The sequence below is a fragment of the Hemicordylus capensis genome, chromosome 9, assembly GCF_027244095.1.
Source record: "Hemicordylus capensis ecotype Gifberg chromosome 9, rHemCap1.1.pri, whole genome shotgun sequence".
Taxonomy (NCBI): Eukaryota; Metazoa; Chordata; class Lepidosauria; order Squamata; family Cordylidae; genus Hemicordylus; species Hemicordylus capensis.
This window is the reverse complement of record NC_069665.1, coordinates 12,809,665-13,386,380: the sequence shown is the minus strand read 5'-3', so window position 1 is coordinate 13,386,380 and position 576,716 is coordinate 12,809,665. Positions and strand designations below refer to the sequence as shown.

The 576,716-nt window shown below is 44.1% G+C and overlaps 1 protein-coding gene and 2 long non-coding RNA genes across 17 annotated transcripts; 1 reads left to right on the top strand and 2 right to left on the bottom strand.

Moving 5' to 3' along the window:
• Positions 1-97,652: 97,652 nt before the first annotated feature.
• On the top strand, positions 97,653-471,951 carry LOC128334349 (cadherin-8). 15 transcript variants are annotated; one of them, XM_053271070.1, is made up of 12 exons: positions 97,653-98,499; positions 119,805-120,259; positions 218,062-218,356; positions 257,424-257,543; positions 312,167-312,334; positions 332,112-332,299; positions 344,280-344,533; positions 359,787-359,923; positions 406,448-406,569; positions 425,212-425,329; positions 442,170-442,295; positions 465,759-465,885. In XM_053271070.1, the coding sequence occupies exons 2-11, from the start codon at positions 120,008-120,010 to the stop codon at positions 442,262-442,264; spliced, it is 1,749 nt and encodes a 582-aa protein (XP_053127045.1). In that variant the 5' UTR covers positions 97,653-98,499; positions 119,805-120,007; the 3' UTR covers positions 442,265-442,295; positions 465,759-465,885. The 15 variants fall into 15 exon arrangements, 13 of the variants coding, with proteins under 13 accessions (XP_053127045.1, XP_053127044.1, XP_053127049.1 ...); XR_008311262.1 differs by lacking the exon at positions 442,170-442,295 and adding an exon at positions 425,435-425,532 and having other exon boundaries at positions 97,654-98,499; positions 465,759-465,782; XM_053271069.1 differs by lacking the exon at positions 442,170-442,295 and adding an exon at positions 469,832-470,004 and having other exon boundaries at positions 97,654-98,499; positions 465,759-465,889.
• LOC128334350 (uncharacterized) lies at positions 204,262-220,837 on the bottom strand. The gene is made up of 5 exons (XR_008311264.1): positions 220,729-220,837; positions 220,202-220,339; positions 218,303-218,439; positions 216,785-216,957; positions 204,262-204,637 (listed from the first exon to the last, which is right to left on the bottom strand). It is a non-coding gene; the product is annotated as an uncharacterized LOC128334350 (long non-coding RNA).
• A 59,264-nt stretch (positions 471,952-531,215) lies between the features above and the next one.
• On the bottom strand, positions 531,216-564,115 carry LOC128334598 (uncharacterized). The gene is made up of 6 exons (XR_008311337.1): positions 564,015-564,115; positions 559,648-559,758; positions 542,060-542,238; positions 537,826-537,939; positions 535,912-535,970; positions 531,216-531,581 (listed from the first exon to the last, which is right to left on the bottom strand). It is a non-coding gene; the product is annotated as an uncharacterized LOC128334598 (long non-coding RNA).
• Positions 564,116-576,716: the final 12,601 nt, after the last annotated feature.

Here is a 576,716-nt window from a genome sequence, read left to right as displayed (position 1 = left end):
ATAACTCATTCAGCTTATTCACAGTCTTCTTATCCTCCTTAGTAATCCCTTTCACACCCTCATCATCTAAGGGTCCAACCACTTCCCTGGCAGATACTCTGCGTCTTATGTATGTATGTATGTATGTATGTATGTCTGTATTGATTGATTGATTGATTGATTGATTGTTACATTCCCATTGACACGTTCACCTATGTGCTTCTCAAACACTCTTTTTGCATCCCTTATTGTCTGCTTATTGTCTCCACATAGAATCTATCTATGTGGCTGCTAAGAGTCGATACTGAATGGATGGCACTTAATCAACCAATCATCTCCTTGCATTTATTTTGCCAGATTTCATGTTCCTCTCTGTTCTCTGCATTTTGGCAGGACTTCCATTTTCTGAAGGAAGTCATCTTCCCTTTTATGGCTTCCCTGACTCTGCTTGTTAGCCATGCCGGCATCCCCCTGAACTTGACGCTACCTTTCCTCCTTCTTGGTATGCATTCCAAGTGATCTTCTATTGTTGTGGTTTAAAATAAGTTCCATGCTTTCTGGAGTGATTTAACCCTCCTAACCTTACCTTTCAGCTTCCTTTTTACCAGTCCCCTCATTTTTGATAAGTTTCCTCTTCTGAAGTCCGAAACATGTGTGTTGGACTTCCTTGGCAATGCTCCACTTGCATATAAGCTGAATTGTTTCACACTATGGTCACTATTCACCACTGGTTCTACAACTCTGGCATCTCACACAAGGTCCTGGGCCTTGCCCTGGGCTCAAGAATAAGTCCAAGGCCACCTTTTTCTGGTTGGTTCCACAACCAACTTTTCTAAGGCACAGTCATTTAGAATGTCTAGAAATGTGTCCTCTGTCCATACCCACATGTGAATTTGCCCTGTCTATGTGAGGGTAATTGAAATCACCCATCATTTCAGCTCTCGCTCTTGCTCTTTGACAGCTCTCTGATTTGCTTCTCCAACTCCAGATCACGCTCAGCATTTTGATCTTGAGGGTGACAGCACATGCCTAGTTGTTGGGATGCCATGTTACCTGGTCACTTGGGTGGCCCTGTGGAGGCTGGAGAAGGGTGTGGTGTTCCTCCTCCTTTTAGTGGCAGTGGGGAGGAGAAGGGCCCAGGCTGGTTGGATCCCAGTGGGCTTGAGAGGGCAAGGCAGGGAGAGCTGCAAGAAACAGCTCTAGGGAGACAGCTAGGATGGGTGGGGCAGGAAACAGGAAGCCAGGTCAGGAAGGGAGCAGGGCTGGAAGTAGGCTTTAAGCCCTGTCAGCTCTGCGCTGGGGTATTTAAAGACAAGGCAGCTGATGATAAGGAGCTGCTTCTGTGTATGGGAGCCAGGAGTTCTCCAGGAGAAGGAACTGGCTGAATGCAGCAAGCCAGGAGGACGACTCAGGTGACAAGCCAACCTTCTCCCCTGGCTGTTCCTGAGGCTGATCTTTTTGGAGTTGCTCCAGTCATTCTGGAGTTTAAGAAGGGCTAGGAGCCCACCTTCTCCCCTGACACTAGTAACACACTTCCTTTCAGTCTTTGTATGGTCACCCATAATGATTCTGTGGAGGACTCTGGTTTTCCTACGTTTTTTAGCTAGTTTGATTGAATGTACACTTGCCCAGTATTTCAGCTGCTATTTTTAAGGCATTGTTGCAACAATGACATAGCACAATGACATAGCACAGTGGATAAAGGGGCACCTTCCTAGTGATGGTTCTTTTGTATTTAGCAGGGAGAGAGCAACCTAAGTATGTAGTACACCGCTCTGGGCTCCTTGGAGGAAGAGCAGGATATAAAATGTAAAACAAACAAACAAACAAACAAACAAACTGGCCCTCACGGTGTCCCTCCAGTAGTTGTTGCTGGTGTCTGCATATTTTGACTGTGAGCTCTTTGGGGACAAGGAATCATCTTATTTCTTTTTTCTATGTAAACTGCTTCGAGAACTTGAAAATAATAATACTATTATTATACTAATAATAATAATAGATGGTGGCTGCTCTAGTCTTTTCTCTTCTCCATGAGGATCACAGCCAGTCCTTTTCATTCTTTCATGGGAAGGAGTCACATCTCAACCTTCCAGAGCCCACTTTCACTTAGTATGAGGTAGGCTACCTCATTTGAGACCAGCAGTGAGCTACCTCCCACCTGTCCCCTCCAGTTCCTGAAGCATCCAGTTCTTCTCTCCACTTCCGGGTTGGCCTTTGTCTCCATGAATGACATCACTTCTGGGAACCATAGGTTATGGCTGAGGAGAGCAGGCTCATTATCAGAATGGGACTAAGGCATGTAGAAGTGAACACTCAGTTCCAGAGATGTTTCAAAAGAATTTATAGAACTGCAGATAAGAACAAAGACATTTCTACCAGGTCTCTTCTTCAAGCCCAATGCAGAGTTTGGCACAGCATTCATAAGCTTCCCTGCAATATTCTCAAGCCCATGAAGAGAGCTTGCAAGTATTCTAAATGAGGTTCAAGAGCTGCAACAGATGTTCACCTCAATGTCATTGGAAAATTCTGCAGTGCCAACATTTGCCACTACCTCATGCCAAGATTTTATTACCGTCTAATGAGATTGGACAAATTATCCCAAAGAATGTTTAGAATAGAAATTGGTGGAGGATGAGGAAATGGGGAAAGTGTTTTATAGAGAAATTATGATGGGTCACACTTCCCTCTGTCTATATGTCATATTATAAATTAGAACTTTCTTAGAGGTAAAAAAAAAAGATGCAGCCATTGTCTTAGTTTTAAAAAGCAGATATTCAGAACGAGGATTTGACTCTCTTTCTTATTCCTAGAGACAAAAGAAGCTATTCTAAAAGAGAGAGAAAGAGAGTCATAATTAAGGCTTAAATTATATGTACACTAAAAAAATAATAATAAGAATAAAAATGTTCATTCATGCACATTCATCATTTGAAAACTGCAAAAGACTCCATTCAAAGTTGTCATTATGCCATTTTGCACAACATTTTTCAATGGAAGAAGTCCACATTAGTTACTCAATGTTCCACACCAACATGTCCCTGCTCATGCTTGAGTTCAACTGCATTTCCATGAGATCTTGCCATGTAATTTGGATCTCCGATATTTTCATTTTTTCATACATTAGAAGAGTAGGATGAGAACGAGCTACCCAGGGAAGCCACCAAACTCTGATCCAACTGGCACCTAATCCAGAACCCTGGTTCCAGCTGGCAGAAACATTTTTTAATTGAACCAGAATACACTGTGTTGGTGCTGGGTTCTGGGCCCATTCCAGAAGTGGAAGCCTGTAGCTCAGTGTGGGGTGAGTGCTTTCATGGCCTCCACTATAGCAGAGACCTTTGGGCTGCTGCAGAGAGGAATTCTGTAATGCCCTCTGCAATTTTGGGAGAGCATCCTTACCTCTGAGTAGCCATCTAATGGCTCAGCAGGGAAATGACATAACTAGCAAGTCAGAGGTTTCTGGTCCAAATCCCAGCTAGTATGTTTTCCAGACTATGGGAAACACCTATATTGGGCAGCAGCGATATAGGAAGATGCTAAAAAGCATCATCTCATACTGCATGGGAGATGGCAATAGTAAACCCCTTCTGTATTCTACCAAAGACCACCACAGGGCTCTGTGGTTGCCAAGAGTTGACTCCAACTCAATGGCACACTTTAACTTTATCCTTACCTCCAATTTTCCAACAAACTTTTCAGAGCAGAGCCAAGTGGTTCTGCTCATCCTTGCACTCAGCATATGAATCTCCAGCCATCAGCAGACATCATAATACCATTAAATAATGATAATTTGTGTGCATGTCTCCACATATTATTATTATCTGCAGCAATAGTAGGAGGAGCAGCAGAAATATTTATATACCAATTTTCAACCTCCCAAAATGTTCTCAAAATAGTTAATGTAGAAAGTGGGGGGGGGGGAGAAAACAGTTCTCGATCCTAAAAGGGCTCACAGGTTAAAAGGAAGCACAAACACCACATCAAGTCACATCAGCAATCACCTGCTACTCCTTAAAATATCAGCTCTTAACATCTCTTCAAGGTCTACTCGGGTAAAAAAAGCTTGTTCTGTTTTGAATAGCTTGAGGGTATCTCCTGTGCTATTAATAGGATTGTGTTTTTTTAAAAAAATGCTGCAGATCATTTATTGTTGTGACCGTAAGATGGCAAATTTAATCATTCAATGTCAATTACACTGTGGCAGGATTGTGACTTCAACAGTAATTTACAAACTTTAATTAAACTGATTTCCAGCTAATTTTTGGACAATATCCCTCCAATTACAAAGGGCATCTGGTATAATGAGAGCTCTAGCAAGTGCCTATTTGCTTTAAAGACTAGGTGAGTGTGCAATTAAGCTTGTATTATGTTTCAATGTGTTCTGGAGAGCACTGATGACCACTATGCGTTACAAGACTTAGAGGATTGTGATAATGAAGCGCTATGTTGCTGGGGGAGTTGGGGGGTGGGGAGAAAAGCCTGTACATTAAGAAAACATTAAAGCCCATTATCTTAATTAGCTGAGCTCATGTTTTGTAACCAGAAAGGAAAAACCTGATGGGGTATCCCAAGAAACAGACTTAAAAAAATAAAAATGTGACCACATTGCACATTTCATGTTCCAACTAATGGCTTGCCGGCAGAATTTCATTTCAAAATGTAACTTCCTTTGGATACGTCTTCTTAAATATACTCATAGGAACATAGGAAGCTGCCATTTACTGAGTCAGACCATAGGTCCATCTCACTCAGTATCATCTACACAGACTGGCAGCAGCCTCTCCAAGGTTGCAGGCAGGAATCTCTCTCAGCCCTATCTTGGAGAAGCCAGGGAGGGAACTTGAAACCTAGATGCTCTTCCCAAATTGGCTCCATCCCCTGAGGGATGTGTGTTGTGTTACAGTGCTCACACTTCTAGTCTCTCTTTCACATGCAACCAGGGCAGACCCTGCTTAGCAAAGGGGACAAGTCATGCTTGATACCACAAGACCAGCTTTCTTCCCTCATATCATGTTCCCTCGTATCATGAATATCATGATCCGTCACCTTAAGTGGTGCAGCGGGGAAATGGTTGACTAACAAGCAGAAGGCTGCCTGTTCAAATCCCCACTGGTACTATATCAGGCAGCAGCGATATGGGAAGATGCTGAAAGGCATCATCTCATACTGCATGGGAGGAGTCAATGGTAAACCCCTCCTGTATTCTACCAAAGAAAACCACAGGGCTCTGTGGGCAAAAGGAGTCGAAATCGACTTGATGGCACACACTTTACACACTAATTGTGCCAGTTCCTGCCCCCCCAAAAGCCTGCCCAAAATCTTTTTCGGAGAGGAGAGCTGGTCTTGTGGTAGCAAGCATGACTTGTCCCCTTAGCTAAGCAGGGTCTGCCCTGGTTGCATATGAAAGGGAGACTAGAAGTGTGAGCACTGTAAGATATTCCCCTCAGGGGATGGAGGTGCTCTGGGAAGAGCAGAAGGTGGCAAGTCTGGTTGCATGGTCTGACTCAGTATATGGCAGCTTCCTATGTTCCTATGTTCATCACTATGAACATGATACTCACAAGTAGCAGGTTCAGGAATGCAATGGTGGCTCCCAGCTTTCCTATAATGGGAGATTAAATCTAGGGAGGTGCTCTGCTTCCGGGTGCCAAAATGCTTCGAGCTGCCGCAGCCGAATCATTTTGGATGGGGGCGGGTGGGCACTTTACAAGGTCCCAGCAGGAAATTGCAGATGCCGTCTTCAGTGGTTAGCAACACTGAGCACTCAAGATGGCATCCACACATGCCCAGGCGCCATTTCCTTCTGGGAAAAAGGAACTTCCTGTTCCTAAGCAAATGCAGCCAGCAAACAGAGAGCCTGGCTGCTTCATACAAACAGAGGTGCACCTAGGTAATTTTGGAGCCTGGACCTAAAGACCTTTGGAGGGCCCCCCTCCACTGCAAACTAAGAATCAACATGCTCCACCGGGCTACCATGCCACCCAGGACAGACTAAAGAGGATTTGGGGGGGCCCAGGGGCTGTGGAGGCCCTGGACTTTGGCCCCGAAGTCCAGGGGTAAGTGTGCATCTGGATATAAACAGTGCCACTCTCGGGGGGGGGGAGGGCAGTGGAGCTGCAACAGAGGGGTAGGTAAGACCTGCCTTCCTCCTTTTAAAGTGCCTGCTCTCCACTGCCCTGGATGTACACAAAACACTTTGTGCACATCCGTAATTAAATCACTTCCAGAACTTTTCAGTGCTCTGGCATTTAATATCCAGGTACTCTGAGACCTAGTCTAACCTCTCTATCATTTACAATGCTGACTTTGCATCACCCTCCCCATCCTGAGGGGGGGAAATGGACAAAGACAGACCCATGTGCACTATTCTGAACTCCTTGGAGGAAGGATGGAGAAAATGTAATTATTAAAATAAATACAACACACAAAGGAAAAGTACCTCTGAGCCTATATAAAGTGTCTTTTCTTTACATTTAGAACTGACAATAAGCTTCTTTTCTAGGATAGACAGCAGAGTTAGGAACATAGGAAGCTGCCATATACTGAGTCAGACCATTGGTCTATCTAGCTCAGTATTGTCTTCACAGACTGGCAGCGGCTTCTCCAAGGTTTCAGGCAGGAATCTCTCTCAGCCCTATCTTGGAGAGGCCAGGGAGGGAACTTGGGAACTTCTGCTCTTCTCAGAGCAGCTCCATCCCCTGAGGTGAATATCTTAAGAGTGATCAAGTCTCCCATTCATATGCAACCAGTGTGGACCTAGGGATGTGCGGAAGCGGTCCGGCGGTTCGGTCCAGGGGTTCGTGGTCGAACCGAACCACCCCCCTGGTTCCATTGGACCAGAACCAGACCGCCGGGTCCAGTCCGGCAGGTCCGTGAACTTTAAAAAATTTTTTAAACGTGAAGCAAGTACCTGTAGCCCCTTCGAGTGGCTTGCTGTAGCCGTGGTGTGTGTGTTTGTGTGTGTCCGTGCGGGTTCCTTCTCTCCCCACCAGCCTTCCTCATCACTGCTGCGGCCGGGTAAGTGAAGCGTTTTTGGTCCTTTCGGGCCTCTGTAAGTGCGAGCGACCGCCATTTTGGCGTCTGCTGCACATGCACAAATGCCCTTTGTGAGGCCATAGCAAAAACGCTTCACTTACCTGCCCACGGCGGTGATGAGGAAGGCCAGAGTGGGGAGAGGGAATCCACATGGACACACACGGCTACAGCAAGCCACCCGAAGGGGCTACAGGTACTTGCTTCACATTTATTTATTTATTTATTTAAGTTAACAGACCAGTCCGAGACCGGACCGGACCGGAGGTGGGGTGTTTGATGGGGGCTGGACCGAACTGGCCTGGTTCCGTTCAAGGCCAGTCCGGCCTTAAGGGACAAGTCATGCTTGCTACCACAAGACCAGCTTGCCTCTCTCTGACTGAGGCTTCAACCCTGCTCTCCTTTTAGAAAATGAGACCAACCCACACATTGCACAGTGTTACACATGTGTTTCTGACTGGCCTGTGCTGTTGAGGGTGTCTAAGGAAGCATTGGCTGCCTTGCAGAAGAACACAAGTGTACAGATACTTAAAAGCTGCAGACCCACACTCCAGCGCACATCTTCCATTGTCTCCAGTGTATGCTGTGCTTCCAAAGTGCCTGTTTGCTGCTCATGTTATTGTGCAAGATGGGCTTTGGTTCCCAATCAGAAATGTCCGCATAACACAGCACAACTTATTGGTCACCACCTTTACCTCCCTTGACAATTTTCTGGGAATACAGTCCATATTTTTAAGAAAACATACACACACACACACAGACACACCTTTAAGCTATATAGCTTAGGGCAGAGGTTCCAAACCTATGGTACTCCAGATGTTGTTGGAGTACATCTCTGGTAACTGACTGTAGCTGGGGATAATGGGAGTTGTAGTTCATCAAGATCTGAAGCACCACAGGTTGGTAACATCTGGCTTAGGGTGAAGGCCCTTTGGCACCGCTAAACCTTATGCTGGTATTCTGCACCTAACTATATCCATTGACTTGCAGAATTTGGTAATCGTCAAAAACAGATACCAGCTGAGGTGTCTACTGAAAGGCAAGGCAACATTTTTAAGGAACAATAAACTCATTAGTTCAAGAAAATGTTTCCAGTGTATCACACATCCTATGAAGCATAAGAGATATGTATCAAGAGGTCATATACACAATCAAAAACTGTGTTCTACCTGGTTTTTCAAGCTGTGTGTGCTCCCAATTTTTGTGTGAATGGCTTCATTGTGTATCTTATTAGCAATTTTCATTATAATCTTCTCCTAAATAAATAAAATCTCCTAGATATACAAGATACCAGTTTCCTATAATATCTTCTCCAAGATTCTTATACCCACAGTCATTCTTCTTGTGAAAAAGAAATAGCAAATGCATTTCAACTTGCAATCTTCCTCAGTTTAACACTCATTCTACAGACAGTCAATGAAATTCATATTTCCTCCAGGGATCAAGTTAATATTTCTGTTCTCTGGGAGCCGATTATAATAGTTAAACTTGTCCTCAGACCTATGATTTATCCTAAATCTCCAAAGTCAGAGTCTCCCAATTGCAGACATCTTGGAGAAGTTATTACAGAGAAATTGTATCTTTAGGAGGTGATTATAATGAAAAAAATTAATGTATACATATCTGTTATTTATTTATTTATCATATTTTATACTGCCTGATATGCATATCTCTAGGTGGTGTACAAAATTTAAAATATTTAAAAGTCACAAATTAAAATACATGACAATAAAAATGATATAATAAAATTATTGTTTTTAAAATTATTAAAATTAATTCTAATTAAAAGCCTGAGAGAACAGGAGGGTCTTGAGGTTCTTCCTGAAAACAGAGGAAGAGATGCTCTTATTTCAACAGGGAGCATATTCCAAAGCCCTGGAGCAGCAACAGAGAAAGCCCGGTCCGGGGTCACCACCAAAGGAGCTAGTGGCAACCGTAACAGGACCTGTGCTTCATAGGATGTGTAATATGTTATTCAAAAACATATGTTTTTAATTGTAATACTGAGTTCATTGTTCTACACTATATGTTAAGCAACATTGACCCTTGATCTTCTTGATGCAATTTGTTGTTTTTATAAAGGTTACTTTCCATTGTTGTTGGCTGGTAACATTTTTGAGGAACCTTCTTCTCCATGTGATTGACTCCCACTATAAATGGTGATGACTATGGAGCAGGAGTCTTGCCTCTTTAATAGCAATAGCAATAGCAATAGCACTTACATTTATATACCGCTCTATAGCTGGAAGCTCTCTAAGCGGTTTACAATGATTTAGCATATTGCCCCCCAACATTCTGGGTACTCATTTTACCGACCTCGGAAGGATGGAAGGCTGAGTCAACCTTGAGCCCCTGGTCAGGATCGAACTTGTAACCTTCTGGTTACAGGGCGGCAGTTTTACCACTGCGCCACCAGGGGCTCATCATTCTCCAATCATTGTGTGCAGTGGTCAGAGAAGGTGCACCTTCGCAAATTAGAATGACGGACCAAAGCAGTCATTAATGATATACCTGATATCAGCTTTTGTGCGGGAGGCACACTGCTGAGCCCGACTGAACACAACTGGATTTTATTTTGAATAAACATCCATACAGTTAGGTTCCAGTTTTGCTTTTTTTGGAGAAGGTTGAGCCAAAAGCAGTGCTTTTCAGAAATCTGTTCTGGCAATTTGTGGGGGATTCTGTTGAAATTTTTGCTCATGAGATTGGAGGCAATTCCTTATCTTAGTCGCTGATGGCATAACTCATGTACTTAGTCCAAGAAGCGCTGCTTTCACTCTTAGCCAGCTTTGTCTGTCTTGAGTGATGTTGCCATGTAACCAATTCTGATTAGCTACCTAAGTGGCGCAGCAGGGAAATGCTTGACTAACAAGCAGAAGGTTGCCAGTTTGAATGTCCGCCAGTATATTTCCCAGACTATGGGAAACACCTATATCGGGCAGCAGCAATATAGGAAGATGCTGAAAGGCATCATCTCATACTGCACGGGAGGAGGCAATAGTAAACCCCACCTGTATTCTACCAAAAAAACCCACAGGGCTCTGTGGGCGCCAGGAGTCAAAACCGACGTGATGGCACTCTTTGCCTTTACCTGGCATCATCATGCTCAGTACATAATCCATGAGAGGCTGGAATTTATTATGTATGTATTACTTTTCTACTCCACACCATCCAATGGCTCTGGGTAGTTTACAAACTAAAACAAAAAATAATCATTCAAAAATCAAATGTAGAACCATAAAATCTGAACAATTAAAACAGTTAAAACAAAACAATTTTAAATGGTTAAGTGTACAGTTAAATCACTCTAAAGATTCTTCTTCTCTTTCCTAAATGGGGTGGGGGGTTGGGGTGAGGAAGCCGACACAGAAGGGATAAGAAAGAAACAACAGAGACAAGGCATTTTCCAAGCAACAGCACCCCTGAAATTTATCCTTTGAGTCAAATATTCTAAACAGACAAGCATTTGGTCTGAGTTTAAGCAGTCTGAGTTTAATCTGATTCTAAAAATCCTGCAAATGACGCATTGAAAAGGACTCTTCCTCCAGATTAACAAACCTGCTTTTCAACCCCCAGGAAAAAAAGCACAGGCAAAATTGTTGCTAATTTCTTCATTTCTAATTACTAGAAAGTGCATTAATGAGACCCAAGCATTGTTCAATGGGAAGCCTGCAACATGGATTTTTCCAGCCACTGCTGACATTCATAAAAAAAAGGGCTGCAAATCTATTCAATGCAGAGTCATTATAGCTCATAGAAAGGGCAAACTACTTGACACCTTTGTAATAATGCGCTCTGTAAAAAAGCAACTATCTGTTATGTGGGGGAAAAACATTAAGGGGAAACTAGAAACTGCAGCTGATGGAGATGATTCAGAAGCACATAATGAAATCTGGTTGTCTTCCATAATTGCTTCCACATAGTATATAAACTCTTTATCACAGCACTGGTTGGTTAGTGTGTGTGTGTGTGTGTGTGTGTGTGTGTGTGTGTGTATGTATGTATGTATGTATGTATGTATGTATGTGTATGCATGCGCGCACGCGCGCGTGCATGCACACACACACACACACATACATACATACATACATATGCAAAGGGGGATCAAATTGGTATTGTTTGGTACATACTTGTGCCTGAACATCACTGTTTCCCGACCTTTGATTTCATCCAGCTAAAGCCAGCTGGTGCTTTGCTTGTGACTGCTTAAGTTGCAGCATCTTTCCCTGATTTACAGCCAAACGCCCTCAACCAGAAAGCAATTTTTGGTAATTAGTAGCGAGCTGCCTCAAAGACAAGAGCGGTTGAGTTCTTTTAATTTTGCAAAAGTTGATTTTATTCTCCTGCCTTTGCTCTCCAAATAAACTTCAGGAATGTTAATGGTAGTGGAGCCATTTGCAATTACTGGGATTGCAAGCCTGGGAAGGGAGGGGAGGAAAGGAACTGAGTTTCACACTAGTTCTCCTCTTAATGCTTACAGCTTTTACTGAGGTAATTTAGTTGAAGGGCACTCAGGTGTTAAAAGAGATTAGCAAGTAATGAAATTGACTATAGTCTGGGTCTTCAGAACAGGCCACTTTAATTTGTTAGGTTCTCTGGGTAAAAACGTGGGACTAGTCACTTGATGGGGCTAGTCATAGCCAGTAGCCACTATTAGCCACATCTAGACCTAGAAGATCTCCAGCTCAGGGCCTCCAAGGTCAGTGGCTAGAGCACTGGCAGCTGCTGCTTCTTGTGTCTGGGGGCAGAGATGGAGGGAATCATTGATTGATTGATTGAGTGAGTGCTGTCAAGTTGGTGTCAACTCTTAGTGAACACATAGAGAAATTCTCTCCAGGATGGTCTGTCTTCAGCTTGGCCTTTAATGTCTCTCAGGGGTGCATTCATTGATGTGATTGAGTCCATCCACCTTGCTGCTGGTCGTCTTCTTCTACTCTTTCCTTCAACTTTCCCCAGCATTAAGGACTTCTCAAGGGAGCTGGGTCTTTGCATAATGTGTCCAAAGTATTATAATTTGAGTCTGGCCATTTGTGCTTTTAGTGAAAATTCTGGATTGATTTGTTCTATGACACATTTGTTTGTTTTCCTAGCTGTCCATGGTATCATTTATGATCCATTTGTTGGTTTTCCTGGCTGTCCATGGTATTCATGATCCTAGAGGGAATCATAAAGGTAAAGTGTGCCATCAAGTCGGTGTCGACTCCTGGCGACCACAGAACCCTGTGGTTGTCTTTGGAATCATAGGTGGGGTTAATAGCAGGCAGGTCCAACTCTAAAGTTAAAAAGAAGTGAATCACCAGCCCATGGTTCTCTCCATCCGTCAAGATGCTTCCTTGTCTCAACTCAAATTCCCATCATTCATACCAACACTTGGCAGCTGGCTATTTAGTGCTAATTAAGTGCTAAATTCACCCCTTGGTTGGCTGTGAGTAAAGGAATCCTGCCTTAATAGTAGGTCATGGTGTCAGTGTGGAAAGTAGAAATGCCTTCTCACTCTAGGGTAGCTCCATTCAGTCTTCTATCAGCATTGTCTTCACTTCTCCCCCCCCCCTTGCAATCTTAGCTGTCTCCTCCTCACCCCATGCAGAACTAGGCTAAGGAGATCAACTGAAGAGCCAATGTGCTGTAGTGGTTAGAATGCTGGGCTAGGACCAGGGAGACCCAAGTTCAAATCCCCACTCAGCCATGATTCTTGCTGGGTGACTCTAGGCCAGTCACTTCTCTCTTATCCTAACCTACTTAAGAGGGTGGTTGTGAGGAGAAACCTAAGTATGTATTACACCGCTCAGGGCTCCTTGGAGGAAGAGTGGGATATAAAATGTAAAATTAAAAAATGTTTTTTAAAAAACCGTGGGGGTGGGGTTTGAAATATTGAGTACCTAATTGCAGGTAGCACCTGCATACACACATTCTACGCTACTTGAAAATAATACAGTGTATTTTGCCACAAACAGAACCCATTTGTGTCCTTTGGTCTCACAAATATACCTACACAGTACATATTTAGATTTTTAAAAGCAAGCCTTGTTTCTCCTTTTCTCACAGTATAAAAATTTCTGGGATATGTCCTTGGGCTGTAATCCTATGCACACAGCAGTTACTTGGGAGTAAGCCCCAATGAGTTCATTAAGGCTTTACTTGGAATAAACTTTATAGAATTGGCTGCAGTTCTATGCAACATTAACTTGAGATAATCCTTTATCAGATTTGAAAATTAAGCCATGTAAATCACAAACCAGTCCAAAGAATTTATGCTGAGGACCTCTCTTTTAGAGAGTGAGAGAGAGAGAGAGAGAGAAATGCACAAAATAACCAACCAACTGCAAACAAAAGCTGGCATAAGGACTATAGAGTGGTTAAGCTGTTTGACTATTTTGGTCTGGCCTGGTTTCCAAGCTGTGCCTGTCCAAAATAGTCAAGTAGCTTCCACCACTCTATAGTTCTTATGCCAGCTTGTGTTTGCAGTTGGTTGGTTATTTTGTGCATTACCTTTTGTTTGTGTGAGAGTGTGGTAGCAGGATTGAAAAGAGAGGTCCTCAGCATACATTCTTTGAACATAAGTACATAAGAACAGCCCTGCTGGATCAGGCCCAAGGCTCATCTAGTCCAGCATCTTGTTTCACACAGTGGCCCACCAGATGCCGCTAGGGATGTGCAAACAGGTTTGGCGTCAAATGTGTTTGATGTAGAACCTGTTCTGTTCGATGGTTCAGGGTTAAACCGAACCATCCCCTGTTCGGTCCGACCCCAGACGGAACATCCCCCAACTGTTCGGAGGGTTTGTGGACTATCTATCTAATTTAACTTATCCCCTTCCAGGGAGTTGTTGGAAGCAGTAGGGGGTCCGCGGAGGTTCTCCTCCCCCCGCTGGCCTCCCTTGCAGCCCAAACCAGCCTGTTCAGCCAGCTCTTCGGCCCACTCGGGCCTCCCCCCTCTGGCGCAGTGGCTATTTTGGAGGCCGCCGCGCCTCATCTTGGTTGCCCTGATCATCTTGGTTGCCCTCTTCTGCACTTTTTCCAGTTCTACAATGTCCTTTTTAAGATGTGGTGACCAGAATTGTATGCAGCACTCCAGGTGTGGCCACACCATAGTTTTGAATAGGTTTGTGATTTACAGGGCTTAATTTTCAAATACTGCCCAGAGCCATTTGGATGGGGCAGTATATTGATGTAATGTAATTAAATATTAATTAATTAATGCCTGTGAATTTTCCAGCCTGTGAAAAGAAGGCAATAATCTCAGAATTCTTTAAAAAAAGAAAAACATATTTCTGCATTAAAGATACATGCATTTCAAGAGAGATATGTCTAAAGTTGTCCAACTAGTAATTTCAGTTAAAATGCCTTATTTTATTTGGACGCTATTACCTTCAAGAGCAGTGAGGGGCATAGCTAGGGGAGAGAGGGCCCTTCCGAACTCCATTTGCTTGCAGACTAAGTGCTCTAGTTTTGCACACAGATCTCCAGAGAGCCTGCTCTGCCTGCCTAGAAAGTCCCTGGGAAATCAGGTGACTGGGCTAGACTTGTTTGCTAGCCATTGCTCAGAATAGGTTCCTGTAAGCTATTCTGAGTTCTGATTGGTTGGGTCTGGGCCAGCCCCTGCCCACCCTTAGGGAAAAGAAGAGAGGCACATTCTGATTGGTGCTGAGGCACAAAATATGTGATTTGACTAAGTATGTGCAGAAAACAGAAAACATTACTCTGTTGATTACACAAAGGCAGAAGTCTCAGGGTCCTAGCATACCAGGCCTAACTAATGCTGTTAGTCTGCAAGTATATAATTGTATTTTTGATGCTGCTTTTTCATAAGGTTTGTGAACCAACTAGAGCCTTTGGAGTCAGACGGTATATAAATACTAGAATTAAGTAAAGTGCCATCTGTCTCATTCATAGGGGGGGAGTGTGAGCACTAAGATATTCCCCTTAGGGGATAGAGCTGCTCTGGGGAGAGTATCTAGGCTCCAAGTTCCTTCCCTGGAATCTCCAAGATAGGGCTAAGAGACATTCCTGCCTGCAGCCTTGGAGAAGCCGCTGCCAGTCTGTGTAGACAATACTGAGCTAGATGGACCAATGGTCTGACTCAGTATACTACAGCTTCCTATGGTTCTAAGTACAAATGTTGACATTTACTGAAGTGAGCTTCACTGTTTCACTTTGGGTGAAAGACGACTTGATTTTTTGAGGAATATACTTTGAAAAGCAACTAAAGTACATGATGTAAGAGAACAACCTTTATTCTAGGCAACCAATTGTTCCAATGAATCAAGTGCCTTGCAGAGGATCCTGGCACTACAATGATGAGACATTCATGACCCTGAAAACATTGGAGTGTTTACCAATGAGGTAACATCAAAATCATTACTTGTTACAATGGGTACTTAATTTGGTAGCAACTCCTTTTAATAGCAAGAAACCTCTCTTCTGCTGTTGATAAAGATATGTCTCTGAATTAGCTAGCATATTTTCCAGCCACTTTGGTTGGAAAATATGGATGAAATGTTCATGCAGAAACACAAAAATGGATTGGATTTCAATCTGAACCTTCCTTGGAGAAGATCGGAACCTTCTCAGAAACAACGAGGTAGAGGATCTGAACCTTCCTTGGAGAAGATCTCAACATTTCAGGAACAATTGAGGTAGAGGAAGAAGGTTGGGAGCACAGCTAACATCACTACATAATTGTATTGATCCAACGTCTTTCTGCAAGGTGATAGTATTATTGTTCTGTGTTCATCCTTGACATTAATCACTTGGTTTCATCACATACAGTACATGTCGCATCCTTTCTTTCTTTCCTTGTCATGCAAAATAAGTTTTGGAACTTTGGAAACCTTGAGTATCCTGTTTTGTATTAATATTTGATTCCATGGATTCCCAACTGGGCAGAGTAATAATTATACAAATTGTAATGCTAATCCCTTGTATCAATAGTGTCATTGGAGAAAATAGCAGTATGTACTTCTGCTCTCAGAGAATAATGAGGATATTAATGGCATGCTTGACACTTGGCAACACTGCCTTTTTCAGCCTGTGCTCACTTGGCAATGGAAACAGCAAAAGAGCAAAGAAAGCCGCACACATTTCTGGCCATGGTTCTACATTCTAAAGTATCAGAGCGAATTTTGCATTTAATGATATGCAAAGTGTTGTTCCTGCTTGATTGTAGTATACTATGTATGCCTTCGAGCATGACTTGAAGTAATTTAACAACTGGGATAACAGGCATTTGGGAAGAAACTAATTTCATACGAAGGCAGATCGCAAGCATGAGCCTTGTTCATAAAAAATGTTTCCTCGTTGTATTATACAACGTTGGATATCAAGGAAAAGAAGGATTTGGTGCAATTCTCTTTGGCTGATTCGGGACAACTTGGCCACAGGCATGGCTTGTTTACATCTAATATTAGAGCAAATCACAAATCAAAAGCCTTATTCAGCCATTCAAAAGCCAGGGTCAGTGAATCTGGAGAGAAGTGAATCACCCTGCATCAACACCCTCCCTGGCTTGCCCTACTTTCAGTAGGCTGAATGCCTTCCCTCTTCTACATTCACACATGTCATTTTAGGATGCCTGAATGTTGAGGTGCATTGCAGATTTCTTAGGAGTTGAAGTATCCAAGGGGGACAAAAAAGGACACCTTCACAGATACATTTTGTAAAGGGTGTGTCACACACATCAACTGTTCTTCTATTTTTTAAAAATTCTATTTATTTGGGGTTTTTTCAGTAATAAGATTTTAAAAATTGTATAGGGACCATATGCATTGCAGTGCAATGACTATCCATGCATTAAAGGTATGAAACACCACTCAGCTAACATTATAGCAAGAAGATGTATGATTACTACCGTGGTCCTCTCTTTTTCTGATGAGGGGATTCCAGAAATGTAACCAAAGGAAACTAGATTTTTAAAAAAACCAAATTCACCCTGGTTTAAATGTTCTTGTATTTGAGAGGTAGGCTTGGACCTCACTATAGGCTTCCATGTTTCCTTGATCCATTCCCTATCTGATAGATAAGTGCTTTCCATTTGGTAGCCCACATTAGCTTGGCTGCTAGAAAGAAGATGTTCAAGAGCAGGATTTTATGATAACCTATAATGTTTCAATCCTAAACAATTTGCAATAATAGTTTGTGATCTTTTCTGATTACACAGCTCATTAATTCCCCACATTTTTAAATTATCATGCTCTAAATGTCTTGAGCTGGTAAGCATTTCCACCATACATGGAAATAGGCAGGGAGGAGAACTGGTGGCAGCAAGCATGAATTGCTGCAGGGTCTACCCTAGTTTGGATCTGAATGGGAACCTGCATGTGTGAGCACTGCAAGATATTCCCCTTAGGGGATGAGGCTGCTCTAGGAACAGCATTTGCATGCTTGCATGCAAAAGGTTCCAAGTTTCCTCCCTGACATCTCTAAGGGCTGAGAGAGAATCCTGCCTGTAGCCTTGGAGACAGGGGTGTGGCAAGGTTGGAGTAGGCCCAGAGACAAGGTTTTAAAATTCCCCATCCTCACTGAATCTCAGCTCATGAAGTAAAGAAATCTTAAATGAGAATGAATAGTGGTAACAAAAAGCATATATATAATTTTTAAAAAGATTTTGTAAATTGTGGACGATGCAAGTCATTTAATGGTACATGCTGTTCTGGTCGCTCCAGGTCTTAACACTCACATCCATTTCGGAGGATGAATACAACTGAAGGAAGCCTGGGTGGGTGCGTGGCTGGGGGGGTCAGTCCTGTGACTTGCCTCTGGAGGCCACCCCAAGGCAGTGGGCCCCCAGATAATCATCTCCCCTTGCCCTATTATAGTTACTTCCCTGCTTGGAGAAGCTGCCACCAGTCTGTGTAGACAAGACTCAGCTAGATGCACTAATGGCCTTATACTTATAATTCAATGTAAAGCAGGTTCCTATGGTCCAAGTTCAATTGGCCTTCAGCCTTTCTAAGACTGGGGTGAATATGGGTTCTTGATTCCATACCTGCCAACATGTCCCTATTTCCCATTCACCTGAATGGGGAAATAAGGACATGTTGGCAGGTATGTGGTTCTATATAGGGACAGCCCCTTTTCTAAGTCCCTGTCTCAGCTTAATCACTGTTCTTGCTTTGTCTTTGCTTTGAAATTTTGTGGCTCCTTTATCGAAATGTTGTTCGTGTGAGTTGCTGGTGTTGTCATTCCTTAGGGTTCAGCTCCCTACTCAGGGTTGAATCAAGAAATTAATTAGAAGCAAATTGTGACTTGTCTCTTGTTCACAGGTAAATGCAGGCATTGTGAACATCAAGGTGTCACACAGTACATAGTCTGCAATTTCATAAATTTTGATTGTCAAGTTGACAAAGACTAAAGTTAAGTATGCCCCTGTCCGCATATGAAGTCCTTGTTGTTCCTGGCCCACTGGGCATTTGAGGTGTACCCCCCTGCGCTAGAAGAACAGGCTCCCTTTCAAAAAGAAACAAACACACACACACCCCAAAAAAACCAGCATGCTGTGTCCTCCAGATACAGTTATGTACTTACAGGAACAAAGGAAGCTGCCATATACTGAGTCAGACCATTGGTCCATCTAGCTCAGTATTGTCTACCCAGACTGGCAGCGGCTTCTCCAAGGTTGCAGGCAGGAATCTCTTTCAGCTCTATCTTGGAGATGCTGCCAGGGAGGAAACTTGGAACCTTCTACTTCTCCCAGAGCGGCTCCATCCCCTAAGGCGAATATCTTACAGTGCTCACACTTCTAGTCTCCCATTCATATGCAACCAGGGCAGACCCTGCTTTGCTAAGGGGACAAGTCATGCTTGCTACCACAAGACGCCTATGGAATAGAGATACTGGCAAGGCAGGGAGAGGCAGAAGCTTTGGCCCTGAAATGAATGAACGGCCTCATTTCAAACTGGTGCAATGCAATGCCACCACCCCAAATCCCCAAATCGAACTGGGGGGGGGTGAACCTCCATAGTGGCCCCTGAATTGGCTTTGCATGGCCCTAATAGTATAGTGCAACAGTTGAGTTGCCTTCAACAGTTTAGTGCAAGTTGAGTTGCCTTAGATAACAATATGCAGCATGAGAACTGAAGGTTTCTGTAACCACATTTGTGTTTTCATTCGTGTAAGCAGTCAGGTATCCATTTCTAAATGTAAACTTTGCATTATTTATTTGTGTGTTTGTTTGTTACGTTTATATCCCGCTCTTCCTTCAAGGAGTGCAGAGCAGTGTAGATGGTTATGTTTATCCTCACAATAACCTTATGAAGTAGGTTAGGCTGAGAGATACATGACTGGCCCAGAGTCACCCAGTGAGTTTCATGGAGGACAGCTGGTCTTGTGGTAGCAAGCATGACTTGTTCCCATAGCTAAGCAGGGTCTGCCCTGGTTGCATATGAATGGGAGACTTGATGTGTGAGCACTCCAAGATATTCCCCTCAGAGAATGAAGCTGCTCTGGGAAGAGCAGAAGGTTTCAAGTTCCCTCCCTGGCTTCTCCAAGATAGGGCTGACAGAGATTCCTGCCTGCAACCTTGGAGAAGCCGCTGCTAGTCTGTGAAGACACTACTGAGCTAGATAGACCAATGGTCTGACTCAGTATATGGTAGTTTCTTATGTTCCTATGTTCCTATGGTTGAATCGGGATTTGCACTCGGGTCTTCCCGGTCCTAGTCCAACACACTCACCACTAGAATCAGTAGGTATTGCTTTCCCCAAGGGGTCTTGGGTTGGATAGGCCCCAGGATTACCACTTTCTGAAATGGGGTATCCCTGCCAGACAAAGGTTGTACAGGTTCTACTTCATAAAGTGTGGAATGACCTAAAACAGTTTTGATAAGACTAGTGAACGTTTTTAAGGAAAGTCCACACATAAGTTGCCATTGTGTTTTCTCTAATGCAAACATTCAAGGCAAAAGGATTGGAATAAACATCTGCTTCAACAATAGCATAAAGACTTTTGATCAAACTAATGGAATTTCACAGGAGGGGGTTTTGCACATCCTCTTTGGATGCATTTTTACACTTGCATGTATAGCTTCTAGTGGTACTTGAGGTATCATTCAATGGTAAGTTACAGCCAAGTATGAATTATGAGTAACAGAGGATCTGACACAATTTATTGTATTCTTCCATCTTAAAGGATTAATATTCCACCTTTCTGCCTGAAAATAGGTCTTCAAGGTGGCTGGCAGTAAGAGAAAAACTAACACACAATAAATATAAAGGAAGGCTTATTTAACTGAGTATTGGAGTGGGGGTAAAGGCAATGTGGCTTGTTAAAGGTAATGAAGGTGAGACTACTGAAGGCATATGAAGGTGAACATGCTATCCCCATTTTACTGAAGCTGACTTCTGCTGCAATCACTGAATGCTCCAGTCGCTGTTCTTTGGAAGTTCTGCAGTAGCCATAGGGAAGCAGACCTATTCCCAGTTCAAATACCTAGTCCCAGGGGCTTTCTTTGGGTTAGACTTCTAGGATGAAGTCCAGTCCTCAGAGCACTAGGGGGGCCTCCAAATGAATCAGGTGGAAGCCCATGGCTTGCCCACCACACCACCAGCTGATCTCATAAGAATATAAGAACATAAGAACAGCCCTGCTGGATCAGGCCCATAGAAAACCCATCTAGTCCAGCATCCTGTTTCGCACAGTGGCCCACCAGATGCCGCTGGAAGCCTACAAGCAGGAGTTGAGGGCATGTCCTCTCTCCTGCTGTTACTCCCCTGCAACTGGTACTCAGAGGCATCCTGCCTTTGAGGCTGGAGGTGGCCTATTATTTATTTATTTAACATATTTTTATACCGCCCAAAACTTACGTCTCTGGGCAGTTTACAACAAGATTAAAAAGTAAAACATTAATTAAAAAGAAAACCAAAAAAATTAAAAGCAAGAAATTTAAAACACAATTTAAAATTATAAAACAATATTCTAAAAACAACAACATTAAAACAATCAAAACAATATCAGTTAAAAGCCTGGGTGAACAGATGCGTCTTTAAAGACTTTTAAAAAGTTGCCAGAGATGGGGAGGCTCTTATTTCACTAAGGAGCGCATTCCAAAGCCTTGGGGCAGCAACGGAGAAGGCCCGTCCCTGAGTAACCACCAGACGAGCTGGTGGCAAATGCAGATGGACCTCTCCTGATGATAGCCCTCCGACTAGTAACCCTTGATAGACCTCTCCTCCATGAAGTTATCCAAACCACTCTTAAAGGCATTCAGGTTGTTCATTGCCACTACAGTTTGTGGCAGAGAATTCCACAAGTGGATTATGTGTTGTGTGAAAAAGTACTTCCTTTGGTTAGTCGCAAATTTCCTGGCAGTCAATTTCTTGGGATGACCCCGGGTTCTAGTGTAATGTGTGAGAGAGAAAAAATTCTCTCTATCCACTTTCTCCACACCATGCATGATTTTATAGACCTCTATCATGTCTCCCCACAGTCAAGAGCAGAGTTGCATGGTGGAGGGGTTGGGGCTGGGGGACGAGTAGGCTTGTCCGTCTGCGGCCAGCAACATATTTGCAATGCTCACGCCTGTGCAGTGCAGCTTACAAGCTTTGCAAGTGAGTGATGTCCTATGCTTGTGACTTGTGAGTTGCACTGCGCAGACACGAGCATCGAAAATATGCAACATCATGCGCTTGTGACACTGGCAAGTCATACTGCACAAGTGCGAGACCGGCCCAGCCCAGCCCAGGAACAATGGCTTAGCTAGCATGGCACAAAGTGCAGGTCAGTGGGGGGAGGGGTTTATGGGGCAGTCGGGGGCTCCGTGAGGTGGTATCACTGGGAGGCCTCAAAAAGCTCTGTAGGTCTGGGCTCCAAAAATGCCTAGGTGCACCACTGCTCTAGTCCCTCGAAATAAGTGACCTTGGTTCCTCAGTTCCCACCATCCCCAGTGACAAGGACTGAAGACCATCATGGCTGAGGATGGTGGGAGTTGCAGTCCAACTGAGCCATTTTTGGAAGGGCAGTATATAAATCAAATAAATAAATAAACACCAGGAGACCCAACATTGGGAACTCCTGGATTAATATATCTGTTTGCATTAAAAATCCTAAATTCTTTTCCAGCTTTTTCACAAATATGCATGTTTCATTCCCCCCACCCTAACATTCCTCTTCTGCTCCTAAAGATTATTCTACATGGCCTGAAACCCCCGATATTTTGGAGCATTTCTGCAGCTAATCTCTGATCAAAGAAACTTTTTTAAAAACCTGAACATCAAAGATTCCTCTTTAAAAAAGAGAGAGTTTACAGATCTCTTTCTGTTCCAGCTATAAGTGAATGTAGCCACTAGTTTAGTGAATATGACTTAGTGCTGATTTTAATTTTTTAAAAGTGATGCAGTTTTGCAGTCATTTAAACAATATCCGATTTGCTAGTAATTTCGTTCTTTGTACATTAAATTACCATCCCAGTTTCTTCAGCAGCGTGTCTGGATGATAGCTAGCAATAAAAAGAGTGTCTCAGACATAATTATAGTAATTCAGACCAAAAGTATGTTATTTCTGCAAAAAGAAATTAACATTGTTAAAAAATTTAAGTATGAATTTCAATTACGAAACAGCAGCAAAAGTTGCTGGACTAAACTCATTAAAAGTGTAGGAGAGAAACCCTAGTAAAAAACGTAACAGATGAAGTAAACATGTTCTAAATGCAACAGTTAGTTTCTCCCTCTTGTATAATTGGGCATCTCCATAATGTTCTCCACCAATTCTTCATTTTTAAAAAAATGAAAAAGAACTAGACATTTGCATATGGAGCTTTCATTTTTAAAATGCTATAAAAAGTAAGGGGTCCCATAATAAATCACAGATCATAAACTGCAAAATGTATCTGATATGATATGATATGATATGATATGATATGATATGATAACACTTTCTTACATTACATTACATTATATCTGCATTAAATCATTGGTCACCTAGTGGGTTGGGACTCAAAGCTCAGGTGAGTCTCACCAATGATACCACCACCATCATGCACATATATGGTGGTGGTGGTGGTGGTGGTGGTGGTGGTGGTGGTGGTGGTGGAGACGACAACTGGCGCCTATAATGCATGCTCAAGCTTCTACTGGGTCCTCCATCTTCAAGGCAAGGCAGGACCTTGGAGAGCTCCAAAGGAGCAAGTTAATTCAGCTTCAACTTCAACTGAGTCCTTTTATGACTCAGTTCAGACATAATACGGAACCGCAGTTCCAACTGAACCAATTGTTCCGATGGACCCACAGTTCCACGACCCCCTCCTCCCACTCTCCCATCCATTGTAGGATGTTGGGTGACAAATGTGGGGAGGGAAACCGTGGGTCTATCTTTTTCTTTTAACGGTAGTTCCCCAGGTTCGGACATTCAGTTAGCGAAACCAGAGGTGAATGGACCTCTGGTTCATATTTCTTCACCTTGAATACCTCCTGCTCTGTTTCCAGCTTCCGCTGCAGAGTGTGGGTCCTTAAAGGGGCAGCCGCTGAAGGGTGAGAGGTTCATGATACATTTGGGTCCAACCCCTTAGATGAATCCAGCTCACAGCAGACCATTTCTGGTCTGGGTTCAGGATCCTGGGATTCCTCATTGATCAGTTCATCCACATTTCTGGGACCTGCACCTCAGCAGCTGCTGATAGTATTTGCCTGGCTCCCTCTTGGGAGTTGAGTCCTGGCTGTTGCTTGGAGTCAGGGCTATGATGCAGCCCACAGCACATATTAACACAGGGGTGGGGCTTACAGATGCACTTCCATGGTTGCTATTCTGCTCAGAACATCCCTAGATGATCCATTGCCTGTATATATAAATGAGGCTTAGAATTAAGGCTGAGGTGGGATTTCAGTACAAAGTCTCTCTACTTCTCTATCCTTGCTGTACAGTTAAATCTTTATTTTTCACACACATGCATGCATGATTATTTTATTCTTTATTCATTCATTGGGCTAATTTCTATTCCTTCCCCCCCACCCCGTTGCCCACTTTTAATCCAAAGTCTTTTATTGCTCAAAATACATAATTTCTACACCTTTTCCCCCTATGTCAGAGCAGCTGTAGTGGTACTCGAAGGAAGTTAACCCCCCAAAAAAGCATTCATGTCAGTACTAACTGACTGTTTCTGTTATTGATTTAATAACAAACAGCAAGGAGTCCACTGAATTTGGCAACAAACCTTGGGTCAACCAGTTGGTCTCTTTCTAATATTGTAGCTTATTCAACGTCATTTTTGAACGTTGAAAATGTTCTCTGATGACAAATACACCCGCCACACAAAATACAGCTATCCTTTCTCATTTCCTATAACAGCTTTTTAAAAACTGAAATTTAAAGAGGGAAATAATAGAATGCATTGAATGTGTAGGCTCCTCTCAGAGACTCTTTGCAGATTTCCATCCACTAGGGGGCAAGGCTATCTCATTTTAGTGCTAAGTAAACTATGAACACTACAATTTCCAAATTATTAAGATGCCCCATTTCAGATGGACTCTGGATTAAGTTAGTCACAGAAACACTTCAGCAACCATGGTGTGTGTGTGTGTGTGTGTGTGTGTGTGTGCGTGTGTGTTGCTGTAGCAGAGCAGCACAAACTTTTCATCCAATCTCCAAGCACATGGATTCTTTGCTAGAAACAGATATGTGCACAAAGCAGTCTTACTGTTCTGGGGTTGCTATTACAGAATGAATGTTCAATTCCTACCCATTGTGATAAGTAGCCACCTAATGGTGCAATGGGGAAGTAATTTGCCTAGTGAGCAAGAGGTTGCCGGTTCAAATCCCTGCTGGTATGTTTCCCAGACTATGGGAAGCACCTACAGTATATCTGGCAACAGCAATACAGGAAGATGCTGAAAAACATCATTTCACACTGTGCGGGAGATGGAAATGGTCAACCCCTCCTGTATTCTATCAAAGACAACCACATGGCTCTGTGGTCACCAGGAGTCGACACCGACTCAATGGCGCAACTTTACCTTTACAATTGCGATAGACCTTGTGGCATCCACTACAAGAAGGGAAGATTGTGAAATCAGTTTCTGATCAAATTATATGCACAGCTTGGATGTAACCATAGCAAAAAATGGAAGGAAGGAAAAAGGAAATTCTGCACCAAATTATGTAGCTACAAATGTTCAACTCTGAGTTCTATTTAAAATGCGTTTAAGCATATAACAAATGTTTAAGCATGTGAATTCATTAATCTCTCTAATTTTGCATTATTTATTGTGTGAGTCATGGGAGAGGAAAGCCCTAAACAAGCACTGAATCTCCTTCCCCTGATCTCCAAAAACTGTAGGTTACAAAAGAGAGGTAGGAGCCACTTTAATGTGGGTTCATCCAACAGCACTGCTGTGACATTGAAAGATTCCCTGCCATGCAAGCAAGGACAATTGCTTCAATGCTATTTCTGTTTTCTGGTGCCCATGTCTGAAAAATCACATCACAAAGCAGATGAATCCTCTCCCAGCCCCACTATAATTGTCTGTTATGCTGAATTTATTATTTATTTATTTATTTTTATTACATTTCTATATCGCCCCATCCAAACGGCTCTGGGTGGTGCACAGCACCAAAAAAGAAAAAAGAAAACAGTGAATCGGTCCTTTTAAAAAACCATCCATGAAGATTTCTAAAACAGTTTGAAAGCATTTAGCAATTAAAACATGTAAAACAGTTAAAAAACCCCAGAAGGTCAGGCCGAACAGATAGGTTTTAAGGGCTCTCTTGAAGGCCAACAATGAACACAAACTACGGATTTCTGCCGGGAGTGCCTTCCACAGCCCAGGGGCAGATACAGAGTCACCATCAGATGTGCTGGTGGTAACTGAAGGTGGATCTCCTCAGATGACCTGAATTTTTGGTGGGGATCATGCAGAAGAAGGCACTCTTCTGCCTAGGCCATTCACTTTGTCCAGTAGACAAGTGGAAACAAAGGAAACAAAAACGTGTTGAGCCCAAGCGCCATCTTGGAAGGTGCTCATAGAGTTCTGGGAAATATAGTCCTTTCCAGTGCTTGCCATACAGAGCTCAATAGGGAAAACAGTAGGAAGGGCTACACTTCTCAGAGTGCCATGCACACCTACCAAACTGGGAGGAGAGCTGGTCTTGCAGTAGCGAGCATGAATTATCCCCCTAAGCTAAGCAGGGTCTGCACTGGTTTGCATTTGAATGGGAAACTACATGTGAGCCCTGTAAGATATTCCCCTTAGGGCATGGGGCCGTAGCTTAATGGTAGAGACAGCATGGTGTAGTGGCTAGAGTTCTGGACTAGGACCGGGGAGACCCGAGTTCAAATCCCCATTCAGCCATGAGACTTGCTGGGTGACTCTGGGCCAGTCACTTCTCTCTCAGCCTAACCTACTTCACAGGGTTGTTGTGAGGAGAAACTTAAGTATGTAGTACACTGCTCTGAGCTCCTTGAAGGAAGAGTGGGATATAAATGTAAAAATAAAAAATAATAATAGAGCATCTGCTTGCATGAAGAATACTCCAGGTTCACTCCCTGAGATCTTCAGGAAGACTGGGACAGACTCTTGTCTGAAACCCTGAAGAGCCTGCCAGTCTGGGTAGACAATACTGAGAAATTTATTATTTCTCTGTGTAAACCACCCTGAGCCATTTTTGGAAGGGTGGTATAGAATTGAATAATAATAATAATAATAATAATAATAATAATAATAATAATAATAATCCTATGTTCCTATGTTCTAATATTCCTATGTTCTACTATTCTCTTAAAGGAGTGAGAGAGAGGGGCATAGAGGAGAGGAGAGGAGAGGAGAGGGCAGAAGAGGAGAAAGCAAGGAGGAGGGGAGGAGCGTGAGGATGGGGAAGTGCCCAAAGTGTTACCCACACTTGACAGCAGCATGGAGGAGAGAGGAGGAGGAGGAGAGAGAGGGGGGCACAGCACTGTGACGAGGTCCATGCAGTGGGAAATGGCTCTCACCTTGAACAGTTTTTGACAAAGTGGCCCTGCTTGAAAAATAGTGGAGATCACTGGGAAAGTAAATGAATAAGGAGTTGCTATAAAAGAGCTTCCTGGAGTATGTGAGTGTGTAGGGAAGAGTGAAGCAGCAGCAGTGGGACCAGGAGGGTGTTACAAGTACACACGAGTGTCCTTATTTTCATTTGTGAAACATCAGCGGCTCTGGATCTGCCTCTTTTATGAATCAGGTATAGGCTATGGCTATGCTATGCTCCTATCTGATCACAAAGCAGAGCAACCAAAAGAGTTGGTTGAATCTATGTGGACCAAGGGATTCCCAGTTCAAATCTTGCTTCTGTCATAGATATACTAGGCAAGCATCCTTGGCCCATTTCTGTAAAACTGGGATAATAAAAGCAGTCCTACACTTCCCAGATTGTTTCCAGGATTACCAAGATAAAACAGAACTAAACTTCCCAGATTGTTATCAGGATTACCAAGATAATGCATGTGAAATCAGTGAACATTTAAAAGCACTGTATAAATATGATGTCTTTGTCCAGTTCTGATTCGAAACTATGAGGCGGTTCTGGCGATTGCCAGGGTGCACGGGCAAGCAGGTGTGGGGAATGCAGGTGTGGGTAAATGTTACCTTCCCCAGAGATGATCAAGGGGGCAGTAGTGGGAGCACGCTCCACACTCCCACATGGGCAGCCCTGCTCTGTGAAACTCCATGAAGCATAGAGCAGGGCGGAGGGATCCGGGGCTGGAACTTGTTGTTCGGGCCTCTCAGCATCCCACAATGCAACTCATGTCACACACATTGCATTGGGAGATTCCCCCCTCAGACAGGTGCTCTATGCACCTGTCTCTGTGTCTCCTCAGCCTGAACGCAGCCTGTGAGAGCAGAGCTGGTCTTGTGGTAGCAAGCATGACTTGTCCCCTTAGCTAAGCCCTGGTTGCATATGACAGGGAGGCCACTCTGGGAAGAGCAGAAGGTTCCAAGTTCCCTCCCTGGCATCTCCAAGAGAGGGCTGAGAGAGACTCCTGCCTGCAACCTTGGAGAAGCCGCTGCCAATCTGTGTAGACAATACTGAGCTAGATGGACCAAAGGTCTGACTCATTATATGGCCACTTCCTATGTTCCTATGATACCCAGCAGCTGGGTTAAGATTGTGAGTGACTGAGTTGTTATATACAACAAACACGATGAATATTGCTATACCACTTTTCAATAAAAGTTCCCAAAGCAGGAAAGAGAAAGGAAGGAAGGAAGGAAGGAAGGAAGGAAGGAAGGAAGGAAGGAAGGAAGGAAGGAAGGAAGGATATTGAGCTAAAGCCAGCTCCATATTTAAGTAGTGATTTAATACCAAAGTTCAGGTGAGCCCGACTAAATGCTCTACCTACAGCGGTCCTATTTGGAAGATTCGCAGGCATGTCAAGTGTATCTAGAGTGTGTCCATGTGGATCTGGCCATATTGAAACAACTGCTCATGTCCTGTTGTATTGCGATTATTATAGAGCAGTAAGATGTAAATTAATAGCCCCGCTTTTGAATAATTTCCCTGGTCATCAAGATGAATTTTATTTAAATTACTTGCTTACCAATCCAAACTCTGATGTTGTATATATGGTGGCTAAATTTTGCTATATACTGTAATATGTCAAATGCGGACTCACATGATGTAATGAACTTTTATTCTTGTTTTTATCTTATTTGTTTTATCTGTTTTTATTTTATTGTACTGGTCTATGACCGAAATAAATTGAAAGAAAGAAAGAAAGAAAGAAAGAAAGAAAGAAAGAAAGAAAGAAAGAAAGAAAGAAAGAAAGAAAGAAAGAAAATGGCTCCCTGTTCCCGAAGGACTGACAATCTAAAAAAGATACATAAGATAGACTCCAGCAACAGCCACTGGAAGGATGCTGTGCTTGGACTGGATAGGGCCAGTTGCTCTCCCGCTTCGAAATAAAGAGGATCACCACTTTTTAAAGGTGCCTCTTTGCTCAGTTAGCAGGAGAATCTCCAATTGTGTAAATACTCTTTCTGATAATTACAAATGGAGTATCCCTGATCACTATTTTCAAACTTAGAATAAGTACAGCAGAAGTACACATTCTGTCATGGAATTACTTTTTCATGATTACTATTGACACTTGAGGAATCAAAGCTGCCACCCACCCTCTGCCTCCACATTAGATTCATTTCTGAGCATTATTGGCTGCATTTCTGAATCAATGAGGGGTATTGTGGCAGATCCACTGTCATGATTCTGATTATTAATCATGCCAATGAGGAAAAACAAAGAAGGGATTAAGGCCAAGTAGCGCAGATGGCCAATCGGCCCTCTCACACATCGGTTGCACACTGTTGGCACAAGCAGGTGAATTTTTCTCCTTGGACAGAGAGAGAGAGAGAGAGATGGAATCAGAAGCATGTGACTGAATACAGACTTGGAGACTGGAATCCGGAAAAACAGTCTTGCTTCTTCTGTTGATTCAAAAGCAGCCATTTAATCGTCTGAAATATTTGATCGGCTAAGAGCAATTCAGTTATGCTAAAAACAAACAAGCACTATGAGCTTGTTCCCATAACCAAATGGAGGGGGGGAGTTGGAGGGAAAGCAGGATCCTACCTGCCTCCTCACCGATAACCAGAGACTCCTCTGGGCTCTTCTGCTCACAGGCCCACACAAATGATGATCTCCAGTACTGAAATTGAGAGCTGGGCCCTCCAGCTATACCACAATGCATAGCAGAAGCAGTAGAAAGGCAGACCTCAGTATTACAGCAGTTCTGCTCTGCCTGGCCCCTCTTTCTACCCTGCTCTATGATGAAGATGGATGTTGGCAGCCTGGAAGCAATTCGAATCATGCTGCCACTACAGACTACCAAAATAAAAGGTAGGATGGGCTCTCTTCCTGTCCTACCTCACTTTCAGCCTGGGTAGTGAGTCTGGGTTATCCAGGGACAGAACTTTTTGATCAGGAGGGCTCTTGCTGCTGCAAACAACCAGCCATTTTGACTTAACCCCCTTTACCCAGGGATCTCCAATTGTGAGAAGAACAGCTCCATTGTCTTCTACACAATGCACCCGACTGTTTTTCTGGGGATATATTTGCATGGAGGCATAACAAGTGTTGCTTGAACAACACAAAGCATTCAAAGCAAGAGCAAACAGTCACATCCTCACCCTTGTGCAACTCCCAAAGTGGCAAACTCTGAAGCCGTAACCTGCGTCCTATAGAAGCCACAAGTGAAACACCCCTTCCTTACCCAAGATGTCTGTGGGCTTCTGTCAAACAGCTTCCTCACACCAGTCTGTCTGCTGCAGCTCATGAGGCAACTTCAAGATGGGGATGGCAGCCAGGGTGGGTCCAAGCCATTTTTCTGCTGGAGGCAAAAGACAATATAATTCCTCCTCGCTCTGTTCTGTGGAGTGAGGAGGAATCATATTGATTCCTCAGATGTCACAGCAGTGGTAGCAAGACGTGATCACTCTTAGACTATGCTACCACACCAGGCGCTGGCAGTGGGGCCATTCCTAGTTCCTTTCAGGGATGGGGAAGAAGGGGAAAGAAGAGACCTGCCCCAGTGGGTCAAAGAGGAGATTTTTTTTTTTTTAAAGCAGGTACTAGTGGGACGAAGAAGGGTGGTGACAGAAGGCATCGGGGAGGCTTCTGGAATAGCGAGGGCTTTGGTGGCCCATGTTCCCACAGCTAGTCCTCCAACAGTGATGGCAGAAGACCCACACTCCCAAACCCGGCAGTGGTGGCGATGATGATGATAATAGGAACATAGGAAGCTGCCGAAGACTGCATCAGACCATTGGTCTATCTAGCTGAGTATTGTCTTCACATACTGGCAGCAGCTTCTCCGAGGTTGCAGGCAGGAATCTCTCTCAGCCCTAACTTGAAGAAGCCAGGGAGGGAACTTGCAACCTCCTGCTCTTCCCAGAGCGGCTCCATCCCCTAAGGGGAATATCTTACAGTGCTCACACTTCTAGTCTCCCATTCATATGCAACCAGGGCAGATCCTGCTTAGCAAAGGGGACAAGTCATGCTTGCTACCACAAGACCAGCTCTCTTCCCAGTTTGGAAGGTGTGCACGGCATGCTGAGAAGTGTAGCCCTTCCTATTGAGTTCTATAGGGCAAGCACTGGAAAGGACTAGATTTCCCAGAGCTCTATGAGCACCTTTCAAGATGGCGCTTGGGCTCAAAATGGTTTTTGTTTCCTTTGTTTCCACTTTTGTACTGGGCAAAGTGCAGCACTGGAAATGGTCTATAACTCTCAGACTAGTAGCCACTGATAGACCTGAACTCTGACCCTGGTCCAAATGGCTGCTTGCTTTAGCCAAGCCACTGAGTGTAACCTTTAAGTAATGGCTGTGTGAACGCAGCCTCTGCATATGATTAGTGCAAGAGCCAATCTTGGTGATTCTTTGTGAGTTACCCCATCTTCTGGATCCCAGCCAATATATATTAGGATTTTGCTCCTGAAGTCCAAAGATTACTTTTTTGTTTTGAAAAAAATTGAGTATTCATTGCAGTAAGCCTTATTTACCGATGGCCTGCTGTGATGAAAATAACGTTAATATACTCAGCTGAAAAATGCATTTCCATTTTGTGATTATGTTTCCTCACCTGAATGTTCTTGTCCCTTTGCAAAAGAATGCTTTACATTGTACAAAGGGACTTAGAAAAACCCCAAACTGATCAGGATCTGCAGTGTATAATTTTGAGTCCATTTTTATGTATATTTATGCTAAACCTAAATCATGTTCTTGATTTCCATAAGCGGCCTGCGTGAGATGGCAACCTTCTGCCACAATTTTAAAAATGTAGACAGTTTTGATGAACAAAATTGATAGGTACCGGGTGAACAAAAGAATACTGATGACACACACACAATGTGCTGCTTGATCAAAAGTGGTGAGCATGTCAGATGATCTGTCCAAAACTTAAACTGTTTTCCAAAAGTTGTAAGATATCAGAGAGGGAGAGAGAAATATGTTGTGAAGTTTTTCATATGGACACACAGCCTGATCATATGATGCTTGCGCAGGGGATAGGGCTGCTGCTCAGTAACAGTGCACGTGGTTCGCATACAGAATGCCCTGATCTCACTCTAAAACCCTACCAGTTGGGGTAGACAGTACTGGGCTAGATAGATCAATGTCCTGACTCAGTATAAAGCAGCTTCCTATGGATTCTGACCAGTCTTGAGGATTTTGCCGGAGCAGACCCAACTGCAAAGTTCTGTGGACTATGTGGACTACACCTAATGGGTGTAGGCTGCCACCCCAATTTCAGGGGGGTGGGACAGAGGGCTGATTTTTTGTGAATTTCTGAGGGTTTTGTGTCTTTGGGGCAGATGGGGGGGCAGAAAGTGTATCTGCCCCAAAAGAGTGGGGTGGGGTGGTAGTGCCTAATGGGTGTAGGCTGCCACCCCAATTTCAGGGGGGTGGGACAGAGTGCTGATTTTTTGTGAATTTCTGAGGATTTTCTTGGGTGCAGCAGAGTGAGTGATTGATTCATTCATTCATGCAGCATATAGTACTCTCAACTCTAGATGACCCTAACACTCTCGCTTTTCTCTCACTTTCTCCTTAATTACTATGACGAGTATGGGAATGAATCAATCTAGCACTCTGCTCTGCTGCACCCAAGAAAACCCTCAGAAATTCACAAAAAATCAGCCCTCTATCCCACCCCCCTGAAATTGGGGTGGCAGCCTACACCCATTAGGCACTACCACCCCACCCCACTCTTTTGGGGCAGATACACTTTCTGCCCCCCCATCTGCCCCAAAGACACAAAACCCTCAGAAATTCACAAAAAATCAGCCCTCTGTCCCACCCCCCTGAAATTGGGGTGGCAGCCTACACCCATTAGGCACTACCACCCCACCCCACTCTTTTGGGGCAGATACGCTTTCTGCCCCCAATCTGCCCCAAAGACACAAAAACTTCAAAAAATCACAAAAAATCAGCCCTTTGTCCCACCCCCCTGAAATTGGGGTGGCAGCCTACACCCATTAGGCACTACCACCCCACCCCACTCTTTTGGGGCAGATCCACTTTCTGTCCCCCCCATCTGCCCCAAAGACACAAAAACTTCAGTAATTCACCAAAAATCAGCCCTCTGTCCCTCCCACCCCCCTGAAATTGGGGTGGCAGCCTACACCCATTAGGCACTACCACCCCACCCCACTCTTTTGGGGCAGATCCACTTTCTGTCCCCCCCATCTGCCCCAAAGACACAAAAACTTCAGTAATTCACCAAAAATCAGCCCTCTGTCCCTCCCACCCCCCTGAAATTGCGGTGGCAGCCTACACCCATTAGGCACTACCACCCCACCCCACCCCACTCTGCTGCCCCATATCCCACTCTAAGTCCAGCAACAGTGCCCTGCCCTGAACCTCACCTCATCCAAACTTCTTTCGCCCACTACAGTCAACAGACAGGCACAGCCAGGAGGGAACACACATAGGACGCACGCAAGACAACAACACTCCGCAAGTGGAGCAGCAAGTCTTGGCATGTTGTTGTTGCCCCCTCCTCGCCCACACAGCTTTGAAGAGTAACGGATGATGATGGCAGATAAGAAGAGAATGGCAGCACGCACGTGTCTCTGGACATTTCTTTTCCTGTCTGACTCTGTGGCATGAGATCGCCGCATCTATGTATCGGCAAGCACAATCTTCAAATAAAATGCTGTCAATCAACTCGCAAATATGACCCGATCTTCATTTGGAAACATAATGCAATGATGCATCTCCCCACACACATGCACAGGCACAGTGAATTGCACCTGTCCTGTCCTTTACCGGGCCCCACACGGACACACCACTCCACACCACATCACACAACAACACCACATACCACGAAGAGGTCTCTGCAACAAAGCAAGCTAGAATTTTTGCAGGCTTTTTCGGATTGCATCCCAATGCATGCCGCAGATACTGGGCAGAAAGACTGTGCAATCACATGATATGACATTACCACTAGTTCGGAGTCTAGAAGATGCCTTTATTCCCCTGTGTGTGTGCACTGTGCGGGTTTGCTGCTCAAGTCACTCACTCTCTGCAAGAGGGTTGGGGCTGAAAAGGGCTGTGTCGCCTCAGGTTGCAATGTGTGCTCTCTCTGTCTGCGTGAGACAGACATTTGTGTGAGGGCTGCACCAGCATCAAGCTCATCATTGGCAACACAGCTTTTCGGGGGGAGGGGAGGGGAGGGTGGGTGCATGTGTGTGTGTGTGCCGCTTCAGGCACAGCAGTAGTACTACTCCCATTGTGGCCAGAAAAAGCAGGCAGCAGCAGAGCAGACCATCTCACTCAGCGGCGGCGGCGACAACCTAATAGCTCAGTAGACCAAGGCAAACCACATATTTGGATTTGAACAGAGGAGAGCATGAAGAAAGAAGTAAACTAGACATCACCTGACAAGCAAGCCAAAATCAGAAATAATTACATCGCATTGAGAAAAGCAGCAGACAGACCTTTTTTAGATTACAGCTTCAATGCAATTGTTCATGGGAGGAAGCAATGATGACAGTTTTAGCAGGCAAGCAGGCTAGCAATTAGCGGCAAGCCCACTCAGTGACAGTGTGTGTGTGCCCCCCTCGCCAGGAGGCACAGGCCCATTGCACAGAGCCACTACTCTCCCCCAGGGATGTCCCTTCCAATCCTGACTGTGCCCCCCACACACGCACACGCAGCAGCCTGTCTCTGAGGTTGTGGATGGATGGTGCGCTGCCCTACGGCCCAGCCTTCAGCACTGGGCAAGTGGGTGCTCCCAGCATCAGGGGGGGGGCCACCACAGATTTCTTCTGCAGAGACAGCGACTACAGCTCCCATTGTCCCTAGTCTTGATGGTGGCCAGCCATCAGGACAGTGGGAAATGGGAGTTGTCGTCTCTCTCTGCCACATCTGTGGTAACCCCTCCCTCATGCTGGGAGCACTCACCTGGCAGTCCACCATCCCAGGCTGACAGTGCAGCGGTGCCTGTGTATGCATGCGTGTCTGGATGTGCCAGCAGCACGGGGCATGTTTTAGTGGCAGGGTGGGCTTAGAGGGATGGACTGTGACACATCTTCTGGCCGGGATGAACTGCCGTGGCGTGGGAGGCGCTACATAGGGGGGGTGACGCGAGTCACTCGCCCTCCACGGCCAGTTCGGGGTAGCCCAGCAGGGGGAGGTTGGCCTTCAAGAAGACGAGCTGCTCTACCAAATCAGCATCCAGGCGTGAGCGCAGAGGAGTCACCACGTCCCCGGCCATGGAGAACAACCTCTCGCTCGAGACGCTGGTTGGCGGGCAAGAGAGAAACCGGACAGCAACGGATGCCAAGTCCGGCCAGACTTTGCGACGCGTTGCCCAAAAGGGGAACGGCTCACTCTCCTCGTCTTCCGTCGCCTCCTCCAGGTACTGCAGAACAGTCTGCTCAGCACGGCTGGGGCGAGGGACAGGCTCCTCCCGTCTCCCAGGCATGAGACTAGCATAGCCCCTGAGCCACCGGGTGGTGGTTCGAGGTCGCACTGGCTGCTCTGCTGGTCCCAGTGCCGGAGAAACCACGCCGCTGGACTGGGAAGAAGTGGGGGTGGTGGCAGTGCTGCTGCTGCTGCTGCTGCTGCTGGGGGTGGGATGCGCAGTGCCAGCCTGCGACCAAGACCCCTCCTCCTGGTCGTCTGCTGCACCTATCCCTAGCCTCCTTTCCTCTTCACGCTTCACGTGTTCGACCAGGAGGCCCCTCCACCTGGGCAGCTCGCCAGGAGGCACAGCGCTGCCCTTCATCCTTGGGTCACAAATGCATGCCAGGACATGCCATGCAGATGCGGCCCATGGTGTCTTGAGCCGCTCAACTACCCCAGTCCTCAACCGACCTGCCAGGGCAATCGCAACCCCAGTGGTCAGAGTGGTCTGGAGATCGCTCATTGCCTTCTCCAGGAGAATAGCAGTGGGCAAAGCCAGGCTCAGCGTGGCGGTCTGAGTACACAAGTCGTTCGTTGCAGAATAGAACGGCTCTAGTACTAAGACCAGGTCGCGGATCACCGGCCAGTCATCATAGAGAGACTTGCACAGATCCAAGCAACCACGCGTCCCCAGGCTGTTGAGTGCTCCCTCTTGCTCATGCATGCGCCGGAGCAAGAGAAAGGTGGAGTTCCACCGGGTAGGAACATCCTGGGGGATTTGGTGTTCGGGCAGGCCCAGCTCGATCTGTCTGGCCTTGAGCTGGCGCCTTGCCTTTTCACTCCGGTGGAAGTGGCCCGCTACCTGGCGGCAACGCTCCACCAGGGCGGCCACGGGAGCAGCAGGATCCTGACCTAAACTACTGGAAGAGCCCCGAACACGCTGGTGCTCCTTGGCCTTCTTCGGCGCCTCCTTGAGGCCAAGCGCACCCTTCACTACGAGGTTCAAGGTGTGCGCAGCGCAAGCGATGTTCACACCGTAAACCCGCCTAGCAGCCTTGGTGATGTTGGCTGCGTTGTCCGTCACCATGAAGCCCCGGCGGAGGGTTGGCTCCCCGGCCAGCCACGCCCCCACCTGCCGCTCCATGACGGCAGCCAACTCATCTGAAGTGTGGTCTGTGTCCATCGCCTCCACATGCAACACTGCCCAAGAAGGCGTGCATGCATGGGAGGAGCTGGATACAGCACCAGCAGCGCCAGATGTCCCCTCACCCCCATGCCCCCACCAATGGGCTGTCAGGGACATGAAGGCAGTGTGCAGCCCACTGCGGCTAGTCCAGATATCCGCAGTGAAATGCACACTGGTGTTTGGCCCAGCTGCACGCAGCTTGGCCAACACGGCCCCCCTGCACGCACGGTACAGGGAGGGGACCACCCTCCTGCTGAAAGTGGTCCTTGAGGGGATCTTGTACTCCGGAGAAAGCAGCTGGAGCAGACGCCGGAAGCCGACATTGTCGACAATGGAGAACGGCTGGTCATCAAGAGCGATCATCTCACCAATGGCCCGAGTCACGAGATGAGGCTTTGGACGATCAGACCGCTTCCCAAGAGATTGCACCCACTGATGATCGGTCAGCTTTTCCTGCCTGTGGGCAGGAGCCGCTGGCCGCTTGCTACTGCTGCCACTACTACTGCTTCTGCTACCAGGTGAGGCACCGGGCCTACTGCCAGTGCCAGCAGAGGTCTCCACACCTGGGTGCCGCCGACGCATGTGCGACCACAGCCCCGAGGTTGTGAAGTGCATAGGGTCCTTGCCTCTGCTGACCAGTGCCTTGCAGTGGGTGCACACAGCATGGGTGGGATCACCAGGGCTAAGCTCAAAGTGATCCCAGACCACACTGCCAGACTCCCCAGCGACACGAGGTCGCTTTGTTGGTGGAACTTTTGCTGGTTCCTTCTCGGGCATACCACCACCAATGCCCTCAGCGCTGGCATGGGAAGGCCCAGGGGCAGGAGAAGATCTTCCCTCCTCCTGAGCCCCCTCAGATGCCAGACTGAGCCCCCCACCAACCCCCATAGTGACCGTTTGGGGGGTCCGCAAGGTGGATCTGGCTGGACTGCCAACCTCCTCCACCAGCACCACCTCCTCAGCTGCCACAGGAAGATCTTCTTCCCTGGCAATCTGGGAGGCCCCCCCCCCCCTAAATCCTGCCTGGACGCAGGCCCTGGCATAGGGCCAGGCTGACCCAAGAAGAAGTCAAGCCTGCGCGCCGAAGCAGGGCCGGGGGTGACTTGGGGAGTAGGCCCCTCTTGCCGCCCCCTGCCACGACCAGCTGTAGGGAAGACAAGCCTCCCACTTACTTGCGCCCTCCCTTTTCCTGCTGTCCTCCCAACCATTGCTTTTTAAAACTTTTTTAAAAATTTCAGAATGTGAAGAAGGGGTAGTTGTATCGAACGCACTCCACCACAGGGGAAAGTTACTCTCTCTGTGGTCTGAAAGTAGCACACAGTTACAAAAATGTTTCAAAAAATTATCTCTGTGTCAATTACACAGGCAAACAAGATGGAAAAGTAACTGTGGGCAGACTAGGCCCTTAAAAAATATTTCTGCAAAATACACAAAAGCAGCAACAGAAATATAAAGTTGCAGCACTACTAGGCCAGGCCACTCTTACAGTCTACTGCTACTCTACAGTTGGACCTCCTCCTAATAGCTAGCTACCGGGGAAGGTTACACACAATCCCTAGTTATTTAGAACCCTATTTATTTAAAACACTATTTAAAACCCAATCTTACAACTATCACAACACTTTAATACCCTATTTATTTGAAACACTATTTATTTAAAACCCAATCTTACAACTATCACAACACCTTGAAACCCTATTTATTTAAAACACTATTTATTTAAAACCCAATCTTACAACAACTATCACACAACACTTATAGAGAAAAGTGAAAACCCCAAAAACCTAAAAACAGGGAAAAATTAATAAACCCCAAGCGCACAGTTAAAGAATGGAACACTACAGATTAGAACGCCGTGCGTGACGTGCGTGTGTCTGTGTGTTGTGTGCGTGTGTAAAATATAAAATGGCTGGGCCAATCTCACTCAGGTGTAGGCTTCTCCAACGCCGGGTCTCTGGCGTCCACCTCTGAGGGTCTGGTCTGGTGGCTGGTCACACAGGTGGGCCTGGAGTGCAGGCAGGCAGGCAGGCAGCAGGCACAGGCAGCAGTGACTCTCCGCAGAAAAAAATTGCCCAAAAAAGTGGTTTGGCAAAAAATAGGGTGGGGGGATTCAAAAGGAGAAAAAACACCCTCCTTTCCCACCAAGGGCTGCAGGCTGGCAATGCTTGCAGGCAGTCAGATGTTTAAAAAAAAATCTAAAATCTATTCCTCTTCTTCTCTTCACAAAAAAGGATTTAAAAAAATGGGAAGAGGAGGTTTGCTCTGCAAGGAAGAGGTTTCCTTCCAATCCTTTCCTTAAAAAAAATCTCCCCCTCTTCTAGCCCCAACAAGGATTAAAAAATGAGCAGAGGGTTTGCCTCTGCAAGGCAGAGGTTTCTTTAAAAAAATAAATAAATCTCACCCTCTTTTAATCCAGAAAAGGATTTTAAAAAATGGGAAGAGGAGGTTTGCTCTGCAAGGAAGAGGTTTCCTTCCAATCCTTTCCTTAAAAATAATCTCCCCCTCTTCTAGCCCCAACAAGGATTAAAAAATGAGCAGAGGGTTTGCCTCTGCAAGGCAGAGGTTTCTTTTAAAAAAAAAAAATCTCACCCTCTTTTAATCCAAAAATGGATTAAAAATTGAAAAGTGGTTTGCCCCTGCAAGGAAGAGGTTTCCTTAGAAAAAAAAAATTCTCCCCCTCTTCTAGCCCCAACAAGGATTTAAAAATGAGCAGTGGGAAACCTCTGCAAGGCAGAGGTTTCTTTAAAAAAAATTTCCACCCTTTTCTCTCTTTATTTTAAAAATTGCTTAAATAAAGCAGAAAACCAACCAACAAGGCAGAGCACTGGCGTCAATGCAGAAAAACAGCACCCACAAAAATCCAAAATCAAAATGGAGGCAAGACTTACTAAGCAAGGCAGCAGATCTCTCTCTTGTGTCTCTTCTCCCACGCAAGGCAGCAGAAAGGAAGAAAATGGCTACTGGTGGCCCCTTAAATACCCTCCTGCAAAGCCCTCCAAAAATCACCCCCACCCTTGACCCTACCTCCACCTGTACCTGGCCAATGGGAGGGTGTGATTTACTATCCAAACCTTATTTGGTCATTTTCCTCTGCAGGTAGGAACTTTTATTTTCAATGGAGGTGAATGGGAAAATTTTTCTGCATTGAAGTCAATGGAGAAAAAAGGCGGGAAATTCAAAGAGCTGTCAGAATTAAAATGGAGGGGGAAGAAGAAGGCAATTCTGCAGCCACAAAATGGAGGCTGCAGACATGCCCACGGAGGTCCGAATCACCCGAATTTTTTTTCACGAAATCGGGGTGATTCGGATCGGGCACAGAAATTTTCGGAGGTGCGCAGGGGTGATTCGGATCGGCTCCGAATCACCCGAAATTCGTTGTTTCGGGCACAGAACGATCTGTGCCCGAAACGAAATGCACATCCCTACAGTCACTATTCTGCTCACAAATTATTTTCAAGCCAATTTACATAATACGCAAATTAGGCACCCGGATTTGGAAAGCCCAGGTATGGCAACCCTATTTATTGTGAACTCAAAGTTGTCTCACAAAACTGACAAAAAAACTGAATATTTTTACCCTGGATATAAATCGGGCTACTCTCTAAGGTGCAGTGAAAAACCCAAATTGTGTATGAAGCACTCCCCAATAGCTCACATGGACTTTGGGGTAAATATGCCCACAGAGGAGGGTCCAAAATCAGAAATCCTCCTCTCAGGGTTAGAGAAGGAAGGTGTGGCTGTAGCAATATCCTGCAATACTAAGTAAACTTGATTGCAATTATGTCCAAGCTTCTTGCCCATTTCATTTAGGAACATAGGAAGCTGCCATATACCGAGTCAGACCATTGGTCCATCTAGCTCAGTATGCTCTTCACAGACTGGCAGCGGCTTCTCCAAAGTTGCAGGAAGGAATCACTCTCAGCCTTGATCTTGGAGATGCCAGGGAGTGAACTTGAAACCTTCTGCTCTTCCCAGAGCGACTCCATCCCCTGAGGGGAATATCTTATAGTGCTCACACATCAAGTCTCTCATTTCTATGCAACCAGGGCAGACCCTGCTTGCTGCCACAAGACCCCCTCTCCTATTGTCTAAATAGAGACCTATCCCTATCCTGTGTGATAAACCAAAGTCATTAAAAACCTATATGCATAGCAACAAAAACTGAAAGGCAGCAGAGTTAAGCAGTAGTCGTAATAATTGTTTAGCAACACAAATGTGTAATGAGCCCCAAAAGCTCCCGGGAAGATAACTGCCTTTGCCTTGTAAGGATGGACTGAGACTTCTCCCTAAGAGATGAGTTCGGTAATTTTGACGTCACTGTTGAAAATGCCATGTCCCATGTGACTGCCTACTATACATCTGACAGTGAGGTCATAACAGAGCAGGACCTCCAAGAAAGACCTTAATTCGCAGCAGGCCACCCATGGCAAAGAATTTGGTTGTAATTTTACTTGCTATTGTCGAGCAACTAGAATCAGAAATCCATGGTGGTCTCCACATCAACCAGAGATCTTCCACATCATCCACAGATCTTCCACATCATCCACAGATCTTCTAGTAGCTCCCAAGCATCTTTCTCCCCACCCTGTATTGGAATCCCTTCTCACTTGATCCAGAAAGACAGCTTCTTCTTCTTCTGCTGCTGCTGCTGCTGCTGCTGCTGCTTGGCCAATTGCACCCTGCAGAAACCTGGGTGTTCCTGAAATAGTAAGTGCAAGGCAGTATTTTGCCCAGGAAATGAAAAGCATTGTGGAAATAAGGGGGGGGGGACACACAAAGCATCTGCCAAACAGGCCCAGTGGCAAAAGGCTACCTCTTGTTAGTCTGCTGACAGCTTCCAGATGTCACACAGTTGGAGGCATTTGCTAAAATCCATCTGAGCACCTGCAGCTCTCAGAGGTGACAAACGCTAGATAAAAAATGTGTATACCAGTGTAAAAAAAGAAAAACGAAAAAGAAATGAGGAGAAGTAAAAGATTCATTCTGTTGCTTTGCCTGGTCTAGCATTTTAGCTATTAGCTAAGTGCTAACCTTCATGACACCCATTTTCTCCCTTACTATATATGCCAATCATTCTTTACCCCTGTAAGGTTCTCCATTATCCCATGGTATTTCACTTCTAGCAAAATGCTGGGTAGGATATTTTCATGGGGAAGCCCTCTGCAAGGGCCTGGCGAACATGAAAAGTGTGTGTGTGTGTGTGTGTGTGTGTGTGTGTGTGAGAGAGAGAGAGAGAGAGAGAGAGAGAGAGAGAGAGAGAGAGATTCATACATATGTCCCCCTGGACAGAGAGAGAGAGAGATAGATTCATACATATGTCCCCCTGGACATACATCTTTGTACAGTGTCCTTACCTCTGGGGGCTGGGGTCTAGGGACTCCTAGCATGAAGACTTGGCCACCTAATCGCACAGTGGGGAAATGGATGAGCCAGTGTAGTGTAGTGTTTAGAGTGCTGGAAGAGGACCGGGGAGACCCGAGTTCAAATCCCCATTCAGCCATAATACAAACTGGGTGACTCTGGGCCAGTCACTTCTTTCTCAGCCTAGCCTACTTCACAGGGTTGTTGTGAGAAGAAGCTCAAGTATGTAGTACACCGCTCTGGGCTCCTTGGAGGAAGAGTGGGATATAAAATGTAAAAATAAATAAAATAAATAAATACCAATCCAGAGGTCGCCGGTTCAAATCCCTGCTGATATGTTTCCCAGACTATGGGAAACACCTATATCAGGCAGCAGTGATAAGGGAAGGTCCACTTTCTCCACACCATGCATGTTTTTATAGACCTCTACGATGTCTCCCTGCAGTTGTCCTTTTTCTAAACGAAAAAGCCCCAGGTGTTGTAGCCTTGTGTCATAAGAAAGGTCTTCTAGGCCCCTGATCATCTTGGTTGACATCTTCTGCACTTTTTCAAGTTCTACAATATCCTTCTTTAGATACAGAAACAAACAGTTCCTCCAAACATAGAACACCACATTTTGCCACACAGTCCATAAATGGCCAGAAAATAATCATTGAGCCACAATCCACTGCCAGCCACAGTGTCTGTGCTGCAGCAACATCAGTGGCTTAAGTTGCTCTCTCACACACAATTATGACTTCTTACTTCTACATTGCAACAGCTGCCACAGCAGTACCCTTAGCAGCAAGCAAGCACAGCCATAAGCTGAACTAGAATAATGTCTTCAGCCACCTTGCAATGCAGATTGCAGAGCAGTGAGTGAAGCGCAAGTAAGTCTCAAGGCCAGACATGAAGCACATCACAGGAATCACCAAGAAATATTACACAGAGAGCTACCACTGCCCATATCTCACCACAATACCATCTCACAAACAGACCAAACCACAACCACAACCACTGCTCCCTCCCCTGAGCCAATGGGGCCACAGTTGCCTATGACAACATTTGATTTGAATGATAACAAGCCAACCAAGAAGCAAGAAGATCTCAAGCCAATTTGAAGCCCATGCCAGAAAACCAATCAGCAAGGGGGGGGGGGCGGGAACAAAACATGACTTCAAATGGTGCTCGAATCACTTAAATTGATTCAAGCTTGGATCAGGGACAATTTGATTTGAATTCAAATCAGGCCCTTCATTTTAGGAATGATTCAATTTAAGTTCAAATCACGCAAATCACCCCAATTGGAGCTGTTGATTTGCACATCTGTACAAAACATGTAGCACTAATTTCTTTCATGTTTCAATGTCTTCGTCACATATTTCCAGAGTGTAATTCAGAGAGTGTAATTCACTATTCGGATAACTGAGAGCAACTCAGTGGCAAATTAAAAGTATCTCCCAGCTCAATATGAACTCCAATATGAACAAAACACTTAACTATGCAATTCATCATTCTTAATATAACACTTTAAAAACTATGAAAAAGATGTGAACTAAGCTATGAAGATGAGAAGAGCTTCAGAAGTCATTAAGAAAATCACTCACGGCTGTGTATAACAATAGTTTCAATCCTCCAAACTCCCTATTTCCAAATTATAATGTATAAACAATGAGATGTCGTCATTAAAGGATATAATTATGTTAGTTTCCCCCTTTAAGCTGTTTTAACACAATGTACTCATTAAATTTGGTCCAAAGTGCAACAGCTGAGAACTCTGCTTCTCTGGTAATTAGTACAGTTAAGGGGATTTTGAGGGGTGAGGACACACAAACAGTGACTGTCACTGGTTGTCGCTAGTGGACCCAATCTGCCCTAGGGTCATTATTTGACAATACTGCCCAAGGCACCCAGGGCCAGGGCTGAAAGGCAGAAGGGGGTGAATGAATTGCCCCAATTTTTGTAACATTATTGCTTTGTGGATTTGCTCTGCCTTGTGCTTTACTTCTTCAGTGGCGGCTTTTCATCTCCATAACAGCTCATCCATTGGCATCATCTAGATATATAATATCTATATATAATTCTCCTCGATGTACCCACCACTAATCCCATGTGTGGCAGCTCTTACAAGAGTTTGCAAGCAACTGCCTGGGGGACAGGGACAGGGATAAAATGGGAACAGCGGCCAGCCGGCCGGCGGGGAAGGAAAGGAAAACCAAACGCAGAATGGACTGGGGCTGAAGGGAGGGGGGAAAGGACGGGAAAAGGACTGGGGCTGAAGGGAGGGGGGAAATGACAGGGAGAACTAGGGGCGCAGATGGTCTGTGTTGGATCAGCTAGTACTGCTTATTGTCCAATCAAAAAGACTGCTTCTTGTAAAATATTATTTCCTTCTCTGCTGGGTGAAGTCTTTTCTCCCTATTGAGAATGTTGGGTGAGGAGTACAAAACATTTCTGTGTGCAGATAATCTTTTATGAGTTCCTATTTAAGTCCACTTACGGATCATTCCCGTTATTCCATTAGGAAATAAAGTATTGCATTGCCAGCTTTCAAGATTATGTATTGTTAATGTTAGCTTCACTTTTGCATTAATCGCATCCATTATGCATGAGACAACTGAGAGGGTGAGGGTGTGTGGCAATTTGTGGTTTGGAGACTAAACGTCTGTCTGAGGGCACTGCCGAAGCCTTCTCGAGGTCTCTTTCCTAGAGAGACTGGTGTGAAACTCACCCACTGAGCCAAATTCATGTCTGCACTGATTGAAAAAGCCAAGGGTGGAAAGAGTAGCTCCTCTTTTACTGCCGTTGATGTCAGCATTATATATCCTCTGGGAAATGAGCCTGCAGCGCCTGAGGGTATTCAAAACCTCATAATGTTTGTCTGTAGCATGTGGAGTAGTGTGCGTGAGAGTATAAATACACACATCTGATTGGGGCAGTGTCTTAAAACTCCAGTGTCATTTCGGTTTACTCCACATAAAAGATGAGATGCATAACAGAGAATCTACCATATCTGGTGAATGTTGATACAGGGGAACCTCATTACTCACAGGGCTTCCATCCGGCACCTACTACCCCGAGTAACAGAACTGTGAGTAATGAGGCATTAGGTCTATGGGGAAAGGGGGGGGGGTTAGGTTCCAGGGTGGAGGGAAACAATTTTAAGCCCCCAAACAGGCCTAAATGGGCAAGAACATACTCTGGTGTGCTCCATGGGTCTCCCATGTGCTCAGGAATGCCCCCAAAAGGATGTTATCCCCCCCTCAAGCGATGAAAAATCACAGTGGGGATGACGGTTTATTCTAGAAATGAGTCACAAAATTATTATTATTATTTATTATTATTTCGATTTCTATACCACCCTTCCAAAAATAGCTCAGGGCGGTTTACACGGAGAAATAATAAATAAATAAGATGGATCCCTGTCCCCAAAGGGCTCACATTCTAAAACAAAACATAAGATAGACACCAGCAACAGTGACTGGAAGTACTGTGCTGCGGGTGGATAGGGCCAGTTACTCTCCCCCTGCTAAATAAAGATAATCACCATGGTAAAAGGTGCCTCTTTGCCCCATTAGCAGGGGTTGGCTCCTCCTGTCTCTTCCTGGTTTCCTAGAGACAAAATGTTGTCTGGAAGTGACCTCCCTAGTTACTTCCAGCCTTATAGGAACCACAGATAAATGGATTTTAACTCATTAATATCCACGGGTACTGGAAATGGGTATCAATAAGACACCCCGTGGATATGTGGTACAGTGAAAAGCAGTTCTGCGAATAACAAGGTTCTCTTGTATCTTCATCTTCCTCATCCCCAGTATCTTCCTTATCTTCCTCAGTAGATAAGGACGGGCATTTGACCATGGTGCCTTGAGGAGCCTCACAGCCACTTGAGAGGGAGGGAGGGGGATCCTTTATTACAGTTCTCAACCAGATATACAATCATCATACAGTTTGCGGCAGACAGTAAGAGCCTACATCAAGGTTTGCAAATGGGAAACCAATGGGTTTAGCCATGCTTGTATTGCCTTCCCCTTGCACTGCTTTCTCGGTTCTTGCTTTGCAGCATTTCCACCACCACCACCCCCATTATCTCTCTCAGTTTGCTCTATCATTTGAAACATGAAAAAAAAAAGTCAGCCTCACATAGCCTCTTTAACACCTGCATTAATCACCATGGTTATAGTTCGAGCTGACAAAAGGGAGGCAGTTAAAGCACAATCTTTCGGTGTGAGAGAGCCAGCCTCGACAATAGAAGTGAAGCACAATGAATAGTGTTGTTCATTTCAGCGTGTCTTAAGAGCTGCTTCCTGCAATATGTTTTCTTCTGTGTGAATGAAAGCACTCCTGACTGCTGCTGGGTACATTTTTACACAAACAAATGTCACAAGAATAGACCCACAACAGAATGTTGCAGTATAGCCCTGGACCCTGGTGTGCAAATGTCACCTGAGCCTGGCCATGGTTTAAAAAGACAAGTCAGAAATGAGACTTTCCCCCGAGTCTAACTTGGGTCTTACTCCATATGCAACGTTCCCCCTCCCACTGTTTTCCGGGTGATTTGTGCAGGGGAGGGGCACTAGTACTCAGTCCCAGTTTCTTTTCAAATCACTCCTTTCTCGGAAAGACAAAACTATGAAATGGCTTCCGAGAAAACAAAAGAATGTTATACCGCTTTCTAACGGTGCAGCGGGGAAATGACTTGACTAGCAAGCCAGAGGTTGCCGTTCAAATCCATGCTGGTATGTTTCCCAGAAACCTGTATCAGGGTGGGACTTGCAACCCATTTTGTGATGCTATGGGGACTTTTTACCTTGCTGTCACTTAGGGCGACAGCAAGATAACCCCTGCTAACTGAGCAAAAAGGCATCTTTTAAAAGTGGTGATTCTCTGTATTTAGCAGGGGGGGAGCAACTGGCCCTATCTAACCCCAGCACAGTATCTCTCCAGTGGCTGTTGCTGATGTCAACCTTATATTTCTTTTTAGATTGTGAACCCTTTGGGGACAAGGGACTATCTTATTTATGTATTATTTATTGTTCTATGTAAACCGCTTTGAGAACTTTGGTTGAAAGGTGGTATATAAATATCCATAATAGTAGTAGTAGTAGTAGTATATTGGGCAGCAGCGATAAAGGAAGATGCTGAAAGGCATCATCTCATGCAGTGTGGGAGATGGCAATGGTAAATCCCTCCTGTATTCTACCAAAGACAACCACAGGTTGACACCGACTTGACACTGACTCAATGGCACACTTTACCTTCCCCCTGAAAAACAGAAGGGCTTGTGACTGTCTTAGAGGAGTGTTCTTCAACTTGTTAAATTTCCCACTCTTTTTCTTCAAGCCCTCCTCTCCCAACTCCTCACCTCAGAGTTCCATTACCTCTACCCACCAGCTTGTCTCTTAACAGTTAACTGTCTGATGCTGTGATAATTCTGTGCCATTTGTAGTAAAGTGCATTTAACAGAACTGTGGGAACTGAAAGGTTAATAGTTATAAGGTGGGGCTTCTACCACCAGAGGTGTCATTAGTGGGTGTTAACGACAAGATGGTAAATGACAAGATGGTTAACGACAAGATGGTAACGACAAGATGGTTAGTGGGTGTTAACAACAAGATGGTTGATTGAATCAGAAGTTCCTGATGTTGGGTGTACAGGAGAATCTCATTATTCGTGGGGGTTCTGTTTCTCAACTACTACCACATGTTATGGAACCACAACTACAAGGCATTATGGCTATGAGGAAAGAGGGGTTAGATTCCAAAGTGGAGAGGAAATGGCAACAAATGGCAACCCACCCACCCCCCCATGAAATAACTCACTGTGGCATGCTCCATGGGGTCTGTATTTGCCCAGGAATCCCCCCAATTCCCCCCAAACCATGGGAAATTGTGGAGGAAAGTCTATTTTTGTAAAGAAAGGGGCCACAAAATTGCTCCTAAAAACAAAATTATGTGCACAAGTGACCTCCGCGGTCACTTCCGGCCCTCTAGGAACCATGGATACATCTGTTTTAACAGATGTCAGCACTGAAAATGGGTGTCAATGAGACACCCCACAGATATGTGGAACCGCAAATAGAGGTTCCACGAATAACAAAGTTATTCTGTATTGATTATTTAGTCTGTTAAATAAACTCTATTAACTTTGTCTCAGGAGAAGTGAGTTTTGTTCAGTTGTGAAGAACAGAGGGACTGGGAGTTCAGTTATAGTACCACTGACTAACATGGGGAGCAGGTTTTTTGGAGGGGGTGCTCCCCTTCTGTTTTCTTTCCTTCAGGTATTTTGAACACTGACATATCGGCAAGTCACCTTGAGTCTGTTGGCATCTCCCACTTGTACACAGACACTCTGGCTCTACATCCCTCAGGGTCCCAAATTTCATCACTTTTGGCAGTAATATTTAGATATGTAAGTAAGTAAAGTAAAGTTCTGCCATCTAAGTTGGTGTCAACTCCTGGTGACCAGAGAACCATGTGGTTTTCTTTGGTAGAATACAGGAGGGGTTTACCATTGCCATCTCCTGTGCAGTATGAGATGATGCATCTTTCTATATCACTACTGCCCGACATAGGTATTTCCCATAGTCTGGGAAACATACCAGCAGGGATTCGAACCAGCAACCTCTTGCTCCCTAGGCAAGTTACTTCCCTGCTATGCCATTAGGTGGCTGCGAACCAGTCAATATGGCTGGCAACAATTCCTGTGACTGGCAGATGGGGGAAAATGAGTGATATCACCAGAGTATGTAACCACCTGGTTCAGAATCCTAATCTTTCCCGTTTCTAATGCTTGGATGTATTAAAAATCAAACATCATTTCCCACAAATTTCTCCTCTGGCTCATAACGCAAAATGAGAAACTGCACATTCATGGTCAGCATTCAGACGGAGTGGACTGCTTTGTAGGCATAGGAGGGGAAAACATGCTGTAATAATTAGCCCCTTATTCTCAATGACACTCACACTGAAACTCTTGTTGATCTCTGTGGAATGCTGTGAACTACAAAGCTGACTGCATAACAGTTGCAGGGACAAGTTTTGTTTAATGTTAACCCTGCTCTCTCTGTGGAACTCTCTAGCTTTGTAGTTCATGTCATTCCACAGCAAGGGTTTCAAGAAAGGCTCATCAAGCATCCAGGTCTAACATTAAAGAACTTTGTTGCATGCACTTACAAGCAGTCTGGCTGGCCTGAATGTTGGCTAGGGCGAGTGCAGAACCTCATTCTGCTTTCCAAGCCAGAGAAGATCTTGGGGAAATGATACTCAGGCAGGTGGGGAAATTCATATTCCAAACCAAATAATGATGAGGTTACTTGACAGATGTCAAAAGCTGGGTGACATTTTGATGGCTTGCTAAAGTACGTTACTGGGCCAGTTCAGTCCAGTGGACTCATGGTTCTTTTGGGGCCCCTCCCCACACTCTGAGTCTGCAGAGAGTTGGGGTAGCTGGCTGTGCAGGGTTCCTTCTGTCCTGAAGGGCACTCTGTGCACCCAGTAGGAGTTGGGAGGAGCTTCCTCCTTCAACTCTGGCTTGAGGAGAGCCTAACTGCAATCCCTGTATCCAACCTAACAGAGGTGCCACCAAAATGCAGTTATCTGTGGTGTAACTCAAGCAAACTGAAGATAACAATTGCAGTTTAGGGGAGGGAAACAGTGGGTCCATTTTCCTTTTTTTAACTCCAATTCCTGGTTCAAACGTTCAGATTTGGAAACTAGAGGCGAAGTGACCTCTTGTTTCCCAATACGCCTGAACCAGTCCAAGGTCTGGACTAGGATACTGGGCTTGGGGGATCCAACCAGACCCTCTATGGAAACAGGATGGGGACCACTCCAATAGCTTCTATAGGCTGCAGCCAATGGCTGATATGACAGGCAGTGATTCGTCAATGCAGTCAGAGCTGACTTGAGGCAGGGAGTCTTCCAAGTTGCCCTGCAGGCCTAATGGGCAGTGTGCAGGGAAGAAAGTCAGGAAACAATTTTTGCTTCTCTTCCCACTCCACAAAAGTGCTGTTCACGGTGCAGCCGTCATGGACATATTTCTGACAGTGAACAAGCACTTTTGAGGGGAAGAGGCGAGAAGTTAAAATCTCCCTTCCCATGTATTGCCCTTCAGAAGTGCTCTGAAGGCTTCCTGCATCAAGGCAGCCATGACTGCATTGATGGATCACTGCCTGTCATGTCAGCCACTGTAGCCACTTAACTATAAAAGTCAGAAATGAGGAAGGTATCTACAGGAGGTTGCCTGCTTGTGAACCTGGCCAGCTGATCAGCGGGGGACTCGCAGGTGGGACCAGGTATCTGCCCACTCAGCACCTAGTGTCAGGAGGTGGGAGGTAAGCCACAACCTTCAACCACCCCCTAATTCAGAAGGCTAGTGAACCACTTGTCAGGCTGTAAGGAGGAGGGTATCTGTGTTGGGAATTCTTTCTGATAAGACAAACCCTTTTTCATTATAGCAGAGTGCACAGAGGCACAACACAGCAGAATTGGGTTAGGCATGTGTGTATGCTGAGAGTAAAATAACTTGGAGCCAGTTCATAGTTTCAAATTAATATAAGGAGTATTTATTAGAGAACTCCATTCTAGATAGGAAAGTGAGGAGACAGGATCTCTAATCTATCTATCTAGATGGATGCAGATGGATTCTGCATCTCTGCACACATGGTGCAGGGAGAGAGGAGCTTGCATGTTGCAAGGGAGAAGAAAGGAAAGAGAAAGGAAGAGGAGGTGGCAGGCAGGCAGGAAGGAAGTCCCTGAGATTAGCAATCTACATATCAAAAGGATAGTGTCAGAGTAGTAGAGAAGGGATGACCAATGTCTTGACCCTCTAGCCCTTTGACTCACTAGTCTGTCCTCCTATGAGACAAGAGACAGCGCATAGTCCTTCACTTCCAACAATCTGTCCCAACTAGAAGTCACCTGGCAATTGTGTAGAGGGAAGAACAAGCCAGTGCCTGGCCTGGACCACTTGCTGAGAGCGATCTCCCACAATAAATGTACTAAGGGAAAGACCCAGGCCATAATGGAATGTGTCTTGGATGGGAATTCAGAAGGGAAGTGCTGCTGTGCTTTGTATGGGATTCCAGAATGAAGAAGTACTAAGTTAACCCCTATGCCTCCTGAATGGTTCATTGATCCATCCAGGGCTACTGCAGGGGCTGCATGATGTGGCAGTACTTTCCTGCAAGGAAGAGGGCCCATCACCACTTAGATTTGTCCATTATGTGATGTCTTGGTGTTTCTGATGTTGCTTCAACATCTTGATTGGCATCATCAGACATTGGTGGAGTTGCCATTGAATGATATCATGTCTGCTGGTGGCAATGTAGAAGCCAGGAGCTTGATAGGAGTAGCTGCAATTTCTCCTCCTCCTTCTCCTCCTCCTCTCCTTTCAGCCTGGACAGGCTACTAGTGCCTTACAGCAGCAGCATCTGAGGCTGAGGAAGATGGACGTTTTCATCCCAGAACCTTTATCAGCCACCAAATGTTTTTTGGCATGTGGATTCTATCTTATTGCCAGCTGCCTTGGATGCCTGCTATGAGGAAGAAGGATGGTATTAATAGCTGTATAAATATAAATAATGACTGCAGTGTACAATATTTAGCTGGATATGTTCATGAGACTCAGTGGCTGGCTGATCTTAAAGATGTTGATGTTCCCTGGTTGCTCTGCAGACACTTCTGATTCCAGGCAGTTGATGTTGTGCAGGTTTCCAGAGGGAGGGCGTAGAAGGAGCTACGGATGGATTCATGGAGCTGGCTGATGTGAAAGATTTCAGTCCATAGAATCAGCTCCTCCATTGCTAAAAAGGAGCCAGCCTGGTGTAGTGGTTAGAGTGCTGGACTAGGACTGGGGAGACTCGAGTTCAAATCCCCATTCAGCCATAATACTTGCCAGGTGACTCTGGGCCAGTCACTTCTCTCAGCCTAACCTACTTCAGATGGCGGTTGTGAGGAGAAACCTAAGTATGTAGTACACCACTCTGGGCTCCTTGGAGTAAGAGTGGGATATAAAATGAAATAAAATAAAAATATGTTCATTTTCTTCCTGATGTTGAGAGACCTGACGATGCTTCTGGAGGCAGCAAAGGATTCCAACTGAAACCACATGATCACACTTCGATCCTGACTTGGATTCTACACATCAATAGAAGTCAAAATAAAATGAACTATTTCTTTTAAAGTGTTTGTTGGTTAAAAGCCTTTTACCCCCTCCAGCATTAGAGTCTTTCCATTTTAGTGCTGAGATACCAGCACTAAATAATAAGCAGTAAGTCAAGTTAATCACTCTTGCTACATTTGATGATGTGGTCCCATCCCTAGTAGAATTTGAGAGCTGTCACAAAAGGGCTTTGAATGTACAGAGTGCATGACCTCATTCAGTCAGTTTCTTCTCCAGTAGCCAACCATCCAGGAGAAATGTTGTAGCATTTCTCCTTTGCAAGCAAGCATCTTAATCCTCATTTGCATCTCTGCCGTATGCTCATTTTAACAGGTAGGATGAAGTCAGTAACTCTTGTGGCTGGCTGTCTAGATGTAAAGATTGGCCCAAACACTGATTTAGAGGCAGGTGACTCATGAGGATGAAGGAGAGCCCACCTTGGCAGAGACAACCACTTCTGCTACCAGATACTGCTGTTCCCATGGAGCCTCCACTGCCCTATTAATCTGCTGCTCTTGCATAGGCTTCCAATGACAGACAAGATCAGACACCCACTGCCCTGGAACCACTCACCTCACCCCCAAGCCCCCAGAAGAAGAGACAGTGTTGTGTCCGAGCTGAGTGCCGACTGAGGAAGAGAAGCACATGGTTGGCTGTTTGGGGTTTGCCTCTCTTTGGGCAAACAAGTACTGTCCTGCCTAGAAAGGCCTCCTCATGAGTGTAGAATCCAAGGGAAAGAGTTGTGGTCTGCAAGGGCAAGACAGTGGAGTGGAATCAGGAATATTAACAGTTTAATGAAATAGATATGATGTACTGAGAGGCAAGTGTAGACTGCTTTTCAGTGCTCTTGCTGCTGGCTGTATTTTAGCCCTGCCTCTAATCCAGGACTGGAGTACAAGTAACTAAAGCCCCATTCAAAAGCTGGCCTGGATCAAGGAATGGATTAACCAGAGGCAAGTGCAGACTAATTTTCAGGGCTCTTGCTGCTGGCTGTTTGTCAGCTCTGCCTCTACTCTCAGACTGGAATAAAATTAACTAAAGCCCCGTTCAAAAGCTGGCCTGGATCAAGGAATGGGTTAACCAAAACACCGCAATGAGTAGGGCCTACCTAGACAGTACAGGAAAGGGTGCGGCCCCCTTCAGACTACAAAGGCTCTCATTTTCAGCTTGGCTATTGCTGGTTCAACAGTTCCTCTAAGTACTCTGCCTTGATTCACGCCTCACTGCTGACTCTGCAGTGGATCAGCCTTACGAGAAACACTAGAGCTACTCAATAGGATATTTACATCAAAGAGTGAAGAGGAAAGGGGAAGACATCCCCTTCCCTGCTCGCCCTGGGAACATCATTGACAGACAATACATAATATCTACATAATACATACAATCTACATATAGAAATATCTGAAAGAAATGTCATAGGATCCTACAAACTGTTCAGGACATAAGTAAATGGAATTGTCTTGATTTATCAGGATTCGGGGGTGCAGGGAGCAGAGGAGAAATGCTATCTACATGGTTAAAAAAAGTAGATGAACTGACCTTATGCCATCCTTGGTCCTAGGGCATGGTCTGAAGGCCCAGGATATTGAAGCTAAACAGATCTGAGTCGAGCCAGTGCCTGAAGAGCAAACAGACCCCTAGGGATGCCAGCTTAGATGCCATGGAAGAAAGGGGAAATAAAGATGCTGAGGACCAGTACTTACTTACTTACTTATTTATTTTATTTAACATATTTTTATACCACCCAAAATGTATGTCTCTGGGTGGTTTACAAAGAAGTAAAAACAGAAAGTAAAACATTAGTTAAAACAAAAGCAAAAAGTTTAAAGCATTGTAACAATTTAAAATTTGTAAAACAATATTGTAACAATATTTTAAAACAGCATTAGAACAATATTATTTATTTATTTATTTATTTATTGATGCACTTTCCCAGCACTGCTGTTAGAGAAGAGCAGCAAAAATGGAAGGGGTGCTTGTGATCTGATTCACACGTGCGTCCTGAAGCCTGTTTGCTACTGAGTTGACAAACTCAGCATAGTTTAATGAAACTGTATAATGAGAGAGGGGTAATGAGGGAGGCTCGACTCTCATGCACACGGGACAGGGCCTTCTCAGTTATTGCCCCCCGGGCTTTGGAATGCTCTTCCAGTGGGCATCTGCTTCTCAGACTCCATCATGGCTTTTGGAAAGCAAGAGAAATCGTGGCTTTGACCCAGGCTTTATATGAGTGCTGTTTTCTTGTTGCTGCTGCTTCTATGCTGTATTCATGGCTTTATTGTGTCCGGCTACATGTCTCTATCCCCATCGCCCAGCCTACCAGAGCACGCGAAGTTGGCCTCAGGCAGGGACGGGGAGGGGTTAAACGTCACCCTGTGTCTCCTCCATCCCAGGCTGGCCTCTTGTGCTGGCCTCTCTCTGGAGGGCCCCAGCACTCACCAACAGCCTCCTCCTCATCCCAAGTCAGCCCCTTCTCAGGCTGTGCACCTCTCAGCCCCTATTATGGGGTCAACACCCCTCTTTACCCTTATCCCTGGCAGCTGTGTCCCTTGTTCCCATTCCTCCCTGCTCCCCGTCAAGCCCCAACCTTCAGGAGGAATGCTGGTGACACCATTCTTGCATGCCTTCCCCTGAACCCTCCCCAAGGTCGGCTCCCTCTGTTCCTGCTCCCTGCCTGTGGCTCTGTTTTGCCATCAGGCAGGGAGGCCATCCGGGTCTGGGCTCTGGCCCATCGGCATGCCATCCTCCTCCTTCACCTGCCTCTGCGACAAGAGCTGGTCTCGTGGTAGCAAGCATGACTTGTCCTCTTAGCTAAGCAGGGTCCACTCTGGTTGCATATGAATGGGAGACTTGATGTGTGAGCACTGGAAGATCTTCCCCTCAGGGGATGGAGCCGCTCTGGGAAGAGCATCTAGGTTCCAAGTTCCCTCCCTGGCATCTCCAAGATAGGGCTGAGAGAGACTCCTGCCGGCAACCTTGGAGAAGCCGCTGCCAGTCTGTGAAGACAATACTGAGCTAGATAGACCAATTGTGCTTTGGCAACGTACTGTATGCTTTGGTAGTTTGTTGGTTCAATAAAAAAATCTTTTCCTATCTTGGAGATGCTTCCAGGGAGGGAACTTGGAACCTTTTGCTCTTCCCAGAGTGGCTCCATCCCCTCAGGGGAATATCTTACAGTGCTCACACATCAAGTCTCATCAAGCAACCAGGTTGGACCCTGCTTAGCTAAGGGGACAAGTCATGCTTGCTACCACAAGACCAGCTCTCCTCTCCTGTCAGCAGTCTGACTTACAGCCCCCCACACTCAATATGGAATTCTACCCAATTTATAATTTTAGTTCTATCTTATATTTGTGCACATATGTTAATTAGGCAATTTCATCTCTCCAGAGCACTCTCCAAGCTGCCAATTAGAAATAAGTGTTCCTTTTTGTTTCAGATGACAGTTGTCCAATGTGCAAACGACTAAAACCTGTCTCCACCAAATGGAGAGTGTTCTTCATAGTTATCAAAAGCAAAGGAGATTGATCTAAGGAAGTTGATTTGCATGATACCTTAGTATTCTATGCAGATCTTGTGGTGTATAATCAGAGCACTCCCAGCCAGAAGCTCTATTCATTTGTGAGCAAGGGAAAAAAATAAAGTTTTCTGTGATCACAATAAATAAGATGGATCTAGGCACGAAGGAAAGTATTTAGTGGGAAGGAGAGAGAGGGAGAGGCAAGGTCAATGGGAGAAAACTGAGGGGAGATGAGAGAGATTAAAAGAAGTTAGAAAAATATGGTGGTCATGAATAATAATGCACACTGAGAATGTGGCAAAACTGAAAAGAATAATGCAGAATGAAAGCACACCCACCAACTTAAGGACCATGAGGCATTCAAGTAGCATACTCTCTGAGTCTGAGAATAGAAGTGCCCTTTTCATATATGCTTTGCAAATACTGCACAGGAAACACCCAAAGGCGGCCTGGGAGATTTGCAGAGGCAGGCTTTGCTCCCCAACCAATACATTTTCATTGTAAAGTCTGAAAAGCTGTCTGAGAGTCCAGTTGCACATGTGGAGGGTTCTCTTCATATATTTGGGGAATTGTATGGTTTGCAAACACGCAGAGAGAGCCCTCTGTGCATAAAGTATATTTTTATATGCTGAAATTTCTTTTGGGGTTGTGGACTCCAAAGCAGTGCACAAACTAAATTTAAAAATACAGTCCAGGACCACACCAACACAGAAAAGCAGCAGTAAAACAATCCAAAAACAATCATACACAGAGGCAGATAAAACAAACAATTCAGGAAGAACTAACTACCCATTGCTGAAGTTCTGTCTTAACAAAACAGTCTTCATTATTTCAAGGGAGTTGAAAGGGCAAGGGTTAATGGGCCTTCCAAGGGAAAAATTTTCAGTGTAGGTGTCACCACACAAAAGGCCCTGTCCTTCCTACCTGCCACACCAGGGGTGGATGCACACTAGGGGTGGGAGAGCAGGATAGTGTGGAAGCAGACAGTCTTTAAGATACCCTGGACTCTAATTGCTTTAGATGTAAAGGTGCTTTGAAATGAACCTTCATGAGCACCAGGATTTATTCTAATGTGCAGCTGGACACATTTTGTACAATGGGAACTAGGTTTTTGTGCAGTTTGGAATATGGGGGTTTTGTGCAGTTTGGAATATGGGAGTTTAACAAGGAACAGATGTAGAAATAGATGAGAAAAAATGAATGAAATAGAAAAAAATTAGATGATCAGCTGCAAAGGCCATTTGAAACACATTGAACTGAACTGAAATGAATATAGGGAAGGAACTGAGGTAGAAAAACCATGGGGGAGAAAAGGGGAAGGTATTGGTTAGAATATAGTTTCCTGTACTGCCTCACATTTTTACACCAAAAAAACTGCCATCGCTTCTGGGCAGAGGAGACAACCAACCTGGGAATACTTTGAAAAAATATCTTCCCTTGGTAAAAAGGAAAATGTGTCAGGTGTAGGCAGTTCAACAAGGAGATACAGGGCTCCTTGCACAGGTAAGGAGGAAAGGTGTGCATTAGATGAACAGATATTATTCACAGCTTAATAAATCAGTAAAAGAAACCCAAATTATCAAAAAGATTGCATGAAGTATATCCTTGCAAACGATGTAAATGCTTTATTGACCTTTAAATTAACATGATTCGCGCCATTTTTTCAAGAAACGAACTCTGCTCAGCCCTTCATGTCTTACATCAGATAGGTCAAGAGACAGGACAGGCCCTCTCTGTTTCCAGCTCTTTGTGTATGCTTTTTGTCTTTCTCCTACGCTTAGGCCCCATTCGCACGTAATGCCAAACTAGAGTTGAAAGGGGCAGAGGTTGGAATTTGTGTCCATTAGACTGCGGGGTAGGGGCAATCCCCATAATGCACTGCATGCTCGTGTGGTGCATTATGGGAGTTCCAGAGGGGGGGTTGATGCCTCCTGACACCCCGATCTCCATGCTGCCTGAGGAGGCAGCTGCACATCTGGGTGTTCAATCTCCATTCTCAGACTCTCTATGAGGATTGTCTGTGGGGAGGTGAGCTTTTAAAGGCTCCCTCTTTGCTGACCCTGTTGCCCTTGCTCCCCGATCATGAGAAAGGGCTCAGAGCTTCTTGTTGCACTGCAGAAGACGTGTATCACTCTGCAGTGTCTTGCTGCTCTGATAGAGTCTGTTCGGTTTCTTCATTCCCTTGTCTCCTAATTTGGTTTCCTCCCTTTATGGTAAAATGGGGAGGAATTTCTGAAAGATTCTCTACCAATTCCTGGTGGACATATCCCCAAATGTTTTACCATGTAAAATTAAAATTAGTTCTCTGAACCAGTCCTGCTCTCTTTGTTGCACTGCCCCTACAACAGGTATGCAGCTAACGTTGATAAAGGGCAGCAGCAGCTATTATCTATCTACCTATCAACCTATCTACCTATCTATCTATCTATCAAATTTATATACCACCCAAACTTTCATCTCTGGGCAGTTAACATAAAACAATTAAAACACATATAAGAAGTTAAAACAATTCAACAATTTAAAATCAGCTACAAAATTAAAACTGACAAATTTTAAAAAGCTGAGAAAGCTTGGGTGAAAAGATGGGTTTTCAGATTTTTTTTAAAAAAATGCCAGAGATGGGAAGGATCGTATCTTAGTAGGGAGCACATTCCACATTCTTGGGGCAGCAACCGAGAAGGCCCATCTCTGGGTAGCCATCAGATGAGTTGGTGGTAACTGGAGATGGACCTCCTCAAATGACCTCAGTGGACGGTGGAGCTCATAGTGGAGAAGCTGCTCTCTTAAATACCCAGGGCCCAAGCCGTTTAGGGCTTTATAAGCTATAACTAGCACTGAGTATTTTATATTTTGCTTTAGAACCTATCATCCTTACCCTACAGAACCTTCACCATATTTGGCAGGACAATCATCTTGTTATAATATATGAGGGGAGGGGGAATCTGACAGAGGATAAATTATAATCACCCCCTCAGTTACACTTTTTGTGGTGAGGGAGTATCAGTCCTCAACTAGAGTTTAGGGTAGGACAATAATCTTATCCATTCTTTGCAAGGCACCTTCATTTTGCTTTCTTCTCTTATTTTCCTGTGCTCCTTCCCTTCCTTCCCTCTCTGTCTCTTTCTCTTACATTCTTATCTTTATTCATTTGTTCTTTATTTATTCTCGTGGTTTTTTTCTCCTCTGTTATGTTTTTTCTCTTTTTTTTCCAGTTAGAAAAACTGTTGGAGATTTGTGAGAATGGGAATGTGGGGGTAGGCAGTGGCACCAGCTTCTTGTGCAGTCAGGGGGGGGAAATATCTTAGAATGAACCCTTTTGAGTATTGAGGTCAGCCTCTCAAGTCTTGTGTGTGCTTTTACATAAGAAAAGCAAGCCTGCTACGGCCAATGACATTATTAAAAAAATGTCTAGTTTGGCCTTCAGAGGCATCTTTTACAGTGGGCTTTTTTCAGCGGCTGCCTCTTCGTATGAGATTTTGACTGCTAATGCCTAAATACAGTTGAGGGATTGCTGGATTGTTTTATTAATTCTTTTTTAATAACAGCAACAACAACTAGCTGACCTGGAGCAGAGCATCTGCGCCCCTAGCTCTCCCTGTCTCTCCCCCCACCCTTCAGCCCCAGTTCATTCTCTTCCCCCCAGCTCATTCTCCCTCCACAGCTGGCCGGCCTGGCCACTGCTTGCCTTCTGTGGCCAGCCTGGCTGCCGCTTGCCCACCATAGCCGTCTGCCACTTTCAGTCCTCCACCGCCTCTTTCCACCTGCCCAGTTCCCTCCCTGGCTTCTCCAAGATAGGGCTGAGACCTATCCCTGCTTGCAACCTTGGAGAAGCTGCTGCCAGTCTGTGTAGACAATACTGAGCTAGATGGACCAATGGTCTGACTCAGTAAATGGCAGCTTCCTATGTTCCTGTGAAACCACAGGTTCATCTATCCAAGGTGTCACAATTTGTATAAAATTCTGTCATGCAAGCTGTTAGAGCAAACTCTCCACCTAAACAAAACATATTTTTTAAAAATAAACCAGAAAGGCTTTCCTTTCTATCATAGGGAGAGGACTTACATTTTTACACCCCATAATCAAAAATTTAAAAAAGAGAATATGATAGTAAAATCTTAAATAATACAACACTTAGCATTTGTATAGTACCTTAGGGTGTTCAGAATACTTCATTTAAAGTATCTTATTGCAATGCCTTACAATATCCCTATGAGGTAAAGGTAAAGTGTGCTGTCGAGTCGATGTCGACTCCTGGCACCCACAGAGCCCTGGTTGTCTTTGGTAGAATACAGGAGGGGTTTACCATTGCCTCCTCCCGTGCAGTGTGAGATGATGCCTTTCAGCATCTCTCTTTATCACTGCTGCTTGATATAGTTGTTTTCCATAGTCTGGGAAATATACCAGCGGGGATTTGAACCGGCAGCCTCTGGCTTTCTGGTCAAGTCATTTCCCTGCTTCACCATTAGGTGGCTATCCTTGTAAGGTAGTTGAATGATTATCCTCATTTTTGCAGATGGGGAGCTCAGACAGAAGGAGTTTTCCTAATGCCCCCTGATGAGTTCATGGCAGATTCAAACCCAGGGTTCCCTGAGATGTCCATTATTTTACACCAGCTCTCATTAGGGCTACTCTCTAATTAATAAAGCTGCAATTCTCAATATGTTAGCCAGGCCTGCTCAACATAGCCCCCCCCCAGCTGTTTTTGAACTACAACTCCCATAATCCTCAACCACAATGGCCAATAGTCAGAGATTATGGGAATTGTAGGCCAACATCTGCAGGAGGGGTGAAGTTGAGCAGCCCTGTGTTAGTGTTGCCAAAGTTAGTGCAAATGCAGCGCATGTGTGTGTGCACGCATGCACACACACAAATCCTGGAACGTTTACTGTATGAAACAGAAATAGTCTTCTCAAAATCACCTTTCTCTGTCCATTTGAATTTATTGTTTCTGAATTCTATTGTTTCTAAATTCTATTGAATTTATTGTTTCTAAATGTGAATTTATTGTTTCTGGAACTGCCTTTGGCCATAGCAGCAAGGCATTGCCTTGGCAAATATTACTACTACTACTACTACTACCACCACCAATTCGATTTCTATACCGCCCTTCCAAAAATGGCTCAGGGTGGTTTACAAAGAGAAATAATAAATAAATAAGATGGATCCCTGACCCCAAAGGGCTCACATTCTTAAAAGAAACATAAGATAGACACCAGCAACAGTCACTGGAGGTACTGTGCTGGGAGTGGATAGGGCCAGTTACTCTCCCCGTGCTAAATAAAGAGAATCATCACGTTAAAAGTTTCCTCTTTGCCAAGTAAGCATTTAGATTCTCCCTCAGTGCATGTTCTTGGGCAGTTTTTGGATTACAGCTCCTATCATCCACATGACCATATACCTTGTGGCTGGAGAAGATGAGAATTGTAGTCCAACGGCAGAGAGAGCCTCAGATTTGCCACCCTCAAGCAAAAGAACACTTTCCAGAGCCCACATTACAGCTGCTTACACACTGTGTAATCTTGCTACTTCAAGGCAATCACCAGATGAGCAGAAGAAGTGAAATGAATGAACGTGTTGCTGTTTTTTTCAGGTAGTTCCACACAGCCTGGCCTCTTCTCTTCTCTTAATAGCCAAGTGGTACAGAAGGTTTACCAATGTAACAGACAAAAGAAGAAATACGTTAAGTAAAAACAACATTTATTAGAGGAAAGTAATTTTAAATATTTAATGATACAATTAAGTCTTATTAATGTAATTGTCTTTATTCTTCAGCTATAAAAATTTGCAAGGATAATTTCCCCTTTCATCTTTATTATTCAGTGTTTCCCCCCAATTATTTGCTATATGTTCTTATAAATAATGTACACATATTAAGAGTTTAATTCTTATTTTCTAAAAAGGAACCTGTTTCACTACAGCCACACACTGATTTACACTTGGGGTGAAAATATAAATGGAAGTCATGCAAATGTTGAGTCAGATTTTATATATTATTTCTCTGAGATATAATAAGCTCAAGCCTGCCTTTGCGCTTTTGTTTAGACATTTGGTACAGACATTCAAGAGACAGCCAGACCCTCGTCCCTTTTCCCAACACCCCACCACCCACAGAGCTGACCACAGAATTTCAACCAAGGTCCTTTGGGGAACGTTTATAGCTCAGTGCAAGACCATCTACTTTGCATGAAGAAGGACCTGGCATTTATGGGTAGGGCTAGGAAATACCCATCTGATGGGGTTAATCTATACCCCCAGCTTTCCCCCAAATAATTCACAACCGTGTACATGACATTACTCCATTTTATCCTCACAATCATTATATGAGGCAGATTAGTCTGCAAGACAGCCCACTTTCGGTGTTTGTGCATGCAGGATGAACAAGCTTGATCTTGGGTGGGCTGTGCTTACACACACACACACACACACACACACACACAGAGCTTTAATTGAGCGGATGGGTTCAAAGAACCTGGGCCCTGAGCTTCTGAGGGGTACCCAGCTCCAACCCTCCATATCTTCTTCATTATTTCCCTCACTCGGGGGGCCAGCGGAGACATAGGTGAACACAGGCCCCGTCTCCCCTATCTGCACCTCTGTGTGTGTGCACACACACACACAGAGAGAGTTTCTGGATGAATGAATGCCTATAAAGGGCTACAGTGACTTGCCCAAAACACCCATTCTTCGACCAAACAGCCACTCAACCCTATTTCAGTAAGTTTTTCGCTCTCTGCACTATGTTACACGAGACAGTTCTGATCCATAAAGATGGAACAGAACTTTCTGCTGCTTGGGAAAAGGGGAGCAAACCCAATACTCAATATTTTATTAAGAAATGAAGCATTTAAAAATGGTTTCAATATGATTTCACTTGCTCTAATGGCACAGCAGGGAAATGACATGATTAGCAAGCCAGAGGTTGCCGGTCCTACTGGAATGTTTCCCAGACTATGGGTGCTTTCCAGACTATGGGAAACACCTATATTGGGCATCAGCCATATAGGAAGATGCGGACAGGCATAATCTCATGCTGCACAGGAGATGGCAATGGTCAACCCCTCCTGTATTCTACCAAAGACAACCACATGGCTCTGTGGTCGCCAGGAGTTGACACCGACTCGAAGGCACAAGTTTACCTTTACCTAAGGAAAGGTTATTTGATATAATCACAGTGCACTTCACAGTCAAGGCAAGTGCAAACATGCAAACATATATTCTTTACAAACGTATATTCCTTGTTGTACTTTGTTGGATGAGAAAGTAACAATGACCACATTCAGGAATTCACCGAAGCGATTCACATGTACAGGCAAAACCGGGCTAAGGAAGTCCAGCCTGGTTTTGCTGGTTCCTGGGATCGGGCCCGATCGATCCCAGAGGCACCTCAGTGGCAAACCCACCTCCTCAATTAGGTTAGGAGAGCGAGCATCTTGCAGCCACAACTGACAGACTGAGGAGATCTCGGGGAGGGGAGGAGGATCCTCATAATGCACTGTGCACTCATACGATGCACGATTGGAGCTCCAGGGTGTGGGGCGACACAGGGCGATACGGGGCCGGTAGTCATCTGGGCAGGTGATCCGCCCTCCAAAGCGTACATCATCGCTCATCTGCAAGGAGGTAAGCTCTTTAGAGCTACCTCCCCAGTAACCCTCTTGCTCTTTCTAACTGCTCTTGAGAAAGGGCTCACTGTTGTGTATATACAGTATATAGCATATTCCCTATAGTCAGGTTATTGTTTCTTCATTAGCCATTTATTCAAAGAAAAAAGAAGAGGAGGAGCGAGGAAGGAAGAGGAGGAGACCCTTTGACCCTTCTACATGAATGGCACTTTAGCCTGACATTCCTAGGGTAGGATTAAATGATTCCCGATTCACTTTCATCTGGGCTTTATGCAGGTAACCAGAAGGTAATATTTAGTCCAAGTGTACATTTTATCTTACCAACTTGGTTGTTTCCTTAATCCTTATGAAATCTGCTTGAAAGCTAGAGTTTTATTGGCAGTTCATAAAGAAATGCATTATATGATGCCAGCTTTATTGTAGAGAGGGGGAAGGCTGTGACGTTTTCTTAAAGAAAGCATTCTCACAAGTCCTATCCAAATGTCCTAAAACTGGGTGCAATCAGCACATGAGAAAGGTGAATGAGCTTAATGGCCCCGTCTCTGAATTCTGTTGATGATGTAGAGCCCGAGGGAAAGAGTTGTTGGGTGGTATGCAAGGGCAAGACAGTGGCGTGGAATCAGGAATATTAACAGTTGAATGAAATAGATATTATGTACAGAGAGGCAAGTGCAGACGGCTTTTCTGTGCTCTTGCTGCTGGCTGTCTCTTAGCCCCGCCTCTACTCCAGGAGTGGAATACAAGTCACTAAAGCCCCATTCAAAAGCCGGCCTGGATCAAGGAATGGATTAACCAAAAACACCACAGATGGCTGTTGTGCTTCTTATGCAAATGCAAGTTGTATCTATCAGGGCTGTAGCTACTGAGAAGCCTGCGGGGGCTTGGTTCACTCATGGATATTCTAGCACCCTCTCCCAGCATTTCTAGTTTTCATTTTAATATGAAAATGATCTAGCCCTTTTTCGTGTGGCAATATTAGGAAATGTGTGCAGGCAGGATTCTACCTGACTAGGGTTGGACAGATCTCTTGAGCCTCAGACATTATTAACAGAGGCTATATATTTGTGTACAGCTTCAAAATGTTTGTTGCAAGTCCTATCCAGTGCGTCAACCACTCTCCCCACCAGGTGGATCAGTGGTTCTGTAGAGGCTACCACTTCATCTGAAGAGATGAATGCTGCAAGTATGATTACATGCCTTTATATGATTGGGATACTCTCATTCATAAAAACAGCCCGGCTGGATCAGGCCCAAAGCCTATCTAATCCAGCATCCTGTTTCACACAGTGGCCCACCGGATGCCTCTGAGAAGCCCACAGGCAAGAGGTGAAGGCATACCCTCTCTCCTGCTGTTGCTCTCCTGCAACTGGTATTTAGAGGCATCTTGCCTCTGAGGCTGGAGGTGGCCTCAAGCCACCAGACTAGTAGCCATTGATAGACCTGTCCTCCATGACTTTGTCTAAGCCCCTTTTAAAGCCATTCAAGCTAGTGGCCATCACCACATCCTGTGGCAGAGAATTCCATTGGTTAATTATGCACAGTGTGAAAAAAGTACTTCCTTTTTGAACCACATTTAGAGACTCTACTTCATCAGACCTCTTCAGATCAGTGTGACTGGTCTGCCTGGCCGTGGAAAGTGATTGATCGATTGATATGCTAGGCGGGAATTCCAACTCATTTTCAGCATTCATGAATAATTTCAAGATGATGCTTTAGTTTCCAAACTTTGCACAGTTTCCTTTGATTTCCATTCCATCCTCTTCTGGTAAAAATCCCTCATCCCCCCCCCATCATGAAAAAATGCATATTTAATTACATATATTTTCAACTGTTTTCATGATTTTCTAGTCAAACATCGGATGTAATAGTACATTGCAAAATGCACATAAATATGTTGTTTTATAGAAATGAACAGAATTAAATAAAATCCACAGACATGTTAGAAATATTATATAATTATATAATAAAATTCAATCTGTTGGTGAGAGGGAGAGATAAAAGATGGCGGGGGAGGGGGAAATGACTCACCACCATTGTGATTAATTTTATCTACCCAAGAATTGCCTCTGAAGAAGAGCACTGCCTTGAAATGTGTAAGGCAACACTGAACTAATTTTATGACAGTGTACCAATAAAAACCTATTGAGTAAATCCATCAGCACCTTGGGAGTTCTTCCCCCTTGTTTTGCCTTTGAAAGGGAGAGGTCCGAAACCATGCTTCCTATCATGAATTTTGGTGCGCGCACACACACACAACCAGTAACATCCCTATACCTGATTGCTTATAAAGAAGTAAACTTTCTAACACCTCCCAGTGGACTGGGGGCACTGAGAGGGTGGTGGAATGTATGTGAGGAGGGTGCCAGGTTTTGAGCAGAATGGGTACTTAAGGATGGGAGTATTCACTTCTGCTGAGTGTGGTGGGGCTCAGGGGCACCCCGTGGGTGGGACGCACCGGGAATATGCCCTGTGGGCCAGTCTGAGCCTGGAATACACACACACACCCAACGCTAATCCCATGTGTGGCAGCTCTTGCGAGATTTCATGAGTGAGCTGCCGGCAGGGGGAGAGGAAAGTGCCAGCACCGTAGGTGAGGCGGAAAACAAAATGGTGGCAGGGGGGAATGGTGGTGGCAGCTGGGGAAGGCAGGGTAAAACCGTGTTGGCAGTGGGGAGGTCGGAGGAGAAAACAGCAATGGTGGTAGTGGGCCGGGGGGAGAAAGCAGCTGCAGTGGGCGGGCTGGGAAAGATATGAGCATCGTTGGTGGCGGGCAGGAGGGCGGGCAGGGGAAACTCGAGGTGCAGATGTTCTGCGCCTGCCTCATCTAGTATAGAATTAAAAAATGTTTTATTTTATGAACACTAATTCCAGTTAAATAGCTTCCTGATGTTTCTGTATTGACTCTAGGGATGAGCCCAACTGGCTCGGGCAGCTGTGCATACCTGTGGGGTCCTCCTCCACTGTTTGTTCTTTAGAGATATTCGCGCCTCCCTCATTCTTCCATTGCTATGCAAATACCCGGCACGAATGAGCCGATTTCACAGTTCCTTGCTGCTTTCTGAACTTAAGCCCACCATCACGTATAGCATTGCCAGGTTCTGTGCTTCAGCAGATGGTAGACACTGAGTCTTATCAGCCTTGGTCTGACCCTCGATGACTCAGGGTGGACTCTACTTATTCAATAGTGACTTACAATAGTAATAGTTGTCTGGTCATTATCCAGTTGTATTACTTACGTTTTTATGCATTTTGTCTTTTAAGCTTTTTTACATCCTTTTGTATCCCTTTTATGCCCCCCATCTCGTTTATGCCTTTTATGCTCTTTTATGACTCTTGTGCCCTTTTCAGGTTTTTTATGCCCTCTTGCCTCTTGTGTAATGTCTTCTATTATTATATGTATTTTTGCCTTCAATATGTAATCACCCCTTATACTTTATGCAGGTCTATGACCATAATCAAGATAGATAGATTGGTTTCCTGACCACAAACATTCTGGCTAAGGGCCTGAATGAAGAAAGTTAATGGCTGGAGAAAAGGACAGCTTGATATCTCAGCTCAAAATAGTTTAGGGAAACTTTACCAAACCCCAAGCCTTAGTCGGAATGATCAGCTGCTGTCTGGCACAGATCCACATGGATCTTGGCCATTCCAGATTCTATGCAGTGATGAGACAAAGGCTTACCAATGATCTGAACCAGGGGAGATATGGGGTGACAGTGGGCCCAACCCCCCATCAATTTGATGGGGTAAACCTGTTGGGTCTAAACCTCAGCATTGCCACTGGAGTGACTCCCTGGGCTTTCCCCATACATCAGACTTTACAGCGGGATTAAGAGAGGTGAAATACTGTGAATTATGGGGCATATCAGATATTTCAAATTTGCCTCAAACCCCAAGGCAAAACATGGATTTATTTTTTTTTTAGCCCCGGACATAAATTGGACTTAGCTACAATGTGCAATGAAAAATACAAATTGTGTATGGAGTGCTGCCCAATAGCTCGCAGGGACTTCAACGTAAATCTGTATGATGTGTGAATGCACACCTGCCCTTCCAAAGTGAGATTGCCATCTGCCAGGGCTTCTGGCAACCACCATTTCCCCCCAAAGTCCCAAGAATGACACAATCTGAAGACACCATCTGAAACCGTTAAAACAATTCAAAACATTCAAAGATTATGGTATACCACCTAGAGATTTCTATATCAGGCAGTATAGAAGTTCGATAGATAGATAGATAGATAGATAGATAGATAGATAGATAGATAGATAGATAGATACATACTCAGGCTTACAAAATGTGTCTTAAGGGCTCTTTTAAAGGCTGGTAAAGATGTTAAATCATGTACGTCTATAGGGAGAGTATTCCATAAGCCAGGAGCGACTACAGAGAAGGCCCGTTCTGAAGTCACTGCCAGACGAGCTGGCGGCATCCAGAGATGGACCTCTCTCAATGACCTTAATATGTGGTGGGGATCATATACTGTAGATGAAGGCACTCTCCCAGGAAACCCAGTCCTAAGCCATTTAGGGCTTTAAAAGTAATTACCAGCACTTTGTATTTTGCCCGGAAACCTATTGAAAGCCACAGAGAGATCCAAAAGAACCAACAGAGACATACTCCCTGCTCCTGTTCTTTGGTAGAGATCATGCATCAGGCCTACCAAGGATGTCTCCACCCCATAACCAAATCTAAAGCCTGTTTAAAATGGATCTAGATAATCAGTACCTTCCAAAACTGCCTGGAGCTGAACAGTTGCCCCCCCTCCCCAATTATTCACCCAAGGGAGGTTGGAGATGGGCCTATAGGTATCCATTACTGAGGGTTCTAGAGCAGGCTTCTTAAATAAAGGTCTCACAATTGCCTCCTTCAAACATGGAGGCATCTTGCCCTCCCTCACCAAGGCGTTTATGGATGTCAACTAGGCCATTTCTAACACCCTCCCTGCTAGATGTTATACGCCATGTTGGACATGGGTCCAAAGGGAAAGTGGTAGGTCAAACACTTCCAAGGAAATTTTCCACATGATGATTATTTATTTATTTATTTATCATATTTTATACCACCTGATATGTACATCTCTAGGCGGTGTACAAATTTTAATATCAAACATCACTGGTTAAAATGCATAAAGCACAATAAAAACTATAAAACAATTTATTAAAATTATTAAAATTCTAATAAAAACTTGCGAGAACAGGAAATCCTTGAGGGTCTTCCCGAAAATAAACTGAGAAAGAGATACTCTTATTTCAGCAGGGAGCATATTCCAAAGCCCTGGGGCAGCCACAGAGAAAGCCCAGTCCTGAGTCGTAATACATGTGAAGTGTTCTGCACGTTCGGATCTTATATCTATTTCCAAAAGAGCTGGAAAATGTTACGATCTGAAATATTACCATCTTTTTGGACATATAACCAGATTACCTGTGGGTGAGAGTGAAGTACCAGCAGACTCAAGGTAAGCTGCAGTGAGGGGGAACTAAGGAGGCAATAATAATAATAATAATCAAAAACTGCCCCAACATAACTCAGTGGAATGGAATGTTTGCAAAATCAGAGGGCAGTTAACAATCAGCCAGGCTGGCAGAGTTCCGTTACAAGGGAGGGTGGGGAGAAGTAGGACCTGAACAAAAAATGGGGGGAAATGTTTCAGCTTAAAGGGGTTGAGAGTTAAAACCCCTTCTGCTTCTGAGTGGGGAAGGTGCCTAAAACTATCACTATGTTCGGGCACAGGCTCAGATCTCTCTCTCTCTCTCTCTCTCTCTCTCTCTCTCTCTCTCTCTCTCTCTCTCTCTCTCTCTCTCTCTCTCTCTCTCTCACACACACACACACACACACACACACACACACACGGGATATATTGCAGCATTTGGTTGTGGGCCCATACTTGTTGCTAACTATTATTAATCACCTCCATGCCCCACACAAGAAACCGAAGAAGCTAACCTTTAGAGACTTGTGGTCCTAATTCTCACAATGTTTATTCTGGAGAAACCCCATTGAAACTAGTACTGGAATAAATGTTCTAAGAATTGGAAGTAAAATATTTCAGCAAACTGCAAAATGTTTCTAATTCATTCACTTTTGTAGGAGAAATCTGTCACATATGCACAGAAACAATTAATATCACCAAACGACATTGGTGTGCCTTCTGCAAGGAGAAGACATGTAACAAATTGCATTGTGTTTTAAGCATGTTGGAAGGGGCAGAAAAACCCTCCTTTTAAAATTACAACCGACGGTGCACGCTAGAGGGCACTTGAAGTAGAGTAAAGAATCTCTCTGCAGCTCATGAAACTGCATGAAGCCAGATACACTGGAAGCTAAACACAAAAGATTGTGTGTTTGTTTTTTCATCTTGCTTCCAGAGAATAAATAGACAAGAATATGCTGGCTAAATGTAGGGGACAATATATTGCAATTTTGTTTGGTATATTATTTTAATGTGTCTTTCTTTTCCTGAACAGTCAACCACCTAGCAAGAAAACAAAATTGCAAATATTGTCTTAGGAATACTAAAGAGCATCATTATGCACTACTATTCCTGTAATACGCCAGATCAGGGGTTCACAACCTGTGCTACTCCAGATGTTGCTGAACTACAACTCCCATCATTCCCTGAGGTTGGGAACACTTGCTCCATGTAATATTAGTAGGAGATATAACAAGAGGGTCTCTTACCCATGGACTTTGGGACCCCCCAAATCCTCTTTAGGCTGTCTCGAGTGGTGTGGTCGCCCAGCCAAGCATGATGCTGCTTAATTTGGAGGGTGGGCCCCTCCAAAATCCTTTAGGTTCAGGCTCCAAAATTACCTAGGTGCATCTCTGGATATAACACCTTGATTGATTGATTGATTGATTGATTGATTGATTGAGTGTTGTCAAGTCAGTGTTGACTCTTAGTGACCACATAGATAGATTTTCTCCAGGATGATCTGTATTCAACTTGGCCACTTAGGTGTCTCAATGGTATATTCATTGCTGTCATAATAGAGTCCATCCACCTTGCTGCTGGTCGTCCTCTTCTTCTTTTTCCTTCAACATTTCCCAGCATTATGGACTTCTCGTGGGAGCTGGGTTTTCACATAATGTGTCCAAATTATGATAGTTTGAGCCTGGTCATTTGTGCCTCGAGTAAGAATTCTGGATTGATTTGTTCTGTGACCCATTTGTTTGTTTTCCTGGCTCTCCATGGTATCCGCCAAGGTCTTCTCCAGTACCAAGGTTCAAAAGCATCAATACTTTTTCTTTCTGGCTTTTTCAAAGTCCAGCTTTTGTGTCCTGCACATTTTAGAAAGCACTCAGGGCTCTCTTCTCTAGGGATGCCAGCTCGGAACATAGGAAATGGCCTTATACTGAGTCAGACCCTTGGTCCATCTAGCTCAGTATTGTCTACACAGACTGGCAGTGGCTTCTCCAAGATTGCAGGCAGGAATCTCTCTCAGCCTTGATCTTGGAGAAGCCAGGGAGGGAACTTGGAACCTTCTGCTCTTCCCAGAGAAGTCCCATCCCCTGAGGGAAATATCTTACAGGACTCACACATGTCTCCCATTCAAATGCAAACCAGGGTGGATCCTGCATATAGCAAAGGGGACAATTCATGCTTTCTTCCACAAGACTAGCTTTCCTCCCTAGCAAAATTGCATGCCATCAGGTAAAAAGTACTGGAGTTGGAAATGCCAGTTGGGCTTAGATTCCACAAGCCTATAATTATAACCCGGCAAACTCAACAGGCGCCACGTGATATACTGAATGAAATGAATGAAAAACACAACGTGACTAAATGATTTAGAAAAGGGATGCTTAAAATCTCAATCCCAATTTTATACATGTGTCTATACATCCAATTATTTACAAATATCAGATCCTGAACTGTAAGTACACAACCTGCTATAGGTCATTACACTTCAAAAGCCTACGACTAAATGTGTCTAAACAGGACTAACACACCAAAAGAATACATTTAGATGAACCTAAAGATGTTACACATCATATGTAATGTACTGTATTACACTTGGTATGGTGAATACAACTCTATACTTTGTGATCCATCCACTTGACAAAACAAATTCAGCTCAAAGTAAGGTGGAAAAACTCTTCTCCTTGCCTGCAGAGGCATAACTAGGGAAAATAGCGCCTAGGGCAAGCACTGAAATTGCGCCCCTGTCCAAACAGGAATGATGGGACTTGTAGTCAACAATATCTGGAAATCCCTGTTAAAAGGAACACTGTACCATCTAGACATGGTTGTTGATCAAAACCTGAAAACATGAACCATCTCTGTTAAAGACTTAGAACAACAGTCAGGAGTTATGTGAGGATTCCAAGTGTCATTTTCTCTGTCTCATCTCATTCTTTTTAAAAAACATCATTTTGTCCTAGAGGATCACCTGCCCAAATAGCCACTAGCAAAATAGGGGAAGAAGAAGGTGGTGGTGGCGGCGGGGGGTCTATAAACCAGTGAATGATTCCTTCCAGCCTTTGTCTTATGATGACTGTTGGCTCATGATGGGGTATGTGTGCATTTACCACACCAGTGCTTACTTTGACACCAAGAGGGAGGAGGATACATTAGTTTGCCACTCTAGACAGAGGCATTTGCAACAGGAGCAGACAGCCAAGTTCTGCCAGGGCCAAAACCAGCCCCTGCCAGACTAAGAAATCATTGTAATTTGCCCCTTCCTGTCACAAGCAGTGTGCTGTTCTTTTATTATTGACTCTAACTATCAAATATCCCAGTCATGGATGGAAAATTCAGGGTCAGTTTACAAGAGACACATTTTCTACATGGAAGTTTCTTCTGTGCAGGTGTTGTGCAGAAACCCATGTGTAGTGACCGCCAGGGGCATAGCAAAGTTGGAATGGGCCAAGATGAGATTTTAAAATGGGCCCCTAGCCCCTTAAAGTCCAGGGCCTCCACACACCCCAGGCCCCCAAGGAATTAAGTCTGATATTTCAAAATAAGTATGCTGCCTGGAAATACATTTCACTGAATACACACATGCACACTTCACAGTATATAGTGATATACATTGAGTACTATATATTTGTGCTACTTTTAATGCCTAGAACACACCAGCAATGCTAATTATTAAAATGGCCCCCTCGCTGCAGATTAGCAAAGGAGACTTTCAACCATGCAGGGTGAGCCTATGTTTGTTTTCTCAGAATTCTGAACAAATTCAGTAAAGTTTGATTCCAGGAGGTTTTTCACACGAGGCTTTTAAAGCCCTTTAACACACATCTCCTCTGGAATGGAGGTGCTGCATTCACATGTTGGCCAGATTTACCCTGAAGTCCCTGCAAGTTATTGGAGAGCGGTCCACACACAAGAAAAATAAAATAAAATAAAATAAAATAAAATAAAATAAAATAAAATAAAATAAAATAAAATAAAATAAAAGCACAACACATGCTTCACAGTTCTCACTCAGACCTTCTGGGTTCAAAACAACTTGAACATAAGTGCATTTATAAATGAATGAATGAATGAATGAATATTTGTTCCAGAAGTTTTTGTCATTTTCTGACATGAAACAAGCCACTTATAGGCCTTTTTAGATAGTTTTTGTTTTTAAAACCAGCACATTTTTCAGTCTATTTTAAATTAAATATTCAGAGACTTCTCAGTCTTGCTCCACCACCCATATCAAAGCCCTATGGCAAGCAGATCCCTATATACGGGGGTAACCACAAAAAGGAATTCACAGCCTACCTGGCAAAAGCTGTGCTGGATGGTCTGGTCTGCTGCAGGGAGCTCTGCCAGCCTCCTTCCTGCATCCCTTGGGGCCTGCTGAGTTCAGGCTTCAGGGAGGCCTCTCTGGAAGCCCCGCCCACCCACCGATCAGCTGAGAGGTGGGGAGAGAAGAGCTCTGCAGTTTGCAGGCTGCTCCAATCCTAGGCCTTGCCGATCCTAGGCCAGAGCTGGAGGCAAGTGGCTGAGGGGCCCTGGGGCTGGGCAGGTGGGCAATGGGGTGGGGGTGGCAGGAACTGGCGTGGCGCCCCCACCTCAGTGGCGCCTAGGGCACGTGTCCTGCCTGCCCCACCACAGTTCCGCCTATGCTTTCCTGTCAGCAAAGCATTCCCACTCACAGTACCATTGAAATGGAGATGGAAACAACTCAGGTGGGTGCCATCATGATTTCACCCCAACAGTCAGATACTACTGCCTCCTGCCCTGATTTACCAAGACTGTGTGCTGGCACTTGCTTTCTCAGAAGTTGTCTCTTGCGATCATGCAGGGGGTTAATCTTCTTCCAAAGTTGGGAGTCCTAGTAAAGTTAAAGTGTGCCGTCGAGTCAGTGTCGACTCCTGGCAATTACAGAGCCGTGTGGTTGTCTGGTAGAATACAGGAGGGGGTTACCATTGCCTCCTCCTGCACAGTTTGAGATGGTGCTTTTCAGCATCTTCCAATATCACTGCTGCCCAATATAGTCTGGGAAACATACCAGTGGGGATTCAAACTGGCAACCTCTGGCTTGCTAGTCAAGAAATTTCCTCACTGCACCATTAGGTGGTTGGCGTTCCTAGTACACCTCACATTAAATAGCATCTGCAAGGGGAAGTGCAAGTATTTCCCAGAAGGGCCAGTCTTGTAGGTTGACAAAAGTACTCAAAGTAGCCCACTCACATTCAACACTGTTAGCCTCTTGGACTCAAGTCAAAACGTTGGTACTTTAAAAGACAGTTGTATTTTTTACAATTTTAATACAACTGTATTTTTTTTAAAAAAATGATGCTTCTTCCCATGTATTTAAGTGCTTATAAGCCTCTTTGGTTTTTAATTCAAAGGAAGGCAGGGAATTCGAACAACACTTTCAAATGGAAAGGTGAAGGCAAGGAGGATGTATTTTAATGAAAAGAGAAATAACTAAGAACTTTAGTAGTTTGATCCTGTGGTGTTTTTGGTTAATCCATTCCTTGATCCAGGTCAGCCTTTGAATAGGGCATTAGTTATTTGTATTCCAATTCTGAAGCAGAGGTGGGGCTAACAAACAGCCAGCAGCAAGAGCCCGGAAAAGCAGTCTGCACTTGCCTCTGGTTAATCCATTCCTTGATCCAGGCCAGCCTTTGAATGGGGCTTTAGTTACTTTTATTCCAGTCCTGGAGTAGAAGCAGGGCTAACAAACACTCAGCAACAAGAGCACTGAAAAGTAGTCTCTGCTCTTGCCTCTCTGTAGACAAGATCTATTTCATTCAACTGTTAATATTCTTGATTCAACATCATTGCCTTGTCCTACAGATCCTAACCAGGGCTAGCATCCGAAGTCAGCATAATTGAGGAGCTCCCCAAGGCCTTTGAAAAACCAGAAAATAGGAATCATAGAAACTGTAGAGCTGGGAGATTCCTTGGAGAGGTTCTCCAGTCCAATCCCCTGCTCAGTGTAAGAAATTGCTACAGCATCTCTAACAGATGGCTGCCCAGACTGTTTAAAGACCCCCAACAAAGGAGAAATCACCACTGCACAAGGGAGATTCTTCCACTGTCAAACAGCTCTTAAAAGCAAAGTGTGCCGTCGAGTCAATGTTGACTCCTGGCGACCACAGAGCCCTGTGGTTGTCTTTGGGACAATGCAGGAGGGGTTTACCATTGCCCTCTCCCATTCAGTATGAGATGATACCTGTCAGCATCTTTCCTTTGTTGCCGCTGCCTGATATAGGTGTTCCCCATAGTCTGGGAAACATACCAGCGGGGATTCAAACTGGCAACATCTGACTTGCTAGGCAAGTCATTTCCCCACTGTGCCATTAGGTGGCTCTTCTTCCTAAATCTGCTCCCTTGTCATTTCTAGTCCTGCCCTCAGGGGCAACAGAGAACAAGCATGCTATGTGGCAGCCCTCTAATATTTGAAGACACCAATCATATCTCTCTGCAGCCATCTCTTCTCCAGGCTAAACATATCCAATCCCTTCAATTGTTGGACTACTCACCATCTTTGTTGCCCTCCACTGAACCTAAGTTTTTTCTTAAAATGCAGGCCGCAGAACTGGATATAGTATTCCAACTGAGATCTGACCATGGCAGAATAGAGTGGAATGATTACTTCTCATTATCTGGATCCCGTGCTTCTTGTAATACAGCCTAATATTGCATTATTTTATATTTATTTATTTTGCATTTATATCCCACTTTTTCCTCCGAAGAGCCCAGAGGTCATGTGTATCCTCACAACAACCCTGTGAGGTAGGTTAGGCTGAGAGATACATGACTGGCCCAGAGTCACCAAGTGACTTTCATGGTCGAACGGGGATTTGAACTCAGGTCTTCCTGGTCCTAGTCCAACACTCTAACCACTATGCTATGCTGGCTCTTGATTAACAGGCTGAAAGTGCATGTGAAAGTATGCCTGTAGATGTGGAAGACATTAGAAGAACTGCTCCGTCAGACAGCATCTGCTAGGCATTTGCACTCTAAAACAAGGTTGGATTTGATCCAACCTGACCAGACCTGACAGAAATTTTTGGCCCTGAAATTGTTGTCTTGTCAGAATCAGATTAGAATTCCAACATATTCTCAACAGAAAGCTGGTAATTTTCAGGGACTACACCATGGGACTAGAAGAGAGGGGAGATAAAGGTAATCATGCATGAGGGACCCACAGGACCTCTGGGAAGTGCTGAACTGGCTTGGGCACCTGCAGCTCAACCCATTTAGCAGGGTGGGGAGTGGTCCCCCTTTTCCAGGCTCAACAATCACTGAGTGCACGGCACCCTCTCCTCTCGCTACAGCCCTTTAAGGCACGATGGAAGGATGACTTTTTAATGTGTTCTACAGACTTTCGTTGATAATATTTTAATGATCATTTCATTGATCAAATTGCATGAGTATCAAGAGATAATTAACCGTGCCCCCTCCAACATTCAAGCTCGTAAATTCTGCATGGTCATTTGAGTGAGGTTCTACCAGGTATTGTCAGTCTATCCTTGTATGGCTCTTCTGCTTCATTGGTTGTCCTCAAATACCTTATTTCTAAGCTGTTTCTTTTTCTTCCTTTTGTTCTCATTGCTTTTTAAGGGGTTGAACGAAGGCAGAGAGAAAACACATTTGGAGCTGTTCCCCCTTATGCTGAAAATCAAGCAAGGTCTAATACACAGAAAACAACCAGTTCAACATTCTTAAGTGGAGGAAGTGAAATCTCTGCTCGTATTCTCTGCAGGTTCAGAGGAGACTGCCAGCCCATTTCCCCTAACTATGTTTACTTGGAAGTAAGTTCCATTGATTTTAACAAAGGGTGTGCTGAAACTACTTGCCTCTGTGTGTGTTTTCAAGGGTGTCAAAAAGCGCCTCCTAATTCTGGCAATATTAACTCCTTGTTGCAAAGATATTTGTCTAGTTCTGATGTTGTCCTTGACATAATTTTTCTTCTTTGCTGGCCTCACTGGCCTTATTTGCCCACAGTGCCATTTAATCCAATTTTATCAATGACATCACAATGCTGCATCTGAGATGCTCACATCACATTCACCAGTAAACAAAATCATATGACTCACCATCGCCAAATGGATTAAAGTTGAATTGAGGCCAAGGGTAGTGAGGGCAAAAAAGGAGATTGTTCTTGAGAGGAAGCAGTATCTGAGGGTGATGAACAGAATGGAAACAAAGCAAAGACTCAGTAAGGTCCCCCACGCAGTAATTTGTTCACCTGCATTCAATGTGATGTTGCTTTAGAGATGAAATTAGAGAATATTCAGCATAGCTCCAATTTCAATGGGATTTATTGCTGATATAGTTTGCCTCACCCATTCATGTAGCCACCATTCAAAGGCGCACCAATCTATTTATATAAAAAGGCAATGGAACACTCAAGAAGAAAAAGATTCCTACATTTTTCTTTTGCTATAGTTCTTGCTCAGCCTATTCAGTGTATGGAATTGCTGTGATGTTATTTTTCCCAACATGCATTAAATTACATTAGAATATTGTTGTGTGTTGAATTCACCGTTTTAAAATGACATTTTTTATTGTTCTCTTCAATCATGACTATTAGAGAACAGAATTTCAATTAGGGCTTTGGCAAATAGCTAAGTATTATTTCTATAAAATAGATGTCTTCCTTTGAAAGAAAAAGTCAGGTTCTTTAACCCAAACATTTTGAAAGGCTAGAGGCAGTGAAACCCATTTAAGCAAGGAATTTGGTGGTGTCCAGTTAAGGTTTGACCAGCCCCAGGCCCCACTTCTAGCTTGATGTAGTTGTCAATGAAGTGATCCAATTTTTGAGGCTGGAGAACGTGAGAAAAGGGCAGATCTGTTCATTACATCCAGAGTATTTGCTCAGGAGGTTTTACAGACAGGGCTTTCCCTCTGAATCAACTCCTGATTGGAGTGTGCCAGTTGACATATTAGCTGGATTTAACCCGACCTCCCTGTGGGCTATGAGGGACCAGGACAGACAGGACTTTGTTTTTCTCCTATGGGAGGCTGCGAATTTTGGCTTAGCCAGAGTTATGTCCAGGGTAAAAAATATCCTCCATTTCCAGCAGCTTTTGGGGGGGAAACTCTGGGGCTTCTGTTTTCTCCAAAGCTGTTGATGGAGGTGCTGATGGCTATGCAAATGGTCCATCAAATCCCTTGAATTAAAATGCCTCGAATCTGCTGCGAAGCGGATTCCTCTTCAGATACCCCAAGGCATAGAGCCATGTGTGAAAAACCTCCAGGTGCTGTTGTCTGTTTCAGGGATTCTCAACGTTGGGTCCCCAGATGTTATTGGACTTCAACTCCCATAATCCTCAGCCAAAGGCCACTGGGGCAGGGGATTATGGGAGCTGAAGTCCAGTAACATCTGGAGACCCAACGTTGAGAACCCCTGGTCTGTTTTATCACTGAAACAGGCCGGGGGGGGCGGGGTTGTTGTTTGAAAGGAACAAGCCCAAAATGTTTACAAGGAAGGAGGACTCGACGGCACACTTTACTTTACTTTTCATAGAGATTGTTGTATTTCTTGTATAGTCCTCTTATTAAGAAATTTCCCAGGCCATTCAGAAGAGTTTGATGTTTGTTTTCTTCTCTCGGAGCAGGATCCTGACATTTCATACAATGTGGCCAAATTTTGTGTGGTGACCAATAGAATCAGACAGATGTTAACACCTAACTCAAATGGTACAGTATAGGGTGGATAATTAATGTACTTCATTAATGTTTGCTATCTGTTAAATGATCTTTATCTGACTACTTTTGTTTTGCTGGTCAGAGACAGAAATAAAGTTTGAATACTGAACACTGAGAGTTTCACCTGGAATATTTGTACTGTATCCTTTTCTTATTGATGCTCTGTTGCAAAGGTTATTGTGCCTTTTGTACTGTATGAGAAATGATTGTAATTGGCAAGATGTATTATTAAAAATGCTTTGCTGCACTCATTTATATGTTCATTTGAGGGAAATGTTTGTTATAATAATGTGTGTGCTTTGTACTCTTTCTGAATTCCTAATGTGTATCTTAAGTTAAGTAATCTTCATTGCTAGTTAAGGTCTCCTCACCCCCAACCCCACCCACACCCCTCCGTCTTTTCCCCATGGACTTCCTTGATGGACTCTCCCCAGAGTCTGGGCTGCATGCTCTGAGGTCTGTGCAGAGATCCTTTCAATCCTGCTGAAAGGTTGGTTGTAAACTTCATCCCTTGTAACTAAGATTATCAGCCTCCTGAACTAATAACATCTTGGAGTCAGGATGAAGACAACTTGCTTGGTTTTTGAACATCTGTTTTTAGACTTAAAATGACTTCTAAAATATTCCTGGGCATTGTAATCAATAAAATAGACTTGTATTCCTGGTTTTATCATGAGGGTGACTGTGCTGAGTAAAATACTGCATTCAGCCTCTCCCATGTCACTGCTAAGGCTGCAGGCTACTGAAGAGGCTCTTAAAAAGTGTTTCTGCAGTCAACCCTTTCTTGGGCTACAAAGGGTAAAATCTATATATACACACAAAACCCTCCATACTGTTACAAATACCCCTGTCTTCATGGCTATACTGCCATTGTAAAGTTGCACCCCAACTTTCTCAAGTTTTGGCTGTTTTGTTTTAATTTTATTTACTATTGTAGTTCTCTTCTTTCCATGACAAATGTGAATGCAGGAATGTGTATGTCAGCAACCGTGGGAGAATAGAAAACTAGCTGGTCTTGTGGTAGCAAGCATGACTTGTCCCCTTAGCTAAGCAGGGTCCACCCTGGTTCCATATGAATGGGGGACTAGAAGTGTGAGCACTGGAAGAGATTCCCCTCAGGGGATGGAGCTGCTCTGGAAAGAGCAGAAGGTTCCAAGTTCCCTCCCTGGCAGCATCTCCAAGATAGGAGATGCTGGGAGAGACTCCTGCCTGCAACCTTGGAGAAGCCGCTGCCAGTCTCTGTAGACAATACTGAGCTAGATGAACCAATGCCCTGACTCAGTAAATGGCAGCTGCCTCTGTTTCTATGTTCCTATGGCCAGATGAGACTTGGGGCCTGATCAAGCAGGGCTGTTCTTATGTTCTTAATTAATAGGTGAAGCCTGACTATAGTCTAATATGTACATTGGTGAAGCCCCTGACTATAGTCTGATTAAGGAACAATCCTGCAGACTGGACACTTTGAAGTAAAAGGGTGGAGGCAAACCCCACCTTGCATGTAACGAGTCTGAGCTGTGGGAGAGCCAAGCCATATGTTTCAGGAGTTCAGCCTGTGTGGCCAGCCCAAAAGGCTGATGGTGGCACTGGCAGCAAAACCCATTTAAGCAAGGAATTGTGGTGGGGTGCCCAGTTGAGGTTTGACCAGCCCCTTCTACCTTGACAGTAACTCACTGTAAACAACTTAACCAGCAGCCAAGAAAATAGTGTCTTAATACTGATATTTTTGTACATACAAAAATGATACAGAACAGGCTGTGCTGGCCAGTTCCAGTTTCTCAGTCAATGCAATCAGGTGTAAAAATGACCCCAACACCATTATATACTGCAATTTACAAAGTAAATACCAGCATATTGGGGCATGAAATCCAGGGCAATTGACCTAATTATGGTTGAGGAATATGAGACATATGGAGTGGTAGAACTTGAAAGCATAGTTTTATCAATCCCCCACCCCACCACACTTCTCCAGGTCAATCTGACCCTCAGATAATATCTGAGTGGGAATTAAAGTCAGGGAAAGGAGGGTCCTACTCCAAGTGCCAGATTTTAAGAGGATAGAGGAAGAGGAAGAAATCTGACTAGAGGAAGCAGAGCTCTTGAAGAAATTCCTTGCCGAGGTTTGTCAAGGGTAGGTGGGAGGGTACGCCATTTTGTCTAAACCAAGTGATAGTCTGCCCCCTGCTTAAACCATCCCGAAACCCAGGGATTCGGATTTGAACCAAATTTGGAACAGCTATAGTCAGTGACACACAGGGACACCTCAATGGTGCAGTTTGTAATGATGACATCCACCCCAATCCAAGATGGCGGACACATGAACATTTGAGGCACAAAAGATCTAACTTGCGGACCTTGATTTGCAACACATTTAGTCCAGATGTAGAGACAGTGAAAGGAAAGTAGGCTGATTAGTTCTTACTAGAACAAGTTGTTATTATAATCTTTCTAATGGATGCTTGCCTGTAGCAAGAACCTGTGTGTACAGTTTACAAGGATCTTCTGCGTGTGTGACACTCCTCTTTCATTTCAGTGATTTATGTAGCTATTATCCAGTCTCCATTCTTGGTAAGGTGCTTGAGTAGGTAGCAGTTTCTGTTTCCAACCTGTTTTTGGGACTGAAACGGCTTTGGATGCTCTACAAGTTGATTTATCTGGGGGTGAGACAAAGGAGAGTGTGTCCTCGTCAGTTCTGCTGGATTTCTCAGTGGCTCTTGATACCATCAACCATGGTATCTTTCTCGACTACCTTGCAGAGATGGGCCTAAGAAGCACAGTTTTGCCGTGGTTCTCCTTAGGTTCCAGAAGGCAATGCTTGGAACTGGTGTCCCACATGGTTCCATCTTGTCCCTTGTGCTTTTTAACATTTATGTGAAACCACTGAGGAAGTAATCTGGTAATCTTTGTGGTGGCCACTGCCTTTTGGAACTCCCTTGCCTAGGAGATTTTATTGGTTTCCTCCCTGCCTACTTCATTTTTGGCAACTAAAAGATACATTTGTTTAGACTGGCTTACCCTATGGCTGGCTAAAGTGGTTTTAAGATTGTTCCATGTCTTTATTTTTAATGTTGATCTCCCGCCCCTCCAGCACACAGGGTGGCTTACAATAAAACAAAACAATACAACAGAACCATAATAAAACAACAACAACAACAAATGTGACAAGTATAAACAACCAAACCACGATGTTGTTTTTAGTGCTCTAGTTTTTCACAGCACTTTTACAATGTTTTTCAAATTTTTATTATACTCATGTTCTTTTCTTATCTTTGATTTTGTAAGCGACTTTGCTACCTTGTTGTGTGAAAGGGGTAATCTTTAATAAAATAAGTAGAATTTATATTTCATAGATGAAAATGGGAATGTGGTTTTAGCCATGTTGAGTGTCTCAGACTCCCGGGGGATGAGGTGGGCTCCAAGTCCTTCTTGAACTCCAGAATGACTGGAGCAACTCCAGAAAGATCAGCCTCAGGAACAGCCAGGGGAGAAGGTTGGCTTGTCACCTGAGTCCTCCTCCTGGCTTGCTCTATTCAGCCAGTTTGCTCTCCTGGATGGAGCTCCAGCTCCCATACTCAGAAGCAGCTCCTTCTCATCAGCTGCCTTGTCTTTAAATGCCCCAGTGACAGGGCTGACATGGCTTCAAGCCTACTTCCAGCCCCGCCCCCTTCCTGACCTGGCTTCCTGTTTTCTGCCCCACCCAACCTAGCTGTCTCCCTAGAGCTGTTTCCTGCAGCTGTCACTGCCTTGCCCGCTCAACCCCCCTGGGATCCGATCAGCCTGGACCCTTCTCCTCCCCACTGCCCCCTAAAGGGAACGAAAGCCTCAGAGGAGGGATGCCACACCCTTCTCCAGCCTCCACAGAGCCACCCAAGCGACCAGGTAACATGGCATCCTGACAGAGTGGCTACACTCAACAAGAAATCCTTGCCTGACTTCAACATCAATATCAGCATCAGCATCGCCATTAAACAATGCTTTAGACAAGTCTACAAGTGAGGTTTGCCTGGCTTCATCACTTTGCTCTTTTAGACGCCAGGGCACTTTCCAGACTTGACCCTAAAACAGGGTCAGGACATATCTCAGAAGTGTGCTTCCACACTTCCTGTGTCATGACACCGCAGTCCCTATGCTGACATCAAGGTGCCATTCCTACTTCCAATGCCTTGTTGCGAATTTATTAGCTGCGATGTAGAGCAAGGACATTGTACATCCGGCGTGAAGAAGTTGCTGTTTTTTTCAGGTTGTTAGTTGCTGTGAGACTACACCCCCTGCTGTTTACATCCCGAATGCAACTTGCCCCAAAGGAGGCATTTTGTCGCTGTTCCAGCCACTAGTCTGGAAAGTGCCCTGGTAAAGTCCTTTCTGTTCACTCAGGCCTCTTAAATTTTGTTTTTGATTTTGGTTTATAACTGGTTCTTAAAAAGTTTTAAAATTGCTTTGTATTGTATTTTGTATCTCTTTTCCCCCTCTTGGTCTGTTACGATTTGCTGTGTTGTGTGTTTTTATTGGATGTTTTAATGTTGTGTTGTGAGCCACCCAGAGAACAATTTGTTATGGTGTGGATAGCAAATAAAGTTAATCACCTATCTATCTATATAATTCACTAAATCATACCCTTGGTAATCCCATGCGTGGCAGCTCTCGCGAAATTTCACAAGTTTGGGAGGGGGAGAGGAAGGTGAGTGGCTAGCAAAAGGAAGTTGAGGTGCCAGCATTCGGGCAGCGAGATAAAGTGAAATGGTGGCTAGACTGGCTGCTGCCCGGCAAGAGGAAACAGCGCGCTGGTGGGTCAGCTGCCAAGAGGAAGTGGCAGCCGGGGCTGAAGGTGGGGGGAGAACTGCTGAAGGGATGGGTGGGGGAGAGACAGGGAGAACTAGGGGTACATATGCTCTGCGCCAGGGCAACTAGTTTCTATTATTACTCCAACCGCACATGCTCTGTTCATTACTCTGCAGCATTCTGCCCTATTTAATTAAAAATAAAGAAAAAAGAACCATAAGGCACATTTTCTACTTTGGGCAGGTTCAGATGACCCATAGAAAGGAAGTTGGGGAAGAGCGGCAGTTCCCATCAAGCATCTGCTTCCAACGCTCACTGGTACTTGCCCCTATTTCTGTATCATGGGAGCATTGGGTGGAGAATGTTGGGACCCCCTCCATCATCCAATGTTGTCAAACAAACTTCAAATGTTGGTTGCAATGATGAAGGGGTCCCAAAATTCTCCACTTGCCATTTCCAGCTTCACATGCCACCGACATGAACAGAAGTACCAGCAGGTCTATCAATGGATACTAGTCTGGTGGCAAGGCCACCTCCAGCCTCAGAGGCAGGATGCCACTAAGTACCAGTTGCAGAGGAGCAACAGCAGGAGAGAGGGAAAGCCCTCACCCCTTGCCTGTGGGCTTCTTGGAGGCATCTGGTGGGCCACAGTGCAAAAAAGGATGCTGGACTAGATAGGCCTTGGGCCTGATCCAGCAGGGCTGTTCTTGTGTTCTTATGAGCACGTTTGCTGGGAAGCGTTCCTCTTTACTTTCCGTGGGTCTTCTGAACCCACCCTTTGATTAAATACAGTTAAAGAGAATTGATGACAATTATTAATAATAATAATGCTGATGATAATAATAATAATAATAATAATAATAAATTATCTGTCATTAAAATGAGTCTCTCCCCAGCATGTGAATTGACAGACGTACACTACTACTACTTGACATGTTCATAAGTGCACATTTGCATGCACAATACTTAGACTATGTATGTACATGTAAGACAAAGACCATGCTGTTAACATTAGCTATCTATTATATAAGCCATCCAATGGTGCAGCGGGGAAGTAACTTGACTAGCAAGCAAGAGGTTGCTGGTGGGAAAACACCTATATTGGGCAGCAGAGATATAGGAAGATGCTGAAAGGCATAATCTCATACTGTGTGGAAGATGGCAATGGTAAACCCCTCCTGTATTCTACCAAAGACAACCACAGGGCTCTGTGGTCGCCAGGAGTCGACATTGACTCAATGGCACAACTTTACCTTACCTATTATATGCAAACTGTGTGAGTGTATTAAAAAACCTGAATTTTTTTTGGCATAAATATTGCAAGCAAGTGCTCTAATTTTGCTGAATTGTTAGTGTCACTTTGCATGTTTTGATGTTAATATTTTCCTCGGTGGTATTGTTACCACTTATGGCTATGCACTAGAACTCTTCTTACTTTCAATGTGGCTAGGTTTTGCTACATTGTTTGTATTACACGCTCTAGTCTTATGTAATGTTTTGTGTTGTACTGTCTGATCTATGATCATAATAAAGTTTATCTACAGTATCTATCTTCTCACGATCCGGGAGCAGAGCTTGTGGGTGGGCTGCGGGGAAGGCAGGTACAGCCTAACCTCTCCGCAGACAATCTCTTCCACTCCCCAGAGCCCCAATAATGCACTGTCCCCCCCAAGTGTTCACTCCCTTCACCTCATTTTAGAAGGAGACTCCACAGCCAGGTTTGTGCCATTTAGCCACCGGGATCAGGTGCGATCCCAGTGGTTCACACGAATGTGCAAAACCAGGTTGGGCACCCTTAGCCCGGTTTTGTACACTTGTGTGAATAGCCTTGATATGTTGATTGAAGTTTACACCTCTGCATTAGGCAGATGTGCTCTTACCCCTGGATGGGGCTGAAGTCCTGGGCTTCCACACCCCTGGGGCCCCCCAATCCTCTTTAATCTGTCCTGTATGGTGTGATTTGAGCCTTCAAGAACCTACAGGTGAAAAAATGATGCTTAACTTGCAGCCGAGGGCGTGGGACTCCACAGGCCTTTAGGTCCAGGAACCAAAATTACCTAGGTGCACCTCTGGCATTAGGGACAAGGTTTTATTTTTGATTTTTAAAGAATGTTTCAATTGTTTTGTATAATATTTTGTATTTTATATTGTAATTTGCTCATCTTGGGTTGTGTGTTTTTACCAGATGATTTAACTGTTGTGTTGTTTTGAGCTGCCCAGAGAACAATTTGTTATGGCGCAGCTCATAAAGTTGTTTGTTTGTTGTTGTTATTTTATACACAACATTTGTGTTGTAATGCAAGGAAGTGTATACATCAAAAAATGAATGAATGAATGAATGAACGAACTACAAATGCTGGGAGGGGGTGCTAGAATTTCTGTGAGTGAACCAAGCCCCCACAGTAGCTATAGCCCTGAGACAACTTAGATATGCATTAGAAGCACAACAGCCATCTGTGGTGTTTTTGGTCAATCCATTCCTTGATCCAGGCCAGCTTTTGAATGGGGTTTTAGTTACTTTTATTCCCGTCCTGGAGTAGGGGCAGTGCTAACAAACAGCCAGCAGCAAGAGCACAAAAAAGCAGTCCACATTTGCCTCTGTGGTCAGCTGATCCATTCCTTGATCCAGGCCAGCTTTTGAATGGGGCTTTAGCTACTTGTACTCCAGTCCTGGATTAGAGGCAGGGCTAACAGCCAGCAGCAAGAGCGTGGAGAAGCAGTCTGCACTAGCCTCTCAGTACACAATAACTATTTCATTAAACTATTAGTAGTCCTGATTCCACTCCACTGCCTTGTCCTTTCAAACCACACATCCATTCTCCAATTCAGAAATTTAACTCTTTAGACCTGGGGTGGGGGGATGAAATCTGGAGAAGGAGAACTCTAATATTTTAATAAGGCAAAAATGGGACAAAACAGGAACAGAGTGAGACTGTCACTGGTAAACAGGAGCAATTGGAACATATGTTTTAACTGTCCCTCTCTGTTAGATTTCAGCAAAACAGAAACAAGGCCAAAAAATAAGGCCCTTTGCCACAAACCTTTGATTTTGGAAAGCAGAAATCACATTGCAAGGTATCGCCTTTTTTAGTCTGCTGTTCCTTCTGTTGTCGCTTGCTCCACTAGTTTGCTGTTTTCCTAAGGATTGCTGTGTTTAGGATTTGATTGTTTTCATGTTATATGTATTATTTTTGGGAAGGCACCTAAGAGTGGCAGCATAAAACTGTAAGTTTAACAAAAACACACACAAAGAAACAATTCTGGTTTCCTTACTGCTAGATGGCACCAACTGTCCTACAGAACCTGACCATTCCAGGCTTTGGACCACTGTCTGGAGCACACAGCTGCACCCCCTGAGAATACAGCAGATTCTTCAGACTATTTACTGCCTGGTAGCTGAAGCCAAGCCACCAGGGTACCTTTGAAGTCAGAAGCCTGCAAAATGCAAACGAAGTCTTTCATTATAATCGCCCCATTCTCATTCCTATTCAGGGAGTGAACACCAGGAATGCCAGGGAAAGAAGCAAATGATTCTTTGCTCCAATGCAAATCCAATTCTATCTTTTCTCAAAAATAAAGGGAAGCCACATTTTCTGATGTTCTCTGTCTGGTGCTTTTGTGGTGCCCTGAGGGAGTCAACCCAACTCTGTACAGCAATACAACTTTGTCTAGTAAATAATATCACTCTGTCGTGCAGGTGTGTTTTAAAAAATATACATTTACTTTGTTTTCCAAGACAGCTGAAGTCAACTAGACCCCATAAGTGGAATTTTAGAATCCAGGGGGAGGCAATTAAAAAACTTGTGACAACATGGTCTCTGGCTGTCTTCCCTGCCTGGGAGGGAAAGTTGTTATTCAAAGTGCTCTTCCATATCTTTTCAATTGTGTTGTAGTGATTTCCAGAATAAACAATTAAAAGAAAACCAAAATGCTTAAAACGGACCACTTGTTATCTGGAATATTTTATCAGTGAAAATGGCCTTTTATCTTGTGCACAAAGGCTCCCACACATTAGAGAAGCTGCACCTTAACTACAGATGTTAGTTTTTCACCACAAATGCAAATGTGGAGCTATAAGAACAATGAAACTTAGCAGGCTTCTTTTGTGTCTATGTCTACATGAAAATAAAAGCTATTCCACTCTGGAAAGTACATTATCATCACACATGCGATCTTCTCTTGAGGACTGAGTTTAGGGGAACAAGGTCAAGTCTGCATATGCAGCAGAATGGCGGGGACTAGAGGAAACTGGGGATGAAGAAAATCACACTTTTGAATACGCCCATATGAAGGGGGCAGACCCACTGCAAGTAAAGCGGCTGGGCTAGCAATTTTTTCCTGCCTGATACATTATTTTTCTACTCTATATCCATCTATATATCTGTCCACATCCAAAGGGGGAAAGGGATAATTAAATATAAAATAACATTATTTTTCCCTATCTGAGGAACATTGTCCCCAAATCTCTCCCTATAAATATTTATACACCACTTTTCAACAAAAGTTTCCAAAGTGGCTTACATAGAGCAATAACACATAAATAAATAAGATGGCTCCCTGTCCTCAAAGGACTCACAATCTAAAAGGAAGCATAAGACAGCCACCAGCAACAGCCGCTGGAGGATGGAGAAGGCCAGTTGCTCTCCCCCTGCTCAATAAAGAGAATTACCACTTTTAAAAGGTGCCTCTTCGCCCAGTTAGCAGGGGATTTTAAAGAGAGGGGAAATCTCTCTTTTTAAAAAAAGTGCATCATAGTAGAACATGTACAGTAAAGTGCTGAACTCCAGCTGATTTGACCAGGTTCAAATCTACCACCATCACCACCCCAGTCATGGACTTTCTGGAAGATCTTGGGCAAGGTCCTTTCTCACATGATAAGGCAATTCTTTGGTAATAAATGTCCAGCGGAGAAGTGATACTGATAAATCTACCAGAGTTGACTGTTTCTTGGGCAGCATAGCCAAAAAGGTGTGGTTAGTTATCAACTTACATCGTAAGAATTATAGTTGGGCACCATGCCAAGTCGATATCAGTAATCTTAGAACTGATCTATGGTGACACAACACACACAATCACTTCTGGGTCCTCTGAATGGGATTTCTGCTCTGGGAAGAGCATCTAGGTTCCAGTTTCCATCCCTGGCAACTCCAAGATAGGGCTGAGAGAGATTCCTGCCTGCAACCTTGGAGAAGCCACTGCCAGTCTGTGAAGACAATACTGAGCTAGTCTGACTCAGTATATGGCAGCTTCCTATGTTCCTAATTGTAATGGGGGGGATTCAAGCAGCTCTGGATGGTGTGGTACTCTCCTTGAAAGAGCATCTATGCAGTCTGGAGGTGTTGCTGGACCCAGCTCTGCTTTTGGATACTCAGGTGGAGATAGTGGCCTTAACCCTTAACCCTAACCATAACCCTAACTGAATTTGGTGAGTGTGTCAGCTGCATCCCTTTCTCAAGATGGCAGATCAAGCCACGGTTACCCATGCCTTAGCCACTTTGCGGCTGGATTACTGCAATGTGCTTTACATGGGTCTTCCCTTGAAAATAGAAACCTTAGTTGGTGCAAATTATTTATTATTATTATTATTATTATTATTATTATTATTATTATTATTATTAATTTGATTTCTATACCACCCTTCCAAAACTAGCTCAGGGCAGTTTACACAGAGAAATAATACATTAATAATAATGATAATAATAATAATAATAATAATAATAATAATAATAATAAACATTATACATAATAATACAAATAATAATAATACACAAATAATACATAAATTGAAGTAGCTAGGATTCTATCTGGAATTCCTCATTTGAAAGATATGCCACTCTGATCTCCTTGATAGGGATGTGCATGAACCTGTTTGGAGGCCCTTTTAACCAGTTATTTGACCAGTTCGAAGGCAGGGGGGTCTGACTTTAAGGGCAGGAGCAGGTACACTTACCCATCACTCCGCTTTCCCCCTGCCGGTGCTCCATTAGCAAAGGCTCCTTCGGGGTGGCAGCATATCTCCCTGCCGTCCCACCTCCTCTTTGCCCGGAAGTACCAGGAAGTACCCAGCGCACGTGTGCATGACATGCAGGTGAATTTGTGCAATGTGCATGCCCAAGTGCCTGTTGTGGGCATGCATGCCAGGTGCTTCCTGGTACTTCCGGGCAAAGAAGAAGTATGCTTCAGCCCCGAAGGAGCCTTTGCTAACGGAGCGCCAAAAGGGGGAAAGCAGAGGGACGGGTAAGTGCACCCTCCCCTGCCCTTAAAGTCAGACACCCCTGCCTTCGAACCGGCCAAACAGCCGTTTGTTCAAACCGGTTAAAAGGGCCTCCAAATGGGTTCATGCACATCCCTATCAAGGAGATCAGAGTGGCATATCTTTCGAATGAGGAATTCCAGATAAAATCCTTAGAACATAAGAACAGCCCTGCTGGATCAGGCCCAAGGCCCATCAAGTCCAGCATGCTGCCGCCCCGAAGCAGGAAAGTGAAGGGAGGGGTAAGTGCACCCTCCCCAGACTTAAAGTCAACACACACACATACCCCGCCTTTGAACTTCCCCTACCTGGTTCTGTGCACATCCCTACTCCTTGGTGGAAGAGTAGGGGAAATATACAACAAAAAGAAAATGCAGAGGGGAATGGGGGAACCATGATTTCAGCTTTAGAACAAAGATGCCAAGAGGAGGACAAGAAGGAGCAAATGGAAGAGTCGAAAAGGAGGAGGAGGTGGAGGGAAAGAATAAAGGGCCAGGGGAGGTGGTTAGGAGCAAAGGAGTGAGTGGGGGGATGGGCAGGAGAGCCAAATGAGGACAGCAGAGAAGGGCTGTGAATGATAGTATAGCTGGGAAGCTGTGAGGCAGAGAAGGTGGGAGAGCTGCCAAGAGGATGCTGAGAGAGAAAGGAGAGAGGAGAAAGTCAGCAGAGAAGCTGAGAGGAGAGGGAAACACAACAAAAGGAGAGAGGGAGGGATTTCTGGGCACAGGAAGACTGATGTGCAATTGTGTTAGGGAAGAAGCTGAGTTTTACGGAGATGAGCCAGGATTTTTAGCTATAGGCTCTGAGACATAAATGTAACAGATAAAGCGCCGTGCCCCGCTGCTTAGGACTGAGGCTATGGCTGCATCGTGGATCCTTGTTAAAACTCTTTAACCATGCTGTCCCCAGTATGGCTAAATGCCGAATAAACCAGGTCATACCTGTGCAGGCTAGTAATTCATGCTGACTAACACTTCTGCACTTAACATTCACCTTCAGCGAACAATGAAGGGATAATGAAAGATCGTGCTTTTGCACCTTTATTGTGAGCATAAGTGAATGCAGCCAAGCATTTGTCAAACAGAAACTTGCCAAAACGTGAAGCAAACCCTTGGGAATTCTGGTCATTTCTAACGTCCTGCAAAGTGAGATTCCCAACCACCCCCACCATCCTAGTTCAGAGGTGCGCCTAGGTAAATTTGGAGCCTGCACCTATTGGCATTTGGAGGCCCTACCGCTGCAAGTTAAGCATCATCTTTTAACACATAGGTTCTTGAGGGCACAAACCACATCACCCAGGACAGACTAAATATTTGGGGGCCCTCATGGGGTATAGAGGCTCTGGACTTTGGCCTCGAAGTTCAGGGGTAAGAACACCTCTGCCCTAGTTATACCACGATCTGGCATTAAAGAAGAGAAATCCACATTCAAATGACGCAGTTTCAGGCAGGTTGACCCCTGCTGGCACTTGTGGTTCAGGAATGAAGTACTGATTTGCCATGGCCTCTCTCTGGAGCAGGAGGAAATGATTTGACTAGCAAGCCAGAAGTTGCTGGTTTGAATCCCCGCTGGTATGTTTCCCAGACTATGGGAAACACCTATATTGGGGCAGTAGCCATATAGAAGATTCTGAAAGGCATCATCTCATACTGTGAGGGAGGAGGCAATGGAAAACCCCTCCTGTATTCTACCAAAGAAAACCACATGGCTCTGTGGTTGCCAGGAGTCGACACCAACTTGATGGCACACTTTACTTTGTCTCCCTTGCCTCTTCTAGGACTACGTAAGGTTGTACATTTTAAGAACTCCAGACTAACTTTCCAGAATAACTGTAACTCCAGGTGCAGTCTACTTTCCCAGAAGTTGACACAAATTAATAATTTATAATGAATTAAACCCTGCTGAGTAAAGAGGCACCGTTCAAAGTGGTGGTTCTCTTATTGAGCAGGAGGAGAGCAACCGACCCTATCCATCCCCAGCACAGCATCCCTCCAGTGGCTGCTGCTGGTATCATTCTTTGTTTCTTTTTTAGATTCTGAGCCCTTTTGGGACAGGGAGCCATCTCTCTCTCTCTACTGCTCTCTCTCTCTCTACTGCTTTGGAAATGTTGAAAAGCGATATATAAATAATAGTAATAATAGTAATTAATTAATTAATACAATTAATATTTGCCATCCTTCACAACAACATCTCCTTAAGGTACCTGAACACAATTAACAGCTGGGTAAAGACTGATCAATGACCTGTCCCCACTTCCTCATCAATGTTTATAGGTGAAGTGAAAACTTCAGTTTGAGGGGGCATGCAGAGCAGCGGGGATACAGCTTTCCTAGGGAGCAAGAGGCTTTTAGTTTGAATCCCTGCCAGTGTGCTTCCCAGACTTTGCCTAGTAAATATATATTTGTAGTCACCTACCATATATTGGGCAGCAAGCCACCTAATGGCTCAGCAGGGAAATAACTTGCCTAGAAAGCAAGAGGTTTCCGGTTCGAATCCCCGCTGGTATGTTTCCCAGACCAAGCGAAACACCTATATCGGGCAGCAGCAATATAGGAAGATGCTGAAAGGGATCATTTCACTGTGTGGGAGATGACAATGGTAAACCCCTCCTGTATTCTACCAAAGACAACAACAGGGCTCTGTGGTCACCAGGAGTTGGCACGGATTCGACAGCACAACTTTAGATCGGGCAGCAGCAATATAGGAAGGTGCTGGGGGCCGATGCTCACTTCAGTGACAACGGCAAAAGCATCGTCTCATGCTGCATGGGAGCAAGGCAATGGTAAACTACTCCTGTATTCTACCAAGTAAACCACATAGCTCTGTGGTCGCCACGAGTCGACACCGACTCGATGGCACAATCTTTTTCCCCCTATGGTCTTCTTGGAGGCATCTGTCTTGCCTTTAAGGAAGGGGTATTGTTAATGGTAAAGCACATGGAGAATGTCTCAGGTTCAATCTCTGGCATCTCCAGGTGGGGCTGTGAAAGATCAGCATCCAGATCCCGGAGAGCTGGAGCCTTTCACTCTTGGCAGTACCAAGCTAGATGAACCAGTGGTCTGACTCATTATAAGGCAACCTGATATGTTCAACGAAAAGATCTAAAGCTCAATGGTAGTGGTAGAGTACCTGCTTTGCTTGCAGAAGGTCCCATCTCTAGGTTGGTAAGGCTGGGGAAGTCATAGAAACACAGGAAGCCACGTTATAGGAGTCCATCTACCTTTGATTATCTTTCTCAAATACAAAAGAAAATATTTTGGCACACAAATCATTTTGAACTAGAAGGGCGCTCGGTAGAGCGCATACCTCCACCAAGGGTAACACAACCCTCAACACCACATCAAAATCTCACTTTGCGTGCCTTTTCCTTTGCAAATTTTGTCACCAATTCAATCAGATCAAGTGCTGGTGCCAATTCATGTTCAATTGATATAGTTGCCAAGCCAACTAGTCTCTTTTGCGACATTGTTCAGCGCATGCAAGTTTTTATAAGTTTGAGCTTTGAGAAACTACGTTCACCACTTGCAAATGATACTGGAAGTTCTGAGAAGGTTCCTTAGAGCAACGGAAACATTAGGCACATTATCCCGGAGTTTTTGTATTAAGAGAAGTACTGCTTGTGGCGGCATAGACTTTGGAAGTCTTCGAGCTATTGCTATAAGTTTCACAACACAGATCTTCAGCATCAATATCTTTGTTTCCATTATACATCAATGATTTTTCCAAATTCTTGGAGGCCTTAAGTACATCTTACGTAGATTTTTTTCTTTATAATTTATGAATTAAGTTTAACAGTATTGTTAGTGTTAAAAACAATGAACTGGTTTTCCCTCTCATATTTCTACTCATTATTCTGGTTTCTCACACTCTTAACACATTGACACCCTACACTCTGCGCCCCTCTGAGATCTGCGCCCTAGGCAGCTTCCTAGTTGGCCCAATGGTAGAACCGGCCCTGCATCTTATATAATAAGGCATCTCCAGATCAAGAAGCAAACAGCCTATGATAGGAAAGACTTCTTTCCAAGATTGCCAGTCAACACAGATAATGCTGAGCTAGAAAATCTCACTCAGCAAGAGGCCAGAAACAAAATGACTCTTCTTAGGAGGGTCAAGAATAAAAATCAGATTCCAAATCAAAACATAGCAACATAGGAAGCTGCCATATACTGAGTCAGACCATGGGTCCATCTAGCTCAGTGTGGTCTTTACAGACTGACAGTGGCTTCTCCAAGGTGGCAGGCAGGAATCTCTCTCAGCCCTATCTTGGAGAAGCCAGGGAGGGAACTTGAAACCTTCTGCTCTTCCCAGAGCAGCTCCATCCCCTGAAAGGAATATCTTACAGAGCTCACACTTCTAGTCTCCCATTCATGTGCAACCAGGGCAGACCCTGCTTAGCTAAGGGGACAAGTCATGTTTGCTACCACAAGACCAGCTCTCTTCTTAAGGTATGGAAACAACAGAGCATTGTGATTATGTGTCTTTGAAAACATATATTGGAAATGGATACATCCTGGGATACAGCAGTGTACGTCTGCAGCAATGAAAAGACAACATCTCAGAAACATGCAAGTTGTGCTAGTAAGAACTAATCTGCCTACGTTCCTTTCATTATCCCTACAAAGGTACCAAATTTGGTCCAAATTGGTTCCCTCTTGCACCTCAAATGTCCATGTGGCAGCCATCTTGAACTAGGGTGGATGACATCACTATAAACTGTGCCCTTGAGCCATCTTTATGTGTCCCTACACCTGCTGCTCAGCTAACTGGGCAAAAAGGCACCTTTTAACATGGTGATTCTCTTTGTTTCGCAGGGGGAGGGTAACCAGCCCTATCCACCCCCAGCACGGTACCTTCAGTGACTGTTGCTGGTGTCTATCTTATGTTTCTTTTTAAATTGTGAGCCCTTTGGGGACAGGGAGCCATCTTGTTTATTATTTCTCAATGTAAACCACTTTGGAAACTTTTGTTGAAAAGCAGTATATAAATATTTGTTGTTGTAGTAGCAAATTTGGTTCAAATCAGTTAGGCGGTCCACAAGTTAGCCCTCTTGCACCTCAAGTGCTCACACATCCACCATCTTGGATCAGGGTGGTTGACATAATCACAGACTAGGCCATTGAGGCATCCCTATGTGTCCCTATAGCTGTAGCCAATTTGGTTCAAATTGATTAGGCGGTTCACAAGTTAGCCCACTTGCACCTCAAAAGTTTATACGTCTGCCATTTTGAATTAGGGTGGAATCATCACAAACTATGCCATTGAGGTGTCCCTATATGTCCCTACTATTGTACCCAGTTTGGTTCATATCGGCCCAGGCATTGCAAAGTTGATGGGACGGACACACACACACACACACACACACACACACACACAGTGCTAGGTGAGCATAAGCCTACTGGAAAGTAGGCTAAAAAGGATGTCTGCAAAGTAGTTAAGAGATTAGAACACCCTGTGGGAAAAGGCTAAAGCATTTGGGACTTTTTAGTGTGTGGTTTTTTTTAAAGGTACCCGCAGTAAGTGAGACGATGATCATGGTTTGTGAGCTGATGAATGATGTGGTGAGAGTCTGGATTTCATTTTCTTCTATTGTAACTAGAACCTGGGGCCACTCCATGAAACTGATTGCCAGGCAGTTACCTGGGCAGACCAAAGACAGAATTCACACAGTGTAGAGTTAAGTAACGGAATGTTGCTGCCACAAGATGGGGTGATGGCCATTAACTTAAAGATGGTTTTTAAAAGATAAAACACATTGTTGTAAGATGGCTCCACAATTACTAGCCAGATAGAACCTCCATGCTCAGAGGCAATGTACCCCTGAATATTTTAGAATCCAAGGGAAAGAGTTGTGGCATGCAAGGGCAAGGCACTGGAGAGGAATCAGGAATATCAATAGTTTAATGAAATAGATCTTATGTGAAAAGGGCAAGTGCATAGTGCTTCTCAGTGCTCTTGCTGCGGGCTATTTGTTAGCCCCGCCTAGAATACAAATAACTAAAGCCCGATTCAAAAGCTGACCTGGATCAAGGAATGGATTAACCCCAAACACCACAACCATCAGGTGCTGGACACAAACAACAGGGTCTGCATGCATGATTACCCAGAGGTGCCCACTGTTGGAGAGAAAAGGTTGGCTTCAATGGCCATTTGGTCTGATGCAGCAAGGGCTCTTCTGATGTTCAGACTCCAGGGTCTGCTCCCTGCTCCTTTCCCAGAATCCTCCTCTGCCTTATGTCTGCTCTTCACTTTCAATCCATGGTTTGTCCCCCAGTTTCCTTCAGGTGAGAGGCCTGTAGCTCAGCGACAGACTACCTGCTTCGCAGGTAGAGCTGGTCTTGTGGTAGCAAGCATGACTTGTCCCCTTAGCTAAGCAGGGTCTACCCTGGTTGCATATGAATGGGGGACTAGAAGTGTGAGCGCTGTAAGATTTCCCCTTAGGGGATGGAGCCACTCTAGGAAGAGCATCTAGTTTCCAAGTTCCTTCCCTGGCATCTCCAAGATAGGGCTGAGAGAGATTCCTGCCTGCAACCTTGGAGAAACTGTTGCCAGTCTGTGCAGACAATACTGAGCTAGATGGACCTATGGTCTGACACAGTATATGGCAGCTTCCTATGTTCCAAGCAGAGAAAGTCCCAGGTTCAACCCCTGGTATTGCCAGGGAGGGCAGGGAAAGACCCCTGAGTCTGAAACCCTGAGGAGTTGATGCTGCCAGTTGGTGAAGGCAATACGGAGCTAAATGGACCAAGGGTCTGACTCGGTATAAAGCAACTTCCTCGGTTCCTCTCTCTCTGGTTCTCCAGGAGCGAGCAAGGGCATGCAGGAGCTTTTGCAAGAGCAGGGGAGGTGTGAGACTGGCATGGAGGCAGCAGTGAATGGAGCTGAAATGTGTACAGCAGTAGGCACCTTTAAAGGCACAGAGGGAGAACTTGAATTAATGGTCCTCATTGTCATCCTCGTCATCGTTGTCGTCCTCCTACTTATATACCGCTTTTCAACAAAAGTTTCCAAAGTAGTTTACATAGAAATTACAACAACAACAATAACAACAACAATAAAGATGGTCCCTGTCCCCAAAGGGCTCAAAGTCTAAAAAGAAACTGCAGTAGTAGTTATCCCTCGCCAACCATGAGGGTTCAGTTCCAGGAAAACTTTGCGGTTGGCTAAGATGACCCATTGAAATCAATGGAAAAAAGGGGATTAGGGGAATAGCAGTCACACAAACAAAAAATCGAGTTTTAAAAAAAGAAGGAAAAAATCTCCCCAAATCACCAGGAGTGAGTAAGAGGAGTGAAGGGGACTCCCGAACATGACCCCGACCTCCAAAAATGACCCCGATCCCCCAACTGCAAACCAACCCAATTGCCAAAAAATCTCGCCAAGCCGTGGATACTCCGGTCACAGTCGGCGAGACCTGGCACAGTTTCCCCGCCACAGATACTCAAAACCGCAATTGGGAAACCCGCGGTTGAGGGGTATCAGCAGCATGCCACCTCATCTGCCATACTGAAATATACCATTTCTTTGAATTACATTTTTCTTTGAATATTGCTCACGACCGCCGCCTTTATTTCATCATTAGTAAACTCAACTGGTCTGATCTGAGAGAGAGAGTCTTCCCATCGGCTGAAAATATGGGACCAACGGCTTCCCATAAGGGAGAGACAATTTGGGGCTGGAAGAAAGGATGTCCCTCCCTGCTAATAAGGGGCTGTTGGGAGCCTTCTCCCCGTTGGTAGCCTTCTCCCAGGAGAGGAGAGCTGGTCTTGTGGAAGCAAGCATTGCATGTCCCCTTAGCTAAGCAGGGTCCACCCTGGTTGCATATGAATGGGAGACTAGAAGTGTGAACACTGTAAGAGATTCCCCTCAGGGGATGGAGCTGCTCTGGGAAGCGCATCTAGGTTCCAAGTTCCCTCCCTGGCATCTCCAGATAGGGCTGAGAGAGATTCCTGCCTGCAACCTTGGAGGAGCCACTGCCAGTCTGGGTAGACAATACTGAGCTAGATGGACCCATGGTCTGACTCAGTATATGGCCGCTTCAGATGTTCCTAGTTTCAACCCCTGGTACCTTCTCCAGGCAGGGCTGGGAAAGAAGCCCCGAGTCTGAAACCCTGGAGAGCTGCTGCTGCTGCCAGTCGGTGCAGACAGTGCTGAGCTAGAGGCAGCCAGGGTCTGACTCGGTCAGGCATCTTCTTGAGTTCCTCTCTCTCGTTTTCCAGGCGCGAGCAACCACCAAGCAGGAGTTTTCGCAAGCGCAGGTGAGCGGGAGGGAGAAGACAGGCCATCAGCAAAGCTGACTGGCAGCGTATTTGGGGAAAGGGGGGGGGGGACGCGCGCGCGGAAGGACGGGCACTTGGTTCCCGGTCCCCTCCCCTCGGCTCCAGTCTCCTCCTCCTCCTCCTCTCTGGTTTTCTGGGAGCCGGAGTTATGACAACTGGGAGCCGCAGGTGAGGGCGGGCGGGGCGGGCGATCGCCAAAGGCTGGCTGGCAACGCGGATCTTAGGCAGGCAAGGCAAGGCTCCTTGGCCGCGGACGAGAAAGTTGCGCTCCGCCGAGCGTCGACGCAGCCGCCCGCCCCGGGCTCCCCGCCGCCGCCCTGAGACCTGCCCGCCGGCCCCCGATCAGCCCCAGAAGGACGATCGGGGACCCCCTTCCCGACCCCCCCCCCCCACGCCGCCGCCTCGCCGTGCCAGGCTGGCGCGTCGGCCAGGAGCGCTCGGGGCGGCGCGTCTGGATGAGCGGCTCGACTCGGGGGTCTCCCTCCCGCTCGCTTCGGCCGGAGATGGGCTGCAGGCGCCGAGGCGCGTCGCCAAGGGAGGAGGCGGAGGAGGGCGCGAGCTGGGAGACTCGGCACTGAGAACTCCGCCGCCCTTCCCCGCCGCGGCGAGGCTGCCCAGAGAGCCCGAGTCGTGCGGCGTTTCCTCCGGCGGCGGCGGCGGCGCCCAACAGCCCGGGCAGGCGAGCCCCGCCACGTTCACCACACCAGCATGCACGCCAGCAGGAGGCAGATCGCCGTCCCTGCTGGCCGCGCTGCTGCTCGCCCGGGCTGGCGAATATTTGCCTCTCTCTGAAGAAGTCGCCCGCGCCGGAGCCGATTGGGATCGGGATTGATTCCGTGCCCCCCCCACCCCACCCCTGATTTCGTGGCAGTGGGCGAGGGGTTCGCCCTGGAGCGGGAGAGGAGACAATTATTCGGCACAAACACGGGAAACAGCCCACCGCAGTGAGTACTCGCCTTTTGCAATGGATTCCCAAGATGGGATGGGGGAACTCCCATCTATCTATCTATCTATCTATCTAGCTATCTATCTGATCTGTCTTTTTCCCTCTACTTCGAGGCAACTCCCGGCGAAAAATGCGGGGCGAGCTCTCTCTCGAGATGCCAATTTGGGGCATCCGTTTCTAGAGGAGTTTGACGATCACGGTGGGTCCAGCTGTCACTCACTGCTGGGGGAGAGATCGCGGCTGCTTCCTTTGCAGCCGACCCCCCCCCCCCGCCCTTAGTGCACTCAATTCCCAGCTCTTCTTTCACTAATCTGTCTCCCTGCAGTCTTTGCATGATGTCTTGAAAAACATTGCCCTGCGGGTGTGGGTATTTAATTTTTTAAAAAAATTTCTTTTAAATTCCCCAACACCCCGATATGTAAATGCTATGGAGGAGAAAGGAAGGGGTGTTTGGGAGGATGTGGGTGGGGAAAATAAAATCCCCCTATGTATTATTATTATTATTATTATTATTATTATTATTATTATTAGGAAAAACTGTTGCCATCTCTCTTTCTGCCGCTTTGGGCGAGAAAGTGAAGGATTCTAGGCAAGCCCCCTCCTCCCTGATTTTGCAAAAGGCAGCTAGAGTTATGCAAGTGGCAGGCAGACTGTCGGGCTCCTTTTCTACAAGTTGCCCCCCCCCATCCTGGGTTGCCTACCTTGGGAAGGCAGCAGCCATGGCAGGATGAAAGTTATAAGAAGCAACCTCCCCCCCCCTCCATACACACACACTTGATGCCAGTCCCTTGTTAGTGGCATCCTTCCTGAGGACCCCACTGATCCCTTCCAGCCAGCTTCGCTCTCCACTAAGCGATTCATCCAGAGTTGGGGGAAAGACTTGGAGGAATAACATGTTCCCTTCCATCCCTGCTCGGATCGAGCAGCTGCTGGCTAGTAACATCCCAATCAAGCTGTCAAACACTCTTCCCCGCCAGGCTACAGAGAGACCAAGCAGAACATTTTGTTCAGCCGGCAAACAGCACAGGCAACACATCAGAGCGTTTCAGAACTCAGGGCGTTGTGGAGGGGGGTTTGCTCCAGGTCCCCCCCCTCCACTTCCACGTTTTGTGGATTATCTAAGAACCTATCAAGGGAATGACAGTCCTAGGAAAAAGGGATTCCTTCATGATTTAGGACTTGGGGACCATCCCTCTTAAGCACCTTGCAGAGGAATCCTTCCGGGATAGATGCCTGCCAACGTGGCTGACAAATCCGGCACATAGCTGGCAACAGGTACCAAACTCTGCTCAGCCCACCTTCTTCTGAAACTTCCTCTTCCTTTGGCTACAATAAAGGAGGGAGGGATGCTCTCACAGCTAACCGGACACCGAAAAGGGCCCCTGTGATCAGCAGGGGGGAGAGGGGACCACGGGCAGGCGTTGGGGTATTAGTTGGAGAGGTTGCTTTGAAAGTCTGTTAACAGTTTCTGGATTGAGAGTTTAGCACAGTGCTTGGATAAAGGGGGACCTGGCAGCTGCTTCTTTCAGTCCCAATTAAAGAATATACTGTAGTTGATTATTAGCAATGCCATGAAGAAGCCTCTTTACTTTATTCATGCTCTTTTGTAAATGCCTCCCCCCCCCACAAAGAGAGAGGCTTTTTGCACAGAGGGAAGGAGGATCCAATCCTATGCACACTTCCCGAGAGTAAGTCTCAGTGATATCAATGGGATTAGCTTCCAAGGAAGCATGACAAGGGTTGTGCTGCCTGTGGCATTTTCAAGTGATACAACAAGGTGTTCAGAAAGAATCTTGCTAGAATTAGGAAGAATGGAAGGGAAGGTGTTTGCACATCAGAACGTCTTGCCTTCTTTGGCAAGACAAATTTGGGGTTAATTGTAACAGGGAACCACAGAATTCAAATAGATCTCAATATACTTTTTAGCTGGAAAATCCTATTCAGGACTAGGATTCTCACTGCTGCAGTGATAATTTTCTGCAAGTGTACTAAAGCATTACGTATCAGATCCATAAATTGAAACATCATCATCATGCTGCCCCCCTATATATATATATATCTCCAATATTATCATATAGTGTAGGTATTGCATCTGAGCCAATTGTTTCAGTTTCCCCAAAGGGGAAAAACCATACAGAAATCAATTAGTTAAGCAATATTCCAGTCTAACCATTCCATGCCTCTGTTTCCATCTTCCCAACACTGCTTATGCTTCACAGTTTGCAGCAGAAACTCTAGCCTTCCCTGTAAAATGCAGCTCATTTCACCCTTTGCCTGCAATGTTGCTCTTTATAGATTCTCCCTGCCCCGGAAACCTCCCCACTTCTCCTGAAATGCTTCAAATGTGGTGGATTTTTAGCCACCACCATAGCTGTACTTGGTCACAACTTGAGGGCCTTCTCCAACCGGAGAGAGCTGTGTTTTGTAACAATATGCTTTACTGGAGATTTTATTTTAGTTGTTAGGAATGTGCTGGTCTCTGAAAACATAGCTTGACAAATTCATGAGCATTTGACACATACACCAGGGTTGCCTGGTGAACCATTGATTAAAAATAATTCTCCCTATTGCACTTTTCATCTGGATGTGAAACACCTTTTCTCTTTCTTTGCTTTTTCTCTTTCTCTGGTTTAAACTGCTGTTCCCAATATCTTAGCACAAGATCCTTCTTTGGCGATATGTCCTAGTATTTTTCAGAGCACTTCAGCCTTGCAAGAGAATTCTGCAGTTCTCTTGAAGAAGCGATAAAAATGTTGTCAAGGTAGCCCTGGTCTACATCTAAATCTTTCTTAGCCTTTCTTTTATGCCCCCATAAAACAACCCAATTGTATTTCATCCTTGCAAAATTCACAAATGGACTGAATAATGTCAGTTTTATTTGCTGCTACTGTTATGAATGTCCTCTCAAACTTTTATTTATTGGGAGGGGTGGAGAAAGATATAAATTTAGGATACATTCTGCCCACACATATGCACATATACATATTGTTTACATGTACATGAAGGCTTAGATAAGCAAGTATATATATATATGGAAGGAGATCTGAGCATTTTTATCACACAGTTGCCTAATCTCTTATCTGGCCAGAGACTTCTGTTGTACCTCTCTGTGCATTTTGTTGAGTGCTTTTACATACGAAGAAGAATGGTTTCCCCATTGAAAATTTGTCTCTGTGCCAGCAGTCTGACACTGCCACACAATTGGAGAAATAAGCTAAGATCTTGGTTTTCACCTTAGTACCTGCCAGTCCCAAAATTAATGTATGAATGTCAAACTGGTACTCTTCCCTGGCACAAATGTTCAAAGAGGAAACCATTCAACTTCTGGGAATAAAGCAGAAAGAGTGTCCATATGGAGAATGAGAATATTTAATTTTAAAAAACACACCACACAAAAGAGACTCTTATCAACAAGAATGACTTGGCTATCTATCTATCTATCTATGTAAAATATTTCCACTTTAACTATATTCATGTGTTTAGACCCTATGTTGTATTAAGCCTGCTTTTCAACATACAACACAAGTTTACCTTTAAGCAATGAAGATAAAATGGCAAATGTAGCCACTGAATTCCTATTTTAATTTTTGGATTAATTTGGTATATCAAGTAGATAGCATGAACCTGGTGACCAACTGGACATGCCATTTAACTTTCCCAGGTTTCAGCCAGGAAATGTAAAACAGAAGCTGAATGCAAGAAGTCAAACTTGCACCTAATGTCCTATCAGAAATGATTTACTACTGATAGTTAAGAGCTTGAGAGAAGTGATTTTTTTAAAAAAAAATTGAGGAAAAATATAACTCCCATTTGCATTAGGAGATAATCCAGTTGATAGTGATATTTAGTGAGATGGTGCTGTCTGGGAGCTGTTGATGCCTCAGGGTGTTATTTTCCAAAATCTCTCCCCTCTGGTTTAAATGAATGGGGATAAACTCTGAATGCTAGTGAAATTTTCAGAGCAAGCGCTGAGAACGAAATGTCGCCTAAGCTGCACAAAGTTTATTGGTGATGTGGCAGCCTCTTTTTCCCTCCATGGATATCTAACATTCTATATAAATAGTCTTTCTAACCCTTCAAAAAATGTCAGGCTGAGCCATTACTGACAAAAAATGTCAGTAATGCTTTGCAGAATGATCAGTGTTCATAGTAGATTTAAACTGAATGGGATAAAAGAAACACTATTTTTGTTTCCATTTTTTTAGTGACCAGGTTTTCACGTAGGAGCCAAATGCTCACACTCCTGGCGAATTAATCTTAATCCATGAAGATGCCTAACAAACATAGACCTGTATCAGCCATGTTAGGTTATCTCTTTGTCTTTGCCATTGTTGATCATGGCTTTGGAACTATTTCTGTAGAGGATGCCAGCAATAAGTAAGAATCTAATTCAACATGCTGCTCCCAACAGTGGCCAAAGCAAGAGGCCTATATGCAGGATATGAAGCTCTCCTTTGTTGCTTTTCCCCAGCATCTGGTGTTCAGAGGCAAAACTGTGCAGTAGCAACAGAATTAATGCACAGAAACAGTATTAGAATGTGCTAATAGACATGTATGCCACCTAATGGTGCAGCAGGGAAGCAACCTGCCTAGAGAGCAGGAGGCTGTGTTCCAATCCCTATTGGTGTATATCAGGCAGCAGTGATATAGGAAGATGCTGAAAGGCACCATCTCATACTGTGCGGGAGAAGGCAATGGTAAACCCCTCCTGTATTCTACCAAAGACAACCACAGGGCTATGTGGTCGCCAGAAGTCGGCACCGACTCGACAGCACAACCTTTCCTTTCCTAGACATGTATAACCATCCACAATTGCTTTGTGGATTGCATAGATCTACTCAATTTGTTCCTTTGGGGAGAACCAACATTCTTTGGTTGTCAAATCTCTACCTTGACTGAGTAGGATTTGGGAAGATTGAAAGGTTTCCAGAACTGCAGAATATAATCTCTCAAGATGCAGTTCAGGTATAACAAGGAAGAGAAAATGAGATCAACCTAGCAACTATAGAAGGTCAGAAACAGAAATGAGTTCAAGGCATGTCATTTAGGATGTAAACCTTCTCATCATGCACAGCCTGGTCCCCAAAAGCAGTTTTTCTACCAAAGCACTTAGAATGAAGCTGGTTGAATCCCATTTACATAACCTTTCAAGAAGAGACAAAATGTTGCATCAGTTCCAATACTTGAATTTGACGGAGACATTTGAATGAGATGTTTTGGCTTTGCATTTGAAAACCAACAGGTTTTTTTGTTTTGTTTTTAAACTACTTTAAAATCATAACTATTTTTGGCGCAGTGGGGAAATGACTTGACTAGCAAGCCAGAGGTTGCCAGTTCGAATCCCCACTGATATGTATCCCAGACTATGGAAAACACCTATATTGGGCAGCATCAATATAGGAAGATGCTGAAAGGCATCATCTCACACTGCACGGGAAGAGGCAATGGTAAACTCCTCCTTTATTCTACCAAAGCCAATCACAGGGCTCTCTGGGCTCCAGGAGTCAACATCGACTCCACAGCAAACTTTACCTTTATTTTTGATTAATTATGGCAATGTTAGCTATCAACTTGCATCCATACATTTATACATCCTCCTATTTTTTAAAAAATCCCTAGATGCAAATGCATCTCTACAAATGTTGCGGGGGTGGGGGAAATCTCAGAAGAATATACATTTCAATTTTGCTGCAAATTCAGACTAAGAAAATTGGCTTAAGGATTTTAAATTTCAGTTTAGCACCCCTATGTTAGAGCCTTCAGATGTTCAAAAACAACAGCAGGCATGGAAATACAAGTATTCACACTTTCTCTTCCCACATTCTGGGCTTTCATCTGAAGTAGAGGAAATGCACTCTCCCCCCCATGTGGGAAAGCATTTCCCCCCCCTCTTTGGAAAGGATATGAAATGTGATAGAGCTACTTGCATTTCTTCTCTCTCTACTCTTTTTGAACATCTGATGTAGCCCTTCGTCCGTACTGGAATATAACATTTAAATGCTGATGGACTTCATCACTGAATATCGAGCCCTTTGCATCTTATGTTGTCTATTTATTTTATTTTTATTTTAACATATTTTTATACTGTCCATAACTCACTTCTCTGGGCAACAATAAGCAAACAAACAAAAAGTTTAAACATTAGTTAAAATAAATGACAACAGGAAACTTAAAACAGTAGTTAAAACAAAATAAATGATATAGTAAAAGTTAAAACATTACAACAATTTAAATTTTAAAACAACATTTTAAATCAATGTTAAAACTGCTAAAACAATATTTAATTAAAAGCCTGAGTGAGTAGGTGCATCTTTAAAGACTTTTATCAAGTTGTCAGGGATGGGGAGGCTCTTGTTTCAGCAGGGAGCATGTTCCAAAGCTCTGGGGCAGCAGTGGAGAAGGCCCGTCCCTGAGTGGCCACCAGCAAGCCGGTGGCAACTGCAGACGGACCTCTACTTATGATCTCAATGGGCAGTGGGGTTCATAACGAAGAAGACATTCTCTTAAATACCCAGGGCCCAAGCCGTTTAGGGCTTTATAGGTTATAACCAGCACCTTGTATTTTGCCCGGAAACTTATCGGCTGCCAGTGTAGATCTTTCAATATGGGAGTAATATGGTCTCTCCAGGATGACCCAGAGACTAACGTGGCTGTTGCATTCTGAACCAGCTATAGTTTCCAGACTACACACAAGGACAGCCCCACATAGAGCGCATTACAGAAATCCAGTCTGGAGGTTAATGTTAGGATTATTCCATGGAGTTCCATAGAGTATGCGTTGAACTTCAGATTTAATCACGCTCAAGGCCTTTGAAACCAATGGATTGAATTGTGCTGAATTACTATTGGATTTTGGCCTAGATCACTTTCATTGGGTGTCCCCAAGTTTGAGTCCCACCCCCCTAAAGTGTGGTGAGACTGTTGAAAAAATTAATAGACATTACATAAATCTCGATTGTTTCATTGAACTAGTCTCCAAGGAACTGGTTTAGGACTACAGCTTTAACTCATGATTTGGTATGTTGGTCTGAGATAATATTATATTTGGTGTGTTGATCTGAGATAATATTAGCCACATTTCTTTGATTTAACTAGTATGGCCCCAGCAGAAGCCATCAGTGCATCCCAGGAGTTTCTACAAACCTCTTTGTCAAATTTGCCTTCCCATGATACAACTGCCAAGGGAAATTTCATTCATCCATTTGCAAAGACTAATCACCTCTTATCATCTCGATTTCAGTCAGATTCTGCCTTTTTACAAAAGAAGGCTGTTGATACGTCCTTTCTTAATTGAGCACATGACAGGTAACACAGTCGGAAGACAAAATCAAGACTGAGGCAACAATGCTTTGTGTCATGTGTCAAGAGATGGCAGGGGGAAATAAAATAATATGATCTATATGGTCTGCATTAATATTTAAGCCATTTTCTTGGAGGACCTTATTAGCCTCAGCTGATGAGTAGAATCTAAGCTGTGGACTGGTTAAGACCTTCTTCTCACTAGCAGGGCCATCTGCATGTCATAAAAGCCTCTTTGGCATCCCTGCTTCTTTAAAAGGAGGTTGGATTATGGACTCCTGGCTCATAAAACCAAGCATGGGCCAGAGAGAGAAGAGACTGGAATTGGTTGTAGCTCATCTCACTGCGTGGAGAAAGTTTGGCCCAAGAAAACCATTTTTAAGTTGTTGGACAGTAAAACACAGAGGGAGGAATTTGGGTAGGTTAGGAATCCATCATCTTTCCCTACAAGGCTGAGCAAGGCAGTCCCACCCCCTGTCACAGTGTCCGAGAGTCTGTTTCTCTCAGAAATTTCAGAGTCAAATTTCTGTCTGTTTCTGACTCTTTAACCCATTTTTGGCCCTCAACTCTCCCTGCCCACCCCCATAATTTTTATTTTAAGTAGTCTGAGTTACAGTCCAATGCATTTTAGGTCTACACACATGTGCTCTATGTTTAGACACATATGTAAAGTGTATAAGTGTGGAAGCATGTAAAGCATATAGGACTGGTACACACACACAGACACTTCTCTGATTGCTTTAAGATTGATTTCACATGAGCTGACTCCATATAAAAGCAGTATGGCTGAGGTGACGTGAGTCAAAATGATATATTTATCTGTGGTGCTAGGCATGTGATGGCCTATTCATACATGCAAGCTGTCATGTGATGTTGCAGCAAGTGATGAGTGTGAATCAGCTCATCCTCTGTCAGGTAGCTATCAAGTGTACACTCATGAGGAAATCTGGGTTGTCCATTGCATAATGTGCAAAGTAGTTCTGTGTCCTGCATTTAGACTGTTCTAGAGAGCCTCTGGGGAACATCTCATCAGTTTAAGCAGAAATCATCACCGTTAAGGACCAGCTATAGCTGTGGTCCAAGGCAGGATCAAAATCTTACCCCCGTGTGCCACAGCTAAAGTTTTTGCTTTGTTTTGCATGCTGCATCGTTCTGAAGGATTTGTGGTTCGCATGCAAAGGGCAGACTTTATGATTAAGAATCATCCAACAATTGCTTTACATGGCATATTCCAGAGAGGGCAATGTTTTGCTAGCTCCCAATTCCACCTCCAGGTGTTTAAAGAATTAGTTCCAGGCTGGCAGTAGGAAGGTATGTACAATTTCACTTCACATTTGGATGAGGCTGTAACTCACTATATTCTGTAAAGAGCGATAGCCTTTGTTTAATGCCAGTTGTTTTCATAATTTGCTTTCATGCATGCTTTGCGATTCAGGTAGGATTGTAACACTCACTAGTTTCACTACAAAACTCGGCTATTTTTTTTTTTTATTTTTTTTACCACTAGCTGTAAAAGAACCACACAGTGTCTATCATTGGGAGAAAGGGTACACACAGTATCAGTTCTGGCAAAATGCTTTGGTGACCAGTGGAAAAATATGAGTTAGGGCTGTGTTATTTGTTGATTAATCAATTAAAACATTTTAAAGGTGTTTGCCTTAAACTGCCCAGAGAGTGCCTCTTCTAAGATGATGCCTGTGGAAAAACGTTGGCATAATCTGAAAACAAAGTGCACCTTTTCCTTTAGAAAGGCAAATCTCTGCAAAACGAACTGATGAATTATTTGCTCAGCTCGCATCGCATAATGGTTGAGGTGAAAAGAATGTTCTGTACTTTTGTGAGGTCTGGCATATATACACACACAAACACACACACACATGATTTGTACACCACCCCAAAATTCCATCTCTGGGCAGTTAACAATAACATAAAAACAAGTTAAAAACATATATACAAACTGAAAACAATGTAAAACGATTTAAAATCAAACACAGATTAAAACCTAAACAATTAAAAAAGCTGAAGAAGCTTGGGTGAAGAGGTGGGTGCTGGTATGAGGGATAGGAACATAGAAAACTGCCTTCTACTGAGTTGGACCATTGGTCCATCTAGCTCAGTATTGTCTACCCAGACTGGCAGCGGCTTCTCCAAGGTTGCAGGCAGGAATCTCCCTCAGCCCTACCTTGGAGATGCTGCCAGGGAGGGAACTTGGAACCTTTTGGATGCAAGCATGCAGGTGCTCTTCACTGAGTGGCCCCCGTCCCCTAGGGGAATATCTTAAGTGCTCACATGTAATCTCCCATTTAAATGCAGACCAGGGTAGACTCTGCTTAGCTGAGGGGACAATTCATGCTTGCTACCACAAGACTATGGGAAACACCTATATCGGGCAGCAGCGATATAGGAAAAATGCTGAAAGGCATCATCTCATCTGTGCGGGAGATGGCAATGGTCAACCCCTCCTGTATTCTACCAAAGACAACCACAGGGCTCTGTGGTCACCAGGAGTCAACACCGACTCGACAGCACAACTTTACCTTACCACAAGACCAGCTCTCGCAAGACCAGGATGACTTGTGAATCTTTTGGTCTAGGCCACTGACTTAACAGCTCATAGAATCACACCACAAATCACACTGCCCAGAGACGTGTGTTTTGGGCTGTATAAAAAGACAGACAGACAGACAGACAGCACATTAGGATCAGATCAGTTTTATCATTTTTTGTTTGAGCTCCCCCCACCCACCCACCCTTTACTTCGCTCTCCCCAGAGGTGCACCTAGGTAATTTGGGATCCTGGACCTCGAGGCCTTTGCGGTCCCCCTTACCTGCAAATTAATCACCATCATACTCAGCCAGGTGATTGGCTGAGGAACAAACTAAAGAGGATTTGTGGGGGCCCCCGGGGGCTGTGGAGGCCTTGGATGCCGGCCCTGAAATTCAAGGGTAAGAACGCCTCTAGCTCTCCCCTTATTCTTAGGGCTTTCCTGACTTTGGGATATTCTATATAACAAAACTTTGAAACTTCCTATTTGATGACTGTGTGTATAGGAAGGAACAACCATACTGAAGGATAACACTTGGTAGTGTCATATTGAATAAAGGGTGGGGTTTTGGTTTGTTTGTTTTGGTGAATCTCCTTTTATCTCCAACCACCTCCAAGATGTAGGATGACCTACTTCTTTTAGCAATTCCTTCCCTTCCCTTTTGTACTGACCTCCAGGTACTGACAAGCTAAAAGAGCGATAGAGACGTCGGTCAGTTAGAAGCAGTGCTTTTCTTAAATCCCGTTAACAGAAAACACCCCCACACACCCACACCCTTTCTAAGTATATATAATCAAAGTAATCTGTCTGTTTCAGGGAATAATTTCGTAATTTGATGCAGGCTGCCGGCATGAAAAAAGGCCTTTGAACAGAAGCTGAATGATCTTTTACTCAGAGAGAGAGAGAGAGAGAGAGAGAGAGAGAGAGAGAGAGAGAGAGAGAGAGACAGACAGATCCTTGCAACCCATCAAGCAAAACACAGCCCACCCAGCCATGTATTGTGGCTCACCCGTGCTTGACAGGCCCTGATCTTTGGAGGCTCAAGTGAGCAGAAAACACGAGACGCATTGGGCCGCTGGGGTTGACAAATGTGCCTGCTGGGCTACTACTACTACTACTACTATGACGATAAGGATGAACTAGCTGGGCTGGGTGCAGAGCATCTGCATCTCTAGTTTGCTGTCCGTCCCCCCACTACCATTCTTCCCCACCACACCATTCTCCGACCACTGCCGTTTCACCCGCCCACCGCTGCTTCCCTGCCCGCCAGCTCGCCGCTGCTGTCGTTTTCTTCCCACCTGGCCTCTGCCACCTTCTTCCACCTGCCCACCCATGCCATTTTCTCTGCCCATCCACCACCACCATTCGCTGCCACCTTTACCCCCCACTGCGCCCCCGGCACGGCTGCCACCACCATTGCCATTTTCTTCCATCCCACCCATCCTCGTTGCTATCCAGCTAGCATGGCTAGCAATGGCTAGCAAATGGCTAGCAAACTCTCGCGAGAGCTGCCACACATGGAATTAAGTACGGGAACACCTAAGAGAAATAGATAGATAGATAGATAGATAGATAGATAGATAGATAGATAGAGATATTTATATAGCACTCTTCAACAAAATTCTCAAAGCAGTTTACACAGAAAAATAAATAACACATAAATAAAAAGAACAAATATTTATATTCCACTTTCCAACAAAAGTTTCCAAAATGGTTTACATGGAGAAATAATAAATTAATAAGATGATGATGATGATTACATTTTATATCCCGCTCTTCCTTCAAGGAGCCCAGAGTGGTGTACTACATACCATGTTTCCCCGAAAATAAGACAGTGTCTTATATTAATTTTAGCCCCCAAAAATGCACTAGGGCAATTAGTGGTACATCAGAAATTACTGCTAGGTCTTACTTTCGGGGAAACAGGGTACTTAGGTTTCTCCTCACAACAACCCTGTGAAGTAGGTTAGGCTGAGAGAGAAGTGACTGGCCCAGATTCACCCAGCTAGTATCATGGATGAATGGGGATTTGAACTCAGGTCTCCCTGGTCCTAGTCCAGCACTCTAACCACTACACCATGCTGTCCCCAAAGTGCTCACAATCTAAAAAGCAACATAAGATAGACACCAGCAACAGTCCTGTGCTGGGGATGGATAGGGCCAGTTGCTCTTCCCCTGCTAAATATAAGAGAATCACCACTTTTAAAATATGTCTCTTTGCTCAGTTAGCAGGGTTCCATTTGCTGGGTCTGCTCTCATTGGGGTTCAAATCCTAACTTCTTGTTATGAGATTGGCTGTCTTGGTCATTGTGAATGTGTGGCCAGAGTTTAAAAAATAATAATATGGATGTTTCGTTGATTTCTGGGAATGGGCTGGTTTTTACAATCATTTTGCCACTCACAGTTGAGAGGGCTGAAGTCTTTGGGGTTATAATTTTGGTTGGCTGGGTTAATTATTTGAAGTCTGTTTTTCCATTGATCTATGTAATTGCTGGTTGGAGTTTAGCTGGATTCTCTCTCTTTTTAAAAAAATATATATAAATTTTCTAAAAAGGGAAAGGAAGCTGAGAGGAGGAGGCCCTCATGCTCCTGCGGTACATGTCATGAAAACTAGGGAAGTGGTGCAGAAGGTGTTGGAGGAATATGCCATAGCTGTGTTTATGTTTACCCAAATGTGTGGTTTTACTGCAAGCAACACCGAGGTTATATTTTCTATTTATTTCCCCCCACTAGGAAGCAGGAGAGTGGGGTGGGCTTGTCTTGTGTTGGAAACACAACGAAGCTATTCACACACACACAGCAGAAACTGGGCTAAGTGGCTCCTGGTGGCGGCGGGCCCTCTTAAGGAGCCCATCGCTTAACTGAGGTTTGGGGCATGAGCAAACTGGGCTTTGCGATCATGTGTCTGCCGCAGCTGCTTGCAGGGGGGATGAGGGCTTCCAGTAATGCACTGCACACTTGTGCAGTGCATTAGTGGGGCTCTGGCGGGGGGCACGGAGCACTGGGCAGCGATGCTTCCCTGTGCCTGACCCCCGGAGCTACTGGGCGAACCACGGAGTTGCTGTTCGTCTGGGCAGGCAATCTGCCCACCCAGGGATGGAACACTGATCGTCTGCAGGGAAGGGAAGGTAAAGCCTCCTTCCCTGCAGTTAGCCGCGAAGCTCTCCTCACTGATCGTGAGAAGAGCTTCGATGATACAGTTCTGCCCCGGAGAGCTTAGCCTACTTTTTAGATCTTTGCAGTGAGCAAAGGTAACAAGTAGCAAGGGGAATAGCTTGGATAAAGTGTACGGAAGTTACTGTAATAAGCTCCAATAATTACCCAGAGATAGCATTCAGGTAGCTCCATTAAGAGCACTACCTGAATGCAATTTAAAGTTATGTGTTTGTACACTTTAAATTAACAGGCTTAATGCAGGATTGCTGCAGTGAACAAGGACTACTCACCTGAATGAAGATGATAGCATCGGCACGGTGTGTGTTTCCACTTTAGAATATATACATTGTCTACAGTGAGGGGAAAGAGACCCCGTCCAGATCCTCAGGAAACAAGACTGCATCACATACACTGTGCTGTTGCTAGTATGGCCAATAGAGAAGAGTGCTGGTCTTGTGATAGCAAGTATGAATTGTCCCCTTTGTTAAACAGGGTCTACCATGGTGGAGCTTCCTAGTGGTAACAGAAGAACCAAGGAGATGACAAGATATCTGGGCCTGGGTTAGAAGCAAAGGATTTTCAGTCCCAGGCGAAAAAAATATCCTGGGTGGAGGAGGAGGATAACAACAACAACAACAATACAACTTTATTTGTTAGCTATCTTATAACAAATTGTTCTCTGGGCGGCTCATAGCAGAGTATTAAAACATACAATACAAAGATATAACACATTAAATCATAACAGACAAAAAAGTTGAGAAGAAAATACAAAATACAATACAAAGCAGCTTAAAAACTCATTTTAATGTAAGTTAAAAATCAGATCAATTCTGAAAACAAGAATTTAAAAGGCCTGGGTGAACAAAAAGGTCTTTACCTGGCACCTAAAAAAACAAAGTGATGAAGCCAGGTAAACCTCACTGGGGAGGCTGTTTCGTAAACGGTGTGAAACCACCGAAAAGCCCTCTCCTTGGTAGCCACCCACCTCACCTTGTTTGGCAGAGGCAGCCAGGCGACGGCTTCCAAAGAGGATCTTAAGGTACAGTTAGGGACATATGGGGCATGGTGCTCTCTCAAGACGAGAGTCAAAGGAATATAGGAACATAGGAAGCTGCTATAGACAGAGTCAGAACTTAGGTCCATCTAGCTCAGTATTGTCTACAGAGACTGGCAGTGGTTTCTCCAAGGTTGCAAGCAGGAATCTCTCCGAGCCCTATCTTGGAGATGCTGCCAGGGAGGGAACTTGAAACCTTCTGCTCTTCCCAGAGCGGCTCCATCCCCTGAGGGGAATATCTTACAGTGCTCACACTTCTGGTCTCCCATTTAAATGCAACCAGAGCGGACCCTGCTTAGCTAAGGGGACAAGTCATACTGACTACCACAAGACCAGCTCTCCTCTCCTTAAGAGGAGAACAGGGGTAGTGGGGAAATGCGCTTGACTAAACCAGAATGGTCCTGAGCCCCTAGATCCTTTAGAGCTTCTAACTTCCAGCCCAAACATGGAAGGTAGGACTTGAGGCTGTGACTATGACCCCCACCACCACCACCACCCTGGCAATGAGTTAAATATCGGCATTGTGCAAGGGGCTAGAGGATTTTTTTAAAAGCTGGGAGAATATAGATGCTAAATTCTGTACCAAATGTGAAATGTTATGCTTGTCCAAAATGTACACAGAGTCACGGATCTACACAAACTGCTTACAAAGGCTTTAATGGAAGTAAAAGTTCTTTTTTTTTTTTTAAAGAGAGAGTAGCATCCCAAACGAACCTTGTTGTTCAGGTACACTATGACCTTGCATGTTCCCTCTTAGTGTTCCCTCTAAGGAGTGTGCACATGCGCTCACAAGTTTCTAGATGTCTGCTCAGTTCATTTTAGATCCCACTCAGGTTGAATCAGGAAGGCCCCACTCTGAATGCATGTGAGCATACAGTGCCTTGATACTGCCGCCCAGAACAAAACTCATTCTGCACACAGATGAAAAAAATTTAGAGAGAACACTGCTTGCATGTGGGTTTTTTTTCCTTTTCCATCTTCATTTTTAAACACTTACTTTGCATTTAGTCGTCTGCACTTGCACACATCAAATTAACAGGCTTAAGACATAATCACTGTGGTGCGTAAGGATTATTCACCTGGATGAGGACAATCGTGTCAGCCTGTGTGCGCGTTCCCCTCTAGACTATATTGTCTGCAGTGAAGGGGGCTGGGGAAAGCCAAAAAAACAAAAAGACAGGGCAAAGATCATCTGTAGTATGGAACAGAAGGTCTTTACTGGAACTTTGGAGACTCTCTTATTCATTTTTAGGTTCTTATCTCCATATTCACATATTCTGCTCAGCGACTAATGAAAAGATAACGAGCTGCCCTTTCTGACAGTCTGTCTGAGTGTTGCATCTGCACCACCTTCATTCAGACAGAGCTATCAAAGAAATTTTTAATTGTTTACCAATGGTAATGTAGTTTATTTCAATAAAATCAATGCGGTAACATTTGAAAAGTAACAACAAATGTCTGTGCATCGACCAAACCCACCTTAATGAATTGCTGGGGTCAGAGGACTGATCTAGAGCTTGTAATCACAATGATCAACAAGGCAGCAAGGGATGCAGAATGAAATTAAAAGTGGATTGCCCCTCAAGAAGTGACTGTGTTTAAAAGGGCCCGCCACATATTCCAGTATAAAGAAACTCAAGAGGCTGTAAAATATTCTCAACTGGAGCTTAAGGTAGCAGTGTGAAGATGGAGTGTCTCCTTTGGTCAAACAGGCATTGGAAAAGAAGGGAAACAAAATGAAAAGAACGAGAAATATATATTTTGAGTGTTGATAGCCACTTAAAGTCTGCTTATGTGTTAAACTTTTTTAAAAAATGAATTTTGACGATTAATTTTCAGGATAGATCTGTTGTAGTTCTTTATTTTCAAGATGAGGTGACTATTAGCAAAATAGTTCAAATGGAATGGACAATGGGATCTTTCTATGCAAACCACCCTGAGCTATTTTTTGGAAGGATGATATAGAAATCAATCAATCAATCAAATAAATAAATAAATAGTCCATCAAATTCCTATGGCCCATAGGCATGCTACTGAGCGTTTTGTAGTTATGCCTTCAAGATCAATGCACTTAAGTGCATTATATATAATCATGTGCATTATCTTAACTCCACAAAATCAATTAGATAATGTGTGTTACACTTCACTTGCCACCCTAAACACAGTTGAAAGGGGTTTGTTGAAGATGAGTGAAATTGGGAATTCATTCTAGCGGGAATTAATTTCACATAAACGTGTCCAATTTCAGCATTTGATTTCATTTTCATTTTGACTCTAAGCACATCATGAGGGTGTAAGTCTTCATGCAAAGCACACCCACTTCTTCACCAGCCTCCGGGCCCTCCCTTTTCTCCTGTGGAAAGGACCTGAGAAATGGAGGCATTTTTCCACAGGGAGAGATACAGAAGCCCTCCATTTGGAGATTACACGGTAGTGCTATGGCAGACAGTGTTAGCTCACCACTCTTGCCCGTTGGCATTGCTTGTCGAACGTCCACGGCTGATCTGTGGATATATGAAAAATGCTGTTTGCAAAAATAGGAGCTCTTTCTGCCAAATGGGTTTCTTGGCACTGAAAGAGGCCGGCATCGAAGCCTACTGTCAAGATGCATTTACAAAGCATCTATTGATATATGTCTTATGGCCCGTGCCTGCCTAAAATAACACAAACATCAAGTTAGGTTTAATGTGAAATCCATTTAAAAACGTGAATGTTTTGTCCCTTCTCCCTATTGTGGCTGATGCCACTTTTCAATGCCAGCTTCTCCCACGGAGCTATTCTGAGATTGGATTCAATTGTGACTAATGAATCTTGATGCACTAGCGAGGGCTCAATGGGAACTTAATTGGACACTTCTGAGCAGGGAGAAATGAGTTGAAATCTCCTGTCAAATGTGGATTTTTAAAAAAAAAACAGACAGGAAAACCAAAACACCTAAATGAACATGGTACGTATACAAATGTCAGAATAGATGCTTTGGTAAGGAGATGCGTTTTGCATTTTTCCTCTTCTGCATAGCAGGAATTGGTTGCATTGCTAAGCATACCAGTCTCGTTCAAGCTGTACCACATCTGCTCCCCCCGCCACCTGCCTTCTTATTTTGTCCTTGGTGAGACTTGTTTATATTCTGTGCCTAAGCATCATTTCTCTGGGTCCTGAACACACTTGTAATCGACCCAAAAGGCCTTCTGTGTTTTGAGAAGTTGCGGGATTGATCAGTACCCTTCCACTTCTTTGAGTTGCCTCTGTTAAGCTCCTTACATGGCTGCTGATTTGGATTTCCAGCAGGCATGGCAGTATGACATGCATGCATATTAATTACACAGAAGTGACAAATGCCCTTAAGACATTGCTCTCTGTCCCTGGGATCTAGTGTCAGTCCTCCATCCTGTCGGGGCTGTCCCTGAAGATACTGGGGCCTACTCGGAGGACGGACTTTCAGATGGTGAGCCTGAGAGAATGACCAGCATTCTAACAGGGGATTCCAGCTGTTGTTGACTTCGACTCCCAGCATCCTCAGCTGCAATGGCCTTTGGCTGGGGATTATGGGGATTGTAGTCAACAACATCTGGATTCCCCTGTAGTGACCACCACTGATGCAGAGCCTGCCCCTGAGACAGTCTCCAGGTCTGACAAGGAACCCTTTGGTGGGGAGCTGGAGGCCTCTACATGTCAAGAAGCCCCTGTAATAAATCCTCTGGAAACCCCTGCAGAAGAATTCCCAGAAGCCACCACTACCAAACCCAAGCAGAGTTGCTGCAGTCAGATCCTGCTCCCCACTTCACCCCAGGGGAGGGGACACAGGCCTCAGAACTCACTCCAGGGGAGAGCCATCCTTATCCCTTATGAGAGTCAGTGTGGTGTGGTGGTTAGAATGCTGGACTAGGACTGGGGAGACCCGAGTTCAAATCCCCGTTCAGCCATGATACTTGTTGGTTGACTCTGGGCCAGTCACTTCTCTCTCAGCCTAGCCTACTTCACAGTGTTGTTGTGAAAGAGAAACTTAAGTATGTAGTACACTGCTCTGGGCTCCTTGGAGGAAGAGCAGGATATAAATGTAATAATAATAATATTAATTAATTAATCCCCACCAGAACTCAGGGAGAGATACTGGTACCAAGCTCAGGTGGATTTATAGCAGTGATCCAAGTGCAACACCTGGCTGCTCAGCAGCACAACTGTGAAAGGCCTCCTCATGAGGAGGGATCTTTTATTTTTTTATTTTATCTTTGATTTTATTTTACATTTTTATCCCGTTCTTTCTCCAAGGAACCCAGAGCGATGCACGTGGTTATGTGTACCCTCACAACAACCCTGTGAGGAAGGTTAAGCTGAGAGAGACGTGACTGGCCCAGAGTCACCCAGTGAGTTTCATGGCTGAATGGGGATTTGAACTCAGATCTCCCTGGTCCTAGGCCAATACTCTAACCACTACACTACGCTGGCTCCAATGAGCCAGATGTTGCTGACAGATGCCTCTGGAATCTGCTGGCTACCATTTAAGCTCATTTGCTCAGCCCATTTGCTGATTCAACAGCTCACCAAGCTGTATCTTTCCAGTACAGACCTCCTGATCTTGCCCTAACAAGCTAGCCCTCTTCGGACCTCATTGCTGGCAGGCTAGCCAAGTTTCCCTCCTGGCAACCCTGCCTATCCTGAGACTGTGCTCCAGGCAGCCCTACCTGCACTTCAGCTAAGAGACTTCCCTCCCTAGCTACCTGTGGCTCCAGCTGTGGTCTCTTGCCCAACCTAACTGGTGACTCCTACACCACACCTTGCACCAGTCAACATACCTGACCCACTTGGGTTGTGTGGGAGCAGACCTGGTGGCGAGTTGCTGCACAGCTTGGCTCTTGGCCAAGGGGGAATAGGACATGTACACCCTGGAGACCATATGCATTTCCTGACACAGCTTCTGGGTTCTTCAAACCTTAGTAGCAGCATTGATGTCCTCTTGTTGCCTTGGGAGGATCTCAATATTTATGCTGATATTTATGGTGATTATCCATTTCTCCTGTTGCTTGTTAGATGATGCACCCTTCTGCCTATGTACAGGAAATATCAGCAGGCACTAAGAAACTTGAGACTTCTTGTTCTTGAGCAAAACATACTAAAGAAAGACCCACAACTCCTGATCTCTCAAGGTTCTCATTTTAGAGTTTCCTGTACATCACTCTCTTTGAGAGGAGAGCTGGTCTGGTGGTAGCAAGCATGACTTGTCCCCTTAGTTAAGCATGTTCTGCCCTGGTTGCACATGAAAGGGAGACTAGAAGTATGAGCACTGTAAGACATTCCCTTCAGGGGATGGAGCCACTCTGGGAAGAGCAGAAGGTTTCAAGTTCCCTCCCTGACAGCATCTCCAAGATAGGACTGAGAGAGATTCTTGCCTGCAACCTCGGAGAAGCTGCTGCCGGTCTGTGTAGACAATACTGAGCTAGATGGACCAAGGGTCTGACTCAATATATGGCAGCATCCTATGTTCCTATGTGTTCTGGAGGAGAGGGGGCAACTCATTGTTCAAAATGTTCTGCTCTGCTTCTCATGTGATCCATCACATCTTAAAAGATCTGGACCTTGCATGTAGAAATAAATTAGCAGAAACATAAAGAATGGTCCACAAGTTAGCCTCGGTTTTTCCCCCCAGAGACATAGGTGTGGGCAGGGTATTAAATAGATAGATAGATAGATAGATAGATAGATAGATAGATAGATAGATGGATGGATGGATGGATGGATGGATGGATGGATGGCTTGAAGCTCAGAGTGCCCCTTAGATCTCTAGACGTGGGTAAAGTGTTCCCTCCTTCTCCAGGGCCTCTTTATTCCAGATGAGAAGTCCGCATCACCTGCTTTACCAGGGTGCCAGCAGGGACAAGAGTAGGTTCTTAAAATACATATATCTAATTTGTGGCCGACAAATCATACCAATTTGGAAGGAGCAACCAACGCATGTCAAAATAACAGCACTTCCAGACTAACTATGCTGGCACACTGAGGAGGGGGTGATTTTTTATGACCTCCCCTTCCCAAGGAAGCCCCCGGGAATGTATTTTGAGGCGGCACAGAAGACTTTCTGGAAAGGGGAGGTCACCAAAATCTGTCCCTGCAAAACTGCTGTTTGAAAAGGGCTGTTATACTGATCCTCTTATTGCACTGGCGTTTCCTTAGTCAGGATCTTGGCCATTATTTCTGACCCTTCTGACAATGCATAATAATGAATCGTGGGGGGAGTCAGTTTATACTATTGATTCCTCATTTCCACTAACAATTGTGTAACTGACAGAACGTTCTGGGCTTCTTGATAAAAACGGAAGAGCAATGACTTTCTTCCTTTAAAGATCCCTGTAGGAGGTATCCTAGAACTGCTACTGACATTTCACCTAAAGCAAAAATCAAAACAAGTGTATTTGCTATAGAAGTATTCAGGGAGGCTAAGAAGAAAAATGTCTAGAAGGTACACCTTGTTATATTAATATGCAGGGAGGCTAACAATGAAACAAATTTAAAAAAAATTATTTATTATTTATTTACTTTTTCGATTTCTATATCGCCCTTCCAAAAATGGCTCAGGGCAGTTTACACAGAGAAATAATACATAAATAAGATGGCTCCCTGTCCCCAAAGGGCTCACCACCTAAAAAAAACATAAGACAGACGCCAGCAACCGTCACTGGAGGTCCTGTGCTGGGGGTGGACAGGGCCAATTACTCTCCCCCTGCTAAATAAAGAGAATCACCACATTAAAAGGTGCCTCTTCGCCAAGTTAGCAGGGGAGCCATTGCAGCTGGGGATTCTGGGAATCATAGTCAACAGCATCTGGGAATCCCTAGCAGAGGGAACACTGAACCCCTCCTATATTCTACCAATGACAACCACAGGGCTCTGTGGTCACCAGGAGTCGACACCGACTTGACGGCACAACTTTACCTTTTCATAGAGGGCAACAGCTGGGAACGTGGTGACGACTTCTGTCCATACAAATTGTGGGATGCTTTCCCCCCTCTTTCGTGAGATATAAACATGTACATGAAAGTGCCCAGAAGTGTGATTATCTTCTAGCTCTTTTCTCTGTGAGCTCTAGTTTCCAGCTAGATCTGGATCACAAAACTGGGCCTGTGGTCTGAAGACACTTCTAGATTTCAGCACCACCACACCACCACCAATAAAACCGATTAAAGGTCTAATAGTTTAGAAAACACTTTCTCCCATTATTTGATGCTAACTTTATATTTTCCTTTAATTTTCCAGGAATCTTTGAGGACACGTCAGTCCCAAGGAGTGTGTGGGCGTACCATCCAAGCTCTTTATATTGATGTTTAACTGTGCTCTAAACACATGGAGGAGCTATAAGCAAATCTTCTTTGCTGCATGATGAATTGGATGACTGCAATCTGGAAGAAAGCAAAATAATTGTTTCATTGTCGGCTGTGATTTGCTTAGTGTGTGGAACGATGCCAGAAAGGCTAACAGAAATGCTTATGGATACGTGGGCTCCATTAGTAATATTATGGATTACTGTATTCCCATCTATGTATATGGCTCCAATGAATCATTCACAAGTATTACCAAGTGCATCCAGTAGAGGACTAAATGAACAAAGTGAAGAACAAAGGATCTTAAATCGCTCAAAGAGGGGCTGGGTGTGGAATCAAATGTTTGTGCTGGAAGAATTTTCTGGACCTGAACCTATATTGGTTGGCCGGGTAAGTCAAGAGTATTATTTTGTAAATGAGGTTGATGGCGCACAGTCATTTGCTTGTTCTCGCCTACCTTATCCTATGAATGCCTTGACATCCATACTACTTCTGGGTGAATGCAGCTAGCTGACACCGAATCAGTATTTTGTAGTTTATCTGGGCTATGGACCACGATGTACTTAGTGGCAATGCTGTTATTGTTTTCATTAATACTCCAGTTTTGAGGTTACAATACTCCAAAGGGTGTGAGTGTATATGTCCTTTCTCTTTTTTGATATGGAGAGGATTGCACAGAACAGTGCCTCTTGGGATATCCTGCCACAGTCATGCCTCTTTGTCAGCGGCAGACTGGAAGCAGCTACGCATACAGAGAGTGGAGGATGCAAGATCCAGCAGAACTGGGACCAGAATATGAGTGGAGTGCTAGAACAGATACAGAGCCTGGTCAATCAGGAGGCAGAGTTGATTATAAGACGTCTGATGTAAGGGGACTAAAGCAGATCTTCTCTCTGTATAATTCTCTTAGATGTACCTGTCGCTAATCCTATGTTTGGCAGCTCTCGCAAGAGTTCACAAGTGAGGGGAGGGGGAGTGGAAAGCGATGGTGGCGTGGAACATAAGGTGAACAGACAGGCCAGTGAACTGGTGGGCAGGTGGAGAGAGAAAGCAGCAGCGACAGGGAGAGAAAGTGGAAGTGGAAGCGGCGGGGGGAGGAGAGAAAGCAGAGGCAGCCAGTGGGGAGAGATCAGTGAGTGGCTGGAAAGAGTGGCTGGCCAGGTGGCCAACCAGAGAGAGAAAACATTAGAGGAGGGGGAAGGCTGAGAACGAGGGAGAACTAGAGGTGCAGATGCTCTGTGCCTGGGCCAGCTATATGAAATAAACATAGGAAGCTGTCTTGTACCAAGTCAAAACCATTGGTCCATATAGCCCAGTATTGGTCCATATAGCCCAGTATTGGTCCATATAGCCCAGTATTGGTCCATATAGCCCAGTATTGGTCCATATAGCCCAGTATTGTCTTAGGCAGTGGCTGTCTAGGGTTATGCCAGGGATTGTTGCACCTGCAAAGCATATGTCCTACCCCTGAGATACAGCCTCTCCCTGTCAAATGTAGAGAACAAGAATGTAGGGAAGCAGGCATCAAGGAGGAAAGGTGTTGAACCCCCAAGTGAAGGGACATTTTGGTAGTTTTGAGATGCAGCACATTATTCAGTGAATAGGTCGATTTCAGTGTCAGAAGAGCAATTTAACGCATGCATCCTGCCTGGAAAATGGAAATCTTCTATTTTTGTTAGTAATGATATCAAGACAGATTGTTGCGTTCCCATGGAATCCAAGGACAAAAGGGGGGAGAGAGAGAGAGAGAGAGAGAAATTAATGAAGAGCTAGGCAGAACACTTCACTGTATTGTCAATCACAACGTAGAATGACTGCAAACCACTTAAGTTATCAAAAGTTTTAGAAACCATAATAGAACAGTCTGAACAGCTCAAATGCTGCATTTGCTTCAAATGTCTTCATACGCTGAAAACCACCTTCTTGCCTCATCAAAACCAGGGCAAACAGGGTCACAGATCAGAAAGGAAGGAAGCAGCAATACAAACAAATATCAGGTCTTGCCTGAGATCACCTGGGTGTTTTCCACACAGCAGGCTTTAACACATATTTCTGCGAGGCTTTACTGTGAGTTCAAAGTTGCCCCCCAAAAAACAATGCAAAAAGTAGATTTATTTTTTAACCTGGATATAAATTGGGCTACACTCTAACACACAATGAAAAACTCAAATCCTGTGTGAAGTGCTCCCCAATATCTTGGCAAGGGGTAAATCTGGCCGATATGTGAACACACACCTCCATTCCAGAGGAGATCCAAGCTCAAAGCCTTGTGTGAAAATCACCCTGGTAGGGTTGCACTGAATCCATTTGTGTTTGAAACCACTGAAAACATTTTTCTTTCCTAGCCAAAGAGAATGAGGTTTTTATTTTGGCAGAGGAGTGGGGGGAGGCAGTTAGAAATATTTCCTGAGAGTCCGACTATCCCCCCCCCTTTTCTGCTGCTGTTTCCCTCCCCCACCACCGCCTGGCCCCAACATCTGTTGCTGCTTCTTTCTTTTGGTTACTGCTGCTTTATTCTTCCTGGCCTAACCTCAGCCAATTGGGAATCAAGTAGTGGATGGGATGATGTCACAATACTAAGTACCAATCAGATTTGGTTACGTGATAACTTCTGCAAGCATGTTCCCAAGTGGCAATTTCAAATTCTGGGTTATCTCATTGGTTCATTGGTTACCGGTCTGCTTCTGGGCTAGATTCAAGGTTCTGGTCTTGACCTTTAAAGCTCTACACGGCTTGGGGTCGGGGTGCCTGTTGGATTGCATTCGCACATATGAGCCTGCCAGGGCCCTCCGTTCATCGTCTCGGGCCCTGCCTAAGGCCATGCTGATCTGGTTGGTGGGGACTAGATACAGGATCTTTTTGGTTGTGGCCCCTTAGCCTTGGGACGCCTTCCCTGAAGAGCTTCGCCATGCTCCCTCCCTCAGTGTTTTTAAAAAACAACTAAAACCAGATCTGTTTAAAGAGGCTTTTTAATGCTCCATCTTTGGTTATATCTGGTCGCTTCTTTAGTTTTTATAATTCTCAATTTTTAGCTTTTAAAATAACTTTTGATTTGAAATTTAGTACTGACTGCGGTTTTTAACATGACTTTTAATTTGTTTACTTAATTTGGTTATGTTTGTTGCTTTTATGGTATATCTATTGTTGTGAGCCACCCCAAGCAGTAGCGTACAGGAGGGGCGGGGTATAAAAATTTTAAATAAATGAATGAATTTCAAAGACATTGTACCATGCCAAGTGGCTACTATTGTGCACAATCTATGCGCTAATATTCTAGAAAGATTTGCACACAATTGTGCACACAATTTAAGATTTGCATCACAGCATCCTCTAAAATATTGTAAGTTAACCTTAAGATCAATACAGTAGATCTGTGCAGAGATTGCATCACAATAGGAATGGGAAAGGGGTGCAGTTAGGGGAGAGGAGAGTTCACCCCTCTCCCCGGTGGCCCCTCTGAGTGAGGGAGATAATGAAGAAAATAGGGAGGGGTGGAGCTGGGGGACCTTCATGAGCTGGGGGGCACAGTTCTTTGAACCCATCTGCTCAATTATAGCTATACCCCTGGGATGAGACTTTGCTGCTGGATCTGAAAAGGCACAGAGTAGGGGCCAGCAAGCTTCTAGAAGTGGTGTGTCAAGTACAGTGGGCATCATAGTGGCTGGTCTGAGTATAAGTGCTATTCGGAATCCTTCTTTGTGCTACTCTGCTTGCTATAGCTTGCCTATCCCTGGCACGCTTAGTACTGCAACAGGCACTCTCAAATTATAGTGGATCTGGGCCCAGAGGAAACTAAGCTCCCCTCAGAAAGTGAATCACCACTCACGAAGCATTTTCTCCCCCTGACTGGGACAGTGTGTACTCCTTTGGAATCTCTTTCTGCAGAAAACCCTTCACCTGACTAGATAACCCCTTCACCTGACTAGCGTTAACTTGGGGAGTGCCTTCTTCTTCATGATCCCCACCACACATTAAGGTCATCAGAGGTTCATCTCCAGTTACCACCGGTACGTCTGGTGATGACTCAAATGCGGGCCTTCTCTGTAGCTGCTCCTGGGCTGCGGAATGCACTCCTGGCAGAAACCCATAATCTGAATACATTATTGGCTTTCAGGAGAGCCCTTAAGATCTATCTGTTTGGACTAGCCTTCCAGGGTTTTTAAACTGTAAAAGTTTGGCCTGGTTTTCTAAGAAGGTGGGATTTGGGGGACTATGAAGCCAGTTCTGTTTATAAGGAGCGACCTCGACTTGTTGGCACTTAATCAATCAATCAATCAATAAAAAAAGCCACCTAATGGCACGGCAGGGAAATGCTTTCATTAGCAAGCCAGAGGTTGCCGGTTCGAATCCCCGCTGGTATGTTTCCCAGACTATGGGAAATACCTATATCGGGCATCAGTGATATAGGAAGATGCTGAAAGGAATCATCTCACACTGCGCGGGAGGAGGCAAAGGTAAACCCCTCCTGTATTCTACTAAAGACAACCACATGGCTCTGTGCTCACCAGGAGTCGACACTGACTCAGCAGCACACATTACCTAAATCTTACTGAAGTCAATGGGTCTTGCTTACAAACAAGTGTGTTTGATGTTGCATCGTGGCCAATTTTTTTCATGGAGAAATTGACATCTTCTACAGCAGTAAAGAGCAACAGCAAGTATACTTGGAGAGTTGAAAATGCAAGTTGTTAGCAGATAGCTAGCTTGTTGTAAGTTTGGTATAAAACAATATTGCACACGTTGTTGTGGTGGTTGTTTCTTGTAATCCCCATTATGTAAATGGAAACTGCTGTATAGGCTAATAGAAGTTGTAATAGCTCTTCTGCATTAGTGATCTGTTTGAAAGCTTTCAGATGTAATCTTTAACGTAAAATTATGTTACTAGATACCTATGACTATACTTGGTTGCAATAAAGCCTTAATGTCCTTCTCCTCTTGTCCAGTGGCTAACTGACATCTCACCAGGCTAAAAAGATTACCAAAGCTACTATCCCATGCATATTTACCTGGCTGGGGTTGGATAGAGATAGTTGCTGTCTTCCTGCTAAATATCAGAGAATCACCACTTTAAAAGGTGCCTCTTTACCATTAAATGAATAATCCTATATAAAAATTCCCTAGAGTGTGCGGCCGTGCTGCCCGTGTCTTTTTCAGCAGTTCTGAGCATGCGCAGAGCGCATGCTCAGAACGTCCGAGAAAGATACGGCCGCAGGGACACAGGCGGCCATGCTGGAAAGAGCGGCGGAGAAAAAATGGGCTAAGGAGAAGGCAGAGACGGCAGCGTGGAGAACGGATGGGAGAGGTGGCTGCGGGGGAACCGGGAGGGCTGAGGCGGCAGTGGGGGAACTGGGAGAGCGAGGAACCAAAAAAAAAAAAAAACCAGTGGGGAGAAGAAGAAAAAGTTTAAAAACGGGCCCGCGGGGGGACCGGGAGAGCAGAGAAGGAGGCGAGGGAGGTCGGTGGGTGGCGTGGGGGTGTTTTTTGGACACAACAAGCCGCTTCTGGGGAGGAAGAAGCAAAGAAGGGAAGGGACCCCTCCAGCAGCTCCGCAGCCACCCAAAGGGAACCCGCCGCGGCCTCCTGCCTTGCTTTGAGTGCCGTTTGCCCTGCTGAGCTGAGCCCAGCCAAGCCTGGCCCCTCGCCCTACCCAGCCAGTCCCGCCGCTGCTGCTGTTCCTCCGCCTCCTGCAGCCACCAGACGTTCCCGGGCAGCAGCAGGAGATGGTGTGTGCTGCTTGCCTGTCACCCAGCAGCACTCGGGGCGTGGGCAGCAGGGCCAGCAGCACCTGCAGAAGCCGCTGCTGCCACAGCCTTAGAAAAGCGCCTGCAAAGCGCCCCTCGCAGACCTGACGTGATTCCCTCCCGGCGGTGTCTTGGCAGCCGAGAGTAGGAGGAGGAAAAGCCAGGGCTCCCCTCTGCCGTCAGAAAAATTACCCCACTCCACACCACAGAAGGCACTGGCCCAGCCATAAGGAGGAGGGCACGAGGCAGCCAGAGGAGATGAAAATAGATGGCACCAAAGGACTACTAGCTAACGTGGGCCAGAGACGTTAGACGTTAACGTGGGCCAGAGACTCCAAGGAGGAAGCCAAAGACAGAGAGAAAGAGAAAGAGAGAGACAGACAGACAGACAGACAGAAAAGAAGGAGTGCAGGAGGGAGACAGGACAATAGAGAGAAGAAAAGAAAAAAAGAAGGAATAAGAGAGAAGGGAGAGAAAAGAACAAAATAAACAAGGAGGGAGAAAGGGAAAATAGGAAAGAAAGAAGGAAAGAACGAAGGAAAAAAATAGAAGAAGTGAGGGAGAAAGACAAAAAAACCCAAAACCCGCCAGCCCCAAAGAGCGCGCCCATTATAGAAAGAAAAGAGGAAAAGAGAAAGAAAAAGAAAAAAAATGAGAAAAAGTGGAAGAAAGGAAGGAAAAGAGGGAGAGGGAGAGAGAGGAAAGGAAAGAGAGGGAGAGGGAGAGGAAGAAAAAAAGGGGGCAAGAGAAAGGGAGAAGGAATAAAGGACAACAACAACAACAAAAAGGCACTAGCGCCCGTTATTTTAACGGGCTTAAAAATACTAGTACTTAATAATACTGAATAATATTGCATAATACAAAACTACCAACCCACCACCAGAGTAATACATGTACCTAATAAGGGTTAACCATTTGTTTCCTGATGTTACAAACAGTGGCACAAAATTTGGCCACACAGTAGGTGATCTTGGCATCAGAGTCAGAAAGGAAAAAATATACATAAAGTCATCCAGCCTGTCTGAATAATGTATCAGAATTGGGCCAATGAGAAGAGATTGTATATCTCTATAAAATACACAATGCAATGCTACATGCCCCACTGACCCAATCATGCCTGAGCGGCAGGGGCAGAACTGCTGGAACTGTACAGCCTAACATCACTGGCATACTGTAGTACTTTGTTGTCAAGCATTGTGAAAAGGAGGGCAAAGTGAAACACCACCTATGTGCCTTTCCTTGACTCACAACTTAAAGCTCCTTTATTCTTTTCAGTGTGGCAAGGCTTTCTCTCTCTCTCAGAAAATCTTTCTGCAACCCCCTTGGTAAATCAGCATTTCAGGATGTTTGGCCCTGATCTGAGTGGTCATAAATGCTGTTGTTAACCATGCAATGTCATTCTGAAACTACATAGATGTCTCTGCCAGATTCCTTCCTTCCTTCCTTCCTTCCTTCCTTCCTTCCTTCCCTCCCTCACTCTTTCCTTCCTTCCCTCCCTCCCTCCCTCCCTCACTCTTTCCTTCCTTCCCTCCCTCCCTCCCTCCCTCCCTCCCTCTTTCCTTCCTTCCCTCCTTCCCTCCCTCCCTCCCTCACTCTTTCCTTCCTTCCTTCCCTCCCTCCCTCACTCACTCTTTCCTTCCTTCCTTCCCTCCCTCCCTCCCTCCTTCCTTCCTTCCCTCACTCACTCTTTCCTTCCTTCCTTCCTTCCTTCCCTCACTCCTTCCTTCCTTCCCTCACTCCTTCCTTCCTTCCCTCACTCACTCACTCACTCCTTCCTTCCTTCCCTCACTCACTCTTTCCTTCCTTCCTTCCTTCACTCACTCTTTCCTTCCTTCCTTCCCTCCTTCACTCACTCCTTCCTTCCTTCCCTCACTCTTTCCTTCCTTCCTTCCTTCCCTCACTCACTCACTCGCTCTTTCTTTCTTTCTTTCCTTCCTTCCTTCCTTCACTCCCTCCCTCCCTTCTAGAATTCCCCTGCTCTGTTCTAATTCAGAGCTTCTATCTAACCAGCCTTCCACTTCTCCCGAATTCTGGTTTAACCAGAGCCCTATGTTGAATGCACACATAGTCTGTGTACAGTGTACACATGTATGGATCTGCATGCATTGTGTTCAACACATGTTCAGTAATATACTTCCTATCTGTACCCTGCATTTAAGAAGGCCATTGAAAATCAATGCATGCACAGTAATTCACTGAAAAACATGTGGACAGATGCTTGTATGAATTTACAATGAAATGCTTGGGCGTCTGGAGGGATTGAGACATTCCCATTGAATTCAATTGGGCTTACTCCCTCTAAGTGAGTAGAATGTCTAAAATAAATTCTAGAACTGGAATACAAGCAGATTTTAGTTGCTTCAGTTCATTTCCATGCTTTCCTTCATCTTAGTGATGTGCACGATGTTGAAGAAGAGAATATGACTGCATTAAGATTATTTTCATGCAATGCTATTTGTGCTCACGATTGATTCTGTACATTAGTGAAATACCACACAGGAAAGAAATGTATGCACAATCACATCAAAGATGGCTTTTTGCAGTGGTTGACTGTACACTTACACAATGGTCACTTAAAGAGAGGCAAATTAACTGAAGGAGCTGAAAGCTTAAGCAAAGTACACATGCACATGACTCTGTACAAAATCTGGGGAGGAGGGGAATAAAAGGAGGATTCCAAATTCGTAGGTCCCACAGGGGAAACAAGACCAGGTAATTCTGCTGCTAACTTGGAAAAGAATACTTTTTTAAGTAGGGGAGAGCAGTTTTGTGTATTCATAGGAACATAGGAAGCTGCCATATACCAAGTCAGACCATTGGTCCATCTAGCTCAGTATTGTTTACACAGACTGGCAGTGGCTTCTTTAAGGTTGCAGGCAGGAATCTCTCTCAGAGATTGCTTGGAGATGCCAAACTTGGAACCTAGATGCTCTTCCCAGAGCAGCTCCATACCCTAAGGGGAATATCTTACAGTGCTCACACATCAAGTCTCCCATTCATATGCAACCAGGGTGGGCCCTGCTTAGCTAAGGGGACAAGTCATGCTTGCTACCACAAGACCAGCTCTCCTCTCCATTCAGCCCAGGATAACATCACTCCCAGGGGCTGTTGCTTGCTGGCTCTCTCTTGTGTTTGGACTCTGAGCCTTTTGGGACAGGGAACCCTCTTCTCATTGTTTTGCTATGCAAATGGCTTTGAGACCCTTTTACTGTATATGTAAATATTGTATATAACAATTTGGAATGCCAAAATTCAGATAACTGAGAATAGGAAGAGATCCAGATGAGATGAATGTCAGAAGCCAACCCAAGACTACCCAGTAGAAGGCTGCTGGAAAAGGATCATTTTTATCCCACCCTTGTTCTTCCTAGGAGCTCAGAAAAAATATAAATATACATTATATCTTCAGAACAACTTGGTGTGATAAGGAGCTTGTTCTCATGAACCGCCAAGCCCAGGATCCCGGCGGACTTGTGGTGCCAAACCCAACGTTGAAACCTGTCTCTTAGCCGAGGTGCAAATGTGCCCTTAACCCATGTTCCCTGTGCCTGTTCCCTTGTTTTAGCCTCCTGGTGGGGGTCTCCTCGTGGGTTGCTGCAGTGTGGAGCCATGCCACTGCAGCACACAGGCAACTAAATGGGGTTAGCGGAGTGCTCGCTCCACTAACCTCGTTTAAGGTGAGGAGTAGTTTTGGTCGTTTGCTGCCAGGAGCTGTGCAGCTCCTGTGGCAGCAGACGACCAGGTGAAATTGGGCTAGCCTCCTTTAGCCCGATTTCTCCTGGTTGTGGGAATAGCTTCAACAACAACAACAACTACTACTACTATCTATATACCACTCTTCAACCAAAGTTCACAAAGCTTCATAGCCAAGGAGGATGAGAGAAGAGCTGGTCTTGTGGTAGCAAGCATGAATTGTCCCATTAGCTAAGCAGAGTCTGCCCTGGTTGCATTTGAATGGGAAACCACATGTGAGCGCTGTAAGATATTCCCCTCAGGAGATGGAGCCACTCTGGGAAGAGCAGAAGGTTCCCTTGCAAGTCCCCTCTCTGGCTTCTTCAAGATAGGGCTGAGAGAGATTTCTGCCTGCAACCTTGGAGAAGCCGCTGCCATTCTGTGAAGACAATACTGAACTAGATAGACCAATGATCTGACTCTGTATATGGCAGCTTCCTAGGTTCCTCGGATTTGAATATTTGAATGTAGGGTTTCTGAGAAGACCTGATGTGGTCTAGTATGAGTTCTGTCAGATTTTATCCCAAATCTTAGTTCAGGATTACCATTGCTCACATTTCCTCCTCATTTGTATGTTTGTTCTTACATACATACGTGCATGTGTGTGTCTGTGTGTACACACACACATACATTCTGTGTTTATTGGCTAACATTGATGCTAAGCTAAAGTAAAAAAAAAAATCCCAAGGCAAGAAAAACGAAGAAAAAAAAGGCACCCAATCTGGCTAGATTTCAGACTCACATTATGCATATCCTGAATCTATAGTAAGACTTTGTTAAATCTCCCTGATTAAATCAACATTCAACCAGAACGCTGTCAATTTATGACAGTTGAGGATATGCCCTCCATATGTTTATTGTAGCTCGTAAAAATCTGTTTTCTATCAGTGGCATACAAGTGTGTTATTAACATGCATTGCAGGTCCTAGAAAAAACTCACACTTTTTCCTGCTACACAATAACCCCAAATGGATTTAAACTGGGAAAGAGAGTCTCTCCATCAAGCACTTAAACTGACAAAAGAAAGCAGATTTTGAGTTAAGGCAGCCAGCCACTTATGTCTTGACTTCATCCTGTTACTGCCGGGCCATCAGAAGGATGTGTGATCTTATGCACCATATGTGTGCCAGTTTCCTCTGCGCAACTAGAGGCAAGTGGAATAGAGTGAGAGAATACAGTCATCTCTCCTTCACCACCATGTTAGATCATCAGCTACTGTTATGGCGTTGTCAAAGTATTCGATCTCCTTTGAATACTCTGTCATTATTCAAATACATTAGTAAATCCAAAGGGGAAGAAAGAGGCACGATAAAAACCAACCGAGGGATCAATTTCCAAGAACTGTTTCAAACATCACTTCCTCCCCTGCATTGCTGTGATTTTTTTCCTTTCTTAATTTGCTGGGACCTCTTTATAGTCTTAGTATTCTGCAGAACAGATGGAGGAGAATAAAACTTGCTTCCAAGGAAAGGATCTTGGAACTGTTCCTGAACTGATAATTTCCTTGTACTTATTGTCTGCATGCTTTCGCTGCATCCGTCTTAAAAACAACTAGTTATTTCTCTTTTTGTGTTAGCACCACAACAAACACACTTGAAGAGAAACCCCTCTTGAGAAAAAGATGTCAGGTTTGACTAAATCCAGCTTCATGCCAGCATGTCCAAGACAGGATTGCGGAGTCCCATAGAGGCATCCGTTTAAGCCTGATTCAGACATGATACTGTCCGAGTATACAGATGTCTCTACACTCATGTGCAAGTTTGTGTGAATAGCTGCACCTGTGTACATTTAAAAAGTGAACCTGGATACAGATAGGAAGTGTAATTCTGGACCTGTGTTCAGCATAACATGTGAATGACTGGACCAGTGTACCAATCTGTACCTGTGTACACTGTACATTTGTTGTACAAGTGTTTAACATAATGTTTGAATGGGCCTTTAGATCAGTGTTCCCTCTAACAGGGATTCCCATTAGTTGTTGGCTACAATGGCCACAATCCGCAAGGAAAAGCCATTGCAGCTGGGAATTCTGGGAGTTGTAGTCAACAACATCTGTTAGAGGGAACACTGGTACATAGGAAGCTGCCATATACTGAGTCAGACCATTTGTATATCTAGCTCAGTATTGTCTTCACAGACTGGCAGCGGCTTCTCCAAGGCTGCAGGCAAGAATCTTTCTCAGCCCTATCTTGGAAATGCTGCCAGGGAGGGAACTTGAAACCTTCTGCTCTTCCCAGAGCAGCTCCATCCCCTCAGGGGAATATCTGACCGTGCTCACACATTATTATTATTATTATTATTTATTTTATTTGATTTCTATACTGCCCTTCCAAATATGGCTCAGGGCAGTTTACACAGAGAAATAATATATAGATAAGATGGATCCCTGTCCCCAAAGGGCTCACAATCGAAAAAGAAACATACGATAGACACCAGCAAGAGTCACTGGAGGTCCTGTGCTGGGGGTGCAGAGGGCCAGTTACTCTCCCCCTGCTAAATAAAGAGAATCAACACATTAAAAGGTGCCTCTTTGCAAAGTTAGCAGGGGTCCCATCAAGTCTCCCATTCATATGCAACCAGGGCAGACCCTTTTTATCTAAGGGTACAAGTCATGCTTGCTACCACAAGACCAGGTCTCTCCCCCCGCCCCCGCTCTCTCTATCTATAAACTTGCATGCAACTTAGGGCTGATTTCCATTGACCCACAAGGAGTCGGGGAGGGAATTTCCCATGGTGCCATTCTACCATAATCTTGGACGGTATGTATAAAGAAACCACATGGGCAAGGTCAGTGACATGGCTCCTTTCCATGCGGATGTCGCCCTCCATCCTCAGCACCATTTGTTTGGACCTTAACCATGCTGTAGACTGGTCTTGTGGTAGCAAGCATGAGTCCATCCTAGTTGCAGGTTCCACTGTAGTTGCATATGAATGGGAATATCACTGTAAGATATTCCCCTTATGGGATGGAGCTACTTTGGCAAGAGCATGTAGGTTCCAAGTTCCTTCCCTGGCAGCATCTCCAAATAGGGCTGAGAGAGATTCCTACTTTGGAGAAATCGCTGTCATTCTGTGTAGACAATACTCAGTGAGATGGACCTATGGTCTGACTCAGTATATGGCAGCTTCCTATGTTCCTAAGTACAAATGTTGACATTTACTGAAGTGAGTTTCACTGTTCCTTTACATGCCCCCAAGCAGCACGAGAAGATATTACAGGAAAGTTGCCCACATAATCACAGAAAGTCCATACTGAGATACCTGCTTAGACAGAGTGCTTTCTCTGTACCACTTGTCATATGGGGCAAACCACCCGGGACTCAGCCACTTTCTGGTTTTGCTGCCTGCCAGTGACTGGATAAACAGAGGGATCATCAAAGACGTGTTAGGCCACACATCCTGTGGCCTATACAAGATTAGAAGTGAATGATCTGTAAATATTAACATGTATAAAAAAGTGACTTCTGCCCCTAGAACTGTCTGCAGTTCAAATCCCATACAATCCTTCTGCCTCGTTGTGCTATTGCTATAGTGCAGAAAATGGTTGTCTCTGCCAAAGGTGGTATTGAACATTCTGATATGCACACGCAAAGCTACATATTTACATGTAGCAAAGAAATGTATGATTAGGTTTTTAAAAAGGAAGACGATTCCATTAAGTTTCCAGTTCTCCATTCGCTCTCCAAAAGGCTTCAGCTCCTGGATATGGAAACCACTACCTTGTTTTTGGGATGTCCTGTTTCACATCCAAACTGATAGGCACTCAGCCATCTATATGAGAGAATATTTGGCTCCTTTAAAAAAAAATCCTGATGGCAGGATTCTATTATTATAGGTACAGTTTTACTAAGGCTGCAGTTCTATGCATGGGTGTAAGCCCCACTGAAACACATATTTGAGGTAACATATTTTGAGGAGAGCCTGTCTTCTGGTAGCAGATGTGACTTGTCCCCCTAGCTAAGCAACATCCACCCTGGTTGCATTTGAATGGGAGACCACATGTGAGCACTGTAAGATATTCCCCTCAGGAGATGGAGCCACTCTGGGAAGAGCAGAAGGTTCCAAGTTCCCTCTCTGGCTTCTCCAAGACAGGGCTGAGAGAGATTCCTGCCTGCAACCTTGGAAAAGCCATTGCCAGTCTGTGTAGACAATACTGAGCTAGGTAGACCTATGGTCTGACTCAGTATATGGTAGCTTCCTATGTTCCTATGTCTGCTTCAGGAGAATTGCAGATTCCAAGCAACAGCTGTAGAACAATGTCAGTGATTCCTACTTTGGAAGATCCGTTTCCATTTATCTTTATATTCCGTGCTTCTGTTTGCTTGCGGTCACATATGGCAAGAGATACATGATCGGGTAAGCTCAGATTATTTTCAAAAGTGCTTTTTTCAAGTTTGAGAAAGTCTGTGATGACAGAAGCAATGGGCTTCCCAATGACTGGCAACCTCATTCGGCTGTGGAATGATATGTCTTGTGACACTCTCTATTGCTTTTCCCTGCAGACTTGATGAGTTGGAAATAACTCCCCCACCCCTTGCTTTAGAATTGCTATATGTTTGGAGTCTCCTCTGCATGCATTTACAACTCTGTGGCAGATGTGCGAAGCAGTCTGCAGTGCATCAAATGTCATTGTTCTTTCCATTGGAGACAACAACAGAATTCACAAAGACCCAGATGAAATAAAGCAAAGATGTTAGGTGACTGCACGCAGCAATGCAATGTGTAGGCATGCTCCTGTACTTCTCATTTGCCAGCATTATGGAGCCCAAGGTAAATATATAACACACATAATTGGCAATGTGTTAAATGGCATTGGACCCAATTTAATAGGCAGGCACTTTCAGGTAAAAAACCAAGGATATTTAGTTTATGCTTTACTGCTACAGTTTATAGCTTGGGACAGGAGATGTTAAGCAGCAAACGTAAATACAAGGGGGTTTGAAAGTGACAAAAGCTTTTTATTTTTCATTCCTTGAATCAATACTGAATAATTCAGTAGTAAACCCCAGACTCAAAGGAACTATACTGACAGTCAGGCTGATGCGCTTTCAGCTACGTGCTTCTCCGGTACCTATTGTTTATCCGGGTGCCTCTCCAGGCTCTGAGAATTCTCCAGTAGCTTTTAGAAACGGGTATGTTGCTTGCTCTCACCCTTCACCATCATAAAAGCAAGCAGATTTCCTAGAATATAGAGCCCAGTAAAATGATTGCTTCACTTAACAAACGACTGCAGGCTCAGGAGCACCAACATTGCAAAAGAATCTAAGAAGTGTAATGGGATTGGCTAGTTTTAGTATTCATGCAACCATAGATTTTTAGAGGAACCTTGGAGGCCTTCTAGGCTTGCCTCAGTGCAGGAAACTGCTACAGCATCTCAGACAGATGAATGCCCAGCCTCCGTCTGCAAACCTCCAGGGAAGGGAAGGCCCCCGCTGCATGAGGCAGACTATTCTGTCATTGAACAGCTCTTAGCATTAAGAAATTCTTCTTGAAGTCTTGCCTAAAACTGTTTCCTTGGCATTTTAACCCATTGGTTCAAGTCCTGCCCTCAGCAGCAAGAGAGAACAAGCTTGCTCCTTCTTCTGTGTGACAGCCTTTTCAGATATTTGAAGACAGCTGCTATATCTCCCCTTAGTTTTCTCTTCTCCAGGGTTGCAGGCAGGAATCTCTCTCAGCCATATCTTGGAGATGCTGCCAGGGAGGGAGCTTGAAACCTTCTGCTCTTCGCAGAGCGGCTACACCCCCTAAGGGGAATCTCTTCCAGTGCACACACATCAAGTCTCCCCTTCATAGGCAACCAGGGTAGACCCTGCTTAGCTAAGGGGACAAGTCATGCTTGCTACCACAAGACTCGCTCTCCTCTCCTATCTATCTCTCTTAGGCATACCCGTCACTAATCCCATGAGTGGCAGCTCTTGAAAGAGTTCGCAAGCAAGCTGCCGCAGGGGAAGAGGAAAGTGGCTAGCTCAGTATTGTCTACCCAGACTGGCAGTACCTTCTCCAAGGTTGCAGGCAGGAATCTCTCTCAGCCGTATCTTGGAGAAGCCAGGGAGGGAACTTGAAACCTTCTGCTCTTCCCAGAGCAGCTCCATCCCCTGAGGGGAATATCTTACAGTGCTCACACATCAAGTCTCCCATTAATATATAACCAGGGTGGACCCTGCTTAGCTAAGGGGACTGGTCATGCTTGCTCACACAAGACTAGCTCTCCTGAAAACAGATCTGTCTCATGGGAAAATCATTGAACGATTAGGTGCTGAAAACCCTGACATTTATGTTGGTGTCTGCTTGAACTGATTTGAGATTGGGGTGTCAAGTATCTTAAAATTCTGCCCTTACAGGGGCCAGAATTTCTTTGCCCTCCATTTGTGTGTGTTTTTTTTAAAGTTGATGTGAATTTACAGTTAAAGATTTCCCTGCTTGAGCCAGAAGAAACTATATTTGGTAATATGACACACACATTGTGTTTCTTTTCCTATTTGCTTTAAATTTGTTCTTTACTATTTATAGTCTAAAAAGTATATCATAAAACACTCCAGAGCTGAACTGATTCCAAGTTGAACCATCCTATTAGAATATATACTTCTTCAATCCCTGCTATATATAAATATAAAACCCAGCAAAATCCCCTTACTATGATGGTGTTGGGGAAAATGTGTGGGCTTTTACATTTGCAGTCCCTGTTGGTGGGGCGGAGGCTTGAGGCATACCATTTTCCTTTGCATGAGGGGTATTTTTGTAAGGGGAAACATTGTTATGTGAGCCCCCAACTGCAGTCCAAAGTGATATTTCCCAGAAACCATTGCCTCCCCTCTTCTTTGGAACATCCTCCCTGATTTGTTCAGCCCTCTTCCTGGCTGCTTTTAAGGCCCATTTTAAGACCCACCTGTTTCACCAGGCGTAATAATAATAATAATAATAATAATAATAATAATAATATCCTAGGTTCAATTCCAAAACTCCTTGAAGAGCACCTCAACACCATAGGGGCCACAGAAATCACCATCAGCCAATTACAAAAAGCAGCTTTACTGGGAACAGCCTATATTCTGCGATGATATCTATAATAATAACAGCAACAATATTGATAATAAAATTCAGCCATCCCAGGTCCTTGGGAAGGACTCGATGTCTGGATAAAGCAAACTAGTCAATAACACCTGTCTGACTGTGTAAACAAAAAAAAAATAACAAAATAATAATAATAATAATAATAATAATAATAATATAATTTGATTTATATACCGCCCTTCCAAAATTGGGTCAGGGCGGTTTAAACAGAGAAATAATAAATAAATAAGATGGCTCCCTATCCCCAAAGGGCTCACAGTCTAAAAAGAAACATAAGATAGATGCCAGCAACAGTCACTGGAGGTACTGTGCTGAGGGTGGATAGGGCCAATTACTCTCCCCCTGCTAAATAAAGAGAATCACCACGGTAAAAGGTGCCTCTTTGCCCAGTTAGCAGGGGCCCAGGGGTTAAATTTAAATTAATTGTTATTGGTATTGTTGTTCACCGCCTGGCGTCTTTGGAGGAGGTGGTATATAAGAAAAAAATAATAAATAAATTATAAATTATAAACCAGTTTACCACCACAGTGAGAATTAGACCTGTCTGCCAGGGATGACAGGTGTGCGCCATTACAATGGTGCTTTCAAGCCCAGCAATTTAAGTTTTCTAATAAGTAGTATTCACTGTGTGAGAGCATATTCTCTGAACATTGGGAAGAAGTAGGAGCTAAGCCAGTCCACTACCCCTGCGCATTTTTCACACAGGGCTTATAGTTTGCATCTCCTGCGGAATGGAGGGTGCGCATTTACATATTGGCCAGATTTACCCCCAAGTCCCTGTGCGCTATTGGGGAGCACTTCACACGCAATTCAGGTTTTTCATTGTGCATTAGAGCGTAGCCCGATTTATATCCAGCGTTAAAAAAAAGTCCTCTTTTTCTGTTGTTTTTTTGAGACAACTTCGAACTCACAGTAAAGGTTCACAGTAATCTCATGGTAAAGTAACGTGGCAGTAAACGAGTACTTACGAGTCACAGTAAACTCGTGGTAAAGCGTGCTGTCTGAAAATCCTCTGGGAGACTTTACACATAAAGCTTCTACCCTGAATCTCCTTCAAGAGATCCTCTCACACACCAGCCACACTTACCCCAAAGTCCCTTCAAGATCCTTGGACCCACTCCACACCCATGTCGGGCTTTGTCTTGTGAATTCTAGCTTATCTCGAGGTATTTCCAGGTTTTTTAAAAGCTGTATTTCCGGGTTTTTTAAATGCTGGGTTTAAGCTACTTGTTCTGAAAACGCCGGAGCAAATAGGGAGAGGCACTGAATCATTAGCATGATAAGAGGGATACTCTCTTTACAAATGCAGATGTAGCTCTTTAGTAATCTCTCTGTCCCTTTCCCCCATTGTCTAGAAAGAAAACACTATGTGAACTTGCATAAAAAGCAAACCAAGAGCAGAGGGGAGGGGCTGCTTCCCTTAATGCTGCAAGTTTAATTCAAAGTGGTTTCACTCAGCATTTACCCAGCAGCAAGAAGCCATGTGCAAATAATTTCCAGGTGACTCTGGTTTCTTGAAGGGAAAAGATTGTGCCTGTTCCCAACAGTTTCACCTACTCTACTACAGTCATTTTCTATTTAATGACAAAAGAAAAGAATAGGAGCAATTAGAATTTCCACCCAATCTCTCCCACTCCCCATCTATATGACTCTTTCCTGAATTCCATTTCTGGGTCACACTAGACTTTTAAAAATGTTGAATCTTAGAATTAAGGACCGCAGATATCTCCTTTGGGACAGCTCTGCATTTTACAGATAACCCAATCTCAACTGAACCAGTCTTTACACTTTGTTTAGGCCTAATAAAAATGCTCAAACTGCTGTCTATGTCAGGAACACAGGAAGCTGCCATCTACTGAGTCAGACCATAGGCCCATTTAGCTCAGTATTGCCTACACAAACTGGCAACAGCTTCTCCAAGGTTGCAGGCAGGAATCTCTCTCAGCCCTATCTTGGAGATGCCATGGAGAGAACTTGGAACCTAGATGCTCTTCCCAGAGTGGCTCCATTCCCTGAGGAGAATATCTTACAGTTCTCACACTTCTAGTCTCCCATTCATATGCAACCAGGGTGGACCCTGCTTAGCTGAGGGGACAAGTCATGCTTGCTACCACAAGACCAGCTCTCCTCTCCCAAAGAGGAGACTCCAGATCAGTCCATTGGATTGATGGATAGATAGGACTTTTTTTGCTATGCAAAAAACACAACTAGCAGAATATATCCATGGGCATCACTGAGTGTGACTCCTGTGCAATGTTATTGTACAGTACTGTGCTGATTCAGTGTGCTTGCTGTGTGTTTGCTGTGAAGTCTGAGACAAACATTGGTGTACATGAAGAGCACATGCCTGATATATAAAGAGTGAACCAACATTGTACGCCTTCTTAGATTCTAAGAATAGCTGTTGCAGACAAAATAATTCTGCATTTCCAAGAAGCAGAGAACACAAAAACATTTTATACAAGCTTTTTTAAAAAGTGTTTTTAATGACCTCCCCCATCACACAAAGAATGGCCTTTTATTTTTAATTTGATATTTAAGGAGATACAGCCTAGAAGAAACTCCTCATTAGACTGCAACTATTTTCAATAAGGGCACAGTGGAAGATGAAAGGGGGGAAATATTTGATAGTATCTCTTTAAAATGCAGACAATGTAAAGTTCATCCCTCCAGGCGTTAGCTGGAGGAGGAAACTAGCTGGGCACAGAATTTCAGACCTTTATTCTCATTATTTATTGCTTTGTGTATTGACTTGGAGTCAAACTGCTGAAGACTGAATAGCTTAAAAACGCTCTTGATTTTCTCCTGTCACCGTAACCCTCCTTTATGAAACTAGTGATCAACACACACACTCCTCATCAGGCCTAAGACCTGACCAAATGCATTTATTTGGACACAAGTTCCATTGATTTCCATAGGATATACAGTATATGGATTTAACAACTGCAGCCTAAGGCAACTATCTTACATCCTCCCCTGTGAGGAAGTCCTAAATAAGTGGGATTTACTTCCAAAACAAAAACCAAACTTGTGAGTGGGATTGGGCTGTTACTGGTGTTAGATAACAACAGGGCTGTTAATTAGAATATTGACTAATATAGCATATCCCAAACGCTCCAAACACTTCCCATCCACTTCGACACATGCCAGCAAGTTGGACCAGTATTAGCGTCCCATGCTGAATCAGCTCTTAGAATGAACATGGACAGCTCCGTCAGGGCACCTCTGACTTTTTACTGAGAATCCAGTTCCAGCTGAACCAAACGTGATTCAGGTTGTTGATTAGGCCAAATACAAATTTTAAAACTGCTGAAGCTGAGAAAGTGTTGGCTTGCCTAAGGAATATGGTGTCCGTACTCTTGTGCTGAGGTCCTTCTCCAGGTGCCTCCACCTCCAGATGTGAGTGGGTCTGTGAAATGGGTCTGGTGAAATCTGCTCCCCGCCCCTGGTGTATCGGTCAGGTGCCTCCTTTCCTCCCATGTAGATACCAGATAAAATTATTTCTTTTCTTTCTTTATGGCAGCTTCTGATGGCATTTCATTTAATTTGCAGAGCTTTGCTGATGATCTGCTGTTTTAGCTGCTGTTTTTTCCCCGGTGATTTGATTTTGTTTGTGCTGAAATTATTTCTGGTTGTTGATGTCATACTCTTTCAAGTAAATGCTGTGTGCCACCCTGAGGACAAACAGGTTGAAAGGTGAGACATATTACCGTTTTTCAAAAACAAATACTCTTAGCCGCTATACACAACCAGCACAACATTAGCTCATATATTCCATATAAACATCTGAAACTGGCTTATGTGGAATGAGACTGTTAGTTCATCCAGCTGGCAATGACTTGCTTTGACTGTAAGCAGTTCTCTGGTGGATGTCTTCTCCTGTGCCTTTTACTTGAGGTCCTTTAAAATGAGTGTTTTAGAGCTGCTATCCTTATAAACTCAAAACAATGTTTAACTTTGCTTTATTCAGAAACAACTCCATTTTTATACTTTTCTTTTTCTCTCTCTGACTCCACCCCACTGTGATGTTTTTGGTTGATCCATTCCTTGATACAGGCGAGCTTTTGAATGGGGCTTTAGTTAATTGTATTCTGGTACTGGAGTTGGGGCGGGGCTAAAAAACAGCCAGCAGCAAGAGCACTGAAGGCAGACTGCACTTGCCTCTAGTTAATCCATTCCTTGATCCAGGCCAGCTTTTGAATGGGGCTTTAGTTACTTGTTTTCTAGTCCTGGAGCAGAGGCGGGGCTAACAAACAGCCAGCAGCAAGAGCACTGAAGGCAGATGGCACTTGCATCTCCATGAAGGAAGAGAGTGGTAACAATGCTGCTCCTAATTAGGGCTGTCTCCAAATCCCTCCATTTTAGAGGAGACAAAAAAGAGGAATAGGAACATAGGAAGCTACTGTATACTGAGTCAGACCATTGGTCGATCTAGCTCAGTGTTGTCTACACAGACTCGCAGCTTCTCCAAGGTTGCAGGCAAGAGTCTCTCTCAGCCCTATCTTGGAGAAGCCAGGGAGGGAACTTGAAACCTTCTGCTCTTCCCAGAGTGGCTCCATCCCCTGAGGGGAATATCTTATAGTACTCATATGTAGTCTCCCATTAAAATGTAACAGGGTGGACCCTGCTTAGCTAGGAGGACAAGTTGTGCTTGCTACCACAAGACCAGCTCTTAACATTTCTTGATATTTCTTCAATTGGGTTGGGGGTAGATAGAGAAGCTGAGCAGAGATGGTGGCATTCCACCTAACAGCTGGTTGGGGGCCACCATCAGAGAAGTGACTGATTTGCCAAAGTTGGTGGCCACTTCCAACATTTTCAGACCAAAAACCCACCTTTAGCCCCAACATGCAACATGTAAACCCACTTTTAATTCCTTTGATCAGAAGCCTATCTTCTCCTCCTGTAGAGAAGAGCTGGTCTTGTGGTAGCAAACATGACTTGTCCCCATAGCTAAGCAGGGTCTGCCCTGGTTGCATCTGAATGGGAGACTTGATGTGTGAACACTGAAAGATATTCTCCTCAGGGGATGAAGCCGCTCTGGGAAGAGCAGAAGGTTCCCAGTTCCCTCCTGGGCCTCTCCAAGATGAGAGAGATTCTCATGAGAGGCTGAGAGAGATTCCTGCCTGCAACCTTGGAGAAGCAGCTGCCAGTCTGTGAAGGCAATACTGTGCTAGATAGAGCAATGGTCTGACTCAAAATATGGCAGTTTCCTATGTTCCTATTTTTTACTTAGCTCCCTCACTCTTCCGCCTGCACTCTTTCCTACTCTCTCCTTCTTTCTCTTTTTCTTCTCTTGAAAGACAAGAATCCCTGAAGTAACAGATTCGAGGGACTGTCAGTCGGTTTCAACGAAAACAGCAAAAAGTTTTGTGGAACCTTAAAGACTAACCTATTTTTTGTGAGGTGTGTGATACAACAAGGCGGCCAACAGTTTCATGACTTATACAGGACAGACAAAAGACGTGGACCAGTTTGAATCATACGGCACGCATAAGCATGCTCTGTGCCCTCTTCACCAAATGGTGTGGGGGATGCTTCATCCCAAACACCCCCCTCACACACTATCTATCACATTAATGTGATATTTAGACAAATAACCTCCACTCCACACCAACAGGAGGAAGGGGGAGGTGCATCAAGAAGGCAAGCAGGATGCATGCATGCACGTCTGATCGCTTGTGAACAAGAATCGGCCCTGATGGATTCCGCAGACTGGCCCAGTAATGTTTTTACTCAACATGAAGTTAATGTGTGGAGTTCACTGTCACTATCTGTGGGGCTGATGTCCATCTTGGATGGCTGAGGAAAGAGGATTAGACAAATTCATAGAAGTAGACCTATCAATGGCTGTAAGCCAATGGCTAACTAGAACCCGCATGTTTAGAGGCAGAGTACTGTGGTGTTTTTGGTTAATCAGTTCCTTGATCCAGGCCAGCTTTTGAATGGAGCATTAGTTACATGTATTCCAGTCCTGGAGTAGAGGTGGGGCTAACAAACAGCCAGCAGCAAGATCACTGAAAAGCAGTCTGCATTTGCCTCTGGTTCCTTGACCCATTCCTTGATCCAGGCCACCTTGTGAATGGGGCTTTACTTACTTATATTCCAGATCTGAAGTAGAGGTGGGGCTAACAAACAGCCAGCAGCAAGAGCACTGAAAAGCAGTCTGCACTTGCCTCTCTGTATATAACATCTATCTCAATAAACTATTAATATTCCTGATTCCACTCCACTGCCTTGTCCTTGCATACCCCAACTCTTTCCCTTGGATTCTACACTCACCACACTCTCTACAGGATCCCCATGGGGACAAATGTCTAAACAACAAAACACAAAAGATTACTGGAAAGAATACAACATTGAGGATGCCAGGAATGGAACCTGGGAGCTTTTACATACAAAGTATACGCTCTACCACAGGTCTGTGGCTCCTTCCTGATGCCAAGTAGTGAGCATGCAGAGTCATTTCACTAGAATTATGGAGAATACCACACTGAGGCTATTCTCAGGAATAAGGAAAACTAAGGGAGCCCAGCCTGGTTTTGCTCGCTCATGAGAACCAGAGGGCTCGAGGGTGATGGCGGCAAGCCCGCCTATTTAGACACCCACTTAAAAAAGGTTAATGGAGTGAGCAGCTGCAGTGGACACACTCAAGGGAGGGGGAAGAGGATCCCTGAAATGCATCGCACACTCGCACGGTGCATTACTGGGGCTCTGGGGGGAGGGGCACCACATGGTGGTGCTTCTCTGCGCCCGACCTCCAGAGATGCCAGGTGAGCCACGGGAGCATCAGAGTCAAGCCGTCACTCACCTGGGCAGACTATCCACCCACCTGACGACAGGTGACTGAGCTTCACACTGCTTGTGTGAAGCGCCTCACTGAATGTTATGCTGATAGTTTCTGTTTCAAACTGGGTGGAAAGAAAAGAAATGTGGAAGTTCAGTATTGCAGTTGGGGCTTACAGGGTACAGTGAATTCTGGCAGGGGAAAAATGCATCTATTCTTATAATGTTTTATTTATTATATTTTACTTATTTATTATATTTTATATTATTTATTTATTATATTTATAATCAGTGGCTGCATTTGATTCTCTCTCTGCCGCTAAAGTGAGGACACTTATTGGAGATTAACAATGAGGCTATTCACACAGTCTGCAAAAATCAGGCTTAGGGAGCCTAGCCCAATTTTTGCAGACCATGTGAACCACCGGGCTTGGCTGCAAGCCCGGTGGCTCCTGAGCGGGTAACCCAATCATGTAACACTCCCCTTAAACCGGGTTTGCGGAGCAAGCGCTCCACAAACCCAGGGTTTTTTTGCTTGTGAGTTGCCACAGTGTGGCTCCGTGCCATGGCAACTTATGAGTAGACCCCCGGCTGAGAGGCTCAAAAGCAGACACCTGGCTCAGGGGGTCTCTCCAGTATGCCCTGCGCACTTGCACAGGGCATACTGGAGCTTCAGGGGGCCGCATGCCCCCCAATCCTCCCAGCCCCTGCCAGCTCTGTTACAGAGCCGGCAGTCATGTGGGTGGCTAATCCGGCCACCCAGGGCTGCCGCCCTGCTCGTCTGCAGGGGGGAGGAGGCTTAGCCCGCTCTCCCCGCAAACTCTATGGAGGCGGGTCTCCTTGATCGTGAGACCTGCCTCAATAGGTACCAAGTAAATATGTAATAATTAAACGAAAGGCTGTGGTGCCAGCTCACCTCCTGTTGATATATTCAGCATTCATAGAAAAGCCTGCTCCTTGACCACTGACTTGGAACTGGAATTTTATAGAAGCAGAGCTAAATATGGTTGCAGTCCTTAAATGACAATTATGGATGGATAAAATGAATTGAGCTTGAACCAATGTGGGAAGAATGAGAAACATATGTATGGAGATAGATAGATAGATAGATAGATATATGCTGAACTCAACAATGTGTGTATATATTTATACACACACACACACACAGAATTCACACACATACACACACAGTGTTTGTGTGCATTATGGGTCACAGTCCCCCTTGAGCTAAACAGTTGGTGAACACCAAGCAGTGCATTAATTCAGGGTTTCTGTGGAAACAAAGAAGGGTGGGGGAGAGAAGAAAAACTGAATTTCTGAACTCTTGGTTTAGAAGTCCTGCATTTCTGGTTTTCTTCTTCTTTTGGTTGAATAGCATCTCCTATGCAGCATAGCATTATGTGACATGCCTAATGGCTACAATCTGAAAATACTCTTTCTTGCTCTCCACTTAATGGTCCAGAAGAGGCTGCACTGTTTAATTTTCAGATGTGAAACAGTCAGGGAGGCTCAAGTGTGGAAACCAAGCCTCTGCTGGTTATATATTTCATGGAAATGAAGTCTGCATTTTTTCTTTTAAAAACTCACATGTGGATGCCCAGATTCAATGCAGTTCTTTTACTATATGATTGCATAAAATACCTGTAGGCACTCACACTGAAATACCTGCATAAAGACCATTAATAGCTAATTTCTAAATCAGAGATTTTCAAATGTTGTACCTTTTGGCTAAGATCAAGAGTGTGTAAATGTTCTTTATTTAGATTTTTTTTTTTAGCCTCCTCTGTTCCCAAAGACTCAGGTACATAGGAAGATAGGAAACTGCCATATACTGAGTCAGACCATTGGTCTATCTAGATCAGTATTGTCTTCACAGACTGGCAGCGGCTTCTCCAAGGTTGCAGGCAGGAATCTCTCTCAGCCCTATCTTGGAGAAGCCAGGGAGGGAACTTGAAACCTTATGCTCTTCCCAGAGCACCTTCATCCCCTGAGGGGAATATCTTTCAGTGTTCACACATCAAGTCTCCCATTCAGATGCAACCAGGGCAGACCCTGCTTAGCTATGGGGACAAGTCATGCTTGCTACCACAAGACCAGCTCTCCTCTCCATATAGATAATTTATTATTTTAGATAATTTATTTATTTTATTTTTATTTATTGTTAAATTTATATACCACCTTTCATTAAAAACAATCCCAAGGTGGTTTACAAAAGTTTAAAAACCATACAATAAAAATGACAATAAAAATATTAAGCTGAAAATAGAAAACAAATCTAATTTAAAATCTATAAAATACAAACATAAAAACTATTCACTAGTATAGTAAGGTTATTTTTGTTACTGGATGTCTGCAGCAAAGATCGGGATGATTTCAGCTCTGTAGCTCTTGGCTGGGTGCAGTTTTCCTCTCTGTGTCTTCTCTTTTCCGGTTTCCTTTCTCTAGGACACCTCTTCCTAGCCTTTCCCCCTTGTCTATAATACTCCCTCTTTCAACCTTTCTTTCCTGTTTGCTTCTTTCACCCCTTTCCCCCTAGGACTTTGTGCCTGCCTGACAGTTCTGTGAGGTTACAGCAATTCAGCCAATAGCTGGCAGAGTTTCTTCAGGTCAAACAGCTAAGTCAATGGTAATCAATGGCCCTTAGAGGAGAAGAGCTAAAAAAAAAAATCAGAGGCCATCCTAATACCCCAAACAAATAGCTGCCAGTCACTGCCAAATACTTCAACAGCACCAGAAATAACCCTCCACATATTTCAGTATAGCCATGGCATATTTTAAAGACACAAATCTGAAATCTAATACATGGAATGTCATTTTTAAGGAACAAAGAAATTGGCAACCTTTGTTCTGCTGGGTGGGGCCCTGAGTGTTTGATCTGTTGTTCCTCCATACCCTCCAGAGGTGCTCTTACCCCTGGACTTTGGGGGTGAAGTCCAAGGCCTCCACAGCCCCTGGGGCCCCCAATCCTCTTTAGTCTGTCCAGTGTGGTGTGGTCACCTGGCAGAGCATGATGATGCTTAATTTGCAAGGGATGGGGGCCTCCAAAGGCCTTTAGGTCCAGACTCCAAAATTACCTAGGTGCACCTCTGATACCCTCTCAGGGTATTTGCCTATATCTAAACTGCTCGAGCCGGGGGAGTGGAGGAATGAAGCCTGAACCTCCTCTTTGTGTATTCCAGAATTTTTTTTTTTTTTTTGTACTTGCTAGCTCCCTACGTTCTATGTGTTAAGAAGCTGCGCAGGGATCCATCTTATTTATTTATTATTTCTCTGGGTAAACCACTTTGGAAACTTTTGTTGAAAAGCGGTATATAAATATTTTTTGTTGTTTTGATTGGTGTGTCTGGAAAAATTGGAGGGGAAAGAGGGAATAAAAGGAGTCTTGGTTGCAGCAGAGAAGCCAGTTCGAGTAAAAGCAGTCAGTCAGTCAATCAATCAGTCTTTATTACGGTCATATATAATTACGTATTAAAAGTAAAAGTATATGTTAAAAGTCTAGGGTTGCATAACACAATACAAGACTATGATAAAGACTATAAAAATCAGAAGTAGAAGTACAATTTAAAATAAAACAATGGCTGTCTAAAACAAAGCAAGACTGCAAACTAAATGACCCTTGATGGCCGAGATCTGAAAATTAACAGTAGCTAATAATGGTAAAAATTGGGTACAAATATTTATAAAAGGCATCATAAAAGCATAATGGTAAAATGTAGAAAAATTATATTCTTATACATACAAATATTTATAAAAGGCATCATAAAAGCATTATTTTTAAAAAGGCATAATTGAGAGAAGCAAAAATGCATTAAAAAGTTATATGAAAAATGTAGAGCCATAAAAGGACATATAAAATCATACAAGGGCAACTATAGACATAATGAGAGTTTTATCAATTTAGGGCCAGGTAAAAGGCCAAGAAGTTGTGGGACTGTAGAAGATGTTCCCTGCAGGGATTTCCCCCAAATGCAGGGAATTCTAGCTCCAAAAATCAGGGAAAATGAAATCCCACCTAAAAAGCGGTGAAATGCAGGGTAAAATTCAGGCATTGCAGGTAATTTTAGATAAAACTTCTTTTCCTGCTGTTCCTTTGACTAGAGGAGATAATTTATCTCCTTTTGAGCGAATACAACCCAATGCAATACTGTTGTGGACTACTTTCACTTTCACTTTCACAAACTCACGAGGCATGAGTAAGCATCGTATGATTGCGTTTCCATGTATGTATCCGGTTTGTGTTGCATTTGGGAGAGTAGACTACGAACATATAATAAAGGGACTCAATAGCCTTTACTACTATTATGCCAGGCAGCGTGAAGTATTGTGTATTCCTAAAGTGCACACATACACTATTTCTTAAATAAACACATCTTACTATTTTAAAATCAAGTATATATAATTCTGCTAGTGTATTTTGATATGGGATGATGGGAAGCGTGTGGCCTGCTGCTGAGTAAAAATCATTTTGAGAGACACAGAGAGAAAAAATTTAGAAATAACTGATCAATTTCCTACTATCTATTGCATATATAATTTTTAATACTTGCAAGGAATTTCAAGGGCAAAACAGGAATTCCTGCAGGGAATTTCAAAGGCAAATAGGGAATTCCTGGGCTTCTGGTAGGGAATTTCAGCTTCCAGTACGGAACAACACTAAGACCTGAGTAGGAGTGGTGAGACTCAGACACAGGAGCTGAGCTGGAATGATGCAAACTGCCAGAGAAAGCAGACTTGCGCATTCAGGGGCAGAGCTTGAAAGCACTGAGCTGGAATCATTTCAGCATAGGGGAAGCTATTGTTTGTACTCCTTTGAGACAGTTTCTGGGCTTAGTTCACATAGGCAATTGAACTTTGTTTTTTTCCCCCCTTGTATTTTTGCTCAACTGAACTTTTTCTATTTTTACTTAATATTACTGCATGGTTTTGGAACTGAGAGGATTATGAACCAAGAAAACCTTTTCTTGGTTTTTTATTTTTATTTCTATAGTGTCACTGTATATTGTTTTTCCTATTCCATGCCTGTTTGCTTAAATTGCCTCACCACTCTACCTTTTTGCAAAGCTGAAGGACCGAGGCTTCAGTAGCTGGATGGTGGAACCAGTCAAAGTAAATCTACCTGGAGGCTTTACAGACAGGGCTGTTACCCCGAATCTCCTCTGGAAGAGAGTGTGTGCATTGACAAACCAGCCAAACGTACCTTGAAGTCCATTTGAGATCCTCGGGAGCACTCGACTCACAAATTGGGCTTTGTCTTCCGAATTCTAGCTTATCTTGATTTATTTCTGGGTTTTTAAAATGCTGGTTTTAAGGGATGTATTTCCGGAACAAATAGGGAGAGGCAGGGACTTAGAATCATTAACATGATAAGAGGGAAACCCTCTTTAGGAATGCAGATATAGGCTTTAGAAATTTCTCCCCCTCCTTGGCTAGAAGGAAAACATGGAGACATGCAATGTGAACCTGCACCAAAAAACCCCAAAGAGCAGAGTGGAGAGGCTGCTTCCCTCAATGCCGCAAGTGTAACTCGGCATGGCTTCACTCAACATTTATTATTATTTTTTTTTATTTGATTTCTATACTGCCCTTCCAAAAATGGCTCAGGGCGGTTTACACAGAGAATAAATAAATAAATAAATAAGATGGCTCCCTGTCCCCAAAGGGCTCACAATCTAAAAAGAAACACAAGATAGACACCAGCAACAATCACTGGAGGTACTGTGCTGGGGATGGATAGGGCCAGTTACTCTCCCCCTGCTAACAAACCTAAGTTCCCTCCATTTTAAAAACATACTCAATCAAATCAAACTTCTCTTCCTTCCAATAATTAAACAGCAGAACTCCTTTCCCAACCAAACCAAACTGTAGAACAGGAGCTGTGAATTTTGGACTCACAAGCGGCACAAGCCAAAGGGTGAGAGCAAAAGATCTCTGGTCCTCACTCGCAGCCTACAAGAACAGTCTGACCTGGCAACAATTGTTAGGTGCAAGAACCAACAAGAGCCCTGCCCCTGGAAAACCGAAACACCTAGTACTGGTTGTGGTCCAAGTTTCCAGAAACGTGTGCTATTGAACGCCAGGTCTATAAATACTAACAATATGGATATCCTGAGTTGATTATCCTGGATGAGCATGCAGGCCTGGCCTGGCGTGCATTTTTGAAACCTGGTTGGAAGAGGGAGACAATGAGAATCTTTTCCAGTCGTGTCCACCAGGTTTCTGGGTGCTGCATCGTGTCCACCAGGTTTCTGGGTGGGGGTGGGGAAGTGGGGTTGCTATGCTCCATTTGAGACCATCCCTCCAACCAGCATAATTTGTTGGGGTCATGAGACAAAGTTGTGATTCTGTTAATGTACTGCCCACTCCACTGCCTAACAGCCTCTCTGTCCAAGTTGCTCCGAGTGTTCTCAGATGTAGCGTTGAGGATGCCTAGGCTGTTAGCCTTGGGGGACTAACAGCCATTCTGGGGTCACCTAGTCTGGTTTTGATCAGGATTTCATGTCCTCCATAATGACCATGGGCCTGTCTGAAATGAAATCTGGTCCCACACATGGGGCAGGTCATACACTTGATTTGGTCTTTGGTTCATCATCAGTGGACAATGGTGCTCCATGGATTGCCCAGGAGACTATAAGGGTGGACAGTTCTAGGACAGTCTGGCTTCTGTCCTGAGTATGAGATGGAAACTGCCTTCGTCACCCTGGTGGATGACTTACACAAGGAAATGGACAGGGGGAATGTGACCCTGTTGATTCTCCTGGACCTCTCGGAAGCTTTCAGTATTATTGACCATAGTATCCTTCTGGGCCACTTTTCTGGGTTGGGACTTGTGGGCACTGTGATCCAGTGGCTCCTACCTAGAGGGTCATACTCAGAAGGTGTTGCTGGGAGATGTCTGCTCTACCACTGGCTCTACCTATGGGGGGGGCACAGGTTTCCTTGCTGTCCTCCCCCATGCTATTTAACTTCTACACAAAACTTTTGAGAGAGGCCATCCATGGATATGGCTCATTGTGTCACCGATAGGCTGATTTATACCCAGCTTTATATGTTGTTTGTCAGCTGATATCAAGAAGGCAATGGCTATCCTGAACCTTTGTCTGCAAGCTGTTCAGCGTTGGATGGGGGCAAACACATTGAAAATTAATCCAGATAAGACAGAAGTGCTCTGAGTCAGTAAAACTGATTATCCGAGCAGTCAGGTAAATTTGGTCCTAGATGGGGTTCGTCCCTCTGTGATGGTCATAGATGGAGTTGGTCCAAGATCACACTGGGCTTGGAGGCACAGGTGGTGGCAGTGGTGTTAGGGTGTTGTTGTTGTTTTTTTTAAAAAAAGACTTTAGAACTCATTTGTTTAGAGAGGCTTTGTAATGTTTATTATTTATTATTTTTGTGGATTTATATAACACTCACAACTCACTTCTCCAGGAGGTTTTACAGACAGGGCTTTCTCCCTGAATCCACTCCTGGAGAGTACCAGTCCACATTTTCACTGGATGTAACTCGACCTCCCTGTGGGCTATCAGGGACCAGGACAGGCAGGGCTTTGTTTTTCTCCAAAGGGAGGTTGCGAATTCTGGCTTAGCCCCAGTTATGTCGTGTCCTGTCCGTGGTAAAAAATCCCACTATTTCCAACAGCTTTTGAAAAAAACTCTGGGACTCCTGTTTTCTCCAAAGGTGTTGATGGAGGGTGCTGATGGCTATGCGAATGGTCCATCGAATCCCTCAGATTAAAATGCCTCGAATCTGCTGCGAAGCAGATTCTCCCTTCAGATACCCCGAGGCATAGAGCCCTGTGTGAAAAACCTCCAGGTGTTTTACATCCTAAAACAACATAAAAACATCAATAGCACTTTAAAAACAGCAATAACAGATTTAAAAACCACTCAAAGCAGAAAAAGTGGATGTGCAAACCACATGCACATCAACATTCAGAATCACTCTCTCTTTTTTTAGCTGTAGACCAGGGTTTATTGGGTCCCCAGATGTTATTGGACTTCAACTCCCATAATCCCCAACCAAAGGCCACTGGGGCTGGGGATTATGGGAGTTGAAGTCCAATAACATCGGGGGACCCACACGTTGAGAAATCCTGCTGTAGACTATGCAAACTCGCAAACAAAACTAGTTATGCATGTTAAAATAGAATGGATAAAACAGCCAAAGATTCAGCTGATACCTCAGTAAGGCGGGAGGGGATGTGATAATAGAGAAATGCACATCCACTAGTTTCAGAACTCATTTTGGAAAGTCTCCAGGTTAAATTGGACACAAAATGGAGTAGAATGCATGGTCAAGTGAACTAATAGATGGTGGATGTTTGTTTTGTTTGTCCTGAAACGACGGCTACTCAGTTTCATTGACTACATTCTATTTTGATGGTATTGCCTTTCCCACAGTTGTCAGCAAAGTTTCTCTCTCTGGCTGGTGCATGTGCAGGTGGACACATGCACATAGGGAATTCAGTACTTTACAACCCTTTTGGGTCATTCTTCATGCTTGCAAGATTCCCTCCAGCAGCCGTTTTCTTGGAGAGCAGAAATGGTCCGACTGATTCTGTGAAGAGCACACTTGGTGGTAACTCCAGATTTTGCTGCTATGCAACATGTGAAATTGCACTTGAACATGTGGATGGGAAAATAAGTGAGAGTGATGAGGGAAACATGGATGCTTCTTGGTCCTCAAAAGAAAGAGTGGAGAGAAGCAAAAATCTGCAACAAATTAGGAAGCTGCTTCATTGCAGCCTCTTTGTGTCGTCCAGCGGGGTTTTTATTTTCTTTTGAAATGTGGCCCAGGACAGGATGTATTCGAACCACGCTGCGATTCGTTTGCACAGCACTTTGAGGGTAAAGTTGTTCACATTTGCCATGAATTGGACACTATGGCTAATACAGGATCATTGGAAGAGGTGCTCAGAGTAAAACCTGCTCTAGTTTTGCTGGAGGAGCCTCAATTATTGGTCCCCAAGGATGTGGACAAGGTGTTCAGTTGGTTTTCAGGCAATCACGTGCATACTTCGTGGCTTATTAAATCTAGTAGGGAGGGAATTTTTAGCTGGATCCAGCAGGTACTAAACCCATAGGAACATAGGAAGCTGCCATATATTGAGGTCATTCACACAATCGAAAACTGTGTTCTACCCGGGTTTGGGAGCTGTGTGTACTCCCAATTTTTGATTGTGTGGAAGTAAGGTTAGAGGAAAACCTGGGTAGAAGTGATTGTGTGAAAGCAAGGTAGGAGAAAAAGCTACCCAGGTTTTCCTCTAACCTTGCTTCCACACAGTCTCTTCTACCCAGGTTTTCCTCTAACCTTACTTCCACACAATCAATAATTGGGAGTACACACAGCTCCCAAACCCGGGTAGAACACAGTTTTCGATTGTGTGAATGACCTTATTGAGTCAGACCATTGGTCTATCTAGCTCAGTATTGTCTACACAGACTGGCAGCGGCTTCTCGAAGGTTGCAGACAGGAATCTCTCTTAGCCCTATCTTGGAGATGCCAGAGAGGGAACTTGAAACCTTCTGCTCTTCTCAGAGTGGCTCCATCCCCTGAGAGAAATATCTTACAGTGCTCACATTTCTAGTCTCCCATTCATATGCAACTAGGGCAGACCCTGCTTAGCTAAGAGGACAAATCATGCTTGCTACCACAAGACCAGCTCTTCTCCCTGAACACCTCACTGAGAGAGGGAGTGGCTCCAGCTGCACTGAAGGAAGCTATTATTTGACCACTCCCAAAGCAACCCAGTCTGGACCCAGAGGATGTAAACAACTATAGGCCTGTGGCCAATATCCCCTATCTGGGCAAGGAGCTTGAGCATGTAGTGGCTGACCAGCTCCAGACACTCTGATGAAATGGACTATCTAGTTCCTTTTCAATCAAGCTTCAGGCCCAGCTTACTTTGGTCACCCTGTGGGATGACCTGTGGGATGACCTATGCACAGAGAGAGAGTGGGTGGGTGGGTGGGTGGGTGGGTGGAGTGCAAGCCTGTTAATTCTCTTGGATCTCTCAACAGTTTTCAGTACCATAGAGTTGGGTGTGGGAGGCACTGTTTAGAGGTGGTTCCGGTCCTACCTCAAGACTCTTTCTCAAAAGGTGGCGGCAGGGGATTGCTGCTGAATCCTTTGGCAGTTATGCTTGGGGGTTCTTCAGGGTTCCTTTGTTACCCTGTTAACTGGGCAAAGAGGCACCATTTTAACATGGTGATTCTCTTTATTTAGCAGGGGGGGAGTAACTGGCCCTCTCCACCCCCAGCACAGTACCTTCAATGACTGTTGCTGGTGTCTATCTGATGTTGCTTTTTAGATTGTGAGCCCTTTGGGGACAGGGATCCATTTAATTAATTTATTTGTTATTTCTCTATGTAAACCACTGTGGAAACTTTTGTTGAAAAGCGGTATATAAATATTAGTTGTTGTTTTTGTTCTCATGTTGTCATTTGGGATAGGACCGAACACCCTGTTTCTCTTTAGACACTTCAGTTTTGTTTCCCCTTGCAAGCTTAATTGACCTTAAAAGATGACAGTGTCTGAAAAATAGCCTGAGACACTGCATAGTTCTGTGTTCCTGTGTTAGGGCAGATGAAACCAGCCCTTCCCCAATGTCAGACCTAGTCTTTGGAACAAGTAAAGCATTTGGAAGCCTCTGACCTTTCAGAAGGAGGATATTTAGCTACCAGAACAAAGCCAAAGGGTTCACAAGAGCAGCAACCCACACCATCTCAGCTTCAGTAAGCTTGGCATCAGTGGATCAACCATCCATAGTACATTTCTGGTCTTCTTCCCTTTCTCCTAGGGGCGCACACAGCCCAAATAAAGGGCTTTCGCAGCCCTGATGTTATCACATGTGCAGGGCTGTGTCTATTTGAACCTGCCCTGAGTATTCTGGTGGAGGATAATTATTTTCCCCGTGTACAGCTGGCAGTGATTCTCCTGAGCAAGGAGCAAGACCTATGCCATCTATGAAACATAACAAAGCAGGAATACCCCCAGAGATGCAACCACATTCAAAGGGAACCATGGTCATCTGTGTTGGGCTTGGATGGACAGAAGATGTAGATGCCCAAGGTGAGCTGAGAAGTAACCCAACCAAAGGTGTGACAGTTGTGGGAGACTGTAGAATGCACGTGACCAGCTACCAGCCCTGTGATGTTTGCCTTTAGGCCAGTCACAGTGTGTTCTTTCAGCTGAAAGGCTGAGAATTCAGACGCTGAAGCACAACTTGAAATGTTCAATTTTCTTACATATTCTCACATTCTCAGTGAGTTCTGCAGTCACACACTGCGCTATGCTTGGGATGTGGGGTCACGACTCTTTCCCCCTGAAGTGAAATATTAAATTATTTTAAGTTCTGTGGTCTGGAAGAATTGGGGGGGGGCATCTAATGTGACCAGTAGGGCTACTTGGGAGAAGGAGGTCCTACTCATGAGTAAACAATTATTCCGGATTGTGGGGGAAGCATATATGCGAGAAGGCAAAATGCTAGCCATAGCACATAAAGAAGGCCTGCGTTTTAGCTCATTTGAAATGTAAGAAGATATTGGTTTTGGAGTACAGTAGAAGCGTGTTTTTCTCCTAGTAGGTGCTCATATTTGGCTAGGAAGTGTCCTTACATGCACAAGACTAGGCCTGGGAATGAGGCTTCTTTTGTCACCAAGGTAACTGCTGAATTTCAAACATTCTACATTCTACTTTCTTGTAAGTTCCTCTGAATTCTTCCTCTCCTCCTCTCATTATCAAGTCTTCCTCCGCAAACATGCCGGCAGCTAAGAAGAGTTAAATGTGACTTCTCAGGAGAATTTATTTTATTTTATTTATTTATTTAACATCTTTTTATACTGCCCAAAATGTACCTCTCTGAGAATAGCAGAGCCACCTCCAAATTAACCAGGAAAACTGCAGGGGCGTACCGGAAAACAGTTTCCTTTCCCACAGCATATCAGCAGAATTTCTCCCTCTTGGTAGCAAACCCACCCTCTCAGGAATCAGAAGCAAAGCCCTCGGAGAACTTTGCCAACTCAGTTCATTCGGTACGCTTGCCATGTTGCCTCCAGCAATAATCTCCCAACCAATATTTTTAAAGCTTGCATCTTCCACCAGATGAAACAAAGAGCCCAGTTCCAGGTAAAAATAGAACCAGCCAATGGTACTTTATTTAAACAGACATTTCATGGCAGGAGACCGTACCTTGGTTGTCATCTCCCTTTTGAATCAGGGAACTGTCTCTTTTTATTCCCTTTGTAGAGAAAGGAGTTTGCAGTGTTCTCTTTTCACATACTGTAAGTGCAAATCCCAGCAACTGATGAACATGAAAATATAACAGTTTGGGGCTGTGTATTTGCAATGTGGGAATCAGGGAACGGTCTCTTTTTATTCCCTTTGTAGAGAAAGGAGTTTGCAGTGTTCTCTTTTCACATAAGTGCAAATCCCAGCAACTGATGAACATGAAAATATAACAGTGTGGGGCTGTGTATTTGCAATGTTGGTTGAAGGTGACTTCCACAGATCCAGAAGGGGCAACATATGCAGTTTCTACTTGAAATTGTGCAGTTTCTTCCTTTTTTAAAAAAAATTGAAGCCAGAGGTAGACTGAAATAGCATCAGTATTCCAGATGAGAAGAAGCAGAATTCCTTTTGTCCTCTTGCCCTTCATGGACAACTATGTCCTGCACCTACAGGATCCTATGTCCTGCAGCACACACCCCAAATAGCATAAAAACAACTTTTTTGTTCCTAGCTTTCCTTTTTTTCACCATGAGCACCAGGGGTATACTGAAACATTTTTGTTGTGGGTCCATATGTGTAAAAAATATTCCCTTTTCTATAGAAACCACTTCTGAGAATTTTTTTTCTTGTTGAAAAGCAATACATACATGTTCTGCATAATAATAATAATAATAATAATAATAACAACAACAACAACGATAATAGGTGGAGGAAATATCTGTCTTTCGATTATATAGGTAAGAGCTACAGTAGGCACTATCTCTGAAAAGGTGTCTTAAAAATAACTTTTGAAAAAAACCTGTCATTCATTTAGGTGCTTATTATAAAAATATTTTGAATCAGTCTAATTGATTGCAAAGTCGGTTCACTCAGAAGTAAGAACAACTGAATTCCATAGGACCTATTCTCCAGAAAGTATGCATACAATTACAGCCTAAATAAACTGCAATCCTATGCAAATATACCTAGCAGTAAACTCTACTTTACACTGTGAACTTAAAGTGGGCCGTTGAGTCGGTGTCGTGCCCAATGAGTGTGCTGTCGAGTCGGTGTCGTGGTGTCCTGGCGACCACAGAGCCCTGTGGTTGTCTTTGGTAGAACACAGGAGGGGTTGACGATTGCCTCTTCTCGTGCAGTATGAGATGATGCCTTTCAGCATCTTCCTATATCACTGCTGCCCGATATAGGCGTTTCCCATAGTCTGGGAAACATACCATCAGGGATTTGAACTGGCAAGCTCTGGCTTGCTAGTCAAGTCATTTCCCTGCTGCGCTATTTGGTGGCTTACTGTGGACTTAAAGGTAAAGTGTGCCGTCAAGTTAATTTCAACTCCTGGCGCACACAGAGTCCTGTGGTTTTCTTTGGTAGAATAAAGGAGAGGTTTACCATTCCCTCCTCCCGCACAGTCTGAGATGATGCCTTTCAGCATCTTCCCATATCGCTGCTGCCTGATATAGTACCAGCGGGAATTCATACTGGCAACCTTCTGCTTGACTTACTGCTGAGATAATATACACTGAACTCAGTGGAACTTACTTCTGAGTAAACATGCAAAATATTGTATTGTAAATATTATAGACCTACCATTTACCAATATTTATCATGGGGTATCACAATAAAACAACATGTACATGTTTACTCCAAGTGTGAGGGCGTGGCTATTCCACCCATTATGATAGGATTTCAATTTATGACATTTTGGGCCGCCTGGTTGCTTTTCCCACTTTATGAACGCTTTCTTGATTGGTTTGCTAAAAGAAAGAGAAAGCAAGCACCAGGGATGTCAAATAAAAGCAGATATATAGCGCCTTTTATATCGGCAATGATGATGGGCAATATGAATGGTAATGGATCCTTGTTTATAATGCATTACACCAAAATTCTACACAGTTTTGTCCTTGACACTTTCTGGCCTTTTGTTGTAACGAGCAAGTGCTGGCATCCATAACCACTTAATCACAATTCCCACCACCTCAGCCTGTTATGAGAGAGCCTAATGTGTGCCTTGCATGCAATAAACCACCATTTATAATCCTCCTTCACAAGTAATATTCCTTATATCTTGTGAAACATAATTGGAAAATATTTGTACGTATTTCATTCCTGTTATCTTTTCGCCATGGCGTTTTCTGCCTACAAAATGCCCAAGTGAGTGCAATTTCACATGGGTAATCAGCTCTCCTCAAACTGCTATTCATCGGTTTTAGTCTCGGTAGAAACCCCACGTAGGCCTCCAGACCCACCTAAACATTAAAATAAATAAATAAAGTATGGCTTGTGCAGGTCAGCAGAAGGGAATGTTTAAATGTGTGTTGCCCTTTGAGTTAATGTTGTTTTTTAAAAAACCCCAAACCTATCCCTAGATGCTACTTTGGAAATATAGAGCAGTTATAGAAATATTTATCTATTGCTTTCATCTCAAAATCAACCTGTTGTTAGAGCAATTTGTGGGGATTTTGTGGGATTTTTCAAAAGAAAAAGAAAAAGAAAATATCCAGCTATTCCCGAGTTGCTCTGCTAGTCTGACATGTTAATTTATTGTATCCCTACTGAAAGTAAAGTTATAATTGTTTTGATTTATAATCCCCACTACCTCAGGCAGGTAACAGCAATTGCTGTCCCTGAGGGGCATATGTTTTAAAAGGCACGGAGCATTATATAGGAGAGGGACAAAAAAAAAAAGAATACAATAAAACATACTAACAGCCTAGGCCAGTGCTTCTCAAACCTTTTATTTTTAATCTTCTTCCCTTAAACACACACACACACACACACACACACACACACACACACAACTCCATCCTCCAGGACATCCCTCCAGAAGTTTTGTTTTTTTTTAAATTAAGATTCATCACCAACTCATAACTAACCATTCTTTGCTTGCTGTGATGTAAAAACAAAGTGCCCCCAAGCATGAAAAGAGGACTTTCCCTTCTCCACTAAGCAGCTGCTGCTGCCTGTCCTTAAACACCTGTGTTTAACGGGCAGGGAAAGATATATGGGGCAGATAGAATGATTCCTCTTGTTTTTAAGCACAATCCCACCTCCCTGGCTAGTATTCTACAGAGGCTGAAACCGCTGAAAGAAAACCAGGGCCAGTGTTAGGGGTGGGTGAGCTGAATGGTTGCCCAGGACGTACCATGCTGATAACACTGAAGGGAGTGCCATGCTGATAGCACTGGTAAACTAACCAGTGGAGGGGAGGAAGGTACTCCTTGCCTGTGGCTCTACTTATCCTTGGGTGAGCCTTGGAGAAAAGAAACCCTCCACAGTCACCATGTGCATGAGGGAGGGAAGCAGGGACCACATTTGCCCATATGAATCTGCCAGGGTCCTTAACTCATCATCTCAAATGCTTTTCGTAGCCACACCATTGACTGAGATTCACTTGGCAGGGACAAGAGACAGGGCCTTTTCCTCTGTGGCCCCTCAGCTCTGGAATACCATCCCAGAAGAGCTTTGCCATGTTCCCTCGCTTAAAGTTTTTTTTAAAAAAATTAAAAAACACACCTTATAATCTGTCAGTTCAGAGAGGCTTTTAATCTTAATTTTAATTGAGTTTGTCTCAAATCTTTTTATTCTACATTGTGTTTTATTTGTTTTGTTGTGTTAAAAGTTACATTATGTTTAGTATTTTAGGGTTGTGAGCCACCCTGAGGGGCAGGGTGAAGAGGCAGGATATAAATATTTTAATGAAATTAAATAAATACATTGGTTAGGAATGCCCCCAACATGTCATGCCCCGCCCCCCAGCGACCACATATTTGTCATCATCTGTCTAGACAGTCAGGTTCTTTGGCACAGTGGGACCCTGTCTGATCAGGCCAAAGCTGAGCACACCTCTTGCCATCATTCCATACAGCAGTTCCATGCCACAGAGAGTGTGTGCATGCCACATGTACAGAGAATGTGTACCTTTCCTTCAGAAATTAAGAACTGACCAGCTTAAGCCATTAGATATTATCAGTTTTTAATACTGGTATTGATTTTATGGAACTGCAGGATCAATGTTATTGGATTTGAGGAATTTCAGGCAGGTCCTTCCCAGTTCTACCTGGAGATGGCAGGTATTGCCCCCAGCACCTTCTGTGTGCAAAGCGGATGCTTCACCACTGAACTACAGTCCTTCTCAGATGTGCCATCATCACCTAACATAATCAGGCGATTTTCCTAGCCCGATTATTGTGATCGTAAGAATAGCCCCAGTGAGTGGCTTCTCACGAGCCTTGCTGAAGGGAAATCAGGAGATTCTCGTGGCGTGCACTCTCCTGATTTCTGACAGTAAGAACCCAAAAATTGTAATTAATATTGGGATGGCATTGCACCAATTGTAGAGAGATACTGGGCAGGTTCTTATCATCTCTTTCCAGAAAAACAGAAATTGGGATATGCCCTCAATGTGTGCGCTCCTGATTTCCAGTTATAAAAACCCAGAAATGTTTGCCTATACCAACCCAATGAGGCTTGCAGCCACGGGCAGCCAAGATGCCTGTCGGTGGTATCTTGGTGGCAGAACTGCCTGCAGAGCCAGCCTCTTAAACAAGGTTTAGTACTCCCTTAGCCTCGCTCGGATTGTCTGCCAGTGCCAGCTGCTTTTAGTTGTTGCTGAAGCAGTGATGGGTGCCCGCCCATCAGTGGGGGGATCCTTACAATGCACCATGCATTTGCACAGAGCAATATGGGATCTTCGGGGGCCAGGATGATGTGTCCCGACCCCTGACCCTTTGCGCTGCTAGGGGCAGACTGTGTCTGTCTGGGCAGGTGAGCTGCACACCCAGACCCAACAATCATCTGTGGGGAGTTAAGCTCCAGCAGCCTTCCTCCACACGTACCCTCAAGCCCTTCTCACTGATCATGAGAAAGGGCTCACCGTTTAATGGAGATCGATGATCTGGGGTTTGGTTTAGGGTGGTTTGGTTTAGGGTGGAAGATCTCCATGAAATGTTGGGTTGGTGCAATGCCATCCCAATATTAATTACAATTTTTGGGTTCTTACTGTCAGAAATCAGGAGAGTGCACGCTACGAGAATCTCCTGATTTCCCTTCAGCAAGGCTCGTGAGAAGCCACTCACTGGGGCTATTCTTACGATCACAAAAATCGGGCTAGGAAAATAGCCCGATTTTTGTGATCGTTAGAACCACCGGGCTCACAGCCGAGCCCGGTGGTTCTGGAGCGGCTAACCCGCTCCTGTAGCCCACCCCTTAGCCCAGGTTTGTGGACCGAGCACTCCACAAACCCGGGCTATCTGCCCATGAGTAGCCGTGGCACGGCTCCGCACTGTGGCTACTTGTGAGTAGGCCCCAGGCCGGGAGGCTTAAAAGCAGCTACCACAAGACCAGTTCTCCTCTCCCTTGTGGGAGTTCCGACAGGGCTGCAAGATCTTGTGAGACTACCCGTGGGATTTTGCCAGCATATATAGTCAGGCAGGCACATGATGAGGGGCTGTAGAGGTGAGGGCTGCCAGGCTGAAGGGAGCCTGAGGAGCCAGAAGCTTGTTATTGGGACACAGTGTCTGACTGCCTGTGAAGGCAGCTGAAACTACCCAGGCAGCTTGACTCTGAGGCTGGACCTGCCCTGCCACCCAGGGGTGGTTTGCCCCACCTGAGCCAGGGGCTTCACAGAAGGCTTAGCAAACGATCATTTGTTGCCTGGTGGGAATGCAGAGTATTTATCCACACAATCCCCACTGCTCCATGCAGTATGGATCTCTGAAGGCCAGGACTCATTATTCCAGGTGCTGGGTATCCCATAGCGCACTGTGCGCCGAGAGCCACATGATCTGTCACATGATCCCGGCAGCTGGGCTAAGAGCACATTTGTGCCCTTAACCTTGGCTAAGAACTGAAGCACTGCTAGGATCCTCACAGGCACTCGTGAGAACAGCCTCCTAGTTTTCTTTATTTGGAAACCATTGTCAACAGACCCATAGCCCCAAGAAGACACGGACACAAAATGTTGGTATAATGGGCCACAACTTTATTTAACCAATTAAAAACTTGAGTAGCGGACAAAAGAGGGGAACACTCCACCCCCCTTTGACAGTGCGGGCCTCACCAAGACCGGGTTCAGACTTCGCAGTCCTAGCCCAAGTCCTAAATGGGCAACACACCCTGACTACAGAAAGAAGCAGGTAAGAACCTGCTTCTATCCCTTCACAGTCAACCCCAAGGGGTCTGGACACTTACAGGGGTTCGCATCTCCCAGACCGCTGAGCCCATGGATTTGTGAAGACCTGAAGCCGGTATAATGGCCAACCAGCCTCCATGGGCCGCGAGAACCACAAGGGAGCGATTGTCCACCCAACCGATTAAAACTGCCCAAGGATGCTTACCGATGTTAAATCCCCTTTTCTGTCCCTGCCCTGTTATGACCAAACTAACTAGCTAACACTAACTAGGACAGCAAAACGGAGTAGGCGAAAGAAACCCCAACAAAAGGCCAATCAGTTGGGGGCAAGAAATTCCTACTCGGCCCCCAAAAGGACAACGAGCGCAAGCCTGTTCTGTGCCCCTGGGGAGGGATGGGTGGGGAAAGCCAGGCACCGACTGACTGTTTGGGGTGGGGAGCAGCAGTAGCTGCAGACTAAACCCTGCCCCTTCAAAGGTGCCTGGCCAGTCAGGAGGCTTCTGGGGCTCATGCACAGGTGGGGCTGGGACAAACGGCCCTCCCAGCAGCACGAGGCCCCTGGGAGGGACATTCTTATCAATAAGGTTTACTTCCATATAAGTATGCCTGGGATTAGCCATAATTGTTGTATAGAAGAGACAATTTCAGTGGCTGTAGTTTGTTAAGCAGAGTATGAAATGCTCCATGTGTTCAGATCCCTGCCCCTCCTTCAGAGGGACAGGAGCCTTGTCCTTTTTCTCCCCCCACTTTCTTTTGCAGTGCTCGCCGTGGTCACAGGAGCGCTAGTAGTAATATGTCACCCAGCAGAATTGCTCATTTTAATTGTGCTGAGCCTAAAACCCTTGACTAGGAATATCTGTGTTTAAAGATCAAATGTTTGACCTCTACAATGAACCAAAAAGAAAAAGAAAAAAAGCATCTGCATGTGAATGAGTCTTTCTAGTCTGATGTCAGGATCTTGAGGAAACAATTAAATTGTTAACATATTCATTTTTGGATCACATATAACACTTGGTTGTGCCCATACATCTATTATCTGGCCTTGATAGCTGCAGACCTTGCATATTTTTATTTTATTTTTTGCAAACAAAGGGCCATGTTTCAGCATATCCTGATTCACCCACCTCTAAATCTTTCTGTCAATCTGTTTGCTCACTGAAACCTCATTTGTATGATGTGCTTTGAATGCACTGGCAAAACATAGCCAGTCAGCAAAATGGCTTTTCAAAAGTGCAAGGCTTGTTAGCTTAGCATGAACCTCTGTGACTTAGCCACCCTCAAAGAAGTAAGATGGTTAGTTAGTTGGCTTGGAGGAAGGAGGGAGCCCAATCCATCCAGTGGGTAAAATCTTGGACCTCATTGAAATGAATGATAGCCATACACTGGCAAAAATTGATTGACAAAAGCCGCTGTCAATATTTTACCAGTAGGTATGTTGCAAACTTTTTATTCTGGTTGGAACATTTCCCAGTAGAGTGTGTGTGCGTGTGCGTGCGTGCATGTATTTCCCACCTTTGGGATCATCAGCTACATGGGAGTTTTGAAACTCTAAAATCCTGTAAAACAGATACATAGAAATGTGGAGAGTGTGTTGTTCAATTTTCTTCACTCTTTAAGGGCAAACGGAATCAGCCAGGATTCAGTCCTACTCAAGCAACGGTGCCTGCTGGTTTTCTAGTTAAAAGGCAAGAGAGGGAAAATATCTTATTTACTGGTGGACTCTTCCCTTGTGATTTTGGTGCTTCAAGCTGAGTGCTGCAGTGATAAATCAACATACCCTTAATGGTAGAGTCTTAAATCATTGCTTTGTGGAGTATACTGAGAAAACGGATATTGTCAGGGAAATCCCTTTTGTGGGGCCCATGGTACTTGCATGGCTGATGGGAGTGTTGGACTTAGACTGGGGAGAGCTGGATTTGCATCCTCCCTCAGCCATGGACCTCACTGTGTGACCTTTACTAGTCACTGAGGTCATTCACACAATTGAAAACTGTGTTCTCCCTGGGTTTGGGAGCTGCATGTGCTCCCAATTTTTGGTTGTGTGGAAGCAAGGTACAACGAAAACCTGGATAGAGGTGATTGTGTGGAAGTGTGGTAGGAGGAAAAGCTACCCAGATTTTCCTCCTACCTTGCTTCCACACAATCACTTCTAACAGGTTTTCCTCCTACCTTGCTTCCTTCCACACAATCAAAAATTGGGAGCATACACAGCTCTCAAACCCTTGTGAATGACCTCACTACAGTCCTGTAACCACCCTCAAATTTTTTTTGGGGGGGATTGCAGAAGTCAAGGGAGGCAGGTTATAAAAATGTTCAGTGAAAACAGTCAGTGAGGCTGGGGAGGAAAGAGAATTTTTTGGTGTGGCAGGTACACACCATGCCACCAGCTGCCTACGGGCCTGCCCCACTATCTTCCATCCTAATCTACCTGACAGGATTGTTGTGAAGGTAGAACGGGACCAATGCCATATAGAGTGTGGGGTAGAAATTATAGATAAAGTTGTAAATACCTCTCTTAAAGTCAGGAAAAAGTAACACTGAAGGTGGTATTTTGTCTGATTATGTGATGGCATAGCTAATATATCTAAGGAGTGAACTAAGCTTAGGTGTTTGGTGAATGTTGCCTTACCGTTTTTGAAGTTCTCTCAAGCTGCTAGTTGCAAACCTGAGAATTTCTGGCTACAGACCCTCAAGCTTGAAAGGATTTTATCAAGGGAGTTTACATTTCTGCCAACAGTTGGTTGCAGCTTTGGTTTCATTGCACAATAAATAACAACACACTCCTACGATGCCTTCTTGATAACATTTCATCCATGGGAGATACTTTGCTATCTGTAACATTTGTTTTTGAACTCCTGCAGACATGTAGAAAGAGTCTAAGAAACTGACTACAAGACAAGACACGACTACAAACCTTTCATTCTTCAGCTGTATTTACTGTGGTTATAGTTGTTTATAGTTCAGGGCCACAAGATGGCACTATGTGGGGAGAAGGGGGAGGTTTGGAAAGAGAAAATAAAAGTTAGTGAAGCGATCCTCACAATCGCATAATTCGGCTACCCTCTTTTGTGGGGAGGAAGCCTGAAAGTGCTTACCTCCCTGCAGATGTTCAGGGAGCCCTTTGATCCGGCTGCCCAGATGATTACTGGCTCTGTAATGGAGCAAGTTGGGGCAGCGGCGTTTGGGGACCTCCCAGCCCCTGGAAGTCCCATGAGGCACTGCATGAGTGTGAGGTGCCTTTTGGAGCCTCCCCTGTTGCTACTCACAATCGGGAGAAATCAGGGTAACCCAATGTTTGCCAATCAAGGGAATAGCTTCAGTTTCTGTTTCAGCTCAACATGTTGTCCAGGCTCTTTGCTATCTCTACATGGTGTCAGAGTGGGGAATAACTGTTTGCAGGGCATTGCAAACTTCTTTATGGAAATAGGGAGACACAGAATTAAGTCTACTAACCCTGTAGGACAACCAGCTACTGCTCCTGTTTCTGCATAGTAAGCTCCAGCCACCTGAGAATAGAGGCCTACAGTTGACAAGGTTTTGTCTACAAGGACTTCCAAGGATGAGTGCATTCCAGATTCTGCTACTGTGAGCTACAATCATGGCCAGACCACCCCGCGTCCAAGTACCACCCCCTTGCAGAATTTGATTTTAAACTCTATGAAGCCTGGCCTCTTTGGATAAATAGATTTCAGGGGTTTGCCCAAACTTCTGGCCTGGATAAACATCCTGAAAAACAAGTGACTACCCTTTTGTATACCATGGGTCCGGTTGCAGAGAACATAACTATTTATAGGGGAATCCCAGTTGCCCAGGAGCTTTTTCAGACAGCAACTTGACTGAGACTTCACTTTGGGAGGGTGGGTATGCATTCATATATCAGCCAGATTTACCCCAAAGTCTGTACAGTATTTCAGAGAATACTTCACACATAATTAGGGTTTTCCCTTCATACTAGAACCTTGACCAATTTATGTCCAGGTTAAAAAAAACTCTCTGTGTGCGTGGGAGTACCTGTTATGCCTTGAACTCACAGTAAAGCCTTGAGATAAACCCATGGTAAAGCTTGCTGTCGGAAAAAGTACCAGATGAAACAATTTAACATAGTAAAAGACAACCACATAGACAAACACTTCTGTTTGTAATATTATTTTCATTCATGCAAGCAATAGCCTGGGGAACCTGTATCTGATTTTATCACTGCTCTATATGTCCTGATCCAACATTGTGGATATGGATATGGAACATTGAGTGAAGACCTCACCAGGGACAGGTTAGTGGTAGGGCTTAGAGACAGCCACCTGACAGAGACACTACAGAATGACCCAAATCTCACCCTAGAGACAGCCAAAGCTAAGACTCTCCAAGCTTCCTTCATAAAAGACTAACAGACTCTCCTCCAGAATGATTTCAAACAGGAGACCACAGTTGAAGCCATAGAGGGTAGCCGAAAGTCATCTCAAATGCCACGTATAAATAAACCGAGATTCCAGCGGTGGGGGAAATCCCCAGATGCCAGCAGGGATGGGGCTCAAAGGATATGTGCAAGCCAGGGATACAAAAGACTGCCTATGGTGTCGCCCCACAGGAGGGGAGAGTGTCCTTCTCATGATACAATATGTAGGAATTGTAGAAAAATAGGGCATTGCATTGCAGTATGCTGCTCCAAAACTATGCTTGCAACAGTATCACAAAAAGAGGACTTGAGCGACATGGGAAGAGTTTCCTGGGCTCCACTGACAGAGACACTCCACCATGGACCACCATAATTACTTTAGGAGGCCTCTAAGTAGAATTTAAAATTGATTCATGGGCAGTGGTAACGGTGACCCTCCTCTTAATATTAGGAATATTAGGAACTTACAAGCACTGACACTTCAAGAACTGAACAAGATATTGAAAAGTCCAGGACAGTCTCTGCTAGATGTGAGAGGGAAATTTTATACTACCCTCAAATATGATCGAGACACCAAATCCCAAGAGATATACGCAGTGGATGGCCTCTGTATCTCCTCAACCACCCATGAATCAAAACTCTAGGCCTGCTGAAGAGGGTAGAGAGTATTACAACTGAGCCAGCTGCAGACATCAAGAGAAGATTCCCCAAACTGTTCCAGGGACTAGGCAAACTGGAGGATGACTATAAGACTGAACTTAAAGACAATGCCAAGCCCTTTGCCCTCGCAACACTACACAGAGTTTCTCTGCCTTTATTACCCAGAATAAAGGATGAACTTGAACAAATGTAAGAGATGGGTGTCATTTCAATAGTAGCCATTAGGGATGAACCTGAAGCATTCCGGTTCTTCTTTGGAAATGTTTGGGTGCGGGGAGTGGGGTGCTCTTAAGAGGAGGAGGGTAGGTCCTACCTGCCTATCCTTCAGTCCGCAGCCGGCCCACCGCAGCACTATTGCTATGGAAAGACTTCTATGCAAGCAGCAGCTTGTGCCACTTGCTCCTCTAAAATGTAGCGCTATGACAATGGGATGCATCCCCAGCATCCCTTGTGCGGCATCAGCACGTAAATGGTGCATCCCTAGTAGCCATCCCAACCAACTGATGTGCAGGTGCGGTGGTTCCAAAATGAAATGGGCAAGTATGAATCTCTGTTGATCTTACTAGACTCAGTGAAAGCATCAGCTGCAAACAGCATGTCCTCCCTTGGAACACACCTTAGGACAACTTGGCGATGCAATTTTCTTCTGCAAACTGGATGCCCAGTCAAGATTTTGGCAGTTCCCATTGGCTGCCAAATCTGCTTTATTCACTACATTTATCACACCATTTGAATGCTTTTGCTTTAATCGATTGCCATTCGGCATCTCTTCAGCACCAGAGCACTTCCAGAAATTGAAATCCCAACTCCTGGAAGGCCTTGAAGGTGTCCTGTGCCACATGGACAATATCTTCATTTTTGGATCCACATAAACACATAATCAATGACTCCATGCTGTCCTAAAATGGTTGGAGACCTCCAGCATCACTCTTAATGATAAATGTGAGTTTTCAGAAACAGAAGTTCCTAGGCCAGATTATTGATAGTCCAGGGGTCTGGCCAGGTCCAGGAAACTTCTGTTCAATTGCCCAGATTTTGGAATATCTGCAGGTTTTTGGCATGGTCACTCACCTGGGGAAAATTCTCCCTCACTTGCCAGAGAAATTGAAACCACTGTAAGACCTCTTAAGCCTCCAACAATCATGGTATTGGGGCGAGTCACAAAGAATGGCTTTTAAAGAGATACAAAATGCCCTCAGCATGCCCCCACTATTCATCCTCTAAAATCCCAATAAAGCTATCAAGGTCTCTGCTGATGCCTTCTCTTATAGCTAAAGGGGAGTCTTCCTTCAGGAACAGTCTTCAGCTTGCTGGCAACCTATAGCATCAAGAGCACTCCCACCCACCAAACAGCGATATGCTTGAATAGAAAAAGAGTCCCTGGCCATTATGTGGGCTTATGAGTGACTTAATGAGGAGGTTCTCACGATCAGCAAAAAGCGGGCTAAGGGAGCCTAGCCCACTTTTTGCTGATTGTCTGTTGTCATGGGAGCCACGTGGCTCCTGGCAACAAACTCTCCTAATTCCCCCTCCACTTAGCCAAGGTTAGCGGAGCGAGTGCTCTGCTAACCCCATCTTCTTGATCATGTATTGCCGCAGTGCGGCTCTGCGCTGCAGCAACACATGAGGAGACCCCCGGCGGGAGGCTGAAACAAGCCTCCCAACCCTGGGGCATCCTGGATGCAGCCCCCTATCCCCGCAGCCCCCGCCGGCTCCGTGATGGAGCTGGCAGTCATGTGGCTGGCTGATCTGGCTGCCCTGGGCTATCTAGGGATCATCTGCGGGGAGTGCGGGCTAAGCCCACTCTCCCCGCAAACGCTCTGAAGGCAGGTCTCACCAGTCATGAGACTCCCCTCAATGACTACCTGTTAGGGCTAAATTTCGCATAGAAATTGACCACAAACCCTTCTTACATGGTTGGGGTGCAAAACCCTGGATGAGCTATCACTGAAGATCCAACCCTTCAACATGCGACTCATGAGGTTTCATTTTACAATCTCCCAGGTACCTGGAAAGAACCTCACTGAAGCTGATACCCTCTCCTGGATGTCCCTCCTGTTGCCCATCCTTTCTTGAGATGCTACCAGAGCACGACGCCCAAGAATAATGTCTAATTGATGAGCTTGTTGCCTCTGTTCTAAAATCTCTGCCTATAACAGATAGATATCTGCATGAGTTGAAACTCAAGCAAGAGGCAGATGATACTTTACACTGTGTCACCATCCACTGCCCAGAAGGCAGGCCAGAAAAAGCTAAATCAGATGCCTCCTTACACCCATATTGGACAGTAAACTAGGGGCTGTTATTGAAAGACTAGTAATTCCTGCCTCTTACAGCAAAACATCCACAAAAACTTCATGAGGGACATCAAGGAATCACATATTGTAGAGCACAAGCCACAATGTCTGTGTGGTGGCCAGGGCTGAGTACGCACCTTCAAAAGTGGGATGAATGCTGCGATATCTGTGCCAGCATGCAAACCAGTCCACCAGAATGGCTTAAGCGTTCTGTCCTCCCAAGCTGGCCTTGGCAAAAGGTTGGAACTGGCCTTTTTTTGCCTTGATAACGGCTCTTATTTTGTACTGATAGATTACTTTTCTAAATTGATTGAAGTTGCTCAGCTACCTAGTACAATACTACTTCTCAAATAGTTATCAGTAAAATGAAGCCCATTTCCCCCACTTTGGAATACCTGAGCAGGTCATTTCTGATAATGCACCTCAATTTTCATCAGACCTTTTCCAACAGTTTGCAACAGATGATGGATTTCAACATAGCACTTCAGCCCTCTGTTTCCTCAGAGCAATGGCAAAGCTGAAAGGGTAGTCCAGTCAGTAAAACACCTAATGTCCATGGCTCCTGATCCCTATCTTGCCTTGCTGGACTATCAATCAAGGTCCTTGGCTAATGGCTTCAGCCCTGCAGAGTTGCTCATGGGCCTGAAACTTTGTTCAACAGTCCCCACTTTTTCTTGTCAGCTAACTCACAGGTTGCCTAATTTCCACAGCCTCTGAGAACAAGGTGAACATTACAAAGCTTCCCAAAAGAGAGCCTATGAAAACCACTATGAAACTAAATCCCTACCAGCACTGAACCCAGGAGATTTAGTATGGGTGAAGGACTCCCATGAAAATGGGACAGTACAGGGAAATGCAAAAACTCCTCGATCCTTTATGGTTGCAGTCCCAAATGGTATTATCTATCGCACCTGAGCACACCTTGTCTTAGGAGATTCAGCAGTGTCTCCAGAAATCATCACTGAAGCACAGCCTGCAGAAAATACTATCCAGAACTTACCCCTAGCTGATGCTTCAGCCCCTTCTCCTGTGAGGAGGTATCCAGGCAAGAAGAGACAACCTCCAGGTTTTCTAAGAGACTGTGTAACATCTGGAAGCCCAAGCATACTCAGGCTAAGTGGCTGTCTATAGGGCGGAATAATCCCTGTCAGGAAGCTGAGGTTTTAGGTAGTCTACCCTGGCCTCCCAGGACTTTACACAACTTTGTATTTTAATTTAAATGGAAAAAAATTGTAGTTTTGGGATGTGATCCCACCTTCCAAAGGGTGATGTGGTAACAGTTGTATATTGTTCATGGTTGCTAGGTGGCACCATGTGGGGAGAAGGGGAAGGCATGGAAGAAGAAAAAATAAAACTTGGTTTCTTTTTCAGCTCAACATGGGGTCCAGGTTCTTTGCTATCTCCACATTTACCAGAATATTTATGAATGCAAAATACATCTATATGGTTTAAGCAATGCCTGTCCAATATTTTGAACAGGCATTGATTACATGCCTAGAGATGTACATATCAGGCAATTTAAAAATATGATAATTAAAAAACACACAAACAAAACAACCTAAAGTCATATTTTATGCAGGTTATTTGTTACTGAGCCAAGCAGATTATTTAAACTGTTGACTTCTTGGCATATTGACTTATGAGGCATTTGTCATAGTTGGGAGTGTAGAGATGACCTTATTCAGACAGATAACCCTGATGTACCTACCATGAATGGTTGTGCTTGAGGTTTTCAGACCCAGCTTGGACCATCCCCTACCTTCTCCATATTGAACTAACCAGAGGCAATACGACTGGTGGAGAAGTCTCAAATCATGTCAAGAATCATGTCTAGAATTCTGTTTATCCCTGCACAGCTAGGATCTAGTGATCTGTAGGCAGATGCTGTCCAGAGGCCTTTTTGGACCCATTTTGGATTGGATTGGATTGGATTGGATTGGGTTAGACTCTGTTGTATGTCTGGTTGGAAATCTGAATCCTGCTATCAGACCCAAACTGGTGCAATCTCTGTTTTAAATATTTCTCTTGAGACATACTCTCCCATCTTTCTAGCGTTATCAAATAGCTGTCAAAATAGTCTTCATAACAAAGAATTTAGAAGCTCATTTCTAATATGGAAAAACTCTTTGTGCAAAACAGTGTTTACAGTTTTTCTATATATGCTCACGATTGAAACATCAGCAGAAGTCTCACCATGAAAACTCTGGCTAGATTTTGGTATCCATGCCACACTGGTCCTAGCTGAAGCCTTGTTATGTCTATTTAATAACATTTCGGATAATTTTAAATCTAATCTTGGACCTGGAGTCTGTCCAGAACTGGAATTCACATCACTCCCACAAGGATTCTTACATCTTCACAGCCAAAATGGTCATGAGGTCAGGTCATAAAACTGAGATGCAACAAGAAATCAACAATGTTAAGGGGGAAAAAAATATTTTGCAAATCAAACTAGCTGCTGCAGGAGATTCTAGGATTCCTGCTGTTTGATGTTTGCAACGTGACTATTTGTCAGATGGCGTATGTATAATTAATTCTGCTTCATGGACTAGTTTGTCTTTTAAAATGCCATTTCAAGCGCTCTAATCCAGCCGTCTAATTCTGTGATTCCATTATTTGATTTGAGCAAGAGAGACTTAATTCTATAGGTTTAGGGGAGGTTTTTTTAAAAAATAGTTGAATGGAAACCTTCAACTTGAGGATATGCTGTTGATATACAGTCAAATAATTATTCCAGTACAACGCTCATGTTTACAAATATTTGTCTGCAAACCTGTGCATGCTTTCCTGAGAGTAACTCACATTGAACACAGTGGGATTTACTTCTGAATAAACATGCATAGGACTGCATGAGGTGTTTGTTATTCTGTTGATGTCTATTTCCAATTGAGCTGGAAATGTTCTGATCCTTATTTTATTTATTTATTTGTCATTTTTAATACTGCCTGATATGTACATCTCTAGGCAGTGTACAAAATTTAAAACAATATTTAAAAATCAGCACAGATTAAAATACACAGAACAATTAAAACAGTAGCATGAAACAGAAATAAAAACAGTAGCATAGAACAATTATGAAAACAAATTATTAAAATTAATTCTAATTAAATGCCTGTGAGAACAGGTGAGTCTTGAGGGTCTTCCTGAAAACAAACAGAGAAGGAGATGCTCTTGTTTCAGCAGGGAGCTGAATTTTAGATCTGGGCTGCTCAACTTCGGCATTCCTGCAGATGTTGGCCTACAGCTCCCATAATCCCTGGCTATTGGCTACTGTCACTGGGGATTATGGGAGTTGTCATCCAAAAACAGCTGGGGGCCCAAGTTGAGCTGTCTTACATAGGAACATAGGAAGCTGCCATATACCGAGTCAGACCATAGGTCTATCTAGCTCAGTATTGTCTTCACAGACCGGCAGCGGCTTCTCCAAGGTTGCAGGCAGGAATCTCTCTCAGCCCTATCTTGGAGATGCTGCCAGGGAGGGAACTTGAAACCTTCTGCTCTTCCCAGAGTGGCTCCATCCCCTGAGGGGAATATCTTATGGTGCTCACACTTCTAGTCTCCTATTCATATGCGAGGGCAGACCCTGCTTAGCTAAGGGAACAAGTCATGCTTGTTACCACATGACCAGCTCATTATAGATGCATAACCAGAGCACCTGCAGATGAGAGGGAGCTACTGGAAGATTCAGGGTAACCCACAGATACATCTGTTTTGTAATATTCTAAAGGGGGGGGGACCTAAGGGGGCAAAAAACCCTCCAGTATTGCTCCAGTGTAACCCAATGGAGTGGAATGTTCATAGATTCAGATGGCAGTTAACAGACAACCAGGTGTTCAGAACTGATGCGACTCAGTGGCGAGGAGGTGAGGAAAGTGGGCTGGAACAAAAAGAGTGAAAAATGTCTCATCGGTCAAGACAGTCACAACTCCTTTGGCTTTTGATGAGCAAAGGTGTCTAAAACCTTAATTAATTAATTAACTTCTATACCGCCCAGACCTTCGTCTCTGGGCTTTACCATGATCAGGCACAGGCTCAGGTAACACATGCACATCAGGGATATCCTGTAACATTTGTTGCCGATCAATACCTGTGGACACTTCTTTGTGAACAAGGTTCATTAAATTCAGCAGGACTTACTATCATGTAAACATGCATAGGCTCAGACACCAGGCTAGTAATACCATACCTGCCTTATTTTAGAGTAAGGAACAACTGTGGTGGAGGTTTTGATGTTTTTCTCAACATATTAGTAATCTCTGTTCATTATGTGGAACTTATATAGAAATGTGATACACTTCACAGCAAAAATTGGAAAGACGGGAATCCGAAACGTACAGCAGTGTGTGCTTTGCTTGAGATGAAAATGTTGCTTTCAATGAGACTATCTATTGGTTCTCAAGTACTAAAGGAAAACTCTCTTAATGATGAGGGTATGTTTGTGATGGGCAAAGTCCTCCCTGCTGTTTAGAACTGGAATCTGAATGAAAACCATAGGAGGCTGGGCCATTTATGATGGAAAACGTGTTTTTTTAACAGCATGAATGTATGAATCTCCTCGCTGCAAATGAGAGTTTATTATGCTTAGCGCCTCAAATGATGTCTCATTTATTAAATTAAACCACACAAAAAATATTCTTTCCACTTCCAGTGATATAGAAAGTAGTCTCAGGCTTCAATCAGAAGTAATATAAATGGTAGAAGCACAACCTGTCTTTGCAAAACCATCAACTTGACATAGGGCTACTTTTTAGGAACTAAGGTTCTCTTCCACCTGTATCTTATTTTCTTTAATTTCTATGCACCTGGATTGTAATTTCCCACAATGTCTCTTCCTAAGGCCCCAGTTTAAGTTCCTCCTACACACACACGCACACACTCACACACACAGCAGACCATCTCTTCTCCTGGCATACAGCTGTTGTGTGCTAAGAGCATGATTCAGACGTTTGCTGTACCAATGTACAGATATCTGTGTGTGTGTGTGTGTGTGTGTGTGTGTGTGTGAATGACTGTACCTGTGTTCACTTTAAAAATGAACTTGGATACAGATCTTTCAAATGGATGGTAGAGATATGAAGTCAACTTCTGTAAAAGTAAAGTGTGCCGTCGAGAGTCAGTGTTGACCACTGGTGACCACAGAGCCCTGTGGTTGTCTTTGGTAGAATACGGGAGGGGTTTACCATTCCCTTCTCCCGCGCAGTGTGATATGATGCCTTTTAACATCTTCCTATATTGCTGCTGTCCGATATAGGTGTTCCCCATAGTCTGGGAAACATACCAGCAGGGATTCAAACTGGCAACCTCTGGCTTGCTATACATGTCATTTCCCACTGCACCGTTAGTTGGCAGGCAATAATCTCTATTTAAAAAAAACAATAACTCATAAAAAGCAGAAATAATCATAATACATAAAACACAAAGTAGCAGCAGCAGTAAAAACAATACCTTCATTCAAAAGCCTGGGTGTCAAGGAGACTGAAGAGTGGATGCCAGCTGGGGGCAAATCCTTTCATTCCTAATCCTGGGGGCAATGACTGAGAAGGCCCCATCCGGCATGCTTGACAACCGAGGCACATGGAGCAGAGCCCCTCTGATGATCTTGTCAAGCATTCAGAAACCCTTGGGAGCAGGTGGTCCTTCAGATATCCAGGGCCCAAATCATTAAAGACTTTAAAGGTCAAATCCGGCACCTTGAATTGGACCCAGAAACAAATTGGTAGTCAGTGCAGCTCTTCCAGATGGGGTGTAATATGATCCCAAAGGGCAGCTCCGGATACAATCAGTTCTGCCCTTGTAATTAATAAAGATGTGGCCTGTATATCCATGTTCTGAATTCCTTCCAGTTGTGGGAGCAACAGGCACCTACTTAACTCTATTTGGAGGGAAGCTGGATTTGTGTCTGCAAGTGGCTGTTGTTTCTTTGGAAGAAGCCATTTGGAACACACTTGCGTGTATGTGTGTTTTTAATTTCGGAGCTAATTCATAATCTGCAGAGATATTTGTATGGTGATATATTTATTATCATACTAAAAGAGATGAAATGTAAAGGCCTAAAATAAAATTCTCTGAGAATTCTCTGGGAGTGCTATGAAAGTCAAGGAGAGAAACTGCAGCAAGTGCCAACTAAGCTTCTGTAAGCCTTTGCCCTGAAAGGGTTCTGCTAGTTCAAAGCACAGTTTTGGCTCCATTGAACAGTCAAAGCAGAGTTGTACTTTCTCAGCCTTTCAAGATAGAACACTAGCTTAATTCAGGTTCAGGTATTATAAACCTCACAGGGGGAGAGCAAGATAGACATCAAATAAAATCATCTCCCACTTAAAAAAAATATATAAATAATAAAAAGGGAGAAACAGCTAAAGATGTGTTTAAGAAATATTTTTTTCTTGAAATAACATGTAGACTTCTTTCTTAAAATAATGTTTTAGAAAGAAATGAAGGGCTGATGCTGAGAGGGCACAGGAGGTCTATGATCAGAGGTCCCAACTAAATAATATTTTTTTAAAATCAATTGGGGAGGGTGTTATTTTATCAGACAGGTGCTGAGGGAGGGAGTGTTTAACCCTTCTCCCATCTGCTATTTTCCTAATATAAATCCTACCCCCCACACGAGTGCGTACACACACACACACACACACACACACACACACACACACACACACACACTTAGACCCAGGATGCTTCCCAGGAGTGGTGGCAGGAAGACCAGTACATTTAAAGTAAAGCGTGCTGTCGAATCGGTGTCAACTCCTGGCGCCCACAGAGCCCTGTGGTTGTCTTTGGTAGAATACAGGAGGGGTTTACCATTGCCATCTCCCACGCAGTGTGAGATGATGCCTTTCAGCACCTTCCTATATTACTTCTGCCCGATATTTGTGTTTCCCATAGTCTGGGAAACATACCAGCATGGATTCGAACCGGAGTTTTATCCAGGCAAGGTCGGTATCAGGAAGGGAGAAGATAATTTCAGGTGGAAAAACTGCAAGTGCAGAAGGCTTTAACATCACTGCACATCTGTTTGTCACGCCCTTGAACTCAGATAGCGAGGAGGAAGGGGAAGCTGACAGCCTTTCAGCCAATGCAGGGGTGCCTGAGGGGTAAAGCCCGGCTGTCAGTTCCCAAGAGATGGCTGAGGAAGGTCCGGCTGATGTTTCAGAGCAGGCACAGCAGTCTGAGGCAGTGGAGACAGCGACAGACAGACTAGAAGATGAGCTGTGCAGGCAACCCCCACTGACTCCACAGCAAAGGCGTGTCACAAGGTGAAGAGCACAGCTGAAAACTATCAGGAGGAGTAAACGCCTCTTGCAGAGGGCTGATAAACCTTGAATCCCTGCCAGCTGAGACTTGTCAGCTTGGACTATAAAGCAGGTCAACAGCTTTCTGTTAGCCGCTGGAAGACAACATTTGTCAACCCTCGAGTTGACAGCTTTCAGCCCAAGCCTGATATGGAGAACTATTCCGAGCTGTGTTTCGTTTCTGCAGCCCAGTTTGTATTGTGGACTATCTTCCTGGACTTCCCTTCCGGGTGGCCAGATTGCTGACACTGTTCTGATGAAAATTGCTCCCTCCTGCATCTGTTTTGAAGTTAAATAAATAAATCTAGAGATGCCAGAGATCTGGCATCCTGTGCTATGACCCTAAGAGCTGGTTCCCATACATGTAGTCATTGCTTGATGACTGGATGACTCACATGTGTATCCACAACCACCATTCAAATTCTACAAATATACAAAATTAATATTACTCAATGATTTTCACTGAAGATTTTGGCACATTCAGCTGCAAATCCTCAAGTGCTGGCTTATCAAGTTAAATTGAGTGTTGTGCATGCGTGTGTGAAATAGCTCTAAGGCTGTAATGCTTACATGGAAGTTAAGTCCCATGTATTCAAATCATTTCCAAATTTAGGATGGAGTGGGTATTTTAAGTTTTTTTAATAGGCAACTAAATTTTTGATTGGCTTAAAGCAGGGGGTCCCCACAGGCAGGAATGACTTGAAGGGGTAGTGGGCACTCCCTCTGAAATATTTCCCACTCCCCATTTCATTCCCACTGCAAGTTGACTTTAAACTGTCTGGCAATGTAAACATAGAGATCATTCACACAATCAAAAACTGTGTTCTACCCAAGTTTGGGGGCTGTGTTTGCTCCCAATTTTCGATTGTGTGGAACCAAGGTAGGAGGAAAACCTGAGAAGAAGTGATTATGTGGAGCCACCCAGGTTTCCCCCCTACCTTGCTTCCACGCAATCACTTCTACCCAGGTTTCCCCCCTACCTTGCTTCCACGCAATCACTTCTACCTCAGATCCCCCCCTACCTTGCTTCCACACAATCACTTCTACCCAGGTTTCCCCCCTACCTTGCTTCCCCACAACCAAAAATATGGAGCATACACAGCTCCCAAATCCCGGATTGGACACAGTTTTTGTTTGTGTGAATGACCTTGAAATTTTCTAATAGGAATTTGTCCTGTTTTCGGAATAAGTTTTATAATATCAAGCAAGCTTCATCAGTAAGGTAAATAAACTAACATTAATTTTTATTTTTTAAAAAAACGTTTATATATTACCCCAAATTTCTGTCTCTGAGTGATTTACAGTAAAACACAAATTAAAATTAAATTTAAATTGTCTTACTTCTATAAGTATAAGATATGATTTACAAAATCCCCACTCCCCTAATAATGTTCTTTTCTGCCCCCTTGCTCCCTGAAACTAGTTGTTCTAGAGTAGCTCCTGCCAACAGTGACTGTTGAGTCAGTGACTCCCAACAAGACGTCCTCGTACCCCTAGGGCAGGGCTTCTCAACTTCAGCCCTCCAGCTGTTTTTGGACTATAACTCCCATAATTCCCCAGCCACAGCAGTCAATAGCCAGGGATTATGGGAACTGTAAGCCAACATCTGCAGGAGGGCCAAAGCTGAGGCAGCCCTGCCCTGAGGGTACTTGAAGGGCTCCTAGGGGGTATGGTACAATCACTCAGAGCCTTCCTGCCTCCTCATGCTGCAGCTGTGCTATTTGTTCTGCATTTGAGTATTGTTGGTCTGAAGCCAAAATTTCCTCTGTGATGTGTCTGTTACAGAAGGGGAGGGAGGAGGATGAAGACCCTCCTTTTCTGCTCTTGATTGGCTGGCTACATGCTGAAGTTCAGCCTACCCCTTAGCTCAGCCTGACTGACAGGCTTTGGAAAATTAGCATTGAGTACTCCCAGCTATATATATATTTCTCTAAGGCGTACCCGTCACTATTCCCATGTGTGGCAACTCTTGCAAGAGTTTGTGAGCGCCAAGGTGGGCAGGTGGGCAAGCAGGCAGGGGAAGAAAATGGCATTGGTGGTGGTGTTGACGGATGGGAGGGTGGGGAAGAAAACGGCAACGGCGACAGGTGGGCGAGGAAAGAATGTGGCAGGCAGGGGTGGGGACTAGAGGTGCAGATGTTCTGCACCCGGCCCAGCTAGTTGAAATTAATAGGACAAGAAAACTTGTCCCATTAATTTCAGTAAATCTGATAATGAGTAATTTAGTGTAGATATGACTACAGTGACTGCAGTTTCCTGTCCCTCTAACTGTAACACTTACATTTATGTTTTCAAGTATATATGTGTACACACACGCACACACACACTTAATTGAGAGAAAAGCAAGGAAGGATGCACCCAGGTCGGTGAGCTCTTGTCCCCAGCTCCTGAAAAGACCAACAGCCCGAGGCAACAATTAGTTTAACCTTGCGTAATTTCTTTGTTTTTTTAAGATTGCAAACTGCTTTGGGTGCCTTTGTCAAGGCAGAAAGGTGGTATAAAAATGCAAACAAACAAATAAATGTCACAGTTATGAAGCTAGGTGGCCAGATTTGGCTTTTAAAAAGCCAAATTCTGGCTTACGGCCCATTTGACCCATGAGTATACCCCTTAGGTTCTGGCAACTCTGTTATGAAGTGGGCCACTCCAGTCACTGGCTTACGTTCATTTTAAATGACCCATAAGCAGTTGCACTGAAATTGGGAATATTCATGAGTAGCTCAGTTTGGATGGAAGCCAGTGACTGGAGTAGCCTGTCTCATAACCGTAAAACTGAAGTGTGTGTGTCTGCACACACACACATCTCTGTGGGTACCTGAGCTGAAGGTGTATGGCAGAAAGGATACATTTACTGGGCAGCAGCAATATAGGAAGATGCTGAAAGGTATCATCTCGTACTGCGTGGGAGATGGCAATGGTGAACCCCTCCTGTATTCTACCAAAGACAACCACAGGGCTCTGTGGGTGCCAGGAGTCGACATGCTCTGTGGTCACCAGGAGTTGACTCCGACTCGACGGTGCAACTTTACTTTACTTTTGAACATGGACAGTTGCCAGAGGAGATCTAACGCCCGGCTCCCCCTCATTCTTCCTTTCCACTCCCAATCTCCTCAATTTCTGCAGTAGTGGAAGCATTTTGATCCATTCCTTCTATTGATTACAGAGTGGGGCAAAACATCCATTTTGCCTAAGGTTTCTGATTTCCCAAGGCTCTCTTCCATGAAGCCTTGAAAACCTTTTGTAGATCCATGTATTTATGCACTCTTTTTTCTCCCCTTTCAAAGTTGCTACATTCAGTTTTATCCCGTGCCTCTTGTTTCTGCAAATGCTTACAGTGCGCCAGTGAGCCCTTGCAAATCTCTACAGCAAACTTTGTGAACTTAATTTGTTTCATAGATTCAGTATAGCTTATCAAAATTATTCCAGAGAGTAACTCCTTTCATATTGACAATTTGTGTAACAAATCAAACAGGTTATGAAGTGTAATGACATTTTTGTATTTATTTATAAGCCACTTTGAGCTTAATTTTATAGGGAAAGGTGGGCGAGGGGATAAAATAAACTTTTGCTAGCCAGTCAACTGAATCAGTAGCCCTTTTCAGACAATCAATATTGGGCAAGTGGATGTGTGTGAGAAGGAGTGCTATTGCAGTAGTAGGACCCACTGTAATCTACATTAGTAAACTGAGCAAGCATACTCTACACCAGGCCTGCTTAACTTAGGCCCCCCCAGCTGTTTTTGGACTACAGCTCCCATAATCCCCAGCCACAATAGCCAATAGCCAGGGATTATGGGAGTTGTAGGCCAACATCTTCAGGAGGGCCAAAGTTGAGTAGGCCTGCACTGATTATTTATTATTTTATTATTTATTAGTATTATTTACATGTATATCCCACTCTTCCTCCAAGGAGCTCAGAGCAGTGTACATGGTTATTTATATAATCACAACAGCCCTGTGAGGTAGATTAGGCTGAGAGATACATGACTGTCCCAGAGTCACCCAGTAAGTTTCATGGTTGAATGGGGATTTGAACTTGGGTCTTCCCGGTCCTAGTCCCACACTTTAACCACTATGCTATGATGGCTCTTGATTGATTGATTGATTGATTGATTGATTAAGTGCTGTCAAGTCAGTGTTGACTCTTAGCGACCACACAGATTCTTTCAAGGATGATCTGTCTTCAACTTGGCCTTTAAAGTCTCTCAGAGGTCCATTCATTGCTGTCGTAATCGAGTCTATCCACTTTGCAACTGGTCGTCCTCTTTCCTTTCCTTCAACTTTCCCCAACATTATGGACTTATCAAGTGAACTGGGTTTTCGTATAATGTGTCTGAAGTATGATAGTTTGAGCCTGGTTATTTGTGCCTTGAGTTAAAATTCTGGATTGATTTGTTCTAAGATCCATTTGTTTATTTTCCTGGCTGTCCATGGTGCCCTCAAAAGTCTCCTCCAGCACTAAAGTTCAGAATCATCAGTGCTTTATCTATCTTGGTTCTTCAAAGTCCAGCTTTCACATCCTTCTCTACCCTCACACAAATTGTATGTGTGGAGGTATGTCCATGTGGCAGACATCCTGAAGCTTGCACATAATGGCAGACATCAGTTACACATCAAGCCAGAACCTTGCACTTAATGGTAGACATGATGAAGCTTTCTCGTAAGGAGGCTTTGTGGAGACATACCAGGAACCTGTGCACAATTCCCCATTCCTCCTGCACTGCTTATTTTCTGGAATCACTTAGCAACATGTTCCTAACCCTGCAGAGCATGAAGAGTCTTAGTTCTGCAGTGTGCCAGTGCAAGTGCAGGTGGACTGGGGGAGTTGTGTGCCTCCTTACACACATGCTTCATTACAGGATGTTAGCCACTGCTTTTTTTAGGATTCCTGATCACATACCATCTTGGCTTACACACTCTATCGAACTGTATAGACAGGTGTAGGTCAGAATGAGGCCTGCTACCATGATTCTGTTCCCTGCTGCAAATCTGCATTTACCCAATATTGACTTAAAAGGGCTGATATGACCATGGACCAGGTCTCACGATCCATGAGACCCGGTTTGGGGCAGTGAGCTGGAAGAGAGGGCTAAGCCCGCTCTCCCCACTCATGAGCGGGGAGGGAGCCCTGGGCAACTGGATCGGCCACCCACTCCTCTCTGCCTAAGTCATCTCTGTATGCTGCGTTTATAGATTTTATAGCAGCCTTTGACTCTATCTCCAAAGATACACTTTGAACAAAGTTAAAGGAGTCATCTATAGATCCACGTTTACTTTTACTAATTTATAATCTTCATTGGAACACTCACCTCAGAGTGTGGAGTAATAGGAAAGGGCATCCCTCTGCCGAGATACTTACTTATAGAGGAGTACGGCAAGGTTGCATTCTTGCCCCACCCTGTTTAATTTTTATATCAATTCCATAATTTCACATCTGAATGCTCTTGCTCTTCATCTCCCTAAACTTGTGAATAGGCATGTTTCGTTATTGCTTTACACTTACAATATTGTCCTATTATCTCAAACCAAAATAGGGCTAAGCTGTGCCTTAACTTCCTTGAGTATTTATACTTTGAAGGAGGCCTTGGAGATAAATGATGCAAAGACTAAGGTAATGCTTTGCAAAATGCCCCAAAATCCATAAATGGTCCATAAATTGACATAATATTGAGCAGGTCAAGGTTTTTAAATATCTTGGGGTGGTATTCCATTCCAGTGGATCCTGGAAAGCCCATCTTAGCTTTGTTTCTCACAGTGCCCAGCAGATGGCAAATGCGATTAAATCTTTTTACTTTTTGAGAGGCGCTCTTTTTGTCCGAGCGGCGTCAAATTATTGAAGGCCAAAATTTATCCTCAAATTCTTTATGGTGCGCAATATGGACCTTGATAGACACAAACAGTGGAGGGGGTGTTGCTCTCCCTCTGCTAAATAGAAGAGAATTGTTCCTTTAAAGTGGTGTGTCTAATACTTTTTAAAATTTGATTTAATTGTATTTTGTTGTTTTGAAGAATAATCTGGTGAAATCAAAAGCTTACTCACTACTTTCAGTGTTTCAGTTGGTCCTGCTCAAGGTACTATAGGAGACCTTCATTTATCACGGACTCACTAGCTGCAGTTTCATATATCTGCAGTCGGGTAATGGACATCTGAGCTTGGCATATTTCGAAACAATGTTTAAAAGGGTTAAATACACACACACACACACACACACACACACACACACGTGGCATATACCTGCAGGATGGGGGTGGCCGGTAATTACTGTGGAGGTCATCATTTTGAGATCGGGAGCCATTCTATCTATCTATCTACATTTCTAGCCCACCCTATACCTAAACGTCTCAGAGCGGATTACAATAAAACCAATATAAAACATAATTAAAATACGTCTCCTAATGATCTTAACTGAAGGGCAGGTCTGAATGGGAGAAGGTGTGCCTTCAGGTATTTGGGGGCCAGGTTGTTCAGGGTTTTATATGTCAATGTAAAAAGCTTGAATCGGGCTCAGTGGCAAATTGGCAACCGGTGCAGTTCCTTTAAGACCGGCATGATGTGCATCCATCCAGAAGTGCCCATCAGCAGTCTTGCTGCTGCATTCGGAACTAGTTCCATCCTCTGAAATGTCTTCAGAGGCAGCCCCACATAAAGTGCATTACAATAGTCCAGTCTAGAGGTTACCAGAGCATGGATCACTGTGGCCAGGCTATCTCTATCCAGAAAGGGCCGTAGCTGGTGGACAAACCTAAGGTGAAAATAGACACTCCTGGCCACCACTGCCACCTGGTCCTCCAGCGACAGTGACAAATGCAGGAGTACCCCCAAGCTATGTACTTGTTCCTTCTGGGGTACTACCACCCCCTCAAGAATAGGATCACTTCATGTTACTTCATGGACTCATGAGCCCTTGACACACAGCACCTCCAACTTATCTGGATTCAGCTTCAATTTATTGGTCCACATCCAGCCCATTACCACCTCCAGGCAACGGTCAAACACCTCAACTGCCTCTCCTGGCTGAGATGGAATAGAGAGATAGAGCTGGGCATCATGAGCATACTGGAGCCACCTCACTCCGAACCTCCTGATGACCTCTCCCAGCAGCTTCATATAGATGTTAAAAAGTATCCCCCTGAGGAAACCCACAGGTCAGCTACCAGGGAGCCAAACAAAATTCTTCAATGACAACTCTTTGATATCAACCCTGGAGATAGGAGCGAAACCACCGCAATGCAGTGCCTCCAACCCCCAATGCCCGAAGGCTTTCCAAAAGGATGCCATGGTCAATGGTATCAAAAGCCTTCGAGAGATTGAGGAGAACCAGCAGGGTAAAATAGCCCCTGTCCCACTCCTGGTTAAGGTCATCAACCAGAGCATCAACAATTTATGGCTCATTTGGGGGGGGAGGGGAGGGTGGGCCGCAGGTTTTGGCCAGTATTTTATTCTTGGGGGGTATTGCTTGACTGCTGGTGACCCATGGAACACAGTAGGCCACCACCACCCCATTTCTAGGGCATTTTACCCCATTTTTGGACATTTTCCTGACCTCCAGGAACCTAACCCCCAGATTTCCCTAGTCCCAATGACTCAATATTCACAGTTTCCGTATTTGCAGTAGTATCAGAGAACAGAACCGCCATGAATACTAAGGTCCACCTGTATACTGTTCTTGCTTCTAGATTTTGTTTTCCTTTGCTATCTAATCATCTTTAAATATTACACATTGCTACTATCTTAGCTGTACACATTTTCTTTTTCATTTTAAAATTATATGACTGTCTTCGGGAAATGCTAGAAATTGTTTAGCGTATATTATGACAATCTTGTGTATATGAGAACTGATCATCCCCTAGTATGGTTCAGTAACTTCTACTCCTTTCTACTGAAAAGGGATGTTTAAATAAACATAAAAGTCCTACTAAATCTTACGTAATTTCAGAAGAACTCTCCGGTGGTCTTATAAATGTGGATTTTCCCTCCCCGCCTTAACTCATCTTGATGTGATTGCTTATTCACACTGTACATTCTGCCTCTGAGTTATAGATGTGTTACCCCTTATCACTGAAGCACAATGCCTATTTTCCATGGGTGAGATATATTAACAGGCAATAACTTAATCTATATGATGTTGAACTACCATCTGAGATTGGTTTTTAAAGACGTAGAATAAACGCTAGATGAATGCCAACAAGAAGTGCTTATCTCATTCATTTAAAGTCTTTAAAGCATTCAATAAAATGGGTGTTTGCTCTAAATCCATGAGTAGAATGTCAATTTTCTTGTTTATGCCGTTATAAACTTAAAAAGAAAGTCCTCAAATTGTCTCCTGCAGATAGACCAAACACATGAAAAAAAGCTCATTTGCGTTATTTCTTGATAGTAATTACATGAACACTGGGGCTCCTCTAAGCAAAGCAAAATATATCTTGATATGTGTATGCTGAAATGTTTTGAAGCTGTGGTTATGATTACAGTGAATTTTCAAAGTACAACCACACACAAAACCCCCAAAACTTCCCGTAATCTCATGTAGTGAGTCATATGGCATCAGAAAATAACACTGACTCTAAGTGAAAAATTGAAGCTTCATTTTACACACTCTGCAGTAAACAAAGAAAGTAAATTGCTTTAGTCATCTAGGAAACAGTGTCTTAGATGAGGACCTTATATAAAAAGTGCATGTTCACTTATCAGAATGTGTGTGGAGATCCAGATCCTACACCAGGATCTAGGTGATCTGCTAGAGGGCATGTAAGTTCTCCCATTCTTACAGACAGTGACTATGTTTAGTCAGGGTGCAGGTACGTGTGCGATCAGTTCAAGTAGCTCCCAAGTAAGCATGCATAAAGGTAAGGTTGTGCCGTCAAGTTGGTGTGAACTCCTGGCGACCACAAGCCATGTGGTTGTCTTTGGTAGAATACAGGAGGGGTTTACCATTGGCATCACCCGTGCAGAATGAGATGATGCCTTTCAGCATCTTCCTATATTGCTGCTGCCCAATATAGGTGTTTCCCATAGTCTGGGAAACATACCAGCAAGGATTCGAACCATTAACTAGGCAAGTTACTTCCCTGCTGTGCCATTAGGTGGCTGACAATCATGCATAGGATTGCATTATAAAGCTAATAATTAGAATAAGTTATTCTATAAGTAAATAAGAATATTTACTTTGGCAAAACGACGACAACAATCATAATGAATAATAATAAATTAATTAACAATAAACCTTATTTGTTAGCCGCCCTGTAACAAATTGTTATCTGGATGGCCCACAGCACCACAACAATAAAAAGAAACCATTCAATAAAAACACATACAACAAAAACAAATTACACCACCAAATACAAAATACAATACAACACAATTAAAAAAAAAACTTTTAAAGAAATCATTTCTGTTCAGTCAGGTTTTTAAAAAAATGATTTTTAAGTCTTCGCCTGGCATCTAAAAGAAGAATGTGATTACATGAGGTGAGCCTCACTGGGTAGGCTATTCCATAGACGTGGTGCCACTACCAAAAAGGCCCTCTCCCTAGTAGTCACCCACTTGAACTCATTTGGCAGGGGCACTTGGAGCAGGGCCTCCAAACAAAGATCTTAAAGTTCGAGTCGGGATATAAGGGTGAATCCACTCTCTCTGCTAACCTAGTACCACGCCACTTAGGGCTTCAAAGGTTAAAACCAGCACTTTGAATCAGGTCCGGAAATTAACTGAGATGAAAATCAGTATAATTTACTTTGAATACATATATTTGGGATCAGAGTGCTAATGCATAGTTTTGCTGTTCTTTATCAGCCCTGAACAGAAGCATAGCAGGCATGGTCCATGCATTGCATCTCAAGGAACAGTATTATAAACTATAGGTATACAAACGTTCTCTACTCACTCTGGACTGGTAGTGGTGATTTCCTGACCTCATCGGGGGTGGGGGGTCAGAGAACAGTGAAAGGTGTTAATTTCACCTGAACTGTCAAAAGTGGAGAAGTGAAATTGACAAGTATTTTCTTTACATTCAGAGATCTGCGTTGGGTGGCAGTGAGGGAGAAAGCAGCTCTCCAAACACCAAGTGGCTCCTGAAATCCTTTTGGGTGCTTCATCCTTCACAATTATGCACAATCCTGTGAAGTAGGGATGTGCAAACAGGTTCGACGTTGAATGCATTCGACGTTGAACTGGTTTGGTTCAATTCTTCGGGATCAAACCCAACCACCCCATTTGGTCCAAACCCGGACTGACTCCCCCGCCACTTCTGGGGGTTCACAATTAAATAATATTTTCCCAAAAAAACGTATCCCCTCTGGGGGTGCTATCTGAGAAATTATTATTATTATTATTATTATTATTATTAACATTGATAATAAAATTCAGCCATCCCAGGTTCTTGGGAGGGACTTGATGTCTGGATAAAACAAACCAGTCAATAACACCTGTCTGACTGTGTAAAATAATAATAACAACAACAACAACAACAACAACAACAAACCAGTCAATAACACCTGTCTGACTTTGTTAACAAGAAATAATAATAATTTTTAAAGCTCATGAAACCCCCTGGTCCAAACTGAAGTAGGGGGCGTATTTGGGGGATGCCAAACCGAACTGGCCTGTTCTGGCCCACGTCCAGTTCAGACTCAAACCAGCCGCTTCCGTGCACACCCCTACTGTGAAGTTGGTGAGGATTATGCTGCCATTTCATTTCTTCCTTGCACATGCATATGGAATAAACCTACAAAACACTGTCCCTCAAAGAACGTAATATAGATGGGGGAGTAGGTGTCTGGAACTTGGTTAATTTCACTTGTGCTCAGTGGAGAAGTGACATTGATAAGGAGCTGCTATTTGTTTTTAATTATCCAGGGAAGGTGTGCCTTTTAGAACTGGATGATGGGAAGAGCACTCAAGCTTCCATAATGCAAGCACCTTCCAGAAATCTTTCTGGTCCATGCCAGAGATTTTTTTCCAGCTCTTTAACAGAGCAGAAATTAAGCTGTCCAAACCAGCAGAGGGCTCTCCTCTGTTGCAATACAAACCTCTACCTGCCACCAGAAAACAAAACCTCCTTTATTGCCTGTCCACACCCACTCAAAATCAGCCATTGGGAGGAGGAACTGATGTGATCCATTCCTGGCTGCAGTTTCTGGTCAGTGGGGAACTAAGCTCTAAATGCCCCAACTACCTGGCAGCTCAGGTGACACTGGCTGTGGCCAGCTGGCAGCAGGAATTGGAGTGGATGGAATAAGTAAGACTCAGGCCTTCCATATTTCTATAAGACTGTCCGCCAGTTCAAAATTCTTAATTAATTGAGGAACCAGTTGCTTAGATCTGCATTCATCTTAATGTGAGCAAAACAATTTTTCTAATGGTTAATGAGAAATATAGATGTACTATGTTTTATACTGACCACGTGTGTAGCAGCAGCCATACTCCTAAAGAAGCAATCCCACTTCTCTCGCATACTGGAGGGAATACCTTTTCTAAGGTGGCATGCCAACTGCAGCTTTTATAAATGCTAGTGTATATATCCAAATTATATACTAGCTGATCCAGAGCAGAGCATCTGCATCCCTAGTTCTCCCTGTCTCTCCCCACATCTTCATTTCATCTTCAGCCCCAGTCCGTTCTCCCCCCGCCCTCCAGCCCCAGTCAGTTCTCCCCCCGCCCTCCAGCCCCAGTCCGTTCGCCCTCTCTCAGTCTACTTTCTCTCACCGCCCTCCAGTGGCACTTTTCCTGACTGACCATCTGCCAGCACTTTCCCTCACCATCAGTTGGCCTGGCCACCTCTTTCCCTCCCAATTGCCAGCCGGCCGACCTACCCACTGTCCTCCCATCCCTGCCGCTAACCAGCAGCTGCTCGCAAACTCTTGCAAGAGCTGCCACACATGGGATTAGTGATGGGTATGCCGGAGAGAGAGAGAGAGAGAGAGAGAGAGAGAGAGAGAGAGAGAGAGAGAGAGAGAGAGAGAGAGAGATTGGCTGATGTTCCACATGGCAGAACCAGGGACCATAGCTGTAATTGAATGGGCGAGGGGACAAAAGTCCCAGGGCCCCTAAGGGAGGGGACCACTGGTTGGGTGACAGCTTCCTTGTCACTGTCCCCCACCCAGTTGTTGGCTCCTGATTGGAGGACTCATCTTGGTTTCAAAAGAGATGTATACCTTTAAGTCGTCGTGCTATAGTTCTGTCATGCAACACCATCGGGGCTGCTTTTGGTGTTGCGCAACAGCCCAGACAGGCCCTTAATGTCGATGTTTATATATAATTCAATATATATAAATTAGCTGTCCCTAATTAATTGAGCAACCAATCCAGATGTTATGGAACTACAACTCTCACCATCAGTGGTGGAAGTTGTCAGTGGTGGAAGTTGTAGTTCAGCAACATCTGGTGTACCGCAGAATGGGAACCCGTGGTCTAACAGTTAACTAAATCAAAATGCCATAATTGTGATATGATATGCAGAGAGTTGCTCATTTCTGATTCCTTTGACACAAACTTTATTATAAGCCCCTTTGGACAGTCACAGTTTCTGCAGGGTGCTAATGCATGTGAATAATTTTGATGTAGAAATTAGTTGAACAGTACTAGGGCAGCAGCAATACGAAGCCATCATCTCATACTGCACGGGAGATGGCAATGGTAAAGAGTGTGCCGTCGACTCGGTGTTGACTCCTGGCGACCACAGAGCCCTGTGGTTGTCTTTGGTAGAATACAGGAGGGGTTTACCATTGCTATCTCCCGCACAGTATCAGATGATGCCTTTCAGCATGTTTCCTATATTGCTGCTACCTGATATAGGTGTTTCCCGTAGTCTGGGTGACATACCAGCAGGGATTCGAACAGGCAACCTCTAGATTGCTAATCAAGCCATTTCCCAGCTGCACCATTATGCCAAGAGCGTTGCTACTAGGCCTGGACCAACTCTAACCCTAGCCCTTTATTATTTCTTGTTTATATAGTCAGACAGGTGTTATTGACTGGTTTGTTTTATCCAGACATCGAGTCCTTCCCAAGGACCTGGGATGGCTGAATGTTATTGTCAATGTTGTTGCTGTTATTATTATAGATATCGTCGCAGAATATAGGCTGTTACCAGTAAAGCTGCTTTTTGTAATTGGCTGATGGTGTTATTTGTGGCCCTGATGGTGTTGAGGTGCTCTTCAAGGTCTTTTGGAACTGCACCCAGGGCGCCAATTACCACTGGGATTATTTGGGTCTTTTTCTGCCACAGCCTTTCAATTTCAATTTGTAGATCTTTGTATTTGGTGATTTTTTTCTATTTCTTTTTCTTCTATTCTGCTATCTCCTGGTATTGCTATGTCAATTATTTAACTTGGTTTTTTTTCTTCTCGACTACAGTTGTATCTGGTGTATTGTGTGGCAGATGTTTGTCTGTTTGTAGTCGGAAGTCCCATAATATTTTTACATCTTCATTTTCTCCACCTTTTTTCAATTGTATGGTCCCACCAATTTTTGGCTACAGGTAGCTTGTATTTTTTGCAGATGTTCCAGTGTATCATCCCTGCTACCGTGCCATGCCTTTGTTTGTATTCAGTCTGTGCAATCTTTTTACAACCGCTGATTAGGTGGTCCACGGTTTCATCTGCTTCTTTACAAAGGCGGCACTTGCTATTTGTTGTTGACTTTTCTACTTTTGCTCTTATTGCATTTGTTCTTAGTGCCTGTTCTTGTGCAGCCAGTATTAAACCCTCTGTTTCTTTCTTCAAGTTGCCATTCTTAAGCCATTGCCAGGTCTTGGTGATGTTTGATTTTCCACTTATACTGTGCAAATATTGACCATGCAGTGGCTTCTTTTTCCATTTTTCTGCTCGGTTCTTGACTTTTTCTTTATCGTAGGCCTGCTTTGTTTCATTGGTGTTGAATAGTTTCGCATTATTGACCATTTGAAGTGCATCTTCTTCACTGTCCTTGATATATTCTTCAAGGCCTCTTTTCTCCTCCTCTACTGTTTGATGGACTTGCAGCATTCCTCTTCCACCTGAGCTGTGAGGGAGGTATAGCCTGTCTACTATCTATCTATATCTATCAGTATATTCGCTACTGAATATACAGACAGTGTTTAGCAGTGATTCAGTTTCTGACTCGGACTTCCCATACAACTTCAGATCATCCATGTACAGCAGATGGTTGATTTTACTTGATGTTTTAGATGTTTGGTATCCAAGGCCTGTTTTGTTTAGTATTTGTTAAAGTGGAGTCATGGCGATTACAAACAACAGTGGGGATAGTGAGTCCCCTTGGAAAATGTCTCTACTAATGCTAACCTGTCCAAGTGTCTCGCCATTGATTGTTAACTGTGTACTCCACATGCTCATTGCTTTTTAAAATAAATATCTGAATGTTTTTGCTGACACCAGTTGTTTCCAAACATTTTAGTATCCACATGTGAGGCTATGAATCGAAGGCTTTCTTGTAGTCAATCCATGCAACACTTAGATTTGTTTTTCTTCTCTTGCAATTTTCTAAAATCATTTTGTCAATCAGCAGCTGGTCTTTTGTGTCTCTGGTGTTTGGGCAATTTCCTTTCTGTTCAACTGGAAGCTGTTTGTTAGTTAATAAGTGTTACATTACTTCATCTGCTGTTATTCCTGTTAATAATTTGAACATGGTTGGCAGGCAGGTTATCGGTCTATAATTACTTGGAGCTGCACACTTTGCTGGGTCTTTCATTATGAGATGAATTTTCCCAGTTGTTAGCCATTGTTCATTCTAAAGCCGAGAGGCCACAACTGAAAAGGCCCCTCCCTGGATCTCTGTAAGTGGCAGGGTCATGAGCAGGGCCTGAGATGATGATCAGAGGGCCCTGGCAGATTCATATGGGTGAATGTGGTCCGACAGGTACCCTCGGCCCCAAGCCGTGTAGAGCAGAGAGCAGTGGAGTCTTGTAAAGGTAAAGGTATAGTGTGCCATCAAGTCGATGTCGGCTCCTCGTGCCTACAGAGCCCTGTGGTTGTCTTTGGTAGAACACAGGAGTGGTTTACCATTGCCATCTCCTGCACAGTATCAGATGATGCCTTTCAGCATGTTCCCTATATTGCTGCTCCCTGATATAGGTGTTTCCCATAGTCTGGGAAACATACCAGCGGGGATTTGAACCGGCAACCTCAGGCTTGCTGATCAAGTCATTTCCCCGCTGCACCATTAGGTGGCTTGGCAATGGTAAAGGTTCTATCAGGTGCTTGCCCAACCCTCCAGTTTTGGAATCCCCAGGAGGCATGAATAATAAAAGGATTATTGAGCCCCTGCTGGGCCACCAGACTTTGGATGCTAAGCTAGCATCAGCTTGGTGATTCACATGTTTTTCCGCCCTGCAATAATATTGGGGATTGTGTCAACCTGAAAATTAGGGTGCCATTCTTTCAAATAAATTAGATAATATTCATATGGTTGATGATGACAACAGAGAAATCTTAGTGATGTAATCTCTCTCTCTCTCTTTTTAATACTCTGGTTGTTTCCCTTGGTTGGTTTCAATTTGAAGATACACAGACTCTCAATCCTGAGAGTTTGGAACATGGCCTGTTTAATGCTGCCTGTTTACTTGCCTAGGAATGCAAAATGTCAGTTTTGCTCGGGGAAGAAAAGTCCGGCCAGAGGGCACCTAAAGCTGTCAGAGGCCAGCGAGACACCGTGCAGTGTATCTGTGACTTGGGAACTTTAGTTTAGCAAGAGAAATGCAGTTGCCATGGGTGTGATGAGGTACATCTTGTCCATTAGCAAACTAGGCAAAAAAATAAAATTAAAAAAATTAACTGGCAGGTTTTTTTCCTCTGCATGGTTTCTCTCCATTCATTCTGTTTTCCCATCCCCAACATAAAAACAAGGCAGCAAATCTGCAACCTCTGCTGCGTGCAAACAACGTACTGTCCACGTCTCAGCAACATATTTTTTCCTTGATTTGTCCAGCTTCTAATTTCTTCCTTGTGTGGGTATGGCTTGGAAAAGCAACTTCCCTCCGAGCTACTTCATCTCATCCTTCTGATTGTGTCTGCATTCCTTTGCTTCTCTCTACAGTTGGCTTAAGAAGTACACTTATTGTCAAATCCATTCTGTTCTGCCTTGTCCTTTCACTTACAAAAAAGCCTTAAGCGAATGTAAGACGCTGAGGGTACCCCTGAAGGTAAACATTATCTCAGTCCCGCATAGCTCACCCATTCCTTGCTGGCAGTCTTTGGAGTGCCTTTGCTGGTATGTTTGTATATAACAAGATGACATAAGCTGTAATCAATAAAGGGGCATCTGGAAGTTAAATAGCTTATGGCCTTATTTAGCAAAACTAAATATGCAAAATTTAATATGCCCTCACAGCCTTTTAACAATTTTCATCATGCCAGTTGCAGATGCTGTCTATGCTGTCTTCATATGCACATGTTTTTTTTCCTTCCACACACACACCCATTTAATATTCATTAGTTGCTATTTCAAATTTATTTATTCGGAGAATTGTGTACATCAAGTTCCACGACCCAGATTATCCCCGACATCTCCATGTAGGGTGGGAAAAGGTCCCTGTCTGAAGCCTTGGAAAGTTGTGTTCAGCCAGTATAGACAGTACCGAGCTAGATGGACCAGTGGTCTGACTCAGGATGAGGAAATTTTATCGTTCAGGAACATCCATAGCTCAGTGACTACTAGAGATTTGCAAACTGATTCGAGTCTAATTGAGTTGAGCTGGGATTGGGGTGATTCAAGTGATTCAATCTTGAATAAAATTGCTCCTAGGATAAAGGTCCTGGTTCAAATTCAAATAGAATAGCCCCTGATTTGAGCTCGAATCACTTTAAGGGGTTCAAGCGCCATTTTGAGTCCTGGGGTTTGTTTTTGGTTTTTTGCTCGCTGATTGGTTTTCTGGCACGGGCTTTTGATCGGCTTCAGATCTCCTTGCTTTTTTGTTGGTTTGCTATCATACAAATCATGGGCAATTGTGCCCCCACTGGCTGAGGGGAGAGAGGGGGGAGGCCAAAGGAAGGATTTTCAAAATGAGCTGCTTGGAGAGACAGAGCCATTTGTGCCTCAGGAGAGAGAAGGATCAGAGAGAGACTGCAGCAGCCCTGAGAGTGGAGACTGGTGGTAGTGATCTGGGTATTTTATTTTATTTTTTAATAACCTTTGTGGCATCTTCTTTTCAAACCAGACTTTCCTATTTTCTGAAAGTGGCAGCAGCAATGGTTCTGACTTCATCATTCTACTTCATGATGCCCTCATCCAGTGAGGCTTCATAGTCATAGAGCAGCCTAGGGTGTGCTTGACGACTCACCATATTGGCAAACAGCACACACAGATTTTGAACACAGAGGCGTAAATGAGTCCATTAAAGCTGAATCATGATGCTCATTGTGAAAAGCAGAGTTAGTCATTTCACCTTGAAAGGACGCACGGGGAAACACAGAAATCCCAGTTTCTGAAACTGAGAAGGAGCAAGAAATTGATGTCAACATGGCAGCTATTGGTTTTCTTTCTAAATTCTTTTAGGGCAGCTTCAGCCCTCCTGCAGATGTTGGACTACAGTTCTCATAATCCCTGACGACTGGCCACTGTGGCTGGGGATGATGGGAGTTGTAGACCAACAGCCCATTGGGGAAAATGGGCATTGTGTTGTGGACCTGCATTTTCATAACTGCTGTGTTCCACAATGGCCCTGATGGTGGTTAAGCATCCAGCAGTGCAGGCAGGTGCTTCACTACCTGCAATGCGGAATCTGAGAGAATAATAATAACAAGCTGGTCTGGTGCAGAGATCTGGTTCTCCTTTCCCTCCCGCCCTTTTGGCCATCCCATTCTCCCCCTCCCAGTCTGCTTTTCTTCCCCAACGGCGGCGATTTTCCTCACCGACCTGGGCAGTGCTTTCCCTTCCCTCCCTCGCTGCCAGCCTGGCCGGCGCTTTCCTTGCCTTTCCGCTCACCTGCTGACTGGGCTGCCGGCGCTTTCCCTCCCTGCCCACCGGTGGTGCTTTCCTCTTCTGCCGGCAGGCTGCCACTGCCATTTTCTCGCCAGTACCCGTGGCTGCCTCGCAAGAGCTGCCACACATGGGATTAGCCACGGGTATGTCTTAGAGAAATAAATAAAGATAGATAGATAATAATAATAGTAATAATAAATAATTAATAAGGCTTAATGTATCCATCCGTTTTAAATTGTTTTAATGCTTTAACTTTGTTTTTCATCTGTGTTTTATTATAAACTGCCGAGAGACGTGAGTATAGGACAGTATGCAAATATGATAAATAAATTAATAACAACTAGCTGGGCCAGGCGCAGAGCATCTGCGCCTCCACCAGCCCGACTGGCCTGCTTCTCCCCTGTCCCTGCCCGCTTTGCCCGCCGCCTGCCCACGGTTTCTGCTTGGCGGGCTGGCTGGAAAGCCAGCCCACCACCGCCCGCCCACCCACCTACCCACCCACCCACCCATTCTCAGTGACCAGGCTGGATCACTGCCGCCTGCTCCTCCCGGCAGCTGGGCAGGGCTGGCCACTGCTGCCTGCTCACACCTGCAGGCTGCTTGCTGTCGGGAGCAGCCCACTTCTCACCAGCCCTCCACCTCCTCCCACCCACCAGCCAATTCCTGGCAGCCAAGCCGGCCCGCCACCACCTGTTCCTGTCGGCGGGCCGCCCACTGGGGCCGGCATCCCTATTTCCTCCCATCCCTGTCGCTAATGGGCAGCTGCTCGCAAACTCTTGCAAGAGCTGCCATGCATGGAATTAACTACGGGTACACCTAGGAGAGATAGATATATAGATGGTACCAGTATCACTTCTGTAAACAAGCACAACCAGCAAGCAAAAGGCAACTGGTGTCCATCTGAGCCTTTCGAAACTGAGCTGCAATTACCTGCAAACTTTTTGGCTTTATTCCCAGACTGAGGATATGTGTCAGCTTTAATGCTTGGGGCGGTGGTGGTGTGAGGTCCACTGATTATGCTGATTATTATCTGTGGTCACAGCTATGAAGATCCCTTCCATTTTGTTATTCCCATGTCGTGCTGCAGTATAGCATCAGAAGACCAGGAGAGTGGCCTAGACACTTTCAGTTGCCTAAGCAAGCAGGGACATTGCCCTGTCTTTCCATGTTGTGCTACAGAGGACAGCCCTGGAAGGCGGGAAAGTATCTCCATATCGCCTTCACAGTCAGACCACTCTTCTGATCTTTCCGCAAAAGGGCAGTAATCATATGGGTTGTGAATGGTCACAGAAGAAACAAATCTGCGTCTATTGAGGGGATTTCGCACCACATCAATCAGCATTGCCATTCCAAATTTCCTTCTGCAAAACACTTCATCTCCATCATAGAACTGTGAGGGTGTTGTTATAGCTCTGTGCTTTGCCCGCATGGGCAGGTGTCGGGTGGGCAGTCCCTATTGCCACCCCAGGCGTCCCAGCCTCCCACTGATGGGTGGCCGGCCTGTCACAGTGTGTTATAGTGGTGTCGTCGTGGCAACATGACTATAATGTGATGCAGCAGGCTGGCAGGCAGACTGCCTACTGGTGGGCAGAGGCAGCGAGAAGAGCAAGTGGGCAACTGGGTGAACGAAAGGGATAGGAAAGGCCTGCTTGGAAGTGTCCATGGGACAGCATGTGACCCAGTCTATCAGCACCCCTCCCTGCTTGGCAACCGAGGTGACTGCCTAGTTCACTCGTTTTATTTATTTATTTATTTATAATATTTTTGTGCCCCCCAAAACTTGCGTCTCTGGGCAGTTCACAATTAAAATCATTTAAAACATCAAATTAATTAAAAATTAAAATCATTTAAAAGATTAAAAACATTTAAAACCCAGTATTAAAATTCTTTAAAACTATTTAAAACTATAAATCTAATTAAAAGCCTGGGTGATTAAATGTGTCTTCTGTGCCTTTTTAAAAGTGGCCAGAGATGGAGAGGCTCTTATTTCAACAGGGAGCACATTCCATAGTCCAGGGGCTGCAACAGAGAAGGCCCGTTCCTGAGTAGCTGCCAGATGGCTTGGTGGCAGCTGCTAGTGAACCTCTCCAGATGATCTTAGCAGGCGGTGGGGCTCACAACAAAAAGGACGTTCTCTTAAATACCCAGGGCCTATGCTGTTTAGGGCTTTATAGGTAATGACCAGCACCTTGTATTTTGCCCGGAAACGTATTGGCAGCTGCCGCGTTCTGAACCAACTGCAGTTTCCGGACTCTGTACAAAGGCAGCCCCACATAGAGCACATTGCAGTAATCTAGCCTAGAGGTTACCAGTAGATGTACCACTGTTTTGAGGCCATTCATCTCCAGAAGTGGACACAGCTGGTGTATCAGCTGGAGCTGATAAAAAGCACCTCTGGCTACCGCCTCAACCTGGGACACCAGGGAGAGGCTCGGATCCAGAAGCACCCCCAGACTGCGTAGCTGTTCCTTCTGGGGAAGCATGACCCCATCCAGAACTGGCAGATCAAAATCGTCTCCTGAGTTCTGAACCCACATTATAAGTATCTCCGTCTTATCTGGATTCAGCCTCAGTTTGTTATCCCTCATCCAGCCCATTACTGCCTCCAGGCAGGCGTTTAGGGAGGTTATACCTTCTCCTGTTGATGTTGAAAAGGAGAAATAGATTTGGGAGAAAATCCCAAATAGATTTGGGAGAAAATTGTCCACTTAGTGGACGAGCCGGCCCTGCGTGGCAGCCCTTCACACTCGCATGGTTTTTTGTTTTTGCCTGAGCTTCTTTCCCTAACAGGTGGTCAAGTGTTTCTCCAGCCGTTTTTAAGAGTGAGAGGTTTGCTTCTTTAGTGGTCCTCTGAGTTATTCATGGCAACAATTCTTTTCATCTAAAAGTGGGGATTTCTAGCATTTCTAGGTTATCCTTATGAAAATTTCATCACAGCCCTGAACCTGTTTGTTAAGCCTGAATATCAATAACATGTGAAACAAAAGGAAAGTACATCTGTCTCTTAGGGAGTCTATTTTCTTCTTCTTGTGGATTACTCTGTAATTATATGAAAACAGAGCAGCAATCCCAGGAAATCACTCCGCAGCATTTTCCCGTCACATTGTTAGGCTCAGATTGATTGAGTTTGAAAAGACAGGCTTTTCTAGCCCCATTAATTATTTTCCCTCATTTCAAATATCATCTGTGCCTGCTGCCCAATTCTCGTATATACCTTTTGGAACATATTTTGAAGGGGAACAGGAGGGAGCTGAGACTGGAGACTTTGCAAGTTTCCCTGCTGAGGCTTCTTGCTTTGTAATCAGCGGCAGTTATGGACGGCCTTTAAGTGAATGGTAGTTACAAGCTGTCTTTCCCTTCAGGCTTGGAGCTATTCATGAGAAAACCTGCTCATTGATGCAACTGAGGCAGGTAAATTGGGGTAGAGCCTATGTGCATGTGGAAATTCAGACTGAGAATGAAGTCTGAGACTGAAATAATGAGATATTTAATATGACTGCTGCATCAAGTGGTGACTTCCATGTGCAAATGAGCTGTCGCAAATCAAACATCGCCATTAGAATCCTTGCATCATCTCAATCATAATGATTTCCAGTGGAGTTGGTTTACTCATTTGGCAGTGAGCAGGGATGTAGTCGCAAATTCAGGATTGCGGCCGCTCTCCATGACAGCCCCCATAGCCACACTCACCATGACTGCCACGCCCATCCCAATGACCACATCCCTCACTTAGTTAATTTGGGAGGCTCTGTTACAAGAAGTCAAGGATAATGTAGATTCTAGGGAAAGTACTAGAATGAATGACAGGGATTGCTCACAGAAATGCTCTGGTCTTTCCAAATGGCCATAGGAATGCATGGGATTTCTGAGTGGCCAATGGCTATTTGGAAATTCAGTGCATTCCATGGCCATTTGGGGAAAGAAAAGAAAAGAAGAAAAAAACCACCATTGCATTTCAGTGGGTATTCCCAGTCATTCATTTTAGGATGTCCTGATGCTAATCCACTGTAGGACTTACATGCTGGTGGTCCCATTTTCAGTCCCTGGCAGCATCCCCAGGTAGGGCTGTGGAAGACTCCTGCCTGAAACCTTGGAGAGCCGCTGCCAGTCAGTGTAGGCAACAATATTGAGCTAAATGGACCCAGATGAAGCAGGAAGGAATGAAAGCCAGGGCCAGGGGAGAGAAAAGGAGAACTCCGGTTGATATGCAAAGGACCACCTGCTCCCCTAAAGCTTCTGTCCTCGCCCCCCACCCCCGCTCAGATCTTCAGAGGGGCTCTATGTGCTGACATTGAGAGAGACTCAATTGTCAACCATGCAGGGCAGGACCTTCTCAGTCATTGCCCCCAAGCTTTGGAATTCTCTCCCAATGGAATTCACTCTTTGACTTCCCACATTGCATTAAGAGGCAGGTAAAGGATCAGGTCATTGAAGTCTAAGGGGTGCAGTTTTGTTGGTGGTGGTGTTGCTGATTCGGTGGCTGTTATTTTTTAATAGATTGTGTGTTAATTTTTGATGTTATGGATGTTATGGTTATTTTTGTGAGCTCGGCCTGCTTACAGCCTGAGCACACACAGAGATGGGTGCCTAGAGAATGACGCAGAGAGCAGAGACGGATGCACACACAGAGATGGGCTAATAATGGTGCATTGTGGGATACCCAGAAGCCAGGATGCAGCGTCCTGACCTCCAGGGATCTGTGCTGCTTCAAGTAGCATGGATTGTATGGATATTTACCTCCCCCTCTCCGCCCATGTGAATACCCTTATTATGTTGTATGTGTGTTCATGATTGTTGTGTGAATAACTGTACATGTGTTCACTTTAACAGTGAACCTGGATATAGTTCCCCTCAGATGTAAGCAAGAAATGTACTATTGCACATGTGTTGATGTGTTGAGAGCCAGCATGGTGTAGTGGTTAGAGTGCTGGACTAGAATTGGGGAGACCTGAGTTCAAATACCCATTCAGCCATGACACTTGCTGGGTGACTCTGGGCCAGCCACTTCTCTCTCAGCCTAACCTACTTCACAGGGTTGTTCTGAAAGGGAAACTCAAGTATGTAGTACACCGCTCTGGGCTCCTTGGAGGGAGAGCGGGATATAAAATGTTATATATATATATATAAATTTTTAACGATATGTGTGAAAAAATTGGCATGTCATACACTGTATACAGATTGTATATGTGCTGAACATAACATGTTAATACCGCGTTCCCCCGAAAATAAGACAGTGTTTTATATTAATTTTAGCCCCCCAAAATGCACTAGGGCCATTAGCGGTACATCAGAAATTACTGCTAGGTCTTACTTTCGGGGTAGGTCTTACTTTCGGGGAAACAGGGTAGGACTTCTGTTTCGGTTCCGTCGGAACCTCACATAAACCCTATTATTATGTTCAACACTTGTACAATGAGTGTTCAGTGAACACAGGTATAGATTTGTACACAGGTACAGTTATCGACATGTTAGGCTGTATACAGGTACAGCAGTGCATCTCCTATTTATACCATGCATGTGAGGGGCTTGTCCCAGGCCCACTTTTAAAATTAACACAGGTGCAGTGTTGAGGTGCAGTCTTTACAGAGATGTATACACTCGTGAAATGTAATGTCTGAGTAAGTCTATAGATTCAACTGATTTCTGTTCCATTCTTTGTTGCTAAAAATCCTCGGATCTTGTTTTCACATCAGTAAAACATTAGGCATTTAAATATTGTTTCAAATATTTTCATGTATTTCCTTCCGAAACAGCTGGTGCGACATACCATTGGAAAGTATACATTTAAATATGCATCCCCCCGCCCACAAGGTACAGACTACATAGAATCTGTATACTTCTCTGTCTCTTGTAAAATCAGATTTGCTGGTGGGTGAGAAGGGTCAGCCCTCAAAGGCTGGTGTTGCGGTCCACAAGGCACAGTTCAGGGGAAAACCCCAAAGGAGCAAAGCTGTGCAATTGCTGAATATGTGTTCTTCAAAGCTCTTGAATTTCACGTTGGAAACTTCATTTTCAGCCCTAGAAAGCTGCCTGAGGTAAGCTTAGACAGAGGTCTATGAGTGATCATATCCCTGATCTAATCGCTGGAGGGGAAGGCTAAGGGCAGGTTTAAAAAATCCAAATTGTCCAGCTCCTGAGGGCCACCTTCCCAATTTTCTTCATTCTCTCCCTCGCTCCAAGCGAGGGAGAGAACAAAGAAAACACCAAGTTGGCAAAGAAATGAACTCACGTGGGCAGGGTTGGCCCATCCAGGTGCTGGCCATGCCCCCTGTATGTGATGTCATACGCAGGGGTGGTGCATGCGACGAGCCACTTAGGAGAGGGATGAACACAAACCCCTTCTCCCCTAGCTACGAGGGATGTGAATGGAAGAGGATTTGTGTTCCGTTCTGAACTCATAACTGAACACAAATGCCCGGAATTTTCCGTTGGAACAACTGGCTGAGCCAATTCTTCCGATGGAACAAGCTTGGAGGTTCCACGTCTTCCAAGCACCATTTGAGAGGTGTCTTTCCCCCTTGCTGGCTGGTTTTGGCACAGGCTTCTGATTGGCTCGCAATCTCCTTGCTTCTTGGTATGTTTGTCTTGTTATTTGTATGCTAAGATAACATACGCTGCTGCTGCTTGTATTTTGTACTGTTTTTATGCTTGTGTTTTATTTTTATTTTTTAAAATCAGAGTTCTTTTTTATAAATTTTAGCTCAATGTCTTAATGTGTCTTTTTTATAATCTTGTTTTTAAATGTTGTTGTGAGCCGCCTTGGGATTTTCTTAATGAAAGGCGGGGTATAAATTTAACTAAATAAATAAATAACAAGTCAACTAAGAAGCTTTGGAAGCCAGTGCCAAAACCAGTCAGTGCTCAGAACACTTGGATCAGGGGGCATTTCATTGCATGCTAGAAACAGGCCCTTCATTTGAAGGCTGTTCTGTTTCAAGCTTGGAACACTCGGAACGGCCCGTTTCGAGTCGGAGCATTCTGAGCTCGAAACTTTCTGCACATCCCTCCCAGTGATGTGCCTGTCAGGCTTCGTAGGCATGCGTGGGGAGGTCATTTGCAACTGCATTCACAATGTTCACATACAGCAAGAAATGCAGCAGCCTCTCTCTAATGTCCGACCCTTTAACGTCACATGATTGCATCCTTCCTCTCACCTGGCATGAGGTTGCACCTCCCCCCCACATGTGTTGTACTGATATTGGCCTAACTAGCTGGCAAGTACTTTTGTACAAGGCAGCAACGTTTGTTATTTTTGAGGCCATCTGTGTTATTTGCTGTCACAGGTAGTCTGCATGCCACTATCAGCTCCATCAGATCTATTATATTAATTTCACATTAGGCAATGTATGAACCTTTTATCATGACTTGCGTATTATATTTGCATTATAATATGGTAACCCCTGCTAACTGGGCCAAGAGGCACCTTTTAAACATGGTGATTCTCTTTATTTAGCAGGGGGAGAATAACTGGCCCTATCCACCCACAACACAGTACCTCCAGTGACTGTTGCTGGTGTCTATCTAATGTTTCTTTTTAGTGTGTGAGCCCTTTTGGAGACAGGGAGCCATCTTATTTATTATTTTTCTATGTAAATCGCTTTGGAAACTTTTGTTGAAAAGTGGTATGTAAGTTTGTTGTTGTTGTTGTTGTTATACAATTTTAAATACTCAGTGATGCACTCCCATTACCGACACCTTGTACCTGCCTATATCCAAAATGGCAGTTTCTTTGGTTCCAAGGCTTAGGGGTCTCCCTGAGTTTTGCCCCATGAGCTGACTCAGGACTGCACAGTCCCTGACTAAGTAGTGTTTTAAGAACATAAGAACAGCCCTGCTGGCAGAGAATTCCACAAGTTGATTAGGGTTTGACCAAAAAAACCCACCCTTTTTTTGTGTCCAGGGTTTGGACAAAAAGCAGAGCAACCCCTTGGATCTGTGTGCATTTTTCATAGACATTCAATTAAAGCGTCACATGCTGATTGTGACTTGAGAACAAAAAACTGACCAACGTTCAGCTCAGCTCTGTTGCAACTTGCATTTAAATCCTCATCACATTGTGCAGTTTAGTTTCTCTCGTCCACACTGCCGAAAGTCACCTTCCCAATGGCTTTTCGTTTTAGCTCCGATACCGGCTGCATAGCTGATGTTTATATTTTCAAATTCAAGATGTGTTTGACAGCCAATTGCTAGGAGATAGCTTCTGCTTGGACTGTCAGCTTTGCGCATTATGTGGTCTTAAAGAGAGCACTCACCTCCCATATGCTCACACACTGCAGTGTGCATTGTGGCACCATTATATCTGTACATTTGTTACCTATTCCCAAATTGCTCTTTCCCACCAATCTATTCGGGTTAATTTGACAATGTTACAATACAGAAGTATTCACTCGCCTACGTATATTCAGATTCTGATGGTAAGGGAATATTCACTGTCTGTCTATATTGTCTTCAGTATCCTAGCAGTTGTTGTGTATAGATTGCAGCATCCTTGGAAAGCAGGGAAAGGTGAGGAGGAGGAGGAGGAGGAGGAGGAAGCAGCTGTTAGAAATACAGCCGCAAGGCCACCTTTGGAGCAAACAGACTTAGCAATTGAAATCTACACGAGCGGATCAAAACATTCTTCCGCCTTTGACCAAGTTGCTTTTTACATTCTTTACATTTTCTGACACCCGTTTTATTTTAGTTTATAAAAGTATTAGAGGTCATTCTCACAATCATAAACTGTGTTCTACCTGGGTTTGGGAGCTGTGTGTGCTCCCAGTTTTTGGTTGTGTGGAAGCAAAATAGGAGGGAAACTACGTAGTTTTTCCTCCGACCTTGCTTCCACACAACCACTTCTACCCAAGTTTTCCTCTTACCTTCCTTCCACACAACCAAAAATCGGGAGCACACACAGCTCCCAAACCCAAGTAGAACATAGTTTTTGATTGTGTCAATGACTTTGTAGTATGTGGTTCTCCTTTTTGGTGGGCGGGGGGAATGCTCCAATTCCTTACAGTAAAACAAAATCAAGTTGTATAAGGGTTCCCTGTCTGTTCATTTCCTTTTGGTTACTATAGGTGATCAGATATATGAATGTTTACAAATACAGATAGATGGATTTACCCTGTTTTCTTAAACTTTAAAACACACTTAAGTAAAGGTAAAGTGTGCCGTCAAGTCAATTTCGTCCTGGCACCCACAGAGCCCTGTGGTTTTCTTTTGGTAGAATACAGGAGGCGTTTACCATTGCCTCCTCCCGTGCAGTATGAGATGATGCCTTTCAGCATCTTCCTATATCGCTGCTGCCTGATATTGTACCAGCAGCGATTCAAACCAGCAACCTTCTTTTTAGTCAAGCATTTTCCCACAATTTGTTTTTTGTTTTTTTTTAAGATCAGAAAACTCATTTTCCAAGCTGATATGAACTTAGAAAAAACTACTCTCCTGGAAAATCAATGCAGAGTTTGTTGTCCCTGGAAAACATGAGAGGCCACTCCACTAGGGAGATCCTGTCACCCCGAGGAGATAGACTCCCCCCCCCCCACTCAGTTTTTTCCAGAGTCAGCAGGAGTCTTCTGCTTGGATTTTTAATCCAAGCTTGAAAAGATCTCAGGTTCTGCTTACGTTTCTTTCTCCATTGGGATGAACTTTATGATGTCCTCAAAACCCTTGTGCATCTCTACATTACAAGCCTGAGTATTCAAAATCATGTGCAGGCTGCTTATGGCAGAAGATATACGTTCTTTGAGATCTACCCACTGAAGCCAGAGGCAGGGCATATGCCCACACACATCCTTATATGTGCTCAGCTTTGCAGCTTTCCCCATAATATCTTTCTAGCTATGCTCCAGGGGTTGCAAAGGTTTGCACTCTGATGCTATTAAAAGGACCGGCAGGTCCTTGAAGGAAACAATAGATCATATTGAATTGAAGCGGCAATCGCAATGGAAATTCTTCCTTGAAAATAAATGAACTGCCGCTTCCCTTGGATGCTTATACTGGTAAATGATCATTTAAACTGTGGGTCATTGATGAACGCATCCATCATCCTTCAGGTGCCACAAGACACCAGTGGCTCTGAGATAAGTTCTCCTTGCCACCTAATGGTTTTTCATCTATCTAGCAGAAACAGAAGTCACACAGGACAAATAAAAAAGATAGCTCGGGAAAGGCTCACAGCACGAAGAAGGTGTTACAATTACTGGAAGCAGTGATGTATATAAACAAATGCAAAAGCCACCGACATATCTCAATATTTCGAAAGTGAGCTGGGGCTTCTTAGAATGCACAGGAAGTTGGGAAAGAGTCCAGAAAGCTAAAGGCTGAGTGTCTCTGGGTCCGTTAAACGTGATCTGTCTCTAAAATGAGAGACTTCCCAAGAGGATTTCCCGATGAGCCCTCAGAATACCAGGCTGAAATATATGTCGCTGTATTACATAATAAGGCTCGGGAGCCGACTGGAGCCAATGATTTGAAATGATGCCTGAAGCCGCACAAAAAAGTCACTTAATTGCAGAAATGGAAGCAGTGTGAGTCGTGTCTTCAGGACCTTAAAAAAAAAAATTAAAGTGAAAAACCACAGATTGTGTAATGTTCATTGAAAGGAGAGTTGAATAATTCTTTTGCATTGATACATTGATGCTTCTCTACAGACCATTTTTATTGCATAAATTAAAACATAGACAAGGGGAATTGCAGCCAATTTAATGAATGACAAAGAAGAAATGAAGGAAATCTTAAAGCATATAGGCCATTAAGGGTGGGGGGGCAAATAACATTTTTGTTTCATAACCTCCCTATTCCAGGTTTTTTCTCTCAGTGTCAGTGATAACCCAGTATAGCTGTGAATCATCAACCTTCTCTTCCTCTCTCCTCCCCTGTTTGTTATGTATTAACCCAGTGTTTAATTAGATTGGGGGAAAGCCTTGCATATAAGTGTGGATTTTAAACAGTGGGATGCAGAACACTGATGCTGACGTATATACGTCGACATGTCTGTTCTTTGTTGCAATTCCCTATTTCTGTGTTTTAATTTATGCAATAAAAAGGTCTGCAGAGAAGTATTGTAGCAGATCCATCATGCATGCCAGCGTGGTATAGTGGTTAGAGTGCTGGACTAGGACCAGGGAGACCCAAGTTCAAATCCCCATTCAGCCATGATACTAGCTGGGTGACTCTGGGCCAGTCACTTCTCTCTCAGCCTAACCTACTTCACAGGGTTGTTGTGAAAGACAAACTCAAGTATGTAGTACACTGCTCTGGGCTCCTTGGAGGAAGAGCGGGATATAAAATGTAAAATAAATAAATAAATAAATATTGCGTTGCCATTATACTAACTGATCATCGATGCATTAAATATTCCATAATGGACTCAACTAAAAACATCTTGAGCTGCATCCTTCCCGGTTTTCTTTAAAAATACCCAAGACTATAGCTTGATTGTTGTGAGCCGCCCCGAGCAATAGTGTACTGGAGGGGTGGGGTATAAATATTTTAAAATGAATAAAATCATCAATAAATGGGCTGTGATTTTCTGTTCTTGCTTATTGGGGGTGTCATTCCTTTTTCTTCCCATAATGACAAATGGAAATTTGGGTTTCCTATCACATAAAAAGGCTGCACTTATCAGAGCCCAGGCCTGAAACTGGGTTTAATGACAGGTCTCAGCTATTTAAAGCACATGAATGCATGCGCACACATACACACACACAAGCACAAAGCATCCACACACATTCACAAGATTTGCACGTTTGGCATCACAGGTGTGTGGTCCTGTATGTCTGAGAGAGATTCCTACCTTCAGCCTTGGAGAAGCCACTGCCAGTTTGTGTACACCAGGGATTCTCAATGTTGGGTCCCCAGAAGTTATTGAACTTCATCTCCCATAATCCCCAGCCCCAGTGGCCTTTCGTTGGGAATTATGGGAGTTGAAGTCCAATAACATCTGGGGACCCAACGTTGAGAATCCCTGGTGTAGACAATACTAAGCTAGATGGACCAAGGGTTTGACTCAGTATATGGCCGCTTCCTATAGTCCTATGTTACAAGAGGCATACCTTATCCCAGATCCAGTATGAGGCAACAGAACTCCAACATGCCAATTTTCTATTCTCTGTGTAACTCCACTTGCTGTTTGCTGGTCTCTGGGATGAACTTCATGTAACAAGTTCAGATGCTAGATGGAAATTTCATGGGGGGGGGCGGTTATAAGTGTGTCATGGACTATGTTTCCCCCACAAGTTTCAGCTTTTTGGGTAGTCTGAGATTCATTTCAAGCCCTCCACCCCCACCCTCCGCCATAATAAAAACTTACAAATATCCCCCTTTTCAGTTGTTGTGTTCCTCGACTGTATGTGCTCCAGATCTTAGTTTTCTATGTTCTCTGAAATGAATTTGGTCATTTTGGGATAAACTCCATCTCTCTCCCTTCTAGGGAAATATATGCAAGTATCTCCATTTCAATGTTTTTCCAGGGTATCCTGGACAATAAGCGTACAACATTTCAGCTCCCTAGTTAGTGTAGATGATTGATTTATGGGGTTATCAACCTTAAGGTACTTCTGAATGAGCTAGGTATCTAATATTTGATGCATGTTGTGGTGTTTTGGGTTAATGCATTTCTTGATCCAGACTATATTTTGAATGGGGCTTTAGTTACTTTTATTCCAGTCCTGGAGTAGAGGCGGGGCTAACAAACAGCCAGCAGCAAAAGCACTGAAAGCAGACTGCACTTGCCTCTCTGTAAATCATATCTATTTCAGTAAACCATATTAATATTCCTGATTCTACTCCACTGCTTTGTCCTTGCATACCACAACCCTTGCCTCTGGATTCTACAAATGCATAGTCCAAGACATCCTGGGCACCCCCCAAAAGACGAAAATAAGACTTTTGTAGCTTTTGAAGCTTAAATGGAGGACTCAGATTGTAGCACATTTCTTGACCTCTCCATAACTGTCTTGGATAGTTTTCCACTGAAAGAATCAACACACGTGAAACAATCATGCCATGTTTTCTAAAAACTCCTTCAGAACAGTGGCTGCTTGGCTTATTTTTCTGCAAGCTCACCTTAACAAAGAATGAGGGCTGGCACTGCATGAAGCAGGCTGGATGTGGGCTGATTCTCATGGGCTGCATCTCAAACCATGCACCACATCTCCCAGAGATTCTTTGAAAGAATCCTTTAAAAGAAAGTAAGTGAGATGGTACCATAGGAACATAGGAAGTTGGATAGCAGTGGAGATTATCTGGAGATTAGGGATGTGCACGAACTGGTTCGGAATGCCAGTTTGAGATGGTTCAAAGACTCGGCCACTTCCAGGATGATGCTGACCAGAACTACAGGGAGGTACACAGCAGCCCCTCACCAGTGCTTTTGGGGATAGCGTCAATGGGGGGAAAGCAACATGGCAAGTAGGGAAACCCTCCCTGCCCCTTAAAGGACCCCCCTGCCTCCCGGGAGTGCACCAACTCCCTACTGGAGATGCTACCATGAACTGAACCTGGGACATTTTTCATGCAAAGCAGATACCCCAACACTGAGCTACAGCCCCACACCCAAATTGCTTTTTCTCTTATTGTCTTCTTTTATCCCCTTTTTTCCACCCCCTTCCTTGCTTTTTTATTAGGAAGTGGGAAATATTTGAAGGAATCATGGTGTGAGTTTAATAGAAAGAAAGAGCAAGGAACACTATTTTGTGCTCTGCATCAGGCAGCATAATGTCACGGGCGCATGCTCAGTAGATGCATGATCCTTTGGGCACACTTGTTTCTGCAAGGACTTCTGTGCATCACTAGATTGTAATTGTGTGTGGTGTATCATGTAGCCAGGAAACGATAAATATAAGCTTAAGTGAAATTGTGGCTTCCTCACCTCACCCAATTATGCATTCATTATTGGAGAATTGTAAACAAGATTTGTGGCAGTATAATACTTGCAACATTTACATTTATACCAAGTCCCTTGATCAGGCCTGAAGCCCAGAAGGGTTTGAAAATGATTAACCATTGCTGATGTGCAGAGTCCATTCTGAAGATAATTTTGTGGTAGCAAAGAATTGTATTATGAAACTCTTCTGTAACAATTACATCCTTTATTCAAAGACTGTATAAAGATCATTGAATAAGTATCGGCGACTGGAAGTCTGTGGGCATAGTCTCCATGGAACAACAACCAACCCCCCTCCCCCACACAAATATTTATATACTGCTTTTCAACAAAGGTTTCCAAAGTGGTTTGCATAGAGAAATAATTTAATAAGATGGATCCCTGTCTCCAAAGGGCTTACATTCTAAAATGTAGGGCTGCAGATATGTGCACACAAACACATGAAGCCCCAGTAACAGCAGAAATTGCACAACTAGGTTGTTTCCCCACAAAGGGCACACATGTCAAACTGTTGAGGGAGTTATACAATGGCGTTTAGCAGAAATACCAGTCTGCTGACCCTGTGCAGAAACCTGCAGAAACCCCAGCCATGGCAACCTTGCTGTTGTCCAGTCATATAAAGAAAAAGACATCATGTAGCCCCACAAATTTGGTGTATGTCTCTGTCCATTGGATCAGATGGTCTTGAGACACCTGCACCGCACGTCTTGGCCCATTGACAGGCATGTAGGACGTTTCTTTGGAATTACCATACGAAATGTTTTGGCAGCTTCCATCCTGGGAAGGGGAGGGGGCACACGCAGAAGCAACCCTTTCATTAATAACACAACTTTATCTAGCCAAGCTGCTCAGCAAGGCATCCTTTAAAAGGTGTTGTGTGTGCTGTCTGGTTGGGTAGCATGGTGATTTCCATGGAAGTCTGGGCAGTGACTGTATTTTTAAGGTTCCTGGTATGGTATCATGCGTACCATGAACTGGATAACCCAAAGTTTTGGTTAAAGACAGCTCCTAGGTTTTTTCCAGTGGTTCTGTTCTATTTTTTGTATCAGTTTTGTACCAGGTCTAATACTTATGACAGTGGTGAGACGGTGTCTGGCCTGTACCCCAGACACAGTCTCAGGTGGAAGCTTGTGTGGCAGAATGTCCCTCCTTAACAAAGACAAACAAAAAGTTCTAGTAAGAATTAATCTGCTTTCTTTCCATTCATGATAATCTTAATTGATAATTACCATCTTCACAAGTTAGCCCACTTCCACCTCAAACATTCATGCACCCACCATCTTGAATTGGTGTGGATGACATAATAATTTCCTGCTATGCTGTTGTGGTGTCCCTAGCTGTCCCTACAACTCACTCTACATGGGGCTGCCCTTGAAGAATATCCAGAAACTGCAGCTAGTGCAAAATGCGGCAGCTAGGGTTTTATCCAGAGCTGCCCATTGGGAGCACATCATGCCCATTCTGAAAGAGTTGCACTGGCTGCCGGTTCGTTTCCGGGTCCAATTCAAGGTGCTGGTTTTGACCTTTAAAGCCCTTAACGGTTTGGGCCCGGGGTACTTGAGGGACCGCCTGCTCCCAAGGGTTGCTGCCCCCTTGACAACATCTGAGGGGGCTCTGCTCCGGGTGCCGACAATGAGGGAGGCCCGGCTGTCGTGCACTCGGGACAGGGCTTTCTCTGTTGCTGCCCCCAGACTTTGGAATGCTCTCCCAGTGGCTATTCGCTCCTCGGATTCCATTACAGCTTTTAGAAAGCTTGTTAAATCTTGGCTTTTTATCCAGGTTTTTACATAATTGTTTTTATTGCATCTTCTAAGTGTATTTATCTGTGTATCATTTTTATGCTTGTATTTTATAGATTTTAAATTTGGTTTGTTTTTATATTTTTAGCTTAATACTTTTAGTGTCATTTTATTGTATGCTTTTAACTTTTGTAAACCACCTTGTGATTGTTTTTAATGAAAGGCGGTATATAAATGCAACAATAAATAAAATAAATAAATAAAATAAAACAGACCCAAATTTGGTGCAAATTGAATCCAGGCATTGCAAAGTTGATAGGGACATACACATACATCTACCTGATCTCATAAACTTTCTTTCCTTAAGGAAAGTAGGCTAAAAACCTTTTTTTAAATCCTACACATTGAAGGCCATCAGCCTAGCCTTCTCCTTGAGCTGCTAACTTTCCTTCTCCCCATGGAGGAATATTGTTATGCATCTGAAGTCTGAATCTCATTGCCACGCTAGACCCTTGTTGGTGTAGGAGAAGAATGGCAGTTCAGTCCCCAAATAGCAGAGCAAAACCAGTTTGGTGAGAAAACAGCAAAGCAAGAGGTCTTGAAACAGTTCTTTAGTACTGAAGAACTACAAGGATTTATTTAAAAGTTACAAAAGGAAAGGAAAGGTGAGCTGAAGGCTGAAAGGGGAGAGATCAAATCAAACAGCCACCTCTGGAGAGAAAAAATGGAGACTAACACTGGAAGAACAAGGAGGGGGAGGAGTCCAGCACTTTTATTCATGACCCTAACATGCCACGCCCTAGTCACTATGAGACATTGCAGCTGAGAACTGATGCTGCCAAGGCCCTAGCTCCAACAGATGGAAGTTTCCAAACCTGTGAGAACATTGGTCTCTTGAAGTGGCTGGAAGAAGCCATATCCCTGATGGAATGTGGCCGACCTACTGATGAGCTACCATTACTACTCTAGCTGGGCTAGCCTAATGCCTCTTTTAATCAGACATGGATAAATTGAGAGAGACAAATGGTTGCTAGGCAACAATCCTTCCCCTCAGCATTCAGTTTAGGTGAGTAAAGGAGGAGGGAAAAATGCCATTTCAGACATTATGTTTGACATCATACAGCTGTCTGTACACATGTACGTCTATGAATATTCATTGCTATAGTGACTCTGGGTACAGGCCCCCTGAAAGGCAGGATCATGAAATAGGAAGCATACAGCTCTGTATGCCTTGAATATACTGCACGAATAACTACATGCCTACAAAACTGTGCATGCAGGCACTGCACACAGATTGTACATGTGTTGAACATAACGTGTGAATAGGACTGAAGAGTCTGGTGGAACTTGCTGCAGCTGATGCTAAAGATGCCTATTGTGATTCCAGTATAGGATTCATTTATTTTTGTCTAAAACCATACCCCAATGTGTCATCTTTCTGATGCAGGTGAAAAATACAAAGACCTGTATTTTCCCTCAACTGATGGAATTTTGATCACAGAGATGGCCCATGGGAAAATGGTTAGGCATCTCCCCCCGCCCCCCCCGGTGCTGCCTCTGTGACCCAATTCATAATCTCTCCAAGGCTGCATGATACTAAAAATAACAATTTTAAAAATGGTGTTTGGTTACAGACTTCCCACTACAGTCAAGTGTAATTTGGCTGTTATCCATCCTAAAGTGTAACTCTCATTTGGAAAGGGGGAAAGATATGTGTCAGGACCAGTGTTCCCTCTAACAGCATTCCCAGATGTTGCTGACTACAACTCCCATAATCCCCAGCCAAAGGCCATTGTTGCTGGGGATGCTGGGAATTGTAGTGAACAACCTCTGGGAATCCATGGTCAGGACACCAGCCCAGCCTGCCCGTCCCCCAAATGGGTTCCTAGAGGAGGCACCCAGGTCCCTTTTGGTGGGGGGATGAAGCAGCACTCACAGATGCCCCCAGGGCACGTCAGGCAGGGGCCACTGCAGCAAGGTGGAAGCAGCGCCAGCGCTGACTGATGATCTCAGATGAGGGGACAGGTCAGCAGGGAGGTATGCTGCCACCCTGCCAGATTGGTATAAAATGCAGCGCAGGAAGGGGGAAAGTGGTGGGAGGGGTAAGAGCACTCTCACCTGCCCTTAATGGTATCCCCCCTTCGAACCGTTGGTCTTTCGAACCGGTTCAGAGGCCTTTGAACATATTGGTGCATATCCCTAGTCAGTGGGCTGATGCTGATGGGGAAAACCAAGGAAGCATGGAACCAGGAGAACAGGGAGGGATAGGGTAGCCCGGATGGGTGACCATAGCAGGGCAAGAGCCCTCAAATAAAGGCTCGGGAGGATGGCCTGTGAATCTGTATTTTAAGAAGGGCAGGCCCGTGATGGAGGCAGCTTGGAGCCAGAAGGTGCCTAGGTAGGTCTCTGGAGAGGGACCAGGCAGCAAGAGGGAAACTCTGCTAGAAGGAGGAGAAGGGTAACATGAGCCCCTTCCTCCCTTTTTCTTTGAGGCCAGGCTCACAGGACCTTAACAGGCTGTAACCTGACTGACCGCCCAGGTCTCCACAATATGGACATATGAAGCTGCCTTGAGCCGAGTCACACCATTGAGTCATCCAGCTTAGCACCGTCTATAACAGGCATTGTGACTGAGGATTATGGGAGTTTTAGTCCAAAACATTGGGGTGGGGGGCCTCTAAGTTGAGTAGGCCTGGTCTACACTGACTGGTAGCAGCTCTCCGGTGTTTTCAGATGGAGGTCTTTGCACCCTTACCTGAAGATGCCAGGAATTGAACCTGGAATGTTTGGCACAAACTCTACTATTGAACTCTAGCACCAAACAACAGTTCATATCAGAAGTGAAGATTAGAAGAAAGTGAGAGGCTGACTAGACAGGATAGTTGCCTGTATTGTTTGTCAGTTTTATTTCCTTCTGGTTGAGGTAGCTAATGGTGTCTGAGCACTTATTAGGGATGTGTACAAATCAATTTTTTCAATTCAATTTGTACCCAAATCAGAATTGGATCTTGTACCCATATCAAATCACTCCCAATTTGTTTTAGGTCCAAATCTGCCGCCTCAACTGAATCACTCCAGATTCGATTTGTACCTGGATTTTCTGAATATGAATCCAAATTGATTTGGGGGAAGGGGTTCTGGGGGCAAAAGATTGGGGTGTAGGTGGTAGTGCCCAATGGGTGGAAGCTACCACCCAAATTTCAAAGAACTTGGGCAAAGGGGTGATATTTAAAGAATTTTTGAAGTTGGCACATCTTTAAGCTTTTCCCCATAGGGAATAATGGGGATTTCAGCAGACTTATAGCTCCACGTGGGGGTCACCAGCATTGCCCAGAGCAGGCTGTGGTCGGTGGTAGTGCCCAATGGGTGCAAGGAAGCTACCACCCATATTTGTGTCCACCCATTGGGCACTACCACCCACCCCACTTTGGATAGAAAATTGGTGTCTGAATCTCCAAATTTTTGGGGTCCGAATCTTGGGTCATTTGTACCCAAATCTGGGCAACTGAGCACAAAAGTGATTTGTTTTGTCTATAATTCACCTGAATCAGCCAGATTTGGGTACAAATCATGTTGTACCTGAATAGTTTCGCACATCCCTAGCACTTTTAAACAACAGTATGATAGATGCCAAGCAACTGAGGCATACAGGTGATGAATGTGTCCCTGATCTAGAATGAGAGCCGTATACTTCCTTCCCTCTGTGTACAGCTTTTCCAACAGTAAAAACAAAATAAATAGGATTTTTAAAACAATAAAAATAGTAAGTCAAAAGAAAGCTATAAGATACAAATAGCAAAGCCCTCCAATGGCTAAAGACAACAGCAGGCCAATGCCTTTCTGAACAAAAGAAGCCCTTGTCACCTGGCAGAATATGATCTCCTAGAGGCTTGAGAGCTTCCAGTGGGAGGGAGTTCCACAGTGAAGGCATCACCACTGAAAAGACCCTGACTCATGTCATTGCCCGCTGAATCTTTGAATCTTGGAGGACACAGAATAGTAGCCCAGGTGAAGCTTTTAGTGTTTAGGCAGGTTCTTATAGGAAAAGACATTCTTTAAAGTGACATTTTAAAAACTGATCTTCTGAATTATCAGGCTATCTAATGCCTGGCTGTCATAGGTTGAAGTAATGTTCTGTTTCTCAAGCACCAGTGTGTGCATGTATAGTTCAAATTTTTGAAATAAACGTGAAGGAGAATGCTGCATGTAAAAAGAAGGGATTCACACTCCTGACATTTGTGAAGTCTTTGCAATGGAAATTCACTTTCATTTATCTGCTCTGTCTCTGCCATTCATCATGGCTCCACATAATTATGAGCTTAATGATCTTTAACCTTGACATGAGCAAAGGTTCTGAATCTTGACAATTACTTTACATTCTCATACATATTTTATGGAACTGAATAAATGTTTCTTGGGGGATGGAACTGCCACACTTAATGACTCCAGGTATCATTTATACTTTTGTGCTGTGAGAAAAAATGATACAGGTTTTGGCAAAGGTGGTGGCACCAAATGGAATTGATCCATTTCTTTCTGATTTGCCCAGGAGGTCAAATAATCTTTCGGTGTTAAAGTTAAACACAACTCACATAATGTTTCAAATAGCTGGCTTGATGATCTTTGACAGCTGGCAGCAGCAAGGGGGAAGGAGAATACATATTTGGTAAACATCACATTTATAATTTACTTTACGCTGGAGAAACTATTTCCATTTTAGCCTGGTATTAGTGTGTGGGGTCCAATGACCCTAGCCAGTGACAAATGAAGGTTATCAAATGGTTTAGTATACTTTTTCTCCTTGCTATTTATTATCCATCATTTTATATTTCAAATGGATCTCTGAATAAATGATTTACACATGTGTGTATTTCAGAAGCATCTCCAGTAATAAATGAGAAATGAGGAAAAAGCAAGGTGGATATATATGGCATGATACAGCTAAAGTTGTTGGGGTTTATGATTATTGAGCAAAGCAGCAAGGAAGCTACCATTCCATAGGAGCATACGGACATAGGAAGCTGCCATATACTGAATCAGACCGTTGGTCCATCTAGCTCAACGTTGTCTACATGGACTGGCAGTGGCTTTTCCAAGGTTGCAGGCAGGAGTCTCTCTCAGCCCTATCTTGGAGATGCCAGGGAGAGAATTTGGAACCTAGATGCTCTTCCCAGAGTGGCTCCATCCCCTAAGGGGAAGATCTTACAGTGTTCACACATCAAGTGTCCCTTTCATATGCAATGAGGTCAGACCCTGCTTAGCTAAGGGGACAAGTCATGCTTGCTACCACAAGACCAGCTCTTGTGCCATGGCGGCACACGATCAGTAAAATGCAGTTGGCAAAGCACTCGCTCTGCTAACCTCATTTTAGGAGAGGGGTTCCTAGGCAGGCTGCCTGCTGTTGAACCAACGGGCTCACCCGGTGGTTCTCACGATGGGGGAAAATCAGCCGGGCTCCCTTAGCCCAGTTTCTCCCCATCGTAAGAATCACCTCAATGAATAGGTGGGGGTGGGAGAGAAGAGAGATATTTCCATCTCCTCTCTAGGAGGAAAGGAAGAGGACTGACTTACTACAAGTATCACCTGAGGAGTCAAAGCCGGGGTCATCAAGTAGAGGAAAGCAGGAACAGGTAAAGAAGATGCTCACTAGCTACCTCTGCTCCCAGTGCCCCTAGTGGTCATTAGGATAGTTGGTGCAAAAGGTCAATGCACTTGAACTCCATTTCCAACAGAAGTTGCAGATCCATTTTAGACATCATCTAACCCCCCCCCCCTCATATTTTTATACCACCCATAACTTAGGTCTATGGGCAGTTTACAATAAATCAAAATAAATTACAACAGAAAAAGTTCACACATTACAACAATTTTAAATTTTAAATCAATGTTTAAACTATTACAACATTATTTTATTAAAAGCCTGGGTGAACAGACGCACCTTTAAAGACCTTTAAAAAGTTTTAAAGACTTTTTAAAAAGTCAGAGATGGGGAGGCTCTTATTTCAGCTGGGTGTGCCTTCCAAAGCCTTGGGGCAGCAGCGGAGAAGGACTGTCCCTGAGTAGCCACCAGACAGGCCGGTGGAAAATGCAGACGAACCTCTCCTGATTATCTCAATGGGTGGTGCGGTACATAACAAAGAAGATGTTCTCTTAAATACCCAGGGCCCAAGCCATTTAGGGCTTTATAGGTTATAACCAGCACTTTGTGTTTTGGCCGGAAACCTATCGGCAACCAGTGCGGCTCTTTCAGTCTGGGAGTAATACAATCTCTCCAAGATGACCCAGAGACCAACCTGGCTGTGGCATTTTGGACCAGTTGTAGTTTCCGGACTACATACAAAGGCAGCCCCACATAGAGCGCTTTGCAGTAGTCCAGTCTGGTTACCAGCATATGTACCACTGTTCTGAGGTTGTTTATCTCATCCCTGCATCCATTCCGCATCAAATATAGCTTCCATTCCTCATAGTAAGTAGTAGTTGTTATTATTATTATCAACATTTATATCCCGCTCTTCCTCCAAGGAGCCCAGAGCGGTGTACTACATACTTGAGTTTCTCTTTCACAACAACCCTGTGACGTAGGTTAGGCTGAGAGAGAAGTGACTGGCCCAGAGTCACCCAGCTAGTTTCATGGCTGAATGGGGATTTGAACTCGGGTCTCCCCGGTCCTAGTCCAGCACTCAGCCACTACACCACACTGGCTCTATAGTTATATAGAGTTATATAGTAATATATAACTATATATAATAAATATTAACACTCTCTCTCTCTCTCTCTCTCTCTCTCTCTCTCTCTCTCTATAAATAAATAACTAAACTATATATAACTATATAACTACTATATACAATAAATATTGCTTATATATAAATATATATGTAATTATATATATAGTTATATAGTAAGTAAGTAATAGTTTATTATGGTCTACGACCAGTCAAAATACACAAAAAGCATAAGTCAACATAACAAAACAAAATCAAAACAATAACTTAGTGGCACCATATCAAATTCCATAAAATCTCTGGTCCTAATAAGGACCAAAGATAAGGACCGTAATAAATTTACTTACTTAATATAAAAGCTCAGTTACAGCTAAGTTGTCCCCTTCTCAGTTTACAAGCTGCTGCACAAAATCTTGCTATCTGCATGTTGATCCGCCAGGAAATAGGCAATATAATACTCTTCTGATTGACCAAGTCTATTTTTGTTAGAAGTGGTTCAGTCCAGGTAGTACAAATGTCCCTGTAGTAAACACAATGTAAAAGGACATGTGCAACTGACTCAGTATCACCCACACCACATGGATATAGCCAGTTCCTTAATGGGGTCCCCTTAAATGTACCATCTAAAATGGCAGAGGCCAAGGCATTGAACCACGCTAGCGAGAAGGCTCTCCTCTGATTTAAAGTGGCCAGGTGGGTGAGGTATGCAGCAGATTGGGGGTAATTTGAGAATCCGCCTGGGGTGTTGTTGATGGTAACTACTCTCAGATCCATTTGCTTCTCCATATCTGCCACAAATGGCATGAAGGAATCCAGCCTGTACTACTTCTAAAGGCTTAAAATTACAGGAATGACAGATCTGAGCCCCATATAACATTTTTGCCAATATTTTGGCCTGATACACCCTAAGCGCAGCCGGAATGTAATGTCCCCCATTGGTGCAGAAATTTTTTTAATAGAGAGAGAGAGAGGCAGAGAGAGAGAGAGAGATTGTTCAGATGACCAAACTCACCCAGCCTGGGGAGGGCTGGGGCAAGGCAGGAGTTCTTCTCACATGCTCTGCCTTCTCCTCACATGCTCTGGAGCCCAATCAGGGTGAGGGAGAGCTGAGTAGGGGGAGGATGAAGGATGCCCAGCCCCCAAGAAGCCCACAAGTAGTGCAGTGCATTGGAGGAATGCATGCAGACCAGGTCACTCTGCCCCCCGGGCTCTATGGTGAGTATGGCTGCTGGCAGCCCACTCACCCATGTGAGCTGGGAGTGAGATAGCAAAACCTAGGCTACCCGGCCAAGGAGCACCAGGATTGGGACTGATCCTGGTGGTTCTAATGACCAGATCTTCCCAGGTAGGGCTGTGCTAGCCCGGGTAGACCTGGTTGTGTGAACAACCTCAGTGTTTTTATGTAAAAATGGAATGTCTATATCTATGATTATATTCCATTTTAATTAGCATGTTTTCATATCCATGTTCTACTTCTGTGGGTTGAAACGGTGACATTTTTCAGTAGAGCTCAAATGAAAGCTCCAGTTGGGGGTGTGGCAGGGGGAAGAAATGGATGAGCCAGTGCCAAAGCAAATCACTTTGTGCCATATTGAATCACAAAATGTGTTATTTGTCATTTCAGTTACACACAGACTTGGATCCTGGAGTCAGCAAGATCAAATACATCCTGTCAGGTGATGGAGCTGGTACTATCTTTGTGATCAATGACAAGACTGGGGACATTCATGCAATGAAAAGACTTGACCGGGAAGAAAAGGCCGAGTATACGCTAACCGCCCAAGCAGTTGATAGGGATACAAACAAACCTCTGGAGCCTCCTTCAGAATTCATTATTAAGGTTCAAGACATCAATGACAATGCACCTGAATTTGTCGATGGTCCATATCACGCAGCTGTTCCAGAAATGTCAATTGTGGGTATGTATAGAAGCTTCCAATTCTAATGTACTTTAGCAAGTCATCGTTTAAGTATAGAGCAACACAGCCTGAGCAAATATCACCTTGCAGATAAATGACAAACATTTTATTTTATTTCCATTGTTCATTTGCAAATCTATTCTTGACTAAAAAATCCCACTGCAAACCATAGTTTTAGCCACCCTGCATGACTAATGGTTAACAATTCAACCTTCAGTTTGAGATGAGAGTTAAGATGCCTTACATTTTTTGCTCATGCTCTAAAAAGAATGGAAACTGCAAGATAAGGTGCCCATCTTAACTTCTGCGCCATATAAGCTGTAAAGACTTTGTACAGTCTGATATATAATGTTAAACCAGACTGTTCTTTCACCTTCAATGAGGGTGATTATGTTCTCAAGAGAGTTTTCTCTCTTTACTCTCCCAGTGATTTCTCAGCTCTAATTTCAGCAGCTCTGCTCTTCAAGATTCCAACTCCAACTTGAGCTAACTCTCTACTGCAGGCAAGCCTCCCTTTATTTTCTTTTTTTCTGTCCAAATTTTCCTAAATCAATCAATCAGGACAACTCGGGTGCTCTTCCTCATTTTAAAACATATCCAATCAAATCAAACCCTCTCTTCCCTCCAAAGGCTAACCAGTAAACCTCTTTCCCCTACCCAACCAAACTGTAGAACTGGAGTTGTGAACTCCTGCATAGCTTTTTAGCACAGAACATAGGGAATAAGATAATATGCAGTATAGAAGTCTGTAACACAAAAAGAAGAGGTTCAGGCTTCCTGCCTGAACAAGTGACACAACCTCTGAGCATAGATGGAGTAGATTTCTTCCCTTTAAACCTCAGGCCTCCACTTAATGGTTAATGGCTGATAGGATAGTGGCTTACTCAAAGTAGTATCACTGAAATTAAAAGGAATTTGGGCATTCCTTAGCATGTTCTTTTAATTTCAGTTGGATAACTTTGAGTTATGTTCCTCTCATTATGTCAGCACTATCACTTTCTTGCTATATTCTCTACAAAGTAGGAGAGGGTAGATTATTGGCATTTTTGTTTTAAATATGCTAACAGAACTTATGCCCTGCAGGGTACTTTGGCTAGTGTCAGATTCTTTGAGAACAATCTGTGTGCTGGGTGGGGTGCTGGTAGGTTTACCGCAAGAATTTTTACATTGTTTCCCATGCACGTTTTTACAAAGGACCTTTCCATTATTCTCTTCTCCCTCAACACAATCTCTCAGAGATTGTTTAACTGTTCCCTTGTTATATGGAAGCAGGTCCCACTGACTTTAATGGAGTTTACTTCCTTTTAGATGTGCACATAGAATTACAGCTATCAAAATGCTGCTGTAAAAGGCTTGTGTACTCCAGTCCAGCATCCTCTTTCTTATGGAAAACTCCCAAGAAGTGCAACAAGGAAATCCCAGAAACCATCCCCACCCAGTGCCAACAAAATATTATTGTGCCGTAGACTGCCTTTGAACATGGTGGTTCTATATGAGAGGCAAACCACCAGTGAATATGGAAGTTTCACTTCTTACATATGGCCAAGTGAAGCTTCCATATTTACTGGCACTTTGCTCTGATGTAGAACCTCCATGTTCAAGAGCAGTCTACACCAGGATGATGGGTTCTTGGTGCTGGGTGGGAATGGTTTTTAGGATTTCCTTGAGGTTCCTCCTTAAGAACTTCCTAGCACGGGGTCCTTTGTATCAATACTGTACATCTTTACTCAGAAGTAAGCCCCAGATAAACCAATGGGATTCCCCCCTCAGAAGTGTTCCCCCCCTATGCTTTGCTGAGGGGCTAGGAGGAAAGGGAGGGGTGGAAAAGAGAACCCACATTCTTACCTAGGAGGTCTGCTGGTCCTGAGTCTTGTGTGTGTTTGCTCAGAAGTAAGTTCCTGTGGACTTACATTCTAGTATTTTATTCCAAGCTTTGCTGAGGGCCTCTGCTTTCCCGCTTTGGTGGGAGTGAGAGAAAGGGGGCTGAGGGAGAAAATAAATGCCCATGAAGGGAAAGGGATGAGACAGAATGGTTGTTTAACTATACAAGTGCTAGAGTGTTCATAGACTATGCTTATCAGGCACCTCTGTTCAGAACCAGGAAGTTACTCGCTAGAAATTGCCAGGACCTGTCTGGCAAACTTCAGCTTCAGAATTTTCAGTAGGCAGACTTGGTTATGCTCTTAGCTAACTTTCTCTTAGCTATTTTCCTTATTATGGGGATTTCAAACAGCAAAGTAAAGTTGTGCCATTGAGTCATGGGCGTAACTGGGAGAGATGAGCCAGGGCACATGCCCTAGGTGCTACTGAAGTGGGGTGCCACCCCCACCCCATTGCCCACCTGCCCAACCCCAGGACCCTCAACCACTTACCCTGTTTGCCTTCTTCTCTCCTGCTTGCTTTGCCCTCCAAGCAGCCTGCAAGCTGCAACACAGCAGCTACTTCTCTCCCTGCCTCTCAGCTGATTGGTGGGTGGGCGGGGCTTCCAGAGAGGCCTCCATGCAGGCCTCCCTGAAGCCTGAACTCAAGTAGGCCGGCAGGCCCCAAGGCAGGCAGATCTCTCTGCAGCAGACCCTCTGCCCAGGCCAGCCAGCCCAGCCTTTGCCAGGTAGAATGTGAATTCCTTTTTGTGGTAACCCCCCCCCATATAAGGATCTGCTTGCTATAGGGCTTTGATATGGCGGGGAGACTGAGAAGCCTCTGAATATTTAATTTATTGGGAAATTTGCTGGCTTTAAATTTGGGAAATTTACTGGCTTTAAAAACAAAAACTATCTGAAAAGGCCTATGTGGCTTGTTTCATGGCAGAAAATCACAAAAACTTCTGGAACAAACAATATTATGTTCATTTATTCATTCATTTATAAATGCACTTATGTTCAAGTTGTTTTGCAACCCAGAAGGTCTGAGTGAGAACTGTGAAGCATGTGCTGTGCTTTTATTTTATTTTATATTTCTTGTGTGTGAACTGCTCCCCAATAACTCGCATGGACTTCAGGGTAAATCTGGCCAACATGTGAATGCAGCACCTCCATGCCAGAGGAGATGTGTGTTAAAAGGGCTTTTTCAAAAAGCATGAGATGAGACAGAAAATGACACTTGGAATCTTCACATAACTCCTGACTGTTGTTCTAAGTCTTTAACAGCGATGGTTCATGTTTTCAGGTTTTGATCAACAACCATGTCTAGATGGTACAGTGTTCCTTTTAACAGGGATTTCCAGATATTGTTGACTACAAGTCCCATCATCCCTGTTTGGACAGGGGTGCAATTTCAGGGCTTGCCCTAGGTGCTGTTTTCCCTAGATACGCCCTTGCATTAAGTTGCTGTTGACTCCTGGCGACCACAGAGCCCTGTGGTTGTCTTTGGTAGAATACGGGTGGGTGGGGGGTGTTACCGTTGCCATCTCCCATGCAGTATGAGATGATGCCTTTCAGCATCTTCCTATATTGCTGCTGCCTGATATAGGTGTTTCCCATAGTCTGGAAACATACCAGTGGGTATTCGAACCAGCAACCTCTGGCTTGCTAGTAAAGTCATTAAATTACTCAAAAATCACTAGTCTGATGTTTTGCAAACCAGCAAAAGGCAACTGTTCCATATGGACCTGGATTCATGGGAAATGCTAAAAAGGTATCAAACATTTTAAAATATACACTATTTGTGGGGTTTGGGGGGGGGGGAGGGGGGAAGGCAGCCAAAACTTTGAAACCTTTTTTTAGGAGTTAAAAACTTAAAATGCTGTATCTCAGCCATTTTGCAATGGATTTGCACCAGATTCGGAGGAGTGGTCTCTTCCCCCTTAGTTGATATGTGCACAATTGACTTTATAGGCAATAGAGTGCTCAAAATGATGGAGTGTGGAGAACACTTTCCACCTTAACTATATTGGCATGTCTGTGCCTGTATAATACTTGCACAGTATCCATTTTATTAATATTTGTATTTGTATTTGTATTTGTATCGTATTGTATCCTGACTGCTAAAACTGCTCCTTGGAAGCTTCATTGGGACATAGAAAGCTGCTGCTTACTCAGACATTTGGTCCATCTAGCTCAGAATTGTCTGATTTATTGACAATATCTTACCTCAGTCTTGTGTGATTCTGGTCTTATATTGCCACACAAATATAATACCCCCTGCTAATTGAGCAGAGAGGCACCTTTTAAAAGTGGTGATTATTTTATTGAGCAGGGCGAGATCAACTGGCCCTATCCATCCCCAGCACCACATCCCTCAAGTGGCTGTTGTTGATGTCTAACATGTTTCTTTTTTAGATTGTGAGCCCATTGGGAACAGGGAGCCATCTTATTTATTTATTTATATTGATGTAAACCTCTTTAGGAACTTTTTGTTGTAAAGCGGTATATAAATATCCGTCGTATCCATATACTGGAATGTCTTTCGTTGTACTACCAATAGTTTAATGAGTCACATTTGTATTCCAATTGTAGCACTGTGGTTAGAGTACTGTTGTCAAGGCAGATTTATCGAGATTTGTCCCAACCTGCCAGTATAATCCTATAGATATTTTGCTGATGTTTAATTATCTGTTTGTGTACATTCTTCTTCAGAGATGCATCACTTAGGATATGTAGCTACATACTTATTGAGTCTCCCCAACTCCAAGTATGATTAGCCAAAAGCACTAAAAGGAAAGATGTCGTGTCTGGGAGGCGATGGTTAGGTCTTCTGGTTGGATTTAATCAATTAGTCGTTTGAACTGAGAACAGACAAAGCAGAAGGTAGAAGGAAGAAGGTGGAAAAACGAGGAGCAGAAAAAAGGAAGTGGGGCCATATTGAATCAGGGAGGTGCTCAGTGGTGCAGCTTTGCATGGAGAAAGTTCCTGATTTAATTATTGACACCTTTGCATGACCACAGCCCCAAGCAATAAATTGGAGTCTGACCCAGAGTGGGGGAGTAGAAATGAGGAATCTCTATGTCCAAGCCCAAGCCCTGACATTAGGTTGGAGTCTGAGCCTGGCAGTTGGAAGACCCTGGAAGTGGAGACCTTAGAAATATAGTCCCTGCCTACCCTTCTGCCCACCCACCTACCAAGCCTCCCATTTTAGCTCCCAAAATCCACCTCTGACCAGGACTACAATATTCTTGTCACACTCTCTTTTTAAATATATTGCCTGTCAGTCAAAGGGGAAGGGGAGGGGGGTTTGACACTTTCTAATCCTCCGTATCCTCTGCTGAAAGACAACCGGTGACTCCTTTAGCACTCATGACTCTGCACCACAGATTCTTAGGGTTAGGGTTAGGGAATTCAAACTTCCCAAATCTGGGTGGCCTTATTTGCATATTATGCAAATTATGTGGCAAATTTCGCATTTTATTTATTTATTTATTTATTTATTTGACAGATTTGTATACTTTCCCCTCCTTCTCTGACCACCCATGTGATCGGATCCAGAGTAAAATTCAGACAATCTTGGCAGCACATTTGAAATCCGTGTAAATCCGGGTGGAATTTAGCAGCCGGGTGTAGGAGCCAAAATCCGGGGACTACCCTAAATTCTGGGGGACATGGCAACCCTACAGAGCCTCTATGTCTTTGACCCATATGTTTGGGTCAAAGCAAATAAGTGCCTGTATGCTGGAACTGGTCCCCAGAACATATGTTGTGCCAGGTACTTTAGAGAAAAAAACGTTGCAAACCTTTCTGCATCTGGATCCATTTAAGGAGCAGTCTCACCCTTCTGCAGTATCAAGGATGCATTTTACAGGGAGCCACCTAACCAATCTGTGTCTTTGTTTGCAAACATGTGTTTCTGGTGTTTTTACATTTTTGGTAAAACATCTTTGACACTCCTTAAAACAGAGACTGACATACTGTGCAATGTTGCATGCGTGTTGCAACGTAACATCCACGCAGGTCTGTTCTTGCACAAGCATAAATGCTGCTCGGAGCTGCAGGACAGTGGAACTAATGGCTGGAAATTCACACAACTGCATTTGTGCCATTTTTGCCATTGCACTAGAACTTTGTGTGCTCTATTTTGTGCAGCTGCACCGATGTTGATGTTGCCCTGTGCCCGAAATGTTGCGCGGCCTGTCAGCCAGAGTTTATGAAAAGGCCCTTAACTAATTGTACTTCTTTCCGAACTGGCCGACGTAGTTTACAAAAATGAAGCCGAAAACAATGTGACTTCCAGTAATTTCTATAAAGCTGTCAAGGCAAGATGCTCATAAATGTTTACTTGGACAAGTGCCCGGCCACTTTATAGCCACTGCTGCGTCCTGTCGGACTTCTGAAAACAATAGACTGCCCTTTTGCAGTTTTAAAACTAAACTAAAGCTGTACATGTTAGTGGAAGAGGCCAAAACTGTCATTTTGCTGACAGCCAGTGCACTTGCACAAAGCTACCTTCCCTTTGAACTGGATTGGGCCCAGGAGCTCTTGTAGAGCTCAGTCTGGACTGGTTTGTCAATTACAGCTCTTTCTGAGGCTTGATGTCCTAACCCTTTTAAATCATTTCTGCGGAAATTGGCAAAGAAGTTCCCTGCCACTGTGTTAGTTCCTGTGACCCAAACATGGGTTTAATATGCTTAGTTCCTTTATTATAAAACAAAGCAAACAACATAGGAGGCTTAGGTTTGGGCAGTGATATTTTTGCCAGCTTCTCGACAGGAGACCAGAGGGCTTGGCAACTTAAATAGGAAGAGAGAGAGAAATCACAGTGTGTGAAAAAATTTGATTGATAGCATCTCTTTCCACCTTTCCTTCAAAGCATTCAGGATTATGTACAGGATTCTCCTCCTCTCTGTATTTTATCTTCATCACATTTCTGTAAGTTATGTTGGGCTGAGAATTGTGACTGATCCAAGGTCATCCAATGAGGTTCATGGCTGAGTGGGGAATTGGAGGGTAGTAATATTAACAACTAGCCCCCTAATGGTGCAGCGGGGAAATGGCTTGACCGCCAAGCCAGAGGTTGCCGGTTCAAATATCCCTGCTGGTATATTTCCAAAATTATGGGAAACACCTATATTGGCAGAAGTGATATAGGAAGGTGCTGAAACGTAATTATCTCATACTGCGGTGGAGATGGTAAAGGTAAACCCCTCTTGTGTTCTACCAAAGACAATTACAGGGCTCTGTGGTCGCCAGGAGTTGACACCAACTTGACGGCACACTTTACCTTTTACCTTTAATATTAATGACTACCCCTAGTCTGATACTCTAGCCCAGGGTTTCTTAACCTTGGGCCCCCAGATGTTGTTGGACTCCAACTCCCATCATCCTCAGCCATAAAGGCCATGTCTGGGGATGATGGGATGGAGGATTCCAAAAGTCTGACTAAAGCTATTCCTGGAAGGTTCCCCCCCCCCGCCTGATATAATCCCATTAAAATCTCCATGATTGCTTTCACTAATCACCTGAAGATTGATGCCAGTTCCTGAAAACTCCAGGCCAATTCTAGAAGGCTGGCACACTCAGTTGCATGGAGAGTTTAATTTCCAAAGAATATCGGCTTAGGTTTCTTGGCCCTAGAAACTGTTTCTTTGCCCTAGAAAACGTAGAGACATTGTACCTGTACAAAAATGGTGGTAATGCCACTGGTACATACTAACTAAGTTCAGGATGTGACCCACTTTGCAGTTCTGACTCACCAATTGAAGACCAGTGATCTATTTGGGACTATTTATCTAGTTAAAAAAAAAAGATAAAAATGGATATTATGGATAATAACATTATGCATGCTGTGAAAAAAAGAAACATTTCCCCTCTGTACTAGAACTCTTTATACATTATGTTGGGTCCGCATACGATCTGTGTACAGTGTATGCACATACCAATCTCCATGCACATATAGTTCTTCATATTTCTGCTCAATGCATATACAGTGTGATGTCTGAATACAGTATGATGCCTTGGGTCATCAACCAAATTGATTGGCAGTAGATTCAGGACAGACAAAACAAAGCATTTCTTCATGCAACACTGCCAGGAGCTGTGGTGATTGCCACTGGCTTAGATTAGATATGTGTGAGCCGGCTTGAGGTTGAGCTGACTCTCACTTGAGCTAAACCCGCCAGGCTGGTTTGTCGTCATTTTTTAAAAGGGAGAAATGGTGGAGTTACTGGGCTTTGGGGGGCTGCTTCCACCGCTGCGGTAGGGTGTGTGTGTGTGTCTCTCATGAGGCACCCCCTCCTCCTGTTGGCCTTCTCCTGGTTGTTTTTGGCCAATTTAAAGCTGTTTTTGGCCTGTTACGGGTCTCTCTGTGCTGGTGGTGGCCATTTTGGAGGCTTGCTCACATACACACTGGCCATTTGCATGGGGTCATGACCTGGCCACACAGATTGCCAGTGTGCATGCATGGTGGCCTCCAAAATGGCCACTACCGGCACAGAGAGAGCTATAACAGGCCAGAAATTGGGCTAAGAACAACTGGGAGAGGCTGGTGGGGGAAGAGGGAACATCGGGAGACACCCCCACAGTAGTACCCCTGAAGTCCTGCAATGGCGGTAAGTCCACCAAATCCCCCCTGTGAGCCAGGCCTGAACCAGTTCAGACTCAAGACAGACCAGGCCCAGATCTAGTGCACGGAACCAGACCGGACCCGGTTCACGTCTGTTTCTATTGAAACTGAACCAGGTTTTCCGGTTTTGTGCACACCACTAACTTAGATGGCTGCCACCAGGGATTATCTCAAGCACGTACCTAGGTAACCCCTCACACACACCAGTCATGCCCCCTGCATGTAACATCACATCACATGCCCATGAATGTGACTTCACATGCAGGGGACATGGTGAGCACCCGAAAGGGCCCCCATCCGGCTCTCTGCAGTTCATTTCTGGCTTCATTGTCAGCTGGGTATTTTCTACATTCTCTTCCTTGCTTGGAGTGGGGGAGAGTATGAAGAAAATACCCAGCTGACAATGAAGCGGGCTGGGAGAGGGGAAGGGCAAGCCAGGCGGCTTCCAGGAGTTGGGTGGCTCGGTTCTTTGAACACATCTCCCCAATTATGTCTCCGCTCCTGAATTAGATAAATTCTTGGAGGGTGAATTTATCAGTGGCTGTTGACCTGTTTGGATGATATGTTTTAACTGGCTCCATCACATGTGATTAGCTTTCACTTTCTCCTTCCCCTCTTGGTGTGTTGTTCACTATCTTATAATCATGGGAAGTTGGCTTGTCCAAACTGTCTCCTTCCATGAAGAACCAGACCTAGGATAGATTGTGCCCTGGGTGAGAGGTGCCTTTATTTTATTTTTATTTTATTTTTATTTTATTTTATTTTATTTTTATTTTATTTTTATTTTATTTTATTTTTATTTTATTTTTATTTTATTTTTATTTTATTTTATTTTATTTTATTTTATTTTATTTTATTTTATTTTATTTTATTTTATTTTACATTTATATCCCGCTTTTCCTCCAATGAGCCCAGAGCGGTGTACTACATACTTGAGCTCATTGTTCATTGAGTTGAGTTCATACTTCATTGCCCCCGACTTCACTCAACAAACAGCAAGCCACCAAGCTCAGCATGGCACCCCCTGCAGGCGGCTTGGCTCTGCTCCCACACAAGTCAGATACTAAACTAAAGTATATTTACATTGCATGTGAGGGGGTGGAGCAGAAGGATTGCCTCCCCCATGCAGATATGAAAAGTGGAATGGTGTCTTGGGAGGGAAAGCAGAATGTGAATATGTGGACAGAGCTAGCTTGTGCATATAATTCAAACTAGCCCATGGCTAAGTGAAACCTTCAGGATTTATTTGAATGCCCGTTACTGGAGTTTGCTGGGGTGCTGGCATAGATGGACTCCTGGTCGAATCCAGAAAGCAGAGGTATTCTTACCCCTGGACTTTGGGGCCAAAGTCCATGTCCTGTGTGTGTGTGTGTGTGTGTGTGTGTGTGTGTGTGTGTGTGTGTGTGTATGTGTGTGGTGGTGGTGATGATGATGATGATGATGATGATGATGATGATGCTTAACTTGCAGCCAGCGGGCGGGGGGTAGGTGGGTTCAAATGTCCTTTAGGTCCAGGCTCCAAAATTACCTTGTGTACCTCTGCCAGAAAGACTTTCCTTATCTTCTTAGGCTCTATAAAGTTTGTTTGTGGGGGAAATTGCAGGAAGAATGGCAGACATTCCACAGTAAAGAAGCCTTCTTTTACTGAAATCTATATCAGCCATACTGCTTGATTCCAAAACAGCTTGCCTTGAACGAGGTTTTCATGCAGCGAAGGTCAGGCTGCCATGGGAAACATTCATGCCTTGAAGTTACGGTACAGCTCTTCGTGCCCTAGAACCAGAGGAGAACTAGTATATGCTGTGTAGCCCTTAAGCAATTAAGATGTTGTACGAGCAATTTCATTTTGAGACGACTGAGTACAGTTATACGTGAGATAGAGGTGAGTGCATTAATCTCCCCAGCACTACACAAATAAAATGCCTCTTTTCATTGAGATTTGTGGAGAGCGAGAAAGATTAATGCACTCACCTGCTATCTCATGTATAATTTTATGCAGTTATCTAAAAATGAAATAGCTCGGACAACATCTTCATTGCCTTAAGGATGGCACAACATCAACAAGCTTGCCTCTGGTCTTGGGGTCTGCAGAATTGCCACATAACTCTAAGAAATGAATGTCTGCAGCAGAATACCAACCTTTGCTATATGCAAACCCAGGCCAAGGCAAATTCATAGAGGACAGGGCTAGCAATGGCTACTAGACGTAATGGCTACAGGTAAGCAGCACCAGGTTCAGAGGCAGGATGCCTCTGAATGCTACTTGCAGGGAAGCAGTGGCAGGAGGGTGGCATGCTTTCATCTCCTGCTTATGGGCTTCCTAGAGGGACGTGTTAATAAAGACAGACAATACGACTGCCAAGGTACATGGCATGAGTCAAGGATGACTCATGACATGACTCATGACATGAGTCAAGGTTGACTCAGCCTTCCATCCTTCCGAGGTCAGTAAAATGAGTACCCAGAATGTTGGGGGCAATATGCTAAATCATTGTAAACCGCTTAGAGAGCTTTGGCTATAGAGCGGTATATAAATGTAAGTGTTATTGCTATTGCTACATGTAAACAGACAGGGGGGCATGAGATCGAGGTCCCTATACAGAGAATCCGGTCTTCTGATGACCTCATCAGAATGTCATCTGACATCCTCGGCAGCTCACCACGTAAAGGGAGACCTAAACTCCCTAGCCAATAGGCTCAGCAGGGAAGATCTCCTCCCAGGAGAATGGGCACTAAACCAGCTGGCCTTTGAGCAGGTGGCATGCAGGTGGTAACGGCAGGGCTGCTCTTGTTCTTATGTACTGAAATTCAGTGGCAAACCTGAAGGTGAATGTGGTCCAACAGTTACCCCAGCCCTAAGCCATGTAAATCAGAGTGCAATGGAGTCGTGTAAAGGTAAAGTGTGCTGTTGAGTTGATGTCAACTCCTGGTGACCATAGAGCCCTGTGGTTGTCTTTGGTAGAATACAGGAGGGGTTCACCACTGCCATCTCTCACTCAGTATGATATTATGCCTTTCAGCATCTTCCTATATCTCTGCTGCCCAATATAGGTGTTTCCCATAGTCTTGGAAACATACCAGTGGGGAATCAAACCGGCAGCCTCTAGCTTGCTAATCAAGACATTTCCCCGCTGCACCCTTAAGTGGCTTTGGAGTCTTGTGGTGCTTTCCTTTTATTTGCTTTCCTTACAAAGGTAGGTCAAGCTCACATGTATGCAAACAGCAGGCATTCGTGCAAGTGTCTGTACTTGGCAGTGTCTTTGTACACTACACTACATCAGTTTGCCAGAGAGAGGCCCTGCCCCTGTAGTGCCTGCAGGCTTTGGGAGAGGCTGCTGTAGCTCAACAATTGAGCAAATGCTTTGTGTGCAGAAGGCTCCAGGTCCAGTCTTTGGTATCTCTAAACAGGGCTGTGGAAGTTGTCGGAAATCCAAGGGTGTCACTGCAAATGTGACAATACTGAAAGAGATGTACATGGGCCAATGCTCTTACATATACGGCTCCACGATTGTCTGTTCCACTTGTTGTTTCTTCACACACAACCAAACATCTGCCTTCTCCTCTTAGCTGGAGGAGAGAGAGAGGGCAGATTTTGTCTCGGTGTTCTTGAGGTGTCTCCCATTTTACCTTCTCATGTGAATTGAACTGTGCCTTCAGAATCTCGCTTTCCAGAATCGCTCATCCCTCCTTTTTTGTTTAGGATTTCTAGTCATGGAATACTATCTAGTTTTCCTCTGACCTTTCTCTGACCTTTCCTCTGACCTATCCTCTGATCAGCTTTCCTGAAATCCAGGATACACTTCTGATTACCTGACATTTCCCCTCCGCTTGATATCATGAATTCCTAGATAGCATGGCCACTCTCCCCCAGGCTTCCCCTCACTTTCACTACTTAAACCAATTCTGCTTTGTTGGTTAATACTAAGATATGTGACCCCCTTGTTCCTCCTTCCACCTTCTGAAAGGTGAAGTTGTCTGCAAGGGAGACCAAGAACTTATTGGACCTCCCACTCTCAGCATAGTTAGACTTCCAGCAGAGCCAGCAAAGCATTCTTGTTAGAGTGTTGGACTAGGACTGAGAAGACTGAGTGTGAATCCCCATTAAACCATGAAACTCACTGGGTGACTCTGGGCCAGTCATGTATCTCTCAGCCTTACCTACCTCACAGGGTTGTTATGAGGATAAAAATAACCATGCAAATGGGAAAAACAAAACAAACTAACTAACTAACTAAATGTTAGAATAGTTGAAGTTCCCTATTACTATTAATACCAGTTTCTTTGAAAATTTGGTCATGTCTTTCACTTGGCCAGGTGGTCTGTAGTAAACACCCATGATAGTTTCTCTCTCTCTCTCTCTTACCCAGACACTGCCATTCTCAAATTCATGGATTTCTGTGCAGATATATACATTATTTATATAATACAACTCTCCCTCGTTTTCTGTTCCCTCTATATTCATTCATTCATTCATTCATTCATTCATTCATTCAATTTTTATACCGCATTTCATAATGTATCTCAAGGTAGTTTACAGTAAAATTCCATAAAAGTTACATTTAAAACTTAAAAATCAACATTAAAAAACCCCATAAACACACACACACACACACACACACACAGATAAAAGGGATGCAAGAAAGCCTGGCAGCCTCGAAGAGGTAAAAGCCTGAGTAAATAAAGAGCTCTTAAGCTGTTTTTTAAAAGCAGCCACAGATGTCAGAGAGTGAACCGGAAGAGCATTCCAGAGCCTGGGGCAACACCAGAGAAGGCCCTGCATAGTCAAAACTAGGGAGGGCAGCCAGGGCATGTGTCCTAGGTGCCACTGGGGTGGGCGGTGCTATGCTGCCCCCACCCCCTCCCAAATTCACAGATTTTTTTTAAATTTTAAAATAATTACCTCTAACCCCTTCGGGGGGCTTCCTAAAGGCTGTAGGGGGGTCTGCAAGGGTTCCCCCTTCCTCCGCTGGCCTCTTGGATCACCACCGCAGCCCATCCTGGGCTAATTTTCAGGCCTGTTTGGGCCTAGAAAGATCAGTGCGGTGGCCATTTTGGAGATTGCCACAAAGGCTGTAAGAAGCCTTTTGCCTGCCGCCCCTTCCCCGAACGGAGCTGCAAAGCCAGCTACGTTCGGGGAGCGGGCGACAGGCAAAAGGCTTCTTACAGCCTTTGGAACAGCAGCAGCTCAGTTCGGGGAAGGGGTGGCAGGTAAAGGCTTCTTAAAGCCTTTTGCAGCTACATTGGGGAGGGGGCGGCAGGGGGATTTGACAGAAGAAACAACAAAACATAAAAGATCTGAGAGCCAACAATGCCGATCGCTTAAAGAAATAAGGGAAGTAAGGGTGCACGTGCAGCCAAGCAGGGAAAGGGGCAGCAGGGAGATATCCTGCTGCCCCATAGCTAAAAGAAATACAGCCGCCGCGGTTAGAAAGCGTGGGAGGGGTAAGTAAACGCTCCCCCACCCTTAAAGCAACCCCCCACCCAATCTATCCGAACCCGAACCACTCATGTCCGGACCGGTCTGGAGGCCTTTAGAATGGCCTCTGAACCGGTCCGGGCACATCACTATTCATCTATACAGAGCTCTAACTTGTGTGGTGTTTTTTTGTGGGTTTTTTAAAAAAACTGTTGTAAGAATTCACACCCAGAAATGTTGCATTTGCAATGTATTGCCATCCCTGTGTTGTGCAATCTTACCATACTGAGAAATGGCTTGTCTTTTGAAATAAGTGGTTAACGTGCTGCAAATTATTTCCTTCAATTTAGCTGAGTTGTACTCGGGTTTTTATTGCCTGTGAGCATCCCAAGTACATCTGCTCAAGTTTCCTTGCCTTCTAAAAAAGTTATATTTTAGAATGTCTTTTTTTTAAAAAAAAAAACCCCAACACAACTTCCTTTTTACTTTGAACACAATCGTTTTTAAAAGACACCTTGAATAGTCATGCTGTGATTCTGATTGACTAGTGCATTTGATAAACTAGACATAAAGTTTACTGTCCAGTCTGACTGTTGCCTGCCTCTGTATTGAACAAGGGAGATGTAACTTATCCAAGGCTCCATATTTGTGTGCCTACTTGGTTCATTTATGGCAGAGCTCACTTTTGAAAAGCGTTGTAATGCTATGACGGTGGCTGGTGTCCTCCATCCAATACACACTATCACAGGCCATATGCTCTTACTACCTTAGTATCTGTCACAGTGACAGATAGGAAATGGAATATGTGTGCAATAGAATTGGGGTTTTTGTTTTGTTTTTACCTTTAGACCCAGAAACTTGAGGGGATAGGGCAGGGGAAGCCTTTTACCAAACATTTGCACATTTGCTATAAATTCTCTCTCTCTCTCTCTCTCTCTCTCTCTCTCTCTCTCTCTCTCTCTCACACACACACACACACACACACACACACACACACACACACACACACAATTTTTATCATTCAAATATCACTGTGTTGCTGTTCTGGGGCTAGTTGCAACTTCCACCTTCTTCCTGATCAGGCTGCTGGATCCAAGCCTATTGTAAGCTGCTGGATAATTTCAGATTGTTTGGTCCCCCTAGGATTTCCCATTGCAACCATCTTCCTTTAAGGCAAAGGCTGTTTGGACAGAAGAAAAACCCATCCCTGAATATCTTGGAGGCAGCAACCTGTAGTGAGGTGTGCTGGGGTGGCAGAGCATTAGCTAAAGAGCGCTTTCACTGCTTAGCTCTTCGGAGGCATGCCCAGCACATGGATGTGCTGCGTTTCCTTGGGAAGGCGACTGGCACATATATGCCGCATGTGTGGTTGTATGTGTGTGTGTATGCGTGTGTGTTGCTTACAACCTGTTTCTCCTGAAAGTGTCTGAACTTGTATTTTTGAGCTGATATCATGGTAAGGTTATCTGAAAGATGGGTGTCAGATGTTTGGACAGGGGCGCAATTTCAGTGCTTGCCCTAGGCGCTATTTCCCCTAGATACACCCCTGAGGCCCTGTTCTGTGTGCATGACAATTTATTTTGAATGTTATATTCTGCAAGTACTATATTACATATGTGAGTTTCCTCCCATCAAATTTCATTGATATCGAAGAGTTGCCTTCCTGAGTTAGGATTTCCAGTTTGTTTGCATTAGTGTATAGACCCTGGAGACCATAGGTATCACTGCCTTTTGGCATCCTTGCTTTAGGGACTTGTAATTTTTTTAGCACTGAAAACTGGTTTTCCCACTTTTTGCATCTAGGCATCTCTATTTACATTCCTAAAGAGTGTTAATGACTCTTATCATGTTAATGACTCTATGACAGTGCCTCTCCCGATTTGCTCCAGCATTTTCAGAAAAATGCATTTAAAACCAGCATTTTAAAAACCTGGAAATACATCGGCATAAGCTAGAAATCAGGAGAGAAAGCCCGATTTGTGTGTGAGATGATTTCAGAGATCTTGAAATGACATTGGGGTAAATCTGCCCAATGTGTGAACTCACACACTCTCTTCTGGAGGAGGATCACGGTAACAGCCCTGTCTGTAAAGGCTCCTGAGTCTACAGCTGGCTGAAATTCATCAAGGCATCTCTAGGAAGTGTTTGGGGGAGTAGCACCTGTTGAACATCTGCCTGGATGCATCCCTACCCAGCCCAATGTCCAGCTGAAAGAGCAAGGTAAATTTTGACTGCCTGGAGCCTCATTTGTAAAGCCAGCATAATATAGGACACAAAGTCTTTACAGCTTTTTTTATTATTTATTTATTTATTTATTTATTTATTTATTTATTTTATTTATTTATTTATTTTTGACACTTTTATATCGCCCTTCCAAAAGGCTCAGGGCGGTTTACATTAAATCACCATTAAAATCATTTAATAATTAAAACAAAAATTATAAAGGCATAAAACAATGACTAACAATTAAAAATGTCATAAAACAACAATTAAATAGTCAGAACAATTTAAAAACAAATTTTAAAAAGCTTCTATGGTGCGGCGCTCAAAATGGGCACCTCAGCTTGGAATTTCCATGATTTTTAGAGCATGAGTGAAAATGTAAAGGTGTCAACTCCCATCTGAACCTGAAGCTTTTTAGATGACTGAATTATATTTGGTTTAAAGTGTGGTGTTATAACTCTCCCCGTCACTCTTTTTCAAACCCAGGCCATTACCCTTTGCTAAAATATACCACCTTTTGATTTTGTAACCAGGAGTGTAGCTATAATTGAGTGGAAGATTCAAAGAAACCCCATCCCACTTCTGAGTGTTCCCCAGCTCCATCCCTCCCTATTTCCTTCATTATCTCCCTCATTCTGAGGGGCTGCCGGGGAGAGGGGTGAACACGGGCCCCTTCTCCCCTAGCTATTCCCCTGTTCGTAACTTCTGGTCTGTGTCTAATTCTAAAATTCCCCATGGCCTAGTTGTTTGGCATTAAAAGGAGGTGGATCAGGTTAGTCATCATACCCGATATTTAATGATTTTTTGAAGATTTTTCTATTTGTTTCATTTCCCCCCTAGGGAGTAATGGGGATCTGAGGATGCCCCAAATGCCCCCCTGGGGGTTTCTGGGCACCAAAGTGGGTTTGGGGGCAAGGCACCTGGTGCCACAACCCCCCGCCCCCCAACAGCCGCAAGCCGGTGGGGCTCTTTTAAAAAAATAATATATATTTTTTTAAAATTAGCCTGTCTCAATGCAATGAATAGGAATCCCCTCCATTCATAAATATAGAACAGTGTGTGACCTAATGAATAGCAATAGCAATAGCACTTACATTTATATACCACTTTATAGCCGGAGCTCTCTAAGTGGTTTACAATGATTTAGTATATTGCCCCCAACATTCTGGGTACTGAACTTTGTGTTACCTCAGAGGTCACAGGACAGAGGGAGAAATTCCTGTTCATTACATTGAGAAAACCTTGTCTTGGATTCAGGTAGATACAGCATATGGTGGGTGTGGGATCATATGCACACCTTTCATTGATATAACATGTATTGTAGACACACACATTTGCTAAATGTGTGATATGCCAGAGATTCCAAAGGCTCTGGAGTTGTGTTGGCCCAACAGACACATCAGACTGACATGATTGAGTTGACTGATCATTCTTTACTCCACTGCCCATTTTATAGAGATTCTTGTTAACTGCTTATAACACATATTTTAGTCAATTATCCAGGCAGATCATCAGACTCTAATACTAATAGTACTTATAGGGTGGCAAAGTTTATGTAATATTGCCAATCGTGTTAGGAAGTAGTTGACAAAAGCTTTACTATGTTTGACTGCACTTCGGTTTTTGGTGTCACTCTATAATGGGTTGATTTTGTTGCATATGATGATATATTTTGTGCTCCTGTAAGATTTTATCTGGTCATTGACTGTTATTGATGTGAGCATTGTTGGAGGAAGTTCCATCACAAGAGCAGGGAGCCTCCAACAAGTATGAACCATTGGAAGCCCCGCAACTGTTGTGGTGGAACCCTGCTTCAACATGTCTCCTGGACCCTCTCTCACCCTACCACCTTCTCCTCCCCCTCTCTTATATAGAACCCAGGTGGAAGCAGGAGGCAGGCTTTGTTTTGTGTGGGGATCACTCACCCAACCTCACTCAAGAGAGTGAGAGATCACCCAACCAGCCTCTTTGACTTTCAGCATGGCTTCATGCCCCCCCCCCAACTGAGCAAAGTGACATCTTTTAAAGTGGTGATTCTCTTATATTTAGCAGGGGGAGAGCAACTGACCCTATCCAACCCCAGCACAGTACCTCCAGTAGCTGTTGCTGGTGTCTGCCTTATGTTTCTTTTTAGATTGTGAGTCCTTTGGGGACAGGTGAACATCTTATTTATATATTATCTATTTTCTCATTTAAACTACTTTGAGAACATTGGTTGAAGAATGATATATAAATATCAGTCATAGTATATAAATATCAGTAGTTTTGTTAAACTACTTTAACATAACTTTGGTGGGCTGGTGGGGTTCCTCTAAATCCCTTTCTTAGGTTTTTTGGATGCTTCAGCCATGGTTGTAATATCAGGAACAAAAATAAAAAACCCAAAGAGACCTGTACTGCTTGAGAATCTAAGAATGGAATTCAGAGAACCAAACATGCCTTTTAAGCAGGATGTAGAAAACTGCCTTCTACTGAGTATATATCATCATTGGTCCATCTAGCTCAGTATTGTCTACCCAGACTGGCAGCGGCTTCTCCAAGGTCGCAGGCAGGAATCTCTCTCAGCCTATCTTGGAGAAGCCAGGGAAGGAACTTAGAACCTTCTGTATGCAAGCATGCAGTTGCTCTTCCCAGAGTGGCCCCATCCCCTAAGGGGGATATCTCACAGTACTCACACATGTAGTCTCTTGTTCAAATGCAAACCAGAGTGGACTTTGCTTAGTGATGGAGACAAAGCATGCTTGCTACCACAAGACCATCTCTCTCTCACTTCTGTTGGAAACCCTGTTGGAAGGCAAAGCGGCTGTTTGAGAGCATTCTACATTGAGTGAAAGGGCCAAGGAGAGAGCAGGAGAAAGCAAGACAGCAGGGGAGGATGGGGGGAGACTAACACACATGTCAAATCTTTGACCAGCCCCATGGCACAACAGTTGGGAGGGGCCAACATAGCCTGTCCCACCAGGCTCAGTGACAAGTTGCATTGAAACTGCAGTTTGGACCATGCACTGGTATACCGATCCAACTATCCTTCGTGGAGAAAGTGTAGGAAGTCGTCATATTGTACATAAAGATGTGCACATATTGCATCATGTTGCATGTGTGGTGGCTGCCATGTGCAACCCCTTCCATTTCAACACAGATGGTAACGGGTTAGATTTAGAAAAGAGGGATAGTGTCTCTGCTTGATTTAATGACTGAACGATATGACAAATGATTTAGAGAATAGAGCTGCAGTTAGCTTCGAAACACAATTTGCAAGCAATCATGCTTAGAAATGAAGATGGGTGGACCCCCTTCCTCCAACCTCAACTGCCACTTTTAATGGAGCAAATATAAATAACTTAGGGTGGGTTCTCACAATCCGTTCACCATTTAAAGTCAGGAGGAGGTGGAGGCATGCGCACTCCTGTGAATCTCAACTGGAGTGATCACGTGTTGTGTAAAAACAGGGTGGATCTTGGCTTGGCATGATGTCAAGTTGAAATTTAACTGCAACCACCAATCTTAGATCAGATCTATGATTATTATTAAATGTTGGCTCGGCTCTGCACTAAACTGAGATCTGTCCTGTTTTTATGCAGCACATGATGACTCCAGCTGAGATTCAAGGAATGCACACATCACCTCCTCCCAACTCTTGGCAGTGAATGGATCGTGAGAACCTTGCCTTAGGCTCATGGTGCCACCAAAAACAAAATGGCCACTGCACATGCTCTAATGGCCTCTGTGAGCCCTAGGCCATGCCAGGCCTCACAGAGGCCATTTGAGCATGTGTGGTGGCCATTTTGTTTTCAGCAGCCATTAAAAAAAAAAAACACAATTATTTTTTAAAATGGCCACAGCACATGCTCAAATGGTCTCTGCAAGGCCCTAGAAGCCAGCAGTGGGAGGGGTAACCTTTGCAGATGCCCCCCCCCTCCCATGGCCTATAGGTAGCACCCCAAAGGGGCTACAGGTTAAAAAAATTAATTTAATATAATATAAGTCACTGTACACATATTCAGTTTGGCACTATGTACAGAGAATCAGGGCTTGTGAATACTGAGCTGAAGCTTATGAGCTAGGATGGTATTCATTTGCTCTTACTTTGCTTCTTATGATAAGTGCGTTAAATGTGGTGTCTTAATAATATGGCTATTAATGGTGAGTTTGTCTTTGAATCAGTGTGGAATCCTTAGTATTAAGGCCCACTGGGAGTTTCTTGCTCTCTTTCTCTCATTTTAACTGTCTTTCTGAAAGACTAGAATATATTCCAAGCAGTGACACAGTTTACTCTGCATAGCCTTTAATTATTTTCAGAATATCTGGGAAAAGCCAAATTCTCCATTTATTTTTAAAACTTATGTAATAGTGATGCTACAATGCATAGTAGAGAATTAGACAGGCACTTCTGTTTAGTTTTCCAAGTACACCTCCACATAGTATTTGGGTATTTCATGAGCCCCAGCATACTGAAATTTGTAGTTTTCCAGCATTTTTTGGTTTTTTTTGTTCTGGCTATGTCCACTGCTAAATAGTTTTTGAAATTTTAAAAGATTAACGAGCTTGACATATTTTTTAGCTGATATTATAGTAAAGTAATCTGAAAGATGTGTGTCAGATGTTTGGACATGGGGTGCAATTTCAGTGCTTGCCCTAGGCGCTATTTTCCCTAGATACACCTCTGCAGTGAACGGATCATGAACGGATCATGAGAACCTTGCCTTAAGCTCATGGTGCCCATTCTCCCTGTAATGGCAATGGAAGGAGATTGGGCCTTAGAACACTTCCTGCAGCCTCTACGACTCCTAGGCTGGAAGGGGGCCTCTTTGCTGCCCCCTCCACTCTTCTGTGCTGACTGGAGAGAGGAAGTGGCATAAAGGGTCCCATTAAGGCTGAACCATATTTAAACCATAGAAAGAACTGTATTCAAATCCCTCTTTTTCCCCATGAAGGCACAAATTATCTACCTCTCAATGTCATCTATTGTAGGACTGTTCTTATGATGACAAGAGATAACCTCTATGTATACCAACCTGAGTTCTTTGGAGGAGGAGGAGGAGATGTGATAAAATGAAATGAAGCAGTGATGCATGATAAGCACCATCCTTTATATGACAGCTTAAAAGAAAAGAACTTGCTGCTTCTCCTGTTGATGGAAGGTTTATCCTAAATTCACTTTCTGATTCTTTGGGGAATAACATCAAAATCCTCAAAGGATGCAGATTCTTCTGTTTCTCTTGGGGCAACCATGCCATTTTCTCCTTATTCTTAGCTAGACCTTACCTTGCCTTCTAAATTATGCTGGTTACAGATCCTTGTATTATTCGATATCTTGAGCAAACTAAGGACTTATTTCCATCTACCAAACTGTTGAAACAGCTTCCAGCACTGTAATTCCCAAATGTGCTCTATGTGTAAAAAAAAGAAAGAAAAGGAAAAGGAAAAAGTCTTCTCACTTCTTCATCTGCATGGATAACTAGATACCAAAGACTGCACATCATTATGATGCACAACTCCCACTGAAACTGTAATATTTATATATCATCATAAAATGAGTAAAAGTATTCAAGGAAAGACCTCTTTTTGAATACTTTTTGTTGTTAAAAACACACAACCTGTTATGGCTCTTTGGGTTCATCGAGGCTGTTCCCATGTGAGAACTGCCAACAGCTGCATAGCTACTGGTGTGTCTCAGTGGGAAACCCGCCAAAGAGGCCAGCCTGTTAGAATGCAGTTAAGGGCACGAGTTTGCCCTTAACCCAGGCTAAATGATCGTGTATTATTATCTGTATGGTTTACTTACATTAGAGATTAGAGCTCTTTTAACATATATGCTGTTATCTTGTGCTGTTGTTTTGATTGCTTGTATTCTATGTTGTTTAACATATTTTTCCTGTTATGGCTGGTCAGTTGACTGTAACAATAAATATTTGATTTGATTTGATTTGATCTATCAAATAACTAAATATAGGCATTCTGCTCATTAGGACAGCAGTGAGCCTCAAAACTCTGTCGAGATTCAAAGTCTAAATCAGTAGCTTAGAACAGAGAGACAGTTGAGGGAATGAAGGGTCATGGAGAAAATTGGGAGGGGGAAGTCCTAACATAGGGTCAGAGCATTAGTGTCACTGCATCCTATTGGTGGGAAGAAGTAAGGAACATAGGAACAACAGGGACATAGGAAGCTGCCATATACTGAGTCAAACCATTGGTCGGTCTTGCTCAGTATTGTCTTCACAGACTGGCAGTGGTTTCTCCAAGGTTGCAGGCAGGAATCTCTCCCTCAACCCTGTCTTGGAGATGCTTCCATGGAGGGAACTTGGAACCTTCTGTTCCATCCCCTGAGCGGAATATATTTCAGTGCTCACACTTCTAGTCTCCCATTCATATGCAACCAGGGCAGACCCTGCTTAGCTAAGATCACAAGTCATGCTTGCTACCACAAGACCAGCTCTCCTCTCCATGGACAGACTAGGAAGCCATTGGGTTAGTACATGATTGTGAAAGGCAGGACGGAGGATGAATTGTTTTGAAATGACTAGCCAAACTTTGGTTGCAGTTCTCCAGTTTCTGGAAAAATATGGAGATGACAACATGGCTCACTGAATTATTGCAGGCTGACAATCCAAGAGCAAATTTCAAAGTTGAATTCATTCAGAGCTCACCAGCAACATATTCAGACTAGAAATGAGTTAATGCAGACCTGCATAATATGAAACGTTTCAAACTGAATACATAGGAAACTGTCATATACTGAGTCAGACCATTGGTCTATCTAGCTCAGTATTGTCTTCACAGAAAGGCAGCGGCTTCTCCAAGGTTGCAGGCAGGAATCTCTCTCAGCCCGATCTTGGAGATGCTGCCAGGGAGGGAACTTGAAACCTTCTGCTCTTCCCAGAGTGGCTTCATCCCCTGAGGGGAATATCTTGCAGTGCTCACACATCAAGTCTCCCATTCAGATGCAACCAGGGCAGACCCTGCTTAGCTATGGGGACAAGTCATGCTTGCTACCACAAGACTAGCTCTCCTCTCCCCATTGCCCATGTGGTACTCAATAACCCCCCTAGTTTGCTGTTTTCATGGGGCTGCTGGTGTCTATTTGGAACTATGGATAGACATAACTCTCCACCAGATATCTTCTAGTACAGGGATTCTCAACGTTGTGTCTCCCGATGTTATTGGACTTCAACTCCCACAATCCCCAGGCCCAGTGGCCTTTGGCTGGGGATTATGGGAGTTGAAGTCCAATAACATCTGGAGACACAACATTGAGAATCCCTGTTCTAGTATATCCTTTACAAATGGACTATTGCTCTCTGGGCCTTTGAATGAGTGTAGGAAAGGCTATTGCAGCATAAATAAATACAGGTAGGCAATGAAGAGCCTCCAACAACTTGTAATAATGGGAGGACATGGCTGGATTGTGACATGCCCAAGCTATGTTAAGTTTTAAAAGGCCCCCTCATGGCATTAAAAAATGGGTTGGAAGTCCTGCCCTGGCACATTACTCTCCCCCCGCACCCAACACACCAACACTGCACTGCTCATGATTACAGCAGCACTTGCCTGAAGAGGACAACACTACCTATAAGCATGACCATGGGCATTGGTCTAAACCAGGTCCGGATCTAATAAAATTTGGATAAAACTCAGTTATCTCTGTACAGATTTATAAATTCAATGTGACAAACAATTATGTAACCTCACCATCAGTAAATTTGTTGTTGGAGAGTCTATGGGAAACACGGTAGTGGAACCATGACCACTAATAATAATAATAGTAATAATAATGGAATTATTTTTTTTTAAAAAATGCTTAAAAATCACAAAACAATTATAATATCTCCAAGAGTCATCAAGAAGGATGAGCAGATCAAACCTCTGGGAAATTTTTGAACCTCCTCACCAAAAAAAAAATCACTCAAAGGCATTTTAAATTGGCAAGGAATAGCAAGGTCAGCTATGTTCACCAAAAGGAATGAGCAGATTAAACTTCTGAACCGCCCCCCCCAAAATTGTTGACACTCCCCCCAAATCACTAAAAATCCTCGCCCACTGCAGATACATTGCAGTTGGCAAGACCCATCACAATTTCCCATTCACATATACTCAAAACCATGGTTGGTAAAACCGTGGTTGGCAAGGGATGACTGTAATTGTATTGTTGACTTATCAGAACGATGATGCCTGTTTTTAGAGTCTTTTCCTCTTTCTCCTTTATTTTCAATCAATTATGTAAGACTTGAAATCTGGTCATATTTTGTTTGTTTGATTGCGACAGCAATGAATGCAGCACTGAGAGAGCTTAAAGGCCAAGTTGAAGACAGATCAACCTGGAGACCATCTATCTATGTGGTCGCTAAGAGTCGACATTGACTTGACAGCACTTAATCAATCAATCAATCAATAGCTTGTGCCTAAATTTGGCACTGGCTGAGGAGTGTAATCCTTTGAATACACATTTCCTAGGAATGTAGGAGCCTTACTGGATTTGACCAAAGCTCCATTTAGCCTTGCTTTCTGTTTCCAGCAGTGGCCTGTAGGATACTTCCTGGACATCTTCAAGGAGGGCATGAAGGCAACTGTTCTTCCCTCTTTGTCCCCGGCATCAGGTATTAAGGGAGTTTCATTTAGCTCTTATAAATAATGGCCATTGAGAGGCATATCCTCCAATATGCCATGCATCCTCTAGAGCTTTTAACAAAAAAAAAAAAACCCATTATGAATTAAACATACTATATTCATTCTGATAAATTGAAAAAATACAGAAGAGAAGTGAGCATTCCTTAAAATTCAAGGCAATGATAATTTACATGTCAACAAGTTATAGAGGTCTTTATGAGATTATTGCAGTGTTATTCAAAGAAATATAGTTACCATGACAACAGCAATCATGCTACCAGAGAGTTTATAAAAGGAGGACAGCTTGGGAAATGTTTCATTTTGGAAATAAAGTTTATCTGACCCAGAGAAAGAGCTTGGTTGAGTTCCATTTTGCATGATCTGCTGCTTCTCTTCTTTACTTTCTAAGACTCTCATGGGTTTCCCATCTACAAAGCAAGAATGCATCCTTGGAATCTCCAAACAGTTCTGGCATATTTAATCTGCATCAATTGATCCTGAGTATGCAACTGAGAACATAAGAAATAGCTTGCTGGATCAAACCAAGATCTACCTAGTTCAGCATTCTTTGCAAGAATCCGAGCAACAAGCCAGTGGTCTACTGGAAACTAGGGATGTGCCTCTGAACCAGTTTGATCTGCGGGTGGTTCCACTGGTTTGACGGCGGGCTGTGTGCATCTTTAAGGGCAGGGGAGAGTGCACTCACTCCTCCTTCCTCATTTCCCCCACTGGCACTACATTTTTGTTAAAGCCCTTCAGGGCGGCAGTGTGCCTCCCTGTCGCCGCTTCTCCCAGAAGTGAGCGGGAATGTGCGCAGAGTGTGCGTGCCCGCTTGCAACGTGTGTATTTCTGTGCCCAGCGCACACAGGCACCTCTGTTACTTCTGGTCACTTCCAGGAGACACGGTGATGGGGCGGCAGGGAGGTATGCAGTACTGGCAATGTAGTGCCAGTGGGGGAAATGTGGAACGAGAAGTAAGTACACCCTGCCCTGCTCTTAAAGATGCACACAACCCAGCGGAGTGCCGGCACGGGAGTGCCGGTGGAGGGAAGTGGGGGGAGGGATATGTGCACCCTCCCTTGAAGATGCACCCTCCCCCCGTTGAACCAGCCTTGCCTGGTTCCGTGCACATCCACACTGGAAACTGGCCAGTGATGGACTGTGTTCTATTTTCTGCCTACTTCTGCTGTACAGAATAGAAGTCACATACGTTGTCATTATCTGTGCCAGGGGAACTATGGTTCTCCCTTCGTGCTTCACGTTCTGAACCTATTGAGCTGGGTTCCTCTGTTCTTGCAGCAGATTGATAGGCAGAGTTTTATTCCAGGCAAGGTGATGCAGGGATAAAGTGTTTGAAAGTGTGTTTGAAAAGCCTGCTTGATCTTTGCTTCTGCTATCCAAGACAACAGTTTGTTTACCATCCTTTGCTGGCTTGTCGCTCAACCTCCATGTGCTTTTGAACAAAGCATTCACACAATTGTGCGAGAGCGCTCTTGTGCAGATGCATGTAATTGTACAAAGAGTTGTGCAATAGACAGCCATTGGAAATAATGAGCATCCATCATGCAACTGTGCAATTCTTGTGTTTGTGCAAGAGCAATCTTGCACATCTGCATGCAGGATTAGCAACACACACACAAACACACACAAACACAACCTTGCACAATATGTCAGCCCTTGGCTGTAACATCATTCTTAGCTGAAAAGATTGAAGCTGTAGATTTCTAAGCACTGGGAACCTCCAAAAGATTATAACATAGTAAAGATAACACTTTATCTATGCAAATTGAGTGTTGCTGCCCAGCTAACTTGAATATTTCCTTTCCTAAATCAAGTTAAAATTTAAGTGTTGCAGAGTTTGGTAGTGGGGGGAGGGACGAGAGGGAAGCCTGAAATGCCCTCTGGAAAACATGCAGTCTGGTCCCTCTAGGGCTGGCTACAGTAAGGCCATCTTTTTATTGCTATTATTTTTTAGCCATGACAGCCTTTCAAGAAAATTGTTTCTTCATTGAATATGAATGCATGTAAATTTCAAATGCTGTGAGCACAGTCCTTCAGGGCATACAAGTTTTATTTTCTTCAATACACACATTTCACCAGCACACCACAATCCTTGTACTTTCCTTCTCTGGGGTGCAGTATGCATTTTTCTTCCTGAGTAATGTGCAGATTGGGCATCCTGGCTTGCACATAAAAAACGGGGCATAAGCAACAGAACAGAACTACTACAGAAGCACACACATTTTTACTTTATGAAGGAAGTTAATCTAGTTTGTTGTGGTGTGTGTGTGTGTGTGTGTGAGAGAGAGAGAGAGAGAGAGAGGAACGAATGAACGTACAGACACACATACAAGCATACAGATGTGTGTGCGTGCACAAACAACTTTTATTATCTACATTTGCCATTGTTATTTTATAAGGAGACTCTGAAAGCTGCACTGAGAGATTGAAACAATGAGTCATTTAAATCACATTAGAAGGCATCCATTAATTAAAATCTGTTGAACGTCCTTGCAGTCCACATTTAATCACATTGTGATTAGCATTACAGAAATGTGTCTTGAGGAAAGATGCAGCAAGTTGTAAAAATAACATGTGAAAGTTTCCCTGCAGATCTAGCCAAAATGTGTTAATGTTACATAATACAGCAGGAGGTGCATGCCTCAAATCGGGGGGGGGGGCAAATTAGAATGTTGGAGCAGAGTCTAGAGAATCACTTATAGATTGTAATCATGACCAAGAGCAACTTGGGTTATGCCAGTGAATTATTTGTTTTAGAAGAACTCATCATGAGGTCGTTCTCATGACCAGTTGTACCTGGGTAGGACAGGGCAAGCCAGGTAGGATTGGTTGCAGTAGTGTCTGGTGGTTCCTAGGACTTGGGGGTGGGGGTGCTAGGCAAGGTGGGATGGTTGGAGCTTGTGGTGTGCATGGAACCAGTGCCTGCCAGTACGAAGGTGGGGGGAATAACTTTAAGGACTGGGGATGGTGCACTCCCCACCGCCATGTTTTCCCTGCTACTGCTCTCTTTAAAAATGGTCCAGTGGGGCAGCAGGATACCTCACTGCTGCCCCGTTGCCTCCTTGAACCGGAAGTGACTGGAAGTACCCAGCATGTGTGTGCATGTTGGGTATGTGTGTAAGCTGGCATGATGCACACACGTGCATCAGGTACTTCTGCTCACTTCCGGTCCAAGGAAGCAATGGGGCAGCAGTGAGGTACACTGCCACCCCATGGACCATTTTTAAAGAGAGTGCCAGCAGGGGGAACTCGGGGGGGGGTGCATCCTCTCCAGCCTCTCCAGTCCTTAAAGTTATCCCCCGCCTTCGAACCAGCAGGACCACCAGTCTTTCGAACCTGTTCGGAGGCCCTTTTATGAAGTTGGAGCCACAGATCGTGAGAGGTGGAGCCAATTGTGGGCAGCAGTAAAAGTGGAGACAGGATTAGGCAGGTGCCTTAGCAATAAGTGGCAAAGTGCAGATTTGTAGCTAATGAGTGGGATCAAAATACAAACACACCCCCCCACAAGCACACAAATCTCAATTGCTCATCAGCAGAGATACCGAGAAATATGGAAAACATCAGTTGCTTTATAGTGCATAACAGGAATACAGTAGTGTGCAGATTTGTATCTAACACAGTTGGAAACAAATGCAATGAATATTTATATACTGTTTTTCAACAAAAGTTCCCAAAGCAGTAATAGAAAATAATAGAAAAAAACCACAGGTTTTTCAGTGATGCTTGTTGCAGCTATAAACGGTCTCCTGTACACCATGGGAAGCAAAGGTGCATGGAGATGCCCTCTCCCTACCCCATGCCTGCAAAACAGCCAAGTACCACTTTCTGCCTACCTTGGGAATGCACCACTTAGCCTGGGTCCATCCTAGCAAACAACAAATGTTTTTGCAAGCATCTTAGCAAGTAACAAGGTCCTTAATCCTTGCCCAATGAACCTGAACTGCCAGTGGACATATTAATGTTACATATACTGGTCTCCATCCAGAGAAAAATTGGGTTAGCTCTCTGTATAGTAAATGGATTTTTAAAATTATTCCCCTCCAACATAATCCATTCCTTCTCTACATACACTACACCCACATGGAAAGCTACTTCTGCAAATATTTTAAAAGCAGTTTGAACTCAGAAATCCATGCATATACCCTAAAAGAACTTTCTGGCTTCTTATGCCAGGTTCTGTTCTAATTAGTTCGGTCTTAGTTTGCTGTTACTTCCAATGTTTTATGACATGCCATTTTCAAAATGGGCCATAATGCTTTGTATTCAGATCAGAGCAGAGAGAAAGGGAGAGAAAGCAGAGGTTGTATTCCTCCCCTCTGAACACATGCAAACAAAGAAGCCAGCAAAAGATCATCCAGCCAGCCAGCCTACCTGCTGTCTAACCAAAATGGTGACTATATATCTCTATCTCTATCTCTATCTCTATCATCTCTATCTCTATCTCTATCTCTATAATATTTTTATACCGTGTGTGTGTGTGTGTGTGTGTGTGTGTGTGTGTGTGTGTGTGTGTGTGATTGGCTTCTTCTGAGTAGTGTTTTATAACTGCTTCCCTCACATACACAAAATCCAATCTTAGGTAGATTTAACTAAAGTTTTATTCAGCAACAACTCCATTTTCTTCTTCCCTTTCCCTCCCTTTCCTTCTTGACTCTTCTCCCACACTCTACAGGATCCTGCTTGGGAAAAATGTCCAAACAAATAAACTGCAAAAGCTTACTGAATAGAATTTGAGAAGTAGCTAAAAGAAAAAAGGCTTCCCCTCCCTCTGGGCAGTCTGATTGGCTGCCTGAGGAGTCAATCAGCATGATATCTTCTGATTAGTGCTCAGGCATTTTAAGCTCTATCTGGTTCTGAAAATAAAGGCAAGCCTTGTAATTAGCTCATGCCTCATTAATATTCAGATTTGAGCAACTCTGTGTGTTTCTATTGGTGTTTACAGAATTCTGGCATTGTTGCCCACCGTACGTACACACTGGGACCAGGCTGCAGACAGGGAAGAGGCACAGACAGGGAGACAGGGACATAACTGCAGAAAATAGAGGAGATAAAATGACTGGCAAATATTTTTCAGGTATTTTCAGGTGGGCACTGCCCGCTCTGCCCTCATAGGAACATAGGAAGCTGCCATATACTGAGTTAGACCACTGGTCTATCTAGCTCAGTATTGTCTACACAGTCTGTCAGTGGCTTCTCCAAGGTTGCAGGCAAGAATCTCTCTTAGCCCTATCTTGGAGATGCCAGGGAGGGCACTTGGAACCTAGATGCTCTTCCCAGAGAAGGTCCCGTCCCCTGAGGGGAATATCTTACAGTGCTCACACATCTAGTCTCCCATTCATATGCAACCAGGTCAGACCCTGCTTAACTAAGGGGACAAGTCATGCTTCCTATCACAAGACCAGCTCTCCTGTAAGAGCCACCACTCCCTGGTTGTGAGAAGCCACAGGATCGCTCCCAATCCCACCGCTTCCCCACTGAGTAGCCCTGATTTAAAACCCAGGGTAAAAGTGAGGTAGGGGGACAAGTATGCACCTCCACCCTTCCTTCCTGCTCATGTGTGCCATGCTCCGGGCAGCTGCTCCCGGGCTGCTGGCAGCCATCTTCATCATAGAGCCTGGTGGAAAGAGCAGTCAGTCAACAAGGAGTTTGCCCAATGCACCATGATACTTGCATTGTGCATTATGGGGTACCTGATGCCCTAGCTTCCTTCTCCTCTCGATCATCGCTTGTCTTGCTACTGAAGCACTCATCTGGGCGCACGAGTCAGGCTGTGGTCATCTGCGGGAAGGCAGGTGGGCTCCTTCTCCCCCCCCCATTCCACCCCTTTGTGGATTGTGAACAACCTTCATGTCTCTTTTTGTGTGTTTTCACTAAATAAGTTCACTGTAGCCCAATCAAGCTCAGAATACAGTCCGTCTAATTTTTTTCATCTGTGTGCAGAATGAATTTTGTTCTGGGCAGCAGTATCAAGGAAGTGTGCGTGCACATGTATTCAGAGTGGACCTTCCTGATTCAACCTGATCAGGATCTAAAATTAACTGAGTAAACATCAAAAACCATGTGAGCGCGTGGACATGCACATGCCTTAGAGGGAACACTGGCAGTGTCCTTAAATTCTTTAAGCTGTTACTTCAAAATATTGCTCTCTGCCAACAGTAAATTAGGGATGTGCAAACAGGTTCAACTCCAAACCTGTTCGAGGTCAAACTGATTCAGTTTGACCATTTAGGGTTGTACCAAACCCACCCACCCCGACCGTTCGGCGGGGTTCACGATTCTTTTTTAGATTTTTTTTTAACCTTTAGCCCCTTCAGGGGTTTCCTCTAGGCTGCAGTGTGTGTGGGGGGGGGTGTCCGTGAAGGTCATCACTGCTGTGGCCAGTTTGGCCGCTTTATCCAGCCCCATCGAGCCTCAGTATGGTGGCATGACTGCCATTTTGCCCACGGCATGGTTCAAGGCCTCTCATAAAAATTGCCACCACATATGTGCAAATGGCCTCTGTGAGGTCCTGGGCCATGCTGGGCCTTGCAGAGGCCATTTGCACATGCGCGGCAGCGGGCAACATGGCCGCTGTTTTGGAGGCCCAAATGGGCCGAATAAAGCAGCTGAACGGGTCGGGGGTGATGATCGAGGCCAGTGCCAGGAGGGGGAAATCCCCCCCAGACCGAACCAAACTGGGGGGGGGGTGTTTCAAAGGGGTGCCAGACCAAACTGGTCTGGTCAGGTTCAGGTTCAGACTCGAACCGAACCAGGCCAGCCAGTTCTGTGCACATCCCTACAATAAATCTCTGAAAAGTTCTGCTATATGCACACACACCTCACAGCCTTGGTTTTGGCCTCCTCACGGAGGGCAGATGCCTTGTCAAGCTTTTGACTCAATGTTTTCTCCCTTTCTTACTGTCTACTGCCTTCTCTTTGAAAGAGGGGTGAGGGTATCCCATTCAGTCTTCGATATTCAGACCTTGCTGGGCGACTAGCTGTGGGTCTTGCCAACCTCAGGCAGGTGAAAAGTTCACCATAGGGACTATGATCCTGTCGTCTTGGGCTGTTTAGCCCTCAAACGTAATATAGATACAGGGGTTCTCTCTGGGCTACCTCCAAATTAGCGTGTCCAGTCCTAACTCTGCCATTGATCTTGTAGTCTGTGTCTCCATCTTCCATCAGTAAATTGGGCGTAATCCTACAGTGCTGTGGTGTTGAGGATAAATGCAGGAACACTTGACTGGGAGCTCTTGGAGGAAATAGTGGGGAATTAGAAATAAAGCCAAAATGAAATGTTTGCAAACATTCACAATCTGTTGCCTTTTCAAATCTCAAAAGTCAGATTTTGATAGTGATTTGGATTTAAATACAAATATTTACATACCACTTTTCAACAAAAGTTTACATAGCAGTTTACATAGATATAAATAAAATGGCTCCTTGTTTCCAAAGGACTCACAAACTAAATACGATAGACACCAGCAACAGCCCCTGGATGGATGCTGTGCTGGGGATGGATAGGACCAGTTGCTGTCCCCCTGCTCAATAAGGAGTATTACCACTTTTAAAAGGTGCCTCTTTGCTCACTTAGCAGGGGAATGAATCTTGCTCCAAATTTTATTGCCAATTGTGTGTGAGAGAGTGTGTGTGTATGTGTGTATGCGTGAGAGAGAGAAATACTAGAGTTGCTGCATGCCAGTTGTCTGTCAGTGTCAAATACTAAATACTGTGTGAAAGATAGTGGGCGAGTTCTCATGATCTTTTTGCCACCAAAGTAAGGAGGAAGAGGGAGGAGGAGGCCTAGACTTGGAAAAGAATATCTCTCTATATAATTCTCTTAGATGTACCCGTCACTAATCCCATGCATGGCAGCTCTCACAAGAGTTCCCGACAATTGATCAATTGATTATAATTGATTGATTGAGAGTTTGCGAGCGAGGGGAGGAGGAGAGGAAAGCAACGGTGGTGGGGAACATAAGGTCAATGAACAGGCCAGTGAATGGGCAGGCAGACGGGTAGGCAGGGACAGAAAGCGGTCGTGGCAGCGGGAAGAGAGAATGTGAAAGCAGTGGCAGTGGGTGAGAGAAAGCAGTGGCAGTGGGGGATGGGAGAGAAAGTGGCGGTGGACAGGGGAAAGAAATCAGTGGGCGGCCGGAAAAAGTGGCTGGCCACACGGCCAGCCAGAGAGAAAAAACATTGGTGGGGGGAAGAATAGGGGGAGGGGGGAGAACGAGGGGCCAAGAATGAGGGAGGGGTGCTGAGAAAGAGGGAGAGGCTGAGAAAGAGGGAGAGCTAGAGACACAGATGCTCTATGCCTGGGCCAGCTAGTTAAGTATATTTTAGAATTCACCTCCCAAAACTATTCTGCATATGAAGAAAAGAATTGTCAAAAGAATAAAACTACATCAGTAAATTCTCAACCACATACATTCTCAAAGATAGCCAACATTCAATAGTTCTGTGAAAAGTTGAGTCTGTTGTCTTTTACTTATTAAGCTGATTATTACCAGCTTAGTAACATGTCTCTCAGCAGGGGAGGTAGAGTCATGCCTCCTTTGAAAAAAGACATTTAAAAAAACACATGGTAGTAAGAATTTTTTGTATTTATTAATTTGATTTCTGATTAATCTGTGCATGGGATTGTCACAAGGTCACCCGGTTAGCTTAGTGGTTGAGAAGGAGAATTGGACATGGGTTCTTTTCTCACTGCTCTGAAACATTTTGTTATTTCCCTGTGGGTCCCTACATGTGGCTGGATCCTAGTGCCCATTGCCATATTGTCGATTACAACAGGGCATGATGGGAGCCAAACTTGAGAACCCCTGTTGTCTGGAATGTAAATCCTGCCATTTCTCCCTGCAGCTCCCTGGAGTATCAACACACACGCACACACACACACACACACACACACACACACACACACACACACAGGCTATTCTGATGATCAGGCAAAATCGGGCTAGGAGAGCCTAGCCCAATTTCACCTGACTGTGTGAGCCACCGGGCTCGCAGGCAATGGTTAACCCGCTTAACTAGCGAGTGCTCCACAAACCCAGTTTTCAAAATCACAAGTAGCCACGGCATGACTCCATGCAGTGTCTACTCATGAGTAGACCACCAGTTGGGAGGCTTAAAAGCAGCCTCCCGGCTCGGGGGTCTCGCCAGTATGCCCTGCGTACTCACACAGGGCATACTAGAACTTCTGGGGGACATGCGGCCCCCGATTCTCCCAGTCCCCACCGGCTCCATCATGGACCATGGCAGTCATGTGGGTGGCTGCTGCGGCTGCCCAGAGCAGACTGTCTGCTCGTCTGCAAGGAAACCCCTTAGAGGCTCTTCTCACCAATCTTGAGAAGAGCCTCAAACATTTTCAAGGATTTCAAAAGCAGACTATAGCAAAGCTTCACCTCCAGCCTCTCACCTCACCTCAAGCCTCCTGCCTTGCTTTGGCTCTAGGCTCCTCTTCTGTTTAACAGAAGTGGTTAAATAAATGTTTTTTTAAGAAAAACCAAAGAAAACTTGTGATCATCTCCAGTAGTAGTAGTAGCAGCAACAGCAGCAACAATAATAGTTAACATAGTTAAAACTTGACAGTATTTCTTTAGACCAGTGATTCCTAAGACTACTCCTATCACCCCCCAGCTAAAATTTATTGTTTCTGGGGATGTTTAGAGTTCAGCAACATCAGGAGGAACCCTGGTTGGGAATCACTGGTTTAGAGGTTTATTTCATAGCAGCCATGCAGGGACCTAATCCATTCTGAGGCCATAGTGCTGAGGATGATGGTGTTTAAGCCTTTACTTATATACTATTTCCCCACCAAAACTCCCCCTGCAGGTGCTACAGGCCACCAAACCTTCCACTGCAGTAAATCAGTGACACCTTCAATTCCCTAGTTAAAGCAAGTGTGGTTGAGAAATCATCTGAGGAAATTCTCTGTAGTTCCCTGCTTCGGAGAAACTCTGAAATACTATTTGAATTCCAGTTTCTCTGTGGGAAGAAGAAACCTGACATATTCTTCAAGTGCCTTTGAATGTCCAATTTTGAATTTCCATTCCGAACCTAAACTGGAATTCGGGAGGAATGGAAGGCAGAGAAAAGTGAACCAGTGAACCCATAAAGGCATGGAATGGTTCAAATCAACTTAAAGTAAAGTTGTGTCATCAAGTTGGTGTTGACTCCTGGCAACCACAGAGCCCTGTGGTTGTCCTTGGTAGAATACAGGAGGGGTTTACCATTGCCTCTTCCCACGCAGGATGAGATGATGCCTTTCAGCATAATCCTAAATCGCTGCTGCCCAATATGGGTGTTTCCCATAGTCTGAGAAACATACCAGCGGGGATTCAAACCAGCAACCTCTTGCTCCCTAGGCAAGTTACTTCCCCACTGCACCATCCACTTACTCTACCCCATTCCTTGCCTCCGTCTACCCACTTTCTCACCTAATGGGTAATGCCTTTTGCCCCCTGCCCTTCTCTCTGCCCCTTGACTTTATTGCATATGAATTCAATTAATTAATGTCACAATTTGATTCCAACATGCAAATCTAAATTGTGCCAGTAGAGACAATCTGAATTGGATTTGAGTTGCTTTAATTTCCTTTGTATATATCCAAAGAGTGGTCTGAATAGGTAGAATATTTTTCACACTTAGGGGAAAAAACTCTGGATAATGCAAAGTCAAAGAGGAACTAGGCAAGACAAAGTCATTTCAGAGACAATAAAGGATATTCATAGCCTGGCAATGGGTAGTTGAAACTATTATTATAGCTGGAAATCAAAGAAATGAAATATATCATTTTTTAAACCATTGATTTTCTATCCAGCTGCTGTAACATTGCCAGGTTCTTTGAAATGTGCTATTCCACAACTTAAATGTAATATATTATATTGTATTATTCAACTGGAATTTTGTATCCCTTTGATATGATTCTTTTGCAAATGCTTGAAGTCTACATCATTGTAATGGTAGTTTTATCCTATATTTTACAAAGATACTTCAAATAATATGCTTTAAAAAAATTTCTTCTCCCCATGAAGGTTCTCCAATCTCCATATTTCTGCTCAAGGGTACACACATAGGAGGAGGATTTATAACCATTTGAGGTGCAAATGCAAACCTATTGTGCTAGCTAGTACTACTTGTGTTCCAGACTAATGTTGAGATCGTGGAAACATTTTGCACTTGCACAGCAAATCAAGTAGCCTGTGGCATGCCTCATAGATTTTGCAGGAAACCTTTGCACAAAAGTACGATTCCAAGCTTCCCTATGATTTTGAAAATTTTGAGAGGATTTTGAGGAGAGGAGAGCTGGTCTTGTGGTAGCAAGCATGACTTGTGCCCTTAGCTAAGCAGGGTTTGCCCTGGTTGCATATGAATGAGAGACTAGAAGTGTGAGCACTGGAAGATATTCCCCTCAGGGGATGGAGCTGCTGTTGGAAGAGCAAACGGTTTCAGGTTCCCTCCCTGGCATCTCCAAGATAGGGCTGAGAGAGATTCCTGCCTGCAACCTTGGAGAAGCCGCTGCCAGTCTCAGCTCCCTATGTTCTTATCTATCTATCTATCTATCTATCTATCTATCTATCTATCTATCTATCTATCTATCTAGGAGAGGAGAGCTGGTCTTGTGGCTACAAGCATGACGTCCCCTTAGCTAAGCAAGGTCCACCCTGGTTGCATATGAATGGGAGACTAGATGTGTGAGCACTGCAAGATTTTCCCCTCAAGGGATGGAGCTGCTCTGGGAAGAGCAGAAGGTTCCAAGTTCCCTCCCTGGAGTCTCCAAAATAAGGCTGAGAGAGATTCCTGCCTGCAAGCTTGGAGAAACCATTGCAATCTGTGAAGACAATACTGAGCTAGACAGACAAATGGTCTGACTCAGTATATGGCAGCTTCCTATGTTCCTATGTACAGCTGTGTGACTTTCTTGCACCCACACAACTTTTCAATGATGAAACATGGGGTCCTGAAACAGAGATATTCTTCCTGGGGCTGTAACCTCCCTCTGGCCTATCACAGAGGGCAGAACTACACACCTCCAGTTCAGCTTTCCTCAGGCAACTGTCTATTGGAGCACAGTAGAGTTAGTTCTAGCTAAGAGAGGGAAAGTGAGCTTTAATCTAAGGACCACTTTCTCCATGTAATGAACTGACCTGTACTGTAAAACCTTCCTTTGAATCCCTGCTCCTGCCTCCTCCACTGTCTGCTGCCTCCTTTGAATCTCTGCTCCAGGCTCCTCCACTGTCTCCAGGCTCCTCCACTGTCTCCAGGTTCCTCCACTGTCTCCAGGCTCCTCCACAGTCTGATGGACTTGGAGCATGATCTTTTCAATTGTGGCACCAAAGCTGCAGAACTCCCTCCCAGAAGAGGCTTGTTCTGCTCCCTCATTTTGGTCTTCAGGGAGCTGCTGAAAGTGACTCTCTTCCCAGGAACATCTGAGACATGCTAATTGTGCACTTGGGGAATTGATCATCTGTTTCTTTACTGCTCATCCGATATTTTTATTTCCCCATCCTGTCAGTAGTTGATTAATATGTTCTATTATCAATAGGAACAATGATAAATAAATTCATTAAAGAAATGAAGGAGAAGATGTATAAGTACCATTAGAACCAAAACTGTAAACATTTTCAAAAGCATCTATCAGGAAGACAAAAAAAGTTTCTAAATATGGTCTTCGACAATTTTTCTTTCAATCTAGGAGTCAGCCCCAAAATTTGAGCCAGACAGTGGACACTTGGCAAAATTACCGGTTTTAGTTGGGCATTTCTTTGTCCCCTTTACAAGTAGCATTCTTAGAAGAGAAACAGGGTTGCCTGGGAAAAATTAAGATTGTATTAAATAACTTGACCTCTGAATATCATAGTCTAGGCACTAAAGTTAAATTTCTAGGCCTCATGGCTCCCTGGTGCCTGGGATTTATCAAGCCCTCTTCTAAGAATTAAATTATGATTTGAGCCTATGCAGAAATGTTGAAATTTCATTGAAATTGAAATATCAATAGGAAGATATGAGACAAGTTCGAGAAAAATAAAGGGGAAATTTGAAATGGGAAGTAGGGGATGGTGGTACGTTCTTATGTGTTAGATGTTGAAGATGTCAGAAGAGTACCAAGCCATAATGGATGTGGTTTGGTGGGGGGGGGGGGGGGCGCGTGCGATATTTTCATCATTTGTTGCTTTCTATGGTTTGGAAAAAAATATTGTTCTAACTCAGGGCTGCACAACCTGGAACATCATCCCTGAGCATTGGTCATTGTGGCTGGGGATGATGGGAGTTGTAGTCCAAAACCAGCTGGAGGACTGAAGCTCTGCAGCCCTGTGATTTATATCACAGGGCTGATTTATATCAGAGAGCCAGCGTGGTGCTGATTTATACCAGAGAGCCAGCGTGGTGTAGTGGTTAGAGTTCCGGACTAGGACCAGGGAGACCCGAGTTCAAATCCCCATTCAGCCATAATACTAGCTGGGTGACTCTGGGCCAGTCACTTCTCTCTCAGCCTAACCTTCTTCACAGGGTTGTTGCGAAAGAGAAATTCAAGTATGTAGTGCACCACTCTGGGCTCCTTGGAGGAAGAGCGGGATATAAATGTAATACATAAATAAATAAAATAAATAAGTGTGTGTGTGTGTGTGTGTGTGTGTAGGTAGCATACACATTCCTACATATTATATGCTGATATTATGCTGATAGTCTGCCATTGACCCTCAGGCCTTACAATGAAGAATACTGTTTTAGGGAATGGGTCTGTAGCTCAGTGGTGGACCATCAGCTTTGCACGCAAAAGGTCCCGTGTTCAATCCTTTGCATCTCCACATAGGGCTGGGAAAGACTCCTGCCTGAAACCTTGAGCACAACTGCCAGTCAGTGGGCCAATGGCCTGGATCAGTATAAGGCAGATTCCTATGTTTCTAGTCATTAAATATGTTGAGTGGGTACAGGAAATGGGTAGAGGTCATGGGCATCCACCAGAATTTTTCTTGGGGTGAGATGAATTACACACACACGTACACACACTACAAATATATACACATTAAAATATCCATGAAATATGTAAACATGAATATGACCATGAATCCAAAGTTGGAGGGGGGGGGAGGGGGGGAAGGTCACTGTCTCCCTTGCTGCCCCTGCAGATGCCTATGGTCGAGTTATCCAACAGCAGGAGACCTGCAGGTGTCTGATGGTGGTCGAGGTTTGCAGGGAAAATTCTCTAGGGAAATAAGGGACGAGAGAAGTGGTGGGACCAGACTGTAGGGAGGGTCCTTCCTTAGCAGATCAATGCTTCAAAGGCCCCAAACGTTCATTAAGTATCCTTTTCTTTTTCATTAGGTACTTATGTCACCAAAGTGACGGCGACTGATGCGGATGATCCTGTTTATGGAAACAGCGCCAAGCTAGTCTACAGCATCTTAGAAGGGCAGCCTTACTTTTCAGTTGAACCACATACAGGTGGGTGCTTCTGACTGCCAATTTCCCCCAGGTTGTGGGCTGTGAGAGGAATGCCACGTCTCTCTTGAATGCTGCTTCACTCACTGCGTTTAAATATAATGCTTAGGTAGGGGGCTGTCAACATAAGTCAATCTGTAGAGTGTCAGCATTGGACTCATTTCCCACTGCTACACAGAGTGGCCTGACAAAGTACAGAGATACAAAGAGAGAAGTCTGTTTACTAATGTTGTTGAGGCAACTAAGACCAAGATAGCAGGAAAGACCGAGTCAAAAGACCGCTGTTATCAGTAGGAATATTTTGATCTTTCTCAAGCCTTTCTTCTAGTCTTCAGAACAGAAGCAAACCTTTTTCATAATCTTGATGAGTGTTCTGAGTATCAGGAAGTTATTAAGCCTTGATTTTAGTCCTTGGGTAAAGGAAACATTGTTTTCTGTGAGATTTTGAACATTAACTATATTACACATAAACATTACTTGTTTGAGATAACACACACTCACTCATAAACACCTATCCCTATGTTAATCTTTCTCTCTCTTTCACACAGACACACACAGACACACACAAACACTCCTATCCTAAATTAATCTCTCTCTCACACACACATACACACACACACACACACACACACACACACACACCTACCCCTAAATTAATCTCTCTCTCTCTACACACACCTACCCCTAAATTAATCTCTCTCTCTCTCTCTCTCTCTCTCTCTCTCTCTCTCTCTCTCTCTCACACACACACACACACACACACACACACACACACACACACACGTATGCATTTGTATTGGGGAGGAGCAAATTTTGTATAAATGGCACCTCTATTTAAAAGGTAGCTGCAAAGTATCCTTTGCCTGACAGCTTGGAGAACTGCTGCCAGCCTGCGAACTGCTGAACAGAATGGACCAATGGTCTGACTCATTACAAGGCAACTTCATACAAACTTGTCTTTAACCACTTTCCTGGTTGCCATGGGTGACTGGAATTCATGTCTGGGCAAATGACATTGGAGAAATTTTAACGTGCCCCCTCCCCGCCCAAGCTTCTGTGAGCAGCAGCGGCTTCAGCAGTGCTTGAAGCACTGATAACATTCCTGGGAGCCTTTTTATTTTGGTCCAGAATGCAGCATGAAATGATCTTGGGTACAGTTTGCATTCCAGAACTATTAGTAGTTTCAGGAGCAGAATTTTCATTGGAAATGTAGAGCAGTGGGGGAAAGGGTTAAGTATGTGTCTATCTATCTATCTATCTATCTATCTATCTATCTATCTATCTATCTATCTAAACACACACACACAGGACCAAACTGCACATTTTAAACTTATACTTAAAATGTCATGTTTTGGGGTTTTTTTTGGTTTTTTGTTACCAACAATTTATTAAAAATACAATTCCATTTTTTATCTTGAATGGTAAAATAATGTACAAGAAAACAATGTCTATTTCCTAAATAGATTTGTAGTTTGGGCTTGAGTGTGATCAGATACACTGCAGAAGATAGGCTTCCCAATTATGTGTACATAGTATTTGAACATGCACATAGGCTTTGTTGAGAACTTCAGATGAATCCTTGTAGGTCAATGTATGGAGTTGACCTGTGTGTGTAAGCGAGAGAGTGGGGGAGGGAGAGGGGGGAGGGAGAGAGGGAGGGAGAGAATTCCAGAGAATTCCAGAATTTGTTTTAATTACTAAAACTCTACATTAATTCTCCAGGCTAAGTATGTTTCTTTCATGTCTGTGCAATTTGTTGCAAATAGCATTTCAATTTTGAATGTTCTGCTCTTGGAATTGATTACCTCAAAGTTTGAGATGTTTTCCAGACTCTTCTGATCAATGAGGTTTTGCTTATTGTCCTATTAAAAGCTTTGAATAGAACATTATAAAGCAAAGTACTGAAGTGGAAAAATGTTGACCTTTCCAAATGAGAACAGGGACTTTTTTGAGAGAGAGACTGTTATCAGTTTCTACAAATAACTTATTAATTGCTTTCCCTTGGGGCACTGAGGAATCACGTAATTCTGCCAGAAGTATTGTTGTATGAAAAATATCGAGAAACCTCACTTGAATATGGTGCCACATAACTGTTTGTTGTATGTATGCTACTTGCATATGCCTGACTGACTGACTTGCATGTGCTTGGAAGTCTCAAATTGCAATCTTATGAATTTGACAACACCAACCTGAAAAGCACAATCTGAAATTAAATTTTAGACTACCCCCACAAAAAAATCCCACATTTTGTGTCCAAGAAAACAAAATTCAAAATCTAAAGAGCAAATCGCAATCAAAACTTAATTTTGTAGACTGTGGATCTGATCAGTCATACAGTCTGTGGATCTGAATACAGTCATTTGCGTTATAAATAAGTGGATCTGAACATTGCAAAATGAATTTGTGCAGATGGAAACAAAAGTGTTAACCCATAAGATCAAAGAGGCAGCAAAGAAACCAAATGATATAATCATGATGCACGTGTATGCTTTGCTTCCAAACACTGTGCTTGAAACTGTTTGTTCAAAAGGAGTTAAATATTTGGTTTTAGTATGTAATCTATTTTGTAGATAAGTTGCTGTATTACAAATATTTACGATGCTTTCAACCAAACAATTTCAACCAAAGTTCTCAAAATGATTTACATATACATGAATGAATGAATGAATAAAATGATGCCTCCAAAGGGCTCACAATCTAAATAAGAAACACAAGATAGACACTAGCAACAGCCACTGGAAGGATGCTGTGCTGGGGATGGATAGCAATAGTCTTAATGGCTCCCCCCAGTACCTCTTCTCCTGTCCTGAGTCAAGTAGCATGCTTCTGCACATTTCAAATACGGTCCTATTTTTTCCTCTGTGCTACTCTATCTGGTTCTAGAGTGTAGGGAATGGCTCTTTTTTGCTTAATTCCCTGCTCTTTTAAATACTACCCTCAATGTCATTTCCGCAATATTCACCACCATTGTCAGTATGCAAAGTCTTAGGTTTCTTCCCAAATCTGTTAATGACTCTGCTCACAAACATCACTATGGATTAACTCCAAGAACTCACTTGACTGAATTTCCATGTTTGAAGAGTATTTTTGTTTGTTTGTTAGATTTTTATACCATCTTTCATTAAAACAATATCAAGGTGGTTTACAAAAAAATCAAAACTATAAAACTATAACCAGTTACAGAATAAAAATATTAAATTGGAATATAAAATCACAAATCTAAAACAAAATGAGACCATAAAATACAGAGCAGCAACAACAAAACACACTCATATAAAAGTCTGGGTAAAAAGCCAAGATCTTACTTCTAAAAACTGTGATGGAGACCAAGGAGGAAATGGATCCCAGGAGAGCATTCCAATATCTGGGGGCAATAACTGAGAAGGTCCTGTCCCGCATACATGGCAGCTGAGACACCTTGCTTGTCAGCACACAGTGCAGAGCCCCTGACCTTGTCGTGGACAGAAACCCTTGGGAGCAGGTGGTATCTCAGATATCTGGGGTCCAAACTGTTAAGGGCTTTAAAGTTCAAAACCAGCACCTTGAATTGGACCCAGAAACAAACTGACAGCCAATGTAGCTCTTTCAATGTAAAGGAAGAAAACTGGGGTCCACAGAATAGGAGAGGGAAGAAAATGCAAGACCCGTGAACAAAAAAAACAAAGATGAAAAATGTATGAAAAATAAATAATGAAAGAATGAATAACCAGCTCTCAACACATGTAAAAATAATCAAACACATCTGTATGTCACATATGAAAATACATGTAAAAATACATATAATACATATACAAATACAATAACAAAATACCAAGTAGAATTACGGGATAAAAGGGAGGAAATGAGAAACCAGTATATACAGGTGTCCACACACAGTCCAAGATGTCTTCAAAATGAGAAATTGAAGAATACATACAGTACAAGTAAGGAGTCTTCAAATCCAAAGAGAGGAAACGATGTACTCAGTGAGATGTAAAAATGCATGTAGATCAAATCATAAATACTCCATGTGAAGAAAGCAAGCAACCTGCTCTCTAATGGCTAATAATAACTGGTGGTGAAAGACAAGGTACAACAGGGAAAATCACGACAGCCACCCCAAGATATGGAGTTGTTTCACCAGGAGCTTCATCAGGGGCTGGTTCCCATTAGAACAAGACAAAAGTAGAACAGCATTTCTTATACAGTCATATGTCTCCAAGCATGTTAAAGCCTCAGGGTTCACCTAGCTAGGGTGAACCCTGAGGCTTTAACATGCTTGGAGACATTTGATTGTATAAGAAATGCTGTTTTACAGAGCAGGTTGCTTGCTTTCTTCGCATGAAGGATTTTTGATTTGATCTACATGCATCTACATGTATGTACTCTTCAATTTCTCTTTTTGAAGACATCTCGGACTGTGTGTGGACAGCTGCATATACTGGTTTCTCATTTCCTCATTGTATCCCATAATTCTACTTGGTATTTTGTTATTGTATTTTTATATGTATTTTTACATGTATTTTCATGTGTCATACACATGTGTTTGATTATTTTTACATGTGTTGAGAGCTGGTTATTATTCATTCTTTCATTATTTATTTTTCATTCATTTTTCACCTTTGTTTTTTTTTGTTCATGGTTCTTGCATTTTCTTCTCGCTCTTTCAGTGTAGCCAAAGGTGTAAATAGATCCCAGCAGGCAGTTCCGGATAAAATCCTAGCTGCAGCATTTTGCACTAGTTGTAATTTCTGAATTTTCTACGAGGGCAGTTCCACGTAGAGTGCATCACAGTAATCCAGCCCGGTAATCCCACCATGATATGAATAAGGCATGGGTAACTGTGGCCAGATCTGCCACAGTTTTTATTATATTTCTAATAGCACTTGCTTTAACACTCAATGCCTCAATGTCTTCAAACTCACATTACTTTATTTTTATCGCTCTTACCAACTGCTCTTTTTCCAACTTGAAGAGTCAACCTTTACTTCGATGCCCCATCCTACGATGCCAGAAGGTTATGCAGTCCTTGTGTGCACAGTCACTTGCTACATTTCCCAGCTCTCTTCCACAATCAACTTCATACCCTGGACTTCAATGGCTTGGGTCCAGGGTATGTAAGAGATTGCCTTCTTTGTCATTAACCCTGTTGCCTATTAAGATAATCTGGAGAGTCCAGTTACAGTTGCCGCTGGTGGCAGCTCAAGACTAGGCCTTCTCTGTGGCTGCCCCAGGGCTTTGGAATATGCTCCCTATTGAAATAAGAGCATTCTCTTCTCTGTTTCTTTTCAGGAGGACTCTCAGATGTACCTGTTATCTCAGGCTTTTAAAGGGAAATTTTAAAATCCTTCCATGTGTTTTTAAATGAAAATTTCAAAATCATTTCATGTGACCTTGATTTGTTTGTTTTATGAGCTTTAACTTATACTGTTTTTATATTTGCTGTATTTTTTAATCTGTACACCACCTAGAGATGTATATATCAGGTAAAGTGTGCCATTGAGTCGGTTTCGACTCCTGGTGACCACAGAGCCCTGTGGTTGTCTTTGGTAGAATACAGGAGGGGTTTACCATTTCCATCTCCTTCACAGTATGAGGATGACACCGACTTGACTGCACTTAATCAATCAATCAATACAAAGATAGATAGATAGATAGATAGACAGATAGACAGATAGATCCAGTGACCATTGCTGGTGTCTATCTTATGCTTGCGGACAGGTAACAATCTTATTTATCTATTATTTCTCTGTGTAAACCGCCCTGAGCCAGTTTTGGAAGGGCAGTATAGAAATCGAATGAATGAATAAAAGATAGATAGATAGATAGATAGATAGATAGATAGATAGATAGATAGAGCTAATTGTGTTTTAACATACCTCTACCTTAACATAGTTCTCCTTCTTTAAGCACACAACAATTACTTCTAAAAATAACTCTGCAGCCCCTTTTGGTTGCTCTTTTCACACACAGTAAACTATTCTGCAAACATGGCACATAATAGGCACCTCGGATGCTTACTTCATTTATTTTACCTGCTCCAACATTACATTTTATAAGAACTATGCCTTTTCCTTTGGCAGAAATTGACTGACCACTGGCTGACCAATTCATAGCAATGTCTGAGGAATCCTGTAGGTTGTTACAGAAATGTGAAGTTTTTACTCTGGTTTGTATTAATTCTGCAAATAATTTCTCTTGCAGTAATACCTTTCTGTTATTCACAACTTTTTCCTTTACTTTCATATTTATATGCAGAAGTTTGTTTATTTTAAAAAATCCACCTTTCTGACCTTGATCCTTATCTTTCTTCCTCTACTGGAAATTATTTTTTTGTTCTCTGTTAGGACATGTACTTTTAAAATGTGAAGTACTTCCGCACACAAAATATTGCCTGCCATTAGTAAGTTTATGAGCATAATTTTGGACTATTTCTTCCCTTTCTGTTTGTTCTCTCAGATCAAACTCCAACAAACATTCTTGTTCAAAACTTACATTCTCCTTTATTTGCAGGAAGTTAATAATAGTTCCATAATCATAGGCAAAGTATTTAGCAAGAGCCCAGTTTTGGCTGGTTCAGGTAATCTTGTTCTTCTAATTCTTTCAACACAAAAGAGCCTACAGTATGTGCTCCTGAAATCTTTCTCCTTTGAATCTTTTGTTGCACAACTTTAGCATGAGAGAGACTTGACTGGTCATAGTTTTCTGCTGAAAAAACTCTTTCAATCTCTCTCACATTTCTCTTGCAGTTTTCTTATGTTCTATATGATATATCAATTTTTCACTTACAGTTTAGGAGATATGTCCCATGGCCTGCATGTCTGAAGCATTCCCATGCCTTCCACTCTTTAGTGGTCTCTGTTCTCTCAGTACAAAAGACAGTCCAAGAGTATATAGTCACATCTTTACTTTAAATGACCAACTTCTATAGTTTGTATCACTCAGCATCTCTTCAGCCATATGCATCTTTGAAGATCCGTAAGTAGCTATTTCTTGTTCATAAACTCTTGTTGCCTGTTTTATTATTTTCAGTGCTCTGGACCCATAACCCCGTGTAGAGAAGTGTAACAGAATGGAAACTGAGGCTTGTTAAGTTTATTGAACAAAGTTACTGAGTTTTATTACTTAACTATTAACAAATTATAAACAACAGTTTCAGCCTAACAACAGTTAGGATGAAAGATCATCCTACCAGAAAAACAAGTTGTTCTAGTAAGAACTAATCTGCCTACTTTCCTTTCATTATCCCGACAACATTCACACATCCACCATCTTTGATCAGGGTGGATGACATCATTACAGACTACACCACTGAGGTGTCCCTATGTGTCACTCACTACAACTGTACTAAATATGGTTCAAATCGGTGAGCACACAATTTAGCTCACTACACCTCAAATGTTTATGTGTCTCCCATCTTGAATTGAGGTGGATGACATCATCACAGACTATGCCACTGAGGTGTCTCTATGTGTCCCTACAGCTGCAGCAAATTTTGTTTAAATTGGTTAGGCAGTTCACAAGTTAGCTGACTTGTGCCAGTAATATTTACACATCTGCCATCTTGAATTGGGGTGGATGACATCATCACAAACTATGCAGCTGAGGTGTCTCTGTGTGACACTCACTACAACTGTACCTAATTTAGTTGAAATTGGTTAGACAGTCCACAAGTTAGCCCACATGCCTCAAACATTCACATTTACACCATTTTGGATTGGGGTGGATGGCATCATCACAAACTGCACCATTGGGGCATCCCTATGTGTCCCTACGGCTGTAACAAATTTGGTTCAAATCAGTTAAGTGGTTCACAAGTTAGCCCACTTGTGCCTCAAATTTTTGTGTCCTTCATCTTGAATTGGGTGGATGACATCATGTGTCCCTACAAGTGTACCCTATTTGGTTCATATTGGTCAAGGTGTTACAAAGTGGATGGGGGGGGGCACACACATGGACACACGGACACATGGACACACGGAATTTGGGGTGAGCTCATAAGCCAACTGGGACGTTTGTTAAAAAGAACCATAAAGTGCAACTAACAAGTAAGAGATTTGGATTAATGCTGCTGACACCAGACAAGAACTGAGTCACTGATTTCTGAACCAGTTGAAGTTTCAAAGAGTTTTAAAGGTATGTCACATCTGATTACACCTCATAAGACAGCCCTGCTGGATGAGGCCCAAGGCCTAACTAGTCTAGTATCCTGTTTCACACAGTGGCCCACCAGATGACTCCCAGAAGTTCACAGACAAGAGATGAGGGCATGCCCTTTCTCTCCCTGTTTCTCCCCTGCAACTGGTATTGAGGGGCATCATGCCTCTCAGCCAGGAGGTGGCCTATAGCCCTCAGACTAGTAGCCATTGATAGATCCATCCTCCATGAATTTGTCCAATTTGCTTCCGATCAAACTACCAGATTAGTTATTCATTTCCACCCATATTGCAAACAAAACAGCAGTGTACATCCCCATGTGTATGTGTTGTTGCATACACATATATATTTGAATCAGACCCCCCTAACGTATAATCAGAAGAATCCTACTTTAAAACCCTCAGACGTCGATGATGTAAACAAATCATCTCTGCGAGAAGATTTAGTGGCTAGAATTCAATCTGCCTGTAGCTATGGCACCATATAAAATATATCCACGCAGGTTGCAGTGGGTTACTCAATAAGCCACCTGCTTTAGAGGACAAGCACTTTTAAAAACAGCCTGATGAAAGAAATATGTCACAGGATTTCTTGATAATCTGACCATTTGCAAAGAGTCGGTGCGATGATATCTCATATGGATCATAGACACTTTTATGGGGTTTTTCCATGCAGTTGTTGAAAAGCCGGGAGTCATAGATCAAATGTCGCTACAGTTTCCAGCAGTTTGTGGCATTGCAAATTAAACTTTCTAGAGGCTGCCATGCATAAAACATGTAAATGATATAGGATTCTTGGTGCATCGCTGGGAGCTTGGCAGTTTTGCAGTTTGAATAGTATTGCTGTTTACAAGAGCAGGTAGAATGGTGGGGGCCCACCTATCCTTGACATCAAGGATCGAACATCTGGGCTTGAGAAGCTCCTCCAGTGCTGTGGATTCAAATGCTGTCAGCTTTTCCTTCATCAAACTCAGATTCTGAAGACAGGAATATTTGATGTAAAAGGATGCTAACTTCACTGCTGTAGCTAGAGTGACGATAGGCAGCGGAGGGAAGTGATTGTATGGAAGAGGAAAGTACTTGGCAAATTATTTATTTATTTATATATTTATTTATTTATTTATTTGATTATTATAGCACCCTTCCAAAGTCGCTCAGGGCGGTTTACAATTAAAAAAAAACCATTAAAACCAATAACCGTTAAAACAAAAATATAAACAATATAAAACATCAATTAGCAATTAAAACATCATTAAAAACAATTAAACAACCGGGACAGTTAAAAAATCCCTGCAAACCAGGTTATAGCATTAAAACAATTAAAACTAATTAAAAACCCTGGAAGCCCAGGCCAAACAGATAGGTTTTAAGGGCTCTCCTGAAGGTCAATAAAGAATTCAAATTGTGGATTTCTGCCGGGAGTGCATTCCACAGCCCAGGAGCAGCTAAAGAGAAGGCCTGCCTCTGAGTTGCCACGAAATAATGACAAGAATTCCTTCTACACAACGATTAAAGGTGTAGATAGCCCTTCCCACCTTTGGAAATGGCTATCTGAAACTCAGTTGTAAAAAAAGGTGAGTTAAGGTTACTGATGTGAAATGGCTGTCTGTAGATCAGAGAAAACAGCTTGGCTTGGCTTTCAGGACTTCTAACCACAATTAAAATTCCTAAGGAACGTAATGGTGAACTGGTAATGGTAAGCCATGCATATATGGGAATCGTGCCATGATAAGTTAGGTCATTACTCTCACTTCCTTACTAGCCTGTGCCAGCTGGATTTCCTAGGTAAAATGACAGTGAAAAGGGGGAATAGTGTGAACTGAAAACCAATATAGATTCAAAGGGTCACTTACGAATGGTGGGGAGAGGACTATATACAGAATGGAGTAAGTAAAAACAATATAGGGAAACAATAAGGGTGTCAATATCACTAAAGGATGTTTTATCTGTAAAACATACAACATGTGTTAGCTGTGTTTACAAGTAATCCCATGTAAGTTGATAAACACCACCATCAAAAGTATAAACTGCACATGCACATGTAAAAAAAACAAAAAACCCAAACTACCTGTTTTTATATCATGAGAACATAGAAAATTGCCATATACTGAGTCAGACCATTGGTCCATATAGCTCAGTATTGTCTACACAGACTGGCAGCAGCCTCTCCAAGGTTGCAGGCAGGAGTCTCTCTCAGCCCTATCTTGGAGATGCCAGGGAGGGAACTTGCAGCCTAGTTGCTCTTCCCAGAGCAACCCCATCCCCTAACGGAAATATGTATGTACAAGTGAATTTTAGCCCGTTGAAAAACGGGCGCTAGTAATGCTTTCAGCCCCGCTGCCGAACCCCCCTCCCAGCTGCCCGATCCCACCATTTGTACAGGAAAGAGGAGCTCGCCAGCAGAGCTCCTCTTTCTGCAAAGGCTCTTCTCAAACTGGCGCTTTGAGCGGAAAGGGCGTCCTTTCCGCTCAAAGCGCCAGTTTGAGAAGAGCCTTTGCAGAAAGAGGAGCTCTGCTAGCGAGCTCCTCTTTCCTGTACAAATGGTGGGATCGGGCAGCTGGGAGGGCGGTTCGGCGGCGGCATTTTTCAGGGCCAATTTGGCCCTTAGTAATTTGGCGGGGGGACGGGAATGGTGGGATCGGGCCCCAAGGTTTCCCCCCCCCCGCCCGGCTTTACTGGCGGCGCCAGGCCTCGGCGGCGGCTCTGCCACCACCTCGGCCAGCTTCCCCGCCGCCTCTTCCCCCGGCGCCTCTCTCCTTTATTTGCGGCGGCCGCTTCTGGCCCCGCCGCCGCCTCACCCGCACTCCCGCCGCCAGTTGCCCCGTCGCGGCCACTGCCACCTCTGGCCGTGGCCACGGCTGCGCCGCTGCCTCTCCCACACTCTCCTCCTGGCGTAGGCGGCGGCCACTTCTCCTTCTCCCGGCCCCAACATGGCCGCCGGGTCCTGCCGTTCGTGTCTCCCTTGCCCTGTTCTGGGCATGCCCAGAACAGGCCAGGCACGAACGCACGCTTGGTGTCCGTCCACGGACGGACACCAAGCGTTTTATTAGAGAGGATGTATGTATGTATCCATTCATTCATTCAACTTCTATACCGCCCTTCCAAAAATGGCTCAGGGCGGTTTACACAGAGAAATAATAAATGAATAAGATGGATCCCTGTCCCCAAAGGGCTCACAATCTAAAAAGAAACATAAGTCAGACATCAGTAACAGTCACTGGAGGTACTGTGCTGGGGGTGGATAGGGCCCGTTACTCTCCCCCTGCTAGATAAAGAGAATCACCATGTCAAAAGGTGCCTCTTTGCCAAGTTAGCAGGGGTCTACACAGAATATCTTACAATGCTCACACATGTAGTCTCCCATTCAAATGCAAACCAGGGCAGACCCTGCTTAGCAAAGGGGACAATTCAGCATAGATATATGGACTCTATTGAAGGCCGTTCATGAACTCATACAGAAAAGCAATACTCCTGTCTAACACATATCCAACCAGTCCTTCAAGTGTGACAGTTTCCTCCACAAATGCAAATGATATTCTGGATCATTATTTTTTTTTCCTGCTAGACAGGAAATATTGGCTTTGTCTACTCTTTATAGCTCCAGTGAGGGATGGGTCACTTAGCTGATGAAGGATGGTTTTAGTTCTACCACAGACCCTTTACTTTATTTCCCCCCATAAAGGATACACACAACTCAGAGAAAACACAGAGAAGCCATTCACACGATTGCAGAAAATCGGGCTGGTCTCCTCTAGCCTGATTTTCTTCTATTGTGAGAACCACCGGGCTCGGCTGCGAGCCCGGTGGTTCTTGAGCGGCTAATCCGCTCAAGTAGCCCACTCCTTAGCCCGGGTTTGCGGAGTGCATGCTCCGCAAACCCGGGCTATCGGATCGTGAGTAGCCGCAGCGCAGCTCCATGCTGCGGCCACTCACGAGGAGGGGAGGGGAGGAGGCCACTCCCAGAGGGGAGGCGAAAAGCCGGCTCCGAGGGTCTCGCCAGTATGCCCTACGCATTCGTACAGGGCATGCTGGAGCTTGCGGGGGCCAATTGGCCCCCTCTCCCCCCAGCCCCCGCCGGCTCTGTCATGGAGCCAGCAATCATGTGGGAGCCCGATCCGGCCACCCAGGGCTCCCTCCCCACTCACCCCACGAAACCGGGTCTCACTGATAGTGAGACCCGGCTCAGAGTTGGGGCTAAACATATACCGTTTCCTTAGTGATCCTCTTTCATGCACAGCCTCCACCTAAGTTCAGTAATATCTTGGAGTGTGATAGAAACTGACATTTTGAGAGAGAAACCTTCTAAAAGGGAGCAATAGCGGAATGAATAATCCTTAACCTTCATTAAGTATTTTGAATCTATATTCATTTCTGTCTTTGTGGGGTATTTTGTAATACATACATCTCCATTGTTGCTGCAGTCTACATCCCACACAGTGGCAGTAGTTTTAACTGGAACAAACAGTAACATTAGCTGTTGGAAAGCATATTTATGATGTTTTGAACTCAAGGCAACAACATTTTTGGAGAAAAATGAAACTGTGCTCATCTGATTCAAACCTTCAAATAATCTTCTAAATCTTCTCTAAGTAATGGTTTCTCCAACAGAGAGAAACCAACCCAACTTTAGTAGGGAAGCCACCATTCCTAGGCTTTTATACCAAAGACAATTTTTGGTCGTAATACAGGTGGACCTCGATATTTGCGGGGGTTCTGTGGATATGGAATCCACAAATATCAGATCATTAATACCTGTAGGATTGCGGGGCTTAGGTTCCAAAGTAGCCAAAAATGCCCCCCAAATGTCCAAAATTTGGCCGAAAATGTCCAAAATTTGGATGATCTTCATGGGGGAACATCTTATCTTGTTCTGCTGCTCCCCCCTGAGTTGTGATGTGCCCCTCAAATGGTGGAGTGAATAATCTCCAATAAGATCGGAGTTGAAAATTGGCAAAAATTGCAGGGTTCTTTGCGTTTTTTATGGGAGCCATTTTGTGGCTCTGATCCCTAAAATGCCAGCTGGAAATGATCGTGGTCATTTCTGGCCACCCTGACCCATGGATATCCAACGGCAGTGTGTTCTCCCCACTTTTTTCACATATGCCAAGGTCGGGGGTCATTTTCCCGACCGCGGATACGCAAAACTGCAGATAACGAATGCACAAGTAAAGAGGTTTTCCTGTATAATTATCCTGATGTGCTCTACACAGGCAGATCACACTGTTTTCTAGTTTCCTAAGGTTCCAGGGCCTTTAGGCAAGGAGCACAACACTGACTCTGACGCTAAGTGCTTGCAGCTGGGGTGGGTTGTGTTGATGTGTAGATCATGGAGCCTGTTGTTGATTTGATGAGGGACATCCATCAGCTTTCTTTTTAATTGCCCATCCATCAGCTGTTCTCCAACCTCAATGAGAAACAGGAGCTGTCTTATTTGAAGAGGCCTGTGTTTCCAAGTTGGATTGTGACCCAACCAAAGACTAAGGCTAATTAGCCCAATCATTAAAACAGGCTTGAGTGACTAGAAGGTCTCCCAATAGGAAAAACCCATTCTTACCTGGGATACAAAGTCACCCAAGGCACTTTTATATCTCTAGACACCAAACCATTTAGGGCAGGGCTCTGGTGGGGCAAAATCAACTGTAACTCGATGTGCAGGAGCCAAAGCAAACTTCTAGGGCCTTGGTTATTAAATTACTAATTAATTGAATTAAAATTCAGGGTGCCTTTAGGGAGTCTACCTGTTGGTTGAGAGATAAAAAATGAATTAAATTGATTTAAATTCATAATTAACTTTAAATTTAATTCCACTGCCCGTGGTGGAAGGCCAACCCTCAGCTCTCCCCCTCCCCTCAGCTCCCCCTTCACATGAAAATGGGTTGGGTGGTGAAGGCTACCTATGGGTGTGTGGGAGGCAGTGATCCTAGTAACAGAGAATCCTAGATGTTGTTGACTCCAACTCCCAGCATCCCCAGCCAAAGGCCATTATAGATGGAGAAGCTGGGAGTTGTAGTCATCAACATCTGGGATTCCCTGTTGCTGCTGCTCCTGACCCCTGCCTAGATACACACCGATTGCTGACATGCAGTGGAGAAGGTCACTGCCAATACTCACTTCCCAGGTCTGATTGAAGCAAGATGAGCCTGGGAGCCCTGGCAGATGGGTGGGTGAGCAGGAGCAAGGAGGCACACTACTGTGGGACTGGGGGCACCACCGCTGAACAACTAGTTTGTGCAACAACAAGCAGCACAAAGTGTTCAGCTGGGGTACAGAGTTACCCCAATACCCCTGGAGAGTTTATCTCATTTGCACTCGGAGCCAGGCCTTCCAACCAGCTACACTAACTTCCTCCCTGGATGTAAGCAATCACAGAGAGCCCACCTTCCTCTAACCTTTTGTATGTGGTCAAGGGCATAGCAGGTTTGGAGTGGACCCTGGGACAACAAGTGAAGGTGGTCCCCTGCTGGCTACTTCAGAGAGGCACAAGGGGGAGATCTAAGAGCAAGCTGTCACTCAGCCAGTATGAGCCACTCAACTACTCTGCCCGGGGGACATTTGTTATCTTGTTCAATTGTAGCTTAACCCCCCACTATGTAGCAGGGGTGTGCATTTTGGAATTTTCTTGTTTCGATTTGTATACAAATTGAAACATCCCCATTTTGTTTTGTAACCAAATTTTCTGAATCTGAATTAGCCCTGTTTTGTAGCCAAATTTTCCAAATCGGAATCGATTTGGATTTTAAAAAAGGGTCCCAGGGTAAAAAGAGTGGGTGGTGGTGGTAGTGTCCAATGGGTGGAAGCTACCACCCAAATTTCAAAGGAATTAGGCAAAGGGCTGATTTTTTTGGTGAATTTTTTTTAAGTTTACACATCTTTAACAATTTTCCCATAGGGAATAATGGGGATTCCAGAAAATGTATCACTTCAAATCAAGGGGAAAGGGATGGCCCAGAGTAGAGTGTGGTGGGTGGTAGTGCCCAATGGGGGCAGGGAAACTTCCAGAATTATCTCAAAGGAATTGGGCAAAGGGCTGATCTTTTGTTATTTGTTGAAGTTTACGTGTCTTTAAGATTTCTCCCATAGAGAATAATGGAGGTTTCAGCAGCCCCATAATTCCACTTGGGGGGCACTGGGGTTGCCCAGAGCGAGGGGTTGTGTAGTGCACATAGGGTGCCAACCACCCTCATACCCACAAGCCTGTGGGGTACTGGGTTTTGTTGTTTCTGAGGTGTTCGTTGTAGATTCTCTGGTAGCATATGGGATTTTCAGTGAAAAACAAGAATCCACTCTCATATGCTACCAGAGAATCTACACTCAGAACACCACAGAAACAGCAGAACCCAGTACCCCATGGGTTATCAACCCTTCCCCTGGCCAATGTGGGGTCAGTAAAGAGTGGGAAGAAGCAAAAGAGCCAATGGGGAACAAGGAGGGAATTGTCAGCAGGTCAGCCCATGATTTAGGTCACTGATCAGAAGGCTGGAAGGGTGGGAAATTCAAAGAGATGTCAAACACAAAATGGAGACTGACTCAGAGATCACCACAAAATGGAGTTCCGAAACAACAAAACGTTTTGTAGCCGAAAGAGGGACGTTTTGTGTTGTATACAAAACTTTTGGATCTGGAAAATGGGTGTTTTGTTTGTCTACAAAACACCCGAAACAGGCTGTTTTGGGTACAAAACGTTTTGTATCCGAAACGTTTCGCACATCCCTACTATGTAGCCCACCTCTATCTCTGGCTTCTTTGACTTGATCAGTGTAGAACATTTACTCACTAGAAGATCTCACTCCATGTCAAGGGTAACTTTGTATCCCAATAGGAAGACCTCATTCATACCTGGGATACCTCAAGTTAGTGTAATGGGAGTGTCTTGCTCCACCATCTTGGGCCAGTGCTGGAAGCCTGCTGTCCAACCCCTTCGCAATGAGGTTGATGGTTCCCATAGGACTCCCTTCACTGCTGGACCTCCTGTCTTGTCCCCTGTCAAGGGCCCTGCTTCTGCGTCTGGAGACTGCTTCAACTTGAATGTAGGAAGCTGCCATATACGGAGTCAGACCACTGGTCCACCTAGCTCAGTATTGTCTACATAGACTGGCAGCAGCTTTTCCAAGGTTGCAGGCAGGAATCTCTCTCACCCCTTTCTTGGAGATGCCAGGGAGGGAACTTGGACACTTCTGCTGTTCCCAGAGCGGCTCCATCCCCTAAGGGAAATATATTACAGTGTTCACATGTGGTCTCCCATTCAAGTGCAACCAGGGAAGACCTTGCTTAGCTAAGGAGACAAGTCATGCTTGTTACCACAAGATCAGATTAAAGGGAGCTCCTCCTGTCCTTGAGGTCATTCACATAATCAAAATCTGTGTTCTACCCAGGTTTGGAAGCTGTGTGTGCTCCCAATTTTTGATTGTGTGGAAACAAAGAAAGAGGGGAACCTGGGTAGAAGTGATTGTGTGGAAGCAAGGTTTTCCTCTTATTTTGCTTCCACACAACCACAAATTGGAAACACACAAAGCTCCCAAACACGGATATAGCACAGTTTTTGATTGTGTGAATTTCCTCCTTCTCTTACGGCTTTTTTCAGATGAATGAGGTTAGAATGAATAAATGGACATAATGCTCTTCATTCTGTCTGTGTGGTTGCAAACACAGATGAGTTTTAGCACTTCTGCTGTTGTATTAATCAGCATAAAATAAAATAAAAATCTTGAAAAAAGAAAATGCGAAATTAACAGCTTGTCAGACAGGGTAAATTTACTGTGCAATGACACCAAATTAGTGATGTATCTCACACTGGACTTAATCATTATAACCTCTATAAATCACCAATACTGCCTGCCAGTTTCATATGAGGCTATAACTTAATTTTTCTGTGTTTGTTGTTGATAAGTAGGCCTCCTAATATTATTTATAAAGACATGCAAATTGTATTTATTCCCTAATAACTCACTGACTTCTAGGCCCACTGAAGTAGATTGCTAGAAATTGCTCAGAAATAATTATAATTTTTCTATTGATGCTAGGATAAATACTAAAGCTAAGTAGTCATCATTACAATTACAGTTATCATAATGGCACACAATCTGAAGTGACACCTTGCTCTGTTATATTTGAAATATACATTTCTAACTAGATGTAATAATTTCTTTAAAATGTAGATCCATTTACTGATCCAGAACTAATAACTGCTTAATTATTCACAGCACAGCCTGGCCAAACAACAACCCTCTTAGGACCCATTGATGGATTCCATCCTAAATTTGCCTAAATTTAAAAAGATGTGTTTCTAAAACTCTCTTTGCAAGTTCATTAACTGTGGAGCTTGCAGATGTGTGATCGGTTTGCACTTCTGATTCCTGGCTTCTAATCCGATAGTTCCAGTTTCATCTCCCATGTGGTTCCAATGAGTATGCTGTGTGCCATCCTGGCAACTCCAGTTTGAAAAGGATATTAAGGAGTGCTGGAAAAATTACTGCAGAAAAGAGCAACCAGAATGATCAGGATGAGAAATAGGTCCAAGATAAAAAAAGTCCCAATATTCCAGTGAAAATGGAGGTGAGGAGGAAAGCAACTTAATGTAGCCAAATTATTAAATTAACCAACTTGCAGCACATTCCTGTTAAACTGAGTAAACCCACTTAGTTTAACAGGGCTTACTCCTAAGTAAGTATGTGTAGGATTGCCGCTGAAGGCGGCAGTCCTAAACATGCTTACCAGAGAGTGAGGTCATTCACCCAATCAAAAACAGGTGTTGTACTCCTTTTTTTCTGCATTCATAGACTTTAAAGTTGCATTTGATTCAATTTCTAGAGTATGCCTATGGTCCAGGCTCCATAGGACCTCAATTGATAAGAGGCTCTTGCTGCTGCTGATCAAACTGTATGACAACATGAGTCTTCGAGTGAGATGCAACCATCAGGGCCAGTTATCTAGGCTGATTAGGACATCTAGAGGGGTCAAATAGGTGCATTCTGGCCCCTTCATTGTTTAATATTGATGTTAAGTCTTTAATCAAGTGCCTGCCTGGCTTAGATATACACACCCCAAAGTTGGCAGGCAGACAGCTTCCTGTTCATTTATATGCAGATGACGCAGTCGTTTTGTTCCAGTCACAAGTGGGGATGAGAAGAGCTCTTAAGGCCTTAGCCCTCTATTGCAAGGAAGAGTAATTGAACATTAATTTTCAGAAAAATAAAATCTTGCCCCTCTCCAATAGGAGAAAACAATATAAATGGAGGATTGACAATCATGATATAGAGCAGGTTAGAAGTTTTAAGTATTTGGGGGTCATATGTCAGGATTCTGGGAGAAAGACTGCTCAGATTATTTATTTATTTAATCGGATTTGTACACCGCCCCAAATTTTCATCTCTGGGCAGTTAACAATAGCATAAAATTAGCTAAAATATATACAAAAAACTTAAAAACAATTTAACAATTTAAAAATAAACCAGAGATTAAAACCCAATTTTTTTTTAGGGAGCTGAGAAAGCTTGGGCGAATAGATGGGTTTTCAGATGTTTTTAGAAATTAGATATGCTGCTGCTCAGGCACAGAGAAGTACATCCGCAACTCTCAACTTCTACAGATGGCAAGGAGGGATGTTAATTCCAGCTGCCATCCACTTATTCAAGGCAAAGTCTATGGCTCAAATGTTATATGAGGCACAGCTGGGACCCAATGTTAACTATTCCCCACCCCCTGGAGTGGGTCCAGGTCAGGTTCTTGAGGACATCATTTCTGACCCTCAAATGTATTTCTAATGCCACTTTGATACTGGAAGCAGGTGTTATCTCGATAGAGGACAGCGCTTGGTATCTAATACTAATAAACTGGGCAAGAATCAACTTATTTCCCTCTGGTCTCCTTCCCTTGTTATTATTGGATAGGCACTGCTTGAGTTGGCAGGAGAACTGTGTTAAGAAACGCCGTACCTACTGTCTTTTGCCTGAGGCAATCCTCTCTGTGGGGTTGGTCAGGGCCAAAGAACTTATTAAATGAAGGATCTGGGATATTGAGTTTCAGATCTAGGTCATTCCTCCTGCTCAGTGGAGGGATGAGAACTTGCCCAGCAGATTATCTATTCCTTCTCTCCTTCCCTAAACATAGATGGGCCTTTATGAGGGCCCACATGAATGCCCTCTCTTCAGAACTTTTGGCTTTTAGATATAGCAGAATTCCAGTTGAGCAGAGATATTGCCCCTGTAACGCTGAGGAGATCGAGTCATGTGCTCCCGCAGTGTGTCCTTTTATATAGGTTCTAGTTGAAGGTTAATTGAACCTGTTTTACATACATGACCTGCCAGGATGATTGGACAAATTCTATGTCGAATACTTATTAACAGATATGAATCTGTCTATCACACACACAGTTGCGAAATTCTGTTGTTCTGCAATACAAGTTTGAAGCGCTCTGCTTGTTTTCGGTTAGATTCAGTGTACAGATATGTTATCAATATAGCTATGTTTATATTTTACATTTGTTTTAGATGTTTTGATATTGGTCAAAGACCATAATAAAGACTGGCTGGCTGTGTTGTGCCCAGGTTTGGGAGCTGTGTATGTTCTCAATTTTTGCTTGTGTGGAAGTAAGGTTAGAAGAAACCCTGAGTGGAAGTGATTGTGTGGAAGCAAGGTTGGAGGCCAACCTGGGTAGCTTTTCTTCCTACCTTGCTTCCACACAATCAAAAATTGAGATCATGCACAGCTCCCAAACCTAGGTAGAACACAGTTTTTGATTGTGTGAATGACCTCAGCAAGTTCCATTGAACTTAATGGGGCTTATTTCTGAGTAAAGTTTGTACAACTGTGCTGCAAGTTTGTAGTATAACTAATTTTAGTAGTATAACTAATTTTTGAAACAAGATGGAGAAGATTCATTAACTACTGTAATAGATTGAGTTCCAGCGGAACTGTCATCAGCCTCTGTGGAAACACTTACAAAATGAATTCTATTGGAAGATTTTCCATTCACTCTAATTTTACTCAATGTTTAGTTTAGTTTATTGTTACAGTCATAAACCAACACAAATTTCTGTTATTTTATTGACTGAAAAATGTCATACCTGCCAACATGCCCCTATTTTTCAATTAGGTGAATGGGAAAATAGGGGCATGCTGGCAGGTATGAAATGTTGTATTCTCAGCTATTGTGAACCAAAAATAAAATATTATCCTAGGAATTTCTACACTGCATAAGAAAAAATGTTATGGTTTGGTTTTGTTTCATTTAGAAGGAAAACAATTGTGTCACCTCCGTGTAAAACTGGGAAAGATCCTTCTTTGAAACCTCAGAGAGCAGGTCATTTGTTAAATTAATACAATAAGATAAAATGAAGTTCTCGAGAAGAACTTAGCTAATATAATGACATAATTAGCTGTTATACAGGCGATGCAATATGCATGATAAGGTGATTCACAATTTCTCCTTAAGGGCCTTTGTTTATTTCGTAAAAAGAAAAACAGATAAAAACTCAACATTTTGACTTCAAATATGTCACCTTTCGCTCTACTTTATTAGTTGATTAAGAAATTGCTACCTGTTTGTGTGTAATTAGAGTGGAAGCTAGAACAATATAAAATTGTGATCTACAGAAAAAATAAGAACACTGAAGTTGACGCATTTTATGTCAAAATGTTCGGTTGGTTTTTATCTGTTTTTCTTTTTACTCAATAAACAAAGGTCCTTACGGAGAAACATAATTAGCTATCATAAGATGTGATAATGATCACTAGCTTGACAAAGGAACTGGACAAATTAATTATGATAGTTCTAGCACTGGATATTAGCTAAAATTGGAATTTTTATATTCAGAAGCAATATAACTCTGATTACCGTACACCGAGGTCAGACAATGGGGTATTTTTATCCCTATCATGCTCTTGTTGATTACTGTTGGAGACAGAATAGTGCACTCAATAGATTTTTTATCTAATGGAGTATTTTCCTAACTCAGATTTCTGTATCAGGCCCTTAACTGCATTCAGTCACATAATTAGTAGGTAGTGAAACAAAAATCATAGTTTTAACTTTGATAGTTTTCGAGAAAATACACTTTAAACTAGCCTAGCAACAGCTCCCTCCAGTATCACCCAAAATCAGAGCTGCCACCACCTCACACACCAAAGACCTGGAGCATCAGATAGAGTTCCTCAGAGATATCCCCAAATGCTGTCTGTTGCAGAGATGTGTATGAATCAAATTTTGTTATTTGATTCATGATCGATTAGCAAAATCCTCAAATCGATTTGTCAGAACAGTGGCCATTGTCAGCTGTTTTGATGAATGAAAAATCACGGGGGGACCATGGAGTGATATGTGCCTGGAACTCATTGTTCTGGGCACCACAAATCCCATAATGCACCGTGCATGGTGCTTTGGGGGATTCCCCCACCTCTGTGTCTCCTCAGGCTGCACTCAGCCTGGGGAGACACATGATACCCAGCAGCTGTGTTAAGGGTGTGCTCACACTCTTAACCTCAGTTAACTGCCAGGTTAAGTAAGGGGGTCATGCTGCATGGGAACACCAGGATTTGTCAGGATACTGATGCTTCACATGACCATCCTAACCCAGGCTGGGCTGCCCTAGCCTGGGTAAGGCTGATCATTAGAACATCCTCAGTATCACTGTGGGACATACAGAACAATACAGGAAATCAGGCAGCCATGCTTGCTTTAATGGGATTAAAAGCTTCCATTATTTATTCTATTTTATTTATATACCGTCTGACTCTAAAGGCTTTTGGTGGTTTACAAAGTTTTAAAAGCCATCTTTTCCCTCACAACAATCTGTAATGTTGTTCACATAGAGAGAGAGAGAGAGAGAGAGAGAGCCTCTCACAGGAGCAGATGACTCAATGTACAGTATCCTAAGTTTGTTTCCTCCTATTTTAACCTCACAACAATCTTTTGAAGTAGGCTAGGCACAGCTATAGGATTGCAATCTTTGTCATGACTAATTTCAGTTATTTCCATGTGTCTGCTCTATGCAGGAGTAACAATAGATACATCCTGTTGTGTTTTGATTTCTGTTGACATACTTTGTGCATATTTTGCCCCCCTCCGCCAGAAAAAAGCCTGTAGACACCCATGGAGGGTGGTGAGAATGCAGAAACATAGCAAAAAGAAACAGGGTATTGTGTTGTTTTGGAATTATTGGTCTGATTGAGTGTTTAAAAAGCTGTAAATACTCCAGTTTTTGCAGGACAAATCCAAACACATTAGTATGTTAGATGGGTAACCCATTGTCTGGTTGCTATTTTTAAAGATATAACACAGGTCTAAGATCAAGTGGTCCCATTAACATCTCAAGATAGTTTCCTTTTTCCAGGCATTGTAGTTTGTATTTTAAGGTGTATTTTAAAATACTTTTTTGTATTTTTATAGGTTGTTTACCAAGTATTTTGTATCTAAAATACATTTCCTAAGGTATTTTCTATCTAAAATACTTTTTGGAAGTATTTTGCCCATCTCTGACCAAGAGGCAAGGAGATCTCAAGCCAATCTGAAGGTAGTGCAAGAAAACCAATCGGAAATGGGGGAAAGTTCACTAGAATGGTGCTCAAATTACTTGAACTGATTCGAGCTCGAATTGGGGTCATTCCGACTGGAACTTGAATCAGGCCTTTTATTTTAAGGGTGTTTCATTTTGAGTTAGAATCACTTGAAACGGCCTGATTTGAGCTTGAATCAATTTGAATTTGCATTGATTTGCACATCTCTAGTATATTGCTTGCCTACTGCTCCCCCCGTACTCCACCCCAACCCCCAGGTTCACTACAGATTTTGATAAGGAAAGAGTTTCTCAGCCCCACTGCAGTATCCCCCCAAATCTGAGCTGCCATTGCCTCATACACCAAAGGTCTGCAGTAGCAGAGAGAGAGAGTTCCTCGGTTTCCCTGCCTCAGTATATCCCCCAAAATCAGACCTGCAACCTCCTCATTACTTGGTAGTAAAGCTGGTGATTCTCCCAGCTTCCCTCCTCCTCACATGTAATTTGCTCACCTTAATAATTTTTGGGCTTGTTAGTTGGCAGTAAAGAAGGCGGCAGAGAAAACCCAGCAGAATAAGCTGCAGTATCTCTGCCCAGAGCAGAACAAGAAAGTGATGTCATAATTGCTTCAAGTAATGGGACTGTGTTTTCATTCTCTTTCCAGAATGGCAGTTTTCAGCTAACTTTAAAGTATGCTTTAAGGAAAACTATAACAGTTAGAGCACGGATTTTTTCCTCTCTATAGATATTGTATGAGTAATAGTTGATAACCCAATGAATTCTGAAATTTTGGGAAATTCCCCATTCAACAAGACAGTTTGTTTTATAGCTGCTTCCTTCACAGACACAAGGGAATCTTAAGTAGATTTTACTACTATTCAGCAGCAACTCCATTTTCTCCTTCCCTCCCTTTTCCTCTAGACTCCTCTCCCACAATCTCTACCAGATCCCCGTTGGGACAAACATCTAAACAAACAAACTGCAAAAGATTACTGAATAGAATTCAACACAGTTCTCAAGTTCTTATGCCTGGCTTGGGAACTTCTGGATTTCTTACATGGTGAAAATTGGGCTATCTATCTATCTATCTATCTATCTATCTATCTATCTATCATGGACTATTGGGCTATCTAGCTCAGTATTGTCTTCACAGATTGGCAGTGGCCCCTAGGGGTGTGCATTTCATAATTTTTCTATTTTGGTTTCAGCCAAATCCGCCCTCCCCACCAATTCGGGGAGGGTCCGAAATTGACGCTCCCAAAACCACCAATTATTGGTTTCGGGGCCGAATTGCTCCCAACCCGCGGGCTGCCAATCTTCCTGCTGCTCTCCCTCAAAGGCAAGTGCTATTTGGCTGCTAGAAAAGGTCAGTCCCTGTCCTCCTTCCGCCACCAGCAGCTTTCCCTCCCCGCCCCCTGGAAGTGCTTTTTCTCTCCGGTGCCGGGCTCCCTCCTTCCCTCCCCACCATTTTTGCCCACCCACCTGCTAGGGCCTGCTGCCGTCGCCATTTTTGCCCAACTGCCTGTTAGGGCCTGCTGCCACCGCCTCCTCACCCCACTGTGGGCCTCCTCCACCATGTCCACGTCCCTGTCGCAGCTCCAGCTGTGGCCGTTCCCACCGCCAGCACCTGCACAAGGGCTCTCAGGCCGGTAAGCTCCATTTCCCTGCTTCTCTGACCAGAAACTCCCTGCCACATTTGACCCTGCAGGCCTGAAGGGTGGGAAATTCAAAGACATGTCATCAGTAGAAGAACTAAAGGGAGAGACTCTTGTCTTGAGAGACTGCAGTGATCACCAAACAGGTCCGAAAGTTTGGGAGTTGTTTCGATTCGGCTACAAAACTCTTTGTTTTTTCATTTTTCATTCTCAGCAGGTGTACAACACTTCCAAAAGTGCCATTTTTGGACACAAAATGTTTTGTAGCCAAATCAAATTGCACTTCCCTAGTGGCTTCTTTAAGGTTGCAGGCAGGAATCTCTCTCAGCCCTATCTTGGAGATGCTTCCAGGGAGGGAACTTGGAACCTAGATGCTCTTCTCAGAGTGGCTCCATCCTCTGAGGGGAATATCTTACAGTGCTCATACATTCATATGAAACCAGGCCAGACCCTGCTTAGCTAAGGGGACAATTCATGCTTGCTACCACAAGACAAGCTCTCCTCAATTAGTCATTTAGTCTTCTGTAACCTAACCCATTAAGGAACATCCAAATCTGCTTTTGGTGTTAATGTGGCCTAGAAGACAGACTCACACCTGGCCGAATTCTTCTTGTGGGTTATCTGAGTATGTTGTGATGCAGTAAAAAAACTGCTTTACTATTGTCCCAACTGCTCCAATGACATTTATGTAGATGAGCCAGCATGGTGTAGTGGCTAGAGTGCTGAACTAGGACCGGGGAGACCCGAGTTCAAATCCCCATTCAGCTATAAAACTAGCTGGATGACTCTGGGCCAGTCACTTCTCTCTCAGCCAAACCTACTTCACAGGGTTGTTGTGAAAGAGAAACTCAAGTATGTAGTACACCGCTCTGGGCTCCTTGGAGGAAGAGCGGGATATAAATGTAAAATAATAATAATAAAATAATAATAATAATTTATGGGAGGGGAGCTGGTCTTGGGGTAGCAAGCATGATTGTTCCCATTCCTAAGCAGGATCTGTCCTGGTTTGCATTTGAATGGGAGACTACATGTGTGAGCACAGCAAGATATCCCTTAGCAGGCGCAGCTCATGAACACGCCTCCGGGGGGGGGGGCGGTGGGCGGCTTCTTTAACTGTGCCACCCAGCAGCCCCCATGGTGGGGAATCCCCTCCACTACTCACCTGGCTCCCACCAGCGGTCAGGTGAGCCCCCCCCCAGCGGTCAGGTGAGTGGTGGAGGTGATTCCCTGCCACGAGGGCTGCTGGGCATCATGGAGTACTGGCTCAATTTACATTTAAAGAAGCCGACCCCCTCCACCCGGAGGTGCGTTCACGAGCCGCGCCTGCCCCTTGGGGGATGGGGCCTCTCTGGGAAGAGCATCTGCATTCTTTTATGCAGAAGGTTAGCAGCTTCCTATGTCCTTACATCTCAGGGCTAGGGATGTGCACGAGCCAGCATGGCTGGGCTGGGGCTGGGATTGCTTCCTTTTGAAAGGAGGAATGCAGGTGTTTCCCTGCTCTACTACCCCACCACAACCCATCTGGGACAGGCGCTGACATGCCAACACCACATGCAGGCTGATGGGAACAAGGAAGCAGCCGCCCTCAGTCTTTTGCCTTCAGTCTTTTGCTGGCCCAGCACCCATTCCAGATGAGCAGTGGGGCAGCGGAGGAGCAGGTAAGCCCCTGCGTTCCTCCTTTTTAAGGGGACCAATCCCCGCCCCACTGGACCCACCCAAATCGGTTTGGCACTCCCATCCTGAGGCGCTGAGCTAGTTCGGGCACATCCCCACTCAGGGCACATTGCAGAAATTGGCCCTTAATTGAAAGTAACCTTTATTGATATGTTGGAATTATTTCCCAGTAAATGTCTTCAGGGTTCTATTGGTGCCTCCTAAACTTCATCTATGATCCGCTTTGCACTCAGCAGTGCAGCCCTGAGCGAGTGAACTGGTTTCTCTTCTGGGTTGCACTGTATTTGTATTAACCCAGGAATGTTTCAAGGTCATCTTTGAAATCTCGTTAACTTCCATTGATGCCCTTAGTTACATCTGAGCAAATCCATTAACAGCTTATGACTGCACAGGTGCGCAACTGAGACCATATACCATGAGACCAATCTGAACATGAAACTAGTGCATGATGAGGAAGAATGTATTAAATGGAGCACATTGTGGAGCTGTCTGCAGCAGCTACCGTTTCCAAGTGAAACTGGGCTAAACCTAAAAAAAAAAGCCCTAAACCAACCAACCATTCGTCTTTGGGCTTGTGGGGATTATAAAGAGAAAACTCACTTTCAAAGTAACTTTCTTAATTGTTTATTTATAAACCTCCTAACACCTACATCTAAAGGCAGTGTACACAACATAAAACACAAATGTACACAACAGTGTGCACAAATAAAACTCAATAAAAACAATTGAAACAATGCTAAAATCATAACATTTTAACAATAGTTTTAATGAAAACATTTTTTTAAAATAGTGGTAGCAAAAGGCAAAAGAACTTTAGGTCCGATCTTTCCGTTACACTGTCACGGTAGTGCCAGCACAGCTAAGATGAAGAGTTGTTTCAACATTCTGCCATTATGAGCCCTAAGCATTCCATTGGCTGTAAATCAAAATTGCCTGTCAAATCTACCCGATTATATGCAGACATCAAAGTGGTGAAACGAGACATCACCCTTCCAAATTTGGTGCAGATCTGCTGAAAAATAGCTGAGATACAGCAGTTCAAATATCACTCCTAAAAAGAGACACCTCGTGTGTTTGCTATGCTTCTTTTGCCATCAGATAACTTACAATTTTTCAGCTCAGTGGATACATGAGAGGAGAGCTAGTCTTGTGGTAGCAAGCATGACTTGTCCCCTTAGCTAAGCAGGGTCCACCCTAGTTGCATATGAATGGGAGACGAGAAGTGTGAGCACTATAAGATATTCCCCTCAGAAGATGGAGCCACTCTGGAAGAGTAGAAGGTTTCATGTTCCCTCCCTGGCTTCTCCAAGATAGGGCTGAGAGAGATTCTTGCCTGCAACCTTGGAGAAGCTGCTGCCAGTCTGTGAAGACAATATTGAGCTAGATAGACCAGTGGTCTGAGTATATGGCAGCTTCTTATGTTTCTATTTCTAAAGCAGCATAATATAGAAGACTGTACAAAATCTTTACGGCTTATATGGCATGGAAGTTAAGACTGGCACCTTAACTTGCAATTTTCACTCAATTTCCAGCCTGAGTGAAAATGAAAAGCATCTTAACTCACATCACAAATTGAAGGTTTTGGGATGACTGAACATATTTTTTCTAAAATTCTTGAAGTCTCAATTCATAACACATTTCCTTCTAAGAACGCTTTTTTGGAGACATTAGTATATCTTCCATTAAGTACAACTTTTGTGCTTGGATTAAACTAGTACTGTGATCTGCCAATGTGGTCAAATGGAGAAAGAGCTGCATTTGTCCTGGAGCTGAAATGCAGTATCTGCCATGAGTTTAGGCAATCAAAATGTGCCTAGGAGGTCACAGAAGAGCTGTCTTACATCTTGCGCTATAGCATATTAACACTTCAGTTACCTTCAAAATCAAAATACCCTTTATTGCACAAAAATAAAAGTTGATACACATCAATAAAAATGTTTCAGTGTACATGCCATGAACAGTTAAACAAACAAGCACAGAAAAAGAAAAAGATCTCTTCTGTCCCCCAGCTGTTAAATACTTTAAACTAGATAATGCTCTGTTCCGTGACTGGTGGAGAAATGTTGAGGAAAATCTTAATCTCCTTTCTAAAGTGAAATTCAAGCTGAATTTGGATGTTTCTTTTAAAAGAAATTGGAAAGCATTTTAAAGGATGTTTTGATAAACAAAGATTGTTTAGCTGAAGTTTGGATCTTGCTACTCTTTGAGATGCCTCCTGGTTTTCTAGGAGCAAGGATTGGTTCAAGGATGCGTTCGCTAGACGGTAAACCTGCTCTGATATGTATAATTATTAACATGCATATTCCAGTTTGTATTATACTGAAAATAAGTATAACCAGCCTTTCAAAATAGTTTTAAGGAGGCTTACAATAAAACACAACGTAACTTACAGTAAAGGTAAGGTTGTGCCATCAAGTCGGTGTTGACTCCTGGTGACCACAGAGCCCTGTGGTTGTCTTTGGTAGAATACAGGAGGGGTTTACCATTGCTTCCTCCTGTGCAGTATGAGATGATGCCTTTCAGCATCTTCCTATATCACTGCTGCCCGATATATGTGCTTCCCATAGTCTGGGAAACACACCAGTGAGGATTTGAACCGGCAACCTCTTGCTCCCTAGGCAAGTTTCTTCCCCGCTATGAAAATAAATATACTAACAGCAGATAAATGCAATGAGGAGTAATATGGAACTGAAGCAAAAAAGGAAATCCACATAAAACCAGTGAAACCATTAAAAGTCATTTAAGACTTGGGAGGACAGAACAGACTTCACCTGGTGTCTAAAAGATGATAAAGAAGACAAAGATGCTTCCCTGAGACATCTGGTGGGCCACCATGTGAATCAGGATGCTGGTCTAGATAGGCCTTGAGCCTGATCCAGCAGGGCTGTTCTTACATTCTTATACAGAGAGTGTCAGGAGCATATGTCTAGCAGTCAAGGGTGAGAGTTCCATATTTGGTGTTACAACAGTAAAGGTACTCTCTCCAGTAGCCACCCTGCCTAACCTCTGAAGGCAGAGGTTCTTAGAGGGCTGATTCAGATGTTATACAGAATCACAGTTTAGCTAGTCCTTCATGACATACCAAATCCTGAGGAGTCTATACCCTGCATTTCTCTGCCCGTGTGAGCCTCTACTTCCAATCTGGATTAGAATAAACCAAAATCAGTTGTGAGTCCCAAATTGACTGGTTTTAGTTTATTCCAGCCTACTCAAAGGTAAAGTTGAGCCATTGAGTCGGTGTCAACTCCTGGTGACCACAGAGCCCTGTGGTTTTCTTTGGTAGAATCCAGGTGGGGTTTAACATTGCAATTTCCCACACAGTATGAGATGATGCCTTTCAGGATCTTCCTATGTTGCTGCTGCCCGATAGAGGTGTTTCCCATAGTCTGAGAAACATACCAGTGAGGATTAAAACTAGCAACCTTTTGCTCCCTAGACAAGTTCCTTCCCTGCTACACCAGCCTGTGTACCTGAAATAAATGGTGATCTGTAGCCAAGGTTTGAAGTGAATTACGGATTGTGTTTTATTTCACGTATGGAGGCTGAGATGAACCAAGATCAATCAGTTTGGATGTCAGGGGGAGCACACACTCCCGAGGCTCAGGGAGCTTGTTTGGGACTGGGCTTTAACAGTGGTTCTGTGTGACATTGGAAATGGCCCAGACAAAGGCCTCTGAGTGCAACTGGCAAGCAGGTTCATGTGGAAGAAGATGGAAATATATTTATATTTATATTTAAAGGTGCCAACTAAATCTGCATCCACAACAAAATTCAAAGCAAATTTTGATTGAAATTACATCCTTGAAATGAGTAATTTCAAAGGAAGCCATAAGAATTCCCAAAGGACTAGTGCCAATTCTCAGCAGTATTTCTATACCTTTTCTGCTACTTATTCTTGATTGTGCTCTTATAGTTATAAAAACACACAACACAGTTACCTAGGGAATTTTTTTTAAAAAATAATAATAATGTGGTGGTGCTGCTACCATCTGTCCCTTCTTTGAAAGCACATGTCTTTATTTCAGCACACCTGCACTTCATTTAAGCTCTTAAAACAAGACAGCATCTTTACTTTTATGTCCTTTACTTTCTTGAAGAATAGTTCAGAGTTGCAGCTTTACTGAGCAAAATCATGAGTACTGGAAACTAGGAAGCCAAGTCAGAATCTGTCTACCTCTGCGTAATTTAAATGCTGGTCATCTACCATTTCTCTACCTTCTTCTTCGCCCCATTCTCAAGCTGGGAAAAGTTTTGTTTACTGCTTACTTTCTGGATCTTGGACACGTTTCAGTCTTTTAATACTGCAGCATATGGTTTTGCAGCTCCATTGTGGGAACACAGTAAAGGTGTCCAAGCTATTTCATTAGGGGGAAAAGTTCAACATTAAAGTGAGTGAGAGAGGGTAGACTATGATGTTAGGTTGATAGGATTAAATTTGTGGACACTGGATGAGAGGTGATTAAGGGAAGATCTCAAATGGCTGTTCAAATATTTGAGAGTTGCTAATGAGAGGGGGGGAAAGGACTCCTTTTGTAACTGTAAATGAGGGAAGTGTCAAAGGTACTGTCCTAGAATTTGATAATGTCTATGCTTTGGATCCATTAAAAGAAATAGTCTGTTAAAGGAAGGGTGGGGGAATTTAATGCACATGCTAAGTAAATGAGTCATATGCTAGCAGAGCTTCTCAAAAGACTTGGTAATAAACTCAGGTGTGATTAGTACAGGGCAGAGATAATTTCCTAAGTTGTTTACCAATTAGATTGCTACATTGCCACTTGATGCACATTTTGAGAGCAATCCACTGGGACATTTGCCTGCAGTAAGTGTCACTGAAAGAAAAAGAACAGTTCTATTGTACAGTTCTCATGCATTTCAGTGGGGCTTCCCAGGACATTGTGTCCTTTTATAACCAACAAATACTGGCTCTGATTCAATTATTTATGACCAGAGCGATGTGTATAGCCATTTTTTTTTAAAAAAAGTGGAAATCTGGACAGCCAGATTTTGGAGATACAGGGAGAATGAATCCCCCACCGTCTCTCCTGAAACCAATAATATTTCTTCTACATTTAAAGATTCATTTATTATTCAATCAATCAATCATCTTAATTACGGTCCAAGACCAGCATAAGATAGAACATTAGAGCATGATTCAAAATAATAAAAACAAATTATGGACCCATAAAATTATATTACTTTAAAATTACTACTCTAATAGTATAAAGAACATAAGAAAGAACATAAGAACAGCCCTGCTGGATCAGGCCCAAGGCCCATCTAGTCCAGCATCCTGTTTTGCACAGTGGCCTACCAGATGCCGCTGGAAGCCACAGACAGGAGTTGAGGGCATGCCCTCAACTATAAGCTATATTGTAATACTATAAAGCTGCTATCTTTAGAAAAGAGGGCAGCTATGAGATTATTAAACAGCTGTATTTAGAAAATTATGAACATATGGGAAGCTGCCATATACAGAGTCGAACCGTTGGTCTACCTAGCTCAGTATTGTTTTCACAGACTGGCAGCAGCTTCTCCAAGGTTACAGGTAGGAATCTCTCTCAGCCCTATCTTGGAGATGCTGCCAGGGAGGGAACTTGAAACCTTCTGCTTTTCCCAAGGCAGCTCCATCCCCTGAGGGGAATATCTTACAGTGCTCACACATCAAGCCTCCCATTCAAATGCTACCAGGGTGGACCCTGCTAATGGCACAAGTCATGCTTCCTATCATAAGACCAGCTCCATTTTATATATTTTATTTTTATATTTCATTTTACCTATATTTAATAACTTAAATATTTTAATATATAAAATATTTTTAATATATATATATATATATATATATATATATATATATATATATATAAAAAAAATCGGGGTATATAAAATAAGGCATCTAAATAGGAACACTAAAATAGTCAGTGGTTTAAAACTATGCAGAGCTGATGCAAGGGAATGGCCTGGTAGTCACAACCTGGCAGATGTTATATGCTGCCACGCAGAACTTGGCAGTGTTAAACATGAGGGCTGGGTCTTCATCCAAAAGCAGCAACCGGGTATAGACATGGTTTGGACAGCCAAGGTACTTGCGAAATTGTAGAAATAAGCTTGGCCCAAATATCCGTGTAAAAAGGGCAAAAGAGGAGCACATATTCTGTGCTTTCTACCTCCCCAGTGTCCCGCTGTTTGACTCCATTCTGTGTCAGGACAGGGTTTGTGAGGTTCCTTGTGGGTATCACCTTACCTTGAGGGTCATGTCTTCATGAAGAATGCAGATCCGATACAGCAGACATCAGTTTATTGAGGAGGCTTCCAACTTCTCCCATAGCTTGACTCGGGAGATGGAATCAAAAGCAGCCTTAAGATCAATGAAGGCAGTGTAAAGGGAGGCTGAGTTGATGGAATAATATTTTTCAATGAGGTGCTGAAGCACCAGGCATTGATCAGTTGTGGATCTACCCTCCCTAAAGCCGGCTTGCTCCTCTGCAAGCAGATTTTCTTGGTCTAGCCCAGGGTTTCTCAACGTGTGGGTCCCCAGATGTTACTGGACTTCAACTCCCATAATCCACAGCCCCAGTGGCCTTTGGTTGGGAATTATGGGAGTTGAAGTCCAATTACATCTGGGGACCCACATGTTGAGAATCCCTGGTCTAGCCAGTCCTTAAGTTCCCCATGCAGATGTCTAGCATAGAGCTTACTGATGGTGTTGAGCAAGATGGTGGGCAAGTTGATGGGTGTCATATTTCCTTTTTGAATATGGGGACAATAATCACCAGCCCCCAGTCCTTGGGGATATGGCCATGAGAGTCAATGTAAGTAAAGAATTAGGCCAAGACTGGAGCCCACCACTCTATATTATTTTTATATAAGTTCCAGAGGGATAAGGTCATCCCTGGGGGCCTTCCCTGCTCTGGTTTGGGAAATAAGAGACTCAATCTCAGCCATAGAGACCACCTGGCAAGTCCTCTACATCTGGTAAGGGGGCCATCTTCCGCAGTGGGGTCTGGTAAATGGGGCCATCTTCCGCAGTGCATTTCCCAGATCTCTAATGGGATATGGGTGCCTAACTGAGCCAAGCCATTGCTGGTGGAGTTGCTCATGATGTGCCAGAACATAGCTGAGTCCTTTGCTCTGAATGCCCCCCCCCCCAAAAAAAACCAATCTTACCTGCAGGACAAGCCAGACATCATTCCAAATGGTCCCCCCAGTTCGAACAAACAATAAAGGAGCTGCTTACAAAGGAAACTCTACAGACCTACCAGCTAGACCTAACTTAAAAGGATTCCACGCGTGCCTCCCTGGCAACCTACAAAACCCTGTCTTCTTAGGCAGACACACAAAAGCCCATCACTTGTATGATGGAGCTAGTTGTGTGGGGCTTGCTTGACTGCCTTCTAAGAGAAAAGATACAGCCTGCTGTTTTAGTGTTTCATTATTTAAATAACAAAAAAGGTGGGTGGGGTGGCACACTATTTGGCCCAGGAAGAGAGAGGGGTAGTTTTGATCCCACTGTTTGATCTCCCATTGCATTGTTTCCCACTAGGGATGTGCATGGAACCGGGCGGGGGAAGTTTGAAGGGGGGGGGGTTGACTTTAAGAATGGGGAAGGGTGCACTTACCTCTCCCTCCGCTTTACTCCCACCAGCACTCCATTTGCAAAGGGACCGTCGGGGCAGCAGCATACCTCCCTGCCACCCTGTTGCCTCCTTGGTCCCTATGTCACTGGAAGTACCCAATGAGTAAAGGCATGCCCTCCCCCACCTGTTAAGTCAACCCCCCACAGCCTTTGAACCACCTTGTTGCCATCTAGGGTTCCAGTCTGTGGTGCATCCCTACCTTCTCCCATTCACTCCATCTGTGAAGGGGTCAGAAAGCTGATAGCTCAGGCAAACTATTATAGCAACAGACAATGGATTAGGGATGCATGGATCATTTGCTGTGATTCATTCTGAATTAAAACTGTATGTAGACCGAATCGGTTCATTCAAATCCACCAATTTGCCTGACGAACCAGCTTGAACTGGTCCAGAGTGGTTTGTGATCAAACCGCTCGAACTGGCTTAGTTCGTGGCAGATCGGTTTGCGACCAGACCAGTTCTGCACATCCTTACAATGAATAATAGGAATGAGGCTTCCCAATACTCTGTGGAATTAACAGTTATAGAAGGATAACAAGCACATCAAATGAAGACACTGGTATAGAATCAATGAGATCAGGGGTTTACAAGTGGATGGCACTGAAGTGTAGTAATTTTTTACTGCTATTCTGGCTTTGCATACTCATTAAAAATTACTGCAGTTATTGCAAACTCTGCGTGGGTCTTCGTAGATGAGTCTTTTTAACAAGCCAGTTTTACAGCACGTTCCTTTCCCTGTGATGATTCTGCCTGTTAGCAGATAGTATTCTCTGAGAACCAGGTAGTTAGCAGATAATGTTCTCTGAGAACTCCAGGTAGACCTGGAGGAGCTGTGAAGGCAGTCAGTGGCAACCATGCCTGGGGCACTTTTAATGATATTTGCAGCAAAGAGTTGAAGGTGTACAAATGAGTTAGAAGGAAGCCAGATTAGGGGCTATATCCATGAATGCACAAGAGCTTTCGGTGATGCTGCTTTGGATGCTGATCTAGAAATGTGTGGTAGAGCAGGGAAAGAGGAAGAACTTGCAAGAAATAGGTACCAACTGGCATTAGAGGGTCAGGCATGGAGATTACAAATGGAGTGGCTTAGATTGTATTTCTCCCCAGTGAGGTAGGGAAACATACACCCATACCTTATGTGATTAAGAGGGCAGGTTAGAGTATTATCTGAACTGGCTGAACACAGTGGTGCTCTTAGGACAGGACTTCTGGAATGAAGTCCAGTCCTCAGGACCAGGAGGGTCCTCCAGTTGTCCTGGGGGCCCTCCCCAGAAGCTCCCTACCAGCCCTACACTGGCCCCACTGCCACGCCAATCTTTCCCAGTTTCATCGCCATGTGCACGGCTAGAGGGTGGGAGGTGAGAGCTGAGCAGGCCTCCCCCATGACGGCAGCTGGTGGGCCTATCTGGGCCTGAATTCACAGGCTTGCACAGTGAGGGCACAGCGGGGGACTGCTAGAGAGGCCCCCTGGGAGTGGAGAGTGGCACACGCATGCCACGTGGAACACACATTCTCCCCACCCCCTCACCCCAGCTATCCCTAAAGTAGGGGAGCGGGCTCACAGCAGGGTTTGGGAGGTTCCTCCAATGCCCTTCAGGTCCAGGCTCCCAAAATGCCTAGGTGCACCACAAGCTCTGCATTATGGCATGTTGCTGCCCATGCCTGGATCCAGCATGGTAGCAGCTCAGTTAAGACACTGTTGATTCAGAAAATGCTAGCTCCAAATGGAGGGGCTCTATAGAAACTGGAAGCATCACCACTTCCTGGATCTTAGGCCAGCCCCATCCCAAAGCCAGTGCCTGAGCTAGCCTGCTCCTTCTTCCAAAGTGGTGCCATTGGGAAGGAGACCCTCAGCAGCCAAGGAAGCACTCTGCCTCTGGAACTTGGCCTTGGCACAACATTGTAAAGACCTTTTTGTTCGCTCACGCCTTTTAAATTTGATTTTTAAAACTGTCTTTTAAAAGTTTTTAAATTGTATTGTCTTATAATTTTTATTTGTGTGCGTGTGTTGTGATTTCATGTGTTATGTATATTTACTTTATGTTTAAATGTTGTGTTGTGAGCCACTTAGAGAACAATTTGTTATGGGGCGGCTAAAAAATAAAGTTGTTTATTATTATGCTATTTACACACAGTCTACCAGATGTTATTGACTGGATTTGGTACTTTAATTATCGGGCCGTTTCCAAGGGTGTAGGATAACTAAAGAAAAATTAAAGATATTGTCTTAGTATTCGTGCTGTCCCAAGTAGTTAGCGTGGCCTCCTCCTCCTCCTCCTCCTTGTATTCCCCTCATATTAAAGCTGAGGCTCAGAGGAAGTTCCAGGAGTCATCCAACTGAAGGCCAGAAAATTTAGGAGCAACAAAATGAAGTACTTTTCCACACACCATATAATTAATCTATGTAATTCTCTGCCGTGGGACATGGTGATGGCCACTAGCTTGGATGGCTTTAGACAAATTCGTGGAGGACAGGTCTATCAGTGGCTACTAGTCTGGTGGCTATGGGGCACCTCCAGCCTTAGAGGCATGATGCCTCTCAATATCAGTTGCAGGGGAGCAACAACAGCAGAGAGGGCATGCCCTCCCCTCTGTGTGCTTCTTAGAGGCATTTGGTGGGCCACTGTGGGAAACCGGATGCTGGACTAAATAGGCCTTTGGCCTGATCCAGCAGGGCCTCATACTGGGTTAACTGCAGAGGTGAGCTTCAAACTAATTTACAGCACTGGCTCTTTGCTCCTGCACTACGCCAGCTCTTAGAGTTATGGTTTGCATGTCATCTCCTATAGCAACTCTGCTAGCCAGGACTCAAATACTTTCCATCAACAGTACCTCCAGGGGTGTATATCTAGGGTTAGGGCAGGCAGGGCACGTGCCCCAGGCGCCACTTGAAGGGGGGCGCCATTTTGTAAAATTAAAAAAAATTAAAAATGGCTGTCGGAAACAAAATGGCCACCGTGCATGCTCAAATGGCCTCTGTGAGGCCCTAGGTCATGCCAGGCCTTGCAGAGGCCATTTGAGCATGCGCGGTGGCCATTTTGTTTTCAGTGGCCTTTAAAAAAAAAGATTATTTTTAAAAATGGCCACTGCACATGCTCAAATGGTACCTGCGAGGCCCTAGAGGCCAGCTGGGTCAGGGGGAACCTTTGCAAAAAAAAACCCTGGCCTTTAGGAAGCCCCCCAAAGGGGCTACAGGTAAAAATAAAATAAAAAATAATAATATAAGACACTGTACACATATTCAGATTGGCACTATGTACAGAGAATCAGGGCTTGTGAATACTGAGCTGACGCTTATGAGCTAGGATTGTATTCATTTACTCTTACTTTGCTTCTTGTGATAAGTGAGTTAAATGTGATGTCTTAATAATAGGGCTATTAATGGTGAGTTTGTCTTTGAATCAGTGTGAAATCCTTAATATTAAGGCCCACTGGGAATTTCTTGCTCTCTTTCTCTCATTTTAACTGTCTTTCTGAAAGACTAGAATATATTCCAAGCAGTGACACAGTTTACTCTGCATATCCTTTAATTATTTTCAGAGTATCTGGGAAAAGTCAAATTTTAAAACTTATGAAATAGTGATGCTACAATGCATAGCAGGGAATTAGACAGGCACTTCTGTTTAGTTTTCCAAGTACACCTCCACATAGTATTTGGGTATTTCATGAGCCCCAGCATACTGAAATTTGTAGTTTTCCAGCATTTTTTGGTCTGGCTATGTCCACTGCTAAATAGTTTTTGAAATATTAAAAGATTAACGAGCCTGACTTGTATTTTCCAGCTGGTATTATGGTAAAGTTATCTGAAAAATGGGTGTCAGATGCTTGGATAGGGGGGTGCAATTTCAGTGTTTGCCCTAGGCACTATTTTCCCTAGATATGCCTCTGAGTACCTCCCTGTACAGTGAGATATGATTGCAAGCAAATTTTGACCCAGCAGATCAGATCAGTGTCTCATTTGTGAGCATTAAGCACAATCAAGAAGCATGGTTACTGCTGAATTAGAAAGTAACTACTCAACAAATATGCCATGAAAAATATTCTGAGCTATTGGGTAAACAGATTGTTTAGCTAGAGGGAGGAAAACATTCAACAAAATATCTGTTATCGGAGCTAGTAGTAAAAAATCTAAGGATTTCACCAAGACAGTGGCTTGGAATTTCGGAAGTATATGAACCCATTCTGCTGACCTTAAGAACACTTTGTAAACTCATATTTACTAACAGTGGAGCGGGAACCTCCTGCTTTTCATGCATTATATGCACAGAGGAGGCCAGTTCCAGGTGCACTGACTGACATCATGCACACCATTCCATTTGCCTTTTTATGGAACTTGCACACAGTTGTGCAAGAATTGCACAAATGCAGTTGTGCAATGGATGGCCATTGGAAATAATGATAGTCCATCATGTAACTTTGTGCAATTCTTTCCACCTGTGCAAAGCACTCTTGCAAACTGAATATCGGGTAGTATGTCAGCCAGTATTCAGTTTAACAGAGAGTTCCTCTCTTCTCTCTGCTCCATTTCCTCTCTCATTCAACTGGCAATAAATGATGTGCAAAGTAACGCAAGAATATACACATAATTCCATTTGTCTCTGATAGCATTAGACAGGTGACACTGAAAATGACTACTTAAAGAAGAGGAGCATAATCTGGGCAAAAGTTCCAGATTTCTGATTTTTAAGGAGCGAGTTAGCTTGTTAGGCTGTCCTCCATACCTGGCACACTACCACAATACTGACAGTTGTGATGTGGTACTGGTGTTGTATCCCTTGCCAAACTTGTCATTTGCTTCTTGCATTCAGCTGTATGATAGGTTGTGATAAAGAAATACAGACTTGACCAGAAAGGGATCGTATGCTGACTGGGATACATGATATCTAATTACTATTTCACCTATTCACAAACTGCTATCAAGGATATAATTAATCATAGTTTATCAGTCAATCTTTTTTGTAAAGAACCAGTTCCACACCTGAAATACTGACTGTACCCAAAACTAGTGCATAATTTATCTAATTGGTTAATAAATGGATATCTTTAAATCTTGAAGACTGAGATCAGGACTTGTTCTATATTTGAAGGTGCGGGAACGGGATAAAATGTCAGCAGAAGAATATAAAAATTGTTCAAAATAGTAGAGGAGGAAATAGTTTGAAATATTCATAATGTTTCATTGGAAGACACTTATAAATGGCTGATCATTGTTTTAAATTAAAAACATGGATAGAGAGGACTGAAATAATAATTGTTCCATCTCCAATGTTCTATTTTTAGTTAAGGTTGTCTATTGGTGGACCAGCTCCAAGCATCTGGGTCTGATATCCTTCATATCTGCATTATTCAGGATTGAGGCCTGGTTTCAATATGAACACAGCTTTCATGGCCCTGGTCAGTTATTTGTATCGGGAAGCTGACGGAGAGAGCATTTTCCTGTTGCAGGGCTAGCATCAAGATTGGGCTCTTGATCAGCTTAGATACTTGAGGTCATCAAACTCACCTAGGGTTTCCTAGGCATCCTGTTTTTCTGTAGTAGTTCTGCTCCTACCTAAAGAGTCAATCTCAGAGGGCAGTATTGAGTGACTGCTACTCCATTTCTTTGGGAATTGGAATGGGGACTATCACAAAGATTCATCTTGTCCTAAATGCTCCTTAACATCTATAAGCTACTGAGTAAGATCATTCTCTAATTTGGAATGCAGGTCATCAATCTAACGATGACCCCAAACTTAATCCTTTTTTATTACATCAAACTCAGGAGCAGCAGTTGATTACTTGAATATGAAAAGGTTGATGCGTGCACAGATAATGACCATTAGCTGAGCAGGCATGTAAACCGCTTTGGGAACTTTTGGTTGGAAAACAGTATATAAATATTCACCACTGTCAGTGAATGGGCAAACTCAAAGCTTATCTCATGGGTCAGGAAGACCTTCAAGGTGTGGAGACTGGTATATAAATATTCACCACTGTCAGTGAATGGGCAAACTCAAAGCTTATCTCATGGGTCAGGAAGACCTTCAAGGTATGGAGACTGGAATGCTTTTCACACTAAGGAGCCTCTTCCCTGGTCCGCATCAGACCATTAACCTGTGATAATGAGGTGGGAGTGATACTGCCTCATTTGAGCTCCTTTTGAGGTGATTAGTAAGACTATTCCTTTGTGCCAATGAAAAGAGAAGTATCACTATTCTCTTGAGAAATAGCTCTCCTTAGCTCATGTCTGCCCAGCCAGCATCCTTCTCCGTAATTGTAAATAGAGAGGGGCATGGGGATACCTTTCTGTCACATGCCATACTTGACCTGGGGTAAAATTGCCCCATGCTGCTGTTGCTAAGTGACTAACCGAGAGTTTGACAAATATGGGCATGTAGAGGGCCCACGGTCCCATGAGTCCAGGTAGCCAAGATGGAGACTGTAAGTCTGCAGTTCCAAATAATATAGAGTGGCACTGCTTGTAGCCTCCGAACAGGCTGTTCTCATAACAGCATACTGATAACACCCTGTTACAAATTCCCTGATGATCTCACCAAGTGGTTTCATGTAGATGTTAAAAAGCATTGGGGATAGGATGGACACCATACAATAGCTCTTGTTTCACAGAGCAACGATCCCCGAGTGATACCATCTGAAATCTGCCCGAGAGGTTGGAACGTGATCACTGCAAAGCAGCACCCCTTATCCCCAAATCCCTCAGACGATTCAGAAGGATACCATGGTTGATGGTATCGAAAGCTACAGAGAGATCCAAAAAAACCCAGCAAAGTCATACTCTCCCAGTCAATTCCTTGGTATAGACCACTCATCAGTCTGACCAAGGCTCTCCAACACCCACACTCTAAAGCCAGTTTATGAAAATGGGTCTAGATAATCAATATCCTCCAAAACTGCCTGAAGTTGATCAGCCATCACCATTACAGTGGAACATAGGAACAAAGGCTATTTTAACTAAATAAAATAAATGGCACAATTTTTAATTTATTTTTATTTCATTTAACATATTTCTATACTGCCCAAAACTTATGTTGCTGGGCAGTTTTGATCAAGACTGACTACATATTGCATCTGTGCAGAAGGTGGGGCTTGCTAGGTGACATTGTAATCATGTACATTGTATGTGGTTGCAGTAATACCTGAATAAGTCTTCAGTTTTTATTATAATGTGCGGATCAGCAACTCACCCCCAGACCTTTGGCGCTGAAGAAGTTCCAGCACTTCCTTCCTGCCTCTGGTTGCTGGCCCAGTAGCAACAGAGGTATGTGAATGGAATAGAATACCCTTCAACATTTCATTGATGAAAAAAGGGACATGCCAGTGAATATGTAGGGGGCATGGCCACGATCCTGGGAGGTGTGGCATACAGTTCTGACTACATCTATGCTGCACACGGAAAGTATATTATAACGTGCATACAGAGCACATTTTTCTGGATTACCAAAGCAGGCAAGCTAAGCCCATGCCTCCAACATTTTGCTGCTGAAAATAGGGATGTGCTTCTAATGACTCATGTAAACAACTACCCAAGGATGACTCCCCATGGCCCCTACCCACTGCCACTATTATACCTTGCTGAAGACTGAATTCTAGATGCTGTGCACTGCAGAGTGCCTTCATGTTGTGAACCCATGGACATGCAGGTGTACCAGAGGCACTGTGCTCTTTCCCTCTGACTTGGGGATTTAATTTCCAGTGCTTCTGGGAAGTAAGCCGAATCCTGAAGAATGACCACTCTAGCAGCTTGTGAAAAAACAAAACAAAAACATGAGAGATTGAGATTGAGATTGAGAGAGAGAGAGAGAGAGAGAGAGAGATTTCTCAGGGTCAGGTTTCAGAAAATATTTACTCACCCTGGTAAATAGGGACAACTGGAGCATATGGAATGGTTATAAGTGGTGGTGAGACATGCTGTAAGTGTGTTCAGCATAGGGATGAGGCTTCTGAGCACATCAGTGTCAGGATGGGGCTTGTGGACATGTTCTCAGGACACTGCATACAGCATTTGTGTTATTAATAGCATCTGCCGAGGACTATATTGAATTGGGGGGCTGCCCTCTGTGTCTTTTTTGGTTAAGCCATTCCTTGATCCAGACCAGCTTTTGAATGGTGTTTTAGTTACTTGTATTCCAGTCCCAGTGTAGAGGCGGGGCTAACACACAACCAGCAGCAAGAGAATTGAAGGCAAGTTGCCTTGCCTCTCTGTAAAGTGTGCCGTCAAATCGATTTTGACTCCTGGCACCCATAGAGCCCTGTGGTGGTCTTTGGTAGAATACAGGAGGGGTTTGCCATTGCCTCCTCCCATGCAGTATGAGATGATGCCTTTCAGCATCTTCCTATATTGCTGTTGCCCAATAGAGGTGCTTCCCATAGTCTGGGAAACATACCAGCGGGGATTCGAACTGGCAACCTTCTGCTTGTTAGTCAAGCATTTCCTCGCTGTGCCAGTTATCTATTTCATTAAATTTAATATTCCTGATTAAACTCTGCTGTCTTGTTCTTGCATCTTTCCTCCGGATTCTACACCCTCCACCCTGCATCCCATAATCAGAATGGCCCTTTCTTAACTATGGGGAAGCACATGGTGGCACCAACCACACTTCAACATCTCCCTACACTGTCTTCCAATATCAGGATCATATTTTAAGGGCTGTTCATAACTCTCCTAAAAGGCTGTTGTGTCACATCGCCTGAGAGCAAATAAAACAGCTGAAGAATTAGAGTTGCTTTTCTAGGGGCCTTACATTCATACTAAGCAATTTGCACAATCTGTCTCACAACTCAAACGGGCAAAAATATACCCCTGTGGTCTAGGGTTTTTTGTGGTTTTTTAAAATCTATTTGGGGGGGAAACCCACCCTTGTTTCATATAGGAAAATTGGAATGGAAAAAGCAAAGATGTAAAAGTAGCAGCAAGCATGGGGAGAAGGAAAAAACAGACAGAGCAAACATGTAGAGGTTTTCATTTTTAAAATAATAACTGCTGCCTTCATAGATAAAATATGTACTTTCAGTAGGTTCTCTGTCATTGTCAAGGTAATGTTCCCTACTGAATATGCTCCCTACAGGAATACACTCCCTACTGAAATAAGAGCATCTCCTTCTCTGTTTGTTTTCAGTAAGAACCTCGAGACTCTCCTGTTTTCTGTTTCTGATTAGAATTAATTTTAAAAACTTGTTTTAATAATTATTTTATTCCATTGTTTTTATTGTCATGTATTTTAATCTGTGACTATTTAAATTTTGTACACCACCTAGAGATGTACATATCAGCTGGTACAGAAATGTGATAGATAGATAGATAGATAGATAGATAGATAGATAGATAGATATAAGAACAATGTGAAATAGTTTTTTAAAAGCAACAACAGCTGCTTCCAGGTATCAGTTTTTTCACTTGATTCATCTGATTCTGTATTGTCTACATCAGGCTTCTCAGTATTGGCCCTCCTGCAGATGTTGGCCTATAACTCCCATAATCCCTGGCTATTGGTCACTGTGCTGGAGATCATGGGAGTTGTAGCCCCAAAACAGCTGGGGGTCTAAGTTGAGCACGCCTCGTCTACACTAACTGGAAGCAGCTCTCCAAGTTTTCAGAGAGATTGCAGTGAGTGAACCACAGTTTTTAGATTATTAAAATCAAAGAATGGACACAGCTGTTGTATCAACTGAAGTTAATAGAAAGCGCCTCTGGCTATAGCCTCCACCTGAGAAATCAGGGGGTGATGCCTGGGTTCAGAAGAACTCCCAAGTTACATATCTATTCCTTCAGGGGGACTGCAACCCCATCCAGAACAGGATGTTCTATCGCATCCCTTGAATTATGACCCCTCACAATTAGGACTTCCATCTTGTTGGGATTCAGCTTCAATTTATTATCCCTCATCCCAATTAAGACTTCCATCTTGTTGGGATTCAGCTTCAGTTTATTATCCCTCATCCATCCCTTTACTTCCAGAAGGCAGGCATTTATTTTATTGTGTTGTATTTATTTGAAATAGAGCTATGCCATTTCCTGATGATGATGATGATGATGTCATGGAGAAAGAGGTTTGGGTGTCATCAGCATATTGCTAGCACCCTGCTCCAAATCCCCTGATGATCTCACCCAGTGGTTTTATGTAGATATTAAAAAGCATCTTTCCAAGTCCTGCCTAGAAATGCCAGGAATTGATCTTTGGATCTTCTCTGTGCAAAGCATGTAATTGTGGTTCTCTACCACTGAGCTACAGTCTCTCTTTAGAACATATCTTGCGGAACATATCTCGCTAATGATGTTTCTACATCCCTGTCCCATAACCTTCCAAGGCTAAGTTGATGGGCATGAGGGAAAAGGTCCTTTCTGTAACCTGGGTTACAGAACTCTTTACCAAGAGAATACCAGCTGATCCCCTCCTAGGTGTGTATGCACCAATTAGAAACCTTCCTATTCAGATGCATCACTTAATCCTGTGCTTTTGACCTCATCCTTGCCCTTATGATAGATGCTCACTGCACGTTTCCTGTTTTGTGATTGTTATTTTATTGACTCTTGTCCTGTTGAAGTTGTGAGCTGCCTTGGGGGCTGTATTACAGAGCCAAGAGGCAGGATTGATTTTTTAAAAGTATAAATAAATAATAAATAATCCCTGTCCGACTCTGGTATGAGCCTCCCTCGATGGCCTCGTGCATGCTGTTTTTCTCTTGGTCTATATCTGCCCCACAGGATTATGTGTGGATGGTACAGGTTATAAATAATTTCAGCCCTCTTTTTCCTCCCCCCGCCATTAGATGTGCTGATATTTTGCATTTCTGCCTTTTCAGGTTTTTTTCCCCTGTATGGTTAGGTGTTTTTTTATATTGCATCTCTCTAATAAGGTTCTAGGTGCCTGTCATGCATGTCTGCTGACCTCCTCACTCGCTTGGGCAGGAGAGTTACCTGAAAGCAGAGATAGAGGGGTGTGGGGTGAATTAGTTGAAAGGGGTGACATTTGTGGCTTTTCACCTGGGAGAGAAACCTCCAAAGTAAGGATGTGCACAAAGTGCAGGGGAGAGTGGGCATGTTAAACAAAGGGAACAGATCTTTCCTGCCCCTCTGTCACACCACCGCCACCACTGTCAGCACGGAGTTATTCAATGCCAACCATCCCCACCACCCCGTTGTTAACAGCAATGCCATTCAGAAGCTTCCTGTCTGGTAACAGGAAGTTCCTTGTTCACAGCATCCCGCTGGTATCATCATGTGAATGGTGTCTGCGCATGAGCGGATGCCATCTTGAGTGCTCACTCAAGATGGCATCTGTGCATGCGCAAATGCCATTTACATGATGATGGTGGTGGGATACTGGGAACAGGGAACTTCCTGGTCCCAGACAGGAAGCTACCACATGGCATCACTGCTAAGACCTGCTTCCTACGTTTAAAGTGCCCTTTCTCCCCCCACCAAAACGTTTTGGCCACGGGAACTCGAATCATTTTGGTGCCTCAAATTAGAGGCTGCAAACAATCCATGCACATCTTTACTCCAAAGATCACACCCCCTGGAAACAGCTGTGAGAAAAAGGCTCCTCAATCGTTGTTTCCTCTGAGGCGTGCATATGTGCATGCCCACACAAGTCTTTAAATGTCCGCTCTGTTAATTTTAGATCCCACTCAGATTGAATCAGGAAAGCCGCATTCTGAATGCATGTGGGCACACACTGCCTTGGTACTGCCACGCAGAACAAAACTCATTCTGTACACAGATGGAAAAAAAATAGAGAACACTGCTCCCAATGTGCAGTTGAGGGCTTCAGTAATATCAGCAGTGAGTATTTAATGAGCCTATTCCCCACGATCACTCAAAAGCGGGCTAAGGGAGCCTAGCCCGCTTTCTAGTGATAGTCAGAACCACCAGGCTCATGGGCCACCAGGCTCGCATTAACGCTCATGTTAACCTTGCATTTTTTAATTGTGTGCCACCATGGTGAGCGGTAACACACAAGTAGACTTCTGACCGAGAGGCAACAACAAGCCTCCCTACCTCGGGGTTCCCCCCAGAATGCCCCGTACCTCTGGTGGCCGGGCCACCTCCGATCCCATCAGCCCTCACCGGCTCCATGGTGGAGCCAGTAGTCATGTGGGCTCGAATCCAGCCTCCCATGGCTGAGCGACTGGGCTAGGCCCACTCTCCCCACCAAGCCCTCCCAGGCTCTACACACCGCTCAACGTGTATTACGGGGAGACCAATTAACCCCTAGTCCACATTTCAAGATCCATTCAAACAGTTTGGTGAGTATCTCACCAGCAAGTAATTACTGTCCTTATGTAACTGCAACCAGCTGCAATCACCTTTCTCTAGTGCATGTCCTTTTGGCTTATGGCACATTGTGGTCTGAACTACTGGATCTAGTGGGATTGGGGCTGGCAAGTAAATGGCAGTGGGTGACATCCTGCACAATGTTCCATACATGTTGTAATGGAACGTATATGCACTTACTCATGAGCACAAGTGCAAACATTTCATGAACACAGTTGTGCATTGGTGTGGATATTAATTCCATAAATTACATTTGTGCAGTTGTTGCAGTTGTGCGACTGTGTACACATTCCATTACAGCACATGTGGAATTTTGTGCAGTATGAGGGGAGAGCTGGTCTTGTGGTAGCAAGCAGGACTTGTCCCTTTAGCTAAGCTGGGTCTGCCCTGGTTGCTTATGAATGGGAGACTTGATGTGTGAGCACTGTAAATGATTCCCCTTAGTGGGTGGAGTGGGTGGAGCCACTCTGGGAAGAGTATCAAGGTTCCAAGTTCCCTTCCTGGCTTCTCTAAGATAGGGCTGAGAGAGATTCCTGCCTGCAACCTTGGAGAAGCCACTGCAAGTCTGTGAAGACAATACTGAGCTGGATAGACCAATGGTCTGACTCAGTATATGGTAGCTTCCTATGTCATCCACTGACTTCGGGAAGAGTGCTGGATAGCCATCTAATTGCTTCTAACTCTTTTATTAAGAGTCCTGGGCATGCATATTTGGGAGTTAGCCATACATCTGAGCAGTAAACTGGCATAGGATTGTACTGCATGAGAAATGACATTTAAAAGACATCCCTACCTACTGTAGTTTTAAGGTAAGGTACAGAAGCTTCTGAAATACAGAATCAAACCTCTAGCCCCACGGAATTACCTTTTACACTCAGCCCAACAGGACTGAAAAGTGCCTTTTGCAGGCAACGTAACGGCTCACATGCCCCTGTCCTGCGTTGTCCCCGGACTTCTGGATTTCAAGGCCTTTTATTTTAATGCAATAATAAGATTCTCAGCTACTGCAGTCCGGAGTTACCCATGGAGGAATAAATGGCTTGCTAAAATTGAATGATGGCAGGGGATCACAACCTCACCCATGAACCTTTCTATTATGCGACATTATATAATTACTACTTTTAAAAAATTAAAAGTCATGAATATCAAGCTATTAGCCTGTAACTGCAAAAGCTTCAGCATAAGCAGAGTTTTCCAGCAGAGACTCTGAGAGGATAAGCTCCTGGATAGAAGTGGCTTTTTCCGTGCCTGAGAAAGAAACCCCCGAGCACAGTGAATTTAAAAGCCCACTGCAAGGGTGAATTGAATTTCCCTTGACACTCTTAACGCTTCACTTATCACTAAGACGATTCAGTAATTTGAACTTCTTGCTCTCTTTTCACAGACAAATGATTTCATTTTAAAAATGATTCAAAAACAGGATTAGGGGAGGGACCTCCCTTCTTGGGAAACTATGGTGGAGTTATGTGTCTGGCTCTCTTGATTACTGTGAATAAGCTAATCACCTGGCAACTAATTGGTGGTCAGGGAGCATAGACAAAAGAGCATTCATGTTCTGTGATGACTGCAAATCTCTATCTATGGAAGGTGACACCGGTGGAGAATTTGAAATGCAAGACCCTAGCTCAGGCAAGATACTCCAGTCAGTGGCTTATGTGTGCGGTCTAAGTTACTCATGAGTACTCCCATTGAAATGAATGAGACAAGTTAATTTATCCTATTGGTTCCAATGGGACTATGGGGGTAAAGGTAAAGGCATGTCGAGTTGGTGAGAACTGGAGTGTCACAAGTTCTCCGACAACAAGGGCCATTTAAATCAATATGGTTCATTTGATCTGCGCTGGTTGTGAGTGTGTGTGTGTATGAATATATGTATGAGTGTGTGTGTGTGTGTGTGTGTGTGTGTATACAGTAATCCCTCACCAACTACAGGTTTCCCAATCACTTTTTTGAATATCCATGACCAGGAAATTTTGGCAAGACTCGCCATCCTCGACCTGAGCATTCGCCGTCTGGTGAGATTTTTTGGCAATTTAGGGTTTTTTTTTCAGGATTTGGGGTCATTTTGGGGCTCTGGGGGTCATTTTCAGGGGTCCCCTTCACTCCTCTCACTTCTGGTAACTTGGGGGGATGTTTTCCTATATTTTAACTGTATTTTTCAGTCTTCTTGCAATCGCAGTTCCTCTAACCTCCTGTTTGCCATTGATTTCACTGGCTCGTCTACTGCAAATTTGACAACTGCAAGGTTTTCCCGGAATTGAATGTGCAGCAAACATCCACATTTTGAGAGCTGCCTGTACTGCTGTGGGACTCTACAAAGCACATTCGTTCTGCTGTGGAGGAAGGAGGGCTGTTCCATCTCTCTCTCTCTCTCTCTCTCTCTCTCTCTCTCTCTCTCTCTCTCTCTCTCTAATTCTCTAAGACATGCCCGTCGCTAGTCCCGTATGTAGCAGCTCTCATGAGAGTTCGTGAATGAGCTGCTAGGAGGGGGAGAGGAAAGTAGCGGCGGACAGGGAAATCTGCAGAAGTGAGGGAAAGAAAATGGCAGCAGCCAGGGGAAAGAAAATGGTGGGGGAGAGGATAAAACGGTGGTGGCAGGAGGAGAAAACGGCAACATTGGTGGCGGGGAAACGGTGGTGGCGGCAGGAGAGAATGTGGTGGCGGGAACCAGGGGGTGGAGAATAAGGGGAGAGGGGAAGGAGGGGAGAGAACTATCGGAGCAGATGCTCTGCACCCAGGCCAGCTAATTCCTAGTAAACACTGAGCAATCACAGTCAATACCAATGGAAGGAGCATCACACCTGTGATTCTGCTACTCTTATTAGAAGCAGAACAGCCTGCCTCCACAGCATCATGGACATGCTTTGTAGAGCCTTGCAGCAGAGCGGGCGGCTTGCAAAACATGGTTCTTTTTCTGTACAATATGTGAATCCCCTTGCAGTTTAGCAGGCAGGGTTGATGTGGGCCAAGGTGGCCTTGATGTTTTACTGACAGTGAGCCACAAAAATTATCCATGTGGGAAGCATGGGGTTTGACCCCACCCCTACCCCCCACCCACCCCAAGCAAGATGAATCTTCTTTAAGTGTCAGAGTGACATAGGAGCAGTGCATAGAAGTGGAATAGTACAAAAGGCAGTTAAAGAATATTTCACAGAACATTGGATCTCTTGATGCTCTTTTTTCTGTTCTTTTTTTTTTTTTTTTGGTAGACCAAAAATGTTCTCTCACAAAGAATTGGCTCACTCCTAATAGTAACAGTGATGCAGTGAATAATAAAATACAGAATGGAAAACTGGAGAGAAGGATATCATAACGATAAACATATCTCTACAATGTCAATACTGAATAGATTAAACATAAAATAGCTATGTACGTGTATCCTACATTTATTATATTACTGGAGACAACTCAGCAGTCTCTTACAAAAGGCTTTCGCAACAAGAAAGCTAGCTATTTATTTATTTTTGTAATCACATCCTTTGTGTATGAAGCCTTTGCCATTCCTTTGATCTGAGAAGTATTTTATCATTGCAACCCCCATAACAGAAATCTGGAGTACATGCCTCCTAGAGTAAGTCCTAAATTAGGTCCCCTGCTAACTTGGCAAAGAGGCACCTTTTAATGTGGTGATTCTCTTTATTTAGCAGGGGGAAAGTAACTGGCCCTATTCACCCTTAGCACAGTACCTCCAGTGACTGTTGCTGGTGTCTATCTTATGTTTATTTTAGATTGTGAGCCCTTTGGGGACACAGAGCCATCTTATTTATTTATTATTTCTCTGTGTAAACCACTCTGAGCCATTTTTGGAAGGGCGGTATAGAAATGGAATAAATTAAAATAACAACAATAACAACAACAACAACAACAATCTGCCACACAATACACCAGATATAACTCTAGTCGAGAAGAAAGAAAAACAAGTTAAAATAATCGACATAGCAATACCAGGGGATAGCAGAATAGAAGAAAAAGAAATAGAAAAAATCAACAAATACAAAGATCTACAAATTGAAATTGAAAGGCTGTGGCAGAAAAAGACCAAAATAATCCCAGTGGTAATTGGTGCCCTGGGTACAGTTCCAAAAGACCTTGAAGAGCACCTCAACACCATAGGGGTCACAGAAATCACCTTCAGCCAATTACAGAAAGCAGCTTTACTGGGAACAGCCTATATTCTGCGACGATATCTATAACAACAGCAACAACATTGACAATAAAATTCAGCCATCCCAGGTCCTTGGGAAGGACTCGATGTCTGGATAAAACAAACCAGTCAATAACATCTGTCTGACTGTGTTAATGAAGAAGAAGAAGAAGAAGAAGAAGAAGAAGAAGAAGAAGAAGAAGAAGAAGAAGAAGAAGAAGAAGAAAAAAGGAAGGAGTCCCCAAACCCAAAAGGGTAGCAGGACTTCTATTTAAACAGCATATTAAATGGACATACAGTTATGTATTTATTTATATGTTTTGGCCACTGGCCGTAAATAAAGTATCTATCTATCTATTTATTTTTTATTTATTTATTTTATTTGTATACCACCCTTCAAAAAGTGGCTCAGGGGTGGTTTACATCAAAATGAAAACAATTCAGATCAAGGAACAATTAAAGTCAAAACTAAACTGAACAATTAAAATTATTTAAACGTTACCATCATTAACATTAAAATCATTTAAACAACCAACGCTAAAAATTTAAAACCATGAATATAATTAAAAGCCTGGGTGAATACATGTGTCTTCAGTGCCTTTTTTAATAGTTGCCAGAGATTGAGAGACTCTTATTTCAACAGGGAGCGCCTTCCAAAGTCCAGGGGCGGCACGGAGAAGGCCCATCCCCGGGTAGCCGCCAAACAACTAATACACTTCTTATCTGTACCCTGCATTTGAGGGGTTCATTTTAAAATGAACCCATGTACTGATTCACATGTACATGTTTACAGAAACTTTATGCACTTACAACATAGTAAGGTTGTTCACGTGACCAGTGAGTGGAGTGAGAAGGGGAGACGGGGAGCAGAATCACTCCTATCTTCCCCCCAAGACAATCCTCGACATCTTATTGGTAGCGCCGCTCATGCACCCGCGTGAGCTGCACCGCTGGGAGAAGTGTGGCAATCTGGAGGCTGGGGAAATGGAGCCTGTCTTCCAGAAACCCCATAATGTATCACATGGGGAGTGCAGTGAACCAAGGGATTTGAGGGTACTCTCAGTGCCTAGCTCTGTGGCTTCTTGGTCTGCTGGTGGCCCGAGCAGACACACAACCAGGTACCAGCGTAGAGGGGTGCACTCGTGCCCTTCTACCTGGCAAAAACCTAGGCTAACCAGTGGGGGAGCGCCGGGATCGAGCTCAATCCCAGCACTTCTTTTGTGTAGCCATACTCAGGTAGGGCTACTCGTGTGAAGAGCCTCAGTGTTTGAATAGGGCTAGACCAAGAGATGGTTCTAATGATCAACCACCAGCTCAATTGCTCTTCCAAAGGGGGGGGGGAGTTGATATGAGCATTCTACTCACAAGAGCAATGTAACATTAGATGTGTGACATCAATAGAAGTAGTAGTAATCGGTTTTGTCTGCATGTAGTAATCAGAACATAGCAAAACACATTGAATAAATCCAATAAAACAATTTACACAAAAGTTAGCAGAGAATAGTACACAGGCATAAAAACTAAGAAAAACTAGTCAAAATACATAAAATCCAAAAAGTTAGTGTGGAGAATGGATTTCCTCTGAAATGAACTAAAGTGGTGCCCTCGAATTGGTGTCAACTCCTGGTGACCACAGAGCCCTGTAGTTGTCTGGTAGAATACAGGAGAGGTTTACCATTGCCGCCTCCTGCACAGTGTGAGATGACGCCTTTCAGCATCTTCCTGTGTTGCTGCTGCCCGATATAGGTGTTTTCCTCATATTCTGGTGTTTTCCCCATATTCCCCATATTTTCCCCATTAAAATCCAAAAATCCAGTTAGTGTGGAGAATGGATTTCCTCTGAAATGAACTAAAGTTGTGCCCTCAAATCGGTGTTGACTCCTGGAGACCAAAGAGCCATGTAGTTCTCTTTGATAGAATACAGGAGCGGCTTACCATTGCCTTCTCCCACGCAGTGTGAGATCAGCCTTTCAGCACCTTCCTATATCGCTGCCACCCAGTATAGATGTTTCCCCCATATTCTGAGAAACATACCAGTGGAGATTCGAACCGGCAACCTGTTGCTCACTAGGCAAGTTATTTCCCTGCTGCCCCATTAATAAACTAAAAGCGATGCTGATATCCTGACTGTGTGGCTGGTATCCTGACAGGTGTGGGTGTCCTTGACCCTAGCTGTCAAGTGATGTGATTCTGATGTAATGGAGCACTTCTGGCACCCAAGCAAGTTCCAGAAAGTATTCACACTCATGTGCAAGCAGAGCTACTCTTAGGAGTGCCCACACTTGCTTAGTCAGGATATCAGCCACGATATTCATCACAATTTCCAGGTCAAAGAAGGGGAAACGATGATATTGCATGAGTTCAAAAATCCAACATTGCACATGAGAAGATGCTTCTGAACCTATTTTCAGTGTAAGAGCAGAGTGACCCTTCCTCTTTTTCTTTTAGGGTGGGGAGGGAGGAAGGAAGGCTGACATTCATTTCTTACAAGTATTAATGTGTTGTTTTAAAAACGTGTATATTTATTTATTTCATTTCTATCCCGCGCTTCCTCCAAGGAGCCCAGATTATGTGTACCCTCACAACAACACTGTGAGTTAGGTCAGGCTGAGAGATACATGGCTGGCCCAGAATCACACATTGAGTTTCATGGCTGAATGGGGATTTGAACTCAGGTCTCCCCGGTCCTACTCCAACACTCTAACTACTACACCATGCTGGCTCTCATGTTGGTGGGGGTGGGCGCTGTAAGATGTGTTGTAAATATTTAGATGTCCTTATTTTGTACTTCAAAAACAATCAATAAAAATGTGTGGATATATATTTTAAAAGGACTCCGTTTGTGAGCAGTTCTTGTGAGAGTGTTTGAGGAGTTTTTGTGGGAGTGGCCAAGAAGGATGGTCTGGACAGTGTTTCCTCCTGTGTAAACTGCTTTGAGAACTTTGCTTGACGAACAGTATGTAAACAGTGGTAGTTGTTGTTGCTGTTGCACAACAGGCTGCAGTGCTAATTATTTCCAGTCAGTACTGTTCTGTTGCGCAGTTGCCTTTGTACAACTTTAGGAAGCAGCTCCATCAATGGTGTTTACATGCACGCAGCAGCATGGGCAGTTAAGAGAAACACAACTATAACAAAAGGACATGCTAGAAGGGCATCCAGGAGAAACATCAGGATGGACATGTTTGGGGAATTGGCCTATTGGGGAAGGAAGCATAATCTGAGTTGGCCCGGAGAGTACATAGGAAGCTGCCATATACTGAGTCAAACCATAGGTCCATCTCATTCAGTATTGTCTACACAGACTGGCATTGGCTTCTCCAAGGTTGCAGGCAGGAATCTCTCTCAGCCTTAGCTTGGAGATGCCAGGGAAGGAACTTGGAACCTAGATGCTCTTCCCAGAGTGGCTCCATCCCATGAAGGAAATATCTTACAGTGCTCACACACCAAGTCCCCCATTCATATGCAACCAGGGTGGACCCTGCTTAGCTAAGGGGAAAGGTCATGCTTGCTACCACAAGATCAGCTCTTCTCTCCTAGTAGAAAAGGTCATTCTGAAGGCCTGTTCCAGGTGGGCCAGTTTTGGGGAAGAAATATCATCCAGACCATCTGAAACGTGTGGTGTGTTTCCCTGGCCATTTGCCCTGAACTTCCTATTTTATAAACACAAATATGGACCCACAGCAACATATTGTTGCCATATATCCAGGGTGTGCATGTGTTAACTGAGCCCATGCCTGAGCATGGTGAAAGTTTTAGACACCTTCTGAGTAGAAGGAGTTATGACTCTTGAGGGAGTATTCTTCAAGCTGAGATATTTTCTATTCTTCTTGTTCAAGCTTTCCTTCGCCCTCCTCACTACAGAGTTCCATTAGCTCCTCTTCTGGTTGTCTGTTAACTGTCCTATGCATCTGCAACATTCTGCTCCATTGAGAGGAGAGCTGGTCTTGTGGTAGCAAGCATGACTTGACCCCTTAGCTAAGCAGGGTCTGCCCTGGTTGCATATGAATGGGAGACTAGAAGTATGAGCACTGTAAGATATTCCCCTGATGGAATATCAGGATGGAGCCACTCTGGGAAGAGCAGAAGGTCCCAAGTTCCCTCCCTGGCATCTCCAAGCTAGGGCTGAGAGAGATTCCTGCCTGCAACCTTGGAGAAGATGATGCCAGTCCGTGTAGACAATACTGAGCTAGATGGACCAATGGTCTGACTCAGTGTATGGCAACTTCCTATGTTCCTATGAGGTACACTAGGCCCATTTTGGGGGCTTGGAGCCCCCTTCATTTTTTTCTTCCGGTTTTTGTGAAACCAACATTTCTGCCAGTTACCCCGAGTCTCCTGGTACCTCCCACTTGCCCACAGGTGTTCCAGTTGTCTATCGATAATTATCATAACGTGTCTGTCTCTTTCAGAAATAGGTATGATTTGCCATGAGATTTGTAATTGTTGTTATGAATGAGTTTAGGGAAGGCTTCCTGCGAGAAATCTTCCTGTTTGAGCTGAAAGCAGAATAAGGATATTTGCTGCTTTGAAGGAAACAGCGGTCTTATTTGCTTGTTATTGGCCACTGTTTATAGATCTGACCCTCATCTCTGTTGTTTGTTTCCTCTTCCTTTTCTTCCAGCGATTATTAAAACGGCTCTTTCCAACATGGACCGAGAAGCCAAAGAGGAATACTTTGTTGTCATCCAAGCAAAAGATATGGGTGGACACATGGGCGGATTGTCAGGGACCACAACTGTGACAATTACTCTCACCGATGTCAATGACAACCCTCCAAAGTTTGCGCAAAGTAAGTGGCATTCCTGGCGCATGCTTCCCTTGTGGGATGTGCATTACACATGGACGAAATGCCTCTCAGTTGGTTTGATTTCTTACAGAAACATGCAGAAATGCAATTGATTGCCAGCAAGGCGCTCTAGAAACAATATTTTGCACATTTTTTGTACCCCATCTTTTCTCTTCCCATCCTGTCACTTGTGCGTCCCCCCGTTCTTTTTGAATTTGCGGTGCTGTTTTTTCCGTTTTTGATGCTACTTTTGATTGTTGTGATGCCTGCGAGCAGATGGGTTCCACAGCCTCTAAAAAGACATGTGTTGCTGATAAAAGAAAGAAAGCAATGACTAATTGGAGATGAGAGGAAGAAATAAAAGTGAATAAGTATAGTTCTAGTTAATTGTTGATCTTTAATTCAAAATCCATATTTATGGCTATGGTTCCAGTGTATGTCTTGCTGGGTTCGGTTAAAATGGTTTAGCATCCTGCTGAGCTGTTTGTAGCCTGCATCAAAGGGCAGGGGGAAGGAATTATAAACGGGGTTGATCTTATTTTAAATAGGCATTTTCAGATAGAGTTTCCTAATGAAACCATCTACGATGCTAGTTTATCTTGCTGTCCTTTTTGTTTGTTTGTTTAAATTAAGAGTGGCAAGCCAGGAAGGTACTCTTCACTGGAAAAATGTGTTACTCCTGGGGGGTTTTTTTAACCCCTTTAAATAAATAAGTAATAATAATTTAACTTAGAAATAAAAATTTAAATAAAACCGAAGTACCTCGGGTTATTCACACAAAATTATCCATATCTCCTGACCTCACTCCACAGCTGTTGTATGATTTTTGGTGTTTTGTGGCAGTTTTCTTCCACTCTGTAACCCCCAATTAACTCACAGGTGTTGGCAGTAGCCTCATTTCCCTCACTGATCATGTCACTGATCATGTATTGGCCGCAGTTTTATATTGATGTACATATTTTAGTAGGGCTGAGCCAATTCTTTTGAAGGGGTTGAAAGTTTCCACTAACTCCTCCACCCACATTTTCACCAACCGTTTGTGCTGCTGCTGCTCACTGCTATTTCTCCCCTTTTTAGCATGACACAATCGGGCCTTTCTCACAATCAAGCATGAGGGCAGCCGGGCAGTTGGGGAAGAAACCTTGGAAAGCTTACGACCCCCACAGATGATCATCCTGTTGTTGCTGGGTGTCTGGATTGTGCACTCAGACACAGTGGTGGAGCGGGACCGCCGGTGGCCGCCCCGTTGACCCTGCCCCAAGACATCACATGCGGGGTGTGTGTGTCTGGCTCCAGAACGGAGCCTTGAGGCTCTGTTCAGTAGTTGGAGTTTAACTCCCGAAGTGGCCGCGCAGCCCCTTCGGGAGCTAAACTAAGGCTGCCGCTGCTTTTGCAAATGCAGCGCCAAGCTTTTTTTTTTAGCTCTCGAAGGGGCCACACGGCCCCTGATCAGGAGCTAAACTAGCACCTCCGCATCTGATGTCAGGCGCGGGGGTCGTGTTGGGGCCGCAAAGTGCGGCCCCTGATTGGGCGCGGCCTGGGTTCTTTGAACCCATTCGCCCAATGTTAGCTCTGCCCCTGCCCAGACATTCTGCTGCTGCCCCTGGCAGAGTGGAGGTGCGGGGGCCGGGATGCATCATCCCGGCCCCCAGAAATCCCACAATGAACCATGCCAGTGCATTGTGGGGATCCCCCCAGAGATGGGCAGGCACCCATCAGTGTTTTGACGCCGGCAGAAAGCAGACAGCATTGACTCATGATCAGTTAAATGGGGTTAAGGGAGCTCCTTTAACCTCTCTTAATAGGTGGGCTTCTGAGGCAGGTTTGCCGCCAAGGCGCTGCCAGGAGCCAGTCGGCTCCCACCAGGTCCCACAGGCAACTAAACCCAGGCTTAGCTGCCCTAGGCGGTCTTGGCTGCTCATGAGAAGAGCCTTACTACCAGTGTGGGACGCAAAGCAGTGCCTTCACTCTGAGTTGGCCTCAGATATCATCACATAGCTAAATTTGTGAGGGTAATGTTTCATCCCCTCACATCAGCTGTGAGATGTTATCATCGAGACTGCTCTGATTTGCTAGGAGGCAGTTTCATGAAGTAATGGGGATTGGGGAAGAACTGCTTCCTAGCCTATTCTGCTGCCAAGCGTTTTGTGCTGGCAGAGCTGCTCCTATTGGTTGGCAGCTGCCACCTTGTTGTCCCACAATTCCCTTTTGAGACACACCATGGGCCGGTCTGCCAAATTGTGGTGTTAGGGTGGGGATGCACAAAGAACACATCCATCCTGAGGTCACTGCAGAATCTGGCAGTGTTTTTCAAAACCTGGAACTTTTACTCTTCTGGAACTTTGCTCTTCAACAAAATTCACAAAGCGGTTTACATAGAAAAATAAATAATACATCAAAAGATGGTCCCCAAAGGGCTCACAATCCACAAAGAAGCACAAGGCAGATACCAGTAAGAGCCACTGGAGGGGTGCTGTGCTGGGGTTGGATAGGGCTAGTTTCTCCCCCCCCCCCGCTAAATAAGAGAATCACCACTTTAAAAGATGTCTCTTTGCTCAGTTAGCAGGGGTGAAACTCTGTTTCAGAAGGGCTTTGCAGCATGTATAGAGGGGCGATTTAAAGTATGCCCCGACAGCAAATTTGGATGTGCTGCAGTGACACCAGGGCAGGTGTGCTGTTGACATGTCATCATGACCTAACATAGTTCTGAGGGCTCTTGTGGCTAACAACTATGGCAGGCTGCAGCTGGTGCATGAAAACGATTGTTAGAATGACACTAACAAATGTCATGGAATATTTTACAGTGAGTAAAGAAAGCCACCTAATGGCGCAGTGGGAAAATGACTTGACTGGCAAGCCAGAGGTTGCCGGTTCGAATCCTGACGGGTATCTTTCCCAGACTAAGGGAAACACCTATATCGGACTGCAGTGATATAGGAAGATGCTGAAAAGCATCATCTCATACTGCGTGGGAGAAAGCAATGGCAACCCCCCTTCTGTATTCTGCCAAAGACAACCACAGGGCTCTGTGGTCAGCAGGAGTCGACACCTACTCGACTAAACTATCTTTACGTTTAAAGGCATCCAACTGCTAAAATAAATGCTCCCTTTCACCCCCTTTTGTCCTCAAAAACCTGAAATGCCCCCATTGTGCTATCTGTAAGTGGGGCAGAAAAACTGGGAGATTTTTGCTCAACCCTAATTAGAACACAGGAACATAGGAAGCTTCTTTATTCTGAGTCAGACCATTAGACCATCTAGCTCAGTATTGCCTACACAGACTGGCAGCGGCTTCTACCAGGTTGCAGGCAGGAGTCTTTCTCAGCCCTATCTTGGAATGGCTGCCAGGGAGGGAACTTGGAACCTTCTGTACCGGCAAGCATAGGAACATAGGAAGCTGCTATATACTGAGTCAGGCCATAGGTCTATCTAGCTCATTATTGTCTTCACAGACTGGCATCACCTTCTCCAAAGTTGCAGGCAGGAATCTCTCTCAGCCCTATCTTGGAGAAGCCAGGGAGGGAATGTGAAACCTTCTGCTCTTCCTAGAGCAGCTCCATCCCTTAAGGGGAATATCATACGGTGCTCGCACTTCTAGTCTCCCATTCATATGCAACCAGCACAGACCCTGCTTAGCTAAGGGGACAAGTCATGCTTGCTACCACAAGACCAGCTCTCCTCTCCTAACATGCAGGTGCTCATCCCAGAATAGCCCCATCTCCTAAGGCAGGGCTGCTCAACTTTGGCCCTGCTGCAGATGTTGGCCTACAATTCTCATTATTCCTGGCTATTGGCCACTGTGGCTGGGGATTATGGGACTTATCATCCAAAAACAGTTGGGGGGCCTGAATTGAGCAGGGCTGTCCTGAGGAGAATATCTTACAGTGCTCACACATCTAATATAGTCAGTGTATTTTCCACAAAACTGAAAAATGCCGCCCCCACCCCCAACTGCTGGACTGAATCTGACCACAGATGTCATCTGGCATCTCACAATGATTCCTGAACCTTCCGTTTGTCCCCATCCAAAATCAAAACTAAGATTGATTGACCTGACCCCCATTAAAAACTCAATCTTATCTGGATTAAATTTCAGTAGCCTTCATCCAGCCTATTATTGATTCCAAACACTAGTTCAGAGAATCCATTGCCTCCTTAGAATTCAAGCATATTATCATCAGACCTTTGAGAGGCGAAAAAGAAAAAAAGACTGAATGTGTCAGCCAGGGAAACCAATTGCAGATAATAATGCACATTCAATGCACATCACACAGTCAGACTTTCATTGCAACAAAAGGTTGTGATGGAAGTATCTCAGCGCCAGATATACCATACATGGTAATGTGTGAAAAGGTGAACATATCTGCAGATATAAACAGACATGTTTCACATTTCTTTACCATGTATTTGAAACCATTTCTCTCTCTCATTATATTATGTGATGAAATGCTAGCACTATGCTTCTACGTACATCAGATTGTGTTATATGGGTTTGTACAACAGCAGAATCCAATATAAGGCGACAGGTTCCTTAATGATGCAAAAATCTATAGATGAGACTTCTTGGATGATCTGTATCTCCATAATGCAGAGAGACATTGCTTTGAAGATGCACTGTGCATAGTAGTTCTAAATCTGAAACTTAAGATCCACTGTCATCAGCTACTCAAGATCCTGTAATTGCATCACAGATAGTTATGCTCTTGTCAGAGGGTTTCCCCCAATTCTCTGAAATAAACTTGCATTTGATCCCAGTGCTAGGGAAGAAAGAATCACACATTCAGCTGGTTCTGACTGGTAGCATTAGTGCACATAAAGGCCAAGGCTTAATAATAATGGAATGATTAATTGGAATATAATCTATGTTTGCTCGTTAGGACCAGTTTGTAGTTTCTTCCTCAAGCTTCCATTCATGATTTTTCTATACATTAATGTTGTCATGTATAAAAGCTTTAAATTGGTCCATCTGGCAATTGTCATAGATTATGTCCTCAATGTCCTATAGCATGTTAAATTAGGGGTGTGCATGGTCCGTTGGGTGCAGTTTGGTTCGAATTCGAACCGAATTTGGCCCGAACCATGGGTATGCGAACCTGTTCATTTGAACTAATGAGTTGGGCCGGTTGGTTTGCGAAACCGCTCAAACCAGTTCGAAGCAGTTCACTGTCGAACCACTCGAACCGACCCAGTTCGTGGCAGTCTAGTTCATGATCAAACCAGTTCTGCACATCCCTACACCGTATATGTGGAGTTATGTTATTCAGCCCGGCACTTAAATGGCTTGCTTTGTTCATATTGCTGCCACGTACAGTAATGTCTCCATGTGGCAGTTTTAAATCATAGACCAGCACATCTGTGTGAATGTTAGTTTAGCATGACAAGAGACTGGCAAAGTGATGAGCACTGAATTCAAAATGAACTGCTTGCCTGGTTGATTCACCCCACTCAGCAAGATGGTGACGTGTTCACCATGCTACTACAAACCGTCCTAATTTGGGCTGAGGGCTGGAAAGTTGCGATCACACCATCTGCAAGTTGAACTGGTTAATCAGTTAGATTAATACATGAAAAACATTTTGATTAGCTAAAATATGCCCCTGATTAATCAGGCAGCCGATTTTTACATTTTAAAAATTATGTTAACACAAGTACTCATTAAACCTCCAGATGGCAATAACCATCTTGGAAGAGGCATCTTCCTGTGTGTGAGAGATAGGGGGGATATCCACTGATTTTCTGCATGTGCGCATGGTTGAGGGGTGTGAGGAGAAGCATTAAATCCCTCACACAGCAAAGTATGCTCTGGTGGGAAAGAAGCTTACACCCAAAAGACTATCTGAATAGCAATAGCAATAGCACTTACATTTATATACCGCTTTATAGCCGGAGCTCTCTAAACGGTTTACAATGATTTAGCATATTGCCCCCAACATTCTGGGTACTCATTTTACCGACCTCGGAAGGATGGAAGGCTGTGTCAACCTTGAGCCCCTGGTCAGGATCGAACTTGTAACCTTCTGGTTACAGGGCGGCAGTTTTACCACTGCGCCACCAGGGGCTCATCTGAAGACAGGAGGTTGAGTTAAAAAAACAAATAAAGATATATTGAGATATTAAAAACATCACATACTGAATCACAATATAACATGTGCATCATAACATAATTCCTGTGCAAGTGCAAAAATTGCACAAACAGAATTGTGCAACAGCATGGCCATTATTTCCAAAAGTCCATACTGTCGCACAACTCAGCTAACTGGTGATTCTCTTACATTTAGCAGAGGGAGAGCAACTGGCCTTCTCCAGCCCCAGAACAGCATCCCTCCAGTGGCTGTTGCTGGTGTCTGCCTTACATGTCTTTCTAGATTGTGAATCCTTTGTGGCCGGGCGGGGGGCATCTTATTTATGTAGTTATTTTTCTATGTAAACTGCTCTGAGAACTTTGGTTGAAGAGTGGTATATAAGTATCCATAGTAGCATTTGCACATTTTTTGTGCTTGCACAAGAGCACACTTGCACAGCTACATGACCATTATGTTGCAATGAACATGTAGTGTTGCACAGTAGGTCAGCCATCTTTTGGTAGCAAGCATGCATTGCCCCACTTTGCTAAGCAGGGTCTGCCCACCTGAATCTTTGCATGCAGAAGGTTCCAAGTTCCCTCCCTGGCATTTAAAAGCTAGGGCTGAGAAAGACTCCTGCCTGCAACCTTGGAGAAGCCGCTGCCAGTCTGTGCAGACAATACTGAGCTAGATAGACCAATGGTCTGACTTGGTAGAAGGCAACTTCCTGTGTCACCATGTCCCATGTTTAAGACTGCAGTGGAAAATTTCATTAATCCTGACAGCCAGCTAATCATGTTTTCCTAATAAGAAGGAGCCTTCCTAAATATTTACTTGCTGGGTGACTCTGGGCCAGTCACTTCTCTTTCAGCCTAACCTACTTCACAGGGTTGTTGTGGGGAGAAACTTAAGTATGTAGTACACCACTCTGGGCTCCTTGGAGGAAGAGCAGGATATAAATGTAATACATACATAAAATATTGCAACTGGGTGATGTTGACAGTCTGGATTTATCAACATCTGTTGCACCTGATTTATCTGGATTTATCAACATCTGTTGCACTACTACTACTACTGAGAGGAAAGCTGGTCTTATGGTAGCAAATGTGACTTGTCCCCTTAACTAAGCAGGGTCCACCCTGGTTGCATATAAATAGAAGTGTGAGCACTGTAAGATATTTCCCTCAGAGGATGGAGCCGCTCTGGGAAGAGCATCTAGGTTCCAAGTTCCCTCCCTAGAAGCATCGCCAAGATAGGGCTGAGAGAGATTCCTCCCTGCAACCTTGGAGAAGCTGCGGCTGGTCTGTGTAGACAATCCTGTGCTAGATAGACCAATGGTCTGACTTGGTAGAAGGCAACTTCCTGTGTCACCATGTCCCATGTTTAAGACTGCAGTGGAAAATTTCGTTAATCCTGACAGCCAGCTAATCATGTTTTCCTAATAAGAAGGAGCCTTCCTAAATATTTACTTGCTGGGTGACTCTGGGCCAGTCACTTCTCTTTCAGCCTAACCTACTTCACAGGGTTGTTGTGGGGAGAAACTTAAGTATGTAGTACACCACTCTGGGCTCCTTGGAGGAAGAGCAGGATATAAATGTAATACATACATAAAATATTGCAACTGGGTGATGTTGACAGTCTGGATTTATCAACATCTGTTGCACCTGATTTATCTGGATTTATCAACATCTGTTGCACTACTACTACTACTGAGAGGAAAGCTGGTCTTATGGTAGCAAATGTGACTTGTCCCCTTAACTAAGCAGGGTCCACCCTGGTTGCATATAAATAGAAGTGTGAGCACTGTAAGATATTTCCCTCAGAGGATGGAGCCGCTCTGGGAAGAGCATCTAGGTTCCAAGTTCCCTCCCTGGAAGCATCGCCAAGATAGGGCTGAGAGAGATTCCTCCCTGCAACCTTGGAGAAGCTGCGGCTGGTCTGTGTAGACAATCCTGTGCTAGATAGACCAATGGTCTTACTGAGCCAGCATGGTGTAGTGGTTAGAGTGCTGGACTAGGACCGGGGAGACCCGAGTTCAAATCCCCATTCAGCCATGAAACTAGCTGGGTGACTCTGGGCCAGTCACTTCTCTCTCAGCCTAACCTACTTCACAGGGTTGTTGTGAAAGAGAAACTCAAGTATGTAGTACACCGCTCTGGGCTCCTTGGAGGAAGAGCGGGATATAAATGTAATAATAATAATAACAATAACAATAACAATAACAATAACAATAACAATAACAATAACAATAACAACAACAACAATAATAATAATAATAATAATAATAATGGTCTGACTCAGTATATGGCAGCTTCCTATGTTCTTATGTTCCTATGACCCTTGAGGCAAAATAGTGGGCGGGGGGGCTTGTAGCCCCTTCAAGACTAACATTACTATCCCTTTGGAAGTGGATTCATCAAGTGAACAGCTGTGGCAGACAGATTAACTGCAGCAGCAACTTGGTACAATCACCCCTCCATTACTGACATGTGTAATTTACAAAGACAACATTGTTAAGAGTATTTACTTGGGAAAGAAAACAAAGAATGTTCATAGTTACAATGGAGCCTCACTAAGGTGATCAAAATTCATAAGATGTAATGCACCACACACTCACGATAAATTATAATGAACCCGGATAGCATCTAGTGAGTTATGCAAGTTTATTGTTTCCAGGCAGAACAGAAATGTGTATTTATGGCTGGAGTTTGAACAAATATGACTCTTTTGGGCCTTAGAAAGAAGAACAATGAACTTTCTCTGCTTCTGAATTATCTTGGAAATAATTTTAGGAGCACTTCATAGGACATCAAAAAATTTTATACCAATACTTTACAGCAAAGAGTTTATTCTTAAGAACATCTGACTGCTATATAAAGCTTAAATTTATTAAAACTAAGCTATACCATATACATTCCTGTATACAATAAGGCCTTTCACATGAGCTTCTGGGGGTGGTTTCAGGAGGTAAAGAGTTCCTGCCCTGTTTCCCACAGAGAAGCAGAACCTCCATTTGGTCCTGCAAATCCAGTGCACACCTGAATAATGCAGCTGAGATCTCCATTTTAGAATGTGGGAGCTGGGTCCTCTAAGGATTGAAAGAGCTATCTCAGTATGCATTGCAAACCCCTCTAGCCCTCTGACTCACTAATCTGTCCCCCTCTGTCATTGAGGCATAAGGCAGCGCAGAGACCTTCACTTCCAACACCCCCTCTTGCTGTCTCGTGACTCAGTTTACAAGATTCATTTTCTTTTTCATTTCTTCAAAGCAGGGTCTTGTTAGTGGTTTAGTGAGTAGATCTGCAAGCATTTCATTTGTTGGACAGTAGATCAGCTTCATTAGTCCATCCTTTTGCAGATTTCTCACTACATGGTACTTCACATTGATATGTCTGGAACTCCTCTTTACATCTTCTTGTTTGGAGAATTGCATGCAGCCTTGGTTGTCTTCATACACTGGTACGGGCTGTAATACATCTATACTCAGCTCTTTCAGTAGTTGACAGCCACTGTATCTTGTTACAGCCCTGTGCAGCTGATATATATTCTGCTTCAGTGGTAGATGATGCTGTTATGTCTTGCTTGGTGCTTGACCAGCTTATGGCTCCATCTCCATAGAAAATTATGTGACCCCTGGTGGATTTCCTTTCTGTTAGGTCTCCACCCCAGTCTGCATCTATGTATGCTTCTAGTTTTGGTTCACTGCTAGCTGGTAACTTGAGCTTAAAGTGTGCAGTACCCTTAAGGTACTTAACAAGTCTCTTAATCGCATTCCAATCCTTGACTGTTGGTGATGCAGTCTTTCTGCAAAGTAATCTAACTGCTGTACTGATAACTGGCCTAGTGAGTATACTAATGTATAGAAACTTACCCAATGCTTCACAAGTGGCTCAGTTTGATCTTCTTGCTTTATGTAGTTCACTTGCATTGGAGTTGGTGTAGGATTCATGTCTTCTAGTCTCAACAGGTTTAATTTTCTATTCTTGGTTGATGAGGAAACTTCCATCTCTCTCTCTTTGTACTTGAATGCCCAAGTAGTGTGTGATGTTGCCAAGTTGCTTGACTTCCACATTCCTGTTCAGATGATGCATTATTTCCTTGTTGTCATCTGGATTCTCATAAGCAAGAATTACAGTATATACTGCTTTTCAACAAAAGTTTCCAAAGTGGTTCACATAGAGAAATAATAAATGAATAAGATGGATCCTTGTCTCCAAAGGGCTCACAATCTAAAAGGAAATATAAGATAGATACCAGCAACTGTCACTGGAGGTACTGTGCTGGGGGTGGATAGGGCCAATTACTCTCCCCCTGCTAAATAAAGAGAATCACCATGTTAAAGAGGTGCCTCTTTGCCCAGTTAGCAGGGATTACGTAACAAAATACAAGAAAGTGTTTTGCAATGTCTTCTAAACCCTCTTTTTATTGCATTAAGAAAATGTCTGCTTAAACGGTTTCAGGCCATCGGTGTCATGCGTGGATTCTTGTATTAATTATGACCACATAATTCAGTTTCAGAACAATATTGTTACAATGCATTATTTTGTTTTGTTACTTAGTTACAAAGGATTTTAGGGGTTTTCAATGAGCCCCATATTTATTTATATTTCATCCTTGAAAGCACATAACAAAGAATAAATTATAGAGTAACGGATGTTCTGTTTCATGGCCTGTTACTTTTATGCAGTAGGCACAGAAGGATACACAAGATAGAATGACTGTACAATAGTGAATATAGAAAACAAAGGCCAAAATAAAATTTAAAACACAAAGAAAATAGTTGCATTCGAAGGCTCTATTTTGGTCTGTGACTGTAATAAAGATTACACTATTACTACTTCTAATATTCTAAGTAAATACCCTACTGAGTATGACTTTATAGATGAATGTGGGCTAATAAACTGAAATTGAGTGGGCTAATAAACTGAAATTGGCTGACCTCATGACAAGACGGAGGTAATGTTGGTCAGTAGAAGAGCCAACCGGGATAAGGAGATTTTACTGGTTCTGGATGGGGTTGCACTCCCCTTGAAGGAGCAAGTACGCAGCTTGGGGGTACCACTGGACCCTGCTCTGCTTTTGGAAGCTCAGGTGGAGGCGGTGGCCAGGGGTAACTTTGCATGGTTTCGGCTAGTATGCCAGCTGCGTCCCTTTCTCGAGAAGGAAGATCTGGGTACAGTTACCCACGCCTTAGTCACCTCATGGCTGGATTACTGTAACACACTCTACGTGGGGCTGCCCTTGAAGAATATCCGGAAACTGCAGCTGGTGCAAAATGCGGTAGCTAGGGTTTTATCTGGAGCTGCCCACTGGAATCACATCACACCCATTTTGAAAGAGCTGCACTGGCTACCAGTTCGTTTCCGGGTCCAATTCAAGGTGCTGTTTTTGACCTTTAAATCCCTTAACGGTTTGGGCCCGGAGTACTTGAGGGACCGCCTGCTCCCAAGGGTTGCTGCCTGCTTGACAAGATCATCTGAGGGGGCTCTGCTCCGGGTGCCGACAATGAGGGAGGCTTGGTTGTCATGCATACGGGACAGGGCCTTCTCTGTTGCTACCCAGACTCTGGAATGCTCTCCTGGTGGCTATTTGCGCCTCGGTCTCCATCACAGTTTTTAGAAAGCATGTTAAATGGTGGCTTTTTACCCAGGCTTCTATATGATTGTCTCTGCTGCTGCCTCGTTGTATTTTGTAATGTTTTTATGCTTGTGTTTTAAATGTTTAATCAGATTTGTTTTATATTTTCAGCCTAATATTTTAATTGTGTCATTTTTACAATCATGTTTTTAAATTCTGTGTAAACCACCTTGGGATTGTTTTAATGAAAGGGGGTATATACGTTTAACAATAAACAAAATAAATGAAGAGTCTTGCATCATCAACTACTGCATGATCCTCAAAAGGATTTACCAGTTCTGTCAGATTTGTTTCGTCCCCTTCTGACATAAATATTTACATCCAGCTATTTTCTCTTTCCTTCCCTGTACACAGGGGTGGAGCCGCGATTGGTAGAATGGGTTCAAAGAACCTGGGCTGCCACCCCTTAGGGGCCGTGCCTTGCAGCCCCAGACATACCTCTTGCATCTGATGTCAGACGCAGGGGGTGATTTCTCTCCCAAATGGGGCCACGTGGCCATGTTTGGGAGCGAAATCGGCCAGAGCTGCATTTGCAGTGAGACCGTAGCAGCTCTCCTTGCCTTTAAAATGGACCCACACAGCCCCCCATTTGGGAGCAAAACCACACCCCTGCATCTGACATCAGATGCGGGGGCATGGTTGGGGGGGGTGCAGCAGAGGCAGCACTCAAGCCAACGCTGGCCTCACTCTGTGCCTGCCTGCACCTCACACTGCTCATGTGACTCGCCTCCTTAAGTCAATGGCAATTGTGGGGTTAGGTTCCTGGAGGGCTGTGAAGGATTGAGGACTGAGCCTTCCCTTTTTGTATACCAGACTTCTGTATTGCAATTGCTTTGCTTACTCCCTGTGTTAAAAAGTTGAGCAGAGGTCAAATGTTCATAGGTCGTATTCTACAGTTTGGTTTTGGAGGGAGAAGAAATATACTGGTTTAATTCTGGATGGAAGAGAGGGTTTGGTTTGATTTGATTTTTTTATTTGATTTGATGTGTTAAAATGGGGGGAATTTGTGTTGTGTTGATTGGTTTATTTGGAAAAAATGGAGGGGGAAAAGAGAATATAAGGAGGCTACCTTCAGCAGAGTTTTAGTGCAGTCCAAGTTGCAGAGCTGAAACATCCAAGTGAAGGAGTTAGTGCAGTGCAAGTTGGAAACCTGAAGAGAGTTCAAGAGAAACAGTTGCTGTCACAGTCACAGTCTGAGAGAGAATCAGAACTGGTGCTGGAAAGAGAGATGAGAAACTAGGGGCAAAGCTAGGGGAGAGGGTTGTTCACCCCCTCTCTGGTGGCCCCTCAGTGAGGGTGATAATGAGGTGCTTCAAACAAGCAAAGTGAAGCGCCTTGAGGTGGTTTGTGGGGAGCCATCCCTGGACAGCTGGATTGGCCGCCCACATGATTACTGGCTCCGTGATGGAGCCGGTAGGGGTGGCGGGGATCGGGGACCACCTGGCCCCTGGAAGTCCCAGGATGCTCTGCAGAGTACGCAGGGCATCTTGGGAAGACTCCTGAGACCAGGAGGCTTGTTGGAGCCTCCCAGTTGGGCATCTCCTTGTGAGTCACCGTGGCGTCTCACGTTCAGAGGAACAGGGTTAGCTTTTAAGGGGAGGGGTATTTTTTGAAGGTTTGCTGCTGGGAGTCACACAGTTCCCGTGGCAGTACATGACTATGCAGAACCAGGCTGACCTCATGAGAATAGCCTCAATGAAGAAAATAGGGAGGATGGAGCTGGGGGGCCTTCAGGAGCTGGGGGCCTGGGTTCTTTGAACCCTTTTGCTCAATTATAGCTACACCCCTGTGAGAAATCACTGGGAGAGTTGTGACTCTCTGGAAGACTGAATCACTCCTAAAGCAGCTGAACCCCCACAACTGAGAATGAAGAGCAAGACCAGAGGCTGAGCAAAGGACAAGCCAGGCTTTCAGCAGACACTGACTAAGGGTGAGTGCAAGAGGACTCTTGGTAAGGATTTGAGTGAGGGCCCAGGATTAGTGCAAGATAGATTGGATGCATTTTGCTCATATTTTATTCCTGCCTTGTACTCATTTGGTTGCTTTTTTTGTACTCAGTTTTCCAAATAACTATTGTTTTGAATTGAAACTGTTTGAAGTAAAGTTTTCATGTGTTGAAATTAAAAAATGTGTAGCTGCTGTCCAGTGTTTCCTCTAACAGAAAATCCCAGATGATCTTGACCACAACTCCCAGCATTCTCAACCAAAGCCTACCACAGCGAGGCATTCTGGGGACGGTAGTCAACAACATCTGGGACTCCCTCTTAGAGGGAACACTGCTGCTTTCTGTTTCCCCATGTTTAGAAGCCTTTCCACCCTACCTAATCCTGAATAAGACAGAGGTTTGGAGGGCTGTTGGAGAGACCCAGCCGGGGTGGGGGTGGCGAGCCTACTTGGTGGCAGCAGCGGAGCTTAGGATCATGGGGCAGATTGAGACCAGACTGTAACACATTGTAACAGCACAGTGGGATCCGTGACAAGGGCAAAAAAGGGCAAAAAATGCAATAAAGAGCAGAAATAAAGTACCATGTTATGCTCTCCAGGTGTTCGAGTGTCCAGAAATGCCCCCACAAACTACATATTCTCCCAATTTCCCGGGGGAAATTGGGGAGGGGGAGTTAAAGAGCCACAAAATGGCTTCTTTGAGCAAAACGGAAAGGAACCATTGCTAGGTGGATTTTTAACACTTCTTGCGCCTGCATATACCAAGATCATGTCTCCATTGCCTTACTGTGGATATGTGAGACCATGTGTGTAGGGACCACCTCTGATGAGGTCCACATGTATGTTTTCTTCTGCTGTTTAATGGGTGTTGTTTGGATTTTCTCTTGTTATTGTACTGATATTTTCATAACTTGCTCTGTATAAAAAAGGTAGGGTATACATTTGTAAATGAAAAAGTTAAGGTATATGTTTATTAATAAATAAAAATAAGCATGTGTGAAGAATGTGTAGAATAGCCTGCAGTTTCCCAGAAGCCAGAATCACCCTCACAAGGGGATGGCTAAGACTCAAAAGGACCTGAACTATCTTCTGATCTCTTGCAATCAAGCAGTGGGTTAGACCTTCTACCCTGAAGGCCCTTCCAGCTGTATCATTCTATGCGGATGGTACAGATTGCCAGTTGAGTATTTCTAACATGTAATACTAGCTTCAGTTGCACGATCCCCTGCTAACTGGGAAAAGGGCTGCCTTTTAAAGTGGTGATTCTCTTATATTTAGCAGAGATCACTGGCCCTATCCAGCCCCAGCACAGCATCCCTTCAGTGGCTGTTGCTGGTGTCTACCAGCAACCTTTTAGATGGCGAGCCTTTTAATTGCGAGCCGTAGATGGTGAACTTTTCTTTTTAGATTGTGATCCCTTTGGGGACAGGGAACCATTTTAATTACTTTATTTTTCTAAGTAAATCACTTTGAGAACTTCTGTTGAAAAGCAGTATATTAATAGCAGTAGTAGTAGCAGTAGTTTCAGCTGCATAGATTCAATATCTGTGTAGTGAAGAGACAAATCTGGGACTTGGGTCCACCATTCTGCCACTGTGAGCCACCTAACTCCAAGGTAGTGCTGAAACTGGAACTAACCTTAGTGTAGGGTACTGTACCATATTTATGCTGCCTAAATTACAGACCTATAAAGGCCACAACCTTAACATCAGGGGCACACCTAGGTAATTTTGGTGCCTAGACCTGAAGGGCTTGGAAGCCCCTCAGTCGCCACCACAAGTCTCTCCACCACCATGAGGCCCCCATTTTTTAAAAAAATAAAAGCGCCATCCAGGGGGCCTCTGTAATGGGGAGCCATGTAGCTCACCACTTTCACCCCGCCACTGCCCACATCAACTGTTGCCTCCCTCATGGTGGTGGCAGTAGCAGGGGGTGCAGCAGCTTGTGGGCCTAATCATCTGAGCCATGAGCGCACCTGTGCAGTGGGAATATGAGCGTCGCAAACCCGTGACAGCACGGGCTTGCGACTCTCATACTCCCACTGCTCAGGTGTGCGGATGGCCCAGATGGACGGTCCCACAAGCCACTGCGCCTGCCGCTGCCACCATGGGGGAGGCTGAGTCCTGCTCGGCTCACCCCCCACCCCCTGACCGTGCACATGGCAGGAGAAAAAATGGAAAGGAACAGGGCAGCGGGGTAACAGCAGGAGAGGACAGTGGCAGGCATGGGGTGGCATCAGGAGGCCCCCCCAGGCTCTGGAGGTCACAGGCCCCAAGGTCCAGGGGTAAGAGCACCTCTGCTTAACACACACAGTTTCTGGACATTTTTGGAGCATGAGTGAATGTGGCAAGCCCTTAACAATGTAAGGTTGTTCACACGACCAATTGACCAATCCTGCTCCTCCACATGCCCAGCCCTACCCATATGAGAGGAGATCTGGTCTTGTGATAGCAAGCATGACTAGTCCCCTTTGCTAAGCAGGGTCTGCCCTGGCTTTCATATGAATGGGAGACTACACGTATGAGCATTGTAAGATATTCCCCTCAAGGGATAGAGCCACTCTGGGAAGAGCATCAAGGTTCCAAGTTCGCTCCCTGACATCTCCAAGATAGGACTGAGAGCGACTCCTGCCTGCAGCCTTGGAGAAGCCGCTGCCAGTCTGTGTAGACAATACTGAGATAGATGGACCAATGGTCTGACTCAGTATATGGCAGCTCCCTGTGTTCCTATGTTCATGTGAACGACCTTAATATCTTCAACTGAAAGGGTTTTTCCCCCCTATTGCATATTTTTAAAGGCCTTTTGGAGGGATGTTCATGTGTAGAGAGGGTCCCAAATAAAACCCCTGCAACCGGCCATGACTCCTAAATAGTAGTTAGGAGTAACTAACTAGTAACTACTAGTAACTAACTAGTAGTTAGTAGTAGGCTAAAGCAAAACCTCTGTCCCGCCAAACTAGTTACTCTTTGTGGACACGAATAGGCAGGAGAGGGTTCACAGCTGAAGCCTGAGGGGTTTATTTTTAAGTACTGATATGCACACCTGACCTCTTTAATGATGAATTCTGGACTTCATCCCTTCCTGTCCTGCTGAACTGTATCAGTAACTGTGTGTCTTCCAAAATGCATAGGGACTGGGAGACAGTTCTGCCCCATTACTAAGCATCATATTCATGTATTCAGTTTGGGGCTTTCTCCAATCTTAGTGATTCACTCCTGCTGAATTATTTCTCTTCCTCTTCAAGTAAGTCGCCAACTTTCGTGTTTCCTACATCCCTTGCTCAGAAATGGAAACCCCTTCCAGAGCTAGCCACTTATTAAGAGAAAGAGAGAGAGGGGTGCTCCACATGATTAGCCAGCTCTCCGTGCATACAATCATGCCTGCAGCCCTGGGTGGCCAGACTGGCCACCCACATGGCTACTGACTCAGTCTCAGGGCCGATGGGGGATGCAAGGATCGAGGGTCACACAATCCTCAGAAGTTCCAGGATGCTCTGCGCAAGTGCGCGGAGCATTCTGGAGAGACCACTGCAGCCTCCCAGTCAGGGGTCTACTCATGTGTCGCCATGCGCCATGGTGGCACACAAGCAAAAAATGAGGTTGATGGAGCACTTCCTCCATTAACCTCATTTAAGAGGAGGGGGAATTAGGCAGGCTAGGTGCCTTGGAACCACTGGGCTTGCCCGCGAGCCTGGTGGTTCCCACGATCAGCTTCCCTTATCCCGCTTCCTACTGATCATGGGAATAGCTCCAGAGATTTCTTGCAGAGAAATCTTTTCTTTGGGCAGGCTCAGAACAGGGCTAGAATGGAGTGTTCTTTATTTAGAAAGCAAACTCTTAGCTCCTGAATATGGCCACTTTCTATTTGTAAGCTATGGGAGCGAAACACACTTCCCTAAAACTTATCTTCTGTAGCACATTATAACCATTCCTTTTATAATCATTCACACTTTATAACCTTTCACAGGTTCAAATAGTTACCACAATTACGTTCTAACAGGACACCAACAAATTCTGCCCTGAAGGAAAAATTGAAAGAGCAGGCCTTGATGCCTCTATTTAAGACTATCTGACTCATCAGGTATGCATGGTTTTTGTCTGATTGGTTTCAGTGATAAGTAGTCCTGAAACTGATAATTTCACCTCTTAGCAGTAGCTGAAATGAGTGAATTACCAGGAGGCATGCATAATTAGGCCAGCTGTAGATGTGTCCAGGAGCCAGAGGTTACCCATGCTTTGCTGGCTTCCAGATCATTACTAAAAAGTCTGAAAATGATGTTATTAGAATGAGCAATTTGATTCCTTCCCAACGTAATGAAAAACCTCAGATGTCATGTAAAATACTCTGTTGGAAACCCTATTTAAACCATTTATTGGTCCAAGGATTCTTCCTAGGCTCTGGATTAGGGACTGATTAAACTTTCTGAGAAATGTTAGCAGTTTTATCAAAACTCTTTTAAAAGGATACTGCCAAAATTATTCTTTCTCAAATTTTCTCCCAGAATTTGGAGTTTCAAATTACCGGGTCTCATTTCTGACAGAGAGAGAGAGGTGACCAATGTATTGGGAGGTCTCCATTGCTCTGGGGTTTGTTTTTGTTTTTTGTTTTAAATGTCTGAATATTGTAGAGAATGATGTCCATTTGCAGTTTGTAGAAGATTTCAGTTCATTTGTGGCTTTTACCCCCTCCCCAAAACATCATTAATGTGTATCTGCACGTTGATAATACTCTGCAAAAAGGTAATATCAGTGTGACTGATAATCTTGAAGATTCTTTTGGGGCAGTGCTTATGGATTGGATGCCTCCCAAATTGTCTTTGCAATATGCTATTGGAGAAATTCATTGACTATCAAGGAGTCAATGGAGATCTTCTCACGACCAATGAGAAGAGCTCCTTCAAGGTCTGCGGGGAGAGTGGGTTTGCCCAACCCTCCTCACAGACGATCACTCACCCTTCTCTGGGTGGGCGGATCACCTGCCCAGATGAGCGGTGGCTTCCCCAGCGGTTTGCCTGGCAGCTCTGGGGAACCACTGGGATCGGGATCGACCCTGGGGGCAACACAGCAGCAAACCCACCTGTGAAGCCTCCTAGTTAAACCCGGTTCTACCCCCAGAGGCTGCTGCAATGAATTCATGAAACTGAGCCCTGAGAAACAAGAGCAGCTCTAAACCATAGTTTGACTGTTGTATGTCTGGAAGTACAAACCATGGTATGATTCTTAAACCACAGTTTTGCATTATGTATGAACCTGGCCACTGTGTAAGGCTGGTGCTCTATGGAAGTCTGTGCTCAGCAGAATGGACATACAATGGGAAAAGACTGATGGATTCCCCTTGAGAATTCATCATCCAATATAGAAATAGAAAGACAAGATTACTTCCATGGACAATGGAACTTTTTGGATATTTGAAAAAGTGCACCAGAACAGCGAACATTACCAGAAAGCTGCTGTGTTGTTATACTGTTCTATTGTTCTTATCTATATATTGCTGTAAGCCAACTAATGGTGCAGCAGGGAAGTAACTTGCGTAGTAACTTAAAATATAACTAATATATATATTAAAATATAGCTAAAATTTAACTAATATTGCTAAAATATAAGCCAAGAGTTGCTGGTTCGAATCTCCACTGCTATGTTCCCAGACTATGGGAAACACCTATATTGGGCAGCAGCAATCTAGGAAGGTGCTTGAAAGGCATCATCTCATACTGCACAGGAGATGGCAATGCTAAACCCCTCCTGTATTCTACCAAAGACAACCACAGGGCTCTGTGGGCGCCAGGAGTTGACACTGACTCGGCGACACAATTTTACTTTATATATTGCTGTAGAAGTTGTGTCATTACATTTCATCGATATCATTGATTCATCCATATCACTATAAATATTTGCTTGTTTCACTTTCATTATAATTTATATTCATATATTTAGTGGGCTTTTGTTATTTTTGGTTACATTATTAGGATCTGTTGTTTTGTTTCATGTACTTTCAGCTCTTTTATGTTGTTGGTTTGTGGTTTAATGTTTGCATCTCAAACAGCCACATTTGGAAAATGAACATGAGAAAAATAAACTGTAATCAGATTTCATTTTAAATTGCTGTTTTGCTTTGTTTCCAACTCTTTCTCTTTTTAGGTCTATATCATTTCACAGTATTAGAAGACATTGCTATTGGTGATCCAATAGGAAGGGTTAAAGCAAATGACCTGGATATTGGTGAGAATGCGAAGTCATCCTATGACATTATTGAAGGAGATGGAATGAATACCTTTGAAATCACCTCAGACTCCCAGACGCAAGAAGGCATTATTAGACTGAGACAGGTAAATGACAACAGCATGAAAGATGGTGTTTGTAGACCTTGATGCTCAAAAGTATGGATGGGGTTGGGTTGGATGGAGTTATTTCATCTTCTGTCTCCAAATGTACCAGCCACTTAGGGATGTTATCAAATTCCTCTCATCCAAAATTTGAAATGGAGCACATGGTTCTAGCCCCTCCCATTCACCAGCAGATCAGATTCCATTAAATTTGAATTCTATATATTCTGTATGTTTGCCAAGAAATACAAATTGATATGGATACCCTGCAAAATATTATTGCATCCTTTTGGTAGGAAATGCATGAAAATACCTTTTAAAATACATATTTAAATGCAGTTATATTCTGTTGGTGATGGGGGTGGGATTGAAGATGTTTAGAAGAAGAGAGGAGAACAGAAATCAAAGGAAGTTTGGGTATAACAGAAACAGAGATCCATCCATTCTTAACACTGGGCTCACAGTGAATGGAATTCTTTAGGATCCTAGCAGGAGGGACAGTTGGTGTCTAAAACCCACATTTCCCATGAATCGCTTTGGCACAACCTTCTCATTCCAATACCCTACTGTACATGAAATTACTGCATTTTCTCCCCCTGCTTTCCTCTCTTTCCCAGTTTTTATATTATGAGTCCCTTGCATGAAATCTTTCCTTTAATATGCTGTAAAGCACCATGTACTGCTGCCCCACTCCCAGTACTCTATGTGGTGTTGGGGTTAGAGTTACATCTGGCCTCAAAGTCAGGACTTGTCAAGCATTGTCCTCAAGACACATGACTGTGGTGTTTTTGGTTAATCAATTCCTTGATCCAGGCCAGCTTTTGAATGGGGCTTTAGTTACTTGTATTCCAGTCCTGGAGCAGAGGCGGGGCTAACAAACAGCCAGCAGCAAGAGCCCTGAAAAGCAGTCTGCACCTACCTCTCTGTATATAATATCTATTTCATTAAACTATTAATATCTCTGATTCCACTCCACTACCTTGTCCATGCAGACCACAACTCTTTCCCTTGGACTCACAATGACCCAGTCAATGAATGTAGGGAAGCTACTTCATGAGCTGGTCCCACCTCCAGCTGTAAGTGGTCAGCAAATTCCGGCACTCACCTGCCCACCCAGTTCTCAGTGGGGTGTGGGGGCTATTCTGACGATTGGCAAAAAACGGGCTAAGAGAGCCTAGCCCGATTTTTGCCAATTGTAAGAACCACCGGGCTCAGCTGCGAGCCCGGTGGTTCTCGAGCAGTTAACCCGCTCAAGTACTCCTGCTCTTAGCCCAGGTTTGCAGAATGAGTGCTCCACAAAACCAGGCTCTCTGATCATGAGTAGCCATGGCATGGCTCCGTGCCGTGACTACTTGTGAGTAGACCCCCAGAGGAGAGGCGAAAAGCCGCCTCCCGGCTCCGGGGGTCTCCCCAGTATGCCCTGCGTGCTCATGCAGGGCATACTGGGGCTTCTGGGGGCCACGTGGCCCCTGAGCTCCCCAGCCCCTACCGGCTCCACCACGGGGCCGGCAGTTGTCAGCTGCCCCAGCCGCCCAAGACTCCCTCCGTGCTCTTGTGTGGGGAGAGCAGGCTTAGCCCACTGTCCGTGCTCACTGGAAGAAACCGGGTCTCACTGATCGTGAGACCCAGTCTGGGAAATAGCTAGTTGTGAGGGCCAATTGGGATTTTGTTTGTTCTCACTAGATTGTTTTTGTTGTTGTTGTTTTTTGCTTAGTTCTCACTGAATCTGTTTTGGGCCTTACTGTTAGGGGTGGATGCTAATGAATAGTGCAGTCCTCACCAGACTGGCAGGCAGGGGCGTAGCTATAATTGAATGAATGGGTTCATAGAATGTGGGGGCCCCTAGCTCCTGAAGGCCTCCCAGCTCCACCTCTCCCCATTTTCATCATTAGCTCCCTCACTCTGAGGGGCCTCTTGGAGGGAGGGGTGAACATGGGCCCCCTCTCCCCTAGCTACACCCCTGTTGGCAGGTGAGTGTGGGCATTGAGGGAGTTATAAACTGCAGGCAGTATTAGCGTGAGAGGGGATTTCCATTGAGTTTGTGCAGCTCCTTGGGAGTTTGTGGCCTGGTACTTTGGAGGGTGTGCATTCACATCTCAGCCAGATATACCCTGAAGTCCATGTGAGCTATCAGGGAGCACTTCACACACGATTCAGTTTTTTCATTGTGCCTTAGAGTGTAGCCCAATTTATATCTGAGGTAAAAATAAATAAATCCACTTGTTGCATCGTTTTTGGGAGGTCAAGTCTGAACTTGCAGTAAAGCCTTACAGTAAACTCACGGTAAAGCCTGCTGTCAGGAAATGCTCCTGGGGATGTCTGGGGATGGAGCCTCTTTGGAGAGATTCAGCTCACCAGTTCAGAGCTTTGGGGCTTGCAAGGGTGGCAATCAGCAGAGGAAACAATGTGTCAAGGAAGGGGTTTGAGCGGTTTCGTTTCATTTCATTTTCTAGATTTATATCCCACTCTTCCTCCAAGGTGCTGAGAGAGGTGTACGTGCTTATTTTTATCCTCACAACAACGCTGTGAGGTAGGTTAGGCTGAGAGATACACGACTGGCCCAGAGTCGGCCAGTGAGTTTCATGGTTGAATTGGGATTTGAACTCGGGTCTTCTCGGTCCTAGTCCAACATTCTAAACACTGCACGATGCTGAATGCCCTCAACTGCTGCCTGTTGGCTCCCAGTGGCATCTGGTGAGCCACCGTGTGAAAAAGGGATGCTGGACTAGATGGGCCTTGGGCCTGATCCAGCAGGGCTAGTCTTGTGTTCTTATGACTGCTAGCCTTCATGCCCTGTTGCTTTATCTATCATTTGTGAAGGCTGTTGTCATCTTCTGGTGGCTCCTTTAGAGGTGGACCTGCCTGCATTCCAGTTACGTTGAGTTATTTGTGTCATAGATAGTTAATCAGGAGTGCCCTGAGTTTCAGTACATATGCATGCCCGTTTTTTAAAACTGGAGTCCAGGGGCAAAAGGATGGTTCTGTATGAATAACCACAACAACTGCCAGCACTCTGCATGAGGATACTCATAAATAATGGAACTGCCATGAGACGCTTGGGTTTGGTGGCACATAGATGCGTTAAATAAATCAGTAACAAATAAATAATTATATTGCAGCCATTTTATTTGGGATCCTCCCAGCAGGGTATTTATGGCTAGTCACCTTTCTGTCTCTCCCTGGACAGAGCTCAGGGAAATATATGTGGTTCGGCCTCCCACTTCCTTCTCACAGCAACTCTGCATGGTCGGCTAGGCGAAGAGAGCATGACTGGGCCCAAGTCGCTGGATGAGTTTCAGAGCTGAGTGGCCATTTGAAGCCAAATCTTATCAGCCCTAGAAGCTGTTCTTGTGAGCAGCCAGACCGGGCTAAGGAAGCCAAGCCCAGTCTTGGCTGCCAGTAAAAATGAGATTCAGGGAGGGAGTGAGCAGCCAAATTTCCCTGATCGTGTGCCAGTGCTGGTTGGTTGCAGCCAGTGCTGAAGCACCGACAGACACCTGCCTGTCGCTGGGGGGATCCCCACAATGTAGTGTGCACTCACGTGGGATTTCCAGGTTCCGGGACAACATGATGTATCCCTGCCTCTTGCGTCTCTGTGCTCCCCGAGGCAGTGGCAGACTGCCTGGGTGTGTGATCTACTCACCCAGACTGTCCTTGGAGACTGTCTGCAGGGAATGCGGGCTTCTGCAGCCTTCCCCACTGCCCACTCCACCACTCCACCCGCCTGGTTGTGAGAATGGCCTCCTAGTCTTACCCTCTAGACCAGGGATCCTCAACGTTGGGCCCCCAGATGTTCTTGGACTTCAACTCCCATAATCCCCAGCCAAAGGCCACTGGGCCTGGGGATTATGGGAGCTGAAACCCAAGAACATCTGGGGGACCAACGTTGAGGATCCCTGCTCTAGACAATCCCCCAACTGAATCTCTCCTTCTAGTATAAGGGCTAATTTGACCCCCCCCTTAATTTACTCATCACATTCCAATTGGAAAAATAATTCAGATAGATAAGTAATAGTAGAAAAAATCCATGCTTTAAGCCACAGCTAGTGATAACCATTTGTAACATGTAATGTACCAGGCTTTTGATTGTCTAGTAAATATACCATTTTAAATGTTCACTGGCTTTTGTTCTGGTGTTTGGTCTCTTATCCAAACGACCCCTCTTATGCACGTCGGCTTCATTCCCTAGTATGAACAGCAACAGAAGCCATATCCACAATTATGTTCATGTACAATCTGTGTGCAGTGTATTGATTGATTGATTGAATTGAATTGAATTGATTTGATTTCTATACCCCCCTTCCAAAAATGGCTCAGGGCTGTTTACACAGAGAAATAATAAATAAATAAGATAAGATGGATCCCTGTCCCCAAAGGGCTCACAATCTAAAAAGAAACATAAGACAGACACCAGCAACAGTCACTGGAAATACTGTGCTGGGGATGGATAGGGCCAGTTACTCTCCCCCTGCTAAATAAAGAGAATCACCATGTTAAAAGGTGCCTTTTTGCCCAGTTAGCAGGGATACGTATGTTCCGTATGTGTACACACATACAGAACACACATTATGTTCAACACATGTTGAACAAGTACACTTCCTATGTGCATCATGACTTTGAGGGACCTTTGTCCAGCTGCACTTTTAAAATGAATGCAGGTATAGTCATTCACACCAACACATATACATGTGTACAGATATCTGCACATTTGTCCCAATAACATATCTGAACAGGGCTTTAAATGGGAATTAGCTGCTGAAGAATTCTAAGAGTCCATAGCCCTGTTCAAATGATCTGATAAACTATCTGTGTACTGTGTAGACATGTAATGATGTCTGCAGGAAGAGATCTGGTCTTGTGGTAGCAAGCATGATTTGCCCACTTTACCAAGCATTTTGCATTTGACTGGAAGACTACATGTGTGAGCTCTGTAAGACATTCCCCTCAATAAATGGGGCCACTCTGGGAAGAACATGTGCGTGCCAGATATTCCAAGTTCCTTCCCTGGCAGCATCTCCAAGATAGGGTTGAGAGAGTCTCCTGCCTGCAAGCTAGGAGAAGCCGTTGCCAGTCTGTGTTGACAATACTGAGCGAGATGGACGAATGGTCTGACTTGGTAGAAGGCAGCTTCCGATGTTCCTAGATAAGTGCTTCAGCCATGTACGGCTATGCTCACATTAGGTTGAACACATGAACATTTATCTGTAGAAGCTCACTTTTTAAAGTGAACACATGTAGAGTCATTCACACACAAAATGTACATGTATACAGACACCTGTACACATGTATAGCGTAATGTCTGAATTGGGCTTCTATTGTTCAAACTGAGGGTTAAATAGCCCTCCTTGTATCCTGGTTTGCATGAGGGTGCAATGGGCACAGAGAACATTGTAGTGCTTCAATCAAAACATGGTCCTTGTCAATAAGAGTAGATAAAATATTGAAGATGATTGGGTTGTGCTGCCCCCTTAGCCCCCACCCCAATGTTGTCACACTAGTCTCCATGACTCACAATTTAGCATGGGAAATTTCCACATAAAAAAGAGTTTGGCTTTATCTAGAGCAGGGCTGCTCAACTTCGGCCCTCCTGCAGATGTTGGCCTACAACTCCCATAATCCCTGGCTATTGGCCACTGTGGCTGGGGATTGTGGGAGTTGTAGTCCAAAAACATCTGGGGGGCCTAAGTTGAGCAGGCCTTATCTAGAGCTAAAGTGGCACAATTCTTAGAAATTGTTTTCTGAGAGAGAGAGAGAGAGAGAGAGAGAGAGAGAGAGAGAGAGAGAGAGAGAGAGAGAGATATTCATATGTACAATGTTTAGCCACCTATTGGCCCAGTGGGGAAATGCTTGACTAACAAGCTGAAGGTTCCGGTTCGAATCCCTTCTGGTTTGTTTCCCAGATGATGGGAAACACCTATATCAGGCAGCAGCGATATAGGAAGATGCTGAAAAGCATCATCTCATACTGTGCAGGAGGAGGCAATGGTCAACCCCTCCTATATTCTATCAAGACCAGCAGAGGGTTCTGTGGGTGCCAGGAGTCGAAACCGACTTGACGGCACACTTCACCTTACTTTAAGCAAACTTAGCTTTTGCTAAAGCATTGTACTCGGAGCCCAAGAAGCTACATTATAGACGTCACCATAGAGAGCTGCTTCTTAGCCAAGTTGTGGCATCCTCACTTTCTTTCAGATGCCTTCATGAGCCTGAAGCTAGAGACATGCCTGGAGACACTTTTAAAGAAAGTTGAAAGTGGTACGAGAAGAAACCTTGGCTTCCAATGGGGTATTGGGCTGCCTCTAGCTTTTACAGGGCCATGGGGGGAGATTAGTTTGTAGGGGCCCCTTGTGATGTATCAAGCCACTGTTTCTGTACTGCAGCACATGGGGCCCTGGGCAAATGCATCCCCCCGTTGACAGATCTGTGTGTCTACTCACATCATTTTTCAAACAGGGCTCTGAAACAACACACAACTGGAGCTGGACCCCAGAATTGTTTACCAGAGGTGAACGTGAGATGAGTTTTCACACCATGATTGCAACCCCTCTTTCAAACCACCTTCAACTCTCTCCAAAAAAACCTATTGTTAATGTTTATATGCAGCCTCGATCTTGGGCCACTGCTGTTTCTTCTGCTGTTTCCCCCAATTTGAAAAATATGTCTCTCTGCTGTGCACCAGCTGTTCTTCTCTCTGCTTCCACATACCCCTCTGGTCTTCTGCATTGCTGGATTTGCAGTGAGCACCAAAAGAGCCCTCCTAATTCCTTTTGCTCCCATTACATCTGTAATAGGAGTCCTAAGTGCTTTGTACACATAAAGGGAAAAGGGAAACATTTAAAATTTACTGAAATATATGTTTAAGCAAACATGTGTATTGCAAAGCCATATTTCAACATGATGGAGAAAAATGACATGGGCACCAGACAGCAGTAGTAGCTAGGGATGCGCATGAATCGGTTCGGCGCCTCATCTGTGAAGCGCCGAACCGGCTCAGGCATCGGCGTTCGAACCAGCTCGGCAGGGCAGGGAGTGTTTCCCTTAAAAAGCAGGTAAGGAGCTCCTTCCCTCCTCATCCGCGGCCCCACCGCTTTTCCAGCGGTGGTGCCCACTCTTCAAAAGGGCACTTGCTACTGCCACCACAGGAAAATTGGCAGGGTATCGGAAGAGCACTAAGGAGCGCCTTAACTGATTTTTAAGGGAATCGATCCCCAACCCACCAGAGTCTGCCCAAGTTGGTCATATAGTAGCAGCAGCAGCAGCAGTAGTACTAGAGCCAGCGTGGTGTAGTGGTTAGAGTGCTGGGAGAGACTTGAGTTCAAATCCCCATTCAGCCATGATACTTGCTGGCTGACTCTGGGCCAGTCACATCTCTCTCAGCCTAACCTACTTCACAGAGTTGTTGTGAGGAGAAACTTAAGTATGTAGTACGCCGCTCTGGGCTCCTTGGAGGAAGAGCAGGACATAAATGTAAAAAATAATAGTAGTAGTAGTAGTTGTTGTTGTAGTATATCATTTTTCAAAAGAAAGGTTCTCAAAGTGCTTTACAAAGAAAAGAAAAGACACAGAATAATAGGAAGGGGATGGTTCCCTGCCCCCAAAGGGCTCACATTTTTACTTGCTAAACAAACAAGCAAACAAAAAAGCTCTTTGAGCCTTATTTCATCCCCAAGCTCCATTATCCTTAAATCTCTCTTGCAAAGATACAGGTCTGCTGCAGCACAGGGAGAAGTCAGAGAGCTGACTTCCCCCCCACACACACCCCTGCTTGCCCTGGCTATAAAGACCAAGTCATCTGGCTCCTCCCCTCCAAGGAGAGACCAAATCATCTGGCCAGACCTCCTCCATCAGAGATGCTGATGGTCCTGGAATAAGTTTTAATATATTTATCAGGAACTGACTGAAAACTGGGATACAGATCTAAACAAACCAGTAAATGATAATGCTCAAGTGTGGCTGATCATGCCACTGGTATTTTGCAACTAAAACGTAAAAACATGTTCTCTCAACCACAACGGTCATCCCTTTTGATTCATTATAAATAAGATGGATGATGATAATAGGCTGATCTAAGGCAATAGAAGAGAACGGTTAAAGTAAATATTATTTAACGTGCCGTTTGAGTGGTTACTTCTTGCAGGCATGAAGAATTATCCCAACTTCTTATGTGCTCTAGGTCTTTAGTTGTAGGCCTGGGGAATTTTTCATAGGAAATATTTGATTGCTGATCTTTTGTGATATTCTTTATGTGAGGTTTTCAGGTCCCATCCTGCTTTACTGGTTTTCCAAGCTTTGCTTGGCTATGCTCTCTACATATTCACAGGCTTGTCCATTGGTGAAATGCTGGTAATTCTCTTCTGCCACTTCCCAGAGTCCTCCTCCGACTGAGACTTTATATCCAGTCCCAAGAGGGGCTCAGTATCTCCTGGATCCTAGTGGTCCCCTCTTTCTAAACATCATGGATACTGTTGCCAGCTCCCCCATACCAGTTCTGCATTTGGCATTTTTAAATTTCAAAATAAAAATATAAAATATAAATATAAAATACATTATTAGAAAGTCTTACATTTTTGCACAAAATGTAGAATGGAGTTTCAGTGTGGTGTTCAGAGAACAAGACTGACAAATGCTTTGGGTCGGTGTCATTTTGCCTGCTGAATTTGAAATAGCTAAAGTGATGCAGGATGTGTGTGATTGGCAAACTGTGAATATGCTGATTTGCAACCTAGGTACAAATGCTTAGTACTATGCTATTCTTAGATACAAATGCTTAGCAATTTCTGAGTCCACGAAGAAGCAAGCACTTGTCATGTTTACTTTTAAAAAAAAGGCAAAGTTCCATTAGAGCTGAATTCATATCTTGAAAAATCAACACAATTTTTGAAAGTAAGAATATATATTTAAGCTTTCAGAGACTTCCTGAAAGAGTTCTGTGATTTTTATTTGTATTCTTCATATTTGCATTTCAGATTCAAGCTTCCGTGTCATTTTCTTTCTTTCGCTTGCTCTTTTTTCTGATCTGTGGGACATTGTAATGCAAATTTACATATCTTTCCAAAGCTTGGCAAATTTGCATTTTTGAATTTTTAATAATTGCGAAGGTTAGATTGTGAATCTTTACATGTAGATGTTCTCAGATATCTCAGTGCTGAAGCAGATATGAATCTTGGATGCTGGTAAGGTTGGTGATTGATGATGATGTTATTGCCGATGATGATTTACTCTATGGTAATTATTTTAAGAAGGATGTTTATCAACGGGAAGAGTTTCAGAGGAAGGCAAGCAAGATAGCAAGGAGTCTGGAAACCAAATCCTATGAAGAATGGTTGAAAGAGCTAGATATGTTTAGCCTGGAGAAGAGCAGATTAAGGGGAGGCAGGATAGCCATCTTCAAATAATTGAAAGACTGTCATATGGAAGGAGTAGACTTATTCTGTGTTGTTCCTGAGGGCAGGACTAGAACCAATGGGCTGAAATTAGAAGGGAGCCTAGATGTTAGGAAGAACATCTAATGGTTATTGCTGTTCAACAATGGAACAGTCTGGCTTGTGCTGTAGCAGGTTTTCTATCTCTGGAGGCTAGTAAATGAAGCTGGACAGGTATCTGTCAAGGCTGGTGTTTCACAGGCCTGCTCAACCTGCCCCCCGCCCAGCTCTTTTTGGACTACAACTCCCATAAGAGAGCCAGCGTGGTGTAGTGGTTAGAGTGCTGGACTAGGACCGGGGAGACCCGGGTTCAAATCTCCATTCAGCCATGAAACTAGCTGGGTAACTCTGGGCCAGTCACTTCTCTCTCAGCCTAACCTACTTCACAAGGTTGTTGTGAAAGAGAAACTCAAGTATGTAGTACACCGCTCTGGGCTCCTTGGAGGAAGAGTGGGATATAAATGTAAAAATCATCATCATCATCCTCAGCCACAGTGACCAATAGCCCAGGATTATGGGAGTTGTAGGCCAACATCTGCAGGCGGGCCGAAGTTGAGCAGCCTTGGCGGTGTAGCAGTTTCCAGTGCTGAGCAGGGGTCTGGACAGCCATGGTTCCTTCCAGCTCTAAAATTCTATGGTTCTATTATTATTTGTTGTCTCATCTGTCATTTTAACATGTAGATGTTGACAGACACAAACCTTCAAGGCGCTGTGTTAGCTGGCTGGGAAATGGTGATGAGTGGAAGCAGCAAGGCATGGTGAGGCTGGGAGTGGTGATGACCCCAGGCAGTGAGGGGTTGGTGGGGCAGAATGCCCATAGGTCATAGCCTCATTGGCAAGCTACCCCTGCAAATTGCTAGCCAGTTATCCTGGGCAAGCCTTATTTGACCAATCAAGCATTCTGTATAGCAGGGTTTCTTAACCTTGGGCCCCCAGATGTGGATGGACTACAAATCCCATCATCCCCTGCTATGTCCATTGTGGCTGGGGATGATGGGGAGTTGTAGTCAATCCACATCTGGGGGCCCAAGGTTAAGAAACCCTGCTGTATAAAGATGCTATGACCATCTAGGATCTCTTTGCTCTTGATACAAAAATAAGTTTCCATGTGGTATCCAAATTTGACCTAATAATGCATCAGTCTGTATCTTTTTCCTTTTCCATATATCCTGGGATATAGCTGTTGCTGCTGCTGCTGCTGCTGCTGCTGCTACTACTACTACTACTACAACAATAAATAAATAAATAAATAAATAAATAAATAAATAAATAAATAAATAAATAAATAGAAAGTGGTAAGAAATGATCATATATGTGTTGCTTAGAGGCATGTCTGTGCTTCAGAACAGGGAGCATAATTTGCAATAAAGCAACTTGTGCACCATAAAATGATCACAATAATGATTCTATTCAATGTTGCAAGAATGGCACAGGTCCACCTCTCTGTTTTGCTGATAGGTCCCCCAAATATGCAAGGCCAACATGCAAAAGGGCAGAAATATCCATGGAAAGAAAGGGATATGTTTCATACATCCCAAATCTGGTGCCATTTTCACTGTTTCAGAGCTGGAAAGTCGTGCAGCATTTATCTGCCTAGTTATCTGAATACCTGCTTAATTGCAATGGGCTTTGTCAAGGAGAGCTTGGGTGCAGAATCACTAATACTCAGCTATTAAGTAGCAATGGTGTCACCATTACATTGGTGAAAAGGGGCATGGAGTGTTTTCTCACATGAGACTAAGATGTACTTCTGAGCCTCTCATGTGCTATTTCTGTCATGTGTGAAAGATTAAACCCAGAAACATCATCAAATGTATTTTATAGACAATGCTAGTTTTACAGTTGCATAGTAGTCCAATTTAACTCAAGCAGGTATGATGCGTTAGAATATGAGAATGCTTGTATCCCTCATGTTGCTTTATAGCAAAAAAATAAAGCTACATGTAAAAAATTTCTGGATACTGATCAGAGATACTGATCGTTATTTTCATAAGCCCTGAGGAATCTGATGTATGGTAATAGTCCTTTCTCGGTAATAGTTTTTTCTTGTATGATTTAATCTGAATTGTTTAGAATACTGCCTCTCCTTCCTAAAGAACATTTTCCATTTTTAATATATATATTTTCACTTCTGCAAATAGTAAAATATTTACTCCACATGATGCCTGAACATATTGTTGTTGTTGCTCCTTATCTCCAGCTAACAGAATACTGATTAGGTGCGTGATTAGTATGCAAGACAGGTCATTAGCAGTAAAAATGTGTTCCATGGCTGAAGCAGAATAGTGACAGCTTTCTCAATGGGAGAATGTGTGTGTGTTCCTAATTTAAAGAAAGGAACCCCAATATAAGGGGGTTTCATTGAAGCTTGCCCAATAAACAGGGATCAATAAATGGCAAGAAAATTTATAGGCTGGACAAAAGGAATTGAAAAGTGATTGCATTAAACCTCAGTGATTAGGCTTTTAAAACATAGCACTCCCATCTGTCGGCATTGAATTTGCTTGTTCTTGCTGCTGTGGTCATTAGCAAAAGGCATTTATCTTTGTCCATCTTAACAGCCCCTAGATTTTGAGACCAAGAGATCTTATACTCTGAAGGTGGAGGCAACTAATGTCCATATAGATCCACGTTTCATCGGCGTGGGGCCCTTCAAGGATACAGCCACCATAAAGATTGTTGTAGAAGATGCTGACGAACCACCAGTCTTTCAGTCGCCAACTTACCTGCTGGAAGTGCATGAAAATGCTGCTATTAACTCTGTGATTGGTCAAGTGGCTGCCCATGACCCTGATGGATCTTCCAGCTCTATAAGGTACCGCTTTAAAGTTATTCCTGCATGGTTGCTTTCAAAGCGCTTCCCCAGTGTCAGCACCTTGCAAGCAGTGGCATATGGGGGAGGCCAAGGTGCCCTCTGCACTACCCCACGCCCCCACCGGTCTGGCAAAATCACCATTATTACCCCAGGAACACGTGAGGAAGCAAGAGCAGGTTGCCACTCCTTCACCTCCCTGCCACCGCTTACCTGCTCATTCACCTGTTCTGAGTCTCTAGGCCAGGGGGAGTGTGAGCAGGTAACAGTTTAAGTCACAGGGCATTATTTAACACATGGAAAGGAAAGGTCATGCCGTCCAGTCAGTGTCAACTCCTGGCAACCACAGAGCCCTGTGGTTTTCTTGGTAGAATACAAGAGCGGTTTACCATTGCCATCTCCCATGCAGTATGAGATGATGCCTTTCAGCACCTTCCTATATCGCTGCTGCCCAATATAGGAGTTTCTCCTATTCTGGGAATCGTTGTTCCCCCAAATAATAAGCCCAGATATAGAGCAAAGATAAGAGTAGTCAAGAAGAGAAAAAGAACAAGATCTCCAAATTATTTCTTCCATTCGGGGCCAGTGTCAAGGCATCACTACTGAAACCAGGGATCAGGCCATAGTGGTTGAGCATTTGCATGCATGCAGAACTTCCCAAATTCAGTGTCTGGCATCTCCAGGTAGGGCTTGGAGAGACTCCTGCCTGAAACCTTGGAGAGCTGCTGCTAGTCGGTGTAGACCAGGGATTCTCAATGTTGGGTCCCCAGATGTTATTGGACTTCAACTCCCATAATCCCCAACCAAAGGCCACTGGGGCAGGGCATTATGGGAGTTGAAGTCCAATAACATCTGGAGACCCAATGTTGAGAACCCCTGGTGTAGATGGTACTGTGCTAGATGGACCAATGCTTTCACGCGGTATAAGGCAGCTTCCTATGTTCTTGTGTTATTGCTGGATACTTGTTGAGGCTTGTGCCCCAAGAAGGAGCCCACCACCAATGCTCAGAGAGCCCTGGTCCTGCTTCTGCTACTCCTCTTCCCTGTCACCACCTGCTCTGGAAAGGATGAAAGAATTAGGAAACCACCAAGGTGCACTGAGATTCAAGATCGGAGCCACCGTTGGGCAGGTTCAAAGAACCCAGGCTGCCACCAGTCAGGGGCTGTGCCTGGCACCCCCTTGCATATGATGTCTGACACAGGGGTCATGGCTTCACAGCCTCATCTGGGAACACTCTTTGGGAACGGGTAGGAATCTGGAAACCCAATTTCACCCGTCCCCTCAGAAGTTTTTCTGAAGGGATGTTATTCCCTTATTTTCTGAGGTGTGAATTCTCATTCTATGATAGCAAATGAGATTTTTTTTCAATTAAACAACTCTCATGACCCCACTTTCACTTTTTCACACTCTCATTTACTAAGAATATGATGAATGGATCAATCTAGCACACTGCACCTTATGAAGAAAAACCTCAGAAATTCACCAAAATTCAGCCCTCTGCCCAATCACTCTGAAATTGGGGGTGGGTGATAGCCTCCAACCATTAGGCACTATCTACCAGCCCACCCCACTCTTTTGGGGCAGATCCACTTTCTTCCCCCAATCTGCCCCAAAGTCACTAAAACTTCAAAAATTCCCAAAAAATCAGCCCTTTGTCCAATCCCCCTGAAATTGGGGTGGTAGCATCCACCCATTGGGCACTACCACCACACCCCACTCTTCTGCCCCGGGCCCCACTTTCTGCCCCAATCTGCCCCAAAGACACAAAAACTTCAGAAATTCCACAAAAATCAGCCCTTTGCCCAATCCCCCTGAAATTGGGATGGTAGCCTCCACCCATTGGTCACTACCACCCCACCCCACTCTTCTGCCCCGGTCCCCACTTTCTGCCCCAATCTGCCCCAAAGACATGAAAACTTCAGAAATTCCACAAAAATCAGCCCTTTGCCCAATCCCCCTGAAATTGGGGTGGTAGCCTGCACCCATTAGGCACTACCACCCCACCCCACTCTTTTTGCCCAGATCCCATGCTATGCCCCAGAACCGCCCCAAAGTCACTAAAACTTCAAAAATTCCCAAAAAATTGGTCGTGAGCCGAATCACCCGAATTTTTTGGCCCCAAAATTCGGGTGATTCGGCTTGGCCCTGAAAAATATTGGGGGGCATCGGGGGTGATTCATTTCAGCCCCGAATCACCCAAAATTGCTCGTTTCGAACACAGATCGATCTGTGCCCGAAATTTTTTGCACATCCCCACTTGCTCTGTCCCTATGTCCCTAACATGTTGCTGCTGGTGGGACCTTTCTCTCTTTGTTTTCTGTGTCTGTGCCCTCCTTTCTTTCTTTCCTTAGTGGGTGGCAAGGGGGAGGCAGAACAGGGTCAGAGAGCTCTGTGGTTTGTAGTGGTACATCGTCTCTCTCTCCCTCCGCTAATAATAAACCCAGCTAACTGGACAAAGAATCACTTCTGCAAGTCTGACTCCTGTATTCATCAGAGGGAGAGTAGCTGTCTCTGTTCAAACAAGCATTTTGTTCCGCTTGTGGCTGTTAGCTGGTTCTCTCTGGGTTTCTTTTTAGAGCCCTTTAGGGAGAGGGCATTAACTACCCTTTCTAGCTGGGCACAGAAGCACTTTTTCAAGTGCCTTTTATATCCAGCTCCTATTCAGCTCAGCCCAGCACCCCTCCCAGTGATGGTTGCTGGTGCGTGAGGCCCTTTGGGGACAGGAAATCAATTTCACATTTGTGTTACTATGTACACACCTTTGCGAACTTTTTCTTGGTTGAACAGTGATATATCAATGCACAATCTTCTGTACAATTTGACCAATTGATGGACAGAGGGATATCTTTTCTCATCTCCAACATTGGAATGTTTACAATGCCACATCCCAAATCAATGAGAGTTCATTTGGAGAGATTTTCAAATTATAGAGAAGAAGTAGGTTGAATAAAGACTGGAAGAAACAAGTTCATTATAGAAAGCAATTTCCTCATATTTGGTATTCATCTACACTATTAATTTTACATCACCAGTGGCCTCTAATCAGAGCCAGTCACACCCATTCTGACTGAATCTTGTATGCATTTGATTGGTTCTTGTACTTAACCCCTGCTACCTGGGCCAAAAGAGCCACCTAATTGCACAGTGGGAAATGACTTGATTAGCAAGCCAGAGGTTGCCGATTTGAATCCCTGCTGGTATGTTTCCCAGACTATGGGAAACACCTATATCAAGCAAGAAGGTGCTGAAAAGCATCATCTCACACTGTGCGGGAGGAGGCAATGGTCAGCCCCTCCTGTATTCTACCAAAGACAACCACAGGGCTCTGTGGTCCCCAGGAGTTGATACTGACTCCATGGCACAATTTACCTTACCTGGGCAAAGAGGCACCTTTTTAATGGGGTGATGCTATTTAGTGTGTGTGTGTCGGGTTGGGGGAGTAACTGGCACTATCCACCCCCAGCACAGTACCTCTAGCAACTGTTGCTGGTGGCTATCTTATGTTTCTTTTAAGATTGTGAGCCCTTCGGACAGTGGCGGATTAACGCATAGGCAAAGTAGGCACTTGCCTACGGACGCAAGTTTTGAGGAGTGGCAAATTTGCCTATGTGTTAATCCGCCACTTGCACTTGCAGGGCAGGGGAAAGTTAGATCTACTTTGAAAACCTTTTAAACCACCACTGTGTGAAGGTGGTGAGAGCTCCTAGCGGGCCCGCCTGCCTCCAAAATCACGATGCGCCATTGGGCCGTCTTCGCGTGTGCGTCTGGGTGGGATGGTGGTGGAGACAGCCACGAGAGCTCCTCCCATGGGCCCACATGCCTCCCAAATGACAGGTCGGACTGTTTCCAGCCCATTTTAGGCCTCTGCGCACACGCACGTGAGGCCCGAAATTAGCTAAAAATGTTTTAAAAGTAGATTTAATGCCACTCCCCCAAGCGCTTTACTTTTAAAAGGGAACCCTTGCTGGGGCGGCTAAACTCTGGTCACCTGTGAGTGGCAAAAATCTTAATCTGCCCCTGCCTTCGGGGACAGGGAGCCATCTAGTTCATTCATTCATTCATTCATTCATTCATTCATTCATTCATTGATTCATTCATTCTCTGTGTTATCCACTTTGGAAACTTATGTTGAAAAGCAGTATATAAATATTTGGTGTTGTTATTTGAGCTCTTCATAGTTCTGTGATGCCCTATGATTGTCTCTTGCCTTCTTTGGGCTTTGGGGGCACCCCTCATTAGATACACTCCACACACACACACACACACACACACACACATTTCTTTCTCCTTTGTATTCACAACATATGCACCCACCTCCTTTGCTGACCATTTCATGCACCAGACCAAGTGGACTATGCCACATAAAGGCTTATGCCAAAAGGACCGTATCAGTCTTTAAGGCACCACAGGAAACTTGCTTGTTTTTATTCGCATAATAAACATTCTGTTGATTAGAAAGTAGGAGGAAAGGAGGGGAGTTCTAAAATTCACCGGCCTTAGGCGCTTCCTCGTTTTTTAATTGCATTGGAAAATGTTAAGCCTTTCTCTGCCTCATGAGTACAGCCCTTCACTATTTTCTTTGAAGCTGCCATCTGTGTGCTAGGATTAGGCAATACTGATGGCTGATCAGATAATAAGAAATCTTAAGTGCTTATATCACAAGAGGGGTAAACGATGGCCCAGACATTTCTTACTAGCAATAGAAAATATTCTTATCGGGTCAATACAGTGATGCCATTAAGACCAAACTTTTGTGCCAAAGTCCTATCCCCCATCAGCTCTTCCTTCAGGGGTGTGACTATAATTGAGCAAATTGGTTCAAAGAACCCAGACCCCCCAACTACTGAGAGCCCCATAGCTCCACTCCTCCCTATTTTCTTCATTATCTCCCTCACGTCAAGGGGTCGCCGGGGAGAGGGGTAAACACAGGTCCCCTCTTCCCAAGCTACACCCCTGTCTTCCTTCATGGGTGGGGGGGCAGCAGTGCTGCCAGGAAGGAATCTCCTCTCCCTTTCCCATAGTGTTCTGGTGGGTCATAGAAGCTGGCACATTGGCCATAAGAACATATGAACAGCCCTGCTGGATCAGGCCCAAGGCCCATCTAGTCCAGCATCCTGTTTTGCACAGTGGCCCACCAGATGCTGCTGGAAGCCACAGGCAGGAGCTGAGGGCATGCCCTCTCTCCTGTTGTTACTCCCCTGCAACTAGTACTCAGAAGAATCCTGCCCTTGAGCCTGTAGGTGGCCTATAGCCCTCTGACTAGTAGCCATTGATAGACCATACCTCCATGAAGTTATCCAACCCCCTCTTAAAGCCATCCAGGTTGTTCGCTGTCACCACATCTTGTGGCAGAGAATTCTACAAGTTGATTATGCATTGTGTGAAAAAGTATTTCCGTTTGTTGGTCCTAGATTTCCTGGCAATCAATTTCATGGGCCCTTTAAGAAAGCATACTAGGAGGCTTTACAGACAGGGCTGTTACCCCGAATCTCTTCTGGAAGAGAGAGTGTGTGTTCACACACTAGCCAGACTTGGCCCAAAGTCCATTCGCGATCTCTGGAAGCACCCCCCACACAAATTGGGCTTTCTCTTCTGATTTCTAGCTTGTCTCGATGTATTTCCCAGTTTTTAAAATGCTGGTTTTAAGCAGGTTTTTCTGAAAACTCCAGAGCAAATAGGGAGAGGCACTGATGTAGAATCATTAACATGAAAAGAAGGAAACACTCTTTAGGAATGCAGATACAGCTCTTTAGGAATGCAAATTGAGCTGGCTTGCCTACCTGCAGGAAGCAAACACTTTAAATCAGGGCTTCTCAACCTCAGTCCTCCTACAGATGTTGACCTGCAAGTCCTATAATCCCTGACTATTGTGGCTAAGGATTATGGGAGTTGTAGTCCAAAACCGGGGGTGGGTGGGGGCTAAGTTGAGCAGGCTTGCTTTAAGTTCTAGATTCTGTTCCAAGATGGCAGCGCGTTTAGACGCTGTGGCTGAGAGCTCCTCGAGCTCCTCAACTAGGAGACAGGGTTTTTTCGGTCGGGTTATTTATAGTCGTCAGGAGAGTTTTTTTTAGAGCAATGGGTATATGGGGGGGGGGGTTATATTGGGATATATTTAGTTATTTCTTGTTAGGTACTGTAGAGGTTGCTGTAGATTCTTTCAATCTCGTTGTTCTGTACAGGACAATGACAATAAAGATTTATCGTATCGTATCGTATTGTAGTTACAAAAATAAAACCTCTGTGCAGAGGCGCTCTTACCCCTGGACTTTGGGGCCAAAGTCCAGGGCCTTCACAGCCCCTGGAGCCCTCCAAATCCTCTCTAGTCTGTCCTGGGCGGTGTGGTCGCCCAGTGGAGCATGATGATGCTCAGTTTGCAGGGGAGGGAGGCCCTCCAAAGGCCTTTAGGTCCAGCTTGCAACATTACCTAGGAGCACCTCTGCCTCTGTGTTTGCTCAAGTTGACTTTTTTGAACAATATTAGTCTCCTTGCTTAAGGTTTTCACTGGTTATAACAACATGCATGTGTTGGGGGGAAAGGGAAGAAATGTGTTAGTGTGTACAAATGCTCCCAGTCTAGGACACAAGGTTTTGAAGGCAACATTGTGTCCCTACCCAAGGAGCACTGTCTCTCCCTACCCCTACCCCTCCCCCTCCCCATTGGCTAGAAGGAAAACACAGAGGCATGCAATGTGAACCTGCAAGAAAACAAAAGCCGAGAGCAGAGGGGAGGGGCTGCTTCCCTCATGCTGTGAGTGTAATTCGAAGTGGTTTTACTCAACATTTTCTCCGAGAGCTGGAAGCTATGTGTGAGAAAGCTCCAGGAGCATTTCCAGATGGGGCCTTTAGCTCACTTCTCCCCTGGAATTGAGGGTGTGTGTTCATATATCGGCCAAATTTACCCTGAAGTCCCTGCGAGCGATCAGGGAGCACTTCACACATGATCTGGGTTTTCCATTGCCTGTTAGAGCGTAGCACAATTTATATCATTCAGCGGGAAAAGAATGGAAAAACCACCCCCCTATCGGCTGACTACCCTCCTTACCTCAGTCTTTTGTCGACCGCTGCTTGAGCAGGTCCACAGAAATTTTCCTCTGCTTGTTCTGTGGGGGAACAACATGTCAAATCCAACTTTCTCTGAGGTTCTTTGTACAGTCTGCAATTAAGGCTGCTTCCTCCAACCAGGTAAGCCTAGCTAGCTACTATCCCAAGTGTGATGCACAGAGGCCATGAAGAAGAAGAACAGGTTGCTTACCTGTAACCATAGTTCTTCACGTGGTCTTCTGTGCATTCATACTTCCCTCCTTACCTTCCTGCAGCAGCCTAAAAAACATACAAAATTCCTTGGCTGGCTTTGGCGGTTTTCTAGACTGAGGTAAAGAGGGTAGTTAGTCTATAGGGGGATTTCCCCCCTCTCTTTTCCCTTTGAAAGACAAGCTTTGGAACGTTCCGAGTTTGTGGCTCTGCGCAGGTGCATACCCAAGTGTGAATGCACAGAAGTCCACTCAAAGAACTATGCTTACAGGTAAGCAACCTGTTCTTCTGCTTCTGCTTCCTGAAAGCTATATACCAGGGCCCCATAAGGCCATGAGGTCCAGACTCTGCAATAACCCAGATGCACCAATGGGTCAATGTCTGTGGGTGACATAACTAGATCAGGGAACTGGTGAAGTAGAATCAAGAAAGTAATGGACAGCAGGAAGAAGATGAAGGCAGATACGGGTTCAGGGGAGTCAAATAGAGGAACACTCTCCCAATATGAAAACACAGTCAGAGGCTCTAAGCTAGGAGTGCACAACCCAAATGCCCCAGAACCAACCATGACTTGGTGTGTGTTTGTGGTGGGGTGGTTTTCCTCAGACATAAATCGGGTTACACTCTAACGGGCAATGGAAAACCAGAATCGTGTATGAAGTGCTCCCTGATAAGCCAACCTGTCTGCTGTTTCTTCTTACTTCCACATATAGAGACTTCTTGCAGGCCAAAGAGAACAAGCAGAATCAACTTGTATCTGGTATGGATGTGGGGAAAGACCCTGATAACTTTTGCTTCTCTTACAGAAACTGGTTTGGTTTCCCTTGAAAATTGTCAGAAGTCTCTCCTTGAGACACAACCTGGTGTTTGTGTCAACTCAAGGCCCATTCATACGTTATGTTCAACACTTGTACGGCGAGTGTACAGGGTACACAGATACATATCTGTACACAGGTAGAGTAATTCATATGTTATGCTGAACGCAGGTACAGCAATCAATTTCCTATCTGAACCCTGCATTTGAAGGATCTGTATCCAAGTTCACTTTTAAAATGCCAGCATCCATCTTATTTATTTGTTATTTCTCTGTGTAAACCGCCCTGAGCCATTTTTGGCAGGGCTAAAAATGAATAAATGAATAAATAAATAAGCATGGACAGTCCTTCACACCAACACATGTATGAGTGTACAGATATTTGTACATACATACAGCATAATGTCTAAATTGGGCTTCATTATTTATCCGTAGTAGTATTTATTTAATTAATTTATTATTTATTAGAAGCATTTAATATAACGCCCACTCCAAAGGCAGTGTACAATGACATGTAAATAAGGTAACATTAAAATTACAATTGCATTTCAAATTGCAAACTAAAGTAGATAATAGAAAAGAAAAGTAAACCACAGGGCAAATGCCTGGCGGAAAAGAAAGGTCTTCAGTAAGGATTTAAAGACCGGTAAAGAGGGGGCTAGACAAATCTGAAGGGGAAGAAGCATCCAAAGGAGCATCCAGTTTGCTTACAGTATATGCCAAAGCAAACCTGGGAAGACATGTCATTTTTTACAATAAATCAAGCCAGAAGGCTTGGTCCATATGCAGCAAATGAGGCTTTTGGGTCAACAGGGCATTGTGTGCCAGTTCAGTGCAACACCAAGCCCTGTACATATTGCTAACGAAGGCAGAAAGACTTGGTTGCTACTAATGACTGATTCTCAGGGGTGTAGCTAGGGGAGAGGGGGCCTGTGTTCATCCCTCTTCTTGGTGGCTCCATCACCTAAGGGGAATATCTTGCAGTGCTCACACATCACGTCTCCCATCCATATGCAACCAGGGCAGACCCTGCTTTGCTAAAGGGAAAAGTCATGCTTGCTACCAAAAGTCATGCTTGCTACCAAAAGCTCTTCTCCACAATGATAATGAAGAAAATGGGGAGGGGTGGAGCAGGGGGCCCTGGGTTCTTTTAACCCATCCGCTCAATTATAGCTACACCCCTGCTGATGATTCTCTTATTATTTTTTTAACCTTACTCCCTTCAGGGAAGTTTCTAGAGGTGGTGGGGGGGTGGTCCATGGAGGTTCCCCCTCCCCCCACTGGCTTTCTTTATGCCCGTGGCTGGTTTTCAGCCTTCCCTGCTCACATCCCTCCAAAATGGCCACCGCACTGAGCAGGGAAGGCCGAAAACTGGCTGAACCAGTCGGGGGAGGGGGTGTTCGGTCCAGGGTCAGACCAAACAGGGAATGCTTAGGTTCAACCCCGGATCACCAAACCGAACAGGTTCGACGTCGAACTTATCGAACGTCGAACCTGTTCCCACATCCCTAGAGCTTGGTACTGCTTTTTGTTTTGTTTTTGTTGGCCAATCTATAGCTGCCCAGAAACATAGGTTTTGGGCAAGATATCAGATAATCATCATCATCTAAATGCTGAAATCATCAGGCTGTGTGTGCCATTGTATAAGAGAAAACCTCCTCTTTTGTGTGAGACAAACCAATACCCCCCTCCCCTCAAAAAAAGCATATCTACCAAGAATATTTCATCCTTGGCAAAAGCAAATCATTTTCTTAATTCACAGCAAGCCCTAAAATTTGAGGTACAATATTTTATGCCTTCCTGAGGTGCAGTTGTTTATCTCCGTCACCTAGTAACATGCCCTCTCTAGTTGGCAATACTGAGATACGGTGATTTATGGCATCAATATTGTCATTCACATCTCTGCAGGGAACAGCAAAAGGAGGGGTTCTTAATGCCAAACGTTGTTGTATGCCTTCATTTACATTGGGGGAAAATAGGTGTGGGTACAAAATAGATTGGTACAAAATAGGAGGCGTTTCATGGAAGCAAGCAGAGAGCCAGAGAAATAACACTGCTGGAAATTGCATCTGAATCCACCCTGGAATCTTCAGCTAAAGAAATGTATGATCACACTACCTATTTCCTCTAGCACTCAGTCTCAAAAGCTAACAGCCAAGTCCCAATAACCTGTGGTGTTACTAAGGCAATTTCAAAAGTTATTATTTACCCAGATATTCTCCCCCCCCCATCTTTATAGAAATGTACATTTTATGTATTGCTTACATGTTTGACAGTGTGTCCCCATTAAAAAGAGCTATAATATCATTATCAAGACAAGGTAGCTGCAAACATGCTATTAGTTCCCCCAACTCTATACGATTATGGAAGATAAATATATAACACATTGTGCATGATATATATTAATTTAGAGCCAGGAGGGGGCTTTTCCTCTTTGCAAACTTGTAAACCGGTTTCATTTGTCTTGAGAAATTGTTATACTTTTTAATGCATTTTGCTACTGTGAATAGGTTGAAAGTCAATACAAAGGCCCTCACAAATCCCCAGTTTTTATAGCTACAAAGATTGTAAATAGAATTCCATCAAGGGAGGCATTTATTTACTTAGCTAAATAAAATCAATACGGACTATGACTTTGGCTTGCACATATGAATCAAGGTTCACATTCTGTTTTTCTTAAAAGTGAAAGTATTTCACACCCTCTGTGCATTTTTAATATGCATACTTCAATATCTCAACCTTTTATGGGTGAATAACAGATACATTCAGAACTGTGCATTGAACAAATCTTGATTCACTTTATTTACAAAGCAATCTCCAATTAAATGACTTCTTTAAATTTAATTTTTTTAAGTATCCTCTTTTTTTTTAAAGAACAAGTGTTTTTCAAGTTACAGCAGATATTTTGTAATTTCATTTTTTCTTTACTGATATGTGTATACTAGGTAAACCTAAAGATTCAGTGTCGACTCCTGGTGACCACAGAGTCCTGTGGTTGTCTTTGGTAGAATACAGGAGGGGTTTACCATTGTCTCCTCCCACTAAGTATGAGATGATGCCTTTTCAGCATCTTACCATATATTGCTGCTGCCCGATATACCGTATTTTACAGAGTATAAGACGCACTTTTTTCCTTGAAAAACAACCGCCCAAATTCAGGTGCGTCTTGTACTCCGGGGAGAAGTTGGAAGTTGGGCTTGTCAGGAAAGAGAGGTGGGGAGGAGGAGGAGGAGGAAGGGCAAGCAGGGAGGATTTGCTTCCCACCTCCCTTCCTCTCTCGCTGGGGCCTGCGGGGAGCGTCCTAGTCAGCCCGCCCGCTGCCCCCTTCCCCAGGCTCCCTCCGGTTGCCGCTCCGATGCTTCTGCAGTGAGGGAGGCTGCTGCCCGCCGGCGGCCGTGATGAACAACAACCAGCGGCTGGCACCAACAGTGAGGGAGGCTGCTGCTCACCCTGCAAGAGAATGAAAGCAAGAGGACAGAGTGGGGCGTGGTGGAAGGGCTTTGAGGGGAGATAGAGGCGAGGGGAGATGGAGGCGAGAGGAGAAGGAAAGCTCAGAGAAGGAAAACTCAGAAGGAAAGCTCAGAGAAGGAAAACTCTCAAAAACTGGATTAAATTTAAGGTGCGTCATATAGTCCGTAGCATCTTATAGTCTGTAAAATACGGTAGGTGTTTCCCATAGTCTGGGAAACATACCAGCGGGGATTTGAATCGGCAACTTCTGGCTTTCTAGTCAAGTCATTTTCCCACTGTGCCATTAGCAATTCACCTGCGGGTGGGAGAGAGGATCATATTACACTTTACCTCAAGCAGTAAAATGTTTTTGGCCACTCCTGCCTTGGCCCACCTCAATAGGGCCCTCTTTCCCTTGTTGTGAGCCACCTCAAGCAGTAGTGTACTGGAGGGGCGGGGCATAAATATTCTAAATAAGGGGAGAGAGAGAGAGAGAAAAGTGTCTCTGCACCAGGGGCTAGATGGCAGCAACGGTGGCAGTGAGGGCCCTCCAGGCCCCAGAAAATAACACTCGGCATGATATTCCCCAAATAAAGCTTCACCAGAATGGCAATTTCCTCATCATCCCAGAGGGTTTTTTGGGGATTGGGTGCTGGGAGCTTCCATGTCCACCCTTGGCAGGGGTGGGAATTTCCAGTGTTGTCTCCTGATTTCTGGTGGTCACCATTGCAGGAATGATCTCTCAATATCTTCTGGTTTGGCAGTCAGGTCCGTTTGGTGACCTACAGAAATTCCTAGTTTTGTGACACCAGGAAAGTGTCCTGAACACGCAACATGAGACTTTCTGAAACAAATGAGAACAGCTAATTCTCTAACTTATTAAAAGATTGAGAGTGTGCCTTTCATGAACAAATATTCTCAAGGCAGGGAATCAAGACTGAAATGAGCATGCATTCAAAATGAATAAAACAACTTAAAAAGAAAAACAGATGCAGAAACTATATAGGAGCTGCAATGGAGTGCCAAAAGGCACGTTAGCGACAAAAAGCTTGTTGAAACAACTATGTCTTTATAGCTCATTTAATTGGGCCTGTCCTTTTTAATTTCCCTTTTTGACTGATAACAAGAGGGCTTTGTTTTTCCATTGCATAAAGCTAGCAGATTACTATGACATACAGAAATTGACACATGACATGTAGAAACCATGTAATATTTGGGGCGTGGACAGAGGGAAATGTTTTCTTCTCATAAATACAATAATTTGGAGTCACTGAATAAGGCTGACTGGCAGAAGGTTCAGGCCTCACTAAAGGAGGTCTTCACACAACATATGATGCACTTATGGAATTCAATAGCACAAGATGTGGTGAGTGTAACTGCCGATGGCGTTTTAAAAGGACTAGGTGAACTCTCATAGCTGATCTGTCATGGCTATTCGCCATGATATGAACATAGGAAGCTGCCTTCTACTGAGTCCGACTATTGGTCCATATAACAGTATTGTCTACCCAGACTAGCAGTGGCTTCTCCAAAGACACAGGCAGGAGTCTCTCCCAGCCCTATCTTGGAGTTGCCCGAGAGGGAACTTGGAACCTTCTGCATGCAAGCATGCAGATGCTCTTCCCAGAGCGGCCCCATCCCCTAAGGGAAATATCTTAGAATGCTCACACATCCCATTCAAACACAAACCAGTGCAGATCCTGCTTAGCAAAGCATGCTTGCTACCACAAGGCCAGCTCTCCTTCTCTAAGCTGAGCAGAACTTCTGTGTCCAGAGGCAGTATACCTCTGAAGACCACATGGTAGGAATAAACCACACCTTCATGCCTTGCTTGTGAACGTCTAGAAACATCCGACTAGCTGCTGTTGTAAATAGTGTTGGACTAGCTAGGCCTTTTCTGATTCAGCAAGGCAATTCTTAATGAGCCCGTCAAATGGTGCCACCCAACTGGCCTGCCCTATCACATACTGAGGTGCATGTGTGCACACATCTCTCCCTCCAGCCCCGTCCATGACGCAGCATGCTAATCCATCACTCCACATGCATGTGAGGGACAGAACATCCAAATCATCCTTCATTGTGACTTTTAAATGGCCGGGGGAGGAAGGCAATTTGGACATGCTTATGCAGTGGTGGGAGAGTGGACCAGAAGGGGAACATGTGTACACACTCACCTTCTTGCTTAACTGGGCCAGCAATCAGAGAGTGAGGCCATTCACACAATCCAAACCTGTGTTCTACCTGGGTTGGGGAGCTCTGTCTGCTCCCAATTTTTGGTTGTGTGAAAGCAAGGTAGGAGGAAAACATGGGTAGAAAACCTGGGTAGGTAAAACCTGACTGCGTGGAAGCAAGGTAGGAGGGAAAGCTACCCAGGACCTCCTCCTCCCTTGCTTCCACACAGTCACCTCTACCCAGGTCCTCCTCCTTTGCTTCCATACAGTCACCTCTACCCAGGTCCTCCTCCTCCTTTGCTTCCACACAGTCACCTCTACCCAGGTCTTTCTCCTCCCTGCTTCCATACAACTGAAAATTGGGAGCACACATAGCTCCCAAACCCGGGTAGAACACCATTTCTGATTGTGTGAATGACCTCAGAATCATTCAGCCCACATTCTGTTCCCTTTTATTCTCTGGCCTAAATATGGCATAAGATATCTCACTCAGTGTGCTGCTTTCTACAAATTCATCTCTGCATGTTGAGGCAGAATGCTGAACAGATGCAAAACAGTTGTGGCCTGATGTTATGAGCTGCCATACCCTGGCAGAATAGTCATTATAGTATCTTGTATAAATTCACCACCAGGATTTAGTGAAACCCCTCAAAGCTGTGACTGGTGTACCATATCAGTACTTTCCAATCTCTGCCTCTCTCTCTCTCTCTCATTGTGCATGACCCGAAAGAAATTGGAAGGCTTAATTTTCCAGTTTGGTTTCTTTTACAAGTAATGCATTAATAAAACAGCTATATGAAAATGGACCGTCATAAAAGCTTTCCTGGAGATCTTGCACAGAGTCCTAAATCACCATTTTGTTTAATGCACTGTTGGAACAATTTACTGCCTCTCTTTCTTGTTAGTCAAGCTGGCTTCGATGCTAAGGCTGCATAATGTACCTGCACATTCTCATTTGCAAGCTCTGCTTAGCTGTCAGATCAAAGTTGTTTTGTTAGAAACCAATAATGTCAATCCATAGAGCAGTCAATCTCTTTGGGTGTTGTTGGTTTTTTAAAGCGCTTTATTGGTAAAGGGTAATTTGTTAACCAGCGATTGTCTACGGAATTGTGTTAAGACATAAGCAGATGACATGTTTACTTAATTAATCAAATGTGGTGTTTGTTGGGTTAGGAACATTAGTTTCATCTTGTTAAAAAATAAAATAAAACACCCTGCTTAATGTATCGACAGAATTATCAGCTGTTGCTATGGAATACAACACAAGCTGTCCAATAAATATGATGGATCATCTAATTAACTCTTGATTTGCAGTCATGTTTAAAATATCCTACCTACTGATCTTGATGACAGCTTCTAACCTTCATGCTGAGAGCATACAGCTAATTACTCCTTGGACTATAATTCTGTGTCCTAAGTCTCAGTCCATCATTTTTATCTTATAAATTATAACACTATTGAGCTCTCTGATCCACTGGGGCTATAAAGCTGCTATGCACAATGAATTGTTACAATACATTCATGCCACACAAATGTATTTAAGTCAATTTCAAGGGTATCCGTTTTGTAGGTATTCCATTGATCGGAACACTGACCTTGAGAGACAGTTCAACATTAATACTCAAGATGGAAGAATAACATTGGCAACACCACTGGACAGAGAGACCAGCACATGGCACAACATCACCATTGTGGCAACAGAAGATAGTAAGTGATTGTACATGCATGCTTACTTGATCTTTGATCTTCCATTATGTTGTTATGAATTACTGTATTCTGGTAAAATTAAAGTCAACAGGAACAATGTGTGTGTGTTCACACACACACATACAGAGAGAGAGAGAGAGAGCGAATGAGAATGACTGCATTGTCATCCCAAAAGCTTCAGTTTAAGTTTTCAATTTCCACTGGTGCTATAAAAAGCATGGAAATTGCTAGATACAGGGGCGTAACTATAATAGGGCAAGGGGAGACTGTTGTCTGGGGGCCCACTGCCTTGGGGGGACCCCCAGAGATAAGTCATATGACTGACTCCCCCAGCTGCGCACCCGCCCAGGCTTCCTTCAGTTGTATTCATCCTCTGAAATTGATGTGAGTGTTAAGACCTGGAGCTCCCAGAACAGCATGTCTTTCTCTAGTACCATTAAATGACTTGCATCATTCACAATTTACAAAACCTTAAAAAAAAAAACTTAGAATGATGTTCTATTGTGGCACATAGGGGGGAGATAGATAGATAGATAGACATACATACATACATACATACTTCAGGGGGGGGGGCATTTAAAAATCTTATCTCTGGGCCCACTCCAACCTTGCCACGCCCTGGCTAGATAAGCTGTCCATCTTAACTTCCATGCCATATAAGCGGAGCCATTTTTGGAAGGGTGGTATATAAATCAAATAATAATAAAGACTTTTTACCGTCCCATATATTATGTGGCTTTAGAAATAAGGCTCCATGCACCCACAGTTTGCCTTGGTCTTTCAGCTTGAGATTGGTCTGGAGAGGGATGCATCTGGACATACATTACACAAGTGCATTTTCCCCAATAACTTGCTACAACTGCCTGATCCATCTTTCAATTTCTGCCTGATGCATCTTTACAAAGCACAGTGTTGCCCCAAAATATATAGCAAATGTCCCGCTAGAAATTCAAGAGGACCCTAATCCAGCCATGATAACTTCCTACATATAGACCTAATAGTATTCTGTCCAATTCATCTCTACAAGGCATTCTTTACTCAAGTGCTTTGTACTATAGCAGAGCTTGCAACCTTTACACGTGAGTAGAACTCACTCTTATTTGTGAGTAGACACTATGCCCTTACTCCATACCTGCCAACATGTCCTTATTTTCCCATACATATGAAATTAGAGAGATGTTCATAGGTATGTTACTCATGAGACCCTTGTATTCTTGCTTGCAAGTATATACTTGACCTTACTTGTGAGTTGTTTAAAACTATTTCATACTTGCAACTTCCTGCAACTTCACTCATGAGTGGTCCTGAGCTTACTAGAGGGTTGCCCCTCAACCTTATTTGCAGGTAGATATCACATCCTTGCTCACAAGTAGTTCTCACCCATTGTGAGTTAGACCATCAGCCTTCCTCATGAGCCGAACTTCAGTAGACTGTTCACCCTTGCTCATGAGCAGCCTGTTAACCTTATGAGTAGATCTCACCCTTACTTGTGAGTAGGTCTGCTCTTGAGAAAAGATGCAAGGTTTACTTCTGAGTAAAGTCTAGGGTGTGGTCTGCTTGCGAGTGAAGGTCATGGGTAATGGTGTATCCCTACTGATTAGTAGACAGCCTTACTCATGAATAGACCTAGTTACCCATGTGTGGAGTCTACACGTAAGACTGTCTACTCATAAATAAGGCTGGATGATGTATTTGCAAACAAGCATGCATGATTTTCGCAGGTGTAAGGTTGTGGGTCTACTTGCAAGTAAGGGAGTGTACTTGTGAGCAAGGTTGAGGTCTACTCATATGTAAAGGTATAGGTGCATGGAACCTCATTACTAATACAGCATGATATATGAGACTACTGAGTCTTTATAGTGTGTATGGCACAAAAGTTAAGGTGGACACCTTTACTTGCAGTTTCTATGTTTTTATAGCACAAGTGAAAATGGGAAGCATCTTAACTCTCATTATACTGCCACAGTAGTGCCAGTCTAGTTAAGATGAGTTCTTTCAACCATTATAAGCCTTGAACGTTCTATTGATCATAAATCTGAAACCATCTGTCAAAACTGCTTGACTCTTTGCAGGCAATAGCTAGATGACAGGAGACACCAACCCTCCAAATTTGGTGCAAATACATTGGAAAACAGCTTAGATACAGCAGTTTAAGAAATAATTACTGAAAAGAAGGGTTTTAAGTGTTGGCTACCTTTTTTTTTTTTTGCCACAGATAACATATCTTTTTAATGTTTTAATGCCTCTTTAACTGCCTCCAAAAATTAAGGTCCATTCTGGAGTACTGCATGATCCTTGTACTCCAGTATTTAATACTTGCCAGTATTTTTCAAGTAATTAGTGTTCAAACTCCCCATAATAACAGTTTAATATAAATTGAGGGCATCTAGCATTGATTTTGCCCCCTGAAGGTTCTGAATCCTGAGTTGGAAGGTTCTACAGAGTGCCTTCCTAGTTCTGAACGTAGCTGCCTGATAAGGAGAATCTATGAGCACTCTGGCACTTATATAGTGAATTAACCATTTCCCCTTCTCCCTTTCTTTTTTAATCAGCTTTTGTTTTCTCTTTTTGCCCCTTTAAGGGAATTAAAGCCCCTTGGCAAAACTTGGAATAAATTACTGAGAAGTAAGTCAATTGATTTCACTACTAAACAATAGGGATGTGCACGAAACTGATTTTGCATTTTGTTTTGAGCTTGTAACAAAACACAGATGGGCAAAGCGTTTCATCAAAACAACTGATCCAATTGGTTGTTTCAATGAAACAAACCCTAAACGTTTCGAGTGTTTTGGTCATAGGGAACAATGGGGAAACTTGGAACACCCCATTGTTCCCCGTGGGTAGCTCCTAGGGGACACCAAAGTGGGTTGGGTGATAGGGCATGATGGATGCTACCTACCACCCAACCCACAAAAGAAATGGGCAAGCAGGTGATTTTTAACAAATGTTCAACCTTTCCCTAGATCCTATGGAGGTTTTGAGGGAAAGTGGTTAGAAATCATCCGCTTGCCCATTTCTTTGTGGGTTGGGTGGTTACACCCATTATGTCCTACCACCCAACCCACTTTGGTGTCCCTAGGAGCTACCCATGGGGAACAATGGGGTGTTTCAAGTTTCCCCATTGTTCCCTATGGCCGGAACAAGCTGCACTCACAGAGTGCACTGCAGACAGGTTTTCCATTGCAATTGGCAATGTATTTTTACAACCCTGCCTTGAAAAACACTGCTGAAGCACACAGTAAAAGGGAATCTGGACCTCCCAACACAGAACACACATTTCAAACACAGTCCAAAAATGGCCAAAAAAGAGATTCCTTCCTCCTCTCCTCCTGATGTATCCTCTTCAAAAGCAGCACACTATAAGGGCTCTCTCTGCCTCCCAGTATTTGAATATGTTTTAAAATTCTAGCCATTTGTGTTCCCCTCCCTCCCCTCCCCAACCAATGGGGGCACAGTTGCCATGATAATACGTGATTGTTATGGTAACAAGCCAACGAAGAAGAAAGGGGATTGCAAGGTAATCAGAAGCCAGTGCCAGAAAAACCACTCTCAAGGGGAAAACAGACCTCCAAAATGGTGCTTGAAATGTTTTGATCAAAATGGGGTGGTTGTGTTCCGAGCTTGAAACAGTCCCTTTCTTTAAAGGGCTTTTTGTTTCGAGCTCGAAACACTCAATGCGACCCATTTCAAACGGAAACATTTTGATGTCAAAACATTTTGCACATCCCTAGTAAACACACATAGAATGAAGATCAGCAGAGGCCCTAGGCTAGATTGTGGACTTGCTCCCCAGCTAACTCAGTAAACCACAGAGGAACTGGGAGAATAAAAATCCATTGATTTCTCTGGGTAAACATGTGTAGTAAACATTAGTGTGTAAACATGTGTAGGTTAGGGACTAAGGACTAAGGCTAGGAAGTTCCAAATAAATGCAGCAAGGAATGGAATCACAAGAACTGTTTCCAACAAACTAGCATCATGATGTAAACTGAGAAATGTCTGGGAAGACTGTCCTTAGTTCTGGACACTAAAGCAATTTTTGTTTCACTGACCATTGTTATTTGTGGAAGGGAAATGAAGTACTAATTTGAACTGAACTAGCTTCTTGCTGTGTCCTGAAAAGGGGGTATCACGCTGCCACTGTTACAGAATCCGCTAATTTCATTTAATTGTATATTTGAGGAGGATATGAAAACTTTTAGTTGAAGGGGTTACAAATTTGGTGGCACTTGACATGGAGCTAATTTGTGGTTTGAGATCAAATGGTGCGCCGATGCCATTTGTGTGTTGACACCGCGCGGAGGCTGCTGCTTTCATGGGGATGCTTTTTCTGATAACAGCTCTGTGATGTGGCAGTGTGGGGCGGCGGAGGCTTCCAAGAGGGGCCCGTAGGACTTGCCCGCCTCCTATTAAGGGAACCCTTTGCTCTGCACTGAAATGTTTTGGTTACAGGGAGCCGAATCATTTTGGTGCCTCCTCAAAGAGATGCTGAAATGATTCGGGCACATCCCTACATTAGGATCTTGTATGTGCAGCAGTGTCACATTCCTGGCTCTGACTTAATAGTTGATGAGCAGCTGTTAGATTTCTGAGCTGCTGTCCCTTCTGGGAACACATGCCAAGCAAACCAAAGAAGTATGGTTTGAAAATATGGTGGTGCTGTGATGCAGAAACATCCTTCACACTTACAGTCGATGTTGACCTTGCAAAGCAAGCTGAAGGAGGACTTAAAAACAACAACTAAGTAGGCAGTGTTCCCTCTAATTGTTTTCATCTGTGTGCGGAATGAGTTTTGTTCTCAGCAGCAGTATCAAGGCAGTATATGCACACGTGCATTCAGAGGTCTTCCTGATTCAACCTGAGTGGGCTCTAAAATTGTGAACGTACATAAACAAAACTTGTGAGTGGCCACACGTGCACATACCTTAGAGGGAACCCTGCAACTATGCCTTCAAGTTGTGCAGCAATGTGTAGAGCTCTGGAGCAACAACTGGAGATTAGGGATGAGCCTGAATGGGATTGGGCAGCCGTAGGAGGGACAGGGAGCAGTTTCCCTAAAAAGCAGGTAAACCGGTCCTTACTTGCTCCTGCGTGGCACCACCCCTTTTCCAGGAACGGCGCTTGCTCTACAAAAGGCCACAAGTGACAGCGGCTCTGCTCACTGCAGCCTGCGCGCTGCAGTGACAAGCACACAGCCACTGCGGCCATGTGCATGGTCAGCATGGTGTTACTGACTAAACAATTGGCTGTCCCACAGCTGTGGCAGCCATGTAATGCTGACGCTGCACACAGGCTGTCTGGAGCAGCACTGCAGCCACACACAGCATTTTGTAGATCGAGCGCCACGACTGGAAAAGTGGTGGAGCAGCACAGGAGCAGATAAGGACCTATTTATTTCACTCGTTTAGGGGAGAAAATGTGTCTGCATGTTCTAAGGCAACCTGGCAATCCACCCCATATTCTTGTTCTAAATTGACAGTTACTACAGCATATAGGTGACATTTTGTGGAAGCACTGTGCTTTGTAGAGTTGCATCAGGCAGAAATTCATCAGGGGCATTCTAGGAAGTGATGGGGAAGCTGCACGGGAACATAGGAAGCTGCCATATTCTGAGTCAGACCCTTGGTCCATCTAGCTCAGCATTGTCTACACAGACTGGCAATAGCTTCTCCTAGGTTGCAGACAGGAGTCTCTCTCAGCCCTATCTTGGAGATGCTGCCCAGGAGGGGAATTGGAACCTAGATGCTCTTCCAAGAGCAGCTCCATCCCCCAAAGGAAATATCTTGCAGTGCTTGCACTACTAGTCTCCCTTTCATATGCAACCAGGGTGGACCCTGCTTAGCTAAGGTGACAAGTCATGCTTGCTACCATAAGACCTATTCTCCTGGATACACACACACCCAGCCCAATGTCCAGCTGAAAGTCCAAGGCAATGTTTTGGTATATGAGACTGTACGAAGCCGTTACAGCTTATATGGCACAGAAGTTAAGATGGGCACCCTGACGAACTATTTCCATGCTTTTTAAAGCACAAGTGAAAAAAAGTGAAAAATCTGATCTCTCATCTTAAATCAAAGGTTTATGGATGACTTCATCTTAAACTTTGGAGAGCAGTAAGTAGCATTATCTGCTGTGAATGCCCACCTGACTGTTAGGTTATTAAAAGAAAGTAGGTATACCACCAAAGCAAAATTATGTCAGCCAGAATGTAATAGCATAGATATTCTCAAATAAATGTGTGTTTTTTAAAAAGAAATTATTTGCACTGTGAGCTAAACACTAACATTTGAAGCCTCTTTACAAACTGCAATTTTAACTAAAGCAAACAAAACATTCTTGTCTGATGCATGACAATATCCAAGTATAAAATACTTGAATAATTGTGTCCCCCTTCGAAAGCACAGTGAACAGATATAACGTGGAATTTAACAACCTCCAGGAGATATTTCGCCAGGAGCTCTCTTCTGATGGATGATGTGCTCTAGTCTTTCTTTCATAAAGCATTGCTTTACAGTCGCTTCACACTTAACCTAATCACTAGGTAGCAAAACGTTTTGTGCTACACAGTCTTTTGTATATGTTCTCAGAAGAAAATCAATAGGGCCTTCTCTCAGGTGAGTATGCACACGATTGCAGCCTTCCAGCCCAATCCTATACTTGTTTACTCAAAAGAAAGTCCCACTGAGTTCAGTGAGGCTTGCTCCCTAATAAAGATGATTAAGATTGCAGTCAGTTTGGACATTGTACCAGATGGTCCCACTAAGGTCCATTCCAACTCTTAAATTCTGTTATACCATGATCTTTTATAGCCTTAGCTTGTCTAACAATCCACTACTACTATTAATATTTATATTCACAAAGTAGTGCACAGAGAAAAAATAAATAATGCATAAATAAGATGGTCTCCTGTCCCCAAATGGCTCACGATCTAAAAAGAAACATTAGGCAAGTACCAGCAACAGCCACTGGAGGGATGCTGTGCTGGGGTTGGATAGGGCCAGTTGCTCTTCCCCTTCAAATCACCACTTTAAAAAGTGTCTCTTTGCTCAGTTAGCAAGCTTCTTCTCCAGCGGAAAGGAACGGGCATGTGATCCAATCAAGGCCTGGATCATATCTCAGGAAAGTTGGTAGAGACAAAGTTTTTTGCAATAACAAACTAGAAAATCTTCCGTACATTCCATGGACTGATGAATAAAATGTATTAGTTGGAGATGAATACAATGTATTTCTTTTAACTGTCTGTGAACCCAAAAATGCTACTTTGAACTTGTTTTCTAAAAAAACATAGAGGGGTATTATTATAGAACTCAACATCTCCCCCCCCAATTATTTGAACAGGCTTTCAAAATTTGTGCCATTTTCTGCATACGCAAACAATGGAGTCCAATCTTTATCCTAATGTTTGTGCTTGTAAGAATTAATCTACATTCCTAATGTTATACCGTTTCTTCCACCTTTACGTGTACACACACACACACACACACACACACACTGTTTACAATGGCAGGGGTTGTTCTGAATAATCAAAATAATATGATAACTATGGCCTAAATAGCTACCATCATTTTGATGGTAAGATACTGTTTTTGTTACAGACATGGCTGAATTTGGTCCTTCTGGTCGAGTTTGAAATGTTTCAGAAGAATGTTTCTAAATTAGTCTGGCAGCGGAAGAGGCCAAGATTTAAATTGAATCATGCAGCTGCCCATTTAAAGAGGTTGAATGTCCATTCTTAACATTAAACTATATTTTTAGGCTGCGTAAGTGACCCAGAGTGTGCCAAATGTTTTAAATGAAAATGCAGGAGATTGGAAGTGGATTGAACAAGTCCATGCAAAGATTCTACTTGAATATATATTATGAATTCAAGAAATACTTCAATACCAGCTTGCAGATAAGAATGTTGTAATCCTATCTCTGTTAAGTCTAGTAAAAACTAGTTTCACCAGATAATCCTTCTTAAAAGTAGTTAAGGGGGGGGAGTTTGACCCAAATAAGATTCCACATGGCTGTGCACTCAGAGGTGATCCTACCCCTGGACATCCGGGCCAATGTCCAGGGCCTTCAAACCCCCTGGGGCCCCCCAAATACTCTTTAGTCTGTCCCAGGTGGTGTGGTCACTGTATAGCTTTCTGAGCATTACCGTGACCTGCGTTGGGCCCCGAGTGTGACCTCTGCTTTAGAGACAGAGGGGGGAGTGGGGAAAGAAATACTTGGGATGGGAATATCTTAAGTTGTGTGTTGAAATGTTTCTGTTGATGCATATGTGTGTAAATATACCAGTTTCATAGCCTTCATTCTTGTGAGTTCAGTTGCTGTTTGTGCCCTCAAGAACCTATGGGTTAAAAATACTGCATGTGTCATGGTGTGTGTGTGTAGGGGGATGATGCTTAACTTGCAGTGGGGGCGGGTGTGGGAGCTCCAAAAGCCCTTAGGTCCAGGCTCCCAAATTACCTAGTGAACCTCTGTGTGCACACAAGCAGCCCTACCCAGGTTAGGGAAGCCTTTTCTGGGTAGTGCTGCTCATGTGCAGCACCGGGATTGGGGCCGATCCTGACACTGCCTCCCCTGCAAGCCCGAATTATGTACCCAGGCTTTTACCCGGGCTAAAGGGTGCAGGTTTGCCCTTTACCCCAGGTATGGGGTCATATGTATTCTCAGACTACATGCAGACTGAGCATACACTGAGTTGGGCACCTAGAGCTCCCAACTCCCCGGGGAATCCCCCAATGCACCATGCCCATCGTGGAGGATTCCTGGAGCCCGGAAAAATGAGACCCAACCTCCACAGATCTGTGCAGCACAGATTGTGTGGGAGTGTGTTGGTGCTCCAACAGGAGCTGCAAGGATCATCGGGGAGAGGGAGATTGGTCCAGCCCTGCCTTCCCCCCGCCCGTCCAGTCATGAGAATAGCCTTCATCTTTCTTTAAGTTCTGGGTCAACCATCAATACACAAAATATATAGATTTACTTAGGGTAATAAAATCCATACTTAAGGTTTACAAGAAGACTACCAATGTCTGTCACCAAACAATTCATGCCCCATGCCTGCAGCAGGGTGGGGGATTCAGTGCACCCACCTTGGGTTGGGATTGCTGCTGGTTTTGTAGTAGAGAGGAGAGCTGGTCTTGTGGTAGCAAGCATGACTTGTACACATAGCTAAGCAGGGTCTGCCCTGGCTTATATTTGAATGGGAGACTACATGTGTGAGCACTGTCAGATATTCCCCTTAGAGGATGTGGATGCTCTGGGAAGCACCTGCATGCTTGCATGCAGAAGGTTCCAAGTTCCCTCCCTGGCATCTCCAGATAGGGCTGAGAGAGATTCCTGCCTGCAACTTTGGAGAAGCTACTGCCAGTCTGTGTAGACAATACAGAGCTAGATAGACCAATGGTCTGACTTGGTATAAGAGAGCATCCTATGTTCCAATCTTCTTCACATTTAAACGCTTTGGTTCACTTTGGGTCACTTATGCAGTTAAGTAGTAGTTCCTCGTACAGGTGTTGGGTCAGAACTTCATTTTTGGATCAGAACTTCATATTCATAGTGTTGGGTCCGCCTTCATTATGCAGCAGTAGTAATCTGCCAATCAGCCAATGCTGGTGTTGCCCAGTGATCAGGATTATCTGGCTGAAAGGTATTGAAATTGTGAACAAATGTCATTTATCGAGTTCTCAATGACACCCAATATTTTACTGGGATATCTATATATTCAAATAGTGCAAACACGTTGCACTAGCACAAGTATTGTGTGCTATTTCTGGAAAAGTGTTTTCCTGGCACAGCAAGGTAAAAGGTAAAGTGTGCCTTCAAGTCGATTTTGACGGCTGGCGCCCACAGAGCCTTGTGTTTTTCTTAGGTAGAAGACAGGAGGGGTTCACCATTGCCTCCTCCTGCGCAGTATGCGAGGCTGCCTTTCAGCATCTTCCTATATCACTTCTGCCCGATATAGTGGCAGCGGGGATTTGAACCAGCAACCTTCTGCTTGTTAGTCAAGCACTTCCCTGCTGCACCACTTAAGGTGGCCCTGGCGCAGCAAGGTACGTACATAATTTGTGGTCCTCCTCATGCTGTGAACCCCCTTCTATAGTTCATACATGTTGCAGGGCTTTCACTGTCCTTGCCAAGAAGTGTAACATTTGTGCAAGAGAACCAAGAATGAAAGATATTGCAGAAGTTTGAGCACCTGCTCAGCTATGCAGCCTTTTTGTGTGGATGTGTCTTTGTTCACTGCCCTCCTGCAATGATAGTCTGGATGTCAGCCATGGTTTCTATAGCATTTATTCTCAAATGCTCCAAGCATGACTCTGAGGAAATACTTGTAATACTTGCTCTCGAAAGACGAAAAAGAGTTGATGCCTTGACCAGACAAAATCTGTTTGTCAACTCTGGGGGAAATTTAAATTCCTCACTTGGCAGATCTAGAAATGTCGGAGTGAATATTTAAAAAGCTGCAGTTGCCGTTTTCTCATTTCAAAGCTAGCCAATCTTTGTTGGCTGCCTGACCCTATCCAGATGTGTTCAAGATTTGTTTGTAAATATTGGGAAACTTTGAAACTTATCATCGAGAATCGTTGCAAAAGGGGCCACAGAAAATCTGTTCTTGCTTCTGTTCGCTCTGAATTTTTCACATTGTTTTGGAAATCAATTTTCAGTGTAGACGAAGGGAAAGTATATAACTAGCCACCAGAACAAAGAACTAGCCTATATACTATTCTTATTAATACATGTCCCCTTTATGCCATTCTCCGGGAATGGTGTTTGCTTTCTGCTGCAAAGGAAGACTAATTTTTGTCTCTATAACCCTATGGGACACACTAGCAGGGTTTTTTTTCCCTTGCAGGCAGACTGCCAGAATAAGGCTGCACATGCTTTGTGTCTTGTACAAGACCATAGATTTTATTAGCATTCTCTTTGTAGCCTCTGCTGTAGATAAATCCAGGTTGCAACCCTAGCAGCAGGAAACCCTTCTTTTCCTTTGCCAGGACAGTTCTCTCTTCTCAACCCTTACTGGGGGAACCCTCATGGGTGCACCTGTTCCCAGTAAGGAGGGAAGATATGGGGAAAGCTCCTGTGAATGGCTGAAGAATTTTTTGCCAATCCCTCAATCCCACCCTTTCTTGTATTTACTGTACTTGTAGAAAAGTTGGTTCTTCATAAGTGTGATATGAGGGTGGACATCCGTGGAGTCATTCCAGGTTCGTGCTTGTTAGTTCTAATATTATTACCTCTCGCTTTGCAGTAAAGGCCTCTCAGATGATAAATATTATTGTTATAACGGCTACTAGTGAGATTATAGAACCAATTAATGAGATTGTGTTTCAAATTGTGTATGAATCAGGGTAGTCTGAATATCATCAGGGTATTCCAGCAAATCCTATGAAGTGCTGTGGGAAGAATGTTATATTTACCCCAATAAACATCTCTACAAAGTGGGTTTTTGTTCAAGTTTGATTGAGCGTATAACCAGAGAATAGGGGGAATCAGTGGACAAGTCCCCACTATAATTGTGACCACCGCCCTTGTTGATAGGATGTAGTGGAAATGAGCTACTATGAGCTACTACGTAGTAAGTATCATGAAGCATAGTATGGCGACATCCCATTTGACCATACCACCATGGAGGGTAGCTTTTCAGTTGGGATGGTGATTATTAGGAACATAGGACCATAGGAAGCTGCCATATACTGAGTCAGACCATTGGTCTATCTAGCTCAGTATTGTCTTCACAGACTGGCAGTGGCTTCTCCAAGGTTGAAGGCAGGAGTCTCTCTCAGCCCTATCTTGGAGAAGGCAGGGAGGGAACTTGAAACCTTCTGCTCTTCCCAGAGTGGCTCCATCTCCTGAGGTGAATATCTTCCAGTGCTCACACATGTAGTCTCCAATTCATATGCAACCAGGGTGGAGAAGCCACTGCCAGTCTGTGTAGACAATGCTGAGCTAGATGGCCCTATGGTGTGACTCAGTATAAAGCAGCTTCCTATTTCCCTAACCTACTTTTAAAAAGTGGTATTGCCATGAAATGCTGAAATACAGATGAAGAAACTGCCAATACTTTTTAAATACTTGTTTTCTGGTATTTGCCTCTTTGGACATAATATATTTGTTTCATTTTTGGAAAAGCAACACATATTCATATAAAACTGGAGAGGGCATCCGAGGGGAAGATCTGAAATCTGGGAAGCTGCTGACTATGCAGCCTTGGAATGTATGCTTTGGGCTGGAACTCTGCATGAAAGTTTATCTTCTGTAGGAAGAACCATGACCTTTGGATAACAGAAGAAAAACTGAACCATGGAGACTCTGTAGACATCCAGGAAATGCCAGTTCAAGTCGTCTCCATTTTGCCTTCCAAGATGATCTCTCAGCATGAAACAAAGCATCTGCACTTTTTGTTAGCGTATACTGTGAACGAATCACATTTCTATAAGTCCAATTTTTTCAGAAATAGAATCAATGTTACCATGAAAAGTTGTGTGATATAGGACGAACTTGTTATTTGCGGAACCACTATTCGTGGTTTTGCATAGCCATGTGGTATCTATTAGACACCCATTTCCAGTATCTGTGGATATGAAAGGGTTCAAACCCACATATCAACGGTTCCTAGAGGGCTGGAAGTGATTGTGGAGGTCACTTCTGCCCGCCATTTTGTCTGCAAGAGCCCAGGAGGAGACAGGAGGATCCATTTTGTGGATCATTTCTTTTAAGAAATGGACTTCCCCCAGGGGTTTTTTCATGGTTTGTGGGGGCATTGCATCCTTTAGGGGACATTTCTGGACACATGGGGGAAGATTCCTGAACATATGGAGGCCCTGCAGAGCACACCAAATGTTTCTTCACTGTTTCTTCACTGTTTCTTCACTGTTTTTTGCCATTTTGCCTCCATCCTGGAGCCCAGCCTGGCCTTCCCCGTAGGAATAATGCCTCGTTACTTGTGGTAGTATGCAAGCAATAGAATCCACATGAGTAACGAGGTTCTCCTGTCTTTCTTCAAAATGTAAGAACCACTTTGCACATTAAGTGTTCCCTTAAATGGCACAGCGGGGAAATTCTTGACTAACAAGCAGAAGGTTGTCTGTTTGAAGCCCCGCTGCTACTATATTGGGCAGCAGCAATATGTGAACGATACAGATAAAGAATACATGGCTGCCCTGACACAGCTTGTTTAGCCTTAAAGCCTACCTACAGACCCACCTCTCCCATCCAGTTACATCCCATCCGGTTAGATAATCTCAGATGGCCCTCTTGTCAGTCTCTGATTTCCGAGAGGTTCAGGGCTCTCAGACCTGCAAAAGGGCCTTTTTGGTTGCTGCCCCACTTCTTTGGAACTCTTTCCCCCTCCAGATTCGTTTAGCCCCTCCCTTACTGATCTTCTCTATTGAAGACTTCTCTTTTTCACCAGGCTCTTGCCCTGTAGTTTACCTATTTGTTTTTTGTTAGTCACTTTAGTTTTTAATTTAGAATGTAAATTTTAATGTTGCCTTGTTTGCATGTTTTTGTGCACCACACGGAGTCTTCGGAGTGGGTGGTATATTAAATGTTTCTAATAAATTAAATAAAATAAATAAACTAGATAAGTCCATTTGTTACTCAAGTAATGTATGAATATGACGAACACACATTTGCAAACATGCATATCAGACAGACACACTCGTGAAAGACCCAGAGTTGACCCAGAGAGGAGAGCTGGTCTTGTGGTAGCAAGCATGACTTGTTCCCTTAGCTAAGCAGGGTCCACCCTGGTTGCATATGAAAGGGAGACTACAAGTGTGAGCACTGGAAGATATTCCCCTCAGGGGATGGAGCTGCTCTGGGAAGAGCAGAAGGTTTCAAGTTCCCTCCCTAGCAGCATCTCCAAGGTAGGGCTGAGAGAGATTCCTGCCTGCAACCTTGGAGAAGCCGCTACCAGTCTGTGAAGACAATACTGAGCTAGATAGACCAATGGTCTGACTCAGTATATGGCAGCTTCCTATGTACCTATGTTCCTATGGCTGCAAACCTTCATTTGCTACCATATAATGTGTGAAATGGCCTTAAAAGGATCACTATTTACTGTTGTTGTTGTTGTTGTTGTTACTATTATGACTATTAATAATTATTAATTACTATGGTTATTCATTAAAATTACTATTTCATTATTAATACTAATTACTAATTAGTATTAAAACTAATTATGAGGCAAGGCTACAACAGGTTTGAGGAAAGGCTACAACACCTGGGGCTATTTAGTTCAGAAAAAAGATGACTGCAGGGAGACATGATAGAGGGTGTGGAGAAAGTGGATAGAGAGAAATTCTTCTCTCTCACACAGAACACTAGAACCAGGGGTCATCCCATGAAACTGATAGCCAGGAAATTTAGGACCAACAAAGGGAAGTGCTTTTTCACACAATACATAATCAATTTGTGGAATTCTCTGCCACAAGATATGGTGACAGCCAACAACCTGGATGGCTTTAAGAAGGGTTTGGATAACTTCATGGAGCAGAGGTCTATCAATGGCAACTAGTCGGAGGGCTGTAGGCCCCCTCCAGCCTCAAAGGCAGGATGCCTCCGAGTACCAGTTGCAGGGGAGTAGCAGCAGGAGAGAGGGCATGGCCTCAACTCCTGCCTGTAGGCTTCCAGCAGCATCTGGTGGGCCACTGTGTGAAACAGTGCTGGACTAGATGGGCTTTGGGCTTGATCCAGCAGGGCTGTTCTTATGTTCTTATAGCAATATTAGTCATTACTAAAAGTTATACTAATTTTCTGTCTAGCAGGAAATGGCCATAGCTAAATGGTAGAGCAAATGCTTTGCGTGCAGAATGTCCCAGTGGCTATCCCTGGCATTTCCAGTTTAAAATGGATTTCAGGAAGCAAGGCTGGGGAAGACTCTTATCTCTGTAAGCCTACCTGGGGGCTTTTCAAATTGCAATTTACTCCTGCTTCACTACAATTAGGGTTTGGGGGTTGTTCAGAAGTGGGGGGTTGTTACAGTGACTGCAATGCAGTAATAGTACGGTGCTGTTCATACAGTCAGTGGCATTATTTGGTTTTTTCCCCTAATGATTGACACTTGATGCGTAGTATAGGCGTCTTTGAAAAGTTGCTCTTACTCTAGGGCATGGGCTACTCATGTTTCTGCAGAGCTGTATGGAGAGACCCATGAGACGTGAGTTTTGGGTGGTATAAAAATGTTAAATAAATAATAAATAAAGCATAAGATGGAGTTGTGGCTCTTTAGACCCCTTAGACATTACGGAAATGCCAGCTCAAGTGGTCACCATTTCACCTTACAAGATCTCAGCATGGTGCAAACTTACTACTACTACTATTTAGGGGTGTGCACGGTTTGGTTCGAGACCAGACCAGACCCGAACCAGACCAGGCCAGTTCGGTCCAGCTTCCCCTTGAATCCGGCTTCCCCTCGGATTCCCCTCGAATCCGGCTTCCCCTCGGATTCCCCTCGAATCCGGATTCCCCTCGAATCCGGCTTCCCCTCGGATTCCCCTCGAATCCGGATTCCCCTCAGATTCCCCTCGAATCCGGCTTCCCCTCAGACCCCTGGTTCGGTCCGGATTCGCGGACTTAAAAAAAAATAGTAATAATAATATTTTTTACTTGCCCTCTTCGGGGGAATTGTTGAAGGCTGCAGCGGGGGGGGGGGGGTCTGCGGAGGTTCTTATCCCCCCACCATCCTCCTTTCATGCCTCTTCAGCCTGTTTGGGCCTTCCCCCTCTGGCGCTGCAGCCTATTTGCACATCCCTACTACCATGATGACGACGACTGCTACTAAGATTTATATACCTCTCTTCAACCAAAGTTCTCAAAGTGGTTTACATAGAAAAATAAATAACATGAAAATAAGATGATCCCCTGGGCTCATAATTTAAAAAGAAACATAAGGCAGATACCAGCAACAGCCGCTGGAGGGATGCTGTGCTGGGGCTGGATAAGGCTAGTTGCTCTCCCTCTGCTAAATATAAGGGAATCACCACTTGAAAAGGTGTCTCTTCATTCAGTTAGAGGAGACTTTTGGGTAGACTATTCTGTGAATTAATCACATTTCTCTAAATCCAAACCTTGCAGAAATAGAATTAGTGTTACCATGAAAAAGCTCGATGGTATTTCAGTCTCCGGAGTGACTTTGAAGACTGTTGGCTCCGCCTGCCACCACACTCAATTCCACCACTCCTGAGCACACACACTTCCTGTACCCTGAAGTCTATTTCCGATCCAGAGCTTTGGACTGGACTGATTCTGTATATGTGTGTGTTTGTGTTGAGATCCGCCCCCTCATTATTCTAGCACTCTGATAGCAGTGCATTATAACAATGGGAAGACAAAATAGCCCATGAGGGCACCTCTCCTCTCAGAGGGAAAGCTGAGAGCTATTTAGGTAAATAGCTATTATACCTAAATGGCAAGCAGGGAAGCTAAAAATAGCTGTTTCTCGACAGTCTCTCCAAAGGTTTCTGCATGGTGATTGCTTCGTAGGAATCATGTTTAGGTAATAATACTGAGAGCCATGTTCTGTTTACTTGCTTCCTTGTCTCCTTCAGGCCTCTCTCCCATCCCTCTAGCCAAGTGGTATCCAGTATCTCATCCTCTTCCAGTGAGGCACAAGTGATTGTTTGTTTATTGGGGAATTTCAGTCTTGAGAAAGGGAGAGGGAACATGCACACCATGCTCCATGTGGAGCTTCCAAGTGATCGAGCTTTTCACGCTGGCCGCTATTAACAGTCCATTTACTAATACGATACATTATTTATCTGGTCACCGGCCAGGTTAAAAAGAGAAACCCCAAAACCGTCAAATCAAAATATTAAAAAAACATCAAAGCATCACAAATTACATCCAACAACTACAGAGAGGTTAAGAGGTTGTAGAAAATATTATAACTTGCCTCATCCTATTAGCAGTCAGTAGAAATTTGGCCACATTGTATGGAACCTCAGCATCTTGATCCAACAATAAATAAGTAATACAGGATTCATCTGAATGGCCAGAACAGTTTTTTTAATATGGAGCAATAAGAGCAACCCGAAAAATCATTATAAAATTTTAAAATATATTAAAACATGAGTAATTGACTCGACCATTTTATCACCACACGGACAAAAATCCACTAAATAAGGGACTTTTGGTACCTCCCCTCCAGTACTGCAGATGGGTGTGCACTGAAGTGAGCTAAAGAGAATATTCTCCTTTATTTAGGAACTAGAAGCGAATTTAAATATTTGGCAGGCAAAACCTGAAATAATTGCAGACCATAAACATATTGATTGGATAAAATTAGTATGTTGTTCTTGATAAGCCACATCCAGTATCCTCTGCTTAAGAGCAAACTTAGCTTGCCCCAATCCAGTAATTGTTTGATTAATTGATTAAATGCCCTCAAGTCGGTGTCCATTCTTAGCAACCACATAGATAGATTCTCTCCAGGATGATCTCTCTTCAGCATAGCCTTTAAGGTCTCTTAGTGGTACATTCATTGCTGTCATAATCGAGTCCATCCACCTTGCTGCTGCTCATCCTCTTCTTCTCTTTCCTTCCACTTTCCCCAGCATTATGGACTTCTCAAGGGAGCAATAATGTGCATTGCATAATGTGTCTGAAGTATGATAGTTTGAGCCAGGCCATTTGTGCCTTGAGAGAAAATTCTGGATTCTAAGTTCCATTTGTTTGTTTCCCTGATTGTCCATGGTATCCTCCAACGTCTTCTCCAGCACCAGAGTTCAAAAGTGTTAATGCTTTTTCTGTCTTGCTTCTTCAAAGTCCAGGGTGCAAGGAAGCTACCACCCATATTTCAAAGAAATTGGGCCAAGGGGTAATTTTTAAAATATTTTTGAAGTTCACATATCTTTAAGCTTGGTAGTAGGTTCCTTGCATCCATTTGGCACTACCACCCACCACAACCCGCTCTGAGCCACCCTGGTGCCCCCCACGTGGAGCTATAAGGCTGCTGAAATCCCCATTATTCCCTATGGGGAAAAGCTTAAAGATGCACCAACTTCAATTTTTTAAAAATATCACCCCTTTGCCCAATTTCTTTCACATTTGGGTGGTAGCTTCCACCCATAGGGCACTACCATCCAACCCACTTTGGCCACAAAATGGAGGTCTGAATCTCTGAATTTTGGGGGTCCAAATCTGGGGTCATTTTGTATCTGAATCGATTTGCACATCCCTAATTCTGAGTGTATTTTTTTAAAAAAATGCTGACCAGACCTAAAGCCAGCTTGTTCTATTGCAATAATTTCCTTTGACTTGAGTCAATCCAACAATCTCTCATACAGGTAGCATGCATAGATCTCGCTAATAATATTCAACAAGCTTATGGGGCAAGAACTACCAGGATCATGTAAATTGCCCTTTCTAAAGATAAGACAGGCTATTTGCCATTACAGGTGCCCAGAGCTGGCTTCAGAATACCTGACCCCTGCTCCCACCCCACCACATCCCCAGTGAAGCCAGAAAAGGTGCTTCAGATTTAGTGCTATGTTGTCAGTAGCCAGAAGTGCTGGTTGCTGTAGTGTAGTTGTAGTAGTTGCTGTTGTATACTAGTTGATTTGCTCTAGAGCACCAGGCAATTCTTTTGAAAAGAGGAAAAGAGACTCCCTTATAGCAGTCTTTTACAGGAGTGTGGAGCTGACTTCCAGGTTTCAACCCCCACCCCCAGTGAGACCACAAAAAGTGCTTCAGATTAAAGTTTGACTTTAGCGCAGCTTAGACACTAGTTGGATTTTGCACTCTGTAGGCACTCACTGCAATTTCCCAGTTGGTGTAGTGTTCATTTGCTTTTGTACAAGCACACCAGGGATATAAAATTAAAAAGAAATAAATTGCCATTGGGGGTCCACATGCAGCACTCATGTACAAATATACACATATGCCCACCTTCTCAGGGCCTGGGCACAGGTGAATGCTCCAATCAGAAGGAGGAGGTGGGGCTCCCCCGTACAACCCAATTGGCCAGAACAAAGCAAAGGAAGGATGACTGGAATGAACCCTATTAAAAAGCAGCAACATGAATGGCCCCGATTCACTCCAGTTTATGCTAATGTACACTTATACGTGTGTATATGCATTTTATATACTTTAATCCTATCTCATCCTAACTTACATCACTTCCTCCCACAGTAACGCCCCCAGTCTAGGAAGCCTCCTGCTGCCAAGTCAGAGTGGACTTGTACTTGGCCAGATGGGGCAGTTGTCTGACTCAATTGGCAGGTTCAGACATCACCCAGAACCATGGTTTGTTTTCACTAAGGTTTAGTAAACCTGGATTGGCACCACAGACAATCACCAAATCTTGATTTATTTCACGGCATTGTGGTTTGTCTGGGTCCTGCCCCTTCCCCATACTCTAGACGTGCCTCTCTCTGTACAGGACCCCTGTGAGGGTGGAGCTACTGAAACAAACCAAGATTAAACCACAAGTGAGGATTCAAACATCATGTTAGGGTCAAACAAATCAAGTTCAACCATTCAGTTTAGATTGTAGTTTGATTAGCCTAGATAAACTAGTTTGTTAACTAGCATAGGTTCAGGCATGCAAACTAATGACAGATGCAATATCTATCTATCTATCTATCTATCTATCTATCTGATTTGTATACCACCCTTCCAAAATGGCTCAGGGCAGTTTACAGCTATTACAGTTATCACAGCAATAAACCATGGTTTCCGCATAAAGTCTAAACCCACCTAGTATAAGGCAGCCTCAGCCTTTTTGCCTCTCTAAGGAAGTGACTGGTTTAAAAAGTACTAGTTTAAAAAGGCTAGAATCTACCAGAAGGTTCTTCCGCCCAGCTCTATTGGAATAAACACTTGAACTAAAGACTTTTATGTAAGAGCAAAGTAAGGCAATTAACAGGTTGAATTAAAGTGCCACCTTTCATACCTTGTCATTTACAGTGTCACAGTTTTTGCAGGAGTGCTGTCATATGACAACTTTATTTACTTCACAGATTATGAAAGAAGGGTGGCGGGGGAGACGCCTTTAGCTAATCGACCCTTATGAATCTGTTAGTTTGCGTCTGATCTGACTGGAACCACAGCAATGGAAGTTGGCAAAACATTGGCAATTCCTGTTGAATTATACAAATATGTATACAAATGTTAAATACAAAAAAATAATACTAGAAGAAGGCACCAGAACCTGACACAAAGGTTTCTTAAAGTGAGGAAAAAAACTTAAGCATTTTGAATGTGATCCCAATCGCTAGGCGTCGTGTGAACCACAGTATTTATCACCATGGCAAGACTGTTCTTTATGGAGTGACTGTGAAAATAATGATTCCAAATTGTGCCGTGTATTTGAGTTCCCGCTGGTTAAACTTTCCACATAATTACATGACATTTGCGTTGAAACAAAGGCTAGAGTGCAGTGCATCAAGGGAAAAAAATCTTTGCCCAGCTGAGAGGAATTTTTTCTGTTCAAGCTCCCGAGATGAATTTGCAGTGGAAAGAGGTGCCATCATATTTTTAATTGTGATTTATGCTTGTGAGAAGTGAATTTCTGCTACAGGACAAATTGGTTCTGCTGGGTACGTGAGAAACATAATCATTAAAACTGATAAATGGTAATCTCAACAAATTATCACTGAATATTTATCAAGTGTTCTGATTATTGGAGAATTAAGCAGTGAGCTATTGGGAGGCTGGAGGCTACCTGGCGATTTCACACCTGTGGTAATTGCTGAACCATTGACAAATACAGAATTCCTGAGCCATAAAATAATCTAAATAATTGGAGGTGCTTTTGCTGCTGCTAGTTCAATCCAAAGGAAGCTAGAAAAGGACACAGCAGCTGGGAGATGGTGGGCCTCCAAGTCCCAGCTAACTTCACAAAGAGACATCTTTCTATTTAGCAACTTTTCAGTGTGGGGTGCTAGATAAACCTAGGGGCTGCGCCGAACTTTATTACTCTGCAGGGGATAGGGCCTGGCATAGCACCTGTTGATTCTTTTATGCAGCTAGTGGTTCCCAAGTATAGGAGGGCTTTGACCCTGGTGCAGTGTAACTCACTTCCATCGGCAGTGATGGAAGAAAGGTTTCGGAAAATCCCCCTTTCAGAAGCATAAATGTCCTCACAATGTTGGTGCTGTTGAGACAATAGGTCCTGTTGTCTTGCAGATTTTATGGTGACTTTTCAAATGCCCTTAATACTCCGTTTTTAGCCAAACCAAGGAGGTCCGGTCAATTTAATCTCTCCCTTTTGCTAGCCGACCTTTTGCTAATATTACATATAATGTTGCCAAATTTTGTGGGGTAGCATGTAAAATTCAGCAAGAGCTTACTGCCAATGACAACAATGCTTATATTGACAGATGGTTAAACGTTTATTGTTTGACAATGTATACTCTAATGAGTATACATTATCATACACTATACATAGTTGCATTCAATGGGTTCTTTGCAGATAAAATATTTCACATTTGGGCTGATCTGGACTGCAATATGTATGCAGTTAGGGAGATGTCCAGCAATCCCTCTTGCAAGATTAGATAGGATCAGTTCCAGTTTGTGACTTGTGACTCCTTGCCCAGCATGGCTGATTTCATCTTGCAGAGAGGTTGTGGTTGGAGCTGGCTGAATTGATATCATTAATACCTCACTGAGGGAGGGCAGGAGGCCACCTTGTTTGAAGGAGACAGTGGTCAGACCCCTTCTCAAGAAGCCTAGTCTGGATCCCCTGGTAATGGATAGATACTGGCCAGTATCCAACCTCCCTTGGTTAGGTAAGGTGATTGAGAGGGTGGTGGCTGACCAGCTCCAAGTGGTCTTGGAGAAACTGATTATCTCGACTAATTTCAAACTGGCTTTAGGGTAGGCTATGAGGTTGAGATGGCCTTGGCTGGCCTGATAGATGACCTTCTTCAGGGAATTGTCAGAGGGAGTATGACTCTGAAGGTTCTTTTGGATCTCTCAGTGGCTTTCAAAATAATCAACAATGGTATCCTTCTGGATTCCCTTGAGGGATTTGGAGACAGAAGGCACTGTTTTAGAGTTGTTCCACTCCTATGTCTCAGGTAGATTTCAGATTGATTTTTATATTGTAAACTGCCCAGAGACCTTTTTGTATAGGGTGGTATACAAATGTACTACATAAATAAATAAATAAATAAATAAATAAATAAATAAATAAATAAATAAATAAATGGTGACTCTTGGTAACAATTGCAATTGAAGCTACTATATGGAGTCCCTCAGAGCTCCATTCTGCCACCAGTGCTTTTTAATATCTACATGAAGCCACAGGGTGAGGTCATCAGGGGATTTGGTGCTGGGTGTTATCAATATGGTGATGACACCCAAATCTATTTCTCCTTGTTATCAAAATAAGTAAATGGCATTAGTCCCTTGCATGCCTGCCTACAGGCAGTAATGGGCAGGATGAGGGGTTATAAACTGAAACTGAATCCAAGCAAGATGGAGATGCTCATTGTTGGGGCTCATAATCTACAAGATTGTATAGAACTTCTTGTTCTGGACAAGGTTGCACTCCCTCAGAAAGAACAGGTTCATAGCTTGGAATGCTCTTGGATCCGGGTCTCACCCTGGTGCCTCAGGTTGAGGCTGTGGCCAAGAGCACTTTTTACCAGCTGTGACTGATTTGACAACTCCACCCTTTCCCTGGAGAGAATGACCTGGAAACACTGGTACACCAGCTGGTAACCTCCAGGTTGGACTACTGCAGTTTGCTCTATCTAGGGCTGCTTTTGTACATAATTTAAAAACTTCAGTTAGTTCAAAATGTGGTAACCAGATTGGTCTCTGGGATATCCTGAAGAAACCACATTATGCCTGCTCTTAAACATGCACTGGCTGCCGACATGTTTCCAAGCAAAGTACAAAGTGATGGTTATTACCTTTAAAGCCCTGAATGGCTTAGGTCTGAGTTACCCGAGAGAGTGCCTTTCTCTACAACTTCCCCACTGCACATTAAGATCATCAGGAGGTGCCTGTCTTTGGTTGCCACCAATTCATCCGGTGGCGACATGGGATCAGGCCTTCTCAGTTTTCACCCCTGGGTTGCAGAACGTGCTCTCCATGGGTATAATAGGATTATCTTCCTTGGAGACCTTGTTTGTTGTTGCTGTTGTGCCGTCCAGTCAGTGTCAACTCCTGGTGACCACAGTGCCCTGTGGTTGTCTTTGGTAAAATACAGGAGGGGTTTACCATTACCATCTCGTGCAGTATGAGATGATGCCTTCCAGCATCTTCCTAGATCGCTGCTGTCCGATTTAGGTGTTTTTCCATATTCTGGGAAACATACCAGCGGGGATTCAAACTGGCAACCTCTGGCTTGCTAATCAAGTCATTTCCACTCTGCATCATTAGGCGGTAGGTTTGGAGGCCTTTAGGAGAGCCTTAAAGACCCATTTTTTTAGCCTGGCTTTTAATGATATCTAGTTTTAATTTTAATCTGGTTTTAATGTTTTTAATTGTTTTATTAAGTGTGGGTTTTTAAAATGTAAACTGGCATGTGTTTTTAGGGAGGGCTGTATATAAATTGAATAAAAATCAATCAATCAATCAATCAGTCAATCAAATAATGAAGTATGTCTGTGTGTACTGATTGCACCATGTCATTCTGGTTACTGGTCATTGACCATAATAAAGGTTTTGGTTCTATTTATATTTAGCAGCTGTTACTATTCAGTTCAGCATCGTATCTTTCTCATGACTGTCGCTCGTTTATGCTTCGTGCTTGATTCTTTTTATAGAGTATGAGCTCTTTGTTTTTGCTACATAAACGGCTTTGAACAGTTTTTGTTCCCTATTGCTGAGCAGCAAGCTGCCGATCTAAGCAACAGGCATGCTCACGGCTTCTGAGCCCCTTTAAACCCTGCCGGCATGGTTTGCAAAGGCAGGGAAACTCTGTGGCTGGTAAGGATTGGGTAATTACTCTTCCACTGCTACTCCCATTGGGAATGATAACATAACTGCACTCTCTCCCTTAACAAAGGAAGTCGGGATGTCAGGAGGATGGCTAGGCTAGAACCCCTTCTAACTATTTTGTGTTTTTTTTAATGTGAGTGGATTTTTTCCTGTGGAGGAGTGTACAGTCATGAGAGACCTCACCTGGTAAGAAGTTGTCCCCGTTAATGAAAACATAAGCCAGAGTCACAGGCCAATTGTGTGGCTTTAGTATGAGTTGAGACTCAGCCTCTTTCTTTAATCTCTAGGCTTCAGCTTCACAGGATAAAAAAAAAAAAAGTTGGAATGGTGGGGATTGAACCCATGTCGATGGGCCCTGTCTCACGGATTACAAAACTGCACGTCTGAGGGAATATTGGAATCTAGGAGATTAGGAACATAGGTGAGACAGTGACAGGAAGGCCCTGATGGAGGAATGCCTTCTCTCTCAGAGAGCAGAACTGGTCTTGTGGCAGCAACAGTGGTTCTCTTTGGGCAGAGGTCCAGCACCACGCAGGCCTGGGGGGCCCCCTCCAAATGCTGGTTGCTGGGGGGTGGGCTCCAAATGCTAAGTGTCCAAAATGTGGTATCTCTCTGCAAGTCAGTGGGAAGTACTGTATCTTATTCAGAATCTCTTTTAAAAATGGAAATAAAAAGAGTTTCCTGCTTTCCCTAAGCATGTTCTGGTGTAAAGAATCGTGCACTCCAGCTTATCTGGCAGTGGCAGCAGGGGTGGGGGCAAAAGGCCTTTAGGTCCAGGGTCCAAAATTACCCAGGTGCACCTCTGGACAGCAAGCATGACTTGCCCGTTAGCTAAGCAGGGTCTGCCCTGGTTGCATTTGAATGGGAGACTTGATATGTGAGCACTGTAAGATATTCCCCTTAGGGGTTGGAGCCACTCTGGGAAGAGCAGAAGGTTCCAAGTTCCCTGCCTGGCAGCATCTTCAAGATAGGGCAGAGAGAGAGATTCCTGCCTTCAACCTTGGAGAAGCCGCTACCAGTCTGTGAAGACAATACTGAGCAAGATAGACCAATGGTCTGACTCAGTATATGGCAGCTTCCTGTGTTCCTATGTTCCTATGCCATGGTGGCCAGTTGCTGAAGTGACCCATGCCTCTGAGTACATGCAGAGTGTATGCCAATGACACCAGTCTGATCCCACACATCTGATATTCAAAAATGTTGCTTAGGTGTAGCTTCAAGGCAGTCTGGAGTCTTGACTGTTTCTTCTTTATATATCAATTATGGAATAGATCACTGGTGGCCAACCTTTTTAGTAAGTAGGCCACAAGTCAAATCCAGAGGCCGGGACTGCCACTCTGCTGTGCCCTCTAGGGCTGTCCTGAATCCCCTCTCCTCCATATTGCATTCCCTTTTCTCAGACTATGAAAGTAGGCAGAGGGCAGGGGCTAAAATCTGGTGGGTGGGTTGGGATGCCCTACTGCAACTTACCAGCACTGCTGGCTGGTAGTAACTAATTTTGGTTCCTCCCTTACCAAAGTAAGATTTCAAGTAGCTTTCAGTAGACACTTGCCATCCTGAAATCAGATCAGATCTGTTTCCATGGTGTCTCGTTTCATGTTACAACATAAAACATGTTAGAACATTGGCAGCTGAAAAAGCACACATTCTTTTCCCAGTCAATTTCTTTTCCTATTTGGCCACCACTCTGATATGAAACATCATATTGATTTTGGGGGATAAAACCATTCACACAAAAGGACTTTGACCTCGCTTCCAAGAGTGTTCTGAAGTAGAAACTAGAGGTGCATGAGAGAAATTCTGTTATTAAATTGCAGCAAAAGGGAAGAGTGAAAATTACTGGCTCCATGAATTGATTCCTTTATGTTTCCTTTTTATCTTGTATCCAGCTTTGCTCTAGGGAAAGGTTCCTTTCTGAGTCAAGAATAATATTGTCAGGCCATGAAGTGAATCAAAAGCTAAAGGGATCTGGCTTGTTGGCCAAGTGACCACTTTGACTCTAAGAACGTGCCTTTTGTTCTTAGAACATATCAAAAAGTGAACTTTGTTTTCTGTCCTTGATCCTGCCTAGGGATTGGAACCTCATATTGTTTTCCTGTACAATACATGACTAAGTGCTACAGAAGATCGTATATAAAGCTGAGCTTGGAGACTCTGTAGTTGATTGATACTTTACAAAGAAATTAGCCAGCTAATGGAGAACGTATCCCAAGATTTAGTGGTTGTTTTTTGTACTCTAAATAACAGGTCTGTGTCAACAAGGGAACACTGCAAGCCAACTTTATAACAGTAAGACACAATATCGGTTCATATATTTGTGTTGGGATCTCTTGGGACGCTTCTTATACTTGTTTGTGCAAGTGGAACGTGTTCTGGATCACATTGGTACTCACCAGAAGTAGATGGCATTGATTATATCAGGAGGCAGACAATCCAGGATCATACTAGAGGGTAGCTGGTACAATGGGCAAGGTAGAACAGAATCAGGCTGTCCAAGGACGAGCCAATCAGCTTTGGGTACAAAGAGCAAGGCAGGTAGGCCGAGGTCAAACCAGTCGGGGCTGGAAACCACAGGACAGACTGAAGATAGCAGATCCAAGAAGAGCTTTTCATGAGCTGTTGTTCCATGAGAGCTGTTGTCCACTGCTAACTGAGCAAAGACACACCTTTCTAAAGTGGCGATTTTCTTTATTTAGCAGGGGGAGAGCAACTGGCCCTATCCATCCCCAGTGCAGCATCCTTCCAATGGCTGTTGCTGGTTTCTATCTTGCTTCTTCTTCTTTTTTTTTAAGATTGTGAGCCCTTCGGGGACATGGAGCCTACAAACACACACACCCCAACTTTGGAAACATTTGTTTAAAAGTGGTATATAAATATTTGTATTCAGATTTGAGACACCTAGAGTAGATTTTTATAAAGTGTAGCCCAGGCTTGAAGGGAGGTCACTCTTGCCAAAGCAAGATTTGGGTGATTTAAAGGGACCTTGCCTGCCGCTTAGTATCTGGCCCTTTAAATTATTCAAGTCTTGCTCTTGGGGGTGGAGTGACCTCCCTTCAAACCAGGGAGGTTTACTTGCAGATTTTCTCTGATTCTGAGCCTTGAGGCAGCACACTGTCTTCTGGCCTTACAAAGGAGGGTTGGGTTTCATGGTCCTGCACTCCATCTCCTTCCTCACCATGGTCTCATCCAAGGTAGATGGGAGGTCTTGGCTACAGACTGTGACAGAATCCATTTGCACAAACAACCTAACATACATGTCAGTAGCACACCAATACTGAGTCTACCTACCCCACATCCACAGTCTCCTGCCAAGTGACCGGTTAATCTACTATGCCTGCCTGGAACCCAACTCCAAGGCCTTAGTGAGAAGTAGGCAAAAAAGGGGTGGGGTGGGGAGCAGCATTATGTTGATTTTCAAGTCATGAGGAAGTGGCTTGTTACTCATTGACGTGAATACTCCAAACTGGCCCTTCCGCGATACCAGGTGAAGCAACTGCTTTAGGCAAGAGATTGTGGCCAGTGGTGGATTGACGGAGAGGCAGAGTAGGCATTGGTATACAGCAGCAAAATTTGAGGAGCAGCAAATAAAGGAAAGGAGAGATATTTGAAAGAACAAAGAGAGACAGGGAAGAGAAGGGAGGGGTACCATTTGGTACTTTGCTTCAGACCGCAAAATATCATAGCCTGCACTGGGAATATTAAACTGTTCAGTCTCTAAGGTGAGACAGGCAAACATACAATGTATCTCGAATTTTGCAGGATACTCAAAAATACAGTGACTCAGAATAATTCAGAGTAATTAGATTATAAAAAGCTGTCTTTTTATATATAACAAAAGCTTTATAAAAGCTTTTCTTGTAACATAGGGTGTTTTATTTATTTATTTATTTATTTATTTATTTATCTATCTGTCAAATTTATACCCCGCCAAACTTACGTCTCTGGGAGGCCAACAATTAAAACACGTATAAAAGTTAAAACAGTTCAATATATAGCAACACATATAACAGTTAGAACAATACAATAATTTAAAAACCATAAAATTAAACAGTATTTTTTTAATTTAAAAACCTGAGAAAGCTTGGGTAAAAAACACCAGTTTTCAAATGTTTTTTTAAAAATAGCCAGAGATGGGGAGGATCGTAACTCAGCAGGGAGCACATTCCACTGTCTCAGGGCAGCAACCTAGAAGATCCGTCTCTGTGTAGCCACCAAATGAGTTGGCGGTAACTGGAGACGGATCTCCTCAGACAACCTCAATGGGCGGTGGGGTTCATAGCGAAGAAGAAGCTCTCTTAAATACCCAGGACCTAAGCCATTTAGGGCTTTATAACTAGCACTTTGTATTTTGCCCGGAAACCTATCGACAGCCAGTGTAACTCCATCAGCAAAGGATGGAGCCTTTTCTCTGTAGCCAGCTGTGAGTTCTGAAAATATGTCCCTGAGGATTGTACAGCTCTCAGAGACACACCAGTGGGAGTCACAGTGAGAAGGTGGCCAGTGCTCACACCAGGTGGGGTTTAGATACAATCCTATGTGTTGACCAGTGAAAACTCCAATACTGAAAATATAGCTGTTGGGTTAAGAGTGATAAAACAGATATGGCTTGTTTTGTGTCTAGCCTGACAGATACCATGTAATTGAGTTTCATGATTTTACTTTAAATGTACAATTATCATTTTCATAATTCTAATACCATCAGAATGTCAAGTGTGCTGTGTTTTTTTCTTTAACTTTTATAACATCAGTTTCACTTGTGCTAGCTGTATATGCCAAGTTCAATTTGGTTACTCAGCCGTCTTAGATTTGATTATGCAAGCTCTAGGATTCAACTTGCAGGTCACTAAATTTCCATAATAGTCCATATGTAACCATTAAAAATGTTCCTTCCCTACCCATACTATGTATGCTCCATATCAATATTATTTTATCAGCTTCAGCTGCTCATTAAGTCACCCATTGTTTCCAGGCTCCATTAATGCTACAGCTACGGCCTGAACCGCAATCATTATTAATTAATTGATGTAACCAGAGGAAATGGAAATGGAAATATGTCGTTGGGAGACACATGAATGGATTATGCCAACAGCCATGATAACTCAGAGAAGTCAGGGAGGTGGAAATTTATCAGTCGTACTGGGCCACTATGCCATTTCCTCTTAATTTATGTTTTTTGAACTGATCTGTTCATATATCAAAAGCAGGCCACTTAAATAATGGGCCACTGGTGTATTTGAAAGCAGATCATTTGTTTTACTGTCATGCAAAGACTTGTCAATCTGGTTGGCTCTCTTTACTACCACATGTTATACTGGCATTTCCTCAAGAATGTTTCCCCCACCCCCTCAAAGCAGAACAAGACAGTGGGAGATTAGACAAACATTATTCCCCCAATTCCTACTGGTTTAGATGACATACCTAGAGCATAGGTCTGTTGATGGAAGTTAGGCTGGAGAACTAAACAGAACGTCCATGTTCATAGGCCATATGTCACTGAATACCAGTTGCTGGGGAGTCCTGTGACTTCCTACAGGCATTTTCAGGGAAGGGGAAGGAAGAAACTCAAAGCAAGGCATCTGACATGTGCCGTTCTGATCTTACATAATACCAGAATTCAGGGTGTGGGATCATTTCACTTTCTTGACCAAACCAAAGCCATATTGTTAGTTTGATGCTAGAGCTGTTTGAGCAAAAATGCTTTGCAAGAAGAAAACAAGACACCAGCTTAGTAGGCAGGCAGGAAATAGCTAATTTTGGGGTTTGGGCTTGAAAAAGATTTCAGGGAAATGGTCCCTGGTGATTTGGATAACGCTTTAGCAAACAATGATTGTAGCTGCAAAACCCTGTCTGAAGCATTCTGATCATGCAGGGAAAATATGGTCTGTCACTGTAACTTTCTTGTTTTAATATACACATGTAAATGTCCAGTTAACTGATTGATATGCTTAAGCAACTTGAGACAATTATGTAACTTCCTCTTTTGACCAGATAAGACAGTGTTCTGTACTTTGCAAGTGGTCTTTGGGGTCTGATCAGGTCTGTGACCTGCATGGGCTCTCTCTGACCCATTTTCAGCTGAAACTGTCTTTGTATCAATAAAGCAGTTACTTGGATTATAATAACCACAGCATGAAGACCACGTTTTCTTCTACAAGGGTCACTACTGATTGGCAGTGGGTTCAGAACTAATAAAAGGAATGTGGTGTCTAAATATTCATATAAAAGCGGTATATAAATATTTGTCATATTCGTAAGGAAGTAACACTTCATGAAACTCACACTTTATGTTCATTACTACTAGCTCAGATGGCTTTAGAAAGGGATTTGACACATTCACAGAGAATTTAGAAAGAGATTTGACACATGCACACACATCAGTAACTATTAGCCCTGACATCTAAATGCATCCTTCATATCCAGAAATACATACATGTCTATGAAACACCTCTGATTATCTGGAGGCTTCTCAGACAGCAGACTTTACCGCAGGTTTACTACGAGGCTTTACTGCAAGTTTGGGGCATAACAGATACTCTTAGGTAAAAATACTTTTTGAACCCTGGACATAAATCAGGCTAGGTTCCAATATGGAGGGGATGAATCATATGAATATGATTCATATGTGAATATGAATATGAATCATATGTGAAGTGCTCTCTGAAATATTGCATGGACTTCGGGGTAAATCTGGCCAATATGTGAATGCATGTCCACCTTTCCAAAGTATAGTCACGGTAAAGTTGCTGTCTGAAAAAGCTGCTGTTGCTGAGATCAGGCAGCAGGACCTGGCTACTAGGGATGTACACGATCCTGTGCTCAGCCGCTTCGGCTGAGGGGGGTTATCTTTAAGGAGCAAGGTGGATGCTTGTCCCCCCTGCCGCATTTCCCCCACTAGCGCTGTCCCCAACATTTCTGGCACAGGGTGGCAGTGTACCTCCTTGCCGACCCAGTCAGCGTTGGACCAGAAGTGGCCGACCAGAAGTGACGTGCACATGTGCACCGGCCACTTTCAGTTCAAAGCTGACTGGGGCAGCAAGGAGGTATGCTGCCACCCCGCTTCAGCAGTTTTGGAGACAGCGCCAGTGGGGGAAATGTGGCAGCTCACTGCCCCCTACTGCTGAACCAGCCCGAACTCCAGATCTCCAAACTGGTTCAGCAGTCTGGAAAGGACTGCTGAACTCGTCTGTGAACGTCCCTACTGGCTACTCTCAAACTTGTGAGCTTCCCCAGGGCACCTAGATGGCTATTATTGAAAATGATGCGAGATGGCCCAGACCTTTGGTCAGCATAGGGAGTTCTTATATTCTTAATACTTAAATGACACCTTGAGCGTCTTGACTGAATCAATCCCAATTTCCATTTCCTATCTTGTGAGGGGATCACTCTGGCAACAACAAAGAGGAACATGAGCGGAGCCATACAAGGAAAGGGCACCCCCATCATGAAGAAGCTCAAGCAGCAAAAGGATGCTGATATAATGTAAGCAGCAGATTGGAAAGAGATGTGTGAATAGTTCACCCATTCAAGTGTGTGCTGCTTCACCCAGGGATCAGTGCCAGAAATAAAATACAACAGAACAGGGGAAAATGAAATATAATGCAGAAGGGTTGGATAGCTGGCATAGATTTTAATGGTCTATTCCAAGAAGCAGTAGGATAACTGGTAGGGCTGTGCATAGCGCTCGTTATCAGGATCAACCTGATCCTGGTAATAATTGAATCGTGCATTCAATCATTGAGGGTTCCTGGTTTGTATTGAGATGATACATCAACATAGACTCAATGCATAAGGGTGGACGTATGGGGCGGGGTGGTGGGGTGGCTTACCTTTCCTGAAGCTCCAGCATTGCCTGAGGAAAGCAGCTGCCCAGAAGGTAGTCACAGTGGTAGGAGTTCAAATTTCCCCCTTTCCCTCCATCTTCTCACCCTAGAATGCACCAGAGAAGGAGCATCCACATTGCATCCTTTTGCTGGTGGGGGGAAATGATCATACCCTATAGTTATGGGGGAGGGGCTTCAAGGTGCACTCTTAAGGATGCTGTAGGTGAATACAACATCCCTACTCAGGATACTGATGTGCCTAGAAGCTCCACATGCCCCTGTCCATAGTTACAACATGTGTCTGCAGATACAGATTCTACTCATGATTGGAAGGCTGGGGGCCCTCTAACAGGGACTCCCCTGTTAATTTCCCCTCTAACAGGGACTCCCAGATGTTGTTGACTACAACTCCCAAAATCCCCACCTGCAATGGCTTTTGCTTGCGGATTATGGGAGTTGTAGTCAAAAACATCTGGGAATCCCTGTCGGAGGGAACACTGTACCCCTGTACAACATCCCTGCTTTTTAAACAATGTCTGAAGAGAGCTAGTGTTTGTGATCGACTTGGAGGTTAATTCTAGGGTATAGAGAATGCTGTTCCTTTGTGGGTTTTCTGGTTCTCTGCCCTCCATTGCCGTTTCCCAAAATTGCTACTACTACCATCATTTTTCCTTTGGAGGCAGAATCACCAGCAACACAATAATGATTATGAAACTGTGGCTCCCTGCACCTTGTAAAATTTTGATTTAAATTATTAGCAAATTTCACTTCAATAATTTCCTCTTTCAGAGAAAGTGGGGTGGGGGGAGATGATACTTAAATATCTGTTTAAATGCTTTAAGAAATTCAACATCCTGTGTCTTCAATTCAAAGAGAATCAGGAATAGATTACAGTCTGTCATTTAACTTTATTGATTGATGATAGGTCTCAGTTGTCACCTGCATAGTATTTTACAATGCAAATTCTTTTCTCTTTCTTATCTCATTTATTCTCACAACAATGCTGGAAGGGGGGAGGTAGGAGATTCACTTAATTTCACCAATGGGGACCTAAGTATTTGAGTTAGAAACTTCCAGAACTACCCAGTGACTCCATTGCTAAGCAAAATTTCAAGCCTTCAGAGTTGGTAGATCTCTAGGAAGAAGCAATCAAGAGAGCAAACAGCTGGGCACTCATGCTGCAGTGCGCCTTGGAGAAGAGGAGTTGTATTTCACACATTCCTTTTCTCCCTGTGTGCAAGGAAGTTTGAAGGAATTATGCCAACTGTCTCCTATTACTGCTGCCACCATGCAGTACTACTGTGACTTGATTAAAGAAGTCTTAATTGATTAAATGTTGAGTTGTTGGTTGTGCCGTCGAGTAGGGGTCAACTCCTGATGACCATAGAGCCCTGTGGGGTTTTTTTGGTAGAATACAGGAGGGGTTTACCATTGCCTGCTTCCACTCAGTATGATATGATGCCTTTCAGCACCTTCCTATATCACTGCTGCCCAATATAGGAGTTTCCCATATTCTGGGAAACACACCAGCGGGGATTCGAACCAACTGCCTCCTGCTCTCTAGGCAGGTTACTTCCCTGCTGTACTCAATTAAATTTGCTTAAATTTGCATCTGAGTAAAACAATAGTTCTGACATGTAGCTAAAAAGTGAAGTGTAAACCTAAGTTGTTTCTATGCATTCTGACAGGCGACATATTCATCTTAGAAATGTTCTACCATGTAGAACAAAAAATGTGTTTGTTCATCTAAGCCAGCAACCCACTCCATGGGCAACTGAACTCTGGCATGACTACGATAAATGTGATAAATAAATCATATGATAAATAAATATATTTAAAATATTATAAAGGTTTCAATAGATAAATATGTTATTTAAAATATGAAATATGATAAATAACCCAGAATACCTGGGAGCCAAAAGCTTTGGACACAGAACTACTATTCTCACTGGTTGGGAGGTTTCGCTTTTGGTTGGACCGGTCACAATAGTCCATAGTTTGGAAACACAGTCCTCTGGGCACATCCTGACTCACGAAAGGGTTGAACCATTCCTTCTGGCCATAAAAATGTCACCAGAAGAAGCAAGGCAGTGGTGTCTTATCGCCTCCTTGCAACCAGAGCTGTGGAGCATTAGCACAGAACTTTCCAGTGCTGCACAGCACAACTAGTTTGTGGATTTTTATTTTATTTGTTTTATTTATTGTTAATTTTTTATACTGTCTCTCATTAAAACAATCCCAAGGCAGTTCACACAGAAAAATTAAAAGACGACTATAAGAATGCACAATTAAAATATTAAGCTAAAATATAAAAACATGAATCTGACTCAAAAGATTTAACATACAAGCATAAAATAAACATTAAAGATACAAAGAAGCAGCAGTAGAGACATATAACAGCCTGGGTAAAAAGGCAAGATTTAACACGATTTCTAAAAACTGTGATGGAGACTGAGGAGCAAATAGACACCGGGAGAGCATTCCAGAGTCTGGGGGTAGCAACAGAGAAAGCCTTGTCTCAAATGCATGACTCCGGAAGAAGAGCCCCCTCAGATGACCTCGTCGAGTGGGCAGCAACCCTTGGGAGCTAAGTAGACACTATAGGAGGACCTTATTAATTATTCATTCATTCATTCAGTTTTTATGCCGCCCTTCCAAATAGCGCAGGGCGGTTAATCGCGGGTCCAGCACGCATGGCTTCCTGTATCCGTGGCCAGTAATTAGCACCCAACCTCGGTATAAAGCGATGTTAAACTGGCAAAAAATGGCCGAAAGGTGTGAAAGGAGAAGACCATGGATAAAGGAGGTCAGCTTGTTGCAGAGGGCCTGAGAAAGGAATGGGGGGCTAACCACTGGCCAAGGATAATACTACCAGCTTCTGGCCATGTCTGGTAAGGCAGTGAATTCATTATTACCGAACAGGCTTCATAGACTTAAAAACTGTCCAGAGCCCATGATGAGATCCTAAAGCAAGCCTTGGAGAGCCTTGCCGCTTCAACTTGCCTGTCATTGTTTCTCTGTGCTGTATGTGAGCAATTGTCCAATGGAAGCAATGGTAGTAGGGCACTGCATGACTGCATGGAAGCAGTTTCAAGCCATTCCACAGCAGCCCCATCATGCTACACAGCCCCATTGCATCTCTAATGATGACGCAGGGCTTCCTGTCATGTCAGCCACCATGACAAATAAACTAAAGAAGGTTTAGAACTGTCTCCTCCGTGTCTTCCTAGGCAGTGTAGGCTTCAGGATAAAGAAAGAACAGAAAACAAGAAGAGGAGCCCAGCAGGAAATTCTGGGTAAAGATCTGACTTGTTCAAGGAAGCAAGTGTTAGTTTTATGTTTAAAAATAAAGTAAAAATTAAACATGAGAATGCATCTCACAGAAAAGTACGGTGTACATTTTAAATAAACGAAACCAGGAAATGAATATTGAGCTTGAATCCTTTCTAATACGATGTTTGTGCTTGCAAAGATGAGCCCTCTCTTATCTGCTGGTTGTTATGCCTATATGCATTAGATTGTAGATTGTGATATGCTTGGATTGCACTTATGCTGCATCTTTTGTGCTTCATGCCAGCAAGTGTACTCCTTATTGACTATTGCTGGCCATCTAAGCCCTTTTTGCAGGCTTGAAATTCTCCAGCCAGCTAAGATATTGCATTTGTGTGCATGCCGGAATATCAGAAGGCATTCCTGTTCATCTCTGCTCAACCCACTGAAAACTTATATACAGTGGTCCTCTTATGCAGGATGTGTGCCTGAAAAGCCACACTTGAATGACTGTTTTATTACAGGTGCTTTCAAATCATGGCCGATAGGAAAGAATCAGCTTGGAGATAAAATAGGGGCTGCTGACTATAAACCCAAAAAGCTTTGATGAATGGAATCCTGAGTGCCTTGTAATTCCAGTAATGAAAACTCACCACTGCCTGTTGTGAAGGATTGAGATTAAGTCCTCCATTTTGTGTTTTGTTGTAATGTATGTTTTAAAATGGCAGCCTAAGGTCAAAAGGTTAGCCTAGGAGGCTAAGGTGAGGTCAAAAGGCTAGCCCAGGAAACAGAAACCAGTAATGCATTTTCTGTCATCCTGATTGGTTAATTTAGAAGAGGGGAGTAGTTTTAGAGTTATAAATGGCAGAGTTTGGAAGAGCATTGGAGTAAGAATTGGAGTGAGAAAGCCAGAGGAAGAAGGATAAGAGGTGTTTCAGGAACTGGTGAAATTGGTTTTAGGAACTGGTTTTAGGAACTGGTGAAATTGGCTGCATTAGGGACACAGTTTTAGACAGGACAGGTGAATGCATTTATCTGACTTTATTTTATTATTCATTTTAAAGTAAAGTGTGCCATCAAGTTGATTTTGACTCCTGGCACCCACAGAACCCTGTGATTTTCTTTGGTAGAATACAGTAGGGGTTTACCACTACCTCCTTCCACACAGTATGAGATGATGCCTTTCAGCATCTTCCTATATCGCTGCTGCCCAATATAGGCGTTTCCCATAGTGCTCACGCAGAGCATGCTGGAATTTCTGGGAGCCACATGGCCCCCAATCTCCCAAGCCCCCGCCGGCTCCATGACGGGGCCGGCAGTCATGTGGGCAGCCAATTCAGCCTCCCAGAGCTTCCCCTCCGCAAACCTGCTCTGGGTGAGTCTCACCGATTGTGAGACTTGCCTCAAGCATTTCCTCACTGCGCCATTAGGTGGCTAATCATTGTACATATTATTTTAAATATATTTATTTCAGAAAACAATTTCTAAGAATATACATTGGATGGCTTTGGATTTTTCCTCCCCTAACTTAACTTTGTTTAGATCTCTTGTGGCCTCTGAAGTTCTGTTCTCCATGCTTACTTGCCATCCTGTTCTGCCCAACTTATTGTTGGTGACTGGGAGATACTGCAGGCTGTTTGATGGAGACTGATGGGGGGGACGGACAGTAAAGTAAACTCAAGAGGTGGGGAAAGCAAGAGGTTACTTTGCTTGCCTGCCCACCCCCCATTTCACAGGGCTGTATATTCCAGAATGTTCATTGAACCCTCGTACAATGGCATTGAAGAATGTGTCATCGCATGAAGGTGAATGAATACAAATCCTGTGCGATTTAATCAGATTTGTAGAGCACTACAGTACAGTTGTTTATACTTTTGGAGCTGCTTGTCCTTTGAAATGATTGGGGCTTTTTAGCCGACTTTATGTAAGGAAATGAAGTTTATGAGATCACCCAATGTTCTATGTGTCGCTACATTTGGATCAAATTTGGCAGAGTTATAGGGACACTTCAATGGCATCATTTGTGGTGATGTCATCCACCCCGATGACATCAAGATGGTGGACGCATGAACATTTGAGATGCAAGTGGGCTAACTTGTGGACCTCCAAACCCATTTGAACCAAATTTCATACAGTTGTAGTGAGTGACACATAGGGACACCTCAGTGGCATAGTTTGTGATGATTCCATCCACCCTAATTCAGTTTAGAAGATGTGTGAATGTTTGAGGCTCAAGTGGGCTAACCAGTGAATCAATTTGAACCAAATTGCCTAACAAATTTGAACCAAATTTGTTACATCTGTAAGGATACCTCAATGGCATAGTTTCTGATGATGTCATCCACCCCATCAAGATGGAAGATGTGTGATCATTTGAGACACAAGTGGGCTAACTGGTGAACTGCTAACCGATTTGAACCAAATTTGGAACAGTTGTAGGGACACATAGGGGCACACCAATGGTGTTGTTTATAATGATGCAAAAGCAGTCCCCTTTTTGTTGTTCACATAGGTGGCAAGTCTCGTTCTGTCAACCTCTGGCTCCCTGCAAGCATGGGCTCCTGGCATGAGCTGCAGCTTCTGCTCCTGGCATGTCATAGGAACATAGGAAGCTGCCTTATACTGACTGAGTCAGACTGTTGGTCCATCTAGCTCAGTATTGTCTACCCAGACTATCAGCAGTTTCTCCAAGGTTGCAGGCAGGAGGCTTTCTCAGCCCTATCTTGGAGATGCTGCCATGGAGGGAACTTGGAACCTAGATGCTCTTCCCAGAGCGGCTCCATCCCCTAAGGGGAATGTCTTCCAGTACTCACACATGTAGTCTCCTATTCAAATGCAAACCAGGGTGGACCCTGCTTAGCTAAGGGGACAAGTCAATGCCTGCTGGCATTATTGCCAAAACCACTGGCACGGTGCTGCTGCGTATCTCCTTGCAGCCCTGGTCAGCGAAAAACTGGAAGTACCCAATATGCTGCCGAACCAGTCCGAATGCCGGACCTCCGAACTGGTTTGGTGGTCTGGAAAAGGATCTCTGAACCAGTTTGTGTACATCCCTAGTGAGCGGCAAGTGTACTGCTGATAGATGCAGTGAGCGTCAGACTTCCTCCCCCTTCACCCCGCTGTACATGGCTACAGCAAGGCAATTTTTTAATGTCTGAATGAGGCTATAGTGTCACTCGTGGGGGTTGAGTCTGGTGGTGAAATGGTGGTGGCCACTTGTCTGGGAGGAGCATTGCTGCTGCAGAACAGCAGTGTCTTGAGAAACAGGTTCTGTCCCCTGCAGTGCGAGCCTGCACCCAAGATTTCAAGCCAAGATCTATTAGATGGGAACCATCCATTAGGTATTGCAGATAAAGTGAAGTGTTTATTATCATAAGCCCAATGCTAGGGTTGCTGACTTGTCAGATGCTGAGCAAGCCACACTGATAGTACTTGAGCATTTGTTTGCTTTCAGTGATGTGTCCCGTGCATCTGGATTCTATCTTCCCATGAATATAAACTTAGTGTGGTCAAAACTGTGTCCTCCAGCTCAGGCGACTTAATCATCCCTGCAATCAGAATATTATGCAAAGATACAAGTACCCCCTTAATTATTATTCAACATATCTAAAGGGCACTAACCAAACGGGCCTCGCAATTCACAGAGGATCAAAGGTAATTATGCAGTAACTATTAGTTATGACTCTGGAATAACTGAGCGATGCAATATTCAGTTTACTTACATGGAGAGGTTGCATAAAATGTTGGATGGAGAGATTTCCTCTGAGATGCAAACAATGTCTTTTATTGTTGTCGTTTTGTATAGGCTGCATCCAAATGGGTATCCAAAGAAAATTAGGCATAGTTAGTAAAGTAAAGTGTGCCATCAAATCGATTTCAACTCCTGGCCACCACAGAGCCCTCGAGTCGGTGTCAACTCCTGGCGACCACAGAGCCCTGTGGTTGTCTTTGGTAGAATACAGGAGGGGTTTACCATTGCCATCTCCCACACAGTATGAGATGATGCCTTTCAGCATCTTCCTCTATCGCTGCTGCGCGATATAGTAGCAGTGGAGATTCGAACCGGCAACCTTCTGCTTGTTTGTCAAGCATTTCCCTGCTGTGCCACTTAAGGTAAATGGCTAAGCACCACTGAAATCAGTTTGACAAGTTATTTGTGAGTCATGCAAGTTTCATTAATTTCAGTGGGACTTTATTGGAATCTTGACTTTTTAATACATGTAGATCATTAAATTATATAAAGCACACCTGTGTTCACACAAGAGGGAGAAGGTGAGAGCAGGCCAGTCTGTTTCGTGTGCTTATTTTGAGCCTCCATACCATACTTTTCTCTCCAGATGTAAAGCACCTTACAACAGCTAGGAACCTTGAGGGGTTTAAAGGGTCTTGCAGCATGTGTAGTGGGATGATTCAGATGATCATCTCTTACACACAAGTAAAGGACATGCCAAACGTGCCCATCTTACATCACTCAAGGACATGCCAAGAATGTGTTGCATGGCATAGTGGTTAGAGAGTAGGAGTAGGACTGGGAAGACCCGAGTTCAAATCCCCATTCAGCCATGACGCTCATTGGGTGACTCTGGGCCAGTCACTTAACTCTCAGCCTAACCTACCTCGCCGGGTTGTTGTAAGGACAGACAGAACCATGTACACTGCTCTGGGCTTCTTGGAGGAAGTGTGTGTGTGTGTGTGTGTGTGTGTGTGTGTGTACACACAGACACGTTTATATCCCGTTCTTCCTCCAATGAGCCCAGAGCAGTGTACATATTTTATTCAATTGTTATATTGCCTTTAATAATGCATCTCAAGGTGGTTTACAAAAGTTCAGTTCAGTTCAATTTTATTACAGTCATTGACCAGAAAAGAGAACATAAAGAATACAAATAACAATATCAATATAACAAATATAAATAAAATATAAATATATAAATATAAATACGGTATGCAGCCCCCGGCCCTTGGAAATCTCATAATGCACCGCTTAACACCCCCCCCACACACACCCTTAGAGGTTGGCTTCACAGGTGGGTTTGCCATTGTGGCAGCACTAGCTGCTACTCAGCTCCTGCTGCTTCTCACATGCACCTAAGACCGAGCTTGGCCTGCCTTGGCCTAGTCTTGGCTACGCATGAGAACGGCCTCAGTGTGTCCTGTTTTTACTTCCTCTGCAATCCATGAAAGATTGCCAAATGGGATACTGCCAGAGTGTTAACCAAAAATGCCTTTCACTTTCCAATCAGCATTAACTGGAAAGGCTCATTGAGATGGTTTGCAAAGTGGCAGGGAGAGGAAGAAACCATCTGGGTTTCCCCTCGTGATGGAAACATGACATTCTCTTTGGATTTGGAGGAACCCTGAACATCTCTTTTGAATTCCACATTGGAGAAAGTTTGGGGCCAAACTATAGCGGCTTTATATTGTTCCAACAAGTAAGGGTATAAGCTTCTTTATACTGCATCAGAGTCACGCCCCCTAGAGAATGAACTGAAGGGTGCACTGGAGACATAATGCAAACTTGCAAAAAACAGGACTACAAATTGGATAATTTAGGGGTTTTGTCCCTTTATCACAGGACTAAAGTAAGGTGTGCCATCAAGTCGGTGTCAACTCCTGGCAACTAAAGAGCCCTGTGGTTTTCTTTGGTGGAATACAGGAGGGGTTTACCATTGCCTCCTCCCATGCAGTATGAGATGATGCCTTTCAGCATCTTCCTATATCATTGCTGCTCAATAGAGGTGTTTCCCATAGTCTGAGAAAACATAGCAGCAGGGATTCGAACCGTCAAGCCATTTCCATGCTTCACTATTAGGTGGCTACAAATTGGATAATGTAGGGTTTTTTTAAAAAACAAAACAAAACATGTTATACATGATGTTCAGTGCAATGTGGGTTGGTTTTTTGTTGTTTTTTTGCACGATAAATATTGCATGGAGGTAGTGGAGGACAAAAGTCTGAAATGGTGTGGGATAAAATCAAGCTATTGTTTAGGTAGGTCATCTTGTTAGAGCTACCAGATACTATCTTGACAAATGTGTAGCGCATGGAAACATTAGCACTGCTACTTTTCAAGCTGAAAACGATGACATAAACAACATACCGTAAGACCAGTAGTGTGTTTAACATTTTGAAAGGCCATCGCCAGGTGCCTTGATCTGGCTCTAGTCACACATAAACACATGACTATTTGCACCAGAATTTGGGTGGGGAGGCACACTGGAATCTCCTTCCTGTTGAAAATGAAGTGTACCTGATTTGAATCCATAGTTCCTAATCCAGCCAGTGATTTGCATGTAGAATGTCATTGCTGAATCAGGGTGCAGACGTTTAGTAAACCTAAGCATATTTATTTGCAAGTAATGTACCTTTTTTGAGAGGGAGATGACAACATTGGTAACTGCTCAGTTGAAGTAATGCAGACATGTTCCCTCCACGTGACACTGCCACTGCTCAAAACCTGCCCCTCAAAGCCACTATTCAGGATTTCTGATTTAGACTGATTCAGTAGCTATTTGTAAGTGGGACCTTAGCACATCTTGGAGAAAGGTTCTGCTCGTGTGAGCACTGTAAGATATTATCCTTAGGGGATGCGGCCATTCTGGGAAGAGTATCTGCATGCTTGCATGGAGAGGGTTCCAAGTTCCATCTCGGCATCTCCAAGATAGGGCTGAGAGAGACTCCAGCCTACAGCTTTGGAGAAGCGAGTGCTAGTCTGGGTGGACAATACTGAACCTGATGGACCAATGGTCTGAATTGGTATAAGGCATTTTCTTGTGTTCCTCCTTCCAAATGGTCATGGAATGCATTGAATTTCCAAATGGACATTGGCCACTTGGAAATGCCATGCTTTCTTATGACCCTTTGAAAGGAACCAGGGTTTTCAGTGAGCATTCCCTGTCAATATGAACATAAGAAGCTGCTATATACTGAGTCAGACCATTGGTCCATCTTGCTCACTATTTTCTACACAGACTGGCAGCAGCTTCTCCAAGGTTGCAAGCAGGAATTTCTCTCAGCCCTATCTTGGAGATCCTAGGGAGGGAACTTGGAACCTTCTGCTCTTTCCAGAGTGGCTCCATCCCCTAAGGGGAATATCTCACCGTGCTCACACATGAAGTTTCCCATTCATATGCAACCAGGGCAGACCCTGCTTAGCTAAGGGGACAAGTCATACTTACTACCACAAGACCAGATCTCCTCTCCTTTTCATTCATATAGTACATTTCCTAGAGCATCTGCTTTGCATGAGGAAGGTCCAAGATTCCCTCCCTGGCATCTCTAAGACAGGGCTGAGAGAGATTCCTGCCTGTAACCTTGGAGAAGCCGCTGCCAGTCTGTGAAGACAATACTGAGCTAGATGGACCAATGTAGCAGCTTCCTATGTTCATATTAACAGGGAACGCTCACTGAAAACCCTGGTTCCTTCCAAACCCTGGTTCCTTACAATGCCGCTTCCCACTCCTGCGCTCGAGCAGTGTGGCAGGGGGCGGGGTTGTGTACCCTGCCCCGGCATGGCGGCAGTCATCTTGGCCCCATCCACGTGGCCAGTGACTGGCCAATCAGTAGAGGGGGCAGGGAAAGACTAGCCCAGCAGCCTCCATCTTTGTCAGTCTCTTAGCTGCTGGACACCCACCTACCCTCCCAGTAATCAAAGAGGAATAGCCGGTCACCTGCGGGGGCCAAGTAGGAATTTTTTGGATCGTGCCAGATTGGCTTTGGGTGTGGCATTTTTCTGCCTACTTCTCACAGAGGCTTAGGAGCTGGGTTGTAGGCAGGCATCGTGGATCAAATGGTCACTTGGCAGGGTGTGGGTGTTGGGTATGTAGATTCAGGATTGGTGTTTGTCTGGTGGGCCAGTTTGGGTGAGGGAGGATCAAAGAACAGCCCTTCAGGGTTTTGGCAGCCCGGAGGGCTGGGCATGGTCCCCACTCGTGGTTGGCGTGACTCACAGGCTCAGAGCTTTGGCAGCTTGGGTTTGGGGTGTGTTGGGGAAGCCTCGTGGTGAAAGGAGGTCAGGACATGGAGCCTGACCGAATCAGGATTCAGCCCTTCTCGCTGGTGTGGGATACCCTTCACTAGGAGGAGCCACCACATGGGAGGGGTACCCGCACTCTGATCAGTTAGGGACCTCATTGCAAGTTCTGTTATCACTGTACAAAAATAGTGGCCCTTAATAACTCCAACCAAGCATGTCCTGTCTTCATTGGGGCCTGGGGGTGGGTCTTTTCATTTTACTCTGGCAGCTGTGTAAGAAGCCACACTAACAGCTGAGCTCCATATGGCACTGGGACATAATGTGAGAAAGGAGTCCTAGAGGAGATTAGGTGAGCTAGGGTGGGTGTGATCTAAGCTATTACTTTGCATGCTACATAAAAACTCACGAGTTGTAGGTTGTCCACCTCTGCCATAAAAATAGCTCTATCTTATTTTTGTAGCAACGTAAAGACAATTGGATTGTAGTATGTTGCACAGCTAATCATCTAGGGGTATCCCCTTCCTGAAGATTTCAAAACTCAGTGGGTTCTTCTTTAGTGTTTAGCAGATTAATTTTTTAAATGAATTTTCATCAAGTTTCTAATTAGAATATCTTTAGGTTTAATGTTTGTATTTCAGATGAAAGACAAACATTTTGGGGGCAGTCACAAGAGGCATGAATAATTTCTTCAGAAGCTTATCTAATTAATTACATTACAGCAGAATGTCTCCAAAATTTGAACCACCATCATTCCGTTAATTTAGATAAAAGGAAATCTTTAGTGTTTAAATGTGACACTTGGCACAGAGAATTCAATGCCTTCATTGTTGATGTATTTTTTTCCGTCAAGTTCAGATAAAGGAAACTTATTTGAAATGTTTTGAATACTCAGTACTCATGCAACAGTACCCCCCCATGCAACAATGCATTATTGTTTCATGCTAAACAATATGCACACACATCACATAAGTGAATTAATTGCAGGAAATCTTCCCAACCTGTGAGATCTGTTGTGGGATCTGATGATCAGTTGCATTTACCCTTCTACCCATTTCATATTATTTGTCATGTTAAGACATCCCGATCCTAGAACTGTTTGAATTGCTAAAAGATAACAAAAAGAAAGATGGTGATGGCCTGGTAGCATGGTAACTTTGCTGTCCTCTTTCTGAAACCAATCAGATTGTAAGGAAAGAGGTTATAGAGGTGGGGTATCATTTTTTGAGGGTCCCGAGAAGAAATATTTATTTATTTATTTTATGTATTTATTTAACACATTTGTATACCGCCCAAAACACAAGTCTCTGGGTGGTTTACAACAAAGCAATAAAAACAACAGATAAAAAGATTAAAACATTACAACAATTTAAAATTTAAAACGTTAGAACTATTAAAAACACAATTAAAAGAACATCAAAGTACAAGTCTGCATGAACAAATGCATCTTGACTGCCTTTTTAAAAAGTTGAAAGAGATGGGGAGGCTCTTATTTCAGCAGGAAGTGTGTTCCAAAGCCTTGGGGCAGCAACAGAGAAGGCCCATCCCTGAGCAGTCACCAGATGAGCCGGTGGCAACTGCAGACGAACCTCTCCAGATGATATCAGTGGGCGGTGTGGTTCATAGCAAAGAAGGCGTTGTCTTAAATACCCAGGGCCCAAGTTTATAGGTTATAACCAAAACCTTGGTTTTTTTGTCTGGATACTTATCAACAACCAGTGTAGATCTTCATGAAACCATCTCAGATGCAGCTCTTGCCAAGTTTGAAGAAAAGGGTTGGTCCCAGGAACAAATTTCTATAGAGCAAGCACACTTCCTCTGGGCTATAGCCCTCAGACTACTAGCTATTGATAGACTTGTCCTCCATGAATTGGAGGAAAGGTCTTATGGGAGAGGGTTTCTGGGAAATTAAAAATGTTATAGAAAACAGACCATTGCCTTGATTGATCCCCAGCATTGTCAATCATTACTATCTCTTGTAGTGATTGACATAACTGGAGCATAAACTGTTTCCTGTAAGATTTAGATAGGAATGATTAGAATTTTGTGTCTTTACTTCATATACTTTGAAGTAGTTTTGAACTTCTTTAGGCACAGTTCCCTGCAAACTGGACAAAGAGGTGCCCTTCGAAGTGGTGATTCTCTTATATTCAGCAGGAAAGAGCATCTGGCCCTATTCAGCCAAAGCATAACATCCTTCTAGTGGCTATTGCTAATGTCTACTTTGTGCATATTCTCTATTCACAGATAGGGCATCATCATCATCATTTTGTTTGTGGTGTAGTGGTTAGAGTGCTGGACTAGGACCGGGGAGACCTGAGTTCAAATCCCCATTCAGCCATGAAACTAGCTGGGTGACTCTGGGCCAGTCACTTCTCTCTCAGCCTAACCTACTTCACAGGGTTGTTGTGAAAGAGAAACTCAAGTATGTAGTACACCGCTCTGGGCTCCTTGGAGGAAGAGCGGGATATAAATGTAAAATAAATAAATAAATAAATAAATAAATAAATAATCCATAAGATATTTTACATGAAATCAGAATTGATTTCTAGTAAGATCTCCATTCTTAGGACATTCTCAATAATTATGGAGTAGATATGTTCCACTATGCCACATCAGTGTACCATATTTCAGGAAGGTGTACCTACCATTAGCAATCTCATTGAGGGATGACTGATATGTTTCTGAAGAACCCCAGGGTCTACCAAAAAACAGTATAAAAATGACTACACTTATGGGTTAGGATCCTTAACTTAGCTGTTGTCTAATTATACATTAGACTAACCTGACTAGAGCTAGAGTGAGCATCTCCCATGGAACAAAATAGGACTCATGATTGAGTATGCATTCATAGAGATTTGGCTACAAATTAAGTGAAAGATGAGAAATTGTAGATATAAATGTGGATCAGAGCTATTCCCCTCATTGTGGATCTCCGTAGTGCACAAACATTTGAGTTCAAAAACTGCATTCTGGATCAGATTAATGCACATGAATTCTTGAATAATTTCAAAATTAAACTGCTTTTCTACCTACATTGATTCCACACTTCACATCTCCTACAAAATCTGATTAAAATACTACTGTTGTTGGGGTTTTGTTATTTTTCGTTTTTGCCAAGCTGAAATAATAAATGTGCAGTCAAACTGGCTAATAGAGTAAAATGGCAAAGATAAGCAACAAAATAAATCCTGGTTGTTTACAGCCTCTTTCCCCCATGCAGAATGTCCTTTATCAAATAAAACAATGCAAACTTCATCAGAAAAAAAATCTACCGATTTAGTCCAAGAAGGTCTTCATCAAGCTAATCTCTAGCAAACGCTGTTTACAATAAGGATTTATTTGCTGTCTCCCATTTGTGAAATGCTGCCCATTCTTCTTTATCTTTTTTCCTCCTCCAGTGGATAAAGCAGCCCAATTATCGGAAGGAGAAAAGGCACAGAGAGCTTTCTGCATGGTGGTGCCTATCTACCTATAGTCCTTTATGTCACTATTATGAAATTAAATGTGCTTACACCTCTCTCTCTCTCTCTCTCTCTCTCTCTCTCTCTCTCTCTCTTTCTCTCTTAGGAAACCCCAGTCAAATATCTCGAGTGCCTGTTGATATCAAAGTTCTTGATGTAAATGACAACGCTCCCGAACTGGCATCAGGGGATCAAGCATATTTGTGTGAAAATGGAAAATCTGGAAACGTAAATACCTCTATATTGTCCATGCTATGTAGCTTTCCCCCCCTAAAACATCCCAATTAGCTTTCTGCCAGATGTATCCTAAATAATATGTGATAACCCTGATACTGGCTTAAGCCATTGGTCCATCTAACCAAGTATGGTTTCTTCTGATTGGCTAACAGGAGCTCTCTAAAGCATCAGGTAGGAGTCTTTCCCAGCCCTGCTTCCTCAAAAACATTTTACTGAAGATGTGATACATTAAACCCAGGGCTATTCTGCAGACAAAGTATGTGCTCTTCCAGTGAGAAACAGCCTCTCCCCTCCCCTCAGTTATATATAGGCTTGATATAGGCTATAATATTAGGACTGTGCAAATTGGAAGATTTGGAAGGCCGTGTCAGAATTCCCATCCCCCACCAAGAAGAGGCAGCCAGTTGTGGGGTAATTGCCCCAGATGGGATGGTGAGGTGGTGGTCCTTCAAATGCTGCAGAGAATCTCAAGAGGGTGGGCAGGGAGTGATGCAGGGGAGGCTAGGAATGAGGCTCGAGGCTGCCTGAGGGCAATAGCTTCTCCCAGAGATTGGTTCCTCCCCTCCTATTGGAGAAGCTCCGGAAGGAACTACAACCCACAGGCATTCCTGTGCTTCTTCCCAGTCACTCTGCCCTAATTCCCAGCTCCTCTGTGGTGCCAGCTCCCGCTTGCCCCCCTTGGATGCTCCTGAGATTCTCCACAACCACCCAGCTTTCCTCATGTCAGTGTTGGGTTGACATTTAAAGAACCCCCCTTCACCCACCACCACCACTACAATTGCCCTACAATTGGCTGCCTCCTTTTGGTAGGGGGTGGGGATTACATTGTGGGCTGCTTCCAACATGCACAGTCTACACTAGATAACTGAGTGTACCACATATTTTTGGCAGTCCTATGAGGCAAGGTGAGGTGATTGCCTCAAGTGGCAGGTTATTGGGGTGCAAGCAGCAGAGTAAGTGGCGTCCACTACTCCCCTCTGCCTCATTTGCCTCCTGCTGCTGTTCCTGCCAATGGAGTAGCTCTTCAGTGAGTAGCTGCCCAGTCACCATTCAGCAAGGAAACACTCCTTTCCTTCTCCTGGCTGCCTGCTCTTTAGCACCACCACTACCTGCCGCCTGCCTCTGCCTTCTCCCACATGTGTCACTGAGCTGGTTATGAAAAGGGGGAGGAAGTGGAAGAAGAAACAAAGAAAGGGCAGAAGAGTACTGGGAATTCTCTGCTGAGACTTTGCTTTTCTTATTTCCTCTTCTTCACCCCTGGAGTGATATGAAAATGTGGAAGAGGTGGATGAGGAAGAGGCGGGCATGTGTGTCACATGGCAATAACTGTTACCACTCCTAAAGAAATATCAGGGAGAGGCATGTTGGTCAGGCCTCATACCCTATCCAGAAAGTCTGAATATAGTACATAAGTCCTCCTTTAGCCATCATTTAAGAAAGCACCAACTTTGAGCTGTGCTGAATGATGCACAGAACCTAATCTCCCAGGAAGCAATACAACACAAATGAAACAGAATCGTTTTTATTATCCGGCTTGTGAAGACACTGAGTGACGGAAATCCACGGCTTTGTAGCTACCTAATTTATTTCTGGGGAGTGACATTTTAATTTAAATAAACAGCGGTTGACAGCATGACACTAGAGTTGTTAATCCAGCTATTCTTGTGCCTCGTGGGTGTTTGGCATTAAATTCACCGTTTACCAAAGCAGCTTACCTGATAATAGAGTTAGAAGTTGTTTCTTATTGTGGGCCTGGACAAGAACCTGTTTGTGCCAAGATTTGATTCTGGCGAATACCCCATATTCTCAACTTCCAGCAGCTGCTTCTACAATACTTTTTTGCCCCATCTGCCAAGTTACCTACACACACACACACACACACACACACACACCCTCTAATTTCAATAGTAAATAGTCTATGGAATGACAGGAAAAAGAAATTAGTGAAATGTGGTTCTTAGCAAGTGAACCAAAATGAAGTTATTTTGCAGATCTTAACCGACATGCTTCTGGCCTCAACAGCATAATTTAAACAAAATCAAAACATGTATATTCTGTGGAGTGGTAGGAATTGGTTTGAATTTGAACCAGATTTGAACCAGACTGGGCATGTTCAATTCCCCACCCCTAAATGGGGCTCTGATTCAGTTCAAATTTGAAGCCGGTTCAGGCCCAATTCTCACTCATGGCAACCTGGGCTTGCAAATGGCCCGAGCGCATGTGCGGTGGCCCCCCAAATGGCTGCCATGCACATAAACAGGGCTGAAAAAGGCCAGAAACAGGCTTGGGGGGAGGCCAGCGGTGGGGAACCACTGGAGACCCCACACACAGAGAGAAAGAGAGAGCTGCAGAAGCAGCCCCCCCCCAAGATCGCCAAAACCCTCAGTGGGTGTAAGTCAATGTTTTTTTTAATGGCACCCAGCAGCAGCACCCCCAAATTGGGCCCTAACCAGCCCAGGAGATTCGGCTTGACCTTGAGCCAAAATGGGCCCGGATCGAGATCGAGCCCTCAAACTGGCTTGAGATGGTCCACACATCTCTACAGAGCGGTGTACATGGTTATGTTTTTCCTCACAACAACGCTGTGAGATAGATTAGGCAGAGAGAGAAATGACTGTCCCCTAATAATCTACATGGGGCCAATCATTTCTCTCTCAGCCTAATCTATCTCACAGGGTTGTTGTGAGGAAAAACATAACCATGTACACTGCTCTGTTGAGATGTGTGAACCGTCTCAAGTAGGTTTTAGGGCTTGACCTCAAACCGGGCTCATTTTGGCTTGAGGTTGAGCCAAATCCCCCAGGCTGATTTGAAGTTATAAATAGAATGGTAGAATCTACCTTCTGCTTCTTTTAACATGGTGAGGCTCTCCACACGAGCAGACAAGCAGGGAGCCATCCCTGGGCGGCCAGTTCGGCCGCCCACACGACTACTGGCTCAATCACGGAACTGGTAGGGGTGGCAGGGATCCGGGGCCCCCTGGCCCCCGGAAGTCCAGGATGCCCCACGCAAATGTGCCGGGCATTCTGGGGAGACCCCCAAGGTTGGGAGGCTGCTGGGTCTAGTTGTGTGTCAGGGGCACACAATCAGTAAAGTGGAGTTAGTGGAGGGCTTGCTCTGCTAACCTTGTTTAGTGGGGGAGACTTAAGCGGGCTAAACACCAGGAGTCATGCAGCTCCCAGCAGGTCCCATGGCTGCAGGAAAGCAGGTTGGGCTCCCTTAGCCTGCTTTCCTGTAGTCGTGAGAATAGTGTCAGTGACTCTTACCTCCAATGTGCTGTAGAATTGGTTTGTATCTGACTCTCGGCACATGAGTTACAAAGGGGTGTTGCCTATACTTTGAGTGGCTGCTAACTTGAAACAACATGAAAAAAAGCCCACCCCCAGAAAAGAAGCTCTTTTGGGGGGCCCTTCGGACCTCCTCCCAAGTGCTGTGAATTTGGTTTTTAGCCAGCTATAAATACAAATGGGGGTGTGTGTTCCTACGCTCCTCTGTGAGACAGGGCTGTTTACCCAGTCAAATGGTAGTGTGCCAAGAAAAGCAGAGGGCTCCAGGTGCCAGGACAGCCCCAGTAATTACCTTTCAGGAGTCAGGAAAGGCTCAGAGAGGTGGGCAACAGCTGCTGGGGGAGGGGCGGGGGGCAGCCCAAGAGTCAGAAGAATGGAGATGAAATAGCAATGATATCAGCTCTACAGCTGCAGATGAGTGTGGAAGTGCTAGTGAAGGGAGTGGATTTGGAGAACAAGGCCCCTGGGGAGGCCAGGGATTGGGTGGCCAATTCACTTGCCTTGCTGGGGAGGAAGGAGGGAGGGGTGTCTTGAATGTAGGGCTTTATTTAAGGCAGGGGCTGCAGAAGATGAGACAATCAGCAGGGATGGGGTTTGCTGATCTGGTGGACTCCCAGAGAGGCACTCACACCTTTGCTTCCACTGATAGGCCAAGGAGTGGAGTGAATATACTTCCTTTCTCCCCAACTCTGAAGCAATGCCCATGCCTGTAATTTAGTGCAAGAGGGTGGGAAGGTTAATTAGAGAGTTTCTCCTCCCAAACCACATAGGACCATAGGAAGCTGCCATATACCAAGTCAGACCCTTGGTCTATCTCGCTCAGTATTGTCTATACCAGTGTTTCTCAAACTTTTTGGAGTCAAGGACCGCTAAATTCTTCGTGCAGAGTTTCAAGGACCGCTACATTCTTTATGCGCAGTTTCCCGGACCAGCAGTTAGTAAAGCGGTTTCAAGTCTGTCTATCTGTCTGTCTGTCTGTCTATCTATCAGACTTCTATACTGCCCAAAACTTGCATCTCTGGGCAGTTTAGAATGAAAATAATATAAGCATTAAAATAATTAAATTTGGAATCTTTTGCAAACATTGAATATTAGGGGTTCTTAACCTTGGGTCCCTCAGTTAAACTCCCATAACCTCCAACAACAATGGCATTTGGCCATTATGGCTCGGGATTATGGGAGTAGAAGTCCACCAACGTCTGGGTACCCAAGGTTGAGAACCCCTGAATCTAAAAGCCTGGGTGAACAAATTTGTCTCCAGTATGTCTGGAGTGGAGGTGCTTGTGATTACTCAATGGAGAGGGGATGCTGGGCCATTGGAAAAATTCAAAAGCTACATGGGGCCAATGAAAACAACATACAAGCAAGCCCCACTGATGCAAGAGGGAAACAGTGTTCCCTCTCAAGGCGCCTCGACCACAACAGGCAGCTGGTTTTCAATCAACCAACCTTTGGCTGCAAACAATGAGCATGCAAGAACCAGCAGGCCTTCAAGTGGCGCCCACTGCCATACTTTTTCCTCCATGCCCCCGCATCGCATACAGTTTGAAGCTGTAAAGATAGGGAATAAGATAGCTATAGGAAGATCTCAGCAGCACGTGGAGGCAAGGCACAAGAAGGGTCCCATGCCTCCGTGATACTCTTCCTCTTCTGTGCCATGTGCAAAATTGAGGAAGTGAGTGCCTTGATTTCAGTGTGTGGGGGGGGGTTTGACTCCCAGTCAGGGACCGGCACTCAACCCTTCGGGGACCGGCAGCGGTCCAGGGACCGGTGGTTGAGAAACACTGGTCTATACAGACTGGCTGTGGCTTCTCCAAGGTTGCAGGCAGGAAACTCTCTCAGCTCTATCTTGGAGATGCCAGGGAGGGGACTTGAAACCTTCTGGTCTTCCCAGAGTGGCTCCATCCCCTAAGGGGAATATCTTGCAGTGCTCACACTTCTAGTCTCCAATTCAAATGCAACCAGAGTGGACCCTGCTTAGCTAATGGGACAAGTCATGCTTGCTACCACAAGACGTGGCGTCACAGCAGCAAACCCTGTAGAGAGCCCCGGCTGTTAGCCAGGGCTAAGGGCACAAGTATGCTCTTACCCCTGGCTAACTGGTCATGTTTCGGTGCTGCACAGCTCCTGCACACAAGTACCCCCCGCCTACATCGGTTGGCTCCCCATAATACACTGCACACTCTCATGGTGCATTATGCAAGTTCCAGGGGCCTCTAGGCCCCCAAACCTCCATGCAGCTCCCAAACCTCCATGCCACCACAATGGTCGTACCACTGGTGTGCCACCTTCATCACAGTGTGACCACTACAAGTCATCTGGCAGTAATCTAGGTGAGCAATCCACCACCCAGCAGCTGCAGAGAGATCATCTGCAGGAGAGATAAGCATCTCAAGGCTTCCTCCCCTTACCCCTTTTGTGAGAAATGTGAGAAATGGCTCATAGGCTTGGGGATCAGCCTTTTCCCCTTCAGAAAGTAGGCGAGTATAGTGAAGTGAAAGTGATCAGGCTGACCAAGGATAGAACAATATTGTTAGGCCTCTGAGTTCCAGGTTCTAACAGACTTGGTTCTGGCCCTATGGGAGAACTTGGTTGCTAGTCCCATTTGTCCAGAAGCCCGTTAGGGATTCAAAACAGGCAAGGATCCAGTTCCAGAGCAGCAGTCAAGGCAGGTCACTTAGCCAGGCAGTGTCTTCACACAAGGGATGAGCTGGACAAACTAGACGTCAAGCTCTGAGTTTATTACAGGTCTGATGGACAGGGACTGGCCCTTGATGTGAGGTTCCTCGGTTGACACTCTTGAAGTATACCACTCAGTGTACCAAGCTTGCACTGAAAAGAGAGTGCTGCCGTCCTTCGCATCTGAATAGTTTCCCTCCCTCCTTCCCTCTCTCCCCCTCATTTTGTTCTAAAACAATGGTGGCACCACTGGTGTTCCACCTCCATCACATTGTGACCGCTACAATTCAAGCCTAATGGTGTAGGCAAAGCAGTTGGGGAATGCAGTGGACTGTGACCCAAAGAACCAAGAGATGGAGGAAAGATGTCATAATGAATTCATTTCATATGCCGATTTAAAGCCGCAACTAGCCTCTGAAAACAACAAACCAAGTGTAGCTTGCCCTTAATTCACATGCTGCTTTGAAATTAAATCTCTAACATCTGACACGAAGAAAGAATGCAGTTGCTTTAGACTCTCTGAATACATTTACACATTTGCGGGTTAACTTACAGCTATGTTAAATTGAGTTTGAATCACCTTAAGGGAGCTGATTACATCTCAGCCTCTTAGAAAACCTTATTTGCAGTCTGTAAATATACTGAGTACACCATCTAATGCAGTTCATTTCTCCACGTGTTCTATTTTGGGGCCTGATATAATTGAGAGTGGCAAACCAGGGCTGCTGGTGACGTGACAGAATGCATTAAAAACTGTTGATGCATAACATTGCTTGATGAATTCTTCTTGCTTTATTTTGTATCCATAACAGCAGAATACCACACTTGGATCTGCTGGGAAAGCGTGTCAGTTTGTGTCTGGCATTCTTTCCACACTTTTGACTTGTTTTGGGAGGGGGTATCTTTTTTCTCCCTGTTTTTCTGCCTGTTCATACCAGATCAATATATATATATGATATTAATTAATTGCTTTAGTGAGTCACCAGTTTAGTGAGATAACACCTATGTTGGGAGTCATCCTGGGTGCCTTTTACAAAATTCTCAAAGCCATGAGCTCAGTCTTTAGTTTGATGGGGTAGGAAAAAAAAAAGAGTAAATTATACTAACTTGCATCAGTCTGCAGTAGTTCTAATTTTTATTTTTCTAATTCAATTAGTTTCACGTTCTCCAATGAAAGATTGTAGCCAATAAACATGGGTAGTTCTGGACCGCCTGCACCACTACAAGTGCCTAAGAACACCCGTGGTTTTGCACAAAAGCACTCTTGTGTATGTCTGCTGACCTTTTTGTAGGCACTTGGAGCAGGGGCGGAGCCACCATTGGACAAACGAGTTCAAAGAACCCGGGCCGCCACTAATCAGGGTCTGCGAGCATGATGTCAAACTCAGGGAGGTGTTATTTCAGTCCCAAATGGGGCCGCACGGCTCTGTTTGGAACCGGAATCAGCCTGCCCTGCATTGGCAGCAGGGCTGGAGTAACTCTTCCTGCCTTAAAGACAGGGAGAGCTGCTCCTGGTCTCGCTGCCAACGCAGCAGGGCTCATCAATCTCCCTTCCAAATGTGGCAGCGCGGCCCCATTTGGGAGGGAGTCCATGCCACCATGTCTGATGTCAGACATGGGGGCGTGGCTAGCCAAACCCCTGCGTCTGACATCAGATGTGGGGGGGCAGGGCCAGGGGGCCACAGCAGGGGCTGCACACGGGCCATCGGCCGCCTCCCTACGCTCCTGACTTGGAGCAGCCTAGCCAATTCGGAACTGTCCATGTGTCTCGGCACAACTTGTCAACCAATTTTTTGTTGTCTTCTGTTGTGCAAAAGTCTGAAATTGAACTATTCACTACATTATTTCATTGCCTTACATTCACTCTTTCACTCTATTTTTACTCCACTTTACCCCACATTTGCCATCCCTACCTTTACCCCGCATTCCTTCCCAAATGGCCTACTTACAAAAAACCCCACGTATAAATATTTTCTGCATGTTGACTCTGAAGTAGCAAATTGCTGCACCCTCACTTCAGGGAATCCACTAGCCTGTCTCCTGCCCCTGGCCACTTCGTAAATTGAGTCTAGGGCAGGGCTTCTCAACTTTGATCCTTCTGCAGATTTTGGTCTACAACTCCCATAATCCCTGGCGATTGGCCACTGTGTTTGCGGATGATGGGAGTTGTAGTTCAAAAACAGCTGGGAAGCCCTAAGTTGAGCAGGCCTGGTCTAGGGAGTGGTGAGGAAGGAGGATAGGCCAAACATTTGGTCCAAACTGAAGCAGCCAATCTGATTTGGGCTGAAGCAAACCAGAGCTTTGTTTCCAGAGCACTGATTCGAATTGCAGGTCCCTCTGAGCCACTAAGTCAGCCCCAAAGCCATACTGGTTGCAACCTCCTAATAAATATGTGTGTTTGACCACTGAGTCAGTATGCAACTCACAGAGGTCATTCACACAGTCAAAAACGATGTTCTACCTGTTGGAAATTCTCTGTGGTGAGAGAATCCCTTTCTCATTATAGCAGAGTGCACAGAGGCACAACACAGCGGATTCAGTTAGGCATGCATGTATGCTGAGAGTAAAGTAACTTGGAGCCAATTTATAGTTTCAAATCAATATAGAAGGCATTTATTAAGGAACTCCATTCTAGATAGGAAAGTGAGGAGTTAGGCTCTCTAATCTATCTATCTAGCTGGATGCAGATGGATTCTTCATCTTCTCTGCACACATGGTGCAGGGAGAGAGGCTTGCCATGTTGCAAGGTAGAACGGCAGGTAGGGAGGAGAGAGAGAGGAAGGAAGTTAATCCCTGAGATTAGCAATCTACATATCCAAAGGGATAGTGTCAGAGCAGTGGAGAAGGGGTGACCAGTGTCTTGACCCTCTAGCCCTCTGACTTACTAGTCTGTCCTCCACTGTCTGAGACAAGAGACAGCGCAAAGTCCTTTAACTTCCAACACTACCCAGGTTCGGAACCTGTGTGCACTCCCAATGTTTTGTTGTGTGGATGCAAGGTAGGAGGAAGTAGCTTTTCCTCCTACCTTGCTTCCTCACAGTCACTTCTGCCCAGGGTTTCCTCCTATCTTGCATCTGCACAACCAAAAATTGGGAGCACACACCAGTCCCAAACCTGGGTAGGATACAGTTTTCTGATTATGTGAATGACCTCACACCCTGCCATTTCAGTCACAGCAGTTGCAAAGGTATGACTTGACCATTCAATAACGTTTTGTCGGACAAACAATTAAGTTTTCCCGTATACTGTATCTTTACTGCAGAGTACATGAATACAGCATATAATGATGTAACTTCCACAATGTATAACAGAAAAGGGGATGAAGCACAGAAAATGGTCCTTGGTATGAAAACTGGGCAAGAGGCAGTGTGAAAAGATCGGCAGGACCTTACTGCCAATGACAACGATACTTAGATCGACAGATAGTCAGGTGTTTTGTGTTTGCCTTAATGTATACTTCAGTGAAACACTGTACTTTCCTGGTTCCTGGTCATTGACCCTTATAAAGATTTGCTTGTTTGTTGATCACTGGTGCCAGCCTGATACCAATAGTTCACAGGCTTGCTCTGCTACTTATGCAGAGGCAGAAGCCGCAGCCACCTCTGATGGCAATCACAAACCAGTGTGATATACTGAGGCTCTACACATGATCCGTATGTAGAGCCTAACCGGGCTCTGCAGGGAGAGCAGGCTTAGCCCACTCTCCCCACAGACAAGCAGGGGGCTCACCCTGGGCAGCCAGATCGGCCACCCACATGATTACCGGCTTCGTTACAGAAGTCCCAGAGTGCCCCGTGTAAGTGTGTGGGGCATTCTGGGGAGACCCCCCCCCAAGGCCAGGAGGCTTGTTGGAGCCTCTCGGTCAGGAGTCTCTTTGTGAGTTGCCTCAGTGCAGAGCCACGCCGAGATGACTCACGATTGCCAAAACGGGGCTAGCGGAGTGAGCGCTCCACTAACCTCGTTTAGCATGGGGACGAAAGCGGGCCAACTGCGGGGAGCCACATGGATCCTGGCAGTTCTCGCGACCACTTGAAAGCAGGCTGGGCTCCCTTAGCCCGCTTTTGCATGGTCGTGTGAATAGCCTCACTGAATAGCATGCCCCATTTGACCTGGGTTCAAACCCCTGCTCAGCCATGTTGCTTATTTTGGGAAACTTTAGACCGCCCATTGTTCCTTAACCTAAAGTACCTCGAAAGGATCCTTTGAATCAAGGATAAAGTGGGATCATCTGAGCTGCTTCGATACAAAGGCAAATAAAACAAATGTCTGCGTTTCCAAGATAGCAGTTATTACTGCCTCACCTGAACTTGACACGTTTCTTTATCTGCCACCTTTCGAATATAAAGAGCAAGGCAGCCTACAGCAGTGCAGTAGGACCCTGATGTCCATGAATAGCGTTGTAGACCACTTTCCTCCTCAGTATTCTTCAAGCTGAGACTTTTTCAGCTCTTTTTGTTGAAGCCCTCCCCCCCACTCCTCCTTAACCCATGTGGTTAACTGCCCTCTGAGGGCCAGTTCAGATGATACTTTTAAACATGCATTCAGTATCTCAGTGGTTTTTTATACCTACTTGGAAAACACATTCAGAAGAACACATGAGTAGAAACAACATGAGTAGAGTGTATTCTTCCAACCACGTGTTTACAATCCTACTGTACCTTCATTTCCAAGATGCAGGCCTATCACTCCCCTCTCTCTATGGTTCCCAGGCTTCCTTTGTTCTACGTTCACATAGATATATGTATGTAAAATGACAGGAAAAGGAAAGATTGTGCCGTCGAGTTGGTGTCGACTCCTGGCGACCACAGCGCCATGTGGTTTTCTTGGCAGAATACAAGAGAGGTTTACCATTGCCTCCTCCCACACAGTATGAGGTGATGCCTTTCAGCACCTTCCTATATTGCTACTGCCCGATATAGGTGTTTTCCCTAGTCTGGGAAATATACCAGCGGGGATTCAAACTGGGAACCTCAGGCTCGCTAGTCAAGTCATATGAGTAGAATGAGGATATATACAACAGATAAATAGATAGATAAATTTTTATTTCAATCATTGACCAGTAAAAAGAGTACAGTTACTTAGACTCCGAACAAATTTTACGAGGATATACACAACAGTAAAAGATAGAAATGCATTAAAAGTGACCATATGGGTAATTTGAACCAGCAACCTCTTGCTCGCTAGACAAGTTACTTCCCCGCTGCACCATTAGGTGGCTTTCCTGGATGTGAGGGAAAGGAAAGGAAAGATTGTGCCATTGAGTCAGTGTCGACTCCTGGCAACCACAGAGCCGTGTGGTTTTCTTGGTAGAATACAGGTGGGGTTTGCCATTGCCTCCTCCCATGCGGTAGGAGATGATGCCTTTCAGCACCTTCTTATATCGCTGCTGCCCCATATAGGTGTTTCCCATAGTCTGGGAAACATACCAGCAGGGATTCAAACTGACAGCATCTTGCTCCCTAGGCAAGATCAGCTATTGAGATGAAATTCTTTTCCAAGGCAGAACTGATTGCTGTGGCTCCTTTATCTTCTGTGGAGACTTGCTGACTTGCCTGCTAGCTTGAAGTACACAAATTACATGTGTATGTTTGGAGATCTCAGGGTGCACCCCAGTATCTATATTAGTAAAAGGGCTTGCCGTTTGCAAGCGTTCTTTTCTTCCAAATATCAACCTCTTCTCTCTTTCTCTATGACTCTAGCCATTCCTATCTCTATGAGGTTTCAATGTCCATGCTTTTCAATGGGAGAGTTTTCTTGCATTTTGGGGGGAAGGAATGCATTTTTGTGGGGTTTGGGTTTTTTTGTTTGGTTTCTTTTTGGTCTTCTTCTTTTTTTTTTTTTTTAGTTTCACATATTTTTATCCCGCCTAAAACTTACGTCTCTGGGCGGTTATATGGGCAAGGTCTGGAACTTACCCGCAAAAACTAGATAGATGTTTCTGTCTTTTGTGCATTGCTCTGGGACTGGGATAGGGTTTCATGTCATCATGTGAGTGAGGCCCAACGACATGGATAACAGTGAGCAATAGAGTGAGTTCTACACTGAGAAAACCCCTTTTATAGAAAAGAATCTTCACAGTTTCCAAGCCCAGAACACCAGACTTCTGCCGGAGAATGAAAAGAGCCAGTTTTGCAGCTGTAAGTGGGGTGCTAGAAGGAGGGGAAGAGAAGGCAAGGGACCAGGGGCGAGCCCTATGCCTTAAGGGACCTGCCTGGCTTCCAATACCCCACCTTGGGCTCTCTCCTCTTGCAACCTCTCTGTGTCAATCCTTCACCCCCAACCTGACTAGGATGTTCCTCAGCAGAGAGTGTTTAGCCATGCCCCTGGCGTCTGATGTCAGATGAGGGGGTGTGGTTTAGCTACCCAACCAGGCTTTGCGGCCCCGTTTCAGAGCTTAATTGGCCATCACTGTGTTTGCAGGGCAGCCAGGAGTGGCTCTCCTGCCTTTAAAAAGCAGGCAGAGTCACTCTGGCCACACTGCAAATGCAGCCTTGGCCTATTTAGCTCCCAAATGGGTTCGCGCGGCCCCGTTTGGGAACTAAATCATGCCCCCCATATGTGGGGTGTGTGTCGGGGCTCAAGGCTCAATGGTGGCTCTACCCCTGGTCAGCTCCTAGCAAGCGACCAAAGAGGCTGTAAGTGGGGCTCTGGAAGGTATATATAAAAACCTATGTGCCACAATAGAACATCATCCAATTTTTATTTTTTAAAAAAAATGTGGACGATGCAAGTCATTTAATGGTACTAGAGAAAGACATGCTGTTCTGGTAGCTCCAGGTCTTAACACTCATATCAATTTCAGAGCATGAATACAACTGAAGGAAGCCCGGGAGGGTGCACAGCTGGGGGAGTCAGCCATGTGACTTGCCTCTGGGGGGCCACCAAGGCAGTGGGCCCCCAGACAACTGTCTCCCCTTGTTACGACCCTGTTTTCTTCAGATTGTCATGAAACTGATGTATCTGCAGGGCGCTTTTCAGTTTAGCTGCTCAACAGCAGCAAAATGCTTTCGTTCAGGCAAATCGCTTTCAAAATGTAAACAGCAGGGGGAGCAGTCTCGTGAAAACTATCAACCTGAAAAAACCAGCAACTTCTTTATGCCGGATATACGAAGTCGTAGCACTATATTGCAGCGATTAAATTCGAAACAAGGCATTGGAAATATGAACAGCACCCTGCTGTCAGCGTAGGGACTGTGGTGTCACAACACAGGAATTGTGGAAGTGCACTTTAGAGATTTGCCGTGACCCCATTACAGGGTGTAATCTGGAAAGCACCCAGGTTACCTTGAGTCTTCCGATATCTCCCACTTAACCTTTCAAGCTCTTTCAGAAATAGATCTAAGATGTACAGCAGTGCAATAGAATCATGAGAAACACCTTTAAGAGTAAATGAATTGGTGCTTACCTCCGTTCTCGCTGCACCTGGATGCTGCTCGGAGAAGCAGTGTGTCACCCAGCACCCCCTGTGGGCGAGGGATCTGCTCGGTGGAAGCCAAGTGAGTGCAATCCTCCACCACGGGGTGCTGGGCAGCACGTTGCTTCTCCGAGCAGCATTCAGGTGCAGCGAGTGCGGAGGTAAGCACCAATTCATTTACTCTTAAAGGTGCTTCTCGCCGCCCCTCCAAACACTATTTTTCGCGTGACCTTCTTTTCTCACGTAGATCTGTCTCAAAACTCACAGCACTGCATATCGCAGCAGCAATACATTCAAGGACACATTAAAATTAAGGATCACTCACAAGTGTCCTCCTCCCTTTCTTTCACTTGTGATGAGATTCCCAAGCTAAAAAGTGCCAGGGATTTACTATAATGATGGCCATTCATTAAGCCAGCAATGAGGGAGGAGAACGAAATGACATCCCCATTAGCACAGTAAGAAGCACATGGCAATCCAAGGCTCTTGGGCTATTGCCAAACTCCACACACAAAAAAGAGGAACATTTGAAGTTGTTTGCATGACTTCACATATATGATAAAGTTCCTTGCTGCACTGCATATACGCATGGGTGAGATGAAGGTTGCTATGGGAACCTGAAGTCTTAATATCTCACTTGAGAATGTGAAACAACAAAAGTGACATTTTCTCAAAACTGTTTCATATAATATCCCACATATTTTTAGATGGGGTGGGGAAACAGGTTAATAAAAGAAAACATAGTAGTTAAGATGAGTGAGAATTAAAACTTCTGATAAATAAAGATTAAATAGGAGCTTAAAGCAGGTAGCCAAGAAATGTAAGCATTCTATCTTGTTTTAGTGTCAGAGAGCATGGAGGGAAGTAATATTAGGATTACTGGCTAACAGCATGTGATGAGTTGAAGGGAGGGACTTGGAACAGAAGTCTAAATGAACTGAATGGGGCCCATTAATGCCAGGGGTTGGGAATGGGATCTTCTGCATGCAGACATGACTTGTCCCCTTAGCTAAGCAGGGTCTACCCTGGATGCATATGAATGGGAGACTACATGTGAGCACTGTGAGATATTCCTCTTAGGGGATGGAGCTGCTCTGGGAAGAGCATCTAGGTTCCAAGTTCCCTCTCTCCAAGATCAGGCTGAGAGAGATTCCTGCCTGCAACCTTGGAGAAGCTGCTGCCAGACTGGGTAGACAAGGCACTTTCTAGATTAACCCTTACCACAGAGTCACTGCAGATCTGCAGAATATGCTTCCGTATTGCCTCTGTAGCGACATTGCAGTCCCTACGTTGTCAACAAGTCGCCGTTCACATTTCCAATGCCTTCTTTCAGATTTTACCCTTGCATTTTAGTCCTACAACGTTGTTTAAAAATATAGCTGTATTTTTCCATTTTATGGAGTTTTGGGCAAACTAGAAAAGACTGCTCCCTCTGATGGTGGATTTGCACAACAACCTTTAATTACATTGTGAATTCGGTTCTGCCAAGCCAAAGCATTTTACAGGAGTTGTAGCTGTAATCTGGAAAGCGTCTGAATGGATTCTTCATTCGCTGTGCAGTTATTAAAAGGCGTGACCTATCACCCAGTTATTAAAAGGCGTGACCTATTAACAATCAACAGATAGGCCTTACCTTTCATAGAGAGCCCTTTCTCATCAGTGGGAAAGGGCTCAAGGGCACATGGGAAAGACAATCCTCCCCGCAGACAATCCTCACTTGTGGATTGGGCACTGAGATTGCGTACCCAGACATGCTGCTGCTTTCTGTGGCAGCCCAAAGGGTCGGGGCGGGGGGGGGAAGCATCGTCCCCCCCCGAATCCCCATAATGCACCACAAACAATGGGGATTCCCCTGATGCTGGCTTGGAGCTGGCAGACGATTTGGGAAATGGGGCTAAAGGCACACTCAACTCCATTGAAGAGGCAGGGCTCTTGGGTGGGTTGGCCACCACACTGCTGCCGGCAGCCACTCAGCTGTGGTCAGTTCACACGTGCAGGCAACAGCAGGCTTGGCTGCCTTACCCCGCTTTTGGCTGCGCTTGTGAACAGCCTTACAGTCTACAAAAAACTGAATCTTCGGGGACGACAGGGACAAAGAAGAACCAAAAGCCAAATCTTTTCGGAAGTACTTCTTCACAAACTCATCCTTAACTTATAGAATCCACTACTGCAAGATATTTCACATGGCGTTAAACAGGATTTTAAAAAGGTAAAATCAATGGATTATAAATCCGTGACCATGGCTATGATCCATGATCACTGTGTGAAGCCTCCATTGATAGAGGAGGCTCCATTGATAGAGTGTGAAGCCTCCATTGATACACCAGAGCACCATCCACAGGAACATAGGAAGCTGCCTTATCTTTCATTCATCTAGCTCAGTACTGTCTGCAGTGACTGGCACTCCAAGGTTTCAGGCAGGAGTCTTTCCCAGCCATTCCTGGAGATGCCAGGGATTGAACCTGGGACTTCTTGCATGCAAAGCTACAGCCTGATTCCAGAATGGAAGCAAACAGGGCAAGTCATCACTTGCTTTCTGCTTGCAAGCACCCAGAGGCATCCTGTTGGACTTTATTGAAAACAGAACACTGTGTTAGACAGATGTGAACCAGCAAGGCAATGAATATCTTTATTCTTGTACCTTGCTTGGTAGGCAGAGGGAAGAGGCTTTTACATTCCAGTTTTCAGCTCTAATTTATCTAGACTAGCAGTCTTTCCATGGCTCCACCCCAACTGTATAAGACTGTGCAGCCTGAGCTGACCTGTAGTCAGAATAGGCAGAGATGGTCTTTCCTTGAGGTGGAGTGAGACCTTCACATAAGAACATAAGAATAGCCTTGCTGGATCAGGAACAAGGCCCATCTAGTCCAGCATCCTGTTTCCCACAGTGGCCCACCAGATGCCTCTGGGAAGTCCACAGTCAAGAGGTGAGGGCATACCCTCTCTCCTTCTGTGGTTCCCCCTGCAACTGGTATTGAGAGGCATCGTGCCTCTGAGGCTGGAGCTGGCCCACAGCCACCAGACTAGTAGCCATTGATAGGCCTGTTCTCCATGACTTTGTCTAAGCCCAAGCTGGTGGCCATCACCATGTCTTAAGCAGCAAATTACTGAAGCACCAGTGAAGTGGCAAGATGCCCCTGCCACCTCATCTGTCTCCCTCTGCCACCCTTGCCATCTCTTTGCTAAGCCTGGAGCTTGGCACTGCTCCTCCCTCTCACCTCCCCTGACCTCCTCCTTGCATATATGCCCGACTGATAATGAGAAGGGGGAGGAAGCAGAAGAGTAGTAGAAAATTATAGAGTATACACTATTTAAGTGACTTTTCCTCCCTCTTCCGTTATCAGCCCAGTGGCAAATGAGAGAGGAGGCAGAGGATGCTGCTACAGAGGAAGAGGCGGCAGAGGTGAGCATAAGAGCAAACATTAAATTAAGTGGCAGTAGCTGTTGCTAGCCACCTAATGGTGTAGTGGGGAAATAACCTTCCTAGGGAGCAAGAGGATGCCAGTTCAAATCCCCTCTGGTATGTTTCTCAGACTATGGGAATCACCTATATTGGGCACTAGTGATATAGGAAGGTGCTGAAAGGCATCATCTCATACCGCATGGGAGATAGCAATGGTAAACCCCTCCTGTAGTCTAACAAAAGACAACCACAGGGCTCTGTGGTCACCAGGAGTCAACACCAACTTGACGGCACAACTTTTAGCTGTTGCTGCTGCTTGAAGGTGGAAGCATTTGGTTCCCTTCCTCAGGTGCAAAGAGGTCTTGGGCTGACAGTGAGGATGGGTCCCATCCCACAATCATTTCTCTCAGTCTTGTGAATTAGCAGGAGGCCAGTCCAGGTTCTGCATTGTGTGAAAGAATCCTCATGGTGTTCAGCATTAACCTGTGCAGACAAACATCAAATCCATGGAGACCCAGGGGCATGACAAGCAGGCACTGTGCAGTCTTATATAGCTGGGGTGGAGCCATGGAAAGTGTCCGGGCACAGCTAGCCTGTGTGCTTCTCTTCCCCCCTCCATGTGTGCTGGGAGGTAGGGAAGGTATCCTCTGAACAGATTTTTACAAAATCTAGTAGCAACTACTGATGCAGCTTTTCTGACCAGGGAATACCCATGAAATCATTGCTATAGCTACCCTGACATGGGGTATGAGCCAACCAAGATGCCACAGTTTGGCTGGCAATTGTAAGCAGTTAGTTATTTGCATGTAATTTCTGTTATCAGTATAACTGATACACAATTAGGAAAGGACAGTTAAGAACGATGTATATCTGTGAGAAAGCTGAGCACATGCTTGTCTTTATCTCGCTATAATCAGGTGCTTAACTTGGGCGGAGGTCATTCACACAAATCAAAAATGGAGTCCTAGCCAGGTTTGGGAGCTGTGTGTGCTCCCAATGTTCAGTTGTGTGGAAGCAAGGTCACAGGAAAAGCGACCCAGGTTTTCCACACAATGAGGCAAGTCTCATGATCAGTAAGACCCAACGGAGGGGGTCCTGTGGGGAGAGCGGGCTTAGCGCGAGCACATGGGGCATCCTGGGGAGATCCCCAAGCCTGGGAGGCTGCTTTTATCCTCCCAACCGGGCGTCTCCTTGTGGAGACGTGGAGCCACGGCGCAGCAATACACGATCGGGAAGCCCAGGTTAGCAGAGCACTCGCTTTGGCGGGTTAGCCGCCAGGGAGCCACCGAGCTCACCTGTGAGCCCACTGGTTCTCATGGTGACTGGAAAGTGGGCTAAGCTCCCTTAGCCCACTTTCCAGTGATCATGAGAATACCCTTAATCACTTAATCACCTGGTTTTCCTCCTCCCTTGCTTTCACACAACCAAAAATTGGAAGCACACATAGTTCCCAAACCCGGGTAGGACACAGTTTTTGATTCTGTGAATGACCTCCAGTTATCAAAATTGTTCTTTTTCACATTTCCTTGTGAACATTCTAAGAAGGTGGAAATCACACAGAATAAGTCAAGGGTTCCCCAGGTGTGTGTGTGTGTGTGTGTTTCTAATCTAATCTATACATGAAACCTTTTAGGGCACAGAGAGAAGTATAGAACACACTACTTTCTGTTAACAGCAGAAAATGGGGGCTAATAAAAATGTGGTTACCCCTAGATATTTTGTTATGATAATAAGTTTAGATGCATGATGTATTTAGATATAAACTTTCTTTTTTACCACACATATTCTGATCAAAGAACCTCTGCAGTATCTTAGTTTGTGTGTGTGTTTTCTTCTTCTTCCTGTTTTAGGTAATTCACACCATGAGAGCCATTGACAAAGATGACCCTAAAAATGGTCACTATTTTGTTTATAACCTTCCACCTGAAATGGCCAACAATCCAAATTTTACAATCGAGAAAAACCAAGGTAAATATGATATGGTAGAGTGTTGTCTTTAGTCTATCTCTGTGTTATTTCTTCTTCTTTTTCTGTTTCTCTTCACTAATGAGAATTTGCCTTGAATCTTTATAGTTCTGTGATGGTATCTCTTCAAATATCTGGTATTGATGCAACATCTAATAACTTGGATTAAAAGTCATTAGGATACAGTAAATAGCTGACCAAGACAGGTATACGCTTTTTTTCTAGTAGTTTTGTTGCTAATTTTGAGGAATCAGTGGTATCCATTTTCAAATATAGTATTGATTCTTTCTTGATATAGAACTGCAACTTCATGTTTCTAGGGATGAGAACATTGACCCCATTCCTATCTTTTTACTTCTTGTGTTCTCTGGCCTGTGATCTGCTCCTATGGAACGAGGGAGATTTTGAAAATTAATTCCAAATGTGACATGTGCACAATCTGGCTGAGCTTTCAGTTCATTTAAAAACCACAGAAAAATAAACTTGACTGAACCATACATACAATAATATAAAAATAGGATGAAAGGGAATTGCATTCAGGGGTGAGTCTAGGACAGCTACTTTGGGGGAGCAAAGAGGTGCCAAATGACTTTAGGGAAGCGATGATTTTGCCATACTTTAAATATTTATCGAAGCTGTTCTCATGGCCAGGGGAAATCGGACCAAGGGAGCCTACCTGATTTCCCCTGGTCGTCTACTGCCAAAGGAGATGCACGGCTCCCGGCAGCAAACCAGCAAAACCACCCCTCCCCTTAAATGAGGTGAGTGGAGCGAGCGTTCCGCTAACCCTGTTTGGTGGGTTGTGTGCTGCTGTGGTGTGGCTCCGCACCACAGCAACACATGAGGACACCACCGCTGGGAGGCCTGCAAGCAGCCTCCCAGGCTTGGGGGTCTCTCCATGATTCCCCGCGCACTCGTGAGGATCGCTTCATCGAGTGAATATAATTAATGTCAGTTTATTTACCTTATTAAGGGAGCTTGCTTGACACTTTCGCATGCATTCAGAAAATGGGTCACCTTCCTTTAGAAAATGCTGAGGTCGTTCACACATTCAAAAACTGCGTTGTACCCAGGTTTGGGAGCTGTGTGTGCTCCCAATTTTCGGTTGTGCGGAAGCAAATTTAGAGGAAAACCTAGGTAGAACCTGGGTAGCTTTTCCTCTTACCTTGCTTCCACGCAACTGAAAATTGGGAGCACACACAGCTCCCAAACCCAGGTTGAACACAGCAATGCTATTCACATCACCAGGGGAAAGGCAGGGTTCAACCTACTTTCCCCCAGACAATCACTTGATCCTTTCAGCACGCAGTCCATGCACCCACATGGCCTGCACTGCCAGGAGCAGCGTGAATGACTATCTGTGCTGCTCCTGGCAGAGGTGCTCTTACAGCCCCTGGGGGGCCCCAAATCCTTTTTAGTCTGTTCTGGGTGGTGCGGTCACCCGGCATCATGATGATGCTTAATTTGCAGGAGAGGGGGCCCCTCCAAAGGCCTTTAGGTCTAGGCTCCAAAATTGCCTAGCTGCACCTCTGGCTTCTGGCACATGAAGCAACAGAGGCAGGGCATAATTTAACCAGCCTCTGCATATCCCAAAAGGGACTGCACAATGAGCACAGTGCTTTGGGAGTTTCCCTCATCAGACGGGTGCTCTAGGCACCCATCTCTGTGACTAGGCTGCTTGTGAGAATGGCCTCAGTTTTTGATTGTGTGAATGACTTCTATGTATGACATTTGGCTATGAATTTAAAGTCTAGTGGGTGAGGGAGAAGGAATTATTTTGCGGGGAGTTCCCATTACTCCTTGCTACCCCTTGGAGTCATCTCTGCTTGCAGTGTGATTTCAGTGCAGAAATGTGTAATGTAACGTGCAAAAAGTCACAAATGAAATTAAGAAACTAAAAGCCAGGAAATGGTAGACAGAACACTGCTCTTACATGAAACAGTAGAAGAAAGTACAGTTTCTAATGCGTTCATTTTGTGAGAAACAAGAGCAAATAATTTGGAACTCCAAATTTGGATGCAAGCATTGAGAAAACATCCCTTTATTGAATGGGCATGGATCTCTTCTCAAAAGGCTCTGTAACTCCCTAGATTCAGTAGAAGCATGTTGCAAGTCAGGGATTTTTATTTATTTATTTTTGCTAGAGAATTACTATCAAGCATGTATTAAAAAGGTTGAGAAAGTTGTTAGGTCAGCAAAGTTTGAAGGACAACTTGGTTTAGTGTTGTGCAGGAGGGAAAGGGCAGACTCTAATCCTGTCATACTCTAGAATTGTCATTTAACTCACATAGAGGGAGAAGACACATTTGGATTCCTTTTACTGTCAGTGAGTAATGAAATTTACCCCGGCGTTCTTTTGTGGCAGACAGATGTACTTGAAGGTCAGGTATCAACTGAACAGTAAACAGTCACAGTGATTGGAAAGAATAATTTTCTGAATGTGTGTGTTCCCTGCCCACAGTGTGTGTGTTTTGTCACATTAGGGACTGTTCCTCATTGGGTTGACTGATCAAAGAACTGGCTGTATTTAAGCATCTTAAACTGCACCTATCCATGGATTACAGGTGCGATAATATACAGCCAGCCTGTCCATTCTGTCTCAGAGGCACAGTTTCAGATTTCACCAGGGGCAAAAGAGTTTTCGGTGGCCAAGATTCTCAGCAACATTTCAAGGTCTAATAATATAAATCAAGTCATGAAAAATGGAAGGATATTGAGTGGTCTAGGACCAGAGATTTCCCCCGCAAAGCTCCTAACATTGCTTGTTAAAGATAAAAACAACTCATCAAGCAAGGCCTGCCATCAGCTCCATATGGCACGTAATTACTTGCCTGTAAGGCAAGTGAATATTGCTTCTGCTAAATCTAGTGGCACTTTTAATGTATTTTTTTCTTGTTGCCACTCTCTGGAGATATTCACGCGATCAACTGGGTGGCTGGGCAGGGAAAAGGCTGTGAAAATCTGACCTTCCCACCAGAGGATCAGTAAGGGTGTGCTGGCAGCACAGACCATGCTCCCAGATGATCGAGCTCCAGAGGGCCAGGGCAACGCATCCCAGCCTCCAGGTATCCCACAATGCAATGTGTGCCAAGCATGGTGTGCTGGGGGATTCCCCCAGGAGACATGTGTGCTAAGCGTCCATCTCTGTGTCTCCTTGGGATGAGTGCATCTGGAGGAGACACACAATCCCTCAGCACGGGTTAAGGGCACACTCGCTCCCTTAACCTCGACTAACCCCAGCCAGGTTAAAATGCTGGGCTAGGCAGTGTTGCCCCGCTGGGATTGGGCCCGATCCCAAAAGATCTCACACATAACCTATTCCAGGCTGGGCTTCCTTAGCCTGGGTTAGGTTTTACGTGAAAACAGCCTCTGGCCACATTTGCACATAATACAGAACCTTGGGTCCATTCCCCTACCCCACTCTCCCATCCGAATTCAAATGAAATGAACAGGGAGGGAGACTGCAGAGAGGAGGGGAAACTGGCTGTGTGGGCTTCCTTTTTTGCTTGAAGGACAGCCTGCACAGCCAATCATGCCCCGAGAGAGGGAGGAGCTTCCTCCCTCAACTCCAGTTGGAGTGAATGCAACCTCCAGTGCTGCATTTGCACGTAACACCCCACAGGTTATGTGTGATCCCCAGTTATGAGCAGCAAAACCTGCTACAAACCGAGGATTCAAATTGGAGTCTGGGGAGTGCAACCTTGGGCCACTGGACAGGTGGGGCTGGAGTTACACATGTTCGGACATAGGTAGGGAAACCTTCGGCAACTCCATGCAAATGTGAACTCTCTGTATATTGCATTGTTGTTGGCTGTAAGATGACTTGGGAGTTCTTTGGGGATGGAAAGGTGAGTAGGGCGTTAAATATTAATAATAAATGAAAATCAAGAAATACATAAGGACTCACATACTTTTTTTGTCCTTTAGACAAGTAAACCTGTCTTAATTTGTCTTAGATTTGGTGTTTATTTAGTATCAATATATCTCTTTTTAAGGTGGACATCCACCATGTTCCTAAAACCCAGCCTACTGCCTTTGCCTCTGGGCTGGCTCTAATGTCATGCAAAATGATGGTTGAAGTTTAGTTCCGCAATGTCTCGGAGCCTCAGGAGTGTGCACCCCCATCCCCCAAATGAGCCTACAAGGAAGTCTCCTGATTTAGTTCAGAAACTGATTCAAGATTCTAACCAATTTCCCCAAAACAAACCCAACTCTGAAACCCACTTCAAACCTTGGCACCAGAGCTAGCTTTATTTTAGGGAAATTGGTCCATTCAAATGTCATGACCAACCTTGGTTTATTTCTAACCTAAACTGCAAGTGGAATTCCTTGAAGGCTCATGTAGGCAGGGAAGTGGGAGCCACATTGTCCTGGAGCTTGGGGATATCGGTTGGACCAAACTTGAACTGCAGTTCTGTGTGGCATTTGAACCACTTGCTCTCCCAAAGCTATTTCCTCCAGTTTGGCCCCTGCCCCTCACCAATTTATTTCAAAGTCAAATCCAGTTTTAGAGCTCCCATCCCTGTGAACATGCTCCCTCCCTCCATTGTTCCCTTACCAACCAACAGCAGCAGGTGGTTTCCTTACACGGAGAAAGAAAGTAGAAGGTTCCTCCCTCTATCCTAGGGCTGCTCAACTTTGGCCCACTTCCAGATGTTGGCCTACAACCAGGGCTGGATTAACATAGTAGCAAATGTAGCATTTGCTACGGGCCCCGCGTTTTCTAGGGCCCCACACACCTGGCTTGAACGTCTGCCCTTTCTTTTGCTCTCTATTTGGTGCTCTCTGCTGACTCTCCTCATTGCCTGTTCTTTCCCATTCTCATCTTGCCTCGCTCGAGGGCGTTTAAGCAAGGTCTTCTTGGCACCATGGTGTTGATTAGGTTATCTATTATGTTAAGCAGCACGGGAGGGAGTAGTAAGAACAATAGGAACAGATAGCTTGCAAAGGGGTCTCAAAGATAACTTAACCGCCAGGGAGTTGGTCCTTATTTGTTTAAACTGTAAAAGTTTTTAAAAACATACACACAGAGAGTAAAAGAAATAAAAGCAGTTTAGATTAAAAAACAACTAACTATTAATGCTGGGTGGAAGAAAGGAAGCTAAAGAAGATGCTAGTTGAATGTTGCCAGCGTTTTCCGACTGACTGGGAGAGGGTAAAGATAAACAATGAGAACGTGTACCTTTAAGAGGAAAAAGAAAGCCGGAAGTAACTCAGATGCACAGCAAGAGGAGTCTCAAAGTTTAGTGGATCAATTGAGGGGAGCTTGTAGGGAGATTATATTATGGTCTTGTTGGGTAAGGTCACTTATATCCTCCTTTAGTATCTAGTGCTGTTGGGAGGGAATTTGTGATCATTGCTTTTCAAGGAACTGCCAAATTTAAGGTGAGCTCCTTTCCTCTCCTCTAGAACTGAAATAACTACTGCTGCGTTGCCAATTTCATTAGCTTTACATTGGGATGCCCGTTGAAATTGTCGAAAGATAAACGGAAGCTGCAAACCTAAATACACTTACTAGAGAGTAAGTCTCATTGAGTTCTGTGGGACTTACTTCTGAGTAAACATGCTTAGGGTTGCACTGAATAATTTGTGCTTTTCCTCCTTTTAATATTAAGCATGTTAGTGTAATTTAGATTGAAAGAGGCTGTGCCTCCTGCCAAAAGATTGTCTTTTGGATACTTCTTTTTTCATGGAAGATGCTAATGCACCTCATCATAATCACATTCATTTGCAATGCATCAACTATTTTAAATATACATCTGCCTTCCTGTCAGGCTTGCACAAGAGGTTAAACATATATTCTTAATATTGTCAAATGGCCCTTTTAATGTGATGGCTGCTGGGATCAAATATGTTCTGCACACATTGGAATCAAACATCCACTGTTCTGTGCCAAAATTGCTAATAGGTTCAGATTTCTCAAAGTACAGAATTCCTGAGAACCTTTTAATTTAAACATTCAGAGTTTTGTTCCCCACCCGCTTTCTCTTTGTGAAAATAACTCCAAAGGAGAACCCATGGTCAGGAGTCACAAAAGTGTGTGTGTGTGTGTGTGTGTGTGTGTGTTTTGCAAAGTTTGTTGACTGGCTGGCTCAGCTGAGTGGAGGCATGGGGTGGTTGGTGGGGGGACACTAGGCAAATGAAAAAATTGAATTACTTTACTATGCAAGTAAATAATTTATGTTTCAATATTTATGTGCAATTTTAAATTTGGGGCCCCTTCATAACATATGCTACAGGCCCCACACTAGCTTAATCCGGCCCTGCCTACAACTCCCATAATCCCTGGCTATTGGCCCCTGTGGCTGGAGATTATGGGAGTTTACCAAAAACAGCTGGGGGGCATAAATTGAGCGGGCCTGTGATATCCACTCTCTAGCCCCTGTCTGAGCAGCACACCGAGTCTCAAAATTTCAGTATGCATGGGGAAATGCTATTAAGCTTCACTGATTTGTTAGGATGCTGATGAAGTTTTCAGTATCTGAGGAGGAAAGGAATTCAGAGGCTCTGAATCCTCTTATTTAAGGCAACTATTATCAGGGGTGGATTAAGCTTTTTCCCGCCCATAGGAAAAAGGCTTTTGCTGCCATTTTACCTTAATCAAAAAAGGTTTGCCTTTTTAAAAATAAGGTAAAGGTGGGGAGACTTTCTTCTTTCCCACTCCACCCTTGCTGCGGTAGCCACTGCCCACAGAGAGGGGTAGCAAAATTTGAGGAGGGGCAAAATTTCTTGCTCCTCAAATTTTGCCGCCATAGGGAAATTCTTATTCTGCCTCTCCATTAACCCACCACTGACTATTATAAGCCTGTTATGAGGTCATAGGCAGCTATTTTCACTAGTATGTCTAGAAACTGATGTAAAACTTCCATAAATATTGTCTAGAAACAGCAAGCCAGTGTGACAGAATTTGCAAGCATATTTGTATTTCCTGTTGAGCTTAGATGATCAGTCTATACCACTCATTAACCTTCCCTTTCTAATCTGTTACCCTCCTGAGACTTCCTCTTCCTCCGCCTCCCCCTGCTAAAGTCACTTACAGAATGGCAGAGGGACTCAGCCCTTTATAATTGTTTGTATCCTCAAACAAATATGTGCCATGCTATTTTTATATGACTAATTACACTGCATTAGGGAAGTAACCTTTTCCCTGTGAGAGCAATGTCAAAGCTGGCTTGCAGATTTTTTTGGGTCGTTTTTTTTTTAAAATTGATTATGTGTGTAATAGATTTGCCTCACATACTTCCATGACTACCTTTATCCATAAAAATAGCACCCTGCTTCCCAGGTTACCATCTCTGTTCATGGGCAATTAATGCTGATTGATATATTTAGAAAAAGAAGGCTACCTTCCTTCTTTTTCTATTGGAAAGAGAAATCCAGACAGTGAGGCGAGTCTCATGATCAGTGAGACTCGCCGAGAGCAGGTTAGCGTGGAGAGCGGGATAGATCCCCAGGGCCGAGAGGCTTGTTTCAACCTCCCAGAGGGGGTCTCCTTGTGTGTTGCTGCAGCGCAGAGACGCAGCGCGGTAATACACAATCCAACAGACAGGGTTAGTGGAGCACTCACTCCACTAACTTCGTCTAAGGGAAGGGCTCCGTAAGCAGGTTACCCTCTTTGAGGACACTGGGCTCGCCTGCGAGCCCGGTTGTTCTCATGATTACCAGAAAGCGGGCTAGTCTCCCTTAGCCCACATCTTGGCGATCGTGAGAATCGCCTCAGTATCTACCTATCTATCTGGCTTAGATAGTATTGGGCACATGCTTGCATGGTATGCTGGAGGTGCCATGTGGGCATCGCCTTTTTAAGCCGTTGCAGTGGAGCAGGTATGGTGGGGGAGACAGCAGAGATGGTAGTGGAGACGGCAGTGATGGCGGCGGAGAGGGCAGCGAGAGCCTCAGAAGTGTGACAGGGATGGTGGTGGAGATAGCGGTGAGGGAGCAGCGGGGATGGTGGTGGAGGCAGCGGCAAGAGCCGCAACAAGTGCGGCAGGGGTGGTGGTGGAGATGGCAGCGAGGTCTCCTCCCATGGGCCGCCTGCCTCCCATATGTCCAGGACTGGCCCAGAAATGACCCAGTACTAGTGCACAGATTCTCTGTGCAGGTAAAGCTAGTTGAGCCATGATTCTTTAAGGGCTGGTCCACACCTTCACTCTATCACTTGTTCTCAATGCTTGATGAAACTGGAAGTGTGAATGTCCTCCGCTGAAAAGCATTGGCTGACATGTTTCATGTGCCTTTAATGAAACATGTGTGCATTTACAGAGGCAGCTGCCATATACTGAGTCAGACCATTGGTCCATCTCGCTCAGTATTGTCTTCACAGACTGGCAGCGGCTTCTCCAAGGTTGCAGGCAGGCCTCTCTCTCAGCCCTATCTTGGAGATGCTGCCAGGGAGGGAACTTGGAACCTTCTGCTCTTCCCAGAGCGGCTCCATCCCGTAAGGGGAATATCTTAGTCCTCACACATCAAGTCTCCCATTCATATGCAACCAGGGCAGACCCTGCTTAGCTAAGGGTTCAAGTCATGCTTGCTACCACAATACTAGCTCTTTTCCTCTTCTGAGGAGGGTCTTTTCTCATACCTTTATTGGTATGAAGGCATCAAAGGGGAAAGTAGACCTGTATGCCCCAGTTTAGTTCCTTTTAATGTGGAAAGAGATGTAATAGATGCAGGCACATGTCACTCCTTAAAGAACTAGTGCACCAACTTTTATTATTCTAAACATTTAAGCAACCTCTATAGTGGATAAAAGTTTGGCACCACTGTTGAGGCTTTTTGTGAGACTTTTAGAATTTGTGAGCATTTTCAGAACATCTTGATCATTGTCGCATTGCGTGCATTCGGTTATGCGCACAAGTCTGGATGGTACTTTGGGACAGTCTGCATGGTACTTTACACAACACAATAAAAATGGAGTGTGCTGTGAGCACACACATCTTCCTTCCCGCAAGCCACTCCCTTTTAACAGAATGAGGGCAGAGTTCATCCAATGGTCCCTCTGCACGCAGTCCAATATTGTAGTAGAGGAGCAGTTCAAATGTACTCACTCCCCCTTCAATTCAGCAACAGCACACTGAGGGCGAAGTGAGAGTCTTCATTGGGACCACTCTTCCCTCTAACAGGAATTCCCAGATGTTGTTGACTACAACTCCCATAATCCCCAGCTAAATCTGAGAATGTTGGAATTTGTAGTGAACAATATCTGGGAATCTATACTCATATCTTTCTCACATCGGGTGGACTTCTCAGGCAACGTATTGAGGCTCTACACACGATCCATGTATAGAACCTAGCTGGGCTCTGTGAGGAGAGCTTAGCTTAGCCCGCTCTCCTCACAGATGAGCAGGGAGCTCACCCTGGGCGGCTGGATCGGCCGCCCACATGATTACCGGCTCTGTCACAGAGACGGTAAGGGTGGCAGGGATTAGGGGCCGCCCGGCCCCCAGAAGTCCCAGGATGCCCCACATGAGTGCTTGTAGCTTCCCGGTCAGGGGTCTACTCGTGTGTTGCCATGGTGCAGAGCCATGCCGCAGTGGCACACGATCAACTAAATGGCGTTAGCAGAGTGCTCACTCTGCTAAACTCGTTTAAGGGGAGGGGAGTTTTGTGGGAGACGCATGGCTCCTGTGGGAGCAACTCCTGTGGGAATTTTGTGGGAGACGCATGGCTCCTCCTTTTCCAGGAGACGCATGGCTCCTGTGGCAGCACACAACCAGGAGGAACCGAGCTAAGCTCCCTTAGCCCAGTTCCTCCTGGCCGTGAGAATAGCCTCATGGTGTGAGTCAGCCCTACAGATATTTTCAAGTGTTGCTTTAAATAATGCAATCAGAATATCTTATTCCTTTCTCAAAAGAAGGGAAGGAAGGCAGCTCATTAAGAGTCAGTTGAGAGCTTTTGACTTTTATTGGTTCTCTCATTGCAGTAGTGCTCTTTGGTCCACTACAATTTCTGTAGCTGTTTGACCAAGTTGGGGCTTATTCTTGTGGTGGAAAGTACAACTGGAACTATATTTCGGTCATTTGCTGTCTTTCCTATACCTGTTCTTATACCCCCATATTCTGTGAATTTTCATTGCCAAGACCATCTGACTGGAATGGGTAAAGTTAAAGTGTGCCGTCGAGTCGATGTCGACTCCTGGTGACCACAGAGGAGGGGTTTATCATTGCGAGGGTAGCAATATTTAATGCATGACATTCTCATTGGCAAATTCTGTTTATTTCAAGTCCGGCAGTGCACAGTCAGTGTAGCTCCTGCTCCAGTGATCTGCTTTGTTCTGAAACACTACCTCTTGCTAAGCAATATGCTCCACTTACTGCTCCCAATCATTCCATCGTTCCGTTGTCTCTTGGCAGGTTCCTTCTGAGTCTTTGAAGGATTGTCCTTTCTCAGATGTTGTTATCTGAACTTTTCTTTGCTCTCTTCATCTTCAGTGGTAACCTGCTGACCTGAGTACAAGTTGCTTTAGGAAGACTATCATTAAACATATCTATGCACCTGTAGGATGTATATACAGAATGGCGGCAACTGTGTGGTCCTTGGCAAATGAACGGCAAAACCTCTTGTTTTCTCTTGTTGTGCCATGTAGATTTAGAACAGGGGGTTCCGGGCTCACCCAGATGTTGATGAACGACAACTCCCATCACCCCCAGGTAGCAATAGCAATAGCACTTACATTTATATACCGCTCTATAGCCGAAGCTCTCTAAGCGGTTTACAATGATTTTAGCATATTACCCCCAACATTCTGGGTACTCATTTTACCGACCTCGGAAGGATGGAAGGCTGAGTCAACCTTGAGGTACAATTTATTGTGGCTGGAAATGATGGGAGTTGTGGTTCAGCAACATCTGGAGGGCCACAGGTTGGGAACCCCTGATTCAGAGGATAGTTCTGTGTCTCAGATCCCAACAATACCAGTTAACCTTTATCTGAGAGGTGAAGTTTCCCTTCCCTATTATTTGTTGCATTTTTATTAGGCACATGCAGAAGCCTGAGAAATTTCAGTTGCCTCATAGAAACTTTGCCACCTTAGATTCGGCTCAGCCCTGAAAAATATCGGGGGACATTGGGGGTGATTCGGTTCGGACCCGAATCACCCGAAATTGCTCGTTTCGGGCACAGATCGTTCTGTGCCCGAAATTTTTTGCACATCCCTATTTTTAACATGGCAATTCTCTATATTTAGTAGGGGGGGAGTAACTGGCCCTATCCACCTCCAGCCCAATACCTCCAGTGACTGTTGCTGATGACTTCCTTATGTTTCTTTTTAGATTGTGAGCCCTTTGGGGACAGGGAGCCATCTTATTTATTTATTATTTCTTTATGTAAACCACTTTGAAAATTTTTGTTGAAAAGCGGTGTATAAATTGTTGCTGTTGTTGGGCATCCTATGACAATCCCAATATTTCACATTGCAAGGAACTCTGAAGTTTGCTTCAAATTTTATTTTGGAATTTTGACACCGTCCCCTGGTTGGCCAAGGTGGTTTACAATGTTAAATAAAAAGCTACTGAAAATCAACACAAGCAGGGTTGCCACTGATGCTGTCTCCAAAACTTGCCATTCACCCTGGTACATCAGATTGAGATCTTCAGGAAAGGAGATATAAGAACACTTTGACAACTGTTTTCCATATCCAAGTCCCTAACTAGTCATGTGTTTCAGAAAATGGACCACATTATTAGACAATAAGGGTATTCACATGTGCAGCCTAACCCAAGCTAGGTTTCAACAATAAGCTGGAAAGGATGCCTTCAGCTAGTACAAAAACTGGACGTGCTGGATTAAGAGCCCTTTATCACAAGTAGTGAGAAAGAGTAAGAGGCTAATCTGTAATTCAAGATCATTACTGTCCTTCAGGAGAGCCCTTCAGGAAGGCCTGGCCTTCCAGGGTTTTAAATAATTGAAAACTGTTTTAAATTGTTTTAAATGGTTGCCTTGGTTCTCCAGCCCACCCCCCACCCCCCGGTTTTGGTTTTATTCTGTTTTTATATTTTTGATTTTAACTGTTAACTTGTATTAATTGTTTTTACCTTGCTCTAAACCACCCTGAGCCATTTTGGATGGGCGGTATATAAATCAATCAATCAAACAAACAAACAAACAAATAGGGAGTAAGCCCCAAAGAGCTTACCTCCCTGCAGAAACGTGATGGTGTCCTCTTTGGTGGGCGGATCACCCACCCAGATGACTATGGGCTTCTGCCAATAGCCCAGAGGGTCAGGGAGCTGGGGTGCATCACCCCACCCCAGAGCTCCGATAAATGCACTGCGCAACTACACAGTGCATTATGGGGATCCCCTCCCTGAGATCTCCTCAGTCTGTCAGCCATGGCTGCAAGCAGCCACAACTGGCAGACAATCATGGAAACGGGGTGAGGAGAACTCTCCCTCTCCTAACCATGTTTTGGAGAATTGCTGCCTTGGCAAGTTTGCTGCTGAGACACTGTTGGGATCAGGCTCGGGCTCGATCCCAGCTGGGCTAGGCTTCCTTAGCCCGGTTTTGCCTGTGCGTTTGAATAGCTTCACTATGCCTTAAAAACAGCAAGAAGTTCAAGGACATTAAAACAAGAGCCCAGCTTAACTTAAATCATGGTTTGTTGCCATCAGAATGTGTCTTTGTGATCTAGGGGCTTCTGTGCTGCCCCTTCCTCTTCTATGTGAGCAGGTTTTTACTTTTAGTTTCAGATCCTGATGTGTAGCCTAGTTACTGTTTGAAACAAACCACCATTCCAGATTTGCAAAGCATGTGGAATGACGGTTTCGGTACAGCTTTTGCTCTGTTCCTCTCGTGCACGAAGGAGGGAGAAGTCTTTTTCTTTTAGCTTAAGTGTTTTTTGTGTCAGAAAAGTGACCTCGGAGCATGAGCTCTCTTTCATCACTAGCTAACTAAAACAGCCGTCTTGGGAAGTGTGGAGATTAGATGAAAACAAAATTAAAAATCACCTCTTCCCCTTGCAAAAGTACTAGTACACTCTGAGGTTGTTCTCACAAGCAGCCAAGAGAACTGCCTGTGAGAACTGGTGTGAACTGTGTGGCGTGTCCTTAACTCAGGCTAACTGCTCATGTGTGAGCATCAGCTGCTCCCAGCCGTGGCTGGCACGGGAGCGGGCTACTGGCTGTCACTGTCAAGGTCTGGCCAGCTGCTAGGGAAGTTCACGAAGCAAGCGGAGCTGCTGAAATCGGATACGGCTTGGCTGAACGCTTGTCGACAAGAATGTTGACGAACGTTGATTCTCAGCAATGAGTAGGAGGCTGGAGATGTGATTTATAGAGCAAGCCGAGAGCTCCCAGCTGGTAGGAATTCAAGGCTTGTCAGCCCTCAGCAAGAGGCGTTTGCTCCTCCTAACAGCCTCTAATTGCATTCTACGTCTCGTGAGCCTGCACTGTTGTGGAGTCAGTGGTGTTTCATTGCTTAGCTCTTCTTCGCATTGGTCCCCCACGCCTTCCGCTGACTCAGGTTGCCGTGCCTGCTCTAAATCATTAGTTGGATCTACCACAGCTGTTTCATGAACGCTGACAGCCGGGCTGTGCCCCTCAGACACTCCTGAATCGGCTGGAAAGTTGACAGCTTCCCCTTCCTCCTCGCTGTCGGAGCTCGAGGGCATGACAGTCACCAGGGGGATCTCCACAATGCACTTGCACAGTGCACTGTAGGATTTCTGGGGGCAAGGCTGACACTTCACTGCTGTGTGCACCGTCAGAAGAAGATGACGTCCACCGCCCCCTTCAATAGTTTCTTAGCCAGCCACGCTCCCAGGTTAGCCCCTAGCAGCTGCAGCAGGCTGTTTAGCTGTGCATGCACACTATCAGGCAGCACACCTGGCAGCTGGAGGTTCTGGGGACCTCCAGATGGTCCCTAGAAGCACACAATCATGGGCAACTCACCTGCTCTTGAGGTGGGCCTGCAGCTGCCTGGATGTGTTATCACTGTCCTCCTCCCCTTTCTCCCATGAATCCACTGGTGAGTGGATTGCCCCCCTCCTCCCCCCCCTCCCTGCCCTCAGTGGAGTCCAGCAGCATGCATTGCTCTGTCAGAAACCACATGGTCTACCTTGCTGCCCATATTTGTACCTGGGTTGCTGGCCTGCTGGTGGTGTGCACTGCAGTTATCCCCTCCTCCCCTCCTCTCCTCCTCCTCCTCCTCTCCCCCTCCTCTCTCTCCTCTCCCCCTCCTCTCCCCCTCCTCCAACACTTCTCTTCTCCCCCTCCTCTCCCCATCTCTCCTCCCCTCCTCCACCTCTCCTCTCCCCCTCCCCCTCCTCCTCTCCCCTCCTCCCCTCCCCCTCCTCCTCTCTCCCTCCTCCACCCCTCCTCCTCCACCAGCCTCTCAATTTCCTGAACACGTCAAGCTGATGCTGCCAGCGCTTTGGGACTGGGGCCAGGCTGACTGGGAGTCTCAGAGAGCTAGCCATGGCCATTGTGCTTCTGAGATAGAAAAATTAATTTGGGGTGTGTGTGGTGGGGCATGAGCTGCTGGGATTCTACACTTTTGTGGATGCCATTGACGTGCTGTGGTATCATGTGGACCCCTAGTGCTTCCAAAGTTGAGTAGCCTTGCTCCATGTAGTAAGGTATGAACTGGACTTACAGGGTTAAATATTAAGCCTTCAGTCTATGGAAAGGAGCTAAGGACTCCACCCTTTATATTGTTTAGTATGTATGTATGTATACATACTCGCTCTGCTAACCTCATTTAAGGGGAGGGGTACTTTGGGAGGTTTGCTGCTGGGCTCCCTTAACCCATTTTTGGGAGGTTGTGTGAATAGCCTCATAGTCTCCCATTCAAATGCAAACAGGGTGGACCTCGCTTAGCCAAGGGGACATTTCATGCTTGCTACCACAAGAATGCATATCACTGAATAAATATTCTTTTCCACCCTATTGATAGAACTTCATGTAATTATTGTTAAGTACACAGTCAACCACAGATTCCTCAAACAAAAGGTACCCAGAGATGCCTGTTCCAGGAATGGAAGAGAGATAGAAATCCAGAGGTTTACAAACAGTTCAGGCTTTTCTTTTTTTCTGTTATGTAACTGAGGGTGCCCAATGCCACCCTTTTGCTTGTTAATGCCATTCATGCAACAGGAGAAGACAAGTATCAGCACACCTCCTCCCCCCCACCCCCAGCGCCAGTGGCTGTGATCCTTACAGAAATCACATTCTTGTAAGGATCACCACCATTGGATGAAGCTTCTGTGCTAGGAGTCAAGAGACCTCATGGAAATGTGAAGCTACCTGGGAGTTGCTTTTTTACTGCATATTTTACTGTGTATGGTATTCCCTCCCCGCTTCATTTCATGGTGATAAAGCAGTGCTTTAGGTGTTGAAGATCCTTGGTTAATGTGGAAATCCATAACACTTTATCGGAGAGAAATGTGTTTCTTTCCTTTGTAAAAATGCTCAGGGCTCTTTTACACAACTATATGGAAGTGGGTTGGAAAGGAGGCATGTCCATATACCATGCCTCCCCAGTTGAATTTACTTACTCAACCTCTCCACACAATTGGGCTGCCACATGCTCTGGGAGAGGAAAAAACCAAGGTGGATCCTCCAGTATCCCACAGCGCATTGCATAAGCAGTAGAGAGGCAGCCCTCAATACTGCAGCAGCTCCACTCTGCCTGGCCCCACTAGTCACAAGACTCTTTAATAAACATGGCCTCCGGCTCTCAAGAACAACTTAAAATACAGACTACCAAAACAAAAGGGTAAGACAGCTCCATTTTTGTCTTACCTCACTTTTAACCTGGGTAATGGATCTGGGCTACCCAGATTCAGAAATGCTGGGTTGGGAGGACCCCCGTGCCATAGATGACTACAGATTCCTGGGTTAACCCCCTCCTACCCAGGTATCTGTGGTCGTGAGAACAGGCTCTAAGTGTGTGGGGGATTATAGCCTATGTAGCTTAGATTGAATCCCATGGAGAAGAAATATTATTTAATGTTACGGTATCCTTTATTATTGTTTTTGAAGACTTCTTACTTAAGTACTAAGAAAAATAAAATGCAGAATATTTGTTAGACAACTTGTTGTTGAAACCAACATGTTGAGAGCCATACTTATTATGTTACAGGCAATGAGCCCTTTCTCATGATCACTTGAGAGGGCTAGCTGGTGGGTTGCGGGGGAGGCTGCAAAAGCCCACCTCCCTGCTGACGATCCCTGAGGACTGTCTGGGTGCACTGACCATGTGACTCTTTTATGTGACTCTCCTGCATCCTTGATTCTAAAGAAATTCTGTGAAATAATCAAAAATAGAATATTCAATTGTCATCTTGTTTTTCTTCTTCCTGGTATCATATGATCCTACCCACTGTTCCCTCTAAGGAATGTGCATGTGCACATGTTCACAAGTTTTTGGATGTCCGTTCAGTTCATTTTAGATCCTGCTCAGGTTGAATCAGGAAGGGCCCACTCTGAATGCACATGCGCACACACTACCTTGATATTGCCACCTAGAACAAAACTCATTCCACAGAGATATGAACAAAATTAGAGGGACCACTGATTATACCCCTCTTCAATTCCTCTTCACAAAGGATATATCTAGCTAGAACCCTGCAGAAGGTGGTGGACCTCCCTTTCTTATATTGCTATATATCTCTTCATTCTCAAGAGTTTCAAAACAGTTTATACAACATCTGTAAGCAGAAAAAAAATATTCCTTTCTAAGCCTAAATCTCTCCTCAGGACCAGAGGAGCTAATCAATCTTTCTCAAAATACCCAGTTCTAGCCCAAACTATCAATCCCATTCACACACACACACACACACACACACTTTCACCATACTGTCTGTTCTGACCAGCTAAAACTTCACTCACTCCTCTCCTGTATCCAGGATGCAGGGATCCAGCCAGACAGATCCCCTCTCTCTTCCGCCAAAAGCCAGAGGTAATCCATCAAGGTTTCTTTGGACTGGACAGGCCAACCTGATGAATCAAGCCTGCAAGGAGGGGGACATCTGGTAAGCTGTTTGTCCTCTTTTAGGCATCCTAGGCAATTTTTCAATGATGCTGGTTTATATATATCAGAGGTGTCCAACTCAAATTCCCCGGTGGGCCTGAACCAATCATGACTTGGTACAATGGTTCATAACCAGCATTCCCATTTATTATGGCTGGGGGTGCTGGAAGTTGTATTTCAGCAACATCTGGAGGAACCTTGGTTGGGAACCACTGACTTGTTGTGTGGGAGCCAAGGTCAATGTTCAGCACATTACTGATTACATTAAAATGAATGATTAAATATTAATGAAAGCAATTATTAGTTACCCACAACATGAGGAGAGAAGAGGCCCTCTACCGCTGCCATGCCCTTCCATCCACTGTGCTGAAAGGCAAATATAGGAAGATCCCATTAATGGAAAGGCTTTGCCCCAGTGCCTCTGGCGAGGTGGAAACCACTGAACACATTCTCTTTTCCTGCCCATTTTATAAAGATAGCCAGGAGAAGCTTATATTTCTTCTGCTTCTCAACTACCTCGGCTGCCCCAGACAAGCCTACACTAAGGTGCTCCTCTCGGACGAAAAGCCAGCCTTCACATACAATGTTACTAGGTTCTGTCCGACAGCATGCAAGATCCATTGGACTATGACTGCTAGCCCATAATCTGTGATTTTAACTACTGGCTATTATACCTTATAGTGTATCCTAATATGTCTTTTTATGTACTTCTATTTTCTTAGATGCATTTAACTCAAAGATAGTTAACCTATAACATTTTACTACTTGTCCTATTAGAGTTGTATTTTTCTATAGACCAAATTTTACATATTGCTTATATTAGTTATCAGTTCTATTACTTCTTGGTTAGCTGTCTCCTTTTATTTTTTACCTATTTCTCTTTTACCCTTTAGTATATTTTATAGCCTATTTCCTCCTTTTTAGACATTTCTATACTCATTTATAGTTGTATGCATATATGTAGCAACTATCAATATGGCTCCATTATCTCTTCAGTATTATTACCTATGCTAGTATCTGACAGTAATAAAGTTGATTGATTGGTTGAGGAGAGGAGAGGAGGCTGCTAGCAACCTTTTCTCCTCCCAGCCCTCATGCACTTTCAAAGTTTGCAAAGGTTAATTTTGAAAGGGGGCTGACCCCCACCAGGGCCATGAGGCAAGACAGCATTTTTCACCTCGCCGCAGGCACCACAACACTTTGGGCCACCCCTGGAGCCAGCTAAATAGTCTCCACAGGACCCCAGGCCTTATAAGAACCTAAGAACAGCCCTGCTGGATCAGGCCCATGTCCCATCTAGTCCAGCATCCTGTTTTGCTCAGTGGCCCACCAGATGCTGCTGGAAGCCACAGGCAGGAGTTGAGGGCATACTTTCTCCCCTGCTGTTAGTCCCCTGCAACTGGTGGTATTATTATTATTTCTTGTTTACACAGTCAGACAGGTGTTATTGACTGGTTTGTTTTATCCAGACATCGAGTCCTTCCCAAGGACCTGGGATGGCTGAATTTTATTGTCAATGTTGTTGCTGTTGTTATAGATATCATCGCAGAATATAGGCTGTTCCCAGTAAAGCTGCTTTTTGTAATTGGCTGATGGTGATTTCTGTGGCCCCTATGGTGTTAAGGTGCTTTTCAAGGTCTTTTGGAACTGCACCCAGGGCGCCAATGACCACTGGGATTATTATGGTCTTTTTCTGCCACAGCCTTTCAATTTCAGTTTGTAGAACTTTGTATTTGGTGATTTTTTCTATTTCTTTTTCTTCTATTCTGCTATCCCCTGGTATTGCTATGTCGATTATTTTAACTTGTTTTTCTTTCTTCTTAACTACAGTTATATCTGGTGTATTGTGTGGCAGAAGTTTGTGTGTTTGTAGTCGGAAGTCCCATAATATTTTTACATCTTCATTTTCTACCACTTTTTCAATTTTATGGTCCCACCAATTCTTGGCTACAGGTAGCTTGTATTTTTTGCAGATGTTCCAGTGTATCATCCCTGCTACTTTGTCATGCCTTTGTTTGTAGTCAGTCTGTGCGATCTTCTTACAACAGCTGATCAGGTGGTCCACTGTTTCATCTGCTTCTTTACAAAGGCGGCACTTGCTGTTTGTTGTTGATTTTTCTACTTTTGCTCTTATTGCATTTTTTTTCTTAGTGCCTGTTCTTGCGCAGCCAGTATTAAACCGTCTGTTTCTTTCTTCAAGTTGCCATTCTTAAGCCATTGCCAGGTCTTGGTGATGTCTGATTTTCCACTTATATTGTGCAAATATTGACCATGCAGTGGCCTATTTTTCCATTTTTCTGCTCGGTTCTTGACTTGTTCTTTCTTGTAGGCCTGCTTTTTTTCATTGGTGTTGAATAGTTTCACATTTGACCATTTGAAGTGCACATTTTAAAAGGTAAAGAGATATAACTTTTTTCTCTCCCCCCGCCTTGCCAGCTCTTTACTTGTAAAGGGGATCCTTGCCAGATTCCCCTTTACAAGTATGGCTCTTGAGCCAGCTCACAAGCTGTGGGGGAGGGGGCTGTCTTGGCTCACCGCCGGGCCAAGCCACTCCCCCTAGTTCAGCTCAAGGGCAAGCCTGCAAGCCCAGCTCGCTCGAGTGTGAACCGTCTCAAGCCCTTGAGTTGGCTTGATGACCAGACTGGGCCCAAGTTCATTCGATCCCAAACCAAGCCACCTCGGGGTGGCTCGAATCCAGTAAATATTTGAACTGAACCAGACTGTCTGGTTCCATGCACATCCCTAGCCTAGATGATTCCCGTTCATTGGTGGGACACACTGATCATGTACCCACATGTTCCACACTGCTCTGAGCAGCGTTTATGTGTCATCAGGAGGCCAGGATGAGTGTGGTGCATTGGAGGAATCCACAGTGAGTTGGACACTCTAGGCATGCAGCCCAAGCACACACATAAACCTGGTCCCAGGGTAAAGGTTGCACTCGCACCCTTAAACGCACCCTGGCTAAAGGCTGGAGTTAGTCCAGCTACCCACAAGGGCAACACTGGGATAGGGATCAATCCCAACACTCCACGTGAGCAGCCCAACCCAGGCTGGGCTGCCCTAGCCTGGGTCAGGCTGCTTGTAAGAACAGCCTCACTGTGTAAAGCAGTACTTACCAAAGCTTCAACAGATGTCCCCTTACTCTAATTTTATGAGAGAGGAACTTCTCTCTACCCAATTTATCCACACCGTGCATAATTTTGTACACTTTCATCACGTGCCCCTTACCTGCCTTCTTTCTGAACCAAGAAGGCCCAAACTATGGAGTCTTTTCCCATGGGAAAGTCACTCCAACCCCCTGACCATTTGGGTTGATGAAGGTAAGGGCAGCAGTTAATTGGCAGTAATGTCCAGCTGATCGTCAACCAGAATTCCATCCTTCAAAAGAAGAACAGTTTGGGCAAGAGGTGTGGAGGTTTCCACAACTAGAGAAGCAACTGGAGTGGAGATCAGGAGGCATCCATCACTGCAAGAACTATGAGGTGAACAGCCTGCTTCTGGACAAAGTAGCCATCCCAAATGATGCATGTCACACATAGCGGCTACTCAGACATATTTTCCAAACAAGCCCTTATATATTCTTCCCAGAAACCAGATAATGGTCCCTCCAGCTTCTAAGGAGTTAGAAAACTCAACTATGAAAAATAGTGACCATATAATCTTCTATCTATCTTTCTATCTATCTATCTATCTATCTATCTATCTATCTATCTATTTATTTCTCTAAGGCGTACCTGTCGCTAATCCCATGTGTGGCAACTCTCATGAGATTTCATGAGCAAGGGGAAGGGGAGAGGAAGGCGAGTGGCCAGCGAGAGAAAGCATTGGCCAGGCCAGCCACCTCCGAGCGGGGAGAACGAACCGGGGCTGGAGGGATAGGGAGAATGGCTGAAGGGATGGGGGGCAGGGAGAGACAGGGAGAACTAGGGGTGAAGATGCTCTGCACCAGGCCATCTAGTATACTAGTAAAAGTGTTTGCAGTTTGCAAAGATTCCTCTTGTACCACAAATGAACATGTACACTCCCTATATATACTGCTAGTTGATGACCAGAAGAGCTACTTAATTTTGAGGATGCAATAGTGTTGGTGCCAAGAACCCTGAAAAAATACAATACTTGTGCAAAATTGTTCATGAGTTTTTTTTTTAATTTATGAAGTGAGTTTTGTGGAAATCCGACATGGATTGAAATGGCATTATCTGAAAATATACAGCTTGTTTGTTCCTTCATGATTCTGTGCAAGTCTAGACTTTTTGTCTCTAAGAGTACCCAAGAAAACTGCCAAAGTTTGTTGGAAGGCATCATTTCCCATGCTTTTCCAATGGGAATTGGATTTTCAATGCCATGTCCCCCCGCCCCTGACCAGGGTTTTTTATTTTTATGGTAATGTCCATGAGGTCTGGAACCTACCTGTGAAAACTGCACGTTTCTATCTGTCATGGTTTGGTCTGGGGGTTTAATGTCAGTGAGTGAGTAAGTGAGGCCCAAGCAGCTAGAGAGAGAGAGAGAGAGAAAGAGAGAGATGTTTGATTACTACTCTTCTGGACTAAAGGTCAGAGAATAGTTTCAGAATACTTAAGAGACAATTATCTAAAGTTCAAACTTTTCAAAAAGAACAGAATTGGAAATTATCCAGACAATTATCTAAAGTTCTTTTTCCCCCCCCAAAGGTGATAGTGCAAAGAAAAATGAACAGCTTTTCACCTTGCTATTCTTTTCCTTGTGTTGCACTGTGCCAGAGTAAACATTTTCAAGTGTTGACTGAGCTCCATTTTGTTTTTCAGTATTGGGCAGGCAGGGGAAAAGGTTCACACCAAAGGTCAAAAGTCCACTCATATATATTGAAAAAATTAAAAAAATTAAAAATTAAAATGATTAATAAAATTACATTTAATAAATGTAATAAAAAATTAAAATAATTAAAAATTATTTTTTAAAAAAGCAGTACATCAAAGGTGTAGATATGTTAACAGAATCCCCCAAATTATTGCATCTATCTAAATGGCCATGGGGGTGCAGTTGCTGCTGTGGGTGTGGTTTGGGGGCTGTCACAGAGAACTCCTGCACATCTGAATTTGCGACTACACCACTGACAGGGAGGATGCTTATTTTGTAGAGGGTGGGGGCATAAGCTCATTAGGTCCAGGGTCCAAAATTACCTAGCTGCACCTCTGGATGGACCAGTGATCTAATGTGATATAAGGTGGCTTCTTGTGTTCCTATGATTAACTGAAATTATTCGTCAGGTTGGCTGTTAAGCAAAACAAACAAATGAGGGGGGTGTAGGGAAAGCAGGGCATGATGTGCATAATCTTAAAGCTGTAGCTTATCGAAATCTTATAGATGTGCATAATCCTAAAGCTGTAGCTTATAGCATCTTAAAATGGAGCATAGGAGGATGTTGCGGATTGCCCTAATTAGATGGCTTTTCATACCTTAGTATTTGGATTAGAATAAAGAAACTGAAGGATGTGCAAAGCTCATGTTTAGGAAATACACCTCTATGTGGGTTCACAGGGGTTTGACAATGGAAAATAAATAAGAAAGAGAAAAAGACAAACACAAACAGAAATGCAAATGTGCATTCAAAAGCCATGCACATGAGTCCCTCTTGTCTGGATGGCACACTGCTTGGTCAGCCTCCCTCTGAAGAATCTGTGTCTTTAACCAGGATTTCCAAGAACCAATACATGTGATCAAGGAGGGATGAAATGGGGAGAATGGGTTGGACCTATGCTCTCCCCAAATGTTGACCCTGTACAACTTGCAACTTGCACCCTGATCCCATTCAGTTAGAGATACTAAAGGTCAAGGAATACATTATGTTGAATGAATTTTTGCTTTTGCGTTTGTGTAATAATTGGAGTGGGGAGACAAAATTCAGACTGGGACCATGGCATTGCAGAGAGCTTATACTGCTCATCTTAAAATCTTCAAATCTAGGTTTGATGTGGGTTACCAACATTAGTGAGATTGTGTGAACCAATACCAAAGAAACTCAGATTTCAAGAAACCTTGGCATGGGTTCACACAATCACATTAATGTTGGTAACCCACATTAAATTTAGACTTAGAATGATTGTGTAAACATTCCAGTATGCTTTCCAGGCAGTTTCCTCTTCCTGTCTAATACTATGTGGCAGGAAAGATTGGTGGGCAGAGGGGTCAGTACCACGCTAGCTAAAATCTTCAGGCAATTTACACACACACACACACACACACACACACACACTTTAGGCTTCTCTATTTCTAAGCACTGAGGATCATAGCCTGCAAGATCTCTGAAAATTTCATGTTTTCATCACAAATAGCACAATACTAACAACAATCCATCCCACGCTATCAAAGGGTTAACTTTGTATGGCCGCCATTTTGTATTCCCATTCCCTATCTGTAAACACTTAGGGCCAAAAACTGCACAATCCCTGTAAGTTTCATGCTTGTATCTTTAGAAGCACAATTCCTTCATTTTCCTGCTGAAATCTCCCCCACTATGAGTGAATGAGGCTTCGTTAAGTAACGGAGAGCTTTGAGAATAATTAATTCACGCTATAGAACCAACATATATTATGAATCCATTGCCTGACACTTCACTGTAATGTCCCAGTCTGGTGAATGCGTGGATGAAAGGAGGAATGGGAAATATGCGGGGGGGACACATGCACAACCTCTTGCTATCCCTTTGAGGCATGCCTGAGGCAGCCTAATTTGTAAGTTGAGGCTGTAATACATTTATACTGTACAGCAATATGCACAAAGTATTTCCTGCTTCATGATGTGGAGGGTAAAGCGAGCATCTAAACTTAACAATTGCTTTGCCTTTTGAAGCACAAGTGAAAATGGAAAGTGCTCTAACTCATCAGAGGGTTTTTTGTTGTTGTTTGTTTTTATAATTTGGATTAAATATATATAAAACGACACAAACATTGGGAAAATTGTTTTAATGCTAAGCTCTACAGACGTCACAGGAATTGTCCAATAGGTCCCCTGAGAGTTGTGCAACCACATTTCCTTTAGGAGCCTACTCCTCCTCCTCCTCCTCCTCCTCCTCCTCCAGGAAATTCAAAATAGAAGGACCAATCCCGAGGATTGAGTGGGAACTACCCACACAACCATCTGTTGAAGAACCCGGTTGGGGATCTATCCGTGTGTTGCAATGGCACAGAGCCATGCCACGGTGGCACACGATCAACTAGATGGGGTTATCGGAGTGCTCACTCCACTAACCTCACTTAAATCGAGGGGTATTTTGTATGGTTTGCTGCCAGGAGCTGCATGGCTCTTGTGGCAACACATGACCAGCAGGAACTGGGCTAGGCTCCAGTAGCCCAGTTCCTCCTGGTTATGAGAATAGCCTCAGTGAGTAACAAGTTAGGACCAGTTCACTTAGACAAGTAAGGGAACTTATTTTTCTTTTCTGTATTGCTAGGAATATGAGTTTAATGAAAACTCTCTCTCTTTTACAGTCTCCTTAATGAAGAGACAATTGATCTTATTGCATAATCTTGATTTTCTTTTTATGTAATAATAATTCCTTGTTGGTGAAGTGTGCCACTCTTCATTTTGGGACTGCCTTAGCCACACACCTTTGAAGGGATAGGATTGCTCAGCCCGGGGAGCGTTTTTCCACTTTACCCTTCCAGGAACTTTATATGGAGAGTGTGTTTTCTTATATCACAGTAAAGTGAGGCTTCACACAATCAAAGTGAAGTGCTTAGAGCAGGGATTCTCAACGTGTGGGTCCCCAGATGTAATTGGACTTCAACTCCCATAATTCCCAACCAAAGGCCACTGGGGCTGGGGATTATGGGAGTTGAAGTCCAATAACATCTGGGGACCCACACATTGAGAAACCCTGGCTTAGAGGTTCACACACAAGCAGGGAGCAGCCTACATTACTACTGGCTCTGTAAAGACAGTGGGGATCGTGGGCCATCTGGCCTCCAGGAATCCCAAGATGCCCCACACGAGTGCATGGGGCATTCTTGGGAGACCCCTGAGGCCGGGAGGCTTGTTAGAGCCTCCTGGTCGGGAGTCTTCCTGTGAGTCGGCACGGCGTGGAGCCACACCATGGTGGCTCACGTTCACCAAAATGGGGTTAGTGGAGCGCTCGCTCCACTAACCTCATTTAAGTGGGGGGAGAGAAATTAAGCAGGCTACCTGCCAGGAGCCACACAGCTCCCGGTGGTTCTCATGACTGCTCAAAAGTGGGCTGGGCTCCCTTAGCCTGCTTTTGAGCAGTCGTGTGAATAGCCTCGTTGGATGATGGCAGCCTACAGTGAATTCCTCACAGACAAGGATTCAACCCCAGTAAACTCCGCCCTTCTCCTCTGGCTCTGGTAGGAGTCATGACAGAGGCACATCCTTATACCCTAGCTACAAAACAGTTTAGTTCATATGCAGGAAATTATTTCTTCCCCAGCACTGAAGGAAGGGGAATCCCCATCTCATTCAACTCAGAGGCACACATTGGAATGAAATATAGCAATCTCCTAGAACGAGCTTTAGATCATATTTCTAGACTGCCATGGCTCACTTAATCTATGTTATGCAGTCATGTTGGCTTGACATATGGCATATTATTATGTGAGAGGCATAATTTGATTGGTGAGCTGGAGATATAAGCCAGTGTTTTTAATTCTAGGTGATACCTAATATGGAATTTGATAGCAGCCATCAATTTGGTTTTCCAGAACACACACTGCAAAATTTTGATGTTCACCAAAAAAGCGGATCATTTTGAATTATCCATGAATGCGTCTGCATGGGTACAGCTTGGTTATCGTAAATCAGCCTCAAAATATCATAAAACTGCATAATTTATTTACTGGTTATTTTAATCAGCCTTCTGTCTGAACAGGAAATTTCTGTCTTTATTGTCAAGCATATGTAAAGATTCTTTCTCGTAAAACTTTTATTGGGTATGATCTGCGTGACTTTGCTTTGTCGAACCTAAAGTACACAAACATGTGCTTGTTTCTATCTGTTAGGTTGCCCTGGCTTTTAGCTCGTGCTTCTGTTGTCAGTAAGTGATGCATTACTTATCCTCGCCACCAGCACTTGCAGCCAGAGACATCAGTATTGTGTTATTATTGCCTAAAATTTTCTAGGCAGGGTAGTGTGCAAAAATTGAAAAAAATGAACAAATACAGGCCCATGCCTCGGGTTTACAACCTGAATCCAACAGACACAGCAGAAAAGGAAAAGGCAATGACTATGGAAGAGAAAAATAAACCTATTCAGGTACCAGTTCTTGTATAATGTTAAATAATTCTTATAATGACCAGGTGGGATGTCTTTCAACGGGAACAGTTTTGAGAGGCAAAGAGCCAAATTGCAGTTGGTTCCTGCTAAGCTGATGGAGCTGTGTCCCTCCGCTGCAGTAGGATGTGGAAAATCCATCTGAGAAATTTTTCTGATGCTCCTCTTTGGGAGGAGCCATGAAATTTCTCTTCAGGGCCCCTCCAAATGTGGGACCCAGGGCTACTACCCCAGTCGCCCTGCCCTAAGTTCAGGCCTGACTGCTCAAGTCTGTTCTACAGGCCAGACACCTATAATCCACATATCTTTTGCTTGGTTTATCGTCAGCTGCCCTGGGCACAAACCTCCTGAGTACACAAAATACCAACAGCGTCTGTCCATCCAAGCCAAACACAGATGGCACTGCTTCCCTTTCATAATGTGGTTGCATCTCTGGGGGTATGTCTGGCTTGTTGTGTCTCATAGTGCCTGCACAGGTCAATTCTTTGCTCGAGAGAGCTATTGCCCGCTGTATATCAAGGGGGGGAGTTATCCCTCACCATAATTCTCTGAGGGCAGGTTTAGATGAACATTGCCCTGCACACATGAGAACATCAGGTCTGTTGCAAGAACGCACCTGCCCCGATGTCACTGGTGGATGAGCCAATGCACGCTGGGCGCATCCTTTAATCGTGTGGGAGTGGTGCTCATCTGCATCACATGTTACGGTTGCTGCTGTTGTGATTCATTTGGCTTAGTTCTTTGGGCTAAAATTTCTGCTTCTGTGGAGTCAGATGTTAACAAATGCTTTACTTGTTCCAAACACTAAGCCTGACTATAATGCCCTAAACTGCTTAGACCCTGGGTATTTAAGAAAACATGTTCTTCTCTATGAGCCCCACCTCCCATTGAGATCATCTGGAGAGGTTTATCTGTGGTTGCCACCAGCTCGTCTGGTGGCTACTCAGGGACAGACCTTCCCCGTTGCTGCCTCGAACCTTTATTATTTTATTTTATTTTATTTTATTTTTTTACCTCCTCATCTCTGACAAGTTTTTAAAAGACAGTTAAGAGACATTTGTTTTCCCAGGCTTTTAATGAGACTGTTTGTAACAGCTTTTAACATTGTGTTAAATTTTAACTTATTTTATTGTTGTAACATTTTGGTTTGGTTTTCATTTCTATTGCTTTATTGTAAACCGTCCAAAGACATAAGTTTTGGGTGGTATATTAATATGTTAAATAAATAAAATATAACAATAAATAAATAAATAAATAAATAAATAAATAAATAAATAAATAGATCTGCCCTAACTTGAGAGCACAGAACTATGCAGTGCCTCAGACTGGTTTTGGGACACTATTATAATCAGGGGAAACAGAAGAGAAGCAGGGTGTTTTCCAAAGAGAAACATGTTGTTCTCCCCCCATCTCAAAGGGCTTTCCATGGGCCTCGGATAGAAACTACCCCACCACAGGAAGCCCATTCATTTTGTGTCATATTTTCCTACCATTTCTACCATAAATATCATAAATGGTGAGGGGTCACTTGTGGCTATATTAAGGCTATTCACACAATCCCCACCAGGGCAGGGAGTGCAGTGGAGGTGGGCGGAAGGCAGAGTTTCACTTACCCTCCCCGCAGATGATCTGCTGCATCTTCAATGTGCTGATACATGCCCAGATGATCCATGTGGATCAGTGGAGGCCAGGCCTCATTCTCCCAGCTTCCATGTATCCCACAATGCACTGCATGATGAGTGCAGTGCATTTGGGGATACCCCCATGCCATGGGTGCTCTAGGTGCCCATCTCTGTGTGTGCTCAAGCTGCAAGTAGCCCAATCACAATCCCAGCATTAGGGTAAAAAGCTTGGTCAGGCAGGTGGGCAGCACCGAGATCCACATGGATCCTGGTGCTTCGCACATGCAGCCTAGCCCAGGCCGGGCTGCCCTAACCTGGGTTGGGCTGTACGTGTGGATTATTGTGCACTAGAGTGCAGGTAAGAGTTTGACAACAAGAGCATCATGGAGATGCAGTGGTTTGCTTTTTACACACTTTTATGCAGCAGAGGGTGGTAATCCACCCCAAAATCCGGATGAGCGTCAAGCATGATGAGAAGAAGAGTGGTTGTGTGACCTAGTTCAAATTGCCCAAATCATATAAATAAAATTAATGTATGAGAGCCCAAAAATTTTGGACAGATCTTTTTGTTCTCAGCTGTGTACCTAGAAGTCCCCAAATATTAAAATATTAAATATTAAAAGTCCCCAAATGTCAGAAGTCCCCAAATATGCATTTTACCTTCTCTCTAGTGAACACCCACTTCAGGCCTTGAGTTTTCCAGTTCTAAATTTCCCCAATTAAAAATATTTCTTTTCTGTTCAAAAGTAACATATCTGGAACCGATGACCTCTGGTACAGTCTTCAGTGACATTAATGATTAGATCTTTCTAAGAATTTTTTTCTTTAAAAATGAAAAGGAAGAAAAGACAGAAAAGTAGTTAGGTAGGTGGATGGTTACTCAGCAGGGAAATCTTCAGTTTTCTAAACATAAAAGACAGTACCATGGATTAATAAACATGCAAAATATACTTTGCTGTAAAATGACTCATGGACTTAAAAAAACAAGACACATATTGCCTGTCCAAAGTCAACTATAAAACCAATACAAATAAATAAATGTATGGTCACCTTAAGTGGCACAGCAGGGAAATGCTTGACTAACATTTATTTATTTGTATTGTTTTATGGTTGTGAACTGCCCCGAGACTTTGGTTTGGGGTGATATATAAATGTATTAAATACATAAGTAAATACACCAGTGTTATGTCCGTACACCATGCTGCTGCTGTGTTTAGACTGTTGTTGATTATTATTTTGGTCTCTTCATGTGTTGTAAGTTGCCTTATGGGTTCTAGCCTTTAAGGGTTGTTATATAGGAAAGTCAGGATATTTCTTTCCTTTCCTTTTTGAAAGATAAATATAATATATGCCAGCAGATAAAATCCTGAATTTTTAAGCTATCCTTCAATTTAATTTGGAACCATATTAATAGGTGGTGTATACCCACATGTAAAATGCTTTGTTTTGTTAACCAAGGCGCAAGTAAATAAATAACATGGAGAGCACTGTACTGAAGGATCAGCGGGTTAATTGGGGAGATGAGTGGAGAGCAAGGCATCTGCTGCCCTCTTGAGCACCTGCTTCCAAGCTAATTCTTACTCCTGGAGGAAACACCTGCTGTTTTCTCAGCTTGCAAGTACTTTTTTTAAAAAAAGAAGTATCCTCTGGGAAAGGAAAGGAAATCAGATAAAGTGATTATATTGCTAATCAGGAGAGGTAGTTTCTTGGCAAGATTCAAGTTGTAGGAACTCAGTAAAGGTACATGATTCTGCAAGTAGTGTCCTGCGAACCATCAGGCAATGTGTCAAGCAGAAGTATGGAACTGGAGATGTTAGGAGAAAGAGAGTGAGGAGAAGAGATTGTACCACTTTGAACTCAATTTTTACTCTCTTCATTAAAAGTGGACGGCAGGGGGAGAAAACAAGTATGCATATGTATGTTTAAAAAGAAACATAATGAGTATAGAGCCAGGTCAGGAAGGAAAAGAAACACAACTCAGAAAATAAAATAACTGCTAGCCTGTTGCTATTCTAGCTCCTCCGTTGCTTTCTGCATTAGTAAAAATCAACTTGCTTTGGGGCTGTTCTGCCCAGAATCCTTGGCTCTTGCCTCCTCCTGCTTCCTCCATAGTTGCTTCTCCAATAGACACAAATAAATCTTATGCGGATTTAAAAGGAAAGGTTGTGCCATCAAATCAGTGTCAGCTCCTGGTGACCACAGAGCCATGTGTTTTTCTTGGTAGAATATAGAAGTGGTTTTCCATTGCCTTCTCCTGCCCAGTATGAAATGATACCTTTCAGCATTGTCCTATATCGTGCGGCCTGATATAGGAGTTTTCCATATTCTGGGAGGGAAACATACCGGCAAGAATTTGAACCAACAGCCTCCTGCTCTCTAGACAGGTTGCTTCCTTGCTGCAACGTTAGGTGGCAGATTTAACTAAAGGTTTATTCAGAAACAACCCCATTTTCTCCTTCTCTTTTCCCTCCCTCTTCCTTCGAGACCCCACCTGCCACATTCTCTACAAGATTCCCATTGGGACAAATTCATCAACAACAAAACATAAAAGGTTCCTAGATATCAATCAATCTTTATTTCAGTCTTCGGCCAGCATAAGATAAAGCATAAAGGAAAATGGTAACTAAAGCTCGAACTAAGGATTATAGGATGTTATGAAATAGATTTTAAAAATATGATAAAATCAATGCAAAGAGGCTAAGAAGTTTAAAAACGATGAGCATAAAACTTTTCCTATAGTAAAATGAGGAGTCGTTCGATATGAAAATAAAGTTCCATTCTTTGCCTCTTTCCAGGGTTGTTGGGTAGTAACCAGTTGTAAACTTTATTTTAGTAATCTGTTCATTCTTTCCACTAAGCCATTCCTTCAAGGATGGTACAAGGAAAGAGTCTTGTGTTTTATCCCATGGTTATGGAAGTATTGTTCTATTTCAAATGAGGTAAACCATGCCCCATTGTCATTTACCAGTTCTTTAGGAAGACCTTCTCCTGCAAAAACTGCAGCCATGAATTGGATCACCTTGTCTGTAGCAATGTTGTCATCCCAAAAGTAAAATGTCATCCTGAAAGTGAGTTATGTCATCTGTAGTCCCGCAAATTGCATGCATCATACTTTGAAATACCAAAGCTGCAGAGTCTAATCCAAAGGGCAGTCTTTTGAATTGAAAAAGGCCCTCTGGGGTAATGAAGGCTGTGTATTTGTGTACTTTGGAGCAGAGAAATTTGAAGATAGGCCGAAGACATCCAAAGCTGGAAACCCTGAGGACTCGTTCAGTGTAAGCAGCATTTCATTCATATTGGGTATTGGGTAATGGATGACAATCCACTACCATGTTGGAGTTCACGTCTCTTAAATCTATGCACATTCTACATGTACCATCTGATTTCCACATAAGAACAATGGGAGAGACCCATTCTGAATAATCAACAGGCTCTGTGATGTCAGTATGCTGTAGGCGAGCTCTTCTCTAAGACATTGGTGTAATGCTTTTTATGAATTTTATGAACTTATAAAATGAATTTTATGTTTGAAATGTATGGCAGTGCCAGGAAGGTGTATCAGCAAAGGCCTCTGAAAAATCAGCAATCATATCAGCATATGGATGCTCCATCATCTGTAATACGGGTTCCATATTATTTGGGTCTAACACTCTGATGTTTCCAGCCCAATATTGAGACTCCTTTTTGTGGCACATACACTTTCCCTTCTGCAGTATGCAGTAAGACCAGAGGAGAGCTGGTCTTGTGGAAGCAAGCATGACTTGTCCCCTTAGCTAAGCAGGGTCCAGCCTGGTTGCATATGAAAGGGAGACTAGAAGTGTGAGCACTGTAAGATATTCCCCTCTGGGGATAGAGCCGCTCTGGAAAAGCAGGTGGTTTCAAGTTCCCTCCCTGGCTTCCCCAAGATAGGGCTGAGAGAAATTCCTGCCTGCAACCTTGGAAAAGCCTCTGCCCGTCTGTGAAGATGATACTGAGCTAGAAAGACCAACGGTCTGACTCAGTATATGGCAGCTTCCTATGTTCCTATGTTCCTTTGTATTGCAGGGCAGCAGTGAAATATCTATGGCAATAGGGAAACTTCCATATCCCCATGGGTATGAAGCCTGCAGGTGCAGATCTGATGTAGTAGAAATGTTACACTGGGTAGAATGTCAACCAGAAAATGCAACTTTAATAGTCGCATATTGCCGGGGAGCATAGCATATAAGAAACTTATTTGGGGGCAAACAAAACAAACAGGAAACTGGAAGCATTTGTTTGCCAGGTTAATGTCAGTACACCGATAACCACACTTGCAGAGTAGATGTTGGTTAACAATCAGATCTATGGAGAAAAATGGCCTCTTCCAACAACTTATACCAGCAGTCATGAGCGCAGTGGTGTGGTCCCAGTGTGATATGCCCAAACCAACCCTTCAGTCTTCAGGAGGACACAGGTGGATAAAAAATTATGGCAAATACGTTGCCCCTGCAATGCTACTGCATGCACCCCTGAATCAGTCTTGCAGATTTTAAAAATGCTCCTGTATTAAGAAAGAAGGCCTGGCCTACAATGTATTGAGATGTATGCAGTGTAGATGGATTTTTTCAATAGCCGGTCACCAGTTCTGCTGTATCTAATAAATAGTAATAAACCCTCAAACACTTTCGTGCAGTGGCAGGCCCTTTGGGATGTTGCTGCCGGCCCGAGCTTGTCACAGGCCCAGCGGTTTTGGCCCAGCGGTTTTGCCCCACCCAGTCCACTGAAGCACAAGGCTGATGGGAAGTTCTGATTGTCTGAAAGCTCTGGGAGGGTGGGGCAAGCCAGCCACTCATCTTTGCACCTGCCTTGCTCCCTCTTTGGCATGCAAACTGTGTCCTCCTGGGCGCTTTCCAGATTAGAACCTGCAATGGGGTCATGTCGTATCTCAGAAGTGGGCTTCCACACACACACCACAGTCCCTACACGGACAGCAGGGTGCTGTTCACATTTCCAATGCCTTGTTTCAAATTTTAATTGCGGCAATATATTTATTTATTTATTTATTTATTTATTTATTTATTTAACTAACACATTTTTATACCACCCAAAACACAAGTTCTCTGGGCGGTTTACAACAAAACAATAAAAACAACCAATAAAAAGATTAAAAGATTTCAACAATTAAAATTTTATATGTTAAAACTATTAAAACACAATTAAAACAATATCTAATTAAAAGCCTGAGTGAACAAATGCATCTTGACTGCCTTTTAAATAGTTGTCAGAGATGGGAGGCTCTTATTTCAGCAGGAAGTGTGTTCCAGAGCCTTGGGGCAACAATGGAGAAGGCCCGTCCCTTCTTCATATAGATCTAGGACGTCATATATCCGGTGTAAGGAAGTTGCTGTTTTTTCAAGTTGTTAATTCCCGTGAGACTGCTCCCCCTGCTGTTTACGTTTTGAATGTGACTTGCCTGAATGGAGGCATTTTGCTGCTGTTGAGCAGCTAGGCTGGAAAGCACCCTGTGGGTTTTTGCTGGTCATCCCATTTGTGGCCAGATAGGAATATTTGGCTCCCATAAATTGGCATGTTTGGGAGGCCTTTTTTTGCCAAGTGAGACCTGATAACTAGCATGGAGAAAACAAGCAGTTTGTGTTTGCTGACCTGAAGACCACTCAGAATAATACTCGCAGTTTGACTTCAGTATGTTGTGTTATTTCAACAGAATTCTCTTACAAGTATGATGGCTCAGAGCTTACATACATAAGAAGCTAAGTGAGCTCACGGTGGGATTACTTTATATTCTCCCCTTCAAGTTATTTACTAATCCATAACACAAAAACAGTTGTCGACAAGGCAACAGGAAGACTGAATTATATTTTCATTCTGTGAGCAACAAAACTGGATTCCTGAACAAAACTGCACTCTTTTTTCATCCTCTTGGACCTGATATGGAAATGCTGAAGCAGTTTCCCAAAGGTGCTAAAAGGTTTGCGGATGGAATTTTGAGGGGGTGAGAAATATATGAAAATTCATTGTAAAATACCGAGGGTTCATCTACTGTTAGGTGGTAGTGGGAGTAAGTGCCTGTTTGGGGTTGTGTGTTTTTTTATTAACAGTTTGAAAAAATTAGGTGGCAGTGAGGCATGAATTTTGAGCTCTGTTCAAACATTATGTTGTATATGTGTTTTGGTGTCTGTTTTTGTGTGAATGACTGTACGGTAAAAGTAAAGTGTGCCATCAAGTCGATTTTGACTCCTGGTACTCACAGAGCAATGTGGTTTTCACTTGGTAGGATACAGGAGGGGTTTACCATTGCCTCCTCCCATGCAGTATGAGATGATGCCTTTCAGCATCTTCCTATATCGCTGCTGCCTGATATAGGTGTTTTCCCATAGTCTGGGAAACATACTAGTGGTTATTCGAACCGGCAACCTTCTGCTTGTTAGTCAAGCATTTCCCTGCTGCGCCACTTAAGGTGCCTCTGTGAATGATTGTACATGTGCTCATTTTAAAAGTCAGCCTGAGTACAGTTCTTTCAAATGCATGTAGTACTAGTAACAGTAGCAGCAGTAGCCACAGCAGGATTTCCAAACTCTAAAAGCTGTTTGACAGGGGAACAGTCTGCCTTGTGCAGTGGTAGGATCTCCTTCACTGAAGGTTTTCAGGTTCCTGCACTGAGCAGGAGTTTGGTCTAAAAACCCTTACAAAAACCATTCCCAACCCTAAAATTCTAGGATTCTACATAAGTTCAGCATCACGAGTGAATAACTACATATGTGTGCATATCTGTACATATGCTCACTGTACACAGATTACTGTACGATACTATGCTACTAATATTTATATACCACTTTTCAACAAAAGTTTGCAAAGTGGTTTACATAGAATAATAAATAAATATGTAATCAGATGGCTCCCTGTCCCCAAAGGCTCACAGTCTAAAAAGAAACATCAGGTAGACACGAACAACAGCCATTGGAAGGATGCTGTGCTGGGGTTGGAGAGGGCCATTCTACGTGTGAATAGGGCTATGATGTTCAATGTGTGAATAGGGCTCAGAACAATTCTGAGTGGACTGCAGCTTCCAGAAGGACTAGATCTTGTTGTACAGGAACAGATATAAACATTTTCCTAACAGTCTCCAGCAGAGGTGCTCCAGCCCATGGCCTCCAAGGTCCGAGGAGCCTCCAAATCAGGGATTCTCAACATTGGGTTCCCAGATATTTTTGGACTTCAACTCCCATAATCCCGAACCAAAGGCCACTGGGACTGGGGATTGTGGGAGTTGAAGTCCAAAAACATCTGGACTCCCACCATTGAGAATCCCTGTTCCAAATGGCTGGAGGGCCTCCTGGAGCCACCCCCTGTCCGCCACGCCGCTGTCCTGCTATGCCGAACCTTCATTTTTTTAAAAAATCCAGCTGCCATGCAGCTGAGGGGTGGCCGGAGTGACTTCACATGCTTGCAGATCTCAACTGCACAGGCACGCCTTGCAGTTAGTAAGAGTTGCTGGGGCAAACGTACAGGCTCAGTGCTCTCTAGCCACTGCCGGGGGGTGGAGGAGATTGCTGGGCTCACCTCCGGCAGCCACCCCTTAGCCATGTGGCGGCTGAAATTTGTTTTTAAAAAAACACACAGAAGTTCAGGATGGCAGGAGGCCCCCTCAGAGTAGGTTTAGGGGGGCCTCATGATGGGGGAGGTGGCTCACCATGGGAGTGGTCCAGGCACCATTATTACCTAGGTGTGCCCCTGGTTTCCAGAGGCTGCCTCACAGGAACATAGGAAGCTGCCTTCTACCAAGTCAGTCCATTGGTTGATCTAGCTCAGTATTGTCTACACAGACTGGCAGAAGCTTCTCCAAGGTTTCAGACAGGAATCTCTCTCAGCCCTATCTTGGAGATGCTGCCAGGGAGGGAACTTGAAACCTAGATGCTCTTCCCAGAGCAGCTCCATCCCCTAAGGGGAATCTCTTACAGTGCTCACACATCATGTCTCCCATTCATAAGCAACCAGGGTGGACTCTGCTTAGCTAAGGGGACAAGTCATGCTTGCTACCACAAGACCAGCTCTCCTCCTGGAACTCAAGAGAAAGAAACTAGAACCAAAAAAATCAATGGAAAAGGGAGGCAGTGGAATCCCTAGTTAAGCCCTAGTTGTTGTTGGGCTGTCATAGGTCTTGAAGAATAGAATTTGTTTTCCCTTTCTCTTATTTTAGTTGAAGAAATGAAATATGTTAATCTGAATTGGCATGCTGTACACATGCATGACAGTATGACTCAAAATAGTCTTCTGACTGAAGCCATAAAGAACTCCAGTGACTCATTAAGTATGCAAATGAATCAAATTGTTACATTTCTGCAGTGCATTCTGACACACACTGAATTGCTAATAGAAGAAAGGGGGCGTTTGGGATGTTGGGTGCCAGTAATCTAGGGTTACTTAATGTAATACAAAAATCTTATATATTATGTTTGTGGGAGAGTGAATTGAGTAATTACCTGTAAGATCTTTAGTAATCTGATTTGTTACTAACACATAGTGGGTTATATTAAACAGAACCAACATTTACTCTGGGCCAGAGTTTGAAGCATTGCCGGTATTTTAAGTGGAAGTCAGGCCTCTGTAACTTCAGCTATTGTGCAGGTTAAATGGTGATTGGCTTAGTGATGTCAACTGTGCCCTTGAGCTGTGAGTAAAAGGTAAAGCGTCATGATGTAAAAACAGAAGGAATTATCAGTTAATGATGGGGGGACACAAATCATCCCATTGTCCCCCATGGGTGGGTCATAGGGGCACCAAAATGGGTTGGGTGGTAGGACATGATGGGTGCTACCTACCACCCAACCCCCAAAAGAAATGGGCAAGCATGTGATTTTTTTAAACTTTCTTTTTAAAAAACCATAGGATCCTATGGGAGTTTAGGTTTATCAAAATCAATAGCTTGCCCACTTGCCCATTTCTTTTGTGGGTTGGGTGGTAGGGTAGGTAGCACCCATCATGCCATACCGCTCAACCCACTTTGGTGTCCCTACAACCTATCCATGGGGGATAGTGGGGTGATTTGAGTTCACCATTGTTCCCTATGGATAAAACCAGCAGAGTGCATACATTTTGCAACTCTACCTTGAAGAAAAAACACTGCAGAACAGAATCACACTCCGTTCCTCCCAACAATACAACACATTTTGCCAAAAACCATCCAAAGATGGCCAAAAAATAATCACTGACCCAGAATCCACTGCCAGCCACAGTGCCTGTGCCGCTGTAGTATCATTGGCACAAATTGCTCTCTCACACAAATATGACTCTGCCCTCACTGTGTGATGGGGCAAGGTTTAAATCAAAGCACCTAAGGGAGGGAGTGATCAACCTTTATAAACATGAGCATCATGTGGGGAAAGTGGATAGGTCAGATCCCCACCACCACACACATACAATGAGTGTCATGGCCCAGACCTCTGAGTCAGAAGAGTCAGAGGAGGAGCGGGAGGTCTTGGTTGGGAGAGCATGCTCAGAAGCACAGCAGGAGGATTTGGCTGTGAGAACTGACTCTGAAGCTGAGGTTGAACGGCAGCATTCAGAGGAATCTGGACAGCTGGCAGAGATGAGGGCTGAGGAGACTGATCAGGAGGAAGCTGGAATTTCACTTGTGTTAAGAAGACGTCTCCAGAGAAAGGCTCAGTGGGAGACACGCAGGCGCAAGATCTCACAGGAGAGGAAATAGAAATGCTGAGTCAGGAAAGCCTGATTGGCTGCGGTTATCTTGAGCCCTATATTAAGCAGACGCTGTTCCTGGGACAGTACTGTCAGCAACATTACCTTCCGCAGACAGTGTTCCTCGTACTTAGAATCATTCAACCTTTCTTGTTTCAGCCTGTCCTTGTTCTGTTCATTCCTTGCTCCTTCATTTTAGTTATTACTCAGTTATCGTAGAGGGGGGTACCTAGTTTAGTTTCAAGGGACTTTATTTTGTTTATACTACTTTATCTTTGTGAGTCATTCTTTGCTTTTGTTCGTGCAGCTAAGCTGCTACTCTTATCTCCAGAATTTCTATTTGACTCACAGAAGTAGAGCTGAAGGGATTGTAAATCCTGTCACTACAGCCCCTGCCACGAGATTTACGACAATGAGGCTATTCCCAAGATCACTGGAAAGCCGGGCCAAGGGAGCTTAGCCCGGCTTTCCAGTGATCGTGGGAACCACGGGGCTCATTGGCAAGCCCGGTGCTGCACTGCAGCACACAGTGACACATGAGTAGACCCTCAACCAGGAGGCTACAAGCAGCCTCCCAGTATCGGGGATCCTCCGAGAATGCCCCATGCACTTGCGTGCGGCATCCTGGGACTTCCTGGGGCTGAGTGGCCCCTGATCCCCACAGCCCCACCTGCTCCGTGACGGAACTGGTAGTAGTGTGGGTGGCCAATCCGGCTGCCCAGGGCTGCACGACTTCTCGTCTGCAGAGAGAGTGGGCTAAGCCTGCTCTTCCTGCAGAACCCTCCCAGGCTCTACACGCAGATTTTGTGTAGCACCTCAATATATAACACCAGAGTTTACAGTAATGTAATTGATTGGCAGAAAATTCAGGAAAAACAAAAGGAAGGACATAATTATTCTATGAATACACTGGCAAAGTTTGTGGTGTTGGTCACTAGCCTAAGTGGCTTTAAAAGGATATTAGACACATTCATGGAGGATAAGTCTACCAATAGCCACTAGTCATGGTGGCGATATGTTTCCTCTCGGTCCTTGGTCTCAATTTCTGTCCATGCTTGGATGTGGGTGAATAGAGAATAAGTGGGCTACCCTTCTTATCCTTCTTACTCTTTTTTCTACTCCTAACTACCACAGAGCTTTCTCATTGGCAAGATTTGATGTCCTCCCTTCAGCATTTTTATAAAGGTGTTTCTATAAAATCACCTACAGTTCAGTTCTGTCCAGATGGTGGAAGGACAGTTGAGACATTGGGGAGGAAGTCTTAGAGGAACCCCAATTCTCCCCTTATTACCTTCCTTTATAGGACATACTGAAGAGTCTTACTTATTTTTTGTTATTGGATAATCATCCAGAAATAACATTAAATGTTTCTAAGTTCTGTGCAGCTGCATGTAAGATACATCAATAATTTATTCAAGCTCTCTCCAAGTGAGATTTCAGTTTTCAACCTGTGATTGGAAGCTATTGTGTTTTTTTCTTATTGGTCAAGGACCGTAATAATGAACTTTGATTTTGACTATATGCAGTGAGCTTCTTTACATGGAGGACCACCCAAGGCAAACAACAGAGGAGGCTGATGTCTTCATGTCCCACTTCTCAGATTCCTAAATACACTTGCTAATACACAAAGACACACCATTGAAAGCAGTGGCTCTATTCTGCTGCCAGAGAAGCCAGGGGTCTTCTCCGGCAGCGTGGAGGGTCGGGTGGCCAGGACATGTTGTCCACACCCCGAACTGCTTTATGAGTGCATTATGAGGATTCCCATAATGTGTGAACACGCGGTGCATTATGGGGATTTCAACCTGATGCCGGTCGGGAGCCCCACAGTCTCCACCCCCCCTCAAAAAAAATGGGGCTGGTCAAGAGGCAGGGCTCTTTGGTGGGTTTGCCTCCATGCCGCCAACAGCAGCTACTCGGCTACGCGACTGCCACGGGTTCACATGTGCAGGCAAGAGCAGGCTTCGCTGCCTTGGCCCACTCTTGGCTGTGCGTGTGAACAGCCTCATGGTATGACTTCCCAACTTGTGTGTCAATATTTAATTTTTTTTAACACAGGTTCTGTTGCAGATCCAATTGTGTGTCAGTTTGTGTTCTCCTTAAGGTAGATATTCTGCTAAATGACCTAAGAACAAAAGGGATTTATTTTGTGGATCCTTTTTTCTCTAAGGTTGATAATGTTTCCGTGTGTGTGTGTGTGTGTGTGTGTGTGTGTGTGTGTGTGTGTGTAGTTCTCTCAAGTATTGCTGAAAGTCATTTGTTGCCATTTGATCCTACTGGGCACTTTCTTGATTACCCGCGTAACAGCAGCAAAATGCATCGGCTCGGGCAAATCACATCCAAAACAAATAGCAAAGCACCCAGCAGGGGGATCAGTCTCGCAAATACTAACAACCGGAAAATACAGTAACCTGTTTATGCCGGACATACGTTAAAAATGTTATAGCAGCAATTAAATCCGAAACAAGGCATCAGAAATGTGAACAGCACCCTGCTGTCAGCGTTGGGACTGCGGTGTTACAACACAGGAAGTGCAGAAGCACACTTTGGAGATACGTTGCGGCCCTCTTGCAGGGTCTAATCTGGAAAGGGCCCTGGTGATGGGATAGGCTGCATGAGTATTTACGAGTATTGGTCCTTGTGTCCGAGGTAGCATCCAGGTGTCATGGAAAATTTAATGTGAGTCACCACACCCAATAGGATGAGATGACATGAAGGATGACTGAGACAAACGAGGGGAAATGGTGGGAGAACAGCATTCACCTCAAGAGTCAAAAATGGCACTTTTCTATGTCCTAAAAAAAAAATCACAAAATGAGGCATGTGGTTTTAGCTCAGTTCTAGAACAAGCTAGTTTTGTTTTCTACCGTCTTTAAATATATATATTTTTTCACTTCCAGATAACACCCTTAATATTTTGACAAAACGGAATGGATTCAGCCGCCAGAAGCAAGAAGTCTACCTTCTTCCAATCATAATCAGTGATAGTGGGAATCCGCCAATGAGCAGCACCAGCACCCTCACTATTAAGGTCTGTGGTTGCAGCAGTGAGGGTATTGCTCAATCCTGCAATGCTGAAGCATATGTACTCCCTATTGGTCTCAGCATGGGAGCTTTAATAGCAATACTAGCCTGCATCATTTTGCTGCTAGGTATGTATTCCTCTGACCATCGGGAAAAATTCCAAATGGGGAGGGGTCATAGCTCCCAAATGGGGAAGGGCAATAGCTCAGAAATTTGCATGCAGAAGCTCTCAGGTTTCATCCCCAATATCTGTTAGAAGGATCAGATAGCAGGAACCTGGGGGTCGGGGGAGGAACCCCTTTGGCTTTGCAGAAGACACAAGCTGAATTTCTGTCAACATACCAGAAGTTTGGGTATTGCTCTTCCTGGCTTAGAGAACTTCTCGTCACATGTGGGAGTAGCTGTTAATGAAGTAAAGCTTGAATGCAATGATTTATTTATTTATTTATTTATTTATTTATTTATTTATTTATTTATTTGATTTCTGTACCACCCTTCCAAAAATGGCTCAGGGCAGTTTACATAGAGAAAGAATAAATAATAAGATGGCTCCCTGTCCCCAAAGGGCTCACAATCTAAAAAGAAAGGTAAGATAGACACCAGCAACAGTCACTGGAGGTACTGTTTTGGGGGTGGATAGGGCCAGTTACTCTCCCCCTGCTATATAAAGAGAATCACCACATTAAAAGGTGCCTCTTTGCCAATTCAGCAGGGGAGGTATTACTGAGCAAATGAGTTGTTAACTGGTCCAATTGATTGGTTATGACTTTCAAACCAATGTGCTTAAAATTGGGATTGCTAGGAATAGATTTTTTAAAGCGAGCAATTGTTGAATTCACCGAATGCATAATGTCATCTTCATCATCATCATCATCATCATCATCATCATCATCATCATCACCACCACCACCACCACCACCACCACCAGCACCACAGCTCTAACCATGGCTGATGTTTCACAAATAGACTAGCTGGCAAATAGCCATGTTGCACTTGAACATGACAGAAACAGAACCTAAAAAGGTAAAAGTAAAGGGTGCCATCAAGTCAGTGTCGACTCCTGGTGACCACAGAACCCTCTGGTTGTCTTTGGTATACAGGAGGGGTTTACCATTGACTCCTCCAACGCAGTATGAGATGATGCCTTTCCGCATATTCCCATATCGCTGCTGCCTGATATAGGTGTTTCCCATAGTCTGGGAAACATACCAGCAGGGATTCAAACCAGCAACATCTGACTTGCTAGTCAAGTTATTTCCCTGCTGTGCCATTCGGTGGCTTGAGTATGACAATTGAGCCCTTTTGCTTTGCTGCTCGGCTCCACGGCTCCTCGGCTCAATTGCTGACAGCCGTTTGTTGCCTAGCTCCGAGCTACTTGTGCCCATTCACTTCACTGAAGGATGTGGCCATGCAAGCACAAAACGTTATAGACATCGAGCTCCTCCCTCCATTGAGGGGAATTGTGCTTTCCCCTCGAGGAAGGCAGGGGGCTAGCTGCCCAGGCATAGTGGGCATCATTCCATGTTTAAGAAGCAACATTGTGTCAAGAGACTGTTAAACATTTACCTCAAGGGGAAAATCAGAAATTAAAGTGAGTTGAGAAGAAAGGCTAGTCAAACAGTACTGTCCATTTGATTGTTTCATCATATACAGGATAACCTTGTTATAAGTGGATGTCACGGTGCCATGTTACCTGGTTGCTTGGGTGGCCGTGTGGAGTCTGGAGAAGGGCATGGCATCCCTCCTGTGGGGCTTTCGTTCCCTTCAGGGGATGGTAGGGATGAGAAGGGCCCAGGCTGGTTGGATCCTAGTGGGGTTGAGAAGGCATTGCAGGGAGAGCTGCTGGAAACAGCTCTAGGGAGACTGCTAGGTTGTGTGGGGCAAGAAACGGGAAGCCAGGTCAGGAAGGGGGCGGGGCTGGAAGTAGGCTTTAAGCCCTGTCAGCTCTGCACTGGGGTATTTAAAGACAAGGCAGCTGATGATGACGAGCTGCTTCTGAGTATGGGAGCCAGGAGTTCTCCAGGAGAGGGCACTGGCTGAATAAGGTAAACCAGGAGGAGGACTCTGGTGACAAACTAACCTCCTCCCCTGGCTGTTCCTGAGGCTGGCCATTTTGTGTACTTACCCAATCATTCTGGAGTTTATGAAGGGCTAGGAGCCCACCTTGTCCCCTGGGAGTCTCACAGTGGATTCTGTATCCATGGTTTCACACATTCACAGGTGTCTAATTGACACAGAGTTTCAATATCCACAGATATGAAAGGGTTAAAACCTACATGTCTGCAGCTCCTAGAGGAGACTGCGGAGGTTACTTCCAGCCACCATATTGTCCGCAGGAGCCATTTTGTGGCTCATTTCAGCAAAGAAATGGAGAATATCTGCTATTTGGGGGACTGTTTTGGACTTGGGGGCATTTGGGGGGCATTGCTGGATGCCAGGAGACCCACGGAGCATGGTAGGGCACTTTATTTGACTCGCTTGGTGCATGGTTGGTGTTTTTTTTGGGAACCTAACCCTGAGTTCCCATAGACTCAATTACTGAGTTACTGAGTTCCCATAGACTCAATCCACGGTTTTGTTATACAGTTTCTACACAGGTGGACCCCATTATCCACGGTGGTTCCGTTCCCACAGCATAGGAACAGAACCCCCATGGATAATGAGGCCCCCCGTATAGAACTGCAAATAACTTTAGGACTGACTAAAGAAAGTATTTCCCCTCATAACATATCCTTAATATTTGGAATTCATTGCCTGGAGGAACCCTTCCACGAGGCAAGGTGATTGTCTCAGGGGTGCAGAGGGTGGGGAGTGCCAGGCCACAGGCCTTCCCGGCTGTTTGCAGTCTTCACCCTTCCTCACCCCACATGGGGAGTTCATTCCCTTCTCCCCCACCCCACCGCCGAAACATGAGCTAGTGGCATAAGCCGAGTGTCTGTGGCCCAACACCACTGCCTTGGCAGCATGGCCTGAAAATGCTGAGCACTGGCCTACAGCTGGGGGGGGGGCATCATGTTGTCCTTTGCCCCAGGCAGCAAACTGTCTTGGAACACCCCTGTTCACTGTGACAAAAGTACCTTAAATGGTCGTAAAGAAGGATTCGATAAATCCGTGGAGTATAAATCTATTAGCTTGAATTATCTATTAGATGAATTGAAATCTATTAGCTGAATTGAACTTCTAGAGGCAGTATACATCTGAATGGTAGATAGTGCAATACAAAACAGAGGGAGGCTATTTGTAAGCTTCATGTTCTGTTTGTCACCTTCCCAGACATAGCTGGCTGTTAAAAACAGAATACGGGACCGATGGAACCTTGGTCTGAACCAGTATGGCAATGAGGTGCTTCACACAACAGGTATGAAGCGTGTGGTGTGAAGCGCCTCAGCAGCTGCTCGTAGCTGGGTAGCCAGATGGGCCACCCACATGGCTGCCGGCTCCGTCACGGATCCGGCCGGGGCTGAGGGGATCAGGGGCAACGCAGCCCGCGGAAGTTCCAGGATGCCCTACACGAGCACGCGGGGCATCCTGGAGAGACCCCTGAGCCCAGGAAGCTGCTTTCAACCTCCTAGTCGGGGGGTCTACTCATGTGCCGCCGCATGCTGCAGCGACACATGAGCAAAAAACACACAACAAGGTTAATGGAGTGATCGCTAACCCTAACAGAGTGAGGCTAGCTGCCAGGAGCTGGTTGCAGCACACAATCACCCACACGATCACCCACACGATCGCCCCAAAGCGGGCTGGGCTCCCTTAGCCCGCTTTGGGGCAATCATGGGAATAGCCTCAATGTCTTAACTACATCTGTAATCGGGTATCATTTCCCTTCTTTCTGAGGTTTTATCCACACCTCTTAGAAATAAATAGATTGTTACCCTTCAGGAAAATGTGCTTCTGCTATTAAGAGATGCTTTCAAAGGCTGATCTGCTTGTGATGTTTCCTTTGCAGTCATCGTGGTCCTGTTTGTCACACTGAGGAGACATAAAAATGAGCCTCTTATTATCAAAGACGATGAAGATGTCAGGGAAAACATCATCCGTTACGATGACGAAGGGGGTGGTGAAGAAGATACAGAAGCCTTTGACATTGCGACATTGCAGAACCCTGATGGGATAAATGGATTTTTGCCCCGCAAGGATATTAAGCCTGATCTTCAGTTTATGCCCAGACAGGGCTTAGCACCTGTTCCAAATGGTGTTGATGTTGACGAATTTATCAACGTAAGGCTCCACGAAGCTGATAATGACCCCACAGCTCCTCCATATGACTCAATTCAGATTTATGGGTATGAGGGAAGAGGCTCAGTCGCGGGTTCCCTGAGCTCTTTAGAATCTTCAACATCAGACTCAGACCAGAATTTTGACTACCTCAGTGAATGGGGGCCCCGCTTTAAAAGACTTGGGGAACTTTACTCAGTGGGCGAAAGCGACAAAGAAACTTGACAGTGGATTACAAACTCTCTTTTTTTTCACTCTTGACTCGAACACTGATGTAATATTCTAGGGCCACTGTTGTTAGTTATAACTAATGTGGCTTTTTGTTTTAGGGGCAACTTTAGCGCCAGTCATCTATAAAATCAACTACATTGTAATGTTGAACCAAAAAAAAAAGAGTACATAAATTAAAAAAAAATATATGTTAGGAGGTCTGAGTCTTGTGGAGTGTGAAGTTAAGTACGTAGAGTGTCTAGAAGTATTTGGATATTCTATATTCACATGACCACTCTGAAGACGGGGGTTTGGATCTTTGATTGTCCTCAACAAACTCACAGAAATGAAATTGAGAAGGTGCTTTTCTACATAATGGACTTAGGCGGAACATTGCTGATGAAGAGTATCTACTGACAATACATTTAGAGCTAATGGTTTATTTACACGTTGCCAACCAAGATCCCGCTACAAACAAACAAAAACAGAATGTTTAAAGCAATATCTGGTCGTCTTTGCAATGCTGAATAAAAAGGAGCATTGATAAAGTCTATTTTGGCCTCAACTGTGCAGTGACATTAAGTTGTACATAGGGTAATTGTTGGCCACAAAACCACAGACTGAATATCATCTCTAAGTATTGTGTCAAGCCTTAAAATATCCACATGTTTCTATTCTATTGACGGGACTCAAAATCTGTCATTGTGCAACAGTTCAAGAGTAGGGAAGGGATCCCTAGTTCTCTACTCTTTAAAAAAAATGGATTGTTTTCTAGAAGAATCATGCTCCTATCATCTACATTGTCTTCTATAAGGAAAGAAACAACCTGTGAAAGAGAATGGACTCACACATATGAAACAAAAGGTGACTTTATTGCTAAAGAACAAATTTATTTGTTTAATCCTTGAAATAAATATTTTATTGTTGTCCATTACTGCTTTTATTTATTATGATCGGTTAGTGATAAGGGTCTAAGGAAAGGGAACCGTCTGGATTATATCCATTGATAAAAGGTTAGAATCCATTCAATGTTGAATGAAATGTACATTTTGAAAACATACATGAGGAACATTAGCAGTAAAGGAGCTAATGCTGGCAGGGTGAAAATGTTCCTGGAAGAGAAAGGAAAAGAAATATTGGACTGCTTTATATTTTCTTCATTTTGTAACTGGTGTTTCAATACAAGCACAAACAGCTGGAAGCAACCTGGTTCATGTGAATATTTAAAAACTCTAGACTTTGAAAATTCCACACATTGCACCATAAAGTAAAACACGGTTATAGTTCTCCACTGTATTAGAAGAGAAACCAGTGTGTACATAATTTTCCTGCTTATGTTCTTAGCCTTTTCCACCCCTAGTATATTCATGGTTATGCACAGGGATCTTGCTCACGGAAAGAACAGCACTTAGAAGCTGGTGACATCCTCAATTTGTAATGCAAACTTATCATTTAGAGGTAGCAATTGTAAAATAAGATTGCGTATTACATGCAAATCATTTTTACTTTTTTCTATTTTGTTTTGATGCTATTGTTTTGTTTATTTACTCCATGTATTGTGTTCAGAAAACAACAACAACTCCTGTATTGTTTCCTATTTTGTGGAAATATATTTTTATAAATAACTTCTTTGTGATCACAGTTTCTTTTTGTTTTATCTGCATCTTACAGAGATCATTACCTGTGAATACCTTAATTCACTGATAGCTGCAGTTTCTTCTAAGCTTTTTCATTATTAATCAGTGGATGACTTGGCTTTGGCCATTACATGTATTTCCTGTTGATTTAGTAGGACCAGCAAGCAACAAACAAAAAATGGCAATTGGCTAAGATTGGCTAGAAGTAGTCAGTACCTGCCAGAGCCTTGTTTGTTTCCCAGTCCTATCATGGAGGCTATTTCTCCACTGCCCTGAATGGAGCAGTCTTTGACATCCATGGAGCTCTGTACAGAACAAGCACATTTCCTAGAAAATACTAGATGGTAGTGGCTGACCCACTGTGTGAAGGTCACAGGCATGTACACAAATTGCACAGATGCAGAAATGGTGCAAATGACATTATGCAAGACTAACCCCATTGGAAAAGGAGCTTACTCTTGTGTAACATCATTTGCACACACGCTGATGTACCGTTGTGCAGCATGTCAGCATTAAAAAAAAATTTTTTTCAAGCCCAAACCGGGGGGGGGGGACCCTAACAAACCAGCGAAACATGGGTGTGTCTTAAACTCTGCCTATAGCAGGCCTGCTCAGTTTAGGAACATAGGAAGCTGCCATATACTGAGTCAGACCGTAGGTTCATCTCGCTCAGTATTGTCTACACAGACTGGCAGCGGCTTCTCCAAGGTTGCAGGCAGGAATCTCTCTTAGCCCTATCTTGGAGATGCCAGGGAAAGAACTTGGAACCTATATGCTCTTTCCAGAGTGGCTCCATCCCCGGAGGGGAATATCTTATAGCGCTCACACATCTTGTCTCCCATTCATATGTAACCAGGGCAGACCCTGCTTAGCTAAGGGGACACGTCATGCTTGCTACCACAAGACCAACTCTCTTCCTCTTGGACCAGATCTCTTCCTCTTAGCCTCCCCCCCAGCTGTTTTTGGACTGCAGCTCCCATAATCCCCAGGCACAGTGGCCAATGGCCAAGAATTATGGAAGTTGTAGGCCAACATCTGCAGAAGGGCCAAAGCTGAGCAGCCCTGGCCTATAGGACATAGGTACATAGCAAGCTGCCATATACTGAATCACTGTTGGTCCATCTAGCTCAGTATTGTTTACTCAGATGTGTGATGCCAGAGAATGTATCTGGGGCATTGTGCACACAAAGCAGGTGCTCGACAGGTCCCGCTCCATTGCTGTTGCAGAATGGGACTTTTCTGCTCCAGTATGAAAATGCTCAAACACAATGGCACATTGCCTCAGGTATTTCCAATGGAGGAAGCATCTCACCAATGTGGTTGCATAGTTTTGAGACATACTCAGCAGTTGCTCCGGGACAGATTCCTGAAAGAAGGACCTGCCAGCGAAAACTAGAAACATTGGGTCGATATGGATATCTTTTGCTCCTTCAGGTCACAGTGAGGGGGAAAACCAGGCTAAAGGAGCCCAGCCCGTTTCCCCCCCCCCATTGTGAGAACCATCTGTCTCATGGGCGAGCACGGTGGTTCTCTGGTGGCAAGCCCACCAAAGTAGCCCTCCCCTTAAATGAGGTTAGCAGAGCTCGATCGTGAGTTGCCACAGCACGGCTCCGTGCCGCGGCAACTTGCGAGGAGACCCCCACCGGGAGGCTAAAACAAGCCTCCAGGACTTGGGGGTCTCCTAAGGATGCCCCATGCATTCGTGCAGGGCATTCTGGGACTTCCAGAGGTCAGGCAGCCCTCGATCCCTGCAGCCCCTACTAGCTCTGTGATGGAGCCAGTAGTCGTGTGGGTGGCCAATCCGGCTGCACAGGTTTCCGTGGATGATCGTCTGCAGGGAGAGTGGGCTAAGACTGCTTTCCCCAGCGAACCTCCCAGGCTCTACACACTGCTCATGTGTAGAGCCTTACTATCTCCCAAATTTGATACTATTTTAGTCTATTTGATCTATGTCACTAGTTTGGAGCAAAAAGATGAACATTCTGATTTATGGATGAAGTTATTGAGTGACTGACCTCTGCACGAGAGTATGGCAGTCTAGTAACATTGCATATGTGCCACTTGTATAAGTTGCATGAATGCAACATTTGAACACATTGCATTACATTTGAGTAACCCATTATTTCCAAAGGGCTTACCCTTGAGTACTGCAATTTGTGCATTCAGTGTTACTAGTCTGATGTTGTACTAAGCTGGAAGACAACATGTAAGCACTGTAAGATATTTCCCTTAGGGGATGGGGCCTTTCTGTAAAGGGCATCTTCATGCAGAAGGTTCCAAGTTCCCTCCCTGGAATCTCCAAGATGGGGCTGAGAGAGACTCCTGCCTGCTACCTTGGAGAAGCCGCTGCCAGTCTGTGTAGACCAGGGATTCTCAATGTTGGGTCCCCAGATGTTCTTGGATTTCAACTCCCATAGTCCCCAGCCCCAGTGGCCTATTGGACTTCAACTCCCATAATCCCCAACCAAAGGCCACTGGGGTTGGGGGTTATGGGAGCTGAAGTCCAAAAACATCTGGGTACCCAATGCTGAGAACCCCTGGTGTAGACAATACTGAGCTAGATGGACCAATGGTGTGACTCGGTATAAGGCAGCTTCCTATGTTCCTAGACTAATACACATGTGCAGTATGTCACACTTTGTTCCTAGACACACACAGCGACTGAAGTCAAATAGCTCCTATGAGTATGATATTTCTCCCTATAGTGCCCAACAGGTTTCCTTGAAGAGAAACTCTTCAGTCTATGACCTTCTGATTGCCTTTTTTGATTGAATGTGCCATTGGAGACCACAGCAGTATATCCTGTAATAAGATTTCCTCCTAAGAAATCCCATTGCCTGCACTGTAGGAGCATCAATACATGACAAAAATCTCATCAATGCCAGTCAAAAAGATACCAATAACCAGTATCAGCGGGTGTTGCTTTAAACTGTGCATTTATACAGCTCTTAAATAGAAAATATATACAACAGAATGGGGTTGGGGAGGAAAGCGCTAGTTCTATTCACAGTAGAAGGTAAGATGCAATCTGTTCCCGTTTTATCATACTGTATTTAATGGCAAATTGGTCACAATCTGTGGATGTTCTAATCCGCCCCAAGTGGGCAGGTTTTCACTAAATGCTGTTTTTATATTAGTTGTTTCTTACTGTTTCTTACTCTATATGCTGCCTCTCCCCAAAGCTTGAAAGAACAAGATGAGACACACATGTTACCAAGAGTAAAATCAGAATAAAGTTGTGTTATATAATAGCAATAGACCCAGATCATAATTGCTATAAATGCAGAAAAAATGTCAAGTTGGATCCAAAAATCCATAAAGAGAGAGAGAATAATGCTAGTGCAATCAAGACATGGGCAATCTAGTTAGCAACATGGAGATCAATGAGAAGCTTCACACAGCTGCCAGTAAGTTGCTGCCTGCATTTGCTCCCATGAGGCATGTCATGTGAACCCACCCAAGTCTGGTTCATAAGAACATAAGAACAGCCCTGCTGGATCAGGCTCAAGGCCCATCTAGTCCAGCATCCTGTTTCACACTGTGGCCCACCAGATGCCTCCAAGAAGCCCACAGGCAGGGAGTGAGGGCTTGCCCCCTCTCCTGCCGTTGCTCCCCTGCAACTGGTATTTTGTGGCATCTTGCCTCTGAAGCTGGAGGTGGCCTATAGCCACCAGACTAGTAGCCATTGATAGACCTGTCCTCCATGAATTTGTCTAAGCCCCTTTTAAAGCCATCCAAGTTCCTGGACCTTCTGCCTGATATTCTACCAGCTTGCTCCTTCCAATTTCAAATCTTGGTTCCAGGGTGGGGGTAGGTGTGTGTGAAGAAAGTCAATAGAAAGCATGTGAATGGGATTTCAATGGGTTAGGACCATATCAAGCTGCCTTCTACCGAGTCAGACCCTTGGTCCATATAGCTTAGTGTTGTCTACACTGACTGGCAGCGGCTTCTCCAAGGTGACAAGAAGGAGTCTCTCACAGATGCCAGGGGAAATGTAGATTGCTCCAAGCATACCACCACCTGCTCCTGATAAAACATTTTAAAAAACAAAAGTAATTTGGTCTTTTGAATATCATTTGATGTCTCAATAAAATTAGCTTGTAAAGTCATTTAAAAAAATTCCAAAGGGAGGAAATGAAAGCTTGTGATAAAGAGACCTTACTTGCTGGAATTGGAGATTTGGGCATAAATTGCTTCACATGATATCTGAATGCAGGTGTCTTGTGCTGTATCATCTTCAGAGAAGCACATCCCATTGGTATCCTGACGTGTCACCTGTCAATACAATTTTAAAGCACATTTGGGAGCCCAAAGCAGTAAAGAGGAAAAGTAAAACATATAAATAGTAAAGGAGAAGCAGACGAAGAATTTTAAAAGGGAGAACACTAGAGAAACTACAGTGATAGCCATTTACTATTTTTATTTATTTTTATTTATTTATTTATTAATACTGGGTTTTAAATGTTTTATAGAAATGTAATGTAATAATAATAAAATAATAATACTAAAGACAAGGGCCACAGAAGAAGTGCTCACAGTTAAGCCACTGGATTTAAGCATAACTATGTTGGATTGTGGCCAGGGTTTGTTTGTAGAATGGAAATCTATTAAATAAAAATTATAGGGATTATAGGCTATCCAGCCACTTGACAGATATGCATTCTCAGGCATTATTCCAAACTGAGAATTGTGCTTTCCCCCTCCCCAAATGATTAATTTCCCATTTTGAAGAGCCTTCCATAATGCCCTAGAAAATTGAAGCTTTGTAGGAAGAAAAGAAAGAGCATTCATCACACTTAGTGTCTTCTTTTGTAATGCGGCCAGTACCATTAGCAGCAGGCCTGATATTGCTGGAATGAAGAGGGGAATCTTTCCATAGTCCATGGTTCAGATAAGCTGGATGCGCATTATTTCTACATTTGTACACTATTTGTGCATGATAAAATTCCTGCTTGGTGGAAGGTGGAAACCAATTTAGCTTGCTGCATAATTCACCGAGATGGGTTTTGTAATCACACTGCAAAGTGAACTGAGCTGCTATATTATACAACACTGATAGAGGGTGGAGTGCTGGAGGCTTACTCCAAATACCAGCACAGGACTCTCAATGAGATGTTATAAAAGCATCGACAGTTGCAGAACTGCAACTAAGACATCATCCAAACGGCTTAATAAAAGCAAACTAAACCATTCAGCATCTGGCAGCGGCTTGGGAAAAGTGCTCATTAACATTGCAGTACATGCCCTCCCAAGACCGCATTCACAAGTGATGCAAAAAGAAAGAAAGAAAGAAAAGAAGCACATTTCTTCTTCTTCTATCCAATCACATGTTGAACATATGAATACAATTAATGTAGCACATCATGTGGAAAAGAGTAGTTTTAATCTGGATGTTCATGGTTAGACCTTTGTCTGTTGGATCAGTTACTCCTTGTATACGCCTACGAATCCACCTCCAGCCTCAGCGGCACGATGCCTCTGAATGCAGAGGAGCAACAGCAAGAAAGAAGGAGTGCCCTCGCCTCTTGCCTGTGGGCTTCCCAGAGGCATCTGGTGGGCCACTATGTGAAACAGAGAGCTGGACTAGGTATAGGCACACTTTTCTTCATAGAATTCATGCAGAAGCCCCATAGCTCCATAATGCCTACTAGTAAACAATGTGCCCAAGGCAAAGTAACTGATCATTTACAGTTTTCAGTTGTTAACACTGCACAGAAGAGCCTGAGAGAACTTCTTAATTTTACTCATTGTGGTGTTTATGGGTAGTTTTGTCCTAGACAAGCAAAACAGTTATTCCACCTCCTTGTGAAAATGTGGTTTCAAACTCTGGTTATGTGGGTATTCCACTGCCAGTCTGTGAAGACAAAACTGAGCTAAATACCGTGTTTCCCTGAAAATAAGACAGTGTCTTATAATAATTTTAGCCCCAAAAAATGCACTAGGGCAATTAGCGGTACATCAGAAATTGCTGCTAGGTCTTACTTTCGGGGTAGGTCTTACTTTCGGGGAAACAGGGTAGACCAATGGTCTGACTTAGTATATGGCAGCTTCCTATATTCCTGTAATTTGTTTTGGACACTTATCTGCCCTGAATATACTGAAATTTGGCTTGGAGCACTAGAACTATACAGTCCTCTTGGTCTTACTGTGGCTATAAATCTGTGATGTATTGTAATCCCACAATCATATTTGGAAATATTACAGCAGACCTCATTAGTGGAATCATATATCTGAGAAGCCATTCAATGTGTCATAGAACTGGGTTGCTATTATATGGGTGGCGGGGGGGGGGGGGGGAGAATAGAAGTGCCCAGGTACAGATGCCTGAATGCATTCCAGCTTGACAGGCAAAAGCTCCAGGGCTCTAAAAAAGCAATATGGGACTGGATTTACAATGCTCCATATGACTATGTTTCGTAAATAGCACCAAAGATATTTTGGAGCTTTCCTCTATAATAAAATATGAAATTACTTGTAGGAGGAAGGCAGAATACTTCTGTTGAAAAAGAAAACATAAGAGCAGCCCCACTAGATCAGGCCAACGGCCTATCTAGTCCAACATCCTGTTTCACACACCAGATGCCTCCGAGAAGTCCACAGGGAAGAGGTGAAGGCATGCTGTCATGCTGTTTCTCCCTTGCAACAGGTATTTAGAGGCATCTTGCCTCTGAGGCTAGAGGTGGCTGAAAGATCTGATAGATCTGATAGATAGACCTGTCCCCCGCGAAGTTGCCCAGCCCCTTTTAAAGCCCCCCAAGCTTGTGGCCATCACCACATCCCATGGAAGATAATTCCATAGATTAATTATGTGCTGTGTGGAAAGGTACTTCCTTTTGTTGGTCCTAAATTTCATGGCCTTCAGTTTCATGGGATGATCCCCAGTTCTAGTGCTGTGAGAGAAGGGAAAACATTTCTCTTTGTCCACTCTCTTTACTCCATGCATAATTTTATTCACCACTATCATGTCTCCCTGTAGTCGCCTCTTTTCCAGTCTAAAAAGCCCCAGATGCTTGCCTCATAAGGAAGGTGCTCCAGGCTCTTGATCATCTTGGTTGCCCTCTTCTGCACCTTTCCCAGTTTTTACAATGAGCTTCTTAAGATACGGTACTGTTCGCAGTACTCCAAATGTGGCTGCACTATGGTTTTGAATAAGGGCAGTATAATATTCACATTTTCTTTTCAACCCCCTTCCTAATGATCCCTAGCATGGAATTTGCCTTTTTTTTTTAGCAGCTTCCGTGACTCTACTAGTTAGCCATGTTGGCATCCTCCTGAACTTGGTGGTACCTTTCCTCCTTCTTGGTATACATTCCAACTGAGCTTCTATTATTGTGATTTTAAATAAGTTCCATGCTTTCTGCAGTGATTTGGCCCTCCTGACTTTCCCTTTCTGCTTCCATTTTACCAGCCCAATTTTGAGAAGTGTCCTCTTCTGAAGTCCAGGTTGGACTTCCTTGGCAATGTTCCACTCGCATATAAGCTGAATTGGATCACACTATGGTCACTATTCCCCAATGGTTCTACAGGACCTCAGCACCACTCAGGATTAAATCCAAGGTTTTCTTCTCTCTGGTTGGTTCCATGGCCAACTGTTCTAAGGCACAGTCATTTAGCATGTCTAGAAATTTGGCCTCTCTGTCAATACATGCATGTTAATTCGCCCAGTCTATGTGAGGGTAGTTGAAGCCATCCATTATTACAGGTCTGTCTCGCCTCCTTCTGCAACTCCAGATCACTCTCAGTGTTTTGATTTGGAGGGCGATAGCACGTCCCTAGAAACATTTCCTTTCAGTCCTTGTATTATCACCCATAATGATTTGTGGAGGACTCAAGTCCTCCTACATTTTCTAGCTTGTTGGATTCTATCCCTTCTTTAATATAGAATGCTACTTCAGCACCAGTCCACACCTCCCTGTCCTTTCTGTAGAGTTTGTATCCAGGAATACCAATCTCCCAGTTGTTCTCATTGTTCCATTAGATTTCCGTTATGCCTGCTATATCTATGGTTTCATTAGTGACCAAGCACCCCAGCTCACCCATCTTGCTCTAAGAGAACCAAAGCCTAGGCACTCTGCTTAGGTCAGTTGCCAAGCAATTAAAAAGTTTCTATGCAATGGTAGAAAGAGACAGCATTTACAAACAATCAGCAACCTAGTTTACCATAACTTTCAGTCATACTGAAAGACATAGAGACATGAGGAACAGGAGACCCATGTTGTCAGCTTCTGATGATACCCCAAACTTTTGCAGTGTCTTTTGAAGACACCCCAAACTGAAGAAAGGTGAAAATGCCCATTCAGATTGAGAGTAGGAAATACTGTAGTCATCACACAACCAAAGTATTGTGACATCATCACACAACCAAATGATTGCGACATCATCACACAACCAAAGTATTGCGACATCATCACACAACCAAATTATTGCGACATCATCACACAACCAAAGTATTGCGACATCATCACACAACCAAAGTATTGTGACTTCATCACACAACCAAACCTGGTTGCCATCTTTGTATATCATCACACTCAGAAAAGGCTAAACAGGGGAGTACTGTCCCGGGGATATTCCAGCCTCCCTCCAAAAAGTACTACTTGCATACCAAAAATATTTGCATGTGAGAATTTAGCACAGCCCCAAATTATATAGCTGGGAAAAGCTTCAAATGGCTTGGGCTGTGTCTGGGATCTGCCATTCCACATTGCGGGTGGACACATCCAAATCACACAAGAAATATATATATATATATCCAGCCGGCATCGGCTCCTCAGCCTCCATGACAGTTTTTAGGCAACAAGTAAAGATGTGGCTCTTGATGTGAATAAATAAAATAAAAATAAATAATTAAATAAAATCGTATGCAAAAACTGGGCATCCTGGACACAGAAACAGAAACGGAATGCGATTTGCTGTCCTTTCTTTAGCAAATGAATTCATCTGAGGGTCTAACCCTGATGCAGACACAGCCCTGGTGCAATCTTAGCTATAGCCGCTTGCTTGTTTCAGGGACAAGACCCCATGTGACTCAGAAGGCAAGGTACAGCACCACAGATAACTCGAAGAAGGGTCAGAGATTTACTGAGGCCTTAGATAGAGGCTCTGCCTCTAAACTGTAGAATGGAGGCCTTGAAGGGCCAAAGTCCAACAATTCTTTATTGTCCTGACTTTTTTGTTGACACTGGTATGCTATAGGGGTGGCTCTAGACCCATTCACACGTTGTGCTGTATGAGTGTATACTGTGTTTTCAAAAAGCAGTGGTTTTGAGTGGTTTTGGTAGAGCCCCCTCAAATACATGGTACAAAGAGGAAGTGAATTGTTGCACCTGCGTTCAACAACATGTGAATAAATGTACCTGTGTACACTGGTAAAAGCTTTCAACCTAATGTGAGAATGGGGATTCTGTGTATGCTATTTCTAGTAGTTTATGTTCTGGGATTTCTTTTGGCTCAGAAACTGTGTTGGAGCCCAGACCTCATTTTAACTTGCCATAGTTCCCTGCAGGGGGGACAGTGCATGTGTGCACCCCACCACTCAAGCCATGCCCCCTCCTTCTGAGAGGCCCCCCTTAATTTTTTTTGGGGGTACTCACCCTGCCGCTGCCCTCCATGTATCTGCTGCCCTTCATGCCCACCGCAGCCTCATACTGCCCCTAACCTTTACCACCGGGGGGAATAGGCCACCCCTCATGGTGGTGGCAGCAGGTGGTCAGGCAAGCTTCTCCCCACAACTTCCAGCCAGCATGTGATGTCACAGAACATGATGCTATCCATACTTGGAGTATGCAGCTGAGCAGGCCTCAGAGAAGCTGTGTTTTGGCCGGGAGTGTGGGGACAGAAGCCCACCCGCCTGCTGCCACCATGGGAGGTGGCCTGCTTCCCCCGGTGGTGAAGATTGTGGGCAGTATGAGTGGCAGGGCTGCAGCAGGACTGCAGAGGACAGCAGTGGGCGCAGAGGGAAGTGGCAGGCATGGAGGGCAGTGGCAGGCATGGAGGGCAGTGGCAGGCATGGAGGGCAGTGGCATTCATGGAGGGCAGTGGCAGGTACCCTTGTGGGGCCCCTGACCAGTTCATGCCCAGGGACAGTTGCATCCCCTTGTCCAATAGACACTACGCCTATGGTTGCTTGTCAGACATGGAACCATGGTCATTATTCTTTTATTTCTTAGCTAGGTAAACTGTTCCATATGAACTTGGATACTGTTCCATTGGAGCAATATCACAATAGTCTAAAATCAATATTTTCAGAGAAACTGAAAGGGTTCCCCCAGCACTTTAGAATTCCTCATTTTCCTTTTTCCTTTTATTTTCATTGGCATCTTTTCCTTCCCTAAAGTGCACTGTCTTCTATTATGCCCAGTCAATATATGGAGGTTTACTTATGAACCACAAGAAATCCATTGCATGCAGCATGCTGCAACCTTTAATGTTGCAGCATATTGTCCATGTTTAGCTTAGTTTATTTTAAGCAAAATCAATAGCACCTGCTGACTTCAGTGCAGTTTTCAGATGCTTGCTGGAATTACAGCTTAAGCAAGAAGTACCCAGTCACAGCAGAGACCTCTCTCATCCCCATTAACAGTGTTTCAAGAACAAAATCAGCTTATATACACTTTTCAGGTGTTGAGTGCCTAATTATTTTATGAGTCTCTCCGAGAAAGATTACTTGAAGAACATTTTAAGGGTTGATTTATTTTTGCACTCCATATTTTTACACCCCCCCTTTTCTTCTTCAAAGACTTCATTTCTGTACATATCTCCTCTGAATATCGAGAGGCTTGTTTCTACCGTCATTGAAAAGATCTTCCGAAAACAACTGTGTTACGAGGTCCCATTCTTATCAATGATTGTGCATCAAATGAGTTCATCTGGAGAACACCAACGAAAGGAGAGTCTTTTAGCTGTGAATGTGACAAACCCGCTCAGAGAATTGGACAGGTTTCTTGCCATCCCAGGTATTATCCTGGTAATAAACATTCTGCAGACCAAATTGGTTTACCGTGACACTTGAAACACCTATTTGTTTTCAGCACAATTGCAAAGATGTAACAGACTGGAGCTTTGACAAATGACATTCCTGATCTACAAGAAGAAGTAACAATTTCTCATTCTTTCTGCTGCTTTGCTGATGGGTGCAGTCCAACTCGGAAAACAATTGTCACTAATAAAACGGGACGACGGCCTGGACTACACCTTCAGAAAACTGAAGTTGTAGAAACCAGAAGTGTTCGCATGGAACAGAAGCATAGAAATGTCTCTTGCATTAAGACAGACCATTCTTCCTTCTATGGACTGACCACAGCTTTCCTGCATTTCAGACAAGAATCTCTTTCTAATTTACCTGGAGATGTGGGGCATTAAAGCTGAGACTTTCTGCATACAATGTGTGGCCCCATTACTGTGCTTGACTTGTAAATGGCTGCTTAATGAGGTTATTCACACAATAAAAAAAAAAAGGGCTCTATCCAGGTTTGGGTGCTGTGTGTGCTCCCAATTTTTGGTTGTGTGGAAGCAAGGTAAGAAGAAAATCTGGGCAGAAGTTATTGGGAGGAAGCAAGGTGGGAGAAAAACTTAGGGTAGCTTTTCCTCCTACCTTGCTCAGGGGCAAATTAATATTTTTGCCACCTGTAGGGAAAAAAGATTTCCCACCCCCTGCTTGAGGACTTTAGGGGTGGGTTGAGGGAGGGCTTGGGGGCAGTCGAGAGCAAGTTAATTTTTTTAAAAAACCACACCTTTTTTCAACTGCCACTGTGCTGCGGGGATGGTACTGGAGACAGGGGGTGTTTGGTGGGAGGCAGAACAAGAGGAGAGGAGAGGAGAACAAGGTGAGGGTAGGTATAAGCAGTGGCTGGAGCTCCTTTCATGGGCCCACCTGCCACACAAATGACAGGTTGGGCCATTTTCGGCCCATTTCAGGCCTCTATGCAGAGTCAAATTCACAGAAAAAAAGCTTACCTCCCCACTGTAGGGATGTGCAAAAAGGTTTGGAAACAAACCTATTCAACATCGAACCAGTTTGGTTCGATGGCTCAATATCAGACCAACCATGCCCCTGTTCAGTTTCATATCGTGCTGAACGCTCCGGCTTCTTGGGGGGGGGGGGGTCCAAGTTTAAAACTGCAATTTTTAAAATCAGAAATAGAACTCACCACCACCACTCAAGGGGCTTCTCTGAGGCTGCGGGGAGTAGACTCCAGAAAATAATTTAATTTTTCACACACACAAACACACACAAACACAACCCTTGGTACCTGAACTGAGGGGGTTCAAGGTGCACAAAACCAAATATTCCCAGTTCGGACTTTAACTGAACTGGGTAACCCAGTTTTGTGCACACCCCTATACAACAGACAAATCAGGGATCTCTTTGGCACCCACCCACACAATTACTGGGGTGCATCACCCCACTGCCCAGGATGCATCACCCCACTGCCCAGAGCACCCATAATGTACCATGTGAGTGCATGGTACATTATGGGGATCTCCCTTTCTCCTCCCCAGAGCTGGTTGGGATCCCCACCGTGGTTGGCAGACAATTGCAGAAATGGGGTTAGGAGAGTGTTCACTCTAAGAAGGGTTGCCACCGAGGTGCCGCCAGAATCAGGACCGATCCCAGTGGTGCACACATGCAGGCAAAACCAGGCTGGGCTTCCTTAGCCCTGTTTTGCCTGCACATGTAAATAGCTTCAGAAGATCCTTCATTTCTGTGTTCTCCAGGGTTTTTTTTTTTTTTTAAATCCCTACAAAAATCTTAGCTCTGTGTCATTCTCCCCAGCAAGCATTACTGCCTTCATATTCTCCTGCACACCAGTTGTCCCACAATTGGCTAAACTCAGCAAGTGGCCTTTGGTCTTCATTTCAAATTTATGAGGGCAGAATAGTGCCACATTCAATCTTTTTTTTTTTTTTTGGCTCTGCTGCCAGATTAATTTAAAGCAGGTCAAACCGATAAAATCATAGATCAAAGGGTCACGGCAAAAAAGAGAAAAGGAAATCAATAACTTGCAAATTCCAGAGTGGTATTTCAAATATGTCCTCATCGTTTCAGTGTTCTTAGTTGTACAATATAGGTGTGCAATGTTAAAAAAGAATTCCACTTTTGTTATGAATTAAAAGATGAATTATGTTTTCAGATTGATCTTCAAAACAGCATCCAGAGGAGAGGAAGCTCTGATTTTGTTAGGGAGTGCATTCCAAAGTCCTTGGACAACCTTAGAAAAGGCCTGTTTTTAAATCTCCACCAAACAAGCCAATGGCAACCACAATTGGACCCCCTCCGTCCACCACTGATGATCGGGGGACCTCAGTAGGTGGCAGGGTTCGTGAAGGTCATCTGATCTGGTTTTCAGATCAGTTATCATGGTGTTGTGCAACTCTGGTTAAAAAGGAAAATACAATGTGATGAAATTAGCAGTTCAAAGGATGTGAGAGCAGAGGTGGAAAAAACAGGGATGACCCTCACAGCCCTGAGCTATGAAGAAGCTTGCAAACCTTTTCTCCAGAGACTAGTGAAGGACTTGGGAAAGTCAGCTTCCACTGAACCATCTGAGCTTTCAAACGTCAAACCCCTAAATAGACAAATCCCATTGCACTAAACAGACATACTCATTGTCCAATGCAGTCTTCTGCATGCACCCAACTGCACACTAACTTATGGAGCCTTTTCTCATGAGCAGAGAGGAAAAGCTACAGGGTTTGTGGGGAGGAAACCATGAAGAGCTTACCTCCCCACAGATGATTTTTTGGCTTCCCTTGGGCAGGTATATCGCCCACCCAGATGAGCACTGGCTCCTGAGGTTCACAAATGCCTGCAAAACCAGGCGGGGCTCCTTTAGCCCAGTTTTGCACATGTGTGTGAATGGCCTCCTTGAATGGGATTTACTTTTGACTTAGTAAACCTACTTAGGATCTTGTTTTCAAACCCCAATCCTAAGACAGTAATGCCACTTGCTTTTACAGTCGCCACAGGACAGGGATGGCAGAATTTCAGTGGAGCTAGTTATCCATGGTTGTAACCATAGTGGATCCATGGTTAAAAGACATAGGAAGCTGCCTTCTACCATTGGTCCATCTAGCTTGGTATTGTCTACAGACGGACAGCAGCTTAACCAAGGTTGCAGGGAGGACTTTCTCTCAGCCCTATCTTGGAAATGCCATGTAGGGAACCTGAGACCTTCTGCAAGCAAACATGCAGGTGCTCTTCGCAGAACGGCCTCATCCCCCAAGGGATGTTCATCCTACAGTGCTTCCAGCTGATCACACACACCTAGGTAATTTTGGGACCCGGATTGCCCCTCCATGAGCTCCCCCACTGTGAGCACCCCCCCAATCTACTTTTGAGGGCCTCCTGCCAAGGTGAACCCACAGGATTTTTTTTAAAAAAAAATTTCAGCCACTGCACGGCCAAGGGGTGGCTGCCTGGGGTGAGCCGAGCAGTCCTTCTCTCCTCCTCCCCACTGTGGCAGCCGGAGCAATGCTGGGCCTGTCCATTCGGCCCAGCGGCTGTTGCTAACTGTGAGGTAGGCCTGCACATCACAGGCTTGCGACAATCTCTCTCAACTGCGCAGGACAGGCCCAGTGGTCGCCCTAGCCACTACCACTGGGAGGGGGGTGAGGACTGCTTGGCTCACCCCCCGGAAGCCACCCCTTGGCCGCAGAGCAACTAAAATAAAATAAAAAAACATAGGTTTGGAACAGCAGGCAGTGGTGGGGTGGGCGTGGGGTGGTTGCAGGAGGCCCCCCAGTCATTTGGAGACCTCCCCAGACCTTGGAGGACATGGACTGGGGCCTCAAGGTTAAGGGGTTAGAGCGCCTCTGATCACACAAGAGCCAAGGAAAAAAGTATGCTTCAACATGTTGGAAAGGAATCAAATACTAGTTTCTGTTCCCATTTTTTCTGGTACCCATTTCCACTGAGACCTCACAGAAATCTGCAACATCATGAGGTATGACAGACATCTTCTCTTCAATAGCTTCCTCCAGCAATGATAGCTCTTCAGAACTTGCTAGCTTGGGCCAGAGAGTTCTCTTCCAGTTAGACTCCAAGGTTTGTTTTCCATCACAAGTCTAAATCCTGCAGCTCTCCATTACAAGGGATGCCTAAAGAAACATTTTCTTTTGCAAGCCCACAAACTGTAGAAATAAACACAAGAAAAATATTTCCTTGACACTGCAATTTCCTTCTGGGAATGAATGGAGAAGGAAAGCTGGAGGCCTCAGCAATGACACAGGTGATAAAATATGGGAAGAGGAACACGGATGGATCCAGGGCTTTTAAAAATAAAGTTCTTCTGCTCTGTAATTATTGACTCTTCTTTGACAGTAGCAAAAAAATGTGTAGGGTCATTCACCTTTTTCAGTTCTGAATCAATAAGAAGTATTGTAGTAAGCATGGTGGTTGTAGAGTCCAGAGGAAAGTTGTGGGATGCAAAGACAAGGCAGTGGAGTAGAATCAGGAATATTAATGGTTTTTATAGCAACTAGATCACTGACCAGCAGATTTGACCAGATCCCCTCTTGGCTTTTTAAAGTATTTTTTTGGGAGCATTCGAGAAACTGAAATCTAAAGATTTACTGTCTTTTGTGTTAGTAGCAGCAAGATTAATCATAGCCAAATATGGAAAAGAGGGAAGTTATCCCTAGAGGATTGGTCCAACAATCTCTGGTATATTGCAACAGCTGAAAAAATGATTTATTCTTTAAAGATTCAAAAAGATGTAATTCCATCCCAATCTTTTATTATGATGATTTGGCAGGATCTATTATTATTTTTGAACTATAAAAATGGTAAGGAGAAGACAACCCAATTCATTCAAGTCTGGACATGGTTTAAGAATGACCAAGAATGCAATTGTAGGGTGTTATATGTTTAATGGTTTTTAGTCATAGCTTTGGGCCTTCTTTTCTTTTTAATAGCAATAGCAATAGCAATAGCAAAAGCACTTACATTTATATGCCGCTCTATAGCTGGAGCTCTCTAAGCGGTTTACAATGATTTAGCATATTGCCCCCAACATTCTGGGTACTCATGATGGTACTTATGATGGTATTTATAAATGTATTGATGGAATAGCTATAGAAATATGGCAGGCAACAGAAGAAGAATCAGTCAAGGCTCTAACCAAACTATGCCAGCAAATTTGGAGAACAATGTAATGGCCAGCAGATTGGAAGAGGTCAGTCTACATACCCATACCAAAGAAAGGAGACTTAACAGATTGCACAATATCCCAAACATTGCACAATATCCTAAATTTCACATGCTAGCAAAATAATGGTCAGGATCATCCAACGCTGAATAGAGCCCGACGTGGAAAGGGAAATGCTGGATGTTCAATCTGGTTTCAGAAAAGGCCGAGGAACAAGAAACGTCATTGCTGATGCACGCTGGATAACTGAGAAAGCCAAAGAATACCAAAAAGAAGTCAATGAGGAGATTCTCACAAGCCACTAAAAGTGGGCTAAGGGAGCCTAGCCCACTTTTAGTGGATCGTGTGCTGCCACGGGAGTCATGCGGCTCCCGGCTGCAAACTCCACTACTTCCCCTCCCCTTAGCCGAAGTTAGCAGAGCAAGCACTCCGCTAACCTGATTTTTAAAATCATGAGTTGCCGTGGCGTGGCTCCGTGCCACAGCACATCATGAGTAGACCCCCCAGAAGGGAGGCTAAATGCAGGGCATGCTGGAGCTTCCAGGGGACGTGCAGCCCCCAAAATCCCCAGCCTCTGCTGACTCCGTAACAGAGCTGGCAGTCATGAGGGCGGCCCGTTTGGCCACCTGCAGCCAACTGACGGGTCGTCCTCTAACGGCTAAGCCCGCTCTCCTTGCAAACCCCATCTTGACGGTTCCCACGGATTGTGGGAACCACCTCAATATGTGCTTTATTGACTACAGAAAAGCTTTCGTTTGCATCAACCATGTCAAGTTGTGGGATATCCCTAGGAAAGTTGGTGTCCCAGAACATTTCATTGTTCTCATGAGAACCTTATACACAGGATAGGAAGCCATAGTCCAAATGGAACATGGTGAAACAGATTGGTTCCAGATTGGCAAAGGAGTAAGACAGGGCTGTATACTTTCTCCTTATTTATTCAAGTTATACACTGAACATATACTGAGAGAAGCTGGATTATAAGAAGATGAGCATGGTTTTAAAGTCGGAGGAAGAAACATCAATAACCCGCGCTATGCTTCTTTACGCAATGAAAAGAAGAGTAAACTAATGACAATGGCACAGCAACCAGCCTCAGAATTGATAATGAAGACATTGAAGTGGTGGACAGCGTCTGCCTTTTAGGATCCAGCAGTCAAGAAATACGCCGCAGACTAGCACTTGGTAGGGTTGCAATGAAGGCCTTGGATATTTAGATGCCGTGACATGTTTTAGAATCGTTCAGACAATGGTTTTTTCTGTGACACTCTATGGATGCGAAAGCTGGACTTTGAAAGAGCAAGATAGAAAAAGTATTGACGCTTTTGAACTTTGGTGCTGGAGAAGACTTTTGAGGATACCATAGACAGCCAGGAAAAAACAAAGACCAAATCATTCCAGAATTTTCACTTGAGACACAAATGACCAGGCTCAAACTATCATACTTTGGACACACTATGCAAAAACCCAGCTCCCTTGAGAAGTCCATATTGCTGGGGAAAGTTGAAGGAAATAGAAGTAGAGGATGATCAGCAGTAAGGTGGATGGACTCGATTATGACAGCAATGAAGGCACCACTGAGAGACCTTGAAGGCCAAGCTGAGGAAAATTCCTGGAGAGAGTCTATCTATGTGGTCGCTAAGAGACAATACTGGCTTGATGGCACTTAATCCAATTTATAAATGTATTGTAATGGTGTGTGGTGATTTAAAAAAAACACCTTATTTTTTAACAAAAGGAATATTAATGTATTAATGAAATGGATATTATTTACAGAGAGGAAAATACAGCCTGCCTTCAGTGCTCTTGCTGCTGGCTGTTTGTTATCTCTGCCTCTACTCCACGACTAGAATAAAAGTAACTAAAGCACCATTCAAAAGCTGGCCTGGATCAAGGAATCACAGGGGAATTATCCCAATTCAAAGACTATAGCATCTTGCTACATTTTCCCAATATAAATAGGACCACAGTTGGAACCTCTTATCTTAAGAGGTTCACTGCCATTGTATATTGAAGAATCTTTTTCAATTCCTGTATGCTGTATTTGTTTATTCTTCTGTCCTCTGCTGGTTTAAAGGACAAGGTTTATGATTCAATGGTGTTTGGTCCACCATTTGTATTTCTATGGTGATTGCTCTAGCATTGACATACAAGTTGAATTAAATAGATAAGATAAGTTTATTTGGTCATTGACCAGCAAATTGAATTAAATATATCAGCAATGGAATTTCATAAATTACTACTAAGTCAAAGTAGCAAAGAAAGGTAAATCTTACATTACATACAATTGTAAGCTTATATTTAGTTGCTCCTTTGACTTCTAGTATTAAAGAAGCACGCTGTTATTCACAGGGGCTCCATTCGGGGGGGGGCATGGATAGCAAATCATGGGGCATTAAAGTCTATGTAAATTGTGGGGTTAGGTTCCCACACCACCCCAAAAGACCCCAAAATCACCCCCCAAATGACAAAATGGGCCAAATAAAGTGCCCTACTGTGCTTCACAGGAGTCCAAGGATACGCCCCACAAGCAAAAAGGTCATTGAAAATCAGCCAAAGATTGCAGGTTTCCCCTGTCTTTTTAAAAATGAGCCATAAAATTGCTCCTGGACTCAAAATGGCAGCCAGAAATGACCTCCAAAGTCATTTCCGGCCACCCCTGACCCACAGATATGCAAGTTTCACCCTTTTAATACAAAGTTCTTCATGTATACCAAGGTCCGGTGTCCATTACCTGACCAGAGATATGCAAAACCGCAGATACTGGATCTGCAATTAATGAGGTTCTCCTGTAAATCATGAGATCAAAACATCAAGAAAGAATCCAAATACTATGTGCTATTGTTTTAATATCATAATAGTGATAAAACCAAATGGTTGAGAACTATCTGGACTACATTAAATTTAATTAATCCAAATCAATAAGATATATCTATATATAACATTAAGGTTTATGAAAGATGATCAACAAGATCTCATAAAAATGATTTATGTGTGTCTGGCTCAAAAGAGTAAATCTAATAATTCATTTCTGAAATGTCATATTGTCAATGGATGGGACAAGTGTGGACAAATATTCCCATGTGGCCGAAGTGTTCCATTTTGATTGAGAGATGAAATGTCCGATCCGTCTTATAGTTTTGCCAATATATGATTAGCCTTGTAATTTTGCCAAACGCGTTTCGACTAAGTTTTCTTCAATGGCAATCTTGAAAAAACAATATAATATTAATACACACGCACACACACACACACACACACACACACACACACTTACACACACTTAACAAAAGGCCACTATAAACCTAGAAAAATGCAAGTTAGTGTATCTTAATAATATTAATAAATTGATTGATTGATTAAGTGTCGTCAAGTCGGTGTCAACTCTTAGCAACCACATAGATAGATTCTCTCCAGGATGATCTATCTTCAACTTGGCCTTTAAGGTCTCTCAGTGGTACACTCATTGCTGAGAGATGAAATAAACTTCAATAAAGACTAGTATCTCACACCGTGATAACATTGTAATCTACAACTTTGTGAAAATGTAAATTCTCCTGAGGACAATCTGTAGTACTTATTATCAGAAAGATTCTTTCTTCTCGCTTCAACTTCCTCGCCCCCACTCAACTGAATTCTAATGGCTTAAATAGATTCTGTCTAACCTTTTCCATTAAGGGTTTGAAAGCATCTAGTAGCACCACTGAATTAAGTATTTGGCCTTCTAATCCTGCTGCAATTTACTCTCATGAAATAGAACACAATATAAAACATGTATATATTTGAAATGGACTAAAACACACACTAGACTGCATAGAAATAATTGTGTAGATCAATATAAAAATAATAGACATAAAACGTGTAAATGAAACTATCAGTATATTAAAAAGTTATGCATATATACTAAAAAATATCCATTTATAAAATCTAAAACAATGGCCAACAATACAGTGCATCTTAACCTAAAAACCAATTAACTGGGGGACCATGTTCTCAATATGTGAATCCTGTATAATTTTCTTTGTGCCAACCAAGTATATACATCCGTTCTCCTATTATGGATCTGTTCTATACACCAAAACTTCAGGCTCTGTACCTAATGTTGAAATTGTTGAATGTTCCAAGTGCTCCAAACACCATTTTAGACTCCAAAATGGTGCTCTTCTTGCCTCTGCATATGCGTGGCAACCAGCTGTGTAGTCAGCAGCACCATGTACAAGAATCCAGAAGAACACCATTTTGGAGTCCAAAATGGTGCTGAGGATGTTCCAACTCTGGGTTATTTGCATTCCATTCCGAGCTTGGAATGTAACACAAATACTGTTTTGTGCACATCCCTAGACTCAGGAGTCAATGTTATAATCACTTTCTCTTTTTTTTTCTCTGAACTCTGACACAGCAGGTCCCATGCTAGTCTGTATCAGAGTCCCGAAGAAAACAAAGAGAAAGTGATACATGGTCACAAAAGAAATGTGAAAAAGCCCTCATAAGAACATAAGAACAGCCCTGCTGGATCAGGCCCAAGGAGGCCTATCTCATCCAGCATCCTGTTTCACACAGTGGCCCACCAGATGCCACTGGAAGCCTACAGGCAGGAGTTGAAGGCATGCCCTCCTCCTGCTGTTACTCCCCTGCAACTGATACTCAGAGGCATCCTGCCTTTGAGACTGGAGGTGGCCTATAGCCCTCTGAGGTGGCCTATAGTCTCTCCCAGCTTTAAGACAAGCCCACTCTTGCCAGTGTGTGTGAAGCCGTGGCAGCTGAATGACCACCCTTTTCAATTACATTAAGGGAATACTTGCTCCCTTAACTTCATTTCTCTGCTCATGTGCAGTGCTGGACACCCTCCTGTCACTGCTTGGATACCCATAATGCACTGTGTACTCATGTGGTGCATAGGCATTCAAAGGGCCAGGAGGACACATCCCATCCCCCAACCCTCCATGCTACCGGCGATCACCTGACCAGGGAGCAATGAGGGATCATCTGCAAGGAAGGAAAGTTTAAGCAGCCTTCCCCACCTCACTCCATCAAGCCCTTCTCTCTGATCATGAGAAAGGGATCTAGATTTAGGTTTTATTAGTCAGATCCCATTGGTCAGATCCATTGTGGCACTAAAAGCTCAGAAAAGGATGCCAGAAACAGTTACTAGGGATGTGCGAAACATTTCGGATACAAAAAGTTTTGTACCCAAAACAACCTGTTTTGGGTGTTTTGTAGACAAAACAAAACACCCATTTTCCAGATCCGAAAGTTTTGTATACAAAACAAAATGTCCCTGTTTCGGCTACAAAACGTTTTGTTGTTTCGGACCTCCATTTTGTGGTGATCTCTGAGTCAGTCTCCATTTTGTGTTTGACATCTCTTTGAATTTCCCACCCTTCCAGCCTTCTGATCAGTGACCTAAATCATGGGCTGACCTGCTGACAATTCCCTCCTTGTTCCCCATTGGCTCTTTTGCTTCTTCCCACTTTTTACTGATCCCACATTGGCCAAGGGAAGGGTTGCTAACCCATCGGGTGCTGGGTTCTGCTGTTTCTGTGGTGTTCTGAGTGTAGATTTTCTGGTAGCATATGAGAGTGGATTCTTGTTTTTCACTGAAAATCTCATATGCTACCAGAGAATCTACAATGAACACCTCAGAAACAACAAAACCCAGCACCCCACAGGCTTGTGGGTATGGGGGTGGTTGGCACCCTATGTGCACTACACAACCCCTCGCTCTGGTCAACCCCAGTGCCCCCCAAGTGGAATTATGGGGCTGCTGAAACCTCCATTATTCCCTATGGGAGAAATCTTAAAGACAGGTAAACTTCAACAAACCACAAAAGATCAGCCCTTTGCCCAATTCCTTTGAAATAATTCTGGAAGTTTCCTTGCCCCCATTGGGCACTACCACCCACCACACTCTGCTCTGGGTCATCCCTTTCCCCTTGATTTGAAGTGATACATTTGCTGGAATCCCCATTATTCTCTATGGGAAAATTCTTAAAGATGTGTAAACTTTTTAAAAAATCACCAAAAAAATCAGCCCTTTGCCTAATTCCTTTGAAATTTGGGTGGTAGCTTCCACCCATTGGACACTACCACCACCACCCACTCTTTTTGCTCTGGGATCCTTTGTAAAAATCCAAATCAATTCAGATTCGGATTTGGAAAATTTGGCTACAAAACAAAACAGGGCTGATTCAGATTCAGAAAATTTGGGTACAAAACAAAACGGGGATGTTTTGATTCAGATACAAATCGAAACAAGAAAATTCCAAAATGCACACCCCTAACAGTTACTAGATGCCCCTGGGAAGCTCACTAGCAGCACCTGGTTGAGAAAACAACCCTCTGTTTACCCTAAAGGTACAGGTAATGTGTAAAGTGTGCCGTTGAGTTGGTTTCGATTCCTGGCGACCACAGAGTCCTGTGGTTGTCTTTGGTAGAATACAGGAGGGGTTTACCATTGCCATCTCCCGTGCAGTATGAGATTATGCCTTTCCGCATCTTCCTATATCGCTGCTGCCCGATATAGGTGTTTCCCATAGTCTGGGAAACATGCCAGCCGGAATTCGAACCGGCAACCTCTGGCTTGATAATCAAGTTATTTCCCCGCTGCGCTATTAGGTGCAGGCATCTGGTAGTCAGTGGTCTACTGCTTCTACTACGCAATGCTATTCCTAATTTCTATAAATTGTTCAAAGCCATATGTGCTATTTATTGCAATATCTTTCAGAATAGCTATCACTCGTTAGCTGGCTTAATCTATCAGTTTAGAGCTCATTAAGGTAAGAAATGACAGAGATGACAATAAATGACTTTCTTTCCATTGCAATTACTTACACAGTTGAGCAGACAGCTGTTTAGTCACAGGTTATTTCCTTGGGAATATCAGCCGAGTGGAAAACTGACAGTATAAATCCAAATCCCTGTGAAAACACAAAATAGGTTGAAACTTGGTTTGCCAGTGACATAATAAACAGTCTCCAAACATCCAGAACTCATTGCACCTCCCCAAGTAAGCAATCCTTACCTTCAAGAAAGAGGGCACAGGTGGTGGAGAGCAGGCCCTGTGTGGCCTGCCTCTTTGTCTAGAACCGGGGATCTCAACCTGTGGCTCTCCAGGTGATGCTGAACTGCAACTCCCATCATTTGCAGCCACAATAAATTATAGCTGAGCATCATGGGAGTTGTAGTTCAGCAACATTTGGAGTACCACAGTTTGAGAACCCTTGGTCTAGATCAGGAGCTGGGCATTTAGTGTTCCATGGTGCAGTGGCTAAAAGTGGCCTCAGATGCTCTCACACATGTGAAGTGAAACCAAGGTACTGGCTGTCATGGGAGATGAAAGTTTCATGCAAGATAGAACTATAATAGAATGATATTGGGTGTGAACTCACTTTTGTTCTACAGTTTGGGGGGATGTGTTGTCTGTCCAGGAGTTGTGTAAATGCTGCAGGCCTTGTATCTGGCTTTCTCTTATGCCATTTTGTCTTAAACCTCTGCCAGCTCTAACATAGACCTTTGCTTCGGTCACAACGGCTTCTTCCATGCTGTCTGAATCTGTACCATGTGGATTGCTTGTGGCTTGCAAGGACCTTGTGGCCCAGAATATGAGCCCTCAGACTAGTAGCCATTGATAGACTTGTCCTCCATGAATTTATCTAGACCCTAAAGCCTTGCCAGAATGACCTTTTGTCTGGAATGCAGCCATCATTTCTCTTCCAAGCAGGCTAAGGGACGAAAATGGCTGAAAAGAATGAAAGGCTAGGTTTTAGAGGTACGTTGAGACTCCCCAAAGTGGTGTAGCAAATGTGGCTAGTAATATCACAGGGACAGCATGTGGAGCAATTAGGGATGGACAAACAGGTTTAGGTTCGGGGTTGAACCAAACCAGCTCCTGTTCAGTCTGACCCCAGACAGTCTGACCCCAGACTGAACACCCCCTGACTGATCGGGAGGTTCGTGGACTTTTAAATACATATATATTTATAGGCATGAAGGTATACAGTAGCTATATAGGTATAGGCATGAAGGGAGGCAGCCTTCACAGATCCCTCCACCCCGCCACCTCCAACAACCCCCAAAGAGGATAAGTTTGCAACCCTCCCAGACCGAACTGTGGGGGTTTGAGGGGGTGCCGGACTGAACTGGCCCAGTCCAGTTTTTGTCCGGTCTGGACTTGAACCGAACCAGACCAGCCAGTTCCGTGCACACTCCTACGAGCAATCAGAGAAACACCATCAGTCCCTTAGACCGTCTCCAGTCCCTCATACCGCACCTTACTCACCCAGAAAGGGGGAGCAACATCTGGAGATGTAAGAGTGGTGCGGAGTCCTGATATGCCTCAAAGGGCTTGTCAGAGTGAATGGTACTGGTCAAGTGATGGGAGGAAGTTGGGCAACAGCAGGGGCCAGCAGATGCTGGTGTAACAGCTGGCATGCACAACTGTGATGAAGACAAAGATGAATATTTATACACCACTTTCCAAGAAAGGTTTCCAAGGGAGTTTACACAGAGAAATAAAAACCCAGATGGATCCCTGTCCCCAAAGGGCTCACAATCTAAAAAGAAATATAAGGTAGATACCAGCAACAGCCACTGGAGGGATGATGTGCTAAGGATGGAGAAGGCCAGTTGCTCTCCCCTTGCTCAATAAGGAGAATCACCACTTTTAAAAGGTGCCTCTTTGCTCAGTTAGCAGGGGAAGAAGGGTGAGGCGGGGCTTCTGACGCCTGAGATGGCCCCAGGATGTGGAGAGGCTCTAAAATTCTATGATTCTATGCTTTGCACACATGTTCAAGAATCACAACTTGGCTAGGCAATGATTGGTCATCTTTGCATTATTGGCAGATGATTTTGTTTTTTTAAATTTTAACGTATGTAAAAGGAACAATGTTCTAAAAGGTATCACAGTAATTGACTATAATAATGGTTTAGGTCTGCCTGAATAGACAAGCCCATGACTTCATTCCATTACATGCATATGTTTAATTATTTACCAATAAGATCCCCACCCCCACCTGTGCTGGAATGAAAAGGGTGAGCATCATCGAGCTCACCACAGAAAGCTGAGCATTAGAACCCCACCTCCGAAAGATAAAATATCCATCTAAATATTTCAGATGGAGAACATGCTCATTAGGCGTGGGGATTTTATAAGCACACACATTTCAGAGTCTGCATTAAACACACAAGGAGAAAATGCTTCTTGCACTGAGAATTTGATAGTGTTGGATGGCATGGGCAATTTATATCTCTTTCATTCCAAGACAGTAAAAATGATGAACTTTCTCAAGGATAAAAAGTGAGCTGAAAACAGGGCTGGGACCTTTTCATTCCTGGGATAACTGTTATCTTGCCCACCCCCCATCTCCCAACTGGGTTGATTGATTCCATTTGGTTTTAAACATTGGTTTTAAAATTGGGTTTTAAACATTGGCTGCATTCGCACATAACACGAAAACAGAAGTGAAGGAACCTGCAGTTTCAGAAACTGCACATCCAAATGTGGGCAACTACAGTTTTGTAAAGAAATTGATTTGCGGTTTCCCTCCCCAAACTGTCTTTTGTACCTTTGGTTTGTAGTGAGGTCCACCACCTGGACCTCCAGTTCAGCAGTCCCTACATTACATCCAATTGCTTGCACTGCAGTTTCCTCCTTCTGCAACCAGAGCTGAGGGAGGAAACTCCTCCCCTGCTCTGGCTGCTATTGGCTGCCAGGGCTGTTCTTCATTAAAGAAGGAAGCCCCGGCAACTAGTTACGTCTCTTCTCTGCAGTCAGAGAGAGAGAGCTCTCTGTTTTGTCTAATTGCAGATGGGAAAGGGGGGAGCATGGAACTGCAGGTCCATTGAACCCGCGGTTCTGCGTTACGTCTGAAGGCGGCCATTGTTTCTTCCCAGTTTTAAAACACACGTGCTATCTTCTCACTTTCACATAACTGAATAGGTCTATAATTGATTGTTTGCAGGCCTGACCAACTTGTAAGCCAGCAACCCAAATACCCCCACACCACATTTTTGCAGTTCCAGGCACCGTCTAGCAACTTCGTTTTCCAACTTCAGCAAAAGATGCAGAAAAACTACATTCAGTGCTGCCGTTGCTGCTGCTGATACTACTGCTATGACTATGACTACATAACCTCTAACTGCTTGTTCTTACCAGGGACAGTTTCTATTTTTTGGTACCTCTTCCCGGTAAAATCACTGTCCCACTGTTAAGTTCTTCCTCTTAAAATAAATGCATGGCCCCCAAAAGGTAGGCTGTTAATTGAAGACAAAACAAACATAAACTGGGAAGAAAAAAGAAAGTAACTACCAGAACAATCTAAAACACTGGTCATTGCATGGCCCACATGGTGGCCCCTGATATGCTTCTCCCCTTCCCTCCTCCTCCCCTCCTCCTGCCACTTGATATGCTTCTCCCATCCCCTCCTCCTGCCTCCCCTCCCCTCCTCCTGCCACCTCAGCCACTGAGTTCATACACAATTTCTTGATCCCTTCCTGCTCCTGCCACTGCATATCCTTTATCTTTCCCTCCCTCCCTCCCTCCCTCTGGTCCTGCCACTCTGCTGCAGCCACAGCACTCACACGTACACACTCTTTCTCTTACTACCCCTCCTTCTCCTGTTGCTTGGTGTGTTCTCTCTCTCTCCTGCTTCAGTGACCTGGTCCACTGCCCTTGCTCTCTCTTGCTCTCCCCTCCTCTACGGAACGAGCCCTCTCAGCGGCTGCGGCCCCTACTCTAAAAATAGTGAAGATCACTGATCTGAAGGGTGGGGTCTTTAGCTCCCTTTCCATAAGCTGTATGCTTAGTATTTAACCCTATAAGTGATGTTCAAACATTACTACATTCATACTGCATAGAGAACTGTAGATCAAAAAGAGAGGCATGAATGCTGTTTGTTGCAAGGCACTCTAAAGCATGCCTGCTCTTCTGTGTGTGTGTCTGTGCACTCGCATGTGCACAATTACATCAGGCTTAGTTACAATAGGATGGGGCAGTGGGGGTTGTTCCAAAGGCATCATGGAAAAGTTGGATTTTTGAGGAGGGATTTGAAGGAAGAGAGGATGGATACATCATAGGAGTATTCTGGGAGAGAGTTCCAGGCATACAGAGCAGGAAGGAGAAAGGGATGAGTTGTTTGAGGGAGCAGGAGACCTTTGGACAGTTTATTATTTATTTATTCAATCTCTATACCATCCTTCCAAAAATGGCTCAGGGTGGTTTAGGTTGAGGATGATGGAACTGGAGGAGTGACTGTCATGGGCAGGAGTGTTATGGTGTATGATCATTGAGGTCATCAGGAGAGGTTCATCTGCAGTTGCTACCAGCTCAGGGTTGGGTTGTCTCTGTTGCTGCCCCTGGGCTTTGGAATGCGCTCCCTGCTGAAATAAGAGCCTCCCCATCTCTGGCAACTTTTCAAAAGTCCTTAAAGACACATCTGTTCACCCAGGCTTTTAATTAAATAGTATTTTAATACTTTTAAACATTGTTTTAAAATTTAAAATTGTTGTAACGTTTTAAGTCTTTTCTGTTGTAATTTGTACTGTTTTACTGTAAACTGCCCAGAGATACAAGTTTTGAGTGGTATACAAATATGTTAAAATAAAATAAAATAAGAGACCAGAGACATAAGGGGCAGGTGATGGAGTCTAAGAACATGGAGGAGTTTGCATCTGGGAGTGGACAGGAAGCTAGTGTAAGGAGGGATCTGGCATGATCCAGATGATAGATGTGAATGATTTTGGCAGCAGATTGCTGGATAGAGGTGAATGGGGTGGCCTGAGACAATAGAAGTCCACAGAGGAGAAGGTTGTGGGCCACCTCTAGCCTCAAAGTCAGGATGCCTCCGAGTACCAGTTGCAGGGGAGTAACAGCAGGAGAGAGGGCATGCCCTCAACTCCTGCCTGTGGCTTCCAGCGGCATCTGGCGGGCCACTGTGCGAAACAGGATATTGGACTGGATAGGCCTTGGGCCTGATCCAGCAGGGCTGTTCTTATGTTCTAAGGTTGCAGTAGTCAAGGGAAGAGATGACAGCAGCATGAACTAGTATTCTTGTTGAGGGGTCAGAGGGGAACGGCTTCATTTTTTGCCATGTTTTGATTTTGCAGTGGACCATGGACTTTAATTATATGAATACGGTGTAACCTTACAAGTATAGTATGGAGCTGGAGTCTGATATCCAGGGACAAAAATCCTGCTTTTCAAGTCAGATTTTGAAATAGTTTTTTTTTCCCCTTTCCTGTGAGAATAAATGTGATTCCAATTACTACTCCAAAGATCTTTTCTCTCTCTCTCATTTTACTTCAGTAATATGCTCATTGATATATATATACCTGAAGAGGTTCACCATGCTCCCTCCCTCAGTGTTTTTAAAGAACATCTCAAAACGTACCTTTTAAAGGAGGCCTTTTAATGTTCCATTATTGTTTTGTTATAACTGGTAGGTTCTTTAGCTTCTTTAGCTTTTTATAATGTTCAGTTTTTATTTGAGCCTAATAATTGTGGTTTTTAATCTGACTTTTTTTAAAAAATAGTTAGTTTTATTACTTTTATTGTATCTGTGTCTATCTTTTTTTGTGAGCCACCTCGAGCAGTAGTGCACTAGAGGGGTGGGGTATAAATATTTTAAACAAATAATAAGAAATATAAAGTCTATATCTGTCTGTTTTCAAATGCTTCCCTATACATACATTATTTGAAAAGAAAAATGTTGACTTAGTTGAGGCAGCTCCAAATATCTAGAAAAGTTGGGATGAATACAGCTGCTGATCGTGGTTTATGTGTATGTTTCTTTGGGAAGAAGCTAGCAGAATGACACACCTCTCCTTGTCCCCAGGGATCTCCATATGCCTAATCTGGCCTTCTCAGTGGCAATATCTTGGCAGTAACAAAATTCACTTCTGTGTTGATGTATTTCCACGAGTTAAAAAAACTGAAACCAAACATGATGGCCTTGTAGACACGAGCAGGAATGCTTGCTGATTTAATTAGCACTCCAGATGTTGAAAACAGTACATACAAATACAAATATGTGCATGGAACATTTGCGGCAAATGTTCCGTGCATATTTGTTGCAACTATAAAAATTGCTGCCAGCATGACAACACAGTACAACATAAGTAGGTGAAGTACATGAAGAAGGTGGTTCCCTGCCCCATCTAGCTTCATAGGAACCTAGGAAGCTGCCGAATAAGACCATTGGTCCATCTAGCTCAGTATTGTCTACACAGACTGGCAGTAGCTTCTCCAAGGTTGCAAGCAGGAATCTCTCTCAGCCCTATCTTGGAGATGCTGCTAGGGAGGGAACGTGGAACCTAGATGCTCTTCCCAGAGTGGCTCTATCCCCTGAGGGGAATATCTTGCAGTGCTCACACATCAAGTCTCCCATCCATATGCAACCTGGGCAGACCCTGCTTAGCTAGGGGGACAGGTCATGCTTGCTACCACAAGACCAGCTCTTCTCTCTCAGTCCAGGTATCCCCCTCATCTGCCTGCACTGATTGGAAGTGGCTCTCTACACTTTCCCAACCCTACCCAGAGATGCCAGGTGTTTCAAGTGTGGTTTGCACTCATTAAAGGAGTATAGGAGTATCAAGCAGGAGTAGATAACAATCAAGCAGGAGTATATAACAATTGTCTTTTATTAGAGAAATCAGCTAACTAGAAGCTTTTCCCTCTATCTATTTCCACCTCTGTTGCAGTTTTATTGTTCCTGACTGCTGCTCCACCTTTCGTACTTAGTTCCACATACATTGATATACCAGGGATTGAACCTAGGACCTTCTGCATGCTAAGCAGATGCTTTACCACGGAGCCCATCCCCCATCAGCTTCTGTAAGCATCTTCATTTTTCTGATATCTTGATTGATCAGGGAAGAATCAGATCAAGGAGGATTTATTTACCATGTTGGCCCCTCCCCTCTTTGCACTGAAGATGCAAACTGATTGAGTAAGTTTCCCGCAAACATTGCATACAGAGCAAGAATAATTTCAGATCATAGAGAATCACCTCGTGGAATTCACTTCTGCAGCAAGCTATGGAATCAAGAAGCACCGACAGATTTTATAAACAGCTGGATAATTTCCAGCTCATTAACAATATTTGTGCCTCTGCAAGCTGTAGGTTTAACACAAACCTCATGATTCAGGGTGTAAAATAATTGTGTCCTCTTCCATCTTATTGATTCCTTCACTGACCTTATAAAGCATTTCACAAATGCTAGGTGCTTTATAAAAAGGGAAGTTTCAACTTCTTTGGGGGGAAACCCTCTTCTTGGTTATTCTATATTTAGTTTTGTGTATTTCCCCCCCCCCCCTCCACTCTCATATCCCTGGGATTCATCTCAGATATTTATTATCATTGGAAGGTTTATGTTTCTGATGGTTGCATGGCTGGAATTAAGGAACTGGGTATGCTGAACAGAGCAATCAGATTCTGGAAGCAATCCATGGAGATAGACCAATACTTCGGGTTGCCAACTTGGGGTTGGCTGAAATCGAGACGAGGGGGACGTGGCCATTTGGGGCAGTAGATATTGCAGAATTCTGATGGAGCAGAAATATTGCCCTTGTAATTCAGATGAGATCACGTCCGTTGAGCATGTGCTCTTGTGGTGTGTCTTTTTTTAGTCTTTAGTTTTACAAAACTTTCTGGGATGATTGGACAAATTTTATGTTAAATATTTGTTAGCAGATAGGAATTTGTCAATTACGCACTCAGTTGTGAAATTTTGTTGTTCTGCAATACGAACCTGACATACTCTGCACACTAATGGTACAAAATATGTAAAGGTGAAGTGTGCCATTGAGTCAGTGTCAACTCCTGGCGACCACAGAGCCCTGTAGTTGTCTTCGGTAGAATACAGAAGGAGTTTACCATTGCCATCTCCCACGCAGTCTGAGATGATGCCTTTAAGCATTTTCCTTTATCGCTGCTGCCCAATATAGTTTTTTCCCATAGTCTGGGAAACATACCAGCGAGGATTCGAACCAGCAACCTCTGGCTTGCAAGTCATTTCCCTGCTGTGCCATTAGGTGGCTACAGGACCTATGTACAGATATTTATTTACATTTACTTTATTTATTTTACATTTAATTTATTATTTAGATATATTATCAGTATGTATGTGTTTGAACTATACAATTGTTTTGGGTGTACTGGTGCTAGTCAGTTGTTGTACTGAGAGCCTTTGGATGAGGAGGTTTATAAATGTAATAAATAAATAAATAATAGTCAAAGACCATAATAAAGACTGACTGACTGACTGACTTCATAATCAATAATATATTTTTATTTGTATGTGTATCAGATAAGTTCTTGATGCCCCTCTTTTCTTAAAACAGGTGTCCAACTCTGTGAAACAGGGAAAAAAGGTCTATGTTATTTGTGTTCAAACACAAATGCATTAGTATTTTATTGCATAGATTGTGCACTGGTCTTCCATTCTAGAAGTCCTTCAAGCCACTATATTTTCAATAAGAACTTAATAATATATGTAAGAGCATTTTACCTTTCCTACTAACAGAATTGATCTTGCACCATTAGGGTTTGCAGCCCCCCCCTCCCCCAAGCCATTACCTTCTTGTGTAGTAGCTCTCACTGGAAACAAACACACCAATATAAATAAAAAATAGCATATCACATTCTCCATTAGTTTGGCAGACATCAAAACAGAAAAGCCAATTCTACCTGCTATAGTGTCTAGCTGACTGCTTGATAATGTCAGTCAATGAACAAATTTCTTTCCTTACAGTTATTTGGACACAAAATGCCTGCTACTGGTTCAGATGTTATATAAATAAATAACAGATAATCAAACATGAAATGTCGTTGGTGGTGCTTTAAGGACATTGCTGGTGGTGGTGGTGCAGTGTGTGAAAGCACTTCGTAGGAACAGCCCTGCTGGATCAGGCCCAAGGCCCATCCAGTCCAGTATCTTGTTTCCCAAAGTGGCCCACCAGATGCCTCTGGGAAGCCCACAGGTAAGGGGGCCCTCTCTTCTGCTGTTGCTCCCCTGCAACTGGTATTTAGAGGTATCTTGCCTCTGAAACTGGAGGTGGACTATAGCCCTCAGACTAGTAATCACTGATAGACTTGTCCCCCATGACTTTATATTATTATTATTATTATTATTATTATTATTATTATTATTATTTCTTGTTTGTATAGTCAAACAGGTGTTATTGACTGGTTTGTTTTATCCAGACATCAAATCCTTCCCAAGGACCTGGGATGCCAGAATTTTGTTATCAATATTATTGTTGTTATAGGTATTGCCGCAAAATGTAGGCGGTTCCCAGTCAAGCTGTTTTTTGTAGTTGGCTGATGGTGATTTCTTGGCCCCTATGGTGTTGAGGTGCTCTTCAAGGTGTTTTGGAATTGCACCCAGGGCGCCAATTACTACTGGGATTATTTTGGTCTTCTGCCACAGCCTTTCAATTTTGATGTGTAGATCTTTTTATTTTTTATTTTATTTTTCTGTTTCTTTTTCTTCTATTCTGCTATCCCCTGGTATTGCTATGTCGATTATTTTAACTTGTTTTTCTTTCTTCTCGACTACAGTTCTATTTGGTGTATTGTGTGGCAGATGTTTGTCTGTTTGTAGTTGGAAGTCCCATAATATTTTTTTTACAACTTTTTCAATTTTGTGGTCCCACCAATTTTTGGCTACAGGTAGCTTGTATTTTTTGCAGATGTTCCAGTGTATCATCCCTGCTACCTTGCCATGCCTTTGTTTGTAGTTAGTCTGTGCAATATTTTTACAACAGCTGATTAGGTGGTCCACTGTTTCATCTGCTTCTTTGCAGAGGTGGCACTTGCTGTTTGTTGTTGATTTTTTGACTTTTGCTCTTATTGCATTTGTTCTTAGTGCCTGTTCTTGTGCAGCCAGTATTAAACCCAGTATTAAAAGTATTAAGTCTTTCTTCAAGTTGCCTGTCTTGAGCCACTGCCAGGTCTCGGTGATATTTGATTTTCCAGTTATATCATGCAAAGTCTGTGTGTGTGTGTGTGTGTGTGTGTGTGTATGATATGCATTGAGCAATAAGGTCACACTCTTAATTCTCACTAGAGATGTGAACAAATGGCTTGTTTATGGGCTGGTGAGGTGGGGAACAGTTCCCTTAAGGAGCCAGTAAGGCCTGCTTCTCCCCCACCCCACCACTTATCTGGGTGCAGTGCCCGATCCCCAACTGCCACGTGGGACTACAGCCTCTACCCCTGCAGCCTCCGCATGGCGTCGGCATGCACATGGCTGGTGCACATGCGCTCCAGACATATGTGTGGTCAGGAACACTATGCTGACCACACAAGTGGTTGGCCATGTGCTTGCCGACACCATGCGGAGGCTACAGGAAACAGTGCTACAGCCCCAGTGCCCCTGGAAAAGCATCAGGATGGGGAGGAGCAGGTAAGGAGTGCCTTATCACACCTTAAGGGAACTGCTCCCCACCCCATCGAGTTGGCTCAAGCACTGGCACCCAAGCCGGTTCGGCGCTGCCCAGAGGAGGCACCAAACCAGCTCTTGGACATCCCTACTTCTCACATTATCTTGCAAGAGTTGGGAATGCTGGGTATATAGTAGCACAGGTTGGGAGGGTGGATCTTACTTGGCTTGGTGTGTAACCATTGCATTAGTCTTGTTAGGGCCTTGTGATGGAAGTGCAAATGGCTGCTTCCACTGGCTCCACTGGTGAGCCACAACAGCAAGTTAACTCAGGTATTCCAACAGGTCCTAAAAGGTGCTGGGGAAAGATGGTCAGGTTAACTCCTGTGAATATTACCACAAAATGAATTTTTAAGAACAGCCCTGATGGATCAGGCTCAAGGCCCATCTAGTCCAGCATCCTGTTTCACACTGTGGCCCACCAGATGCCACTGGAAGCCTATAGCAGGAGCTGAGGACATGCTCTCTCTCCTGCTTTTACTCCCCTGGCCTGCAACTGGTACTCAGAGGCATCTTGCCTTTGAGGCTGGAGGTGGCCTATATCCCTCCAACTAGTAGCCATTGATAGACCTCTCCTCCATGAAGTTATCTAAGCCCCTCTTAAAGCCATCCAGGTTGTTGGCTGTCACCACATCTTGTGGCAGAGAATTCCACAAGTTGATTATGCATTGTTTGAAGAAATACTTCCATTTGCTGGGAGAAGAATATCTCTCTATCCACTTTCTCAACTCCATGTATGATTTTACAGACCTCTATCATGTCTCCCCACAGTCGTCTTTTTTCTAAACTAAATATTTTTGCATATGTTGGTCTGAAATATACAAGTTACACTGATTGGATTGTATTATTATTATCAGTGGTGTTCTTGGTAGAATGATGTGTTGATTTCAGCACGATGAAGTGAACACATTCAAAATTCATTTCAATATAGGCTGACTTCAGGCAAAATTAAGTGGCATCAAGAAGGGTATAGAAACATCCTCAGACATTTCGCTTGCCCTACAGAAACTTATTTTAGTAGCTTAGGTAATTTATTGTTTATAGCCAAAGGCTGTTACAATAGAAACCTATTTGGCTTCCTTTGAAAATTCTCAAAGGAGGAACGCTAACATTGCTTCAAATGTCACTTTTTTGAAATCTGGTGGTGCCAAAACTAGTTGAAATCTCATGAGCAAAGACTTGCCCATGCCTTTGAGTTTGTTCACACAAACATACACAGCATACATGATGGGCTGGGACATGACCAGATGGGGAGATTTTAGCAATAGCAATAGCAATAGCACTTACATTTATATACCGCTTTATAGCTGGAGCTCTCTAAGCGGTTTACAATGATTTAGCATATTGCCCCCAACATTCTGGGTACTCATTTTACCGACCTCGGAAGGATGGAAGGCTGAGTTAACCTTGAGCCCCTGGTCAGGATTGAACTTGTAACCTTCTGGTTACAGGGCGGCAGTTTTACCACTGTACCACCAGGGGCTCTAGTGTCAACTATCTGCTCACACAATGGCAGTCACTGCTTTCCTATCATCGCAACAGTTTAAAAAAAAGGGAATTTCCATAATAAAAGAAATTATTTTATTTTAAATACATATATTTTTACCTATTTTAGGAACGTTTACCCTGTGAATTTTCACTGTGATCGCTGTTGTTGCGCAGTGTATTTCCATGATCACAACAGCCCTATTCATAGATCTGTGTGTGGTATACACAGGTCCAGATCTGTACACAGGTTGTTCACATGTTATATTGAATGCAGGCACAGCAGTACACTTCCAGTCTGTATCATGCAATTAGGGGACATGTAGCCAGATTCATTTCTAAAATCCACACAAAAACATGTGGATGTGTACAGACATCTAAATGCAGGTACAACATGATGTCTGAATAGGGTTCATGGAGAATGATGCCTAACGTCCTTTTAATTTTAATGGGATTACTTTGAGCAATTTTCCTCAGAATGTAGACCATATTATTTTAATTGCTATTTTATTCTTATTATGAACTGTTTTAAGGACCATTCTGGAAGAAAAGTGGCATATGAAAACTGCAAGTAAAATAAATAACTTAAATAAATAACTTTTAAAAATAAAAATAAAATATAAGTCAAAGAATTTAAAACCAATTTGAGAGTCCCATTCAAGCAAATACCTTTGAGGAACCAAAAGATGACATTTCTCAGGGATGGATTACAGATGTCCACTACAAAGGGGAGAGATGGCTTGTTTGATCAAAGCCTATCAAGTTAGGAAATTTTGGTTTCCGGAAAAGATTTATTATACAGTAGACGGGTTCAGACATCACATGGAACAATGGTTTATTTCATCTGTCTGGTCAGTTTATATGTCTGAACCTGCAAGAATCAACAAACCATCGACTGTTTTTAGGCAGTCTCAACCCAAGATTTGTATCATCCTGATGCAGCCTCCCAATGGGATACATCCATCATTCTAATAGATGTAGTGGGTATGACCTTGGTTGTACACTACCCACCAATGGCACTAGGTGCAGTGATACCTATAACAGCCCAGATGCAATCAGTCTCTTCCTGGGCTTCCCACTTATATTTGAGCCTGGTGACTCATAGATGGTGACTGAGCATCTCCACTACATTCCTCGTCTTGTACAGGGACCCAAACAAATAATGATACGGTGAAACCAATCAAGATTTGGTGATCAACTGTGACACTAATCCATGTTTGTTAAATAAACTTTAGTTAACATCCATTGTGATTTCACAAGATGTCTCAACCTGGAGGAAATCTTGGAAGCTCCAGGACCGCCTCTGTGTCCCTCCCCTGTACAGTCCATATTCTTGTGTTATATTTTTGAGAACTAGCAGCCCTGAGATCTACACCTTCTAACAAGGAGTAAGAGATGATACTCAGAGGCTCCACTCAACCTCTGGAGACTCAATGAATCCCTCTAGAATCAGGCTGGTTTGAGTGGTTTAATGGAACCATGCCAAATTCCCACTGAAGTCTCACTGAAGTCTGGTTTAGACAGGAGTCCATTCAACTTGCTTGTTTGCTGTGTTTTTGTTACTCTGAATACAGCAAGACTGATTGTGACAACCTAAAATAATTTTAAAGGGTGCAGGTGTTGAAAAGGAACTGCTGATGCATGTTCCCTCACACAATGGAAGATGCAAAACAAACTATTTCACCTTCACGGAACAAGTTATAAATTTGATAGGAGTGGTGCAATTCTACAGTAACATATTATTGTTCATGCATCTCAGAAAGGTATTCAGGATCTGATTTTTTCTTTAGGGTGGGAATCACTTTCTGCCAGAATAACATGTCAACTGCCCACTCCCTGCCTTTGAATAGAACTTGCTGAACCCAAGACAATTTAACACTATCTTTGAAAATAAACTTCATATTATTTTCAAAAGGGACATAGGGATGTATGGATGTCAGCCCTTGATAATGCATACAAACAAAACAATCGCAGATGTTTACTACTCCAGGGGATAGTGGCTTTCATCTGGGAGTCCCTTTGAGAGAGGGGGGGAAACAAATTTCACAGAAGGAGTGAGAAAGGGAAGAATTGCCAATCAAGCCCTCTGGAACATGTTTACAGCAGCTAGTAAATTTGTATTAGTAGAGAATTATATAGTAAATTGATTCGTAAAAGGACTTAATTAAAGAGGAAGAACTAAGCATGTCCTTTGGGGTGGATATTCTTATACTATCTCACTCAAAATTCATGACTGCATATTTGCTGTAACAACTGACTTCCCCACATAGAGGTTTTTAAAAATATTTGTTGAGTGTTGTTGTTGTTGTTAAAGTCTTAATCCATCAAACTCTTAGACACAGTGGCTGCATTCCAGTGAGCCAGAGATTGTGCTGAAGTTACTACCCACCACCCTGCCATGTTCAATACAGCAAGCTTTCATGCTCCATTATAACCAAAGCTTCAGATGAGCTTATAAGAGATATAACAGAGTGTATGAAGCAAGGTAGAATTTAACACCGGGGTGGGGGGACAAAACCAAGAAAACCAAGATGACCTCCAGCACCAAGCAAGCTCCCCACAACAATAGGTTGCATAGTTCCTGACTGGCAGAGGCGTATCTAGGGAACATAGCACCTAGGGCAAGCACTGAAATTGCGCCCGCTGTCCAAACATCTGACACACATCTTTCAGATAACTTTAGCATAATATCAGCTGAAAAATACAAGTCAAGCTCGTTAATCTTTTATAATTTCAAAAAACTATTTAGCAGTGGACTTAGCCAGACCAAAAAATGCTGGAAAATGACAAATTTCAGTATGCTGGGGCTCATGAAATACACAAATACTACGTGGAGGTGTACTTGGAAAACTAAACAGAAGTGCCTGTCTAATTCTCTTCTGTGCATTGTAGTAAAGCTTGTACTGTTGATCAAAATAAAGCTTGCTTGTGCATTGTAGCATCACTATTACATAAGTTTTAAAAAACAGATGGAGAATTTGACTTTTCCCAGATACTCTGAAAATAATTAAAGGATATGCACAGTAAACTGTGTCACTGCTTGGAATATATTCTAGTATTTCAGAAAGACAGTTAAAATGAGAGAAAGAGAGCAAGAAACTCCTAGTGAGCCTTAATACTAAGGATTTCACACTGATTCAAAGACAAACTCACCATTAATAGCCATATTATTAAGACATCACATTTAACTCACTTATCACAAGAAACAAAGTAAGAGCAAATGAGTACAATCCTAGCTCATAAGCTTCAACTCAGTATTCACAAGTCCTGATTCTCTGTACATAGTGCCAAACTGCATATGTGCACAGTGACTTATATTATATTAATTTTTTTAAAAAAATTACCTTTAGCCCCTTCGGGGGGCTTCCTAAAGACCATGGGGGGGGGGTGTCTGCAAATTTTCTGCCTCCCCCTGCTGGCCTCTAGGGCCTCACAGGAAGCATTTGAACATGTGTGGTGGCCATTTTAAAATATATATATATATTTTAAAAATGGCCGCTATAAACATAATGGCCACTGCACATGCTCAAATGGCCTGTTCGAGGACTGGCATGGCCTAGGGCCTCACAGAGGCCATTTGAGTATGTGTGGTGGCCATTTTGTTTTTGATGGCCTTTTTTTTTTTTTAATTAATTTTTAAAAATTGCGCCCCCTTCAAGTGGTGCCCCGGGGCATGTGCCCTGCCTGCCCTACCCTAGATACGCCCCTGCTGACTGGGTAGAAAGACACAGTCTGAGGTACTAATATCAAGCTATCTGCAGAGGGTAGAAGAAATAATGAGAGTTGGAGCGAATGCCAGGTCCTGTCATAGGAACATAGGAAGCTGCCATATACTGAGTCAGACCTTTGGTCTATCTAGCTCAGCATTGTCTTCACAGACTGGCAGTGGCTTCTGAAAGATTTCAGGCAGGAATCTCTCTCAGCCTTATCTTGGAGAAACCAGGGAGGGAACTTGGAACCTTCTGCTCTTCCCAAAGCAGCTCCATCCCCTGAGGGGAATATCTTACAGTGCTCACACTTCTAGTCTCCTGTTCACATGCAACCAGGGCAGACCCTGCTTAGCTAAGGGGACAAGGCATGCTTGCTACCACAAGACCAGCTCTCAATAAACTGCCTGACTAGATGGGGGTTAATCCAGGACCTGAGAAGTCCATGTATAGCACTTTCTATACATTATGTATGGATTCTCTTACAATTGGCAGTGCAACCCTGCCTTGTGGGTTTTCTCTTCCTCCAGCTTTCCATATAAATGATCACAATTATAATAACAATCAAATGACAAGTTTGTACTTTAAAGTTTATCTTTCTTAACACAAACAACAGAATTTGCCCACGAACAAAAAGAGGTACAGAGACTTACTTAGATTCATGTGTCCCAAAATGAGGGTGGTGTTGATGTTGATGTTGTTGTTAATTTGGCTGGTGTTGAGACACAGTCCGATGCTGCTGTCCATTCTTCTTTTTCCTGGAAAGTAATAAGTATGGGTTTAGCAAACAACCAGCTGGTTTCCTGTGAGCTCTCTAGGCAGGGACTTTCTTCTGCAGGCCTCTGGATCCACTGAGGATTGAGACTTTTTAAAAACAAATATGGCAATCCCTACTCCAGTGGTTCCCAAACTGGGAGTCTACAGATGTTGCTGAACTACAACCTCCATCAGACCCAGCTGTAATTTGTAGCCCCCTACTGGACAAGCCTCTCTCTATATATATATATATTTCTCTTTGGAGTACCCGCTGCTAATCCAATGTGTGGCAACCCTTGTGAGAGTTCACGAGCAAGTGGCCATCGCATGAAGAGGAAAGTGGTGGCGCCAGAGGTGAGATGGGAAACAAAATGGTGTGGGGAGGGGCGGTGTGGGGAGGGGTGCAGGTGGGAGAAAATGGCAGCGGAAGCAGGTGGGAGGATAGAACAGCGGCGGTAGGCAGGGGGAGAAATTGGAAACATTGGTGGGTGGGGCAAGGGAATTGTGGCAATGGGCAGGGCGGTGGGTGGGGAAAGTGGCGGTGGGCAGCTGGGAAAGCAATCAGCAGTGGTGGCAGCAGGCAGGCAGGCAGGCAGGGAGGGGAAACTAGAGGCACAGATGCTCTGTACCCAGCCCAGCTAGTATAATCTAATGCTCTAACCCGTAAAGAGCAGGCGTTACATTTGTTCTGGCAATACTGTTGGAAGTCAGCCTGGCTGCTACATGGGGCAGCCATATGCAGTCTTTCAGACTCGCAGGCTTAACACAGGTAGCTCCAGGCAATCATTAATAGTAACAGTGGCAGCAATAGCTACTGGTAGTACTTCTTTACTTTAGCCCACATTTTTTATGGGACACAATGCAGCACTCACGGAGCCCCCAGACAAGCTTCCATCCAGGCACTGACTAGGCCCAGACCTGCTTAGCATCAGCATATATTACGTGCCTTTGGACCATGCTCTGGAGAAGTAGGAGAAATTGCTGGTGGCAGTAATCGTGGAAGAACTAGTAGACTGTATACAGGTTTTAAAGAAAGAAAGAAAGAAAGAAAGAAAGAAAGAAAGAAAGAAAGAAAGAAAGAAAGAACTATGTTATTTTTAGAGCACCTAAATTATTCTAGGACAACTTCCCTGTCAAGCATCCATACATGAAGGAAGGGAAAGAGGAAAGAGGGAAAGAGGGAAGGAGGGCAAGACAAGTGAATGAAAGGAGGGAAAGAGAAAAAAGAAGAAGGAAGAAAAGGAACGAGGGAGCGAAAGAAAGAAGGGGGAGTGGAGGTGGGAAGGGAGGGAGGAAAGGAAGAAGAAAAGAGAATAGCAATGACAACCATGCATATTTATATGTTGATTTTCAACAAAAGTTCCTAAAGTGGTTTGCAAAGATATAAATAAATAAATAAATAAATAAATAAATAAATAAATAAATAAATAAATAAAATGGCTCCCTGCCCACAAAGGGCTCACAATCTAAAAAAGAATAATGAAGATAGACACCAGCAACAGCCACTGAAGGGATTCTGCATTGGGGAGGGATGGGGCCAGTTGCTCTCCCCCTGCTCAATAAAGAGAATCGCCACTTTGAAAAGGTGCCTCTTTGCTGAGTTAGAAGGAAGGAAGGAAGGAAGGAAGGAAGGAAGGAAGGAATCTGCACATCTGAGGGCTGAGAAGTTGGTGATTCTCTTCTCCCTCTCCCTCCCCCCTCTCTCTCACAAACACTCCCCTCTCTGCTAGACTTGAGGAACTGGTGTGCTGGCCCTCTTAGGAGCTGCTGGAATGGAGTGTTGTACAGCTATCATATTTCCAGTCTCAGCACAAGCTGCTTGCCTGATTAGCTCAGCTGGTAAGAGCAGAAGACAGCTGAGTGCACTCCATTCTACTGCTTCCTCAAAGGACCAACTTGTCAGCTCCTCTGACCAACTGGAAAGCTCAGAACAGAGTGGCAGGCAGAGGGAGGGGTGAGAAAGCTGGTCAGGGTGATGGGTGAAAGTGCGGTTGGTGAGAGGAGCAGCTGCCCACTCCCCAAATCTTCAGCAACTCTGAGACCTTTGGGCACAGGCTCTCCTTTCTGGATGAGTCTTGCCCCACACTGCAACCACCTGTGGCATCTGAAGTAGAAGGCAGGGGGCCTCCCCTGTCAGGGAATAAGCTCTTCTCTTGGTGGGAGGGGAGGAGGAAGTATTGGCAGCTGCTAGCCCAGCCAGTGCAACCCCTCTCAATGCCCAATGTGAGACTGAGGAGGATCAGGAGGAAGTCATTCCTGTTGAACCTGGACATTCTCGGCTCTGGACAGAGGGCGGTGGGGACGGCACCCAAACAGTCCCAGACTGGTGGCAGCACTGTGGGGGAGAACTTTGAGCTCTGCCAAGGTGAGCCTACATGAGCTGTCTGTACCCACTGCAGGGCACAGGTTAGCAGAGGCAAGGACGCCAAGCATCTGGGGATATCTTTGACATGGAGGCACATCAAATGGCTTCATCTGGGCATCCTTGTTCCTACTGGCGGTGCTAGGCTTCCTGCTGTGCTCTCGACTAGCAGTGGCAAGGTAAATGCTCCTGCTCTCAAACAGGGGGTATTCCCAGTCACACAGTGGGTGCAGTCAGCAGGCCAGCAGTCTTGTCCAGGGGCAAAGCTAGGGAAGAGGGGGCCCATGTTAACCCCCTCTCTGGTGGCCCCTCAGAGTGAGGGAGATAATGAAGAAAATAGGGTGAGGTGGATCTGGGGGCCCCTCGGGAGCTGGGGGCTCAAGTTCTTCGAACCCTTTCACTCTATTATAGCCACACCACTGGTCTGGTCAACAAGAGGCACACCTTGTTACTTGGACCATTGGGGAGATGATAGCCGTCGATGACCAGCTGTTTCAGATGGCGGAGAATGCTGGCTACTGCTCCAGCGGCTTGCTCCCAACTGCCAGATTCCCCTATGCACCACCTCCAGTAGGCAGGTGGTGTCCTTCCTGTACCAGGTACCAGGAGAGGGGGGGAGTGTTCTCTCTATCAGGGATCCCCAGATGTTGACTACAACTCCCAGAATCCCCAGCTGAAATGGCTTTTGCTTGGGGATTCTGGGAGTTGTAGTCAACAACATCTGGGAATCCCTGTTAGAGGGAACACTGGAGAGGGGATATCATCTGCTGCTGGTGGTGTGTTTAGGACATCCTATGCTAGGGCCAGGGAACATAGAGGGCTCCCCACTGCTGGACGTGCTGCCGTCATGGCTGCTCTTGTGGACAGGTACCACAAGATAGCAGCCTACTTCCACCACAGCGAGAAGGGGGGGCGGATGCTGAGGGAGAGGCAGTGTAAGCTTGGCCTACCCTGGCACATCAATCCTAGGGATGTTGAGATATGGTGGAACTCCGCCTTCCTCTTTCTCCAGCTATGTCAGTTGGAGGCCGTGGTGGAGCATAGGTTTGATTTTGGTTACTGTTTGTTACTGCTATCCTTTTTTCAGAGCAGCACAGACAGACAGACACACACACACACACCCCAACCATAGCCCATGATGACTGTGGACTTATGCCCTGGCATGTGTCAGCCTGGCAGGACCCAACCAACCTGAGGCCAACTGACTCCAGACATGGAGAGAAGAAGACTTCTTATCAAGTATGTGGTTTTATTTTTCTCAGCATGCTTTAATATGCTTGCTGTGCTATTGCAGCTGCTGTGATTTATTAGGACTGACTATCCACTTTTGCTGGATTTCAGATGGACAAAGCCTGAAGTTGGTTACCTGCCTTTGGTCTGCATTTCAAGATGGTGGAGTTTTGTCAAAAAGAAATGGACAGTGGAACTCAGATCTCGTGTGTGTGTGTGTGTGTGTGTGTGTGTGTGTGTGTGTAAGTAAAATATTTTCTTGGTGATTATTTGCTGTGAGATTAGCTCCATGTGTCTGTCCACTCAAGACTAACCAAGTTGTGCAACACTCACTGCACTTGTGGTCTGTGCTGTCTGTGTGTGCAATCCAGATTCTGCATTGTGAGATGCACACTCAGTCAAAATGCGGCTGAAGATGAAGAGGTTGCTCTTCTACTTAAGCTATGCTTGCAAAACGGGTGCTGCTATTGCTATGGAGTCATATGCAGTGTGTAGGAGAGCAGCTTGTGCCAATGATGCAACATGGGCAGGGCACTTGGCATTGTGTGGCTTGCAGAATCTGGGTGGTTTTTTTGGGTTTTTTTGGACTGTGTTTTGTGCTGTGTTCTGTGTTGGGACTTGGGAGATTCCCCTTTTTTTGAACTGTAACGGTGTGTGTGTGTTTCACTTGTGTGGCAGTGTGTGCTGTTTCTGCCATAGGGAATAATGGGGGTTTGAACTGGCTCATTATTCTTCATGGGCAGCTCATGGGGACACCAAAACAGATCAGGTGGTAGGGCCTGATGGTTGCTACCTACCAACCAACCCACAGAGCAATTGGGCAATTTTTCATGAATTTTTGAATATTTTGTTCCTGGGTCACTAGGTCAACTTAAAGTTGACCTATCGACTCAGGGGAAAAAAAATCAAAAATTCATGAAAAACCACCCAATTGCTCTGCAGGTTGTGTGGTAGGTAGCACCCATCATGACCTATCACCCAGCCTGTTTGGGTGTCCCTAGGTACAACCCATGGGGAATAATGGGCCGGCTTAAATCCTCATTATTCCCTATGGGAGAACACGTTAGAACTGAACCCCAGTTCAAATCTGAACCAGACCAGTGGTCAGTTTGATAGGACCAGTACTTGAACCATTGGCCCCAGTTTGAATTCAGTTCAAATTTGAACCAATCTGTGGGGACCGGATCTTTGCAAACCCCTACTCCTGAAATCACTGGTCTGAATCTAGTCTAGTGTTCTACTAGCATAATGTTGCACTATCACAAGGATGACACATGATGCCATTGTGAAGGGGGGGGGGGAAGGAACATCTATTACAGACTAGTTTTTGCACTAGTTGATGATGTTGACATTTTGCACATGTTCCAAAAATGCCTTCCCGTAGTGGTTGTGTAACTTTGTGTGGTTCTGAAAATGTCTTAAATACATGCAGCTTCTCTCATTTCAACTCTAGATCGGGTGTCAGCTATTGTCAGAACTTCCAATAACTTAACAGACCAGCTCTGCAGACCAGCTTCCTTCTTCATGAGTTAAAGTTGAAGTTGCCTCAAAAGGAAGTCTGGAAACTAAATATTTTGGTTCTTATGGGATTCCAAAAACTTTAAAAGCAGATTAAGAAAACCTGGTTTGAAAACTGATATGCTGGAGTAAAGGTCTAAACAACAACAGGGTGGTGGTGGGGGACACGAGGCTAGATTCTGGGACTGAATCCAGATCTCTCCAAAGGAGATTATCTAAACAGCTCTATATTGTGACTCCATTTTTACTCTCGAAGCTTGATGGAGACCTATGGTCGCCACTTAATTATATTTCAGTCATTCTCAAATGCTCCATGGCCAAATAACAATCCCAAAGAAACTGTTTGTTATCCAAAATTAATAAGCACAGTTTGAATTAAATGTCAGTTCGAATAAGAGACCATTTTAAAGTAATATTTCCTGTTGCTTAAAGCAGCACTCTTTAATATTAAACACGCTACAAGGTAAACTTGAGTGTTCCTGGAAAGCAAACATGTCGCCAGTGCAGCAGACTGCATAATTATAGTTAACATTTTAAATGAGAATGAGAAGAAGAAGAGAAGAGAATGCACACGGTTCTTTGGTAACAGCACTATCACTCCCTATGGATCTTGTTTTGCCATTCTAGACAGAAACCTATTGGACAAGCTTCAGAAAACTGTAAAAGAAGCAGCTTGATTCAGTGGATCAACTGTGGCTGCAGCAAACATCATGACTCTCAGCGGAAGCTTGTTGCATATTCCTAGCCGTCATGGGAGGGCTTATTGGTTCTACCCTATACTTCAGAAACCTTTTCACCATGACCAAAGTTTTTTTCTACCATATTGTTATTTATTTATTATTTATTTAACATACATGTATAGCACCCACTACCGAAGTTTCGAGGCGGTTTACAACAATAGAACAAACCAAGGCATTTAGAATCAGTTACAACATATAAAAGTCCAAATTAAAATAACGAAACCGTAAGAACTGCTAAATAGCCAAAAAAAAAAACCCACCTCTTGGCTGAAGAGTTGTGTTTTCAGCTGTTTCCTAAAAGACAACAGGGATGGAGCAGTTCCAATCTCAGCAAGAAGTGCATTCCACAGCACTAGGGCAACTATAGAGAAGGCTTGCCTTTGAGTTTTCACCAGATGAACCGGTGGCACCCTCAAACAAACCTCCCCTGAGGATCTTAATAGGTGTTGGGGTTCGTAACGAAGAAGGTGTTCGCTTAAATAACAGCTCAAGCCATTCAAGGCTTTATAGGTAATAACCAGCACTTTGAATTTTTGCCCAGCAACTTTTTGGTAGAAAGTGTAGTTCTTTTAAATCTGGAGTAATATGGTCTCTTTGGGACATCCTGAAATGGACACTAACTATTCTTAAAGGCCAGTTGTACTGTGCTGTAGAGGGCCAACAGGATGTTTCTAGAGTTCTATAAAGTCTGCCTATCTGGTCTCTGTTATTGCCCAAGCTCTTAATAGTTTGGGCCCTGGATATCTGGAGGACTGCCTGCTTCCAAGGGTTTCTGCCCACCCAACAAGGTCATTGGAGGAGGCTTTGCTCTGTGTGCTGACACTGAGGGAGACTTGATTGTTGTGCACACTGGACAGGGCCTTCTCTGTTACTGCCCCCGGGCTCTGGGATGCTCTCCTGGTGGGTGACAGTTCTCTGGCATTAGCCTTGCCATGTCCCACAGAATTTAGGGCAGCCCCTGAATTTTGGCTCCTTCACCCGGCTGCTAAATTCCAATGTGCTGCCCAGATTGCCCAGATTTTACTCTGGATCCGATCACATGGGAGGGCAGAGGAGGAGGGGAAAGCATACCAATCTGCCAAATAAATAAATAAAATGCAAATTAGTTGCCACATAATTTGCAGAACATGTAAATTAGGCCACCTGGATTTGGGAAGCTTGAATATAGCAAATCTATCTGGCATCTGCAGCTGCTTTTTAAAAACTACATAATATGTTTATTTGTCAGGCTTTTACCTCTTAAGGGTTGCCAATCAATTTAATTTATTTATTTATTTATTTATTTCATTGTTGAATTTATATACCACCTTTCATTAAAACAATCCCAAGGTGGTTTACAGCAAAATTTAAAAACGATGGTAAAAAAAAACACAATTAAAAGATTAAGTGAAAAATATTAAACAAATCTGATTAAAAAAAATTTTTTAAAGCATAAAAGCAATACAGAGTACAAAGAGCAGCAGCAGAGAATCAAATAAATAAATGCCTGGGCAAAAAGCCAAGATTTTACACGCTTTCTAAAAGCTGTGATGGGTAACCGTGGCCAGATCTGCCTTCTTGAGAAAGGGATGCAGCTGGCGCACTAGCCAAAGCCATGCAAAGGCACCCCTGGCCACCGCCTCCACCTGAGCTTCCAAAAGCAGAGCAGGGTCCAGTAGTACCCCCAAGCTGCATACTGGCTCCTTCGAGGGGAGTGCAACCCCATCCAGAACTGGTAACATCTCCTCATCCTGATTGTCTCTCCTACTGACCAACAGTACCTCCATCTTGTCCGGATTCAATTTCAGTTTATTAGCCCACATCCAACCCATCACGGCCTCCAGCCCTCCTTTCCAGCCATTCTGTCTTTATCTTTCATATGAATACGACGTGTGTGTATATAGCACTTTTCAACCAATGTTCCCAAAGCAGTTACATACAGAAATCAATCAATCAATCAATCAATCAATCAATCAAATGGTTGCCTGTCCCCAAAGAGCTCGCAGTCTAAGAAACATAAGAAAGACATCAACAACAGCCACTGGAGGGATGCTGTGCTGGGGTTGGATAGGGCCAGTTGCTCTCCCCCTGCTAAATAAAGAGAATAGCCACTTTTAAAAGGTGCTTCTTTTGCTCAGTTAGCAGGGGTCTTACGGCTGCTGCTTTTTGGTGTATGTTTTTATGGTTTTGATTTTCCTATTTTTATTTGATTTGATGACTTTTTTTGTATTAACTTTTGTAAACTGCCTTGGGATGAGTTTTATGAAAGGCAGTATATATATTTTAAAAAGACCAAAAAAGCCCACCAACCAACCAACCAACCAACCAACTGCCCTCTGAATCCATAAACATTCCTCTGCATTGAATTACACTGGGGTTTGGGGGTTGGTTTTTTGACCCCCTAGTTGTTTCTTCTTCTTCTTCTTCTTCTTCTTCTTCTTCTTCTTCTTCTTCTTCTTCTTCTTCTTCTTCTTCTTCTTCTTCACATTTTTTGTGCAATTAACATTTACAGATTACCCACTCCCTCTCGCCTGCAGGTGCTCTGGTTATGCAACCAAGAGGATCTGAACATTTCCAGCTCTCTTGGAAATAGATACAAGATTTACTGACAGTGATCCTATACACCAGTATCATTATAGAATTACCCAGCTCATTTGTATAGATGCCAAAAAGAAAAAAGAAACCAGAATTTCAACCCAAGCGGAAACCTCTCCCAGCTGTTGCATTTTTGCTCCCTTAGGTATTACTTCCAAAACAATTTGTGGGGAGTGGAGTTATTTCATTAACCCTTAAGAAAAGGAGCATTTTTGTTTGCTCTGCCATGTCGAAAGAAAATAAATGCAGCTGTGTTCTATTTCATGTATATGTTTGCTGCTAAAGGGATGCAGGAAGCAACTTCAACACACACACACACACATTCACAAACACTCTGGGAAATCCCAGAGAACATGTTTCAGATTATGTTGCAATTGCATAAAGCTTGACTCTAATTCAAGGACCGAAGACGTTACCATTCTTTTTATTATCATTATATCTCGCTGTGTTTTAGTCCAAATGCTGTAGTTACACGCTCTGTAAATCTTCTTTCTAAAATCATCAGTGGCCTCCCCCCCCTGCCCCCATCTTGCAGAGGGATCTTAGCCCAGTTCAAATCAGGTTCTAATATGCTTTTGGCTACATGCTGCTTTCAGCTACAGCTGGGAACAACTGAATTTCCCAGCATGCAGTGATTAGCATTTGAATCTTGACAAGTGTGTTGCTGTCTGCATACCAATGGCCAAGTGATTGTTCGCAAGTGAGGCTCATGCTCTGAATGTGCTTATAACCTAGTCGTCCACTCTGGCTTTTGTAAAAACACTTGAAACACTCACAATTTCAACTGTATTAAGTGTGATTTCTTCTGATGTATACCCATACGGCAGTACTGAGTGCCTAAGCAGCTCTGACAACAAATGGCACAGTGAGGCACTAGAAAGCTGGAAGATCACATGCAAATGGACAAGTATTTAATATATAACACCTTAATATAATTTAATATATAATTTAAAATAATTTATAATTTAATATATAACACAAGTAATACCTTGGTGATCCTGGGCCCTAGGGATGCTAAACTGCAATCAACGAGAGCCAGGGCCTTCTTGGTGGTGGCCCCAGCTCTATGGAACGGTCTCCCGTTACCTTTCTGTAAGGTATGCAAGACAGAAATGTTCCGTCAGTTGTTTGTTCGCTGAGATAGCTGGTCGTAGAATGATCCGGTAATCCATAGTTATCATGTCTTGTAATGAGTACTGTATGGGGTTGTGGTTATGATGTTATGTATGTTGTATTTTATAAAACTGTGTTGCTTTGTATGTTATTGTTTGTAAGCCGCCCTATGGGAGTAGGGCGACATATAAATCTAAATAAATAAATCTAAATAAATAAATAAACAATCAGATAGCTTTTCTAATAAGCAGATTAACATTGCCTGAGAAAAATCCAATTATCCCTTCCTTGGTTGGACTAAAACTGCCAACTGTAGGCCATGGTGCTGGGGATGATGGGAGTTGTAGTTGAACATCCGAGGACCCAAGGCTGGGAAGCCATAGTCCACACTGACTTGCAACAGTGCTATATGGTTTCAGAGAGGTAATTCTCTGCCCTACTTAGAGATGCCAAGGACTCAACCCGAGACCGTCAGCGTGCAAAGAAGCTGCTCTATCCCTCCCCTAATTTTGAGTTAACATTGAATTATTTAGATGTGAAGGATAACAAACAGATGTTTTCCGAGACTCTGGCTGATCATCATCCCTTGTGAAACCTACCTGGGCAGCTTGGGAAGTGAAGGCATGAGGGAACCTGTCCGTCTGTAATTAAAAAAGCCACCCACAGCCAGAGCTCTGATGACTATGTTCAGAATGATGGTCAGCAACATGGGGCCACTGTTGCTACCAGAGAAGAAAAGAGTAAGCAAAATCTATAGAAGGCACAGCACAAACATCAAAGCTACCTCAACAATAACTTATAGATCAGCTTGCATTCAAAATGTGATAAGACCCATGCTTAGTTATTCAGTATGGAATGCTCTTGTAACATCTTTAGTCTTCTACCAAGATTCACTGCTAGGACTGGTGTCAGTTCATTGCACCCCTGGGCAAAATTCCAGGAACGTTGAGAGGGCCCACCTAGTGCATGCACAGTCACTAGGATCCCCCCTCCCGTCAGTATTCTGGAGCTACCACTTTAATTCCCCTGAAATATCTGGAATGATATTATAGATGTTAGGGCATTGTCGGTAGAGTTTCCATGCCTCCTGAAATTCTGGGTTGCACCCGGATTTTAAGCACCTCACCCAGATTGCTTAACCTACAAATATTCACCTGGATTTCAGCTTTCATTTTAAAAAGAGAAAGAAAACAGAAGGCTAAGCTCTAGCCCTTGTAGAAGGAGAGTTATGGAGCAAAATGTGTATTTTATTTATTTATTTATTTATTACATTTATATCCCACTCTTCCTCCAAGGAGCCCAGAGCGGTGTACTACTTACTTGACTTTCTCTTTCACAACAACCCTGTGAAGTAGGTTAGGCTGAGAGAGAAGTTACTGTCCCAGAGTCACCCAGCTGAATGGGTGAATGGGGATTTGAACTCGGGTCTCCCTGGTCCTAGTCCAGCACTCTAACCACTACACCATGATGGCTCCAATTTATTGTGAGTGGGACTGATGGGAGTTGTAGTTCAGCAACATCTGGAGGCTCCCAGTTTGGGAACCACTGGTAACCAGTTTGGACCACATGTTGTCCAGTTATAGGAATAGTGAAAGGAAAGTAGGCAGCTTAGTTCTTACTAAGTTTCACAATTCAGTTGCTATTTGCTAGAGTGGTCATTCTTCAGGACTCAGATACCTCACCAGAGTCTTGAACTTAATCTCCAAATGGACTGGAGGATGCACTGTCTCTCTAGTGTGCCTGCCTGTATGTCAGTGGGTGCACCACAAGAAAGCACTCCACAGAGCACAGCATCTAGCAGGCGGAATCCAGTCTTCAGCAATGTGTAATAGTGGGTGTTGGGGGGGGGGGAGGGTTGGACAGTAATCCTTGGTATGATAATTGGTTGTTAGGTAAAGGTGAAGTAATGCCATTGAGTTCATGTTGACTCCTGGCGACCACAGAGCCCAGTGGTTGTCTTTGGTAGAATACAAGAGAGGTTTACCATTGCCTCCTCCCATGCAGTATGAGAGATGATGCCTTTCAGCACCTTCCTATATCGCTGCTGCCTGATATAGGTGTTTCCCATAGTCTGGGAAACATCCCAGCAGGGAGTCGAACCGGCAACCTCTGGCTTGCTAGGCAAGTCATTTCCCCGCTGCACCATTGTTTGGTGATTGTTTGTTTGTTTGGTGATTGTTTGGCTAATTGTTTGGTGATTCATTGATTGAGTGCCATCAAGTTGGTGTCGACTCTTAGCAACCACCTAAATAGATTCTCTCCAGGATGGTCTGTCTTCCACTTGGCCTTTAAGGTCTCTCAGTGGTGCATTCATTGCTGTCATAATCCACTCCATCCACCTTGCTGCTGGTTGTCCTCTTCTTCCCTTTCCTTCAGCTTTCCCCAGCATTATAGACTTCTCAAAGGAGCTGGGTCTTTGCATAATGTGTCCGAAATATGATAGTTTGAGCCTGGTCATTTCTGGCTCGAGTGAAAATTCTGGATTGATTTGTTTTATGTTTGTTTTCCTGGCTGTCTGTGATATCCTCAAAAGTCTTCTCCAGCACCAAAGTTCAAAAGCGTCAATGCTTTTTCTGGTTTGTTTGTTTGTTTGTTTGTTACAAGCACCATTTAAGTGTCAGGATTCACTATCTGATGCTAGCAGCCCACCTTGCTGTTTCCAGCTACATGCAAGTTGACAAGTATTTAATATAGAATCAGATAGCTCTATCAACAATCTGTGGCTCCATCCTCATCCATTGCTCAGAACAAGGGAGAGAATTTAAACACCCTGCTGGCAAACCAAACTCTAGCTGGGAAGGACTAAAGAGTTGTGAGTCCCCCCTTCCTGGTGCTGGACATGGGCCCTATGTCAGCATGCATCTGATGCAGATGCAGGAAACATGGGCAGCACTATGAAGGCAAGGGGGGATGCATGGCCACTCACTTACTCCCAGATGGTGCTTTTCCCCCAGTTGGGTGCTTTCTCTCTCTCCATGGGCAGTGCAGCTCAGAGACATTCCCCCGCCACCTTTGTCCAATTGTAGCTACATCACTGAGGCATGCTGACATGCCTGAGGCCTTCCTCTGCTGGGAGTGGCAGCTACACTTGCATGCCAGCGGGAAACCTGGGTGGGACTGTGCACCTGTCGTCCTACCATGATTGGAGGAGGCTGTCCACTGCTATGTTGTCATTTGCATTGTATATTATTAACTGTGGGACATCTGGAAGGGTGAATAGGGCCAGAGGGGCTGTCGATGTGAACTTCCTCCCCCCTAGCTGGAGGTAGATGGGGCTATCCTTAGGTACTTAGCTCGTAGGTGGCATCTATCCAGGTGGTCTCTCTGAACCGGCTCAATACTACACCAGAGATCCAGAGCCAGGAGGGTGGGGGAATCAGCCTCCTAAGAAGGTATGACTCTAGGCTCCATGCAGCCACTATATGAATGGCTAGGGCGGGCACTTGGGAGAGGAGTATCGGAAGAGGCAAGGCTATTGGTGTCTGTGGATGTAGGCCTTATTAAGGTTCAAATTAGATGCATGAGAGCAGCGAAGATAGCATAAACATGTTCCCCAATAATGGAATGTTAAAGGTAGAGTAGAAGTACAGTGGAGGATCCTATGTCTCATGAGGGTTGCTTGGCAATGCCCTGTACATATTTCACTGGCATATTCTTATTTTCATCAATGCAATATTGGAGGGTATGCAATTGTACATTGTCCTTCCTCAGCAATAACCTATCTCCCACTAATGTATGAGCCAAGAAGGTGATTGTTCTTTAGGTTAAAGGCACACTAGTACATAATTGTCCTACAATCGGAAATTAACAAATCAAAATATACCTTGGCACCTGCAGTGTTTGGAATGGCAAACTGTGCTCTTCATGGGCATGGATTTACATGCACGAGGAGAGAGGAGAGCTGGCCTTGTGGTAGCAAGCATGACTTGTCCCCTTAGCTAAGCAGGGTCCCCCCTGGTTGCATATGAATGGGAGACTTGATGTGTGAGCACTGTAAGATATTCCCCTCAGGAGATGGAGCCGCTCTGGGAAGAGCAGAAGGTTCTAGTTTTCCTCCCTAGCAGCATCTCCAAGGTAGGGCTGAGAGAGATTCCTGCCTGCAACTTTGGAAAAGCCGCTGCCTGTCTGTGAAGACAGTACTGAGCTAAATAGACCAATAGTCTGACTCAGTATATGGCAGCTTCCTATGTTCTTATGTTCCTATGCACGTGCGCTATGGACAAGATCCATCTCTGCTTTCAGATTGCTAGATGCAGTGAAGGGGTGAACCCTGAAGAATGCTGGTACTAATTCACACCAACACATTTTGAATAAGATATCCCCCAATGGCAAAAACAGATACATAATAGGCAAAAGAGAGTGTCTGTCTGTCTGTCTGTCTGTACTATTTAGCATATTTTATACCACCCAAAATGCAAGTTCTCTGGCCAGTTTACAAGACAATAAAAACCACCAATAAAAAGATTAACACATTTCAACAATTAACATTTTAAAAGTTAAAAACTATTAAAACACAATTAAAACCATATCTAATTAAAAGCCTGGGTGAACACATGTGTCTTGACTGCCCTTTTAAAAGTTGTAAGAGATGGGGAGGCTCTTACTTCAGCAGGAGGTGTGTTACAAAGACTTGGAACAGCAATGGAGAAGTCCCATCCCCGAGACGCCACCAGATGAGCCAGTGGCAACTGCAAACAGACCTCTTCAGATGATCTCAGTGGGTGGTGCAGTTCATAGCAAAGAAGATGTTCTCTTAAATACCCAGGGCCCAAGCTGTTTAGGGTTTTATAGGCTATAACCAAAACCTTGTATTTTCCCCAGAAACTTATCAGCAGCCAGTGTAGATCTTGCCTCCAAATCCAACGTGCCAACGAAAGGGAGCAGAAAATCGGGACTGGATGTATGCAACTGGCAACCTTGGATACACATGCATATTCCCACCAAAAGGAACATCAAACCAATTCAATAGGGTATTATAATGCAGATGGGTGCACTGAAGCATGGGAGGCCGCCTATAATCATGGATCTGTATTGTTGGATTGGGGCAGCTGTTTTCACCCCTCTTGGACATAGGATGCTTTCAACTGAATTCTGTTCAGCTGTAATTTAATTCAATAATTCAGTTAGACCCTGCCAACTGAGTAAAGAGGCACTTTTAAAAAGTGGCAATTCTCTTATATTTAGCCAGGCAAGAGCAACTGTCCCTATCCAATCCCACCACGGCATCCCTCCATTGGTTGTTGCTGGTGTCTACTTCATGTTTCTTTATACTGTGAGCCCTTTGGGGTCAAGGAACCATCTCATGTATTATGTTTTTTGGAAACCGCTTTGAGAACTAGATAGTAGTAGTAGTAGTAAGAACGCTTCACATTGCTTATTCTGTCTTGCAGGCTTTGCAATCCTGAGGTTGCTGGTTCAAGTTCCAGTTAAAAGCTCTCAAGTTAGCAGAGCTGGGTAAGAATTTGTTTGGAGATCAACTTGACTGGCAGCGATATGTTGGCTGCCATTCAGATGGCTGCGGGCTCATACTCTTGAATCTCCATCACCTCACAAATACAAGCACATTTGTGTATACGTGGATGTCCAGCAAGGCCAGCTGTCCTTACCTCCGAGGTCAGAGTGGTGAGAGGGCCCAAGGTGACAGGGACGGGTGGCAGCCGGGGAGAGATGGAGGAAAGACTGCCAACGGGTAGGGAATCAGCTCCAGTGGAGGAGGAGCTGAGTCCTGATAAGGCTGAAGGGGAGGTGTGCTAGGATAAGATCAGCAGTATGCCTCCCAACGGGAGGGGGTCTGAGCAGGAGGAGGGAGAAGGGGGAGAGGCATTGGCAACAGCTGTAAGGGGTAATCAATTACAGGCAACAAAGAGGGGCATTGGCCCCGTAAATGCGGGCAGGCGATGCATAGCCTGTGAGGAGGCATATATGGACAGAGATGAGACTCTGGCTGGTGGAGAGTGTCAGGGCCCCCCGGAGAGGGGCAGACACAAGGAACAAGCAGAGGAGGCATAGGCTGATGCTCAATCCCCTCCCTGTCCCAGCCAGGCTGGGTAAAGGATACAGGGACATTTAGCCGGACAGTGGTTCTGTGTCACCCAGCCAGACACCTCCTTTTTGTTCCAGACACCTCCTTTTTGTCCTTTTCCTCTTCCAACTACAGACTTTCTTCTCTTCCTGCCTCATCTCATTTTCTGGCTGCAGATATTATGAATTCACCCTGCTGTAGTCGTGTACAGTCGGGCGAAGCGAGAGGAAGTCCTGGGTCTGAAAGTGTTTCTATTCAGGAGGGAATAGTACAAGGCACCTTATAGAAGTGGCTGAGGCTGTTCACATAACCAAACACTGGGTAGGACATTGATCAAATGCTGGGTAAGAAAACTGGGTAGGACAGATTGTGTGATCCCACTTAGTCACTTCTCCCTCCTCCTACCGATTTGTTTGCTCCCACACAACTGGAGCACATACAGTTCCCAAATTTGGGTAGGGCACTTGACTGTGTGAATAGCCTTGTTCTGTGACAGTTAAAGATACTTTATCTTCCAAACAATCTTGCCATCCAGTTGCAATTAATTCCCCTTTACTACTGTTATTATGTACTACTATGATTTATAAACTGCATTTCCACAGCCATTTACATAGAAAAATAAATAATAAGCATGCAAGATCATTTTCTGTCCCAGAGGGCTCACAATCTAAAAAGAAACACAACACAACACAGCAACAGCCACTGGAGGGATCCTGTGCTTGAACTGGATAGCCAGTTTCTATAGTTATAATGGGTATATCCAAATCTTCACTATTTTTAAAGCAAGAGCCACTTTGGCCAAAAAAAAACAAAAAAACACCCCAACAAAACACAAAACTTTAGTGTGAGAGCCATTTCCCATTGTGCTGATCATCACAAACTACACTGTTGAGGTGTCTCTGTGTGTCCCTACAACTGTACCGAATTTGGTCCAAATTGGTTCCCACTTGCACACAAACATTCACACATCTGCCCTCTTGAATTGGGGTGGATGACATTATCACAAACTATGCAGTTGGGGTGTCCCTATGTGTCCCTACAGCTGTAGCAAATTTGGTTCAAATCAGTTAGGCAGTTCACAAGTTAGCCCTCTGGTGCCTTGAATGTTTACGTGTCTGCCATCTTGAACTGGGGTGGATGACATCATTGCAAACTATGCCAATGAGGTGTCCCTTGGTGTCACTCACTACAATTGCACCAAATTTGGTCGAAATGAATTAGGAGGTCCACAAGTGAGCTCACTTGTGTCCCAAATGTTAACACATCCACCATCTTGAATCAGAGTGGATGACATCATTACAAACTACACCCTTGAGCCATCCCCATACAGCTGTAGCAAATTTGGGTCATATTGGTCCAGGCACTGCAAAGTTGATAGGACACAGACACATACAGACACAGACACAGACACAGACACACGATGCCAGGTGATCTCTTAAGTTTACTTTCCTTAAGGAAAGAATGCTAATACAAATAAGTCAGGGAGCTGCACTGAGGGTTGGTGGGAGCTGCCACTGGTTCCTGGACCTTACAACGAAGAACCTGCTCTAGGGATTCTATAGCTTTTAAAGCCTTAAAAACGACCTTTTCATTTGGAATGGTTTGCTCAGAGAGGATCACCTAGAGCCTTCCTGGGTTTCCTTACAGCTCCAGGTATGGAGCCTTTTGCATACCTGAGCTTTCGAGCAAAATCAGCTTAAAGGTAAAGTGTGCCGTCAAGTCGGTGTCGACTCCTGGCGACCACAGAGCCCTGTGGTTGTCTTTGGTAGAATACAGGAGGGATTTACCATTGCCATTTCCCACGCAGTGTGAGATGATGCCCGATAATAGGTACCAGCAGGGATTCAAACCTCTGGCTTGCTAGTCAAGTCATTTCCCCACTGTGCCATCAGCTTAGCTGACTTTTAATGTATAGCTCCTGCTGAGTTTTTGAATAGCATTTTTTGTTTGCTGTTCTGTTGCTCTGCTGTATTCTCTTACAGATTGTTGTAATTGTATGCATTCGTATTTTATTTTATCTTGTGACTTTGTTCGCCGGTCTGACAGCTTGCCAGCTGAAGAGAGGCATATCATATTTACCCGAATAGAAGACAACTCTGAATTTAATACAACCCCCTTAAAAAGTAGAGGTTAAACTGACATGTACTTGCATTTACTCAAAAGGAACTGGACTCTGAATTCAAGACGGACTCCAGATTTCTAATATTAAAAAAATGCTTGCACAAAAAACCCTAGTCTTGGATTCAGGTTTAATTTCATGTTAGTTAATTAATTACATGTGCACCTCTCGAGTTGCAGTGAAATGGGCTCTACAGAAGAAGCCACAGAAATTCTCCTTCCTTGAAGCTGCTGTTGCCTGGCCACAGCAGGCATTGCTGGGGGGGTAGGGATATGCACAGCACCAATTCGGAGGCTCTTTATGGGCCTCCGAACTGGTCCAAATGACTGGCAATTTTGCTGGTTCAAAGGCGGGGGAGGGTTGGAGTTTAAGAGTGGGGGAGGGTGCACTTTCCCCCCTCTGGCACTCCATTAGCAAAGGGTCCGTTGGGGTGGTAGTGTACCTCCCTGCTGCCCCATCCTCTTGTCAGACCGTACGTCACTGTAAGTTCTCAGTGCGTCTATGTGTGTTGATGTGTGTGCCCGAGTGTGCAAGTGCGCCATGTGCGTGCAGGCGCCAACACATGCAGGAGCGTCGGGTACTGCTGGTGACATAGGGTCTGACAAGGGGAAGGGGTGGCAGGGAGGTACACTACTGCCCTGATGGACCCTTTGCTAACGGAGTGCCGGTGGGGGGAAAGTGGGGGAAGGAGTAAGTGCATCCTCCCCCTGCCCTTAAAGTCCAACCCCAATGCCTTCGAACCTCCTCCTCCTGGTTCCGTGTATGTCCCTACTGGCGGGAGGAAGCAGGAGCCTTCTGTGTTTTACATTTCCTAGTAATTTGTAATTCCCTGCCTCCATTGGCCCTGAAGTAATTACATTTCCATTCGTCCTGAAGACCAAGAGCCAATGGAGGTTCCTGCCTCCATTGGTCCCTGTATCTGAGTGGGCTAGTCTCTGGCACCAGTTATACTTCCCATGAGCTTGGAGCTGCAAATCATCCCATCAAGAATATCTGAAAAAGGAGTGCAGTGATATACCTGGCATGGGTGCCAAGCACAACCTAAAATCTCAATCTCAATCTCAATCTCTCTCTCTCTCTCTCTCTCTCTCTCTCTCTCTCTCTCTCTCTCTCTCTCTCTCTCTCTCTCTAATTCTCCTGGGTGTGCCTTAGAATGTGCGTCCCAGCACCCAGCTGATTGGCTGGGCTGCAGAGGGGCCTGACCGGCTGAGGCACACCCAGGAGGATTGGTCGCCCTGGCAGTGGCAGGCCTGGCCGTAGAAGCCAGAGGCAGCGGCAGGCCCAGCCCAGCCACGGAGACAAGGGGGGGGAGTGGGGGAGGCAGAAGTGGCGGTGGGGAGGAGAGGTGGCTGGGCCTGGAAGTGGAGACTGGGGCAGAAGGTGGGGGGAACAGGTAACTGCTGGCCCCCACAAGCGCACAGATGCTCTGTGCAGGGTCGGCTAGTATATATTATTTTTAAAAGCTTCATCATCTTCAGATGCAACTTGATCGCTAAATGCAAAACATTATTGTAAAGTAGGGCAGGCCTCTGAAAGTACTGCTTAATCCTGCAGAAATTTTTTGTCTATGTGTACTTCTAAAGCACTGTTAATTCAATAATTTTTTAAAATTACCATAAATGCCCAGTAAATCATGAAAGGAGTCAGGATCTTGGGCTTCCCTATATTTTTCATTTTTATGAATCAGCAGGTTTGCAACCATAATCATCTGAATTTTGAATGATAAATTTGTATTTAATACAGCACCAGGATGCATAAGAAATGACAAAAGGTTGCCTGGTGAAAAATTTAGGTAATACTGTGCATCTGTACTGAGAGAGAGAGAGAGAGAGAGAGAGAGAGAGAGAGAGAGAGAGAGAGAGAGAGAGAGAGAGAATGTGCAGAATTTCAGAATACAAATGTAACCAAGGTTAGTTTGTAGTTACTCTTCTAAATGTTACTGCTAACCCTAACCCTAACCACCCTGAGCCAATTTTGTAAGGGTGGTATAAAAATTGAATATATAAATAAAAAAATAAATAATGCAGCACATTAATCCCGAGAAGGTGATTCTTGTGCAGAAAAAAAAAAAGGATGACCTTTAATGTAAATACCTTGACCATTACATGACATATGTTGACTATTAAGTAGCTTTCCCTCTGGGATGAACTTCCTGTTTTCAAGGGGAGTGAGACATCTCAGGCCATGTTGCTGCAACTCACACTGTGATTCTTCTCCATACCAGTGTCGCTCACATTTCTGAGAGGGAGAGGGGTGGTTCTGATGTGGGGAGGATGACGGAGTCTCATGTCATCTTCATGGTAGGGCCAGAAGCCCTATTGCAGACATTCCCATGCTGCCAGTGAATGCAATTTGAGTTGGGGCCTCAGATAATTATTATGAACTTTTTGGTGATCCTGAAGGGTTCTGTGAGGTCCCAAGCTATGCAAGGCACGGGAGACATCTGATTAGTCCTGCCAATAATCTCTATATATAATTCTCATAAACGTACCAGTTGCTAATCCCATGTGTGGCAGCTCTCGCGAGAGTGCACAATCGAGCTGCCAATTAGAGACGGGGATGGGTGGCTGGCCAGTGGAGGAGAAGCAGCCCCTGCCAGGCCAGCCAAGGAGAATCAGCTGCTGACAGGCCGGCCAAGGAGAACCGGTGGCTGCCAGGCCAGCCGACGGGCCGAGGAGAAGTGGGTGTTGCCTGGTCGGCTGGAAGGCCAAGAAGGAGCAGCTGCCGCTTGTCCGGTCGAGGAGAAGCGGCTGCTGGAGGGTCGGCTGACAGGCTGAGGAGAACTGGCTGATTCCGGGCTGGCCTGTGAACTGAGGAGAAGCAGCCGTCATTGGGCCAAAGAGAACCGGGCTGGATGGCGGGCTGAGGAGAAGCGGCTGCTGGCAGGTTGGCTGGCAGGCTGAGGAAAAGTGGCAGCCAGTGGGCTGAGGAAAAGTGGCCACTGGCAGGCTGAGGAGAAGCGGCGGGTGATGGGCCAGCCAGTGGTTGGGGGGAAAGCGGCTGCCGAGGGAAAATTAGTGGAGCAGATGCCAGGTCAGTTTGTTCTCCTTTAATACTTATGATCAGGGCAACTGGGAAAAGGAGTATTCACCCCCTCTGGTCCCTTGTCCCCTTCTGAACTGCTCCTCCAAAGATGCAGTTAGCCCCATGTGGGGAAACTACCGAGACATCAGGGGCAGCATTTCAGCCTTCCAGAGTATAAGGAATGGAACCTCCCTGTATGTCTCTGTTGAGCATAGGGATCAACCCTGGGCAAAGGGGTTCATTTCACTGTGCACTGTGCATTTCACTGTGCATTGCCCAGATCCATCTGGCTACTGTTTGGCAACTGGGTGCTGGACTCAGTGGACCTGTGATTTATATATCACAGCTCTTTAACTCTCTGCTGTGATATATAAAAGCCACTGGTGAGTCTAGAATTGAGTGTTGCCTAAAAACTACTGGGGGGGGGGGCAGTGTAGATCCTGGATTCATCTTCATACCACAGGCACTCCTAGAATTACAAGCACCTGACTTACAAACGTCTGTACTTGCAAACAAAGCTCCATACATTAATAAAGTCCCCAACTTACAAACGCCAACCGGCACTAGCAAACAAGTCATTGCTCTTGGGAACTATATGTGTTCCAAGTAATGAACATCTGACTTACAAATGAACTTTGGAATGGAACCTGTTTTTAATTTGGGGACAAAGGAAACATAGGAAGCTGCCATATACCAAGTCAGATCATTAGTCTATCAAGCTCAGTATCGTCTTCACAGACTGGCAGAGGCTTCTCCAAGGTTGCTGGCAAGAGTCTCTCTCAGCCCAACTTGGAGAAGCCAGGGAGGGAACTTGGAACCTTCTGCTCTTCCCAGAGTGGCTCCATCCCCTAAAGGGAATATCTTACCGTTCTCATGCATCTAGTCTCCCATTCATATGCAACCAGGGCAGACCCTGCTTAGCAAAGGGGACACGTCATGCTTGCTACCACAAGACCAGCTCTCCTGTATTGAATCAATATTTGGGGTTGGAGGGGGGTGTATAATGTATTATTGTGTGCTATTACTGTATATAAAACATTGCTATGATTATAAAGGCAAATGCTGGATTTTATCGCCCCTTTTGATCAAACATGGGGCATTTCATTTCACCCTGCAGAGAGAATGTTTTATTAAGCAACTAATATGCATGTTTTCCTGCCCTGTATAACAATGGCTACCCCAAACATTAATCACTGTAAAAGCAAGGTTACGGGTAATCTCTTTCTTACTGCAGATAATAAATGTCAGCTGCTGGCAGGGAAGTGTGAAAAGGTGAGCAGAAGGGTTAGTGCTACACGTCTATGTGAAAAACAGCTGTCGGAGTTTTAAAATGATCTTTGCTTTTGCAAGTCATAATGTTACCTTTTCAAAAGAAGGATGGAAAACACAGTGAGCAAAACATTATAAATCTTTTGCCTGGAACTGCTTCTGATTGGTGCAGGACAGGGCACTCAATTTCCCTACAGACTATTCGATATTAAATTAAATAGAAATTGAATAAGGTTCCAATGGTAATAATGTTAAATATCAGTGGCTGTACATTTATGTAGCTGAGCCATAAGCATGCAAATGGTTCTGTTCTTAAAAGGAATTCAAATGGCAAGGCTTGGGTTCAAATCCCCACTCAGTCTCAAAGCTTCACAGGTCATAATGCTACCCTTTCCCCCACTGCATTTTGGGAAGGAAAAGGTCATGGCAAGGAAATAAACACCACTTTTGCTGCTGCTGACCACTGCTGTGCAAAGAGTATACAGTCATTCACACAACCACGAGGGGGTGGGCTGGGGGGGGGTGAAGAAAGGAGCCTACCTTCCTTCCCGCAGATGACCAGAGCTCAATCAAGGCTCCGCTGCCCATGTGCCCACATGCCGGGCGTGGCAGCAAGACAAGTGGGAATTGGGAGGGGAGAAGGAAGCCAGGGCTGCCAGGTATCCCACAATGCACCACGTGAGCAGTGCAGTGCATGGGAGAAGCTCTGTGCTGCTTGGCCACTCCTTGGCCATCAGTAGGGGTGTGCACGGAACCAGCTGGTCTGGTTCGGTCCGAGTCCAAACTGAACCTGAACCGGATCGGGCCAGTTCGATCCGTCCCCGCCTCCATCCCCACCTCGGTTCGGTCCAGGGAGGGTTCACAAGCTTTTTATTCTTTAAAATCTTTTTTAAAAAGTTTTAGGTCATGCCAGTCCATGCAGAGACCCATTGTGCAGTGCAGCAGCCTCCAAAATGGCCGCTGTGCTGGGGGAAAGGCTGAAAACCAGCTGAAGAACACTTCATGGACTAAGGGAGGCCACTGGGGGGAGGGGGAACCTCCACGGAACACCCCCCCCCCGCCGCCTTGGAAAACTCCCATGGAGGAGGTAAGTTTGAGAAATAAAATAAAATAAACAACTTGCAAACCTCCAGTGGGGTTCAGTCTGAGGTCAGACCGAATAGGGTATGGTTCGTTTCGACCCCAAGCAGTCAAACCAAACTGGTTCAACATCAAAAACCTTCGACGTTGAACCTGTCTGCATATCCCTAGCTGGCAGCTCAAAGCTCTAGATGAGCAGCAAGTGAGGTAGGAGGCACTTTTTCTTGTCCTCCTGCTTCACTTTAAGCCTGGATAGGCTTACCCAGGGGATGGGGGGAGCCATCCTTGGGCTTCACATGGCCAGCCCGACCTGGGTAGGACAGGACTAGAATGGGCTCTGGGTTTACCATTATAGTGACAGAGAGGCCTTCTGCAGTCACTCTTGGTAATCACCCCTTCCCTTCAAATTTCAGTGCTGCTTTCATCCCTGAATGGCAGGGGTGCCAACACTCCAGTCCCACCAATAATTCTAGGAAATTGCTGGGACTAAAGCTTCTGACCCAAAACCTATGCTGTAGCCTGACTATGAGAAACACCAGTTTGAGACACACACCCCTCTGGGTGGCTTCAAGTTTGTCTCAAGTTCCCACTGTGTAGAAATTACCTTCAACTTCTATAGCGTTCACCATGAATGTATTAAGATTCAAAAATGGCAAACCCCCTTAAACTTCAGAGTGCAAGAAAGAATAATCAGGTAAGCAAAGGAAGAGGAGAGTTGGGAAGAGCAGACATTTTCAAGTTCCCTCCCTGGCTTCTCCAAGATAGGAGATTCCTGCCTGCAACCCTGGAGAAGCTGCTGCCAGTCTAGATGGACCAATGGTCTGACTCAGTATATGGCAACTTATCTATATTCCTATGTTCCTATTCAAGTTAGCGCCTCCTTTGTCATAAACCTGCCGCCAGCTCATTTGGTGGTGACCCATGACCAAGCAAGCAGATTGAATAATAGGAGAGGAGAGCTGGTCTTGTGGTAGCAAGCAAGACTTGTCCCCTTAGCTAAGCAGGGTCCACCCTAGTTGTATATGGATGGGAGACTAGAAGTGTGAGCACTGACCGATATTCCCCTCAGGGGATGGAGCCACTCTGGGAAGAGCAGAAGTTTTCAAGTTCCTTCTCTGGTTTCTCCAAGATAGGGCTGAGAGAGATTCCTGCCTGCAACCTTGGAGAAGCCACTGCCAGTCTGTGTAGACAATACCAAGCTAGATAGACCAACGGTCTGACTCTGTATATGGCAGCTTCCTATGTTCCTTTGAGGCTATTATTTTGCACCATTCACCCTGAGGACAGAGCACATTCCGTACAGTAAATGAGGAATTTTGAAAGCCCACATACTAATTGCAATAGCCCATCAGATCAAAGCAGGCAATAAGAAACCTACCTTATTAATGTACAATGCTCACAATCTTTGTTGCAAAAACACATACTTGTATCTTTAATCTGCAATGTTAGAAAGGTAGATGACAGCATTAAAAAAAAAAATGACATGGACAAGCACTCACCTACCAAAAACAAAAATGTGGTAATTTGTTGCAAAGAAAATACCATCTTATACTCAAGATAAGCATCTGGCGCTGAAGGCTTTATTAAATCCGATACATCTTCAGCTGTGCAATCAAGCACATTGCATTAATTTGATATCCTTGCTTGTTCAGTCTAGTAGCGTGCTTATTAAAGGGTATAATCATTGCTTACAGTCTATAAGGAAAGAACTCTATTGTTATTTAGATAATCACAGATTAATTATTGGGGGGGGGGGTGACACACCACCATCTCTTGTACTTGAAAACAGCAGCTCAGATGTCTTTGATATAATCATCACTTCATAAATATTTAACATAGTGGACATGCCACATTGAAGTACAAATACTGTAAGATATTCCCCTTAGGGGATGGGGATGCTCTGGGAGCAGCATTCACATGCTTGCATGCAGAAGTTCCCAAGTTCCCTCCCAGGCAGCATCTCCAAGATAGGGCTGAGAGAGACTCCTGCCTGCAACCTTGGAGAAACCACTGCCAGTCTGTGTAGACAATACTGAGCCAGATGGACCAATGGTCTGACTCGGGGTAAAGGCAGCTTCCTAGGTTCCTAATATATTTATGTATATTTCCAAATGTTTGGTCAGCCCATTATTTTCCAGAAGGGAATTTCAGATCACTGTGCACATGTGTGTGTGTGTGTGTGTGTGTGTGCGCGCGTGCGCGCGTGCACACACACACACACACACACCCCTGCATCCCAACTCTCTAAAAACATTTCACATATTACTTTTGGTCAAGATAAATGAATCATCAGATTATTGTATCCTCTCAGTCTCACCTGGGAAATGGTTCTATGGAATTTTTAATAACAAGTGGTACCTGTAATGAAATGTTGCATCTCCCCAATTGAATTATTCATCTCCAAGATACCATTCGTTGTTAAAGACTCAAGCAAAGTTTCCACATCCTCTTTGGTCTCCTGTTGTTTTTTTTCTCCAGCTGACACCTTCAAACAACCCATGGCTGTTGGAGGCCACTGGACATGGTCAGTCTACATCAGGTTCCTGCCTAACTAAGGAATCCCCCGAATATTTCAAAAATACTTACTTTTGGGTGTCTTTTTTTTGCTTCTAAACAGATAGGCAGCTAGCCATCTGAAATGGCTACATGATGTTTGTGGTGGTTTTGGTTAATCCATTCCTTGATCCAGGCCAGCTTTTGAATGGGGCTTTAGTGACTTGTATTTCAGTCCTGGAGTAGAGGTGGGGCTAACAGCCAGCCAGTAGCAAGAGCCCTGAAAAGCAGTCTGCACCTACCTCTCTGTATATAAGACCTATTTCATTAAACTATCAATATTCCTGACTGCTCTCACTGCCTTGTCCTTGCATAGCACAACTCTTTCCCTTGGATTCTACAATATGGGCATGCAAGCCAGCAGATATTCTTCCCAGAGCAGCCCCATCCCCTAAGGGGGAAGATCTTAGAGTGCTCACACATGTCATCTCCCATTCATATGCAACCAGGGCAGACCTTGCTTAGCTAAGGGGACAAGTCATGCTTGCTACCACAATACCCACTCTCCTCCCTATTTTGAAGCAAAGAGTGAATACTTTCTGCACTGTTCATGGAGATTTCTAGATTCCTAGCCTAAGCATATTTCAGAAGCTGAATGAGGTCTTTCTGCTTGCATAGGGGTTTGGTGATTACTGTTAATAAGTGAGGGATTTATTCTAATTATTTTATTTTTCACAACATGCTATTTGCTCCAAACCTCCTAATATAGAGCAAGATTTAAGAGCAAAGAAACACGTACCATTTGCAGTAAATAGGTTGATTTGTTCAGGGGTTGTCTATCAATGCAGGAAATTTGGCCTTGATATCCTTCATACCTCTTCTGATCCAATTTTTCAATTTTGCAAAAATCTATCTGTAATTAGAGAAACTGCTAGTATGAACTGCTACAGTACCAAGCATATTTAATTGAGAATTAATAAAGCAGTTGAAGGGAAATTAAATCCCAATTGATTGTTGGAAGAGCACCTATTGAGGTATAAGTATATAAAAGATAAATCTACTTGCCATGTAATTAATTCAAATCTGCAGAACCAATGAATGTGCAACTCTGTTCCTATTATTGCATTGCACTTGTGAGGAATGTTTAGCAATTTAATTAACATTTAGCCACACAACTAAAGGAAATTAGATATTAAGCATACCATCTAATTAACTTGGTATAGATTGCTTGCTAAACAAATATTACACATATCTAAACAATTTGTGCCAATTACAGGTCTCAACATTCTTAAGGTTTAAAGCATTAATTCCAAAATTAATTATGCATGTCTGTAATATGCAGAGTATATGCGAGTAATGATTTGCTTCTTTCCTTTTAGTTGTAAGTACTCCGTAGTTAAATTATCAGCCCAGCAAAAAGCTGTGTTCTTCTCCCAGCTGCAGTCCCAAACTGCCAGGAGGAGTGGTTAAATTAGATTCCTTCCCCCAAACCACTATTATTTTGTAAGGCATCTGTCTATAATGATTTTCCTTAAAATGTCAGACTCTACTCTGCTAGTGCTAGAACACAAAACAGTGGCTCATTCATGTTGCCAGTACTATGACATAATGTGAGCTGTTGACCTCTTGTGCTTCTCAGAGGCCTTTCATTACCACCTAGGACTCGGAGCAGAAGCTACTTGAGATGACAAATCTCTTTTCTAGCATTCTAAAGCTTCTTCCAGCTCACAGGAAGCAAAGAAAGCAACTTGCAAACCTTTGGATGAGATTCTTCTCTAGTCTTTTGTTTGAATCACTGAGGCTCTCTTCACGGGCAGTGTGGGGAGAGTGGGCTTGATCTGTTCTCCCCGCACACAAGCATTCCCCCCGCCAGGCAGCCAGATTGGCCACCCACACAATTACCTGCTCCATCTTGGAACCAGTAGGGACGGTGGGGACCGGGGGCCATTTGTGTGAGTGCTTGGGGCATTCTGGTGGGGGGGGGAGCCCCAATGCCAGGAGGCTTGCTGCAGCCTCCCAGTTGGGGGTCTACTCGCAGGTCATCATGGCACGGAGCCTCACCATGGTGTCTCATGATTGAGGTGGGGGGAAGGATTAACAGAGTGCTTGCTCCACTAAACTCATTTTAGAGGAGGGCTACTTTGGTGGGCTAGCCACCATTGAACCACCGGGCTTGCCCATGAGCCCAGTGGTCCTCATGATGAGGGGAGCAAATACAATTCTCTCTGATAAGAGAAGCAGCTAGGTCTGCTTCTTTCCTGTGGCATGGAAACAAACCGGCGGGCGGAGGGGGCAGTATGATAAAGGGGTTATATGCAAACTCTCTTCTCAGTCTCCTCAAGATACTCCTCCTGAGCCCACTGCTGTACAACCATAATGCAGGACTCCCTTGTCTCTGCACCCAATTTTGCAGCACCCTGGGCTTATCTAAACAGATATGTTCCAATCCCCCCAAAAAGGGCTGGGGAACTGAGGTGGGTTGTGCCCTTTCCCCTCCCTAAATCAGGGAGTGTTATAGTTGTAGTTCAGCAATGTCATAGGGCTAAGTGGGAGGGGAGTCCACATTCGAAAGAGGGCATTAGCAACAGGAATCAAAGGCTAATGGAGCCATGGGCAGAAATTCCTATCTCCAGCCTCAAAGGCAGGATGCCTCTGAGTACCAGTTGCAGGGGAGGAACAGCAGGAGAGAGGGCATGCCCTCAACTCCTGCCTGTGGGCTTCCAGCGGCTTCTCGTGGGCCACTGTGTGAAACATGATGCTGTTCTAGATGGGCTTCCTTGGGCCTGATCCAGCAGGGCTGTTCTTATGTTCTTAACCCAGAAAGTACAGAAATCAACAGAATTGATGGGTGAAAAATAGGGAGAAAGAGAATCATGCCCCATTGCTCTGAGTAGTCATTCTGGCCTCACAGAACACAGCTATATCAGCAGCATGTCAATTTCAAAGCAGCAGGCATTCCAGCGCTACTCACTAAATCCATAATGTGAGCTAGTGAACAAATCAGGGCTCATGAATGCTTAACCAAGCAGTCAAGTTAAAGGAGTAGAGGAGCACCACCTGCTGGAGAACAGCATCCTGTTGTTTTGACTAGTCAATCTTGCGGAACACCGGCTGTCAAACTAACAAACAAAAGAGGTCTCACATCTCCTCCTCTGGGATGTGATTGGTTGGAGAAAGAACCCAGCACAAGCTATGGTAACGCACACAGGAAAAAGATCTGCAGGGAATGAGGAGAGGAGCCAACCCTATGTGAACAGTGCATTTAATCCCCCAAATTAAACACCTGAGAATCTGCTGTGAAGCAGGTTTGCTCTCTGGATACCCCGTGGCATGAAGCCATGTCTGGATAACTTCCTGGTGCCTTTCCCTTCAATTGTGATGATAAAACATCAGCAGCTTCTGGGACTGGCAGCCAATTGTACAAATGGTCTAATTCAAGGGAGAGTTTGAATACATGTGTATTGAGGGACTTGTATTAAAAACAGAGTGGAAGTTGGACATCCACTTATTCTGTGAAACATTTGGGGCATTGTTGATACAATTAGGCCTCATGCCACAATTTACTATTTTCTAGGATCCTGCCTGATCTTTTAAGTTCAATAGCCAGTGCTAAATGTTCCCAGAGCTGACTTTGGAATGCAGCATTTTAAGTCTTTGTATGTAGTTTGTACTCCTTTTGTAGATTTCAAAAATCCTTCTAAATTCTATGGGTTAAATTTTGATTTTAATCTTGTCAGTTGGTGAATGAGTTTCTTTTCATTTGGGCACTCCTTATCAAACCTTGACTGGCTCTTCCTAGTTATGTTATTTTTTACTAGGGGTATCTCTGAGACAGGTCTAGTAGTCTCCATTAAAGTTTGAAAAATACTCAGGATTGATGAGGAATAACTGTTGGAACAGTTGGGAACTACAATTGGTACAAAATGCGGCAGCCAGATGGGTCTTTGGGACAAAATGAAGGGACCACATAACACTGGTTTTAAAAGAAATGCACTGGCTGCCTATATGTTTGCGGGTGAAATACAAAGTGCTGGTTATCCTCTCTAATAAAAGCCTTGGTGTCCGTCCCTGGACACCAAGGCGTGTGTCCGTGCCTCCCTGGGCCGTTCTGGGCATGTGCGGAGAGTTCCGTGCCTCCCAGAACGCGCCGAGGGAGACACGACCGCCAGCACCAGCCACCATGTTGGGTGGCCAGAAGCGGCCACTGCAAAAAATCCGGAGAAGCGGCGGAGCCATGGGGAGCGGGGATGGAGGAGGAGAGGGGATGAGGAGGAGCCAGAGGACGCGGCAAGCCCCGCGGGGCAAGAGGCGGCAAGAAGGGGCGAGAGGTGTCAGGGAAGCCGGCCGAGGGGGCGGAGGAGCCGCCGCCGAGGCCTGGCGCCGCCGCCGAAGCTGGGCAGGTGGGAGACTTTGGGGCCCTTGCCTGAGGAGGAGCCAGAGGATGCGGTGAGCCCCGAAGCTGGGAGGGGGGGAGACTTTGGGGCTCTAGCCCAGTCGTTGTCCCAATCACATTTAAAAAAATGCTGCCGTGGCCACCACCCGCCCGCCCTCCCAGCTGCCCGAGTCCTCCTTACCCCGGCCCGCGTCAGTGGGGGGATGAAAGTCCAAAATTTGAGAGGGAGAGTGGAGCTCGCAAACAGAGCTCCTCTCTGTGCAAAGGCTCTGCCCGAACTGGTGCTATGGACGCAAAGGATGCAATAGGAGTCCTTTGCACCCAAAGCGCCAGTTCAGGAAGAGGCTTTGCAGAGAGAGGAGCTCTGCTTGCGAGCTCCTCTCTTCCTCTCAAATTATGGACTTTCATCCCCCCACTGAGGCGGGCTGGGGTAAGGAGGACTCGGGCAGCTGGGAGGGCGGGTGGGCGGCGGCGGTGGCCACATCGGCATTTACATGGGCCGATTTGGCCCTTAATCATGGGGAGGGTCACCACTCTGGAGAGCCCAGAGTCAGCAATGGCGGGTCCAGCCCGGTGTGGTGGCAGCTGCGGCAGCAACGCTAGCGCCCGTTATTGTAACGGGCTAAAAAACACTAGTTACCTATAAAGCCCTTAATGGCTTGGGTCCAGACTATTTGACAGAGAACCTCCTTTGTCATGAACTCTGCCACCTGTTACAATCTTCGGGAGAGGTCCAGTTACAGTTGCCACCAGTTCATTTGGTGGCGATTTAGGACTGGGCTTTCTCTCTGGCTGTCCTGGGGCTTTGCAATCTTCTCCCTATAAACAAGAGCAGTTTATTTTTAAAAAAAATATTTATAAAAAGTTCTGAATATAATCATCTTATTTTAACTGTTGTTGTTCTCAACAGATATTTAACACAGAATAAACAGATCAATGATTCCAAAATGATATCATGCCAAGAAAGGCAGAAGCTCTTTCTCAGATTCAGATGTACTGTTATTCAGATTTACCATATGTGGTCATTATTCAATGAAATTAATAATGTTTGAAGTTGTAATCCTACATATTGTAAACTTTTTACAAATTTCCTGTTTGCAAGCACATTAATAAAAAAATTATATTACAAAGATTTAATTTCTTGAACTTTCCTATAGGTGTAATCTACACATAAAAGAGCCTTCCATGCTTCCCCAGCATACTTTGCATTGCCAGCAGACTGGAAAGCTTCATGACATCAGCAGCCACCCTTTGATAGGCTACAAAGGAACAGGAGGCCAACCCAGCCCTGCTGAAACTGCTCCAGCTTCCGACTCATAGAGTGTGCCTCGCAGAGTGGCACGTTCATGGATAGCAGTCCCTATAGCCAGAACTCTTTATTGTTTCCATGTGAGGGAAGGCCTGCTCAGTCCCAGTGGCAGAGTAGAATAACCAAGTGGGTTCACATGACCAAAAAATCAAGGTAAGACAGCTCTTCTCTCCTCCTACCTTGGTTAAGAGCAGGGCAAGAAAAGTGGGTTACCCTGCTTTGAGTGAACTGGACTGGAGGGATTTTTGTGAGTTCACATGATAATGCAAATGTGGGTAGCCCAGCTTCTACCCTGATTTTTGATGATGGAATCAGGCCAGTGTCTTTCCATGAGATATTCACGTGGCAGAGTACAGGGCAACTGTGCTGGTATGTAGGGTAGATCAGAGCAAAATGCTTTCTTCCCTTACATTCAGATGTTTAGCCTGATTATTTGCCATCCTTCTCTTACCCTGCAGACCTTTACTCCTCTTTTTTTATTTTAATCATCTGTGCCTTATGAAAAATACATTCTTTGGAGATTTCTTTCTCATCTTTCTGATTTACCCATCTGCTGTGCTTTGAGGCACAATGCTTTAAAATCTAGCAAATTATCCTTTTGTGTAGAGAATCCAGGATACCCCTGTAGAACTCCAAGCAGTCTTTGGAGACACTGAATCACAAAGAACATATGAGCCCTTGCTCAGCTGAGTGTGGAGAAGAGGATTAAACACCTGACAGGAATATATTTTAGCACTGAATCATATACTTATGCTGGATTTTCCCATTTATTTTTTAGGTACCAGGATCACGATCTTTTGGCATCTATGGGCCATTTTTGCATAGTGAACATTTGTCTTCAATACTACTCTGCACAAAGAGAGATGAGATACACCACACAACCTTGAGATCCTTTGAAACTTAAACATTTTCATGTTGGGGCAACTCTCATGTTCAGTAGGATAAGTGGGAAAGGGAAGGCCAGATGCTCTAATTGCAGCTGATAGATAACCGAACAGGTGCAATGGCTGCAGCCCTGTTAAAAAAACCCCTAGGATTCCCAGAAGACCTTGTGCCTTTCCCAAGACTACAAGTAAATAATTTGAAATCCTCCTCTGGTTAGGCCTTTTCAAACAGGCACTAGCCCAGTTCAGACATTATGCTGTACAAATGTACAGATGTCTGTACACCCGTACAAGTGCATGAGTGAATGATTCTACCTGTGTTCATTTTAACAGGGATCCTGGATACAGGCCCTTCAAATGCATGGTACAGATAGGGAGTGTAAAGTCATTCTGCTATCTTCAGCATATCATGTGAGTGACTGTACCTGTATACAGATCTGCACCTATATACACTGTACACTCGTACCAGTGTTGAACATAATGTGTGAGCCTACTGTGCCACTGTAAAGTAAAGGAATTGGGGGAAGGATATTAGGGGTGGGCTGGTGAAGTGAACCAAAGCAAATATCAGTACAATAGTACAACTGATGTCATGGTTCTAGCAATTGCAGCTTCAGGGCTTCTGTGACATCACAGCAGCTTCAGCAATATAGAGCCGAGGCTCGTATAGGAACATAGGAAACTGCCATATACTGAGTCAGACCATTGGTCTATCTAGCTCAGTATTGTCTTCACAGACTGGCAGTGGCTTCTCCAAGGTTGCAGGTGGAAATCTCTCTCAGCCCCAATTTGGAGAGGCCAGGGAGGGAACTTGAAACCTTCTGCTCTTCCCAGAGCGGCTTCATCCCCAGAGAGGAGTATCTTGCAGTGCTCACACATCAAGTCTCCCATTCATATGCAACCAGGGCAGACCCTGCTTAGCTATGGGGACAAGTCATGCTTGCTACCACAAGACCAGCTCTCCTCTCCACATATACACATATATGAATGAATATTTCACATATATGATACCATTCTTTAACAAAATTTCCCATTTTTCATATACAGATGAAGTATTTACCTCACAGTTTGCATTCATTTAGTGCAGGGGTTCCCAACCTGTGGACCTCCAGATGTTGCTGAACTTCCATCATCCGCCACTACAATGTATTGTGGCTGTGGATTGTGGGAGTGGTTGTTCAGCAACATCTGGAGTATCACAGGTTGAGAACCCCCTGATTTAATGATTTATCTTTATTATGAATTTCTTTTAAGAACATAAGAACAGCCCTGCTGGATCAGGCCCAAAGCCCATCTAGTCCAGCATCCTGTTTCACACAGTGGCCCACCAGATGCTGCTGGAAGCCGACAGGCAGGGTATGCCCTCACTCCTGCTGTTACTCCCCTACAACTGGTACTCAGAGGCATCCTGCCTTTGAGGTTGGAGGTGGCCTATAGCCCTCTGACTAGTAGCTGTTGATAGACCTCTTCTCCATGAAGTTATCTAAAACCCTCTTAAAGCCATCCAAGTTGTAGGCTGTCAGTACATCTTGTGGCAGAAAATTCGAGGAGTTGATTATGCATTGTGAGAAAGAGTACCTCTGTTTGTTGGTCCTAAATTTCCTGGCAATAGGTTTCATGGGATGACCCTGGTTGTAGTGTTATGCGAGAGGGAGAAGAATTTCTCTCTATCCACTTTCTCCACACCATGTGTGATTTCATAGACCTCTATCATGTCTCCCCGCAGTCATTTTCCCCCCTAAACCAAATAGCCCCAGGTGTTGTAGCCTTGCCTCATAAGAAAAGTGCTCTAGGCCCCTGATCATCTTGGTTGCCTTCTTCTGCACCTTTTCCAGTTCTACAATGTCCTTTTTTAGATGTGGTGACCAGCATTGTACACAGTACTCCAAGTGTGGCCACACCATATTTTTGTATTAGGGCATTATAATATTCAGTTTTATTTTCATTCCCCTTCCTAATGACCCCTAGCATGGAATTGGCCTTTTTCACAGCTGCCGCACATTAAGTCGACATTCTTAATGAGCTGTCCACCATGACCCCAAGTTCCCTCTCCTAGTCAGAGGTGAAAGTCTGTATCCCATCAGCCCGGTATGTTACGTGGTTTAGATTAATATCAGTTAACTCTGTCCTCAATAAGTGCTGCAAAATGGCATTTACAAGGAAGGTGGGCAGATGGGAAAAATAACATATAGATGGAGTTTGTGTACCAAAAATATCATGAAAATATCACTTTATAGAGAAAATATATATAGTTATTGGCGTATTCATTTTATTCCACTCATCCTCTGAAGTACAGTATGAATTCTTCTTTTTTTCCTTTCTGGAAAGATAGTAACATACACATATACTCCAAAGCAATTTCTGGATAAGAGCCCTTGTTTGGTGTCTTGTGTGAGGACTAATAACAACACATAATTGCCAATGGTCTCTCTCTTCACACAGCTGCTTGAAAAACTCCTGGAAATCTTCAATAGGATTAAAAAAAAAATTAGTACAGTGCATCTTGTACCAAGACAATACCTTTGAGCCTGGTGGGTTGTAGTAATTAGACTGTGTCAGAAAAAATAGTTTAACTTTCAGTTGCTCCCTGTATATTGATCTTGTTCTTTTTCCCCTCCTTTCTAACAGAAAAAGTCTGTCAGGATGGAATGCTAACCTGTGGTGAACTGTTATGACAGCATCTTCAGTTGCTTTAATAACAGCCACTTCTCACTGCTAGAGGGGAGCTTTTTTTCCAGCCATGACTATAGTATAGAAGGCCAAAGTCATCTTCACAAATAACAGGAAACCACAGGACCAATGGCCCCTCAGTTTACCTCCATTCACCCCTCCCCATGCACTCCCAGACGATCTGATATGCAGTCTGGGAGTTGGTGAAGGGAGAGGCATTGGCTACAGGGATGGCATGAAGGACAGCCGTGGCAACCAATTCATGAGGAGAGGGGGAGGAGCATCATACCCTCAACCCCAGTTAGAACATGGTGGTGGAATGCCACCTTCAAACCCGAGGCCTCAGCAGTGAAACTCACTACAGACCTAAGCTGACAATTCAGGTTTGGGGCTAAAACTGACCTATCCTGCAGTTCAATGATGACATTCAGACATACATGATTGTAAACCTCTGGCACGATTACCTCTGGTTTGCCATTATGTGTTAAGGTGGCCCAAGTCATGGAACTAATAATCTATATAATTAATTCTCTTAGCTGGCATGCATGTCCAGGATTTGGCAGTGGAGGTGAGAGGCCCGGTGAGAGGACCGGCAAAGTGAGGAGGGAGAACAAAAGGGGGAAGAAAGTGGCGGCAGCAGGCAGAGGAGTGGGGGAGAGAAAAGCAGTGGCAGCAGGCGGGGGAAGAGAAAAGCGGAGAAAGCAGAAGGGGGGAGAAAAGCGGAGAAAAGCGGAGAAAATTGGCGGTGGTGGGCAGGCGGAGGGGGGAAGAGAAAAGCCGTGGTGGCAGGCGGACGGGAGGGAGAAAAAACGGCTGTGGCAGATGGGCGACAGGGCCCTTCTTGGCTGCCCGCCGCCTCGTGAGACTCTGTGTGTGGGGAGGAATGGGAGGGGGAGGGCTGGAGAGCAAGGGGCTGGAGGAAAGGGGAAGAGAGGAGAGACCGGGCCAGGAGGGAGGGGGAGGGGAAAACAGCCGACCCCAAAGCGCTGCACAGATGCTCTGTGTGGGGTCGGCTAGTATATCATTATCTATCTTAATGAAAGCACTGGTTTGCAGCTGAATGTGTGAACTGGCTCCACTGCGAAGAGCATTGGCTGACATCCAATCTAATGCCACAGTAGCACAATGGGACAAAAATGCAAAAGAAGGTCATGTAACTGAATAGATGCTCAAAGTTGCTCTTGAGTGCTTACTTAGCCCGTCCCATTCCCAGCATCCAGAAGTGGGCAGGGTGGAGTTGCACCTGGCCATGTGAGGGGTGGGAGGTGCTGGTCTGCCATCTGCCAGTCACAGGTTTACATGCCCAATGGGCTGCGGGCAAGGCAGCTGCCTCTATCTATCTATCTAATTTCTATACTGCCTGATATAGACATCTCTTGACGGTGTACAAAGTTAAAACATAGCAAATGTTAAAAAGTATAAGCAGTCACAATACACTAAAAGTAAAAACAATCTAGGTAGATAAATACATTAAAAATCTAAAATTTCAGTTAAAAGTCTGGGAAAACAGGTGCATCTTGAGGGTCTTCCTAAAAGCAAGCAGAGAAGGAGATACTCTTATTTCAACAAGGAGTGAATTCCAGAGCCCTGGGGCAGCCACAGAGAGGGCCCGGTCCTGAGTCACCACCAAACAAGCTGTCGGCAATCATACCCAGACCTGTCCAGATTATCTTAATAGGCAAAAGGGTTCATGAGAGAGAAGGCACTCTCTTAAGTACCCTGGACCCAAGATGTTGAGGGCTTTATAAGTAACTAGTGTTTTTTAGCCCGTTAAAATAACGGGGGCTAGCGTTCCCCCCCACCCCCTTTTCCCTCCGTCTCTGGTGGGGCTGTGTGTGGCTGCCGCCGCCAGTGGACCAGGCCCAGTCGTCTCCCTGCCTCCGCCGCCATTGACCCCAGTCGCCCTGCAGCGGCCACCACCACCAGCGGGGCCTGTCTCCCTGCCGGCAGCCGCCAGCGGGCCCAGTCTCGTGGCCGCTCGGCCGTACTGTGTTCTCTGGCCGAGGCAGCGGCTCCCCACCACCGCCTCCTCCCGTCTGGCTTCGGAAGCGGCCGGGCTGGACCCGCCGCCTCTGCCTCTGCCCTCCCCAATCCCTGCATCTCCCTCCCCATAGTTTCTTCTTAGCCCGCTGCTCTTGCCAACATGGCCGCCTGTGTCCCTGCGGCTGTATCGTTCTCAGCCGTTCTGGGCATGCGCTCTGTGCATGCCCAGAATGGCCGAGAAAGACACGGGCCGAGAAATGACACGGGATCACAATCAAGCCTTTTATTATAGAGGATAACCAGGTTACTCGATTGGCCCTGCCCACATCCTCTCACTGGCCTGCAGCTTGGCACCCACATATTGCTCAGTGGAAGATAGCCGGTCACCTGTCTGAGTAGAGTTTTTAGATTTTTTTACTTGATTGGTCACTGGTGGGAATTTTTTTGGCCTCCTTCCCACTGAGTCTTTTATTTTGGGCACTAGGCTAGTGGTTGCTATTCTGAGGTAGTGAGAGGTCGTCCTCTCACACTGGTAGGGGATGCAGTGTTTGGCGGAGTAGGATTGCATCAGTGGTGTTCAACCACAGGCACCATTGTAGTGAAGGGGGATTCTACAGTCCCTCAGGGTCCCATGGCTTGGGGTGGCTGGAAATGGAACCCCTATAGGAGTTGCTCAGCTCACCTAGGCAGAGCTTTGAGATTGTGACCAGCGACCCTCCCTCACTGCAGAAAGCTGCGTGGCAAGGAGAAGGCAAAAACTGTTGACTGACTGCTGGCAACCTCCCAGCCCAGTTGATCACCCAGCCATGGGAATGGCAGCTCTCTTAATGAGGCTGCCTCTCTTGGGAGAGGAGTCACCCACACTCTAGTTAACCTAGTTCAGTTACTTGTTCGCTCCAGTTTTAAAGAGTCTGGCCTGAGTTTAATCCATCATGCATGTATTGTGTTTTATTTGTGTTCAGGCGCAAAGCTTGTGCAACAAGAATCACAGATCATTCCCTGCAACAAATATGGACTGAGAAAGAGCTTTCTCAGCAGGAGGAGCACAAGCACATTCTGATAAACCACTGCAACTCTAATCTGGAATGCAGGATCCCAACTTAGCAGAACCAGCTAGTGCACATCCTTGCTAGAGGTAGCCCGATGAATTTCTGCCTGATGCATCTTGACAAAGTACAATGCTCCCCCCGAATACTTATATAGTAATTGTCCAGCCAGAAATTCAAAAGGGCCTCAATCCAACTACAATAACTTCCTACAGATACACCAGATGGTTTTCTGTCTGATTCATATCTACAAGGCAGAGCTCTTTACCCAAGTGCTATGTACAATGACAGGGCTTGGAACCATTAGAGATTAGTAGAATGCACCCCTTACCTGTTAGTAATGCCCATGCCCTCACTCATGAGAACCCTGTATCCTAGCTTGTTTGTGAGTAGACACTTAATCTTACTAGTGGGTAGCTATTCCATTCTTACTTGCCATTAGACCCTCAACTTTACTCATAAGTTGACCTGAATGTATTTGTGGATAGGCCCTCAATCTTATTTGTAGGTAGATATCACATATTTTCTCACAAGTAGACAATCAGTCTTTCTCACATGTTGCCTCTCAAAATTGTGTGTAGAAAGTGCATCATTGCTAATGTGTAGCCCCTCAATTTTATGAGTACAAAACACTCTTACTCATGAGTAGATCTACTCTTGAGAAAGGGCAAAATGTTTATTTTTGAGCAAACTTGCATGTCTACTCACAAGTAAGGGCACAACGTGTTAGAGTTGTGTGTTTTGTTTTTTTCTATTTTTTTTTGGCCCAAATCCAAAACACCCCCATTTTGTTCTTTGTTTGAAATCATGCAGTCTGAAACACTCCTATTTTGTTCTTTGTTCGAAATTGCAAAATCCAAATCCAAAACATTTTGGATTTTAAAAAATAGCCCTGGGGCAAAACTAGTGGTTGGGGGTGGTAGTGTCCAATGGGTGGAAGCTACCACCCAAATTTCAGAGGAATTTGGCAAAGGGCTGATATTTGGTGAATTTTTGAAGTTTAAGGTTTGCTAACCCATGGGGTACTGGGTTCTGTTGTTTCTGAGATGTTTTGAGTGTCGATTCTCTGGTAGCATATGAGAGTGGATTCATGGTTTGTTGCTGAAAATCTCATATGCTACCAGAGAATCTACAGGCTGGGCTCAGGCTGGCAACAAAGTAGGCATAGGCAATGGCATGGCATCTCTCAAGTGGGTGAAAAAAATTCTTCTGGAACAAAAAAGCAATGCAGCATATAAATCCATTCCCAGGCTGGCATGCAGTAGCCATAGCAGGCTGGGCTCAGGCTGGCAACAAGGCAGGCAGGAAAGCATAGGCAATGGCATGGCATCATCATGGCAACTTGAGGCATGCCATGCAATACAAACTAGTTCGTTCTCTCTCTCTCTCTCTCTCTCTCTCTCTCTCTCTCTCTCTCTCCCCAATGAGGCAGAAAGTCAGAATGGCAAATGAGTAACTAACTTGTTGAATGAATTGAAAACCCCTCCTTGAACTCCCCCCCATCTTTGCCCCTTCTTCGACCCTTCCCCTGGCCAATGTAGGGTCAGTAAGGAGTGGCAAGAGGCGAAAGAGCCAATGGGGAACAAGGAAGGAATCGTCAGCAGGTCAGCCCATGATTTAGGTCACTGATTGGAAGGCTGGAAATTCAAAGAGATGTCAAACACAACATGGAGACTGACTCAGATATCACCACAAAATAGAGGTCCGAAACAACAAAGCATTTTGTAGCTGAAACAGGGACGTTTTGTTTTGTGTACAAAACTTTTGGATTTGGAAAATGGGCATTTTGTCTACAGAACACCCAAAATGGCCCATTTTGAGTACAAACCATTTTGTACCCGGAACATTTTGCACATCCCTACAAAGTTTATATGAGAGTCTGCATGAGGTCTCAGAACATGGAACATGGAACCAGACTGTACAAAGTCTTTACAGTTTATATGGCACCAGAGTTTAGATGGACATCTTAACTTGCCATTGCCATGCTTTTAGAGACGTGTGAACATTGAAAGCATCTTAACACCCATCTTAAACTGAAGGTTTTTAGATGACCAAAAATACCATACATCTGCAGTCTTTGAAATGTGTCATGGTGCATGGTGTGTCATGTGTGACTCACACAAGCAACATTCTAACAAGGCATTCCACAAAATGCGAGGGATGGTGACTACTGCAGTGTGGGTGCGCCAGGCAGGTGTGTCTCTGCTACAGAAAGCTTTCCTATCTGCACAACATTGGGCACAAAATGTGAGCGGGTGGTTGCATCACCAAAAAATATGTCCCGGAGCATCACACAGCCCTCAAGAACATATTTTTGAGTGATACAGAGCACTTCCAGAAGCAAAGAAGATCAGCTATTCCTCCCACCCACCCACTGCAGGTGCTGTGGAAGTTGGGAAGCTCTCCACAGCATGGATATGTCTTCCTGGTGTACCTACACTGCTTTAGTCAGGATGACAGCTGGTGATTTTACCAGGGACAGGTACTAGAAATTAGTGTCACTGGTAAATAGGGACAGTCGGAAGGGATGCAATGCAGAACATGAAGCTGAATTCTTCCTCTCCTTGAGTACAAAGGATTGCACACAATGTGTGGGTTGCACACAGCCCAAGCATAAGCAGAATTGGGCGCCTAGAGCACCCAGCTCATGAGGAGATCCCCCCAATGCACCGTGTTCAGGATTCTTGGAGCCTGGGACTCATTCTACTGACCTCCAGTGATACATGCTGCTGAGAGTAGTGTGGATCGCATGGGTGGGCATTGGTGCACGGAAGAGGAGATGGTTGATTATCTGGGGGGCAGGTTGGTTAATCCCTGCCTTCCCTCCATCCCCACCCCTCTCATAGTCAAGTGCATGACCTCTATATATGTTTGTAATGATTCATCTGATGAAATAAGACACAATGTATCTTCTGATTCAACCGAGAACAAGATTCACTAAGCTTGAGCTTCATTTTTGCTAAGGAGTTTCAGAATCTAACAATTCTCCCCCTTTTCTGCACCTTCATTTTGTTCCCTTTTTATCAGAGCCTTCTCTGTTAACTCCTTTCCATGTTGTCCTTTTTTCCTCTTGTCTCCTTTGCTCTATTGATGTTTACCCATCACCACAGGTCCTGTCTCTTTTCATTCTCCCCTTTTTTTCTATTAATGGCCCTCTTTTCTCCCTCAATACATTCAGAGTCCTATTTTGCTCTTTGTTCCCTTAAAGCCCTCCAACGTGAACACAGTTTACACTAGAGTGAGGCTGCAAAAACAATGGTCAGAGACCAAAATGTAAAGAGATGATCTCTACAGGTAGTAGTCTGAGCTACCCCAGCATGAATGGGCAGAATTACAAACACTGAAACCTGGACAGAGAAAGAAGAACGCCTAATTAGGGTCAAGTGAACAGCACATCAGAGAAACAAATTGATAGTGCAATACAAATCGGGGTCTATCCAGACCCATTAAAATCAATGAGAGTTTTGGCTTCCATTTCAAAGGAATATGTTATCATCCTCAGTGATTAAATGAGCGTGACAGGCTAATTGTTCAATTCTGTTTCTTTTTAGGATTGTTCACCCCACTCCCCACTGAGCAATGTTGATCACTGAAAAATTCGCAGGTTGAAGTCTGAGAATTTACCTGGCAGCAAATTCACTTACCTGGCAGTAAGTCCCACTGAACACAGCATTACTATATTTTATGTGGATTTTATATTAGATGGAACTTTGCTGACAACTCTGAGGTTTTCTATGCAACAGTAAACATGCTGTGAACATGCTATGAACGCATGCTATCAACCCCTGCTAACTTGGCAAAGAGGCACCTTTTAACGTGGTGATTCTTTCTATTTATTAATTATTATTATTATTATTATTTTACATTTTATATCCCGCTGTTCCTCCAAGGAACCCACAGCAGTGTACTACATACTTAGGTTTCTCCTCACAACAACCCTGTGAAGTAGGTTAGACTGAGAGAGAAGTGACTGGCCCAGAGTCACCCAACAAGTATTATGGCTGACTGGGGATTTAAACACAGGTCTCCCCGGTCCTAGTCCAGCACTCTAACCACTACACCATGCTGGCTCTCATTTAGCAGGGGTAGAGCAAATGGCCCTATCCACCCCCAGCACAGTACCTCCAGTGACTGTTGCTGGTGTCTATCTGATGCTTCTTTTTAGATTGTGAGCCCTTTGGGACAGGGATCCGTCTCATTTATTTATTGTTTCCCTGTGTAAACCACCCTGAGTCAGTTTTGGAAGGGCGGTATAGAAATCAAATAAAGTAAACAAACAGACAGACAGACATATACATAAACAAACAAACAACAAACAGAGTCTGCAGATAAATGGAAGGCGAACACTTATGGAGCATCAAAACAGTCTTGCATATTGTTGCTGTCTTTTCTTCCTCTCCCTTTTCTTACTGAAGGGGTGATCACATGTGGAAAAGGATCCTGGAATAATTTCCACAGCACCCCTGCTGGCCAGTTCTTGTTCTTCATGATTAATTTCATCCTTGATTTCATTTGTGGTTTGAACAGGAGTGGGCGGGTTAATCATGGGTTAATCACAAAAAACAAGAGTTGGCCATGTGACCACCTCTTCAGATCCTGGAAGAGGAGACAGCGGCAATCTGTGGAACTGTATGGATCCTCTGTAAGCTCAACTTAAATTTATTCAGACGCTCTGTCCTTAGCTCAGGGCTGCTCAGCTTCAGCCCTCCTGCAGATGCTGGCCTACAGCTCCCATAATCCCTGGCCATTGGCCACTGTTGCTGGGGATTATGGGAATTGTAGTCCAAAAACAGCTGGGGGGGCAAAGTTGAGCAGGCCTGCTAACATGTTTTAGAAAACATCATCTAGAAAAGCTCTTTATATGTTAAAGAGTTATAGTCACAGGGTATGAATGGCTACATTTGGTATGAGTGGCTACATTTGTAAAAATAAGATATTTTATATTGTGAAGTCTTACGACTCTGTAATAAATCAACTGCTACTATTGTTCACTTTTATGTAGATTTGTTCTCTTAACTGAAGGTGTAGAGAATTGGTGTGTGGCAATTTCCTTTCCTGACTCAGGTCAGTTAATGAATAAACTGGCTGAACTAGTTGTAACAAGCTCTTAGCAGCCTTCTCAGTCAACTAGCTCAGGAATGACTCCTATCAGTGATGAGTCATTTCCGCAGCGTGCTCAGAGAAGCTGCCTATAAACAATTAGATAGATACTTTATTTACGGCCAATGGCCAAAACAAAACAACAACACAAAGAATAAATTCCAGCATTCATCATTAACTCAGTCATTAACATTAGCATCAATCAATGAGCTATGAATTCTAATTGCGATGTAACAAAATTTTGTTACAAAATGAGAGATGCAAAGTACATTATCTTCAAGTAAAAAATTTCACAATTTAAAATCCTTATCTTTCAAAATCCAGAAAGCTAAGAAAAATATTCTGGTAAACCCAGAAGTTCTGGTATGTTACTGCTGCCACCGGATCTCTCCTACAGGCTACTCTGAATGGGCATTGATCAAAGATCCCTGTTCACCTTCTCCTCCTTGCTAACAAGGAAGTGTATAAATCCATTTGTTCTCCCAGGCATTTTCCTGCACATGGAGTTGTTAATTTGGCCAAGCTCTCATTGAGAAATTGGAGAAATCCCCCTTCTGTCCCCCCCGCCCCACTTTCTCCTGCTGGGTTAATAACCAACCCTGGGAGGCTTGTAAAAAGTAAAAAACAGAGAAAAATAGACTTTTAATAAAAGTACTACAGACTAGTTCTGTCTGAGGCGTTTAGCTTTTTAGATACACTTAAAAATGTTTAACTTGGTTACAAGAATGCTTCAATACACCTTGCTGGCTCTAAGGCGACACCCTTTGAAATCTTAGTTACTTAGTTGCAAAGAACAGATATTTAGGAAAATGCAAAGCACACACACAAAGAAATATAAATTTCTGATGTGGTCCAACTAAATACACTTTTCCTATGCTAAATTCCCAAAGCCCAAGCCCTGGCTTCTTGTTCTTGAACTCACCAAATTCCTGATGAGAATTAAGCCTCCTGCAATCCTGTCTTACAGGGATCTTCAGTCATCCTGCCACAGCAAAACTCCATTGCCGAATGTCCTCCTCCATGTTTGCTGCACAGACTTCCTTTCTTCTTCCCAGAAATCCCAGCAACCACCCTCTAGGTCCCACCTACCTGGTGTACTGATTGTTTGACCTGGCCTTCACCAGCCTGTCAGTCAAGACAAGGGTTCACTTCCTGTTAACACTTTAGAGGGTTGGGAGGCTGGTCCCTACAGAAGGCAGGTTGGAATAGTCTTTTAATGGGTTCTGTCCTATCAAGGGACCACTCTCCTTACTTCTAAATACACAATGCTCATGTTTTTGTCATTAGGAAAGCATACAATAATGTGAATGGAAGATTACTTTCCTAAAGAACATAGACTGACATACAGTGAATCATTACATGTGTGCTGCAATGTAACATTCACACATTTGTGCAAGCACACCCCTGTGCAAGTGAAAAAATTGCACAAATGCAGTGTGTGATAGTATGGGCCATTGGAAATAATAGTTGTACTGTTGTGTAACTGTTTGCAAAATTTTCCCACTTGCACAAGAATGCACTTATGCAACTATGTGAATCTATGTTGCAATGAGAACATAGCTTTGCACAATATGTCAGCCTCAGTGCCTGAAAACCTGTCAAGAATTCCACCCATGTTTGATGTCAACATGATGAAACTTTTATTTCTTTGTTCTCCTGGGAAAGAGAGGTATGAATGTTGTGCTGTGTTTGGAAAGAACAAAATGCACTCAGGACATCATGGTAGAAACATCAGAGCAAATTCTCTAATAGATTCAGGATTCAAAACAAATAAGTAATAATTAATAGACTCAAAACTGTGGAACTCAAAGCTATTATATTCTGTTCTTACAAAAGAAATGAACTAGCTGTCCTCAGAGCTACACCAGAAAAAGAGATGTGCTGTATTTTATTTCAAATTGTGCTTTTGACCAGCAGCATGAAATTTGATTCAATCTTGAATAGGTTGAATCGGGGCAATTCACTGATTCAACTTTGAATCAAATCACCCTCATAACAGATGGCCCAATCCGGGGTTGAAGAGAATCACCCTGATTTGACCTGCATTGATTCGGGTGATTTGAGCACCATTTTGAGGCCTATTTTGCTTGGAAAACAGGCATGAAAATGATGCTTTCTTCCAGGAGGAGATGATCTCCCAATTGGGTCAGTGGTTAGACCAGCCCTCGACTCTGGACTTAGTGCGTCTGCCCAACTCAGAGGAGTGGTCTACCCAGTAGACCAGTCTTCCAAGGTGGGCTTGATGTGCTAAGTCTGGAGCTGAGGGCTGGTCTACCAGCTGACCCCAATTGATAGACTAGCACTTCCCAGAAGAAAGTGGCATTTTAAGGCCCATTTTCCCAGCAAAATGGGACTCAAAATGATGCTCGAGTCACCTGAATCAATTTGGGTGATTTGAGGGTGATTCATTGAAACAGACGGCCAAGCTGGCTGTTCTCAACAAATCAATTTGATGGTTCTGTGGTTTAATTTAACCTCAAATCAAATTGCAGAATCTGATTTGTTGATACCCCAACTTTTGACAGCAAGGGTGTAAAACTGCTTCAAATGAATTTCAGCATATGCATCTCCTTTTATGTAGGCCTGTATTTTGCCAATCATATATAGATCTTGCTAGATGCTCAAAGCAAAAATACTGTACAAAGCAAACATAATGGGTGGGGCGAAACCCATATTAAAAAGATCACCCGTATGAGCTGCTACAGAACATTAGTTTTTGCATCAGTGTAGAATCCTAAGGGAGGTGTACTCTAGTGACTACATTATGAATTTTGAAGCTTACAAAGGTAGCTAGAAGACGTCTCAAAAACAAATTAAAAATTAATGATGAACAAAATCAAATTTCTTTTGTGACTGATATTCCTTCACCTGCAGATAACTATAAAAAGCCATCAAAGGAAGAAATGCATTAGTTTCTAATTTAATGTGACTTACTGGAAGAAAATAATCACTAAAGCTCTAATGATAGCTTTTTGACAACTTCCTAATCCTTACAAGTTGTTGGTAAGAGCCGCATCAAGCCAGGCTGATTACCATTCCTGGCTTTCTCCCTTGAGTAATTCAAAGAAATGTACAACCTGTGATCATGTAGATGAAATTGTAACTTTTAAAAGCACATCTACAGAACAAGTCTTGCAACAAAAAACAGAATCATGGCTTCCGGCTTACTTCTGTCATGAACATCATATGGAATCAATCCCTCCACCCCACCATTAATACAAATCTCAGAGTTAAGTAACTGTGAAATATTTCAAGGAGAGAAATAGCAAACCTCATTATAACTTAACTTCCTGTCTATTCCTTTTGTCCTAATGCAGGGATCAGTGAGATAAATCTGGTAAATATGTAGTAAACCCTCTTTACATGTATATGCCATTTACCAGAACCTTTCTGGTCCCACCCCCACTAACTGGTTATTTTACTGAGCTTTTATTTGGAAAGAATGTCAACATTAGCATGAACCACTCTCAATTACCCTCTCCACTCCCATTCAAAAATAATTGCTTCACTTTCCAGCAAAGTCCACTTATAGTGTGCAACTTCCAGACTAAGTTAGTTATGACAGAGTCCCATTGAAGTTAATGGGAGTTAAGTTGATTGATTTCAATGGGGCCTCCTCGTGACTAATTAGTCTGTATGGGTGGATTCATATCCAATGGTGGCAAATAAGTACAGAAGAGTTGCCAGTTCCCAACGGGTGCATTCTCCTGCTCCTGCTTCCATGTCATCAGGACCCATTAATGTCAGGTGGAAAATGTCAGATTCTCTTTTCTGCCTGTGTCAAACTAACTTCAAATGTTGGTTTGCAAATATTGGGCAGAAGAGGGAATCTGGCATTGCCCACCCAACATTTCCAGATGATATAGAAATGGTGGCAGGAGCGGAAGCGTGTGCCCAGTGGGAACTGATGATTCTTCTAAAGAGGTGGATGTACAATTAAGCAAATGTGTGCAGCTACATGGGCTACCACTAGGTGGAGCTGCACCTGACATAATCATATGATTTCTGACGCAAATCATAATTCCCTTGTAGGAATCAATGGAAAACTCAAAAACATTAATAACTCCTGAATGGTTGGGCAGAAAGCTCTGAAATTTCAGATGGTGTTGCTACATGATTGTAGGATTAAATATGCAGATGTTTAAGGAGATCAGTCTGCTTGTTGATTTTTAATGGGTTTAGAAAAATAAAACCTGGGGTGCAAAAATGAGGAACTACTCCTTTTATATGAAGGCAAGGAACAGTTTCATGCAAATGAGACTTGGATCATGGACAGAGCAGGGAATTTTCTTCCAGATCCATTTGCAACTTTCTGCCATGAATTAAAGTAATCATGACACTTATAAACAGTTTCATAAACTTTTTTGAAAAATCATCAAAGATCAACCAATATCCCTGAAAGTCTACACAGTTAGCCTTCAATGACTGGACTGAAAAGGCTAGTAGGCTAGAAAAGGAACCAAGCAACAACTTCCATTAGGAATAAGTGACTTGCTTCTGTTTCCATGCTGGTAATGTTTCACAAGTCCTGAATCAAAGAGACAATTTTGATGTTCCTTACCTCACACCAGACTTTTTGTCATGGGTTTGTTGCTTTCTTAAGATTGTGAGAAACCATGAATTACTTTACGTTTTTAAGCCAAGCCATTTCCTATGAATGAGTGTGCCCCCTCCCATCCAGTTCTCTACACAAGCCTGCTCCCTTGTAAGACAAGGTACATTTTCTAACTTACCTTGAAGAATTATATCTTTTTCTCTTACAAAAACAGATTGATTGCCATTTCTTGTAAACTGGAAAATTACCTTTCAGTCCACAAAGCAGTAATCAAAATGGCCAGATCAACATTTAACTATGATAGATGTCTTCTATGATTGGTTTGAAAAGGTCATTGGGCCTGAAAAGAAACCAAGTAGCCATTTGGTTTGGAAGAAAGGACTTACCTCTTAAGAACTTAACTCTGTGTTGGAGATGACCACCTGTGATCTTTACACTTTCTCCTTCCTGAAACAGTGCAACAATGTGTAACACAGGACTTTTTGTTATGAGTTTGATGCTTTCTTAAACTGATATAAAACCATGCATTTCAAGCCAAGCCACTTCCTGCTAATAAAGCACATTGTGATGGTGTCTTTCTCTAGGGGGAAAAACCCAATTGGTTGCTTTCTTTAGCAATACAACACTTACCTGTCATGGCTCAGACTTCAGAATCAGAAGACTCAGAGCAGGAAAACTCACCTGCTAGTGAGCCACAGCAACAAGAATTGGCAGAGAAACCAGACTCAGAACCTGAGGATTCTCAACAGCTGCCAGACTTGAATTTTGATGTGGACGAGCCTGGGATTCCACCTATAGTGAGACAAGTATCAAGAGGCAGGCTCAGAGGGACTCACGCAGGTGCAGGAGATAACAGGGAAGAAAGCCAAACTGCTGACTCAGGGAAGCCTGATTGGTTCCTGGTTCTGTTGAGCCTTATATATTCAACAGTCTCTCATGGCTCTCATATTCAACAGTCTCTCATGCAAACTCCCAAGTTTGCAACTTGGCTGGCAGCAGATACTGTGCTCTTGGAATTATATTTTTTCTGTGTTCCAGTTTGTCTTGTCTGTACTTGCCTGTATTGTTCCCTTAATTCCTTGTTCTGTGCCCTTTGCTTGTTTCATTCCTTGTTTTGTCTTTTCCTTCCACTTATTACTCAGTTATTGTTAGAGGGGGGTACCTAGTTTCAGTTCAGGGGACTTAATTCATTTACTGTTTTCTTTGTGAGCCATTTATTTTCCTTCATCCAGTTTCATTACTGCTTTCTGTTTACTCTCTCTCCGGGGGTTGTAAATCCTGTAAGGATAGCTGGGATAGCAGTTCACAACATTACCTCTGTGCTGGTGATGTTAATGTCTGAAGTTTTTTGCTTTGTTTATTTATTTAAAATATGTATACCCCACCCCTCTAGTACACTACTGCTCACAACATTTATAAAACAGATACAATGTAAAATCAGACCAATAAAATCAACCAAATTAAGATAAACAAGTTAAAGGTCTTGGCGGCTTTCAATACTATTGATCATAGTATCCTTCTGGAATGTCTGAGAGTGTTAGGGATAGGGGGCACTGTCTTACAGTGGTTCCGCTCCTAACTCTCAGACAGATTCCAGATGGTGTCGATCGGAGACTGTTGCTCTTCAAAATCTGAGCTTATGTATGGCATCCCTCAGGGCTCCATACTGTCTCCAATGTTCTTTAATATCTACATGAAACCGCTCAGAGAGATCATCAGGGGATTTGGTGCGGGGTGTTATTGGTATGCTGATGACACCCAGATCTACTTCTCCATGTCAACATCATCATGAGATGGCATAACCTTCCTAAATGCCTGCCTGGAAGCAGTAATGGGCTGGATGAGGGAGAATAAACTGAGACTGAATCCAGATAAGGAGTGTGGGGTCAGAACTCCAGAGACAATTTTGATCTACCTGTTCTAGATGGGGTCACACTTGCCCAAAAGGACAAGGTTTACAGTCTTCTGGATCCACACCTCTCCCTGGTATCTCATAGTATCCTTCTGGAATGTCTGAGAGTGTTAGGGATAGGGGGCACTGTCTTACAATGGTTCCGCTCCTAACTGTGCCCATTTCTTGAGATGAACAAAATAAAAACAGTGGTATTTATGCTGCTAACTTCCAGACTTGATTACTGCAATGTGCTCTATGTGGGGCTGCCTTTGTATGTTGCCCAGAAACTCCAGTTGGTGCAGAATGCAACATCCAGAATGCAACATCCTTTGTATGTTGCCCAGAAACTCCAGTTGGTGCAGAATGCAGCAGCCAGGTTGGTCTCTGGGTCATCTCGGAGAACCCACTGCAGATAGAACTACACTGGCTGCCAGTAGGTTTCCAGGCAAAATACCAAGTGCTGGTTATAACCTATAAAACCCTAAATGGCTTATGCCCTGGGTATTTAAGAGAATGTCTTCTTCATTATGAGCCCCACCACCCATTGAGGTCATCTGGAGAGGTCCCTCTCCAGTTGCCTCCAGCTTGGCTGGTGGCCACATGGGGACAGGCCTTCTCAGTTGTTGCCCCAAGACTGCAGAATGTGTTCCCTACTGAAATATGATCATCCCCATCTCTGACCATTTTTTAAAAGCACTTGAAAACCCACTTCTTCACCCAAGCTTTTTCAGCTTTTTAAATATTTATGTTGTAATCTGTTATGACTTTTAGATTATTTAAATTGTTTTAAATTTTTTTGTGTATGTTTTAACTTGTTTTATGCTATTATTAACCACCCAGAGACAAACATTTGGGGCCGTGTACAAATTTGACAAATAGTTAAATAAACAAACTAACGGATAAATATCCAAGCTAAAACCACAATCAGCATGATAGATTTTAATATTTCAAATTAAAAAGTTATTTTTTAAAAACTAAAAACTTTGAATTGTAAAAACTAAAGAACCTACCAGATATAAGCGACAGATGAAACATTAAAAAGCCTCTTTAAAAAGATGTGTTTTTAGTTGTCTTTTAAAAACACTGAGGAAGGAAGCATGGTGATGCCCTACAGGGAGGACGTTCCAGAGCTGAGGGGGCCACAACCGAAAATACCCTATCTCTAGACTCTGCCAACTGGATCTCTGTCAGTGGCAGGGCCATGAGCACAGCCTGAAAATATGAGCGTAGGGCCCTGGCAGGTTCATATGGGCAAATGCGGTCTGACAGATACCCCAGTCCCAAGCCATGTGGAGCTTTACAGGTCAAGACCAACACCTTGAATCTAACTCGGAAGTGGACCGGTAACCAATGAAGCTGCCACAGGATGCATGTGATACTACTGAAGTGAATTGCACCCACGACCACCCTTGTGGCAGCATTCTGCACCAGCTCAAGCTTCCGACAGGCTTGGAGCGTATTGCAGTAGTCCAATTTTAGTAGCTTTAGTAGTAGTAGCAGCTTTAATTTTCTGAAACAGTACAACTTGTGTTCTCTACCTTGCAACATTCCTAACCTTGCATCACCATTTTTGCTATCTTTTCTTAGACTTGGCAGAATACAGTATTTTATTTTATTTTTTATTTTTTTAAAAGCTTTCCAGATGGTTCCCCAAAATGAAGGTTGTCATTGTTGCCCATTTGCCTGTCGTTTCCTGTTCAAGTTGGTCTATTTCCAGGCTGAAGATTCTTCTCCTGGCAAAGTCGAATCTTTCCCCCTACTATCTCTAGAATTAAACCTTGGGCAATGTTATTTACAGAACCAAAGCAAGGAAGGAAGCAACAGAATTTGGCATTTAGAGGTGCTGCAATACTCTCCTCATTTGCTTGGTTTCAAACTGCCGCCAGCCATTACAAATTCCTGTTCTAGAACAGAAATATACTTCTTACCTGGCCACCTTACCACTCATTTGTATATTTAGAAGGAACACAACTCCTCCTCACGCCAAATGTGTGCTCTCTAACCCTACAATACCCCTTTACTCCACATTGGTCCAGGGAAGGGATAGCTTAACTTAGATTCCAGAGTGAGAGGCAGTTAATCTGAGTGGAAGGTGCAGCTCCAGAAGGCAAGAGGCCATTGGGGAACCAGGGAATACATTAAAACAGAAAAAGTGAAGAAACCCTGCTTGCACATATTCTGCCCATGGAAAGTCTCTCCAAACCAGGAGCAGATTCCTTTGGATACTCTGCATCGTCCTGGGCACCAGTTAAAACACACACCCATTAACTTCACCTTCATTAAGATTCTGATTAGGATTTAACAAGAAGCACAATCCATTCAAAAATGGCACTGAATGATTTTCATCTCCCTTTTCCAACATTGATGTAGCTTCTGTCCTGAATGAATTATTGCAGAAAAACGACCAAGCCCTCAAACATGCCCCATTGCAGATTTCCCCCCCCCCAGTGGGGTCATTGCACAAAGCTATTTTAAAAACCTGCAGCCACATGGCGGGGGCAGGGGCTGATTGTGTGGCTCTTTTCTCCAGAAAAATCCCCCTACCTGTTAAAGGGCACTCCATTCCTCTTTCTGAACTGAAATGAAATACTTCAAAGAGAGGTGCACCTAAGTGATTTTGGAGCCTGGACCAAAAGGTCTTTGGAGCCCTCACTGCAAGTTAAGCAACATTTTTAACATGTATGTCCTTGAGGGCATAGAGGGCACCCAGGACAGACTAAAGAGGATTGGGGGGGAGGGGTGTGGTGCCCTTGGAGTTTGGCCCCAAGTCCAGGGGTAAGAGCACCTCTGACTTCGATTAGGCCTATGACAACCTTTATGCACCTTCTCTCTAGTGACTTTGGCCTCCCCCTTCCCTCCCTGTTATGCATGGTCAACTGGCAATGTTTTGATTGTAATTTCCTAGGGGCAGGGAACTGTCTCTTGCTTTTGCCACATTGTAAGGGGCCATTGATGATTCCAAATAAGAATGAACTAAATAAAAATGCTAGGGAAAGGGATAGCCTATGTGCACAGAAGTTTTAACAAATTGGGAAGGGAAGGTGTGGTAGAAAGAAAGAGAAGGGAAACTAAGAAAAAGCTAACCCAAGAGAAAAAAACAAGGCACAATTCACCAAAATGATTCACCACTGAAGCCCATGGCACCATTTCCTACCTGCCATGATGACAGTAAACATCCAAAGAAGAAAACTGGCACATATATCCTCTCCGGTGAGAGCAGACATGCGCCCACACTCCTTAACCGCTGGAGAGTCGGTTAGGGAGTGGACAATTGAAGTGCTGTGATGCGAAATTGTTTATTTCAGTCACTATGGCAACCTGCAGGTGGTGGGGTAGGGGCCAGAAGAATGTCGGAAGCAGAATGTGATGATGGAAGATGATGTCATGGTGGAAAGCCACCACAAAGGGCAGAATGAAGGAAATCTCAATTCACTCAGCCTGGTAGACAACCCATCTTCACAGGCTTCTCCACATAAACCAAACCCTCAATCCATCAAACCCTCAATCTTCATCACCTGGACTTTAGAAGGGGTTAGGGTTTTTCCTTGTCTGGGCACACATACTTTATTGCTTTGTGTCACAATCCATGACATTTAGAAAACCCCCACAAAGTGGGAGAAAAACCTCACAGCTTGGAATTTGGCAGCACAATTTCAGAAGGGTTTTATAATCATCAGTGAAGACTCTATGCAGGGAGCAACTTTGGCAGGAGGAGGAGAAATGGGTACACTTGATCAGGGTCTGAGGTCTAGTGCAGGCTGGACTACCCACATTACTTTTCACATCTTTTTACATCATCTTACATTATACGACTTCTGCATGCCTTGAATTTTGAACTCCACAAATGATCTTTTAGAACTGTATTTTTCTTAACTGCACGTTTTATGTCTGTTTGTACATTTTTTATTTGTTTATTTGTTTATTTGTTTATATTTGATTTAACATATTTATACACTCCCTCCCCCACCTCCTGCACAATACTACTCAGGGTGGCTCACACCTTTAATAAAGTGGATAGAATATAAAACACTTCTTAAAAATTTAATAAATAAATAAATACCAAGCGAAAACCATATTTAAAAGTTAGAATTTCAAAAGTTTCAAATTAACAATTATAAGTAAAAAGCCAAAAAACCTAAGAAACCTACCAGATATAAGCAGCGGACTAAACAAACATTTCCTGCTAACTGAGCACTTTTACAAGTGGTGATTCTCTTTATTTAGTAGGGGGAGAATAACTGGCCCTCTCCATCCCCAGCACAGCATCCCTCCAGTGGTTGTTGCTATTGTCTGTCTTATGTTTCTTTTTCAGATTCTGAGCTGTGGGTTTTCTGTGAGGCTTTACTGCGAGTTCAAAGGTGTCCCTCAAAACTGATGCAAGAAGTAGAATTTTCAACCCCAGATATAAATCACGCTAAACTCTAATGCGTGATGAAAAACTCGACTTGTGTGTGAAGTGTCCCCTGATTGTTTTTAGGGACTTGGGGGTAAATTTGGTTGATATGTGAACATTCACCCTCCATTCTGGAGGAGACGCAAACTAAAAGTCGGGTGTGAAAAACTTTCAGGTGACTGTCGAAAGCAATCCTGAAGAGCCCCTGGTGGCGCAGTGGTAAAACTGCCGTCCTGTAACCAGAAGGTTACAAGTTCGATCCTGACCAGGGGCTCAAGGTTGACTCAGCCTTCCATCCTTCCGAGGTCGGTAAAATGAGTACCCAGAATGTTGGGGGCAATATGCTAAATCATTGTAAACCGCTTAGAGAGCTCCGGCTATAGAGCGGTATATAAATGTAAGTGCTATTGCTATTGCTATTTAATCTTGGACAACCAAGTTGATGAGGGGCCAGGAGCACCTTCCTTATGAGGAAAGGCTACAGCATCTGGGGCTTTTTAGAAGGGAAAGAGGCAACTATGGGGAGACATGAAAGAGGTGTATAAAATCATGCATGGAGTAGAGAGAATAGACAGAGAGAAATTTGTCTTCCTCTCACACAACACTAGAACCAGGGGTCATCCCATGAATCTGATGACCAGGAAATTTAGGACCAACAAAAGGACGTACTTTTTCCACACAGCACATAATTAATCTGTTGGAGATGAACTTCCAGTGCATCGACCTTTTGCACCAACTGTCCTAATGACCACCAGGGGCATTGGGAGTAGAGACAGTCAGTCAGCATCTCCCTATCTGTCTATGACCCAATTCTATGACCCCTGAACTGACTCTGCAGCACTTCCTGTGCTGAGTCACAATCCTTCCTTTCCTACTAGAGAGCAGATGGAAACATCTCTCTCTATCTCTCTCCTTACCTACCCACTATGTAGTCCTTTAGATTAGAGATAGGTCTTTCCTATCTAAGTGTATTTAACCAATAAATGTTTAGTGTTTAGTCATTCAAGGATCTCCATGTGTGTTCTCTAAATAGCTGCAGTATCCAAACCATTCTCTGCTACCTACTCTGTAACTGGAGTGTGTGCTCATTCCTTAGTGCTCTGCTGTTTCACCTATTGTGGGTAAAAATCAACAACCTCTAACATAATCTACGGAATTCTTTGCCATGGGATGTGGTGATGGCAACCAGCTTGGATGACTTTAAAAGAGGCTCAGACAAATTCATGGAGGACACGTCTATCAATGGCTACTAGTCTGATGGCTATAGGCCACCTCCAGCCTCAGAGGCAAGATGCCTCTGAGTACCAGTTACAGAGAAGCAACAACAGTAGGCTGTGGGCTTCTCGGGAGCATTTGTTGGGCCTGATCCAGCAGTCCTGTTCTTATGTAATGGCTTATTATTGTGGGAAATATCAGAAAATATATTGGGGAAAACTCTCAAGGAGGGAATAGCTTCAGCTAGAGTTGACAGACCTACCTGAGGAGCTCGTTTGCTATATGCCCCTCTGAGCTATCCACTGAACAACACAACACAAGGCAACCCAAAGCAGAACAGTGAGGCTGTTTTCACAGCCAGGCAAAACTGGGCTAATGAAGCCAAGCCCGGACTTGCCAGCATGTGAGAACTGCCAGGATCACGCCCGATCCCAGCTGCAGCCACCCTCTTAAACAGCTAGTGCTATTTTATTTTATTTTTACATTTTATATCCCGCTCTTCCTCCAAGGAGCCCAGAGCGGTGTACTACATACTTATGTTTCTCCTCACAACAACCCTGTGAAGTAGGTTAGGCTGAGAGACATGTGACTGGCCCAGAGTCACCCAGCTAGTTTCATGGCTGAATGGGGATTTGAACTTGGGTTTCCCCAGTCCTAGTCCAGCACTCTAGCCACTACACCACACTTGCTCACTTTCTGAGCTTTCCTTGCCTGCCTCTTCAAGCCCTTTCTCACAGATCATGAGAAATGGTTCTTTATGTTTTGAAATTTGAATTAAGGAACTGAGAATAATAGTAACAAATGTGGTATTTCCCAACAATTCATTTTTTTAAAAATAAATAAAATAGAAAACTAGAATCTTTTTCTAAACCAAAATAAACATCATGCTCAGCTCAGTTCTGTTTTCATTATAGATGAATTATCCATACAGAAGAGGAAAAAATAGGCCATGATGCCATGAGGAAAAATATGAGATACTGTAAAGGTTATAAAAACTTTCATGAGCACCACAAGCACACTTTTATTTTTGTCTCAAAATGAATATGGATCTTGTTGCTTAAAAAATATAAAACAAAATACCTCAGAGGATGTCTTTATAGGCAGCTGGAGTATTGCCACGGAGAACACCTGCTGAGACAATCATTCTCAGTATTTACTTAGACTAGTAATGATCAGTGACACATAAAGAATATGGAAATTAAAACCAACATATTGAGGAAAAGATGAATCCCTGAATGAGTCTGCACTGCAGGAATCCTTGCTTATCTTTGGGGAAGTTTTGGTTTGTGTGGTTTACAGAGTATCCATTTTGTATTGCCTTAGTGACTTTTCTATCTATGGCCTACTAGCTGACATCCCGACTAACTGTTCATACTGGCAAATATCCTGCATGTGCAGCAGCGGGTGATTTTTGTTGACCTCTCCTTCCCCATCAAACCCACTGAGCTTCCTGAAAATATGTCCCTGAGGGTCCTGCAACCCTCAGGGAGATATTTTTGGAAAGCACCATGGGCTGCAAAGAGAGGGGGAAATGGCAAAATTTGACCCTCTCTTCTTGTGTGAGGAAAATGTTTTTTGTGCTCACAGCATTGGTCTGGATGTTACCTTCCAAATGCAAATAGCAGGTAAGACAGTGAAGCTTCCTGGACTATACCACTTCAGGCTGCAAGAGGGTTTTAAAAAAATGGTGTATTTTAAAAATGTATATACTAGAAGGTGAGGCCTGTTGTTGACTGGGCAAAGTCATTTCGTGTAGATTACACATAGTAAAGTTCATAAAAATAAACTTATGTTGTAGATTTTTTATTTTTTAAAAATCATTTCCGACCCCCGCTCTTCCTCCAAGGAGCCCAGAGCGGTGTAATACATACTTAAGTTTCTCCTCACAACAACCATCTGAAGTAGGTTAGGCTGAGGGAGAAGTGACTGGCCCAGAATCACCCAGCAAGTATCATGGCTGAATGGGGTTTTGAATTCGGGTCTCCCTGGTCCTAGCAGCACTCTAACCACTACACCACATACTTGAAAAAGGCATGTCAAAGATCAGTTTGAAATTAATAGGAATTCAAACATTATTCATTTTATTGCACAATTACCATACATAGTAAATTTGAATTATAGTACATTTGTATTTGTGAAAGATATTCTGCTTCTCTTGGGCATAATGTTGTTTGTGAATTATTGATCTGGTTATTGAGCATTAAAATCTGTTGAGAATAACTGTTAAAACATGATCATTATATTCAGCATTTCTGCTAAAAAACACCCCCCCCCCAAATGGAACCTTTCACCCACAATATTCTGTGTAAAAAGTAGTGCATGCAGCTAATTTCAGTGCCAGGAGTGTTTATGCAAAATTTGGTATCTGTAGTTAATGAGGAAGAACATATTTATTTTCCACAAATAAACAAACACATTCTTCAGATTATATAAAAGATTGGTTGACCTTGTTGAGGGTTGTAATTTTTACCCCCAGATTAATTAGCAGAGCACTAAAGAAGCTACCCATTCCAGTTACAGAGTAGATTGCAGAGTTTACTTGTTGCAGCTATTTAGAGAAGACACACGGAGAGTCTTGTAGAGTAAAATGCTAAGTAGATTTATTGGTGAAGTACAACTTTGGATAGAAAAACACCTTTGGAAAGATAAAAAGCTTTGACGCCTTTGAACTTTGGTGTTGGAGAAGACTTTTGAGGAGACCATGGACAGCCAGAAAAACAAACAAATGGATCATGGAACAAATTGATCCAGAATTTTCACCTGACTTCAGACACATTTATGTGAAGACCCAGCTCCTTTGAGACGTCCATCATGCTGGGAAAAGTGGAAGGAGGACAACCAGCAGCAAAGTAGATGGACTCGATTATGACAGCAATGAATGCACCACTGACCTTAAATTGACCTTAAAGGTCAAGTTGAAGACAGATCATCCTGGAGAGAATCTATCTATGTGGTTGCTAAGAGTTGACACCAACTTGACATAACTTAATCAATCAATCAACACCTTTGGATAAGAAAGACCTAATCCTAATCTATAGAACTACATAATGAAAAGAGAGAGAGAGAGAGAGAGAGAGAGAGAGAGAGAGAGAGAGAGAGAGGTTTCCATCTGCTCTCTAAGATGAAAGGAAGGGAATTCTGACTCTCAAAAGGAAACACCTGAAGAATCATATCAGGGGTCATAGAGTAGAGACAAGTATAGCAGCTAGGGAGACCCTTACTCACGATCTCTACTCCCAATGCCCCTAGTGGTCATTAGGATAGTTGGTGCAAAAGGTCGATGCACTGGAACTCCAACAAACTTAATATGCAGCCTTATGAGGGCAGAGTAAGAGCTCCATCCTTGCAAGTAGCCTAAAAACTAGGTATAGGCAAGGCTTGCCTCTCAAATGCAACATGTGTGCAGAGAGATGGGGAAGCAGCTTTCACACCCTCCCTACAAAAGCCATTTTTTATGCCAGGAATATGTCCCTGAGGGCTGAGCAGCCCCTTAAAACAATGACAGATCTCATAAGTCCTTATGCCTTTTGGGAAGGTAAACCTAATTCAAAGTGGAAATTCAAAATAGGGTCATTAAAAAAACAACAACACCACACACATCCTCCTTTCTGCTCCCTACCTTACAGGAAGCAATCAGCAATCAGCCTCTTGGCCTCTCACCTTGTGGTTTGTGTTCTTTGAATTAGGTTTAGGTCATCAAGAGGTGCAGGGGATTGTGAGATTTCTGGCTGTTCTTGTTGGAGGAAAGGGGTTTGACCAACCCCAAGTATAACAGAGCCAGCATGAGCCGTAAAAGTTGAACAGTTGTTTAAGATCCAAAAGCAAGTAAGCTTCATTGGGGAAGTTATGTACTTGGATAGAAAGGCTGTGTGCCTGCGCTTTCCTTCTTCATAGTTTGCGAGCAGAACAAGGAAGGAATAAGGGTAAAAATGCCCTTATTCCTTCCTTGTTCTGCTCTTTAAAAAAAAAATGCCCTTATAGCAAGTATGAAGAGGAGGGGGAGACCTGAGAATATCAGTCTACCAATCAGAAGAAGCCAGAACAGAGAGAAAGAGAGGGACAACAAAAGAGAGAAAGAAGCCACATGGCATATAGAGTCTGCAGCAGAGCAGATGGCAAGAAAAAGCCTGAGAGCAAGAAAGGTAGAGTGATGATAGGCCCTAAGAATATCAGTCTACCAATCAGAGAAAGTCAGATCAGACAGAGAGACAGCAAGAGTGAAATAAAGAAGAATACTCTTCCTCACTGTCACTGCTCCTCCTAATGTCCTTAGGGGTCAGTAGGACAAAAGGTTCCAAGAGTAGATGCTCCTGCAGTTATATCCCTAGTTCAAAACTGAAGCTGCAAGATGAGCCACCAGGAGCGGCCAGCTTGCTGAGTGATCCCTGTAAGGTAGGGAGCAGAGAGGACTTCCTGGTGTCAGAAAATAGGAAGCTGCCTTATACCGAGTCAGACCCTTGGTCCATCTAGCTCAGTATTGCCTACACTGACTGGCAGCGGCTTCTCCAAGGTTACATGCAGGAGTCTCTCTCAGCCCTATCTTGGAGATACTGCCAAGGAGGAAAACTGGAACCTCAGATGCTCTTCCCAGAGCAGCTGCATCCCCCAAGAGGAATATCTTACAGTGCTCACACATCAAGATTCCCTTTCATATTCAACCAGGGTGGACCTGCTTAGCTAAAAGGACAAGTCATGCTTTCTACCACAAGACCAGCTCTTCTGCCATAGACCAGCTCTCCTCCCATGTACGAGGTAAGGACAGGAGAAAGGCAGCTCCAGGAAGGCCCAATGGGAATGTTGGAACTCCAATGGAGTTCTGCACCAACAGCAAGGAATGCAGTTGGAGGTTTTGACTGTCAAGGTTCCCCATTGTCAGTGCGGAAATCTGTCCAATGATATCTAACAGAGGGCATCAGGTCCAACATGCTTATTGGGCCAACATGACTACACAGCCGAAAGGCTGACATCCTGACTAGCGTGTACCAGAGCAATGCCAGAACTTACACATATACAGTGGTCCCTCTACTTACGTAATTAATCCGTTCTGAATGCACATTTGTAAGTCGAAAAATTCGTAAGTCGAAAAGCGGTTTCCCATAGGAATGCATTGGGAACGGATTAATGCGTTCCGGAGCCTAGAAAAAAGACCCAGACCCCCAGTAAGGCTTGCAAACTGCACAGGAACATTTATTTTCAAGAATAAACAGGCAGTAAACAGGCAGGCAAGTCAAGGAAACCGCATGTAAAATTTGTAAGTCGAGGAAACCCCATCTAAAAATTTGTAAGTCGAGGAAACCCCATCTAAAAATTTGTAAGTCGAAAAAACCGCATCTAAAACCGGATCTAAAACTGCCGTTTGTAACTCGAAAAATACTTATGTCGAGTAGTTTGTAAGTCGAGGGACCACTGTACTTAAGAAGTCTGTGGAGTTGCAGCACTCCACCATGTTGTGTGACCTCTAGTAGAAGACCATCTCCTGGATGCATACAAGGCTGTGCAACACAACCTCTCTGCTATATACAACCTTGTATGAATCTTGGAGGTGATCCCACATTTTAGAGGGGTTTCAATCCAGTTTGAAATGGGCTTGTACGTTTTTTTACATTACATGTGTGGCTCCCGGTGGTAAGCGCAGAAAACCTGCATTTGGGGTGGTATATAAAAGTATTAAATCATCATCATCATCATCATCATCATCATCATCATCATCCCACCCTTAAATGCGGTTAGCGGAGCAAGTGCTCCACTAACCTCATTTCAACTATCGTGTGTTACCACGGTTTTGTGCCATGGCAACCCACAAGGAGACCCCCTGACCCGGAGGCAACAACTAGCCTCCCAGCATCAAGGGTCTCCCCAGAATGCCCCACGCATTCATGCTGGACATCCTGGGACTTTCAGGGACTGGTAGGCCCTGATCCCTGCTGCCTCTACCTGCTCCGTGACGGTGACGGTAATTGTGTGGGTGGCCGATCCAGGAATGGCTGGATGCTCGTCTGTGGGTCATGCTCTCTCTCCCCGCAGAAGCCCTGTAGGCTGTCCACACTGCTCATGTGCAGAGCCTCAAAGACAATAGGCCATTCACATGTAATAGTCAACACTCATACAAAAAAGTGTACAGTGTACACAGGTACAGATCTGTACACAGGTACAGTCATTCCCATGTTATGCTGAACACAGGTGCAGAAGTACACTTCTTATCTGTTCCCTGAATTTGAAAGACCTGTATCCAGGTTCACTTTTAAAATGAACCCAGGTAATCATTCACACATATTCATGTACAAGTGTACAGACATCTGTACACTCATACAGCATGATGTCTGAACCAGGCTACTAATATTCCTAAATTTAGTATGGCTAGTAATATATTAAAAAAGCAGATAAATTCTACATTAAAATCCAAGTCCTCCATCAACATCTAGTATATCTGTTGCAGGGAAGGGATTTCAGAGATCCCCATTACAACAGAGTAAGTATGTGTTAAAAGAACCAGGCCTATTAAGAGTATCTTGAGACAGACTTTTAAGGTCCAAATACTTGTAAAGGTTTATTAAATAAGTTCCATATTTGGATGGAAAGCCTGTGTCCCTGAGCTTTATATCTCCATAGTGTGAGAGCAGAACAAGGAAGGAAGGAAGGTAAAATGGAACATGCAGGTATGAAGAGGAAGGGGAGACCTAAGAGTATCAGTCTGCCAAGTAGAAGCCAGAGCAGAAAGAGAGATAACAAGAGTGTTGAAACAAAGAGGAAGACCCTTGCTGACTATCTCTAGTCCCAGTGCCCCTAGTGATCAATAGGACAGAAAGTCAATGGTCCTGGAGCTGTATCTCCAACAATATTGACTCCAAGCCTAGGCATCTTTTGAAAGTGTTGTAAAATGTATTTGATTGCTTGACTGATTTGTGGGGATTAATGCATCATCAATCTAATTAAATTTGATTCTCCCTCCTTCATGATCACTCATTCTACAGGCCTCCGGACCAGTCCAGAAATGGTTCAGCGGTTCAGCACTGGGAGGGTGGACCTTTAAGGGCGGGGGAGGGCGTACTTATCCCTCCCACAGCTTTCCCCCCGCCGGCACACCAGTTTTGTAAAGCATTTGGGGTGGCAGGGTACCTCCCTGCTGCTCCTTCCCCCGTTACTCGGCAAAAGGCTTCAGAATGCCTGACTGAGCATGCGCACGTCACGTGAGCATCACATCTGCGTGTCACGTGCATGTGTACATCAGATTTGTGCACATGCATGAGACGTATGCACACACGCGACACGCAGACGTGACTTGCCCACGCAATGTGAGCATGCGCAGTCAGGCTTTCTGAAGCCTTTTGCCGAGGAATGGGGGAAGGGGCATCAGGGAGGTACCCTGCCACCCCAAATGCTTTATAAAACAGGTGCACCAGTGGGGGGGGAAGCAGTGGGTAGGGTAAGTACACCCTCCCTGCCCTTAAAGAGCCCCCCTCCCCAGTGCCAGACCACGGAGGTGTGGTTCCGTGCACACCACTACTTCTCAGTATGGAGTAGGTGATACAATGAAGAAATGCATACGTGGCCAGATTTCTTATGAGGATTTCAATGGAGGGCATTTTGCCTTAGCACAGTAGGTTGGAATAGATGATCTTTGATTCCAGGCTTCCTCTTCTTTGATTCTGTGATAAAGCTTGAAGTATGTTTTCCCATTCCTTATTGCCTTGTAAGGTTCAAAAGTTATTAAGCAATCTTTCCCCACTTTATCTGGAGATGCTGACATCAAATGTAATATAGATTCACTATCATGAGCATATAATGCTAGTCTATGAAACAGTTTCCTTTTAGGTTCTTACGGCTAGCAGTGGATATACTAAACTCAGCCCCGCTAACGGTCACACTGGAAAATCCAATTTCCTGCACCAAAGGATAGATATTGATAGATGCAATTCCACTTGATAGATCCACAAAAACCTAGCTCCCTTATAAATAAGATACTATATTCTTATTACTAGGCCAATATATTCTTCAGACGGAGGACAAAACCACAGTTATAGATGTTGAGAAAAAGGGGTTGAGTTACAAAAGACACAATGTAACCCAAGTGGGGTTTATTACTGAAGTACTTTCTCTGAGCTCATGGAAACTTGGTACATAAGTCTTTTGTGTGCTGAATAACCAGTCTTTCTATAATTACTTTTTTACCTCAGAGAAGCAAGAATACCAATAGATACCAGCCAGCAAGCTCCCTGTCAAAGTGATAGATGTGTTCGCTGCTTCTATAGCACTTTATACCCCGGGGAGGGTGGGGAGGTTCCATGTCTACTAAGGAGTGTGTCCTTAGTAGACACAATCAGTAGACGCAGTAGACTCAGGGACGGATTAAACTTTTTGCTGCTCATGGGCAAAAAGCTCGGTGGGGGGCGGGGAGGAGGAAAGTTCCCCCTTCTACTTTGATTTTTTGGGGGGAAGGCTTAGAGGAAGTAGCTGCGGGGAGGGGGGCAGTCAGTCAAGGGGAAAGTGCTCCCTTTTGCCCCTAAAGATTGCTGGCAGCGGGATGGGGCTCGGCAGTGGTGGCTGGCTGCAGCTGTAGGGCGGGTGAGGGGTGAGGAGGGGAGATTCACAGTACCCCCCTTTTTTAGCCCTAAGACCACTGAGCGGGCAGCAGCAGTGAACTCCATCTCCTTCCTCCTCCCCTCCCACTAGCTGACTGAATGGCTGGGCTCTGCTATCTGTATCTTATTTCTGGCTTTCCTTGCACATGCAAGGAAAGAAGGTTATGAATGAACAAAGACGTTCATGAGGACATCAGAACAGCCCTCCTGGATCAGGCCCAAGGCCCATCTAGTCTAGCATCCTGTTTCACACAGTGGCCCACCATATGCCACTGGGAGTCTACAGGCAGGAGTTGAGAGCATGCCCTCTCTCCTGCTGTTACTCGCCTGCAACTGGTACTCAGAGGCATCTTGTCTTTGAGGCTGGAGGTGGCCTATACCCCTCCAACTAGTAGCCATTGATAGACCTCTCCTCCGTGTTCATTCATCATCTTTGGTGCTAAATGATGAAAGGACTTAGAATCCACTATCACTGCTCATCTTTCTTAATTCATAATTTTATTTGGTGCAAAATGATGAATGGACTTAGAAAGAAGCCCCTCTCATTTCCTACCAAGGAATCTACTCCCAGGACACCAGAAATATTGAAAACAACAAAACGCAGTACCCAGAGGTGCAACTAGGGAAAATAGCGCCTAGGGCAAGCACTGAAATTGCACCCCCTGGCCAAACATCTGACACCCATCTTTCAAATTACTTTACCATAATATCAGCTGAAAAATACAAGTCAAGCTCGTTAATCTTTTAATATTTCAAGAACTATTTAGCAGTGGATGTAGCCAGACCAAAAAAATGCTGGAAAACTACAAATGTCAGTATGCTGGGGCTCATGAAATACCTAAATATTATGTGGGGGTGTACTTGGAAAACTAAACAGAAGTGTCTGTCTAATTCTCTACTATGCATTGTACCATCACTATTACATAAGTTTTAAAAATATATGGAGAATTTGACTTTTACCAGACACTCTGAAAATAATTAAAGGATATGCAGAGTAAACTGTGTCACTGCTTGGAATATATTCTAGTATTTCAGAAAAACAGTTAAAATGAGAGAAAGAGAACAAGAAACTCCCAGTGGGCCTTAATACTAAGGATTTCACACTGATTCAAAGACAAATTCACCATTAATAGCCATATGATTAAGATATCACATTTAACTCACTTATCATAAGAAGCAAAGTAAGAGCAAATGTATACAATCCTAGCTCATAAGCTTCAGTTCAGTATTCACAAGCCCTGATTCTCTGTACATAATGCCAAACTGAATATGTGTACAGTGACTTATATTATATATATATTTAACGTTACCTGTAGCCCCTTCGGGGGGCTTCCTAAAGGCTGGGGGGGACTACAAAGTTTCCCCCTCCCCCTGCTGGCCTCTAGGGCCTCACAGGAACCATTTGAGCATGTGCAGTGACAATTTTTAAAAATATATATTTTAAATGGCTGCTGTGCATGCTCAAATGGCCTCTGTGAGGCCTGGCATGGCCTAGAGCCTCACAGAGACCATTTGAGCATGCACAGTGGCCATTTTGTTTTCAGCGGCCATTGTTTTAAGAAAATAATTTTTAAAAATGGCACCCCCCTTCAAGTGGCTCCCAGGGCACGTGCCCTGCCTGCCCCACCCTATATACGCCCCTGCCAGTACCCCATGGGCTTGTGGTATC

Excerpts from the sequence above, each read along its gene's own strand:
- LOC128334349 (XM_053271066.1), top strand. The coding sequence starts at position 120,008 with ATGCCAGAAAGGCTAACAGAAATGCTTATGGATACGTGGGCTCCATTA. Across the intron at positions 332,300-344,279 it reads GCATTATTAGACTGAGACAG|CCCCTAGATTTTGAGACCAA; the intron begins GTAAATGACAAC and ends CCATCTTAACAG. Across the intron at positions 406,570-425,211 it reads AAAATGGAAAATCTGGAAAC|GTAATTCACACCATGAGAGC; the intron begins GTAAATACCTCT and ends TTCCTGTTTTAG.